The sequence below is a fragment of the Pan paniscus genome, chromosome 14, assembly GCF_029289425.2.
Source record: "Pan paniscus chromosome 14, NHGRI_mPanPan1-v2.0_pri, whole genome shotgun sequence".
In the NCBI taxonomy this organism is placed as follows: Eukaryota; Metazoa; Chordata; class Mammalia; order Primates; family Hominidae; genus Pan; species Pan paniscus.
Genome location: NC_073263.2, coordinates 75,262,271 through 75,838,986, shown reverse-complemented (window position 1 = coordinate 75,838,986; position 576,716 = coordinate 75,262,271). Strand labels below are relative to the sequence as shown.

Here is a 576,716-nt window from a genome sequence, read left to right as displayed (position 1 = left end):
ATGACTTCAGCAAAGTCACACAGCTGGTGACAGGAGGCCTGGGAGTAAGATCCGGTTTCCCTTTCTCTCTGCCAAGTTCAACTTATACATAGCTGTCTTCCAGCAGGGCCAAATACCTTCAAAAATAATAGGAAACTTTGGTTTTACTACACACACACACACACACACACACACACACACACACACACACACAGAGTAATAGACCAAGATGAACCACTTTGAAGGAAGTTGCCCTTAGTGTTAACAAAAGAGCAGATTTTAGACACAGAAATCACGATTCATAACATTCAAAAACTTGTCCTCCTGCCACGTTTTTTTTTCTGGATTGAAAGATAATAGAAGTTATGTATAGGAGAAGCAGTTCCCTACCCTCTGGTAATGATAAGATATTTATCTAAGTGACCTTTGTTATTTAATACAGAGAAGACTTTTCAAGTAAGACAGAAAATAGCTGATATCTACTTATCAAAACACCACTCACCAGAATTTAGAAATGAAAATAAAAAAGGGAAAGATGAGTTCGAGCTGAAAACTTCTAGAAAAAAGCAACAAAGACAACCAATGTTGCCCCAGAGGTTGGCAAATGTTAACACAGTTGCGTTGTGGAAACTAATTTGGGTTCACAAAATCAGATGTGTAGAAAGCGCATCATTTTTATAATTATATAACTGAATTAATTTCCGTATCAAGCTCGCAGTCCCCCAGGTGACAAAACTTAATTTCCAACAAATCATGTCCTTGTGCCAAGGTTGCCTCTAAGTTTCTGGGAAACCTTGCAATGTGCTGGAGCATCCGCGGGAGAGGGGGATGAACTTTGGATCTGGGTTTTCCATCCATACATGTTCCTGCTCCATCTGGCTCACACTGACCATCAAGCTCTTGCGGTCAGCTGAATTTCAGTGTCGTGTTTGTACCGTTTTCCTATGGCTGCATAGGAAAATGGTTTGCTTCTCCTCGTGCCATGCTGGAGAGTACAGGGACTCTCGGGAGTTAACTCAGTCCACTAGCCTGGACACCAATCATGACATTTCATCTGCTCCTGTGCCATGGAAAAATTCAGGGAACTTGCTGTTTTCCCAAGCCCTCCCCAGAAAGGCAGCACCAGTCTCTTCTGTATCTCAGATTTTCAGCCGCTTCCAGGTCCTGGGACTCAGGCCATGGAGTACAGGCAGAGAGTTTCCAGGAACAGCCAATCTCTAATTCCCTCTCCTTCCCCAGCCCATGTACCTCCTCCAGCCTAGGCTCTATAACTACGAAAACTGGCCCTGGCTCATTACAGATTCTTCCAAATCTTGCCTGTGTTTCGACTGCAACTTTTGACAATTCCATAAGGCAAAATGTTCACTCTGTTTTTTCTCTCTGTTTTGGATGCCTCATGGGTTAGCTGCTTAAGTAGAGAAGATGTCACGGAATAACAACTGCAACAACAAAAAAAAGTAGAAGATTAATCAGCAATTAATATATGAAAATATGTCTTCAGGGACAGTGACACAAAATTTAATTATTCTTCTACCATTTCATGTGTAATATAAGATCAAACAGTGATTAAAATCGGGACTAGTGAATGACAGTGAGTCTGCAAATAGTAGGCCATTTCCAAAACAGCGTGGCAACAGATAGGAAAATCTTAGACACACACACACACACACACACACACAAGCTCTACTCAGAGTTTTCCACTAATAAAAGAAAAGCTTAATGCTGTATAAACTCACCCCCTCACTACCACCACCACCAATGTGTTGAAGTGCTAGCTTTACCCTACTGATTCGCTGGTGGGTTGAAGGGCTCATTATCCCACCCACTGTAACTTACCTATTGATGGAAGTGTCTCCTGTGGATCATTTCATTTTAACTGTTTTACTGTACCAGTCCCTAATACAGTCCCACCCAGATCCACAAGTTACTCAACTTTTCATCTTCACAACAATGAGATGAACAAGTTCCATCTTCTTGATTTGAAATGTACAAGAACAAGACCCACAAAGCACAACAGTGGCTGAGCTGGGACTGGAATTCAGTTGTCTTTATTTTCAGTTATGTGTTTTGTTCTATTTTGTTCTGTCTGTGTTGTTTATTGTTTTTATCCTCTGGGCCATGCTGATTCCAGTGTTAGCCGATATCAGAGATGTGAGCCAAGTATGTCTTAGCCTTGAAGCAGTTCATTCCTGACTTCTTTTTTTTTTTTTTTTTTTTTTGAGACAGAGTCTCACTCTGTCACCCAGGCTGGAGTGCAGTGGCACGATCTCCCCTCACTGCAAGCTCCGCCTCCTGGGTTCACGCCATTCTCCTGCCTCAGCCTCCCAAGTAGCTGGGACTACAGGCGCCCGCCACCACGCCTGGCTAATTTTTTGTATTTTTAGCAGAGACAGGGTTTCATCATGTTAGCCAGGATGGTCTCAATCTCTTGACCTCGTGATCCACCCACCTCAGCCTCCCAAAGTGCTGGGATTACAGGCGTGAGCCACCGTGCCCGGCCTCATTCCTGACTTCTTTAAGGTAGTAGATGTCATCTCAGTCATCTCATTAGATGATGGCATTTGACTGGAATCTAAAAACATTTTATTTGAATTTTATGGAAATATATTTGTCTCCTCAGTAAGCAGCAGCAGTCAGTAGATAGAGTTAGTTCTCCTATATATAACAATCTTATTTAGCAAGAAAGCATTTCTTAGAAAATAATTTCTAGGCTAGAGACACAATTTTAATTAAGTAGAAACCATTCAATATAATAGAAGCTACAAATAACTGTTTTGTGGATATCCTTCTCAGGTCAAAAATAATTTGGTAAAACAACTTCCTGAAATTATATCCATTTTAGGTCTCATTACATCATGCAATTGAAAGCTCAATGAAATTCTGATTAGTAGCCTGCCGTTAAATGATACCACATAAAAGGCAAAATGTCATTTAATTGATAAGCAACTAAAAACTTAACTAGGCTATATACCCTCAGCAAGTGAGTATACATCAAAAACAATGATGTTATATTTCTTCATTAATCCTAAAAATGCACTCTGGCACATGCAATGTGCTGAGTGAAGTTTGTCTTTGTACCCAACACCCTCCTTCTTTAACTTGAAGACAGGCTCAGTCTCTCTTATTAACCAGTATTTATGGAGCACTTACTTGGGACAAGTTACCATGCTAACCATTATGGGGTCTTAAAATGAATAATAAAAATGGTCCCTTCCTTAAAGTATTAGTTTACTAAATATCTGTTACAGAAGATATATTATTTTTTAATGCTAAGTTTCTAAAACTAAATCCTAGACATTAGACAGGAGTATTGATCAAAGCTCAGGCAGCCAACCTTTGCAGGCACCAATCTTTTCTCCAACATTCTTCTAATTCCTGTCAATCTTGGCTGATGATCACAGCAGCAGCCATTCAAAGTGAGAAGAACTGTTCCCTCTTGAGCTCTATGGTCCATTTATGGCCACCTCACCTTTTCTTTACTTATTCATAGCACAGCTGAGGCAAAGCCTGCATATTTCAGCGAGGTTTATTAATAACTAAGGGACAAACAACAAAAGAGAAATAAACACACACACACGCACACAAACACACACACACATATACGCAAACCATGGCATGTGATGGTGTGATTTAGACCATATATGTATTTATTCTGTTTGGGGAGTCACTTCCCTGTCTAGCTCTGAGCCTCACATCACACGGAAGAGGCTACCTATAAACTTTACCACCTTAGAAGCACAGTTGAGAATTTCTAGATTCAGCAGGCAATGGACAGAATGGTTGTGATCATGGGCTTTGAGGTCAGTTAAAAATAAGTTCAAAACCCAGCTTTGCTATATTTCTGTGTAGATTTCAGCTGTAAGTATCTATAATCCTCTGAAAATTGCATTAATAATGCCTGCCTTATTGGGTTGTTTTCAGAATTAAAAGAAATAACAAGTACTTGCCACATCACAGACCATAACTGCACAATAAGTAGTATTAATGTTATCATCCTTATAACAATGATCATGTAAAAGCATAAGAGATATCAAAACCCAAGGTGAATGGAGTTATCTCTTGCTTACCTAGAGCCTACCATCCATACTTTCATTTTCTGTCTCAGGGTCTGTTTTATCCTAGTTAATTGGTACCAAGAAAGTCCACTCCAATCAGTAAAGACTATGTGGACATTTAGCAACAGCCCTACTAAAAGGCAAAAACAGAATAATCCACTCAATAAATAAAAACACACAATCCTGCATGACATATACATATATGGAATGCATATAATTATGCATGAAGGGTTAAACAATAATTAAAAGATAATTCAAGGCTTTACATAATTAAATAGAAAACAAATACACAACCAGCTTTGAGGGAGAGAAAGAGAGGAAAAGAGAGAAATTGATAAACATGATTTTTTAAAAGACTCCCTGGTCAAATAAGTTTTAGAAATTCTGGTTTAAAAACATTAAAAGTTTCATATTGTAAGGCTTCTCATAATCTGTAATAAGCTAATGTGCACTATGGAGCTCACATACTGGGTACATAATTTGTAGTGTTTTCATAATTTATATAGGCTGGGCTTTTGCAAATGTGTCTCACTCTTTGCTTGTTTGTTTGGTGGTAGTACAGATAGTTCATGAACTAGAGTTCTTTGGAATACATTTTGAAAAATACTGGTAAATTCGAAAAAGTATTATTATTCTAGCAGATAGATAGCTCTATGTGCTCTAACAGGCTGGCAAGTTTTAATGGGAAAGAGGTTTTAATCTCTTTGAAGAATGAGTAGGACAGAGCATTCAACATCAGAATTAATAAATTGATACATAGCTACTTAAAGATATTTTTACATATTCATTTATTTATAACATTCCCTTTTTATTTCACTCATACTTTTAATATCCACAAGGGATTTGAGGTGGCTCCCAGAGGTATATTTACCCCTCACAACCACTTAGCTACCACTTCAAAATAGTCCTTTACATTGCATGATATATTGTGGTTTCAAAGTCTTCACATGCAGGTTTCTCAGAATATGATGTGCTTAAGAATGTTGGGGGGAGGGGTGCGCAGTCTTGTTGGTAATAGTGATTGTCAGCCTGCAGTCAGATTCCTGTACTTTTAGCAAACATCTCAGGTTCCTCTATGTAGGTAATGTTAAGACTATACTTTTTAAAAATGTTGCTTTAGATTAACGTTATTTTAAAATAATAGCTAATCAAAACTTTATCTTATTAAACTCTAAAAGCATAGATATTTCTCTAGAAATAAGATGATGAATGGGTGGATAGATGACAGTTAATAGATGGATTCCAAGGGTTTAAAGATGATAGATAGATGATAGATCGGTAGGTAGATAGATAGATAGATAGATAGATAGATAGATAGATAGATAGATAACAGATAGATAATAGATGGATTCCAAGGCTTTTAAATACATAAGTTATACATAGGGATAATCTAGACCGGATATTTCTAGTTTTTTGCTGGAATAATTTGTCTCTGCAAAGAGGTGACTTGAACTTCTAACTTATTTGTTTCAAATTGAGAAATAAAGAAAGGAAGAAGGGAAGGAAGAAAAGGAAGAATGGGGAAGAGAAGGGAAGATGGGAAGGAGGAAGAGAACAGAGCTGGTAGTTGTCTTTAAATATTTCTATTTCATTAAGAGAGTTTAAAGGGCAGAATTTGCCTTATATAATCACGATTAAGGATAATAAATAATTTGATTTAGAGCCACTGAGTTCAATGCCTATAGACAGTAATGGTTAAATCTCTTAGAATTATGGCAGCTTTAGTTTCGTTATCTTTAGTGGCCAACCCCTCTCCACCTGCTCTTCCCAATGAGGAACATGGAATCTGGGTGCTGTGATATGCTGAAGGTTGTAGAGGCAGTTAGTGACAGTGATAGGGTCAGTCTTTTATGATGACTGTTGGGTCCTAGCCAAAAGCTGCACATAAGGCTGCATCTGAGAACAGCAGGAAAGAGGTATACCTGTAACAAAGCCTGGGGTCAAGAGTTAACCACATTTCTGTGGCAGGCCCTGCAGCAGTGACAACAGCCTAAGTCATAATGTGTGAGGAGCAGGTAAAGTCAGCTGACTTGGCTGGCAGCCCCACCTAAGGGTCCTTGGCAAGGTGAAGTGCAGCAACCAGAACCTTTCTAGGGTAAACAAGCGTTAGGTCAATAATCTATATGTCTAGTTTCTTAACAACTAAGGGATAACTAAAGAAAAATAAACACACACGACCAAACAACATGGTATAAGATGGTGAGGCTTGCATGGGACTTGGAGGAAGTGGTGCCTGCCCTTGTGAATCAGAACCACAGCTGTCAAGTTCAGCCTGTCCCAGACCCATCCCAACATCCCCTAATGATTACCTGCCATCTGCGTTCTTGGCCACACCCATCTAGGCACCAATAACTGACTCAGCCTAGCAGAATTAGAAGCTCTGACCCTGCCCACTTGCAAGTGGGGTCTGGAAACTGTCCATTGCTGCCTTAAGTCATACAGCCTGGAGGTCAACAGAATCCTCTGTGCCAGAAAGAATATTACATTTCAAGTTCCCTAATTAACCCTCATGTCACAGCCAACTTGTCTAACTGAGCCTTTTGAAAGTTCGTTTATAATGCTGGGTTTCTCTTGCAAGCAACTTCTCCGTGGTAGGGAATCAGGAAGCTATCTCTGAACGCCAGTCAGCCAACTGGGGAGCCACATCTTTCTCACCTGGTGGGGGAGGGTAGGAAGATGAGGGAGGATGGGAGAATGTTAATACTGGAGGAGAGTAAGGTGGCAAGGAGCAGGAAGTGCATCAGGAACTTAGCACATCAGACCTCAGTGGAATGCAGGGGTCCAGCCACAATGAAGTTTTGAAAAGTAAAAACCCATTCAGTATAAAAGTGAAAATTAGAAAATCACAGAAGACTGGCTGGGTGTGGTGGCTCATGCCTGTAATCCCAGCACTTTGGGAGGCCAAGGCGGGCAGATCACTTGAGGTCAGGAGTTCAAGACCAGCCTGCCCAACATGGTAAAATCTTGTATCTACCAAAAATAAAAATAAAAAAATAAGCAGTGATGCATGCCTGTAATCCCAGCTACTTGAGAGGCTGGGGCAGGAGAATCGCTTGAACCCAGGAGGTGAAGGTTGCAGTGAGCTCAGATAGCACCACTACACTCCAGCCTGGGTGACAGAATTAGACTCCCTCTCAAAAAAAAAAAAAAAAAAAGATTACCAAGAAGATTACTCAGTACAATGAGTTCACGAGATTTATAGCTGGGTGATTTACTCAGATATGACAGACACCAGACTCAGAACTATGGTAATGAAGCTTTCATTAAACTTGTAGCCTGGGGCAATGTCAGGACAGGCAGCAGGCATGGCTGTATCCAGGGGATGGAGATCCTGGGCTCCCTTGAGAAGAACTAGGGAAGACTGGGACTGACTTTAATTTGTTGTGTTAAAACTGCAACACTTTTCATTAATTATTCTTTGAATGTTGGCACGTTTCCTCTACCACTTTTGGCACATCTATCTTTTTGCTGCTTTTTTGAGGTGACGACTAATGCATGTAATGGTTAGAAAAAAATATAAAACTATGCAATGCTGAGTTCATTTTTATAGCAGCCTTGATCCTTTTTTTCCTTAGGTATCTTCCTAAACAGACTTGATCTTTTTTTGAAGTTTGATTTAATAAGACCATCAGTCATTGGCATGTTCGATATAATGAGTGCCTGACAGATGTAGCACAGAATTGCTGGAATCTCTTACCAGGAACGGGGTTAAGCTTCCTCACCAAGAAGCCTAGCTCTGGCCTTCTCTGCCCCTACCCTTCCCTAAGGCTGCCTCCAGCATTCCCTCCAATAGTCTCATGGTTCTAACCTTTTTCTTTTTGATACCCTTCTTCTTCAGCATCCTTTCCTCCTAAGTTCTCCAGGGTTCCTTTCTCCACACATTTCTCCTTTCACCTGGTGTTAATTCTTGTCCTCATCCTACCTGCTGATGACCTCAAAGACCTTTTGCATGATTTCAAGATATCTGTGGAATAATTTCACAGTCCTGCCATCAACATTTTTTACCAACTAAAGCATGAAGGAAATGGATCTACTCCTTTTCTTCAAGCACATAGCTCTCTGTGTGTATAACTCTTGTCCTCCTGGTCTTCATTACCTGACAACTACTCCCACCCTGAATTCCTCAATCTTCCCTCTCAAAGTATGACTCCTTCCACGTATCCATCCATTTATTGATTGGTTTTCTATTCATTTGGCCCTTTTGTTTTGTCTTGTCATAATGACTCCTCACTCCTCTTCCCAAAATGAGGACCTCAGATGTATGTCATAATTATGTCTCAATGTGTCTCATTACTGAGCCTAAAATTGAGCATCTCCAGCAAGACTATTTTGGTTACAAAGTTGGGAGACTGTTGAGTGACCTGATTACTAAAGAGAGAACTTGAAATCAAAGCACAAGGGCAGAGTTCCCACCTGCTGCCCTGTCCCCCAGCCTCAGGAACTTCCAGAAAGTGTCCACTGACTCTGTTTACCTCATCAGGGACTAACTGAAGAAACGCCTCCTCATGATATTCATATATTAAAAAATTCTTCAAGGACCCCACAGAGCATTTCTCAATTAAGGACTCCTCAAAACAACAGCAGAGAACACATTGTTTCAAAAGCGTTTCTTACATATTTTTAAAAAACACCATTATCAGAACTTTCAGGTTCCATAGGTTTCCCTCAAACAGAATTATGATTAATGAAAACCAAATTTTAAAAGTAAGAAACCTTGTCATTTTTCCCCAGCTCTCACATACTGTGTTGATGCTCCTCCTACCCACCCACCCCTATCTCAATCCATCCTGAACCCAAGGTGTTTGTGAGAATCCCTGAGAAGCTTGTGATCCAAACTCATGATCTGGACTCGCATACCCCCAAGGCACCGGGGCCCACCTCTGAATTCTTTTTCAGCAGACATTTATGGCATTGAGGGTGTGCGTGTGTGTGTGTGTGTGTGTGTGTGTGTGTGTGTGTTGCTCCTGCTTTCAACGCTTTACTGTGCAGTAGAAATGCAAGAGTTGACATTTACTAAAAGTATCAAATATTTGCCATTCACTGTGCTAGGTTCTTTACATCCATTACAACACTGGATCTTTGTAGCTTTTTTTTATAAAGTGGTTATTACTATTGCCATTTTAGAAATTAAAAAAAAAATCTTGAGGCAGAGAAAGAAGAAGCAACTAGCATCATCACACAGCAAGTGTCAGAGACTGGTTTTGGACTCACGTTTGTCTGGCTCCAGGGTCCACAAATTTTCTCAATTTCAACCAACCTACTTTCCCACCCTTACTTCCCATCTTTCCAATTCACTCCTCTAGAACCACACCTCTATCGATCCTTTAGCCTCCCAAGACTGACTGTCCATTGTTCCCACACGTTTTCACTGTACCCCACCCTTCTCACGTCCCTCCTTCCCTTGTTCCCCACTTCAAATCCGTGGTTGATCATCAGAAGCGCTCCTTGGCTCACACCTTTGGTTCTGCGGTGGTTTGCTCTCTTTGCATGCTCATTTGGTAAACTCCAAACCCAGTTAAACCCGATGCTCCACTTCCTTTGTGTCTGCTTCCTCCCCGTGGCTCAGAGCTGGAGAGAAACACACAGCCAATAGGACTGGTCTCGGGTGAGCCACAAACATCAGGTTAGCCCTTAATGGTGGGCACTTTTATGATTGTTGTACCACATGTTTAAACAGCTGACTATAAGAAAACTGGATGAGATAAGTTCTATAACTCCCCAAATATGTCCCAAGGTGAAATCTAGTATATACACATACGATTAAGCATTGGCTGAAATTGTATTAGTTGATGAAGGCTATTTCTCCTAGTTTCTTTAAGCTCTCCTTATTCTTCCTGGAAACATATGAAGCTTACTTTTAGAACCAACGTCTCCACCTTTGCCAAACAACAGAGAAATCTAAGTGGCTATAATAAAAGTGCAAATAGTCTTTATCTTGGCCAACAACAATGCATCCAAGCATCAGCAGAGAAAGACTGGCTGGCTGCCTGCATGTTTCCTTATAGCAATAGCATCTTCTCCCTCACCATTTCAGGCTCAAAATCTGAATGCTTCCAGAGTACTGAGAGTGAACACAAGCTCTCAGTGTAAACTCACAAGAATCAAACTGACAAACGGATGTACAAAACCAGAATACAACTTCATGTAGGCCTGTCGCAAAGTCCCCAATATTTGAAGCAGCATAACCAGCTCTCCTCCCTGATATAAAAAGCCACATCAGAAGCAGGTTGATTGAGGAGCTTCGCATGAGAGGAAAAGAAGTTACCTCAATTAAGTTCATAAAAGCATTAGTCTAAGATAGCTTAAGGCATCCAGTGCCACATTGGGACTGGAATTCTTGTAGTCCTTTGGCCCCCATTCCTTTGCACAGTGCTTGGGAGATCACTTATCAGCTTCCGTGATCCTCTCCCCTTCCCACCATAATATTCAAAATATCTTCCTTTAACATTAATTCATTCAATTTGGTCACTGTTACATCTCACAGACATGAAAACCATTCTATCTGTTTATGCTAATTTGACTGGCTGGAGGCAGTGGCTCATGCCTGTAATTCCAGCACTTTGGGAGGTCAAGGTGGGAGGATCGCTTGGTGGGAGGATCGCTTGAAGGTAGGAGTTCAAGACCAGTCCGCGCAAAATAGTGATACCCCAGCCTCTACAAAAAAATAATAATAATAAATAACTAAAAAAAAGATAACTTGATCTAACTCTAATTTCTTACACCTTGGTTTCATAGGTAAATTATCAGAGTTGAATTACAAGAGAAAGTGCTATGAGGTATCCTGTCGGAGATAAGAAAATCAGGTAGGATACTTAGGGCCCTTCATCTTTCTTCACCTATGCACAGGGCTGGTACATCTGGATATGTGCCAGAAAACTGATTCAAGAGGAAAATTCAATTAGCAGTAGCAAAGATCCCCCCAAATTGCCCATGTGTGGCTGGTATTTTTTTCAAAGAGTTATTATTACAGCAAAATGCTGCTATTTAGTCCATGTCACCCCTGCACACCATCAAATCTGTAAAAACAAGGAAACTATTTCATCTTGTATTGTCTTTTTGGTTCAAAACAATCTGAACCCATCTTCATCATCAAGAGCGTTTGTGATACAGGTATTCATTTGACTGCAATGTAAGAAACAAGATATCAAAGATATTGTTTTCTCTGCTTTGTCTTTTCTGCACCCTCAATTTATTTTCTTTGAAATCTGGTCAAAAAAAAAGAAGCTTACTGCTTCAAAATTCATTGTTAGTACAATAAGATAGTTTTCACAGAATGTAGTAACTATGGATGGAATTCAAACTACTGATGTCTATATTATGATCATATTTTTCAACTAAAAGTCTCTTTTTAAATTAATTACAGCATACCAGTTAATTCCTCTGAGCATTCAGATTTTGCACCATAAGTAATTAACTCCTCTGACCCTCCCTCATCTTTTTTAACACCATGAGCCACTGTCATTAGCATCGAGTCAGATGTGCTTTCTCATCCGTGCCGCACACAGAGGCAAGTCACAGCCACAGCCCTCTGACTTCTAAATGCACACGTGCATAAGTGTGCAGAGATCCTCTCTCCTTGGAGGCTTCCTGCACAAAGACTTGGATTTCTGATGGAAATGCCACTGAGGTGATCTTTGCCATCTGTCCAGTGTTTCTGGAGAGGCATCACGGGTGCATGTCGGAGGAGAGAGAGTTGATGTGTTCCTCACATTGGTCTGTGTTATTTTTTCCACCCACCAAGCCAGTAAGCTGGCAGGGGGCCACTTTCTATTTTCTCAGAAGCACAGAGTGGTTCCCCTGTATTTTAAAAAGGCAAATGCTGCCTTATTCAACCTAATAATTCCTCAAAAAACAAGAGCAAATAACTGAGTCCACTGCATTTTATGCCTGAGGAATAAGCCGAGGCAACATTCTAAATACTTTAGCTTTTCCTTCCTAAAAGACAGAAAAGTAGGGTAGAAAATGGGCTGTCTTCAATGGGAGCCACCCACCTTCTGACACTCTGAGTACAAGAATGTGCTATTCCTAGTTCATCCTGCAACTCCCAAACAGAATTTGATCAAACCCTAGTACCAGGTAGCCCTGTCACAAGTACGTCATCCATTTAAAACAGCACGTATCCACTTATAACAGAAGCCGATCTGAAATTGTTGACTGTCTATTCTGATATATATAACTAGAGTTCTAGGAATGATGTTGAAGCATAGGCATTTGGGGAAGGCACACTTGGGTGTCGTGTCAAAGCCAGAGAATTGGCACACTGACATTGAAGAGGGCTTGAGAAAAAGACCTTTAAGTGCAAGGAAAGAAGTTTTGATTACCAACAATAACCCTTCTACTAGTGTCTGGGGAAAAGTTACTGAAACTCAGCTTTGCCATGCGATCAATTTAGTTTTTCATTGATACTTTAACATACAGTTACTATGATTTTTTAAAATTCTAGTAATAGTCTTCCATGTTAACTTTGTCTGTTCAAAACTAAGTTGTTGTCTCCTCTTATTTACAAGAGGTAAGTGGTTAAGTAATTCAGGTCTTTCTTTGAAAAACTGTATTAGGTGACTATCCTTAGTGAAACACTTTGCTATGTGCCACAGTGGATACAAGGTTCATAAAACAACAAATTTTATGTATAAAATAAGATCAATAAAATATGGCAAGAACTCTCAGCCAGAAATGAGAAAATAAAACAAGGTTCTCAGAGCAATCATTTCCTGTTTTTAAGCCTCAACTTTTTAATCTATCAAATGAGAAAATCTGTTAGGAGGTTTCTGAATTCATTTACAATGTTAACATTCCTTCACAGGTCTTTATTTTCCTCCTACTAGATCTGCTTTGTTTTAAAACCTGTCTTATTTTTCCATGCAACAATTTCTCTCTCTGATCCTATATTACTTTCCTAGCAATTTCATCTACTCCCATAGCTTTAATTTCCACTTTCAGACTTTTAATACCAAAATGTTGTAGATGATAGATAGATAGATAGATAGATAGATAGATAGATAGATAAACTTATCTCCCATTCTTCAAACCTGATATACAGCTTCCTACCAAATGTCTCACCTGTATGTCCCAAATTCATCACAAACGTTCATGTTCAAAATTGAAAACCTTCTTCTTTTCTTGTATCTGTCTCAATAAATAATAATACTGGCTACCCAAATACCAAAACAAAGAACTGGAAATTTTCCTTGATAGCTTCTCTAGCCATCCAACTGGTACTCTGACCTGCTGATTCTTCCTCTTCTATTCTCATGCCTCTAATCCCTCTTCCAGGGCTACCATCAGAGTCATCAGAGTGACTTTTCCAAATCCTAAATATGTTAATCTATCTTTTTGTAAGTTTGAATCATTTAGTCATATGTTTGTTGCTGCTGTCACCATCTTAAAATCCACCAGTGGTTCCCTATCACCAAAAAGTGCTTCTCAATTTGGAATACACATTGCTCAGGAGGCCTGGTAATGTGCTGGGGGAATTCAAAACTCAGGATAACATCTTGTTTTTGAAATTCAATTCTACTTGGTAGCAATAAGTTGAAAAATTGTCCTAGCATTAAAAGGAGTAGGAGAATACACATTAGAATCCAAAAAATATGAAGGGATACTATAAATACATTTTTCATTTGTGATGGCCCGCTTCAGGCTATGCCCCCAAAACCCACAGTGGAGGGCAGATATTCTTCTTACCCCTTTGGAACACTTTAGATGAAATGTTTGAGAAGTATCATGAATGCAGAATAAAACCAAGACTTCTTAGTACAACACTTGCAATTCTCCATCATCTGATTCCTACCTAATTACCTCAACGGTCTCATCCTCTTCCCTCTGCCCCTGTCTGCAACTTGTGATGGTGTAAGCTTGGTGGACCTGCTTGAAAGTAGAAAGTGATAAGTTTGGAGGGAAGTTGAAAAGAATTATTGGAGCCAGCTCATGTTCTTCATGCCACAATAAGACTTACTTCAGTAGACTATGGGGAGCCCCTGAATGTTTTAGGTAGTGGAACATCAGGATCATCTGTATTTTATAAATAAAAGACTAAGCTACATCATGATACCTCTAGTAACAAAGTGACATATGGATCAAAGACTGGAGGGAAGTCCAGGTGAAAGATGAAATTCTTAACAATTACCAAAGATGATATTCTTAACAATTACTGAAGAGTCAACTGTGGGAATATAAGTGACACTTTTCACTCTAAAGGTTTGAGGTTAAAAACAAAAAATTCAACCACAGCAGGAACTGTGATAATGATTCATTTGGTAAACATCCTGTAGTAGATGTTTCTGATACTCATATTAGTAAAAGCAAGCAAATTCAGTTTTTCGAACCACAACATATGTTCATTAAAACCAGTGAGACAGATCACAATTGTCTTTTGCACATATTGAGTCCACAATTTCAAAATTGTGTGCTAGTGTCGGGCCTCCTCCACATTGCCTATACACTCTGTTCCCATTGCTTAGAATGCCCTTCTTAGTATGGACCCTATTCCAATTGTGGAACCCTTAACTGCATTTCAAAACCCAGGACAAATGATACCTCCTTAAAGAATGTCCTCTCGTGGCCAACAAACATATGAATAAAATGTTCATCATCATTAGTCATTAGAGAAATGCAAATCAAAACCACAATGAGATACCATCTCATGCCAGTTAGAATGGCGACCATTAAAAAGTCAGGAAACAACAGATGCTGGAGAGGATGTGGAGAAGTAGCAACGCTTTTACACTGTTGGGGAGAGTGTAAATTAGCTCAACCATTGTGGAAAACAGTGTGGCAATTCCTCAAGGATCTAGAACCAGGAATACCATTTGAACCAGCAATTCCACTACTGGGCATATACCCAAAGGATTATAAATCATCCTAATATAAAGACACACGCACACATATGTTTATTGTAGCACTATTCACAATAGCAAAGACTTAGAACCAACCCAAATGCCCATCAATGATAGACTGAATAAAGAAAATGTGGCACATATACACCACGGAATACTATGCAGCCATAAAAAAATGAATTCATGTCCTTTGCAGGGACATGGATAAAGCTGGAAACCATCACTCTCAGCAAACTAACACAGGAACAGAAAACCAAACACCGCATGTTCTCACTCATAAGTGGGAGTTGAACAATGAGAACACATGGACACGGGGAGGGGAATATCACACACCGGGGCCTGTCAGGGGTGGGGGACAAGGGGAGGGAGAGCATTAGGACAAATATCTAATGCCTGCGGGGCTTAAAACCTAGATGATAGGTTGATAGTGCAGCAACCCACCATGGCACATGTATACCTATGTAACAATCCTGCACGTTCTGCATATGTATCCTAGAACTTAAAGTAAAAGAAAAGAAAAGTGCTCTCACTGCCACCAAATGAAGATTCATCAGGGCTCTGCAGTGGGTGGCAGTGAGAGGCAACTTCCCCGAGTGCCCAGAAGTTCTATGTACACGTGGCTCTGATAGCCTCACCTTGCTGTAATATGTCTCTGCATGTTCAGCTCACTTTAGACTGTGAGCTTCTTAAAAATAGGGCCACGCCTTCTTTCCCCTTGTATCCCCAGTATCCTTGGGCAGGATGCTCAAGCCCTACACCTACTAAACAATTGAGACTTTATTGGATGAGCATATTAAAGAATTAAAACTCACAAAGAAACTAGCCTCATGACTTTGTTACGTCTCATATAAACACATGTGTGTTGATATCATTTGGCTATGTCCTCACCCAAATCTCATCTTGAATTGTAGCTCCCGTAATTCCCATGTGTTGTGGGAGGGACCCAGTGGGAGATAATTGAATCATGGGAACAGTTTCCCACATACTATTCTTGTGGTAGTGAATAAGTCTAATGAGATCTGATGGTTTTATAAGGGGTTTCCTCTTTCACTTGGTTCTCATTCTCTCTCTCCTGCCACCATGTAAGACATGGCTTTTGTGTTCCACCACGATTGTGAGGCCTCCCCAGCCCATGGAACTGTGAGTCCATTAAACCTCTTTTTCTTTATGAATTAATCGGTCACAGATATGTCTTTATCAGCAGCATGAAGACAGACTAATACACATGTCAAAGAAAATTCAGGGACATGTAAACTCATTTCAGAAATAAAAGTCCATCTTACAAGATTAAATCTACCTTCTATAAAATTTGACTATTCAACTGATCTATACTTCCTGTAAGTAGTAACATCATTAACAAACATTTTATGTTTGAGGGGGAATTAAGTAATGATCATGCAAATACAGAACTTTTAAAATTTAACTCTCCAATAACACTCCATAGAGTGGGCAGAAGAGCTTTTAATATTCCTACTTTAAAAATTCGGTAACTGGGGGGAGGAGCCAAGATGGCCAAATAGGAACAGCTCTGGTCTACAGCTCCAAGCGTGAGCGACGCAGAAGACGGGTGATTTCTGCATTTCCATCTGAGGTACCGGGTTCATCTCACTAGGGAGTGCCAGACAGTGGGCGCAGGTCAGTGGGTGAGCACACCGTGCGCGAGCCGAAGCAGGGCGAGGCATTGCCTCACTTGGGAAGGGGTCAGGGAGTTCCCTTTCTGAGTCAAAGAAAGGGGTGACGGACGGCACCTGGAAAATCGGGTCACTCCCACCCGAATACTGCGCTTTTCCGACGGGCTTAAAAAACGGCGCACCACGAGATTATATCCGGCACCTGGCTCGGAGGGTCCTACGCCCACGGAGTCTCGCTGATTGCTAGCACAGCAGTCTGAGATCAAACTGCAAGGCGGCAGCGAGGCTGGGGGAGGGGCGCCCGCCATTGCCCAGGCTTGATTAGGTAAACAAAGCAGCCGGGAAGCTCGAACTGGGTGGAGCCCACCACAGCTCAAGGAGGCCTGCCTGCCTCTGTAGGCTCCACCTCTGGGGGCAGGGCACAGACAAACAAAAAGACAGCAGTAACCTCTGCAGACTTAAATGTCCCTGTCTGACAGCTTTGAAGAGAGCAGTGGTTCTCCCAGCACGCAGCTGGAGATCTGAGAATGGGCAGACTGCCTCCTCAAGTGGGTCCCTGACCCCTGACCCCCGGGCAGCCTAACTGGGAGGCACCCCCCAGCAGGGGCACACTGACACCTCACACGGCAGGGTATTCCAACAGACCTGCAGCTGAGGGTCCTCTCTGTTAGAAGGTAAACTAACAAACAGAAAGGACATCCACACCAAAAACCCATCTGTACATCACCATCATCAAACACCAAAAGGAGATAAAACCACAAAGATGGGGAAAAAACAGAGCAGAAACACCGGAAACTCTGAAAAGCAGAGTGCCTCTCCTCCTCCAAAGGAACGCAGTTCCTCACCAGCAACGGAACAAAGCTGGATGGAGAATGACTGACGAGCTGAGAGAAGAAGCCTTCAGACGATCAAATTACTCTGAGCTACGGGAGGACATTCAAACCAAAGGCAAAGAAGTTGAAAACTTTGAAAAAAATTTAGAAGAATGTATAACTAGAATAACCAATACAGAGAAGTGCTTAAAGGAGCTGATGGAGCTGAAAACCAAGGCTCGAGAACTACGTGAAGAATGCAGAAGACTCAGGAGCCGATGCGATCAACTGGAAGAAAGGGTATCAGCAATGGAAGATGAAATGAATGAAATGAAGTGAGAAGGAAAGTTTAGAGAAAAAAGAATAAAAAGAAACGAGCGAAGCCTCCAAGAAACATGGGACTATGTGAAAAGACCAAATCTACATCTGATTGATGTACCTGAAAGTGATGGGGAGAATGGAACCAAGTTGGAAAACACTCTGCAGGATATTATCCAGGAGAACTTCCACAATCTAGCAAGGCAGGCCAACGTTCAGATTCAGGAAATACAGAGAATGCCACAAAGATACTCCTTGAGAAGAGCAACTCCAAGACACATAATTGTCAGATTCACCAAAGTTGAAATGAAGGAAAAAATGTTAAGGGCAGCCAGAGAGAAAGGTCGGGTTACCCTCAAAGGGAAGCCCATCAGACTAACAGCGGATCTCTTGGCAGAAACCCTACAAGCCAGAAGAGAGTGGGAGCCAATATTCAACATTCTTAAAGAAAAGAATTTTCAACCCAGAATTTCATATCCAGCCAAACTAAGCTTCATAAGTGAAGGAGAAATAAAATACTTTACAGACAAGCAAATGCTGAGAGATTTTGTCACCACCAGGCCTGCCTTACAAGAGCTCCTGACGGAAGCACTAAACATGGAAAGGAACAACCGGTACCAGCCGCTGCAAAATCATGCCAAAATGTAAAGACTATCGAGACTAGGAAGAAACCGCATCAACTAACGAGCAAAATAACCAGCTAACATCATAATGACAGGATCAAATTCACACTTAACAATATTAACTTTAAATGTAAATGGACTAAATTCTCCAATTAAAAGACACAGACTGGCAAATTGGATAAAGAGTCAAGACCCATCAGTGTGCTGTATTCAGGAAACCCATCTCATGTGCAGAGACACACATAGGCTCAAAATAAAAGGATGGAGGAAGATCTACCAAGCAAATGGAAAACAAAAAAAGGCAGGGGTTGCAATCCTAGTCTCTGATAAAACAGACTTTAAACCAACAAAGATCAAAAGAGACAAAGAAGGCCATTACATAATGGTAAAGGGATCAATTCAACAAGAAGAGCTAACTATCCTAAATATATATGCACCCAATACAGGAGCACCCAGATTCATAAAGCAAGTCCTGAGTGACCTACAAAGAGACTTAGACTCCCACACATTAATAATGGGAAACTTTAACACCCCACTGTCAACATTAGACAGATCAACGAGACAGAAAGTCAACAAGGATACCCAGGAATTGAACTCAGCTCTGCACCAAGTGGACCTAATAGACATCTACAGAACTCTCCACTCCAAATCAACAGAATATCCATTTTTTTCAGCACCACACCACACCTATTCCAAAATTGACCACATACTGGGAAGTAAAGCTCTCCTCAGCAAATGTAAAAGAACAGAAATTATAACAAACTATCTCTCAGACCACAGTGCAATCAAACTAGAACTCAGGATTAAGAATCTCACTCAAAACTGCTCAACTACATGGAAACTGAACAACCTGCTCCTGAATGACTACTGGGTACATAACAAAATCAAGGCAGAAATAAAGATGTTATTTGAAACCAGCGAGAACAACGACACAACATACCAGAATCTCTGGGACGCATTCAAAGCAGTGTGTAGAGGGAAATTTATAGCACTAAATGCCCACAAGAGAAAGCAGGAAAGATCCAAAATTGACACCCTAACATCACAATTAAAAGAACTAGAAAAGCAAGAGCAAACACATTCAAAAGCTAGCAGAAGGCAAGAAATAACTAAAATCAGAGCATAACTGAAGGAAATAGAGACACAAAAAACCCTTCAAAAAATTAATGAATCCAGGAGCTGGTTTTTTGAAAGGATCAACAAAATTGATAGACCGCTAGAAGGACTAATAAAGAAAAAAAGAGAGAAGAATCAAGTAGACGCAATAAAAAATGATAAAGGGGATATCACCACCGATCCCACAGAAATACAAACTACCATCAGAGAATACTACAAACACCTTTATGCAAATAAACTAAAAAATCTAGAAGAAATGGATAAATTCCTCGACACATACAGTCTCCCAAGACTAAACCAGGAAGAAGTTGAATCTCTGAATAGACCAATAACAGGCTCTGAAATTGTGGCAATAATCAACAGCTTACCAACCAAAAAGAGTCCAGGACCAGATGGATTCACAGCCGAATTCTACCAGAGGTACAAGGAGGAACTGGTACCATTCCTTCTGAAACTATTCCAATCAATAGAAAAAGAGGGAGTCCTCCCTAACTCATTTTATGAGGCCAGCATCATTCTGATACCAAAGCCAGGCAGAGACACAACAAAAAAAGAGAATTTTAGACCAATATCCTTGATGAACATTGATGCAAAAATCCTCAATAAAATACTGGCAAAACAAATCCAGCAGCACATCAAAAAGCTTATCCACCATGATCAAGTGGGCTTCATCCCTGGGATGCAAGGCTGGTTCAATATACGCAAATCAATAAATGTAATCCAGCATATAAACAGAGCCAAAGACAAAAACCACATGATTATCTCAATAGATGCAGAAAAAGCCTTTGACAAAATTCAACAACCCTTCATGCTAAAAACTCTCAATAAATTAGGTATTGATGGGACATATTTCAAAATAATAAGAGCTATCTATGACAAACCCACAGCCAATATCCTACTGAATGGGCAAAAACTGGAAGCATTCCCTTTGAAAACTGGCACAAGACAGGGATGCCCTCTCTCACCACTCCTATTCAACATAGTGTTGGAAGTTCTGGCCAGGGCAATTAGGCAGGAGAAGGAAATAAAGGGTATTCAATTAGGAAAAGAGGAAGTCAAATTGTCCCTGTTTGCAGATGACATGATTGTCTATCTAGAAACCCCATTGTCTCAGCCCAAAATCTCCTTAAGCTGATAAGCAACTTCAGCAAAGTCTCAGGATACAAAATCAATGTACAAAAATCACAAGCATTCTTATACACCAACAACAGACAAACAGAGAGCCGAATCATGAGTGAACTCCCATTCACAATGGCTTCAAAGAGAATAAAATACCTAGGAATCCAACTTACAAGGGATGTGAAGGACCTCTTCAAGGAGAACTACAAACCACTGCTCAAGGAAATAAAAGAGGATACAAACAAATGGAAGAACATTCCATGCTCATGGGTAGGAAGAATCAATATCGTGAAAATGTCCATACTGCTCAAGGTAATTTACAGATTCAATGCCATCCCCATCAAGCTACCAATGACTTTCTTCACAGAATTGGAAAAAACTACTTTAAAGTTCATATGGAACCAAAAAAGAGCCCGCATCGCCAAGTCAATCCTAAGCCAAAAGAACAAAGCTGGAGGCATCACACTACCTGACTTCAAACAATACTACAAGGCTACAGTAACCAAAACAGCATGGTACTTGTAACAAAACAGAGATATAGATCAATGGAACAGAACAGAGCCCTCAGAAATAATACCACACATCTACAACCATCTGACCTTTGACAAACCTCACAAAAACAAGCAATGGGGAAAGGATTCCCTACTTAATAAATGGTGCTGGGAAAACTGGCTAGCCATATGTAGAAAGCTGAAACTGGATCCCTTCCTTACACCTTATACAAAAATCAATTCAAGATGGATTAAAGACTTAAACGTTAGACCTAAAACCATAAAAACCCTAGAAGAAAACCTAGGCATTACCATTCAGGACATAGGCATGGGCAAGGACTTCATGTCTAAAACACCAAAAGCAATGGCAACAAAAGCCAAAATTGACAAATGGGATCTAATTAAACTAAAGAGCTTCTGCACAGCAAAAGAAACTACCATCAGAGTGAACAGGCAACCTACAAAATGGGAGAAAATTTTTGCAACCTACTCATCTGACAAAGGGCTAATATCCAGAATCTACAATGAACTCAAACACATTTACAAGAAAAAAACAAACGACCCCATCAAAAAGTGGGCGAAGGACATGAACAGACACTTCTCAAAAGAAGACATTTATGCAGCCAAAAAACACATGAAAAATGCTCACCATCACTGGCCATTAGAGAAATGCAAATCAAAACCACAATGAGATACCATCTCACACCAGTTAGAATGGTGATCATTAAAAAGTCAGGAAACAACAGGTGCTGGAGAGGATGTGGAGAAATAGGAACACTTTTACACTGTTGGTGGGACTGTAAACTAGTTCAACCATTGTGGAAGTCAGTGTGGCGATTCCTCAGGGATCTAGAACTGGAAATACCATTTGACCCAGCCATCCCATTACTGGGTATATACCCAAAGGACTATAAATCATGCTGCTATAAAGACACATGCACACGTATGTTTATTGCGGCATTATTCACAATAGCAAAGACTTGGATCCAACCCAAATGTCCAACAATGATAGACTGGATTAAGAAAATGTGGCACATATACACCATGGAATACTATGCAGCCATAAAAAATGATGAGTTCATGTCCTCTGTAGGGACATGGATGAAATTGGAAATCATCATTCTCAGTAAACTATCGCAAGAACAAAAAACCAAACACCGCATATTCTCACTCATAGGTGGGAATTGAACAATGAGATCACATGGACACAGGAAGGGGAATATAACACTCTGGGGACTGTTGTGGGGTGAGGGGAGGGGGGAGGGATAGCATCGGGAGATATACCTAATGCTAGATGACGAGTTAGTGGGTGCAGCGCACCAGCATGGCACATGTATACATATGTAACTAACCTGCACAATGTGCACATATACCCTAAAACTTAAAGTATAATAAAAAAATAAAATAATAAAATAATAAAATAAAAAAAATAAAAAATAAAAATTCGGTACCTGAGAATGAAAGTAAATGTGTGGATATCCAAATTCCACTGCTGATCCTCCATTAAGATGCTGTCATATATGTTATTATGAATTTTAATTTAAAACAAAATGCCAGGGTAATAATATTTAAGGAAATGAAAATAAGTTTGCGTGGCTTTTTAAATCTACTTTCTGGGTATGCCTTACATACTTCAAAGGAGAGAAATACTCCTCATGAAAGTATAGCTTTTGATAATTATAAAAAGCAAGTGTAAATAGAAATAAATTGCTATTAACATATAAAGATCTTATCTCATTTTTCTGTAGTATTTTATTTTTATAGTTAGAGTGAGGGGGAGGCCATCCACAACAGCAGATGTACATATTTTAGTCAAAGATATTTTGTAACTATCTTCTTCTTTGATTTCTCCCCTGCCTATTATAATGAGGAAATTGAGATATTCAATCACTTCATGGCATAAAGCTGTGTGATAAAAAGTAAACTTTTAAAATAAACATAGGGAAGTGCAGAAAATACATTATAGCCCTTATTGAATACTTGCTATACAGAATAACTGAGATAAACTCTTGACACATGTTATCTCATTTAATATAAACCATATTTTCTGGTTTTCTTACTGGCACCTACTACAAATAGCACCTGCATGTACTTGTTAACATGAATTTAATGCCTTGGTAATTTATATCAAGTATCAAAACCAGGGCAGTCAAAGCCCAATTTTTGCTTACATCAACGAGGTTACAAACATCATCTATGACCCTCAAACCTCTAGATACATCTGCCTTCATGAGTTGACAAACACTCCCAGAAACTGTCTCATCAAAAACCAGAAAGCAAGTGACCATTGAGTCCATTTTGGTTTCTTGTATCCAGACTGTGTTATGTCACATTTTAAGATAAAAAGATATATACATAGAGGACAGATAGTTAGATAGATAGATATGTAGATAGATAGAGAGTGAGTACTCAGAAGAGGACTTCAGAACTATCTCTAAGATTCTATCATTACATACAGTAAATGTATACCTTTTTATAAATTTTAAATAAAAGAAAAAGATCTTTCCATAAGTTCCAAAATATGAGGTATCGATACATATAATGGTCTTCAGCAGGCAAAAGAGATTTGGAAAGAGATCTCTGAAGCTTTTTTTTTCTGAATTAGAGGTAAGAGTGGCAAAACCTACAAAATGTAGGTAAGTGAATCTACTGAATGGTCTCCAAATGTATGTATAGCCAAACGAATGAATAACTTGTCCTTCCTCGCATAATGACTTTTCCTTTGCTCCAATACCTTTCTTATTTCTGACTTCATTCTGTTGGTTTTTAAAATATGGACAGCTTTGAAGTGTAGCTTTATACATTAAAGATTGGATATTATCAGTTATTGGACAGGTACAGTGGGTCATACAGTGTTTCATGTGATTTGCAAACATAATCTCATGTAAGTAAGGTAGTCCTTCTTATCCAGGCTTTACAGATGATGAAAATATGGTTCAGAAAAAAATTAAGCCACTTGCTTAGATTCACACAGTTTCTGCAAGTTAGAGTTCAGATTTGAATCCAGGTCTTTCTGATTCTAAAATTTGAATTCTACCCACTGTGTTATGCTGCTTCACAGAGAATCATCTGAACATGCTGTACTGTGTCTTGGGATGCATTTTTATCTATAGGTAATATTTAATGTAGCAGCATTTTTCTATATGTATTCCATGGATGGCACTTATTTTTAATAGACTTTATTTTTTAAGCTGTTTTATGTTTACCAAAAAATTGAACAGGAAGTACTGAGAGTTCCCATCTATCCCCTCCCTACCTGTTATCCTCCTATTATCAACATCTTGCAATACTGTGGATTATTGGTTACAATTAATGAGCCAATACTGATACTTTCGTCAGTGTTGTGGTTTTCTTCATATAGAACTTTTAGATATTTTGGTAGATTTATATCAAAGTATGTCATTTTGTTGTTGTTGCTAATGTAAATGGCATTGTGTTTTTTATTTCAAATTCCAATTGTTCATTTCTGGTATATAGAAAGCAAATGATTTTTGTATATTAAGCTTGTATCCCGCAATATTACCATGTTATTTATTGGAATGCCACTTTTTAATATTATTAAACATTCTTATCATGTGATGATCTGAAGATGTCCATAAGGTGACAAGTTGCCTTATTATAAAAGACCCTCTGCTCTTTAATTCTAAAAAGTATATTCTAGATTTGAGATTAAAATTATTTCTTTCATCTGTCTTCATATAGAATATTTAGTCATCTCGGAGATTTCTACAAACAATTCATGAGTTACTTTTAATTGAATATTATCATGCTTCTCCAAACTACAATGTGTAATTAGAAACAAAGAAATTGTATTTAAGTGTTACAGATTATGAATCTGCATGGGTGAATATGCTTCTGGAAGAACTGGTAACAAAATAACTTTTTTCCATTGCTCGTGAAATACTTGTCCCGAGGCACTCTCGTGTTTTTCTGGCCACGTATATGTGACATAAGCTCCTGCTGGGAGTTTCCCACCACAGGAATGCATTTCAGGGCACATAGTGGATGGAGCAGGTCAGGGCTGCTGGACCATGGGATCAGTATGATCAGAAGGGCCCTGAAGAAGTCGCGAAAAAGTAAAAAGTTCTGGTGTCATCCCATGTAGGTCGACAACAACAAAAAAGTTATAGGTATACAGTGTATCTTTATAAAATAAGATCAGGCCAGGCGCGGTGGCTCATGCTTGTAATCCCAACACTTTGGGAGGCCAAGATAGGCAGATCACAAGTTCAGGAGATCAAGACCATCCTGGCTAACATGGTGAAATCCTGTCTCTACAAAATACAAAAAATTAGCCAGGCATGGTGGAACGTGCCTGTAGTCCCAGCTACTCGGGAGGCTGAGGCAAGAGAATCACTTGAACCCAGGAGGCGGAGGTTGAAGTGAGCTGAGATCACGCCACTGCACTCCAGCCTGGGCGACAGAGCAAGACTCTGTCTCAGAAAATAATAATAATAATAAATAAATAAGAGCAACAAAATTTGATAGGTATAAAGATCACTGTATACCTATCACTTTTTTGTTGTTGTCAACCTACATGGGATGGCCCAACACTTTTTTGTTGTTGTTGACCTACGTGGGACCACACAATTATCAAGATAGAAATAGAAAAGCTATTCAAAATGTACTTCAATGTCATATACAGTGTATATTTATCACTTTCTTAAAAGCTTGGGACAGTGTATAAAATTACTTTTGTTGATATAGTTTCAATTTTCAGAGTGTAAAAACTGTCAAGCCTAGATAAGACACTCTACTTTGAATGTAAAGTAAATTTCTAAAAAGTACTTATCCTTTTTTAGATTTAGATAATTATTTAGAGGTGTGAGAGCATGGAAAAAGATATGACAAGAACAAGACAGTTTCTTATAATAATCTAGTTCAAGAAATAGTACAAACATATATGAATGAATAAATTATCAAGGTCAAATTAATGTAGCAGAAACTGAGACTGCCAAATGGACATACAAGAGAGTCAGCCGCAAAGGATCACGAAAGTTTACATGACCATAGTTATCAATTTGGAAATAGAAAATCTATTTAAAATGTACTTAAATATCATATTAATCTTCTATACACTTCAGAGAGGTGGAGTTTCATTGTTGCTGTTGTTACTAGTGTTTTTGTTGAATAACCCATTCTTTAGGAAGCACATAATGAAATTAACTCTGACTCCCTCCTTCTTCCCACACTGTCCCACAACCTCTTCCTCTGCCAGCAAGACTTGGAAGGAAGATGATTGTTTACAAGGGAAGGTAGATTAGTTTATGTTACTCCCAGATCTTGTTACACCATGAAATCATATAGTAAACATAGCTTCTAGAATTTTAACTTCCATATGTTATATTATCAATTCAGACCCCCCAAAACTAAATTTCTTTGAATATCTAATTTTAATAGGTTAGATGCTCTCTGCCAATTTTTCTCCTTAATATACAAACCTAACATGATAATAAAAACCAATAACAAAATCAGAGGCTTCCTAGACAGTAGCCCATCTTCATTTCCAGGTTAAAGATTTTGGTTGAGACTATTTGCAAGCATATAATAATAATTCCTGTGCAAGAGAGTCTCTATTGAATGATACGTACTCTGAAGATGGTATGAAGGAAAGAGGCTCTTAGGAAGATCCAAGCTGGCTGCCAAGCTTCCATATCCACTTCAAGGTTTCCTGTAATATTAAATGCTTGGCCTTCACAGAAGATATTTCCAAAGACAACATATACATTATGTTGTATATGTTGGGATAGTCAGGGCTGGAGGCTCCCAAACTTGTATATGAAACATGACATAACAGAAAGAGCAGGCTATTTGGAGGGAGAAGGTTGGGTTCAAGCCCAAGCCCTCAATCTCATTGACACTGCAAACAGGGACATCACTTAACTTCTACGGGTCCAGTTCACAACTCTGCCTTACCTCTCTAGATAATAGTTTTGTTTTATCAAATCAAATGATGTGAAGGTAAGAACAAAAGAAGACATTGGTAAGATATTCAAGAGGTTAAAAGAGGATGTGGTAAGTGATTACCATATTTCTCCCTCCTCTTTCTTTTCTTAGTTTTAACTGCTCAGCAAAATATTTACTGAGTGCCTGCTAAGTTTCAGCGATAAGCCCTGGAGATACAGAGGGAAAAAAAAAAATGACATGGTCCCTGACCTGAAGTAGCCAAGGAGTGACATTTACCTGACTTTACTTTTATAAGGATCACTGTGGTTACTACATTGAGCATACATGACAGGCAGATGAAGATGCAAGCAGAGATACTTGGTTTATACACTACTGTATCATTTCAGGCAAAAAAAAAAGATAGCAGCTTGTACAAGGGTGGTAGTAGCGAAAGTACTGAGGATTCAACTAAGATGAGGACTGATGACTAAGTTTTGGATTTAACATAGCAAAAAGATATTCGGTGTTCTTGAAGCAGAGACAACGTTTAATGAAAACTAGGAGATCAACAGAGGGTTACTCATAACAGAATGAAAATTCCATGAGGCACATTGGAAAGAATTGGAAGGGAGGTCAACAGGAGATGGAAGAATAGGAGAGAAACAAGCACCAGGTTTAGAGAAGCTTGCTTCTGGGGCAATAGATAAACACTTGATAGTCGTGCATGCACAGAATTCTGTGCAGTTGGCCCAACAAGGGTGTGGTGCCTCAGGGTAGAATTCATCTCGAGTATGTGAGGAGACAATCCTCTGCCTCCATAGTTGCTCACTTTCATGCAAAACCAGCTGTTACCCATTTGGTTGGGGAACTGAGATAAACATAGTGGAACTGAAGAGGATTGGAGTGGAGTAGCAGAGTCCTAGCCCTTGAATAGAATTTTTGCCAGGTAATTGATGAGAGTGTGGATGAGCACAATTATACCTATTATTTATTGGGTACATACTCTGTGTCTGCCATACTTAACCTTCACCACAGAAAACTTAAAGATACGTGTATTAGTCCATTCTCACGCTGCTATAAAGAACTGCCCAAGACTGGGTAGTTTGTAAAGGAAAGAGGTTTAACTGACTCACAGTTCTGCAGGGCTGGGGAGGCCTCAGGAAACTTACAATCATGTCCTTCTTCACGTGGCAGCAGGAAGGAGAAGAATGAAAGTCAAGTGAAGGGGGAAGCTCCTTATAAAACCATATGATCTCGTGAGAACTTACTATCACAAGAATAGCATCAGGGGAACTGCCCCCATGATTCAATTACCTCCGAACAGGTCCCTCCCAACACACATGGGGATTATGGGAACTACAATTTAAGATGAGATTTGGGTGGGAACACAGCCAAATCATATCATGTGTTATCATCTCATTCTAAAAATGAGAAAAGTACAGCTCAGAGAAATTAAGTAATGTACCTCATCTACCCATCTTCGCACAGTTAAGTGACAGCATTAGGATTTGAATCTCTCCCTCTTTCCATTATGCTTTGAAGAGCCAAGGAAACATGTCACATTTTAGAAGATAAGGAGTTGGGATTAGGTGGAAACACAACATTGGTAACACTGGGGAGACGGGACTGAAATAGTCTGTATAAGAAGCAGAACTGACTTAGGGTCAGCTGAGGTTTTTGGCCCTCCAAACCAATCCTTGTAGCTTATTCCGGTGCAGGCCTTGGTTGTTAGTGGCTCCTGGGCTGCCCCACGGTACCTATGAAAAAATGGAAAGGAACAGTTACCTTCTAATTTTTCCAACCTAAAAGAAGTAGTTAGTATTTTAGCTAACTTTCCAAGTGTTGGTATAAGTGAATAGTTTTCTTTAATTAAGACTATCTCATAAACTCTTACCTTTTCCAAATTCTCACCCTTTCAAGTCTGACAGGAATAAAAACTGTTGTTACCATGCATCACCGTCACCAGAGCTTCCTTACTTTTTACAAGCAGCTGAGCACACCATGGGGCTGAGGAAAGTACAGAATTGTTGCCAAGTGCAGGTAGAACTTGTGAACCTGGCATGTTCCAAACCACGAATAATAAATACAGGAGTCAAAGGACTTGTTTTTGGCCAGGATTTAACTCTTTAGGAATGTATTCTTCAAAATATTTAGGGACACACTGCTTATTATATATTTTTATCTTGGTTCAAAGCTTTCATTCCTAACGACTATCCCCCTTATAATTTCACACAAAAGTGACATATACATAACTTTGATGATTTGCTCCAAGAATCAAAAAGCCAGAGAAATGGCAACATAATTATATTTGCTCAATATCCAGTACTATCCCAACTCACAACTCTAAAAGGGCATGTTTCCTTGTTTGTCTTACTGTTTAAGGTAGTCAGCACTATTACAAGTTTCAGCATATAAATTAATAGAACACAAAGATCCACTGTATTTAACTTCGATTGGCTTCATGTACTGAGGGTTCTTAGTATTTGGTGATGTAGATTCAAATGGTATTAACATTATTCCCTAAGCTTGGAGCAGCAGTGTTTGATTTCCTTCATTTTTCTGGTGTGTGGTTTTTTTTAAAACACTAGCGTTTAATCTTTACATTTTTTTTAAAGAAAAATACATTAGGGGACATAAATAAACTATGACACAAATAAACTTCTTTTTATCAAGTGTCCTGACTTGGGGGTACAGTTTCAATTTCAAGTATTCTGTCCCATTGTTTCCATTTAAGTCACATCAGATTGTCGTAATATACATCCTAGTTTTGAATTCAGACAATATAGATATCACAGTATGGGTAAAAAGAGCCACTGATTAGGAATCAGACAAGTTAAATTCTCATTTAAGCTCTGCTACTGATTTCTGTGGGACCTTGAAAAGGGGACTTAACATTTCTAAGCTTAATATTTCCTTACTTACAAAGTGATACAACTGGTCTAGGTGACCTCAAAATTCCATTCTATTCTAAAATCTTATGAATATGTAATATTTTCTAGGAAAATAGTGTATAAATATTATTTCAATGATTAAAGATGTATAACCTATTATTTTAAAACATAACATGTCCAGCTCTCACTGGTTTGCTTTTTCAAAATATATTATTTTCATTCCAGTTTAATTCATGACTTTTTTACAAGTTAAGTCTTGAATTGTTTCTACTATATAATATAGTTTCAGATTTTTTAACATACGGGGCAGAAAGTTTGCTCTACAGCAAAATGTAGAAGAGGAAGATAATATTCCTCAGAAATAGATAGTTCTGAAGCTCATCCAAGCAGACAGGTAAAATAAACTTTGGGAGAAGAAAACCGACATTTAAAATTGGTAAAGATACAAGTATTTTTGCAGAAATAACATCTTATATTTCCACAGCAATCTGTCTCCTTTTCTTTCTCCCAAACACAAGAGAAAAAGGCATTTCAAGTTACTGATTAACTTAAACATACTGATCTTTGGCTCGTCTAAGGTCCATGAAAGTTGACTAAACATTCTTCTACCAAAGAGAAAAACTAGAAAATTGAAAACATTTTTTAAAAAATTATATTATCTGTTATCCTGATATATCAACCCAAAACCTCATTTGGTTGGACTATGTTTTTATTTGTTCTTTTTGCCAGAGAAATTGGGAACTTCTAAAGGAATTATTTTCTTAAATATAAAACTAGGTTTTTGTTATCACAATAAACTCTATGTTTCCATGAATTGCCCACTTTCTCCTAATATTTTCCACTTTAGAATGAGAAGCCTAGGTTTGTGCGGAGCTGATTCTATAACCATGGAGATTCTTATGTATTGTTTGCTAAGCCTATGTATGGAGGTAAAAGAGTTAAACCGTTAAGCAAGGAGCCATTTTGACTAAAAATAGAAAAAACTTTGGCCAAGGAATCAAAATGAATACACCACTGAAAATAAGTTATTATATGTGACTTTACAACGTTAAAGAGGCAAAAAAAATATGAAGAGACATAGAAAATTTATCTACTATTATTGCACAACCACTCTGTAAGAGGCTGCATGATTCAATTTGGGGTGATACAAAAATGAACAAGACAGGCCTTTTCTCCAAGAGTTTATGTGATATTAACCACAAACACACTCATTGAAGGCAAAATGTGGTTTAATCCTGTGACAGGCGTACAACACTCTGCAGGAGTCCAGATTGCTGATATTTGAGCCATCCTTGAGATTAAGAGGATTGTGACAAGAATAGACAGATAGGAAGAATATTCTGGGTAGAAGGAACAAAAGCACTGTCACAGGCGATGAAGAGAGCCATGTTTGAGGAAAGGCAAGTGATGCTACCCATGTAGGGTGTATTGGAAATAAAAGAGTCAAAGAAAAATAATATTAATGGGAAGTGGCTTAAAGGATTTTTTAACAAAACAGTGAAGAAACATGACGAAACCAGTGCTTAATTAAGACAAAGAGTCTGAGCAGTATGCAGAAAGCCTTGGAGTGGGGAAGACTGGAGGCAAAGAAATCTGTTAGGAGACTCTTTCACTGGGACTGTGGGTACACTGGGAAACAAACAAATGACTACTGTGGTTTCCCAATCCCTACTAGTCTAGAAGGAGAGGGAGTCTGCTATATGTAACGTATGGTATCAGGGCAGAATGTTGAGGAATGAAAGTTAGGGTACCTTTCCCAGTTTAGCTGGAGAAACATAGCGTTAATAATTACCATAGAGCAATCTTCTGGCTTAATTGCAAAAGTATGTGCAGAGTCATTTCGATACACTATGGAAAGAGTGTATGAGAAAAAAATTCACAATTTTCTTTAAAGCATATTGAAGGCAGATAGAAGATAAACTAGGATATGGGTTGGGTTGATTTTTTTAACTGAAGCCCATAGCTTCTATAATGATCTATTTGTTAATGATTACCAAAACTCCATCCCTTGTCTTTCTGCCCAGCAGAGATTCATATTTTGTACTGCCTAATGGGCATGCCCACATGGCTGTCCCACAAACTTGTTAAATGAACACATCCAAGATCAAGCACATCTTCCCCTCTCTGCTAACCTATTCCCTTACTGTCTTTCAAGATTCATTCAATCTCCCAAGCCAGAAATTCCAAAGACACCTTCTATTTCTTTTTCATCCTGGAACTGTCTAGCCAAACCATTAGCAAGTCCTGCCCATTCTTGCTCAGAAACTTCTCTTGGAATTGTCCCCTCCTCTCCTTCCCAAGTCACTGTCTTTTCTTATTTCAGATTTCCATCAACTCTCACCTGGATTATTACATTTGTTTTCTATCTAATCTTATTGTATTTGTCTCCTCGAGGCCATCCTCTACACAGCTCCCAAATTAACTTCCTTTAAAAAAAGCTATTTCCACCATTTATCTGCTTAAAATTTTAGATATCTACATCTCACCTGGAAAACAAAACTCAAACTCCTTGGTAGAGCATGAAAGGGCATTTTAAATGTGCCCACAATACACCTTTCCAGCAGCAATTCCACATTTCCCCATCTTCAGTCGCATTGACTTTATCACTGCTATGGTTTGTCACTGTAGAAAAGTATCCTTCCCTGACCATTGCATATGCTATTCACTATGTCTCAAATGCCCTCTTTCCTCTTCTTAGACTGGACATCTTTTCATCCTTCAAGACACATATGAAAAAATCACTTTTTCTTTCCCTAACTGGACCTGACAAAATTACTTTCTCCCTATATCCATAGAGCACATTGTTTCTACCTTTATTTTTGCATTTACTCCCATTTTATTGTAACTTTATCTGTTTGTATGTCAGAGCTCTTTCAACTGGCAACAAAATTACCAAGCGTAAAGGCTGGATCTCATTGACCTTTTTATCTCCCATGTCTCTAATTAGCCTGGTAAATGGCATGTGTTCAATAAATGAATGACTGATTATCACTATTGGATACTATACAAATAAGTAATTACCCTTTAGGAATAATCACAATGTAGGCCAAGACTACACACAATACTTCTTGGAGAAGAGGTAGGAAATAAATCTCATGGAGATTTAGAGATTTATCTGCAAGGAATATTTTGAAAGAAAACATAACTGTCCTCATTAACAGCATAGCTTTGATAGCAAACAGCTAACGTCCTTAAGGTAGTGTGAAATCAAAACTCTGCTTGTAAAAGAGAAATTAGGGAAATTGGCATTCTAGTCTTAAGTATCTTCTTCGTAGACGTGGTAATTGAAGCTTTGGAATAGGATGATGATATCGAGGGATCAGGTGTAGGGAGAGAAGGCTACATACATAATCCATGTTGACTCTCAAATTCTTCCTGAAGATGCTGCAGTTAAAACATTCCTGTGTCTGAGTATGGGTAGTGTTATGTTTTAGCTTTTGCTTAATTCTGTTATGTTATGTCATTGATAATCTCTAATTTGTATGCAATCAAGGAGAAAGCCATTTAGTAGTAAGAATGCTTTCAGCTGATTAAAAGTTCCAATTTTTCTGGGCATCCCGTTCAAATAAAGGGCAAATTTGAAGACAACATCAAAATGCACTACCTTTTCTGTTTTATGCACTTCCCTTCTTTTCCCTTTCACTTGAGCAAGTAATAATGCAGATTTAAATTACCTGCCAATTCTTGAAATGGTTTTCCTGATGAAGTTAAATTGACATTTTGGCATGCTTGGTAAAATTACAACAATATCCGTCTTATATTTAATATGTTCTTTATAATTTTTATTCATTATACTACTTATTAAGAACTGGTTATAAGACAGTTTGAGAGGAAGAAAATGCTAGAAACTCAAAACAACAAAGCATTTCCACTGTTAGAGAGCTTTTTCATATGTTATGTTCCAAATTACCTAATGGAGATTTAAAACATTCAATTCCAAGCAATTATATGCTACAACGTATGTAATAAAACTGAGGAAGAGCTCAAATGCTAGGGAAATGGAAGAAAGAACATTTCCTCTTTTATAAAATCTCCATTATTTAGCATCAATTAATCACATCGTAGAGTGTAATAGATTGGTTGGTGGGTTGGTTGGTTGATGGGCTGGCTTAATGGTTAAATTTTTTCCATATAGAAAGTTAGAAGATCCTGGATGTCATAGATCTCACTAGCCTGGGTGTAAGAAATCCTAGAATCGAGGATCTGAGGATGTAGGAAACATGTTTGTATTAATCCCAGAAGGTAGCCCAGGGCCTGCAGTCATTTCCTCTTTGAACAAATAAAATAATGAATAAATGGTCAAACCTCTTTATATTTCTGCAGATGATCAATAGAAATGTTGATCCCATTGAGCCATCAACACATTAGTGCATATATTGGAAATCACATGAGGTAGGATGACAGCATCTGTGGAAACATGATATCATCCTTATGAAGGATTCTCTAACTTGAACAAAAGGGCAGAGTCACTAGGGAAGATTTTGTTTTTTAGGGGAAATACACAATAGGAGAAGCAGATAGGAGGGCCAGCTAATGTTTCATTTCTCCATTACATATATTCTCCCTTCTAGCAAATGAATGGATTGGCCTAAGAAACAAGATACTGACTTTCTCCACTTCACAAATGGCAAAATATAGGAAAGTTAAAGCAAGTGAAATATGTGCTTGTGAATAATACAGACATGATGACTGATGATCAAACCCATGGGGCTATGGAAGCCACCCAGATAGTCACACACAACTAGGACCATTACAGCAGAGCCAGCAGCATAAAGGCAAAACTCCAAAGTTGAAAGAAAAGGGGGAAAATTACTGATATTGATCCAATAGAAATATGTTAATATTGATGCAGTTCAGCCTTGATTTCCCAACACATAAGTGGTGGGAACTGACTGCCCTGAGCTTTTTGGACCACAGGGAAGTCCACTTTCCATCTCTATTCCATTCAGGTCATATCCCCGGGAAGACTCCCCTGGGTCCCAGAGACAGTTCAATGGCAAGCTCTTTAGCCCTGAATGTAGCAGAGTATCCTTTACCATACTTGTCCCATCATCTGGGAGCTGTCTTGTGGTAATGGAGAAGATCTGGGAAATCCAGAGTAAAAGAAGACAAAAGCGTTTGAACTATGCTGGGACACATAAACTGTACTAGAAGTCTAAAAACAATAGATGGGGGTTCTCAGTAGATTTTCACAAAAGTTCTACTCATAAACTCCCAGATATTATTTGCAGCATGTATGGTTTCACCATCTACATACAAAGTCACGCTCTGCAATGGAAGAGTCCGATTGTGTATTGTTAAAACCACAAAGGAAGAAAATTAAGCTATTTACAATACTATTGTTTACTCATAAAATAAGTTACCCTTCCTCCCCGTTTTCCATCCAGAACATCCTAGCCAACTAAATTAAGCCATTTTGAAATTTGAAAGCGCCACAAAAAGGATCCAGATGTTTACAGAAGGGAAAAGGGTGAGGGTATTATGTGCTTATTTTCTTCTTTTTTTGGCTCATTTGATTCAAAGTACTTTGTTTTTTAAATCAACAAGGGTTAGCAATTTCTTTTCTAAGTCTTACTAAGAATGTTATTTCTAAAAAGTGGATTTGTTTTTATTAAATTCAGTTGTTGATTCATTCCACTATTGTTTAAGTTTGTATTTGGTGCCAGGCACTGTACTAGGTTCTGAAACTATTTTAAGGAACAATACCAACTTGATCACTTCTCATGAAATAACATTATTGTTCCCTTTTAGTTAGTTATAAATAAATTTGACCACTTTGGAAAAAGTGAAAAATTTATACATTATTATTTTATTTAGGCTATTAAATTAACTATTTGAGTGAACACCAAATATCTCCCAGGTTATCTGAAAACGTAATGCACTTATAATTAAAATTCTATTATGACTGTTTCAGCATTGTCCACTGATTCTAAAGCTTTTTTGGAAGAATAAGAGCTGGCACCTAATTAAACTATTTTAAAAAGGTAAAATAAGGGGAATAAAGTTGGTCTGTAGATAACAAAAGACAACACAAACTTTTAGTAATTAAAGGAGTATAGTAGTGATATAGGCCCTGATGACTAGATCAATAAATAGAAATAAATATCCCAGAAACACACTCATGTGCTTTTTGTAAAAGACTGTGGAATTCACATGTTTACTCTGCTCCGTCCCATGGAACTTACCAAAACATCTGAAAATCAAAACCATAAACTATTTTTCAAACTGAAAATACAGACATTTGCTTTCACCCTGAGGAGAATGCCAAATGTTAATTCACTGCCATCCAGAACTTGGTTGAAGTATAGATTCCTCTGAAAGAAAATTAGAGTGCCCCAAGAGGCTAACCACATTTCTATTTTATTTACTCAAACTACAAGAATTGGGATCATGGCTGTGGAAGGGAGAATGTGAGGGTCAAATTCAACACTGACAAGTGGTGGGAGGATAATTGAAATACCTACGTAGACATTCATCTTTACCATCTAGCTCCTCTCACTTAACTATTCAGTATTGGAGAAATGGCTTTCAGGTGTGGTAGGGTAAAGGGAAGGAAACCAGCCAGCAGAGTTCATTGAGCAGAGATAAATTGCCACATAAATGACCTATGAACTAGAGGGCTGCACCATGGACTGTGCTGTCTTCTTGCCTGTATGATCTGCCCATCCCAAAATGTGAGCTTCTAAGGTCCTCACACAGAGTAGACTTTGGTAGGAAATTGCCCTAAAACAACAAACCCAAACTAAAGCTTCAGTTTCCCAAGATCATGCACCCCTCAGGTGATGGTAGCAGATAAAACTGCCTCTCTTCAAATTGCATATGAACTCCACTTAAATATAAAAGGAAGTCATATAAATTGGGTCTAATAACCAATTATAAAATAGCATGTCAGTGTTACAGAGCAAGAGAATGTAAAAATAACAAAGAAAAAATAGAGTAATAGAAATATGTAAGGAGGCATAATTGTGCTAATTTCTTCATTTTTATGTTAGAGAATTAATGATGCCCTCTAAAGTTAATATTAAGGAAATTAGATCTACATTAATTATTTGGTGTCATAGAAGTAAAACTAAAGGTAAGAATATGGGCTACAGAAATTCCAAGTGACCCAAAAAGAGGTGAGACAGGGACTCAAAAGAAAAAAAAATACATAGACCAGATAACAAAAAATAGAAAACATAGGAAGCATTAAAAACATAAAGTATAACCTTATTTTTAAAAAAGACTAAGTGATGGCTGGGCGCGGTGGCTCACGCCTGTAATCTCAGCACTTTGGGAGGCCAAGGCGGGCGGATGACGAGGTCAGGAGATCGAGACCATCCTGGCTAACACAGTGAAACCCCGTCTCTACGAAAAATACAAAAAATTAGCCGGGCGTGGTGGCGGCGGTGCTTGTAGTCCCAGCTACTCCGCAGGCTGAGGCAGGAGAATGGCGTGAACCCGGGAGGCGGAGCTTGCAGTGAGCCGAGATAGCACCACTGCACTCCAGCCTGGGGCGACAGAGCCAGACTCTGTCTCAAAAAAAAAAACAAACAAGCAAACAAAAAAGGCTAAGTGGTATATATGTTTTCATAAATGGCAGGTTAGACAAATCAGAACAACTGAAAAATTGAGATGAAATATTTTAAATCATCTGATGAAGACATTATATATACACAATGGAATGCTCTTCGGCGTTTAAAAAGAAGAAAATCCTGTCATTTGAGTCAATGTGAATAAATCTGGAGGACAATCTGTTAAGTGAAATAAGCCAGGCACAGAAACACAAATACTTCATCATCTTATATGTGGAGTGCAAAAAATCGATTTCATAGAAGCAGAGAGGAGAATGGTGGTTGCCAAGGGCTAGTGTTGGGTAGACCAGGGAGATGTTGATCGAAAGACGCAAAATTTCATTTAGGAGGAATGAGTTCAAGAGATCTGTTGTACATCATGCTGATGATGGTTTACAACATTATACTGTACATTTGAAAATAACTAAAAAGAGTAGATTTCAAGTGTTTGCCACAAAAAATGATAGGTATGTGAGCTAATGCCTATGTCAAGTAACTTGATTTCACCATTCCACATTGTATACATATATCAAAACATCATGTACATAAATATATACAATTTTTACTTGTCAATTAAAACAATAAATAAAATCACTGCTTTAGAAATTAATTAATTAAGACAAAGACTCAAAAATTTTAAAGCATCTTCTTAACAGCTTTGGGAAGATAATAGGATAGTGCCTTATTTTCAAGACAAAAATCTACAATGTGAAAATCCGATGAAGTAAGGAAAGCATTTAAAGCCATTATTCTATACTATAATCAAAATTAATAACTTAAAACATGAATTTAACAGCAACTGGGACATAATTAAAGAAACCATTGCTAGCATATAAGTTTCACTAAAAGAGATTACCAAAACAATGCACAAAAAGGCAAAAAGTAGGAAAATACAGAAGAAAAAATCATGGAAGTTATGCAAGAAGTTTCCAGAAGAGGAAAAAGTCGAAGCAGATGCAGTATTTTAAGAGATAATGACTAAGACATTTCCAAAACTAATTAAACACATTAGACTTTTAAAGGTTAAAAAAATCCTAAAATTATTGTTTTAAAAGAAAAGAAGTTTTAAAAGAAAAGAAACTTACACCTGGACACATTTGAGCACAACTGCAGAAAACCAAAGGCAAAGAAGTTTTCGAAGCAGCTAAGAAAAATAGATTACCTTCAAACAACAACAATTACACTGACAGCTGACTCCTCAACACCAGCAATCTTAGAAGACCATGGAATATTTCCTTCAATGGGCTAATGTGAATTCTATGCACAGCAGAAATACCATTCGAGAATAAGTTTGAGCTAAAGACATTTTTAGAAAGAAAGTAATAAGACCCACATTAAAGAAATTATTTCTCAAACAATTTTTTAAACTTTTTTCTAAAAAAATTTTTTAGTGTTTTAAATAGAATATACTCACCCACAGTTCCTGTAACTCCAGTCCTAGGAATTTATCTCAAATAGGACAAGCATAAAAAGATGTACGTACAAGGTATATGAATTGCTTATTTTTTCAAAAATTTGAAAGCAAGCAAAATGTACATCAATAGGAGATTATTGAAATGAAATATGATGCATTCATAGTTTGTATTAAGAGGATTATACAGGTCTTTTATACTCACATGGAAATATAGTCTCAGAATTACAATAAGTAGAAAAAAGAAAAAGTAAAAAGCATCTCATGGGTCATTATGTTTCATGTGGTCCAATATGGGTTAAAATTTACAAATCTCAGCCGGGCATGGTGGCTCATGCCTGTAATCCCAGCACTTTGGGAGGTCAAGGCAGGATGATCACTTAAGGTCGGGAGTTCAGGACCAGCCTGGCCAATGTGGTGAAACCTTGTCTCTACAAAAATACACAAATTAGTTAGGCAAGGTGGTGTGCACCTGTAGTCCCAGCTACTTGGGAGGCCGAGGCAGGAGAATCACTTGAACCCAGAGATGGAGCAGTGAGCTGAGGTCACCCCACTGCCCTCCAGCCTGAGTGACAAAGCGAGGCTCCATCTCAAAAAAAAAAAAAAACTCTTATTTTTATAAGTTTACATCCAGAAAAGTCAAGAAGCGTATGCATGTAGTCATGATTCCTGGGGTGTGGTATAAGGCGATATTTTCATATTCTCTGTTTTATTTGTATTTTTTACTATCATAATTTTTGATTGGAAAAACAAAAGCTTTTAAGAAGAATCTCATATTTATTAAGACTTTACCATAAAATTATATTTATCCAGCTAACATCATTACGTTAGACTCGTTATCTCATTTGGTTAGGCCATGGTGTTAATGAAGCCTACCCTGAAGTTTTGTTTCCTGTGTAGGTCAATTAGCTCTGCACAGAAAACAAAATGACTCGTTTGTGCATTATCTATTCCCCCAAGGAGCCAGGCTTTCAAGTTTACCTGAGTTCGATGGCAAGAGACATTGCGTGGATGTTGCACAGCATAGAAAATGGAAAAATCAACTCAAACCATGTGAACCTGGGAGGTGCTGGAGGGTGCGGAGCGGGGGCAGTTAGTATGTCTTTCACCTGCAAAGAATGACTCATATCTTACTCTCTTTGAAGAATCTACCTTTGTTTTTCCCAGACAACCGCATTTCCCAGATTTCGTTAGTTAAATCAAAACAAAACTGCACTAATCAAGAAACTCTCATTTCTCGGCACTCCCTTTTCATTTGCCTTATTGTTCCCCACCTTCTCTGATTCAGAGTATGTCCCCCTTTTTCCTATTTTCATTCTAATAATAAAACCTCAAGAAATGGGGACTGACCAAACCACTATCTATTGCCTCAAGAAGGCATTCTAATTTTTTCAGTTCTGGTGAGGAGCATCAGCAATTTGGAGATTTGAATCTCACAATTTTTTTAAGGCTTGCAGTTTTGCTTCTCAACTTTGCAGCAAGTATAATAAAACCTGGTAACATTTTTTGGCCACTTGTCTCATATACAGCCTGCCATATAAGCCCACAGCTTCATTCCAATCTGAATATATCACTGTCCATTTACAACCAGAGCCATGGAAGGAATTTGAGCAGCTTGTTGGATTGTTTATATTGAATATATGGAAGAGTTGGGGTTATACATTCCAGCACATCATTGTAAGTGATGTACTATGTAAAATTCTAAACAAGTCATCTCACAATTCTTGAAAGAATATCTAGCATATGAATACATTGTAAGGAGAAACAGATCTTGTAGCATTCTCCATGTTTCTTTTGCAACATGTTCATGGGCTTTGTTTTTGTTTGTTTGTTTTGTTTTTTGGAGACGGAGTCTCACTCTGTCGCCCAGGCTGGAGTGCGGTGGCGCAATCTCGGCTCACTGCAACCTCCGCCTCCCAGGTTCAAGCAATTCTCCTGCCTCAGCCTCCTGAGTAGCTGGGATAACAGGTGCACACCACCACGCCCGGCTAATTTTTGTATTTTTAGTAGAGACGGGCTTTCACCATGTTGGCCAGGCTGGTCTTGAACTTCTGACCTCGTGATCCGCCTGCCTTTGCCTCCCAAAGTGCTAGGATTACAGTCATGAGCCACCGCGCCCAGCCTGTAGTGGGCCTTTGTGTTAGCAATTAATAATGTTTTAGTTCTCTTTATATTGTGGAGGACATTTTATACTTTTAAAATAGTTGTACTACCAGTAGTGTCTGTAGAGAAGTATTTCTTTATTAAAAAAAAAAAAGTCATCCATTATGCCACAATGAATGAGGTACACAATCTCTTCAATTGTCCTCTGAATGGGTTTCTTATTTCTATGTGGAATTTCATGTCACACAGTGTCCTGTAAATAAACATTAAAGTCCACCCTTTTCTTTACTTCAAAAAAAAGAATCATCTAACATTTAATGTTCTGATAACCAAGGAAAGAATAGATAAGGTCCCAGAAATTTATGATTTGAGTTTTTCTTTTAGAAATCCCTAGATATGTGTGTATATGAAAGGGAGTCTATTTTTAAAAATAAAAACACAAAAAAGAAATTGCTAGATGTTTTCTCCTGCGGGATATGGAAGAAATATGTGTTAAATAAAATAATTCTCAAGATTTTTTATATATAGGCCGACTCTTAACTTGATAATTAATATAAAGTCATAAATTTCCATAGAAAACTACTTCAGAGGTAGAAGTGCTGAAAAGAAATTCATTGTCAATCAATCACATTTAATTTTGAAACTCTCCTTCCCGTCAAGGTAGGTTAAGACTTCTTGCTACAGAGGATGTTAATTAGGGTGAACATAGATTCCAGTTTCTGAAACAGTCCTAGTTGATTTAAGCCTCTTGGCCCTGTGCATCTATTAATTGCACTCCTTTTTACTTTTAGCAGTTTGAAACTTCTAATTTTAATAGTTCAGTCACTCCTTTTCATATATTTATCTTCATTATGTCTCCTGATGTAAACTTCTCTTAGAAATCGAGAATAAATGAAGAATTGAAAACGCAGAAGCACTATCCTTATGTACCCTGGTCCTTCACCCAGGACACCGGCTAAGGCTCACTCAGGGCTACCATGCTGCCCAATTTTCAGGGATGCCATCCTCATCAGAATCTCTATGGGCGGTGCTCTCCTTCCTTTTATTGTACTTACGCTGTTGTACATTAACCTGTGGCAAATTTTTTTGTACATTACCCTGTAGCCAATGAAACACTTGAATATTTAAACCTAACCCCACTGAAATTAGTTTAAAATTTTAGATCTAACCACACTGAAATTAGGTTCTCTTTTGTTTGTGTGTGTGTGTATTTAAACTTTAAAAAGACTTTTCAAAAGTTTTTTTTAACAAAAAGAGAGTGGCAAGGACTTAAAAGTGGAAACGTGATTTCAAATATGGGAGAGATAAAAAGAATTTGAAAGAGTTAGTGGAGTTTATAAAGTTGAATGCCAAGTGCCAAAAGAGAGCCTGCCTGGCAATCCCAGATGGGCTCATTACCTGAATGTGCCCCTTACTACAAAGGAGAGTGGAAGGGGCTCTTGTGTTGATTCCTGAAAGCATGTATGTTGCACTCCATATTCTCTCTACATTCTGGAACACCATGGTGCCTTCCCTAGCCTGTTCTAGCAGAAGCAGAAAATGCTCCAGATTCATGGACACCAGAAACGTGGAAAGAAGAAAAGAGATGCTGAAGTGAAAATAGAGGGATAATTAAAAGTCTACACTCAGGACAGTGGGACACCTCCCCACAATCTTTCTGTGTTCCTCAATTCCAAGAACACTAGCCACCAGGCATATAGCCTTCTGGGAGGAGGACTGGAGGAGGAATACTTTTGTTTGTTTTCTGGAAAATCTCTGGTGCAGCAAAATGACAAATAGGTACTGACATGAAGAGGGTACGAGTTCTGCAACAAAATGACCAGATTCCCAAAGAAAGGCCATCAGGTGGCAAGCTCTAACAGCACACACAGAGGTTCCAATCAGGATGTTCAGGACCTTTCTCTTAAGCATTCAGTTTTAAACATCATCAGAAATTTGAGGAAAGCATCCAATTTTATAAAAGGCAGAGACCCAAGCAAACAAACTACTTGGCTCAGCTTTCAGTTCCTGGAAAAAAAAAAAAAAAGAACCCAGAGGAAATGAGAATATGGTAGGGTTGTTTTAAAGGTTAAAAAAATCCTAAATATGGAATACAGAGGAAGAATAATCAGATAACAACTTTTAACAGGAAATAAAAATAACATTGCTAAAATTAAAAAGTTAATAGAAGTGTAGGAAGATAAAGTGGAGAAATTCTATCAGAAAACATAAAAAGATAAAAATATACAAAATTTGTAGCATAAAAATAAAAATAAAATAATTAAAAGGTGGGTTCGAATGATAAAATATGCGGCAAATCCAAGTTCAAGGAGAATACAGTGGAGAAAAAAGATAGGAAGACATTATCAAAAATTAGTACAAGGCCAGGAGCAATGGCTCACCCTGTAATGCCAGCACTTTGGGAGGATGAGGCAGGTGGATCTCCTGAAGTCAGGAGTTCGAGACCAGCCTGGCCAACATGGTGAAACCCCGTCTCTACTAAAAATACAAAATTAGCCAGGTGTGGTGGTGTGCGCCTGTAATCCCAGCTACTCAAGAGGTTGAAGCAGGAGAATCGCTTGAACCCGGGGGGCAGAGGTTGCAGTGAGACGAGATCCTGCCACTGCACTCCAACTTGGGTGGCAGAGTGAGACTCCATCTCAAAAAAAAAAATGGTTAAAGGAATTTTCCTCAAATTGAAGAATATGAATTTGCAAAAAGAAAACATTGCCTATTTTAATGCACATCTCATCTCTGAAATTTCAGAGCACTAGGGATAAACAGAATATTGTAAATGCTGTCAGATAGATTTTTAGAAAAAAAAATAATCTGAAATCAGAGTATCACCAGACACTCTATACCACATCTGAAGATAGACGATGATAATGCAACGCCTTCACATTTGTGAAGGACATTTTTATTCACGCTAAAATTCTGTTCCCAACCAAATGATCAATCAATCAATGTCAAACTATCAATCAAGTACAGCAACATATTAAAAGCATTCTCAGATCTCCCATGAACATCATCTCAAGAAGTTACTGAACAACGAGGATGTTAACTAAAATACAGGAAGACACTGAATCTTCAAAATAAGGAAGCCAGAACAGAGGAGAGGAGAAGTTCAGGATCACTGTGCAACAGCTCTAGAGTGAAACTAGTACACATTGGAGCCAGGAGGATAGAAGGCTCCAGAACGCATGTTTCCAAGGGCTAGGGGTGGGCTGGGGAGGGGCAGAATTGATAAAACATCAGTTTTGTTTGATCATGGGGAAACTAAGATTCAAAAGTGTCTTATTGATCTGTTGGAAAGTTTGATATAATATTTGTGATATGTAAACCTAGGCAAATAAAAAATAAAAATCATAAGTAACTTTTGAAAAACAAAAATTGCGCAATATAGAAAATTTAACTATGCTACTTGACTCAGCTCTGAGCAACAATAACATAGTCATAGCAATATAAATAATGACCATGAATTCAACAAAACTAATGTAAAAACATTATATTAAAACAATAGGTAAAGAGGAAGTATGAGATGAGGTAAAAATGCTAAATCTTCATTTGATATGAGAGAAATACATAGTAATTAAAATCGACAGTTAAAAAACAGCATTAGAAAATACAAGAAAGTAAATGCCCAAAGAAATAGCCAAGAGAGCTTGTGAAAGGGAACACAGGACTAGGATATTTGGGCTTCAAGGAGATTTTTTCAATACCAACCTTGTAAAGATTTTTTTTAGAGTTCAAACTATGTTAATATATTACTTGGGAAAGTGAAAAATAATATTTCAAATAGAATGAAAATTAATTAAACTGGAAGGAAGGAAGGAAAGAAGGAAGGGAGGAAAGAAGGGAGGGAGGGAGGGAGGAAGAGAGGGAAGGGGGAGGGAAGGAGGGAGGGAGGAAAGGAGGGAAAGAGGAACTTTTCATCCATGTATTTCATTCCAACTACCAGTTAAAGGAAATAATCTGTGTGGTCAATTCTATAGATGCCAAAAAAAATTGATACAATTCTATACCCATTGCTGATATAAATGAAATAAAGGAAAAAAGCCCAAAGCAAAAATAAACAAGAATTTCTCTTTATCTGTTAAAAAAGAGCTTCCTGAAGTCTACAGCAACCACTGTGCTATTAAAATGACAAACCAGATGAGAACAAGAATAGTTACTCTCAACACTAAAATTTAGTAATTACTTACAATCACAGCCAATACCACCGACTAGAAAAATAAAAAAAGTCAATGTCATGAACAATGACCACAGTATATTGTTAAGTGAAAAAAAAGGACGTTTTAGTACGTTCCCATTTATGTGTGTGTGTATACATACTACTAAAAAGTAATATAAGATAAAATTTAACACAGATCATCTCTGGGTAGAATTATGGATGACTTTTAGCTTTTATTTGCTGATATATGTGTGCAGTTTTCTACTGTTGCAGAATTTTTGAAAATTTCTACAATGTTCTACACGATTATTATATATTATACTTTTTATTAGTGCCACATTCATTCTAAGAAACTTTCTTATTTTTTTTACCTTTCTGAAAAACATGTCCTTATCAGCCATCTTCTTCTCCATTCCTTCTATCTTTGTTAATAAACTTGAAACTGTAACTGAAAAAAAAAGAATTTAAACACATAATTTATGTTTAAATTACCTCCATGTATTTTTCTGCGCTTCAGAGAAGAATTGATCCTGAGTAAAATGGTGAAATTGAAGAGATATTTCTTTAATAGCTCCCTGACTCCCTTTTTTGTCTCTTCCACTTCTATTTCAGTTTTCCTGAAATCAATTATGAATTGATTTTTGAGTGTAAGTTTGCGGTTGTTTACACTCATCAAGATAGTCAAATTTTAAATCTTTCATCCCATAGTTGGTGCTTCCCAAGGTTCTGATCTGGGCCCTACTTGATTTCATAAATACTTAATTGCTGTTAGACTTTCTTCCCATGACATCTGTGCGTGCCTCAGTTTTGGTAACAAAGAACTCTTCTTAATGAAACTCCAATTAATGTACCTAAACTACAATTATATTATCCATTCCTTTTGTAAAATGCAATGGCTGATGCCCAAAGCATGCTAGACTCTCTCACCTTTTAGCTGTCCAGCATAATCAAGAGCTTCTCTTTCTGCCAGTTGACTTGTATGTGCACCAAAAAGTTGGCACCAAAAAGTTGGTAACATTTCTTCCCAAACCAGTTGTCCTTACTGTTTTAATTATATAATTAAATTATATTCTAAATGTGATTTTGAAAAGTGTGACAAGGGTTGTTTCTATGAAAATGCACGTGAATATTTTTAAAAACTGAATAAAGGTGAGTTGCTAAAAATAACACTGTTAAATTAAATGTTGGCAAGATAACTAAAACACTAGTTTATAAAACTAATACCAACCCACTCATTACTTTGCAAGTTTCTTTGATTTTTCACTCCACTTTGAAAAATAAAAACATTAAACCATATGTCATGCATTATGTGGTATATGTAAAAAAAAAGCAATGCATAATTATAAGCAGAAGATCTTTACCCAAAGAAAAGGCCTTGACTTACATCAAAAGATCAGTGAATGAGTGCACAATTTTATGTTTTAAATGTAAGTATTAAAAGGTATTTTTAAATTCCCTCCTATAACCAAATTTTATAATTGGGTTAATAAACCAACTTCTGGACCAAACTGCATTAGTTAAAAAATCTTCAACTGAACATAAAAATTATTCATTTACATATCTGCGTCTCCTACTGGAAAAGGAGTACAATCACTACATACAGGTCTTACTCTTTGTTCTCTAGAACCAACTAAATACCCTTAATAAATGTTTGCCTCCTAAAAACATTCAATGGCTCCCCATGGAAGAATAACATAATGTCAAATTCTTGATTTTTACATTCAAAATTTCCTGTGAATTTTTATTAAACTTCATAAATCCAAATTGAAGCCCGCGGGCAAATTGTTCTGCTTGATTTCCTTTAGCAAAAGATCAAAACTATTTATCTGCCTTTCCTCATGTGGTTCGTCCACTTAGAATGCTCTGTCACTCATTTCAACATCCTATCTAACCATAACCCTAATTCACACAGCCATTCAGGGAGGTCTAAAATGCTTTCCCTAACTCCTAACCCCGACCTGATGGTTGGCTATTTTCCTTTCTGGTATCGAAGCACAAGTCATGATAAGCCAGCTCACTCTGGAAAATCCTGGGACTGGCTGAAAACCCAAACAACAAACCAGCAAGGACCCAAGGGAACTGGTCTTACTCAGAGCTAAATGTAGAAATTCAGAGATGCCATTGAGCAGCTGAGACACAGCACTGGGCATGGTTATAAGTTGAGTAATGATTCAGACAAGAGTCAGCCCAAGACTTCCAAGCCCAGAGCACAGGAAAGGCAATAATAATGTGGGTGGAAGACTGCCATCATCCTTGAGTTGTGCTGTGAACTTACAGACTCCAGTAAGATCTCAGAGACTCTCCGGGCTACAGGACTGTGCAACTGGTGTGATTCTCTCCTCCTTACCTCAGTTGGGCAGTGTTACAAGGCCAACTTGGGTGTGTAAAGAGCAAATGCGAAAGCCAGATTGAAATAGGCTACGAATGCCTGTGAGTTGGCAACCAGCCAGGATTTGGAGATAACATGGGTACTTAGCAAGATCCCAAGAGAACACTGGATCTGAGGCCTGGAGAACAATAGAAATAATTTATTACAGGAGTCCAAGAAACCAGCTGGGTGACCAGGTACCATGTCTGAAATACTGACTTAATTTTAAACCATGAAAAATGGGGGATTTTCATGAAAGGGAAGCACTAAAGCTATAGATAATTCCGAATTTAGAAAATGCTCAGTAACTGGCTGGATCATAACTTTAGCAAAGGGTATGAATTCAACCAAATTTTATGACCTTAGAAGAGGCATAGATGGGGGAAATGACATCGTCTCACAGATTAAAAACAGTTTGACTGAGAAATTGGGCTAACATTTCATAGCATAGCTAACTAAGAGAGTAATAAACCAGTGACTTAATGTAGATTTTTAAATACAGCAGGCTTTAGAATCTTTGGACAATTTTGATGGTAAGCAGTTGCAGGGCAAAAAGCATAATTTTACTGAGCTAAACAACTCAAGTGAAGCTTCTTCAGACTTGAGGTGATGAAAAAATTTTAAAATTTAAAAGAAGAGAAGCTTCTTCATTCACCATAATAATTTTTTTAAAATCTGTTAGTTACCAAGTCACCATGTTTTAGGACCATATTTCTGGATTCCTAGAGAATGCCATTTACTATGACTTGATAAAAATCTAAGTCAACTGCTATTCAGATTCATTTGCTATTAACGAAGCACCTGGATCAACTCTTTCTAATCTCTTTGCAATGGTGTTTTGAGTTTTGTCAGGTATCTGTTTTATAATATTGTCACATCCCCAAAGTAATGATATAAAAAATAAATATTAACAAAATTCATACATATGCAGTATCTTCTTCCATGAAATACTACCTGACTTTGGGCGTCTTTTAAGAGCTACAAACCAGTTTCACACATTTGGTCAAAGAATTGGAATAAATTAGGTGTCAACTTTATAGCCTGATTCTTATCTCTTTTCTTCTGGTTTCATTATATCTGTTTTTAGTATTAGTTGTGTAAAATCTTTTAAGATATAGAGAAGTACAACTAACAATATAGTTAATAATTATTGGGCACTTATGTGCAAGAACTTATTGTAGGCACTTCACATATATGATGTAATCTAACCCACACAAGATTATCTCAAGGATCTATCCTTACATTTGTTATTTTGTGAATGAACAACCTACAATCCTTTTACAATCATAGTCCTAAGATTGTCTAAGATCACACAGCTAGTAAGAGGTGGACCTGGGGTTTTTAGCCAAGTTCTCAAATTTTTTAACTATACATTTAATTGTCTGTCTGTGTGTGTGTGTGTGTGTGTGTGTGTGACTAAGATGTTATCTCCTTCATTCTTTTATACAAAAATTTTATTTTCTTCTTAGGAAATTTATTGAACATTTAGTGCATTGCTCAGTGTACAGAGTATTTAGTAGGAATCAGAAATGGCTAAAAATCAATCCCAGTGCTCAGAAGCTTATCGTAGATGGTAAATATTTTCCAATTAAAATGACAACTTTTTAAATGGGAAAAAAATGAAGAGAACTGGGTGTTTGGCCCTCAAAGTTAGCCTCGGACACTTAGATGTTGCAGGAAGGAAATTAAGTGGCTCTCACTGCACTTCACCGAGAGTAACTTAAACATTGTGAAGAATGGAATCCAATATCTATTGAATACAAATGGAGTTTGTGCCATTATCCTTGGCTATGGAACACGTTTTTAATATGCTTGTCTATGTGATAAGATTGTAAGTTCTTCAAGTGTCGAGACTTTTTTAAAATATTTCTGTAATGCCACAAAATCTAGTATACTGTTACGTCACTCAAGATCGGATTTAATTGAATTGAGATAAGATCTTTTATCTGTATTTAGTGCTCCCGTATGAAATACTTGGGAAATTTCTCATCTTTCTTCCACAGCACTTAAGCTGCTGCAAAGATAACCAAACAACAGTTTGTCCACAATTCCCATTCCCAACGCAAAATAAAGCTCTGCCCCTTCACTCTTTCTTAAAGAAGTGTTTCTTTTTTAAAGAAAAATTTTTTAGACACAGTGTCTCACTGTGCTGCCCAAGCTGCCTCAAACTCCTGGCCTCAAACAGTCCTCCCATCTTAGCCTCCCAAGCATCTGGGACTACAGGCAAAAGCCACCATGCCTGGGTCATATGTTTTTAAACACCATTCTTTTCCTGGATTCTAATGCTCTCATTACATTGAAAGTATTTATCCAAAAATTTTTCTGATGACTGATTTTGATAGGAAAATAGAAGTTTGAAAGAGTCTTTGGAATCTAAGGACACTCACTCTGTCTTTCAATAAAATGATCTATAATTTACTTACTATTATAATATCATTTCCAAAAATATTAATGCCAGCAAAATTCCCAGACAAAATATGCATCTGTTTTTTAAAATATGCATTCAGTTTTGTAGCACTATATTTTTTTTTCCTTAATTACACATAATTAGTGATAGATTGGCCACAAAAAGCTCAAATCCTTGAAGTACCATATTGCAACATTCTGAATGCCTGTGTTTATAAGATCATGTTACAAGGTTTGAAAGTCAGTTCCTTATTGAGATTGCAAAGATATAGGTTAGACAGATTTCACAGAGAATAGATCACCTCTTCAATGTGTTTGATTCTAATAGCTGAACTTTGCAGGTTCACATTATTAATGTAAAGATATGTTCTCAATGTTTCATACCTTTTGACCTAACCAAAAAGGGTCTTGAATGTGAGCATTCCTAATGTCAAAAATAGAATTAACTTCTTTGAACTTAAACTTATTACTGCATTTTTTCCTTCATTCTGTAAATTCTTCATCCTGTGTTTTTGGTGCACTGGATTTAAGCTTTAAAAATGTCTAATTCAATGATGAGTCAAAATCTGTAAAATACATCTTAGAAAATACTTGCAATTCACTTAATTACTTGTAGAGCAGCAGAGTAGCATAGCAGGAATTATACTTTCGATTTTTCACCGTAGGCTCAGGTGGTAAAGTAATTTGTCCTGAATTAAGAGATCATGATAAGATAAAAACGCAACAGTCAAATAAGCATATGCCCTAGTGATTTGAAAGCTGAACAGCCTGTCACTTGATTTGGGGATGAATGGAATCCTCTTTCTACCATTTGCTGCATGACCTGAAACTTTTTTTGTTTTGTTTTGTTTTTGTTTTTGAGATGGAGTCTCACTCTGTCACCCAGGCTGGAGTGCAGGGGAGATCTCGGCTCACTGCAACCTCCACCTCCCGAGTTCAAGCAATTCTCTGCCTTAGCCTCCCAAGTAGCTGGGATTACAGGCATCTGCCATCATACCCAGCTACTTTTTTTGTATTTTTAGTAGAGACAGGGTTTCACCATCTTGACCAGGCTGATCTTGAACTCCTAACCTTGTGATCCACCCGCCTTGGCCTCCCAAAGTGCTGGGATTACAGGCATGAGCCACCTCGCCCACCTGAACTGAAACTTTTTATTCCTATCCTAAGCAATGAGGACAATTGTACTTTCCCATCCCATACTTTGTATTGTGTATGACTGTTATGGTTTGAATGTGTCCCGCACAAAGCATGTATTGAAAACTTACCACTGTAACATTATTAAGAGGTGGAACTGTTAAGAGGACATTAGGCCATGAGGGCTCTGTCCTCATGAATGGACTAATGCTTTGATCATATGAGTGGGTTCGTTATTGCAGGAGTTGGTTCCTCATGAAAGGACAGGTTCAGCCTCTTCTTGTACTCTCTCAACCTCTCTTTGCCTTTCCACTATGAGATGACATAACAGTAGACCTTAACAAATGCCAGCCCCTCAGTCTTGGACTTCACGGCCTCTAGAACTGTGAGCCAATAAATTTCTGTTCATTATAAGTTGCCCCATCTTAGTAATTTATAGCAGCACAAAACAGACTTAGACAATGACTTAGACAAGGTTTGTAAAGCAGAACAAAAGTGCTCATTAGGATATTATTGACAAGGAGGCAGATGCCAAATGTTTAGAAACTCTTGAAGACTGGCTTTCAGTTCACATTATTCTCGGTTTTGTTCTAATACACAAAATTAAATAAATTGCCAAAGTGTCATGTTATATTTCATTTTGTTTTCCATGATCCTGTGCATAGTGAGCATGCTGTCGCGGCGAGAAAGACAAAGTGTAGCCTAAACCACCTCTTCTCATTATAGAATCATTCATTCTTATTCTAGAACCAACACTTTTTATTTTCCCTGTTATAAAATCTGCAATGCAGTGCAAATCCCTGGATCAGTGGATGAAGGAAAGGGAAAATTTGTAATAATTACCCAATTTCCTGGGGGTGGATGGGAACACAAAGAGAATGGAAGAAAAGAGAAGAAGGAAAATACCAGAGTCTCCGGGAGACAAATGGGCTACTCAAAAGTGGTTGCCTGGAATGCAGGGAATGGAAGCCTGAGGTAATTGTTTGGAACTGAATGAGTCTGTTGTTGAAAACTATTTTAAAATATTTGAAAAGTCCATAACCTCTAAGTAAAGTCAATGTTTTTATAACAAATTCAACCAGAGTAGTACACAGCCATCACTCCTTCTAAAAACACTAGAAATTCAATGATTATAGTTAGTATTATAAAATACGTTCTATAAACTAGCTACTGTAATTTTTTAATGGATTCTAAAATAAGAAGGGCCCTATAATGAATGGGTAATGAAAACAGATGAGACATTCTTTCTTGACAATTATATCCCTAGATTTTATCATGGTTGGGTACCATGGTGTAAACTTGAAGTTCAGGTTAATGAAATGGATCATAACCAAAAACACAGAGCAAAAACAGAGGGAGAATTATCTTCTCAGTATGTCTACTTAATTTAGATTTGATACTTATAAACTTGCATCTCTTGTCATCTCTGTGTCAGACATTACCTCCAAGGCAACTGGAAGCCCAGTTTACCACATTTGGGAGCTGTTAATTACTGGTGACAGAGTTTATATTCAGCAATTTTCTCTCCCTACTATAAAAATCTCTACAACCTGGAGGAGAGAGTTATCTTTTTGCAGCCCACCCTGAGCCTTCAACTTTGTTGTAGGTTTCAAACTCAGCTAAGTGTGTCCTCAACCTCTCTACCCAGTAATGAGTTTCTGCTCCAGCTGCTTTGTTTCGATTGACTCTTCAGTTTTCTTTTAAATAATATAAAGACAGCCTAGTCCTTCCTCTGTGTCTACGTCAGGGTCAAGAAAGTCAGGTGGCAGGCCAAAGGAAGTCAGTCATCAACTATATGTGGCTACCAAAGCTTTACGTGTCCATACAAATCCAAGATTGTGTTTGCTAAGCCAGAGTGAGCCAACATCAATTTTTAGATAATATTTTTCTTTACTCAATACACTTGAGTAGGAAGAAAGTCACACATGCACTTCAGTTTCTATGTGCCGAGAGGAGCCTCTCCCAAACCTCAAACTCCATCTTAGCATATCCTCAAAGCCTAGTGAGTCTCAGAGAAAAGATGCCAGTTGTCTTGGGAGAATAAGTTACTTTTCATATCACCCCAGATTTTGTCAGAAAGAACTTCATCCGACAATATTTCCTGGTGCTATAAAATGTTGCCATTTGTTTTATTATAAATTCACTAAGTTGGGTTAATTCAACAAAATGTATTTAGTGATTTCTCTTCTCCCCATGCTGAGCAAATTTGCTATCAGTCTATGTCCTTAGGGAATTTACCCTCTAGCTAACGTAGATGACCACTAGTGAAATAGTTTTTAGGCTATTCACAGAGCAAGCCACAAGCAAGAACCAAAAAAAATACATGGCAACCATGTCAGTGTTCACAGAAGTTCACTTTTTAAATACAACAATAAAGAGTAAATGGGAAAATAACTCTATGGTCATTTTCTGCTATCAGCATATGTCTAGTAATTTATTTTAGACTGGCTACTGGCTTCATAAAAAGCCCAACACTCAAAAGTCTTGAGATCTGACATTTGCAATAGTGGCAATAAACTAGAAAGAAGTTGCTAGGAAGATGCTATACAACCCTCGGTATAATAGCACAAAAATCCCAAATATGCAGTGATGACGGTACAATCATCCACCAACCTCGAATTCCTGAAGTCCCTTCAGATGCCATGCAGAAACTGAGGTCTCTGAATCATTCAAGTAATAGCCGGATTCATACATAAAATAGAATCTTCAACATGTTTTTAGATCTGAAAATTGCTTACAATTTAGAGAAGAAGGCAAGCCATTCTATGTATCTCTCAAAACTGCAGTAAATCCTCCTCAAATAATTGGGCAAGACTCCTAAAAACCTAAATGATCTTCATAGAAAAGATTTTAGAGTTGACAGATTTCCAAACTTAAGGAAAAATAAATTGAGAAGAATAATTTTATAAGGGAACCTAGAGGATTTCTTACAGGTATTTTTGCATTTACTAACAAAGGTTTTTGGGATTAATAATTGTAAACAATGAGTCTAATGTATATTATTGGGGTGATGGTTACATCAAAAGCCCAAACTTTCCCATTACAAAATATATCCCTGTAACAAAACTGCACTTGTAACCCTTACATTTATACAAATTTGAAAAAAGAAAAAATTGCAAACATTTCGAAACCTTCCCTGGGCCAGGTACTTTGCACACATTATTTTCATTGTGCAACAATGCTAAGCAACATCCTCATGCTACAGATGAAGTTTAACAACTTGCCCAAAGTCAGACACATAGTAAATAAAAAACTGGAATTTAAAAACCAGAGTTGTATCATTTCAAAGCCCATTCTACATTGGTGATGATGGTGGTGGTGATGGAAGAGAGGAAGTCACTGCAAAATCTCGACTTACTTCTGACAACATCTTTGTGCTTTTGTGGAGTTTCTAGCTTAAGTTTTCAAAAAACACAGATGTCTGTGTATTATTTGTATCTTTTTTAAAGGTCTTTCTTCATCCAATCATTCAGGCTTTGCTTCTGAGTCTCCGCTTACATAGTGTTCAAAACAGAGTCTTGGGGGACCACATATTTACAAAGCTGTCTTACAAATTGGCAAACTGCCTCCTATATTGGTCAATGGGAATGGCTGGGTGGTACTGTAGCTCTCTGTCTCTGTAACCTGAGCACTGGATCTGCCTTTTCCTTGGCAGCTGTGTTTCCCTGACATAATTAATTTCTTGTGCCCTGTGGCTAGGGGAAGGACATTTTAAACCCTCTTTGCCAAGAAGAGTCACTTCATGCCAATCTCCACCAAGTTCAGTACAGATTTTCACATTGCATAGCATCATAATGTATCCTGCTTTTTCACCATGATACATCTCAATGGCAGCTGTAATTCATAAGCATTACCTTTTTTTGCCTTATCCTAGTAGCCAGATTGTCTTAGATTCCATTAAGAATCATAGTGGACCATAACAGTCTTATTTAAAAAATTTATGAAGGTATTGATGCTTGATTTTTTACTCTTCGTGTAATTAATTTACAAATCTGATGAGATGAAATATCTCTACAAAGGAATAGTGTTCCCTCCAAAGCTCAATTTGCCATCATCTCTTGCATCTAGCCTTATTCCAGGTTAGAGAAAGCAGAGGTTTTCAAGCAACAGATTGAGATCTGCAATCTATGTGTAATGACACCCAAGTCTAATATCCAGCCAGATCATTACCCTCAGCTCCAGATTTGTAGCAGTATTTGCAAAGAGATATCATCTCTTAGATGCCCCACACATTCTTCAAACTAAATATGCCCAGATATAAATTCCAAAACTAGTTGCCTCTTTTATATCTCTTGACTTTCTTAATGGAACCCCATCTAACCCATTCATCCAAGCCAGAAAACTAAGAGTTTAATAATAAATCACTAGTTCTGTCTTGTCATTTTCAATGTTTAAATAACTTTAAGTCAAATACCTTCCTCCTGTTCTTTACCAGTTATTTTATTGGCAGCCTCATTATTAACATGCTGGTCTTGCTGCCTACTGCACCCACCCAAGCCTTTCCTACCGTGCTCCTTTAGGAAAGAAGCATTAATCCATTTTTTGAACAAGGGCTACCACTAAATGGTTCAGAGCAAATGCCTGACCCAAGGGTCTGTCCAGTGATTACTGAGGTTGCCTAACTCATAAAATTCTGTAAAACAGAGACAGAAGCATCTAGCAGATTAGTTCCTTCCATAATTTGGATATGGAATGGGGGTTAGGGAGCTGATCTATCCTTAGAAAAAGGAGAGTGGAGCAGACATGCTGAGTGAAGCCAAGGATTTGGTGTGAGAAAAACAGAGGGAGAAGTTGGCCCTTGGAGGTGCTGAAGCATAGACAGATTGCTTATTGTTAATCTGGCACACAAGTATACATAAATAAACACACATTTTTTACTAAGAAAATTAGTCTCTATGCCTTGCAACCAGAAAGATGTAGCTAACACAGGTAGGGTGGGGGCAGTGTCAAGAGCAGCCCTGCAGTCCTAGTTCCTCAGAGGGGGTGTGAGTTTGTTTGCAGGGTTATGGAAGGTTGAACAACCCCTTGAATAGTGGAGCATAAGCTACCCATGTGCAGCCAAGGTAAAGTGGATACTGTCCTGGCCAAAACAGGGCTTTGGTGCTTTTGCTTTGGAGCAATTCCAAGGAAATAGAAAATGCAAGTAAAATTCTCCCTCCCTCTGTGTCTTTCTCCCCTCACTGCCTCTTCTGGAAGGATAGGCACCAAGTTATTAAAGGGGTTGCTTTTGCTTGGTGGAAATACAAAAGACCTTTAAGATCTTTCAAATTATTTGTATTTTCTTTTCTTTCCTCCAAAAATGTACATGCATTAGTTTGGAGATAAAGAAATAAGAAAGCAAAATGGGAAATAAAACTCACTAACACCAGAGCTGGACAACAGCCTCTCATAGGATTAGATGGTTTGCAGTAGAGAAGCACATGCTCTGGTCCCAGGTAACCTGGCTGAAGGCAGATAAGGAAACACAGGGCCACCATATGACTTGGCTTCAGGAAACCCTTTCTGTTTATAACCGGTATTCTGAGACCACTTAAAATCAGATCCAAAACTAATAGTTCCCACTGCTGAATTGCAATGTCAGGCTGAATTGTCTGACTTGCCAGGTTTCTATGGTTAAAATTAATGCCCTGCTTGGCAAAGACTGTCAAACTAGCAATTGGAACCATCTGAGAGGAGCCAGAGAAGCCTGGATTTTCCGACTCCTGGGTCCCTCTGAATTACATCTCTGCATTTATCTGCTTCCGCCAAGAGTAGAATGAGAGGCAGGTTCATCATGAGGATTCAAAAGTAACTTTAGATCCAGTGATATGCAAAATCAGAGTATGGGGAAAGAAGGATTATATCAAAAAGAACTTATAGGAGGTGTCTCAGGAGTCCTGGGGAAGAGCTTCTTGGGAATAAGTAGACATGAATTTTACATTTGCTTAACCAAGGAGAACAAAACATAATTTGAAAAGATCTAGCCAAACTTATTCTAAGATCAGGATGAGAAAGGAAGGGAAAGAAGGGGAAGAAAAGGAAAAGGATTTTACCTACGTAGGCACATTCTGAGCTTCACGGTACCTTACATTACAACAAGAGGATGTGACCAACACAGACTGGTGTTGTAGACATCATTCTATGCTGCCAAAGGTTTAGACTGGACATGGCCAATGTGGAAAAAAAGATTTACAAATGATGCAGAAGATAGAAATGTTAGAACATACATCTCTCCTTGTATCCTACTCAACTCTTCTAATAGGCTCTCTATTTGATCTGGAACACACACATTTCTTTTAATGTTTAAAAATAATTTAATAAGAGAAGGCATTTTGAGAACGAAAACTGCATCTTTGATTAGGATGTGCAGATAGTGAAAAGAATCAGATATTAAAAAACAAAAAGATTATGCAAGTATACCTTCATTTAATAAAATAGTAGCACCCAAATGAGTGTGACATTTCTAGTGCCATAGAATAAAACCTAAAATCATCTGTGTGTTGGGCTCCAGAACCAAAAGGGAACCAAATTAATAGACATTCCCATAAAGTTCATCTTGGTAAGGACAATACTAATACACAAAATATCTTATAGGGTTTGCAATGAAAAAACTGAGAGAAAGGGCCATTCGCTCCGTTTTTCAGTTTTTCCGGAGGAGAGGTGTATAACCACAGAGAGAAGCAGAAACTCTCTATGACATTGAATTCATGTGGCAGACCTGAGATTAACCAGTCCTGATGATCTCTATGTCCAGTTTGCACGTGAAGAGATCCCCTTTTTCTCAGAAAGATCTGAGTGAGTCTGACTTGGGCAATCAGAAGATCTTGACTATCATCTCTCACCAGGGCTTTTGCAAGCTGGTTTTACATTCTTCAATCTTCAGTCTTTTCCCTCCACTCTACCGGCCATCTAATTCCTAGAACAAAATTTCCAAGACGAAATCCAGGCAGATGATTCCATCTTTAAACCCTTCCATGACACATAATATGATCCTGCAGACTTTTTCAGTTCCTTTGCTTAACACACTCATGCTTCATGCTCCAATCACAGAAACATCAAGTTCCCCCAGCCGGTCAGTTCTACTGCCAATAAACATATAGCTTTTTCTCTCCTCATTGCTTCCTTCCTCTGGTCTGCCTGAATCTACCATCCACCCTTGGTGAACTCTGAATTATGCAGGACTCAGGCTAAAAGAATCCAATTAGGCATTCTCAGGAAACCCCTCCTGAGCAAGCTTAGAAAAGGTTAGCCATGTCCCCACATCCATTCCTCTCTAGCTCCCTTCTCTGCCATTATGCCAATGATCACAGCTTGGTCTCTCGGTTTACCCTTGTGTTTCTCCCACTGCCATGTGATCTCCTTGAGTGGGAAGAATGCTCTTTAAATTTAAAAATCAACTTTAATTATCTTTAAGGCCTCAGCACCCAGAAGTTAACTAGGATGCTATAAGTGTTTATTGAAAAAAAAAATGACTAGTGATCATTACTTACTAGATGTCATCAACAGTCACAGGTAATACCTGAGAGAGGGCTTGGGATTGCTAAGATGAAGTCTCTGTGTAGAGTTCAGGGACAGATCACCACGACCTGTTGTATCCCATTTTTTTGGGAAGCCCAGCAAATCTAAAAGTGAATAAATTTCAAATCCTCTCTCCTAAGGCCCATTCCCATGACTTGGAGAACTTTCTATCTGATCATGTATTCAGGACGTTATTGACAATCAACATGGCTATGACTCTTACACAATTCTTTTGTTTCACTTAAAATATTGGGCAATAAAGTTGTGATTCTGCCATCCTGCAAGTAGAGAGAGCCTCTACAGGTCCTGTACATCCTAACTCTGTTTGTGTGCCAATATTTGAGATGTAATATTCTTGTGAGTTCCTCCTAATATTTCAGCAAGCCTTTATTAATAGTGCACTACATGCCAGGCACGGTTTTTATTGTCACCACTTATTGAGTGTACAGCAGGGTTAATAATTCATGCACTACCAGTCAGGTTTAAAAAAATGTAATTTCTTTATTTCCTACATTTTATCTAATTTTGCTCTCAAGCTACCACACTTCTGGGTAATGAGAACAATGTGACTGTTGAATTGAAGTATATCATTTCTTTGGGGCAGTCACTTTGAAGTAGATCGTTAGTCCTTTCACTCTTCTCCACCTGCATTCCCAAGATGGTTTCGGATATGTCAGGAATTTTCAAGACCATGGAGTTTTTGGGTTAGAAGGCATCTCAGGGCTATGCCCAGGGATCTCAGGAATGAATGACCTTTTGATCCGCACTGACTTCTGCAGGAATACCCTAACTGCCAGTCTCTGGCTGTCCTGTGAGAATGAAGTCTGGGTCTAGTGGACTCATGGGCTGTTCTCATGCTGGTTCCATCCCACCTCGGCTCTCACTGGCACTGTGAGCTTGTCTGAGTATCAGCTAAATCCTTCCTCCAGCTCTGGTTTAGGCCACCTGCCCTTTAGCAGTGGGATCACTCTGCTGTAGTTCCACAGCTGACTCATGGAGTCTCCATCCAGATACCTCCTATGTCCCCTAACAGTCAAATACATACAGTCTTGGCTTCCTTCCATGGCACATGAGACTCAGGTGTGTGCAGAGTTAGAAGAGAAATTGGGAGCAGGACTTCCAGCCCCCTGGATGAGCCCTCTCTCAGCCACTTGTAACACATCGTCTAGGATAACACTTCTCAAACTATCTATACTGGGTTTTTTTCTTTTCAACTCATTACAGATCAACATTTTTGTAAAATACAATAAAAAATACTAGAAACAAAATAACAAAGAGGTACACAATACAGGCCCCAGTTTTTATGAATTACTATTTGATTCAACAGGCATAAGACTAGTCTATGAAATTGCTTTAAAAGTTTCCAGATTCTTATTTTTCCCCTTCAGAACTTATCTCAGTGTAGATGGAAGGTCTAACAGAGGATTACAGGCCAGCACCTTCTCAGGACCACGCTTTGAGCAGCGCCGGTCTACAAGGTGCCACATTGAACGGAGCACTTCTCTGGGGTGATATCTGACCTTCCCAGGTAGTGCCCAGGAAGGGAAGAAAAATCCTACCATTCTGGGATTCTGCAGTTTCTCTTTTATATTTTTTCTAACAGCCTTTGAAAGCCACACCCACCTATGCTTGCTTTCACCATACCCCAGGGTTTTAGCCTCAGGAGTAAAGCCAGGAGACACTTCTTTCCCCGCCTGGGTCTCTAGCAGTGTCTGCCTTTCTGACCAGGGACTCTCCACTCTCTCCTCTTGCTTTCTCTCTACTTGAGGTTTATGGACAAAATTCCTCATCTTTGCTTTTGATATTTGAACAAGAGAGATTTTTTTTTCTTTGTCTCTTTCCTTGTTTTCTTTCTTTCCTTCCTTTCTTCTTTCTTTTTTTTCTCTTCTCTCCTTTTGTTTCTTTTCAGCATTTTAGGAAAAACAACTCTTTCACTCCCTAAAAGGCTCAACTCTGTTGCTAGAAAATTTTTTTTTAAGTTGGCTTTGAAACGCAAGCCTGATGAATGCCCTCTTTGTTCCAGATGGTATCCACCCTCCTCCTGGAGGGATGACTGCCATTGACAAAATGGGTGGGGAGCCTCAGAGGCAAGAAAAATTTACAGAATATGAAAATATTTCATAAAATGCTTATTGCGTGCACATCTGGGTGATAAAAATAGCAGTGACTATGAAAGGTTTTAAAACTATCACTATTACATTATATTTGCTTGATGCATGCATAACATGATGCTCTGGATGGAAACATTTATATATTTCCCTTACTATTACCCTCATCTTACCAGAAGACAGGAAGAGTTCCCATGTTTTGTATATTTACATACATATAGAACCATAAGTATCACTAGTATAAAGTTAGAATTATCAGAGTTATTCACTGAGTATGAGTGAGTGTATCTAAGTGTGTGAGTGTGTCTGTGTGAGTGTGTGGGGTGTGTGTGTGAGTGTGTATGCTTGTAAACAATTGGAGGGAGAATGATCCTTACACACTCTTGAAATTTTAACTTTACATACCAGTTAACCTCAGCTTTACTCTCATGAAAATTGAGTTGCCCAAATAATATTGGTTTGTTTTTAATAAATATTCTTGAATTTTAAAACTTGCAATTTTGTAAAATTGCCTGCAAAATTACTTTACAGAATTCAAAATAACCATCAAAAGAAACTAGAAAATCAAGACAGTGTTTGTATGTTTTCTTATCAATTATTTATTATAACCATATGAATAATTCTAGTTATTATTTTTATTTCAATAAATATTATGTACTGGAAAGTTGCTGTAAAAAATAAATTCTGAGTTGTCTGAGACCTTATCTCTTTAAGGCTTATACCTGAACACAGGTCAAATTCATCTCAGTATCTGAAATTTTTGCTCAGAGCCTGTAATATTGAAGAAATCAAATAAATGCTCCCCAAATTAATTATTGGGAGTAAAATCTTACCTTTCCCAAACTTCTATTGGGTTCACTGTCCCTCCATGCATGCACATTTTAAATTAAACTAACTTAATAAAAAAGATGTAGAAACATAAATTTTTTTTAAATTCTAAACAAATATTACTATATATCCTACAGTATCTTTTAAAAATCCATTCTCAGGGCATCAGAGTCCAGAAAGAAAAGAGAGGGCACATTCACATTGTATAACTTGAAGAGAATTTTTTAAAGGGATTACTTCTGAGGGTGTCAACAGAATGTAGGAAAACTAGAAAAGGTACCACTGGGCTGGTTAAAGAGGGCACTGTGACCATGCTCAGGCTAACGAAGCCAGTGGAGCAGAAACTCACGATGCAGAAAGCTTAGATGGAGAATATTTAATGAAACCTACCATCCTCAGATGACTCTACCAAAAGATGGTAGAACACAAATGTACATTTCCATTAAAAATGCACGCAGCATTTTAAATGACATAGAGTTGAATCCATCTTCTTTCCCACTACTTGCTCTTATCTCTTTCTTGACAGTATCTGTGACTTTGGGTCAAGGGTTGCAGCACACCCAAAATGTTCTCCCCTCCCTGCAAGAAAAGGGCCTGGGCAATAAATAATCTGTCTTCTCTCTCCCTCCTCCTTCTGATCTCCTGCTGGTGCTCCCCATTGACCAACTCAACCAAAAGTCAGAGGAAGCCTGCTTGGGTAGATCAGAGTCCTAATTTCCAGAGCAGGGTGGTGAGAGTGGTAAGTGAAGTTAGAGAAAAAACACAAGATATCCAATATACCAAATATGCTGTCTTGCAATGCATGCTCTAAGAGGACACATGGTTGTTGTATGTGTGCTCTCTAAATAAATAAATAAAATGAAACATTTTGCACTTGGTAAGTGCTTTAAAAACATAAAAGAGCTAATGAAAGGCTATATGCATGCATATCAAGAGTAACATAATTTGTCTTATTTTCTTTTCATAATACCTTGTAACCACAGTAAATACATTTTTTGAGTTTTTCTTTTGTGCCATTATCATGCATTCTTGGATTGTAATGAATGTCACGTGTGTGGCCATCAGCCATAAAAAAATTCAGCTGCCATGTGCGGTAGCTCACACCTGTAATCCCAGCAGTTTGGGAGGCCAAGGCGAGCTGATTATTTGAGGTCAGGAGATCGAGACCAGCCTGGCCATCTCTCCTAAAAAACACAAAAATTAGCTAGGCATAGTGGTGTGTGCCTATAATCCCAGCTATTTGGGAGGCTGAGGCAGGAGAATCACTTGAACCCAGGAGGTGGAGGTTGCAGTGAGCCGAGATCACACCACTGCACTCCAGCCTGGGCAACAGAGTGAGAACCCATCTCAAAACAAACAAACAAACAAAAAACCTTAATTAAATGTATGGAATTTCCCTGTTTGTGAGTCTTGCCTCTCAAGGTAGGAACCAAGACTGCTTCCCAATCTCAGACATGAAGCCTACCTCCCAACCTTAACGGAGAGACTTCACAGCATGAGGACCCCTTTCCCTGGCAGGGTTGTGAAACATGGCACAGGACCCTGTCATTCTAGGATTCATAGCAGTAGGTGTCCCTTGCTCAGCCCTTCAGTGTGGACTTGCAGTTCGCACGCCCAGCAAGAATGTGATTTCAATATTTTCCTGGCTGTGAGGCCTCTGTGTCTGATTTTTTGGCCCTCTCAAAGATTGTATAAACCATCTTTAATAACTTTCTTTTCCACTAAAAGTAGTTAAATTAAATTCTGCTGTTTGTAAGTTTCTTTTAGTGAATGGTGACACACATTTTAAATGACATTTTAATTTAATCTTATGAGATATTCCTGCCAATAAAAAAACTGTAGCTTGGAAAAGTGAAGATTACACACCTTGTAGCTGGCCAAAGGACCAACCACAGAGAGCTTTCTGGTGCCAAAGCTCATGTTCAGTCTGCTTTCCGCGATGCCTTTTCACCCCATCTGCTAAGCTAATTCACCTAAGAAGTCAAAACAAACTCTTCAAAGGAAGTGAGTCCTGAAAGAGTTGCTCTAGAGAAAGCTGAGGCAAAAAGATAATTATGAGTTCAACAGATTTATAGATACAACTGCATCTACATAAAAGGGATTTTTAAAATCTGGTTTGTTTTCAGCATAAGCAGAAAAAGTGCTATGACTCAATCTTTGAAATATGGGAGTGACTTCTATCTCAAACCAAACACATCAGAATGCATTTCTTTTGTTTTTTTCCTATCACTAAGCATCTTTAAACATGAAATTCCTATGTCATCTAGGCCCCCTCTTGGCCCTTAAAACACAACACATATTTGGTTTCTTCTATAGTTTAGGTATTTGCCAAAGTGATAGTATTTGGAGATGGAACCTTTAAGAGGCAATTAGGTCATGAGGGCTCTTCCCCCTCGTGAGTGGGATTAGGTGTCTTTATGAAAGGGTTTGAAGAAGGGAGTTCTTCTAGCTTGTCCTCCCTCCTGCCCTGTGAGGACTCAGTGTCCCTCCCCTTCTAAGGATGCAACCCTTACCAGATAACCAAACCTGCTGGCACATTGATCTTGGACTTCCAAGCCTTCACGACTGTGAGAAAATAAATATCTCTTTTTTATAAATTACCCAGTCTCAGGTATTTTGTTACAGCAGCGCAAACAGACTAAGACAGTGTCCATTAATTCCTAGAGAAGCAGTTGAGAAATTCTTCAATAACATTTCTGCTCTGTGTGCTATATTCTGGTTCCAGAACTCATGCATGCTCTGCTGCACCCTTTTCACCACCACCACCCCAGAAAACAACTTGATTGGAGATTTGTGGGCACAGAGAAGTGTTATATATCATGCACCTGTCTCACATCTTGTCTTTTCTTTCCTTGTTCTCCCTTCTCCCATTCTTCCTTCCAAGGGTGCCTGCAGTTCTCCCAATTATGTTCCCTTTAGGAAAAAAGAAAATGAAATCTTTCCCTTACAACAAATATATATCCAAACCCATCAAAATGTTCAGCAAAACAAAAGATCACCATCCACTTAGAAAACTATTGTCTTCAGAAGGCTTTAACAAAGGCAGAGGAACCAAGCTAAAGAACATAAATACACATTTCTGTTACAAATACTAGTAGCATAGGGACACGTTAGCAATCATCAGAACTTTCTTCCTAACAGAAAGTGCCAGAAGAAAGGAAGAGATTAGACATCGTGAAGGTATGTGGGGCAGAGAGGAAGTTGCTGAGAGTTAGGCTTATAATGTTGGTTTCTTCCATATTTTTTGACTTTTTAGATTGAATTTTATTTAGTCTAAGCAGGAAGTCTTTGATTGTATTATTTAAACTGTGCATAGTGTTCTTGCTGCATATGGAAAGTAGATGAAGGCTTGGAGGAAATTGGAACAAAAGGTGGGAAATGATCCTTGTTGACTTAAACACACAGAATCTCAGGCTATGAGTAACTTTGGCAGTAACCAGTTTGCATAGCATAGGAATGGAAGTGTGGGCTGTAGAGTCAAATAAACCTGGGTTTGAATCCTGGCTGTACCATTTATTTATGGTATGATTGTCGGCTAGTGCCTGGAACTCATTGGTTCTCATTTGTAAAGAAAGGGTAATAATAGTTTCTACCTCATAGGTATGTCTGTTGATTAAAGTAGGTGACATATAGAGACCACTTAGCCCAGTGGTTTTCTTCCACATCTTTAAAAAGAAAATTTCCTTGGCTGGGCACTGTGGCTCACACCTGTAATCCCAGCACTTTGGGAGGCCCAGGAAGGTGGATCACTTGAGGTCAGGAGTTCGAGACCTGCCTGGCCAATATGGCAAAAACCCTGTCTCTACTAAAAACACAAAAATTAGCTGGGCATGGTAGCAGGCACCTGTAATCCCAACTACTCGGGAGGCTGAGGCAGGAGAATTTCTTGAACCCGGGAACCGCAGGTTGCAGTGAGCCGAGATCACACCACTGCACTCCAGCCTGGGTGACAGAGTGAAACTCTGTCTCAAAAAAAAAAAACAGAAAAAGTTCCTTAAAAGAAAGAGCTTTCAATCTGATTCTAAGGATACCTGTGTATGCTGTTTCTGGGTCTCTAGTAATAATTTGAGAGGTAGCAGCAAATAGTGTGATAGTGGGGAAAGGTGAATAAACACTATGCCAGCATAATTCATTTTCTTGGAAAATCTGTGCATTCTAAGAATTTAAAAAATTATTTGGAGAAGTCCACAGATTTTACTAGACTGTCCAAAGTGTCCATAGCATGAAAATAATCTCTACTTGTGCCTCCTCTTTAATGTAAGACATCCAAGTGTAGATCATAGCTCTGCCATTGAATTGGCAACCTTTACTCATTTTACAAAATATGTGTGTCAAACTATTGAAATATAAACTAACAAAACTGATTTCTCATGCCACATGCAAAAACCCGTTTCATTACCTTGTAATCACATCTCACACTATGTGAAACCAAAGCATAATAAATATGCATAAATCATATTACAGAGCCTCTACACCTTACACATTCATGATATCTTTCTAACAGATCTAATGGGTATTTGTAAATCTCAGGAAAGTAATTTTTAAATGTAAAACCAAGGACTGTAGTCGTATCTGAAAGGGAAGATCAGGTATCCTAGACTAGTTCAAATTGCTAGTTCTACTTTAAGACTTTAACAAACTGTGGCTTTTTATACTCAATATAGTTTGCAAAAGGAATTGAACTGGAATAACCAGTTAGAGATAGTATTTTTTAACATAAACTAACAGACTGCTTGGGTTGCTTATATTTTAGATCTAGTATTAATAAGTTGTTACTATTTTCCATTTTTTTTTAAGTTAATAGTCAAGGCACTCCTCTTGATTGGTTCTTCTGCTCTCTGGGAAAGCACACATTTCTCAAAGAGCTCATCAGTTTGCTGCCTTTTGTTTACAAGGCCTAGTTACAATAAGTTTGAATGTGACTGTTGAGGTATGAGCCATAAACCTAAAAGCCACTGATACCTGGTCAACATAGGTAATTTGAAGTGAAAGGAGAAAATCTCAGTCATTCACAATTTCTCTCAAAAATGGGAATGACTGGGATTTTTAAAAAGGGAATTTAAATCATTCTGTTTTTAAGACAGAGCTAGTGAAGGTAAATATATACATATATTTACATTTTATATATATATAGAGAGAGAGAGAAATAAAAGGTAAATTTTATAGCTTATATATACCAAATACCTCCCCCTGAATTGGCCTTTCTGATGTTCTAAGAAATTTTGTTTTCAAGGGTGCTAAGGAATGACTCATTTGTGTGAGTCTAAGGCTCTGTACTTTCTAACTTGTCTTCTAAGTAGGCCCGTATGCTAGAGCTGTGCAGCCATGCAACAATGATTTCTTCAGGGAGATGTCAGGAAAAATCCGAGACCATTTACTTCCTTGTCACAAGAGACCTGAAACCCTGGTGCAGAAGCACGCGGCTCTCATTAACCTAGGAGGCAGACATTGAACACTGAGATGCAAGAGGGAAAATGAGCTCCTTCTAGGATTACATCAGAATGCATTGATGCTAGTTGGTTAAATATAAGTGAAAGAAAATAAATATAACTCAACAAAATAAAAAGATTTTTCAGGGCTTTGGGCATTTATATTCTTATGATGCTAAGAGTGGTCAAGAAGGAAAATCCTATCTTGTGATAAGGCAACAATAAAGAAACCTCAGATGTGGCTTACCCAGATAGGAAATGATAAATCAGCCACCTGCGTGCCACAGATGCCAAGCTCTTTGAATTTTCCTGCTAATTCAGAAACAGAATATACTGCTTGTCACATGCTTCACATAAAATCCTTTGAAAGGGGAATTCATTAGAGAGAGAGTTCACAATATAATGAAGCAGACATTTATTGCTAAAATGATTGCTGACCTGGCTTTTTAGTTATTTTGGTTCACATTAAGATACTCCTAGCTTCTGGCTTCAAAAGCATATTGAGTGTAAAGCAATGTGTGGCAGTGCCCTATGCTTCCAGAGGTCACTGGCAGAGTAACTGCAGGTCCCAAGAACACATCTGGGAATCCAAACATAAGTGGAAAAAAAGGTCTTTGAACAGAGTGGAAAACAGTTGTCACAAAGCTCAGACACTGTCTTCTGAAGGAGAAGAAAGAGTTGATATGGCCATTGAAACATTGAATCCTAGCTCTCTTAGTGATAAATTGTCAGTAGCCGGGGTTACTTCCATCAGGAAAATGTAAATAATAATATCTACTTTATAAAGTCTCTATGAAAGTTTAATCAATGATGCATATAAACATCTACCTGAAACATAAGAGACACTTAAATGGTAGCTATTATAATTATTATTTTGAAGACTGTAAGAACATCTTTCATTCCTTCCTTCAAATGATAAAGTATTAATTGAGGAAACAGATTAGAAACCAAGAGGATATTCACTACATAAAAATTAATAGCTGAAAGAAATTAAGTAGCCAGAAGAACAATCAGGGCATAATGCTCAGAAACCAGTCCCATTCTTGGCAAAGCCTTCGTTCATCACCACCTCTTAAATTATAGCACAGAATTAATGATAACAGTTAAACATCAAAGGAAGATCAGCCTTAGTGTAAGCTGTAGAAGAAGGCAAGGGAAATATGCAGTATTTTCTTCAATAAATTTTATAAATATTTTTCAATTAAATAAAACCGCTTGCTTCTTCAAGATATAAACTCCAAATTTAAACTCTACTAAGATAGTGTTTTTCACCTATTAGATTTGCAAAGGTCAAAAAGTTTGGTGCGTTGTTGTCACGGAAGCTGAAAGAGACATTTTAATATATTGTCGGTGGGAGTGCATCTTGGTAATTTGATAATATCTGTGAAATTACTAATGTACATACTTTTGACTCAGTAAGTGTACTTCAGTATTGCACACTAAAAATATACTCTCAAGCATGTGAATTGATGTGACAAGGTTACTCTTTGCAGTAATCTTTGCAATAGCAAAATATTAGAAAAATAATATTACTCAATATTGTGGTAGTTAAATAACGTTTTGCATTCAATGGAATACCTTGCACATGTTAAGAAAAAAAAGTGGACATTCTTTAATGTTTCGACTAGTCGAAACATTAAATGTTTTTTAATGTTTAAAGTCATTTTAAACATTTAAGTCATTAAAAAAATTTTTAATGACTTTTTAAATGTTTCAACTAGTCGAAAACAATTTCTGATAACTTGTTAAGATGAAAAAAAGATGTGAAAAGAGTGTATAACATATGCGGATGAATGGATAAAATAAATATGTATATGTTGCTTATATATGAGTGAAATATCTCTGGAAAGATACACCAGAAATTAGCAACACTGGTTGAACTGAGGGGTTGGAGAGTGAGGTGAAAGGCAGATCTTTCACGCTTTCATACCTCTTGAATTTTGAACCATGTGACTATATTACCTATTCCGAAAGCAAAACAATCTTCCTCTTCCCACAGTTAGCAGAGGGAACAAGGCCTAGAAATGGAAGACTGATCATGGGGGCTGTTGAATGGGGGCAGTCCCTCATACAAAGTCCAATACACGAGTTAAGCTCGGTGCCATCTACGGAAAGGGAAGCATCCCCGTGGCCTCGCTGCAAATGAGGAAGAACGTGTGCCAGATATAGACGTTCTTTGGGAAGGAAAGCTATTGATCTACAATGTGTTTTTCTTGTTCTGTTGTCTTACAAAACCGAAGAAAAACTGGTTTTTCAGTTTTTCTTATGAGTCTACCATTGTCTATAATTCCTTTATGTACTGCAAATAGATTACGGAAGAAAGTTAGCAAACATTTTTTCCAAAATGTGTTCACTGAAACAATTGTTCCACAAAAAGTTCCACTGGAAAGATAATTCTGTGATCAAATAGGTTTATGAAACTCTGAGTGTCATTTTGCATATTTGCATATTCATGAGGCACAGGAGCACTTCTAAACTTATTTAAGCAGGAAAATCACTTTTTGGGTTTTTGTTTTTCATTTTTTGTTTTTGAGACAGGTTCTTGCTGTCTCAAGAACTCCCAGGCAGGAGTGCAGTGGCTCAATGTCAGCTCACTGCAACCTCCATCTCCCAGGTTCAAGCAATTCTCGTGTCTCCACCTCCCAAGTAGCTAGGCTTACAGGCGCACACCACCACACCCAGCTAATTTTTTGTATTTTTAGTAAAGACGGGGTTTCGCCATGTTGGCCAGGCTGGTCTTGAACTCCTGGCCTCAAGTGATCCACCTGCCTCGGCCTTCCAAAGTGCTGAGATTACAGGTGTGAGCCACCACGCCTGGCCCACTCTTTGTTTTTAAGCTGAATACCTATTAATAACCCATGAAAAATAATATTTAAAATGTTAGTTTAGAGGAAGTAGCCGTGTTAACTTTACTATAAATAAATGGTAGAGCCAGGATTCAAACCTGGTATGTTAACTTTACCAGGTCTTACCATCATGTTTTGCCAGGTACAATAATTGAGCCACAATCTAATAAATATATTTCTTAAAAGAAGCAATAACGTATTTCAATTATATTTTCAACTTAGTAAAGATAAGGGACTTAGAGCCGTCGAACTTTCCATCATCAAATTTGATGACCGAATTCGCATATTTTCAGAAAAGTATTATGACATCAAAGGAGTATAATTCTAATTTAAATTTTCTATTGTACAGCCTAGTTGACTTAATTTGGGTCTGTTTTATTCACTAGTACATCCTCAACACCTAGAACAGTGTCTGGGTATAGTAGGTAGTCGATAAATATTTATTAGATTACTAAATTATGGCATGGATAGAATACACTAATTCGGATACTTAATAGAACAAAACTTATCTAAGAATCAGGTACACAAAACACCACAACTATACTAAACCTACTTTTTTTTCTTTTATTTTTATTACTCTAGATAGACTCCCTGGCCTTGTAATACCTCAAAGGAAGAGCATGTCCTTTATAATAAGCATTTTCTACATAATAAGAAAAAATGTCATTATTATATAGACATTTTTTAAAAGAAATCATTGTAATTGAGTAAGGCCTGGTCATTAAAGGTCACATGCATTACATTTAGTGAACAATGTTAAATAACTCTATTTTCTTCCGGCTATGCCCCTATCTGCAGCAACTCTCAGCACCTTGGGGCTGGCCTGGCTTGGGTTTGTCAGTGTCTAAAACCATGAAATGTGTCAGAGTTTGGATCATGTCAAAGTCAGACAGTGCCCAAACAGCTTAGCACATCACTGTCAAATGCCAGAATGAAGGCTTGCTGAGTCATCCTGGTATCCTTCAGGGAGCAGGAAAATGTTATACAACCTCTCTGGCCCCCAGTCATCCCTACGGCAAATCAAACTTGGGCAAATTAATTAAGTCATACGTTCATTCAGTCATTCATCAAATATTTACTTACTGTCTACTATGTTCCCAATGGAATGCTGGGTATTAAATCACTCCATATAAGCTTCCTAATAACAACAAAAAAATTTAGTGAGTGATTACTATATACCGAGAATTGTACAAGAACTTTACATGATATCTCATTCGACCTCACAGAAACCTTCTGGGATAGCTACTCTGGTTATCCCTGGTTACAAACGAGGACACTTGCCCGTGGCCACACAGCTAGCAAGGAAGGGCAAGGTAAGTTAACCACTGAGCCTGCAATTGTTTTTTCTTTTTTCTTTTGAGACAGAGTCTCCCTCTGTCACCCAGGCTGGAGTGCAGTGGCATGATCACTGCTCACTGCAGCCCCGATCATCTGGGTTCGAGTGATCTTCTCACCTCTGCCTCCCAAGTAATTGGGACTACCAGCACATGCCACCATACCCAGCTAATTCTGGTATTTTTTGTAGAGATGGGGTTTCGCTGTGTTGCCCAGGCTGTTGTCTGCAATCTTAACCACTGAGCAATAATGGACCCTGTCATTCCTAGAAGGAAGCGTATGAATCAGCATTTTTACACAAAGGGAGCTAAAATTTGTTGCACCTTCTATGTGCAGACCCTGTGTTTTATATTTTTGTATGATAGCTCATTTAATAGAATTATAAGATGAAACAGTAGACAACGGGAATTAAGAGCACGAGACTTGTTAGCTAAACTCCAGAGTTAAATCCCACCTCTTGCACATACTGTCTATGTCCTTGAGAAAATGTTTTTTCACCTCCCATGCCTCAGTTTCCTCATCTGTAAAAGGGGAAAGTATATGCAATATAGTGTCAATCAGTTAATTGTATAAACAACATACCTAGTCATAACTGGCACATAGCAAGCACTACATGGCTTAACTATTTTTTTAAATGTAGGTAAAATGTAGTTTAAAAACACAACAAAAGGAATTTTTTTTCTATCATGGAGGAAAATGGAAGGGTTGGAGGAAAGCTAAAGTCTCACGCAATACCTTGGGATGTTACACAGCTGCTATCCTCAGCTTCCAATATCACTGAGATGATGTGTCTCTAAACCTTAGGATACTTTTGGTCTCTATCAAATACACCCTCCAGCATCACCCCTTTGAGAATTTCCAGCCATTTGTACCCAACCTGTCCAAAGTTCCTGGGCTACTGCTTGGTCTTTTGGGGAGGACTCTGACTCAGGCCGTTCTCATGCAATCTATCACCTGAACACTGGACTTTGGTGAGGTCTTCACGGCCTCATATAAACACCCAGGAAGGGCAAGGTGGTTAAGTAAGAAGAATTGAGCCTACTAAATTTTAAGTGAAATACATTACAATTGTAAGCTAAAATGAGAATACACCAGGAAGAGAAGCTGTTGCTAATATCAAAGTATTACAGTTTCTTACATATCTCCTAAGAAAAAAAAATCTCTTAGACAAGATGATCCTTAGGATTGTATTTCTGAGTTATTTGTTGTGTTTTTATCTGGAAGAGCCTGGCAATTGGTATATGATCATGCATTTAAAGAATACGTTATCATCTGGTGTATATAAAACCCTCAGTACTCTAAAGTATTCAATTAATCATTAGTCATAGCTAATAACATAACAATTCCAGCTCATCACTTTTCTGATTAAAGACTTCCAAGTGACCTACCACAAAGTTAAGAAGTCTTGGCCGGTCGCAGTGGCTGACACCTGTAATCCCCGCACTTTGCAAGGCCGAGGCAGGCAGATCACTTGAGGTCAGGAGTTCACGACCAGCCTGGCCAACATGGTGAAACCCCGTCTCTATTAAAAATACAAAAGCACAGGTGTGCTGGCACGTGGCTGTAATCCCAGCTACTTGGGAGGCTGAGGCAGGAGAATTGCTTGAACCTGGGAGGTGGAGGTTGCAGTGAGCCGAGATCACACCATTGCACTCCAGCCTGGGTGAAGAAGTGAGACTCCGTCTCAAGAAAATAAAAAATAGAAGTCTTACCAAAGTCATTAATCTGGCCAATGTTGACACCATTCTGTGCTGAAAGTTCCAGGAGTGTTACTTGACTCTGGTCAAGTAACAGAATTCTATTCTGTGCAACAGCCTGAATTTCTTTGGCCCTAAACTACACTAAGCCTGTAGACTCACAATGCATAATAACCTGTCAATGAAGTTGAAACTGCACTCCAAATTATTGATGGAGTTGGAAAAAAATATTGATGACCGACTGAAATAGTTGCTGATGAACGAGTTACCGTATGTGGCAGCCTCACTCCATCCTTAGCCTCCTCTGTTGTTTCAGAGGCCTCTATGATTTCTAAAGTTTATTGCTAAAAATTCCAAGACTGTGTAAGACCATTTGGGGATAGGAGAGAAGGACCTAAATAAGGAATTTTTAAAAATATTATTAATTGAACAGGAAAAAATATTTATTGTGTTATAGTTTATTTCTCAACATAGCTTAAAGAAAATATTGGCATACATATTAACAATTGGGTACCTCAACTCCATCTTGCTAGACCAAGACTAGAATAGTTAAAGATAAACATTACAGAGTAGATAAGTTCCCAGTGAGTAGGGCCATATTCGTCTATACCACCAGTACCTGATTTAAAGAGGCACTTAATGCATAATTTTTATGAGGTAAAGTGTTTGCCTCAAATCACTGTGTAAAAGTGAGTGCCAACCTTGTACTTCAATAGTAAAATGTCCAATCTGCAGAACATTTACTGAAGTAACAAATTATACTTTTAGACAAATGCTGCAACTTTTCTACATAAAACTTTTCTGATTGCAGTTAAATATTTTTTAAATAAAATCAATAAAAATATTTCTATATATAGTTTGGCCTACTGGCTAACAGAATTCTGTTGGTTATTGTATTACTGAGTGTTGTGTGTCTCAGCTCCAGCAAATTGCTGCAACCTTCTGTGAATGCAACCCATATAGCCTACTGTAGATTGCACTGAGCTTGCATACATAATTATAAAGTTTTCCATAATTACGGTTTATCCAAGCATACTTTTGAAGATTTTATAATGGAGAAAATATTTGCTGGAGAAAATTCTCATCAAAACATGATTTGTAAGAATGTTGGTTACACAGTTCTTTCTCAATGCATAATACTGTGTTCCATAAATACATGTTAAAGATTGCTGCATCCTTGGGAGTTGGTCAAGTGGAAACATTATATTCAATTTTTTTTTTCAGTTTGGAAAAACTAAAGCCTTTCCTGGTTCACTATATTGAGTTGGTGACACACATTTCTGACTCTCACAGAAGTTTGTCATCCCTACAAGTTTGTGAGCTCTAGGCAGACTGAGATTATAACTATATTTTAATTATCTTCTGAAATGATATTTATTAGTGTTTTGGCAGAAAGCTCCTAAAGCATGATATAAGAATATAATCTGTCAGCATTACCACTACAACTATTTTGGTGTTTAAAAACCTTTTATGCTTATAATTTAGTGACTTTCCAAGATCTTTGTACATCTGAGTCACTCAGGGATCATGTGAACTGTAGATTCTGATTCAGGAGGTCTAAGGCTGGGCCTGAGATTCTGTATTTTTATCAAGTTCCCTGGTGATGCTGAGGCTGATGGTCAGTGGATCACACCTTGAACAGCAAGGACAGTATTTATATCTGCCACCATAACTTTATTAGAATACAATATAAATGCTCTTAAAATGTATATATTTTTTGAGACAGGGTCTCTCTCTATCACCCAGGTTGAAGTGCAGTGGTGTGATCTTGGCTGACTGGTAACCTCCGTCCCCCAGGCTCAAGCAATCCTCCCACTACAGCCACCTGAGTAGCTTGGATTACAGGCATGTGCCACCATGCCCAGCTAATTTTTGCATTTTTTTGTAGAGACGGGGTTTCCCTATATTGGCCAGGCTGGTCTCTAACTCCTGGACTCAAGCGATTCACCCACCTTGGCCTCCCAAAGTGCTGGGATTACAGGAGTGAGCCACCTGCACCCAGCTTCTGAGAATCTTTGAGAGTTTTTCTAAATATGCTGTTGGTGGATTTTTTTTTTATTTTTACAAAATTATCCTGAAGCAGGGAATTGGTGTATAATTTGGTAGTCATGATTATGTATTCATAACCAGAAAAAAAAATTCCTTGTGATTTTGGCAAGAACATTAAAGTATTTTCTGAGTGTTGGTCAAAGGAGATTGATGACGAGTCATATGGCTGATGAAGATGGTAGCATTTGGAAAGGAGAAATATTTTTCTCAGCTCTGTCAGTGATATGAGGGCACCACTGAAGATTAAGAGGTCCAGAGAGAGGGGCTTAGATAGATGCAAATCCCTGACAAGTCATAGCCGAGTCCCGCATTCATGTGGCTTTTGAGCACTTGACTTGGTCATTTGCATTGTGTCTGGTTCCTCTTGTAGAGTACAAACTTTCTGAAGACATGAACCATATGTCATATTCATCTTTGTATCCCCAGCACCAAGCAAAGAGTAGGTACATAGTAGACACTCAATTAATCAATACTATTCAATAAATTCATGTCAAGGAAATATGGCTATGGTAGGCACAAAAGGATAGAGAAACTGAAGTTAAAAGTCCATTGTACCCTTGAGGCTTGAGTTAAAAATGGTTTGGTCAGGGGCAGCATTTTCCAAAGTGATTTCCAAGAAATACTAGTCTCACATGATGTTCCTGGAAAAAGAGTTAATGGTCACAGCAGTTTGAGAAATACTGCATTCAGGGTCCCCCATACACGCCCCTAAGGAAGTGTGTCACATGTACTAAAGTGTTATATACCTATAGCTTCATAAGAAAAAAAAAGGCTAAAGTATTTAACCAAGCATTTCCCAAACTCGTCTGACATTTTCACATTCTTCATACTCCTGCATGTAATGTTGTTAATGTTTTGTGGAAGCAATGCTCTGGTTTCTATAAGGAAATGTATCAATTATTCCAATACGAGAATGCCAAGAACATTTCTCTCCCTATGGATTTCTTAACCAGCAAAAATAGGATTGCTCTTCTTTCTTCTGCACACTGTGTGCAGCAGTTGGAGGGGATTCCTGGGTTCCCTCTGCAGCTGGTGAAGACAGAAGGGCTACTAATCCCAGCCATTTCTCCCTCCACCTCTGCAGAGGTGACAGAAAGGGAAGTAAATCCTGGGACCTCCCCTAGTATACAATGGCCTGAGGCAGACCATCGTATATGTGGTGTTTGTAGGCTGTTTGAACTGATTTAAACCTAGTCTTCCAATGCTGCAATCAGTTTGTCCTCTAATTCTCTGATAACCATAGACAGAGAAAATAAAATCACCCTTGGACAAAAGTGACTCTAGCCTTACACATGTAAATCTCTAAAACAGGCTCTTTGTCAAGGATGCCTAAAGTAGAAACTAATAAAAGAAAATGAAGTTGTTCCCAATTTGTTTATTTGCTCCTTCCTAATGCAGTGAATTGAGATTATACTTTTCAAATATAGATAAAAGCAGGAAGAATAGTATTAAAAAATTTGCACTCATCACCCAGCTTGAACAATTTTAACACTTATCAATTTATTTTCATTTATACCCTCCCACACTTTTTGTTTGTTTTCTAAACTATTTTAAAACAAACTCCAAACAGTATGCCATTTCAACTGTGAATTTTTTGCTATGTATCTCTAACTGAAAAGACGTATCTATAGCGTACTATATATGTGTGTTAGGCATATATATATGTGCACATACACAAACTCACACACATACCATACCACAAATATTCTATGCCACTATCAAACCTAACAGAATAATTCCTTAATATCATCTAATACCAAATTCATGTTCAAAATTCCAAGATTATTTCAAAGATACATATACAGTGTATACAGTCAAATAAAATCAAGATCCAAACAAGGCCCTCATACATTGGGTTGTTATCTCTTATGTCTCATTTTCCGGTTTTTTTTTTTTGTTTTTTTTTTTCAGACAGAATCTCGCTCTGCTGTCACCCAGGCTAGAGTGCAGTGGTGCGATCTTGGCTCACTGCAACCTCTGCCTCCTGGGTTCAAGCGATTTTCCTGCCTCAGCCTCCCAAGTAGCTGAGACTACAGGCATGCTCCACCATGCCTGGCTAATTTTTTTGTTTTTTTGTTTGTTTGTTTGTTTTAGTAGAGACAGGGTTTCACCCTATTGGCCAGGCTGGTCTCCTCCTGACCTCAAGTGATCCGCCTGCCTCCGCCTCCCAAAGTGTTGGGATTACAGGCGTGAGCCACCACACCCAGCCTCATTCTCAATTTTCTGGCAATTTTTCTTTTTTTTTTTCACGTTTGTCAATGTTTTCTATTCTTTTTTCTTTTATGCTAAATGTATTTTTAAGGTATTTTTCAGCAGGGTGCAGTGGCTCACACCTGTAATCCCAACACTTTGGGAGGCCGAGGCGGGTGGATCACGAGGTCAGGAGTTCGAGTCCAGCCTGGCCAGCATGGTGAGACCCCGTCTCTACTAAAAATACAAAAAATTAGCCGGGCATGGTGGCGCATGCCTGTAATCCCAGCTACTCGGGAGGCTGAGGCAGGAGAATTGCTTGAACCTGGGAGAGGGAGGTTGCAGTGAGCCAAGATTGCGCCATTGCACTCCAGCCTGGGCAACAAAGCAAGACTCCATCAAAAAAAAAAAAAAGAAAAAGATATTTTCCAGGAATAATTCTAATATAATCAAAGGACCTGAAACAATCAGATTGGTAAATCACCTTTTAAAATTTGAGCAGACCACATACAAAATTAAATGTACTTAATATTTCATCCTTTAGGTTGTGAATGTCATTTATCCTCAGCTATATTTTAATGGGGAAAAAAGCAACTGATTAGCTCAGGAAGCATAATTTCTGATTAATATTTACATTATAAATTTTTATATTTATAATTTATTATTCCTATAGCTGAGGCAGGAGTCCAAACCTGATCTACTGATTCCCAGGCACAGCAATACCCATTCTCAATAAAATAAGTGAGTCAAAACCTAAGTGTGCTGAGTTGGTACATTCTTCTTAAAGATTTGCCTCTATCCATCAAGATTTCTGAATTGCTGTCAAGTCATTAGAGTTTAGAAGACATCACCCATCTGTGTTTCATCTTACATATGCCATGATTGTGAAGAACCTTATAAAACATAATCTGATGATTTTCAGAAGCAGGATTTGGCTTTCTTAAGAGTTTTGCTGGTTAGCCAACCCCATTTCAGGAAAGCCAAATGCTAAATAGGTCACTTCATTGGCAAAGACAGTAATTTCTGAGCCTTTATTTAGAAGAAATGAGAAAAGAAAGATAAATTGTGAGGAGAATTAGTAACACAATCTTTCAATGGCAAGTATTTCAATTGATTAACTGTCAGACCAAGCATTTCCCTAAATTCAGCAAACCAACTCAATCTGTCTTTTGAAATCCTTTTTTCAATTTGTTAAGGCTTTTTGTCTAATCAAGAACACTAAACACCTACTATTTGTTCAGGTTTCATTTGCAAGTTAGAATTATTTTCCATAGAGAAACCTATGCATTGCACGATAGCTCCACAACCCAATTAATCAAAACTCTTAAAACAGCCAAGGAATGTGCCAGAAGGCCTTAAATAGGCACACAAATGATAAGTGAAGACGTCTTTATCATTATCTCCCAGATTTGTTACAAATATGATACTTCTTCATGCTCTGAACTTTAGATAGAGTAGCTCTCCTATAAGCTATTTCTTCCCAAAATGGGTAAGAAACTTTTTCCTCCTTTTAAGTACAAGTTAATTATGTAATCATTCAAAATTACCAGATGTCGATTGGGGGACTCTTTGGAAAGTACGGGTTGTTGTACATCTGCAATCTCCTTTCTTAGGACATATTAAAGCAATTTAGAGTTAAAATCTCCATCCATTCATAGAAACAAGAGGGATAAAGCTGTCGGTTTTCTAGCCACCTGGAGTACACTATTCTGCAGTGTTGATTTTGATAAAGCAACCTTAGTTTCATAAGCCACTGAAAAACTAGAATTTAACAAGCTGGCAGAACTGTGGCATCAATATGTCTTAAAATGGAGGTCAGGGAGAAGTTAAATTACGGAGCAAATGGGTAAAAATCTTTTCCCTAACGTATAGCCTAATTTTTCAGTACATCTCCAGGCAAAATTATACAGCTCCCTTCATTTAAATCATTTTATTTCTGCATTTTGCTTAATACTAAAAGGTGGATGGCAAGATGTAACACTGACATTCAAAAAGGCAGTAATATATAAGTAAGAGCATCTTCCTTGATGCAATACTATTGTCCAAGAAGCAATCATCTCTCCTGCAGGAGAGACACAACCATTCATATTGAACATACACATTAGTCACCTCATGGTTTTATTCATCCCTGCTAATAGGCATATCTCTCAACCTCCACAGCTGTAATGGCTCCTGTCCAAATGGGCTTTCACTACACACAGAAGCTTTCTTGCTTCTCTCTCTTTTATAACCAAAGGCCTGTGGTCATGAAGTCCAAACCCTTTGGCAGGAGGAGCCTGAGCAGTAGGTCTGATGGTCCAGGCAGGCAGCCTATATTTGGACCATGCACAAAGGAAGGAAAGACCAAAGGCCTAGCGATGTTCACAGCACATGGACATAGTAGACACAATAAATACTTATTGACCACCAGCTGACTGCATATAGTGTCTATAACTCTTTTCTTTTAAGATAAGGTAGAGGTTATATTTTTAAAAGGTAAAAAGAAACTGGATAACTAACTGTAACAGATTATAAATTGTTAGTAAAACTGGGGGTGAGGCAAAAATGGAATTCCAGTATTTCCAGAGGGTTACTAGTGAAAGAAGGTATTGCGAGAAGACTCTGAGGCTGGGGAGGGTCAAATGGAAAAACTCCCCCTGACAAAGGGATGTCCTATGCTCAGTGTCAGCCTATAGATTGGGGTCCATAGAGAAGCAGGCAAATTGTGTCTCCAAGAACTAAGGAGATGAACTAGTCCCTATTCATAAATGAAAAGAAACATGTTTTAGGGAGATTATCTTTCTTTCATGACATCCTCATTCAATTTCCTGAAATTTAATGTCGACTTAAACCCTCTGTTTTTGAAAGCACCACAAAGAAGCACATGGAACTCCTCTGGTGTTTCTAAGACAGAGATTGTCAAAAGCACTAGGATACAGTATTGATACAGTATTACAGAGTCACCTCTCTTTTCTATAATACTATGGCAGACACTACTAATTGCCTGCTTATATTTGTTCTGACCTTTTTCCCTTGAAGAGAACCATTTTTAAAAGAACCCATTTCTTTTAAGGCAATGTGTGTAAAAAACAAAACAAAACAAACAAACAAAAACCTTGTTTTCTAGTCATTTTTGCGTCAGGGGACAACATGATGAAGCAGTAGCCTAGTGAGTGGAGGTCTTGGGAGCTTGTCAACACCACACAAGGCAGATGGAATCAGTCAGCGTACATCCTTTGCCCTTCAGGCCTCCCCCTTGTCCTTTGTGGAATATGCACCCCACACTGGCTGATGACCATAAGGCAAAACCATACATTTAAAAACTGGCAGAACTGAAAACTAGAAGGAACTGACTCCTTGGTGACACTGTAGAATGCTATACCAGACATGGACCACCTGACTCCAGATTTTTGTATGTGAGAAAATGCAACCCCTAATGCATTTAAGACTAGACCTGAGCGGTTTCTGTTGCTCACAGTCAAACACAATGCTCAAGTGTATTGCATTTATTACTGTAATGTATTATATATATTAGCTCCTTAACATTTGGTGATGTAAAATCCTCTGGAGTAGGAATTCTTATTAAAAGACCAAAATGAATTACCTAGCACCAAAAGTTTTTCATAGTTTGAATTTTTCTCTCCCACTTAAACCACAAATCCACTGCTTCCCTCCTGCAAGTCTGTCTGGCCTCTCTTCTCCATCTGCACCACTGTGGCCTTCCCTCACCTGAACTCGTACAAAGGCTTCTGATTATTCTTTTTACTTTCAGGCTTCTTCATTAATTTACTGTCACCAGTGATCTTCCCAAAATATAAATATGATCATGTCATTTCTTATTAAAATAATAAAGTGACTTCCCATAACTTATAAGTAAAACTAAAAGCCCTAAATTTCATGTAAGGTTTTTCAGAACCTTGCAATATGGTAACTTTCTGGCCTCATTTTACCACCTTCCATCACCGTCGTCCTCCAGGCTCCCTATTTTCAAGTTCACTGAACTGCTTGCTAGGTAATATATATAAAGTGCTTTACGCAGGGCTGGCAAAAATAGGCACTTATAAAATGTGGCTTGCCTTCCTCAGCCCTTCTCCAAACATACCATACACTTTCACACCTTCTGAATTTGCATATAATTTTGCCTAAAATTTCTTGTTCACCTTCCCTCTCAGAAGACCTTCTATTCAGAGTTCAAGACTCAGCTTCAATGCTCTGGGCTCTATGTGTCTCTGATGATGTAAAGTCAATTTCCATGTTTTGTACCTTCCTTCCCTATCATAGAACAGAAAAGTTACTAAAAATGTTGAAAAGAATTATTCATAATTACACTTAATTTACTTCAGATAAATTAGGTTTCTGGTAGCTGACCATTAATAATAATGCACTGTTAGAGAAGATCAAGGAAGATTCTTTAGAACTGGCCATAGTGGGAAACAACTGTGGCAGATTCCCAGTAACTCAAAGAAAGTTAAAATATTCATTTCTACAATGGTGAGAGGCAAGGGTAATATCCAATGCAGCAAGTGTAATTAATTTAATTAATTCAATATTTATTAAGCACCTAACATATGGACCTAGGTAGAGTTGCTCACAAAGCAGACAGATTGATATAAAGCAGGGGTTTTCTGGGGCAGTTGGGAGAGAGAAAAAAGTGTAAGTGAAATGAGGCAAGAAAGTTGACAGTATAAATAAGAATATGAGTTAGCAGGCCCTTGAGTTCAGATTGGACAAGGAAGGAAATGAAAATCCAAAGAGGCTAACAAAATTGAGAGAAAATCGAGATTCAGCACCTGAATGTCTCAATGCAGACAAAAAATCAGTGCAGTGGATATAATGAGGGAAAATACTAGAACAGGAGCTCATGATGAGGAAATGGGAAGTCTGAGCTGAAGGTTTCAGTGCCAAAGCAATCCCCGGGGAAGAAAACACCCACTGAACGATCATGGGCATGGAGTGGAGTGAGGGTTATAAGTTATTGGAGGTGAGGAAGACAGGGCACCATGAGGCTAGAATGTTGCTCATTTGCCAACGTTAGACAGAGAAGTCTTCCGGGATAATGTCTAGACCTGGGGTAAAGAGAAAGAATGTCAGTCAAATGAAAAATTTTATGTATTTGTAGAAAATTGTCTGTTGGGAAGCACAGAGGGTAGTAGAGTTGTAGAGTTCAACTCTCACAGGGCAAGGAGTATTTATACAATGATGCAGGAACAATGTTTTGGAACTAGCACTGGGGATTCTCTCCCCCTCCATATCACTCACACACATGCACTAACACAATGCTGATAAGGAGGAATAATAAGTTAAGTTGAAATGGCTAAGGGAAATTGTATGCTTGGGAGAAAACCAGGTTTAAATCAATTTCAAGAAGTTGTAATGAGTCCTCTGTGAAGATGATTAAGATGATGGAATTTTTCTTCATCATGAAGTGGAATTTCTTGGAAATATAAAATATTGCAAGAGAAGTGAATAGTAGGAGGCTGCCCAGGGGAGAGGAAACACAGAAAATCCTTGGCATAAAAGTATGGAAAGAATAGATAGCCCAAGGAGTTCCTTTTTGGCAAGGATGATGTGTTATGAGGCACCCTGGAATTAGCTGGCATCAAGGTTTTAAGGAACCACTGGGACAAGTGCTTTGAAGCCTGGCTCAGGCTGAGCCACAAGTATCAGGACAGCTAGTGTTAGCCCTCTGGTGCCTTTGCTCCACATTCATATGTAAACTTTGTTAAGAAGTTGTCTTAGTGTCTCTCATAAAATTCCAACCCAGGTAGATTGGAATTAAAATTACATAGTCTCCAGATATGCACCTCCCAGTGGAAAACTCTCAATGATGACTCAAGCTTTTGAAGAAATATATTGGGCCCTGGATTGGGTCTCATCTCAGGGATGCCCCTGGAAGCATCAGAGGTGAGATTCAGGAAAAAGAGACTCTCCTTTTCAAAGGCATGAAAAGCTCAGAATATCAACTTATTGTTGAGTCTGACCCACAGGAAGCACAAGATATTGTTGAATGAACTGGTATGGATTGTAAGTTTTACCTCTCTATTAGAAAATAGAAGTTTGGATAGTACATTTCCAAATTGCTGAAAAGGACAGTAGGACATACATGTCATTCTTTCTGGCTTCCCTACATCTGAGCCACTTTCTAATTGAGAGAGTTCCCATTTTATAAGTTAGAGTTAGAAACAAATGCCATATCCTCATTTTTGCAGCCTCCCTTGGGGGTCAGTAGTATGTTCAAGACCTAGGCTCAGCCAACAGGATGCAACTTCGCAGAATTTATATTGGGATCTGAATGTGGAATGGTAAAAAAAATTTATTTTTGTGGCAGGGGCTATGGAAGCAAGATTAATTTCCCAAAGCAGTACTGGTGGCAGTGACAGTAGCAGCACCCAGGGCTCCATGCTGGTGGCATCTGCAGTGTGAGTTGTAGGGTGCTGTGGTTAGTGGCAGTGGAAGCTGTGTTCTCACCCAGCCAGTTCTGCAAGTGATTTGTGCCATTGTTACTGACCACACATGCTCTGATCGTGGTTTTTCATCTCATATGATTTATATCCAATCTCCTTTTAGTAAATTCAATTTCTCCTTAAATCAAATAGATTTGGTTCCTTATTCTAGCAACTAAAAACCCTGCTGATGCAGATGTTTGAACCAGAAGTGGGATGCTGAAAGTAACAAACTAAAATGAGCAAATGGGTAAATGGAGGAGGTGCTGTAGAAAGCACTGAGAGACGTGGCTGGAAAGTTGTGACTTTTTTGAGGTTATAAAGCAACCAGTTAAACCATCTGTTGCTCTTGAACACAGACCATGGGCCTAGGGAGACATCGGGCTTAGGGGAAATGGCAGGAACATCAGTGGATGCCTTTCAGTGGGTTCCATCGGGAAAGTAAGTTAAGACTAAGGCTGTACCAGCCTGGCACAGTGGCTCACGCCTGTAATCCCAGCACTTTGGGAGGCCAAGGTGGGCAGATCATGAGGTCGGAGATGGAGACCATCCTGGCTAACACGGTGAAACCCCGTCTCTACTAAAAATACAAAAATTAGCCCGAGTTCGCGCCACTGCACTCCAGCCTGGGCAACAGAGCGAGACTCCATCTCAAAAAAAAAAAAAAAAAAAGAAAGAAAGAAAGAAAAGGACTAAGACTGTACCATCTTAAAGAGGGAAGCAAGAAATTTAGCAGCAGCAGATAAATTTGAGCCAATAGACAAGCCTAATCTTCCAGACATGTCCTAAACAATTTTTATAAAGTCATTTCTGCCTGACAAAGATGGCAAAGATTGGATTATGGGTATTGCCTTCCCACCCGAGGTTATTGTTTTAAATTGACTCAGGGCAGAGGTCATTAATCTGAGGTCTAGGAGGACCGGCATCATGTAGAAGTCCCTGGAATGGAGTCAGGAATTCTCAGACTCACAGTCTATTTCTAGAAAAGATCGTTGGCTGTGTTATTAGCCCATGGAATTGACTGGAAGCACCTGAAGCCTATTGAGTTCGTACAGGAATTGTATTACCAAGGAAAGGCCAAGGTTAATAAACAATGGCCTATGATCTCTCAGACAGTAAGGCAATTCCCTGAGCTCCTAAACTCCCACCAACTGGATATAAAATACTAAAGCTATATAACCCCAGAAAGGGCATTTTCCCCAATACTCATCTTCAGTATTGCCATAAAGGAGAATTATATTGGTCTGGATAAGGTAACTGCCATAACAAAAAGACCAAATCTTTAAATGTCTCAAACCCCAACAGGAATTTATTTCTTATTCATGTAACAGAACTGAGCAAGTGAAAAGGTGGGTGGTGCAGGCTTCATCCATCTGGTAATGCAGGGATCCAGGCTGAAAGAAGTTGTTGTACTACATTCAACACACATATTTTAAGTTTATCAGCTATCTCCACTGCCTTGAGGTGGAAACAGGAAAAACAACAGCACATAAGCACACAGGCTGGTGGTTTTAGGAGACCAGCCTACAAGTGATGCATGGCACTTCCACTAATATTCTATGAGATAGAATTCAGTCTAGATGGCTACAACTAAATGCGAGAAGGGCTGGAAAAGGTGGCCCAGCTGTGTGCCCAAAAGAAGGAAGAAAGAAGCTTCGGAAAGAAGTTAGCCATTTCTACAACAACCAAGAAAAGAAAAACTATTCCTGAGACTAGAACTGGAGCTGTACAAATGAGTGAAAAGGTTCCTTTCTCCACTGGCATGGTAGGAAGTCCTTGATGCTCTCAAGAACTTAAGTGCTATGGACCAGTGATGATTGTCAATCATTTCCAGTTGTCTCCTTCTCAGAATTGGAGTTGATTTGGGAGTGAGGGAAGCACAGGAGAAGCATTTATTCTATTTTTATTGGATATGCTAGTAATAAAAACTTGTTTCTAAGCTATGTGTTCACACACCATGATGGAAGAAGTCAAAATTAAAAGCCCCAGAATCTCAGAATGGGTATTGTCTGATGAGACTGTGGGTTCCTTCAGAGAGGTATGGGCGTATTTCATGTAGATGTGAGCACTTTTTCCATGTACAAATAGGACGAAGGGTATATATTTAGATGTTGATCAGAAAAAGGGTGGACCTGAGGCAGGTATTTTTTATTGCCACCCCAACATCGATTCCTCTGCTTCCTCCATTTGGGCAGAATTAAAATTTTATTCAGGTTGCCCATTCTCTTCTTGACTTTATTTAGTCAACCCGGGCCATCTCATTCCAATTGACTGTGGTATGGGGAAAGGCACGTGATGCATTCTGGCCAATGAAACACAAAGGGAAATCTGTGGGATGGCTTCAGATAAAGGTTTCACTACTCATCAAAAAGACTCGTGGAGAGAAAGAGATCTTTTTTCCATTTGATCTTATTGTGAAAGCATAAGATATCTGGAACTGTGCCAAAACTGTATGACCATGAAGGCAGACGGACTGTGGTGAAGTCTACAGGGGCGTTAACAGCCAAAAGATGGGGCAAACTTCAGCTACGATTATATCATTAAGCCATGACATCAATTGGCATTGGAGCCACTCTGATAAGAGTCTCCAAACTTCTTATTATGTAGAATAATATATTTTTATTAGTGCTTAAGATCTTTCTGTTACTTTTATCTGAAAGCCTCTTTCCCAATAAAGGTTTTTTTGTGCTATTCAATCCATATATTCCATATCACACATGGAGAACCTACAGTTTAGTGCCTTTTTACAGAAAATACCTTGTTGATATCTGATAAATGTACACTATCTTTTGTAGATGAAGACAGCACTGGGAACACATGTCAGTAGAGTGTGTGTGTGTGTGTGTGTGTGTGTGTGTGTGTGTGTGTGTCGTGAGGAAAATAAATTTGGATTGATCCATCTACATTGTCTCAACCAGTTCTCCTTGTAGCTGAAACATATATTTGATAGCCATTTGGCTGGGGTCAATGGTATAGTGCTTGATTATGGACTGAAGTAATGTCAGAATAAAACCTACTGTCTTAGCCTCATTAGAATGGTGGGCCAATTATCAGAAGTTATGCTCACTCTGAGAGTAAACAACTTCATTACAAGCCCTTCAACATGGAGGGAATTGAGAATTCTCCCTCAGGTTCTATTATACACTAACTATATTGCTTTGGACAAATAAATAGCAGCAGAAATAATTCTTTGCAGATGTGGGTGGCTTACATGGTATTTTAAGATCCAGTGTTTGTTTTTTTGTATTTTGTGGGAGTCTTTTTAGCAGCTGAACATTTCCTACAAATGTTTCTGAAGTTACTGGAGACAATTTTCTTTCCATTCCATTTCATTATACTCTACTTCCACCTTTCAATTATTGTGAATATGTAATGATGAAAATAACTACTATAAATAATGCATTGACTTTTTATATCATCTTTCCAACAAAGAGAAAAATTCATGCTGAGCTGCAGGGAGAACCGGGTGGCAGCTGCTGCAATGCCTCCACAGGCAAAGATGTATAGACTGTTTGGGAGGAAGCGGTTTTCCCTCCTATCTAGAATGAGATGGGAGGGAATGTGTTTAGCAGCTAAATTGAAGTTCCAGAGTTCCTCCACTCACTGCCTACTTTTTTAAACATGCCCAGTCTCCTAACTGGATGTGTGGAACGTCTGAGAATGCCAAGAGCAGCCTTCCTTTGTGTTTCCTTTTTAGGAGCTTAAGGACCCTCAAGAAGATAGTGGAGGTAACAGTGCACCAGACTTGGGCAGAAAATGTGATAGTTTCACTCTTTGAGCAAGGCATTAATTCAGTAAAATCTTAACTCCCTTATTCTCAGGGGATGGATCCTTCTGGAAACAACATGGGATTTGGCATCAGGAGACCTGGTTTGAAGGCCCAGCTTTGTCGATTACGAGCTTTATAATTTGCTCATGTAACTTCACCTATCTCTAAAACAAGGTACTGGCTGGGCATGGTGGGTCACACCTGTAATCCCAGAACTTTGGGAGGCAGAGGCAGGAAGATCACCTGAGGTCAGGAGTTCGAGACCAGCCTGGCCAACATGGTGAAAGCACATCTCTACTAAAAATGCAAAAATTAGCCAGGCATGGTGGCTCACGCCTGCAATCCCAGCTATTTGGGAGGCTGAGGCAGGAGAACCACTTGAACCCAGGAGGCAGAGGCAGCAGTGAGCCGAGATTGCCCCACTGCACTCCAGCCTGAGTGACAGAGTGAGACTCTGTCTCAAAAATAAAATAAAATAAGATACTAGGAACCAAATTATTCATTCATTTATTTATTGGCTCTCTCATACCACCCTTTTTCAAACATGTGAAGCAGATTAGGAAAATTTATATATGCAATAATCATCTGAGGCTGATGAAACAGAAATAGAAAACCAGAGCAAAGAAAGAGAGAAAGCATGCTAACTACAAAGATTGATATAATGGCCAAACATACTCATTGTATTAGAATCTGAGGTTCCTAGAAGCCAGGGAATGCAGGGCAAAACAAGGGTACATATACATGGTTTACATTAAGGAGAATGAATATCAGTTCCTTTGAGGAAGGATAGTATATTTCTGGTATTGTATTCTTAAAGAAGTTGAAAATTTATAACGATAATAATGCCCAATTCCCAAGATTGTTAAGTGTGTTAAATATATAAAAGCCTTTATAAATTGTAAGCTATTATTTTAACAGCTAATAATAGTGATATGTAAATATTAATTAAATATATTTCCGGACACTGACATTGAAAGCAGAGAGCAGAATGTTAACATTTTAATTATTTTCCATGAAAAGCATTTTTATAATATACTCTATGCTTTCTATAATGTACTTTCTTCTTCTTGCGCAGATCATATAGGGCGTAATTACGCTTTTAGAAGGGATTTGAGAGTTCATCATCATAAATATCAATGGTTGTGGTTTGCAGTGTCTATAGGTGTAAATGTGGATGTTAAAAAATTATGTGCTGTATAAGGATGAATGCAAAGGACTATAGCAGTGGATCTGCCACTTGCTTTCTAGAAAAAAAATGCCAATATTTGTTTGCTTTTAAACAATTTGACTCTCATAAAGGTGGCGTGAAAAATGTGCAGCTGTTGACCCCTTGGGCAGTGTAACACAGCTGCTTTTCTGTAAAACTAATTAGCAAGCCTGAAGTTGAAGCAAGCAGCCTTCTCCCAAGTGGCTTTCTCACCCTCCAGACAATCTTCATGTTCATGGTGTCTCTTCCTCCTCAACGCCATTCAAAGCATTATCTTTTGTTTCTGCATCGTAACTCAATGATCCAGGGACATTTTCTTCTCAGCTTATAGTTCCTCTTTTACTTAATTTACACAGTATGAGGATGGGATATGTAAAAGGGATATGCTTCAATATTTCAAAAAGTTATCCAAGGGCAAAGAGTGGTAGCTTATTTCCAAGCCTATCAGCAATATTAATAACATCTACCAGTTGCATATCATTTTAAAAGCTTACCGAATGCTTCTTTATACATAGATTTATTTAATCATCACAATTGCTCTCTGTATTAGTTATTATTCTCTCCATTTTACAAATAGAATAAGATATACCTGGATTTTAATTCTGGCTCTGCAACTGTTTAATATTTTTTATGGATCAATGTCTTCATCTATAAAACAGGAATAAAATAACTACAAAAATGAGATCACATTTGTGACGTACTTTTCACAGTGTTAGTGTTAGATGGTGAAAAGTAGATACATAATAATAGTGATTATTATTTTATTATCTGAACAGAACTCTTGCAGCCACAAATAACATCATAAATTGCATATTCTAAATATTATAATATCATTGAAAGTCATAGCCGTATTCTATTAAAATACTTTCTTGGGTAATATTATTTTCTTAATAATACTTTCATCCATAATTAGTCAATAACATGGATTTTTCTTTTAAAGTTCCCAAACACTAACCCATTTCCTGAGAATAAACTATACAATCTAAGACTCTTGCTTTGAAGCTACCAAAAGGTAACTAAATCATTAAAAGCATTGCTGTCTCCAGCCACGGCTGGTTTGTACTCTCTGCACAGCCAGGAAACGCAAGGCAGCAACAATACTCCACAAATATGAATTTCAATCCCTAATACTTTCACATTATAGGAACTTGTAACATTAGTGCACAAAACCTTTTCTTCTTTGATTCTTCCCAAAGGCATCCGATTATCCTCTAAGTATCTTCTGGATTAGAATTGCCAAAATAACCCACCTTCTTGAAGCTGGTAAACTGTTTATAGGTGATTTATCTGAACAAAAGCCACAAACATTCTTCAGCAGCCTCCTAACTCACTCACTCTTTGCCACCCGTTATTTCCATTTCTAATAGCATGCCTCATTTTAAATTGCCAGCGATAGCCTTGAGAAGGCTCACACACCGCAGTCACTGTGTTTGCTGAATATAACCCAGCCTTTTCAGCCAGCACTAGGTCAGACTTGGGGAACGATTTGATCTTTTCACCAAGAGGCACATGGTCTCTGTGTCAAATATCACCAGTGGACTATTTCACAAGTTGTTGCACCCAGGTTGGCATGAGGACTGGGCAGAAGTCAAAACTCGGAGTCAGTGTTAGGCACACGCAATAAACATAGACAGCCAAGCACTCCTGTGCCAAAAGAAAGTTGTAATATGGAGAGGGAGATAAGACATGGAGCCAGAGTCCAGTTAGGGGTCAGAGGACAGGAGCAGGCTGCAGAGCAGCTGAAGGGGGTGTCCCCTTGCTAAAGCTGTGCATATTGGGTCCCCTGTGAGAAGACAGGCAAAGAATGGCTCACAGATACCATTTAACACAGCCAGAGATGCAAAGAATTCGAACAGCCACCGTTTCAAAGCCTTGATGTGTGATCAGGTAAATACTGCTACAATTCATTGGCTTAAAGCCAGTTCATGTAATGATAGTTACCTCAATTTGTATAGGAAATGAAAGATGCACCCTTTTTTTGTTATAATCCCTCCAACTAATTTTGGAAAATTTTGAATTCTAATAGAGTTCTTGTAAAAATGTACTAGTTGGGAACAATATAAGGATTTTAGCCAATTTGTCTAAACATTCTTCCACTTTAATTTCATATTTTTAAAACATGCTCATGATAACTTTAGTGTCTTGCATTCTTTAATGTATACTTTTATAAACTATATGCATGTATTAAGTAAATTAACAAGTACCCTGTTTGCTCCCATTTAATGAGGCATTGCTGTTTTGATAATAAGAAAGAAAAGACCTGTTATGATTTTACGATGTAGACATCAGGAACAAAGAAATGCAATGGAGGATTAAATTCAGCAGAGGATTAAATTAAACACGAGATTAAGTATAAAACCACAGTACCTGGCATATGTTAGCTACTTGGTTGATATTAGCTCCTTTTAGAGAAATGAGAGATTCATTTCAGTACCAAATTGACGGGCTTAATATTTGAAATACCTCAGACTCACCAGATCTTTGCTAACTTTTCATTTCACTTTGAATCCCATCAAAATTTTTATGATGTGGAGAGGAGGTGGGAAAGTAGATTTTTAAAAATATTTCTCTTTAGAACCAAACTGTTCCAGTTTATTTTATTTTCTCCCTAAATCCAGTTAGAAACAGCGTCTAGGAAAAGGAGCTATTTCCACTTGACCTTATATTGGTTCCCTTACACCTAATACTAAACAGCTAGTCTTCTGTCCTATCCCCTTTGACCTCTAAAAGCAAAAAAGTGAGTTATACCAGATGTTTCAACGCTTTCCTCTCCCCATAGAACCTGCTAGACACATGGAAGCTAGTTAAATTATGCTTTAATGCATTCTTTGCTTGAGCATCTCTATATGCCTTAGCTGGACAGATAAAGAGGCAAAGAATAAAATGAAAATAAACAAGATACAGAGTCAAAGTGTGTGAATGTAAAAGTAGAGACTAGAATTTATTAGAATGAAAGAGTTCAAGGTGAGCAGAGAGAAGGATCAATACATAGCACTAGTTTTGTGTAGGAAGAAAATATGGTTTTGTTTGTCTACACTTGCTTCTGCATGATTACAAAGGCACAATATCAGTCACAAATATTTCTGAAGACAGCGAGAGAACAGAGAAAATCAAAGTGTGCGTCTTGGGTGAAGGAAGGTGATAGAAGCCTGGGTGATATAAATCAGTGAGATAACCCAGCTTCAGTGGGAGAAGAGCTAATTATTTGAGCATATATTTGAAAGAGGTTAAAGAAGGTGCAGAAGAATACCAATGAACTACTGTAAGCATCAAATGTGTGGCGCTGTGTATTTAATATTAGAACAAGTAGAGGTTGAGTCATAGTCTAGTAGACAAAGAAAAGTAGGGGGGAAATCCATGCAGAAATAGGATTAAAGAGAAAATAAGTAATAAAAATACATGTAGATAGGGGAAAATATAAAAAATGACATAGGGAGAACTTATATGTCGGTTTTCTAATGGGAGTGAGCTACTTAAGTAGGAGTAATCATTCCACTCTTCAGTACCTACTTCTGGCAATCATTTGTTAGTTGCAGTCTTACACATGATTTTACTGGAAGCTTTCAGTCTCTGAATCATCCTTAGATAGAGCATTCCATTTGTTATCTTTTAGGGTGTCTTTTAGGTCTTAAAAAGCAGGTCTTGGCCAGGCACAGTGGATCGTGCCTGTAATCCCAGCACTTTGGGACGCCAAGGCAGCAAATCACCTTGAGCCCAGGAGTTTGAGACCTCCCTAGGCAACATGGCAAAACACTGTCTCTGCAAAAAATGCAAAAATTAGCTGAGCATTGTGGCAAGCATTTGCAGTCCCAGCTACTCGGGGGCTGAGGTGGCAGGATCACCTGAGCCTGGGAAGTCAAGGCTGCAGTAAGCTGGGATCGCGCCACTGCTCTCCACCTTGGGCCATGGGAGTGAGGCCCTATCTCAAAAAACAACAACAAAAAAAGGTGTTTATGCATTAGTTCAAAATCCTGTGCAATCGATCCATCCTGAACCAACAACCAGCAATTAAACACTTTCTCCAGATTTTATACATAATAGATCTCATAGATGTAACAAGTCTTTCTGTGAGTTGACCATTCAGTAGTCATTATATCTTTCCTCCCTGCAAACAGAAACTAGATTTTCCAATGGGCAGAGGTCCTCTAACCTCAGGCAATGTGGGATCCTAACATAGCCCCAAGGAATGAGATATGATTGGTCTAGGCCATTCATAATAATCTCATTCTCTTCTGTGAATGGTTGGTCCAGAGGTGGCATGTGAAGGAGTTGTAGCTAATGAGACATCAGGGAAACCTGGCATTTCCCTTCCTGCTCCAAAAGAATACAGTAGTAGTTTATCCCCTCCTGTTTGTGATGTTGATGTGAAGATTTAAACCTGGTGATGTGGCAGTTATCTTGCAACCACGGAACAAGTGCAACTATGAAAATATGAGCCCGGAAGTGGTGGCTCACTCCTGTAATTCCAGCACTCTGGGAGGCTGAGGTGAGTAGATCAGTTGAGGGTGGGAGTTCAAGACCAGCCTGGCCAACATGGTGAAATGCCATCTCTACTAAAAGTACAAAAATTAGCTGGGCATGGTGGCAGGCACCTGTAATCCCAGCTACTCAGGAGGCTGAGGTGGGAGGATCACTTGAACTAGGAGGTGAGGCTGCAGTGAGCCAAGATTGCGCCACTGCACTCTAGCCTTGGTGACAGAGCAAGACTCCATCTCAAAAAAAAAAAAAAAGAAGAGAAAATATGAAAAGCCCACTGAGGATGACAAAGTTGAAGGATGAAAAGAGTCATGTTCCTTGATGATCCCATTTTTTAAAACTTTTTCATTTTTAATTTTTATGGGTACACTGAAGGTGTATATATTTATGGGGTACATGAGATATTTTGATACATGCATACAATGTGTAGGAATCACATCAGGGTAAATGGGGTATCCATTACCTCAGGCATTTATCATTTCTTTGTGTTACAAACATTCTAATTATACTCAGTTATTTTCAAATGTACAGTAAATTATTGTTGACTGTAGTCACCCTGTTGTGCTATCAAATACTAGATTTTATTCATTCTATCTAACTATATTTCTGTACCCATTAACCACCCCTACTCTCCACTACCCTCCCCAGCCTCTGGTAACCATCATTCTACTCTCTATCTCCATCAGTTCAATTGTTTTCATTTTTAGCTCCCACAAATGAATGAGAACATGTGAAGTTTGTCTTTTGGTGCCTGGCTTATTTCCCTTAACATAATATCCTCCAGTTCCACTGGATGATCCCATTTTATTGCTGAGGCTATATAAGCAACTGCCAGCTTCCAGGCATATTACAGGTATAAGGCACTATTTAGTTGGATTTTCTCTTATTTGAACCCAAAAGCATATAGTCTTTCAATCACATCAGGGCCAGGCCTTGAACCTATGATCTTCACTGAGTCTTTTACACTTCAAAAGAACATGTATCTCAGGAATTCAAGAAACTATTTAAATGAAACATCTTGAACTAACATTTTAAAAATAATTTAGTGCATTCTTTTTTTGTCACAAATCCAGTTACATTAAAGCATGACCAGTTGTTCTACCTACTTTCATGTGTTAACACTTTCTACTGGGGTAATATAAAAAAGAATAAACAAGAAAATTAAAATATGACTAATTTGCAGTAAATTTGATGTAATTTATTTTCATTTTTAATCCCTTTTCTTGCATACACTTTCAAAAGTGCACATGCTACCTTCTCATTTATTGTTTTATTCCATATCTCCGGCTGTTTTCCAAAGTTAGCAGAGCAGTAATAATCATAAGAACCTGGGCTGGGCACTTTAACCAATGCCTCTGCATTCCACAGTTGACCCACAAACCTCTGCCAGGGGTGGAAAATAAAAACTATGTACATGCTGAGGAGGTGGAAGAGAATAAACAGGCAGAATCCCAAGAGGAAAGAGAGCAACGAAGGAGAGAAATACAAGAGAAGAGAAAATAAGTAGCATTAAATCCTACTATTTCAGAGCCATATTATTTTATACACACACAGACAAAAGAAAATGGGCAAGTTTTCAGGTTGTTGGGATTTACTCCTGGAGGAAGGCACAGGGAACCCCCAAATTTTAAGCATCTGGCCTAATTTAAGAATCAAATTGAAAGAAGTCAGTGGTAGAGCAGAAACTGAGTTAAAGGTTGAGATAAAAGAGACATTGGTCAAAGTCTCTTCAGTGTTGATCAATCTGTGTTGTTCAACAAGAGGCTTCCTTTGCAGTGTCATTCATTCGTATGTTTGATGAGGAGGAGGACAGTAGGCAAAGAACAGGGGGAATGAGAACACAAGTTTTCTGAGCTGAATAGCTGCCTTGAACCCATCATTCGCGTCTTTTACAAAAAAGGTCCCATGGTCCTAACTTTGCTGCAACTCCAGGTTTTGTGGACTTGCAATTCTGTAGTTAAAACCTATCTCTTTTGGAAATAAAAGTAATATATGTGGCTGCCACTTTCCCAGTGTTCCATTCCACCATGGAATTTATATAACTTATTAAAATCAACTCTATCTGATAGTCTAAATATTTTCTTATAAGAGAAATTGCAAAAATGATGGAGATTTTAAAATATATTGATTTAAAATGGAGCAATTTAAGTACATCATCTCTAGATTAATCAGAGAATGAAAAAACTGATTTGAGCATTTCATATGATTCCCCCTGACCCCTGAGTCTATCATGAGCACTTATCCATGTGGATTTGCTTACCTATATGGAGCACTCAAGAAGAAAAGAATTGAGGTGGAATGAAAATTAATCTCTACTCAATTGCTAAATAATTAAACATGCAGCCCATATTTCCACAGGCCACCTGAGGCTGGGTCTGAAATTGAGGACTATGGGTTATATATTAGCTTCCTAGGGCTGCTGTAACAAATCACCACAAACTCGGTGGCTTAAAACAACTGTTGATTCTCTGCATCTGGAGGCCAGAAGTATGAAATCAGAGCGTTAACAGGGTTATTCTTTCTGGAGGTTCTGAGGGAGAATCTGTTCCATGTCTTCCTCCAGTTTCCGGTGGCTTCTGGCACCCCGTGGCATACCTTGGCTTGGAGCTGCATCACTCTAACTTCTGTCTTCATCTCCACATGGCCTTCTTCCCCTGTGCCTCTGTATGTGTCCAAATCTCCCTCTCTTTTTCCCTGCAAAGGCACCAGGCTTTCAATTTAGGGCCCACCCTAAATTCAGGATTATTTTATCTTAGAACCTTAACTAATTACATCTGCAAAGACCCTATTTTCAAATAAGGTCACATTCTGGGGTTCCAGGTGGATGTAAATTTTGGGAGGACACTATAAAACCCATTACAGGTGATAACAGTTTTTTAAAATATGACTCAGCACAGATCAACAAGTTTTCTAAAACTCTAACTAAACCACCTTTCTCAAATCCCCCTAGTCCAGTGTGGGAAGCCTTCCCAGAACGGATTCAAACACTCCCTTGTCAATTAAAAAAAAAAAAAAAAAAAAGACTCTCCTGAATGTCCAAAACCAATCTCTGTGTTCTCAATCTCCATCCTATGGATACCTCCTGCATGAACAGCTTGGCCTCCTGGTTATGAGGTCTTCAGTGTTCCCACCTTGGCTACTCCTCTGCTCTGCTCTGATGGCTCCCTTGCTGAAGAGGGTGAAGAGGACCTATTCCCATCTCTTGCCTATCAGAACTTTTTTAATTCCCACAAAACAACAAGCCTTGTGTACTTGTACTTGAACCTAACTAGAGCAGGCCAAACCCGGCTCAAATTGAAGTACTCTGGGTCAGCTACCCAGAATTCTTCCTCCCTGCTAACCTCATGCAGTATGTCCCATTCTCTGTCTCCCTTAACCTCCACAGGTTTCTTCCCTTTCTGGATTACGTGCTTCTAAGTTTCTTAAGGAGTTGAACTCTTTTTCTGGATTTCTGAAGGTGAGGCTACAAGAAAGAAGCCAAAACCCCAGGGGTGCCATCTTTTCTCCCCCTGTGGCTCATTTGATACTTACATAAAGACACTTTATTTGTTCTATGCTGTCTGTCCTCTGGAAGTGCCTGGATCTGTATTAGGCTGAGACGTTCCCTGAAAACACAGAAACTTCACCGTAGATGAGTTTTCTTATTCTCTTCTCTCTGCAACAAAAAATATACAAAGGATATATCCATTTGTTTATTTTCAATTAATATCTAGTTACAAGATGATACAAATAAGATGAATAAAACAGACCTGGTAGATGGATATTTTAGAAGGAGTGCCATTCAACGTTAGTGTATCAATGAGGTCTCCATGGGTTCGGAATTTCAGTACACAGAACATGGGAACACATATACCATTACACCACAGTAGTACACTAAAGAAGAAATTATATGACTTACTTTTATAAATTCTGAAATAGGATGTTCAGTTCTCTCTGAGGAGCTTATTCACACTAACCAAACTGCAAGGTATTCATAAGCCAAATTGCCAATTTATTAATTTACCTAGAAAAAAGATAACCACCACGTAGACCATGATACTCACTTGGACTAGTTGGAAAAGTACCTTTTTTTTTTTTTTTTTTTTTTTTGAGACAAGGTCTCCCTCTGTCACACAGGCTGGAGTGTAGTGATGTGATCTTGGCTCACTGCATCATTGACCTCTTGGGCCCAAGTGATTATCCCACCTCAGCCTCCTAAGTAGCTGGGACACAGACATGCAGTTTTTGTATTTTTGGTAGAGACAGGGTTTCGCCATGTTGCCCAGGCTGGTCTCGAGCTCCTGAGCTCAGGCAATCTGCCCACCTCAGTTTCCCAAAATACTGGGATTACAGGAATAAGCAACCATGCCCGGCTGAAAAAGAACTTTTTGATAGAAATGTCTACCTGAAAAAAAAATTTTAGAGCAGAGACTATCTTGCAATTACTGAATAAGAGTGAAAGAAATTGAATGACCTTAAGGTATACAGCAACTTGTCTCCTTTGGGGTTACATGTGCTAAACAGACAAAAATATTTCTCAGTTACTCCAGAGCAGGCTAAAGTAATAATGAAATATGTGCATTATCCAGTTGTCAATTTTCAAACTTCTTTAGCATGGGACAACATTTTCTGTGACTAAAATTGTACTGTTAGAATTTTCAGCATTATTATACACTTCCTTTATTTATTTTTCTTACATTTTTAGATCAGGTCATCCTGATAGGAATTTGGGAAGATATGATTCTCTTACCTGTGATACACTTGTATGACTTGTCTTGGTATGAAATTATATTTTTTGAAAAAACACCCTTTCCAAAAGATGGCACTCATTCATATGAAGTTGTTATTTCTGAAGGGTGCACCCTTTTCTGAAGGGTGTCCCCTGTGTGTTTGCCACACAGGGTTATACGGGCACATGTGGGCACAGGGATCTCCAGTGAACTTAACCCCTAGAAGGAACATGACCTAGTGGGACATGCAAAAGTCTATGATTCAGGATATCTGGGTTCTGATCTTAGCTCTGCCTCAAGGTTCCTGAGGTGTAGGAAGATCATGCCTGTTTTCTCATATTTACATACAGAGAACTGGGGTAGATGATTTTCCAGTCCCTCTGACTAGCACATAGTAGGCGCACATGCTCATTGAACCAATGAATCAATGTAGGAGCTCTTTTAACTTTAAAAACATTTACAGAATCTTTGTGAATTAAAATCCTGATTGATGGGTGACTTTTTACTAGTTCATTTTTTCTCTAACAGTAGTTTTCCATTTAGTCATTCAGTGAACACTCATTGCAAACGACCTATGTGTCAGGCAAGGTCTCTGACCTGAAAGTTTACCCCATCCTATTAATGTTAAGCATTTTCTTCTTCATATTCTTATGTATTTATATATTTTATCCCCACCCCACATTACCCAACACTCTATATCTACATGTGGCCTTTTTATTCTAATAATCTAATAGTCTCTTTCACGACCAACTTCCTCTGTCCATGTTTTCCTTTCCCATGATTACCCCAAGATTTCTTTCTCTCTGGGACTCACTTGTTTTGATCCCTTTCTTTCTCAAGAAGCCGGCCAACTGCTTCCTAATCCAAGTTCAGAAGTTCAGGAAAAGCAAAAAGCAGATTCTAACAAGAAAGCAAGAGTGTGAGTGAGGGATCCCCGTGGCCTTCTGTTCACCTAATCCCAGGCCGTGAATTGCCCACTTCTCTAACACTGGCAGGTCACTCTGGCTTCCCCAATCCTGGCGGCAGATTGCTCCAAGAATTTGAGCAACTCCCAGCTCTCCTCCATCTTACACCCCCCTTTAAGTCCCCCACAGGGTGGCCAGGCAGGAATCCAGCCAAACATCCTGCAGCCGCACATGTGTCTTCACTCACAGTCCAGCCCACGCAGCCTTCACAGGTCGCTGCCCTCACGCGGACCTATGCGGACCACCCACAGGGCCTTCCCCTGAAGCCCTGAACATGCCTCCCTTGCTCTCTCTTCTCTCAGTCAAGCCCAAACATGCCCAGTCTACACCCCACTTATTTCCACCAATGTCACTATGAAGGAAACTTTAAAGAGAAACATGGTTTTAAGCCATAATATTTTAAATTTGCGTGAGAATAAGCTAATGAAGTGCAGCAGAAGCAGCAACAACTCACACACACTGAATACAAGACTGAGGAGGAGAGATACTCTGCGAGGTAAATGGGACTTGCAGAGAAGAGGGCTGGTTGTGAGGGCACCTGATGAATGCCATGGGAGCAGCAGGATGTCTAAGGACTCAGCAGGTATCTGGTCCCAATTAATCAATACCCAAGAAAAGCAAAAGTCCAACAGTAAATTCCTTGTGCTTAACAGTTTTCTCTGACCCAAAAAATTGGCCAATCTTAGGCTGTTAACATTCTCTCTTCAGCATTTAAGGACAGAAGGAAGCTTAATGACTGGTCTGGGGTACATCCCAGGATTTTGTAATGGATCCCCAGGAAGCCTAAGGGATCAGGAAAAATATGGCCGTAAGGTGACCACCTCCAGTGATCACTTTGAGCTCCCCTTCTTTCACTCTAGTATTTGTGTCTACTATGTTAAGAGCTGCTGCTCTTAGGGTGGGTGAGCATAGCCAACCTCCCTCCCTTACCCTACAAAAGTTAAACCGTTAAGTCTAGGGTAACATGCTTTTTAAAATACAGCAATGATTTTCCTGTGTAATCAGCTCTTGATCAGTTACATAAATTGATTTCACAGGTAACTGTAGCCCTGCTATGGGACCTTTGGCTATAGGATCAGGTAAACCAGTGTTTGACCATTTAAGCCCTGTAAGTTTCATTTTAGAAGTCTGTCATAAAGAGATACTTGGAAAAAATAAAAATACATGTACAAGAGTATTTATTACAGCAATTTATATATTTGTAAACTTTGCTAAATAAAGCAAATATCTCTTGATGGATAAATTACTGTACCTCTATATAATAGAAAACTAGGCAGCCACTAAATGTTTATATCTTTATTCATTGATATAGAAAGTCCCCTGTGATTCATTGTTAAATGCAAAAAGAAAGCAGTAAAACAACATATATGATCTCATTTATGTTAAGTTTATACTGTCATACCCTCACACACACATACAGAATAAAATGTTAACCAAAGTGTCTCTGTCAAATTTCCAAAGTGAAGAGATACCTGCACTCCTATGTTCATTGCAGCACTGTTTACAATAGCTAAGACTTGAAAGCAACCTGTCCATCAACTGATGAACAGATAAAGAAAACATGGTACATATACATGATGGAATACTATTCAGTCATATTGAAAAAAGAGTGAGATACAGTCATTTGCAACAACATGGGTGGAACTGGAGATCATTATGTTAAGTGAAATAAGCCAGGTACAGAAAGACAAATATCACATGTTCTCACTTATTTGTGGGATCTAAAAATCAATTGAATTGGTGAACATAGTAGAAGGATTGTTACCAGACATTGGGAAGGAAAGTGGGGGGTTTGGGGGTGGGCGTGGGGATGGCTAATGGGTCTCAAAAAAGAAATAGAAAGAATGAATAAGATCTACTATTTGATAGCACAATAAGGTGGCTATAGTCAATAATGTGTGTATTTTAAAATAACTTAAATAATGTAATTGGATTGTTTGTAACTCAAAGGATAAATGCTTGAGGGGATGGATACCTCATTCTCCATCATGTGCTTATTGGTTGACTCAGAGCCTACATTTTATACCATAAACTGTAGTATAGAAAAACATACATGATGATCACAGAGCAGGTTCCTTCATCCCAAAGGAGATAAGAGAGGAATCCAATGGCTGGAATGAATTGGTTAGAAAGAAACATAACTAGACCATACAGAGGCCTCTGAAAAGTGCCCAGAACTCTGTACCAATTTGGAATAAAAATTATGAAGAGAGATCGCAGTATAAATCCTATATTCAGGGGAGATTTTCAAAGCAGAAAGGACTGTGGCTTAGCTTCCCAAGATGTAACTTTGGAGGGTGCATTGTGGAGGAAGTCTCCAACACAGCATCTGAAGGATGGACAAGAAGTGCTGAGAAAGTTGTGTATGAAAAGGTTTCCATGAACATAGAAGTGGCACAACCAACAGTGGACCAAGACTATGTACATGCTGAGATGACAGGCCATGCGGAAACACTGGTATCAGTAGCAGATTCTAGGACACTGCAACAGGGATCCATCAGGTGAGCTGTACCTCACTGGAGGCTGGCAAGGTCAGAAGAAATCACTTGGGTTGAAACCCCTCCCAATACCAGGATGACACAAAAACAACAGCACTCCTCTCAACACAGATTATCCCGAAGAAAAGAAAGGAAAGGAAGGGAATATATCACCAGCTGAAGATTTAATTGGAATTGGCCGTGTATAAGCTATAAGGAACTAAGTTATCTTCAGTTGCTCAGATTGTTTTTCTGCCATCTTAAAAATAGGAGCTACAGGCTGGGTGTGGTGGTTCCCGCCTGTAATCCCAGCACTTTGGGAGGCCGAGATGGGTGGATCACCTTAGGTCAGGAGTTGCAGACCAGCCTGGCCAACATGGTGAAACCCATCTCTACTAAAAATACAAAAAACTAGCCAGGCATGGTGGCAGGTGCTTGTAATCCTAGCTACTTGGGATGCTGAGGCAGGAGAATTGCTTGAACCCGGGAGGTGGAGGATGCAGCAAGCTAAGGACATGCAATTGCACAGTGGCCTGGGCAACAAGAACAAAACCCTGTCTAAAAAAAAACAAACAAAAACAAAAACAAAAGGAAAGAAAAGAAAGAAAAATAGGAGCTATATATAACTGACTTAATTTAACTTGTAGAGAAATAAACAGTGTTAAAATTTTGCACACCTAGGTTAGTGACTGTAAAATTTTAAACCCGCTGCATGTGGGGGCATGCTTGAAATTCTAAGGAACATTCATGCAAAGAATACTTGCACCATGAACTAATTCAAACCTTAGACAAGACTTGGAGCAAGTCAGAACCAGGATCCTGTGAGAGAACTGTATGCAGAAAGTCAACTGTGATATGAAGTACACTGAGCAAATATTGATAGTCAGCGGGGAAAGAAGGAGATAAAGAATAGTATATTTAAGACCATTAGCTCTGACTGTGAAATATTCAAAGAAATAAATCCCCTTCTCATAAAGGGAAAGCTAATTCTAGGGGATACCAGCTTAGGCGATAAATTTGGTGGCTGGCAATATATTTGAAGAGTTTGACTTTGGAAGAAGAAACAAGATGTCCTGTTCAAGCTATACGGAGAACCCATAGTGATATAGAAGCTAAATAGGCTAGGGGAACCTTGGGACCCTGGAGAGCAGAGATCCCATGATGACGGAAGAGCCAAAGACTGGCCGGTACCCATCATCTCTTGACCCAGACTCTGTCATGGCCCAGTGATGGGACCGTCACTATTATCTCGCAGCTAGTGGATAATCCAGGGGATTTGGATTGGGGTCCTGTACATCATTTTCCACAACCCTAAGCAAAGACACTTGCCCACCCTTTGCTTTCCTGACTTCAGGGAAGCCTCTTCTCTAGGACAGGCTAAACTCCCTGGCAGAGGAAAAGGAGGAAAGAGAAATTCCTGGGAAAACCCTGGTGATCTAATATTGGAACATGTAACAACTTAACACATGGTGTATGTGTAACTCCACAATCTCAGAGATTCTGGGAGGTAAATTGTATATAAACAAAAATCGAACAAAGATCTAGCTACTATAATTTTGTAAAAATAATTTTTTTGTCTAGGGATGTAAATACTTATTATGGGATTAAAGGAGGATAATATTTTTGAAAATTCAACCAATACAATTTATGTTTATAAGTTTTTACCTTTTTCAAGGCCCTACTTATTGAATAAATAGTATTTTTTTTTTTTGAGATGGAGTCTTGCTCTGTTGCCAGGCTGGAGTACAGTGGTGTGATCTCGGCTCACTGCAACCTCCGCCTCCCAGGTTCAAGCAATTCCCCTGCCTCAGCCTCCCTGGTAGCTGGGACTACAGGTGCGTGCTACCATGCCCAGCTAATTTTTTTTTTTTTTTGGTATTTTACTAGAGACGGGGTTTCACCATGTTGTCCAGGATGGTCTTGATCTCCTGACCTCATGATCTGCCTGCCTTGGCCTCCAAAAGTGCTGGGATTACAGGCATAAGCCACCACACCCGTCCGAATAAATAGTATTTATTGCTTTGGTGGGGGGTTCATATCCAATCTAGAACAAAAACATCACCATTTCACTTAAACTTGAAAGTAAAGGGTTAAAAATTCAGGCAGGCAGGTAGGAAGATAAATTCACAGGGATCATGCCTAGAAACCCAGGACAGTGGGCAATAGATTCAGCAGATCCTAGACCAGAAGGGCAATCAATAGCTTGACTTTCACGGGTAAATCCCACCACACTGCAAGTGTTCTAGAGAAGCTTTGACTCTAACAAACCAAATGCTGTTAACTAACAGTGGCTGAGTAAGGTCTCTGGTTCTTGGATCTTTGAGATTCTTAATATGAGTGTAGTGTGGTAAAAGCCAATGAGGGTTTGCAATGAGGCAACAGCTGGACCAAAAGAAACCCCATATTTGGAACAAGGAAGATGAAAAAAGCATGACAGCTGGAGGATATAGAAAGAGTATGAACTTAGCATAGATATAGCACATGTTCAAGTCCAGGCTGGACCAGCTATAACTTGATGGACTGAACAAGCACAGAGGGTAACCTCTGGACCAGATGACTCATCCCTAGGCCAGGACAATATTTTCGCCAGTCTCTCCTTGACATCCTTTCTCACCCAGGTCCTAGTTCAACTCGTGATTTCAAAGAAAAAATTGAGAAAGAATCATGAGCTGACGGATTTGAAACCTTAAATTGACTTTATTGAATTCAAGAAATTCCTGAGTAAACTTGAATGGGGAATACAAAAACTGCCACTGTCAAGAAGACTGGGAGCTCTTACATTTATATCATTTGAATTATAATGGAGGAGAAAAAAAGCATTTTGTCTTTAACACCCAAATTTTCTAACTATGTGAAAATTAAACCCAACATATATGTTAACAGTAACAGGCACATGGCAAACATTTAATAAACAATAGCTCTTAATTAGTATGAAATTATTATACCTTTCCACATTTATCTGACATTTATGCTTTGGTTTTTATCAACTTTAAGGTTTCAAGAGCCCTCCATTTTTATTGTTATTATTATTATTATTATTATTATTATTATTATTATTATCTGTAACGGGGTCTCACTCTGTCACCCAGGCTGGAGTGCAGTGGTGCAGTCATGGCTTACTGCAGCCTCGACTCCCCGGGCTCAAGCAATCCTCCCACCTCAGCCTCCTAAGTAGCTGGGACTACTGACGTGCACACGACTATCCTCAGCTAGTTTTTGTATTTTTTTAGAGACAGGGTTTCACCATATTGCCCAGGCTGGTCTTGAACTCCTGGGCTCAAGTGATCCTCCCACCTCAGCCTCCTAAAATGCTGCAATTACAGGTGTGAGCCACAGCACACAGCTGATTTTTTAAATTATTGTTTATGTAGAAACCCTGTGTTGCCCAGCCTAAGAGTCCTCTATTTGAAAGCAAGCATTTAAAAATAGCTTGTAAGTTTGTCAGGTGGCACAAAAGTACTAGCAAAAAAAAAAAAAAAAAAAATTGGTTCTTAGGGAAGTAATACAATTATGCAAATATGGTGGGGTACGAACCTGAAGGTAAAAGCTAATGTTTGAGAGGGGAGTACTCTAGAACAACTTACTGAGTTCATATTTTGCCTGGAAAGGAAACTAAGTTCATGTGGACCCTAAGTTATATAAGAATTATGTGTACCAGAATGACAAATAATTAATAATGAGAAACTTAGTATAATATTGCTGCCAACCAGCCTGTATTGAGAAATCAAATTTTTAAAAATGGCTTAGTAAATCTGGAATCAGAGCAAATGTGTTGGGTGGTCTCTCAGGCTATTTTCATCACTGTAGGAGCCCAGAGGACTGTTTTTCTTCATTAAAGGACTGTACCATCCAGAGCATCTATTTATATTCCAAAGTCAGGCCACCCTCGTGCTTGGAAAATACTGCCAGAAATGAACCATCCTCACAGTATTAGTTGCCCTTTTTATTCTCCAGGAGTGCTGCTACTCTTTAGTTTGCATTTGTTCACCTCATCTCTCTTCTTTTCAACGTGCATTTTTTAACATGTTGCCAAATAATTAGATTATTTCTTATTCCTATTATTTTTGGTTGGTTACTTTCACCAGCACATAAAGAGTGATCTTTATTCTTAATGTCATTACCGTAATGTCTTCAAATCACATTGCAGATAGGTTACTTCTGTCAAGTCTGTTCCCTGATTTGTATATTTATAAGCTTCAATCATTTCCTAGCCAGAATATCTTAGTTTCTTTTGACTTCTTCCTAGGTTTGGAGAATCTTCTTATTTATTTATTTATTTATTGAGATGGGGTCTCGCTCCATCACCCAGGCTGGAGTGCAGTGGTGCGATCTCAGCTCACTGCAACCTCTTCCACCCAGGCTCAAGCAATTCTCCTGCCTCGGCCTCCAGAGTTACTGGAACTACAAGTGTGCACCACCACACCCAGCTAATTTTTGTGTTTTTTTTGTAGACACAGGTTTTCGCATTGTTGCCCAGGCTGGTCTCAAACTCCTGGGGTCAAGCAATCCACCCACCTCGGGCTCCCTAAGTGCTCGGATCACAGGTGTGAGCTACCGTGCCCGGCCTGGAGATTCTTCTTAATTTGAGGCTTGTACAGCTTTTATCCATTGACAAAACGTTTAATCATATTTTGTTTTAATCTAGTTGTAATTATAGTTTTAAATAAAAATGTAATACAAAAATATTCCCCAAATGACATTTCTTCATCCTATCTCAAGACCTAGCATTCAAAACTATTACTCTTCAGTCCTCGTTTAGTGCTCTAAGGCAAATTCTCTATCCACACTTGCAATTACCTAAATAAGTTAACAGTCATGCAACCAACTGCTAAAAAACTTATTGCCTATGTTAAGTCCTAAAATTAATAATCAGGGACAGAGCATCACTATTTTATTACAATATAACTAGTTACTAATAAGAGTTTTATCTTTTTAATTCATGGAATCAAAGTCACTGAAAATACAGTAGTTTCAGATACCCAAGCTCAACTGCAGTCTGAAAATATTTAAATGGAAAATCCCAGAAATAAACTCAAAGTTAGTTCGGAGTACTGTGATAAAATCTTGCACCTTCTGGCCTGTCCAACCCAGGACATGAGTCTTTCCTTTATCTAGTGTATCCACACTGTTTGTGCTCCTCGCCCCCACTTGTGTCCCTTCAAAGTAGCCATCTTGGTGATCAGGTTGATGGTCATGCTGTCACAGTACTTGTGTTCAAGTCACCCTTATTTTACTTACTAATGGCCCCAAAGCACAGGAATACTGACGCTGGCAATTCAGATATGCCATCAAGTGTTTCCTTTAAGTGAAAGGTAAAAGTTATCAATAAAAAGGAAAGAAAAATAGTTTGTTGATGTTGCTAAGTTCTATAGTAAGAATGAAGCTTCTATCCATGAAATTGTGAAGAAGGAAAATAAATTCATGTTAGTTTTCCTGTTGAACCTCAAACTGCAAAATTACGGCCACAGGTCATGAATAGTTGAGATGGAAAAGACATCACATTTGTGAATGAAAGGCATGAACGAAATGTGTTCCAGTTGACAGCAGTTAGGTTCGCCACTGTCCACAATTTAGGGACCCACTGGGGGTCTTGGAACATTTTCCCCTCGGATAAGGGAGACTACTGTACTAATGCCCCATTGATGAGTAAATAATGACAGTTGGGTGGGAAGAATTGCTTCAACATGTATTAGAGAGATATTCACTAATTCATTCAGCAATAATTCAGTAGATATATATTGAGCATCAACTGTATTTCTATATTATTCTAGGCAACATGAATACATCAGTGAAATAGAAAAAAAAATCAGTCCTTACTGAAATTACAATCCAGCAGAGGGAGAGAGAAAATAAAAAGCAAGCAAACTATGTTTATTGCTCATGTTAATGTACAGAGAGAAAGTAGAGAAGGGACATGGATGAGGTAAGAAAGAGATTGCTATTTTTGAAAAGGTTGTCTGGGAAGCCCTCACTGACTGGGTGAGCAGAAACCAGAAGGTGAGGAAATGCAACCAGCACGTATCTAGGGGCAGAGTCCCCGAGGCAGATGGAATAGCAAGTGCACAGCTGGACGGGATGATCTGGTGTGTTCAGAACAACAAGGAGGCCAGAGGAGGTGGAAAATAATGAGAGAGAAACCTGGGAGATGGGATCAGAGAGGTCACAGGTAGCCATGCCATGACTATCTTAGAAGTCTTACAAGGACTTTGCCCATTACAAGTGAGAGGGGACATTGTGAGGGTGTTGAGCAGAGAGGTTGTAAGATCTAACCTATGTTGTAAGAGGTCCCTCTGGATAGTACCCTGAGAAGAGTCTATAAGGAGGAAAGATGGAAGCACGGAGTCCATTTGTGAGGTGTCTGCAATAATCTAGGTGAAAGGTGAAGGGTAGTAACAATGGAAGTGCTCATGGAATATCAGATTCTGGATATAATTTGAAGGTAAGAAGTCAATAGGGCTTGCTGACATACGTGAGCTATGAGAGAATGAATCAAAGATAATACTAAGCTTTTTAAGCTAACAGTGGAGGAAAAGAAGGAATTTTTATTTATTGAGATGAAGAAGATTACAAGGAATAGATTTAGGGTCAGAATAGAGTCAGGTAAAATCTGGAGTTCAGTTTTAGAAAAGGTAATTTTAGGTGCCCATTATACACATGAGTATAGCTATAGAATAGGCAGTAGAATATATAAATCTACAGTTAAGTGCACCTTTAAGATACACATTTGAGAGTTGTCAGCATATAGATGACCTCTAAGTCTATCAAGACTGGTTGAGATCACTAAGGGAGTGGGCTGAGATTGTTAAGAGATCCAACAACAAGCCAGGCAAGGTGGCTCGTGCCCGTAATCCCACTACTTTGGGAGGCAGAGGCTGGCAGACCAGCTGAGGTCAGGGGTTCAAGACAAGCCTGGCCAACATACTGAAATCCCGTCTCTACTAAAAATACAAAAATTAGCTGGGCCTGGTGGCAGGTGCCTGTAATTCCAGCTACTAGAGAGGCTGAGGCAGGAGAATTGCCTGAACCTGGGAGGCGGAGGCTGCAGTGAGCCGAGGTCATGCCCCTGCACTCCAGCCTGGGTGACAGAGTGAGACTCCATTTCAAAACAAAAACAAAAGACATCCAAGAATAAACATGAACACTCCAACACTGACAAGATCAGAGCAACAAAACAAAACAAAACAAAACAAAACAAAACAAAAAAACTGGAGAATGTGGGTTCTCTGGAAGGCAAGAGAAGGAAAATGTTTCAAGGAGGACAAGGTGCTAAACTATCTCTTTGACTATCAGGGTTGTGTTAAACTCCACCTTCTTGACCTATCAATCAGTGCCAGGTGCTGCTTATAGGTCAACATGATGAAGTTTAGTGTTTACCACTAGTTTAAATACTAGAGTTAATTGTTGTTGACCTTAGCCAATGCAGATTTAGTAAGCAGAGTGCGGGGTGGGGTGGGGGGAAAGTGAAAGTCTTACTGAATTTGTTTCCAGAGAAGATGGGAGGAGAGAAATTGTATAGAAAAAAAAAAAAAAAAAGAGCAGTTTTGGCAGACTTTCATTGTGACAAGGAACAGAGAAATGGGATGGGAGCTGGAGGAAACTGTGAGGTCAGGAGAATGGTTTTTAAATTTATTTTCTAAGACTGGATAAATTATAGCATGTTGTATGCTGAAGGGAGGAATTCAGTGGAGAAGGAAAAACTAGTGATGCAAAAGTGAGAAAACAAGCCGGGGGTGGTGGCTCATGCCTGTAATCTCAGCACCTTGGGAGGCCGAGGCGGGTGGATCATCTGAGGTTAGGAGTTCGAGACCAGCCTGGCCAACACAGTGAAACCCCGTCCCTACTAAAAATCCAAAAAATAAATTAGCTGGGTGTGGTGGTACATGCCTGTAATCCCAGCTACTTGGGAGGTTGAGACATGAGAATCGTTTGAACCTGAGAGGCTGAGGTTGCAGTGAGCCAAGATCATCCCACAGCACTCCAGCCTGGGTGACAGAGTGAGACTCTGTCTCAAAAAAAAAGAAAAAAAAGAAGTGAGAAAACAATTATTGGAGCAATATACATGAATGGGTGAGAAGATAAAGAAGCTCAAAATGGAGGAGTTGGCTTTAGATAGGACCAGTGATGGTTTACCCATGGTAGGAGGAGGAAAGGCAGAGCTTTCAGAAGATGGGTAGCTGAGCTGTGAAAGTATGTGTGCAAAATCACTCCTAGGGGCTTCTGTTTTCTTAGGGAAAAAAGAAGCAAGGACAGGAGACAAGGCATTGGAAGCTTGAGGTCAGACTGGAGGTATAAAACAGTCAATTGACTAGGGAATGTTGCAGGAGTTCTGGGCGGTACGTAAGTCCCAAAGGAGCATTTCCAAACTCATGTTCCTTGGAAAATATTCCCAGAGTGTTAGAAAGTGAGTTTGAAAAAACTCAGTGACTACATATTTTGGGAAACCACTGTACACTATGTCGCCCAGTCTCCCAGATTCACAATGCCAATTAACAAATTAACAGCCACTGCAGCACCCTCTTTGGAGGGTTGAAGAAAGATGTTTAACATCATGTAACCAAAATTTTTCCAAATATTTGAGAGCACAGGACTCTTTGTGTAGCAGCACCTATTAGCATTCTACAGAACAGTGTTCCCCAAACTCCAATTTGGAAAATGACTTCTCCAACCAGGAAGGGGTGCACTTGTTCTCCAAGGGAGGCTCTTGCAGTCAGTACTATTCCATCCACAAGGAACAATGTCTGAACTATGTGAAAAATGCAAAACTTCAGAGTCTCTAGATAAAGAACTGGGGAAAAGCTCACTCATCTTTTCCTGAAGCTCCTTAGCCATGAACCACAGTGAGCGTATAAAAAGCCTTCAATGGCAATTCAGTCTAATGAGAAGAACAATGTGCTGGGATCCATGAATCCAAACCTGACATGCACGGGCTACACAATCTTGGCAAGTCTTCAACACTTAAGTGTCTAAAGGTTCACTAATAAGTTATCTCCACCAGTATCGGGTATAGGATACACAGTGATTAAGAGGACTTGTGTGAAGTCAGTCAACGTAGGTGCAAATCTCAGCTCCATCTCTTACCAGCTGTGTTATCTTGGAAACAAGTTAACTTCCATTGGACTTAGTTTTCTCTTTTCTAAAATGGAAATGATTTCACCTACCCCATTGGCTATCATGAGGGTTAAATGAGAAAATACACATCAAACACTTATCACATTAATTTTTATACATATATTGTAACAAGAAAATGCAACAACTGATAGAAAATAGTTTTCTAAATTAAAAACTCTATGAAATTGTAAAGCAGCATTAGTTTTTTACTAATAGTGTAGCAAAGGAAGCTAAATTAAGACTGTTTTTTAAAAGAAAACATATTACACAGATAGATTTGGTTCTAAACCATTGCTCCTTATCCTTTTAAAAACCAATATCCCTAATCTGTTTTTCTCCCCAGTGTTTCGGCAACAGTCTACGTAGAGTTTTTTGAAGCTTTGTACTGTCTTACTGCAGAAAGAAACAGCTTTTCTGTTGGGGATAATAATAGTAATAAAATCATATTGTTTTAGATCTGTGGTCCAGCATGTTCTTTACAAGCAGGTATTGCTCCTGATGGAAAAATAAAGGTTATTGAAGGGTTAACTGACTTAGTGAAGGTCAACAACATGGAACAATCATTCTGCTCATAGAGCGGCAGGAAAGTCTGTATTCCTGACATATTTATAACTCTATGGCTAAGATGTTTGCTTAATGTTCTTTTTATTTAAAGGTCTCTGACCATTTAAACCTTTTGCCTTTTAACTTAGATGTGCTTTGCTGGCTATTAATGCCTTTTAAGTACTTTCTGTATGCTCACATTAAGATCTGGACCTACCAATTTTCAAAGAGTTCTGCTTTGACAAAATTCCAAGGTAATTATAGCAATTGTTTTTTAAAAACATGTTCAAGTTAAAAATAAAACCTTCTTTTAGATTTGAAATTTCAAAGAATTAAATTTCCTTGCTTGTTGTAAGAAGATAATTCTTAGACTGTGTGATACTAAGAATAAGAAATACACTACATTTTGCATATAAGTTTAAAATGTATTTGAGGATGTCTGCTATTAACCTTGGAACCTGATCCAAGACCAGGCTCAGAGATAGGAGCTAAAAATCTGAAGCCTAGATTTTATTGCCAAACCTACAGAGAATTACATGTCTCCTTTCTAACTTTGATGTTTCTAGATAAAAAGGCAAAATATTTATTTGCTGCTTGATTACATGTTACTAAATAAAAGTGATATTTGTAAGTACTGCTGGGGTTAAATTATATAAATATTTTTATTAGCTCATGATTGTAAGAGATAGGGATCCCAAAAGTAGATGTGCATGAACAGACACAAGTCAATACACATGCACAAAAAGAGATAGAGTTACGCATGGTGTGTGTCTAGATTTTCACAGCAGACACAGCCATATGTTTCTTATCTCAGCGGCTGCCCAGTGAACTCATGCATGTGGATAACAGTTCTAGCAGGCAAGAAGCCATATAAACAATGAGGATAACTCATAATGAAACAAAGAGGCATGCTAATAGCAAATTGTATCATGACAACAAACCCTACTCAACCAAACTTTTTTAATGAGTAATTTTGATAAATGAATACATCATATATTAACATAATAATCCCATTGAAAAAATAATCACAAGTTTGATAGTGATGGACTGCATAGCACTTTGTTCCATAAGATAACGACGGTCACATCTGCTCCCTGACTTTTGTCTAGTTACCTTCATTATAATCTTTATGTGGTCAGCAGGACAGTACCAAGAAAATGTTACCTGTTAGACAGCAGTTAAATTCCATGAACTGTTTTATTTTTTTCATTGCAATAGTGAAAAAAACTGCTTCTAGATTCAAAGGAATAAAGAATGGGACTTAAATTCTGTTTCTCTTTATGTAATAAATACGATGTACACTTTCTGCTTAGTTCGGGGTGGGGTGGGTAGTGTAATAAAGCTATAGAATTTTATTCATATAGGAAAATTTGTATATGTTAAAAGTAAGCCTTACATTTCACCTGATGTTTTCTTTTGAGAAAATACAGTCGCCCTGTTTAATTCAATGAGAAAAATATTTAATAATTGATGAGGATTTGTTGAGTTGAAAATTGTAAACAAGACGATATTTCAATATAACAGCTCTAAAATAACTAAACAGACATTCTCCGTTGTATTTATTTGCCCTTTCTATAGCACCTATCATCTTAATACTTAGACATAAAAGTACCAGGCATGATGTGAGGATGAAAATATTATGATCCCACCGAATTTTTTTATCTCAGTGAGTTAAAATACAGTGTTCAGCCATACATATATTTTCCCTTGTTACTGTGCTTAGTTCTTGAGACTAAAAAATGCCGTGTAGACTACAAATACATAGTGATTGATGTGAAAGAAATACAAAAATGTGACACTGCACTTTAATTTTAAAATGACTCAGTAGTTTAAATACAAATATGCAGTTATATAGTAGTGGTAGTTAATGGCCATGCTTTGTGTCTTACTTTCATTCTCATTTTTGAAGAAACTTGTTTTTGTCATAATCTTTGATAACTAGTGGAAGTCCTGAGACCCACAGTCATCTGTTGGGTCTGTCAAGTGAAATATGAAAATGGTTTCCATAATAACAATTATTGATGCACTGTGCAAAATCCTTGTAATTGTAGTTTTGAAGACAAAGTGATTTGAAAGCATCAGATGCCTCACATTCCTCATTGTATGCAATGGGAATTCACTCATTTACAAATATTTGTTGAGTGCGTACTACATGCTAGGCAATTTTCTACACAATGGGCTGTAGCAGCCAACAGGATGGAAAAATTACCTGGCCTTGTGGAACTCCTACTTTAGTGGAAGTGGGCTGCAGACACAGACAGACTGTATGTAACAACAACAATGTAGTATACAGATACTTCTCAACTCACAATGGGATTATGTCTCAGTAAACCAACTGTAAATTGAAAATACTGTACGTAAAACATGCACCTACCCTACCTTAAAGTTGCTCAGAACACTTAACATTAGCCTACAGTTGGCAAAAATCATCTAACACAAAGCCTGTTTTAAAATACAGTGTTGAATATCTCATGTAGTTTATTGAATGTGAAAAACAGAATGGTTGTATGGGCACTCAAGGTATGGCTTCTACTGAATGCATATCCCTTTCACAGCTTCTTAAAGTAAAAAAATTGTAGGTTGGAACATTGTAAATTGGGCATCACCTGTATTCGATGATGATAAGCACTACATAGAGAAAGATAAAAGGGAAGGAGGACCAGGAGTGCTTGTGAGTTTTGCAACTTGCAATAAATTAGCAAGGCTCACCTTGAGGATATGAAAGCAATAGTATAGCTTCATAGGATTCCACGAAGATTAAATTAATTATTATATGAAAAATGCTTCCAATGGTGTGTGGCACATAGTAAATGCTTAATAGATGTTGGTTTAAAAAATAGGAGTGTCATTTAAGGAGATTTTAAGAAAAGTTTTCATTTGCTCTACAGTAACATTTCTTTATTTGCTATGGCCATTTTTATTTGGAATTGAGAATGAAATTGTATTTGAATTCTGTATAAAAAGATCAAAAAACTAATTTGTGAACTGGATAAAATGTAAAAACCAGGAAACCAAAGTCTTCATGCTTCATGGATAAATTATCCACAATTTGTCTCTGTCTTAATGGAGAGAGAGAGAGAGTAAGAGAGAGGGAGAAAGAGAGAAGAAAGAAGAAAGAAGAAGAAGAAGAGGAAGAAGAAGAAGGAATAGGACGAGGAGGAGGAGCAAGAGGAGGAGGAGAACAAGAAGAAGAGGAGGAGAAGGAGGAAAGAGAGGAAGGAAGGAAGGAAGGAAAGAAGGAGGGAAGGAGGGAAGGAAGGAGGGAGGGAGGGAAGGAAGGAAGGAAAGAAGGAAGGAAGGAAGGTCTTTATTAAGAATTGATTTTAAGTTTAAAGTTGTATTAGGACACAGAGATGATTCATTTTAACTTCATATGTATTCTAACTTGGAAGCTGCATCAGTTAAGAGAGATGCATACCAAATCTAGCTAAATACTAATCTTTACAAATTAAATTAACTGAGTACATACGTTTTATTGAACTAAAGTACAGAAACTGTATATATTCCTTTAGATTATTTTTCTTGACAAATAACTCTATTATTCTGGTAGGCAACTATATTTACAGGTATCATAGGGTACCCAGAATATCCTAGGCCTTTTGGAAGTTACTTTCATTCTTTCATCGAAAAGCTTTGAGGACTTGCTATGTGCTGAGTGCCAAGTTAGGACTGGTGATAACTGAGAAGTGGTCAGACACAATTCTTGTCAAGCCTTGTAGAGCTTACAGTCTTGTAAGGGAGGGTATGGAAGACCTCATTAGTTGTTCACATCCTTGTAAAGAAGGTGCCAACCCAGTTGTACTGGGAGGAAAACTGACCCCAACAAAAATTAAGCAACCTGTCAAAGGTCACAGAATCAAGTGGCAAAACCAGCAATCAGTTTGTCTTTCTGGCTCTCAGGCATCAGCTCATGTGCTGCTGCTTCACTCTCATTTGAATATGAAATGCAAACGCAGCTTATATTTTGGGAGACACAGATTTGCCTTTTTAATTGTGACTTGCTTATCCAACTTTTAAAAATTAATGTTCATTTCTCAAAGACACGTAAATTCATGGAGTGGAAGGATAAGCCATAAGCAGACTGTGTAACTCAGTGAAGCTAAACTGTGATTCACATTTTGCCTTAGGTAAATCACACATGGATTCATTTAAAATGGACTACATTATGGTTTGTGTACTTTAATAACATATTGACCACATTGTGCAGAAAATATAGTTAAGAAACATCAATCTATTTTGTAGTTTATGAGTTAATGTCCTTAAAATGATGATGGCCAATAACTTGTAAGCCAATGGTATATTTTTCTTTTTTTTCCTGTTTGCCAGCAAGAATTCAATAGACAGCCTCACTAATAGAGTGGTTTGCAATTTAGGACTGATTAGGACTAAAACATTATGAAACATTACATAGTAAAAAGGCAACCGCCAGTTGGTTGTCCCAAATTCCATCCAAGAGACCCTTCTTCCTGTCTGCTTTCCTGTGTTTGGTCTCCAGGAACTCATGTGACCCATTTCCAGCCATTGAAATATAAGCAGAGATACAGTTGAGGCTTCTGGAAAGCTTTCTAAATGGAACAGACTTGGTTTTGCTCTTAGCCTTTTTTTTCTTCCTACTATGGAGAGGGAGGGGCAGCTATATTTAAGAAAGGGAGCAGGAAAATAAAATGAGATTGGGGCTTTGGTGTGCCAGGGAGCTGCACAGTCTTGAACTGTGGCTGCTTATTTTTCGATTTCTTGTTTCACTGCAAGGGATGGACAAAAATATGTATCTTTAACTGGCATTAGTTAGGTTTTTCCATTGTTTGTAGATGAAAGCTATGGAAATCAGTATCATAATCTCCCTCCCTCCCTTGTTTCCTCTTATTTTCATTTTATTTGATTTCCATGTTTCCGACCAGGTTTCATTTCTTTCTCCCTATTCTTCTCTATCAGCTATCTAATTCATTTTAGCTTCAACTATGGTAGAACCAATTACCTATTTGATGACTCTCAAATCTATCAAAACTAAAAATGAATCCTCCTGAATTAAGGAATGAAATATAAGATCGTTTCCCATTCTCTTTTCTTTGTACCCCTTCCTCAAAATAGCAAGTTGCTGAATTCTAAGAGTCTGAATTTGTAATGTCTTTCATAGCTGTTCCAACCTTCATTTCTTGATCTGCAGTCCAATTCTATACCCCTGAGCTATACTCCCTCTTCCAATCCTCGTTTCTTTTTTTTTTGTTTGAGACAGTCTTGCTCTGTCACCCAGGCTGGAGTGCGGTGGCACAATCTCGGCTCACTGCAAGCTCCGCCTCCCAGGTTCATGCCATTCTCCTGCCTCAGCCCCCCCCCGCCCCCCCCCCCCCGAGTAGCTGGGATTACAGGCGCCTGCCACCACGCCTGGCTAATTTTGTTTTGTATTTTTAGTAGAGATGGGGTTTCACCGTGTGAGCCAGGATGGTCTCAATCTCCTGATCTCGTGATCCACCCGCCTTGGCCTCCCAAAGTGCTGGGATTACAGGCGTGAGCCACCGCACCCTGCTCCAACCTTCATTTCTTATCACAGCAATTTGATATCAGTTTCTCATGATTTCTTAGCCAGGCTATGCAACAGGAGTTGTATTCAGCCCATCCCATCCACCAATGTCCCATTTATATTCCTAGAGTTCAATCTTTACTCATCAAGGAATTAAAACTCAAGCCATTCTTGTTTACCAATTTAAGATGTTTTACTTCAAAGCACCACCCAATACTAGCAAGAACACAGGGAAAATGGCACTCTCAAATATGATAGTGTAATTGTAAACTGGTAAAATGCTTTTTTTCCCTTAGAGACAGGGTCCTAATTGCCTAAGCTGATCTTAGCTCACCAGGCAATCCTCCCACCTCAGCCTCCTGAGTATCTGGGATTACAGGCACATGCCACCACTTCCAGCTTATTTTTTTAAATTTTTGGTAGAGACAGAGTCTCTCTACATTTCTCAGGCTGGTTTCGAACTTCTGGCCTCAAGCAATCCTGTCACTTCCGCTTCCCAAAGTATTGAGCCTGTAAGTGTGAGCCATTGCAGCTGGCCATAAACTGATAAAATACTTTTGAAAAATAATTTGGCAGTAGGTTTCTATAACAGTAAAAATAAACTCATATTCTCTGTTTCAGTAACACAACTTAGAGGAAACTATCTAAAATAAAAATGTATTTTTTTTACAAGAAGAAGCTAAGATATTCACTATTATGTAAATACAATTGCAAAAATTTGGGAAAATTCTAATGTTACATGCTATATAGTTATTTATCAGTTTTATCTAAGCTCATCTTAATATAATACCTAGGTTAATGTATTGTATATAGCATGAAATTAAAGTGGTATTTTGCAAACTAGATAAACTTTAGTGGAATTAAATTATTTCCATGGAGAGTACTATTTTCATTTGTAAAGTTAAAAAAGCAAGGATACCTATAGTTCAGATCTCATATGCCTCAATTTATTATATTTTAAAATGCAGATTATTTATTACTTTACAGCTCTAATGTTTATAACCTCAAAATTTGCAAATGTCATTTTTTTAAAAACAAATTTGCTGTGAATTTTCCTTCTGGTATTAAAAAATTGAATGTTTTTAATCTAACACAGTAGAATGCTATCTAATTTTAATAAAAAACGAAGAGGAATATAATTGAATAATTTTTAAACAATTCCATATTAAAGAGAAAATGGAATGCTCCAAATATATTATATTTATATAAAAACTTCTACTTAGAATAAAGTTGCTTGAGGAACACTGCCAGAATTAATGTTCAAAAGGTATTTACCGACACACTGCAGAATTTTGTTATTTTCAATATGTGCACCCAAATGGAAACTCAAGTTTTCTGCTAAATTGTGTTTTAACGTATGTCATTCTATGTTTATATATTATAGCTGTTTCATTGATTCAAGAAGCATTCATTAATCACCTACTATGTGCAAAACAGTGGGAGGGTAAAAGAAAGGCTAAATAGGTGATTAAAGTATAGCTCTTGTTCTGAAAGGAGTTACATGTAATAGGTGAGCCAACAATACTTCATGGAAGTAGAAAGGTGTGAGAACCTGAAGAATAAATGAGGGAATCAACATTTATTGGATGCTTACTTGGGCCAGTATATCTCCCATTGGCGCAGGTAAGCATCTAATAAATCTTAATCTTTCAATGTGGGGAAAATGTTATTTAAGTAGGTGGAAAAATAGAGAATCAGAAAGAAGATGAAAGCCCAGCTAGTCAGCAGCTGAAGCACTCTTTCCATTATACCACAAGAAGCTCCAAGAAGGGAAAGATAACTTTTTGGTGAGAGGATGGATATGTATACATGTATGTGGGGTATCCAGGAATCGTTTTTAGAGGATTCCAGAGAAGACAGAGGAAGATCATCGCAAGGTGTGTGCACGGGCTGGAGGGGAAAGTATGAGGTATGAATATGGAAGTGGGGCCTTTATGTGTCACAGTATTTTGTTGTAACTAATTTGTGCCAACTTGGCTTTGTAAAGACAGATACGTTATAATTAGTGCATGTGAGGGAAAGGGGGCTAGATGCAGAGCTCAGAGCTGGGAAGCAGACATGATAGTGGAGGTGAGTCTGGAAAAGGCCTGCATGAAAGTGACTGGAGGAAGGTGGAAAAGAAGACACATCTGAAGATGTGATGAAGATATTTAAACTAGAAGGACCGAAAACTGTATTGATTGCAATAAAACAAAGTTATGAAATGGCATTTTCCCCCTAATTTGCAGACAGCTCATCCCCCAAATCAAAACATGTTGTTTACCAAGTAATCACATAATATCACCAGCTGTTTGCAGTTATAGGAAGGCTTTTACATGTCTTTCTCACTTTCTCATACTTGAACAGGAAAATTCCCCTTTGCTGCACATTATTGCCAAGATATGACATATGAAAAACAGAGGCTTGAAAACCTAACAGTACATGTTCACTTTCGGCCTTAGGAAAAAAATCAAGATTGTATTTTAAAATTTGTTCAGAGTTCTGGAAATCAGCTTTATTTTCCTTTCTAGTTAATTCTAATCTTTCAACATAGCTTTTACCTCTAAAAGGGACTTCATTCCTACCCTATTCCTTGAAATTGTATTAGTGCTAAATCATCTATGGTTTCACTAATCCAAAGCCTTACAATCTCTAAATGTACACAGATATTGAACAGAGTTTTTACCTTAGATAAATCTGGGTGAGGTATAAGTAATGCTCTTAATACTGTAAAAGATTTTTCCGGCCCGGCGCGGTGGCTCACGCCTGTAATCCCGGCACTTTGGGAGGCCCAGGCGGTCACCTGAGGTCGGGAGTTCAAGACCAGCCTGACCAACATGGAGAAACCCCATCTCTACTAAAAATACAAAAATTAGCCAGGCGTGGTGGCGCATGCCCGTAATCCTAGCTACTTGTGAGTCTGAGGAGGCGGAGGTTGCAGTGAGCCGAAATCGCGCCATTGCACTCCAGCCTGGGCAACAAGAGCGAAACTTCGTCTCAAAATAAATAAATAAATAAATAAAATAAAAAATAATGAAAGATTTTTCTAACCACTAATTTTACAAAGACAGTATCACCACTGGTTGAGTATAAGAAGAGCTGGCAAAAAGTCTGTGGGCAGGTAACACTTACTTTTACATTAACATTATTTCTAACTGTAAATTTTCCTGTTGTTTGAATTAGATATTTTATCTGCTTTGAGGGTGTTTGGGTGTGGTTTTCTTTTCTGGACAATGTGTTAGGTAAAAGAAACTCAATGCATGCGTTATGTGTAAGAAATTAAGAATACCCAACTTTATCTTCTTTGTTCATAATTCATCCTTCTTTTGGTTGTCTAAGACTAAGTAAATGAAGTTTTTATATATAGTTAGGGAAATGGGTTATCATTCTTTATCAAAATCATCTTGGTTTTAAACAGGATTGAAGCCACATAGTATTGGATTCGACAGATACTTTCAACCCCCAAATTCTATGACCGTACTTTCTCGCTACACATTCTTTTACATGGTCCTCTTGAATTAAGGATTGAAATAAATTTGCCATCTTTACATTTTCTGACTTTTCACATCTCTGCAAACACAGAGGTAGAGAGGAAAAAGGTCTAAACATTAAAAATCCGCACCTTTGCCAAGGTAGTGTACTTTTCCATATCTTCTTCCCTTCCGTCCACACCTTACTTTTCTTTAAATCTAAATTCTATATGGAGATAGAATTACATGAACTAGTTTGGAAACGCATGCGTGTGTACACACACACACTCCTCTAGTGACCTCCGTTATCATCCATGCTTTGTATTATTTCAAATGTTTTTGCTCTTTTACACGCACCCCAAGTCCACACAATGAAGTGATTCTCTCTTCTAAACCTGTTTTTCTCTTTTCTCCTTTTCCTTTTCATAGCTAGGAAGTTGCCTTAAGATTTCTACTCCATATCTGTCAACAATTTTTAAAATCTGCATCTTTTCCCCCCAATGCTTGATGTACTTTTTTTTTTTTTAACCACACAGGGTATCCAGACTCTAGATACTAACCTTGACCTACCCCTAGTTTCCTTATCCCTCTGGAATGGATTCTTGTAGTTTGTTTTCTATCTTTCATCACTCTCCTAACAAGCCCGTGGCTGTTGCCATAGGAAGGGAGTGCAGTTTGCTTTTCCACGTGCAGAAGCACTCGCTATAGAATATATTTATGGTCTATCCGCCACTCAGCTCACTCGAGAAAGAGCTGTTAGTACAAGAACTGCCACGATGACATAATTTCTTACAGCATCCTTCCACCCTTACAGTGAAACTCCCTTCCTTCACTCCCTGCCCCACCTAGAGGGAAACTTCACAGTGATTCTAGTAGAGGCAAGTTTCTCGTTGAAATCCTGCGCAGTTGTTGATATTCTGCTGCTTTTCAAACTTGTGTTTTCACGTCGTTTCCATCCGGGTGTAGTGGAGTGTAAGGGGCTGTTTACCCTAGGCCCAGGATCGGATCAGGGAGTGGGAGTTGCGGCTGCATTCCCCGGAACAGAGACCGCACCGCGGCAACCAACCCCTCACCCCCGAGTCCCACTGGGTTCCCGACGCCCTCGCTGCGCCCGCGCCTTCCCGCTCCCGCCGCTGAGGCTACTTCACTCGAGCAGTGCTCCACAAATTTCAGACATTTCTTCCTCTTCGAAACCTCAAGACCAGGACAGACCCCTCCTCTGAATCCTGCTGTCTTCCTAAGACGCATCTTAGGCTGTGGGACCCCTCCTCTAGGTTGGACCACCCATCTCATTTTCCCCAGAACCTAGGAGTGGCAAGAGGCAGAGAACGCACCAGGCAGACGCCGCCTTTGTTGTCATTAGGAAAGCACACCGCGCCTGAAGTGGCTGGAAACCGCCACACCGATGGGGAGCCCAGCTGGCCCTGGCTCACATTCGTGCCTTCGTTCTCATTTCCTGTTTCTCGGCCTCTCCCTTGTTTCTCTTCCCACCCCACTCCACGCCACAGTACAGCAAAGCTTTCTCTCTGCACACAAACTTCCCCTTCCCGGCCTTCCCACAGCCCTGGCGATTTCCCACGCGGGGCGGGCCGGGCCGGGGGCGCGGGGCAGGGGCATACCGTCGTGCCCGGAGCGCCGCGCTCACCTAGGATGGTGAGGAGGCGGGCCCACAGCCTCCCGCCTCCGTCCGCCGCGCGCCCCGCCCGCCCGGCCGCTTCCGCCCCGTCTGCTCCCCGCCCCCGCCGACCCTCCGGCTCGGCCCCGACCCCGCGCCCTCCGAGCCGCCGCGGGAACTGCAGAGCCGCTCGGCCGCCTCCTCCCTCTCCCGCCCCACAATCCCGCGGATCCGCTCCCCGGGGCGCGGAGGCGGGGAGGGAGGGGCTGCCGGGGAGAGCGTCAAGGACTCGGCTCCGGGCCGTCCGCTTCTTGGGGCTCCGCTCTGGGCGCGGGGCAGTGGAGCTGGACTCCCTTCCCCGCCGCCCCCGGGCCCCGCGGGGGTCTGCAGATCCCGCTTCCTCTGCCCCAGTCCTCCAAGTTTGCCTGCTTTCCCACAGAACTGGCGCAGGCAGGGGCCCCTTCGCTGGGGTGGCGAGACCAGGCGCGCATCTCCGCCTCGCCCCCATTCATCCCGCCAAGGTGAAGCGCAGGGAGAAGGGGCGCCCCCGCTTCGCCCGCAACGTGCGTCGCTCCGGAACCCAAACAATGACTCCCCTGCCTGCCGCGCCAGGCCCTCCGCCCGCCCCACCGGCGCGCGGAGGGCACCGCCCGCGGGGCTGCCCCTGCCTGACCCCATTGTTGCCCGGCGCGGGCGATGCCCGGCGCCCAGGGGCGGTCCCCGCGAGCTGCCCCACAGTCCCGGCCGGCGGCCGCGGCCGGCTCCGCCCACACCTTTCCAAGTTCGCTGGCGGGCGAGCCGCGGGGACGACCCGGCCGACAGCCCCCTCCCTCCACTGCGCGCCCCCACCCGGGCGGGTGCGGCGAGGGGTGGGGGCCCAAGCTGGCTGCACGCTTTTTGGGTCCCCGAATTCTCCTAAGCCTGCCTGGCGCGCTCTGACACAAAAGAGGGGACTTTCTCGCGGCTCGGCGCGAGTCCTTGCCCAGCGAGTTGCTCTCCAGGGGTCCCTCCCGCCGCAAGACCCCGCGGGCCCCCTCGGCCGACGACTCCCCGAGCTCCCAGGGCCATGTGTGGGTTATTTGGGGTGCCGCAGCAAAGTGGTGCAGGTGAAAGGGAAGCGCTGCCGAGGCCCGGGGCCGGAGGGCGGGGGCAGGGGTGGGGCGGGGTGGGGCGGGGTGGAGGCGCCGCGGACCCAGCCTGGCGGTCCGGGCGGGGAGGCGAGGGCCGGGCAGTGGGTGTTGCCTTCTACCTCTGCGAGCGGGGAGGGGTTAGTTTCCCACAGGGGATTTCAACCATCACACTCAGAGCCCGCCTCCTAATCCTCGGGCGGAGCGGCTCGGGGGCCCCATTTTATGGCAATAAAGCGACTTAGCGCCTGCTGAGCGAGCCCCTCCCCGCCGCCGCCCCCGCCCTCGGCCCCACCCCGGGGCTCGCCGGCAGCGGCGGGGCTTTGTTTCTGGGGAGGAGGACCCGGAGCTCTTTTGTTTGGGGGTTTCTTGTTTTCGGCCCCCCCCTCACCTCACCCCACCCCACCCCACCCCAAGCGCCTCTCCGGTTTCCTGAGCTGCGGGCTGCGAGGGAGGAGAAGCGGCGTCCTGCAACCCCCTCGGCTGGGCCCCGGGGTAATTCGATGCGGGCCTGGCGAGGCTCCCCACACTAGACCGGGGCTCGCATCTCGGCAGCCTCCACCCACCGGCCCACCCTACATTTAGCGCATCATGTGATCCGGGTAAGTCATTTGCAAGTACAACAGTTCCCCGGGTTGCCCCCCATTCATTTCCTGAGAACTGCAGAGAGCCGCTGAGAGGCTCTGCGTGTGCGTGTGCGCGGGTGACGCCGTGTGTGTGCGAGTGTGTGTGTGCGCGCGCGCGTGTGAGAGAGAAAGGGAGAGAGAGAGAGGGGGACTCTGTGTGAGGGAAAGAAAACAATTTCTCCTGCTCTGCAGCTTCTGTTCAGGTCTGTGCCGATTCCGTTTCTTATCAAAATAAACAACCCCCTCCTCTTTTTTTTTGCCATCCCAAATCAGACCGTATTCTCTTAACGTGTTTTATTTTCCTTCTGTCATCTGCTCAAGTTAAATCATTTTGGTTGGTCTGTGTTCTTAAAGGGGGAAAGTGCTGGGAAGCGGGAGGGGGCCGGGGAAGGGCGATGCTGTTGCAAAGCAAGTAGCGTCGGTCGGATTCGTGGAGAAGAAAGAAGGAGGTTTCTTCCCCACCTCCCCTAATTTTTTTTTTCCAGAAGAAGTTATCAAGTAACGTGAATTAAGCAAGTGTTTTTCTACCCCTAGTGGAATTGTTGGTTGCAGTGTTTGCCTGACAGTTGCCAAGGATGAGAAATAAAACCCCAGGGCTGAACTTGGGGGGGAGGGGGGGCTCGTGGAAGTAGTTGGCCCCCCGGCCTCGAGCGGGGTGGATGAATAGCTCCGCACCGGGGCCGTGTGGGCTGTGTGTGCGCGCTGGAGAGAGTGGAGGGGAAGGGGTTAAGGCGGAGATGACACTGCTGGCATGAATAGTGCTCCTGGTGCTACATTCATTATTGTCTCTGGTCGTAATGATGTGTAACTGTCACTTGCTACAGTGCCTGGTCCATGCAAGTAGCCAGGGGCTGGCCGGTGGCTGTTATTTTCAATTACGGGGGACCTGGCCGGAGTTGACAAGGGGCAACTTTGTACATCCACCCGGGCCGGGAACCCGCAGAGCCGGCCTGGGAGCCACTTCTTGCCTCAGAAGCTCACTCTGAGGGTTCAGACTTGACCTCCGCGACATTAGTTGGTGTTCACGTTAGATGCTCCCCTACGGGGAGAATCAATCCTGCTTTTGTTGGGTAGCGAGCTGTCTGCAAGAACTTTGAAAACTTTTATCTTTGGGGAAAAGGGTGGGGTGCACTCAACAGTTTTGTTTCGCAGTGCGTTTGAGGCAAATGCTTGGAAAAAGTACCAATTCCTTTGTTATATGCCCTGCAGCTTCCCAACCCCCTTCACCCTGCGCTTCGAGTTTTGCATACTTTAATAGTAATAGTCTTATTTCAGCTGATAAAAGCTGACTGTGTTGAGTTAAAGAGTATTAATACAACGGAATGTGTAATCTGGATAAACAGTTTGCGTAGTTAGTATTGTCAGCACTCTAATTTAACTGTATAGATGGCTAAAGTGTCGTTCTGTATGGATTGTTTTAGATAATTCCACTGGCTAATGGAATTCTCGGCCGAGCACTCTTGATATTTTATTTTACACCAGCGTTAAGATTCTCTGTTTCCCTGTAACATCGGAGAGACGAGCAACTCTATTTACATTTAGTGCGTGTGCATCTAGTGACTTCGGTAGACATCTGCCAATCAAATACACGTCATTCTGCAAAACCACCTAGACGCCTCCATGCCCTTTTCTTACTGGACGATAGAGTTGTTTAGATAAGTAAATGCTTTGAAATAAATTTGGTGGCTTTTAGCAAGAAGCAGCTTGTGATGGGAATAGGAGTGGTCACTTTGAGGAGTGGGTGTATACCGTCTTCTAAGAAACGCTTTTAGAACTGACATTTAATTAAAACAGTGGACCCCCCCTCCCTCAAGGAAAAAAGCTTGCTTGTGCTATTCTCAGACCTCATTCACATGTTGTGTGCATTTTTTAAGACCACATAGAAATTGGTTCCGATAAAGGAGTATACTTTTAGGTTAGAAAATTTTAAACTGTAGAAGCATAGTGTGAATAGGATGTTGAAGGACAAACGTTTCAGTTGGGTAAGTTATATCTTTATTGTTGCAGACGGGTCTTGATACTAGATTGAATATATTAAGCTCCTTTGAGTTGGGGAAAGAGCAATTTGAGCATATAAAAATTAGGAAACAGGTTTATTATTCTGCCAATTAACTATTATGAAATGTACTGGGAAAATTTGAAATTTGAAATGTTTTCACATAAAATTTTCATAATTTTGAACTAAGACCATGTAACCAACATAGCTATGTCAGGTTAAACAAAACATTCTTGAGGGTTTCTGTTTATTTTTGAAAACCTTCAGTTATTTATCTACTACTTAGCAATGCAGTCAGCTGTACTGTATTGTGGAATGCTTTTTATTACTATTTATTGAAAAAAATTGTTGTGCTAATGAGTCCTTAATGTTCTCCACCCCCCACTCCCCAGAAGTTCTTTTTTCAGCAATGACTATCATTTGGGAGTAAATGGTCCTGGTATAGCATTTGAGACCTTGACCTTAGCAACTCTTGGCTGGTGGTTGTTTACTACAGCTGCAGCCTATGTGTATGCTGAAAGGGAAGGTCTGCAAACACTAGTGTACTCACTCTCCCCAGACCAAAGGGAGAACAAATCGGGATGCTTGACGTTCATTCTGAAGAACATGCATCTGGCCTGTAATATCCATCGTGTTCTGGTCATGTGAAAATATACATGTTGCTCAGGGATATTTTCCCTGACTCCTGTTCAGGGAAATTATGCACTTTAACAGGCTCCAGTGAGTTTTAGGTGTTACAGTATATCATGAAACAGGCTGTTATCAACTTACTGAAATAATTTGGCCTTAAATATAGGTGTGTTTTATCTCTGCAGAGACAACGTAAGTGCTTAGGCCTCTAGGCCTATGCCGAGAGCATTTTGAATTCAAGCCAGTGTTGGTTAATCTAGAGTTTGGAGTGACCTTACCCAGTGAAGGGATATTGTTAAGTAGATGAACATATAAAGGTCCTGGACATTTTTTCCATTGTACAACATGGAAAGCATGGGACTTTATGTTTTTGCAAATTAATAATATTACAATGATCACATTAAATTGGAGTGTCAAATGGTTTGTTTTCTTTATATTGTGAGAGAAACAGTCAAGTTCATAAATCTAGCTGTAGATTGTGTATTAAACTATAAAACTAGTAATGGCACAAACTCATTTGAAAAGTTTTTGTTTATAAGTTTTTCTGCTTGCCACTTGCATGCTGATTAATGAACATGAGCTAAAATCCCAAGACAGTTTTATTCAAAATCAACACCATTATTACCTTTTCTGCTTAGAAAACAGCTTTTTTTTTTTTTTTTTTTTGAGTTGAGTTCTCACTCTGTCACCCAGGCGGGACTGCAGTGGCATCATCATAGCTCAAATTCCCGGGCTCAAGGGATCCTCCCACCTTAGCCTCCCAAGTAGGCAGGACTACAGGTGCACACTGCCACACCCAGCTAAAAATTTTTTTGTAGACACGGGGTCTTAACTGTGTTGTCCAGGCTAGATCCTGAATTCCTGGCCTCAAGCAAACCTCCTGCCAAAGTGCTGGGATTATAAGCATCAGCGACTGCGCTGGCTACAACTTTAATTTTTAAAATAAGTCTGAAATAGGTTGTAGTTGCTTATCTGTCATTTTCTATTTGAAAATACTGTATGATCATAGACTGGAAATGGCTTATATTTTTGCCCAGTGTTTATTTTTCCTTTCAAACTCACACTTATTTGTTTTTCGGCCTGCAATTTATGCACAGCTTTGAACTTTTAGCTGTGTACAGAATGTAAGGGTAAAAATATTAAAATTAAATCACTGGCAACACCCTATAACCACAGCCTTAACTCATCTACCACAACCACTCCTCCCAAAAGCAAGCAAGTAAACAGATGGGCCTTGCCCTATGCCCAGAAGGTCAACAGTCTTAGGCTCTGTTAGACCTGCTAAGTTTCTGGATCCCAAGCCCAGCCCAGAGAGCTGCCTGACTTCCACCCGCCAGAATTCATTTTTAGGGCCTAGGTCGGCCACACCCCATCTGATGTCAGCTATTGAGTTCTTGTGGTAGAGAACACATGCTGTGGATTAAATGGTTACTTTCTCTCTATATTGTCAGTAATTATGTTACAAAAGGATTTTTCCGTTTTGGGTGTTTATTGTCATAAAGTGGCTACTTGAGTAGTCTTATTGCTCCGTAAAAATTTGTTTTGGTCGGCAGTAGATTACAGGATATTCACCCAAAGAATTCTGCTCTGGTGTGGTCTTTCTTCCTGTCTTTTTTTTTTTTTCAACTTAAAGTCATGTGTTTCTTTTGTTGCTACTCTCATGGTCTACATTTTTGAATATTTATTAGTGTAATAATTAGACTGCTCCAAACACATTTGCTGTCTGGTGCAGAAGTAGCAGGAAGCCCTTACTGCTGTACTGCTGCATGGAAGGTGAGAGTGTAATAAATTAGGAGACCTTTGGGATAGTTTCCCCACCCTTATCAGTGACTGTAGAAGCTACCACGATAACTACCTGCTGGCTTTGACAGCCATGAATTGTGTCCCAAATGTGACATTTGCCATGCTTCTCAGTATATATGGCCTTTCACAGTAATTCCTGGCATGATGTATATGTATACAGTTGGCCCTCTTTATTCGTGGGTTCTGCATTAAGGGAGTCAATCAATTGTAGATTGAAAACATTCAAGAAAAAAAATACAACAATAAAAATGATACAAATAAAATCATAACTTTATATAGCATTTACATTGTATAAGTGATTGTAAGTAATCTAGAGATGATTTAAAGTATGTAGGAGGATGTGCACAGGTTATATGCAAATACTGCATTATTTTTTATAACGGACTTGAGCATCCATGGATTTTGGTATCTGCTGTGGGATGGGATCCTGGAGTCAACCCTCCAAGGGTACTGAAGAATGACTACATACTGTATATACATATATATTCATCATCTTATATATCTATATGTGTATGTGTATATTTAGTATTTATCTTTATATGTTTTTACATGTGTTTTTGTAGTCTATATCTATATTAGTACATAACCCACCCACACACACCATACACAAGAGCAAGAATTACAGTAAAACTTCATGACCGAGAAATACAGTAAAAAGCCACACGTGTGTATAAAAAAGGGGGAAAAACAGTCTTTAAAAAAAATTCTATCTTTAGTAATACTGTGCTCACTTTGAAATTATCGAGCTAACTTGTAACAAAAGAAAAACAACCCTGCCTTAAAGAAAACAAACCTAAATGGCAACCAAGTTAAATTATTCGAAAACAATGTGAAGAAAACCTTCCTTCATTTCACAATGAATGGTAACCTCTAAGATGATACATCCTTGAATCACAACTAATTTCAGTGGCAGAAATATCTCAGTTCGATTCTTGCTCTCTTGCTTGCTAACTATGGATGACCTTGGTCAAATTTCTTAACCTCTCTGAGTTTATAAAATGGAAAAAATAATATGTAGTTTACAGGGCTGTGGTGAGGGTTAAATGGGGTAATGTGGCCAAAAGTCACTTTGTAAAACTACAAAGTTCTTGTGTGGCAACTGATTTGATAGGAAAAGCACTCCAGCCATACCTCCACCGCCCCCACACTGCCCTCCCCTGAAAGGGATAAACTTTCCTGTTTCTCAAAGTGAGCATATAAATTACACTTATGGGGAAGGAATTTCCGAGTGTGGGTAGAAAACTCTGGCAGTCAAAGGTCATGAATTCCATTCCTGTCTCACCAGAGATTTGCTCTGTGACCTTGAGAAAGTCACTCTTAAAAAGTTTCAACGTAGCTGGTATAAAAGTTACTGATTATTAACATTTATATAATACAGGTGAAGTATCCAAGCTTGTCAAAAGAAAAACACATGAAATTACAGTTCACATGATCATTTACAGAAAATTGAAAATAAAGATGAACAATGATTAGAGATTGAAAATCTGCAGGCTACTTCTTTAATGAGTCACCTGAAGCTTCTATCAACTGGTCATTAAAAAAAATGCCCTTAATTTAAAAAATAGAATTATTAAATTTGTGATATACTATAATTTCGAGCAGTACATTGAACTGCAAATCCCCAGTTAAATCAAGATTGTGTTGATTAAGCTATGTCTGATTTATGGCTTAAAAGTCACTTGGTTAGACTCAAACATTGTTGCAACATGCTGTATGTTATTCTTAACTAACATTATACAAAATGCACAATAAAGGTAGATAATGAGGATCTTACACGTTATTTGTACATTTATTGAATACCTATTTATAATCACACATGATTTCTCCGCAACTGCATTTTCTCCAGTTAAAAAAGAAACAAAAAAAATTTTTTTAAACCCTTGCGAGAGCAAAGAAACAAACTCAAACTAGCTCTTCAATATAACTGATTTAGACTCTTTCCATGTTACAGGTATCTTGCCTGACTCCAATTCATGTTACAATTATCACTGCAAACACCAACATCACTTTTTGTGGGACTCTCTTATTTATCATCCCCTGCTTTAAGAATACACTGTGTTCCGGTTGGTATTCTTGGGCCCCACAACTCACAGTATTCCTTCTGGTGTTAATTGCTTGTTGATTTGCCTGGTTCTAAATGCCCCTATCATGGTCTTTTCCACCCTAAGTAGCTAAATATATTCAACGCTGTCAACCATTCCTCAATTCGCTTTATTTCCCTGAAAAAATTTTTTATGTCTTCTTGCAAAAAGAAATCTTGTAGTATAGTAGAATTAAACCATGCTGCATTTATAAATATTTGCTCTAGTGTATTGATGGCTCTCTTAAAAGCTGCCATTCAGGCCAGGTGTGGTGGCGTGTGCCTGTATTCCCAGTTACTTGGGAGGCTGAGGCAGGAGGATCCCTTGATCCCAGAGTTCAGGGCTACAATGAGCTATGATCAGTTGAGCCAATGCACTCCAGCCTTGAAAACCCTGTCTCTAAAACAACAGTAACAACAAACAGCCATTCAGAGTAAATAGTAGGTACAAAATAAAATACTCCTTATTGTATACCTAGTATAATGCAGAAGTTAAGAACTTGGTTTTTCATATGTTAGTGTGTTTAATATGTACTCTTTAGTAAACAGGTACTGGTAGCCCTTGGCTTTTATATCATTGACTTTTCAAATAACTGGCACATGGAATACTATACGTGTCACCTCTGAAATGCCATTTATATACTGGATTTTGACTTACAAACATCATTTGATGAATGCCTTTTTTGGGCTGTTTGTGTTGCTGTCTTGCCAAGTAACCCCCACCTGCTACAGAACTGTGACTTTGCCACTTTTGGCAAAAATTTCAAAAATTATTTGGAAAATTTTATTGCTTTTTACCTTATTTTAACAAAACAAGTGGAAAAAGGGGAAATGAAAGCATCTAGTTGTGAGAAAGTTTATTATCTTGATATAAAATTGAGACTAATCATTAGATGTGCTGAAAGTGATGAATCTTTATTGGAAGTGCTGCATGGAGTTAAGCTGATGAATTGTGAAAAAAATTGTGAAAAAATGAAATAGAACACAAAAAATACAAATACTTTTAATGACTAATAGATTGTATATAATGGCAGATTTTGTGATTTTCCTTTTGTCTGTGAGAATGAGTCTCCTTTAAAACATGTCTGGTCCCTTCACTTCTGCATGTTTGAGTTTTGTATGCTTTCAGGAGAAAACGTACAAAATCTCATACAATTATTAGATTCCATCCTTTATTAAATAAATATTCAATGATATTTGTATAATATAGGTATAGTAATCCTCATAGCCTATGTATCATATGTATTTGTATCATTTAATATATATTTGAATCGTACAACTTATATGTCATGTATAGTATATGTTATATGACATGTAATACAGCACATATGTGCTATATGCACTATATTATGCTTTCTGTTTTATTGTTGGACTCTATTATGAACTGTATTATGATTTTTATTTCATAGATGTGGAAATTGATTTTCAGCAAAGTAAAGTAATGAAATTATAGTGAATAGCCAGTTAGCTTTAGAGAGCTGAACGCTAGAAAGCCCCCTGGACTTTCCCCTTGTGTTACTCTTACCTCCCTCTAGCATTAAATGTAATATTCCAGAGTTAGCCTTACTGTAGAATAAAGCAAAAGTGGAAGGATTATACAAATAAATATGGTTTAGAGGCTGTATTATTATATTTGTTGTAGATCATATTGACATACTGTGTTTACTAGAATACGTTTACTACAAGATATACTTCAATAAAGAAGTCAATTGTTTGCTGATATATGTAGTAAAACAAATTATGATACCTTATCCAAAAAATTATTTTAGAAGTAAACTGCTATAGGATGTTCTGCAGCAGTGGTAATAGTAGACCAATAAATTCTGGCTAATATGCATTCTGCTATTGGATAAAGCTATCAAAGTTAGGGACATAATACAAGTAATAATAATGTTATTTTTATTAGAACATGCCTCAGTTATCCGTTTGACTTACACTTATTTAGCTCCTACTACATCTATAGACCCTTATATGAAAATGGGTAGGACAATATCCAGTATCGTTAGTGAGCTGAAAATCAAGGAGGGTGGGGTAAGAATTATGTGGCATGTTATAATGTAAGGTAATTTGTGATAAATGGACCAAGTGCTGTAAGTTGTTTAAAGTACCTGGGGAAAAATTGTTTCTATCTGGGAAATTGAGGTTTCAGGGTTTTAGTAGATATATGGAAAAGATTCGTTATATAAACAGTGTGTATGTGTATCTTTTTATATAAACAGTGTGTTTTTTAAATATAAACTGTGTGTGTGTGTGTGTGTGTGTATATATATATATATATTTTTTTTTTTTGAAACGGAGTCTTGCTCTGTTGCTCAGGCCGGAGTGCAGTGACACCATCTCAGCTCACTGCAACCTCTGCCTCTTGGGTTCAAGCAATTCTCCTGCTTCAGCCTTCCGAGTAGGTGGGACTCAGGTGTGTGCCATCATGACCAGCTGATTTTTTGTGCTTTTAGTAGAGACGGGTTTCACCATGTTGGCCAGGCTGGTCTCCAACTCCTGACCTCAAGTGATCCACCCGCCTTGCTGCTGGGGTTACAGGTGTGAGCCAACATATGCGGCCCAGTTTATATTTTTTAATAGAAAAAGCAAACCTGCTAATGGATGAATGCAAATTAAAAACATATTTTGGCAGCTGTGGTGATTTCCCTCTTATTTTTTTCTGTTATCTTTTAGAGCTGATGGTTTTATGGTGTTTTGGCAAATTTTTATCATTTGCCGTATCACCAGGAAGTTTTCTTTTCCAAAAATAGATTCTAGGATATGCTTGGCCAATAGGGTATACGGTGTTATAATGAGTTTAGAGATGGTTTATTTGGGCTACAAAAGCAAAGAAAATTGACTGATGAATACAACTTTAAATGCACTTTATGTGATGCTGTCTAATGAAGGTCTTCCATATTTTTGAAAAAATGTGATGTGTAGTATTTTACTTTTAAATGATCGGAATTTTAACTTTGACAAAAAAATCTTTTAAATAATGGGAATATTTAGTTTGTATTAAAATATTATTTAAATATTAAGAGGAATACAATTTTGTAAAACGTGAGAACAATGGAAGGAAAAACTTGAAAACATAAATTTTGCAGAAGATCATAGTTGCAGTTTATCAGAAGTGTTGCTTGAAGGGATATTTAGAAGCTTGAAGTAGGTGGATATTTCAAGGCTAACAGACTTTGGAATATGCATTAGCTCTTCTGCTTTAGATATGAATACAAGTAACTTTAGCAAACACAAAATATTTCATTGAAGAAAGAAATGAACTCAATGAGTCGATTAAAAGCATTAATGGAATTTTTTTTTTAGCACTATATTGAATGTGGTGGAATTATACCAAGGCTTTAGGCTGAGGCAGTTACCTTGTGTTTTGTTTATAAATAACAGTAATTAAGACAGTTTAGAATACTTGATAAGTATGGGCTAACAACAACAACAACAAAAATTGCTTTGTGCCTGGTGGTTTAGAGTGGATTTAGTTTCATCTTGATAGTTCTGTATGGTGGATTGAACACATGTTACCCATGTAATTGATGAGAACACTAAAATCAGGAGAAGGTAAAAGTCTAGAAATTGGCAGAACTAGAACCCTAATTGCCAACACCAGTAAAATAGTTTTTTCCCATTGCATAATTACTACTGTCTTTCTGACTTTCATTTAGTCTCGATAAGTAAAAACTTTGCAAGTCCACATTACATAAAAGAAGTGTCACTAGTGTTTAGCTCATATGAAATGCCCAGTGAATATCAGATGAATTTTTACCTTCTTCCAAAATGCACTTTAAAAAGGTAGAAAGAATCCATATGTAACAGCCCAGAGAGATCAACCCGTTGACCCTGGAATAGAGAGTGTGCAGTTAGAGACATCCATACTCTTTGAAGAAAGTTAGGGCATTTACCATGTGCCAAGGCTTGTGCTAGGTGCTGTAAATACATACATAGATAAAACATGGGCTTTGTCCTACAATGTAGGCAGATCAAGAAAGAAGCAGGATAGCTAAGCCGAAAGGCAAGCCCAAGCTGATAGATTCTGGATTAGTTTATTTCTTTTAGATCTTTAATGTGCCTAAAAGGTACCCTGGATATTTTTAGATTTATGCCGTAGTCTCTTTGGAGTACTTTTAATCTTACTAGAAAAACTTTTCCTATTTAGGTATGTAGTTTCGTAAGTTTTTTCTTTCAAAAACTTTTTGCACATTTTTTTAATCTTAAATGTGTATAATACACTTTAAACGCATTTCATTTTATGTTTCCAACCAACACACAGATAGGTATTTATGATATTTACATGTGATTTATTTTTATCTTTTTACTTCTGTGACTCTTTAAGTTTTCAAAGAAACACAACTGAAGATCGTTAGAAAATAAGCATTGTTTTGCAAAAGCTCGCTTTAATGGGCATTGTTTACAAATATATTATTCTGATAAAAGTGGGTATACTTGTATGGAAACTTTTAAATTCATTCTTTTTTTTTTTTTTTTTTTTTTAGTGACCTGTTTTGTCTTTTACTTAGTTCTTTTTCTTCTAGACAAAAATAGCATTCCATTAGTCCATAACTTATGTTTTTAGCACGATTATGTGTCCTTTTATATTTTTATCCATGTTCTTAAGCATTAGGAACACATACACAGTTTTTAGTCACTGCTTACAAAAATGGAAGGAGTTTTTTTGAAACTCTTTTATCTTTTTTCGTTCAGTGCTGCCTAAGAGAAATCCTTCTCAGCTGCTACTGTTCTAATCAATTAAAAATTTGTTATATTGTATTCCAAGGAGTGGTTATTTCATAGTCTACTCACTCATTTATTAGAGGGAAATACTGTGTTTCCAGTTTTTGTCGCTTTTAAACTAATGATGTAATAAATAACTTTATGGGTATCTTCTGAGAGACCTAAAGAATAGATTCCCAGGGATAGGACCATCCATTCAAGATGTATCAATTTTCATAAATGTTGCCACATTGCTTTGACAAGGATATAGTAATTCATATTATTACCAGCAATGCAGGCAAATACGCTCTCCCCAATCACCATCAGTAATAGTTCATGTTTCCCAGTCTGATAATTGTGTGGTAATATCTTACTGTTACTGGAATTAGTATTTTCTGATTGTTAGTGACTTTGAACATCTTTTGTGATGTTTGTAGGAAAATTAGAATTATTCTAAGAATTGTCCTTTCATATTCTTTGCCCATTTAAAAAAATTGGTTATTGTCCTTTTGTGGAAATTCATTTTATATTAAAGCCACTAACCATCTGCCTGACATCTCCATTGCAAGTAATTTTTTTCATAAGCTGATCTTTTATCTCTTGCCTGTTCAAGAAGTATCTTTTGAATACAACCTTTAAAATATATAAGCAATTCCTTCTCTTTCTCCCTGGTGTCCTGTTTTAAGGTTTTCTCCATTGATAAAGTAGGCATGTAATCTCCTCACTAGATTTAATTTCCCCCCCATTTTTGTCTTTATTTGGAATTTATTGTTGTATATGGTATAAGAGAGGGAGTCTACTTTTTAATTTCAGAGCATAGACATACCATTGTATCAGCAGCAATTTTGAGGTAATCTTTTTCTTTTTCCAGAGAATATAAATTTCACATTTGTCATGTAATGTTTTCATATATCCGGTAGTACCTGGATTTCTTTATAAATTTTCTTAGGTATTCTTATACTTGCAACTAGCATTCATATGTGAGGAATATTTTATCCATCATCACACCTCTCCTGGGAAAAAAATATTCAAAAACCCTGTTGTGATTTTAATTGGGATTGCATTAAATTATATATATTCTTGGGATAATTAACATTTTAATGTTATTTGCAATGCATTATATTATCTCAATTCAAGAATGTAGATGTTTTTCATTTGCTCGTGTTTTATTTTTTATATTTCAAAAATATGCATTGCTTACATAAGCTTTGATCTTATGCATAGCTGGATTTGATTTTTAAGAGTGTTTTTGTTTGCTTGTTTGTTTTATTTTGTTTAATGGGATAATGGTCATTAGCTTTTTTCTTTTCTTTTAATGTATTCATCTGATACTGGTTTCAGGGTATTCATAACGTCGTATAATGAGTTGGGAAGTTTTTCATTCTCTTCTGTTTTTTGGAATACTTTGTGTAGAATTGGTACTATTTCTTCCATAAAAGTATGGGAGAATTTACTGGAGAATTCTATATTGTTCTATATTGTTACTGATTTTTTGACTCCTTATTCTGTCAGTTATTGGGAAAGTATTGAAGTACAGTTGTGAATTTCTGTAATTCTCTTTTCAGTGCTGTCAGTTTTTGCTTTATGTATTTTGAAACTCTGTTATTAGGTGTGTGCACATCAGGATTGTTGTGTTTTCTTAGTGAATTGACCTCTGTTCTTACCATCTCTAACTTTTATTTGGAGTGTTTTGGCAATTTAATGTAAAATACTTTTTGTATAATTGGGTTTCTGGAACTTGCTATTTGTTTTCTATTTTTCTCATTTTGTTCCCTCATAGTCCCCTTTTTCTTGCTTTATTTGGGCTTGATTATTTTTTAGTATTTTATATAATCTTCATTGGCTTATTAGTTAATCTGTTTGTTTTGTATTTTTAGTGGTGACTCTAATACACATCATTAACTTCTCACAGCCTACCTTCAGGTAATACTTTACCTTACTGTATGATAGCAGAATCTTAGTATATTGCCATTTTTTTCTCTTTCATTGTTTGTGCTATTTTCTTCATATATTTTACTTATACATGTTATAGCCTATCCATCCTGGCTACTGTGTTTGCTTTAAATAATAAGTTACCTTTAATACAGATTCAATATCAGACAAAAATGTGTTTTAAAATTCTTGCTCATATTTTTGCTAGTTCCAGGGTTTTTTTTTATTTCTTTATGTAGATATGTTTTTATATAGTATCATATTAATTTTACCTAAATAAATTCTTTCTTTACCTAAATAATAATTTTTTATTTTTTATTTTTTTGAGACAGAGTCTCGCTCTGCCACCCAGGCTGGAGTGCAGTGGTGCGGCCTCAGCTCACTGCAACCTCTGTCTCCTGAGTTCAAACAATTCTCATGGCTCACGCTCCTGAGTAGCTCCTGATAGGCGCCTGCCACCACGCCTAGCTAATTTTTGTATTTTTAGTAGAGACAGGGTTTTGCCATGTTGGCCTGGCTGGTCTTGAACTCCGGACCTCAGGTGATCCGCCCACCTTGGCCTCCCAAAGTGCTGGGATTACAGGCATGAGCCACTGTGCCTGGCCTACTTAAATAATTTCTTGCAGTGCAATCTGCTGGGAATGACATTTCTCAGCTCTTGCTTGTGTAAAGGTATCTATATGCTTTGGTTTCTGAAGTGTTTTAGGTGGGTATTCAATTCTGGGTTGACAGTTTTCCACCATTACGTTAAAGATATTGCTCCAGTATCCTCTCATTTATATACTTCTGAAAAGATATCTTTTGAAATTCTTTTTTTTTTTTGTCTATATGTAATGTTTCTTTTTTTTCTTTTCTTTGGCTGCCTTCAGGAGTTTTTTCTTTAACTTTGGTTTTCAGCAGTTTTACTATGATGCATATAGGTGTGTTATCATTTATAATTATCATGTGTTGGATTCTCTAAGCTGCTTTATTGTTTTTCTTAGTTTTTCAGAAATTTCTACCCATTACCTTTTCAGTGTTTCTATTGCTCTCCCTCCCTTCTCTTCTCTTTTCCCTTTGGACTATGGTGACAAGCGCATTAGACTACTTGGTATTGCCCCACAAGTCTTGAATCTTCTGCACCTCTCCCCCATCTATTCAAGTTTTAGTCTGAATAATTTGTATTGATCTGTCCTCAAGTTTCCTAATTCTTCCTGCTGTGTCAGGTCTGTTGTTAGCTCAGTGAAAGAATTCTTAATTTTTCATAGAAGTTATTTGCCTAGCATTTTTTATGACCCCTTTGCTTATTTTCTCTGTTCATGCATGTTCTACCCTTTCCTCTAGATTCTTTTACATTTTAATTATATTTATTTTGCAACTCTCAATTTGTTAGTTTCAGTATCTCTGCTATCTCAGGGTCTGCTTGTGTTGACAGGTTTATCTGTTGACAGTGGGTAGTTTCTTGCTTTGTTTTTCTGTCTTGTCTTTTTTTTTTTTGCGATAAGAGTCTCGCTGTGTCACCCAGGCTGGAGTGCAGTGGTGTGATCTCGGCTCACTGCAGCCTCCGCCTCCCAAGTTCAAGTGATTCTCTGCCTCAGCCTCCCAAGTATCTGGGATTACAGGCACGTGCCACCACACCTGGATAATTTTTGTATTTTTAGTAAAAATGGGGTTTTGCCATGTTGGCCAGGTGGGTCTTGAACACTTGGCCTCAGGTGATCTGCCTGCCTTGGCCTCCCAAGTTACTGGGTTTACAGACATGAGCCATTGTACCCTGCCCTTGTAATTTTTGATTGACTTCCTGCCATTATATATAAGAGAACACTAGATACTGAGATAAATAATTATTATGGTAAGAAGTTGATGTATTATTATTGTCTTTCTTTTATTTGTTTCTTTTTCTCCTTTAGTTTTCTCTTCACGTGTTTGGTCTCCTGGATCTTTCAAGTACTACATCTTTTCTTTCATTATTTTTTCTCTTTGTAGTCTTTGTTCTTGGGAAGAGGTGTGTGTTTGTGTGTGCACATGAGCATGTGCAGCTTCCTATCTTAACAGACTTGCACCCTCTTACAATTAAGAGGTTGGAAAGGTTGATTTGTAAATTGGGTTTTGGGGGGGGTGATAATATATCACAGGGACTGGTTTAATTCCATTTTCATATCAGTTTTGAAACTTTTTGACCATAATTTAATAAATGTAATGTGAGAGTGCATTTCTCTTTCATTGCCTCCACCTACCAGCCTTTGCAACTGAGTCAGCCACTTTGTCCTTCATTCTCTTATCTACCAGGAAATAGATTAACATAATGTATGGAAAGTCACACCATTCAGAGGAAACCAGATTTCCTTTACAACATAACTAATAAAGCACTTAAAAAGTTTTTTGTTTTTTTGATGCTTAAGAATTTTATTTAACAATGTAACAAACTTTGCAAAGTTCATTAAGCATTGTGCGACGTGTGGCTTGTTTTAAAAACTTTTATTTAAAGAAGGTTGACTAAATCATAGACATTTAAAAGATTTTGAAATATCTCTTTTATTATGAGAAATTTTAAACATATACAAAAGTAGTGAGAATAGTATAAGAAACCCTCATGCACCCAGACTTAACCTTAACAATTCTCAACATTTTGCCATCTTGTTTCATAAATCTCTGGCCTCACTCACCCTGAACAACTAATTTCAGACATATAATTTTACCCATAAATACTTTAATATATTTGTCTAGCAGATAAGGACTTCAAAAAGCACATACACACACATACAAAAACTAACAATGTGTAATGACACTTAGTAGAATTACCATGGCGTTGTTTTATCAAGGCCAGGAAACCAACATTGGTAGGTTATTGTTGTTTGGATCTCACTGGCTTTTCCATTAATGTCTACTTTCTCTTTTAGGATACAAACAAGTACCATATTGCTTTGAGTTGTTACACCTGTTAAGTTTTCTGTTTTGTGGCAGTTTCTTAGTCTCTCTTTTTATTTCATGACCTTAAGAGTTTTAAGGAGTACTGGTCAGGTATTTTATAGGACGTCCTTCAGTTTTGGTTCATCTGATGCTTTTCTCATGGTTAGACTGGCTTAGGGGGTATTGGAAAACAATATCACGTAGGTGACGTACCCTTCTCAGTGTATCACATCGGGGTATCATTGTATCATATCATGATATCCACAAGATACCACTGATGATCTTAACCTTAATTACTTGGTTAAAGTGGTATTTGCCAAGCTTCTCTACTGTAATTTTTTTCCATTTCCTTACTCTGTTCTGTGGAAGTGAGTCACTAAGTCTTGCCTACTCTTAAGAAATAACTACATATCATGTTTAGAATTCTATAGATTATTTTGTTCTCCCCCATTTATTTTTAAATTTATATTGGCATGGGTACATGCGTATATATCTTACATGTGGAGTCATAAGCTAATACTGTGTTAGTCTCTTATTTAGATTTTTCTGGTTTTGACCAAAGACCACTTTCAGATTTGCTCTTGTGGCCCGGTGACATCCCCTTGTCCTTTTGTTTTTGAATACTTTGTTAACTTTCTGGTATTACAGGATACTCCAGGCTCATCTCATATTTTCCCTGCCACAGCTACCAAATCAGCCAATCCTCCAAGGGTCTCTCATTTCATTGTAGAATGATATCTAGAAACCATGGACTGGGTGCTGAGTGTTCTTTTTGCTACCAGGGTAGATGCTGTTCTGATTGTGAATCAAGTTGATCAGAATCAGTCTTTCTTTAAACTTTATTTTTTTAATAAACTGATAAATAGAGGAAATACCAATAATTCTGTTTGAAATGATTACATTATTTTGGCTAATTGACTGGAATTTTCATAACTTATGTTGCGATAAGAGTAGAGAAAATAGATTTTTTACCAAATCTTGCAGCAAGTTGATTGACATTTTTCTTACGTTTGCTCTTGGCTAACTTTTCATTATCTTGGTTCCCTGGTATGGTGGGATATTAAGGTTGTTTTATTTGAAGAGTTTGAGTCTATGGATACATTATATTGCCAGCATTATTTTATAATCTGCTAGATAGTACTATATTAATAGTTAATTGGTCCCTTCAGTTAATAATGTAAACCTTGAATAGAACAATTATTTCAGGCCTAATTATAGTTTATAGAAGTTTTGAAATTTCTATCCTAGTTTCCAACCTTAATTTGAAGATCATAGCAGTCTTTGATCTTTGTAAGATTAAAATACTTTCTGAAAAGTTCTGCTATGACATCTTAAACTGTGTCTAGGAAACAATCATAGCCATGGGAATCAACTTATTCTCAGTGAATGTTCATGATGTGCAAGGGATTGTGTTTCAAATGAAAGCCTAAAATCTTGAGAGGTAAGGCTTTAAACACTTAAATTTCCTGTAAGGATAAATTCTTAGTAGTTTGGCTTTCTACCCTTCATGTAAAACTACACGTGCTGTAAAACGTTCATGGCCATGTATAAAGAATTTAAAGAAATTGAAACTTCACTTAAAGCAGGTTCCCACTCGATGTGAATAAGAGTGTTGCTTTGTGAGGAAGAAAATATATCTCTGGCCTTTTTTCCCTAGGAGCAAAGAAATGGTCTCCAGTGATCTGTCATTGGGCATTGTGTTAAGTAATCCTTAGTAATTTCTTAGTAAAAAAAATGCTGGTGAAGCTTTCTGGCTATGCCTCAGTGGTTCCTTTTCAAAGAGGACATTAGCAGAGAAGGGAAGAAATTAAGTTTTCCTGTTTCCACTTTTCCTCATTTTTGGGTTTATCTATAAGTTTATTTCATGTGGGTGTAAGGTAAGAAAACTGAGCACATGTTTACTGTATGGCAGCGATAGTGTGTGGAATGGTAAATCTCAGTAAGATATACCCACGTGTGAATCCTGGGAATATGTGAATATTGCCTTGTTTGGAAGGTGGTTTTTGCACGTGTAATTATGTTAAAGATGTGAGATGAGAACATCCTGGATTTCTCAGGTAAGCTCTAAATTCAATGACAGGTGTCCTTACAAGCGTCAGAGGAGGAGAAGGCAATAAGAATACAGAGGCAGGAGTTGTAAGGATGTGGCTACAAGCCAAGGAATACCAACTAGTGCCAGCAGCCACCAGAGGTTGCAAGAGGCAAGGAAAAGATTTTTTTTTTTTTTTTTTGTCAGAGTTTTACTCTGTTGCCCAGGCTGGAGTACAGTGGCATGATCTTGACTCACTGCAACCTCTGTCCCCCAGGTTCAAGTGATTCTCCTTCCTCAGCCTCCCGAATAGCTGGGATTATAGGTACCTGCCATCACGCCTGGCTAATTTTTGTATTTTTAGTAGAGACAGGGTTTCACCCTGTTGACCAGGCTGGTCTCGAACTCCTGACTTCAGGTGATCCACCTGCTTCAGCCTCCCAAAGTGCTGGGATTACAGGAGTGAACCACCATGCTCGGTGGAAAAGATTCTTTTCTAGAGCCTTTGAAGGAGTTATGGCCTTGCTTTTCCCCTTCTCTACAACTGTGAGAGAATAATTTCTGTTGTTAGTCATCAGGTTTGTGGAAAATTGTTAGGGCAGCCACGGGAAATTAATCAGCTCACTATGGGCAATGTATTATGTGAAATGTTAGTGGTTATAAGGTCTTTGCTACCAGGAATTCAAAAATCTTTGAAAAGTAAACAAAAATATAATACAGTATTACAAGTTCTATAAAAAATAATTGTATAGAAAGTTCTGAAAGCTTTGAAGGGGATAACTAACTTTGTTAATTTGGAGGATTTAGAACAGTGGTCCCCAAACCCTTTTGGCACCAGGGCTGGTTTCATGGAAGACAATTTTCCCACAGACTGGGAAAGAGTGGGAATGGTTTCTACCTTAGATCGTCAGGCATTAGATTCTTATAAGGAACATGCAACCTAGATCCTTCTCATGCACAGTTCACAGGTACTGGTCCATGGCCCCGGGGGTTGGGGCCCCATGATTTAGAGTATTCATTGAGAAAGAAGCATTTCTTCTGTGTTTAAATGACGCGTAAGACTATTCCTGGCAAAAAGGGAGTGGAGGATTAGAGGGAGGGGGACATGTGTATGAAATAGCACGTTATGCTCCTTTAAACCCCATCTGTGAGATGAACACCCATCTAAAACTTCAGTATTTTCAAGTATTGAGGGTAGATCAATTTCTTGAACCCACGTTGACAACTTGATGCTGCCATATCTCAGATTTTAATAGTGTGTCTCTGCTGTAAATATTATTAAAGATATTTTAAAAATTGCCTTTCATTCATACTTCATCCCTTAATCTTCTGACTCAATCTCTTTGGCAGCTTAGAGTATAGTATGATGTCAGTGACCCACATATAAGACCTTAATTATAGGCATACCTCAGAGATACTGTAGGTTTGGTTCTAGACCACTACAATAAAGCAAATATCTCAATAAAGCAAGTCACTAGAATTTTGTTTATTTCCCCAAAGCATAATAGTTATGTTTACATTATAATGACCTATTAAGCACAAAATAGCATTGTGATGAAAAAAAACCTACATGCCTTAAATTAATAATACTTCATTGCTAAAAAATGCTAACATTCTTTTGAACTTTAAATGAGTCATAATCTTTTTGCTGGTGGAGGGTCTTGCTTGGATGTTGATGGCTGCTGACTGATCGGGGTGGTGGTTCTGAAGGTTGGGGTGGCCATGGCAGTTCATCAATGTTCACAGCATCTTCACCAGGAGTAGATTCCAACTCAAGAAACCACTTACTTTGTTTGTAAGAAGCAACTCCTCATCCATGAAAGTTTTATCGTGAGGTTGCAGCAATTAAGTCACATTTTCAGGCTCTACTTCTAATTCTATTTCTCTTGCTGTTTCCACCACATCTTCAGTTACTTACTCCACTGAACTCTTGAACTTCTCCAAGTCATCCGTGAGGGTTGGAATCAGCTTCTTCTAAACTCCTTCTAATGTTGATATTTTGACCTCCTTGCATAAATCACAAATATTCTTAGGACATCTAGAATGATGAATCAGTTCCAGAAGGTTTTCAATTTACTTTGCCCAGATCCATCAGAGGAGCCACTATCTATGGCAAGTATATCTTTACATAATGTGTCTTAAATAATAAGGAAAGTTGAGGTAACTCCTTGATCCTTGGGCTGCAGAAAGGATGTTGTGTTAGGCATGAAAACAGCTTTAATCTAGTTCTACATACGTCTGTGTCAGAGCTCTTGGGTGACTAGGTGCATTGTCAATGAGCAGTAATATTTTGAAAGGAATCTTTTCTGAGCAGTACATCTCAATAGTAAGTTTGAAGTATTTAATAAACCATGCTGTAAGTAGATGTGCCATTATCCAGGCTTTGTTGTTCCATTTATAAAGCACAGGCAGGGTAGATTTAGCATAATTTTTCAGAATAGTGAGTGAGCATTGGCTTCAATTTAAAGTCACCAGATACATTATTCCCTAACAGTCAGCCCGTGCTTTGAGATTGTAAAGCCAGTCATTGACTTCTCCTCTCTAACTATATGAAAGTCCTCCATGGCGTCTTCTTGCGATAGGTTGCTGTTTTGTCTACATTGAAAATCTGTTTGTTTGTTTTTGTTTTTTAGTATATTCACCTTCATCAGTGATTTTAGCTAGATCTTCTGGATAACTTGTTGCAGCTTCCCCATCAGCATTTGCTGCCTCACCTTCTACCTTTATGTTATGGAGATGGCTTCTTTTCTTAAACCTCATGAACCAAACTCTTCCGGCTTCCAATGCAACTTTCTCACCTCCCTTGGTCTTTGCAAAATTAAAGAGAGTTAGGAGCTTGACCTGGATTAGGCTTTGGCTTAAGGGAATGTTGTGGCTGGTTTGAGCTTCTATCCAGACCACTCAGACTTTCTCCGTCATCAGCATTAAAGCTGTTTCGTTTTCTTATTCATGTTTTTGATGGAGTAACACTTTCAATTTTCTTCTGGAACTTTTGCTTGGCATTCACAACTTGGCTCTTTGGCACAAGAGGCCTGGCTTTCGGTCTGTCTGCTTTCATCCTGCCTCCCTCATTAAACTTACTCATTTCTAGTGTTGATTTAAAGTAAGAGACAGGTGATGCTTTCTTTTACTTGAACACTTAGAGGCCTTTGAGGTTTATTAATTGGCCCAATTTTAGTGTTGTTAAGTCTCTGGGAGAGAGATGAAGGAATTGCCAGTTGGTGGAGCAGTAAGAACACACACAACATCTATTTATCAAGTTCACTGTCTTAGAAGGTCAGGGTTTGTGTTGCCCCGAAGCCGGTCCCAATAGTAACATCAAAGATCACAGGTCACCAATACAGATGCAATAATAGAAAAGTCTGAAACATTGCAAGAATTACCAAAATGTGACACATGCTGTTGGAAAAATGGCACTAACAGACATGCTCGACTCAACATTGCCAAAAACTTTTAATTTGTAAAAAAACAAATCAAAACAAAACACACACACACACACACACACACACACACAATATCTGCAAAGTGCAGTAAAATGGAGTGTAACAAAATAAGGCATGCCTGTATAAAGAACTTTTTATATTCTGACAGGGTCAGTAAACTTTTGCGTAAGGGCCAGACAGTAATATTTTAGGCTTTTCTAGCCACATAAGGTCACTGTCATGCATACATATCATACACACACACACACAGACGCGCACACACACATAAACATTTATTTAACAGCCCTTTAAAAATGTAAAAACTATTGTTTGGGAGCATGCCTTTCAAAAACAGGCCATGGCTCTGTTTGGTCCATAGGTCGTAGTCCACTGACCCCTGTTCTATGGTAATAAGTTGGGTGTTCCTTTTTTCTTTTTGCAGAAGAGTCATGTATTTTTGCTATAAAGAACAGATATTAAATATGAATAACTTAAAATCTGAGCCAAAATATGATTGGTTGAAGCTTATGACTTTCTAGCCTTAAACAAATACTGAACAAATTTAGAAATAGCCAAAAAATGATCTAGTTTTCTGTAATATATTTGCCTTTTTTATAAGTGGAACTTTTAAAAACATATCTTTCACAGGTCTAAAAATAAAGAGGAAAACATCATCTTGAGGATTTCTGTAACTTCTTTAAAATAATACATTTCTGGTTTAGTAACTCATAGTACTTTAAAAGACCTTTTTTCCCCATTGGCACAAATGTTTTTCAATGTGAGATGTTCTATTGAATTTTTAAAGACACTTAAACAAAAATGTGTTCTTTAGGGTGAATGATTAATTGGACTTTTCAGATTATCTTGTGAAAGAGTTTTGTTACTAGGTTGTGTTCTCTTTTTTCAGTCACAGCTCATGAAACATCCCCAAATGCTTGTAGCTTTAGAATTTTTCAGCAGGTTACATTAGAATTACTTTAAATTCTCTGAAGGTAAATTGATTATAGATATTTTAAAGATTTATTTAATTTTTTAAAAGAAGCCTCTTATAAGGTGATTTATTTTTGATGTCAACAAAACATACAAATTAGGTATTATAAGAACTTTATTGGTACCTTAAATGACAAGAGTATTAAGAATATTTCAAAAGTTGTCTTATGATTCAAATTTTCTTTCAGGCTACAGTACAATACCATCTGTTCTGTTTTTCCTTCACTGAGTACATCAAGTTCAAGTGAATCAATAAAATTTGCTAATGCAAAAGGTTAATTTTTGATATAACTTATATTATTCTTATTATTCTTACTTTTTTTTTTTTTTTTGAGACATAGTCTTGCTCTGTCGCCCAGGCTGGAGTGCAGTGGTGGGATCTTGGCTCACTGCAACCCCTGCCTCCTGGGTTCAAGCAGTTCTCCTGCCTCAGCCTCCTGAGTAGTTAGGATTACAGGCGCCCACCACCATGCCTGGCTAATTTTTGTATTTTTAGTGGAGACGGGGTTTCACCATGTTAGTCAGGCTGGTCTCGTACTCCTGACCTCAGGTGATCTGCCCACCTCAGCCTTCCAATGTAACTTATATTATTGAGGTCAATTTCAAATACACAACTAGAATACATCACGTCTTCTTGGGCTTCATGTAGTACTCATATCCTATTTGCAGATTACAAACCCTTGAGTTCTTATGTTTAGCGTTGTTCTTATCTTTGCTGTATCTCTCACCTCAGTGCCCTCATTTGAGAAAAGGGTCCCAAGTAAATTTAACTCAACCGAGACCAACCAGCTGTGATATGATTGGTGAAGTTGGCAAAAAAGAATTTAGAATCTATTTATTTCCAGGACCTGTTTAGTTGCTTACCCCTCTGAGCACTGTATTACCTGTAAAGTAGGAAAAATACCTGTTTTGCATTTGTTGGGAGGGTTACAGAACAACTCTGTAGAAAGCATCATTTCAGTGTTGGGTATAAAGAAAGGCCAGTAAGATAGTAGATGGTATTGTTATTAGACACTGTTCCTACTCTCAATTCTAGAGGAAGAGACAGAATACATTGGGTTACTATTTGTTATTACAATCTATTGTTAGAACTGTAATTCTTGTAGCAGAGGGAGAGTAATGATAAAGCCATACCAGAGGTTCTAAGAATGATCTGTTGAGGACTGGCCTGTAAGCCACACCTTGATGGGTGGGTTGCATTTGACTGGGTGGAGAAAGAGGAAGGGGCTGTCCAACATAGGAAACAACTTGAGCTCTGGGCGAGGCAGGAAGTGTTGGGTGTATATAGGGCAGAGGTCCACTCTGGCCAATTTAGCATACAGAAATGCTTTCTTTGGAAATAGTGCTTTCAAAGACTTAAGCCTACAGAGAAACGTGTGATATTTCACTTAAGAAAAATCTAGATTTCCAAATTTTCTTGAAAAATTTGAAAATCTTGTAAGCATTGGCTAAAGTTTACTATCCTCTCTTAGTCCCACATCATTTCAATATTATACTTTTTCCTGTTTTTTTTCCCCAAAAGTCTTAGCTATGATTCTCACTTTATTCTTCCATTTGACTTTCCTAATTATTTTGTTTTTCTAGAAATGTGATATATACTGCCAGTTTATTAAAAGCTTCTATGTTGCTTTTTAGTAAAAACGGATCGGTTTTCATAATTTCAGTTCTATAGATACTTGATAGTAGTTGCTGTTGCGAATGTTCCCCTTGCTCTTTATATTTCTTAAGTGGTCATTGTTGGTGTGTTCTTGTAGGAAATTTCCATTGGCTTGAACTAACATTTTATCATGTTAAAGAACTGTCTTTTTATTTTTATTTTACTAAGAATTACAATCAAGTATAGATTTACAATTTTATCAAATGCTTTTGGACATCTTACAATTTTCTTCTTTGAAATATTGATGATTTGACATCATGGTATGTTGCTTTTAACTAATACATTAGGAAGTTTCCCATCTTTTCCTGTGTTCTAGAGTACTTCTTACAGCAGTCAAATAATCTGTTCTTTTAAAAATTATTACAAAATATATTATCTATTCTTCAAATGTTGGGAAACCTTATATATCTGTTAGCTTTTAAAAATAATCAATTACTTACTCCCCCCAGTGCTCCCTGCACTCCAGCAAAGCTGTTTTGCAGTGATTGATCCAGTTAGGTCTCTTATTTAAAAAAAAAAAAATTGACATTAACATTTACCTTCAATAATTTTCTAGCTACTTTTAAATTTAGTAGCAGAAATTTAAAGATAATATATGTTAAAAATTTCCATGTGGTAGTTAAAAGTGATTCTTAATTTCATATTTGTATTTTTATATCTTCAAAAACTAGTTTATGATTTATCTGTTTTATCAACTTTTTTTCAAATATTTGTGTTTATTACATTTTTGTTTTCGATTGCATTTTCTGTTTCTTTTTTTGAAGTGATTGGATTTTACACATTAATTTCTAGTTAGAAAATCTAACATGCCATTTCTGTGTTTTGGATTTTATTGAAAATTCTTTCTCATAAAATGAATGATTAATTTACATAAATTTCCACATATACTTGACCCTTGAACAATATGGATTTGAACTGTAGAGGTCCACTTATACGTGGATTTTCTTCCACCTATGCTACCTTGAGACAAGACAAATTCTTCCTTTTCCTCTTCTTCCTCCTCCCCCTCCTCCTTAGCCTACTGAGTTTGAGGGCAATGAAGATGAAGATCTTTATGATGATTCGCTTCCACTTAATAGTAAATATGTTTTTTCTTATGATTTTTTAAATAACTTTTCTCTAGTTTACTTTACTATAAGAATATAGTGTTTAATACACGTAACATACATATAGCAGTGGTGTTAATCAAGTGTTTATGTCATCAGTAAGGCTTAGGTCAATAGCCAGCTACTAGTATTTAAGGTTTTGGTGAGTCAAAAGTTATACATGGATTTTTGACTCCATGGGAGGTCAGCACCCCAACTCCTATGACCCTCACCCCCCACATTCAAAGGTCAACTGTATGTTTGAAAATACAGGGTATTTGCTCTTCATATAAAATTTGATATAAATATGTTAACTTTTATTTCTTGCTCTTAAAGAGTTCCATTTAGATTCTTGAAGAAAAATAATATGTAAATGAACATATTTAGAGTTTTTGAAAGAGTTATACAGAAATTGGAGTGAGAATGAAGTGGTCATCTGAATTGCTAATAGTATTGAAAAAGTTTATCCAAAGAGACTCTAAGTAAACAAGAATGATATATGGTTTATTTAGACAAATTATTATTATTATTATTGCTATTGCAGAGAACATAGTCATATACTCAAAGAGATGAGGGACATATGTTAAAATAAATTTGAAAGAGCCTTTTAATGATCTCTATTGTGAGTTATAATACATTCACTTCCTTGTGTGGAAGATGAATAATGCCACAGTGAAGAAGTAAAGTAGTAAAAATAATGTGACTTAATAGTACATTGAAAACTTAGCCAGCATTTGCATGGAATGGAAATTAAAGGACCATATGTACAGTATATAAGCCTAATCTTTGTTACCAAGACAAATTGTCTAATGTCGTACCTCAAGACTAAATATTTTTGCTTTCACAGTTGCTTAAAACTTTGTAAAGATCAATTGTCTCGATCAGTTGTTGGCACTAAAATCTAAAGGTCATTTTCCACTTTGTGTTTCTTCTCTTTGCTTTTCATCGATTCCTGCTCTGACCCAGTTGAGGTGCACATTTTTTCCAGGATAGGGCAACCCTTAATGATTTGTCTTGGCTTTCCCTGATTTTTACTTTCTGCTATGTGGTTTATTTCTCTGCCTTTTATTTCAAGGATAGAGCCACCCTTAATGGTTTGTCTTGGCTTTCCCTGATTTCTAGTTTCTAATATGTAGTTTATTTCTCTGCCTTTTAGTCTTTATATTGGTTCACATGTGTGCGCATGCACACAAATACACACACGGTGAGAGAGACCTCACATTTAAGTAAGTCCAACATACAATGATCTAAGAAAGTGAAGAGTTAACTTTCCTTTTTACTTTTATTTCTGTAGAGATATTGTTACCTTGAAATTCAACCTATTTCTTTATTTTAACTTAGTGACATTGCTGTTTCAAATTTTGGTTGGAGAGTTTGGAGAAGAATTGATTGCATAGGGACCCTACCCTAGAATAGTTAGAAACCGAACTGGGAATACATGTGTGCCTCCTAAAGGCATCTGCTATGGTCTGTTGATGTCCCACCAAAATTCATTAAGTTGAAACTTAATCTCCAATGCAATAGTATTAAAAAGTGGGGCATTTGGGAGCTTATTGGGTTATGGGTGCTCCACCCTTGTGAATGGGATTAGTGCCCTTATAAAATAATTCAAGGGAGCACCCTAGCCCCCCACATCCCTTCCACCATGTGAAGACAAGCACCATCTGTGGGGAATGGGCCTTTCTCAGACACCAGATCTGCTGGTGCCTTGATCTTGGACTTCTGAGCTTCCAGAACTGTGATAAATAAACTTCTGTTGTTTATAAATTAACCAGTCTAAGGTGTTTTGTCATAGCAGCCCAAAAAATGTAAGACAGCATCTTTAGTTTTTTTTTTTTTTCCTTTGAGCTCTTTTGAATTGGACCTGACTTTCTTGCCAAGATTTTACCATCATAATATAGAGGAAGCATAAGAAAGTCTTTAATGAATTGTTTGGCTTGGCTGTGGGAAGATAGATTTGAGTTACTACACACCTTACTGTCTTTGCAAATAGAGTAAAATATCTAACAATAGTTGTGTTGGAGCAGGTGTCTAATGATCATCTGTTTAGCCCAGTGCAGTCATCTGTTTTGTAGGCAGTTACGTTTTGTTGAGTATTATTAATTCATGGTCTTGATAATCCAGTGAAAATGCAGAATTCCTGTGAACACGGTTGTTTTAAGTATGCACTGATTTTTATCTCCAGAAAATAGCATTATTGCTTAGCAATAAGATGAATATTTTGAAAACATTCCAAGAAAATTTATACCTTGAAGTATAGTGTTGAGTAAAAGAAGTGGGAATTCAGTTATAAAGTTCCCCAGATTGGTCTGAATTTTATTATGGTAGAAACTATTAATTTCCTCTTGTAGTGAAGTATATTAATCACAATTTCACCAATATTTAAAGTAATAAATGATGTTTTTAGATAATTAAATTTTAAATATTTGACACCACTTTTAGTGTCTAAGATATCCAGTTAAAAAATTGGTACAGACAGCTGTTGAATTACCTGTGTTATCAAAATGATCTCAAATACCAATTTGGATGGGTACCTGTTTAAGGCTCTCCAAGAATTTCCTATTTACAGGTAAAATATACATGGAGCCTTTAATAGATAGTAGGCATCAAATGTGATTATGAAATATAATTGACTGTGAGTGTCTTGAGGACAGTCACAGTGCTTTATAAATAGCCTTGAATTCCCACTTACTGTGGTATAAGCTATATAGGGGAAGGGCTCAATTAAGTTGGTGAAATTCAATTACACCATTTCTTTTTAAAGCTGACAAGAAATTGCCATCTCACTGCTACCTTAATTTCATTACAATAAGAGGTGACACTAAGAATATCAGTGGCCATGCTGAAGTCTCCTCCCGATACTATCATGGTGTGAAAGACATCTTTTTCCACTCACTTTACAAAAGCCATTTTCTTCTTCTCCTTTGGAGATAATTAGGCATAGTACATATTAATTTTTTCTTTTATTTTCAGTGCTTGAGTGTTGAATTATTTGAACAAGCACTTTATCCTTTCATGGGAAAGGTCCTCCATCAGATGTTCTGCTTAGGTTAACACATCCAGGTTGGAAGCCAAATAATGCCATTTCTCCTACTTGTTCAGTGAATCCAAGAATTCAGCCTGTGCATCCCATTACCTATGAATTTACACTTTTAACAAGGATCTTTTCCCCTCTTCTCTACCCGTCTATGCCCTTGCTTACCTTTTCAGGATTATTATTATTATTGTTGTTGTTTGCTTTTTGGAAAAACCTACAATACTGTCAAATTATTCTGTGTATGATGCTTTTAATTATACTATTTAAAATATAATAGTTATTTTTCTTTGATTTTCCATTTTCCTTCACTATACAGATTAATATTTTTTAAAAATTTATTTAAAGAAATAGTCTACAATCAAGTTAGGGATATTTAGGGACAAAACCCAGTCTGTTTTGAAGATATAAAACTCATATATTTGTATTGCTAGAAAATATTGCTATTTTAAGAATTCTGAAATTGCTAAGTCAATATTTCCTTTGACAGTGTGTCTCCAGATCTTTCTTATAGACCGTCATGTCTGCATAATTGTTTCCAACTTAAGAGGTTTATAAACAGTCATCCAATAAACCTTGTTTTATTTACTAAAAGAACAGATCTTTCTTACCAGCTGTGAAACAGTCATTGACTTCTGCTGTACTTGGCCCTGGGGATGTACTGAATGTAATGGTGACCCAACTCCCTGTAGACTCTGCAGCTTATGATCTTAAAAAAAGAGATGCCAACAAATAATTTTTGAAGTTAATATAGGTGGGTAAAAAGCTGTAGAGGAGAAGTGTACAGGCCCACTTATACATCCTGGGGGAGGGGGGAACCTAACCCAATTTTGGTAATGATTACTAGTGTAAGTTTCAAGTATGAGAGCCTATGCCCTCCATATTTTATCTCCTGGTCACCACTCTTTATTGGTTTGCTATTGTGATTCTCTTTTCCCCTGCTGTTCTGTTGCTTCTTAAAATAAATCTAATGAATTTAGAAGTTGTCAGATTTAATTTGGAGCACTATATATATATTTATGAAGTCATATACTAAACTAGGAAAAAGTTTTCTTGATAGAACATTATTGACTCAGGAAATTGTATACTATCTCAAGCGATATTATATTTTCAGTCTGTTACATTGGGCAATGGGAGTACCATTAACAGAAAATAAGAAAGCTGAGAGAAATGTGAGGGAGCAGGAGAAAAATACAGTGAACAGTCACATCTGAATTGATCAAGAAAGTGGGTCCAGGTTATTCAAAACTTTGGTTTTTGACTGAAACTCTGTGTTTTGAAGGACAATCTTTAATGATTCATAGAACATGCAAGTTAAGTTTTACTGCCTTATGCATCTTTATGAATCTCAGTTTATGTGAATGTGCAGAAATGTCGAGCTGTACAGTTACGGTTGAATAAATGTCAGATAACACAGTGCATGAGTTTAATCATTCACTAAATATCTCTGTTTCCACAGAGGAATAATGGTGCACTACTCAAAACTGTCTAGAAATAAAATATACAAATCATTGAAACAATATACTAAAAATATGTTCAAATGTGATGACTCACAAGTCCCCAAAACACCTTATCTGGGATACTTCCTAAACTGTACATGCTTCTCTATTGTTGCATGGGATGTGTGTTTGTGTGTGTATTTTAATACAGGATAAAATTTTATAACCCTTTATTCCCAGTGGAAAAATTAAGGGTAATTATTTCCATGGGAAAAGTTATTCTTATCTTTCTAGTATTACATTTGCTTTTCAGGATCTATTACAATATCAGGCTTTACTTAACCCCATAGACTTCTAACAAAACTTATCATTTGTTTCTCAATTACTTTGTAAACTGATGCTATAATAAAGTAGGTCCCATGTTGTCATGACAAGTTTTTATATATAATCTTTGTACTTCATTTGATAGTATTGTAATAGATCAAGCCATTTGAAATTAGGCATAGTTGAATTACGTCTCATCAGTACATATTCATAGTGACCTGGAAGTTGTCTTTTTAGTTTGGGATCATCTCAAAGAAAATGAAACATTTCCTTAATTTTGGTTGTTTATGTTTTTCCCTCAAAAAGATCAATATAGTTAAATACAAATAGCACGTTGTTGTATAGCCAAACAGCTCCAACCGAAGATGTGGAGTTTGCGCTTCAGAATTCGCTGGGGGGGGTGTGCTTAGGCTACTTTTAGGAGAATATTAGTGACTGCCAGTGGGCAACATATCCCTGCTCCTGTGACCCGCTCTGCTGTGTTAGATTTAGAGTAACTTTGAGGGCATTTTCCGTGCTGCACTGCTGATGATATTTCTTGGCAGCTGGACTAACATCTTTGAACACACACATTTTTGAAGATCAAATCATTGTTTTAATTTGCCACCATGAGACAGCTTCAAATGATCAGCTACAAGGATACTCCTATTTTAAGAAATGTTTTAATTATGGAAATTTTTCAACAGCTGGGATGAAATTGTAAAGTGTCCTACAGTTAGTTTCGGGATACAAATTTTAGAAATAATAATGTTTAAAATTACTTATAAATAATTTTAAATGTATAGCAAGTTGTGTGAGCAGCACACGTTTCGCATTTCATCATGTTTGCTCCATCACATACCCCTCTCTCCCATTATCATTGGTCTTTTGATGAAACATTTGAGAACAGGCTTTAGCCATGATGCCTGTCATCCATAAATACTTTAGTGTGTGTTACTGCCCCCCTCAAAAAAACAGGCGAATAGAGTTCCAAGGGAGGAAGTCCGTGTTGATATGACACAACCATCCAATCCATAAAACTTACTTAGATTTCAACAACTGTCCTAAAGCTGTCTCTTTGCCCTTATGGTGGTGAACTCATGCAATAATTATATCACAGTCAGTGGTGACGTCTTTTCATACTCACCAATCTGGAACATTTCCTCAGTCATTTCCTGTCATGTCCTCCACAGTTTTTAAGTGTGCAGGTCTGAGATCCTGCTGTAGGATGACCCTCAGCCAGTGATGATATTAGAGTTTTTTTTTTTTGAGACAGAGTTTCACTATGTTGCCCAGGCTGGAGTGCAGTGGTGCGATCTCAGCTCACTGCAACCCCCACCTCCCAGGTGCAAGCGATTCTCCTGCCTCAGCCTCCTGAGTAGCTGGGATTACAGGCACCTGCCAAAATGCCTGGCTAATTTTGTATTTTTAGTAGAGACAGGGTTTCTCCAGGTTGGCCAGGCTGGTCACAAACTCCTACCCTCAGGTGATCCGCTCGCCTCAGCCTCCCAAAGTGCTGGGATTACAGGTATGAGCCACTGCGCCCGGCCAATGATGTTAATTTTTGATCATCTGTTTCTGTTAGTGTCTGATAACTTTCCCTTCCACAAAGGCACCATTTTCCCCTTTGTAATTGTTTAGTGCTATCAGGAGTTAAGCACTTAGTGTTAAGATTACACCAATATCCATCTTTCCCTCATCAAAGCTCCATCCATCAGGCATATTCTTTTTTTTTTTCTTTTTTTTGAGATGGAGTCTTGCTCTGTCACCCAGGTTAGAGTGCAGTGGTGCAATCTCGGCTCACTGCTACCTCTGCCTCCTGGGTTCAAGCGATTCTCCTGCCTCAGCTTCCCGAGTAGCTGGAATTACAGGCATCTGCCACCATGCCTGGCTACTGTTTGTATTTTTAGTAGAGACAGGGTTTCACCATCTTGGCCAGGCTGGTCCCGAACTCCTGACCTTGTGATCCGCCCGTCTCGGCCTCCCAAAGTGCTGGGATTACAGGTGTGAGCCACTGTGCCTGGCCTCCATCAGGCATATTCTTTATTGAGTTACCCTGCCTAAACCAGCCACCACAGTGATCGTTGCCAAATGGTGATTTTCATTTTCTGCTATTCTTTCTACTGGTAATCTGCTTTATGGAAGAGTTCTCCCTTTTTCCCCATTTACTGATGTTTTTCATATATTATGTCACAGATTCCTAGTTTACTTGGTGGGTTATAACCCATTACTGTCTCTATTTTGATGCTCATATTGTCCTATATTTGGTGAATGCAAGCCACGGTTGCTCTTGTGTCTCTTAGACACATCCTGATTAGTCTTTCAGCACTTCCTTATTTTATGGCACAATAAGCAGTTCCAGGCTCATCTTGTATTTTCTCTGCCCCGTCCTCCTGATAAGCCATTTCTCCAGTTAACCCTGGTTCCTTCAGTGGAGAGTGGTATTTAGAAACTATAATCTTAGCTTTCTGAGTGCTCATTGATCCTGAGTCCTCTTGGTGGACAGCTGGGAAATATGTGTATGTCTATGTGGGGAAGTTTAAACTTTCCCTCTGAAGAGTTGATCATTGAGTCTGCTGGAATAAGATGACAGAAGACAGATTAACAGGAGAAAAGGCATACAAGTTATTCATGTGCAAGCGCATGGGAATTACACAAAGTAGGAAACTCAAAGAAGGGCTTGAATACCCTCTTCACAGGGGAGAGGAGAAAGTGAGGGATGTAGGCAATTTTGGAGGAAGAGTAAATCATCTTTAGGGGAGGTGAATAGGTCCAGAAAATGGACAGTAGTCTGGTACAGAGCTCCTTGTGGCTTGCAGGGAGGTGGCAACAGACTATAGGAAGGTAAGGGGAAGACATATTCTGGGAACAAAGGTTGTCTTATATGCAGATGAAGCCTGTCAGTAATAGCACTCAGAATAGATGAAAATTCTCTCTGGGTGGGCGTGGTGATGACCTTCAGATTCTTCTTTGGTGATTAATTTTCCCTGGTTGATGAGATTTCTGACAGGGAGCTGAAGGCAATTTTTTTCTTTTGAAAGAACTTTTCTCAGATGAGGAAACTTCAGAGAGATCCCCTCCATGGGCTAGGTTGAAAAACAAGGGAAGGTCGGACCTTGATTCTGAGGCAGTTTCTAAGGTCTCCCAATTTCCCTTAATTCACAGTGCTTAGCATGTGCAAGTGCTATACTTTGGAGTATCATTTAATGATTCAATGGCATGTACACATACATTTTTATGTACACACTCCATAAATACATACACTTATAGCAGTGTTTATGTCTATGTTTATATACATATATTTGAGATGTTTATATCTATGTTTATACATATATATATATATTTGAGATGGACTCTTGCTCTGTCACCCTGGCTGGAGTGCAGTGGCATGATCTTGGCTCACTGCAACTCTGTCTCCTGGGTTCAACTGATTCTCTTGTCTCAGCCTCCCAAGTAGCTGGGATTACAGGAGCCTGCCACCACACCTAGCTGATTTTTGTATTTTTAGTGGAAATGGGGTTTTGCCATGTTGGCCAGGCTTGCCTTGAATGCTTGACCTCAAGTGATCCACCCACCTTGGCCTCCCAGTGTGCTAGGATTACAGGCATGAAACACCGCACCCAGCTTCTGTGATTATATTTTTTAAAACTGCAAGTTCATACTTATTTTTCCAATTCCAGTGTAGCAGTTCAGGGTTCTCTGTAGCCTCCACCTATTCTGTTGGTAAATACCTGCTACTGTAGTAAGAAGCCTGGCTCTTGTTATCCTCAACATATTTATTTGCTTAATCATTTTACTTGTTTTCCCTATCCACTGTGTCTCATCTGCCTGTTGTCATCTCCTCTTCCTTCACCCCCACAACCCCTCTGTCCGTGGTCTCCAGCTGCCAGCTGCCAGTGTGCCTCCATGCTGCGTGCTCTCTCTCCCCTCCACACTCTGTGTACTTGGTGTCAGTGGACCTGCTTCCCTGTGTGTGTGCCCTTCTTTCCCATCAGCACTCCATGGCTCTGGGTGCTGCTGGGCACAAAATACAGGAATGTTTTGTGGTTCAATTTGAAAAACTTACACCATTTTATACTTCAGTACTGTTTAGTATGTATTTCTATTTTCAGTTTAAATCAACACTTTTTTAAAATAAAAAGAATGTTTATCCTGTGTTGAAGCATCATGCTAGGTATACTACAGAAGTGGAGATAGACATGGTCTTCACCTCTACAGAGCCATGACTAGTGGGTGAAATAGCTGAATTATGTGTGAGGAATTTTATGAAATGGAAATAGCAGGGTGCTGTGGAAGTGCTTCCTTGGTACCCTGCATGTAGGTTTTCTTCCCATGCCTAGGAGCATCTTTGCTCTTAGGATTTACTGCATGAATTAATTGGTATTTCAGTTTGATTATATGTATGTGTCTAGGGACAAGCCTAGCTAAAGGAATGGCCCTGAGAGTTGCAGAATCTAAGAGAAGCACTTTGATTTGATGATTTTACATAGTGTTCTTCTCGTGGTTGGAGGGTGATAGCTCATGTTTCTGAGCAAAATGAGATTTATATGGTAAAGGGTTCATATGCTTGTGAAGGTTGATGTAGGGCAAAGTGCAAAGTGATTTTTCTTTTCTTCTTTTTAGAGACAGGGTCTCACTCTGTTGCCCAGGCTAGAGTGCAGTGGCCTTGATCGTAGCTCACTGCAGCCTCAATTGCTGGGCTCAGGTGATCTTCCCACCTCAGCCTCCCTAGTAGATGGGATCACAGGAGTGCGCTACCATGCCCAGATAATTTTTAAATTTTTTATTCTTTGAGGTCTCACTATGTTGCCCAGACTGGTCTTGAACTACTGGCCTCAAGCGATCCTCCTGCCTTGGCCTCCCGAAGTGTTGAAGTTGCAGATGTGAGCCACCCCACCTGGTCCAAAGTGATTTTTCTAACCCCATTTATACAATGATAATGATGTATATATGTCCAGTAGCAAAAATGAGTCATAAAATAGCTCCTTCTAACCTTACAAAAGTAAGCGGAGTTTGTGTTATAAAATAAGACCCATGACATGTAACATACTAGCATGGGAAGCATTTGAAAATACTGTGTTCCATGTGAATTTGTTTGCCAAAATATAAACCTGTTTATATTTTGAATGTAATTGCTTAATAATGGTTAAATGCTACATAAACTAGTTAGCAAAATATTTTCTAAAAAATGTTAAGCCTATTATGAACTCTTTGTACAAAAATTTGAAAACAAAGCTTACCAAAGTCTGATTTGTATAATGGTTCTTTCTTGTCGTATTGGCTAAATATTTGGGAAGTATGCATTCCTGCTTTGTTGCAAAACCCATCTATGAGGTTTGATATAGCCATTCAATATTCAATATACATATCTCTAGGGCTCTAGGGTATTAGGCCTACAGAGTCATAGAGAATTGAAAGAACTTTAGAAATCATCTTCTACAGATAAAGGTAAAGTGACCTTCATTAGATCATAGAGCTTGAATTCTGTAGAGGTAGGAACCTGAATGAGAATTTAGCTCTCCACAAGGCTCTAAGTCAAAATCTGTACCAAAAGTCTTAGTGCTTCTGAATGTGGTGGTGGTGGTTAAAATTATCTTCATTATTGTATTTGATTAGCCTAGCCTAACATTTTGCAGTACCAGGCTTTTGTCAGGAGGTAAGCAGTATTGATAGTTAATAATTACCTGGACCATTTTTAGCACTTAATAAAAGTGCATGCAATGTTCTCACCTCAATGTGTAATTCAAGATTCTAAGCAGTGAGTTCAGCATCAGCTGTGTATGATAAACAGAAAATCTGAATTGCCTTTAGTATTATGGCCGAAATGGTTACATTCCTGGGGTCAGGATTTCTGGGATTTTGTGAGGAGGTTAATGATACAGAAGGGTCAGCATATGGAAATTAAAGCTGCAGTTTCTAAATATCTATTTGATAGTCGAGGCTAGTAGTAGCCTGTAAAAATAAGAATAGCCAGTTGGTTGTTGCCATTTTTTAGTCTCTCTTGTTTGATACATAAATATTCTTTCACAGAGTAGAAAATTGAATTCTGAATATCTGCATGGTGGGTCAGCAGATGTACCTATAAGTCAAAAGGAATATTTAAAAATATATATATTTGGAGGAGCAGTTTGTGGAGTTGGGGTCTGAAGTGTGGGGAAATTATGTGTTGCTGCTTTAGGAAAAAGTTGCTATGCCATTGCAGACATTTAACTAATAAAAGCACATGAACATACACACACACACACACACACACACACACACACACACACACAAATACATATATATATGTATATAAAATTGTATTTTCAAGTATTCTGTGCAGTTAAATGTTTGGGAGGATACCTAAACGTGTGTTTAAAATGTTGAGATGATGGTCTCCAGTGTCTGAATTTGGTAAAACAGTGAATCTCAGCAGCATATGAAGTCTTTGGATCTTTGGGCCAGGGTTGTATACCCTACAATTTACTGTGATTTAATAATGGATTTTAGAAATTCAAGACTGTTTTAATAAACTCTGTAGTCAAGTGTGTAATTCAACCATGTTGTGATTTGTGCATCAGTTTTCTTTCTGTATTTGATTGTTGATATGAAAGTCAGAGCAAGCTTAGGTAATGTGGTCCCAGCACAGATGTACAGTATAAAATGATCACATTTTCAGAGTTGAAAGGTCATGCACAGATGTTTGTAGAAATGACACTCATTAAACTTTCTAAGGATGCCATGTCCCTTTGTAACCCCTCTAAGATGGGAACTCAAAAAAGAAACCTTATACACTGGTCATAAAGTCCTTGAGAAACTACCTGTTTTGTTATCTTTAAATGTAGTTCTTGGAGATTCTTTAGAGACAAAATTAATCCTGAACTTGGTATTTTGTATTTCTTTTTAAATTGTATTCATATACTGCAACGTGAGCTAGGTCTTTTCTCCTTATTAAGACTTGGAAACTGTAGTTCAGAGAGGTGAAGTAATTTTAATTTACCCAAGGGGAAAAAAATTTGGAATTTGAACTTGGAAGTGTCTGACCTGATGTTTCTAACAAATCCAGGCTTTTAACTCCTTTGTTTCAAAATGTCATGCTCTGTGTTGAGCACATAATAAACTAGATTATAAACTGTTTTCCAGCTTTTTGGAGCTCTCTGTGCAGGCATTTATTCTGTTAATTCTCTGTCACACCTGAGAAGGAGATGCAGTCTGAGAAATTGGCAGTCTATGTATCTCCCTTCTCATTTCATTGTGATATTCAATGATACTAGAAGGTAATTTTTTTCTTCTAGTAAGCAGTAACCACGTTGTGAACCAAGGATAAAAGGAAAATGACACTGGTAGAGTTTTCTCGTCATAGGTATTACCTAGTTTCCTAGGAAACAGAAACATGATTTATGAATATTGATTTTCAAAAGCTTAAAAGAAACCCTAGGTTATTGTTTCTGCCATTAAAATAGTTTCTCTGAAGAGATCAACTTACGTAATTGAATCTCGACCACATTTTATTTAGTGTACATCTTGCATAGTAGATGATTCTGTGAGGTTTGAATTGAAGTTCATTGTGATTGTAATCTTTGGTCCCTGTCTTTGTTTTCTGTGCTGGAGAGAGAGGGGATTTCTTCCTGTAGTTATATGTGGTCTAGTTCACTTTTAGATTTTCTGGGCACCATGCTGAATATCAGTGAAAGGGGCAGTGGGTACAAAAGAAGGTAAAGATAATTTACGATGAAGCTTAGAGTTTAGTTAGAATGATGAACTCTTGTAGTCCATTTTGTGGAAAGCTTTTGGAATTGCTTGAACTTGGTACTTTTCAGTATCAGCAATTCAAATGGAAGTTTTCTGAGCTTTCTAACTAAAAGGGAAAGAGGAGAATCTTCAGAAAGAGCCTATGTGCACTCACCAGCAAATAATGTGATGGAGAACAACTGTTCTAGGTGTACTTAAGTTGAGGCTTTTCAGACCAAACCAGCTAACTTATGAAATGATGGAAAATGGTGGGGATATAGGTGGAGAGACCACTACTTCTGTCAGACGATTCTACAAAGGGGTGAGAGATATAGGATGTGTGTTTCTATGTGGAACTGTTGGGTCCTTGATGTTATTGAAATACCTCAGTGAAGACAACCCTACACACCCCAACAATTCTGGGCTCAACAAATTTGGGGCTAGGGAGAGGTAGCTCCTCAGTATTCAAAATAGTAACCCAAATCACTAAGAAGGGTTTAAATTGTTTTAATTCAGTCTAGTCTTTGTAAGGAATTGAAATATGTAATGCCACACATAAACATTTCTCTTAAAAGTTACAATGAAAGGTGGAGCACAGTAGCTCATGCCTATAATTCCAACAATTTGGGAGGCTGAGGTGGGAGGATCACTTGAGTCCAGGAGTTTGAGACCAGCCTCAGCTATGCAGCAAGACCTTATCTCTATGTACACACACAAAATAAGCTGGGCATGGTGGTGCATGCCTGTAGTCCCAACTATTCGGGAGGCTGAGGTGGGAGGATCGCTTGAGCCCAGGAGTTTGAGGCTGCAGTGAGCTATTATCACACCACTGCACTCCAGCCTGGATGACAGAGTGAGATCCTGTCTCCAAAGGAAAAAAAAATACGATAAAAAAGGCACTACAAGTATTCACTGTAACAAAAACTGTACTGTCTCAGAGGTTTTATTCCTCGAGGATTCTAAAAAAGATGAGGTTTCACTGAATATAATTATATTGCTATAAACTTTTGAAATTTTATATCCAAAATCCCATGTGGGGGTTTTAATCATATCTTGAAAAAGACATGATCTGAAAAAAAGATGACTGATCTTTGTTTTGTCTGGAGACTTGAAAAATGTGAACTTTTCAGTCTGGAGGATATATGATCAGAGTCCATAAAATGCAGACTTTATTATATCAAAACTCAGAAATCTTTATTAGAACTGAGTTTTCCCATGAAAATTGAAATACATTAACTATAAAACAAGTGAAAGGAAATAATACTACATACAATGTGTAGGATAACTGTAAAATATATTACTTACACGAGGAATTTTATACTGGAAATATGTAGTTTCAAAAATGCTTTACAAATGAAAGATGGATATAAAAGAGGCCAGGCGTGGTGGCTCACGCCTGTAATCTCAGCACTTTGGGAGGCTGAGGTGGGTGGATCACTTGAGGTCAGGAGTTCATAACCAGCCTGGCCAACATGGCGAAACCCTGTTTCTACTAAAAATACAAAAATTAGCCGGGCGTGGTGGTGGGCACCTGTAGTTCTAGCTACCTGGGGGGTTGAGGCAGGAGAATCACTTGGACCTGGAAGGCGGAGGTTGCAGTGAGCCGAGGTGGCGCCGCTGCCCTCCAGTCTGGGCAACAGAGTGATACTCCATCTCAAAAAAAAAAAAAAAAAAAAAAGATAGAAAAGCTTTTCTGGTTGTGGGGTGGAAAGGCATTTACTACCTCCTATGTGCCAGGCATTGTGATTGATCCTAGAGATTCCTGGCCCAGTCCTTTTGCATTTGAAACTCATGATCTAGTGAGAGTTGATAAGCCAAGTAGTAATCCATGGCAGGTTACATATCAAGAAAATCATGATATGTAAAGGAAAATGCACAGTGCTATGGAAGTCCATTATACCATGGATCATTTCTTCCCCTCCACAAATGCATATTCATATACTTTTTAAAGCCAAGAACTATTTTCTAAATTCCTGCAGAATGTAAATGTTATAGTTATTATTAATAAAAACCATCGTTCTTTGCTTTCTCGGTCACCAAGGGACGAAAGTATAGCTAATTCAAATAGATAAATGAGATTTTAAACCTTTTCTACTGTGTCTGTATATATTTGTGCATGTATATGACAGATATTTATGAGCTTAGTCTATATATAAGATAGAGGTGGGCACCTGTAGTCCTAGCTACTTTTGCCCATCTGAAATGGCTTTAAAATGATATACTTAGCATGTATCAAATATACTAATTTAAAGTGTTGAATACATGTTTGTGTCGTGTAAATATGAACTAGCTATTGTATTTTTTTTTTTTTTTTGCATTTTACTGATACTCCTAATGAACTCTGAAATAGTTGGGAAAAATAGCCCTTTCCTAAGAAGGAATGACTTTCAAATGTTTGTGGTGAGTAACATGTTGAAGTCAGAGTAGTTGATTGCTATTTAAACCGAAGTAATGCTCATTTACATTAGTTTATATTTTTGTTTATTTTACTTACCTAGAGAAATGATCTGAGGTTTAATGTGTTGAATACAGGCTCTCTCACTATATACATATTATATATATATATATATATATTTTTTTTTTTTTTTTCTTTTTGGAGTCAATTCTTAACTATTTTCTTTTTAAATGTGATTATATATTTTGGAAAACTTCAGAATCAGACATTTAGAGCTGGAATGTTCCTTAAAAATTCTTTTAGTCTGATTCCTTCAAGTTATTCACAGGCAAATGATAATGACCATCTTATGGTTATTTATAGTTTACAATGTTCTTTTTCATTAAAAGGAATTCCAGCTTTGCCCAATTCTATGAGCTCTGTATTTTAATTTTCTTATTCTTTATGCCATATTATTTTGAGTGGATGTGCTCACAGTGTTGGAAATATGGAACGGAGATCAGGTAAGACATTTGAGCTGGAAAAAGATCTGTCTAACATAAAGTTCTGGGTGAAGCTTTGAAACATGATTCAGTACAGTAGAGGAAAACATAATTTGCCTTTCTTCAAAAATAGCCATTTCAACACTGTTGCCTCCAAGATTATATTTCTGCTCCAGTTATCCGCCCGCTGTAGGATTTCTTAACTATGTGATTTAGTCAGTTAAGATTTTTGATTTTGAGTAAAGAAAATGAACTCAGGCAGGCTTAAGTAATAAAAGGGACTTTGGTTGTCTAATGATAGAAAGTTCAGATGTAGGTAGGTCTCCAGGATTAGTTTGGTTTAACTTCACAGCAGTGCCATCAAGGATGGATCCAGTTTCTTTCTGTCTCTCTGATCCACTTTAAATTCCACCTGGTTCCCCTCAAGTGCATAGTTGTGAGAAGGAAGTTGTCTGGATTTTTTGTTTGTACAGTGAAAAGGAAGTGGACTTCTGAAACCTCTTTCAGGAGAGTGTGCGAGGAAGCTTCTTTCTCAGGTGCCACTTTTGACAATTTGCATTTCCCTGATAACTAACGATGTTGAGCATCTTTTATGTCCTTGTTGGCTATTTGCATATCTCCTTAGGAAAAATGTCTAAGTTATTTGCCCATTTTTTCATTGGGTTTGTCTTCTTGATGAGTTTTAGTTCTTTTCATATTCTGAATACTAGGATCTTGTATAATTTGCAAATATTCTTTCCGATTTTATAGGCTGTCTTTTTCTTTTTTCTTTTTTCTTTTTTTTTTTTTTTTTTGAGTTGGAGTCTCTGTTGCCGAGGCTGGGGTGCAGTGGCGCAATCTCAGCTCACTGCAACCTCTGCCTCCAGGATTCAAGCATTTCTCCTGCCTCAGCCTCCCAAGTAGTTGGGATTGCAGGCAAGTGCCACCACACCTGGCTAATTTTTTTTTTTTTTTTTTAGTAGAGACGGGGTTTCACCATGTTGGCCCGGCTGGTTATAAACTCCTGACCCCAAGTGATCTGCCCGCCTCGGCCTCCCAAAATGTGACTTTCATTTTCCTTGATAGTATCCTTTGCACAGAAGTTTTTGATTTTGATGAAGTCCAACTCTTCTTTTTTTTTTTTTGAGATGGAGTCTCACTCTGTATCCCAGGCTAGAGTGCAGTGGTGTGATCTCGGCTCACTGCAAGCTCCACCTCCCGGGTTCAAGTGATTCTCCTGCCTCAGCCTCCCGGGTAGCTGGGACTACAGGCACCCGCCACCACACCCAGCTAATTTTTTCTTTTTTGGTATTTTTAGTAGAGACGGGGTTTCACCGTGTTAGCCAGGATGGTCTCGATCTCCTGACCTTGTGATCCGCCCGCCTCAGCCTCCCAAAGTGCTGGGATTACAGGTGTGAGCCACCACGTCTGGCTTTTTTTTTTTTTTTTTTAAAGGTTGCTTTGTTTTAGAGCAGTTTTATGCCCACAGCAAAATTAAGAGGAAGGCAAAAAAGTGTCACACGTACCCTCTGCCTCCACACATGCATAACCTCTTTCATTATCAACATCCCCTATTAGAGTGGTACATATGTTACAATTAAGTAATCTACATTGATGTATTATCACCCAAAATAAATAGTGTACATTAGGATTCACTCTTGGTGTTGGCTTTTCATAGCTTTTTGACGAATTCACAATGATACATAACCACTAATACACTATCATACAGAGGTTTTTTTTACTGCCTTAAAATCCCCTCTGCTCTTCCTATTGATCTCTCCCTCTCCCTAATCCTGGCAACCACTACTCCTTTTACATTTATAGTCGTAATTGCTAAAAGTTTAGAAGTAACCAAGATGTTCTTCAGTAGGTAAATGGATGAATAAACTGTGGTGTCTTGAGACAATGGAATGTTATTACCACTAAAAAGAAATGAAATATTAAGCCATGACAAGACGTAGAGGAAACTTACATGCATATCACTGAGTGAAAGAAGCCCATCTGAAATGTCTTCATACTCTATGATTCCAACTGTATAACATTCTAGGAGAGTCAAAACTACGGAGGTATTATAAAAAGATCAGTTTAACTTTTTGTTACTTGTGGTTTTGGTGTCATATCTAAAAATCATTGCCAAGTCATAGGTCTTTAAAATTTACCCTTGTATTTTCTTCTAAGAAATTTATTGTTTTAGTTCGAATGTTTGTTCTTTGATCCATTTTTAATTTTTGAATATGGTATGAGGCAAGGGTCCAAAGTCATTCTTTTGCATGTGGATTTCCAGTTATCTGAGCTCCATTTGTTAAAAAGACTCTTGATTTTTCATACAGTGATCTTGGTACTCCCGTCAAAAATCTATTGGCCATAGACACATGAGCTCATTTTTGAACTCTGAATTCTGTTCCATTGACCTACATCCTTATGCTAAAACCACACTGGTCTTGTTTCTTGATGCTTTGTAGTAAGTTTCGAAATGGAAGAGTATGAGCTTTCTTACTTTCTTTTTTTTTTTTCAAGGTAGTTTTGGCTATTCTGGATCTCTTGCAATTTCTATACAAATTTTATTTTTATTTTTATGTTTTTTAATGAATTGGGCTATATCAAAATTCAAAGTTTTGTTCTGTGAATGACATTGTTAAGAGAATAAAGGAGAACCTACAGAATGAGAAGAATACGCAAATGAGGTATCTAACAAAGGGCTCTATCCAGAATATACGAAGAACTCTCAAAACTCAACAGTAGCAGAAAAGCCCAATCAAAAAACAGGCGACAGACCTCAAGAGATACTTTATCAAAGAGGATACATGGATGGCAACTAAGCACATGGAAAATTGTTCATCATCATTAGTCATCAGGGAAATGCAAATTAAAACCACAGTGACCTACCAGTATACATTTATTAGACTCTACATGCATTTTAGAATCAGCTTGTGGATTTTTATAGAGAAGTCAGTTATGATTCTGGTAGGGATTACATTGAATCTGTAGATTAATTTGGGAGTAGATTCCTCAGTTGTAACATATGTACCACTCTGATATGGGATGTTGATAATGAAAGAGGTTATGCATGTGTGGAGGCAGAGGATATGTGTGACATTTTAACAATCTTGAGTCTTCCAATCTGGGAATACAGGATGTTTTTTCTTTCATTCAGATCTTTAATTTCTTTGAATAATTTTTTTGTAGTTTCCAGAGTATAGGTTTTATACTTCTTTGTTAAATTTATTATTAAGTATCTCTACTTTTTATACTATTATAAATAGAATTGTTTTAATTTTGTTTTTGGATCATTCAATACAAGTATATAAAAGGTGTATTGATTTTTGTATATTGAGTTAGTATTCTGCAACTTTGCTGAACTCATTTATTAGTTGTAATGTATTTTCAGTGTATTCCTTAGAATTTTCTATATACAAGATCAAGACATCTACAAATAGAGTTTTATTCTTCCTTTCCAATCTGGATGCCTTTTATTTCTTTTTCTTGCCTTACTATCCTGGCTAGAACTTCTAGCACAATGTTAAATTGGAGTGGTGAGAGCAGACATGAGTATTTTCTTCCTCATCTTAGGGGTAAAGCATCTTTCACCTTTAAGTATGATACTAGCCATGGTTGTTGTTGTTTTTTTTTTTCTCCTGCATGTTATGTCGTGTCAAGGAAATTCCTTTCTATTCCTAGTTTGATTTGTGTTTTTTTTTTCAATAAATGATGTTTTGTCAATTGCTTTTATTGCATCTTTTCATATGATCCTGTGGTTTTGCTATGGTGCATTACATTAATTGATTTTCAGATGTTAAACCAACCTTGCGTACCTGGGATGAATCCCAGTTGGCCATGGTATATAATTATTTTTTCATGTTGCTAGGTTTGGTTTGCTATTTTGAGGATTTTTGCATCCATATAATAAGAAATATCTGTTTGTGGTTTTATAGTAATATCTTTGTCACAATTTTTAAATACCTAGATAATTAGGTTATCTGTGGAATTTTCAACTTGTTATTTTTTCATGGGCCTATCTAAATATACACTTACATTTGATAAAATGGCCTAGGAATGAAGAGTCACCACCATCATTATTTTGAAGATTTTTGGTCCTTTTAGGGTTAAAAAGAGAACACAGTAATACCTGTTTTAAAAATGGAATGAATCTACTATATTCATGAACCTGAGCCTGTGTGTCTTTGATTCTCCACCTTTTTTTTGTAGGGGGCGGGTGGAAGTTTTCCTTGACTCTGTGTGCATGTGTTTATAGGACTCATTTACCCTATCATTTACTTGAAAAGCAATGAATATCATATAGTGTTAATAAAGTAAAATAAACTTTATGGAGGTTAAGCTTGGATTTGTATTTAGGGTTTTACTACTTTTTTTGATAATTACACATCAGAATTCTAGAAATAATTGTCACAGAGATAGCAGAATTGTCTAGAGGTACTAATTTACTACACAGGCATTTTATTTTTTAAGAGCTTGGATATAAAGTGGTTTACAGTACAATCCAGAAAATTAAATCTTATTGTCTTGAAGAAACATCCTGTTATGCATACAAGTGAAGTTCATATCTTTAGTCATGATTCTTTGTGAGTGATTTTTAACAGTTCAAAGTGCTTTCACATTCAAGACCCTATCTGGTCATCATGAAAGCCCTGTAAAAAAGGTGTAGAGTTAATATGACCATTCTCACTTTTCAGAAGTACAAGTTTAGGCATTGAATGACCTTAAGGCTGCAGATCTGTATAATGGCAGAGGGCAGATAGTAACCCAGATGTTCAGAACCCCAGCACTGTGCTCTTTCTTGTAGGTCAGATTATGCACATCAGAGTACCATGTGATGACCATATATTGATTTCTGAATAGCCCTCATCTTTCTCTTTTTGTCCTTTGCTATGCTAGAGTTGAAAGATCTAGGGCTCGGCACGGTGGCTTATGCCTGAAATCCCAGCACTTTGGGAAGCTGTGGTGGGCGGATCGCTTAAGATCAGTAGTTTGAGACTAGCCTGGCCAACATGGTGAAATGCCGTCTTTACTAAAAATACAAAAACTAGCCAGGCATAGTGGCATATGTCTGTAATCTCAGAGACTTGGGAGGCTGTGGTGGGAGAATTGCGTGAACTCGGGAGATTCCAGCCTGGGCAACAGCGCAAGACTGTCTCAAAAAAAAAAAAAAAAAAGCTATAGCCACACTTTTTATCAGTGTAATAGTTTCTATGGTGGGTTAAATTCCTCTGAAATAGAGTATTTATGCTTGCTGGAATTTCTGAGCAAGTTTGCTAAATAGTAAGAATTGCTTTGTCTTTGGGCCAAGCCCACCATGGTTTGTGGAGTTTGTATCTCTTTGTGCCCCATGATGCTGAAAGAGAGCAAGACCATGCTTTTGTTTTCCAGTCTGTAGGATACCACTCCCTCCTCCAATCACTTGTCCCTGTGAGGTTTCTAGGAATAAGAGTATATTGGTAGAACTAACCTGGGTCATGCCCCTCATCAGTGTTCTCTTTGTTAAGAATGCACTTGAGTGCAGGAAATGGGCAGTTCCTTCTTTTCTGCTTATTAACTGTGTGTACATCAGTTGGGCTTCTTTGATAGCCCAGTTCTGGCTTCTTTTACACAATACACCGAGAAACACCAATTAATAGTATATTATACATTACAGATAATAGTATATTATACTTAACAGATATTCTCATTTGATGCCAACACACTGAAGAAATGTTATCTCTGGTTTCCAAATAACAAAACCTGGGGCTCAGGAACTTTTAAGTGACATGCTTGGAATCATATGGCTAGAAGCTGACACAAGCTGGGGCTAGAAACCTGATCTCAATCAGATTATTAACTCTTCGAGAGCAGGGAGTGCATCTTCATCACTGATTTAGCCAAGCACTTGACTGACACACATCTTGGCACATAGTTGAAGCCCAGAGAGGTATTCAGCAGACGTTGAGCCCCTCCTCCATATCGTGCAGCTGTCCTTGACTCTGAGCTATTGTGAGATTGCTTCGGCAGAAGATTCTGGACTCTTGCAGTGAAACTGAGCCTCTCCTCTTAGAGCCCAGGGGCATCAGCTACTTTAATGGGTGAGAAAATTCTCTCAAAAAAAAAAAAAAAATTTTTTTTTAAACCCTTCTCCTGTCTTGTCTCTGACCTATATAACTTCTGACAGAGGACCTGTGTCGACGTTCGGTCACATACTTTTGCTGGTGCCTGAGCTTCTTGTCCCTTGTGCTTCTGCTGGCAGAATTTATTTAGCTGCTGCTTTCTATCTGAGACTCATTTCTTGGGCCATGCTTTCTATTTCCTGTTCACATTATTGTCAGAATTAACCCCAAATCACATTACTGCTAAATAATGTCACAGTTTGTCATCATCCTCAAGGGCACATAAACAAAATGTTCCAGACAGCACAGTTGACCCTTGAACAACACAGGTGTGAACTGCATGGGTCCACTTATATGTGGATATATTTCCACCTCTGCCACCCCAAGACAGCAAGACCAACTCCTCCTCTTCCTCACCCTACTCAGCTTGAAGACGACAAGGATGGAGGTCTTTATGATGATGTGCTTCCACTTGAAGAGTACATATATTTTCTTTTCCTTATGATTTTCTTAATAACATTTTCTTTTCTCTAGCTTACTTTAATGTAAGAACAGAGGACATACTACATATATAAAATATGTTTTAATCTACTGTTTGTGTTATCTGTGAGGCTTCTGGCCAACAGCATGCTATTAGTAGTTAAGTTTTTGGGGAGTCAAACATTACACAAAGATTTTTCACTGTGCCCGAGCTAGGGGTCAGTACCCCTAACCTCCATGATGTTCAAGGGTCAACAGTATGTATTTTGGAATATACAAAGAGCAATATAATAGTTTTAAGCCTTTAAACAAAAATGCTAGCAAGTGATCATCAACTCCTACCCATGCTTAAAATATTAGTGATTCCTCCAACCCAAATGTCCAACAATGATAGACTGGATTAAGAAAATGTGGCACATATACACCGTGGAATACTATGCAGCCATAAAAATGATGAGTTCATGTCCTTTGTAGGGACATGGATGAAATTGGAAATCATCATTCTCAGCAAACTATCGCAAGGACAAAAAACCAAACACCACATGTTCTCACTCATAGATGGGAACTGAACAATGAGAACACATGGACACAGGAAGGGGAACATCACACTCTGGGGACTGTTGTGGGGTGGGGGGAGGGGGAGGGATAGCATTAGGAGATATACCTAATGCTAAATGACGAGTTAATGGGTGCAGCACACCAGCATGGCACATGTATACATATGTAACTAACCTGCACATTGTGCACGTGTACCCTAAAACTTAAAGTATAATAATAATAATAATAAAAATTAGTGATTCCTTTAGTTAATTATTAAAACAAAAATTGATTTTTAAAGTTTAAACCACTTTTAAAATATATGAAATATTAAAAACTCAATATATCTTTCATAATTTTATATATAATATATATCAAAAATATAAAGCAGGTTAAAAGTAAAATTTATTTTAAAATTTACTGCAGTTTTTCATCATTGCAGGTAATCCTTTGCTTTAATTAGCATTTTAGCAGGTACCAGCAATCTCTATTCCAGTGCAGATAATAGCCATTATGCTCAGAAGTTGGTATTTGCTCCACAGACAGTTGTACCAGAATTACCACAAGTGTTTGTTGAAATGCAGAGTCCTGGGCTTAACCCCAGATGGCTAAATCAGAACCTTTGAAGGTGGTGCCCAGGAATTAGTGCACAATCAAGTTGTCCGTTGATTGTGGCGAGCTTTAAAGTTAGAAACCCGCTGGCTAGTGGATCACAGTTCAGGACCAGTATTACAAATGTCTGGTTGAGTCCCTGCTCCATTATTTAAGGCTGCTAAACTTTAGAAAAATTTTTAGGTCTCTCTAAACTTTGACATTTGTATCTGGAAATGAGGACAATAACAGCAGCTACCTCAAGGAAGTGTGAGAATTCAGTGAATTATGTGTAAGCTCATTAGTGTAGTGTCTCATACATAACAAGTGCTCAAGGCATATGATTGGTAGCAGGGCATTTATGGTGGTGCTTGTTGTAATATGAGCTATGTCTTTCTTGTGTTAGGCTTTGACATTGTCATGGACTTTACCTGGGAAAGAACCTCCGAACTGTGGATTTTATATTCAGCCATTAACATTATTTTATATGACCCTTGGGGCAGGTGATGAGGTATCCCCGTTTTTGCATATGTTCATGAAAACACAGCCAATATCTAAAGGTCTTCAGTAAAGATGTTTTGAAAGATTGAGCAACTAGAATGCTTTTTTTTGTCACGTGGGTTTGATTGCTGGTACTTTTCATGTGTTCTTGGATGTTTGTGTCTTTCTCTGCAGGACTGTCTCATTCTTCTTTCACGTGGACATCTAACTCCATTCTTTCCCTTGGCTTGCTTGTTTAATGGATCATGATATAGACCTGTAGGGTATTAATAAGCTCTACTGTTTATGTAATATAACTAGCATAATATATAGCATTTCTCTTTTAAAAAAACCAACAAAACCTCCTGCAAACTATAATGAAAAGACTTGATATGCTTTTTAATGGATATTTTTATTAGCACACTGGCTTTCAAATAAGCAGAAAAAATGTTCCCATCCCTTTTTTTTTGGCTCCTTTGTGTTGCTGGCTCAGAGTGTTTTATTGTTTGATGGAGTAGATAAAATTCCCCTGATGTTTCCTACTCACACTAAATTTGGAATACACCTACAGTATTCTTTTAGGCTTTATTGTTTCCTAAACCATCTATTTAAATACAGCCCTAAAGCTCAAACGGAACACTGTTATTGTGGCTAAGAATAATATGTGTAATGGAGCAGTAGATTAGACTTCATTACCATCCTCAAAATCATGCGGAAGCCAGTGTTCCCACAAACTACTCAATACATTCTAGTGATTATTAAAATTTGCCGCTATCATGGTAAATGTTTCGTGGTGACTTCTAGTGATCTGTAAGCAGAGTGGTAGGAAGAACTTGACCTTTAAAATCTAATGGGGACTTTATAAAAACCCTGGTGTTTGGGGCAGAGACAACCATGAGAACAATGGTCAAGGGGAAGTCTGTTGCCCATCACGGAACAGAATAGGATGATCTGTGGGATTATGCTGCATTTGTAATAGAGTGAGGAGCTTTTAGTGTTTTATGTTGACACTTCTTTGAAATGGAGAAAGTTGGTAGCCCTTTCATAGGGAATGTTTGATTCAATGCTCTTATTTAATTTTTCTTTTATCATTGATCAGAAAACCTTTATATTTGTTACATCACCCTATTTATTCGGTTATGAGACATAATATCCAAGTCTCCAAGTGAATTTGGTCTAAATTATTTTTAATAGTGAACCTCACGTACTTGTTCTATAACATTAAAATAGATGATTTTATTATTTAAATTATTCTGTTACACTTTATGATTCTATGCTATAAGAAATCTTGCTTTTCCAGTCTAAAATCCCCATCTGCCATTCCCTATCTCACTGTATTCTCTCTTCTAATAATTCCAAATCTCAAAAACTTCTGCCTAGTTCATATGCCACCTGCTCCAAGAAGCCAACCTGCTTTCCAAAGACAAAATGAATTACTTTTTATTTTGCATTTTAATTTCTGTACCCTAAGAGACTTTTTGCCTAGACTTCTATTTCACAGTTACTTCATTACATTTTAATATCAGTATTATACAAACCGTTGAACCTATGAAATTGCCATTACTCAATTATGTTTGAGCTATAAAACATGTCAAGTTCATATTGTTGAGCCAAATTCTCAATTCAATATTAACTGGACAAACTTTTGAAAATTAGCTGTGGTATGAGTTACTTAAACACATCTTAGACTTGGATTTATGTATCTCTCCTAGAGTACTTAGAGTTTTTGTACATGAGAATGTGTTAAATGTTTGTTTTTTTATGTGTGTGTGTGTGTGTGTGTGTGTGTCTCACTCCTATCGCCCAGGCTGGAGTGCAATGGCACAATCACGGTTCAATGCAGCCTTGACTTCCGGGGCTCAGGTGATCCTCCCACCTCAGCCTGTTGAGTAGCGGGGACTACAGGCATGCGTCACCATACCTGGGCTAATTTTTCTGTACTTTTTAGAGACGGTGTTTTGCCATGTTACCCAGTCTGGTCTCTGGGCTCAAGTGATCCGCCTGCCTTGGCATCCTAAAGTGTTGGGATTGCAGGCGTGAGCCACTGCGCCCGGCCTCAATACATGTTTGATGAAATAAATTGGATTGGATTTGTCTAAATTACCATTACTCCTTATAAGACAGATAATAATGGATGATCTAGAGATGATGCCTGACTGTGGGCCCCACGCTTTTAAAGCCAGGATGTTTGAGCTTACTGTGTACTTTGTCCAACCCATTTCAATGTTGTCAGATATAACCCAAGGTAAACTTTGTCAAGTCACTCTTCCTTATTTTTAAATTTCATATTGTCACCTTTGTTGAAACATTTTTCTTTATTTTGCCTGTACTTGTTTTGCTTTGCTTAAAGTAAAAACAGTAATTCTTGTATTTTCTTCTTTTCCTCCCTCAGAATTTTTAACTAACCTAACTCTTGCCGGAAGGTCTGTCAGTGTGCCTCCCCTTCCCTGCCCCGGGAAAATGCTCCCTGGCTTTGTTTAATCATGGAAAAAATCCTTTCTTTCTTTTGAAGTTATATTCTGTGCTTGCTAAAGGTCCAGTTAAATCACAAGAGATAAAAGTTATACTGACAACCTTGGATGTTCCCTGCCCTTTTGCCAGAAATAGCAAACTAGATACTCATTTTATACAAAAATATGTACATGTTCATCTTCACTAAAAACAACTTGTATTTGGTCTTTCTTAGCAGAGCAGATGTTTAAGTCAGCACACAGTGTAAAATCTGGGGAACAGTGGAGGTGAGGGTGTCAGAGGGGTTGGAAAAAAAAAGGGTTGGGGAGAACGAAGTGTGGTGCTAAATGAATGGAGAAAATTGATAGACTGTTGATAGAATCTTTAGTTTAATATCGCATAATCTCTTAGCTACCTATAGTATAAGTAGTATAGTATAGTGGAGTAGCTATGAAAGCTCAAGCTATGTTTTTTAGCTCACTCTTATTTTTTCCTAACTGGAAGAAATTTTACATGTGAAAAGGACATGTGTGGATTGGAGAGAAATTGTGAAGGCTGGATGGCAGTTGGAACTCCTGGGCTCAGGTGATCCTCTTGCCTCAGCCTCCCAAGTAGCTGGGATTACAGGTACGCACCACCACACCTGGCTTTGTTTTTTTTTTTTTTTGTTTTTTTTTTTAAGAGACAGGGTCTTGCCATGTTGCCCAGGTTTGTCTTGAATTCCTGGGCTCGAGCAGTCCTCCTGCCTTGGCCTCCCAAAGTGCTGGGATTACAGGTGTGAGCCAGCTTGCCTGGCTGAAAATATTTTTCTTTATGTGAATTTCTTTTGTTCTTGAATCAATAATTTTTCAGCAAATTACTTTTAATTAGGTAACAATTCTTTGGTTTTACATTGGCTCTTTTACAAGCTAATGGGCATGTACAGACATTTTTCATTTTTAGACCAACCCATTGTTTGAGGGGGCTGGAACATGAGACACTATAGTTGTCTACGTAGTTGAAATTGATAGTTTTAATAATTAAATAAGGTGACTTATTTTCTGACATTCTCTGGCACGAGTAATATAGGAGAATACGTTATTGTAAATCTATGGAAGGAGGCGTTCCATGCCTGTATGCAAAGATATATATGTGTTTCTGCTGTTGCAATAAATAATTCAATAAAACAATAGATTTTATTGAGCATGGATCATAAACTCAGGGGTAGGGATCAGTGTATTCTAGTGCCTAGGATGATGCCTTGCTCATGGCAGATCCATTGTCTGTTGAGTGAATGGTTAAGTTGATAAATAACATGTCTACTGGTTGCTTAGTACCATGTGATGAGCTTCAAAGGACGTAGAAAAAAATGTAATACTATTAAGCATGGTCCTTGAGGTAAATTAGGAGTAGAAACAAAAATCAGTACATGTTTAGGGAATGATTAGTCCTGAAATCTATAGTACTTAAGGTAATTTTTATAAAAGAGGAGATGAAGAAGCATCAGCAGTGAAAATGTCATCTTTTGATTACTGAATACCTATTTTACACCATTTATTGTGCTAAATGTTTTACATGTGTATTATCTCAGTGGAAGTTTCACGACAAATCTGCGAGTACCATCCCTGTTATTTTTCTGTAATGTAATCAAAGTCAGTATCTTGCTTAAGATCACCTGGCAGTTATGTGGCAGAGCTAGATTATGAGACCTATTTTATTTGCCTCTTTTACTACACTGCTGTTTAATTGTTTGACTAGTTTTCTAGAACTCTCTGGACCAGGGTTGGTACTGGTTGGTCATTTCGTACCAGAGGCTTTCTGAATGTTTGCACACCCAATGGAGGAAGACTTGGGGCTCTGTGTAAACCACAGGCATGATGCAGGTAGAGCTGCTGTCAGTGGACTAGGGCTCCTCCCACTGTTATCAGTTCAGTGATAGGAAGATGGCATGTTGTAGAGATAGAGACTTAAAGGGCTTCCTTTGTCTCTTTCCTCATCAGTATCAGTATTAAAATCCACACCTTACCTTTTTTAGTGATGTTGTCAAACTGATCAATTTCCATTGCTTATAGAAATACTTTATGTGTACCTATAAACAGTCTTAAAAACAAAATGAAATGTTAAACATGGCTGCCATTGTGTTTTAGTTACTTACAAGTTGGAAACTAATGGAATTGATAGATCTTTGTTGATTGTGGAGCCATTTCCTGGGAAGCTTTTTAGAAATACCAGTTATTTTACCCTAATCTCTGGAAATTCTAAGCCAGTAGGCTTGGGATGGCAGTCAGGAAATCTTTTATTTACTTATCTAACATATACATTGCTTTTTTTTTTCTTTTGGACCATCTTAACCATTTTTAAACGTACAGTTAAATTGTGTTAAGTATTATATATTCACAGTGTTGTGCAATAGGCATCCAGAACTCAGTTTGTCACCCAGACTTGAGTGTGGTGGTGTGATGACAGCTCACTGCAGCCTCGAACTTTCAGGCTCAAGAGATCCTCCCACCTCAGCCTCTATTGTAGCTGTAACTACAGGTGTGCACCACCATGTCCTGCTAATTTAAAAAAAAAAACAACTTTTTTTTTGTAGAAATGGAGTCCCACTATGTTGCCCAGGCTGGTCTTGAACTCCTAGGCCCAAGTGATCCTCCAGCCTTGGCCTCCCAAAGAATTGGGATAACAGGCATGAGCCACCACACCTGGCTTGGAACTTTAAGTGGAATCAGTCAGTATTTGACTTTTTATGAGTGGCTTATTTCACTTAGCATAATGTCTTCAAGGTTCCTCCATGTTGTAGCATGTGACAATTTCCTTCCTTTATAAGGCTGAATAATAGTACATAGTATGTGTATACCACGTTTTGTGTATCCATTCATCTTTTGATGGACTTTTGGGTTTGCTTCCACCTCTTGGCTAATGGGAATAATGCTGATGTGAATGTGGGTAGCAAGGGACCGTGCTTTTAATCCTTTCAGATATATATCCAGAAGTGGAGTTGTTGGATCATATGGTAATTCTGTTTTTAACTTTTTGAGGAACCGCCATACTGTTTTTCTTAGCAGTTGTACCATTTTATAATCCTACCAACAGTACACAAGAGTTTCGATTTTTCACTTTCTTGCTAACACTTATTTCTTTCTTTTGATAGTAGCCATCCTAATAGGTGTGAGTTGTCTGGAAGTCTTTTAAAAGCACATGGTGAGTCTGATGGTAAGCTAGTTGTGTGAAGCGCTGTCTCAGCAAGACTTTTTGTTTGGAAACTGCAGGTTTCTCACCAGTCCGTTGAAAAAGGACTCAGTATTTCTGCAAAAGTAGTTTTCAATGGAAAGTTACCTTATCAAGTTATCTCGATAAGTTGGGTTGAATTTAGGTCCTTTCTAGATTGAGAGTTTTATAGTTTTGCGAGTCCATCTTACATACTGTTCTTTTCCTATGGAAATCTTTTTGTTATTTTTAATTGTCATAAAATATGCATAACATAAATTTACCAGCACAACCATTTTCCAGTGTACAATTCACTATCATCAAGTATATTCACATTGTTTTGCAACCATCAGCACCATACATGTCCAGAGCTTTTTTCATCTTGCAAAATGGAATCTCTTTACCCATTTGACAATAACTTCTCATTCCCTTCAGCCCCTGGTACCCACCGTTCTATTTTGTGTCTCTACGAATTTGACTGCTTTAGGTACCTCATATAAGTGATTTCTTCTGGTGACTGGCTTATTTCAAATTTTAAAGAAGTTTGAAAATACCTTGTGCAACATTTGAAAAATGTCTCTTTGATAGACATTTACTGAGTGCCTACTGTGGGAACAGAATACCATATATCAAGTCTGGGATGCAGGCATATTCTCTCCCACTCTCTCCTGACCTGCTTTTAAACGTCTCTGAAGGCGATTTGGCATTGTCTGATAGTTTAATGGACAGAGTTTTTGTTTCTTATTTGCACTTAAAATAATATGGTACATTTTATAATCTCTAGGAACTCATTTCCAGTGACGGGGGTAGGTGGTTCCTGTGAGGGAAAATGATTGTCTAGAAAACGCTCATTTAGGGACACCCCTATAATTCCCAGGCTATAAATGTTTTAATTTAACTCAGGAACAGAGAAGTTATTTGGTATCATTAATCAGTACATTCGAATCATTACTCTGAATGATTATGCTTCATTTATTTTGTGTCAGAATGTTTTCCACACAATAATAGAGAATAAAAGTGCATCATTAATTACAGTTGAGCAGCTCACACATATGTGGGTATATACATATATTTCTATATCATCACACAATTATGGAAATTTGAAATTTAATATAACAAGTAATCTTTACAAAACAGTCAAATATTTAATTAAATAACAGTGTTAAATGTATGGCCATTTATAATTATGCCTTGTAACAGTTTTAACTAATGCTTGAAAAAGGTTGGTGAAACATTTCCACAAGCACGTGTCTTCTGTTTCTAGATGAAAACATTTTTAGTAATATGGTTTTTGTCTTTTGGGGTAACAGTTATGTGCTTTGGAGAAAAGTACAATTTTTAAAAATGGGATCAAGTAATTTGCAGAGCTTCACTGTGACAGTTTATGAAAGAGGAGACTAATTGTAACAAGTTATACTTCTATGCATGGAATTTTGGCTTTTCTCCTTGACTGTAAATGCGCACTCCTCCTGATTAAGATCCACTGTGTAAATCTGCTCTTGTAGGTTCCAGAACTCCCATGCCCCTCAGTAACTGCTTTCCTTCACTTTGGCTGGCTGGGACTCTTGTCAGAAAGCCACTAAACAAACAAACTTCACATGCAGTCGCTGCAATATTACAAAAACACACTGTATCTTCCTTGGTCTAAAAGGCAGATGAAGGAAGCCAGGCCACCAGTTTGTTACATCAGCTGCATTTATTCTCCAGAGTGAAGCGGAGGACCTAATTTAGAAGTTTAATAACTTCTTAAAAGACAAACACGTCTCCCTCTTATAGATGAGAAAATACATAGACAAGAAAAATTAAGGCAGTTTAACTGATGCTACAAGGAAAATTGGGCAGAGAACAAAATTTTGGAGATTCCTGGACAAAGTAACCATGTCTGAGGCCTTGTTCTTTCTCTTTTTGCAACAAAGCCAAAATAATTTCAACACTTTTTAAAGCCACCAAACAATTTTCAAATGATTTCTTAAACACTGCTTCAGTTTATTCTCAGAATGAATTTGTGATTTACAATTTTTATCACCATTTTGAGTCAATTGTCCAAGGATACTCATCTCACAAATGATGGGGGTCAGAACTAGGATTTGGGACTTCTTGCTCTTAGGCCTGCTCCATTTTCGGTGCATCACGCTGAGTGATTCACTAACTTAATCACATTTCATCCCCCGCCCCTTAATTATTATACTGTTAATTATAAGTTTTTAATGTTAACTTTTATAGTTTCAAAATTTTGCTACAGGTTGAAGCCATAATTCTTTTAGTATAGAATATACCCTTGAGTATAGAAGAACATGAAAAAGAAGCGAGATTTGATATTAAAACATGATTTAATATTTTGTGGGGTACTCATAGTCCAAATGCAGTGCTGTAGTTTGAATGTGTCCCCTTGTTGGTGGAAGTGTAAATTAGTTCAACCATTGGGGAAAGCAGTGTGGCAATTTTTCAGAGAGCTAAAGCAGAACTACCATTCGATCCAGCAATCTGATTACTGGTTATATATACCCAGAGGAATACAAATTATTCTGCCATAAAGACACATGCATACTTATGTTCATTGCAGCACTGTTCACAATAGCAAAGACATGGAATCAACCTAAATGTCCATCAATGACAGACTGGATAAGGAAAATGTGGTACATATACACCAGAGAATATCATGCAGCCATAATAAAGAATGAGATCATGTCTTTTGTGGGAACATGGATGAAGCTGGAGGCTGTGATCCTCAGCAAACTAACAGGAACAGAAAACCAAATACCACAGGTTCTCAATTATAAGTGGGAGCTAAATGATGAAAACACATGAACACAAAGAAGGGAACAACAGACACTGGGGTCGACTTGAGAGTGGAGGGTGGGAGGTGGGAGAGGGGCAGAAAGAATAACTATTGGGTACTGGGCTTAATACCTGGGTGTTGAAATAATCTGTACAACAAACCCCCATGACATGAGTTTACGTATATAACAAACTTTCACATGTACCCCCAAACCTAAGATAAAAGTTAAAAAATAAAAAGGAAATTCATGGCCAATGTGATGGTATTAAGAGGTGGGATCTCTAAGAGGTAATTAGGCCATGAGGGCTTCTCCTCTCATGAATGGGATTAAGGCCCTTATAAAAGAGGCTTCACATAGCCTTCAGCTCCTTTGCCCTTCCACCTTCCACTGTGTGGGGAACACCACAGTGTTCCTTTCCTCCAAAGAATGCAGGGTCAAGGCACCGTCTTGGAGGCAGAGAATACCCCTCACCTGTCTGACAAACCTTCCAGCCCCTTGATCTTGGACTTTCCAGCCTCCAGAATTGTGAGGAAAAAAATTTCTCTACTTTATAAATTACCTAGGTTATTTTGTTTTTATAATCTAGGTTATTTTATCATAGCAGCACAAATGCACTAAGATGTGCAATTATGAAAACAGTCATATTTTAAATATAGTGAAGAAAGTAAATCTACCTTTTAAAATTTTCTTTTAAAAAATATAATAGCTTTATCAAGATATAATTTATGTACCATACCATTCCCCTATTTAAAATGTACAGTTCTTTAGTTCTTAATATATTCAGAGTTGTGCAACCATCACCACAATTAATTTTAGAACATAAGAAAACCTACTTTTAAAGTAGTGGTATTCAGAGATATCCGGCTTGTTTTCAGTTTTTGGCTGTAAAGAGCAGAGCTGCTTTTAAGAAAGTATAGGTAATTATAACAAAATAATTAATCTTCAAGTTAATGTCAGAATTGTGTTTGAAAACCTTTAATTATACTGTAATTATTTCTCAGCCATTTAGAGACACTTTCTGCTGGTGTGCTGGGCTGGGAAAATTTTACTAGATGTCTAAAATGCCTGTCTTGTGTGTATGGCTTTTTGTTGTTGTTATATCAGTGTCTTACTGTTTTTCCACTTTTTTGTGTGTAGTCAGAGAAACAAAGTACATTGATGTTTGTTTAAACGTATGAGTTTCCTATATTGTGGGAGGAGCTATAAACATACATGTGGTTATTAAATGTAGATTTATGTTTTTGCTTATTAAGTTCACAGTGGAATATAGGCAGAAGACTTTACGTAGCATTGTTTAATGATCAGTGGTTCTCAATGTTTGATGTAGATTAGAATCACATGAGTATTTAAAAATACTAGTACCTTTACCTACTCCCCAGAGATTGTAATTTAATTGGTAATTTAATCTGGCATGGGACCTACATGTCAATAGTTGGCCAATTTAAGTTTCCTGTATGATTCTGATGTGTGGCAGGATTGAGAGCCATTGCTTTACATTCTTGCTATCAAATTTTAGTAACAGAAACCTGCAGCTTATTATTATTTTTTTAACCTAGCTTACCTTTTATCTGTCTGATCCTTCAAGAAGAAGGACTGATTAAACCAAAGCTAGATTAGAAAATGGAGAAAAGGACCCTGACTAAATCACTGGCCAGAACCTTTGAAGCTAATTTGCCATATTTTTTATCTTCACATCCTCAGTGCTTAGTAAATTCCTGCTCTGTAGATGTTCCTTCCTTCCCTTCCTTCTTGTCCTTTTCTTCCTTTCCTTTTATTCCTTCCTTCAACATTTATTAAGTGCCTACTGTCTGTTCCAGCACTGTTTTATATCCTGAGGATATAAATACAATTTGGAATCCTTCTTACATTTGAGTTGGCAGAAGATGCCTAATAAATATTTGTTGAATTGAATAGAATCACAGCTGAGCCCTCTTGGCATACTGCTGTGCTGTGTGCTTCAGTTCCTTTGTAGAAATTATGCCTTTTTGATATCCAGGAACATTCCAAGCATTATCTGTCACTTCCTCATTTGTCTGTCTTTTTCCCCTTTCTAGTCAGGAACATGCCAGCTTTAGCCAGGCTTAAGCCATCAGGATGTAGTTGGTTAAGACAGGTAACTTTGGTATCCCTTCTCCATGAATCCTCCATAATCTGTACATAATCTGTACAACAAACCCCCATGACATGAGTTTACCTATATAACAAACTTTCACATGTACCCCCAAACCTAAGATAAAAGTTAAAAAATAAAAAGGAAATTCATGGCCAATGTGATGGTATTAAGAGGTGGGGCCTTTAAGAGGTGATTAGGCCATGAGGGCCTAATCATTGATATCCAGGAACATTCCAAGCATTGGAATGGTACCTGGTACCTGGGATCCACTGAATTATGGAGTTTTGGGTAAGATCAGAGTCCAGTTAGATGATAGGGAAAATGGATATTTTGGTGGGTTTTAAGTTAGAGAAGGCTGTCCCAGGAGACCTTCTGCAGGTCTTAGAACCCTGTTTGGCCTCTTGGCAGATTTCCTTCTCTGGGAGCAAGAGGACACATGCTGTCTTCCTGTACCAGTTTATCAGAGCTCACTGGGTTTGTTCATCCCTCCTGTACTTCCCTGGAGTTGCTTGGATGTTTTAGAGTTGACTTGACATACTGAAAAAGAGTGCTTCAAAGTAGCAAAATGTGCACATGCATCTGTGCATGCGTACACACACACACACACACACACACTCTCTCTCTCTCGAGTGAGAAAACAGTAGCAGAAGGGACAGTGTTTTACATTGCTTTTTAATCAGTGATTCTTTTACTTGGTTATTTCTAGCTTTCCAGCCTCTCAGCCTATAGAAAATGTCTTCTAAATAAGAGTAAACAGGTATAGATTGCTGGGTTATGTATATTTCTGCAGTGCTTCTATTGAAAATATAAAATGGGGCAAGAAAGATTGCAAAGCTTATTAACAAGGCATTCCTTCTGTTTGAGTCTTTGCTGTTACTATTGGCATTATTAAATTTATGTATGCGACCATGCATAATGATAACTAGAGACATAGCATGCCCCATGCTCTTAGGAAAATATTTTCAAAAGTAAATTCAGCTTTTGTTTTGTAAATGAAGTGATTGGAGTTTAGTCTTTGGGGTTCTTCCCTCACACTGCATTCCCCCCTCAATCCTTATACTTTGTATTTGGGCCATTTGACTCCTTATTCCATTTTGCAAATAGTGTATTTTGTGGACGTGTGTGTTGGTGTGTGCCTGTTTAAAAAATATTTTGTTTGGTAACCCTTTGGGTATACCAATGGAGCTTCTGTGTGGCCACCATTAGAACGAAACTTCCTAATTTCAGTGTCATTAAAGTCAGCAGCTGGTGCAGCTGAACTCAAAGAAACAAGCATAGTTATTGACTGTTTTCTTTAAAAACAGCCTGAACAAAGCATTTCCTTAAGCAGCATTGAGCAGGATTTAGAACTTCCTATGCCTCAAAAAAGTCTTAGAGAGATTTACGGAAGTACAAAGGTCAACATTACTGCATGTGATTCCACTGTCCTACCCTCAATCTATGGCAAATAACTGATTTTTAAAAAAATCTTGTATTTTAAAATCATGTGATCAGAATTCCTGAGCAAAAAAGAAAAAAAAATTAGTCAAATAGATGGCTGTATTAGTCCATTTTAATACTGCTATGAAGAAGTACCCAGGACTTGGTAATCTGTAAAGAAAAAGAGGTTTAGTGGACTCACAGTTCTACATGGCTCGGGCGGCCTCACGATCATGGCAGAAGGCAAAGGAGGAGCAAAGACACGTCTTAACGTGGCAGCAGGCAGGAGATCATCTGCAGGGGAACTGCCCTTATAAAACCATTAAATCTCATGAGACACTCACAATCATGAGAACAGCATGGGAAGAACCCACCCCCATGATTCAATTACATCCCACCGGGTTCCTCCCATGACATGTGGGGATCATGGGAACTATAGTGCAAGATGAGATTTGGGTGGGGACACAGCAAAACCATATCAATGGTCATATTAGCTACTTCTTGACAACCTTCAGCAGTGTCTGAGGAGTGTGACAACACAGATGCTGGGTTATTTAAGAAAGGAGAGTTTCAAAAATTGTAGCTTACATTGTAGTCATTGTGTGCTATTTTTTGTATGTATGTATGTATTTATACACACAGAAATGGGGTCTTGCTCTGTCACCCGGGTGGCGTGCAGTGGAGCCATCACAGCTTGCAGCTCAGGATCCTTCTGCCTCAGCCTCCCAGGTAGCTGGGACCATAGGCATGTGCCACCACACCTGGCTAACTTTTTAAATCTTTTGTAGAGGATCTTGTTATGTTGCTTTGGCTGGTCTTGAACTCCTGGCCTCAAGCAATCCTCCTGCCTTGGTCTCCCAAAGTACTGGGATTATAGGCGTGAGCCACTGTACCTGGCAGATTGTATGCTATTTTTAATGTTGTTTAGTTTCTTGTAGATAATCTTATATATATATATATATATATATTTTTGTATTTCTTAATTCTTAAAAAGATCTTGGAAATAGTAGACATTTAGGAGTTGATAAGAATTCATGCATTTTTCATTATCATATTTTCATATTTCTTTTTAATGAGCATGTACCATATTCCAGACACTCCATTAAGTGCTAATAGGTACAAAAGAAATGTATGATAATATATAATCACTTGAGTTGTAATAAAGGTAGAATATAATTTGAAGTGAAGCCAAATGGCATTGATCTGCCTTCATCTATTTCCAGGTAAATTTGCATTTCTAGTTAAAATTTCTTTTGTAGAGAGAACTTGGAGGTTCATAAGGAGGTTTGGATACTACCCCAGTATTCTATATTGTATGATGTAAGTTTCTGTGGTAGATTGTCCAGTTGTTCAGGTGCGGGGGTCGGGGAGGAAGATTTAGAAGATGCTATTCATTACATTACACTAACACTCTTCTGTTAATACATGGAGAATTGTTCATTCTTTCCCATTGGTATTGATTTAAAATAAGAAATCACCATACACAATCAGACCCATGACCAATCAGTTTTCTCCCCTGTAGCTTCATGATGGGGTTGCCCCTTTAACATAGTTCACTCGTATCTTAATTTCTTTAAGCTACTACTTGTTTCTTTGAATCCATTTCGGTTTGCCATTCAGTCATTTCTTTTTTTTCTTTTTTGAGACGGCGTCTCGCTCTGTCGCCCAGGCTGGAGTGCAGTGGTGCGATCTTGGCTCACTGCAAGCTCCACCTCCCGAGTTCACGCCATTCTCCTGCCTCAGCCTCCCGAGTAGCTGGGACTACAGGCGCCCGCCACCACGCCCGGCTAATTTTTTTGTATTTTTTTTTTAGTAGAGACGGGGTTTCACTGTGTTAGCCAGGATGGTCTCGATCTCCTGACCTTGTGATCCGCCCACCTCACCCTCCCAAAGTGCTGGGATGACAGGTGGAAGCCACTGCGCCCGGCCCCAGTCATTTCTTAAAACTTTATGAAGTTTTAAAAAATTTTAGTCTTGCGGATTATAGGTTTAACACCTGCCATATGAAATAGCAATTGATTCATTTTCTTTATATTATTTGTATTTGTCTCAGGATTTAATAAAATACTCCTGGGTGTACTGTTGCCAGGGTGAGATGGACAAACGGTGTTATAAAATTCTTGGCAACTAGGATTCCATAGATTATTTAGTTTATGTTTCTAGACTGAAACTCCGTATTATTTTTATATAGTACTCTCCATTCTCATGATGAATAAAGTGTAAGTAGTTGTCATCTTTAACATGCATTACTTATTAGGGTGTGGTGGTTAACATGAAGAGCATCACAGTTCTGTAAAGGTAATTTTTGTTTTGAGTTCTATTTGGTAATGCTTATATTTTGTTGATATTTGTGTTGTGTTAACAGTATTAGAGAGCTGTCTTCTATAAGTTGTTCATAGTGACTGTTGGACCCACTTCCTGTTTATTCACAACTGCCATCCATGTTCCCACAAACTTCAATCAATTATTTTTTTTCCCTCATGAAATATCTTTTACTTATCTATAAGGGAAATGTTACAGACCCAACCCCAGAGTCTCAGGTCTGCTGCATTGCCCACCCAGGGAGCTTTAAAACTTCATTGCCCTTCTCATTCCTGCTGCCTTAACAATGCCATTCTCACTCTCATAGATTAGTATCTGCTTCACCAAGACAGTAGATCTCTGTAAGTCAAGATCTCCGTCAGCTTCTTCATGACCAATTAGTGGGCCTATCCCTGCCTAGTCCTCTTCCATCCTTCCCCTCACTCTGCGGAAGGTGAGTTGTTTTGGATGGTGGCTGTTGCTGGCAGGGTCCAGTCTCTAAAGTTGTATCTTGAAAAAACAAACAAACAAACAAAACCCCATATTCCTCTGTTTTCATCCTCTAGAAAAGACTCTTGCCCTCTTTGGCCCTTGGCTGAAGGAGAGCTTCTTAAGAGCTTGTCCCCACTTCATAGTCCATTCTGTCTCCAACTCAAGGTGCCTGAGTGTACACACCTGCTGCGAAGCTCTGTCTTGGCTAGTGGTCGTTTACCTGCTAAGCACAGTGGTTTCATGAGTTATCTTCTTTGACTTTGCTTTTGCATTTGATGTGGTTGATTACTTCCTGCTTTAATTTTCTTCTCTTGGCTCTCATGTCATTCCTATGCTGCTGCTGCTTCCTGTCACTTTGTAGTCTTGTGGATGGGTCTCCTCTCCTTCTTGTCTCTAAATTTGGCATTTGAAAGAGTTTCATCTGTCTTCCTCGTTTCTCTATTTGCCCTTAAATCATGTGCCCATTTATTTCTGCGGCTTCAAATTCTACCCATAGAGTAATGAGTCCTTAAATAGATCTCTTCACCTCTCTTGAGCACTAGCTGGTGAGGGCCAGCTTCATATTTGTCATCTCTTTCTTGGATATATAGCATTTCAAACTCATCATGTTCACAACTTTGTTCTTTATCTGTTGCTTTAAAATGCCTTCATTTCCTATTTTTATTAATGAATCTTTGACCACCAGATGTGACATTCCTAAACCTAGGAACCATTTTTAAGTCAGTATTATCCTTCACTCTTTTCACATCTCATCAGTCACCAAGTCATGCTGATATACCTTTCTTAATATTCTTCTTCTATTTTTTTATTGGACTATTCTTGTAATCTCCTATTTTCTGCCTCTGTTACCTGTGTTCATTTTCTAAACTGTTGGAAAAGATACTATGCTAAAATATGTCTGATTGTGTCACTCTTTTGTTTAAAATATATGATTCCCCATAATTTATGGTCTAAAACTCAAATAACTTTGTCCTCCTGGTCTTGTTTCTACCCAGCCTTTCCAACCTCTCCACTATTTGGGATGTTTAGTACCTGGACCTGTGGTGTTGCTCCATGCTTTTGCACGTATGATCTGTCAGAATGTGCCTTCGTACCTCATCTGTGTCACCATAACTCACTCTGCAGGCCTCACCACCATCAACTCTACTCTCTCCAGACTTATTTTCTTTTCCATGCTTAACAGAATGCTTTTCCAGTGTCCATTCATATTCGCGGGGGATTTGTTCCAGGATCCGTGCATAGTCAAGTCCTGCCCTGTGGAACCACCTATAGGAAAAGTCAGCCCTCCATATATAGAGCTTCACTTCCCTCTAGTACTATATTTTTCATTTGTGTTTGGTTGGAGAAAAAGAGCCACATGTAAGTTGACTCAGGCAGTTCAAACCTGTGTTATTCAGGGGTCACCTTTGCTTACAATGCTTAGTATGATGAATAGCTACTGTTTGTTAGCATGTCTGTCTATCCCATTACATTTGACCACTTGGAGGGCTAAAACCTTAGTCTCTTTTGTATTCACAGCAGCTGTCATAGTCCCTGGCACATAGAAGACATGACAATAAATACACAGGAGCCTTGACAGAAGTAAGAATCAATAGTTGGTCAGTTTGTCAAAAAGTTAGTTAAAAGGTAGAGGAGTATAAAGATGATGTATACATACCTTCATTATTTTATTCAAATAGGCCGGGTGCAGTGGCTCATGCCTGTAATCCCAGCACTTTGGGAGGTCAAAGTGGGCAGATCACTTGAGGCCAGGAGTTCGACACCAGTCTAGCCAACATGGTGAAACCCAGTCTCTACTAAAAATACGAAAATTAGCCGAGTGTTATGACACATGCCTGTGGTCCCAGCTACTGACGTGGCTGAAGCAGGAGAATCGTTTGAACCTGGGAGGTGTAGGCTGCAGTGTGCTGAGATTGCACCACTGCACCCCAGCCTGGGCAAGAGAGCAGAGCTCAGTCTCAAAAAAAAAAAAAAAGAAAAAAGAAAAAAATTTTATTTGAACATAACACGTAAAAAATACATCTTCTATCAAACTTTGGATGTAGGATCCACACTTTCTTCCAGCATGAATCCCTAGATGGAGTTTAGTGTTAATCCTTCTTACCAGGATTACAGCCATGATGGATTGTCCATTATTTCTGATATTTCTTTAAAGAGAAGTAAACACTTTTGAAGATATTTCTTATTTTTTCCATTGTAGTACAATTAGGATAGCTTCCTTATTCAGTATTAAAAATTGTTTTAAAAAATTGTTATAGTAGCTGAATCTTTAAAATTTTTCAAAACATACAACTTATTTTTCATAGAAATAGACACTGTGCTGCATTTCATCCTCTTATTTCACTTCCTTAAGTAATGTATCATTTAATTAAATCACATTTTAAAAATAAGGCATTACTGCATAAACATGTTTAGGATAAAAACCTCTTATTAAAAATGTGCCTTGGCTGATGGGAGCTGAGGTACTCGGTCTGCTCAGAGAGGAGCCAGCTGTCTGGTCACATTCCAGGTGCATCAGTCAGTATGATTTACAAGGGGAATGGAGCTCATTGGTTAATCTGGACAGTTGGTTAAGCGGAAGTTGGTTAAAAGGATTCTACCATATTTATCAGATTGCTGCTAAAAGGATGTTTTATCTCTGTTACATGGCATTTTGGTAACTAGAAGAGCTTAATACAAACTTGCCTACTTTCCTGTATACCCTTTCCCTGACATCATTTATAAAAATGTTAAATAAGACCATTTTGAGCACCTGTCTCCTGGAAGTGTGCATGCTTATATATCTTTTTCTCTGTCATTTATCCACTGCTTTCACCGTGGCCAAATGTAATTTTTAAAACTATTCTTTGGTTGGTTACTGTCTGTTGATTGCTATCAAGTAGAGTGAGTGCTCAATCATATCACATCATTAATTCCTGTGGTTTTTTTCTTCAATATGTAGTTTCTTCAATACTTGAAAGGCCTTTATTTTGAACATTTTGTGGATAGGTACCCGATTAGCAACTGCATCCTTCTATATAGTGATTAGTTGTAATTCAGGTTTTACATCTGTGCCAACAATTTACACATTTCCTCTTGAGTTTTTAACACTGTGATAATGCCAAACAGGTCTTTGCTTTTGTTATATCTAATGTAATAATTAGGTTTAGACTCTTCCTTAGGTTGGTAATTGTTTGATTTAGTTCCTGCAACCTGTTTCCAAAGATAACTTAGTATTTACAATATTTTTAATACTTCATAGAGACCAAGGACAAAGGTATTCAATTTCATATACAGACTCTTTTTCATCTGATGTACATGCTTTGCAGAAAATCTCACTTCATTTTCAAGGGTTTTATCTTGTTAAGCAACATTTTTTATTTTCTTTGGAATACTTTGCAAGGTTGTTCAAATTCTTTCTTGGCAGGCCTGATTATTAGTTTGTACTTGACCTGCTAAACTTTGAGGGTTTTCTTGTAATCCTTGGTAGGAGGGCTTTAATTTTCCAATTTTTGAAAAGCAGTTAGCTATGTGTGTCCCTGTCCACACTGTCCCCAAGCCCCTGCCCAGGGCCTGATCTTTTTGATCCTTAGCAGATGTTTATCTTGGGCTATGGATAAGTTCTTTAAAATGGTCTTCAAAGTACCTATTGTTTATTTGCTTAAAGCTGTATATTTCCTTTTTAGGAATAATGCCCCATTTTTAAGAGTTGACTACTAGCGAGCTTTATAGCTCCCTTCGAAGGCCAGAGTGATGGTGCTGCCCAGTTTGGGAGGACTATCAAAGACAGCTATCTTTGATATTTAAATGTTAAGCAAAATCCAGGAAGAGATATGTATTCACATACAACATCACCATGATTATTCTTGGTGTTTTATTTTTATATTTTAATTAAAACTATAATTTATCTAAAGGGCTCATAAAAGCAGTTCCTCATTGTTTGGATCATGGCTTGCTGCAGCATCAACCTTCTAGGCAGGCCCAAGTGGTTCTCCCACCTTAGCCTCCTGAGTAACTGGGACTACAGGTGCATGCTGGCTAATTTTTTTGATTTCTGGTAGAAACAAGGTCTCGCTATGTTGCCCAGGCTAGTCTTGAACTCCTGAGCTCAAGCGATCCTCCCACCTCAGCCTCCCAAAGTGTTGGGATTATAGGCCTGAGTCACCAGGCCCATCCTACAGAGGCTCTTTCAATATAATGTATTTACGAGTTGGTAATGGATATATTTAATAATGAAGAAAAACTATGGATAAAGAAAAGTGTGCTGGACTTTTAGAGCAAGTAGCTTAAGAAAACAAGTGTTCATAATATTCACCATCTGCTTCAGTCGACTTTTTGAGAATAACATCCTACAGTCTGAAACCCACAGATGTTGGGTTCCATATTTCCTCTTCATAGTCTTGTCTTCTCAGTGCTGCCTGCAGGTCCACGGGCCTTACTGACCTGTGGATGTGGATGGAGCATATAATCCACAACAATCCACATTTTCTGTTTATGCACCTCCCTGCTCCTGCAGGACCTCTAGCCTCCATAAAGTCTCCCTAATCTTTTTGTGTCCACGTCCCCAGGAATGTCTTCTATGTACATGTGAATTACTGCATCAGCTAGTTATCCTGAAGAGTCTTCTCCATCTCTGTCTACTGCTTGCTCCCCTTCTTCATAAAACCTCTGTGAGGGGCTTATCATTGAGATTCTAACTCCAGTTAGAATCCTCATGTCACATGTCTAGAGAGATCGTTCAGAGCCCTCTACGTTGCCAGCCCTTGAGGAGAGGGGAGGATGTTCCTCAGGTCACACTTTGTAGTTGCGGTCCCAAGCCACGTTGCTCATGCACTTCCCTCACATCACTCCTACACTGCTTCATGGGCTCAGAAACTGGGAATTTATCCTGGAACAAGGACACAGAATATGATCATCTGTCCCTGGATTCTGTGTATATCCACTTCTCTATCCCATATTACAGAAAACAGTACAACACACAAACACTCATATTCTCATCCTTGACCTGACAAAAATTTTCATGCAGATGGATGCCTATGGGTTCACTGAATTTCTGCATCATGATAGGTCTTATTTCTTTCAATTCTTTGGGGACTCTTATAGAGGTAAATGAAGATCCAGATAAATTACTTCATTGTATAAGTTATAGTAACTTTGACATAGTTACACAAGTGTCTGGCTCACACCTGAATTTCTCACTTTAAAATATATGTGTTTTGAATATGACCATGATTTGCTGTTTTAAATTTCAGTGTGTATATACATGCCAATATGTATGTGCATATGAATTAGATACAGAGTAGTATATAGTGTGTATATATATATATACGTGTGTGTGTGTGTGTGGAAGAATCAGATACAGAGTAATATGATACATGTATGCAGATTGTATGTATGAATCAGTAAAATGTGTGTATGAAGCAGATGGAGGATAGTGGAATGTATGTGTATATGAATCAGGATATGGGAGTATAATGTTTGTGTCTGTGTATATATGAATCAGAAGCAGAGTACTGAAGTGTGTGTTTTTGTTTGAATTGGGCAGACAAGTATGTGTATGTGTGTACATGTATATTTGTGTATGAGTCAAAAACAGTAGAATAATGTATACATGAGTGTGTGTGAATCAGACTTAGAGTAGTATGATGGGAAGAATGCAGGATGAATAAAACTAACATTGATTCTGAGATAACTTAGTACCTGTGTGACTTTGTGACTTTGTACAAATCACGCAAACTTTCTAGACATCATTAGTACAGTGTGAGATTTTTAGATCTAAGGTCCTTTATGGTCTAAAATTTGATGGTTAGTACAGTCAGCATCACAAACTACTCAGCCTATTTCATTCCTCTGTGAATTATTGTGTCTGTAATGACATTTATAATTGACCTTTCAGCATTCAGAATCTCCATTGTGTCTTTGTTTATTAGCCTCTACAGCAGAGAGACATGATAACTCTTAATTTCAGGGTCATGTCTCTGGACTATGTCCAAAATGTCCCTGGTTATTATAATTCTGGACTCCAATGCTTCTTTGGATGTATCATCAACACCAAATTTTGTAAGTCACTGGATTAACATAAACAAAACGATTGCAGCCACCCATGTCTCATTTTGCTAAAGTTATGTGACTTTATAATACTTAACTAAATATTGAGTGAGTGAAATCCACGAAGGCACTGTTCATGCCTGTAGAAAATCATATGTAATACCTGCTACATGCAAGGTACTAGGCAAATGTTTATGGAATGAACAAATCATTGTATGGTAAAATGCATTTTAAAAATATACAGTTATATATGAGCCTATGTGTTCTCTGAGAATCCCTGTGATGTTTTTCTTGGTGATGGAGAGGGGTGGTTTTCCACCATCACCGTTGCAAGATGGCAGTGGTATTTAGATGCTGTTTGTAATGGACAGATAGTGAGAGGAACTGAGGGGTGCTGGGAATAGAATGTTTGTGATTTTTTTCCTCTTTTGGGGACAGGGATTGCACCCCTTTTAGAGGAACCATCTTAAACCAGTGAACCAAATTATTTTATTAGCTCATGTCTATAGAATCATATGGAAGCTTTCTCTTTGGGCGTAAATTTTGTGTCCACAGGGCACTGAAGCGGTTAATCTAAATGCTGTCTTTTGGAATCAAAGGGCAGCTTGGGCACAGCACTGAATTAGGATACTGGAACATCAGAAGGTTCTAGTTTTCTTGTAGTATTTTTTTGCTAGCATGTGGTAATTACAAAAGGAAGTGAAAAACTATAAGGGAAAATTATAAATACTAAAATAAAATTTGGTAGTCTAATACAGAACACCTTTTTTAGTGCATGAATACCTTATACTATAAAAAATTTCAAATCTATTTGAGTATTAATCACTAAAGTTTGCTGTGATTACAGGACATTGCCTTTAAAGGCCCCCTGTCATTTTATGCTGAGTACATGTAGTGGTAGTTAATTTTTACTTTGATATTTTCTGTTGACCTCCTTACTTGTGGGAAAGGAGTAAACCTGAGAAATAAGACTTTAAAATCTTGGCTGATTATCAGTTATTAATACTATTCTTGAGGAAGATATTTGGCCCTAAGATAAATGAAATATGAAGGTTGTTAAATAAGGTTAATTTACCTAGCAGTTTTGATGTCCTTGAAGGTTAGCATAGGAAATAATAGTGCAGTCTGAATGCGTGGTATTGGCTTTAGGGTAGCTCTTTAGTTCAAGCCTCCTTAAAGCATTTTGAAATGTTTGCATTAAGTTTGTGCTGAATTGACTCCCAGAAAGGAGACTTCTTCCAGAGTCAAAATGAAACTAAGTATTCATATTAGAGGATGGTGGGGAGAAAAAAAAATGTCTTCCACTCAGGAGCAGACTGCATTAGAGTTCTGCCAACTGGCCTGTTTGTGAGAACTAGTGAAGTCATCCAGCCTGAGCTATTTTAGCACCCTGACATGGTGCACCGAGGCAGCTGGAGGTGCGGCACAGAGGAAGCTCAGAGAGAGAGGTTTTCCGAAGCAAAAAATTTTCCTGCTGACTGACAGCATCACCATTTCACACCAGCTGGGGCTCTGACATCTCTGGGAAGCATGAGGGCTTGTGTAATGGCCCACACAGAAAGTGGGTGAAGAGGATCTCTAGCCTTTTCAGGTTATTTCAAGTGGGGTCTCATTGTCAAGGGACCAACCATCCAACAAAATAGGTTCCTGTGGGTTAGGAAAATGGTGATGGTGAAAAGCTGGAGATGAAATCTTTTGTTTCTAGAGCTAGATGGATTTTTTCATTTTTCTTTTTTAACACAAAAGGGTCAGAAATGCAAAGGATGCCCTTTGCTGACACAGCTCTGTAAGAGATTACAAGCAAAACAAAGACAGATTTATAGATAATTTATCAGCATATTGAAGACAAATTGAATATCATGCTGCACAGTAAATTACTTCAGAACAACCCAAAAGTGGAAGAAAATACTTGTAAATTGCATTTTTAAACCCTTAAGAACAAGTTCTATCACTTGTTTAAAAAAATTGTTTTGTAACATGAAGTGCATTTTAATTGTCTGACTATGAACTCTTGCCTTATGGGCTCAGTCACTAAAGATGCTTAAGAGAAAAGCATAAATGAATACTTGATTGATCATAAAATCATCTACAGGATGCTGTTTTAACCACTTCCGAAACGATCTAAAAGTGTACACAGCTTCATCCCTTTAGAGACTTAGAAAAAGTCCAGATACATCAACCAAATAGAGACAAATATAGAGAAAATGAGAGACTAAGTTTTGAGTGTAAGAAATTAACTCATTTTGAGCTTCACTGATGAAAAGCAAGATTTTAAAACAAGAGGTGCTCCATGATGAGTCGTTTTTTACAATAAGGAATGAAGCAAAGCAGACACTCTTTAACATGGGTGCACTCAGGGGTCAGGGCTATGAAAGCTGCCAGAATTCAACCCTGATTTAGCAATGAGAAGCCAGAGACAGGAAGCTGCCTTGTTTATTAGAAATAGGGTAACCACAGTCTCAAGACAACTGAGGAAGACTCTGCTGGCACTTTTCTTCTGAAAGCAAGCACTAGTGCAAAAAAACCCCACCAAAGTATGTAGTATAGGTGTTTATATGTGACTAAGGCTTATATATTCATATATTCTTTTGTTTACTTCTTAAAATTTATGGTTAGAAAGGCACAACTTTTATATTTTTTCCAGTTAAAAGTTTCAGAAAGCTATCATATAACGTCAAGGTATAAAAATCATGTGTGACCTTGATTTCTACAATACTTTATGTATTCAAAGTAATTGAACCTTTATTTAGGAGGATGCTTCCTTCAAATTAAAGACTTTTGCTCAGAGAGTGCCACCATGTTTCAGTGGGAAAAGGATCAGATTAGCCTCGGGATACTTGGAAGTTATGGCAGAGGTTGCAGAGTAATTTTTCATTATTTGATAGAACTTGGGGCATCATTGGGATTGTTTTTAATCACAGGTGAAGAAACTGAGACCCCAGAGTGTTTTTTTTATCTGTGGTCTCACAGTCTAGGAAGTATCATGGAAATTAGATGGATGAGTCTAATTGAAAGTCACTGTGTGCAATAACTGGCGTGCCACTTTAGAGGGAAATTAGGAAAAACTGTAGTATGCTTATATTAAATTTTTCTGGACCTTGATTTCATCTGTCTTTGGAACTTAGAAGTTTCTTAAGGATCATGAAATTTGTCTTAGTGATTAAAATCTAGGCTCCAGAACCCACCTATCTGTGTTTGAAACCTAGTTCCTCCCTCAGTGTTATATGACCTAGGCTAAGTTACCTAACATATCAGGGCCTCAGTTTCCTCATTTATAAGATGACCTTATTGATAGAACTTAACCTTAAAGGATTGTTGTGATGTTTTGAGAGAATATATCTGAAATGCCTCATTTGGTACCTCCTACATAAAAAGACCAAAGTAAATGTGAACTCTTACTATGATGAATGTTACTTTATTGTACAATGCCTCAAGGCCTTGATTCGATAGCTGCATTTTTGTTTGTGTTGAAAGTATTGGACCACACATGGTAACCCAGGGACCAAGGTCTAGACTTAGCCCATGAGATGGTACTATTCCCCTCACCCTTGTCTACTAGAAAATAATTTCTCTTCTGGTAGGAAATAAGTGCTCTATCAAGAGTGAAGTGCTTTTTCAGGAGTAAAGTTCAAGAAGTTAAAACCTGTGAATAGAGATCAGTGAACATTTTAGAAAATAGAAAACGACCACTCCTATTCAACAGAGTACTGGAAGGCCTAGCCAGAGCAATCAGGTAAGAGAGAAATAAAAGACATCCAAATTGGAAAAGAGGAAGTAAAATTATCTCTGTTCACTGATGACATGATCTTATACCTAGAAAACCCAAAAGACTTTTTGGAAAGGCTCCTAGACTTGATAAACAACTTCAGTAAAGTTGTAGGATACAAAACCAGTGTACAAAATTCAGTTGCATTTCTGTACACCAGTAATGTTCAAGCTGAGAACCAAATCAGGAACTCAACCCCATTTACAACACACACACACACACACACACACACACACACACACACACACACAAAACCTAGGTATACATTTAACCACGGAGGCGAAAGATGTCTTCTTAAGAACAAGTTCTACAAAACACTAATGAAAGAAATTTTAATTGATACAAACAAATGGATTGGAAGCATCAATATTGTTAATATGACCAAACTGTCCAAAGTAATCTACAGATTCGACGCAATTTCTATGAAAATACCAAAGTTATTCTTCACAGAATTAAAAAAAATCCTTAAGTTTGTATGAAAACAAAAAAGACCACGAGCAACCAAAACAATCCTAACCAAAAAGAGCAAAGCTAGAGGCATCACGTTACTTGAATTCAAATTATACTACAAAGCTATAGTAACTAAAACATCATGGTACTGGTACAAAAATAGATGCATAGATCAATAGAGAAAAATAGAGAACCCAGAAATCAAGCCACATACTGCAACCAACTGATCTTTGACAAAGTGGACAAAAATAAACAATGGGGAAGTGGCACTCTATTCAACAAATGGTGCTAGGAAAATGGCTGGCTTTGTGCAGAAGAATGACGTTGGACCCCTGTCTCTCAACATATACAAAAATTAAGATGGATTAAAGACTTAAATATAAGACCTGAAACTATGAAAGCCCTGGAAGGTAAAACTCTTTTGGATATTGGCCTAGACAAAGAGTTTATGGCTAATTCCCCAAAAGCAAATGCAACAAAATCAAAAATAGACAAATGGAACTTAAGTTAAAAAGCCTCTGCACAGCAAAAGAAATAATCAACAAAATAAAGAGGCAATCTACAGAATGGGAGAAAACATTTGCAAATTATGCCTCTGATAATAAAGGGCTAATAATATCCAGAATCCACACAGAATTCAACAAGAAAAAACAACTCCATTAAAAAGTGGACCAAGGTCATGAACAGACACTTCTGAAAAGACATGTAAGTGGCCAACAAACATGAAGAAATGCTCAACATCATTAATCAGAGAAATGCAAATCAAAACCACAATGAGATATCATCTTACACATGATAATAATTGTCAGAATAGCAATTATTAAAAAGTCAAGAAACAACAGTTGTTGGTGTGGATGCAGAAAAAAGAGAATGCATGTATACTGCTCGTGGGAACAACTAGTTCAACCCCTGTGGAAAGCAGTTTGGAGATTTCTCAAGAAACTAAAAATAGAACTGCCATTCAACCCAGCAATCCCACTGCTGGGTGTCTACCCAAAGGAAGATAAATAATTCTATGAAAATGCTTGCTCTTGTATGTTTATTGCAGCACTATTCACAATAGCAAAGTCATGGATTCAACCTAAATGTCTGTCAGCAGTTGTCTGGATAAAGAGAATGTGGTGCATACACACTGAAATACTATGCAGCCATAAAAATATGAAACTGTTGTCCTTTGCAGCAACATGGATGAAACCTGAAGGCCACTATCCTAAGTGAAATAAGTCAGAAACAGAAAATAAAATACTGCATGTTCTTATAAGTGGGAACTAAACAGTGGGTCCACATAGTCATAAACAATAGACACTGGGGGACTCCAAAAGGCAGGAGATTGGGAGGGGAATAGGGCTGAAAAATTACCTTTTGGGTACAATGATCATTTATGGGTGATGGGCTCATTAGAAGCCCAAACCCCAGCATTATGCAATATATCCGTGTAACAGTCCTGCACATGTGTACCCTGAATCTAAAATCAAATCAAATAAGTAGAAAATAAGAACAACAATCCAAGTTCATAGTAGCAGGTCTCATTCATGATCATCTTATACTTTAAAATGTCTTTCCTTCTTCTACACTCTGCTGTGTATGGCTATGCATTTTTATATGTGTGTTACTTTTGCATATATTATTTAAATGATAAAATTATGAGCCTGTAATCCCAGCACTTTGGGAGGCCGAGGTGGGCGGATCATGAGGTCAGGAGATCAAGACCATCCTGGCTAACACAGTGAAACCCCGTCTCTACTAAAAATACAAAAAAATTAGCCGGGCATGGTGGCGGGCGCCTGTAGTCCCAGCTACTCGGGAGGCTGAGGCAGGAGAATGGCGTGAACCCGGAGGTGGAGCTTGCAGTGAGCCGAGATGATGCCGCTGCACTCCAGCCTGGGTGACAGAGCGAGACTCTGTCTCAAAAAAAAAAAAAAAAAAAAAAAAAAAGATAAAATTATGAGATAAATTCCTTCACACCCATTTTGCAGATGAGGAAACTAAGGTTCTGAGAAACTTATCAAAGATTATATAGCTGGCCGGGCACCGTGGCTCATGCCTGTAATCCCAGCACTTTGGGAGTCCGAGGCGGGTGGATCAGTTGAGGTCAGGAGTTTGAGACCAGCCTGGCCAACATGGCAAAAACCCATCTCTACTAAAAATACAAAAATCAGCTGGGCGTGATGGTGCATGCCTGTACTCCCAGCTACCCGGGAGGCTGCGGTAGGAGAATTGCTTGAACCTGGGAGATGGAGGTTGCAGTGAGCCGAGATCATGCCACTGCACTGCAGCCTGGGTGACAGAGTGAGACTCCATCTCAAAAAAAAAAAAAAAAAAAAAAAATTACATAGCTATAAAGTGGCTGCATGAACTCTTTCAGTTTTTGTTTTTCCCTGTTTCCAAGTCTCTATCTCTGTTTTCATCTGATTCTTCCCTTCACTGTACATGCTTGACCTCCTTCCTTCTTACTCTTCATCTTTCTCTTCTCCCTTTGAATGTTACCATTCCCTTATTTTTCCTCATTTCCCTTATGTATAACAAAAATAACTTTCAGGATGTTACTGTCTCTCATTTTTGAATTTTTGTGCTCAATTTTAAGAGCTGATAATATATTCTCTTTTAAAATAGTTGAATAATTTCATCATTGGCAATTTCTGGCCATTGAATTGACTTGTCTCTTCTGTATATCAATGACTAGGGATAAGAAAAGCAACTTGTTATTCCAGTTTAGGAGGCGGAAGTGACTGATTGATATGGTCAAAATTGTCTTTTTTATTTATAGATATTTTGTCTTATACTAGCTGAGTGCTTTAGTCTTAACAGTTACCATTGTAGCCATCGTTTCGATTGCTTTTGTCTTCTCAGAGTGTAGTACTTGCTGTAACCTGTTCTTTGGGAGCCCAGTGAGATTAGGGATGGGAGGAGGTCACAGTTCCCTCTCGGTCCCTGGGGATGGGGTGGAGGTTTCAGGCAGCTGGATTTCCAGCTTTGTGTCTGTCTCGCCATTATGAACTGGCTGTCCCTGTTGTACTTTGTCTCCACCCACACAGGAACACAGCCCTTTTCCCTTGCCTTTCTGTTTTTTTAAAATTAAGATCATGTTGGGTAAACTTTATGAAGATAATGAAGATAAGGGCAACAAAAGTTCAGAAGTTCAGAAACAAAAAAGCCTGAAATCGAATATTAGACCATGTTTTTTAAAAGTGCCTCTTCAGGATTCAGCAGCTTGTATCTGGCAGCTCATCATGGCTGGTCTCTCTGTCTCTCACTGCAGAGTACAAAAATAATGTTGAGTCTGAGTTACACAGAGCACTGCAACTTTCTCTGGCTCCTGTGCCCACACCCACTTCTGGGCCTCCTTTTGCTCATCTAGAGACCCATTAATACTTTCTCCAGGTCTTTTCACTCCTTTACCAGGCCCCACAAGGGAGGTGTGTAGGTATGCAGATTTATTTTTCCACTGAGATGAATTTCATCCTTCTCTCCCCTCCCAAAAAAGGCAGACATGGCTCTTAAATATTTTTCCATTCCTCTTTTACACATAGAATTAAAGCCAAAAATAATTATGGTAATCTCGGCTTTTTTGGTCTAGTAGATTTTAGATGAGTTGGGGTTTACTGTAACTTCGAAATAACATTTTTTAGTTCAACAATATAGATGGGTAACACAATTTTTATTTTCACAGATTACTTTTCTGAGCCTATTTGTAGAATAAGCATGGCAAATACTTAGATAAGTTTCACTTCTCCCCTCTGTGCAGGGAGCTCTTCATGTTAAATCGAATTCTAATGCACTCAAAGCGATGGATGTACTGCATAATTTTACACCTAGTGCTGTGTAAGTTGAATTTCTTATTCATCACACACCATATGAAGTGTTATTAATCTTTACTGTAAGTAGAATGACAAGTGAGCAATAAAAGCCAGGCCTTAAAAAACTACCAACGAACATACAGGAACAAATCCCCTAACAGATGCTTTAGAAAGAAGTGACAGTCAGTGAAATTTGGGTTACATGTATGTTGCATAACTGATGGGCTGCTGTGTACACCCAATATGGTTCTTGGTTTTCTTTCTCTTTAAATCACAGTGTGGGCTCCATTCTTGCCTGCTTCTCTCCCTCTTTCCCTCCCTCTTGCTCTCCCTTTCTTCCTCCCTCAGACCTCCTCCATTCCTATATCCTATTTTAAAAACATTTGTGGTTGGGAGCTGCTGGACTCTTACCTCCTCCTGCTTTCCTCTTCTGGCAAGTATCTGCAGGTGTCTGCATCTGAGTTCTCAGGTGCACCCACGTTTTCCTGAACTGGGTTGAGGATAGCCTCAGAAGGTGTTGGCACAGCTCATGCTCAATGCTTCTTTCTGTTTCTTCTGCCTCTGTTACCCACCTGTGCACATCCACCACTGTTCTTGGGGTTGTTTTGATATCATTATCCAAGCCTGCTGTTTGTCCTTCCTGGGCCTTACATGCCTCCATTTATCCTGGCCCCAGACTTGAGGTTTTATATACACTGCTTATTGTCCACCTGCTGCTAGAACAACTCAGTGTTTAGGGTAAATTGTTGTTGGTTGTTTTTTTACCTCTGCCACCGTTGCTTATCCTACCTTCCAGTGTTACAGGGAAAATTTCCTTTGGACGTATCTTGACTGTCCGTGGTAAGAGCCATGGTGAGCTCTGGCTGCAGAGAAGCTAAGCCCAGGTGAAAACAGAAGAGCTTTGTAAAAACACTGTGGAAGGTTGACTGTGCCTATAGTTTGTTTCCATATTCTTGCGTGGCTGGTGATACGAGATCAGACCTACTGGAGCACGCTTTGCAGCTTTCTGTTGCATCTTGTAAAGAACCAAGAAAATACAGTTTCCAGACATCCTCAGATAATCTGATGGCAAAGTAAATAAATGCTTTGTATTGATTTGTTGTTGTGTTCCATCAGCACAAACATTTTTTTTCTTCTAATAAATTGCTTTACAGCTAAGGTTTTGCCTTTTAAAGACATGTAAGTAAATGGAATGGATTTGAGAAATAGAAGTCTAAACTTCCAACTACTTGATGCCAACACTACACGATATTTTGGTGAGAGAGTAAAGGGCAGAATTTGACTTGTTACAACTTTGTTAGCTTTCTTATGGCAGTTTTTCTTAACATGATTTTTCTGATGCTTTAAAAATATTTGGTAATGTCAGTGGCTGCTGTACAATTGCATATTCTGCTAGGTGCTCTTGAGCAAGATATTTGACGTCTCTTTGTCTTAATTTCTTTGCCCTGTTATTATAATTTCTTACCTTCTTCATCGCGATGTTCTGATGTGTGTGATGCTGTATTATCATGTTTTGGAATAAATGTCATGTGTCCATACAAAGTATAACACAATGAACTTTTATTTTCTTTAGTATTAAGTCTTTGCTAATTTCAAATTAGTGTATATGTGCACTGAAGATGTTTAAGCTTATGAGTAATTTTTCTTAAGATCGTAGACATTGTTTTTATTTTGGAAAATGAGGTACAAGCAATTCTATCAAGAATGGAAAGTACACGGTCCAGTGAATAAAAGCCAATGGTGTTAATGTAGTTAGCAAAATGTATAGGAACCTTGATATATTAGGAACACCAAAAAATTGCGTTAACAAAGGAGGCAGCACAGTTGTGAGAATGGCCCTGGATTCTGATCTTAGAAGCTTATGTGCTCCTGCATTAAGCCTTGAGTTGTTTTTTCATTTGTAAAATGAATCATTTGAACTTGATAATCTTGAAGTTCTCTTTTGTTCTGTCTTTCTAAAACCAAGTATTCACTTCCTTGCTCTTCCTTGCCAGCCTCTCCCATCAGGTCTCGGGCTTGGTCCTCTACAAGGGAATTGATACAGGTCATGGTGAGCTGACTCTCCTTGGGATTTTTATGCTGATGGAAAAACTCCAGCTTCTGACTACAGCTACCCTAATGGCTTTTTTATATTCTGTATCATGTATAAATGATACCAAATTTTTGGCCAAAGCATCTGAAAATTTAAATGATCATTCTGAAGTCAGTTGCTTTGATTTCTCTTTATGAATTGTTCCAGTGGCCTTCACAAGCCTGTCAGTTGTCAGTCTTTGGAGTTAGGAGCAGACCTTATATATTTTGTTGTTTTCTTTCTTTGGTCTAAGAATTTTCATACTGTGAGTAGTATGAAATACCTATTGAAGATATTCTGGAGCAATTTAAAATTTAAAGTGCCCTAAGATTATTTTTATGTGATGAAATACATGCAAATGTTTCTTGAGAGTGGGATTTCATTAAGATATGACACAAATACTTTCTTAATTACGACTAAGAAATATGTCTCTAAATGTTCATAGTAATATTCTGTACCCATTAATCCCACAGAATGAATTTATCCTTAGTTCTTTTAATGACTATGTGTCTCTAGGTCCCATTTTACCATTCATTGTGACTAAAATGCAGACATGCCACAAAGTTTTCTGCTTTCCCTCCACCTCATTCTCCCTCTTAACAATGTACTGATATAATTTTAGGCAATATTTTAAAAACATTTCTAGTCCAAGAATATTCATGCAATAATTCAAGCTTGCAACCATTCATTCTATACTTATTACACATCTGCTTGTGCTGAGTCCAATTTTCCAGGCATGTAACTTCCACCTTTGCAAAGCATTATTCTGGCTATTATGGAAGCCAGTGGTTAACTGTTTCAGGGTCTGACTGCTTGGGTTTGTTTCCTGTTCCAGTGCTTGCTTAATGTGTGTCTTTGAGCGGGCTTTTAACTTCTCTATACTTTAGTTTCCTCATCTATGAAACAGCGATGTTAACCCTAGCTCATTAGGTTGTTAAGAGCATTAAATTAATTAATACATGGGAAGGACTTAGGACAGTGCCTGACACATGATCATCCTTGTTGTTAGTGGTAATGGAAGGAAAGACAAAGAAAATATATGGTATTTCTTGTTAGCATGATTTTTATAGTTTAATGAAAGGTGAGAGATCTCTCTCTTACAAGGAATGTATATTTAGTATAAATAAAGTATGTGTAGGATATAGTCAGTTTTTCACCATAAATGGCAAATGGAATTTTTCACTATCAATGCTGTATTCAGTAGAATTGCTTATGTGCAGTATTAAGTATACTTTGAACATAATTTATTCTTAATTATTTTAGGTATTTTCATTTATTACAGCAAGTATTGGAAGATGTTCATTATCAACATACAACCAGATTGAAAATAAAATCTAGATAATATAGTTTCCTGATTGACACAAGGGCCCTCCTGGTGCAGAATAAGTACACATGTGCATTCTTAATGACTTCTTGTATGATGGTGGTGGATAGAGCATGTGGTAGCCAGGGAAGACTGATGTTTTAGAGGGAAAACAAGATATTTCATTGGCAGAGATGATGAGGAAAAACCCTACTAGCCAGGGAGTGGAGTATTTTAGAAGTTTATGAGGCAGAAATGAGGAGACGATACACAGGGGAGAGAGAGCCAGTTGCCCTTCAACTTTTCATCTCAGCTGTAGTAATGGGAGGGAAGGACAGACACCAGTAAGGATGTCCTTTTGTAGAGGCAATGACGTTTGATTTCACTTGATTCTTTACTTATGGCCGTGATGTGCAAATGTTGACTCTGGCACATTGACTTTAAAACTTAGGAAGCTAGAGTGGAAACTTGCTTAAGAATTCTCCCTTTGAATCGTGTGTCATGTGATCTGGCCACCACATGATGGTGGAGTGTGGCGCTGGGCTGGGTAAATAATGTGCCTCCCTGCCTAGTAACTTGATTCTCAGCTTTAATAAGTTGGCTCATTGTTATTTCCTTTCTGTAGTGTCCGAAAACTTATTTTCAGTAGAAAATAGTCATTTCAAGAATGGGAGTAATAGAAAACTTAAAAAAAAGAGTAGACGCTTCCAACAATTATTTTAAAATGTAATTCTCAGAATTATCTAATGAGTAGCAGGTAAACCCAGACAGCGTGACAATTCCTGTCTGTGGCCCAGTTTTTTTGGAGAGACCTACACAATGTGCACAATGTTTCTGATGCCAAATGATGGGCACATGGAGCTGTTTTCTGTTTTCTGAGCTTTAAAACCCTGGTATTTGTAGACTATGGTTTAATTCTCAGAATCACTCTAAGAAGTTAGTTCTGTCTTTCTTTTTTATATATAAGGAAACTGAGGCATAGAAAGGTAAAATTTAAGTCATACACCTTGAAGGTTTTGGAGCCAGACTTTGGAATCTTTATCTTCTTTTTTTTTCTTTAAGTTTCATTTTATGTTTATTGATACATAATAATTGTACATATTTGTGGGGTATACTATGATGTTTTGATAGTTTTATACAATGTGTAATGATCAAATTAGGGTAGTTGGCAAATCCATCACTTCAAACATGTATAATTTCTTTGTGGAGAACATTCAAAATGCATTCCTCTAGCTGTTTTGAAATACACACTATATTATTGTTAACTATAGTCACCCTACTGTGCAAAGGAATGTTAGAACTTATTCTTCCTGTATAACTCTAACTTTATGGGATTATTATCTTACAATTCCAAGTTCCCTTTCCTTTTTACTTGATCCTACTTCTGTTTCTTTCTAACTTGATCCCAATTCTTTCTCCCCCTTTCTCTTTTTTTAGGGGCGGGGTGTGATGGCGAGTGGTGATGGTATGTTTGATCATCTGATGTACATGGTTGAGTCTGTTCTATTCCTCAGTTCATGCCCCACCACTCTTACTAGTACCAGGAAGACAAGACACCTCTGCTGTTTCACTCATTTTACTTTCTTTATCTTCATTCCCCAGTTCTACTCTTCTTCCTGTTTCATGCCCGTCCTCGCACCACCACCCAAGCATACTTTCCAGTTTGCCTGAAATATGTCCCTAAATGTGCAGAGTTCTTACAGAGTTGGTAGCGGAATTCCACTGTGTGTGTGTGTGTGTGTGTGTGTGTGTGTGTGTGTGTGTGTGTTTGTGTGTGTATGTATACACACACCACATTTTCTTTATCCATTCATCCATTGATGGACAATTAGCTTGGTTACAAATATTGTGATTACTGCTGCAATAAACATGGGAGTGCAGATAATCTAGTTAACATACTGATCTGATTTCATTTACTTTGGTTACATACTCGGTAGTGGGATTGGTAGATCATATGGTAGTCCTGTTTTTAACTTTTGAAGAACTTACACACTTTTCCGTAATGGCTGTTGTAATTTCTGTTCCCACCAGCAGTGTAAAACGGTTCCCTTTTCTCCGCAGTCTCACCAACACTTGTTATTTGTGTTTTTGATAATGGCCATTCTAACAGCTGTGAGATGATGTCTTGTTGTTTTAGTTTGCACTTCCCTGATCATTAGTTGTGTTGAGCACCTTTTCATGTAACTATGAGCCATTTCTACATCTTTTGAGAAATGTCTGTTTAGATTTTTTTTGCCTGTTTTCTTGCTATTGAGTTCCTTTTATATTTTGGATATTAACTCCTTATCAAATGAATGTTTAGCAGATATTATCTCTCATTCTGTAGGTTGTCTTTTCACTCTGTTGACAGTTTCCTTTGTGGTGTAGCTTTTTAGGTTGATGGAATCTCATTTGTTGATGTTTGCTTTTGTTGCCTGTGCTTTTGGGGTCATATTGAAGAAATCATTGACCAGACCAATAACAGTAATTTTTTCTGTGTTTTCAGTTTCTGATGTTGTTATCGCTGCTTCAAACCCAGAATTGTCTGATTGTCCTCTCAATGCGTTCAGATTCCAGAGGTGTCTGTCAAGTACATCTTCTTGGGGCCATCAGGTGTGCTTTGCCTTGTACACAGCCCTCATCCTCAGGCTTACCCGTAACCATCCTTCCCTCCCTGTGTGTCCTTTGTCTCCTTATATCAAGATTTTTTCCTTCTTTGTGTACTCTCTTCTTTGCTAAGCATATCATCCTTTCTGAGGAGGGAGATTGCAGGAGAGGTGAATTTTTTCAAATCCAGCATGTGTAAAATATCTTAACATTTATACAAGACTGATAATGTAGTATGGTCTATAACTGAAGATTGGAAATAATTTTCCTTTGGGATTTCAAAGCATCCTTCCACTCTAGATTCCATTGGGGTGCCATTAAGATTCCCAATACATTTGTCAGTTACTTTTCTCTCCCCACTCTTTTTTTTTCTTTCTCTCTGAAATCTTGTAGAAATGTCTTGTTCCAGATGTTCTGAATTTCTCAATGACATGCCTTTATGTGGCCTGTTTTTGTCAAGTTTTGCAGGATACTCAGTGGGCCCTATCATTCTGTAAACGTAAGTCCTTCCTTTAGGGAATTAAAAACAACAACAACAACAACAACAACAACAACAACAAAACCACCATCACCAGAAATCTCATGGTATCCAAATTGATTCATTTACTGAGTTCAGATGGCAAGCAACAGTGTTAGGACATGTCAGAGGATTGGGGTACTGTTTCTTCCAAAGATACTATTGCAGAACTTACTTTCCTCTTCATTTTGGTTCCTGAGTTCAGAGAATGAGAATTTGAAGAGCAAGGGATCCCCTATTTGGTTGATGCTGTTCTTATCTCCATTTTCTCTCTTCTCTCTTTAGCTCTCATTCTCAAATGTTGGATTATCCCACGCTGGAATTCCAATTTTATTATTATTTTGCTCTTGTTTTCAGTCTTGTTCTGCTTTCTGAAAGACCACATCATCATTGTCTTTTTGTCTTCTTATTTATTCTTTAATTTTTACTATCATATTTTTAATTTCTAAGAAATTTTCTTGTTGTTCTGAGAATAACACTTTTTTAATGACGTCCTCTTATTTGGTGAGTGCATTAATAATGTCTGTAATCTCTGTGTGGGGCACTAAGCAGCTTCCTGAAAGCTCTGAGCTAGTCTGTGCTCTTCTCAGCAGAGTCACCTGGCTGGGCTATTATGTGTTGCACCCTTGATGGCAGGAACTGTCTTTAGGCTTGAGTCTAGGGCTAATTAGGTCTTCCATAGAAAAACCTTTCAAGCTTCTGCCTACCATTGTAGACCAGGCTGCCAGCAGTTTGCAATTTGAATGAGAAGAAACTGGACATCTTATCACTCTTTGTTCCCTCACTCTGTTCTTGGTATGATTTTCTCTTGTACAGGATGTCTATGGAGTCTCTCAGTGGAGGCCCTTTGTTTGACTCTGCACTAGCAATAAACTGCTAGACTTCTGGGGCTGAGAAGGACAGTCCTCTAGCTGTGTTCACGAGGATATGTGGAAATCTAACTAATTCTCAAGTGGACTGTCAATCAGTTTTCCTCATTTTAGCTAAACTTTTACCGCCATTTCTGGTCATAGGGAGCTGAGAGTGTCCCAGATTCTGGGAGGTTTTGTTGGCTGTGTCAGGTTGCTTTTTATTTTTCTTCACAATTGGCTAGCCTCCCTCATTCAGCTTTCTAGGGTCTGCTAAATCATTTAGCTTTCTTCCACTTACTTTTTAACCTTTTCAGAAATCTTGTTCTTATTGACTTATCTCACATTCTGTATCTAAAGAAAAATCTATTCCATCTTACTTTATTTGAATTGGGGAGAGAGTGAAAGTCAAGGTTCATAATCAGTCTGTTTTCTTTACTCAGAAGTCATATTCTAGTTGGCCATTCAAGTTTCCCTTTCTGTCAGTTATTTATGTTTTACCAGGGTTTTTGTTGGGTTTCTTGACTTTTAAAAATTGTGTTTCTGAATTTCCTTATCTATTCCCGAATTTAATTCCTTATTAAATTCACATTCTTATCTTAGCAACTTTGGGCCACATGATAAAGCTCTACCCTCAATGGTCTAAAATGTGAAATTAGGTGTTAATATTCTGTTCTCTAAGTATGTGTCATTGCTGTATGGGATTCCCAAAACATAAATACTACAGTGATTTAATGCCTAAAAGTTCTCATTTTGGGAAAAAAAAAACAGTCCTTGAGAGAACAGCAATTATGTAGCATATGATTTGTGATAGTTGTCTTATTGGAAGTTACAGAAACCCAGCTGTGAGAGAGGCTGAGTGTCGCCCAGTCTATTCCTTCCTTTCTTCTTCTGTGACAATAGAATTTTCATTGTGTGTGTGGCTGCTTAGAATAAAGATGACGTATTCCAGCCTCTACATGTGGCCAGCAAGTTCTAGCCAGTGAGATGTAAGCTGATGTATAGTGAGCAGCTTGTAAAGCTGCTCCACCTGTAAAGTCCCCCAGTACATTCCTTTTACTCCACATTGTCCTTCTTTCTTCAGTTCTGTTGCCTGGAATGTGGGTGTGACAGCTGGACGTCTGTCTCAGTGCTATATTGAACCATTTGGGTGTGTCCCACCCTGGGCATGGTGGAGCTATGAGCTGGAATGTACATGAGTTCTGTGAGGCTTGGGGAAGCACAGCTTCCATACCCTTGACTGCCTGACTTTGCACTTGGAATGCGAGAAATAGAAACTTCAGTAATGTCTAAGCCACTGTCCTTTTAAGTTTGCTGACACTTGCAGCCAAACCTAATCTTAAATGATACACTAACTGAAACTTGTTTAATCAAAAAAGCGTTTATGGAATGGGGCACCTAAGAGGTGAAGCCGTGTTTAAGAACTGCTGCATGTGGCAATTTGACTAGTATCCTTAGTACTCTCTCTATTCACTTCTTGGTTACTTTATTTTTGCCTCTGTTTGCTTTATCTTAGGCTATCAAAATGTGGCAGCAATACAGCTGCTGGTTGCCTCAAATTTCCATCATAAAGTTTTTTTTTTTTTTTTTTTTATTTGAGATGGAGTCTCATTATGTCGCCCAGGCTGGAATGCAGTGGCTGGATCTCGGCTCACTGCAAGCTCTGCCTCCTGCGTTCACTCCATTCTCCTACCTCAGCCTCCCGAGTAGCTGGGACTACAAGCCCCCGCCACCACGCCTGGCTAATTTTTTTTTTTTGTATTTTTAGTAGAGACGGGGTTTCACCATGTTAGCCAGGATGCTCTCCATCTCCTGACCTCGTGATCCGCCTGCCTTGGCCTCCCAAAGTGCTGGGATTATAGGGGTGAGCCACCGCGCCTGGCCTGGCTTTTTAAAGCAAGCACTTTTCTGATAATTTAACACTTGGCCTGGTCACCTATTTCCTAAATCAATCAAGGTGACTAAGGGGCAAATCCTCACAGCTGTTAGGCTTGGGTCATATGGCCACTGCTGATGTGGAGGGGAGGGGACATCCTTACCCAAGCATGTAGACTAAGTGGCATTTCTCTGGCATAGAGGAGGACTGGTTGGAGAGGATTCTCGGAAGATAAATATACATCCAGTTGCATTATATACCATTTAGATTTCATAATGCTGTGGTTTAAAAACCAATATATATGTTAATTTCTTGATTTTTTTGCTGTTTTTCAGTAGTTCTTTCCTAAGAAAACAATGAATATTAAAGTCAATAATTTATAGGAGAATCAATGATAGTGAAGAGATAAAAAATAAAATTTAAGACATATAATTTGGTATTTTAAGTCTTATATGGTATAGTAAGGAAAATGCAAAATATTCTTTGCCTTTATAGGACACAGTAGTAATATCAAATGAAAGTATCTGTGGTTAAAAAAATCATAACATTTGTCTAAGTAATGATCATTTATGTTAGTTATAATGAAACATTCCTAATTAGAGTGGTTGCAGTGTATTTATGCAAACTGTCACAACTACAGTTAAGAAACTAATAATCTTATATGATTCACTTCTGATTGTAATCTCTTACAGTAACTCTCTTTTTTCTAGTATCCTCTCCAAGGGTCCCACCCAGTGACATAGTTGTTCAGTCTTTTTTCTTTTCCTTTCTTCTTTTTTCCTGGATGGAAAAATTCTTTGGAAAGAGCCCTCTGAAGTGAAATGGAATGCTTTCCTTTTTCAAAAAAGTGAAAAAAATGAAAGCCTATAATATTTTTAAATTTATTTTAAATTTTTAAGTTGTGTAGCCTTTTAACAAACTATGTGTTTCCATAAACTTCTGAAAAATTTAACCTTGTATGGAAGGCAAGGCAGGAATTTTTAAAAATAAACTTTATTTTTTGGAGTTGTGGATTTGCAGGAAAATTGAGAAGATGGCAAAGAAAGTTCCTGTATACCTGATGCCCAGTTTCCCGTGTTGCTAATATCGTAGGTTGGTATGGGATCTTTGTTTCGATTAGTGAACCAATATTGATACATTAAATAAAAGTTCATATAGTAAGTCCTCATTCAAGTCACAGATAGTTCTTAGAAACCCAGAGTTTAAGTGAAACAACGTCTAAACATGCCAAATTTACTATAGACTGATTGATAGGAACAAGAGTTAAGTTCCTATGGCAAATTTCTGGTTACAGAAATATCACCCAGCTTCTAAATAAAGAACAAAACACTTCTAATATTAACCACTGAAATAAATAGGAGCTATACATACATTTCAGAAAGATTAATAAAAATCAATAAGATAATTACTCAGTTATTCCAGTTCAGGGCGGTGGCCAGAGCCCATCCTGGCAGCTTGGAGCGCAGGGCAGGAACAGCCCTGGACAGGATGCCCTCCCATTGCAGGTGACACACACACACACTCAACCTGGGACCATGCAGACATGCCAGCTTCCCTAATGGGCACAGCTTTGGAGTGTGGGAGCTCGCTGGACTACCTGGAGAAACCCATGCAAATACGTGGGAGAACATGCAAACTCCACACAGACAGTGGCTTGGGCTGGGGATCTATTTTTTTTTTTTCATTCTCGTCAATGCTGTAATCAAATGATGCTGAACAAAATGATGTTATCTGAGAACCTACTGTACTTTATTCAGATCTCCTCAGTTTTCATCTGCAGTCCCTTTTGAGTTCCAGGATCCTGTCTAGCATACCACATTAGGTTTTGTGATCACATCTGACTCCTCTTGGCTGTGACAATTGTTCAGACTTTCCTTGTGTTCGATGACCTTGGCAGTTTGAGGTGTGCTCGTTGGGTATTTTGTAGAGTGTCTCTCAGTCGAGATTCGTCTGATGCCCTCTCATGTTAAGTCTAGGGTGATGAGTTTTGGGAGGAGGACCACATAGGTAAAGTGCCGTTCTCATTACATCACATCAAGGGTACATACTGTCAAAATGACTTATCATCTCCATACTGACATTGATTACCTGGCTGAAATAGGGGTTGTCAGCTTTCTCCACTGTAAAGTTGTTCTTTTCCATAATAAAGGATTATGGTCTTTATTACTGTTCTCTTGGAAGGAAGCCACTGTGTGGACCCCACACTTCAGAAGTAAGGAATTATACTCCACCTCCTTGGGTGTGAAGTATACACATAAATTATTTGGAATTATTCTGCTTATGAGATTTGTCTCATCCCCCTTATCTATCTGCCTACCTATCACATCATTTTTATATCAGTGTGGATTCATGGATATTTATTTTATATTGTGGATTATAATCCAGTACAACTTTATTTTGTTGCCCAATTTGTTTTAGCTTTGGCCATTGGTAACTTTTTTTTGTTTTTGAGACTTTCTGTTTTTGAGATGGAGTTTCACTTTGTCACCCAGGCTGGAGTGCAGTGGCGTGATCTTGGCTTACCGCAACCTCTGCCTCCCGGGTTCAAGCGAATCCCTTGCTTCAGCCTCCCGAGCAGCTGGGACTACAGGCGCCCGCCACTACATCTGGCAGATTTTTTGTATTTTAGTAGAGACGGGGTTTCACCATGTTGGTCAGGATGGTCTCGATCTCCTGACCTCGTGATTCACCTGCCTTGGCCTCCCAAAGTGCTGGGATTACAGACGTGAGCCACCATGCCCAGCTTGCCATTGGTAACTCTTTTAGTTGACTTTTGTATTTCTCTGACATATCTCCCTTATTGTATGTCAAACATTTTTTTTTAATTGTACTTCTCTACTTTCTGGTACTTTCAAGATGTGCCATACTCATACCCATTCACCATCTTATATATCTCCTGCCTCAGTCCTGGAATCATTCATTTCATCACAGAGCCCTCGTTCCTCTTATTGACAAATGGTATTAGAAACCAAGATCTGGGTGTGGGGTGTGTTTGTTGCCACTGGGGTGTTGCAAGGCAGGCATTTTTATTATCCCATTTTACAGATGAGGAATGGGACATCTCAAATGACACTGCTAGTGAAGGAAGAGGGTGGGGCAGTTGTGGTCAGTGTGTGGAGTAGGGGTCTTGTTTCTGGGTAGCTTCCTTTTCATTCCTCTTCAGTGTGCAGAGTTTTTCTCTCTCACTGATACTTTTACAAGGTAGTTTATGTTCCTTGGCATTGAGTCATTCATCTAAGGGCAAGGTATAAGAAAGTTTTTATTAATATTCTGACTGGAGAAATTATTTATTGATTGACCATATCATTCTTTTTGTTTTTTGCAGCTTTGCCAGCAGGCATAGAAATGAAACATTATGTGTTAAAGAATATTGTATATTGTTGGTAGCAATAAGAATAGATGCAGAATTCTCTGCAAGATTGTTAGTAAAGATAGAACGCTGTAGGAGTGTTTAATGAATTGAATGCTCTCCCACTCTTCTTTCAACCCACACAGCAATTGCTGTGAGGACCTGCCTAATTTGCCAAAACTAGATCCATTGCCCAATTTTTACAATTTTAGTCTTGATTGAACACATAAATATTATGTTGAGTAGAGAAATGTATGCTTTCCTCAAGGAATTCTAAGGGAAAAACTTAAATTCAGTCACATACTGCTGTTATCCCTTTGTATTAATTAATCAATTTGTGCTTTTAAGAAATGGGAGCTTGGTAGCTTTTATGGGTTGTCGTAGTCAAGGACCAAGATATTTGTATAATCCTGATTCATTACATTTTAGCGAAATATCAAAAATCAGTCAAACCATTACAAAAGCAGAGTGTACACACACACACAGAAACATGCACGCACACATGTTAAATTCCATTTTCCCACTGGGGCCTGTTACATGTTTGTAGGGAAGTTGGAATGAGTTTTATACTTGTCTTAGTTTCGTTACTCCTGTTTTAGCACAGAATGGCCTTAGATCAAGCTATTATGAATTATCTTTGTCCTCTATCCCCATAACCATATTTACTCATCAATAAACATATTCCTTTGAAGCATTTGAATGCATTAATTTTTGAGGTTTGAAACATTTAATCCGTCAGAGGATTACTGTCTTTATTTTCCTCTGACCATGAGTGGGATACTTACGCAAGCTTCAGCAGTGCTAGACCCTTATTTCATTCAGCCTTTCAAATTTACAGAATTAATGAAAACATAGTATCTCATGAAGGGAATCTACGTTTAACTTCATGGAGAGATTTTTCAATCTGTCCGATCTTATTTATCATGTGTGGAATCTTTTTGCCCTTTCTTTTTTGTATTAATATTGGAATAATCTTGTGAAAGATCCCCACTAAACTTTGCTACTTTCTTGAATCCTTATTCCTATTTTCCTAGGTTTCTTCCTACTTTGCTGTGTCTCCTGGGATATTGAGGTACTAGAAAGGCTTCTTGCCCGTAGAGATTCACTGTGCTGTTTTAATTTGTGCCTCAGTTAATGCTTTTTTCATATTCATTTAAAAGCTTTATGAGTTCCTGTTCTCTGAAGCATAGATCTTATCTGTCTGATTGAATGACACATTGCAAATATTTAATATTTCATATTTATGAAGACCTGCTGAATTATTTTATTACCCTTTTGGACATACTTATCGGATCTGTCTTAATTGATGTTAAGACTCGGCAATCCATTAAGTCGTTGAGTCAATTCACATTCAGACTGTACCTAGGATTCTTATAGTCCTAACTCCAGTGATTTTCAACACAGCTCAATCAAGGCAGATACTCTTCTGGTTTTGCTTCTAAAAAGAAGCTAAAAAGCAATCTTTGGGACACTCTGACCTTTTAATGTCTTTGTTACAGTAAAAACGGAGTGTTACCTGGCAGGGTGAAATGCTACCAAGTCAGATACATTTTCAAGATTGGGTCCTTAATGCTGAATGCACGTGTGACCTTATCTATTCAGTATTGGCCAGTAGCCAGTGGCCAGTAGATAACCTCATTTTTTTTTTTTTTTTTTGAGATGGAGTCTCGCTTTGTCACCCAGGCTGGAGTGCAGTGGTGCTATCTCAGCTCACTGCAACATCCACCTCCTGGGTCCAAGTGATTCTCTTGCCTCAGCCTCCTGAGTAGCTGGGATTACAGGTGCCTGCCACTATGCCCAGCTAACTTTTGTATTTTTAGTAGAGATGGGGTTTTACCATGTTGGGCAGGCTGGTCTTGAACTCCTCACCTAAAGTGATCCACCCACCTCAGCCTCCCAAAGTGCTGGGATTACAGGCGTGAGCCACTACACCCAGCCAATAACCCCTTCTTCATACTGAAGTTATGACTAAACTATACATTACAGAAAATGTTAATAGCAAACACTTGTATAGCACTTATTTAGCACTTGTATTTTTTAGATGTTTATATGAATTATGATCTTCATTTTGTAGATGAAATTAAGGAGCAGGGTATTTATATAGCTTGAATACCTTCACACAATAATGTAGTAGAGGAAATATTAGACCAAAGCATTCTGACTCAGGAGATTGCTCTGAAAACTTTGCTATTCTGCCCTGAGTGTTTTCTTTTCTGTTTTGAAGGGGTGTGTGTGTGTGTGTGTGTGTGTGTGTGTGTGTGTGTGTAAATCAGCGATCTGGGGAATTTCATAGCTATATCTTTGATTTTTAATTTCTCTTTCATTACGTTGAGCCGTGGATGCTGGTGATTTTGATGAGTTTTAAGAAGGAAGAGTTGCTGCAGCAAATTGAACTCTTAAAAGCCCCCCATCCTCCCACTCATCAAAATTTTAGCTCTACTTACACAATGCTTGAATTTGAGAGTAAGTCAGCATCTTAACATGAATGTTGGAAGCCAGTTTCATTTGATAAATATTTATTAATCACATCCTGTGAGCCATGTCTTATCTGAAGGACAGTAATCACAAAAAGAGAAATAAAACTCATCCCTGAACTGTGTGGGACAAGGCCAGTCTTTTGATATATAAATACTTCCATAATAAATACCTACATGAGAAACTATACTACAGGGCACATGAATGGTGCAAAATATTGTGGGGATTCAGAGATGGTAGATAATATGGGCATGCTTTTTCTGAAGAAGTTGCTTTAAAGCTAGGATGTGAAGGAGGTGGGATTTCTGTGAGGTATTTGAGGTGGAAGGAGTGATGTGAGCGGAGTGCTAAGGAGGAAAGGTGTGTATAAGTAGTCTAGTGTGGTTGTCAGCTAAGGTATCTTTGTGGGGAGAAAGAATTTTGGAGATGTTATTTGGGGTTGTATTGTGGGTTTATTTATTGTCACCCTAGACAACTGTTGCGGCAATGCAAATGGACAAGAAGGGATCAGTTTGAGAGGTTTTCTCAGATAGAACTTGTAGGACTTGGCAACTAATAGAATGGGAAAGGTCTGGGTGAAGGAGGGGTCAAAGATGATGTCAAGCTTTTAAGTTGAGCTTTGGAGAGGGCAGATGGAAATCAGAAAAGCTGGTTTTCATTCTGGCCTGCTTTGCAGAGGCAAGGATTATTGTGAGAGTTGTTATGAACATTTTTGACTTCCTCAGCTTTGGGAATACTGTTTTGTATGACTATATTATATGTAGGGTGTGTATTTAAGCAGAGGGGATGACTCCCTAAAGGAATCATGGAGAAAATGCCTGTTAACAGCTTTCCTGTGTAATGCATTCATTGTGTCTAAGTGAGTTTTTCCAAGAACCTTTTAGTCAGTCTCAAGTTGTTTGAAAATGGAAAAGGTGAGAATTTGTAGGCATTCTGATGTTGGCACTGAGTTTTTTATACTGGAAGTCTTTTTCATTCCTGAAACTGTTCTTGGTACAATGGAGGCTCCCCAGGTCTTCTGGAATCCCAATGTCCCAGGCCAGGGTTGCAGATGGCCAGTGCATCCACTAGGGGTGTCAGTCTTCAGGAGTGGTGCCTGGTCTGCATAGCACAGTACCGTATTCCATAGACCAGCAGCACGAGCACACTTTTTCTCTTCCTCATAGATGCCCTCCTTGATGGCATGAATCCTGTCTGTCTGTGACTGTTGAATCCCTAGCACCTGGCATTATGCCTGATACATGTTAGACTAAAAAAATATAAATGAAGTGATAATGTGTTCTTCCCTTAGTCTGTGGCTATCACATCTGTCCTGTTTATTAATAACCCTGTGATATACAGATTTTGAATTAACAGATAAGTTTTGAAAGATAATGTGGTGGCCATTTATTAGGGAAAATTTGAAGAAAGGGTCCTATATATGTGATTTACCATTTATGTATTTTAATGCATTAAACCCACAGTTGAATACTTTCATCTAGATTGTCTACTAACACCACACTTGGTCTTTGACATCCATGAGTTGGTGTTCGAGCAAGCCATACTTTTTACATTGACAGCCGTAAGTCACTATTTTATACTGAATTTTGAGCAATAGCTCATGTGTGAAAATTGAGGCATGACAGGACAGTGTTATGTGTCAGACAACAGTTTAGTGGAGTCAGCGTTACCATCTTTGCGTCTATCATCTTGAATGCAGCACTCATCCAAGCTGAGGCTAAAGATGTGTGAAGAATTTCTATCTTTATCCTAATTGTATTACGCTTTTGAAATCTAACATTGATATTTCATTTTTTATTTCCCCCTATTTCCAGAAGTACTGTCCATTTTGTAATAAATCTTTAAGGCCAAAGCACAATATCATTAAATAAAAAATATTTTATAATTTTTTACAGAATTATGTTTTTCTTTTTAGTTTTTAAACTTTTTATGTATTTTTATTTTTTATTTCTTTTGAGATGGGGTCTCGTTGTGTTGCTTAGGCTGGAGTATGGTGGTGTGAGACTGAAAAGCTCACTGGCTTCACCTGGCTCAAGCAGTCCTTCCATCTCAGCTTCCCAAGTAGCTGGGACTACAGGCATATGCCAACATGCCTGGCTATTTTTGCTTTTGGTAGAGATGGGGTCTTGCTGTGTTGCCCAGGCTGGTCTCAAACTGAACTCAAGCACTCCTCCTGCTTCAGCCTCTCAAAGTACTAAGATTACAGGTAAGAGCCACTGTGCCCAGCTGAGAATTATGTTGTCTTAATGTAGCATTTTTCAGATATAATGTTAGGATAGGGAACCCAAAGATCTGATTAGACCAACTTGGCAGAGAGACTAATAAATTAAAATACCAGGATACTGTTAATTGAAATTAATTAGAAGCAAAGGAAAAAAATGCGTAAATAAAATATTAATTTAAAATGAATTTAAAATGAAATCTTCTGCTTTTACAAAACCTTTCCAGGAACACACATATTGTGCAAAGTGAATCCATAGCTGTATTAAAAAATAGTAATGGCTATTCGAGGTTAATTTTTTTTTGCTAGTTATAGATATTCAAATTCTAATAGCATAAAGCATTTTTTTTTTCCCCTGGGATGTTATCGTCCCTAAGTTTTACATGTTTTAAACTAAGCTGTAAATTTAGCTTGAACAATTTTAATAACATTTCCAAAGATGTATCTTAAAAAGGAATTTAAAAGAAATACTGAGCTTTTGAAGTGAAACACAACCCCCTTTCTTACAAAAGCAGTCAACTTACTTTAACTGAACATTTCTTTGTTCTGAAGTTAGAAATAACTTCAGCAAAAATTTCTCCACAGGGTTGATATTTTAATGATGGGAACCTTAGGTTAATATGTTCATTTTATACTAGTCATTTATAATCATTTGTGAATGGAATGGTGATTGACAAATACATTTGCTTTAATGTGGAGCTGGACTATAATATATATGGATCAACTTCAGGTGTTCATGTCTGTCTTTTCTCCATGTGGAGTACGATTGTACCTTCTCTTCCCTCCTGCACTGCTTTTTGTCATGGATGACCAGGCTGTGAATTCTTCCAGATCAAAGATCATATCATGTTGTGTCTGTAGCCCCAGCATGTAGAGCAATGCTAGGCAGCAGTATGTGGTTAATAAATGTTGGTTGAATGAATACATGATTGACTGAATGCATGTATGTCTAACAGTGTTTGCAGCTGACAGCCTTTTTGAAAAAATTATTTTGAATAGTTATAAGTTCACAGGAATTCCCCCTCCCATCCCTCAGACACAGGAGATTCCTTGTCTCCTCCCTACCAGTTTTCCCCACTGGTAGCATCTTACATGACGTAATACAGTGCCAAAACTAAGAAATTGACATTGGTATAATCCACAGATCTTCAGGATCACTGACTTTACATGCACTCATTTGTGTGTCCTTTGTATCAGTTCTAGGCAGTTTTATCACATGTATTGATTTGCATGGCTACCACCAGAATCAAGATAACAGATCTTGTGTATATGGGGTTCCATGCCCACAAGGCTTCCTGTGCTACTGTTTTGTAGCTAACCCTGACCCCTCATAACAGGATTTTAATCATCCTGACCTTGTGCTTTACATTAGCTTCTGCATTAACTATGGCATGAAGAACTATAAGATGTTTCTGTTTATTAAGAGACAGCAGCAGTGATTTTATCTGTATTCATTCCCCAGTCCACAGATCATCCCTCATCCATGATCAATTTACACATTTTCTGTTTAAAAAAATTATCTTAAAGTTGGCTTTCCTAGAGTAATGAATTGTCAACATTATCATAATGGGAGTCCACTCCTATTAATCAGAACTTAGAGACCACATGTTGTGTTCATTATCCAGAAAATGTATCAAGTTGCAAAACTTAAGTAGAATGCTAAAAATTGGGATCCACAGTATTAATGAGCTAAAAATTGACAAGTGCATCTTAGAAAATGCTTCTGTGAGCAAAAAAAATTTGCAGGCTCATATGCAGTGAATTGGAGTGTTCAACACGGTTTAATTGGCGGCTGTGGATGTCTTGTGCAAAATTGAGGTTGTAAAGATGGATGCATGTGGTAGGCATGGGGGGTCTAAATGGGTGAGTGTGTATTGTAAGGGAATCCGTCCCTTCCAACATACTGCAGGCTGGGTTGCAGATACAGTGATCCATGTTTATGTAAGCAAGGTGGAAACTTCTGATCTAGAAGGGAAAAAACAGGTGCTTTTGTATGTTTTTCTTTCAGGAAATAGTTCACATTTTCCAGAAAGAAAAGTTTTTTTTTTTTTTTTTTTTTTTTGGAGACGGAGTTTTGCTCTGTTGCCTAGGCTGGAGTGCAATGGCGTGATCTCGGCTCACTGCAACCTCCGCCTCCCAGGTTCAAGCAATTCTCTGCCTCAGCCTCCCGAGTAGCTGAGATTACAGGCGCCCACCACCATGCCTGGCTAATTTTTTTATTTTTAGTAGAGACGGGGTTTCACCATCTTGGCCAGGCTGGTCTTGAACTCCTGACCTCGTGATCCACCTGCCTCGGCCTCCCAAAGTGCTGGGATTACAGGCGTGAGCCACGGCTCCTGGCCCAAAAGAAAATCTTTTACGCTTATGTCACCAAGATAAAAACAGACAACATGGTCAAGTTTACACTTGGTTTATAAATTTATCAAAATGAGAGCTGTCTTGTTGGCATAAAACAGAAGGCACTTTTTCTACATCCTCTTCCCTGTCTTATTCTTTCACATTTCATTGTGCTGGAAGATCAGGTTAATGGAACTTCCTTGGGAATTTCATCACCATCTTCTGCTGACTTCTTTTTCTACCCTGCCTCCTGTCCCACCACAGGGATATGCAAAGTGAATGTCTGTTAGGGCAGAAGCCAGCAAGAAAAACCTGTTTTGCAAAGAAAAGCCTCCAGGCCAACTCCTCTGTCATCTGGATAGAAAAATCTTGCCACATCCTCAGGTTGAAAAACCTTCTTGGGAACGCTGTGTTCCTGCTGGTGGCGTTCATGTGTTTGTGCGTGCACTGTGTGGGGATCTGGGAGCCTGTGGGTGGGCGTGGGGACAATGAGTCTGGGTGAGTGTCAGGCAAGGCCTTTAAAAATAGCTTGTTTTTCATTTTTTTGGTACATAGCCTCCCTGTTCCAGTTTATTAACAATCAATTTTTAACTCTTATATTAGGTACTGTGGGAAGTTAAGTTCTTTCTTTGAAGAACTAAGAGTCTCTTCAGAGGATTTATCTGCAAGTGGGAGAAAAGGAGATTTACCAGCAATGCAAAATAGGCCATGGAATATTTAAGTATGGAGAGGATACATTGTTAAAAGTATGGAAATGGTCTGAGGAAAATCTGTGAAGACTTAGAGAGTGGATGGTGTCAGATGGTTCACAAGGAGGTGATGAATGCTAGGCCTTGCGGATAGGAGTGTATAGGAGCATTCTGAGGCAGGAGCTGGGGATGTGGCCGTGGCTGGCTGGTTAATGAGTGCACTGGACCGGTCAGACATCCTGGGTTCAAGTCCTTCTACCACTAGACCTGTTAATTTAAGGTGAGGTTCTTCCCTATTAACTCCCATGTCACATTAAAGTTATGAATAGTAAATAAAATGTTTATAAAAAAGTAAAAAAGCTTTCTAAATTGCAAAATCCTATAGAGATTTGAATTGTTACTCTCAAATTACCAGTCTTAGAAATCAAAATTTTAAAAATTTGTGTACAATTTAAAACTGAAGAGCGTCTGAAAAGATGCTGATACTTACCCATTTTTAAGGATATGAAATGACAGCAGATCATTTTAGGATGAAAAATTCATTCCCCTTTCAACCCCTCAGAAATGAATTTTTAGAATGATTATGATTCTCTTCAGCTTTTCTAAAACTTTGTGAGAAAGATTACTTCTAAAGAACTGGGTAGTACCAGCTTTTTGTTTGGCTTCATTCAGACATCACATTTAAAAACAAACAAATGAGAACAAAACAAAAAAATGTACTATGAATTTTTCTTCCTCCTTTCTTTTGAGACATATTTATCGAGCACCTATTTGGATGCCAGCTCCTGCAATGGGGGTCAAAAATAATCATCATTCTTGCAGTGGTGCAGATAACCACATTAATATAAATCGAGTCAACCCTCTGTTTCCAAGGGTTTCTCATCCACAAATTCCACCAACCGAAATTGGAAATATTAAAAGAAAGACAACATAAATTTAAAAATACAGCACAACTATGTATGTAGCATCTGCATTGTATTAGGCATTATATGTAATCTAGAGATGATTTAAAGTATATGGGAGGATATGCATAGGTTATATGCAAATACTACATGCTACTGTTTTACATAATGGGCTCAAGCATCTTTGGATTTTGATTTGTGGCGGGAGTCCTAGAACCAATAACTGCAAATACTGAGGGATTACTGTATATATGTATCACTTCCACCCGAGAGCTGCTGTTGAATAAAGGGAAAAATTCTAGGCTAGCATATAACAGGAAACTGGTGAGGCTGTGTTCCCTTGAGGAAGTAATATTTGACTACAGATGTGAGGTAAGCTATGGGATAAAAAGGCCTGGAAATCAGAACAGAGGTATATGGGTTGGGATAAAAATTAATTGCTAAAAATAGTGACAGCTATTAAGCCAGTGTATATGATGGGCCTTTTTATAGTATTCTACCTTGGAAGCTTAGACAAATCCTCTTCTATAGCATCTTAATACAGCAGTTTGCCTAGGCATTATGCTTTGTCCAACCTGAGATATTTTCAGAAATAATGCTCTAAGATTTCAGATGTATCTCCCTAATACTTTGCTTCATAAAACCCGAATCAGAGTAATAGACAAAAGGTACTAAAATAGGATTTAAGTGAATATCTTTGTAAATCTGGAATAGAGAAGAACTTTCTGAATGGTGACTCCAAATCTAGAAATTGTAAGTTGGTATTTGACTACTTCAAACACCTTTATAATAAAAGTTTTGTCAGTTTAAATGGCGAACTATAAAGTGGTAAAAACCATTTACAATATATATGACAGTGAAAATATTTTTCATGAAGAAACCTCTTAAATAAAGTAAGGCAGCAGCTGCCCAATATAAAGATGGGAAAATATTTGAACTGGGATTTCACAAGAGAATGCATAAATGGGCCGGGTGTTGTGGCTCATGCCTGTAATCCCAGCACTTTGGGAGGCCAAGGCAGGTGAATCACCTGAGGTAAGGAGTTCAAGACCAGCCTGGCCAACATGGTGAAAACCCATCTCTACTAAAAAAAAAATACAAAAAATTCGCCAGGCATGGTGGTGGGTGCCTCTAATCCCAGCTACTTGGGAGGCTGAGGCAGGAGAATTGCTTGAACCTGGGAGGCAGAGGTTGCAGTGAGCTGAGATCCCGTCATTGCACTAAAGCCTGGGTGACAGAGCGAGACTCTGTCTCAAAAAACAAAAACAAAACAAAACAAAACAAAAAAAGAGAAGGCGTAAATGACCAGTAAACAGATGAGTTGATGTTTAATGTCACTGGTAGTCCAAGAAATATAAATTAAAACAGTGCCTTTTTTTTTTTTTTTTTTGGCTTTCAGCTTGGGTAAGATTAAAAAGATGGCCATATGGAAGAAACTGTAATAACTACACATATATATGCACTGATGAAACGTGTGAATGTATACTTTCTGTATGCCTAACGATTTATAATCTGATTACCCTATGACCCAGAAATTTTACTTCTAGGAATATATTCCAAAAATATAATTATGAGTATGTGTAAAGATTTAGCTACAATTATGCTCATCAGATTATTATAATTAAAAGTTGCGAAGCAATCAAAATGTGTAATAGGGAGATAGTTACATAAATGTGGCACATTGATAGAAGGAACACTAAGCTGCCATTCAAAACAAAAGTCTTTTTGAATTCTTTGCTATGGAAGTTTGTCCATGAAATATTAAGTAATCTAGGAAGTAGATTACAAAATAGCATTTGTGTCAAGGATCTATAGTAACATGTTGAACACTTGTGTGTTAGATACTAGGCTAAGTGCTTTATGTTGATTATCTCATTTAATTATAACATTCCTTTGAGTAAATATTATTAGCCCTATCTTATAGATTAGTTAACAGAAATAACGGGGCTAAATAACTCCAGGTCACACCAGTTGGAAGTGTGGAGCCAGGTTTTAAGGATCAGCTTCAGAATTTGTACATTTGTGTATGTGCATATATAATAAAAGGGCATACACCAAATAGAGTAACAATGTATCCTGTTAGTTGTAGAACTTCAAGGGATCTCAACTTTCTTATTTATACTTTTTGCAGAGTCTGAGAGTTTTAGCCTGTACTTTTCTTAAGAGGAAATAAAAGCAATGGTGTTTTTATTTCTTAATGTTTTTATTATATAAGAAGGGCAGGCAGCACTGGTTTTAATTTGTATACAGTACATGTCACGTTTTATTTCAAGAGGAAAAGATGGAGAAAAAGAAATAGCATATTTAATTGGCATTTTTTATAACACCCATGGGGCATTATTAGGAAATTAGTAAGTGACGTTTGTGGAGGTAGCTGTTAGGGTAGATACAGAGAAATGGAGTTTTAAAGAATAAAAGCAATTGAACATTAAACACATATTTCTGTTTAAAATTTTAAATACTTTTTGGAAAATTAAAATATTAGTATAGAGGTGATTTTCTTTTTATTGGTCAGCCATCAAGTATTTACTGAATACCAAGCATTGCCAGCAGCAAAGAAGAAGTATAAGATGTAGAATTAATGCTGTAGTTGTAGATACAAAACTTCAGGAAGAGGTAATCTGTATTTAAGATAGTTATATGATCAGGTGGTAAATTACAAAGTTCAGATGAAAATATAGAGAGAGGCCTGGGTCATGAGAATGGGGTTGTATATAAGATGGGTAAGGTTGAATAATACTCATGTGTCATAGAGAAGATACATGGAGAAAGCAAGCGTTGAGTTGACACTGAACGCTGGGTAGGTAGTGACTGAAAGTAGAACACGTTCTGTAGGCAAAATAGCCTGAGCAAGTAGCAGATACAAGAATGAGCAGCTTGGAAATGTACAGTTCAGTAAGGTTTTGGCTGGTTTTCCTGAAGACATAGGAATTAAAGTAAAGTGAGACCAGACTATGGAGAGCTTCCACTGTGAAGCATTTATGCGGGTACATAAATGTATCTAGATGCAATTATCTAGATACATATAAGAAAGTATTTGAAGGCCTTCCACAAGGCTTAGTTATTATATTGGTTTACTACAAGTTCTTCTTCAGTTTCTGTTAGAAATGTTAAGGAGAGTCCTATGATCAAGTCTGTGCCTAACAGATTTGGAAGCTCCTACTACATATCGTAGGTTTTATTTTCACTTTCCAAACTGTATTTTTATAGTGCACCAACAACATTCCATGGATTTTTACGTGAAAAATGATGAACTTGATTAGTGTGAGGAGGCCTCTGTACGCTTGTGAACAGAGTCCTTAATTAAGAAACTCTGCCTTGGGTGGTGCTTTGGACATGGTGTAGCCTAGCTTCCCACCTCAGTGAAGGAATTTCTCTTATAATAATTCCCAAATGAGATTATTCCTATTTACCTAAAATAATTAATAGAGAGAGGAAGATGAAGACCTAATTAGTTGCTTAGCCGGACATTTAGAGTAGCCTATTGCATCTTTGAAATACATATTTATAACTGAATGAAAATTGAGAAGCACACTTTTTTTTCAGATTTGTATTTGTTGGAAAAGAATCACGTGGAACACTAAATCATAAGTTAATTTAATCTTTCAAGTAACTTTATCTTTTAATCTATGCAACATGGAATATCTATCATGATATTAACTATTTTAGTTATTTGAGTTGTTTTATAATGTACTCCTTGTAGATGGAAGAAGGCGGTATGTTAACGGTACATATAAAAAAAGTCTGGTTTGGTACAAGATTACATCTCTTTAATAGTAATGATTTAAATCACATATTTTTAAAATTTGAAGTAGTGCCCTACCAAAGAGTTAAGTTATTACCAGTAACATACACCTCCTCTAAATAAAATAAAAGAGACATGATGATAATTTCTCATAAACCTAGAGTTAAGATTTATCTAGTTCTATGTACCTGAGATTGCCCCCTTATCAAACTGATTTTATCTACTTCACTCAACATATAGCATATTGTTGGTAGAACTGGTAATTCAGAACAAAGCAGAAGACACAGTCTGTTTGTTGAGTGTAAATCTAATTTATGAAGCCATCCAATCACAAGAAATTGCATGAATGAATTTTAAATCACATATAAAGTCAATAGTATTGCTAGAGGAGACTTGGTCAAGGAAGACATTATGGAGAATTTCCAAATTTCCAAAGAGCAAAAAGATGGGCTTTGATGGTCCAAGGAAGGTTTCCATCTAGAAGAAATAGCAAATGGCTGAGTCTGTGAATCCACTGAGTCTTGGACTGTTTATATAATCTTTGTAGTTCGAGATATAGCACAGTGCCTTGTGCATATTTGTATTTTAAAAATATATAGTGCCTTGTAGATATTATAAAGAGTAGGAAGTAGACTTTAATAATCTTCAGTATAGTGCAGCCGTTCAAAATGAAGTTTAGGATTAGAGAAATTATAGCTTGAGTCTTAGTTTAACCACTTGTTTCTACCTCTGATATTAGTCAAGATCTTTACCTTGACAGTTTCCTCATGTCAAGGTGGTACATCAAGAGTCAAAATTTGTGATTGTAATGAGCTAAATCTTGTGAAGTAAGATGCTATCTTAAATGTCACCCTGAAATGAAATAGGAACATGGCAGAATGCTACTTTTGTGGCTTGTATTAACATATAAATGCATCCTTTATTGTTTGCTATAGGCTTCTAAGAAGTGATACTAATTGGCTTAAATATTATCTGTACCATATAATTATTTTCTCTTGGATGGGGGCCAAAATGAGAGAGAGTGTGCGAGGAAAGGACAGGAAGGTTTTTTTCTGAAACAGTAGAGGTGTTCAGACATCTTCATCTAGGTATTTAGAAATTTAATTAAGGCCCATCTTAAGGTAGGGTGAAATATCCTCTTTTCTAATGAAAGAAGTTGATGTCTAATGACCATATATTGGCAGTAATAGACACAGAGTCTGAATCAGGAATAGGAAAAGAGAGGCAATAACGTGTAACATTGGGCAGAGTGTGTGCTCCCGCTCTGCTCTTCTCTAACAGCTTCTTTCCTGACTGTTCTTTGCTTTGTCCGAAAGAGGTAGTCTCTCTATTGTCAGTGGGCTCTATTTTTGGTAATCTTCTCATTTGTTTTCTTCTAGTGAGTCCTGGCTACCATACTGGCTAAAACAAAATATGCTCCCACTCCATTCCTATCCATGACTTTTATTTTAGCCTGGAGGTTCAAATCTCTAAGGACATTTTGACTTTTATATTTGGCTATCAGTGTTCTCAGATAATTCAAGACAAATAGTCACTTAAAAATTTTTTAATGTGCTATAAAATGATCTACTGTGGAGTTTTATGGAGGAAATTCACATATACTTATAAGAAAATACAGAACTTTAAGTAATTTAGAGGCATCTGTGGAGTGAATCAGGCTCTTCCTGTGGCCTCAACTCTCCTTCCTTTCCATACTTTTTCACTTCAGCTTCCTTGTGCCTGGCTCTGGATATGCACTTAACTATAGGTCAGAGGTAAGATTTGATAAGCAGTGTTCTTAGGAGATTAAGTTATGAAACTTAACTCATAGGGAACCAAACATTTGATTTAGGAAGGGAGCTAACTGCCTAGGAGGTCCTTAGGTGTTATTTATGCTAGAAAGCAAGGTCCTTTCTAGGGGCCAGACTTATCCTGATGTATAGAATGAGACTTGTTGAGAAATGCCTGGAAACAAACTGTAAGAGTGATACTAGGTACTCTGGATGCCTAAACCCGTTAATAGGGTTCCTAAATACTTACCTTAGAAATCACTGGTTACTTAAACACTACAGAGAACCGTAAAGATTTATGTGATCCAGTATATTCTACCAAATTATTCCTGGTGTAGTTAAGTCTGACTTAAATAGAAATATGACCAGATAACATGCCTGTACCAATTTTATGATCTTAAAGTTAAAATTTTAATTTACTTGGAAACATTTAATGGGAAACGTTGAAAACTAAGTAGTTGACCAATCATGGTGAAATTTTCTTGACATATACTTTAACAAATCCTGCATTTCAACAACAGATAAAAAAACAACTGAGGAAAAGCAGATCTAGAACATTTATATGAAGAAATAGAAATAAAAGTGCTGGTTTTATATGATTTATAAATCCCTTTCTTTTTAAAGACTGGTATTTGGGAATGGTAGGCAATAGAGGATCAGTACTTGGTTGGTCTTAGTCCCACTGTTTATTATTGATTAGATATCCTCCATGTAATCTTTTGGGCAAGTTATGTTTTTGACTTGAGATTCACTTTCCTCATTTATAAAATATGGTTACCAAAATTACCTACTTGGTAATGTGGTACTGAGAATTATGTAAAAGGGAACTATGTAAACTATCTGGCAGGGCATCTGGAAGTTAGTACTCAATGGTAAATATTAACTATTAATAGTGATAACTGCAAACCTTTTTTAATATCATATGTTTTTACTGCTATTTCTCTAGATCTTTTTAATTGATCATATAAGGTATGCCCCTTTATAAAAAATTGAAAATTCTTTCTCTTTTTCTTATATTAATTTAAACTTATAAAATGATGTGATTCCCTTGTCTTCCTTCTCTTACACATTGTAACTCTCTGCTGCACCTAGATGCATTGTAAAATCTTACTCATGTAAATATTTTAAAACTTGAAGCATTTTCCACATAAGAGCCATGTTTCTTATATTTATCATAGTAAAAGAACTTCTAGATATGACCTTACTAATCCTTATAGTCTTTCAATAAATATTGCCATTTGGAATCTATTTTAATGTTTAAAAATATTAGGGACTATAAAATATGTATATATATTGTAGCTATAAGTACTTAGAAAAACGTTATGAAATTATGACGGTAATACAAATTAAGATAAATATTTCTAGTGAAACCACCACATTTACTTGATAGAAGTTTTTGTATACTAATTATTCTGCATACGCAGGTCATTTTAACTTAATATTGCAAAATAAGCTCTTTTTTCCATTTTTCTTAAATGTAGTTTATAATAGCAGCATGCTAGTCCATTACAGTTTTCAACCATAATTAAATCAGCTATTTCCTCGTAATAAATTATTTCCAGTTTTTAGATTATAAATCGTGTTTCCATGCACTTTTTATACTTACAGTTTTTCCTTTTTTTGTTGTTGTAGGATTAATCTAGGAATGTTATCACTGGGTCAAAGACTATCAACGTGCTTTTGACTCTTGAAAGGAAAGTGCCTTTCAAAGGAGTTCTGATAGTTGGTATTGCCAGAGGCAACCTATAAATAAGGTCCTTCCTGCCACTTTCTAGCAATGGATATAATGGCTATTAAATTGGCCTGAAATTCAATCAATGTTAAGTGATATCTCATTTTTTTCTTCTTCTTTCTTTACAAGGGACAGAAATAATTGTTGACATACTGTTTTGGATTAAAGTGGGTAATCATGTGATGAAATAATTTGGAATTGGTAGTACAGTTATAATAAAGCACACGTTGTTGAAACTAAATTAAAAAGACTCTTTAATGCACCTTGTTGACTTTTTATGTGAAGAATGTGTATGGTCACAATTGAAACTCTTATGGGAAAATTTTAAAGTTTTTGAAGTAAAAAAGAAAAAAGAGGCCAAAAAACTTTAAAATGTATTTCCATCTTGTAGATTCAATTGCTGATTTCTTAATATGCCATCTACTTTAAACTCTTAAGTATCTGAAGCCCAAGTCACTACATGTAGAATTAGAAACCACTGTTTTTGGTTTTAAGGGTATGGGTATTTATAAATAGCCTTAGTGGAATCTTTATCTTCAGTTTTACTGTTAAAGCCTAATTGAGTTTTACTATTAAAGCTGACTATACTCTGTCTTCCTCCTTAGCTTGCTTTTGCTTCATTTATAGAACAGACCCTAGTATTTTAAAAACAATTATATATGCCACTCATACCTACCCCTCTCCCCCCGCTCCCAAGACAAAATGTATGCATGTTGAATGAACAGACATTGCGAAGTGGGGGGATTTCTTTGAGCTGTAGAATTAGATGATGAAAAAAGGGAGAGGGGGAAGTGTGAGAACTACAGAGAAAAGAAGACAATTAGAGAAGAAGACATGGAGATATGAAAGAAGTAGCTTTACACTTTGAGTTCTCATTGCCTTCGTATTTCTTCACAAATTCTCAGGCAAGCTGTAAGGTAGGTTGTTTTTTAAGGCTTATTGATAAGCAGTTGATTCGTATTTTAGGTCAAACTAATTCTGCATCTCTTTCCCATTGTTCTTTTCTATTCTGCTTCTTTATTCTAATCTATTTTTAAGAGAAACACTGTGTAACTTGCTGGCTCTTTCTGCTCTGCTGTTGCTCCAGCCCTGCAGCTTCCCCACCGTGTGAATTTGCACTTCAGTGGCACCATTTCCTGTTAGAAACCAAAGGCAGGCCCCTGACTTTTCTAGGTGGTGATTCACACAGGAAAAGACCTGAAAAGCTGTATCAGGGCACCTGACTTCACCGTGGGACTAGCTGATCGACTTGAAGCACAAATGGGGCCCTGGAATCTTTTTCCTACCTTTTGGTCTCCTGTGGGTCTGAGGTAGAGTGGTCAAAAAATTTAAAGATTGATGTAAGTAGATTCTAGAACACAAATTACAGAAGGTTAGAATCGATGTTTTTCAGATTACCCTGGATAGAAATCAAGGTGAATGATACTGATATTTGAATCCAAATCAGGTATTTGTTGTTTTTAATTATAGTAAAATACATGTAACAGAAATGTACTATTTTAACCCTTTTTAAAACATTATATATTGTCATGTAACTGTATCTAACATGGAAATATGTGCATGCATATGTAACTTACAAAGATGAAAACTGTTCCTTCCTTATTTTGTAATAGAAGAACCTTAAATATCACTATTTTAATTTTCTTTTTAAATTGTGAAATACAACTTAAAATTTTATTTTAACCATTTTTAAATGTATAATACAAGGTGATGTTTTTTCACTATATAAGTTTGGCTTTACATAAAGGAATTACATACAGTTCTATTAGAGAAGCATGCAACTAAAAAGAGGTTGATTTGCAGATATTTCACTTTTTTGGAAATGAAATAACTGATTTTTTTCCTCTTCCATCCCTCTTTATTTTTCTACACATGTATTTTGGTACTTGAAGTATTGCTAAGTTTTTGAACCCAGTTTTCCTCCAAGGTAAAGGTTTTTTTTTTTTTTTCCCAAAATCTTGAGTTAATTTTTTCATGTAATGAATTTGCAATCCATGTGCAATCGATCTTTATAATAAAAATATGAAATTGACATTTCACATTGTATCCATAATTGGCATAAATTATGATGATTAATAATGTCAAGTTTGTGAGTTAGGGTACCCAAAACTCAACTGTTTCACTAGAGAAATCTTAGCAAATCCAAATTATTTAATTGTTTGCATTTTACCAAATAATGTTTTCAGCCTGTTATGGGGACTCTAGAGAGGTGGTTATCTGACAGTTGTCAAGTCGGAGGAAGTTAAGATGCCTTCGTATCTACCTGGGCTCATCATTTAGCTATATCTGCAGTCATTTGGTAATGTCATCCAGTCAGTCAAATGTGTTTCATTTACTTTATTCATCAATATAATCTACATTATATTTACGACAGTGGCTGTTTATAAAAAGGCAGTATATAAACCTGGACAGTTCTAAATTCCCTTGGGTACCTTTCTTACCTCAGTATATGTTAGTAAATGATGATTATGTCCTATGCAGTGGAGTGCCAGAACTCTTGCATCTGTTTAGACTACTCACTGATTTTCTTTTTTTTTTTTTTTTAACTCTGAACAAACCAAAGTGTCCAACATGTGTAACTCACTAATGTTCACAACCCACTTGTAGCGAAACTAAGAACCTTAAAATGACCTTGAAGCTATAGCAGTAGTGAGCATCAGATATATTCAGACACTTCATGAGTCGATTAGCAACAGAGACTTCTTCCCTTAGAAAATAGAAGTAGTTGGGAAGCAATGACATTTGCATAAAGGCACTTCCTTTTGCCACCTTTTGGATTTTTTTTTTTTTTGTAGAATTATGGTTTAATCTTACTGCTGTTATCAAACTGCTTTAAGCTTCTTTCCAAGTATCACAGCCAAATTGAAGGATTTATTTCCTTGCTTGCACTTTGAAACATAGCTGTCAAACAAAGTAAGCAAAGGCAAGTGATAGAGATACAGCCCCTTTGCATTTTCAGTTTATTTGCATTTGTTCATGACTTCTAAGACACTTTAAATTTCCAAAGGAGTTTGCTTTCTTTAAACTCTGTCATATGTACATTGTTACCTGAATGAGTCTGTAAGAGATCAAAGTACCTGTCAGCTTAGTAAATAGAAGAGATTTTTTTTTCTCTCTGAGCTGGTTATAAAGGGAGATTCCATTGGCTTATTTATGTTGAGAACTTAACATAGTTAGGAAAACAGTGGGTTGTTAAAGTTTGAAAAGTGTCAGGGAAGAGGTGGGTGGTTTCTGTAGAGTATCAAATATTTGAAGTATATTAAAGCTGAAATAAGTGAAAATCTGTTAGATTACTTGGAGTTTCTCCTAATTTCCTATGTTTTAGAGAGACTTTTTCCCCCTCAAGTGCATTTGCATATATAGAAACAAAATGTGGCTTCCACAAATGATGTTGCCTATCTCTCTTAAAGTAATATTTAAATGAATAATACAGACTCGTTAATATTGTCAATTATTTTATAGGATACTTGAAGCTGAAGAAGACACAAATATCAGGGGCCTAACTAATTTGTACCTATGGAATTACTATTTTGGTGAAAAATATTTTCACTCCATGTGTTCATTGTGTGTGCATGCCTGCCCTCTCTCTGCAGTGGTCCAGCTGATTGCTGCTGTTACTGTTAAGGGCTCTTAGTGTATCAAAAATAAGTTCTTGAGCATGACAGAATGATGCATATACTCATTTTTTAAATTGGAAACAAATGTTCTGTACTAACTATATAGTGAGTACAATCAAATACATAAACCATTAGATGGGCAACTAAGCTGGTAAGCCATGGATAATTTAGTATTTTGTTGGATATCTGTTAGAGCATGAAGTTGGAATTGAGAATGTATTTTCTCCTGAAATATAGTTGATGATTATGTATCTGTCTGTGAGGTGTGGTTAATTCCACAAAGCTTATTTCTTCTACAGTATCCCCCAAATTAGAATATGGTACTGCCATTATGTGATAACCCTGCATATGACAGTGTATCTATTGGAAAATGTTTTGAGTTTTCGTATGAATTTTTAGGGGCATTGCTGTAGCTCTGACAGTATAAATATGGATTTGAAAGTTATAGGCCATACACAACTTGATATTTCAGAGGCTAGGAGTTGCAGTGGGGCTCCAGTGCACTGGTGGTGATAAAACTGTTAGGGGTTGGAATCTCTTTGCACTTTGATCTCTTAGGAACTGTCTTAACCCTAGCTGTATTTCACATGCCCCTTTTCTTCAAGATCACCAGAAACTTGCTTAATCTGCTACCTCTCCACAATGAACAGCTGATGCTCTGGCCATAGTAGCTATCAGCCCCCTTTCCTGCTAGTTAGTTCCTGGGTTAGTGTCCCCACAAAATTCATGTCCTTTTTGGGACCTCAGAATGTGATCTCATTTGGAATTAGAGTTGTTGCCAATGTAATGAATTAAGATGAGGTCATCCTAGAGTAGAGTGGCCTTTAATCCAATATGGCTGTGTCCTTCTAAGAAGACACACATATAGGGAGAGCACCATGTCACAGAGGCAGAGATTGGAGTGATATATTTACAGGCCAAGGAATACCAGCGATTATTGGAAACACCAGAAACTCAGAGAAAGGCATGGAACAGATTCTGCTCTACAGGCTTCAGAGAGAACGTGGCCCTACCAACAACTTGATTTTGGAATTTCAGCCTCCATAACTGTGAGAGAGTAGATTTCTGTTCTTAAAAGCCACCTGGCATGTGCTACTTCCTTACTGCAGCCCTAGGAAACTAATACACCTGCCAATAAGTAGAGAAGAACACAGTCTCTGAGTTTCTCCCCTGTAAGTCTGTTTTTTAGCAAACATGTAAGTAATTTTTAACGTTCTCTAAAATTCTCAAAAACAAAACCAAACATCTGTAGGTGAAGAACATTCATTTTCAACCATCACTTCAGTTTGGCATTTTATGGGAAAGCTATTCCATACTAGGATCCCATCCCCAGAGGTTCTAATCTGGTGGGTTAAGGGTAGGGCCTGGGCATCTGTATGTTTTAAACCTTCCCAAGGGAATCTTGGTATATGCAGCTAGAGCAGAGAATCACTAGTGCAGAGAGAAGAGTAAGAACTAGCCAGGTGCACATTAGAATCAGCTTGTTGGCTTCTGAAACTTACTGATGCATGAGCCCCAACACCAGAGGTTAGGGATGCAGCCTGCCATTTGGTTAGGGATGCAGAGAGTTAGGTCGAAGAGAGTTTTGAAGCTCCCGGTGATTTTTTTTTTTTTCCACAGTGGATGGATGGATGAGATCTCAGCATGACAAAATATCTTCTTCTGTACTGTGTTCTTTCTTTTTCATAATTCAAGGCCTTCCCAGACATCTTCAAAGGGGGCGGCCAATGAGTTATATGTTGGGGGGATTGGAGTGGTCACTGCAGGTGGGTGCAGGTGGCTGCAGGTGGGGTGAGAGGGGGTCAATTTTTTTTTTTGGATTTACCCTTTTCCCTCCTATTTTCTGCACCATTGCATGTTCTGTGGGAAAACCTGTCTTGGGCCCACATGAAGGAAATGAGAATGAAAGTGTAGGGTTGCAAAAGTATAGATGTGAGGGGATACCCAGTGAGAGGAAAAAATTTGAAAAATGCCATGTGGCAGAAGTGGGAGACTGTGGCCACTGGTGGCTGTTTCAGTTGTGTATAATCCATTGTGCCTATACAGAGGGGACTTAATGTGTGTATATAGACATAAGTACAGATAATTTTTGTGCAGGACATAAAAATGTCTGTATAATTATGTTTTTTTCTGAAATTCTGTTTGCAGTGAATGTTGCCCCCGTATTATGTGATTATTTCCAAGAAGCTCCTATTTCTCTATCTTGCAGTCTGCCTTGTACTTTGTAGACTTGTCATTTGGGTTGTGCCTATGGTGTTATTGACTAAGAGATATGTTGTTAATACCTCTGATGCTGTACTAGTGACTAATATCTAGTATTGTTGCCATTTCCTTCATAATGACAGTATATTTAGAATATCTAAGACACAAAAAGATCAGATTTAAAGCAGGTCTTTTGCATGTAGATGACTTGGAATGAAAGCCGCCTTCATCCTGCACTCATTTCCTTGCTTTGTCCACATGCTTTACTACCCTCCTGATGACCATCACTATGTTTTGAGACCACATTAGGGAGACCTCATCATTGGTGAAATTCTTTAAGATTGGTTCTGAGATCTATGCTTGATGGCAGTTCTTAAAAGTGCTCATAGTCATTGCTATCCGAAGTTCTTGTGTATCTACTGATAAGCACTCTTGCTTTATTTAATTTGCATATCAATCCTTTGAGGTAGATTATAGCACTTCTATTTTCTTGATAGGAGACTATCAGTGAGATTTGTCCTTTGGAACTAACCAGTGGCATACTGGCAAGCGACTTACTGAATAAAAGGCCCTTATTTGTAGCATTTGCTGACTTCCTTGATGTAAATACACAGACTATGATGGATTTCAAGCTACTGAAGTGTAGTCATGGGGTTGTAAAGAGATGTGTGCAGTCAGCTCTCCCATGCCTGTACTAGCCAGATGCAACCCTCCTCTGGATCTATTATGCTATGCTGCCAAACTTTTCCCTGTTCCCCCTTCCACAGCAGTTATTTTACAGAATCCCCTGCATCACAAACGAACATCATGTCCTATTTGTAGCCTCTTCTACTGAAAGTTTCTCAAAAACATGGAATTACAATCAACTGTCAACTTCCAGGACCCTTACTGCCCTAGACTAACATAGAATTAATGAAATAGGATTTATTATAGTAAGGCATCTTTTTTTTTTCTTGATGAGAAAAGTGTGAGTAATGCTATTGAGTCAAATGCCTGATCATTCCTGATGTGAGTAGCAGTTTTATGAACTTATTAATAACACATCAAACTGATTCTTCTCATGACACCAATCATTCTTTTTGGTTTAATTCAAAATGCTTTTTTCTTTTCTTTCGACATCTCCTTTTTCTTGGCATGGTCTTTAGGTGAAACCACCTTTTCACCGTCTTTACATGAAACCACCTTTTCTCCAAGATAGAATTTGCTTTTGGCACAGCTGTGTAGTAGCAGACGTCGAGGGGTCTGGATCTTGATGGTAATGGAAAACCATGAGACTTGTCAGTCCTTTTTTCAGAATTGTGAATGAAGTGGTCAGCAGTAGTGTCTCCTTCCCATTCCATCTTTTTTTTTTTTTTTTGAGACGGAGTCTGGCTCTGTCGCCCAGGCTGGAGTGCAGTGGCTCGATCATCGCTCACTGCAAGCTCCACCTCCCGGGTTCACGCCATTCTCCTGCCTCAGCCTCCCGAGTAGCTGGGACTACAGGGGCACGCCATCATGCCCGGCTAATTTTTTTGTATTTTTAGTAGAGACGGGGTTTCACTGTGTTAGCCAGAACGGTCTCGATCTCCTGACCTCGTGATCCGCCCGCCTCGGCCTCCCAAAATGCTGGGATTGCAGACGTGAGCCACTGCGCCCAGCCTTCCATTCCATATTTTTATGGAAAAGTCTAAACAATTATTTCCTTGCCCTTCTGTATTTCTGCCTGATTGTAAATCTCAGAAAACATGTGCTTGGGTTCATTTTTCCTGATCCTGGCTATAACACTGACTTCCTTAAAAATTAGAGTGCATTCTAAATCATTGCCTTTTGTCAAGCTTCCTATTCGTGCTAAGACCTTGAGTGAGATGTGTTAGGCATCATTAATGTGTTGCTGCCATCTTTGTAGGGTTTGCCCTGTAGTGATTAGGGTACCGTTTTCTTTCTTCAGCACAGCTGTGATAGGCTGAGTAGAGTTGAGAGAGCTTGATTCTATCCTTGGCATGGACTGCGTGCTTTTTCTAAGATGCTTTGGTTATATGGGAGTTGCTTTCATTTACGAGCATTGTGTAATTGGAAAAAAACCCAAATGTTATTAAACAATTTCTGAAATTGCTTTTTGAAGTATATATTGCATGAAAAGATACGTTAGTGAATATAAATATGAGACATGTAAAGTCTTTTTTATAACCAAATTCCATGTAGGAATGATCTCGTTTTAAGGCAGACTGGGTTTTTCTTCTTTTCTTTCCCAGCTTGTCAAGCACCTTTAAGACATGGCCACAGGCCATGGGATTTCAGTCCCCTCACAACATAATGTCATTTTATATTTGATCCCTAAAGATTTTGAAATTGTTAAGATTTTATGACTGCCTGACACTTATATTTAATGTCCAGGCCATGACCCTGAGCGATGAGAGCATGTGATCACGGGGACCATGGACTTGAGTTTATGTTACTGTTACAGAGGTTCCTGAAAGAAAAGACCAGGGGGCTTCAATGCAGTTTGGGGTCTGCACAATTTATTTTGCTTTTGCTGAGGAAATAAAGGAGTACATTTTTATTATCTTAAAAACGTTAAAATTGGGAGCATTTTCCACAAGAAAAAGATGTTTCCAGGAAAAGGAGAAACTGTATTTTAATCTAATTACAAGAGATGTAACATTATATTGATCTGCTACCTACTTTTATTTAAACATACGATGTTAGAGTTTTTGTTGCAAGGGACTTGTAAGTTAAAAAGACCTATTATGAGTAAGCTTCTTGACAGAGAAATCTGATTTTCAGCATGAACAGCATAAATGGAAACTGCTTTCTCTGTGATAATTCTATAATTTTGTATTGATTTATAATGAATATGCTTATCCAAAGAGAGTTACAGTGAAATGGAATTACATTCAATTACTTAAACTCTTTTCAGTTTGAAGTTTTCATATGGATAGTTGATAGTATGGGAGTAGAGATATAGTTTTGTAATGAAAGTTTGAGTGTTAATCCTCTTTGGTAAAACCACTTAAAAACTTGAACTTCAGTAGACAAGACCAATCCTAATTTCTGCATATTTGTATTTAAAACATAATAAGTTAACATTTTGATTTATTTACATATGTATATGTAAGTAAATGTTCCTAAAATAAGACTTAGTTTGCCTCAATTGTGAGTCCCCATTTGAAGACCCTTGATCCAGAAATGTAGACCTCTAATATGTTATTATAAATTAAAACAAATTTTTTCCCCTCCAAGCTTTAAAAAAATACTTACACAGTTTTTTGTAATTTCTGTTAGCTGAATAAAGCATGCCTGATATCGATTGTTTTCATCAGTAAAAGATAAAACATGGATTCTTTTCAGTGTAATAGGCCTTGCTGAATCATCTATGATAAGGCTAGGATGATACCTAAATATTTGAACGTTATGGAGTGAAACACCATTTCCATTGAGACAGAAATGTTCGGTAAAAACTACATTTGCGAATGATCTGAACAGTGGCCCATTTCCAAAGGTTAATTTGCCTTGTGGAAATTATATATATATAGATTTATTTTGTATACTTTTTCAACAGTAGTGAGCACCCCCTTAGTGAATAATTCATTGTGCAGAAACATTATTACTAATTTAAATTGGTAAAATACCATTGAAGTTTCATTTATTGAAGATGTTACCTATGTATGTATATATTTTTCAAGTTTATTTTTTTAACTGATATAAAATTGTATGTATTATTTACAACATGATGTTTTGAAGTACATATACACCATAGAATGGTTAAATCTAGCTAATTAACAAATGCGTTACCTCACATAGTTAACTGTTTTTTGGAGAGAACACTTTAATGTCACTTAGTATTTTTCAAGAATACAGTATATCAATAATTAAAGTCAGTATGCTGTGCAATAGATGTCTTGAATGTATTTCTCCTGTCTAACTGCAAATGTGTATTCTTTGACCAACATCTCCCCAACTACTCCAGCTTCTGGTAACCACCATTCTCCTCTCTACTTCTAATGAAATCGACTTTTTAAGATTCCACATATGAGTGAGATCATGCAGTATTTGCCTTTCTGTGCCTGGCTTATTTCACTTAGAATAATGTCACACAGATTCATCTGTGTTGTCACAAATGGCAGGATTTCCCTCTTTATTATGGCTGAATCGTGTGTATATTTTTTTAAGTAAAAAAAAAAAAAAGCAGTAATTATAAGAATTTTCAAAAGTTTTCTCCTGGCCTTGGTTGTTCCAATCCTAATTTATCACATTCTTCCGTGATATTATTGAGGAAGGTAGAGTGGAGCTGGCGTGCACCACTGAATAATCTCATGCCCTGTGTACCCTCCCAGCCTAGCAGAGATGACAGTGCTCCTTGGTGACAGCTCTGGAACTGTCTGCTCTAATGCTTTCTTCCCCTTTCTTTAGTTCATCCCTGGAGGGTAGACAATCATTGATATGCCAGGGCCCCTGCTTCTCTGTGCCTTTCACTGCAGCTTGGCCAATTTCTTTCAACTCAGACCGTTTGCTTTAGATATATGTATAAATATTATTATACATATACATGTATAGATGTGTGTGTATCATTTCTGTCTTTTTTGACAGTCGCCAACTTATCTCAGGAAAATCTTTCCTTCGTATTCTTCTATTTGTAACGAAAAAGATAATGATCCTGTTATTGCTGTGTACCATCACTTAAAAAGGTTTTTTTTTGGGGGGGTGGGGGGACGGGAAGGAGGGCCTCTTTTGATAAAGTTGGTACCAACATACTATAGCTTTTTATGGCAATGTTAATCCTGTATATATGTAGTCTGTATTCAGCAACTAGATGAAAATAGAATTTCCCAATGAACAGAAGAGTTAGATATATGATTAAGATAAGATCTCAAATAGAATCAAATGACTTGTCTGGTTCTGAGGATTTCAGACTTCATAAAGTTTTTGTGAGATAATTCACATAACTTATAAGTTCACATAACATATTCACATAACTACCTTATGTGTTGACTTTTTTTTGTTTTTTTAGGTTGAGAGCACTTATTTATTCACTCATTTTTAGTTCACTTTTTGATCAAAGTGTAGATCACTCAAGGAAGTGCATATATTACAAATGTACAAATGGATGAGTTCCCACAAAATGAAGATATACACACAGTATTTATCCAGATAGTCATAAAACATTACCAGCAGCCTCTTGCACAAGTGTCAACTACTGTGCTGTCTCCTATCACTATAGACGACTGTCCCTGAATGCCACGAGTACATGTGCTGTTTTGAGTCCGGCCTTTTCTGCTCAACATTATTTTGGGGGTCCATATGAATTTTAAAATTGATGTATAATATTCCATTATGAGTTTATCAAAAAGCTTCCACAGATTTATTCATCCATTTTACTGATGATAGACATTTGGATTGTTTCCAGTTTACAGCAGTTGGGAATCTGCACTGTGAATTTTCTAGAAGTGCCTTTTGGTGCACCATGTACACAAAAAAGTGTAGGGCATGTTTCTAAAAGTAGAATTGCTGAGTCTTAAGGAGTATATTTTTATCTTAGTAGACACTGCCAAACAGTTTGCATAAGTAACTGTGTCATTTAGACATTTGTCAATGCTACATGAGAGGCAGGGCATGGTGGCTTACACCTGTAATCCCAGCACTGTGGGAGGCTAGGGCAGGAGGAACACTTGAGGTCAGGAGGTCAAGACCAGTCTGGGCAACAGAGTAAGACCTCGTCTCTACCAAAAATTTAAAAAATGAGCTGGGCATGGTGGCACATGCCTGTAGTCCTAGCTACTTAGGAGGCTGAGGTGGGAGGATGGCTTGAGCCCAGGAGTTTGAGGCTTCACTGAGCTATGATCACATGCCATTGCACTCCAGCCTGGGTGACAGAGCAAGACCTTGTCTCTTAAAAAACAAACAAACCAAATCTGGAATTCCAGATACTCCATATTCTTTTTATTCTTCACATTGTCTTTTTGCCATTCTAATGGCTGTGTATTGGTGTCTCTTGGTGGTTTTAATGTGCATTTTCCTAATGATTCATATTAATGAATCTCTTTCGCATGTAAATGGCCATTTGGCTATCTCTTGGGAGGAACTTATCCAAATTTTTTGTTTGTTTTTGGTCCATTTTTCTTTTTTAATGGGCTTATCTGTCATTTTCCTTTTGGTTCATTTTAGAAATTGAACCAAAGCCTAAATCCAGTGAGACATTTGCTAGGGAGGATGAGAATAATGGAAAAGTTATTCCAATAGACATATTTATTTGCTCTTTTTTTTTAAACCAATGTTTATTAAACATCTGTTATGTCCATCTTTTATGTCCATATCTCTAATGTCTTTACCATGATAAAAGGATAGTATCTGGCTAAGGAATTTTGCAGTCTGGTGGTGTATTAAGGCAAATACAATGATATTAAGAATGCTTGTTGTTAAATGCTTTGATGATTAGGGGCAAGAAGAGAGTCCGATGAAAGCATAAGTGAGTCCCGTAATAGTCTCAGAGTTTAAGACCTACCTTGGGAAGAAAGGGAGTCAGAACCTAGAGGCAGAGTAGGAGTTAGCCAGATTAAAATTAGGTTGGGTAGTAGTGTTTTATAAAGATAGAGGGAACAGTGTACAAATACTCATGTTGGAGAGATTGCTATGCCTGTGGAAAGAGAGGGTGTATGTAAGTATATCTAGGGGGTGTTGCTTAAATTAATGAATATTTTAAGACTTTTTATTATTTACTGAGATTCTCTCATGCACCCAACCCTGTGAAACTCATGGGCGCACTAGGGTGGATAAAAGTAATAGTAACAATGATAACAATCATCATTTACTGAGTGTTTCCTATGTGCTGGGCACTGTGATAAGCACTCGCATTATTTCGTTTAATTCCTTTAGCCAGTTTATGATACAGGCACTGTTATTACTCCTCATTTATATTAGAAGAAAATAGGTCTTAGAAAGTTCAGTGAGCCTTATGGTGCCCTATGCTCACCAAATTTATAACCTAGTGGAGACTTCAGAAATTGCACAAAGAATTACACATACACCTTTTAAGTTTACTGGGGATTACGATAGCAATAAATTAGACATGGGTCAGTCTATGGTAATAGTAAGAGTTGCAGGATACTAGAAAGATTAGAAGAGTAAACATTTTCTAGCATTGTTTTACAATTAGATGTATATAATCTACTGTTTATATTATATACTACTGTATACTAATAGTATATAATTTATTATATATAAATGTGCCTCTATCCAGCTATGATCATGAAAAGGTAATAAACTGTAGTAGTTATGAGCACAGACTTTGGATTCACAATCCTTGGATTTGATTCCTGACTTCACCATTTGCTATTGAATTAACCATGGCAAACTCTTAACCTCACAGCTTTACTTAGGAAAACATTGTGTTAAATCCTTACTTATTAATTTCAAAATTTGGTGGTCCTGTGAGGAAAAACACATTCAAATTTGCCTTTGGTTTTCAAAGTTTCAATCTGCTGAACATTAACAAAAAAAGCCATTTACAGACGGAGACCTTGGAAAGTACATACTTTTGGGCCTGCAGAAAATTTTTGGATTGAACTGCGAAGGCACTGAAAATAGAAGGTTATAATTGAAATGTCAGCATATATAACTTTAACAATTGAGGTCGATGCTACTGGAATATTAAATATACCTGTTAAATACATTCTTTCTTTTCAGTATATAAATTTTAATATGCATTCCATATCTCTGCAGCCATATTTCCTATATCAATAGTCCCCTGTGGCAACTTTATCTTTGAATACAAACTACGCATGTTCAATATTTGAGTAGTGATAATGGGTTTTATTCTATAAATAACAGCCTTAGTACCCTAAACTACAGCCAGCATAACTTTACCATTTGCAGGAACTACTGTGCTTTATATTCTAAATGGCAGTTTTAATGTTTTATTCATTACCAGTAAACAAACGCAGGACATAGGAAGAAGAAAACTTCATTAGCATGGAATAAGCAAATCTATCATTCTGGTAGTGGGGTGTCCTCTATCCACTGGGCTGGTGTGCCTGAACTGCTGAAATACAGTGTTCCAGGGCCCTTCTAGAACGTTTTCACAGTACAAGTTATATTTGAATCATCAATCCAAATGGCCTTGTGCTGACAAGAACTCCAAATTGTGGAAGAATCTTTTAAAATGTTATTTTTTCAGAGTTAGTTTAAAAGGTTCCTGCCCCCTGCAAGGTATGCTCAATAGCCTATTTCTCAAACTCTTCCTCAGAAATAGAAAATAATTCCAGGTGAGTGTTTGAAAGTAGCCTGCTGTTGGCCAGCTGTGGGGACACATGCTTGTAGTCCCAACTACTCTGAAGGCTGAAATGGGAGGATACCTTGAGCCCAGGAGTTCAAGACTAGCCTGGGCAACATAGTGAGACCTCATCTCTTAAAAAAAAAAAAAAAAAAAGAAAAGAAAAGAAGAAGAAAGTAGCCTAAAGCAAGCAGTTAATTTGAGTCTTTTTGCTTTATTTTATGTGACTTTTGAACTATAGTCATAATATACTGTTCATTTTAATATAAATTATCAGAAAACCCTACAAGTAAAATAGATGCTTCAGTAGAAGCTGCATGTTTTTTATGTGAGTTCATATTCCTCCTGGCAAGAGCCCAGATAAATCTAGGATCTTTATAGTTTAGAATTTCTTTGCCCCCCTAGATATTTTGAATCTGAAGGTAAGAATGGTACAACACATATCATGAACTGGCTGATATGTAGATGGTGTTTTTGTGTTGTTGTTACTATAGGAGTTTAATACAGAAATATTTTAAAATTAGCAAATTTTAGAAACAGAGATTATGCATGTCACTTGAATATAACTGTAGGGCAAACTTGTCAGGAGTGGAGTAGCAGTGGTTCTCTCCAGAGAGTGCATTTCTTGTCCCTGCCACTTTCAGCCTTATTCTGTCTGGCTAGCCACCTCGGTCTCAACCCTGGCTCTTTTTAGCATTTAGACTTGTAGCTGCCTAAGTAAATTCAAGTGCTGTGGGTTGTTATAGGTATGCTGAGATAGTGATTTTCTCTGACACTTGGAGAATGATGGGAATAAAGTTGGGAGATGCCCAGTTAGCCTTTTGGTAACTTCAGGCACAGCCTGGCATTCCCCAGGATGTCCCAAGGTTAGGGGTTCAGGGAATCCGTTCCCATGAGGGGCCTTTCTTGTGTTCGTACCCAGCTGTTGAAGACTGCCATAAAGGCCTTCCACAGACATAGAAGAAGGAAATCTACATGTTCTTTACTAGGCGGGTATTCTTTCTATGTCACAGATTTGAATTAGCTGCTTATGTTTCCTCATAAAAATGGTCCAGTTTGGCAATTTGCTCACCCATAACGGGCTCTATCGAAGTAAGGCAGGGATAGTTAGTAGAGATCATATATTTGAAAACACTGTCTTTATGTATAACTACATGAAAAAAATGATGAGTGGTTAGATATAATATGTGATTGTTTTTTAAGTACTGCTAGTTGTAAAGGAACTGAAGTACTGCAAAATAGCTTAAGTGTACAGTGATTTCTTTCAACACTTTTACCTGTTATGAAAATTATGAACTGCTAAGCAAGTTTGTTTACTCAGAAGAATGCTTAAGGAAAAACATAACTAGAAGCAACAGTAAGATAACAACAGAATGAATGAAAATGTTGTCAGAGGTTTGACATTTAAGAATTTTGGAGGATGGCTTGGCCTGAGTTTCCAGATGATACTGTAACATAATATACTTAGTTGTACTCATTTTAATCATGTATATTGTCAGATGGATTTCCCATCAGCAGTGTAGCAGGTATGTGATATAAAATAGGTGACATTTTATTTTATCAATTTAAAAAAGCAGCCCTGCTTCAGGACATGAAACAGTGTACTCAGGAATAGATATTGGGTTATATTTCTGGTCCTCTGGGACTCTTTTCGTTTTAATAGTCTATGAGGATTATGGAAAGCTCTTGACACTTCCATTCAGACATGGCTGTGCACGAATGACTGTGCTTTGGAAGACACATCCAACGCTTTTGGGATCACTTTGTAGAATTTTCTAATAACTAAAGGTTGATAATCTGGTGAGATAAAAATTAGGTACCAAGAAGCATCAAATACATTCTGCACAATTATAGCTCTCCAAGGGGCTGAAGATTGTGCTAAATTAACAGTACATGTGATACATTTACATCCAGTTGCATTAAATGCTAGATTAAACAAGAAAACATGTCTTTGGGGAGTTTAGTGGATGTTTTAAGGTCTATATAAAATACAGTTAAAGGCCAGGAAAATTCCCAGTGTGTCGTACAAGGGTTTGAAATGTGGAACCTTGACCAGTACTGTTCAATAGAAACATAACTGAATCAGTTTCAGGAATTTTAGAGTTCCTAATCACCATAGTGAAAAGACATAGTTGAAATTTAAAATAATATATTAATACTTATTTAACCCAGTACTGTTTGTCCCTTGGTATTCATGGGAGAAAAGACACTCTTCTGATGCCAGAATCCACAGATGCTCAAATCCCTGATATAAAATGGCATACTGTTTGTATATAACCTATGTGTATCCTCCCATACACTTTACATTCTCTAGATTACTTAAAATTCACAACACAATGCCCACACATCGTTTCATTCACATGGATTTAATGTAGTACTTAGTCTGCGGCAAATTCGAGTTTTGCTTTTTGGATCTTTGTGGAATTCTTTTTTTCTTGAATATTTTTGATCTGCAGTTAATTGAATCCATGGATGCAGAACCCACAGAGAAAGAGGGCCGACTGTATATCCAAAATATTATCATTTCAATGTGTATCAATAGAAAATGATTAGTAAATGATTAGTGAACTTTTTAAAGTTATTTTTGTATTGCACACTTGTAGAACAACTTAAATTGCACTAGCTACATGTAGATGCTCTGTGGACACATGGGCCTGGTGGTCAGTGAAGTCACCACTAGCAGTTCTAGCGTTTTGCCTCTGCAGTACTGTGAACAGAAATTTTATACTGTTCCAATTCATAATTCCATGGCTTTTTTTTTTTGCTCTGACTTGTGCTTTCTGAAATCTAGAGTCCTCCTTTATTTTTAACTACACTAGAGATTTAGTTGGAAAGGGGAGGAAGGAGTTTAAGTATTTGTTGATTCAGTGGATGAATGATTAAAGTTCATAGTGAAGGATCAAGGTATAGATTTCCCAATAATTAAGGGAATAAGATCACTGATATTAAAGAGGCAATAAAAAGGAGAGAGTAGAAGTTACTGAAAATCAAAGTCTAATTCTGGAATAGATTAAATTTTTAAACCTAAAGCCAAAAAATCTACATAAGTAGGAATGCTGGATGATGGATTTTCAGAATGATCTGTTCCTTTGTATGTTTTAGTTTACTTGGATGATATTACTTTGAAAAACCATGAACCAGTCTTCTATTGCCTCTCTGTAAAAGGAGACTGTGACAATAATGCATGTTTCTAGAAATCTGGTTGTATTTATTAACTAAATTTCTGCTTTCTTAAATTAGCATAATTTAAGATTATAGACTACCCAGAGAGGTTCACGCAGCTTTTTTTGATTTTGTTAGACACGAGCAGCTTCTAAGATCTAGTAGTATTGATTAGGTCTGTGTTTTAAAAACCAAAATAGTACTTATAAATAAGAAAAAATAATAACTACAAACGCCTTCTACAAATTACATGTTTTAGATTCTCCAAATATGACAAAATGATGCAAAGTAGGCATTAAGCCATTTGTGGATGTGAAAAAACTGGATTTTAGAGAAATTATGGCTAGGCCATAACTTGGAAACAGAAAAGCTGGGTGTTGAATGTAGGGCGTAGCATGCCACATCTCATCCAGCATCAGGAGGGGAATAGTCATTTAAGGAAACATTATTGCCTCTGAACTCTGCAATTATTGTTCGTGGTCTTACCAAAATAGGTGGGGGAGTTCCTTTCCAGTAACTTCTGAGGCCCCTGGGACTTTTGGGGTATGTGTGTAGGGTGGTGTTCTTGCATAATGTCTTTGAGAAAACCTACATTAAAACATCTGGGCGTGGTGGTGCTTGCCTGTAATCCTGGTGCTTTGGGTGGTTGAAGAGGGTGGATCACCTGAGGTCAGGAGTTTGAGACCAGCCTGGGCCATGTGACAAAACCCAGTCTCTACCAAAAAATCAGCCAGGTGTGGTGGTGCATGCCTGTAGTCCTAGCTACTCGGGAGGCTCAAGTGGGAGGCTTGCTTGAGCCCAGGAGGTGGAGGTTGCAGTGAGCCGAGATCTCACCAGTGTACTCCAGCCTGGGTGATAGAGTGAGACCCTGTCTCAAAATAAAAGTAAAAGCAAATAAAAGTAAAATACACTGGCAAACAAGATCTTCGTTATAGTTTGTTTAATTTAAACTCCTTCAGTCACAGACTACTTGTGGAGAAATGCTTCCCAAATGGTAGCTAGAGTCAGTCTGCCAGTGGCTCCTGGTTAAAACTTGAGAATGAGAGCACGAGATTCTCCTGTGTTTGCTTGGATCCACAAAGTAAATGCTGCAGTGACAATTCATGTAGCACTTCTGAGATCTGGCCATATTTAACTATATACATTTATTGACTACTTATAGGACCATACATGCCAGCAAATCAAGTCGTTTAGAAGTATGCTGTTTCTGGAGTTCTTCAAAAATTACCACGTTTCTCTCCTTCTCTCTTGTTCCCCTAAAACCCATTCCGACTGCTGCCTACAGAACAATCCGGCATAGCACTTCCATCTAGCTCACAGACCAGAAGCTTCAGGGAGAGGCAAAATGGCATGAGGAAAAGAGTGTGGACTTTGGGATCTGACAAAATGGGTTCAAATTCCAGCTGTTTGGTTGAATAGCTGTTGAACTGTCTTCACTTGTAAGTGGAGGTTACTATCCTTTCTTCACAAGGTTACCGTGAAGATTACTTAACATAATGTGTATAAAGTACTTACCACACTGCCTGACACATAACCTGATTTATGAATTGCATTTGTACTGCTGAAATACTATTGTAAGTAATATACTCCTTTAAAATTTTCAAGATAGTGACAGATAGATTCCTGAGCATTCCAAGTGGCTGTGGTAAAACAGTAGGGAAACAGATTATTTACAGTCGCAGATAAACTGTTACAATGCAGTGCTTTATTGAACTGTGCTTAGAAAAGAAATCCTCTCTACTCACCTTCAGAATTCCTCAAGGCCACAAATCCATCCTCCGCCAGCTTTGGAGAATCCTTCAGCTACTGTTGCGTTCACAGGCTCAGCTGGGAAATAGTGAAAATATTTCACTCCATGGTCCTCATTTGTATCTCCTAAGAATCTCCTTTCAGAGTGGTATCTAGTAAATAGAAGAGGAGTGCTGGTTACAATGGACATAAGTTATCGATTTTATTCCTGCCTGAAGCAGGTTGGGAGCTACTGGGAATGAGAAGATTGGTTAAATTTTATGAATTCATCAATGCAGAGTCAGAACGCAAATTCTGTTAACAATATTAATTTATTCCAGCTCATTACAGATGTCTTGCAGACTTGTGCATGTACAAAATATAGGATTTATAGGATCCACAACTTTATTAATGAAAGGAGACTCAAAGATCTTCAACCCCTTAATTTCATAAATGAGGATGCTGAGACCAGAAAGTTTAACTGACTTGCCAATTGGCACATACAGTAGTTAATGGTAGTATTGCAGTTTAATTAAGGAAAAATGACCAAATTGTTTTCTCCATCTAATTTGGTGTGAATCTTCATTAGCGAATCAAATAATATTTAGTCGTCAGCCATAAGAATTCATCATATTGCAAAGAACAACAGAAACCCCAAACAAAATGCATTGTATAACTTGTTTGCATTAAAAGCTGTTGCTGATGTAAAGGACTTTATGAGATGGATGGAATACCAGATGTGTTTCCAGTTGCTTGGCCTCCTCCAAACAAGAGTGGCTCATGTACCCTCTCTTATTAATTGATTGGTCATTGGTGGTAGCTGATTTTGGAGTGACTCATGCATATACTGGACATTGCTCTATAATTTGGGCAGTATGACTCAAAATTAGGAATTGGTCTGATCAAAATTTATCTTACAGGAAAGTTTTTGTTTTAGTGAAATAAAAAGTGCAAAAATTATATAAATCATAAGTATATGCCTCAGTAAATGTTCAGAATTGAACACATCCGTGTAACTACCACCCAGATAAAATATTAAAACATTACCATCCCCAAAGTCAGCCCCTTGTATCCCTTTCCAGCTGGTCATTGTCACTCTCTCAATGTAACTATTACTTTGATTTCATATCAATTGATGTTAACTGTTTTTGAGTCTTTTGAATGGACTCAAATTGTGTGCACTTTTGTAACTGGTTTAATTTTATTTCACATTGCGTTTTTTTTTTTTTTCCATGTACCAGTTGTTTGTTCTCGTTGTATAGCATTTCATTGTTTTTTAAATTTCCAGGTATAAATGTTTTTTGTTTTGGTATATTGATTTGTGTATGTCTGCATACGAAAATCAGTGATGATACTAAATTCATGTTAATTCTAATATTGTGACTATTCTTCATATTTTCTGCTACAGAATTATGTTTTCCATGAATAATAACAATTTTGTTTTAAACTAATGTTTATTTTATATCTTTATATCTAGGCTTTATGGTACTTGCTAGAACCTCCGACATTAGCTGTATTGGGGTAATGAAAAATACCCTTGTCTTGGCCGGCCGCGGTGGCTCACGCCTGTAATCCCAGCACACTGGGAGGCCGAGGCGGGCGGATCATGAGGTCAGGAGATCGGGACCATCCTGGCAAACACGGTGAAACCCTGTCTCTACTAAAAATACAAAAAAAAAATTACCGGGCGTGGTGGCGGGCGCCTGTGGTCCCAGCTGAGACTGAGGCAGGAGAATGACGTGAACCCGGGGGGGGATGGAGCTTGCAGTGAGCCGAGATCGCGCCACTGCACTCCAACCTGGGAGGCAGCGAGACTCCGTCTCAAAAAAAAAAAAATAAAGAAAAATATCCTTGTCTTTTTCTGATTTCTGTCTTTTTCTGATTTCAGTGGGTAAAGCTTTCAGTATTTCACCACAAAATATGATGCCTACAGTAGATTTTTAAAGGCAGTCCTATTTACAAATTCTAAGGTTAATTAAAAAATAGTTGGCTGTGTTGATTTTATTCAGTACTTGTGTCTACGTGAGGAGATGATAATGCAGGACAGATTTGGCTGCAGGCGGAGATGGAACCCCTCCCAGAGGAAGAGGAGGAAACCCCTTCCTCTTCAGAAGGGCTGTGAAAGTAAATGTAAATTGAGAGGTACTGGAAAAAAATAATGTAAATTCTTGAGACTGGGATTATCATGATGAAATATCTTAAACATTAGCCAGGTATGTTTGTCATGTGCATTGGAAAGAGCAGAGACTAGAGATGAGCAATCATTCAGACTTGTTAAATGAGGGCCTAAAGGAGATGAGGTGGCAAAGGAAAATTGCAAAAGTCAATCTAAAGAGTCTTTGGAGAGAAGGATGGATTTTTGTTATACAATGGTAGAAAAGGGTGTTAACATTGACTCAAAGATAAGGTTGAAGCAACTGGTTGCTGATGACTTCTGACTGAAAGGGGAAAGCAGTTCATTGAGGGAAAAATAGTGACTTCAGTTTTGAGTTCTTGGAAGTGCTGCTGTCTCCTTCCCTAGATGGTAAGCCATCATGTATAGGGGAGCAGTCTTGGCTGTAAATCTCCATGGCTGTCGTAATTCCAGACATACAATAAGATGATAAATGTATTTTGATTTGTTCACTGATACATATATGTGGACAAAAAGTAGAGATTTAAGTGGGAAATTTTGCCCAAAGATGTTCCTTTGGGAGTTACCTGGGGTGGTGGTAATTGACACTCTAAGAGTTGAACTTTTAGGAGATCAAACACAGAGAGAAAGCATGTGTTAAAGTTAGGGAGGCTCTTGGAAGATAACCTCTGTAGGGAGAGAGAATCTTCAAAAGACATCTGATGGTAATGGTTAGAGAGAACAGAGGTAAGAATCAGAGAAATCACTGAAATATGGAGGAGAATTTTCCAGGTGCAGGTTATCTATAATGCCAAATAGACATCAGTGATCAAAGAGACCATGGCGGAGAGGGAGTGGATAAAATAGTTAATAGGTTGTGATTACATGTCTGAGCAATGACAGAAATTGTTCTGCAACTACATGAAGCAGTAGAACTAGCCAAAACTAAAGTGTTGTATAGTAAACATCTGAATATTTTTAAGGCAGGAGAGATGACTTCTATGCTGGAGGAGAGTATAGAATGAGAACCCAGATGTGGTGACAGGAAGGGAAGCACCCTGAGCCAGATCAAAAGCATTTAAAAAGAATACTTGAAGTGGTAGTATGTAGTATAAAGCATCTTATGAAGCTGAAGACTGAAGCGTGTTGTAATTTGAAGCTTATGGGTAAATACAAAAACACCATTATAGAGGTTAGCAACCAGCAACCGTCCGTGATGAAGGAAATTTGTATGTTTTGGACAAAGATTGCCATTTATAAAGATCTCCAAATAGTATGTGCCATGCCCTTTGTGTGGCTCTTGTATTCATTTAGATGCTGTATGGCTGCGCTTTTCATGTTAAAGTTGAACAGAGTCATGTGTATACTTCATAGCTGTATTCCCGATTTCTAGTAAGTTGTCACCTACTTGGTTTTCCTGAACTGAAATGCAGTTATTTTAATCCTCCATCCTGGCTTCATGGAGAGATGAACTGTGTCAAACCACACACCTGGTGCCTACTGTTCACAGATTTGATTTATTGGTGCTTCCCCAAAGTGCAGCATACCGCTGCCAGCCTTTTTAAATTTTGAAATATATGTTATACGATGTCTTTTTTCACCTTTGAATCCTCACTGATAGGCAGGGATATTTATTTATGTATAATTTTGTAAAGGAGAATTACTACATATGATTATAGAGATTTTATAGTTCCTTTTTATTTTTCTATATTTCAATCATTTTAGGAAGTTAACTATTTGACAGCATTGAAGTTTATTTGCTTAGCTTTTAAAATGAGATGTAGGCTCTTTATTATTTGGTTACCTTATTGAGATTGTTTAATATTATGTTCATAGCAGTACCTTCAGAATCAGCAAAGAATCTAAGAGTTGAGGGAAATATTTTGCCAAAACTATGCATAAATTACTTTTTCAAATTATGTAATTTATAGTTGTTTAGGGTAACAGCCTCAAGCACAGGTTAGAAATACTTTTTTGAAATGTATTTTCAGAATTGGCTTTTATTTTAAAGACGTTATCAAAGATTGCAGTTGATTTGTGAAGTGAAAGTTAAATTCCCTTTTTTTTTTGTCTGTGCACAGGTTTGGATATCATTGGTGAGGAAAGGAGAAAGAGAATTTTCATTCATTAATCCTAAGTTTCATGTAGGAGACTTTACAAACAAATTTTAAAATCTTTGAAAAATCCCCCAAACCTTAAATGATTTAAGGAAAGGATTAATTTCTAATTAGTGGAGAAACTTAAAATACTGGCTTTATTGTAATATTGGGCACGATTTCAAATAATCTCAGATTTGGAATATGTTTTTCTTTTCCTTCATTGGAAAAGCATCTGAGTTTATGTCATTAGTTTAGAAATATCTTATTTTAAACTGCTTGAGGGGAAAACACCAAAACTCTCTTGTTGCTGTTGGCTTTCTGCATATTTTCTACAAAAAAAGATACCACACTGTTGTGCATTGCATGATGAAGTTATACCAAGATTATTTATAAGAATCATTTAAGTTACAGTACTTAAAATCGTGAAGACTGGAGCCAAACTACAGGTTTCAAAATTCTGCCTTTGCCGCTTGTTAGGCAAGTTACTTCTCTGTGTTTCCACATCTGTAAAATGAGACTGATAATTCCACCCGCTTCACAAGGTTGTGAGGATTAATGCAAGTTAATAGACAATAGAGTAGTTAGAACAGTTGCTAGCACATAGTAAATTCATATTAAATATTTGCTGATGCCAGGACTGCTGTCACCACTACTACTTTTACTACTGGAATTTGATACCATTCCACCCTGAACAATTTTAATTCAGTTTGTTGGCTAGTGGCTTTCCTTTCCTGTATCTCACAAGATGTGTTTAGCCACCTTTGGGAATAAAGTTAGAGAACTGAAAGGATTCTTTAAAAAACCTGGTGTTTTTTGAATGATACTATATTTAAATTAAAATATAAAAATACATTCCCTATTCTTATTGGGGGATACGTGTGAGCCCTTAACCTGCTTACTCTCAATAATTATTTGATCATGTCATTTCACTTGTGAACGTATTAGTTTTTTGTGTGTCTCCAAATAGGTTTTTAAGCCTGCAGTGGGGCAGTTTTTGTTTTGGGATTACTTTTGAAAATGCCATTGACATTCCTTGGCTGCTACAATATTTTTCAAAATTATTTAATTTTTTGGAGTATTTGTGAAACTTACATAACTTATTCTTCAGGATTTTATCTTCTGTCTCTATTTTCAGTAAAGCTTAGCTGTGTATGTGTACATGTGCAGAAACACCATCTGTAAGCATATTTTCATTGATTCATATTTGAATAGTAAATACTGTGCAATATTTGATCTTTGGCCAGCAGTGTCAGAAATATCAAGAATCGTGTGGAACATGACATAATTCTTAGTCATTTTTTCATAAAATTCTTGAAATTATATTTTAGTGGTCCTGATTTAGCATGCCTAATAAATCCCTTTGCATTGTAAGACAGATACACGCCTGAGACACAGAAGTTAGACTTTCAGAATTGCTTTTATTATTTCCTGGAAATGAATCCCCCTTTCATATCACAGGCTTCTTTTCCACATTAGAGTCCCTCTTTCAGTTGGATAGGCTGACTAATATGTTAACTCATGGGGTACTCACTCTAATAGACACATATATTCTTTGTAAGTTATGCATATTTTCACATACATGTATGATTATTCTCAAATTCAGACTTAAATCTACTACCCAGTCCATCTCTTTTCCCTGAAATGTCTTGTCTTCCCCATTTTTCAAGACTCAGCTTTGTGTAAGCACTTCTGTGAAACTAAACTGATTTCCTTCCACTTCCCACTATACTCTGTTCTTTCACCAGAGCTCCCTATGATGTTACTAAGGATGGCATCTTGATCTGAATTACAGAATGTTAACTTTAATCACTTACTTTCATTATAAAATGTGGACATCAGTTCAACTTGCCTGGAATAACTATGGTTCTTCCATGAATTCAATTAAATAATATATGTAAAAGTACCTAGTCATTGTTAACCATATGGTAAAACATTCAAGAGATGGTAGATATTAGTGTTATAATTATGTCATTTATCCATATTCAGCCCACCTTTGTTGACTGTGAGCTTCTGTGTGTCAGGTTCCATGGAGTATTATTGTTGATGTTCTCAGTTCTTTGCATATAGGCAGTTCATGTGTGAATTGAAAACAGAATGTGTTTGCCATGTAATGTGCATCACTATTATAAATCAGTGACTTTTATTACCTGCCAGCAGTTGCTAGAATATGGTTGAGTTGACCTTCTTCAATTTTAGTATTTTTCCATTTTTAAAGGAGTCGTTTTTGATTCTTATAGTAAGAGTCAGACCAGGTACAGTGGCTCATGCCTGTAATCCCAGCACTTTGGGAGCCTGAGACAAGAATGTTGCTTGAGCCTGGGAATTTAAGACCAGCCTAAGCAACATGGCAGAACTCCGTCTCTACAAAACATTAGCCGAATGTGGTGGCGCTAGCCTGTAGTCCCAGCTACTCAAGAGGCTGAGGCAGGAGGATCACCTGAGTCTGGGGTGGTCGAGGCTGCAGTGAGCCATGATGGTGCTACTGCACTGTAGTCTGGATGACAGAGTGAGACCGTGTCTCGAAAACATAAATAAAGATAAAAAAGTAAATAAATAAGAAAATAATTTGTCATTCTAAACAAATGTTACTTTTATTTTCTGGGATTATGTAGTAATGAGAGAAGCATATGGTTAAGCAATCCCTTTGACAGTCTACTAATTTGCTTGTTGAGAAATACTAATTGATTATGTATTATGACAGCTAGCTGTGTGTTGAGGAGCAGATTCTGATATCTAAATACACAAACTTGGGTTGATGAATTCAGCCAGTCAGAGCTATTGTTCAGTAAGGCACTAGGCAACCTGTAAGATAATCATTAAAAATATCAAATAAAGTGTCTCATTTCTGGACCACTATGTCAACATGTCAGTAAAACAAATCTATTAAGTCCTTTGATTGATCTTTCAAATTATATTATAAAATCTACCTTTGTTAAAAGTTCCTTTGGCTCAGATGTGCAAAGAGATTGAACGTAAAGTTTCCTAAAATACTTTGTCTTCTAATATTTTCTAATTATCGCAAAATATTTTGAGAATGCAAATTTCATTTAAATGTCAACCATAATTAAGCATGTACCATTTGTTTTTCTACTCAAGTTTCACAGTTTGATGGAATGTTTTCCCCACAATTTAATAAATATTTGTTTTATTTCACATGAATTAATTCAAAAGTGTGGATAAGAGCAACATATTTTAATCAACTATTGTTGTGATGGGCTAGAAAATAAATTTATTCACTAAGCAAACTGTTTACTATGCATTTGAATAGGATTTATCTTGCTTAGCATTGGCAGCCTAAGCATACAGGCAACAATTAATAGGAAAGCCAAATATGTATACTGCATACTGAGCAAAGCAACTTATTTTTTCTTGATTGTGTCATAGATCTCTAGTATCTAAAACTTTTAACTATTTACCCCATAATGTCCTGTACCTAGCTGTGTTCCAACAACACCTGTTGAAGTGAAGTAGTAGAGAAATTCTTAGGCTGTGTGAACTATGCATTTGTAATTGGTACCAAATATGTGTTTGATTTTATTTTCAGTTGCTTTCAATATTTTTAATTTGGCTTTCTATGTATACATCACACAGCTACATTTTACAAGTAGTGCTGGAGATTACTGGGTAAATGGGCACCCTATTCTTCCCTTTCTTCCACCAGCCTCTCAAAACCCCAAAGATTTTAACATCTTCAGCATGATAGTTAAAAATGCCTCCTGATAGATGGGATTAAGAGAAAGATGTGAGTGTTCTTCATCTGGCAATGCAAATGTGTGTGTGGCCAAGTTACTTTTGGCAGAATGCAGTACTACATGTGGTAGTACTTATGGTACTTACGTGCACGTCCAAATGGCACATGTTTATATTTTGTTACAATTTAAATCACATAAATTAGACATACAAAGACAAAATTTAATCATCTTGTCAATCCTTTGCAGTACAAATCAGATTTTTGACTATGCAGTCCTGATAAAATGGCAATTACATTTGAATCTGAGCATAGCATAAATTACTTTTCAAACCATTATATTGAGTACAATATATGTAAAAGAAATGCTTAATTCATTTGCTATGGTTACTTTCTTTTAAAGACTTATTTGTTCTCTGGGTGCACAGAATGATGGGGTGTAATGAAACGGAAGCTGAAAACAGATTAAAAGAGTAATTTCCATGTCAGTGTGCTTTTGCTTTACCTTCTCCTTCTGAAAATGGGCTGTTTATTCAGTGAGCTCTGTTCTTAAGTGACTGCTCAAGCTTTGGGGCACACCTTACTCCAAGTGGGACTTTAATTATTAAATTTTACTTTCTGTAGTAGTATCTGCTATTTTAAGTAGTGAAGAATCCTTGGGTGGAAGCGTAATTTCAAGGAAACATAAAACTGGAAATGGGGGACAGTTTTATAAATGAAGTATTTTAAGTTGACTTATGCAACGAACAGAATTCCAAGGGGATCTTTATTGAATATGGGTTATTATTGACCTCTGAAATCTCTTTCTCCTATTGCCATTGGCTGTTGCATCTTTGAATTTTCTTAATGGAGGAATTATGAACACTATACTCTGAGATCCTAGAGTGGAGATTCCATTTTCTGTGGATCCCAGGACCTTCGTATAAGCAAGTATGGTTGAAGGTGATATTGAGGAAGTATAACTTTATATCAGGTTTCGGACATAGCTTTTCCTAGTTTTCAAGAAAGCTGAAGTGGAAAAGGAGTTTGGGCACTTGATTATAAATGTAGGGGGGTAGAAATAGGAGTGACATTTCTTGAATACCCGTTATATACCAGACATTCTGGTATACACATTCTCTTTTTTAATATTCTTAGCTTTAAAAAAAGTGGGGAGGAGGGCTTATGATACCAGTTTAACAAGGGGGCAAAAGGAGCATATAAAATGGAAACAACTTACCCCAGGTCACATTACTCCCAAGTGTTAAGGCTGATGTTCCTTCTTTCTGGCTTTCAAAGCTAGATCTTTTCCATGATGGCATCACAGCCTTTCTCACATGGAGTGGAATATGCCATTCGTTCATGTGAGATCCTGACATGCTGGATATGATGGAGTTCCTGAAACTTCTGTATTGTCACCTGGATTGCCTGATGAGTCAAAGGAGAGAGGGTGGAACTTTGTGCCTGGGGTTTTTGCTTTTGTTTTTGTTTTTTTGAGTTGGAGTCTCCCTCTGTTGCCCAGGCTGGAGTGCAGCGGAGCGATCTCGGCTCACTGCAAGCTCTGCCTCACGGGTTCACACCATTCTCCTGCCTCAGCCTCCAGAGTAGCTGGGACTACAGGCGCCCACCACCACGCCTGGCTAATTTTTTTTTTTTTGTATTTTTAGTAGAGATGGGGTTTCACCATGTTAGCCAGGATGGTCTTGATCTCCTGACCTTGTGATCTGCCCACCTGGGTCTCCCAAAGTACTAGGATTACAGGCGTGAGCCACTGTGCCCGGCCTATGCCTGGGTTTTTGTCTGAAGGAAGGGATATATGCTAGAAAGTAGGTGTGTAATTATAAAATATGTCCAGGAAATCTTAGAAGCTTTTTGTGCTTTCTTTTTTTAACTTATGAGATCTTTACTATGATGGCCTTGTGTTACTAAATTTAGTGAGCATTGGATACTTATAGGAGAATAATGCTTTCTTTATGGACTCCACCTACCCTAATTGAAGTGATGTCTGTTATCACTTTTTAATGCTTAGTCATGAATTATGAAAGTTAAATGTGTTTCATGTGTGGACTTTACTTGAAAATGTGTACCTGAAATGGAAAGTGAAGTACTATTCTCTCCTATTGTGAGAGGCATCTCTTTTCCTATAGCCATGATTTGCTAACTGTGTCCTGTGTTAAAAAACTCTAGTTTGCTTCTCTGTAGAGAATTATGTGTGTCCAGTGGAAATCCAAGTGCCTCTTCTTGGTAGTAAGATGTGTCATGCTGTACAAGTTCAGAAGAGATACAGTAGGTGTCACCTGTCACCTAGCAACAAGCATTCTTCTTTGTGTCTTTAGCTACTTTTCATTTTTAGTCAAAATAGCTATGAAAACGTAGCACTTAGATTTGCACTTATCTCCAGAAATATTTAGATTAACCTTCAAATATTTTTAGTTCCCAAGATAACTCACTGTGACAGATGAAACAGAAATAGCTTTAAGTAGAAGAAAAGCAACTTATGTGGTAGAAACCTTGATGCGCAGAGCAAGGCAAACTTGGACCTGTTACATAACATCACAGACTGACATGCACAAAGCCTGCCTGTCAACTTCCCTAGTTGGCTTTAAAAATTACAGTAACTGAATTGAATATGTATGTAAACCTTTATTAGTTGATTTTTAAAATCGGTGCTGGAAAACACAAGATCATAACTAATGAAGCAGTGATTTGTAAACTTGAATCTAGAAGACAGAATTCCAAATAAGATTACTATATCAGCACCACCATTCAATTCACTCGAAACAGAGCAACTAAATTACCTTTGAGCAGAGAGTGAAATCCCTGGCTAGTTAGATGTCTAGAGTGTTTCTCTGTCTCTATTTAAAGATACATAAAGGGATTCTCAGAGGATCTAGCAACAAGTATACTTATGGGTCCATTTTAATACATTTAAAATGTATTAAACACTAACCTTTAAAGACTGAGAACATAATAGATCATTTAAGATGTGATGAAGAGCAAGCAATCTGGTACTGTAGTATAATATAATGCCTGTACTCTGAGGTAATTGTGACAGAGTAGCTGCTTATTTGTTAAAGTGGATAGCATTCACTTTCACTATGGCCAGGGTCACTTCTGTTGTCCAGGGTGTACTGTCTTTGAGTTATAAAGGAACTTGAGTGATCATATGTGGAAATTTCAAGACAGAAAAAGAGAAAGGAAAGAATTTAAAAATCATTCTCTATTGCTTGCAGCTACTAAAGAGAAACAGGTGTAACTGGAATTTCTCCAGTCTCTCCTCTAAAACCATGAGTATTTACCCATGGTTCCAGGCAGCAATATTTTGGTTTAAAAGTAATCTTAAAATACTTTCAAAAGTGTAATATTTTATGCCTTGCTACTTTTCATGTTTTTCATATTGAAATAAGCGACCAATCCTTTGCTTTTCTTCACCTAATGACAATTGAGAAACATTTTTGAAGCCAGGAAAATGAGGACCAAAACCATGCGTCATGAGCATTTTGATGAGGCCACTGGCCTTTAAAACTTCTGTGCTTTGGGAAGATTTACTGGATAATTTCAGAAACCTATTTGGCAGAGCTAAGTAAATTTAATTCGGAAATTGATGAGCTATTAACTGTTATTGGAAATGTGCCATTTTCCTATTTTATATCATGGCTTGCTTTTGATAGGGATTGGGGGGAAAAAACTAAAGGCCCCTTAGCATGAATAAAATTAGAGATGTATCTGTTCTATCATGTGGCCTCCATTTAGAGAAATCTTTTTTATTTCCTATTCGATATCTAGGCTGTTGATTAAAAAGTGGTAATTCTTACACGTATGACATTTAACATTTTACAGATTGCTGTATAAACATTACTGCAATTAGAGTAGGCAAGTATATAAAGCAGGTATTAGTATTATTATTATCCTTGCTTCTTGGAGAAGAAAACTGGGCATCAAAGAGGTTGAACGAGTTGCTTAAGTTCACACAGCCGGAAGATAATAGAGGTGAGACTAGGGACAGACAGGTCTTCTCAACTCTAATCTGTGTCCTCATCTGTTACCTTCATTTGTGCTACTTAAAGTATGAGGGGCTGAAAGGCAAGAGATGAATCTTGAACACTCTCTTGGGAGCCTGAATTGGATGGAAAGCAAAAACTAGTTTTGTATCAGGCCATCCAGTGCTTTAAAAACTACAGAAATATAAATTTAAATTGTAGAAGGTTGCAAATGTAGATGGTATGACAAACCACGAAGAGCCATGCCATAAGATTTGGGACTAAGACAGGGGTTCGTAAGAACCTTGACATTATCTAACTTTTTCCTTGGTTATAAAATTTACCTCTGATCAGTTTCATCCTTATGTCTTCTCCTAGTGGGAATATAAATTGGTACAGCTAAGTGCGGTAGCGTAGGATGAGGTTACCTGGGGGAGTGGTGGTTGTAGTTTGCGGTGGGCTCTGCTTGCAGGCCTTGCCTTCTTCCTGATTGGAGGCTCTTTGTGTCTGTCCAGAGGAGGCATCCTTTCCATTTGCTTAAAGGCATCATTCAGACCAGCAGAGACTCTGGTGCACACCAGATTTACACGGAAGGGTGTTTATGTGTGATTCGTAATAAAAGTCACAAATTATAAGGCAAAAGTTAAGAAGTAAATAATGATATATTCCCTCAGTGGAGTATTATGAATTTTTGGATTAAGCATTATTAAGTTTATATGAGAACATGCCTATGGCACATTAAATGAAAAAAATTATAGAACTACCCTGTGAAAAATAATGAGCCAGGTTTTGATGTACCTTGATTGAACATTCGGCTAAGAAGTTGGAACCAATTGGATTAGATATATTTTGAAGACTAGAAAGGACAAAACATCTTTGAGAACACTGTGTGTTAGGTGACTTTTTAAGTATTTCAAAGGATACCATGTTATGGTTTAATCATGTTAAATAGAGGAATTATACTCTGAATTTCAAGAGAATGTTTTTAGTCTGCCACTATAATATTAAAATGTTGGATTCCCTTTTTAGTAGCATGCCTGGTAAAAGCTGTAGTGCATATTAGGGGACATGTTTTGAGACATTGTTATAGCAAGAGAGACATATATATTTAAAACTGGAATAAAATTAAAGGCCAGTTTCCTTCACTGGTCAAGCCTTTGGAGCTTGTGAACTCTGCTGCATTTCATTTAAGGCCTTTATGAGTGAGTGAGTTCTTTTCAAATGTATGGAAACATACACAGGAAACCAGGCCCAGTGCTACGGCCCATAGACATTGGCACAGAATGGGCGCTGCTGAGAACTCCAGGGTGTGTCCCCTCTGGAGTGTAATTCCAAACGAAAAATAAAGTCGACTGTGCCTAATAAGCTGGCTCAACTGAATGCCAAAGAAAATTTGCCTCATGAAATGGAAATTCTGAAGCAAGTAACATAATGCTGAGAGAGAATACATAGGAAGACTTGCAAGATATATCCAAATAGGGCAAATGGTCTATTATAATCAGAACTCCCCAGCCCAATAATATTTAATGATTTGGTGAGATCCTAATGGTCCTGGAGATTTTGGACCTTTTAGAAACCACATAAATATTTAATTTATATTTAATTTTTAAAAGAAGGGACATATATTAATTTAGATCTTTTTTTTAAAGTTACTTGGGTATGGCTGACATGGAACCACCGAATTTATTTGTATTCATTATTTTGCACATTTGTATCAACTGTAAAGAAATAATCATTTCCCCCAATGAAACGACATTACTTTAAATTCTCTCAGTTGCTAAGAATAATGAAGCCAAGGGTTCCAGTTTGAGTATTTGGGACTTCTCTTTTATACAGGAAATTTACTTATAAACCTTTTTTTTTCTTGGCCATTTTCTCCTCAGCTGTCTCTCTCTGTTGCATCCCTTTCTTTTTATTCTCCTCCTCCCTTCCTCCCTCATTTTTGTCTAGGTCTTAATTATTTAGTGCCCAGGATCTTGTCCTAGTGTCATAACTGGTGTTTTTCCCTCTACTGCATTTTGCCCTTTGATGGCTGCTGAAGAGCAAGCCAACAACACATAGCTGAAGAAAAGATATTCCTCAGCTCTATGATCACGAGCTTAAGGAACTGTAGAATTAAGATGTATTTTTTTCCCCAAAGGAGCAATAACATCAAGTTGTAGAACTTTCTCTCATCATTTGTCTTTGTGTTTTTCTTGCAGGATCAATGTGACTCTAAGAACAAATGGATGAATGAATATCCATATGAAGAGAAAAACAATAAAGGTTGGTTAGTCAGATGTTAAAATTGCATTGAAAATATTGCTACTTTGAGCATTACTTTTGGGCAGTTTATTCTCATTAGAGTACTTTCTTGTGTGAATACGAGACAGAGGTCAGTACTTACATGTGCATATCTATCTGTAAAATGTAATTTTTCCTTTTAGCCCCTTAAAAAATTATATGGAAGCAACTCCTCATTTTTTTCCTGCAAGTCTAGCTGTAATTCTTTTCCAGAACTTAAGCTGGTATTTTAAGAATCAACTTTCAGATGAATATTAAAAAATGGAAAACTGCTTGATGCAACTGATCACTGGTACAAAAAAAGAAGCCAGATTTTGTTTAATATACATCAGTTTTCTACAAACATAATTCTAATACCAGTGCCATATGGTGCATGATTGCTGTCAAATGCAGTCCTATGCCCCTGAAGTCTCTGCTTTTCTCCTAGAAGTAGGATCATCATGGAAAACTTTAATATTTGGTTTCTTACAAATACAGTATGAATTAAAGTGTGGTGGGGGGGGGCACTGTGAATTTCAACAGTCCTCAAATGATGGGTATTACCTTATTTGTGGTAGTTGAGATTTTCTTGTAGTTTCTACTGGTTACAATGTAAAAATCATAGGTGACACTAAGAGAATTACAATATGTTAAACCATCTCTATTTCATAAGTAGGGTTTTACACTGAACAGGTCTCATACAGAAGCATGTGCCTCATAATTCCTCATGTAGCTGCTCAGCAATACAATTTCATATTTTCCTTCCCATATTACTCTTGCTGCTTCCAAATCAATGCACAACTTGCTATGTCTTTTTCTGCCAGCCTACCTTCACAGCTACTTACAAGTGATTTTCAAGGTTGTATCTTTCACTTAAATTGCCTTCTTCCATCCTCATTGCTAAAATTGCTCCTTTCTAGTATTTGTAAAGTGTTTAGACCTGTGGAGGGATATTGATTCAGATATTGTTCAAGGGAGACTTCTGCAGGTATCAGTAATGTTCTTTTTCATGACCTCAGTGTTGCCTGTGTGGGTGCATTCACTTTGTGAGGATTAACTGTACTGTGGACTTATTTGCATGTGGATCAGTGGTGTGTTAGTAAAGTGGTTCTCTGGGAGAAGGAGGGGAGAGGAGAGGCCTGATTGTAGTGTTTGTCAATTCCTGTGGTGTAATTATTCCCATTATGGATGGTTTCAAGGCTTTACCACCTGGCTTGCAAGATTCCTTAAAATTCAACAATTGGCTCTCATGAGCAGGGGATGAGCTAGCACCAGCATACCATTGATAATCCCATTTATACAGTAAAGTTAAAAATGTTATGTATTCCTTAAGACTAGAGTGGCAAAGGTAGTAAATTTACTTTTCTCTATGTAAACATGGAAATGTTCTTTACCTATCATGCAAAATGTATTTATCCCTTTCCTTTAGAAATGATGTTGAGATAGTATTTCTTTATGTTTTTGTTCAGTTGTCATTAAATTTTTATATTTGAAAAGATCAATGTTAGCTTTGTAAGTTCATAAATTTTGGCAGTGTCATTGTTCTGTAACTAATTTTTATTATGACAAATGAAGATGATGGCAAAAAGAATCATTGTGTTACTAGTTACCCTGAGGATAGACCCTGAAAATATTATGATTGACTGTAATTTATGTGATTCATTCTGAACAATTGTGCCTTATAGCTCATAATTCATGAATTCAAAAGTCTTTAAGGAGAAAGGAGCAGTGAGTATTTAATTTAATGTGTTTGTCCCATTGAGATGGAGTCTCGCTCTGTCACCCAAGTTGGAATGCAGTGGCGCGATCTCGGCTTACTGCAACCTCTGCCTTCTGGGTTCAAACATTCTCCTGCCTCAGCTTCCCAAGTAGCTGGGATTACAGGTGCGTGCCATGTTGCCTAGCTAATTTTTTGTATTTTTAGTAGAGACAGGGTTTCACCGCGTTGGCCAGGCTGGTCTTGAACATCTGACCTCAAGTGATCCTCCCACCTTGGCCTCCCAATGTGTTGGGATTATAGGCGTGAGTGACTGTGCCCAGCCTCACTGCTGTGTGTTTAAAAAATGATTTTTCATACATTTTATCCATTGTAGATGCGTTTGAACAGAGAATACATTGATGCTTGTTTTTAAGTCTGCTTGAATCAGATGCTGTTAGTTTTAACAAAGTCTGATTCAGGGAGAAAATCGCAGAGTTTGAAAATTTATCTTTTTTTACATTTCAAATACATTGACAAAGTCAATATTAAGATGAAGTTTTTAAAATGTCAGCGGTGGAAGCTGCATTGCCATAGTTGAAAAGGGATTTGAATATGGCTTTTACAACTGTTTTGTACGTTTCCAGTTTGCCAGTGGTGACAAAATCCTGCCAAGAGCCACAGAATATCACGCTGTGCCTTTCTGCTTAGGTTCTAAAATTTAAATAGCCTACTTGGGATTTATAAAATTTCTGTTGTGTCCATACTGAGAGTTTTACTTTCAGAAGCAGTCTTCATCCACCCTTTCCTTAAAAATAAAAACAAAAACAAACAACACAACTTTTGCATTAAGTTTTTCTTTACTTCATTAAGTTACTTCCTTTACTCAGCTTCATTGCACTTGGATTTGTCCCTTTACCATCTGCCTTTAGAAAACGACAAATAAATTCTAAAAAGATTCCTGTTGTCCATTATTTCCTGCTCACAAATACCAGCATAAAATCTGGTGGATACACACTTCAGCGTATTTCAGCAGTTGTCCTCTCTGTGAATATGGTGGCTTGTTGTGGACCTGGCTCCTGGCTTTGCTTCATTTTTCTTTCCCCCAGCCATTTCAATATGTTTACCCAGTGCTTCTCAGCAGCTGGCTTAGAGCAGGTGTTCAGAACATACCCATCCCACATATACATTAGTCCAGCTTATCAGAGTTCACATTAAAACTTTGCTTTGCGACTACCTCTGATGAACAGCTGCCTAACCACCTAGCATTAGCAGTGGGGTGACTTTTACTTTATGCATTTGGAAATCAAGAGAACAAGAGCAAGCCTTTCTGTGAGCGATTTCATGCCACACAAAAAGGGTTTATTTCATAGTGATGGTTGTGTAGCTTGTGGTTGCTTTAAATTTCTTTTCCAAGTTCCAAGGCTCTTTCTTCGCACAGGATAGAAGGATTGTAATAGCAGCAATCCAGCTTTTCTTCCATTTTGAACTAAGTAGCCATAGCTGCTCCAAAAGCTGCAATTAATGTAAATGAAATGGATTGTTAGCATTGGCTGCTGTAAGTGTATGTAGGGTAGTTGCCTGGACAATAAAAGTGGAATCAAAAAGAGGCAGGCCTTAGCTCTGCAATTATCTGTCTGTTTGATCTGGAACCCCAGTGCCCTCTCCTTTGGGAATTTTAACTTTCTCATCTGCAAAGAGGAACTAATAACACCTGTCCTGCCTATTTCAAGAGTTGCTATGGGTGTGAAAAAAGGACATTCTTGTGAAAAAGATTTAAAACTGTCAAGTTCTAAAAGTGTGCATGGTATTGATATTATTTGTTTTTTAGTGTAAGAGAGCTTCATGACATTGTATGATTTCACTTCACAAAGTCAGACATTTTCAGAAATCGAAGTGCCCTCAAAGGTCATTAATTCTAACATGCACTTGGTGCATGGCTACTATCCGTAAGACTTGGTTGGCTGCATTAGTGTTATGTTGAGCACGCCTTGGAATTTCTTAGTTCGTGTTACATTCATCCTATTTCCAGGCATATATAATCGTACTAAAAGTTTTTTTTTATTGAGCCACATCAATAGACTTGATAATGATACCAACTAGTGTGTGTATCATAGTATTTATTAAAATACTGTCTTGAATTGGGTCACTCCTTTTACTGTCAAGTCACTTCAGTTTTGGGTATCTTATTTATCTGGGAAATGGGAACAAAATGATATGCAGAGATTTGGGAAAGATTATGGAATTATTGAAGGAGGGAAATAGCTTCATTATTTGAAAAGATGATGCGTTGCTCATTTTAAAACCATTAAAGCATGCAAAGCCCCATCATCTCCGTGCCTCATATCTTCTGTTCATATTCGGTGAACATTATTTATAGCTTCTCTGTGTACATACATACAAATAATTGGAAACGGTTTTTTAAAAATAAGATCATATTTATACCTTGCATCTCTTACAAAGAATATTTTTTTAGTTTGCTTCCAATGGAATGAAAAAAATAATAATTGACTTTAAGCCTAGTAGATTAATTTCATATTAATATCCTTTTACCAAAATGATATTATTACTTAACAGTTAATTAAAAAAACCCAAACTTTGAATTCTGTTTTTTGAAATGACTGAATTTAACTTGAAACAGAATCTTTTGACTTTTTATTAGAAAGATGGGAAAATTAACAAAGTTTCTTCCTGACTCCCTTTTTCCTCTTTTTGTTTTACTATTCTTTTAAAATTAAGGTTATTCACATTTATTTTATGATTCTTAATGGTAATTATCAAAGCTATGTAGTATTATTACTTCCCTCAGAAATATGGAGACATGGCTTCCCTGTCATCTGGCGTTTGGTGTCACTGTGAAGTTTGAAGCAAACTGATCTTTTCACTTGTTCTTGTTTTGTTTTTTTTGTCCAGGATGCTAATGAACAATTTATTTTAAACCTGAAAGTTCAGGAACTTCATCAATTGTTTTACTTTTTGTCATTCTGCTCCATTTTTTCTTGGATCTTGCTCTTAATCTCTGAGAAGTAGAGTCTGTTTTTATGACAGGAGGTTTTAAAATTTTATTTAAAGTACACTATTTTGTTCTTCTCTTTAGTAACCCTGATAATATGTGTGATGTTTCTCCTTGATTTTCCATATCTGTGGCCTTCATCTTTAACTTTTTAATTTCACTCAGTGTGCTTTCAAGTTGAACTTTTTAAAAAACTATATTTTCAGTTAAATTATTTACTTTTTTGTTCCCAAGGTGGCTATATTTCATAGCTATGTCGACTTATTTTCGTTTCTTTTAGTTTTCTGTTATTGTATCACGTGAACCCTTGTACTTCCTGAACTTACACTTGTACCTCTGCCTTGAACTTTTTTTTAAAGAAACTTTTATGTGTAATTATTTTAATTTTTTGGAGTCTATGAAGAGATATTTGTCTAAATTCCTCATCTGTTTGCTTGGGTTATTTCTCCTGTGATTGTTCTTCATTGGCCTCTTGCTTACATTTCTCTCTCTGGCTTTTGGTATTTGCTGCTTTTACCTGCAGTTCTCATGGACTCTCCCTGAGTATCGCCTATCTTTATATGGGGCTAGTGTTTGCCAGAGCACAGTATCAGCAGGAGCACTGGTGATTTGGGTATGAGCTAGTGAGTGCAAATCTTTGACTTGATTTTGTTATTTCAAATACTGTGTAAATAAGGGTGTCATTTCCAGAGTCTGCTCTGCTTCCATTGGACAGCAGTGCCCCTTAAGTGAAGGGCTCCTGTCTTCCTTCCTTCTGCCACGTCATGAGGGAGCGCATGAACCCCTTCATGAGGGAGCTAGGCTCCACAAAAGGCAGTGCCTGTGTGTTTGTTCTTTCAACAACACTTTCTCTGCTTTCTGAGAAATTGATCTGTATTCACTTAGTCTGATGTCTATTCTAATCAAAGGGTCATTGAATAGGTCTTGTGTAACTGTGATTTTTACTTTTAGGAAATTCTGTGTTTTGTGTGAGGTTTGAGGAGCTGTTTGTCAGCTCCCAGTTGCCTCTCACATTTCACAGTATTTGACAGATGTGCTTTGATTGGGAATTTGAGTTTGTGACTTTTAACTTTCACTAAAGGTGGAGGGTTTATTTTTTATTTTTTTATTTGCTTTGCCCTTTTACAGTGGGTTTTAAAAGAAGGCTGTAAAAATGCCTTTACATTGCCATTTTGAATAACTAACCTTTTAAATGGATTTAAGGGGCACATGGAGCATATTGAACTTGCTGTGGTGTTTAAAAAAATGACTTTGTACTCGGATTGTCTGGTTTCCATCCTGGTTCTGCCAGTGTTCAGCTTTGCTTGTATATTTCAGTTGCCATGTCTGTGATATGGCAATAACAGTAATAGTTCCTACTCCATAAAATTATTGTGAAGGTTAAATGAGAAAAAAATTCTAAAGCATTTGCATATTGCCTGGTAGTTACTAGTGCTCATTAAAATAGCTGTTTTTATCATTTTAAGCTGTGTTAGTCATGTTTACAGTATAGTCAGTTTAGCTTTAGGAAAATTGGCTACTTAGACCAGCATTTGTATATTTTATTTCCTTTGACTGAAGAGCATGCTGGGATGGGTACCAGGTGTTCTTCTTATATGGCAGCTTCTGGTGTTGGGGTCTGACTGGGGACTTCCAAATTGTTCTACTCTGTGTTGATAAAGAATAGAATCATCGCCAATTCTCTTGGAGGAAATAACATTGGATATGCTGTGGTAGTTGGGGCATATGTTATTGGTTCACTTACAGAATGTTGGCAACTTCTGTCCTGTAGTGTTGCAAACACTACAATTCAAACATATATTTAGCATTTATTATTTGTTAGACACTGGGCTAGAAAGACAAATTGTATTTAGACTCTGCCTTGAAGACTTCATTATCTCAGAGATGGGCAGATAAGTTTCTACAGTTGTATGTGATTGGTGCCATAATATATTTATTAGAGCCAGGGAATTGGGATGTGGGTTCTGGGAGACTTCACATTTAAAGTGACATTTGAGCTAGACCTTGAGTTGCCCGTATGACACTGACTGGAAGAAATGGGAGCAACCAAGAAAAGTTAGTTTAGAAAAAATTCTTAGCAAATGCAAAAGGGTATATTTTTTCTTTGGGCACAAAAGTGCCTTGAAAAATTTCTTCTTAAAGATAAATGTGTGATAATCAGTGATTCCAGGGGATCTACTGGAAGTGGCAGAATGAAGGAAGACAGGGGCCCTTCTCCTAAGGGGCGCTGCTGTGCCGTGGAAGCAGAGGGGAGACTCTGGAAATGACATCTTTATTTAGACTGTATTTGAAATGACAAACACAAGTCAAAGATTTACATTTTAGCCAGAATCTGTTGAGGCTTATTTCTTTTTCTCCCTTCCTCTCCTTCCTTGTCTCACTCTCACTCTTTCCCTCTCTACCCTCCCTCTCCCTGCAGTTCCTCTTTCCTCTTCCCCCACTTCCTCTTTCCTCCCACTTCATCTACCCCCCCACTTTCTCTCTCCTCTCCCACTTCTTCTCTCCCCTCTCCAATTTCCTCTCTTCCCCTCACTTCCTCTTTCCTCCCACTTCCTCTACCCCCCCACTTTCTCTCTCCTCTCCCACTTCTTCTCTCCCCTCTCCAATTTCCTCTCTTCCCCTCACTTCCTCTCCCCCCACTTTCTCTCTGCCTCTCCCTCTCCCCTCTCCCCTCTGCCACGTCTGCTCCCTCCCTCCCTTCTTCTTTTTCTCTTCCCTGTTTACACATTTTCATTCTCTGGCCACTTGATTATAGTGGTTCTTCAGCTAAGCTATTTAGAGTACCTTACCAAAGTAATTATTATATTTTACCAGAAATTTTCAAGAGTGATCATAAAAATGATACAAGTGTCTTTCAAATATCATTTTAGTTAAAATTTTTTTACTTACTGAGAACATTATAGTGTTAAAGCAGCATAGTAATTGATTATTAAAATCATTTATTGAAGTATAATATCTACATAGTTTTATGTATCAACAGTTGTATATTATTTTAATAAGGCAGCTTCTTCCCTTCTCTCAAGCTGATGTTAGGTGAGAATTTCTTACTTTTTCTAAAGAATTTTATTTAATAATATTAATAATTATTGACTCAAGAAATGTGATTTTTTGTGTCTTACACGTAATCAGTTTTTCAGTGTATCTTATAGTCTAATGGAGTGTAAGTTTCTCAAAATTCCAATTTAAGAATCAATTGATTATTCATATTTAACATGCTGCTTCAACTATTTGTGCTTTTAGAGCAAGACACTTAATATGAAAGTGAATTTATTTTTATTAAAGGCTTTTAATTTGTTTTATATGGCCACTGTAACAAATTACCACAAACTTAGTGGTTTTGAAAAAAAACACAAATTTATCTTACAGTTCTGGTGGTCAGAAGTCCAGTGGTCTCACTGGGCTAAACTCAAAGTATTGGGAGGATTATATTCCCTTCTGGAAGTCCTAGGACTGATTCCATTTCCCTACCGGCCTCTAGAGCCTACTCAGGTTCCTTGGTCCATTCAACTCCAGCAGCTTTGGGCCAAGTCCTTCTGGTACTGCCATCTCTCTGGTTCTCCCCTTCTACCTCCCTCCTTCACATTTAAGGACTATTGTGATTACTTTGGCCTATCCTAGATAATCCAGGATGATCTCCTTATTTTAAGGTCAGGTGATTAGCAACTTTAATTCCATCTGTGACTTTCATTCCCCTTTGCCATGTAACCTAACAGATTTCAGGGATTAGGACATGGACATCTTTAGGGGGCCATTACTCTGCCAGCCACAGGTTTTCAAAAACGTAAGTGACTGTGATTGCAGGTACATGTTACCTTTGTCATAAACACGTGGTTGGGAATTTTGAAAGAATTCTCATTTTGCTAATTCCATTAATAGTCAAGCAAATTATGATTTATGTCAATCAAAATATAATTTTCTTCCTTCTTGTGATTGGAAGAAAAAAGTCCATTCAAATCACTTTTGCAGCTAAATGAAGCAAGTGATAATATTAAAATTTCCCATTATAAAAAATCTAATAAATATCTAATTTTTTGCAAACAGTAGATTGTTTACCACAGTTTCACATGGTGATACTATGGTTTTATGTGCCTTCAAAGCTAGATGAACTACTTTTAGAATTCATCAGACCTTTTGGCCTAACAAATTTTCCTTTATTTTTGTATGTTGTTATTTGTAGCGTATCTGATAAAACTGAAATCTAGTTTCAGGAAACATGTTTGGTTATCTCGTTAAAAGCTCTTGAGGTGATAGCATGCACTTACTTACAACCCATACACTTACTAAGACATCCTGTATCTCTTGCAGCTGTGGCTCCGGAGCTGTATTTAAAGTTTAGTTAATACCTAGCCAGCAGCTATCTATTGAAACTAACAGATAGGCTAAGGCTGTTGCCTCTTTCAGGGTAGTGAGATCCTTTAGATTTCAAAGAACTTTTTCTGGGGGAATTTTTTTGATTGTTTTTGTTATCAAAGTGAGGAAAAGTTCTGTATAGCTTTTTCTTTTCATCCGTCTTCACACAGCAGAGAGTCTAAGGGGAGCAAAATCTGTGAGAGGGGCCTTTTGCAGTTTTAATAGCTTCACATCTCAGGGATGACTCCTTTAATTTAGAGTGCTAATAGCTGGCATCTAGGGGAAAATGAAAGGCCACTTGACAATGAGAAGCTGGAAGATTGAGAGCAAACACATGGAGAGTCGTTAGAGCCAGGACTGTAAGTAAAAAGGGGATGGTAGTTACACAGAGTCTGGGGTTTGGGACCCTGAGCCTGGTTTAAAGCCTCCTTCTAATGTTGCACACTGTGATAATCACTGGTTGTCGGCCTTGCACCCTTCTGCCGTGAGTAATCCCTTTCCCTGTTTTCAATCATGTGCACTCAAATCGAAGGGTAGGTGTTCCTTTTTAACTGAGAGTTGGAATCTGGGCACCTTGTGACAACCACGATTTCATCATCCATTGCTGCAAAACAGAGCATCCCAGGTTAGTGGCTTAAAGCAAAAGCAGTATGTATTTTGCTCTTGAAGTGGCTACTTGGGTAGGACTTGGTGGAGTCGGCTTCTCCTTGCTCTACTCAGTGGCTGCTGAGGTTCAAAGCCTGATGACTGCAATCATGAAGACTCTCGTCGACATGTTTTCCAGTTAGTGCTGGCTCTCAGCCAGTCTGTTGGCTGCAACGCCTTCATGTGGCCAAGGCTTCCTTAACAGTAAAGCTGCGCACTAGGGAAGGTGGGTGGGGAGAACACCAGGCAGAAGCTGTGTCACCCTTGGAAGTGATGCCATGTGATTTCCCCCATATTCTGTTCATCCAGGTGATTATAAAGACAGGCTCATTAATTCAAAAGGAGGGGACATATCCCCCACCCCTTGATGGGAGAGTGGAAACATTCTGGAAGAGCACATGTGACTGGAGATACTGTAGTGAACATTTCTGGAAAACAGCATCAGCTACAGTTCATCTTCAGACTGGAGGAATCCATAACGTTTTGTTTTTCTGGAACTAGTTCTGGTGCCAAATTCTGTATCAGTTGGGGTGTGAAAAGAGAAACAGAATGAGGGGAAAGGTGCCGAATATGGGACTTAAAAGGACTTGACCTCCTATGATGGTAGGAACTAGTTAAGCACATTATGTATGGCTGTTGCTTCTATATATTTGGTGCCAGAGCTGAAATCACCAGGGCTAGCAGGGCTAGCAGTCGGGAAGGAAGGATGAGAGTGGAGCGCAGGAGAGGAAGGCCACACTGGATGTACAAGGGCACATGCCAGTCCACATAGACCCTCACTGATCATAAGCCTCTAACTTCAGAGAGGCCAGGGAACTGTGGGAGAAGCTGGCACCCTTCCCTGAGCAAGACGCATCATGGCCTATGAATAAAATAAGCAGATGAAGGCAATCCCGTGGACCAGCCGCTTCCCTGTGCCAGCGAGGAGAGCAGGCACATAGGCGACAGTGTGTATGAGCTGCACCTTCCCAGTGTGAGATGCATGCGGCAGGTGCTTCACTTCTGCCCCAAGCCCCGCCAGGATGGCTCTTATAACCCAAAAATGACGGCACGCTGCAGGGAAGACAGTTCTGAAAATGTAGACATGTAGTTGAAAATGTAGACATGTAGTTGAGATAGTTCAAATCCACCACCAAGTCTTTCCTTGCCTCTTCTCTGCCATTTCACTTGCAGCTCTACCTGCTTGCTGTCCTCCCCACCCGAGGATCTTAGATTATAGACCTCTGTTGGTTCCTGTTCTTTCCTTGATTTTCCCATTTCTGTCTGAAGCACTGCTCCTGGGACCCACCCTTGTAGTGGAGAGGACAGTGCTGTCACATGAATGGACGTCTCCACATGAGGAAGGCTCATCTGCCCTAGAATACCACCTGCCTGGATTCACTGCTTATGAATTCTGCACGACTCTGAGAACCTGCAAGATTATTTGTGGCCTCTTCTTGCTTTTTCATATGGTACTTGACTCAGTTACTGCTGTCTGTTGTGGTTGAGGCCACTCTGCTCCCTGGATTTTGGATCTTGACTTCCTGTCTGTAATGCCATAGACCAGTCAGGCTGGGGCCAGGGCTTTGTGGCCTCAGGGATTCGTGATTGAGAGTTTAGGAAAGAGAAAACATAATATGAGGAAAAGGAGGATTCTGATTTTGTACATGATGGAAATATGTGAATAATTGGGACACCAGGGACTTGTCCAGATAGTAAAGTTTAGAGCAAAGTTATGAGCAAGAATGATAGCAATAGTTTATATTCAGAATATGAATGAATAATATAAAGGCTGGGAGTAAGTTAGAGGCAAGATTGGCAGGCAGTAACTGGGAGGACACGGTGCTGGAGAACGCCTGATAAGCAGGAATGTAGTTAATTCAGACAGAGGTTCATGAACCAGAAGGCACTGATACTGGAGAGAAGAATGGGATGGGTAGTGAAAGGTCCATGCTGACATCACTAAGTTGAATCATGCTGGCACCAAGAAAGGTGGTGGCATAGGGCAGCTTCTGTACAGCAGGGCTGGAAAGCAAGTGGCTTTTTAATTGCATGTTAAGTCTTAGACTGTGCCAGGGTTGGTTGCCTGGCGTTCTGGTTGAGCCATAGTACAGGACTAGGAAACCCTGTACACTTGAACTTCCAGGAACAAAGATAAAGGGATTCCTTGGTGAGAGGAGTGATGGTAGACAGGGACAGGGTGTGAGCCTCATACTGGATAAGTATTAAGCTGCCTTATAGAGATCTTTTCAATGAATATTTGAACAAGAGAATGAATGAAATGTGAGTATGAGCAAAAGAAGGAGAATGAGAGAAAAATGAGAATGAATTTTACTTTTTTTTCTTTTTTTTTGGAAAAAAATGTTAAAGAGTATGATTATATGTGACAGAAGAAAGAAAAATGAAATCCTGAAATAAATGAAAAGTGGGTGACAGAAAACCTGAAATACTGAACATTTCTTTTATTAAGATAGAGTTTTCCAGTATGTGGTAGATGAGGGAAAGGGTCTGGTTTACAGGAGTTAACTATGAGAAAAATGGCAAGAGAGGGATTTTCCTAAGCAGTTACTCTCCATGGCTAGGCTGATATCTTGGTAAAAATGCTCTGAATGTACTGCTTAGGCTATTGTTAAATATAGTAACAAATATGAAGAGTGTTTTTTTCCTATACCAAGTGTATTTATGATTATAAATCTACACATTTGTGATAACCCAACAATTTTATAATGAGGCATCTAGCAACAAGATTTCTTTTTTATTTTTTAATGGAAGATACCCTTTCTGACAGTTGTCTTTGCCTAAGTGTACCTTTACCTTTCAATGATGGAAGATATCCTTTCTGACAGTTGTCTTTGCCTAAGTGTACCTTTACCTTTCAATGATGGAAGATATCCTTTCTGACAGTTGTCTTTGCCTAAGTGTACATTTACCTTTCAATGCATATGGGACCAAGAAAACCCCCAAAATGGAACCTCCTCCTCCTCCATTTCTTTTAGTTTGTTGAGTGTTCTGAGGATTTTCTTAACCACTTTTCCATGTGCTTTTTGTATTGCAAATTAAGTTTCTATTCATGCGTTAAAAATAAAATAACTGCTTCTGTTGTGTGATGAGCATATCACCTTAATAAAGCAAATCCTAGTCAATGAAGTTAATATTTTTCAAAATCAGACTTTGAAAGTTCTTGTTTAACCAATTAAAAGAATTAATCACTCTAGTTGACAAAGCACAGGGGAGATAATTTAAGTTATTAAGTATTTGAAAGATAAAAAAGAATATATATGTATTGACTGTGTAAGTTGTAAGCCATGATAACAGAGAAACCTAACTTAAAAAAATAGATTGTTTCCAGTATTTTTTTTCAAGACCCCTTTTAGTCCCTTTCTTAGCCTGTCTGGGCTGCTGTAACAAAATACCTTAGACTGAGTAATTTATAAATACTAGAAATGTATTGCTTAGAGTTCAGAAGCTGGGAAGTCCGAGATGAACTCTCCAGCAGATTCAGTGTCTGGCCAGGGGTTACTCTTAGCTGCATTTTCTCTTGGCAGAAGGGACAAGGCAGCTTCGTAAATCACCTCCTAAAAGGCACCGCCTCTTATTACCACTGCAGTGGAGATTAGGATTCAACACGAATTTTGGAGGGACACATTCAGACAGTAGCAGTCTCACACATAACCATTTATCCTGAATTTTGTATTATAATTTCCTTTCTTTTCATCATACATAAGTACATGTTCAAACTATGTATCATTTACTTTTGTTTGTTTTGAGACATATGAATAGTACCATACTGTTTATATTTTTATGATCTGCTTTTTTTACTTGACATTGTTGTTTTTGATATTCATTCACATTGATGCGTATAGGTAAGATTATTTATTTCCACAAATGAATAGAATTCTATTTTATGACTACACCATAATTTATCCATTTTTCAGCAATGGACATTCCTATTCTTTTAAGCTTTTTGCTATATTAAACCTGCTATGAAGAGTCGTTTAAATGTGTCCTGGTACAAATATAGAAGATTTTCTCTGGAATATATACCCAGAAATAGAATTGCTGGATTGTAGAGAAATTTTCAACTCTCCTGGATAATGTCCAATTGTTTTCCCATGTAGTTGCAACAGTTTTTTGTTTGTTTGTTTGTTTGTTTCTGAGACAGGGTCTTTGTCTCCCAGGCTGGAGTGCAGTGACACAAACACAGCTCACTGTAGCCTCAACTGCCCCGGCTCAAGCAATCCTCCTGCCTCCATATCCCAAGTAGCTGGGACTTCAGGCAGGCATCACCACGCCCGGCTAATTTTTGTATTTTTTATAGAGACAAGGTTTTGCCACGTTGCCCAGGCTGGTTTCGAACTTCTGGCCTCAAGTGATCCTCCTGTCTTGGCCTCTCAGAGTGCTGGAATTACAGGTGTGAGCCACTGTGCCCAGCCTGCAACAGTTCCTAAATAGTACTGTTTAATAGTCCCATTTTACCACGTTCATACTAACTGTGGGTGTCTGCTGACATTTGAAGATTTGTCAATCTGGTGTGCGTTAAATAGTGTCTCACTGTAGTTTTAATTGCATTTTTTTATTAATGGTTCATATGTTTATTGATTATTTGGACTTCAGCTTCTTTGGAATTATTTTTGTCTTTTGACCATTTTTCTATTGAATGGTCATCTTTTTTGGTAGGGATGATGGGGTAGATATTCAGGATTGATTAAATGTATAGAAATTATTTTCTCTGAGATGGTAGATTTTTACTTTTTATTTTGATTTAATATTTAGTTTTGTTGAATTTATAAATATGTTTAATGCTTTTTCTATTCAACTTCATCATGATAATTTTATATCCCACTGGGATATGTTTAGTAATATTTTATATAGGATATTTGCATCTATTTTCATAAGTGAGATTGGCTGTAACTTTAAAAAAAAATATTCTGACTGGGTTTTGGTAGCTATGTTAGAATCTTTTTCTGTCTTTTGGAAGAATGTGCATAAACAATTATCTACTCTTTAAGGATTTGGTAGAACCCATTTATCTGGGATGAGTGGCTTTTTGTGGGTAAAATTTGAACTTAAAATTCAATTTTTAATGGTAATAAGACCAGGTTTTCAGTTTCTTCTTGAGTCAGATTTGATAAATTGTATTTGGTTTATTGTAAGCTTTCAAATGCATTAGGGTAAGATTGTACTAGTTTGCTAGGGCTGCATAACACAGTACCACAGATTTCATGACTTAAACAACCGAAATTTATTTTCTCACATTTCTGAGGGCTAGAAGTCCAAGATAAGGTCTCAGCAGGGTGGATTTTTTTCTGAGGCCCCCTCTCTGGCTTGGAAATGGCTGTCTTCACCCTGTGCCTTCACATGGTCTTTTTTTTCTGTGTGTCTTTGTGTCCTAATCTCCTCTTCTTATAAGAACACCAGCCATTGAAGTAGGATCTACCCATATGACCTTATTTTATCATAATTACCTCTTCTGAAGTCCCTATCTCTAAATAGAGCCTCAATATTCTGAGGCTCTACAGGTTAGGACTTCAACATATGAATTTCTGAAGGGACAAAATTCAGCCCATAACAAAAATGTTCACAGTAGTCTATTATATGTTTAACCTCGCTGTATCTGTACTTATGTCTCCCCTTGTGCTTTATTTAGTTTATTTCATAATGATTGATTGCTTTTACATTATTTTTTCATTTGGTAAATATTACCAAGGATTTGACAATTTCATAGTCTTTCCAAAGCATTTCCTTTTGTTTATTTCCATTGTATCTTTCTTCTCTATTTTGTTAGCTTTGTCTTTTTCTTAAAATTTCTGAGTTTATTCTCATATTCTTTGTCTTCTAAATTTAGTTGCTGAGAAAATTAATCTTTAATTAAAAAATTTCTCTCCAGACAGCATTAGCTGTATTCCATGATTTGTGTGTGTGTGTGTGTGTGTGTGTGTGTGTGTGTGTGTGTGTTTAAAAGCAGACTGTTTTTAAAAGAAATTTTAGGTTCATAGCAAACTTGAGCAGAGTAAGTAGAAATTTCCCATAATTGCCTCTGCTCCGACACACATGTAGCCTCTCCCATTATCAACATACCCCACCAGGATGATACGTTTATTACAGTTGAGTAACCTACCTTGAGGTATCATTATCACCCAAAGTTCCTAGTTTATATTAGTGTTTCCTCTGAGTGTTGTATATTCTACGGGTTTTAACAAATGTACGATGGTACATATCCTCTGTTATAGTTTCATACAAAGCAGTTTCACTGCCATGAAAATCCTCAGTGCTCTTCCTGTTCATCCCTCTGTCTCCCCAACCCTTGGCAACCACTGATTGTTTTATTGTCTTCATAGTTTTACTTTTCAAGGATATTGCATAGTTGGAATTATAATAGCGTGTAGCCTTTTCAGATTTGCTTCTTTCACTTAGCAATATGTATGTAAGTTTCCTTCATGTCTTTTCATGACTGATAGCACACATTTCCTTTTAGTACTGAATATTTCATGGTCTGGATGTCTCAGTTTATCTGTTCACCTACTGAAGGATACCTTGGTTGGTCCCTACTTTTGGCAACTGTAAATAACACTGCTATTAACATCGGTATGCGTATTTTTGTGTAGATACAAGTTTTCAACTCATTTGGCTAAATACCAAAGAGTAAGATTACTAGATCCTTAAGCCTGGAACCTGGACTTTGGGAGGTTAAAAAATAAAAAAAGAAATGATTGGTGGATCCTAAGGTAAGAGTTAGTTTACTAACTAGGAGTCTAACAAACTGTCTTCCAAAGTGGCTGTTTCATTTTGCTTTCCCACCAGCAATGAGTGAGAGTCCTTGTTGCTCCACATGCTCGGCAACATTTGGAGTTGTCAGTGTTCTGGATTTTGGTTATTCTGAGCGTGGTGTTGTATCGTTGTTGCTTTAATTTGCATTTCCCTGATATCATATAATGTGGAATATTTTTTTCATATGCTTATTTGCCATCTTTATATCTTTTTCAGTGAGGTCTCTGTTAAGGTCTTTGGGACATTTTTTTACACTCTTTTTTTTCTGAACTTTGCGTTCTTTGCATATTTTGGATAACGGTCTTTACAGATATGTCTTTTGCAAATATTTTTCCCCAGTCTGTTACTTATCTTTTCATTCTCTTGACAGTGTCTTTCACATAGCAAAAATTTTTCATTTTAATGAAGTTCAGCTTATCAGTTATGTCTTTCATGGATTGTGTCTTTGGTTTTGTGTCTAAAAAAATCATCTTTGAACTGAGGATCATCTAGATTTTCTCTTAAGTTGTTTTCTAGGGTTTTAGAGTTTTACATTTTACTTTTAGGTCTGTGATCTGTTTGGAGTTAATTTGTATAAAAGGGTATAAGCTCTGTGGCTAGATTTAGTTTTTTGCACATGGATGTCAAGTTGTTCCAGCACCATTTGTTGGAAAGACTATCTTTGCTCCATTTTATTGCCTTCGCACCTTTGTTAAAGATTAGTTGACTATATTTATGTGGGTCTATTTCTGAACTCCATTCTGTTCCACTAATCTATTTGTTTGTTCTTTTGCCAAGACCAGACTGTCCTGATTATTACTGTAGCTTTATAGTAATTCCTGGAGTCAGGTAATGTCATTTCTTCAACATTGTTCTTCTTCAATATTATATTAACTATTCTAGGTCTTTAGCCTCTCTCCACATAAACATTAGAATTAATTTGTCAATATTACAAAATAACTTGCTAGAATCCCATGAGTTGTGAAGTATTTTCATTCAATCCTATTCATTTTTATATATTTCATTATAACTTTTTCTGAGAGTTCTGTGTTAAACCACTATACTAAATTACCAGTTCTAATTTCATTGTGTTATATTTATAGCGTGTAGTCTGTTTGATACTAATTTTTTGTGGCTTTGCTATATGGGGTAGTTCAAGGGTAATTTTTGTAAATGCTTTGTATGTGTTTGAAAAGAATGTATGTTATCTAGCTGGGCACGGTGGCTCATTCCTGTAATCCCAGCTCTGGGAGGCTGAGGTGAGCAGACCACTTTGAGCTCAGGAGTTCGAGACCAGCTTGGTCAACATGGTGAAACCCCATCTCTACAAAAAAAATACAAAAGCTAGCCGGGTGTTGGTGGCTCATGCCTGTAGTCCCAGCTATTCAGGAGGCTGAGGTGCTTCAGCCTGGGAAGTGGAGATTGCAGTGAGTCGAGATCATGCCACCGGACTCCAATCTGGGTGACAGAGTAAGATCCTGTCTCAAAAAAAAAAAAAAAGTATGTTGTCTTCTTATTGTATACATCCTTGTATATTTGCCTAATAGATAAAGCTTTCACTTACTTTTCTTAAAATTTCTGCGACCTTACTGATTTTTACTTGGCCAGTCTCCCATCAGAGATTTGTTTGAAATCTCTGATTCTAATGATGGTTCTGTCACTTTCTCCTTGTGTTTCTAAAAATTTTGACTTCATAACTTTTTGAACTATGCTAAGTAGGTGTACTCATTTAGAATTTTTAAAATTACTCCTAGAAAATTGACTCTGTCTCATTGCTTAGTGATCCTCCTTGTAATGCATCTTACCTAAATGCCTGTTAGTCTGACTTTAACATACATCCTCCAGCTACTTAGTTTCTTTCAGCATGATGAGGATATTATTTCACTTCACTCTAAATGTAGTCATTAAAAAATTATAAGCAGGAGAGTTACATGATCAAGAGTTCTGCAAAGATGACATGGGCTTCTATATAGAAAATGGATTAGAAAATTGCAAACAACTGGAGTAGGGAGGCTGTTGTGGGGCAGCATGAGATGGTGTTGGCTTGGCTTGGAGTGTTAACACCTGACATAGAGATAAAGGGAAGTTCATCATGTTTCTGAGGTAGAACTGAGAGATACTGATGATTGTTGTTGAGGGTGATCTGAAAGAGAGAGTGTGAGGATGATGAAACTTCAATTTCTATCTTGAGCAACCGGTTCCTTGGAATGACCATTTGTCAACTTCGAGGTGCTCCAGAGGGGCGTGCTCCTAAATCCATTTTTGTATCTGTTTCACTTATTTATTTTTCCAGAGTGTATTGAGAGTTGCTGTGAAGAACAACTTTCATACTTGTTGCTTTAGAGAGGATTAAAATAAGGTTTATAATGTTTGGGCCAGCTGTGGGGGAAAAAATAAAACAAACCCCAAAACAAAAACACTTTCTGTCATGGCCCATTCATTAATTCCTCAACATTTTTTTTTTAATGACTTATTATGTGCCAGGCACATGCCAGTTTCTGAGCTTCCAACCATGAATATGGTGGGTGTAATGTGTGCCTGCATGGGGTTTACTAGTAAATGCAGACCGGCAGAAAGGCACTTCTCCATACAGTGTGGGAAAGCTTTGATTGGAAGTATGTGGTTCTGTGACTGCACATAGCGGGATCGCCCAACCTAAATTTGGTTGGGGTTGGGGTTCTATTGTGAAGATTTTTCAGTGCAAAGGAAACTTAAGCTAAAAGAGACAGACCTACAGATGATTAGAGGTAAACCAAAGGAGGGTTAGGAGTGGTGGAGAAAGAACATAGGCCAGGAGGAGGTACGGCACAGTTGAAGAACTGAGGAAAGACTGATTGGATTTGAGAGTAAAGTGCTCAGAGAAATATATCTGTTGAAGGGAGGAGGAGCCCAAAGTATAATGAGACTTATAACCTAAGAAGTTGTGTTTGTGAGGAGCTTTCGGAAAGAAATGGAGATGATGAGATTTGCATTTTAAGGAACTCTGAGTGCATATAAAAAGCACTGGATCGAGAAATAAAGTAGGACAAGAGAATTAAGGGGCTGATGGTGATGGTGTCTTTAGCTGTGCCTAAGCTTGGCTGTAGACATGGAAAAAAATGAGTAGATTTGGAGCATGTTTAGGAGGCAGATAAAATGAAGATTTCATTATTGAGTGTATGCGGGGTTGAACATAAGAAGGAAGTTAGAAATTATACCAAGAAAATCAGGTGTGGAAAATGAGATCTTTTTAAGCCTGTAACAAAACAAAATTACAACAAATATAGTTTAAAGATCTAACTGGATTTTATTTGTAATTATAGAATTGGACAATACCTCATTCTATACAGTAGAACGAGTGTTCTCGAGCTGAGCAGAGATTGGCCTTATAGGCAGAAAAGAGCTGAAAAAAGCAGAAGCACAACAAAAAAAGTTACTTTTGAATTACATACTCAATATTTAGTTAGATTTTTAGATGAACATACATCTTTTACTAATGGAATAATAGTTTTTAAAAATAGGAACGTACAGTGATAAAGCTACAATAAAAGTTGCTCTTGAGTTTCAAGATTTCCTTTTACTGATTTATTGAGGATTAATAAATTTACGAGCTAACTGCTCATGTAGAACTTTCTACCTGATCCTCTGGAAAATTAAGAAACCTGTACTGTGCTCTTAAAAAGAGTTTATCTACTAAACAAACAGCAAATAATAGTGTTGCATTTAAATCTGTTTGATGTTAATCCCTGGTTCTTTGTCATCACTTTTCATTTTCAGTTATTTGTCAACTAGGTTTCATTGTCAAATAATTTTAAGAAAATATCACAAATTCTTCTTTCCCTGAGAAATTTTATATTTGAGTATGTTAAACAGCTACTTTTCTACTCTATGTTCCAATTGACTTAATAAAGTAATCGGATCACACTTTTTCTCAGAATTTTAGTGTCAAAGTAATCCTTTTGCCATAGCGTCTCTGTTAATGACTCATTTGACTGGATTTTATTATTAAAGAGTTTATTTTACGAAGGTCTTGTGGATGCTGCATTTCCTGACTTCTTGCATCTTTAAATATATTTTCTTTCATAGTCAAAAGGTATTTGGCCTTGTGAAATTCTTGGGTTGCACTTAGAAATCTGTAGACGATGCTCCTTTGTCTTCTGGCATTGAGTGTTCCTAATGGAAGGGTGAGACCAGTTTGACTTTTTTGTTCCCCCACATAAGTGAATTGCTCTTTTCTGCCTGAACACCTGCAGAATTCTTTTTTTTTTTTTTTTTGTCTTGAAGTTCAGTGACTTAAGGATATAACTTTTTTTGGATCATTCTGTAACAATTTTTCCTGGAACACTGTCTGTTATTTCAATCTGTTCTTCGTGTTAGGGAAAGTTTATACTATTTTTACTTGAAATATTTTTCTATCCAATTTTTGGGTTCTTCAGGATCAGCAATTTTCAGGCTCTCTTTGTTCTTTGTGCCTCTTATCTTTTCTCCATTAAAAAAGAATATTTGTCTTCCTCCTCTGTATTCTTTGGAATTAAGCCTTTCTTCTACATTATTAATTCAATTTTTAGTCATATTCCTTTATTTTTAGTCATGTCTCTTCCTTTCCATGCTGTTTTTATTGTGTTTATGAGTACCGAGTTGATAAATTTTTGGTCTCCGGTATGTTTTATTGGCTTGGTGACATCTTTCTGTTGTCTTATCATTTCATCTTTGAGCTCCCATTCGTTGATAATCACTTTTTGGAAGTCCTGTAACATGAAGCCTTCTGCTTTTAAGCTGTGTAAATGTTAGGAGTGAGTGCTTTTTCCTCCTTTGCATGCTTGTTTTCTTCCTTCTCTTTCATTTTTTCTTTCTTTACTTCCTTTTTGTCCTGTGCTATGTTTACCTATTTTCCCTATTACTTTGTTTTACCTTGTCTTGCTGGGCAGATGTTCTATGTCCTGTGATATTGTGTTGGTTAATCTTTCTTTCTGCCTTTTCATACTATAGTTGAGACCTATCCATTTTCTCTAGGGAGCTACACTTTGAGAATTGGTTATTATATCTTCCGTTTTGCTGTAATTCAAGGGGAAAAGTGGAATGGGACTTATTCTGGAAAAGGGCTGGGCTGGATTCTGTGCAAGTATGTCAAAATGTCCTTGCCCTCTCTGTCTGTTTTGGTGATGTATGGACAATGAGGCCTTTTCAAAGAGCCACTCAGATACTGAACTTAGTATAAAGGCATGCAGACTATTTCTGTACCTTTGAGCTAAATGGCAGGAAGCTACCGCTAAGGGAGATTGGTGGCATTTTGTTTCACACTGTGGCTTTCCTTTTTATTGGTAAGAGCCCTATTGCACAGATTTTTATTTATTAAAGAACTTAAGATTTCTCCACAGGGTAATTATTTTAAGTAACTAAGAGTACTTTGGTGCCCACAGGTGCATCTGCAGTGTTAAATAACAAAGTTATTTTATGCATTTCCTGGGGCAAAACATATTCAGAAAGCTAAATGGGTTTTACATTTCTGCTTTTTGTATATTGCTGTTGCACCATTTCCTTTTGCCAATATAGAAACAACTTACTACAAATTGCTTATCATTTAAAATTATCCCCTCATTAGGCTTTCTGATTTCTGTCATTCTTGGTGTTTCAGTTTAAAATGATGAAGTGTTTATACGATAGATACATATGCTGCATGAAACCATCATGCCCAGTACCTTGTAGAAACGTGTTCTTTATTGTATTTGTCTCATGGCAGGGGATGATCCTTTTTTGGTACTGATATAAATCCAGCTCTCACACGGGCAAAACACACACAATCTTGAGTGTGCTTCTGGTGATTCATTAAGTCTTTAGAGTGCAGAAGGGCAGTAGTGGGTCACGCTGGGGCAAGATTTCAGCCAGGAGTCTGTCACCTCGTATCGATCTGCCGGTTATTTGTTTCATTTATGTTTGAAGTTGCTCCACTGTAGCTGTGATTACTGTGAATTCCATCTGAGGCATACTAGATGATAAAAATAAACTGAAATTTGTGGTTTATAAGAAACCCAGAATCAACCTTCACATCTAGCTTATGACATTTATGTTTAAATGCAATTGGTGTTATACTCAATATTACTGAGATGTCTCATAAGGAAATTATTCATAATATGTATTAAAGATGGGCTATATGTGCCTGAGGAACCACCACGCTGTTATAAACTATTATTCAATTGTATTGATAATTTTATTAATTGAATTAATTATAGGGAGTCGAACTTTGAAGATTGTTTTAAAGACGTTCTTTAATGGAACACTTACAGTGAAAATGTATTAGGATAATGGGGAAAGTTTCAGTTGTTGATGTTTGTTATTGTCAGTGTTTCTTTATTCTGATGAATCAAAACTCATAATGTTAGTCTTTAAATTCTTCGTCTGTGGTTTAAATCTTTTAACAGGTTGCTGTGATTTTACATACTCATGTATATTATGTTTTTTCCTCCCTTTACTCAAAGCATTTCAGAATTTTAAGGTTTTCTTTGGCATTTGTTACAGGTTGGCATTTCTTTTCCTTAGCATCATTTCATATCATTTGGTTTGATTTAATGAACACTTAATGATTCGGTAGCACCCAAAGTCTGATTTGATCAGTGTAATTGTACAACTGGTTAATTCGTGAGTAGAAAACAATACTATTTAAAGCCCTTACCTTATGAGTCATCTGATCAATTCACTTAAAAAAATCTATTAGCTTTCTTGATAAATGAAATGGGGTCTTGCTGTGTTGCCCAGGGTGGTCTTGAACTTCTGGTCACAAATGATCCTTCTGCCTTAGCCTCCCAAAGTGGTAGTATTATAGTCAGGAGCCATTGTGCCGGGCCTGTTAGCTCTGTTTATTCATAGTTCATATCACCATTGTGAATGTAGTATTTTCATTGACGTCAGTAGTTTTACGTAAGGTCTCTTGATGGTGATGAAACTAGTCACTATTAAGATGGAGTTTCCTTGTTTGGAGCCTCAGGAGAAATACCCACCATGCTTTTTTAAAATCAGGGGCCTCCATAGTATCAACTTTATAGTTTATGGTTTAGTACCTTTTCCTGTCTTAAAAGATACTGTCATGGAGGTGGACTTAAACTGGAAAAGAGTGATATAGCCGAAATAAATTATATATACATTTCATTGTTGCCTAAGAACAGGGATCATTTGTTCTGTCTCTTACAGTGTATTACTGTGCCTGCATTAGAGGCTGGCAGTATGTCAGGAGCTCTGTCTGGGGTTTGGTTATGTAGTCTATTTTGTGAAGGAAGTTAATGTTTTTGGATTGCATTATGATTGTCGCCCAAACCATTATCCTCATTATAAAAATCCTTAAATGTGTTTGCAATTGCTTATTAAAAGTCTCTGGCAAGAAGAGTTTAATTTATAATTCCTAACTTCTTGACTCCTTGTTTGATTGCATTTTTTTGGTGGAACCATGTTTATCAATATGTATTTTTAAAATTAGCACAGTTTTTTGTCCCTTGCCAGGTTCGAGTAACTTTCTCATTTTTGGGTGCTTACAATATTTTAACACTTAAAAATCCATAAAAATTTAACTTTGAAAACTACTGACAACTTTTCTGTTTTTCAAAGATGCCTTCTCTCAGTCAATGTTAAGATTTTTTTTTCTTTGCAGCTGATGCAATTTTGTTTAAAAACATTCCCCACCCTTCTGCTGCTTTGAGCCCTTGATTTAACCCATTAAAAATGGGTACTTTTGAAGCATCTGCACTGAAAAATGCTTTCCAAAGAAAACATTTGTTAGAACACACAAACGATTTATTTGGGTACATTGAAGAACCTAAACATTTGATTCAGCTGCCAGTATGTGCTTTGCTGGCTAATGTTTCTTCAGCATTTCCACATTTTCATAGGCTAGCGGCCAAGTTGTCCGACAGTCTGGTACCTCTTGGGGGTGGAAGTGGGTGTGTATATGTGGAGCTGGTAGCACTAGCATGCTCCTGTATGTCGCCAGTTGGCATATGGTAGAACTGGCAGAAGCTGGCCCCGCCAACCTGGAAGCATATAGATACTAACAGGCTTCTTCAGCCTGCCCAAAATGGCTCGAGGAAGCTCACTCAGATCCTCTGTGACACTGATCCCAGGAAGTCAGAACTCTTAGAGCAGTTTTCTCAGCTATGTCGGATCTGAGGTAATGAAGACAGTACATCTGAACTTGAGTATGCCATCATTGCACTAAGACATATTGTGATTAAAAAAAAAAAAAACCAGCACCAGTTCTTGTACAATGCTTTATGATTTATAAAGTGCATTGCTGTGTGTCTTGTCATTAGGTTAATAATAAATAAAAAACTTAAGTAGATTATAGTATCTCCATTTTTAGAGATAAGAAATTGGTCACACAAGGAGGAAGTGTTGGTGCTATGGTTTAAATCCTCCATCTTATCAGATTCTACCCTCTGTGTTTTCTCACTCTGCCACACTGGAAATAAAGCATGAACTGTGTAAGATGGATTGACCTAGTTTGATACAAAATTGCACCAGCTATATATCAAATTAAGGACCTATAACTCTGCTTGTACCACTGGCATGAGGAGGTCAAACAACAAGCATTTGTTGAACCTAACTAAGCACTGTGGGATTTGTCAGGTTTTGGTTAGATGAAGTCTAAAATTATAAGGAGGTCTCTATGTTAAGAACAAAAGATGGGTAGGTCAAGAGGCTTGTTTGTATATATCTAACAGGTAAACATAAAACATTTTCTCTCTCTCTGTACTGCATTAAGAGGAAGGTTTGATGGTAGCCCTATGAAGAAGATTTTGAGAATGGCCTTGGCCTATTGTTAAGTGAGAGCTGTGAAAGTACTACTTCTTCCATGTATGTCTTGAATACTTATTGTAGTTGTGCATGGTGCCAAGCAGTATCCCAGGGACTGGGGAGACAGAGGTAAGTGTTATATAGGGCTCATCCCTGAGGAGTTCTTAATCTAGTGGGAAATCTGAACATGGTAAGAGGAAATGACTCTTTTACCATGGCAGAAGTAGAGGAATCTTTGCAGACCCACACTTGAATGAGGGCTTGAAGGATGTTAAGGAGTTCTGTCACTAAAGAAGGAGTTTATCCTTTCCAAGGTAAGCTCATTGTAGGCATGTCCTAAAGTGAAGAAGGAAAGAAGTGTAAAAAATCCCAGTGGTATACACTGTTGAAGGCAGTAGAGGATAACTTAGAAGCTTACCTGGGGCCTGTTTGCCAGCAGTCCTTTTGGATGTGGGATGAATGGTAGGGGATTGTAGATAACACCCAGCCCCATGGGCTTTATAACCCCTTTCTCTACTTTTATATAGTCACATGTTCACTTCACTTCAGGCAGTATAAACTTTGATTATCCAGTCATTGCCTAGGATTGGCTGCTTTAGAACCTCCAAAAAGGTAGCTTTTGTATTCTGGCCCGTCAGTAATTATGGATTCATATTTCTTGGATATTCTTCCCTCCTGATGCAGCACCCACCCAGCATGCTCTTGGATTAGTATTCCTCCCACTCCAATATAGTAGAAGAATTTTCGAATAATTGCTGTAGTTTTTTTTTTTTTTTAAAGTATGGGGTAAGGGAGAGAGATGTGAGATGAGGAGGCAATATAAACTTTCTTAGACACTTTATGGGAAATCCAAACAGAGGTTATGATAGAGAATAGAGATCCAGAACTCAGGGGAGAGGTGGGAGCTGGAGATGGATGATCTGTGCAGAGCTGGAAGTACAGCTGTGAGCATGACTTGGACTTCAGGGATCAACGTGTCGAGGGAGAAGAGATGTGGACTTGGATGTGGTTTTTAAAGTTCCTGATGATGATAGTAATAGACAAATCATGTGTTAGGGACTCTAGAAAATAAAAGACGAATAAATTATCTTTCCTTGTGGAGTTTGCAAAAATATTCTTTACATTTCTACTGTGTCTTATGTTTTCAAAAGCATCATCTTTTAGAAAACTTTCTTAAGTGGTCAGTGTCATTGAAACCACTGAATAAGTTAAAGTCCCAAGATGAGAGTATTCATTTTGCAGTTTGCTGACAAGCATAGATGACGATGAAAGATACACAGATTCTCTTCTTCGGTGGCTTGAAATAAAGCTATTATCAAATAATGATTTGCCTTGAGAATATTACGTAAAATAGAAGCATATGGAAATATAGTGAAATATCATGCATAGAATCATAATTATCCAGAAATCATAGCTGTCTGAGACCCCACCAGTGACTACAAATTACACAAGTAAGGCCTCTGAGAAGACAAATAGATGTCATAAGGTATTTCTGCTTCACTTACAAGAGAGCATGTTGTGTGCTTATATTTCTATTTTATGTTACTTCCTATGCAAATTTAGCTGACTTATTTTTCTCATTTCAAAGTCTACAACAGATGAGAAGCAGCAAATGTAAATTAAGCATCTGAGCAAAGAAAAGGACCTTGAGAGATAGTTGAAGTTCCTCATTTGACTTGGGCCCAAAGATGTTAAGTGACTTATCCAGGATCATTCAGCTAGAAATAATAACCTAAATTGACTTCACTCTAAGTTCAGTGTTCTTTCTGTTTCACCATAGGGCAGAAGGAGCATCTATAAAAAGAACATGACCATATTGAGTAGTAGTAGCCTGACAGACTCTAATATGCAGATACAAGAACTCAAGAAGCACAGCAGTTTCAGGTCACTGAGCCTCGATACACTTCAGTGGGCCCTGAAGTTATCTCAGTATGCAGCATTTCATCATCACTGATGCTCATAATTATTAGTCTGAGTCATCAGGAAAAAGTTAACTTATGTCCCTTGCCTTCTATGTAGAAGATATTAGGATTATTTCCATCCCAAGTACTTAGTATTTTCTCTTTTAAATTTGCAATTAAAAGAGGGAACCCCTCACCCATCCAGAAAACGAAACTCATCAGAACACGATATTCCTAAGAATGCTGTATAAGTGAGGCTTATTGATGAAGAGTCAGACCTGCCTTATGACCGGATGACTGTTTTGTAAAAATGACAGATGTTTGGTACCAAGAATAATACACCTTAAGGGTTGTATGGGGTTATCTATATCAGATGCCTTGCTTACAAAGGTGATGGCATGGACTCCTCCTTGGCAGAAGGATGAGAGTCTCAGCAGGAGTGGTATTTTTTAAAATCTTGACTTTGTCTTGGAGCTGGGTCCCTTAGACTCTCATTTACACATCATCCACTGTATTATTCTGGCGTTGAATACACCATGCGTTATTTGTTTAGTGACCATGTATTCCAGCCTGGGCAGGCTCCTTCACCTTGGCATTTCTGTGCCTCTCTGCACAGATTCAAACTCATTTTTCTCAGTTTTGGTAACTGGTGCAAACCTATTTTAACGGATCATTCTTGGTTAAACCCCTCTGATGCTCAGACTCTCCATCTTCTGTGAACTCTTTCTCATGGGCCAGGAAAACAGATTCCCAAGTCAAAGATGCATTTAATTATGGATTTGGAAAGTGTTACATTTGCATTCATAGGAAGGTATTAGAAAACAAAATTAGAGGCCTTTTTAAAGCAAAGGAACTTGTCAGAAGTGAGTATTTTTAATTGTCCTTACGCATATCCTGGAAGTTATTTTGGTTACTATTTATAAGATTTTTAGTTATAAAACTTACAGGTCAATATGCAATGCATGTCATTTTACATTTTCTTTTTCTCAGTCTGGGATATTTAAGTGGCTGAAATTAGTTGTAATTTTTCTTTAACATGGACAAGTCAGTTAGCTAGAAGTCAGCTGCATGTTTTGGAATATTAACTAACATTTGACAGTGTTTCCTGAGTAAAGTGCCGGCACATTACTGGGCATATAAATTCAGTGTCATTGGGTTTCATTGCTGGGTAGAAGACTTTAAGGTTGCTGTCTCTTGAACAGGAGAAAGGATTGTGGAAGATTAGGGGCAAATGTAAGGAATTGACTACTTTGTGTGTCAGTGAGTGAAAATTGAATTTTGGCTGAGTCTTTTTGCACATGGAGCTACAAGAGGCCACAGAGGTCAGGACTGCATTCAAGCTGTCCTCAAATGAGACTTGGCTACCCTTTTCTTACAAATCCCCAAGGAACAGAGATTTCATGACCAATGTTGGCTGCACATTTCAGGGCCTCACAATCACACTTGTTCCTAATCCTTCCTCTTTCAGATACTTTTTATTTGGCATTTTTTTTCTCTAAACTTTTACTTTTTTTTCTTTTAGTTCTCTTTATCAAAACTATTCATGTTCATTATAGACTCATTAGAGAAACATCAGAAAACAGAGGAGAGAAAAGTAAAGCTACCATAATTTTAACTGCTTTTGGAATAATGAGGTAGCTTCATATAATTTATCTGTATTTTGATTTTGATATGTAAGAATGACATGCACAAGCTTGTATTACATATTGGGCACATTTCTACATCTTTCAGAATTATCATTTGTGATTTTTATGTTTCTGTGATAACTTATTTAACCACTATCCAATTTGGGGGCAGTTAGCTTGCTTCCAAGATTTAGTAATTACAAACAGCAGGGAAATTAATACTCTTTTGCACATCCTTAATTATTACCTTAGGATAAATTCCAAGAGTTAACAATTGCTAGATTGAAAGGTACATGCATTTTTATGGCTTTTGATATTTTCTGCCAAATTGCCCTGCAGTTTACAGCCCCGCCTACTAGAGTATTAGAGTGGCCTGCTCTTAATTTAATTTACATAGCAGCTACATCAGAAGAACTTGGAAAAGAAAGCTCATTGGTATAAAATTGTCATTTCGTAGCTTGAAGAGCATGTTATAATAGGGGCTTAACCTCTACAGAGGTTCCAGTCATCTTATGCCTTTTGGTGAGAGTGGGAAATTTTAATATATTTATTTGCTTCTGGAAAGGGAAAGATGAAAGGTGGAAAGGGGAGCAGAAGTTTTGGAGCAGTGTGCAGTTATGTGCGTGAATGTTGTCTGCATCTGCCCTTGGGATGCTAAGTCAGCCTCCACGTTATCACTGCATGGACCACGCAGAAGGGGATGGATCGTAAACAGCCATGTAGATACAAGCGCAAGATCTTTGGCTTGGTGACAGCCAGATTCCCCACCCATCATATCTGCTTGGCCTACACATCCTATCACTGTAGAGGACTGTACAGAGGTAATTAGAGGCTGGAATCCTTGTATATATTAGTTAGGTCCGATGGAAGAATGAAGAAATGAGCCATCAAAATAAAGTGCTTTTAGAATAAAATATTTCTTATGGAGACTTGACATTAAAATATTTTGCCCCAAAGTCTTTAGTCTGAAATATGTATTATTCGTCTGAAATATGTATTATTGTCATGGGATAATGTATTTTTAATGGTGGCAGCATTGACCTATTAAAGTATAAAGTTCTCAGCACTATTTTTTTTTGCTGTTGATGGTAGCTTTGTTTGTGAAGTAGCCATGTTGAGGGCATTGGATCCTAAGGTAAAGGCTTTTGACTTTGGTATCTGGAGTCACACTGATCCCTCACAGATGGGTTACAAGTATACCTGAGATGTGCATCCCTACCCCTTGGGACTGCCTGCCAAGGCCAAGCTAAACTGCTTACCCCGGTATGCAATAGAGCTGCTACCTTTTTTGCATGTTCCATAGTGTGAAAATAATTGGGAAGCACTGCTTACAGTGCTGTTTCGTCTTTGGCTTCCTTGGAATGTCATAGGCTAGGTTCATATCAACCTTAATGTGTCAGATTCTCTTTAATGTGCCTCCTGCCATTTATTCTGATCATGTTTTTTGTTTTTGAAGTAAAGATGAGGTCTCACTATGTTACCCACGCCAGTCTCGAACACTTGGGCTCAAGTGATCCTCCCACCTCAACCTCCCAAAGTGCTGGGATTTATAGGCATGAGCCACCATGTCCAGCCTCTGATACCTTTTTGAGAGAATTGGGGGGTCCAAAAAGCTTTCGGGTATACACTAAAACTAGAGTGACCTTAGATTTTTTTTTTTTTTTTTTTTAAGTAGAGACGGAGTTTCACCATGTTAGCCAGGATGGTCTTGATCTCCTGACCTCGTGATCCACCCGCCTTGGCCTCCCAAAGTGCTGGGATTACAGGCATGAACCACCGTGCTCGGCTGACCTAAGATTCTTATAGAGTGTTTCTGAAATTGAGCGGTGGTTTTGCCATTGTCAATGTCCAATAACCTGGAAAAAAGACCTGGGCAGGCTGTTTTGAGCTTCTGTGTTCTGTGAGCTATTCTGTAAACAATGGGAGATGCAAAGATCAATGAATTGTGGGTAGGAGCCAGTAAGATGCTCACTGTTGCATGGACCTAATTATTAATATTTGTGTTTTCTTGTGGACTCTTTATGTCTCTGCATCCATGGCTGTAGTTGGTGTGGGTGTGTGAAAGTACAGGGTACCTGGGTTTTCTCTTACTAGTTATACTGTCACACATATTACTTTTCCATTGCCCACTATTTGGATGGAAGATCATGAATGGTATAAAATTAGACATTTGTCACAATACTTCAGAAGGAATCTGTCAGTACTTTCAAGCTAGCTTCCCCATTTGTTGATTTCACTGGTAATAAATTGTAGAAACAAACGCATGAGTTGAACCTCAGAGACTGTTCTTGCTTAAGTTCCACTTCATAATCCCACAGTGCTAGGTTTTCTTCCCATCTATTATTGAGGGGCACAATCTTTTTGCCAGTTCTTTTGGGTGTTTGCATTTCTGAACCAATCAATCAGACTTTAGCATCCAAGCTGTACATGATTTCTTATTTAAAATTAGTAGCTTGCATAAATATAAACAATGTTTTTTCTTTTTTTTTTTTTTTTTTTTTTTTTTTTTTTTGAGATGGAGTCTCGCTCTGTCGCCCAGGCTGGAGTGCAGTGGCGCGATCTCGGCTCACTGCAAGCTCTGCCTCCCGGGTTCACGCCATTCTCCTGCCTCAGCCTCCCGAGTAGCTGGGACTACAGGTGCCCGCTACCACGCCCGGCTAATTTTTTATATTTTTAGTAGAGACGGGGTTTCACCGTGTTAGCCAGGATGGTCTCGATCTCCTGACCTCGTGATCCGCCCGCCTCGGCCTCCCAAAGTGCTGGGATTACAGGCGTGAGCCACCGCGCCCGGCCTAACAATGTTTTTTCAAGTAATTACATTTAGATAAATATTTCTGCTTCTCCTTGACAACTTATTTTCTATGTCAAAATATTAAGATGTTCTGAAGTTAGTATTGAAAATGAAAGATTTATCCATTGGCATTATTAGCGTCATACGAGTACTAAATTATATACGAAACTTTTCCATATAGAAAATTGGAATTATTTTTCCAAAAACTTTTTAACTTAAAAGGTAGTTGATATAAACAGATGTTCCAAAAACGTTGTCGAATGACTTGTCCTAATTGTTGGAAGTAGTAAAACCTAAAACCATTTTTTAACGTTTATATAATCCATTCTAAAATTGAAAATAAATAGAAAAGTTAAGGTTAGTTGAGGCAGAGTGCTGTGTCTCAATGCCTGCGATGGTTTTTCCCACTGGATGTTTTTCAGGGACATACAAATAATTCCGAGTGTGTGTGTGTGTGTGTGTGTGTGTGCATGTGTGTGCATACTGAAGTACTATACTTCAGTATATATACGTGTGTGTGTGTGTGTGTGTATATATAAATGACTCTCTTATACTTTATGATTGTTAACCTGTATAGAAACTTTGATTTTTCTATCCCAATAGAACACACATATTCTTACATCTTCTGGCACAAAATGACTATGCTTTATTTAATTGTATTTTAATCTTTTATTTAATAAGTACACCAGATAGCAATTTTCTTTACTGCTAGGGGAAAAATGATTAAATGCAGAATGATATATTTGCCCATGTTGCCTGGTATTTCAAATTATTAACCAATCTCTTCTATTTGGTGTTGACAAAATGCTAAAAAGTAATGTGGGGTGATAGAATTATGTTTGAATCTCTGTTACAAGTATGCTTAAGTAATATAAAATTGTGTGAGAGAATGGTCTGTTTCTTCAAAACTCTAGAGATAGCACCTTGCTACTTTTTATAATTTTATAGACTTGGCAATCGTGGTTACTTTTAGGCACTAGTGTTTTTACATATGTCTAAATATTAATTATAGTACCCCCGAAGTGAATTAGGAAATGTATTATCGAATTGTCCATTTATTTTTAACTGCTTTTTTTGGAGACCATGGTACAGAGTATATTCTTTTTGTTTTTGAATTTTAAAAAGTAGAATTTGTGATTAAACTTGCGAAGAGATTTTTAAAATACACTTTATTTTTAGAATTTTGAATGCACAGCAAAATTGAGCAGAAAGTACAGAGAGTTCCCATCTACCCCTCATCCCTACACATACGCAACCTCCTTAAAAATTTCAGCATCCTGCACGACAGTGGTACATTTGTTACAATGGATGAACCTACGTTGACACATCATTGTGATTCAAAGTCCATAGTCTGCAATAGGGCTTACTCTTTGTGTACATTCTGTGGGTTTTGACAAGTGCATATTGATGTGTATTCACTATCATAGTCTCATAAAAATAGTTTTATTGTTCTAGAAATCCTCTATGCCCTTCCTGTTTATCTTTTCCTTCCCCTTAAGACCTGGCATCTCTTGATCATTTTACTATGTCAGTAGTTTTGCCTTTTCCAAAATGTCATAGAGTTGAAATCATATAGGATATTACCTTTTCAGACTGGCTTTTTAAATTTATTTTTCATTCAGTAATATGCATGTAAGGTTCCTGCATGTCTTTTCATGGCTTGATAACTAATTTCTTTCTAGTGCTGATTAATATTCCATTGTCTGGATGTACCACAGTTTATCCATTCACCTAATGAAGGACATTTTGATTGCTTCCAAGCGTTGGGGATTATGAATAATGCTGCTATAAAGGTTGCATGGACATAATTTCAGTTCATTTGAGTAAATTCCAAAGATAGTGACAGTGTGATCTTATGGTAAGAATATATTTAGTTTTGTAAGAAGCTAATAAACTGTCATCCAAAGTGGCTGCCCATTTTGCATTTCTACCAGAAATGAGAGTTCCTGTTGCTCCACATCCTCCCCAACATTTGCTGATGTTAGTGTTTTGGATTTTGGCCATTCTAATAGTTGTGTAATGGCATCTCGTTGTTTTAATTTGCAATTCCCTAATGATGTATGGTGTTGAACATCTTTTCATATGCTAACTTGCCATCTTTGTCTTGTTTGGTAAGGTGTCTGTTGCCCTAAAGTCTCATTATAACACACACTCCTTAAGTTTTATTAAATTTAGGTAAGATTGCAGATTTTACTGTACACATGTCAGGAGCCCCCTGTGACTTGGTCCCCCTGGAGTTTTTAACTCCTAGAGTTGTCCACTCTGAGTCCCTAGCAATCCATCAATTACAATTTGGGGTTTCCTGCCTGAATACTGGTTCTCACAGAGTTTTCTTCCCGGTAAGTTCTGTTTCTCTGTGTCTTCCATCTTTGTCTCCAATTTCGGAACTGTATTTGACTGTGACTTCTCTAACAGATCTGAGAAGAGTTGTTGATTTTTTCGGTTTGTTCAGCTTCTCACTTGTTAGGATGGAGTGGCTACTTCTAAGCTTCTTACATGCTAGGCAGGAAACCGGAAAGATTTTTTTAAGAAAATACCCAGAGGATATTTTTAGTTCTTCCAAAAATGCATTGTTAGTGAGAACACAGTCCTCTTCATAATAACTCTCTAGGAATTTTCTCAAAAAACATTTCCAATATTGTTATATAATCTGAGAATGTGGCTATCATGATTAAAGGCTCAAAGGAGGGCAGAATCTAATTGTTGTAATTATAAGATAGTATGTTTTATTCAAAAATCTGACAAGTGTAAATCTTTTTGTTCTTGTGTACTTTCCCCAGACAGAACCAGGAAAGATTTATTTCCCCTATGAGTAAGATCTTTAAAAGTACACTCACTGGCTACTCCCTGTAGTTAAAAAATAAATAAATAAATAAATAAAATTAAAGTATTTGGCCAATAATTTCTTTTTTAAGGATGCTAAATACTTAGCACAAGATAATAGTATAATGTGTCCATTTGTCTATTGTCAAGGAACTCCCTAGAACATAAAAAACATATCATTCTCAGATGAGTTAACAGTATAACATAGATCTCTGCATAATGAAAATATTTGCAAACGTTTTGATAGTGCAGTTCAAGCTGTATAACAGATTCAGCATATCAATTACAAATATAACTTAGACAATACATTGTTTCAGTTTCAGCTGCATATTTTTAAGTTTTGTATTAGTTAAATTGTAACTGTAACATGAGTATATATGGGACAGTGTGTATGTGTTTGTATGTATGTGCACATTGCTGGTTAGAGAACCAAGATGACTCTTTTACACTTTATGATTGCTAACCTGTATAGGAACTTTGTTTTTTTTATCCCAACCATTGGCTCTTCTTTTTTTTTAGCCCACTTGACTCTTTTTTTGCCTCACATTTTGAACTGTCAAGCATTTATTTTAATTGTATAGATAACATTTAAAATTATTTTAAAAAGTGAGAAAACATGTCAAAGCAAGTGAAAAATCTCACTCCATGTTCTATCAGCTCCAATTTTGAGTGTTTATCATTTTAGCGTGCTTTTTCTGTCTCATATGCATTATTTTTAAAGTCATAGGAACATACTGTTTTTTTCACTTCTTTGTGATTCGTCATTTATATCAAGACAAAGAGCTACATATTTAATATATAAATATTCGGTGGTTTGAATGTCTCATAATCTATTCATCTAGTTCTCAATTGTTTGACATTAGATTGATTTCAATTATTATTTTTAATACTGGAAGCAGGTCGATTGTTCAGTCACTTTTTGAGACTCACATTGGCTGTGAATATTGTTATTTTTCCAGGATGCCAGTAGGCCTGATGTTTCTCATCCATTTATATATCTCCAGTTTTTTTCAGGGAGTTTAATAGGGTTTCAAGTTAATGGTAAAACAAAAAAAAGCTTGCATTTTGTGGTATTTGAGGCTGTTGATCCCGCAATTTTAACTTTCAAAAGGTGGTGGTGGTTTGCCATCGTCTGATCTTTCAGACTAAACTATTAGGAGCAAAATAAAGTTTTATTATGCATTGCCCTTTTAAAATCTAGAAGCAATATCTTTGTTTTTATACAGCATTTACCTGATAATGTGTTGAGAAATAAGGTTCCTAAAATGTCTCTTTATATTTGCCTGAAATAACCATAATGGGAATCACTTCATATGTAAATATATTACGTGAGATATATAATTATACATATGTAGTACATTACCATACACATGTACTATATTTAAACACATCTAATTATATATAATACTTTTAACTGCTATGTAAGTCACTTATACTTATCTACTAGTAGACTTCACGATTTCTCCTTTAATATATCTAATATAAATAATATATATTTTATATAAAATGCAGACATATTTTCTAAGGCTTCCTTATGACCTTACATTTTATCTAGCATCAACAATTGCCAAGATTTTCCTCTGATGCTGGTTAAATTAGTTAAGCTGTAGACATAGAGGAACAATTTCCCTCTGTCCCAAAATGTCTTTGGTGGTCGGATGGAAGAAAATACCATCATATATGGGACAATGACAATTGGAATAGAGAGAAAAGGCCGGCTGTGACTGGCCAAGAATTGTGATAACAAGTTTTATGTGGGGTAGCAAGGGAACAGTTGCTAGCCTGAGAAATAGGGTTGTGTCAATGATGATGTCATTCCTTGATGGAAAATTCATGATGCAGAGCAAGATGTGTCTTTGTTGCCTGCGTTTTTTTTTTTTTTTTTTTTTTTTGGAAGGGGGGTGTGGAGGTCAGAGATACTGAACTTGGTTTGGATTTGTTAGTTGTGCCATCCCCATGGAATGTCCAGTTGGAGATGTTAAGGGGTCAGTTGGAATATAGTTCTGGATCTTCGGGGATAAAGAGGCCAGTGCTAAAGATACAAAGTTAGGTTTCAGCAATTAGTTGCTGAAGTCTGCCTAGCAGATGAGATCACCTTTGTGTTTTCCAGCTGGGGCACACCTGAGATTGTGGATAGAGCAGTTCGTTGTTTGGGACTGACTCATACGCTAAGGACTTTTAACATCTCTAGCTTCTGGGTGATAAAGGAAAGTGGCATTCTTCCAATTTTATGACATTCAAAACTTCCCACTCCCCGCCACCTTTCAATTTCCAGAAAGATTGGGTGGAAACTACAGGGAAGATCATGGTACCAATTCAGTGTGAGAGCCACTGACATGATAGTGTAGAACAGCTTTGTCCAAGAGATATAGAATACAATCCACATATGTAATCTTCAGTATTCTAGTAGACACTAAAAGAAGTTATGATTTTTGTTTTCTAGTAGACATTTTACAAGTTAAAAAAAAAATTGGCTGGGCACAGTGGCTCACGCCTGTAATTCCAGCACTTTGGGAGGCTGAGGCGGGCAGATCACCTTAGGTCAGGAGTTCAAGTCCAGCCTGGTCAACATGGTGAAACCCTGTCTCTACTAAATATACAAAAATTAGCCAGGCATGGTGGTGTGTGCCTGTATCCCAGCTACTCGGGAGGTTGAGGCAGTAGAATCACTTGAACCCAGGAGGCGGAGGCTGCAGTGAGCCGAGATCGCACCACTGCACTCCAGCCTGGGCAACAGAGTGAGACTGTGTCTCAAAAGAAAAAAAAAAAGTTAAAAAAAATTAACCCAGTGTAATCAAAATACCATTCAACATGTAATTAATTCAAAAATTATGAGACATGCTAAATTCTATTTTTTATACTAAGTCTTCAAAATCCAATATGCTTTTTGCATGCATCTAAATTTGGACTAGTCATGTCTCAGCTGCTCAGTAGTTGCAACAAGTGGCTACCCAGACAGCACAGATATAGACGGTGCAACAAAACTGCATGTGCGAAAAGAAGTGAATTTGTGGTTTGCTTTTCTGCATATCTCCTGTCTTCTAAAACCAATTCCCTCTTTTATTCCTATGAATCAACAGTACGATCTTCTAGAAAGGATCCAACGTTTAAACCTGTGTTTCTTGCCCTACTGCCCAGCGTATCTTTTAATTTTTTAAAAAGAGCACCCTTCCCTCGTTTCTTTAGCAATTTATTTACATAACTTGTGATCATTTTTATTGTTCTTCACAGAAACTAGATGGAACAACCACAAGGATATATTAAATTTTATGTTACTTTTTTCTAACAAAATTAATAAAATATAAACAGGTTTATATTTCAGTTCATATTGTGAAATATTTTGTTCTTGATACAGGGGTCACTCTTTGTTTTTGTGAAGGAATGCAAAATCTAAAGATCTCATCCAGCCAATCTGATGTAGAGCCAAGGATAAAACTCTGTCTTTTAGTTCCCTGTTGAAAGTTAAGTCATCATATTAATTTGAGTAATTGTAGTTTCTTACTTTGGAGACTTCTGAGGCTAATTTAGTAGATCCTCATTGGCCATGTCTAAGAATGGGGCCAGAGAGATTTCCTTAGTTGCTATATTAATATTGAAATCTTCAGGTTTCTTTCAGTTTCCATTGCTTGAACTAATAAGCAAATTTGCAGCCCTTTTCTGGGATCTTTGCACTTGTTTGTTGGAGAAACTTGGATATGCAGAAAGGATAGAAGGAATTTAAGGAAAATAATAAAATTATCTTTTAAAGTATTGCTAATTTCCCAGCAGATATATTCTGAAGCAAATTATAAGTATGATTTTATATCAGGTGTTATTTTCTTTCAATATTGAGGTATTATTTTATTGGGAAGTATAATTCAACATAAAATTAAGGTTCCTTCCTTCCTCCTTTCCTTTTCTTTCTTTTCCTTTCTTTCCTTTCCTTTCCTTTCTTTTCCTTTCCTTTCCTTTCCCTCCTTTCCCTTCCCTCCTTTCCCTCCTTTCCTTTCCCTCCTTTCCTTTCCCTCCTTTCCTTTCCCTCCTTTCCTTTCCCTCCTTTCCTTTCCTTCCCTCCCTTTCTTTCCTTCCTTTCTTTCACAGGGCCTTACTCTGTTGCCCAGACTGGAGTGCAGTGGAACAATTACGGGTCATAGCCTCGACCTCCCAGGCTCAAGTGATCATTTCACTTAAGCCTGATTAGCTGGGACTATAGGTGCACACCACCATGACCGTCTAGTTTTTTTTATTGTTATTTTTTGTAGACATGGGGTCTTGCTATGTTGCCAGGGCTGGTCTGAAACTCCTAGGCTCAAGCAGTCCTCCTGCCTTGGCCTCCCAAGGTGCTGGGATTACAGGTGTGACCCAGCATGCCTGGACAAAATTAAGGTTCTTTTCTAATGAGTTCATAGAATCAGCAATTATAAAACAGTGGTTCTGAAATGGGCTGCTTTACTACCTCTCCTCTGCAACGTTTGGCTATTTCTGAAGGCATTTTTGATGGTTACAACTGAGGGGATGTTACTGGGATATAGTGGCAGAAGCCAAGGATGCTGCTAAGCATCCTACAATGTACAGGACAGCCCGGACAAGAAAGACTTATCTGGTGTAAATGTCCGTAGTGCAGATGTCAAGAAACCCTGGTCTCAAAGAATATGTGAGTTACAACAATGGACTTCCTCAAATATACTCTCTCTATTGGCAACATTTATTTTAGCCATATTCAGCATCAAATAGCAAAAGAGGGTAATAGAAACTTTCTGGGTATGATAAGTTATTCAGTTATTCAAAATTATACTGTTTCTATTTTTATGGGTCATGCTTATTAAGAGGCTGGCAGGAAGTAACAAGGCCTGAGTAAATGCTGTGCAGTTATATAATTCCTTAATTTAAAAATGTATTCCAAATTTCTGTTGAATGAATTTTGTTTCCTTTATGACTTTATTGTGGTACGTTTTAGAATTGGAGAAATACTCCAGAAAGGAAAAAAGAATGCTGGATTTAATTTATTTATGTACATGCATGTACATGCTACAGAAATTCCAAGAAGAGACAAGCATGGTTGGTAAAATGTGGAAAAGCGGAGGTGGGGAAAGAACATCGTCAGGTTGATGACAGGAACATGTGTAATGGCACAGAGGTGTTGGTATTGCTGACTTCATATTGCCCTAAATGCAGGCTAATTTTGAAATTTAACAACTTATTTCCTGTGTAGTTCTTTTGATTTCCTCAAGTAATTTTGAAAGTTTTCCAGGGCTCAAATTACAGGCCACTTTGTGGATAACTTCTCCAGTAATCTGTTTGTTAAATACGTTCAGTAATAAATGTCTTTCTCTTAAACATATTTCTGGATAATCACATAAAGGAGAACCAGTAAAGCTTTTTATTTAGCACTATGTCAAATATAGAATTTGCTTGCTAGGAAGCACTATCAGACGCTTCATGGTTGTCTTTAGTAGTCAGAAAACATTAGATGTCCTCATTAGGATGAAGTGACTTGTATTTCTGTGTAATCGGTGTGTACATCGTCACAGTTTTAAACAGATAAAATAATTCATTGCTGCCATTTACCATAATTATATATTAATGTATTCCACAATTATGTATTAATTGTGTGGGTTAGTTTTCTGTCAATTCCTGTCATCATTTATAAAAAACAACTCTTAACATTTCTGTTTTAGTTATGTAATAGTTTTATAAAGAATATAACACACAAAACTTAGTGGTTTCTGCAAAGAGTCAAAGAAAATCAGGTTAGTACACCCATTCTAAAAATCAGTTTGGGAAGAGTAAGTGAAATACCACTATTACTGCTATTACTAATCATAATTATTTAAATATTACCTATTAACATTTGTAAAAGACTTATTATGTGCTAAGCAGTTTATATACATTGCCTCTTTGAAGTCTTAAAAAAATTATATGAAGCAGAAATTTATCAGCAGAAGAATAAGTGAAATACCACTATTACTGCTATTACTAATTATAATTATTTAAATATTACCTATTAACATTTGTAAAAGACATTATGTGCTAAGCAGTTTATATACATTGCCTCTTTGAAGTCTTAAAAAAATTATATGAAGCAGAAATTTATCAGCACTTTACAGATAAGAAAACTGAAACCAGAAGAAAGTCTCATACACCTGGACTTATATACATGATAGAGACTAAACCAGGAAGTCTGATCATCAGGCCCATGCTCCAAGGCAATGTCCTATTCTAACTTGTACTCTATGCAATAATGAAAGTGTACAGAATTCTTGGGGATATTTGGGTGAAATGAATTAGATATTTAACAGCATTGCCAATAAGAATGTCAAATTAGTACAGTAATTGGATTATACGTAAAATTTAATATAACTAAAGACATCATTTGGGAAATCTGGAAAAATCTTAACTTGGAAGTGGATATTCTTGAAAAATTGATAGATTATATATTGGGTCAAGTGTATGCATTTGGCCATACAAATGCAAGATATCTTTCTTTGCATTGTGAGCATCCAGAGTGTTGGTGGGAAAAAGAGGAAAGGCATAGCCATTCTTGTTAGGTGTCTGACATGACTGTCCAGACAATGCAAACTGCTACAACTTAGTTAGTATTGAAATAATCTTTTAGTCCTAACTACTTTTGTTATACCTTTTAATAACAAGGCAAACACTACGTCATGCTTTTATGTGCTTTGATAACCTTTCTTGGATGAAGTAAAAATCTAAAGATCATTTTTTCTGCCTCACTTTTTTTTGGAAACATACATTCCACTAGAAACCAATACCATGCTCAAGGTTTTCAGAGGAAGATAAAATTACATAAAAGCACAAAGTTTTAACTAAATATTTAAATTACAAATATATGAAGAGAATGAATGTAGATTCTTAGAAAAAGACAAAACCGGGCTGGGTGCGGTGGGTTTCGTCTGTAATCCCAGCACTTTGGGAGGCCCAGGTGGGCGGATCACAAAGTCAGGAGACCGAGACCATCCTGGCTAACATGGTGAAACCCCGCCTCTACTAAAAATACAAAAAATTAGCCAGGCGTGGTGGTGGGTGCCTGTAGTCCCAGCTGCTCCGGAGGCTGAGGCAGGAGAATGGTGTGAACCCGGGAGGTGGAGCTTGCAGTGAGCCGAGATCACGCCACTGCACTCTAGCCTGGGCAACAGAGTGAGACTCCGTCTCAAAAAAAAAAAAAAAAAAAGAAAGAAAGAAAAAACAAAACCTGGTTACTTAGTTTACTTCTTTAGCAGTGTGCACATTTTTCTGGCTGCCAAAGAAAAAATTAAGGTTGCTTGCTCTTTCTTGTTTTCATTGGAATGGTCACACTTTAAAAACTTAACTTGGATTTTTATTATTCCTATACATTCTTTTATTTTTCCCAACTCTTCAGCACTATTTTTTTCCAGGCTATGCAGGAGCTAAACACTCACTGATCCATGTTGTAGAAAGTTAATCCATTTTGGGTTTGATAAGGAGCAACTTGAAATCATTGTACACAAGAAAAGGTGGAAATTTAGGTCAATAATTATTTCCTTTGTTTCCCACAGAAAATATATGACTTAATACTTAATAGTAATCTTCATTTTCTCTTGACACAAAAGACCAGTGATGTTATTTCATTACATACTCCCTTCAGTGTTGTGAATGTTTTTTTCATTACTATTCAAACAACTTTTCATAAAGGGAAATGACCAATGAATATGTTAATGTACAGTACTCAAACTTCTACTTTGGCAAATAGCAATTTGTATTTTGTTTTTTGGTTTTGATAACCATGAGTTTGTAGAATAAAATGGTAGTAAATTTTTTTTGAAAATGTGGCTAATCAGAGGATTGGTTGATAGCATTTTTTTTGTTTTTAATTTTAACCAAACTTGTATTTCCATGTTTGGATAAATTTGACTTTATTAGTCTTTTTTATATGATTTGAACCTGCGCAGCTTAAGAGAAATCTTTCCCTCTGTGTAACAGATTTTAGGTAAGCAAAATATATTGAAATTAAATACTATACCCAGATATTCATGTATCCCAGAATGTAGTAGGTCCTTTGAGGGATATAGGAGGATTGTGACATGGTTTTCTTTTCCTATTTGGTTTCCTGTCTTAACCTTAGTGGAAAATCTAGAAAAATCTTTGTCATTCTTGACACTCTTCTCCCAGCTCTTTCTTACCACCAGCACTTCCTTCATCTCAGTCATCAAAGGCTGTACAGCTATGAACTGTCTCTCAAATATTTTTCCTCCTCTTTCTTCCCACTGCCACTGCGACCTCACCACCTCTTCCCATGTCCTGTTGTGGTGGGCTGTGAGCTGGCTGCAGTTTCTCTTGTATCACATCAGACATCTTTGTAAGTCAGCTTCCAAATTGCTTCTAGTCCTGTCTTTCTGTAAACAAGGCTTAAACTTAGCTTTTGCTTAATAAGCCTTCATGACTCGTCACCACCTGTTATGTGATGCCCGTACACTTTTCTTGCCCTTTTACGTCAAGCTGTCTTAAGGCAGGGAGCCTTTCCGTCTTGTTCACTTGCACCCCTAGCAAGTAGCACCCAACAGGCATTATAGAAACATTTTTGAAGAAATGAATTACCATAACATATAAGAAGCTTGATATGGCTCGGCTCTGTGTCTCCACTCAAATCTCATGTCAAATTTTAACCTTATTGTTGAAGGTGGGGCCTGATGGGAGGTGATTGGATCATGGGGGCAGTTTCTAATGATTTAGCACCACTGCCCTACTGCTGTCTTGTGAGTGAGTTCTCAGGAGATCTGGTTGTTTGAAAGTGTGTAGCAACTCCCCCTTCGCTCTCTTCCTCTGCTCCAGCCATGTAAGATGTGCCTCCTTCCTCTTCGCCTTCTGCCATGATTGTAAGTTTCCTGAGGCCTCCTCAGCCATGCTTCGTGTACAAGCCTGTGGAACTGTGAGTCAGTTAAACCTCATTTCTTTATAAATTACCTGGTATCCGGTAGTTCTTTAGAGCAATGCAAGAAGGGACTGATACAACCCTTCATGACCTGACTCCAAGTTACTTTTCTGGTCTTTTCTCTAGTTACTTCTCCAATGAACATTATGTTTTAGCCATGCCAAATTCTGTTTTATTGTTCACCAATATGGGGAATTTCATATCTCTTTAAGATTTTGCCTATGCTCATCCCATCTGTCAACAACAAGCTTATCTCCTAGATCCTGGAGAATGATTGGATCTTATATTTTTTTATTAGTCCAACAGATATTTATTTACTTAATGGCGTAAGTTTCAAGGCTAGGATAGGAGTACTGTTACGAACAAAAAGAGAACTCTCTGTCCTCCTGGAACTTATGTTCTAGTGTAATGGCATATAAAGAGTCTGTCAGGTAGTGGTGAATACTGTGATGGAATAGAATGCACATAGTCCTGGAGGGAGGAGCATTTTTGATATGGTCAAGATGTAGCCTGAGCAGAATGGTGGACAATGGGGTCGGGGAAGTGGTTAGAGGCACCTGCTGTAGGTCAGGGCAAGAACTTTAGAATGAGCTTAGAGCTCTCCTCTCCATTGTATATGGGATCAGTTTGCCTTTGCCTTGCTGCTTCCACCTCAGCCGTGGTACTTGGTCTCTTGATATATCAGGAGCCTGAAACCCACTAGCCAGAGTTGCTTGCACAGTTCTAGGCTTACACAGCTTTGTAGCAGTGCCAGAGTACCCTGTGCTTTGAGGATCTCTATCTCTGGAAGCAATGAACAATAGATTGTCATCCTGAATTTAGACTCATTATCATTTTCATAATCTTGGACAGATTATATAATCTCTCCAAACTTTAATAATTTTCTCATCTAAAATAGCCGTAGTTAAAAAAAGTTGATGTGCGATTAAATGACTGGAATGAAACTCCACAGAACTTTCTCTTTTTTGCCCACTGATTTATCATAAATAACTGGAACAGTGACTGGCCCTCAATAAGTATATTGGGAATGAATCAATGTATGAATGATGCAATGAATGTAAAGCACATGAAACAACCCCTGGTAAATGTGTTGAATAAATGTTATTGTTATTATAACTGTTAACATAATTTGTAAAATTAGGGAAACTTGTGAGGATATTGTGGTTGTATTGCAAATGTACTTCTTGATCGTCTATGAGGCCTGCCTGCTGCATTGGCACTTCTGCCCAGGCTCATGGTGCCTGGCTTCTGTGTCCAAGCGTGTGCCCAGGGAAGGAGGCCTGGCATCATGGACTGGAGCACCCAGCCAGCTTTCTGGTTTCTCTCTACTCCTGTTTCCTAGCTCTGGACTGTTGTGGGTAGGTCCTGAGCATTAGTTTCTGCTAGCCTCATCTCCCAGAAAGGATCTTGTTTCTGGCTTCCTTTTCCAGGACTGAAGTCAATTCTTTTCTTTACCTGACATCAAACCCACTTGTAAGTCCATCTCTACCCTAATACCTGCCTCCACATGTCAGATCTCTCCTCATAATGTTAATACCTGTTCAGCTGAACTGAAGTTTTGTCCTCCTTCTCTAGGGATTGGTTGGTGGTAGGTTAATACTTCTCTTGCCATGATGTTTTCTTGCTTTCTGAACACTCCTCTTATCCGTGGTTCATGACTGTGGTGCAGATGGAATGGAATGACGGGCAAGTAGAGGCCTTCACTGCATATTTAAGGAAAGGTTTAGCCAACTCACAACCCCCAAGTGTGTGCAGTTTTTCAGAGTATGAATGACAGAAATACTTTTCTAGTACAATTTGTGTAAATGCTGGGGTGAAAAGTGTTATTCGGAAGCTCAGATGTCATTTTAACCATCCTCTGCCCAATGAACAAAGGAAAGTAGGCATGCATCTGTTGTAATCCTTAAAAATGTATTGAGGCCTTTGGAAATGCCAGTAGTAAATTTTGGCTCCCAGTTTGGATTGGATTGGTTGCCCTTTTGAAAAGCATCCATTTGCAACTTGAATAAGAACATCTGCTTTTCATGGCTAGTTCAGCAACTATCACTAATAGGAAATATTTTTTAAAATATTAGTATAAACTGCACATTGTTGTGATAGCTTGGCACTTTACCAACATAGGAAACAGACTGATAATTGCTATCAGGAAATTAAAAATTGCTGCATTACGTAGACAGTTTTACTAGTCTTTAGGAGAGATACTGTTCCATGTGCTTCAATGTGAGGATTTTAATGGAAGGCTTCTGTTTTTGAAACTGAAGACAAATATTTCAGAATAATGTAATTTGGATCATTGAAACATGTGGGATTTTAGTTGAGAGTCCCAATAGGCCTATGGTTTTGGCTCTTATTTCTGTTAATAAAATACAGTTATTGACATTGATATCCATTCTCCTAAGATGCAAAAGAATGTAAGATGAAAGGCTGGGCTAGAATGGCAAAGTCTGTGTTTGAAGGGATGTTTATTTTGTCCCACTTCTGGTACTTTGATTAGTTATATGCCCTCTATGAAACTGAGTTATCAGCATGAGGATATGTGAGTAGAGAAAAGGATGTTTTTACACTTAGCCATTATAAATTAAATGTAATGCTGAGAGGCATCTGTCCTGAGTATAAAATGTAGAAGGTGAAGTTAGCGTTTCATTGAAGGCCATGAAACCATTTTGAAAATACTGAGTGAGCCACCAAAGACAAGAATATTTTTTAAAAGCTGGGTAACCTGCAAATGAAGTTACTTGCTAAATTAATTATGAGATCTTCCTAGGATAGAAACATATAATCTCATCAAGTTAAGAAAATATGTGGAAAACTTATTAATAGCTTTGAAATAGCTTTGAAACCAGAGACTGATTCTCCAAATCGTTGCTACTCACCAGTGACCACAAGTTTCACATTTAGTTCCATAGCTAAATTAGCCCAGCTCAGGGAGGAGCTGTTACTGAGATTCCACAATGTCTCTATTGGGACCTTCAATAAGGTGTTCATATTTTTTTTCTATTGTATTAGGAGTGCATATTGATATAGAGAAAGGTGAGTGAGTGGGCAGGTAGGTACATAGAGTATGGTGATTAAGAGTGCTGGCTTGGGGTCACATTCACTGGTTTTCAATACAGCTGTATTGCTTACTAATTGTGTGGGCTTGGGCAATTTAACCTCCTTATGTCTCGGATGCCTCAACATCAGATAATACAGCATCAACCTCTTGGGTTGCAGTGAGGATTAGATGAGCAGCTATATGCGCAACTCTTAGCACATGATCTGGCTCACAGTAAATATGCAAGTATCTGTATTATTTTTTTACCAAGATAATGACAAAATGACTGTTGCTTCATGCCACTGTGTGATTTGTTGCATGGCAGTAGACAACTGAAATAATTACCTAAACATGATTTCAATCTATTAGGTTTGTTAACCCTTACCCAGAGAGAGGGAGGAATTCACTGATGTGCTTGTATATAAGCAAAGGTTTTGCAATTAGTTGTTAACCTGTTAGTGGAACTGGCACATCTGCAATAGGACTTGAAAAAAATTGCTGTTATTGGTGTTTGTTGTTGTTAGGGTAGAAGTGAGAGAAGTTGAATTCTCTAAGAAATCTTTTTTATGCAAACCCCTAATTGACCTGTAATCTGATTCTGATACTTTTTCTATAGGAAGAGGTACCCACAGGATGTTACTTTTAACCAGTTGGCACTCGTGCATTGCAAACCTTTAAGAATCTGCTATGCCATCCTGGTGGCTCATGCCTGTATTCCCAGCACTTTGGGAGGCCAAGGCAGATGGATCACTTGAGGCCAGGAGTTCGAGACCAGCCTAGCCAACAAGGTGAAACCCCGTCTCTACAAAAAATAGAAAAAATTAGGCGTGGTGGCGCATGCCTGTAATCCCAACTGCTTGGGATGCTGAGGCACAAGAATTGCTTGAACCTGGGAGGCAGAGATTGCAGTAAGCTGAGATCGTGTCACTGCACTCCAGCCTGGGTGATAGAGTGAGACTCTGTCTCAAAAAAAAAAAAGAATCTGCTATGAAAGTGTCCCAACCAACTTGGTGCAGTGAATCTTGACTGTTCATATGTCCCTTACATCACTGTCTAGCATAATGTAGATGTGGGGCAGGGGCGACATATTCTTATTTCTCATCACCTGTAGCTGAACATGAAGATTTAAAGTGGATGTGTATTTCAATAAAATATCATATTTCCTGTATTTACAAAGAGCAAAACAAATACCAGCAGTTGTTTTTGACTTATGGCAGGAACCCTTGTTTAAAAGCTTAGAACTGTTGAGTATTGACTAGCTAGCTCCTTATTACTCCATTTGTGCAAAATGAGTCAAGGTCAGGAGGAGAGAAAGGAAAAGACCTGCCTTGGGAGGTTAGGAGGGCACATTGTAGGAGTTGACCTGGAAAGTCACCCCATTGTATGTTTTTATGAGTTCTGGTCATTGAAGATCAGTCCGTTTCCTTGCTGCACATTACATTCAGAATATTTTGAGATGTTGGGATCAATGACTGTTGTGGTTATATGGTTTGGACAGGGAGAGCGAATGTCAGCTCGACGACTGTGTTGCCAACTCTTTTTTTTTTTTTTTTTTTGAGACCGTCTCCCTCTGTCGCTCAGGCTGGAGTGCAGTGGCACCATCTTGGCTCACAGCAACCTCTGCCTCCCGGGTTCAAGCGATTCTTCTGCCTCAGCCTCCTCAGTAGCTGATACTACAGGCGCCCACCACAATGCCTGGCTAATTTTTGTATTTTTTGTAGAGACAGAGTTTGACTATGTTGGCCAGGCTGGTCTCAAACTCCTGAGCTCAAGTTACCTGCCCACCTCAGCCTCCCAAAGTGTTGTGATTACAAGAGTGAGCCACCACGCCCGGCCGTTGCCAATTCATATTTGGTAAATGGGATATCAAGATTATCCTTCTCATCCCATGCACATGGAATTGGTCAACAGCCAACTAACAAATTCTATGGATGATTTTTCATTAATTCAAACAATTCACTCATGAAACAAGTGTATAAGCATACATAAAGTATTTCTTGAGGGTTGTGTAACATCAAAATGTTTGTTATAAATATACAAAGAATACTACATTACTAAAATTGATAACTGTAATTTTATTCATCTCTTAGGAATCAGTTGAGCTATTGATTCCACAGCAAATGTGTTTTGATTAAGATCATGGCAAGATATGTTTGACAGCAGTTCCAGATTATTAGAATCTAGTACATATTTAAAGTCTACATTCATCTGAGATTATATGTATCTGATCTTAGCTCAGTGAGATACATCTATCAATATTTTGCTTCAAGGACTGTATTGTCAATGCTGTGTAATTACCATGTGTTGTATAAAAATCACACACCTTCCTAGATAGTTTGGAGCATGCTGTGATACTGAACGCTTTTGTTTATGAGGATTGAGGTTAGATCCATGAATGCAGAGTTGAATATGCTTCACATGTGTTTGCAACAGGCATATATACAGATTGAATCTGCACTAGTTGAAAGAGTTTAACAGTTGAAGCTTAGTTCCCCAGCTGTGAACATTGTTATTTATGGTGTTTATTATAGTTGTGGCTGTGAATGATTCTAGAAAATCATAGAAAGATTTCCAGGAAATCTTGATTTCTTAAAAAAATCGAGAATGTTTTATTTTTTTCACTTGTACGTGAAACTGAACTGTACATCTTGACTTTATTGCATGTAGAATTATTCAAGAACAATATAAATTTAAAGAAAAACCATCATGAATATATAGTGATACTTAAATGTGTTAAGTGGAACACAGACCCAGTCAGGTTTTTATGATTTATCAGTTTTTAACTTCAAAGACTCTGGTTAGCTTGCATTTTTTAAACTAATGAGTTTATCACAGCCAGTGGGGAAAATAGTTAAAGTATATCAGCTGTAAATTGGTACAAAGCACTAAAAGGGACATTAGCCTCTAATCAGATTCTAACAGTTCATTAAATCTGCTTTTCCAGAATCGCTCTTTGTCTTTTCTCCTCTTTTGCTTGGGCCTTCCTTATAAGGCATCTTCTTGCCTTCTCATCTGGGCAAGAACTCCTCCAGGGTAGGAAGCAATATCAGCTCATCCTTCATTGTCTACCAGCCAAACAGCCTACAGGGTGCTTTGTTAAGGTGGATTCCTAGAGCTGCTGCCAGACTCTGGAGAGTCGAGGGCTGGCTGGCTGCAGGAAGGCTTTCCTGAGACTGGATGGTGGTAAGCCAAGCTGGCTGCTGCCAACCTCGGAAGCCAGTGACACATTAGGATTTGAGATCCCTGCCCCATGTGAAAACAACCCACAGGCCTCCATGAAAGGGTTTCAAGTTTAGAACAACTCACCCAAGCTCACCAGTAATATACCACAGTTCCTTCTGCTCTAAATTATCTATTAAGATATAAAATTCTGAAAAAAAGGGACAAGTCAAAAGCAAACATTTTTAAAAAGTATCCTGCCAGTTTTGAAAATATTGAACATTTATAGGGAAATAATATTGACAGTAATTTGTTTTCTTCTTTTTATTGCCTAATAGACTAGGTGGTGTAGACTTTTTAAATGCTCATTAACTCCAGAGTAAATTTGCTTTTTTTTGTTGATTCCTTGGAGCAAATATTTATAAGAGGCTCTGTATGTTTTATTTCTTGGAACATTTTTCTTAACAAAAAGAAGAGTCAAGAAATATGAGAAATAGAGTTTCACTATACTGCACTCTGTTGGTATTATTTGGTAATAAGAACATGTAATTTATGATTTGTTGAAAGGAGAGTCGTTTTTATTTATTTATTTTTGAGATGGAGTTTCACTCTTGTTCCCCAGGCTGGAGTGCAATGGCGTGATCTCGGCTCACTGCAACCTCCACCTCCCAGGTTCAAGTAATTCTCTTGCCTCAGCCTCCCGAGTAGCTTGGATTACAGGTGCCTGCCACCACGCCCAGCTAATTTTTGTATTTTTAGTAGAGACGGGGTTTCACCGTGTTGGCCAGGCTGGTCTCGAACTCCTGACCTCAGGTGATCCACCCGCCTCAGCCTCCCAAAGTGCTGGGGTTACAGGTGTGAGCCACTGTGCCTGGCCCAGTTGTTTTTATTTAACCTGCTATTTTGTAGGAAAGCAACCATATTAAAGGTGAACACCTGAAGGTTTAGAAATTATACTTATCTTTTTCACCAGGTAGGCAAAATATTTAGAAACTGATTTTTTTTTCTCTTAATAAGACTACTTTAGTGTCCTGTGGTTACATTCTGTAATTAAGTAAAAATAACCATTCTAAAATCTCAATCAAATTTAGTTCTATCAGATTTGTAGTTGAGTCAATATGTAACAGAGAAATTAGCATTCTAAACATGTTTAAAAATATGAGCCTGATTTGGGCCTTACGCGAGCACTGAAGTGTGATTCTGACTCCCTTCCTGGGTTGCTGACTGTAGAAAATCCCCAAGGCGGTGACAATTACGTAGAAAATAACCTTGATTTAATCTTTTATAAATGGTGTTTTGAAATGTTATTGAGCTACAATATAAATAAGATTTTCTTTTCAAGAGGTGGTAAATTGAGCAAAACATATACCAGAATAAAGACCAAATAATTGTTTGTTATTTAGTTCAGCCTAAAAATTCACTCTTAATCTAAGATTTATGTTGGTTGTTTTTAAAGTAGATATTTGGAGGTTGATAGGTAGAAATTTTCATTTGACCAGAATTGCCATGACATAAAAATTAAATGTATGGAATTATATTGATTTTAAATGATTTAGGCTTTGACTAATATGAGAGTTTATAAATTTTATGTGATTTTCTCCTTTATGGATATCTTTGCACAATGCAATTTCCAGAACTAAGGGAAGAGAAAAACTTGCCTTCTGTTTCCTTCCACTATTGTGAAAGTGTGATGAATTGTTGCAGCCCCATATAAATTAACGTAAGGTTTCCATACTCCAGTTTATTACAGTCTGACCTCCAACCCAGAGGTCAGAGAATCAGACTGCTTAATTCAACTGCTTGGTCATTATTTCAAATGAAAGTTCAGAGTAGGGGGATAATTTGTTATGCTGATATTCTCATTTAATTATTCTTTATTGTTTAAAAAATTAGGTTAGCAGTACTAAATGTACTACAGTGTGGGAAGACTCTCCCAGAGGTCCTCTTTTGAATGCTTTAGAGCTGAATCTTTCTCTCTCCCTTCTATTCTCAGAATATCAACACCTTTGAGAACAGAATGTTAATGCTTGATGGGATGCCGGCAGTCAGAGTCAAAACAGAGCTTTTGGAATCTGAACAAGGGGTAAGCACAAGTTTCCAGCAATGCCCCACTCCTTTTGATGAGAGTGGCATTCTTCTGCAGAGCATCCTGAGGTTTGCAGAGCACTTCTACGGTTTCCCTTGCTTAAGCTTTTCTCTCTCAGGTTAAAACAAACAAAAATCTGAGATTGTGGTTGATCTGTACCCATTTGCAACTTCAACTATTATTTCCTTGGAAGGGATAGTGTCCTAAAATTTGGAAGGCATAGTGACATTATAAGAACCATATGGCTATATCTAAATTGGTAAATGATTTGAAAAGCTAATAAAAATCCAAAGCAAAGAGGAAGTATTAAAAAATAAGGTGGGAATATAACCTCAGTGTCATCATAGTTTGGTTGATTCTAATCAGGAAATGACAAAGTACAGCTATGAGAATATTACTGTTTGTTGGATGGGTTTCTCTTTTGACATTTGTACTTGCCCTTTCTTACTGTAGCAGTACTAGGGGATAGTTGATGAGGTCACTGAATTTGAAAAATTTCTAAAAGCAAAAGAAAGATTATTTAACAGTACATAGCCAAACCAATGAATTCATTTATGGGTACTGAAAATACAAGGACTACGAGTGCATATTTTTTTAATGACATAGATTTTATAATGAACATTTATGGCTTCACTGGTTTAGTTAAGAGCATAAGTGCAGGATAATTGGTTGCAGCATTGGCAACTTTAAGAGATAAAGTGCTGCTCATGTGGCTGAGTGCCCGTTGGCTACTTATTTTATTAAACCACCACCACTGAGGCAGCACAGGTGACTGATAGAAGGACATAAATACATATATAATCTTTACCTTATCAGTGTCTCTCTTATTAAAAAATCATAACTAAAAATTAGCAATGTTTTGTACTTAAACATTCAAAAGAAATTTTAAATGTGAATAAAATCTCACTGTTAGAGTATAAAAATCAATGTGAATGAGTACATCCGGGATCCCACTCAAAGGGTTAGGATATTGATGTCCCAAAATGATTTCATAATGAGAACATTCAAGGTTATGGATCCAGATGGTAGTATTTAAAGGGTCTCTTCAATAACTTCTGTGTACCTGAGCATCACATAGCGGGCTGTGTGGCATCTCAATATAATTTCTGTTTTTCAGTGTAAGCCTGTGTTTGAACAGAGCCTCATCGTGGTAGAGGATGTCATTTCACCTCTATGTTCTGGGTTGAGTTTTGTAGCTCTGAAATGAACTTTGTGGAGTATGTCAACCAATAACATGACTCCACAGTCCTATATGTGATATAATGACCAATTCATAATAGATTCAGCCCAAGACACAGGCAGTAGAGGATCATGAAGGAGAAGACCGTGGCAATTACTAACATTGGTTCAGTATAGACAACCTTTCAGAAAAAGTCATGTGTTCAACTGGATTTTCTAGCTGGATTCGCTAAGTTAAATTGTATATATCTTCCAAACCTTATAGATAGTTTTAACCTTTATTGATTAACCTAACCATGGGGAGGATTTGTCTTAGTTCTTTAGAGTTCTGTTTTCTTAATTCATTTCTTAATCTAGTTGCATTATCATGAGTTTAGTAAAATAAACTTCTGCTCAACTCATATAGAGCCTGGCGTCTCATTCAGAAAGGATAGCCTTTTCCCACTGCTCATGGGAAAAAAAAGTGAAAAAGCAGTCTGTATTTCACAATAATTTCTTCAACTTGAAATAACAATCTGTTCAAACTGTGCATGTTGGAGGAAGGCAAAAACTACAGCAAACCAGTCAGAAACCTAGCCCCAGACCAATGGTCAAAGCCAGGATAGTGGGTTGCTGTCACCAGTCTTGGTAATCTTTAACAATATCCATATAGTTCTTTCCCCTTTATTTTTTGGTTTCAAGGTAAGGTCTACCTGAAATATTTAGGTGCACAAAAAACAAAAGCCACTGTTCCCAGCAGTTTTGCAGTGTGAATAAGAACCCCATGTCACATTATTTATAGAAAGCATTTTTTTTGTCCTTAGATAGGGACATGAAAAGTTGTGGGTTCATAGGTATTGCCTAATGCCTGTTCATGAAAATCGATTTTCCTCCTTGTGAATGGAGCTGATGTTGGTATTTTAACTCTTATTTAGATTGTGCATGTTGGAGGGAAATAGAACTTTTTTTTTTCCTTTGGGTTTATGTGTACCTCTTAAATATATGACAGATACAATTTCATTCTCTTTTGTAGCAAAGCTTCAAGAGAATCAGCCTGTAGTGTTTAATGAAATGTATAATGATTTAACTCTATTAGAATACAATAATTTTAACAATTTTGTAATGCTTTAAATCAACTCTTGTTTGAAACAAAGTCTAGAATTTTGGTGACTTCCATTTTTGGCCACTTTGCTGGGTTTTTCATTGAGAAGATGCGTTGGGTGTTATATACCATATAATGTTCAGAATCTTAGAACTATTTTTAGATAAGGAGAGCCAGAATTTTGAATATTTCATGACTTCCTCATTTATGACTTAAAGGCTGGTTGAAGTTTAATTCTTTGTAAGAAAAACACATTAGTGAAATTTCAATAAATAATTACAGTCACATGTATAATTATGGGCATTTATTTATCTATTTTTTACGACATAGAGTTTTGCTTGCTATGTTGCCCGGGCTGGACTCAAAGTCTTGGGTTCAAGTGATCCTCCTGCATAAGCCTCTCAAGTAGCTGGGGTTATAGACATGTGCCACCATGCCCAGCTGATTATGGACTTTTGAAAAAGATGAGACATGTTAGTTAACAATGAACAAAAAGTGATAGAAACTTGTCTGTGTCACAACAATGAATGAGAAAGCTTGAAGAAAGCCTGAAGGTGGTACATTGGTTGGAATGTATAATCACTCTGAAAAACCTAGTTTTGGTACTCTGTCTTTAAGAAATAGATACTAATCTCAATCTTTTGGTGAAGAAAAGTTGGTATTTATCTCAGGCTGCACACAGCATTTTAAAGATATGCTACTCTACATGCCCTTGTGTTTCAGTGCACCAGAAAGGCATGTAGTTGTTCTCTGCTGCGTGTTATAAAGAGTCCTTTAGGTCTTCTGCTGTCAGGTGGGCTCTGCATGTCTCCCCACCCCTCCAAGGAATTCAGGACCTGAGGAGCACATTTCAGAGGTTAAAGACAGACTGGGAACAGGCCTGCATCTCTTCTGTGAAAAGTTCTGGCTGCCTTGCCTCATTCTCTTAATGAGATTTATGCTGTGTGTATGTGGTCATGTGTCTTCAATCAGAGTGTAAACTCCTAGAGGACAAGGACTATTTCTTATATTTCTGGTTTGTATCTCTTATAGTTTCTGGCACGTGGTGAATACATTATTTATTCAGCTTGTCTGGGCATTATAATTAGCATGGTGAAAAATATAAAACCAGTCAATAGATAATTGTCAACCTGCTCTATGTCATAGGGTTATTGTGAACATAAAAATCAAAATTGTAAATATTGGAAATACGCATTCTCATTGGTGACAGGAGTCCTCATCTCGTAGCTATGTGAACTGGATAGGTGTGGTAGCATATGGGCACCACCTCTGTGTGCCTTCTGTTTGGAGTTCTCTGACTCTTGCATTTTTAGTTAAGTGAAAGCTAGGTAGATAATTATTGCAGTCACCTGAAATGTGACTTCGGTTTTCTTGCTTGTCGGTAACACAGCACATGCTGCTGGCAGCCTCTAGGAAGGGCATGTGCTCTTGTGATACGCTTCAGGGGCACAGCAAGGAGTGCTTGAATGACTTTGTCTGTGACTTTGGTGCGTTTGTCCTGCTGTTACAAGAGCTTCCCAAATGCTGTTAGCCTTTGGATGTTCTAACATGTTACTAAGCAAAGGACTGAAACAAGAAGAGTATTAGAACTATCACACCCAGAGATAAGGTAGTATATAGAGGATACTGCCCCAGAGATATACTATGTGATTTTATTCCTGGCCCTGCAGTTCACCAGCTGGAATGACATTGGGAAGTTATTTTCTATCTCCAGGCCTCTATGCCCTCAACCATACAGTGGGGGTGCTGGAGATGAGGGCTTCTCTCCCGGGTGAAGTCTGCCATTCTATGATCCTGGTGAGGAACAAGGGGTGAGACAGAGCCTTTCTATTTATGCATTTAAGAGTCTTACTGCAGTGAAGCTTCCTGTGTATGGAAGTGTAAATTCACAGACTTCAAAGTGAGAAAGACCTGAGTTCAGATGGTATTCAGCCTGGTACCAGCTGTGTGGGTCATGCTTAGTCTCTCTCCTCTAATCCTACTCACCTGGAAGATGGAATTAACCACCCATCTTCACAGGAGCCTGCCTGCCTTTGGTGGGTGCTGAGTCAGTGTTCTCCTTTTGAAGAAAAACAGGAGAAAAAGGCCCTATTACTTTCGTTTATGTTGCTGCAATCCTCATGAAGTATCTAGTAGAGATTTCAACATCTATGTTAATTCATAATTCTCCAAGTAGGCATAGGGTAGGTAGATCTGAAATTAGAACCCTTTTTTTAATTTGAATTTTTATTTAAGCATATCTGGAAGAATGTTTCAAATTCTGATTAGAGTTTATTATGTGAAATAATGGAACACAAAAAATAATGTCAATAACAGAATAAAAACAGAATCATGGAACCAAAAAAATGAAAATAGTTTATTCTGCCTAATTTTGTGTATTTGAAATTCTTTAAATTAAAATGTTTTAAAAAGAAAAGATGAGCTCTCTAAATAAAAATATTTTTGAAAACTACATAGGTGCAGAGGACTCAGAGGGAGACCTGAAAGCAACATTTCTTAGTCACCCTCACTGTTTATTTCCTAAGTCTGAGGAATCTGCCGCGGGGAAGGAGCTGACCTGAGTGTCTACACTAACTGCAAGGGTGTTGAAGCCATTGGTTATCCTGCCTCTCTTCTCTCCTGTAGAACCAGGTACAGTTCTGATCCGTGGGCCGGCAGAGAAGAGCGGCAATAGTGTGGCAGAAACAGGGAAAGAGATTGGGTGTTTTGCTCATTTTAAGTCCTCTAAGCAGTCAGTAATTGAGTGGAAGACAGATTCCTTTCTGTTACCCTTGGGGAAGCGAGCCTAATGCCTCTTTGCCATAGCCATGTAGCTAGAAAGGGTGCAGGCATTGCCGCAGACAAGTGTAGAATCACGTCAATACTCCATGCCTTAACTACCAGGAAATATCCACCTTGGCCAGACCAGAGATTCCTATGCACTCCCTCATTTTAGAGGCAGAACAAAAGAGGATAAGGGAGACTCGGTCTTTTCCCTAGAGGCAGCTTGCAGTAACTCTTAGAAACCATTCTGCAGGACATTAATAACAAGGTGTTGAAGCTATTCCTATATCACAAAGAGCTGACTAGCATCATGAAGTCAGCTGTAATGTAACTTCCTTAAGAGCAGAGCTTATGCTTTATGTTTCTTCTTGTTCCTCATCATCTCAGCACAGGAGCTTATGAATCGGCAGGGCTCAATAAATGGTGATTCATTCATGCGCTATTTGTTGTAAGTGAGAGGCTGTTTGCCACACTGGAATTGAGAGGATTTGGAGACGGGTGCTTTTTTGAAAAAGACTCCAGTCGTTAGGCTTAATAAAGAAATATAGACGGGTGCAGGTATTGTAGCTGAACCTGGAAATGTGCTATGGAATGTTTACTTAACGCAGGAAATAAATTACATTAAAATTCAGTAGCATTAGAGGGAAAAAACCCAACAATTAGCCTAACTTTTTTCCTCAGTAAACCTATTTAATTTTACACTAATGATCTAGTGTACATCTGTGCGTAAAGGCGTAGTAAGACAGTGTTACTTTAATGACTTTATCAGAAGTGAAAAAAGGGCATTATTAAAAATGCCACTTGCATTACCCTTTAACCAGGGGCTCATTATTCCCTCTCCTGCTGTGGAACAGGGGCCAGCGTTTGACTAAATTGGTAGAATTATCTTGGAAATACGAGTTTGCTTATCATTTAATATTCTCTGATGACCTGCTGCTTGAGATCTTTTGATCTGTAGTGAAATCTTTGCATGTCACTACCTGGCTTCAAAGAAAAACATTTGCAGTTGCTGTGTTATGGCTAATGTGAGAAGACCATTTTTTTTTTTTAAGCAGAAAGAAATATCTGCTCTTGCAAAACTCCTATTTTAAGAAGAGGTATCCTCCACTAAAGATGCAGAGTTAGACTGATTTTAATATGTCAGAATGGCCAATAAATATATTAATACAAGGAATTGAAAATCAATGAGCTGTGATAGTAATTACAGATAGTACCCAAGGGAAATGTAGCAGGCAGACAAATCCTTTCCCTCAGGGCCTGCCCTGGGCAAAGCTATGAAGTTGAGAATTCTGCCCTTCTTCCCTTTAGCCATGTACTTTCTCTTTCAACTTCATTCTCCTGCCACCCACAATCCAGATGTCCCTGCGCTCTGATGGTGCTGTAATGGTTCAAGGTACCAACAGATGACCAGTTCTAACCACAGTCTCATTAGTTGAAGAGAATGTAAAGTGTCCTTTCCAAGAGTTATTTGCATTTTTATAGGGTCAGTGCTTTGTAAAAAGGAATATTTCTTAAGGAAATTAAATGCTCTGAGTAATTTGAGCATTTTGATTTCAGGCAAATTAACCTTTCCAGAATATTTCAGCTTCTACAAGATCATGGTCTGCATTGTCTCCTTGTCTTTGTGGAAGAATTTTTTAAAAAAAATCTGGACCATCAAGCGTGTTTTCTCTGTAGATGTGTTTTCTTGAGCTAATGTTTGCATACCGGTTCAGAGTTTATAAAGTGCATCACAAAAAATATCCTTTTTTATTTTTTATTTTTTTTTGAGATGGAGTCTCGCTCTGTCGCCAGGCTGGAGTACAGTGGCACGATCTCAGCTCACTGCAAGCTCCACCTCCCGGGTTCAAGCGATTCTCCTGCCTCAGCCTCCCAAGTAACTGGGATTATAAGTACACGCCACCATGCCTGGCTAATTTTTGTATTTTTAGTAGAGATGGGGTTTCACCATGTTGACCAGGATGGTCTCGATCTTCTGACCTCGTGATCCGCCTGCCTTTGCCTCCCAAAGGGTTGGGATTATAGGCCTGAGCCACTGCACCCGGCCAAAATATCCTGTTTAACCTTTAGAGGAGTTTTGCTTCTGACCACGAAGGATTAACTTTTGTGGGAATTGACTCCCGCCATGAACAACTAGAAACTTAGACGAAATAAGAGATGTTTTTTCACATATTGGACAACAAGCGATGGTCCTTGAGAGGAGAGCAGAAAATGTGATGAACTCTACAGTGGCCTCAGCTTACTGCTTGGAGGTAACTTCCAGGTGGCAAAGCAGGGAGGAAGAACCCAAACAGGGCCTCGCTGTCTCACTGAGCTAAGCAGACAGGGTTTGGTATTTGGAGAAGTTAGGACAACTAGTTTGTGAGAAGAATACTGTAGAGGAGGGAATTGCACAAAGAGAGAGCTCTGGAGATCTCCAGAGGGGCCCACTAAAGGGTTTGGTGAGTACTTATCTTCCTGTGTATTGAGGAAGGCAAGGAAAGGTCGGCCATACAGCGGTAGGTTGAACAATTCTTGGAGCTCACATAAAGCTGACAGAAATCAGGGTGGAGAGACCTCTTCATATGTGAGGCATTGGGAAGAGGGCTTGGAAGGGTCACAGCTTAGTGGCCCTTAGTCCTGGAATAGACTGCTCTGGACCTACCCTAACAAGCCTTAGAAACAAGCATTGAAAGGACCGAACTGATCTGCAAGTCACTCAGCTGTATACCAGAACAAAAATGCACTCCAAAGAATACACGATCTAGTGCTGAATGATGTAAAAATCACAATGTCTGGCATCCGATCAAAATTACTAGATATACAAAGAAGCAGGAAAATAGAACTTATAACCAAGTTTTAAAAATGAATCAATAGAAACACATCCAGAAATGGCAAATAATTGGCAAAGATCTTAAAACATCTATTTTGTATCTTATATGCTCACAAATGTGAAGGAAAACATGAAAATGATGAGAAGAGAAATGGAAGGTACAAAAAGATAAAAAATTAAACAGATGAAACATACACCACGTATGTCTGTTTTTGCATTGCTGTAAAGAAATACCTGAGGCCAAGTGCTCACGCCTGTGATCCCAAGGGAGGTGGATCACTTGAGCGCAGGAGTTCAAGACTAACCTGGACAATGTGGTGAAACCCCATTTCTACAAAAAATACAAAAATTAGCCAGGCATGGTGACACTTGCCTGTAGTCCCAGCTACTCCGGAGGTTGAGGTGGGAGGATTGCTTGAGCTCGGGAGGTGGAGGTTGCAGTAAGCCAAGATCCCATCACTGCACACCAGCCTGAGCAACACGAGACTCTGTCTCAAAAATAAATAAATAAATAAATCATGGCAGAAAGCAAAGTGGGAGCTCGTGCATCATGTGGTGAGAGGGAGCTGGTGCCAGGATAACAACTTGTGAACTCAGAGTGAGAACGCATTCATTACCATGAAGACAACACCAAGCTATTAATGAGGGATCCGCCCCCATGACCCAAACACCTCTCCCTAGGCCCACCTCTAACATTGGAGGTCGCATTTCAACATGAGATTTGAAGGGGAAAAAAACTTCCAAACCATATCATACTGTATTTAAAATTTTTAAAATACAGTGGATGACATTAATAGATACTGCAGAAGAAAAGATAAATGTCTGAATACATAGCAATAAAAACTATCCAAAGTAGGCCGGGCACGATGGCTCATGCCTGTAATCCCAGCACTTTGGGAGGCCGAGGTATGTGGGTCACTTGAGGTCAGGAGTTCGAGACCAGCTTGGCCAACATGGCAAAACCCTGTCTCTACTAAAAAATAAAAAAATACAAAAATTAGCTAGGCGTTGTGGCTCATGCCTATAATCCCAGCTACTCAAGAGGCTGAGGCAGGAGACTCACTTGAGCCCGGGAGGTGGAGGGTGCAATAAGCTGAGATCGTGCCACTGCTCTACAGCCTGGACGACAAAGCAAGACTGCATCTGTCTCAAAATAAATAGATAAATAAATAAATAAATAAATAATAAAAACCTATCCAAAATAAAGCACAAAGCAGAGAGAGAAAAGAAATAGAGGCTTAAGATAAAAACAGAGCTTCAGTAAGCAGCTGTGGAACAATAGCAAGTTGCTTATCATACATACAATTGGACTTTTAAGAAGAGGGAGATCAGAAAAAAATATTTGAAGAAAAAAAGCTAAACATTGTTCAGATGGGATGGAAACTATAAACTCACAAATCCCAGGAAGTTTAATGAGCCCCAAGCAGAATAAATGGCACTAAAACACATAATAATCAAATTGCTGGAAACAAGTAATGAAGGACATAGTCTTAAAAGCAGCCGGGGGCAAAAAATACACCTTACACATGAAGGAAGATAAATCAGTCTTCTTATCTGAAATCAGTCAGGAAAGAAGAAAGAAATTGCAGGCAGAAAGAAACGGATAATAGGTAGGAATTTAGATTTATACAGGAAATGAGTAATGGTAAACATATGGGTCAATGTAAAAGAATTTAAAAATCTTTTTAAAAGACAGTTGACTGCTGAAAGCAAATATAACAATGCATGGTGGAGTTCGTGACATATTGAATGAAAATGAGTAGTAACGACAGCACAGGGCAGGGTTATGGAAGGAAGTATAGGTAGAGTTCTCCCACCACTTGTGAAGTGGTATGGTATTATTTGAAGGTAGGTCAGTAAGTCGTAAGTGATAACTTGTGATAAAGCCTTATGTTGTAAATTCTAGAGCAACCACCCACACAAAACAACCAGATACAGTTGTCAGGACCAATAGTGGAGATGAACCAGAAACACTGCAAAAAAACCCCTCAATTTATCTAAAAGAAGAAAAGGCAAAAGGAACAGAGTACAGATAGCAAGATGGTACATTCTAGAGTAATCAAAGGATAGAATCTAGAGTAGTCAAAATCTTCGACAGTAGAATGAAGTTGCCAGGTGTTGGGGGAGAGGGAAATAGGGAGTTGTCCTGTGAGTATAGAGTTTCAGTTTTGTAAGATGAAAAAAGCTCTAGACATCTGTTATACAGCGTTGTGAATATAGTTAACACTACTGAGTTGTACACTTAAAAATGGTTAAGAGGGTAAATTTTATGTTATATGTTCTTTACCACAATTAAGAATTAAAAAAAAAACATTTTTTGAACCAGAGGGCTTCGGATTTATAACTGTATAGGAGAGCAAATATGGATTACTAAACTGGCTAAGGGGAGACTTGAGCAGATTGCTTTGTATAGTTCAAAGGGGCAGTGATTTTTAAGAAATCTGTTTGTTATAGCAGCAACCATGTGTGAGTATATGGCCTTCCTTATACTTAGAATGAAAACTTAGATGAATTTTGGCTTTGACAGCATCCTTCTTGTAACTCTAGAGGAAGAAGTTTCATATGAAAGGTGAGACTATTCGTGTTTAGCCATGCCAGTCCTGTTGATTGCCTGTGTACAAGGCCTGTCCTCAGATCAGAAACTGGAATTCTTATGTCTGATAACATTTTATTTTAGAAAAGTTTAAATATCTATAAAAAAACCTATCAAGAGAAATTAGAAGACATGATCACATCTTGAAATAAAAGCTATTAATAGTTTAGAAAACTTTCTTCCTGGAACATAATAATTCTGTGGTGAACATTGTTTTAAGATAAAAAGTGAAAGGATAGAAAAAGATACGTTATGCAAACACTAAATAACAGCAAAACCAAAATGTTGGTGCCCTGTATTCATATCAAAGTAGGCCTCAGAACAATAATATAACCAGAGATAAAATTGAGCATCTCATAATAAGGATGTCAATTCATTAAGAGAACATAATAGTTTCATGTGCTTGTCTGCCTTAGTAATCCTTTGAGTAGATGTAATATTGTTTTTATTAGTAAATAAAGTTGCAGAGATGATATGCATGTAAGATCACACAACAAGTAAGTAACAGGCACTGAACTGTAGTCTATGTCTTGTGAATCAGTCTTTTCATTATTGCAGGGTATTTGTCTTTGTAACTTGGTTTTGATCATTGTAACTAGTTATCACATTGGACATGATCTGATATCAGACATAATTCCTACTAATATACTGATGTGTAAGAAGAATCTAATATAGATCTTGTGAAAAGTTTTTGTTCAGTACCCCAGTAAATGCAAATTTGCCTAGAGTCACAGAGCCTTTTATGCAGTATCCTACAGTAAATGTGAACTCTTTTGAATCACTCTTTCACCTTAATTTCATAGGATTAAAAAATATTTTACTACATAAGATATGTTTGTTTTATATAAAATAATGTTTGTATTTACTTAATGGGCAAACGTAATCCCTGGTCACCACATGGGCAAAATTCTATTTCACTGTGTGTCTATCAATTTTTGAAATCAATAGATTGAGCAGAACTGACACCACATATTAGATTCACCTTCTAGAAAACTCCCCTAGTGTTTTGAGAAACCAATGTAACAATAAAGATGTCAACAGGTTTTTGTTTTGTTTTGTTTTCTTTACAAATTATGTCAGAGAATCATCACTGAGGAAAATGCTGTGCTCTGAAGGCATTCGACCTGGTGACAATTTTGATCTGTTTCATGTCTTACTAGGTGATCATATCTGTGGCTACAGAAGAAGGAAACTGTGTTCAGTGTCATTGGTCAGTCCTTTCTGTTGTCTTAAGAAAATGCCAAGAAAGTGTCATAAGGAAATATGAACTTCTTCTCATCTATCTTAAATGAACTATAATGTTCAAGGTGACTCATAGTCTCTATGACTGATTTTAACTCTCAAACTCCAATTTCATTGCCATATTCTTGTCATAACTAATTATATCTTTTTCAGTAAATTCATGAAGATAATAATTGAGATTATTCACTCTTTAAAGCCTTTATCTGCTAAATAAGGCAGTCTTGTTTCTTTAAAATTCAGATAAAGAAGGAATTTCTTTTTTTTTTAACTGTGGTTATACACTTTATTTTTAACTTGAAATAAATTAATGCAACTGTGCATTTAAAACCTTGAGCCTCCCTTAGCTAAGTCAGCTCTAACAAGTTAGTAGAATGAGCCTTCTGGGTTGCTTGAAGTTTTGTTATAAATTTCATATAAAAGATGAGTATTCAGACTACTTAAAAATAGTCAATGTATTGTAAATGGTAAAAAAAAAAAAAGCAAAGTATTTGAGGTGAAGCATTTTCTATAAACAGTGCAGGGGCTGCTGGTTCTGATCATAGATATATTTTCAAGATTATATTTTTCCCCAATCAGCATTATACTCATGAAAACTTACATAGTGTTGAAAATTTAACATTCTTTCACCATCAGCAATTTTGCAAAGTAACATTATTTTCATAGACATCATCATCAAAACCCTTAATGGATGTCGTTTTATCAAGTTAGAAGATAGATATAGAGACAGTTATGTCTTTCCATTGACATTGCATGTCTATGCTAAATTTGCTCTTCTCCTCTCAAATTTTATTTGCCATAGTAGCTTCTGACTTCTATACTAACATAAATATATATAAATAGAGATTTTGCCTTAATCTTCTTTGGATTATTGCCCTTGGGTATATTCACATTTCTATGCAGTGTTTTTGAGCTGTAGAAATGTGTCTGAGAGCTATGTAAAACATTTTTCTGTTTAAATTCAGGTATAATAAAATGTATGAATTCAGCAAGAATAAGTGAAATTGTATACATAATACTTAGCATAGTACACAATATGTCAAGTATTCAAAAAGTAACTGCCATTGCATTTGTTGTTAATCTGCATTTCTCCTGAGTTTTGTGATGTAAAATATTTCAGATTTGAAAATTAAAATATGGGGCTAGGGCAGTGGCTCATGCCTGTAATGCGAGCACTTTGGGAGGCCGAGGCGGGTGGATCACCTGAGGTTGGGAGTTTGAGACCAGCCTGACCAACATGGAGAAACACCATCTCTACTAAAAATACAAAAAGTTAGCGAGACATGGTGGCACATGCCTGTAATCCTAGCTACTCAGGAGTCTGAGGTAGGAGAATTGCTTTAACCTGAAGGATGTTGTGAGCCGAGATCGCGCCACTGCACTCCAGCCTGGGCAATGAGCGAAACTCCGTCTCAAAAAAAAAAAAAAAAAAAAAATGTTTCCAGTTATTCACATAGATGTTGAAAAAAGATTTAACATTAATGATGCTCCAAAGTAATGCTGTGCTTTATTACTTTATCAGGAAAAAATTGGTACTATCAGTCTGTTTGTTTATACTGTAAAATCAAAACATTGATATGGTGCCGTTATATACTTGCCTTTTACCAATAATTGCCATTTTAAAATAGATGAGTTTAATTCTGTATTCTGGATTTTACTCAGAAATACTATGTCTTATCATATGTGTCTTTCCTTAAACATGAACTACTAAAAACAATTGTTACTGTAGAAAGCATTTCAAACGTTATTCAGAAACATATATGGTTGTGACAGTTAAATGAATGATGGTTTTTTAAAAACTTTCTATTTCCCAAATTGAATAAAAAACTTTTCTAGTTAATATGTAGTATTTTAATTCAAATTGTTTCCAAAAACATAAAACATTATTAGCATTCAGTGTCTCCATTGTCTTAAAAAATGATCCTTGAAGAAATACAAGAAAACTGTAAGAGGCAAAAATAATGTATGACATATGATGTGGCCAGTTTATTTAATAGAGTTTATTTAATAGATATTTGCATTTTTTAAAAAAATGATGCATATGACTATGCTTTTATGATATAACATTTCTAAATGGTGGGGAAAAAATTCAAGTTTCTGGCACTTGCAATTTTTGAACCAATCATCTTTACATTATTCCCTAAACAATGTCTTGCTATTGTAAGAGACCTATGGCCTTTATTGGACAGAGTAAATTGTTTTCAAATGCAGTTGCACCTATATAATCTGACCCTACTTTATATAGCTGACTTTATTTCTCAGAACCTGTCAGCCTGCTTGTGATCAGGGTGTGTAGTGGCCTTTTGTGATTGCCTGACATCTTTTATTTATCATCTTGACATTTCGTTACTTTCTTGTGTTGTGATTCCAGTCCTCCCAAGATAGAATCTTTATTTTTTCATCTGCATCTCCTAGACTCTCTTGCTGCTAGGATATGGACATGTTGCCCATCTGCTGTACCATGCATAAAAGGGATGCAGAAGGGAGCAATGTAAGGCTGCCTGCACACAGAACAGCTGTTTGGGCAAGTGCAATGGTTAGGACTTAACGGCGTTGTGGCAGAGGCTGTGACATTTCTGGCACCACACACTTGGAGGTGGCAGCAGTGGTATTTTTACTGGAGCAGACCTAGTGTGCTTGCGCTTTGCCCCACCCATGTTGTTCCTGGCTGATTCTCTGATGTACTGAGATTTCTGAGCTGATATTTGAAAAAGTGTCTCTATCCACTTAAACTATACGGAGGGGATTCTGTTGTTTGCAGCTGATACGGTGAGATGTACTCTCTTTTCTGATCAGTATATCTTATTTTGATGACCATTCGATACGATGTGTGGATTTTGAAGCCAAATTTTCTATATTTATGTCCTACTCTGACACTTTGTGTAACCTGGGCAAGCTACTTAATCTGTCTCAGTTTCTTTATCTGTAAAATGGGGATTATAATATCTGCCTCATGGAGTTTCTGGGAAAGTAAAGAAGTTAATATATGTAATATTTCTTAGCTAATAGCAGTGACCTCAACCTGAAGCACCCTCCTCTGTTCCTTTAGTTTATTTCAGTCATAGTTGTCTTGCAAGTCCCAGCACAAAATCCCTCTTCCAGAAAGCATTTCCATTGATCACTCTTGTATTTGCACTTTTATTGAATCTACTTACAATCACTACCCACCCAATTTAGCACTTAATTGAGCTTAAATTTTATCATGTGGATTAATTCTCTTCTCAGTTTGATTTCAAACACATTCATTTTTAGTCACAAAATGGTGTGAGTTATGAGGGATGAAGGTAGACAAGAATCTGACTTGAAGGAGCCCCACAGTTTACTTGGAGAGTGATCCTAATATTGAATTTTCAATAAGAATGTCTATCGGGGGTACTATTTATGAATGCTTTTATGTGCTTGGGCACTTATATTATCTGACACCCTAGTAATCTTGTGGTGATCATTGCAACTTTACCAATGAGGACAGCTGTAATTAATAATGGTTAAGGAACTTGAGGGTCACCCAGCTTCTCAGTGTCAGAATCAGCTACGTTTAACGTTGCTTTTTTTGTGATACAAAGTGGCACCTTAATTGCCAAAAGCACGTTAGGTAAGACAGTCATGGGAAATCATTGATTTTTGCAGGTCTTGAAGAATTATTCTCATTATTTTATCATGTTTCATGAAAAATGCATATTGAAATAATGCCATCTATTGATTAGTAGATAGAAACTGATTTGGTTAATTTAGGCTTGCATTTCCTTAGTGTTGGAAATGTACTTCCTCTGACTTATTCAGTGTTTGTGGTATAAAGAAAAATAGCAACAAGTACTGCTTTCCATTTGTATATACCCCTTGCATAATTGAGAGCACTTACTTGTTTGTTATCATTTGGTATTTTCTCAATTCATTGAGAAGATGGAATAGAGTATTGTGGTCACCATATATCACATGAAAACATAATGATCACTTGCTTAAATCTCAGAGATAATTGTAACCATTGTGAGATTATCGCCCAGAACTTCTAACACTTAACCTTTAGCTAAAGGGTTTAACTGCCTGCATATTTCAAGTGCCTGTATATAGTTTACGGTTTTCAGTAAAAACTGTGGATGGACAAGATCCCCAGAAATCATCGTGGACTTAAGAGGTAGATGTTGGCCAGGTGTGGTGGCTCACGCCTGTAATCCCAGCATTTTGGGAGGCTGAGGCGAGCAGATCATGAGGTCAAGAGATCAAGACCATCCTGGCCAACATGGGGGAACCCCGTCTCTACTAAAAATACAAAAATTAGTTGGGTATGGTGGTGTGTGCCTGTAATCTCAGCTACTGAAGAGGCTGAGGCAGGAGAATCACTTGAACCCGGGAGGCGGAGGTTGCAGTGAGCCGAGATCATGCCACTGCACTCCAGCCTGGTGACAGAGTGAGACTCTGTCTGAAAAAAAAAGAGATCCCAGCACTTCGGGAGGCCGAGGCAGGCGGATCACGAGGTCAGGAGATCAAGACCATCCTGGCTAAAACGGTGAAATCCTGTCTTTACTAAAAAAAACACACACAAAAAAAATTTAGTCAGGTGTGGTGGCACGCACCTGTAGTCCCAGCTACTCAGGAAGCTGAGGCAGGAGAATTGCTTGAACCCCAGGAGGTGGAGGTTGCAGTGAGCCGAGATCGCGCCACTGCACTCCAGCCTGGGCAACAGAGCAAGACTCGATCTCAAAAAATAAAAAATAAAATAAAGAGGTAGATGTTAATATTAGTATAAGGAAGTTCTGGCCTAATGTTAGAGGTGGAAACAGAGCTGACTCTTGTTAGTAAAGGTTTGGAGAAGAGGTAAAAGATGAAAGGGTGTTATGGGCTGGATGGAGATAGTGTGGAAAACACGGATGGGAATGGGGCTTATCCTGTACCAAGGTACTGTCCCACAGCTGATATTTTCCAGTAAGAGAGGGTACGTTCCTCATTGCTTTGTACAAGAAAACTGTTACTTGTAATATAAAATAAGAATCCTGAGTTAGTATTGATTTGGGGAGGAGAGGAGTGATCAAGGGGAGAAGCCTCTGGGCTCTCCCACTTTTAGCTGGCTGCTTAGTCTTCTTCCCTTTCTCACCTTCTCACTGGTGCAACTCCTTACTTCTTTCTGTGGTACTGGATTTTCAAGCCTGTTCAACTGTTCTGGAGTTCATTTAGATAAAATGGGAATTATTGGTATTTGTTCACATAAAAGCTGTGTTACATTTTAAGTGGTTAGACATTTGAGTTTCATACATTACACCCTTTCACATTTTTTATGCTATTTCGTATGACTTTATTTCAATTCCATGTTAACACTTTGGGAAGAATTCATGGGATAACTTGGCACTTTTTTTTTTTTTTTTTCAAAGGAGACACGGAGTTGAGTGCTGTTCTGTCATGTTCTCAGTTGTCTTCTAAAATGGGGTGAATGTGATTATGCAGACTCTCCATTTTACTGAAATGATACAGTTCTACAGATATGCACTGAATGTGCCCTGATCTGCAGAGACACAATTACTTGAGTAATTCACACAGAGAAACTACGTGTGCTTAAAACCGAACCATTTATTCTGTGTCTAAAAACCATGTGTTAGAGTGATATAGTTTGATTAGTTCTGAAAAGTAAGTTCTACCTTTGGTTCTCCTTTATTTATGTTAAAAAAAAAAAAAAGAGAGAGAGAGAAAAGGAGCATTGAAGAAATATCCTGAAGATACAGACACACCTCAGAGATATTGCAGAGTTGGTTCCAGAGCACCACAATAAAGCAAATATTGCAATTAAGCAAGTCACACAATTTTTTTTTGTTTCCTAGTACATATTAAAGTTATGTTTATGCTCTACTGTATTCTATTAAGTGTGCAAGACCATTACATCTAAAAACAATGTATATACCTTAATTTTACAGGACTTTATTGCTAAAAAATGCTAATGATCATCTGGACTTTCAGCAAATCTTCATCTTTTTGCTGCTGGAGGGTCTGCCTTGTGTGTTGATGGCCACTGACTGATCAAGGTGGTGGTTGCTGAGGTTGGGGTGGCTGTGGCAATTTCCTAAAATAAAACAATGAAGTTTACTGCATCAGTTGACTCTTCTTTCATAAAAGATTTCTCTGTAGCATGCAATGCTATTCGATAGTGTTTTACCCACGGTGGAACTGCTTTCATGATTGGAGTCAGTCCTCTCAAACCCTGCCTCTGCATGCTCAACTACGTTCATAAAGTATTCTAAATCTTTTGTTGTTGTTTCAACAATGTCGACAGCATCTTTACCTGGAGTAGATTCCATCTAAAGAAACCATTTGCTTATCTGGAAAAAGCGACTCCTCATCTGTGAAAATTTTATCTGAGATTGAAGCAATTCCATCATGTCTTCAAGCTTTACTTCTAGTTCTAGTTCTCTTGCTATTTCCACCACATCTGCAGTTCCTTCCTCCACTGAAGTCTTAAACACCTCCAAGTCATCCATGTGGGTGAAATCAACTTATTCCAAACTCGTGTTAATGTTGATACTTTGACCTCCTCCCATGAATCACAGGATGTTCTTAGGGTATCTAGAATAGTGAATCCTTGCCAGAAAGTTATCAATTTACTTTGTGTAGGTCCATCAAAGTAATCATTATCTATGGCAGCTATAACTTTATGAAATATATTTCTTTAATAATAATAATTGAAAGTCAAAATGACTACTTATCCAAGGGCTGCAGAATGGATGTGTTAGCAAATATGAAAATAATATTAATCTACTTGTACACCTCTGTTAGTGCTTTTGGGTGACCAGGTACATTGTCAAAGTAATATTTTGCAAGGAATCTTGTGTTCTGAATAGTAGGTCTTAATAGTGAGCTTAAAATACTCCGTAAACCATGCTGTTAACAGATGTACTGTCATCCAGGCTTTGTTGTTCCATTTCTAGAGCAGACAGTAGATTTAGCATCATTCTTAAGGACCCTAGGATTTTCAGAGTTGTAAATGTGCACTGGCTTCAATTTAGAGTCACCAGCTACATTAGCCTGTAACAAGAGAGTCAGCCTGTGCTTTGAAGCCAGGCATTGACTCCTCTCTTGCTATGCAAGTCCTAGATGCCATCTTTTTCCAATACAAGGTTGTTCTGTATACACTGAAAGTCTGTTGTTTAATGTATATTCTCAACTTCATCAATGATCTTAACTAAATCTTCCAGATAACTTGCCACAGCTTTTACATCAGCTGTTGCTTTATCTTGTATTATTATGTTACAGAGACAGTTTCTGTCCTTAAACCTCATGAACCAAACTCTAGAGCTAGCTTCAGACTTTTCTTCAGTAGCCTTATCATCTCTCTCAGCCTCATAGAATGGAAGAAAGTTGACTTGCTCTGGATTAGGCCTTGGCTTAAGGGAATGTTGTGGCTGGTTTGATCACCTGTCGAGACCACTCAAACTGTCTTCATATCAGCAATAAAGTTGTTTCACTTTCTTATTTGTATATTCACTGGAGTAGCACTTTTAATTTCTTTCAGGAACTTTACCTTTTCATTCACAGTGTGGCTATTTGGTTTAAGAGGCCTAGGTTTCAGCCTGTTTTGGCTTTCAACATGCCTTTCTCACCAAACTTAGTCATTTCTAGCTTTCTATTTAAAGTGAGAGACATGGAACCCTTCCTCTCAGTTGAACACTTATAGCCATTGTAGGGTTGTTACTTGGCCTAATTTCAATACTTAATGTCTCAGGGAATAGGGGGCTGGAGGAGATGGAAAGAGATAGGGGAATGGCTGGTGGGTGGGGCAGTCAAAACACACACATTTATTAAGTTCATAGTCTTCTATGGGCAGGGTTCATGGCACCCCAAAAAATCACTGTAGTTACATCAAAGATCACTGATCACAATTCGCCATAACAAACATAATAATGAAAACATTTGAAATATTGGGAGAATTACTAAACCAAAATGTAACACAGAGACACAAAGTGAGCACATGCTGTTGGAAAAGTGGCACCAATAGATTTCTAAATGCAGGGTTGCCCTAAACCTAAAATTTTTTAAAAAGGCAGTATATGTGAAGCACAATAAAGCAAAGCACAATAAAATGAAATCTACCTGTAGTTAAAATGCCTTGTATAATTCATATTTTAGGATAATATACTTTGTTATGTACTTTGTAATTTTTAAAGAGTTGGCCGTGCTCTACCTGAGTCCTACTTTACACCTGTGTATATGCTTTGCATGCTTCAGAGTGCTTTCTTTTGCCTTTTCATATGATGTTTGTGTCAGTTCATTGAGAAGATGGAATAAAAGTATTGTGATCATCATTTTTCCCAAGAGAAAAGTGAAAAATTCATGTTTTACCCACATGTAGTATCATTTGGTAATTATTTCCAGTGGATAGCCAGAAAATGCAGGTGTACCTGCATGGTATTGATGATCAGTGTCTGAGATATGTCTGCCTCACAACTCGGAAGCCTGGTGTATGGAATACAACTATCTTCAAAGTGTAGTCTGCAGACTATGACTGTAAAATATCCTGGGTTCCCATGCCAGACCTACCAAATCAGGATCTGTGGGAAGAAGAAAAACACCCTGGGTGTTCACCAGATTCCCCAGGTGGTTCTCATTCTTAACAGCAATCTGAGAACAGCTGACACAGATGAGGGTAATAAGGTCCCTGGTTCATTGGGCTTCTGGGGACTGTGATTTCTAAGGTGCTGCTTTCTAAATCACAGGACCCACCCTTCTGTGATGGAACAATTAAAAAGTGACTGCCCTGACCCTCAGAATGTCTGCCCTGTCTGATGGGCACAGCCTGTTAGAGGAGCCAGTGGGTGCTGCAGCCTGGAGACATCTGAGAAATTTTTAGTAGCTGAAATTGCTTAGTAGATACATATACATTCTGAGTGGCACAAATGATTCCTTTAAAACTCCGTGAGAGTTGGGAGGAAATTGAGTTATAAGAAGTATAGTAAGTGAGATATGGGTAATACTGGGACACTTTCTCCAGCAGCCTTTGAATTCCTGCAGAGTCCAGTGAATTTCCATTGTCATAGGCGGCATTGTATTTCCAAGTTCCAAGCCAATTACCATTGAATCATGAGAAATGTACTCACTCTATCTTTGAAGCAGTAGTTCACATTTTAGTCATTGACATTTTATTTTACCTCTTCTCTGCTAAGAGAGTGAATGACTCATTTAGAAGATAAAAAAAATACTTGAACTGTTTAAAATATTGATGTTATAAGTGCCATAACTTTGAAGAGGAAGCATGAAAATTGGCATTTAAATGACATCTCCAAAGATTCCACATCTTTTGTACAGAATAAGAGTCACTATTGGAGTGAACCTGAGATGTTGGATTTCGAATTTGTGTCGGAAGGCCTGATGGCAGGGCTGCTGTGCCTGGCTGAGTACCACATAAAGCCACCCCACAGAGGAGGCCTGGGGGTTAATATTCAGTCTGTGCTAACCTGGCCAATCAGGAGCCCTAGTGCATGATTTTTCTGGCATATATTTTTCTGATTATCTGAAAAGAAATGTCTCGTTTTTACAAGTTTGAATGTAGGGTTTTGGATTAGCTGAAGACTTGCACAATACCTAGGACAGTGCAGAAAGTATGCTCCCAGTCAGTGTTGACTGTCTTTTAATTTATTGAGCCTGACAAGAAGTCAGAGATGCTGTGTTTCTGGGATACAGTGTACAGGGAATTCTCATTCCATTATCTCTGACATGGATGATCAGAGGAATCTGCCTCTCTCCTGGTTGTAAGAAGAGACAGATTATACCTCCCCACCCCCAACAAAACAAAATTAATAAACAAATTGTATAAAATCTTACACATAAGATTCATGTCACACTGTTCTCCTTCAGCTGTTCCTCCAGTCCAAAATCAAATTCCTAATTTCTCTTTGGCAGTGCAGCTTCTTGATTTTGCCAGTCTTTTCCATGGGTGCTGAGATGTTAAGCTCATCTTCAGTCCTGTGCTGTACCTGAAATACAGGAATGATCTGTTTATGACCAGGAGTATCTGTAGAATGTCTAACATAGACAACTGAAGGGGGAAAAAGCAAACGCCAACTTTGGTCTGCACTTCATATGTTAAATGTTTAAGGCAAAGGGCAAGAATAAAGTAATTTTCAGTGTAAAGAAAATATGAAGGTTTTACTCCTTGAAGGTAATATCAGTGTAAATAGAAGATAGTTTCATTGAAACTAGACAATAAATTAATTCAGTTAAATGCAAACTAGATACCAAAACAATTGTATGCAATAGTAGAAAATCCTGATTCTTCATACTGTGAAAAGCATGACTTTTTTTAATTAAAAGATTGTGTACAATTAAAAAACATAATGCTATTTATTGATTCTGCAACCACATAATAGAAAGACCACAGATTCTAAAGCTCCTCTTTCCTTTGTAATCTCTAGGTGTGATAATAGTGGTTTAGTATTTCTTTTAAACTTTAACAAATCAAGAGGACACTTCCTCCATCCTCAGGGCACTGTATAGGGGTTAGCTGCAAATAACTGCAAAAGACACGTATCCAGAAAGATATGGGTTAAGCATGGGTTTTAATATGTGTGTTATTTATTCCCCAGGGGAGGCACTTTTTAACATACTTGAATTACTATCAACATGTATTATTAGATTTAACATGTATTATATATCTTGTATATATCTCATATATACACATGTATTATTACATTTTTGCATTAATATGTATTATTGCATATTTTACCATTACGTTTGATTCTTACAACTGAATTTTCAGCTGGGGAGATTAAGTTGTGGAATATGTAAGTGCCTATCTGAACTCAAAGCTTAGGAGTATACTTTCCAGTATACACAGATAATGAAAAAATATTGAGTTAGGCACAAGACAAGAAAAAATATTAATACATAAGTATTTATAGCCTCTTCTTTCTGCCAGCTTTTGTGTTGTAGGCCCTTGTTATATAGAATCTGGATAATGGGAGTGTAAGGGTGAAAGGAACTCTACTTCCACCTTCTGAAAGTTCAGCAACTTGAGTACATGAAAGAATCTGACAGTAAACAGATTAACAGGAGAAAAAGTGTACAAGTTGATTATGGGTCAGTACACAGGAATCACAACAAGTATGAAACATCAAGAGGGGCCAGCTGGTTGAAGTTTAAATACCCTCTTCATAGAAGGGAGGGAAGTGGGGGGATGTAGGCAATTTTAGAGGAAGAGTGAATGATTTTTAGGGGAGACGAGTGGGCCTGAAAAACAGACAGTAAGTAGCTTGGGACAAAGTCTGAGTTATGGGTGTGGTGTCTGCTCTCTCTCCTTTCCTATCAGTTAATCTCTGTTTGATGAGATTTTAGAAGGAGACCCAAGATGTTGCATTAACTCTGGAGGAACTGCTTTTCCTCAGATAAGGGAACCTCAAAGAAAGCCCCTCGCTGTGCTTCTGGAGAAGGCAGAGGGGTAAGAGCCTGGTAGTGGGAGCAGGGCAGAAAGACCTCTTGGTTCTGAGGCTTGCTGCTTTAGTTCAAAATACTCAGCAAGTCAAAGAGCCATACTTTGGGGTATTATTTTCTGAACCCCAACAGGAGAGAGAGACGACTCTTGAGGGAGGGGGTAGAAGTGAAAAGCAGGAAATCCATTGTGTTTGACTTAACTTTTAGGAAAGGACAGAGAACTGTTGCCAAATGGGAGAAAAATTAACTTTGAAAGGGTGCCTAGGGATGGGAATGGGGGAACTAAGAGCCTCAAAAAGTTTGGCAAGTTTGGATAGAGAATTCTGTGGACAGGAGGTTTGGATTTGCTAAGTGTTTCAGATTTGGAAAATAGAGAAAGGGGATTTTGAAAGTTTGTATGTTACAATCACATTTTAGTTTTTAAATTTTGGATAAAGACTTGACTAAGCAGTTAAATCATTTTTTAAATACTGGGCTGGTATTTTCTTGAACAAGACCTTGTACCTGGCCCATAAGATGACTTATCTCCACTTAGCTTACATACATTAAAAAAAAAGTATGAAGACACACCCAAGCTTCACACACATAGGCATATATGTACATAGTTATACATATGTGTATGTTTATGCAGATATAAACTTATATACACACAACAATACAAATATTTATGTGTAATATTTGTGCATATTCATGTAATTTATACATGAAGTATGTTTATACTTAAATTAATTTGTATGCACAAGCACCAGTTACATCTCATAGTATTGGCACTGCTGTGCAGTATTGTTTAGAACAGGCTTTTCAAGCTGCTTTGCATCTTTCTGAATTTGAAGGAGAAAAGATGCTAACAGTAGAGCACCCGAAAGGAGAGGGAGTGGATGTCCCGACAGCAAATTCTCTCAGTGGAATGCGGGGTAACTAATGCTGCTGGCCAGACTTCCTTTCTATAAGTTGAGAAAATTCAGGGGAGAAAAATCTATAATAAAGAAATAATAGTAGCAATAAGCTTCGATATTTCTCAGTTAAGGGTTCAGAATCTAAGGATATAATCTCCAAGTGGGTTGCAGGGCAACCCTGATGTACTAGAACACCTTACATGAGGAATGAACATGTTGCAAATCCTTATGAAGTTATGTTGCTTTTTGTAATATATTGATTACAATATCCAGATTTCTGGATGCATTCAAATGAAATTAGAGGATTGATTCACAACAGTATGGCGTGCAATGTTAATGATATAGTTGGGAATTGGAGACGAGTGAAATGCAACAATAAACAGCATTATTTACCCGTTAGGGCAAACTGTACAGTGATGTAGCCAATTTTAATTTGGACTTAATTGTTGAGAGAATTTAGACCTTTTTTAAAAAAATTACTGTGGATTCATTTTGTTTTCTATCTATTCTAGATTTAGGATTTAGAGAAAGACAGTGTTCTTTCCTGTATCAAGATCAGCAGCAGGATTAATGGAGAAAATCCAGGTTGTCTCTGTGCAGTCTAGCAGCATCATAAAAGGCAGTTGTTTTGGATTAGTTACTGTTAGGTTTTGTTATAGGAGTCAGAACTCCTCTGTCATGGGGTTAGCAAATTTTCTAGGGCATTGATTCAACTTATGGATAAGCATTCTAGGAATTTTCATGGTAAATCCTGGGTGACACTTTAGGAGCTGCCTTGTTAGAATTCTTGAAGGAACAGCTGAACTAAATCAATTAATTTTCTGTGAACTTCAAGATTTCCTAAAAATAATCTTTACATATCTGGGGACCTCTGTGGATGTGGACAGTGCTCCTGGGTAGTTACAAGTTCTCCCATTTGTTCGCAGAAGCTCAGGAGCAGATGTGCTGTTTGAGTTAGTACCAACAGTTTGATTCCAGGGTACCCGTTTAGCTTGTGGCATTTGGCAGGGATTCTCCAGAATCAGACTGGTTTTCAGAGTAGTCAAACTAACTCAATTCAGAGGTAATGACATGTTTCAGGTCTTCAGAACTTTGGCAGCACAACTCAAAACAGGAATTAAGAGTAAACCGAGCAACATTAAAGAGTCTAATAGCAGCACGGTTTAGAGTTCATCAGTTCAAACCTCACAATAGCAGTTAGGGTTCTCTTAACACTTCTGGGGTTCTGGCAGGAGAAATCCAGTGTCTAGCCAAACTCAAGATCAGGTGGTAAGAAATAAGTCCTTGTTGGATAATTCTTTTACTGGCATCCTTTCTTATTTTCTAGTTTTGATTGTTAAGTAGCTCTCTAAATGTTGTCTTTGTATTGGGTAAAGAGCTTGAGTCTCAATGAGTTTGGGTTATATCTAGCTCACATCACAGAGTCTGAAATTCTTGGAGTTTATTTTTTATCAAGTATAAAAATGGGCCTAAAATAGTTCTGTGTAAAAAAACATCTTGTATAGTACTGGGGGATGAGGTGAGAAATGTGCCTTAAGTTAGTAGGCATTTATGTAGTCCATCTACATCATGGACTGGAGGATTGAATTTTCTAGTAGCAATTTAAAAGAGAGAGCAGTAGACATAGTTGTAGACATTTCAGTGGTGGAACTTCAAGGTAGAAACATTGCCATGGAAACAAAGATTTGAGTAGGAGTAAGAAGAGGAGTTACAAAAGGAGGAATATTTGGGGAAAAAAAGAAAAAGTATGTTTTAAGTTTTACTTATAATTGTGTTTGCCAAGTCTGCATTCCCTTTTGAGCTGGTTCCTTGGTTCTTTTCACTTAGTTTTGTGAGTGTGGGCAGGAAAATACATCTCTCTCTCTCTTTCTCTGTATACATAGATATGTGTGTGTGTGTATGGTGTGTGTGTGTGTAGATGTTGGTGTATATATTTGTTTGTATATATGTGTACGTGTGTATATAACCAGACTAAGCATTTAAAGACTACCCCTTAGCTAGACTAAGCTTTTTAACTAGATTAAACATTTAATGACCTAAAGGTCAGGAATTATTTTTTTTTTCATTTCTCACTGTGTCTTCACAGTAGAAAAGCCCAACAAATATTGTTTAGTATTTTTTACTTAGTTTGATTTTTAAAATGCCTTCTGAGTACCTATTATGTACAAGACATTGGCCTAGATGCTGTGGGGTCACCAAATACATAATCTGTAATCTCCAATACAAAGCAGGATACTTGTAGCAGGAATAAAAAGATTAGCTAGTGTTTGTTTATTGCCTGTTTGCCAGATTTAGTACTTCATGTATTTAATTCTTCTGACAAACTTATGAGGTTAACTATTACTATCTTTCTCTTCCTTGAAGAAACTGAGTCTTAAGAATGATCTGTCAGTCAGGGTGATAACTACAAATAAATGGTAGAGTCCAACTTGGTACATAGTATAAACTAAAAGCTGGGCTCTTAAATATACTTCTATGTTGCCATCCTATATGTATGTCATAAGCAGTATGGGCAGGTACAAAAACATAGGTAGTTAAAAGTAATAGATTTCTAAGCATAGGGTGATTATATCTGATTTACAAGGTGTAGAAGGGCTCCAAGATGGTGACCACTGATCTAGGCATTGGAAAGTTTAGTGTAAATACGAGAGGAATCATTCTAGGCAGAGGGGGTAGTACCAGGAAAGGTGTTGAGATTTATTAGTATAATAAGTGCCTGTCTCCTAGTACAAATGCTATGTATTTAGTTTTTTATAGCATTTATAAAGTAATCATTTTTGTAGCAGATAAAATGGACACTAAGAAAATGGAATGTTTCCTTTTAAGGCAGGGCCAATCAGACACTTGGTATATAATCCATGCTGAACCTTGGATAGTGAATTTTTGGTGATGCTCGTCCAAATTTGGACAGTAGCTGCAAAGTTTGATTTAAAGAGATGGCCATTCTGTGACCTAGTTGAGCACAAGAGTGGCCTACGGAATATTAGTGTGCATGTCCCTACCTTCAAAATAACCGCTGACACCATTTACTGCTTTGAATATGTTTTTTACCTGTTAATTGGGGACAGATGAAGTTAACAAATAAGGACAATTATATAACTACAGGAGCTCAAAGTCAGTCCTTGCACTTACAGTGTAGAAGATGCAGACATCCCAATTCCTCATCTCCCATTTCTTTGTTAAATATTAATATATTAATTTATGTGACTACAGTCTGTCACTAAAGCTTCTACCTTCTCACTCCATACATCAAACCTAAATGATCATACTTAAGCCCTCACTGCAAAGTAACTTACAGACTCTGGCTAATTCATCATAACATTTCTCAGATGGTTCTTACTTAAATATTATGATTGCTGTTTTACAGGCAGAGAATAGGAGGCAAAGACATTGACAGTGTTTATTTATATTGGCTATATAAAGCATTGTACCAAAAGTGCTACATTCAACATAATGACATTAATTTCATTCAGTTTTTTACTTTTGAGGATTCTGGGGTGTTGTGGGGTAGATACTTGCAGAAGAAATAACCTCGTGGCTCCTCTGCTATAGTGAGGCAGAGATATTTACTAGATGTTTGATAGCTCTGGTTCTTGTGCTCTATCCCAGTTCTGGAATTCAATAAAGCTGTATCTTTTAATTAATTGTTATTTCCATGAATAACTATTCAAAGTGTCAGCGATTATGTAAAATTATTAACACTTTAAAGCTGTGTGTGTGTGTGCGTGTGTGTGTGTGTGTGTAAGTATTAGCTCTTCCCCAAGTTGGAGTACTGTTTATTTGCCTGTTTCATACAGGATTTATGCTTTTTAATTATGAAAGCCAAATTATTCCAATCCTCTAAAAATCTATGCAAGATCAATAAGAACAGAACAGATAAAATCATAAAACTCCATGTTTTTGGCATGAGAGGAAGACAGAGAACACTACAAATTTTAAACTCTCCATAAGTAGAAAGGTAAACACTAACTTCTGGAAAAGAGATTTCTCAAGTTTCCTTCTCAAGTCTTTGTGGAGAGCTGAGTTTTTAGAAAAATTGCATGGAAAAGAGAAGATGTAATTGAGCTGAAATCCACCATCAAGAGAGAAAGTCAATCCTAAATTCAAAAATACTGAAAAAGGCCAGGCGCCGTGGCTCATGCCTGTAATCCCAGCACTTTAGGAGGCCAAGACGGGTGGATCACGAGGTCAGGAGATCAAGACCATCCTGGCTAACATGGTGAAACCTAGTCTCTACTAAAAAAAAAAAAAATTAGCTGGGCGTGGTGGCAGGTGCCTGTAGTCCCAGCTACTTGGGAGGCTGAGGCAGGAGAATGGCATGAACCTGGGAGGTGGAGCTTGCAGTGAGCCAAGATCGTGCCACTGCACTCCAGCCTGGGCGACAGAGCGAGACTCCATCTCAAAAAAAAAAAAAAAAAAAGAAACAAAACTGAAAAAGAGGCCTGGGTATATCAGAGCAGCGACTGCAGGGAAAGGGTGTAACGTCTTGTGTGTGGGGCTCAGGCAGGCAGGCAGGCAATCTTGGAAAGGCAACACTTCTACGGAAATGAGGCTGTGGGAGGCTGAATAGTGACCTCTAAAGATATCCATGTCCTAATCTCTGGAACCTGTGCATGTCACCTTATCATCCGCAAAAGAAATTTTTCAGATGCAATTATGTTGAGGATTTTGAGATAGAGAAATTATCCTGAATTATCTGGGCGGGCCCTAAGTGAAATCCCAAGGGCCTTTGTAAGAGGGAAGCAGGAAAAGATTTGGCTACAGAAGAGAAGACAGTGTGAGGATGGAACAGAAATTGGAGTGACGCAGACAGGAGCCAAGGAATACCAGCAGCCACTGGAAGCTGGGAGAGGCTAAGAATGGATTTTCACCTGGAGCCTACAGAGAGAGCCAGCCCTGCAGATGCCTCCCTGCTAGCCCCAGAAGACTTATTTTGGACTTCAGACTTCCAGAATTAAAATAGGATAAGTTTCTGTTGTTTTAAGCCATTCCATTTGTGGTAATTTGTTATATAAGCATTAGGAAACTAATACAGAATGTAAAATGGAAAACTTACTTTTGGGAATTCTTCAATGAAAGCAAAAACGAGCAAGAGGGGAAATGTAGGATCCCAGAAGGAAAAAAAAAGATGAAAACATAAATGGAAAACACATAGTTCCCCTGCCCATCAACCCCACCCAGACCATTTACTAAAGAAACTATATTTTTGCTAACGTAACAGATGAGAGCTCTCTTGAAGGAAGAGACTGTGCTAGAATAGCCCTGTGTGCTGTCTCTTGCATTTTTTCCTGTTGAAGAATGATTGTGGGGAAGAAGGTCCTTCACAGAGGCGTTCTCCAACCTTGTTTAAATTTGCTTCACCCGTGCAACTCATACTGATTATCAAAAGCCAGCCAGAGAATTTGTTTTTTTCTGTAACTTTATAGATGTTTGTTTCTTAATGAAAAAAAAGTTATTTGGCTCTCTCCACATCTATTTGAGTGCCTGCTATGTGTACTATTCTCAGAACAGTCAAGGTAGGAGTTAGTGAAAATGCTTCACTTTGGTGAAATTCTTGGGGCTTTAATAAGCACAACCACCCCCTGCTGATGAACGCCTGCAGCAAGCCTAGGGTCCCAGGGGATGAGTGGGTTGGTCTTCTTATGTCTGCTCAGACTCACAGCAGAGTGAGCCACATAGGGAGAGTGGATCTCTCAGAGGTGGTAAACCCGGGTGCCAGAGAAGGACCTGGGAAAGGAAATTCAAGGGATCAGGAGCAGATATCAGAAATAAGTCAGAAAATAGGGTTTAAGGTAGGTCAGAGCAAAGTGGTTTGGGGTATAGGATGGAAAGGCAAAGGTGCCAGGGAACGTTTATTGATGTTGGCAGGAATAAGCCAGTCAGCTTAAAGACTCAGAGCTGGGCTGGCCAGCGACCAGCAAAGATTAAAAATAAATTTGTTTAATTCATGGATATGCAGTATAAATGATTTCTTATAAAACAGTTGACTCTGCTCCTCCTTTTTTAAAAAAACTTTTCTTTTAATAGAAAAATGTTTATAAAGCTGTTCCAGATGCAATTATAATATGTTTGTATCACCATGTTTAGAAATTTGGCACATGCTACTTGTACAGTTTTAAAAGTGTTATACTTCAGATAATAAAAGCTGAAATAAAAATATAATGAAGGTGATATTTATTTATATTTAAAAAGTGCTTTCTAAAAATAAAAATCTTTTTATTTTAAAGGTATTAAAAGGTTTCTGTCTTTTTGCCAAGTTTAAATTTGTTATTTTGGTCATTGCCAACATGAAAGCTTTATTTTATTTATTAGCCCATCCAGTCCAGTTCTCCCTTTCTCACTATGTGAGAGGAGCAGTATACTCTGTGAGTAACAGAGGACTAAAGAGTCTCTTGGTCATTGTATTGGTAGGAAGGAAAGAGTTTTCTTATTCATGGTTAGATCCACTAAATGCTTCTCCTTCTGGCCTTGTCACACACCATCAAGCTGAATGAAATGTGCACTGTGATTTACAGTTGATGGTTAAAATTATGGCAAACCCGAGGCCTAGCCCTCGTTCCTGTAGCTGGACTGTGGCTCCCAAGTGCTGCATCAGCTGGTTTTTGCTAGATTTACATGTGGAAGGATTTTCTCCAAGGAAGGAAACCCTAAAATGACTTGCTGACTACCAAACTGATGACTAAGTGACGTGTAAGGAGAGGCGAGACTAGACTATGGGAAGAAGAAAGTGTGTGAAAATGCAAAACAAAAGTAGTCTATGCAACAAACACTGTGTGCCTGATACTGAGCTCAGTCCTGAGGGTACAGTGATGAGAAACAGAAACACTGTGCCTCAGGAGCTAGTGTTCTAGTGGGGAAGACAGATACGTGTCGGAGAAATGTGTGCCCTGCTTGGGGAAAACAGCTCAGCACAGCGCTCAGCTTGGCCAGAAATAAGGGAAGGTTTCTTGGAGAAGGTAACGCATGAGATAAGTTATGAAAGATAATAACATGGAGAAGTAGGGGAAGGATATGAGAGAGAGAGGGAGGGAGAAGCCAGAGGATGAAGCCTAAAGCTTCATGCTGTGAGTGAGGGGAGAAGAAGGAGCTTAACATTGTAGAAGGAATGTAAAACCTGAAGAGAGATAAAAAGCCAAGTTGTTGCTTAAAGAGTTAACAAAGAACTCTGGTGTGTGAGTTAGCCTAGGTATAAGCTTCCTAAGAGCTGCCTTAACAAATGACCACAAACGTGGTGTCTTAAAGGAACAGAAATTTATTCTTTCACAGTTCTGAAGGCTGGAAGTCCACAGTTATCATGTCAACAGGGCCATGGGCTCTCTGAAACCTGTAGGAGAGAAGCTTCCATGCCTCTTCTAGCTTCTGGTGTTCGCCAGCAATTTTTGGTGTCCCTTAGTTTGTAGATGTGTCACTCCAATCTCTGTCTCTGCTTCTCCTTGTGTATCTCTGTGTGTTTCTTCTCCTGTTCTTATAAGGACACCTGTCTTATTGGATTCAGGGCCCACCGTCTTCCAGTATGACCTCTTCTTAACCAATTACCTTTGCAATGACCTTATTCCAAATAAGATCACATTCAGAGGTACTGAGGGTTAGGACTTCAACATATCATTTTGGAGAACACAATTCAACCCAAAACAGTATCCACAAAAGAGTGTTTAAGTTTATGTTTTTCCCTGGGAGTTGCTTAAAGGAAGGCCACGCAGTGGGAACCCACACTTGTGGGCTGATAAACTGTGGTGATTTTTTTAATGGCCTATTGAAGAAGAAAAGGCAAACTTGAACATAATGAACTGAGAAAAAGAACACTAAATATTTATAGCTCTAGTAGCCCTCATTAAGTAAACAATGGGCAGCATTTTCCTGAGAAGCTGGAAACTATTTTAGAAACTACCTTTTGGGAGTTATTGTGAAGGAGAAGTCAGTAGTTAAACCATCAGCAATGTCCTTATTGCAACAAAACAAAAAAAGCAAGCCCTGGACACATCCTATTCTAAATCATTGTATCCTACAGAAACATAAAAGGAACAGAAACACGAGCTGATGGCAGAGTCTCTGGCCTACATGACAGAGTTTTATTGAAAAGGTTATATGGTATTTGCTTTGGAATAAAGACGTAGAATGAAGGCACAAAGACAAAATCCATTTCCATAATTCAGGACATAAAGAATGCAACTTTTAGTTTGTACTGTCTTATTATCTGAACATTTTGCTTATTTCTATAACTTCTGACATAGTGTTTATTACATTCTAGGTACTCTTCAAAAATCTGTAATTCTTCAATTAGAATAGGGAAATAAATACTCTCAAGTTCATAGAAATTCACTGCATATGCATTTATTCAAGAACATTTCTGTGAACTTCTAAACCACTGTTCTGTTTCTCTGTCCCTGACTGTAGGAATGTGTCTGGCTGTTAATCTGTTAATCTACAGAGTACATGGGCAGTACTGAAGCCATGAATTTTGCTAAATAGCATCTTCAAAGATTATCCTGCATATCCACTAAATTTATATTGTTAGACTTGGGTCTTTCTTTGTCATTTTATATTGATTTTCTGAACCAAAGTTGAAATAGCTTCCTAATGAAACTTTTTAATTTTAATAGCCATGAAATTTGAATAAATATTTTCATTCATCTGACACCATACCTTATGCTCTTGCCTCTTATTAACTATTTATTTTTATTCATTTATTTTAAAAATTTTATTAATATTTTTGACAAATAATTGTATACATTTATGGGGCCCAGTGAGATGTCCTGATGTGCACACAGTATAGAATGACTAAGTCAAACTAATATATCAATCACCTAGCTTATCTTTTTTCATGGTAAAAATTTGATAATAAATCTCTTAGTCTGTTTTTTGTTGCTTAATTTATAAAGAAAAGGAATTTATTTATTACAGTTTTGGAGGCTGAGAAGTCCAAGGTCAAGGGGCCACATCTGTTGAGGGCTTTCTTGCTGGTGGGGACTTTCTGCAGAGTTCCCAGGTGACATAGAGTGTTACATGGTGAAGGGGCTGAGTTTGCTAGCTCATTTGTCTCTTCCTCTTCTAATGAAGCTACCAGTTTCACTTCCATGATAACCCATTAATAACTCATTAATTATTCAATTAATCTATGAATGGATTAACCCATTCCACTTCTTAAAGCCCTTACCTCTCAATACAGCCACATTGGGCATTAAATTTCAACATGAGTTTTGGAGGGGACAAATATTCAAACCATAGCACCCCTGGTTATTTGGTAATATACAGTGCATTATTATTAATGATTGTCAGCCTGTTGTGCCATAGATCTCAAAACCTATTCCTGTTATCTAAAACTTTGTATCCTATGATAACAACCATTCTCTCTCTCCTACCCCTCTTAACTATTTATCTTATAAAGTTTTTTATTTAAGGGTCAAGAGTTTGAATTCATTGCTATATAGTTCACAATTTCCACTACCTAAAAATGTTGTGGCTAAGATTCAAGTTGCTTTAATAAAGACAAATTGCAGAACAATCTGTAGTTTAAGATTATTATATAGTGTTACATTTATGACTTGATTACAAAATTTTGCCAAATATATTTAGGCATTTGAGTACTAGAACACGTGAGTTCTAAAAGCAGGATTAAGCCTGCTTTTAGTTCTATCAAATATTATACCTTCAAAATAGGGCAAAGATGTGACTTTCAAACACTACAGAATTTTAAAATTTCCAGGCTTTTTCTGGGGAAAATAATATTAAATAGATTGTGTTAATTTGGAGCAAATATGAATATTTCTGAAAAAATAAAGCCTGTTCAGAAGGTGGGCCAGGGGAGGAGACTTAGTACAAATGAAGAATCAAAAGGCTTGGAATTTATTTCCAGCTATACATTTAACTTGCTGTAATCTCTATGAGCTCCTGCTTATCAATTTATCAATGAGGCTAATAATTCTGTTCTGCTCACATTGCTGAGCCATTAAATGTGTCCAAAGAAAATAACGTTTGAAAGTATAAAATTAGAAAATTTATAAATTATATAGAAATGTACAAGTACAGGGTGATTATATACAAAATAACCAAATTGAGAGGATTCTTGGAATAGTAGGTCAAGAAAAACCAAAGAATTTAAAGATGTTTCCCTTAAGCTATTTGGACAAAATGGAAAAGTGTGGACTGAATGAAGTTAACACCAAGAAGATTAATAGATATTTAAATGCGCCTATAAAAATTTTGTTTTTAAACAAACGTAAGTTTGTTGGGACCTAGTGGATGCCTGGTGTATGTAGATTGATGAATGGCTGTCTGGATGTCACAGTTATTAAAATTCCCTTGACTTTGTGCTGGAAATGCTATGTCTGTCCTGTGAGGGCAACATACTTTACTCTGAAAATGAGCAATCTGTTTAGGTATATGTGGCCAGGATGGTGAGGGATTTGAAAATCATCCCATATTAAGCATCACTGAAGTAACAAAAAGCATTTAGTCCACAGAGGAACAGGCCTATATGTGAAAAGACAACAGATTTTCAGATTTTTGAAAGATTATTGTTGATGTTGTATGCTTCATCATGTGTACTTCAGGAGGCAGAGTTAGTACAAACTTTGGAAGTTATACGGAGGCAAAACTGGAATATATGAGGAAGCAAAAACTTATTAACTAATCAAATTGTTTGAAAAATGAGGTCCTCTTTCTGACAAGTGCTTTATGCTCGGCCACTGGTAGTATGGAAACGGAACCTAGTTGAAGACTTTGCAAATTTTACTTTGGATACCTTGGGCTGGGAGGGTTAGAAGGTGATCTTTTAGGTGCACCTTCAAAAGGTTTTGTAATTATCTGAAAGATCTTATGTATAAATCTTGCATCTGTTGATCAGCAAGTACGTATTGTTGTCCATTTTCTCCTGTACCGTGAGCACTACTGGAGAAGGGCCATCTCTGTATGGTCTTTATACTCTGGCCATTGCCACAATGCCAACTGTGCATTACGTAACTGTACCTCGTGTTGTCATTCATTGATTTGTTCATTCATCAAATATTTTATTGTGCTTCTACCATGTACTGGGCACTGTTTTAGGGAGTAGGGATAAAATAGACAATCATGAACTTATTTCTTTGAGGAGTGGGGCAGATAGCATAGAGATCAACAACTAAATATCAGTGGTGAGTGCTGTAAAGAAAAATGAAAACCGGCCAGGCGCGGTAGCTCACGCCTGTAATCCCAGCACTTTGGGAGGCCTAGGCGGGCAGATCACCTGAGGTCAGGAGTTCAATACGAGCCTGGCCAATATGGTGAAGCCCTGTCTCGACGAAAATACAAATATTAACCGGGCATGATGGTGGGTGCCTGTAATCCCAGCTACTCTGAAGGCTGAGGTGGGAGAATCTCTTGAACCCAGGAGGTGGAGGTTGCAGTGAGCCGAGATCATGCCATCACACTCCAGCCTGGGCAACGGAGCGAAACTCCATCTCAAAAAAAACAAAAGAAAAAAAGAAAATGAAAACCTTTAGGAGGGTTAAAGATTAATCAGAAAGGTTAATTTTTTTGTTTGTTTGCTTGTTTGTTTTGAGACAGAGTCTCGCTCTGTCACCCAGGCTGGAGTGCAGTGGTTCAGTCTCGGCTCACTGCAACCTCCACCTCCTGGGTTCAAGCGATTCTCCCGCCTCAGCCTCCCGAGTAGCTTGGACTACAGGCACGCACTACCATGCCCAGCTAATTTTTGTATTTTTAGTAGAAACGGGGTTTCACCGTGTTAGCCAGGATGGTCTCGATCTCCTGAACTCGTGATCCGCCCACCTCGGCCTCCCAGAGTGCTGGGATTACAGGCCTGAGTCACTGCGCCTGGCCGGAAGCATTAATATTTTAATTAGATGCTCAGGCCTATTTCTAATAGGTAGACATTGAACCAAGACCTGAAAGATGCAGTAGACTAAGTCAGGCAGTTAATCTAGACTATTCTCATTCCAGGCAAGTGGGCAGCCAGTACAAAGACCTGAAGGAGGAGTGTGTTTCTGTGTTTGAGGAATAATAAAGAGGCATTGTGTCTGAGGCAGAAAAGCCAGGGGAGATGTGGGAGATGATGTGGCCAGAGAGGTTGGTGTTTGCTAGAAGGAAGGGAGAGGGTCGATCATGTGGGTCGTTGTAATGACTTAGGCTTTCACTGTGAGGGGAAGCCTTGAATGCAGAGATCATGTTCAGAGGGGATAACAGAAGTGTCGAAAGACCAGTGAAGTATCAATTAAAATGAGCCCTGCACTGACATTGTGGAACCAGATGCCAGGATGAACTGTGCCCTCTAACACCTGGATGACCTTCTTCAAGTTACTTAACTACTCTGGGTCTTGATTAATTTTGAATTTGGGGACTGAAATATTAATAGATGGCCTATAAGGATCTTTCATGTTTTTTGAATTTCTTAATTAAGTATCATTTTGTGTTAAGCTTAGAAGACTGAGAGCTGAGGAGAGTGGACAAATAAATGTTGGAATTAGGAAAGTTACATGAAGGAAAGTGGGTCTGAGCTGGGTTTTGAAAGTAGGCAGAATTTAGATCAGTAGAGCAAAGAGGATAGTATAGTCTAAATGTGGAGAATGCTGTATGAATGGAGGCAGAATATGTATTGAACATGAGGAACCGTCAAGAGGCCGGCTCAGTGAGGGTAGGAGGGGGCTTCTGGAGGCACCATAGGTAGACATAAGACATTAACAGATTATTGACCAACAGGCAGGGGAGGTTAATATGCTCCAATGAATAAAGAGCCATCATATATTTTATAATGGAGACTAACAGGTTGATGTTGCTGAGAAAATAATATGGACTTTGCATTCAATGATGTATCTTTTCACAACCATATCTTTGATAAACACAATTTGGGTTATACTGGCAGGGATTAAGTAGTGGAAAATCTCTTAGAAGAAATGTGCTTCTACTGTCCCCCTTACCAAAATAGAACAGATGAGCCCTAATCAGAGCTGGTAACTGTAATGGTGATTGCTCTGAGGACCAATGTATATAAACATCACTATTTGAATACCTAGATTTGGGCAAGTAATAAGGAGGAAAGTTTTGAACCTGAGATACCCAGATTAAAGTAGGACCTTTTGAGATGGGCTAAACAGTTTTCAAGTCAGTAGCACCCTGACTTTCAGAAGAAGCAGACAGAAATCCCCTCGCTAGAATCCACATTGTAGGTTTCCAGGATTTTAACAGACTAAGATCAGGCAGGTCACAATCATTTTTCACCAACTTGATGAGGAGGTAGGACATTATATGTGAGAATTAGGCAAAGCAATGAAACTGAGAATTTAAACACTTAAGGAGTTACAGATATTGGAGTTATTAAACATAGAAGATAGAGTGGCTGTATGTACTTATTTAAAGAAATAAAAGATGAACCACAAAAATGAGCAAGTAATGAAAAACTGTTGACAGTAATCAGGAAGATCTGAACATGAACCACATGGAACCTCTAAAAATGGGAAATATTGTAGAAATAAAAAAATGGAATAGATTAAGAGGCAGGTGAGTCACAGCTAAAGAGAATTAGTAAACTGGGAAATATATGTAAGAATTACCCAGAAGGCAGCACACAAAGGAAAATGGAAATGTAAAATGATAGATTGTCTTAACAGACTTCCCACAGGAGAAAAAGGAGAGTCAATATTTGAAAGCATATTGTCTAAGTATTTTATGAACTAATAAAACATGCAAATTCCAAGATTCAGGTTGTACAAAGTATTCCAAGTAGGATAAACAAAAATATGAATATTAGAGTATCTGTCAAAAAAATCTATTTTAGTATTTTTTTCCTTTTAGAGCATTTGGGGGACTAAAAAAATTGGAGTTGGTGACATCAGCTAAGAGTTGGTCACAATTGTTGTGGTGAGAGTTGATGACTTGGATGAATGATACAGGAGTAATGATGAAAAGGCAATCAATACACATATTAAACCAAACTCCCGTGTAATCAAATGAATGATGTGATATTAAGGAAAAGAAATCAAACAGCCATTTGCATTCTAGGTTTTTATGATTACAACACAGGCATGGAGAAGAGTTGGGAAGGTGAAATGAAGTAATTTGAGGAAAAGATATCTGTTTGGTTTTAGATAGGTTAATTAAGTTTGGAGGAATAATAGCATTTTGAAATGAAACTTTCAAGTAGAGAAGCCATCCTCATGAACATTTAAAAACTTCTGATGGATATTTCATGTGAAAAAAAAATGTATTGCACATTAACAAAATTTTATTATATATCCAGAGTTAAAGGATTATTTTCAGTGCAGTATTTCACCATGTTATCTGCTTTTATGTGTGTACTGCAATGATATAAGGGGAACAATACAGTACAAATCCAGATTACTGAAGTTACTAAATTAATTCAAGTTACTAAAGTAATTGGGAATTAAATTCTGGAATTGATTTTTTTTTAAACGTAAATTAACAATGGCAAGAGAACAAGAAATAATGTTCATGGAGATTCTTGGGCTTAGGTTAAGATATGTTGGTTTCACTCTGAATTGTGTTTGTAAAGTTATTGTACTATTACTTGCCTAGGTTATTAATTTAGCAGTGATTATCCATGATGATATCATATTTCAACAGAGCCCCATGAACATAAAAAAGGTTAGCGCTGTCTCAGATTTTAGCTCGGCAGGAAAGATTAAAAGCCTTTTACAAGTAAAACAATAATTTGAAAGTCAGAGGTGACTGAATAACAGAGAAGCAATGGTAAACTGCAGGTTAAATTTGAGTAATGAATAGGTCCTTCTAAAGGGGAAAAATAGTCTTGAATAGAATACCTCTAAAATTATATTTAATTTTTTGGCTTATAATATTGCATGAGATTAAGTATATGTTAAAAACAGGCTTTGAACTCTTGTGTAATAGGTCTTTATACAGCCATGAAAACAAAACAAACATGCAAATTAAATAGAATCAACACTTCAGAAAGCTATAAAATTGAAATTACCATGACATCTGTTTTAGATGTTTTTTTTTTTTTTTGCTTAGTATAAGTTGCTGTCAACCACTGACTGTTAAAGCACAGGATTTTTTAGTCTGACAAGCCTGGTATTCTGAGATCAGTGTATTCTTGCTACTTTCCTCTGTTTGAATTACTAGGAAACCACCATTATGGCTCCCAGTGCTGTCATTTGGCCTTTGCTGAACTACACGCATCACTGTTAAGTCTGCCTCCATCACTTTCCTGCTAAACCAACCCTGGGAGTTACAGCTGTAACTTAGCATGTTGCTGTACAATGGTAATAAACTCAGACATTGAAATCACATGATAGTCTCATAATAAAATGATCCAGAATATAGTTATGCTAATTTTAAAGATTATCACTTAAATGAATGACAGATTTTCCTAGAGATAGCTAACATTTCTGATAATACATTCCTTGGCCTTTTTGGACCCAAATTTTATGGTGAGCTGCTGGAGGCAAAGTTAAATGAACTGAATTAGTAAAAAAAAAAAAAAAAAAAAGGAAAGAAAGAAAACATGAGAAACTGTCTTTCCATCTCTTAGTGAAGTAGGTAAATAAGAAATAGCACATTATTTTCTCTTCTCCAGTGAAAATTGCATTTACGATAGATTAAACCATCCAAGGAACAGAACTTAAAAGATTTTTGGGCAATGATTGTTACATGAATCAACCTATACATCCCAGAAAACAGATTTGTTGCACTTGTGCTAGGACATGTCAGGTAGTGGATTTTATTAGGGGATCCTTAATAGCTATGATTAACAGGTAAATCCTTTAAATGTGACTTTTTAAAATCTGAAAGTCACGATTGCCTATTTCTGAGCTGTTATATCTCCATTGCTAGCCTTGCCTTCCAGAGGTTTGCCCAAAGGTTGTTGATTGCCCATGTTGTATTTGTCTTTAAAAATGTCTGATTATGGTCATCCTTGATGCCAACTGCTGCCTCATGTTCACTAGTGCAGCAGTCACCACCTTTTTTGGCACCAGGGCCCAGTTTTATGGAAGAAATTTTTCCATGAATGGAACCAAAGGTGTGGGAGTGGAAGATGGTTTCAGGATGAAACTATTCCACCTCACATCATCGGAAGGACCATGCAACCTAGATCCCTCACATGCACAGTTACAGTAGGGCTCCCGCTCCTATGAGAATCCAGTGCCACAGCTGAGCTGGCAGGTGGTGGAGCTCAGGCAGAAAGGCTCACTGGCCCACTACTCGCCTCCTGCTGTGCGACGAGGTTCCTAACAGGCCATGGGCCATTGGGGAGCCCTGCAGTAGTGTATCTTTAGCTTGATTCTGTTGTAGATTGAGTTCAAGAGCAGTCGAAGATTGTGATACTTCTAGGGCATGAACCTTCCCACACACCCAATTGTTAAAATTTAGGCGATCTACCTTTTGAGAATTGTATGACTTGATTTGTGAATAAACATTTACCAGTAAGTATACAATTCTATTCTTGAATTCGGCTTTAGGTACAAATCCTACTAAATTTCATAGTAAAATGAATATCCTGAAAAGATAGCCAGGTTTTTGTCTTTTTAATATATTTCCAAATATTATATCAAATTTGTCATTCCCTTTTATTTCCCTTGTACTGTTTTACTTACAGCCTTATGTGTTTGTGGAATGCCATAATTAATAAGACTTTAGACTCGGTGGTTAATTTTAGTGTTTATTGCCCATCTCTTGATATGAAGATCACTTCATCACTATCACAGCATGTTCTGGCACACACAAATGCCACACAGACAACAGACCTTTAAAAAAAACCAGCATTGCTTAAAAAATTAATGTATCAGTTAGACATCAGCCAAGTGAGAAGATATCTTTTGTTAGATCATATTACATGAAAACTTGGGGTAACCCAGATGAAAAAATATAATGTCTTGATTTGTGGGCCAACATTTTTGTCAAAATAATTATAAAGATAATTTGTCAGTGCCACATACAGGAGAACTGATCTGAATAAACCAGCTGTGTCCTATTAGATAAACTAATGGAGAATATACAGATAGATGTCTCAGCAGTTCTCCAAAAGAAATGGCATTAACCAAATAACTCAGGGTCGTGTTGCTGGACAGAATTTTTTTTAGGTTTCTCCTTGTGTTAAACTTTCAGCAATCCTAGTTACAATCATCTTATTGAAAGTAACACGGAACTTTAAATCATTGCATTGAAAGTCACCTCAGGTGAGTTACCTCATTGAAAGTGAAGTGGGATATTTAGTACTTACACAATTAGGGATTATCTTTGAAAATTAAAAGAATAGAGGGAACATTAAAGATTTGTGATTTAACAGTGAATTATTACTGTGTGCTGAGAAAGTTTGTCTAAAGAACACTTTAGAATGTTTTGTGTAAGTGCGACCATTCTCCTAAATAAAGTAACACCTAAAGTCATGCTGTAATGCAGTTCTGGAAAGAGCTATTGAATTAGAATCATTTTCACTTCCTGGCAGCCCAGTAAGCACGTCTGTGAACTTGGGTAAGTCACTTAATCTTCCTAAGCTTGGTATCCGCTTCTATAAAAATGGAAATGATATTCTAATGCCACTTCCTCCCATGATGGTTTTTAAAAAATAGTTGAGATAACCTATGTCAAAAGGCCAATTGCAATGTCTGGCATTTTTGAATTAAACAAATTAGGTGTGTAAAATGACTGAGAAATATAATGCCTGCCTCAAAATAGTTGAGCATTAACACATTTTTTATACTCTCCTGTACAGTTTCTGAATCTCTTACCCTTCTAAAACTGTTCTTCAGTCTTTCTGTCCTTACTTAATCTCTGACACACCGTATGTATTTTGGGATAATAAAAGTCCAAGTAATTACACTTTTGTTCTTTTCCTTTTTAAATTATCTTTATGCATGTTAAGATTTTCTGTTTAAATGGCCTTTAAAATCAGCACATTAAACTATAAGCATTATAGGTGAATCAGTTCTATTTTGTACCTATAGTCTCAAACTGTATATTATTTCCACTAAAAGTATTTATGGCTATGTAAAATGAATTTGTAGTTTTAAGCCATTTGTATGCTTCAGGGAAGTTCATCTGATTCTTTTAAAAACAACCTTTAAGATAATCATAAAACAGGATTACAGTCCCTTAGATCCCTACCCTCAATTAATGACTCTCAAATTACATTCATGTTTGGGTTGATATAATGAGATTTATTTTCCTGTTTTACAACTGTGGATGATACCTTTACTTTAGAAAGCCACTGACCCCCGGAGCTTAGAATGGAGAGAAGGAACATAGAGAATTCTTTGCTGATCTTTATTGCTTTGCTGCATTAGGGAAGTTTTCAGTTGAGCCAAGGGAGCAAGAACCTATTAGTCAGGGGCTGCTGTCACCAGGAAGATTTGTGTGCTCCATTTTGGGGATTTTTTTTTTTTAGAATGAAGGACCACAATCATTTATAACCATCAGGACAGAGTGAGCAATCCTATAATTTGGGCTAATATATACCTCCAATCTAGCCCAACACACATACACACACACCCTTAATAGGAGGCTAATGTAAAGATAATGTTTAGTGCTGAGGACAAGGTGGACTGAAGATATTTCTATGGCAACAAAAAGGCCCCTCCAGACATCTGTGTTCTAAAGTTGATGCTGTTTATTAGAGACTGCCTGTTCTACAGACTGTAATTATCATTAGGTAGAAAAAGGTTGTTGAATGTGGGTGGACTACTTGGCTGAAGCTTTCTGACTGATTTGTTTAGCCCAGCTTTGAAGTAAATTTCAAAGGAATATTAGGAACCTGACATTGTGCTACTTGTCTCTGTAGGTGAAGTCGTAGCTAATTGTAGGATGTTTGCTGAATGTGGATGAAGTTTTTGAACAAACAACATAAACAGCAACACAAAAACACAATTAAGAGTGACCCATGTATGTTAAATGAGTTTAGTGTATATGCACTGACTGTTTACAGAGGTCTATTTCTCTTAAAGAAAAAGACACTCCTATCAAATCGTCTTGAAATTAAGTTACCCTGGAAGTGGTTTCCAAAGGCTAACAGTCTATGATTCAGAATTTATCTTCTGGTTTTAAAACTAGAACTCAGAACTTTCAAGATTTTTCTTGGTCTAAAATTTAAAGCAGATGGGCCCACAAAAATGTAACCCTGATGAGAATGTGTGTGGAGGAGTATATTGTTTTCCTCCATTTATAGTCATGAGGAATACATCTAGTGAGCCAATACAGTGTTATTGTTAAAGGAAAAACATGTAGACATTTGACTAATTTTGGCAGCAGAATGAGTTCACTTTCTTTCAAGAATGCAATTTCAATTGTGGTGTTGGAGAAACAATTTTTTTACTATGCATGATTAGTTTTTTTTTTTTTAATGAGAAAATACAGGAGTTTCACAGTTATTCTATGTACTTAATGGGATTTTTCATGAGAAATAATGAAATTGCATATTTGGAAACCATGTAATCATTCCATAATATGTAGAGTCCTGAATAAATTAATTTCACTGATGTTTAAAATTATGCTATAATGTACTGAAAAAATGTATTAAAAGATTCAGGATGTATTCTCATGTTTTATGGACACCTGTTTTGTGACTGCTAGTTATTGTGACTAGCAATTAATAAATTTATTTTAAAGGAAGTAGTTTGCAACAAAATGATTTTGTATATTGAGTATTATGAAATGGCTTAAATGAATTTTCTCTTTAACATGTGGAGGTCTAATTAGATACCAACTCTCATCTACTCTAGCAAATCATTGTCTTCCTTGGATAATTTAATTTTCATGTATGCTAAATCCCTTATGGTGACCGGATCTCCAGTCAGATTATTGAATAACCTGAACTTGCTAAAGTATTAATATAAACGTGAAATGATTTTATACTTTTCATGAGTCTGATAGGGCTATCTTCCTTTTCTTTATTGACATCTCAAGTATTTCCTATAACTTACTAGTGACTTTTGTCTATTTAACGAAAAACTTTCAGTTTAGTTTCACTCTTCAGGTTTGCATTAGGGCTCTCTAAAGAATCAAAACCGATAGGATACAACATATATGAGAGGAGACTTTATTAGGGGAATTGGCTCATGTGATGATGGAGGCTGTGAAGTCTCATAGTAGGCTGTCTGCAAGCTGGAGAACCAGGTAAGTTAATGGTATAACTGTCAGTCCAAGTCCCAAAGCCCAAGAACCAAGGAATTTGGGGGTTTGGGGTACAAGTTCCAAAGGCCAGAGAACCTGGAGTGCTGATATCTGGGAGCAGGAGAAGAAGGGTGCCCCAGTTTCAGAAGACAGAGCAAATTTACCTTTCCTCTCTCTTTTGGTTCTGTCTGGGCCCTCAGCTGATTGGATGGTGCCTGCCTACATTAGATAAGTGCGGATCTTCCTTCTCAGTCCACTGATTCAAATGTCAGTCTTTCATGGAAACACCCCTATAGCTATACCCAGAAAAATGTTTTTACCAGCTGTCTGCATATTCCTTAAGCCAGTCAAGTTGACACCTAAATTTAACCATCACAAGCCTCATATCCAACTTTAAGCTTTTCCACATAGCTCAGGGGAGGGAATATATATTCTGTTTTTTCAGATTCAGCTTTCTGTTTCTCATCTTGGGGTGTGCTTTTTGGGGTTGAGAGATTATTGTCCTCCAGGTCACTTACTTCCCCTCCTTCCATTAGGTGGAAACAGAGGGATATGGGGAGAGAAGGCAGCAATGAGATACACTTCATAGTCTGGTCTGGCTTGGTCTCGTTCTTGCTGCTGGTGGCCTTAGTGATGTGGTGTTTCCCATATAGATCATGCTTGCTTTTATTCCACCTTCTTAGAGGACCTCTTATTAAAGTAGGGCAGCTGTGTTTGTGTTCAGTCTCCCAGTGGCCATGACTCCAGCCCCCTTCCTGGGGGGTGGCCCCAACTGGGGGGCCTCCTGGGCAGCATCCATTCCCTAATGTCAGACATCTGGTGATGGCATGACTTTTTTTTACCCCATCTTCCTCCACTGTTGCCACCAGAATCACACTTCATTGCCTCTTTCTGCTGCAGTTGCCTGGCATGGCTGGATAACTTTTGTAGGGTACAAGCCAGCTTCCTCTGCAGTGTCCCTTAATCCATGGGACTCTCACACCATTGTAATGCCGTAAGGAGGGAGTGTGGGCTGTGTCCTCACCCGTCCATCCTTCATTACCTGTTGGTCTGTAATTTCTTTTTTCTCATTTTTGGATAAATGGAAGGATAATCAATAAGGAGTATTGTGTAAATGTGTGTCCAGTCAAGGACTGAGATAGTAAGTTACCCTTTCTTGGGCGTACTGTCATTTTTATGAGAGATTCTATTGGGACCTATCCATTTACCTTTGGTTAGGGTAAGCCCCTCCTTGTCCACCTCCTTTCCCCACCCTGTCATCCCAGACAGAGGACACATGACTCCATGATTCACTCTTTTTTCTCTCCAGTTTTTTCATTATGGACTTAATAAGTGGGCCAGGCTTGGATGAAGGTTGTAAGTAGGAGAGCTTTTTCAGCCACATCTTAAAAAGCCCTGAGGGAATTGTCTGGCCCTAGATATTTATGACTGTCATTAAATAGGAAGTGGTTTATCTCTGTCTTCAGCTTTGGATTAGTGGGCAAATTTAATAGGAAACATTCTACAAGTATCCTGTAATAAGGTTTTCTTTAAGAAAATGAGAGAGAGAATGTTGTCCTTTGTATCTGAAGATTATTGACCTGATAATCATTGTTTAACATCGGTTAATTACCCTTGAATTTTTTGTTAGGAGTTTATTTTGTCACAGGCACAGATCATACAAAAGGGAGAAAGATTTTTGGTAAGATGAAAAGAAATGCTGTCATAGGAAATATATATTAAGAAGGGCTGAATACTTCAGGTTTTGGAGGTAAGTAATCTCTCCTAGAGGAAGTGAAATCTATGTAGATGCCTGAAGGAGAAGCAGGAGTTAGGCAGGTGAGTGTAGTGAGGGAGAAGAGCATACCCTGGCAGGAACTATCTTTACAAGGACCCCTGCATGAACAGAGAATGTAGAATCTTGAAGAACTTAAAGTTCAGAATATCTGAAACTAATAGGGCAAGTAGGGGCTCATAGGAGTGGGCTTATTGATTTTAGAGGAATAAACAGAAACCAGATTATGAGACAAGTTTGAAAGTGATGCTAAAATAATTGGAGAACAACCAAAACATTTTTTACTAGAGGCATTGCATCATGAGATTTGTATTTTAGAAAGATTGCTGATAAGTTGATAGTTATTGGGAGATAATAGATTGAAGAAGCAGGAGGAATCCTGGAAGATCAGTTAAGAAGCTATTGCATTAATCCAGGTGTGATATATGATGGTGGCTTAGAATAGGGATGTGTAACAGGTGTGAAGAGAAATAGATAAATTAGAGAGCAATTTGGGGTATGAAATAGCCAACATTTAAAGACTGACAGAATTTGGGGGTTGAAAAAGGAGGAGACATGAATGAGGCAGGAGTTTCTGTTCTGGAATGCCAGGTCGTTTGGTATTGGTTTATACTGGAATAGAGAGCCCTGGAGGAATACCTGATTTGGATGGGGGAGCTGATGGATTTAGTTCCACCTGAGTGGGCTCCAAAGGGCCCAAGGGTCGTAAACATGGATACGTCAAATAGAGATTTGACAAATCAGAAGATGTCTGGCCTGTAGATGCATGTTGCGCTTGGGAAGCTGAATTTATTACCAAAGCTGTTAGTTCATTCAAAATAAAAATAAGGAGACACCACTCATACTGAGCTGTAGTGTGTTTTGGTTAGCAAAGTGAACTGTTTTCATTTGAGGCAGGTTTTTTTTTTTTAATTTTTCAACAGAGGGATTTATTAACTGTTTTCAATATGCTGTAAATTTGATATTCCCTCCTTCCACTATAACTCAGAAATGATAAGGTCATTTTTGCCATGGGAAACAAATTTAGAGCTTAAGTATGGGTGTATGTAAATGTGACCACCAAACCAAAGATAGACTTGCTAGATCTGAAAGTCACCATTAGTTTTGCCGGCCTGTTGCCTCTTGAAACCAGATATAAAATATGACAAAGACTTTGCCCAGGAAAGGAACCTTTTATGAGTTTAGAATTTTAGGATAATAAAACACAGAACTAATAAAAGGAAAGTCTTCAACGTTCCAAATACTCATCTCTATCATTTTCTTGGAGAGAACCAAGAAAGCCATTGTATTATATGGCTTTGTAGTATAGAAAAGAAAAAAGTGAGTCTATCATTTAGGGCCCAAATGTATGGATTTAATGAATCTCCATGGGCAAAAAGAGTTTTTAGGTTTTAGGTTAAATAACAAAATGTGAAGAGAATTGCTAATTCTGAAGAGAGCCTAGATTCAGAGAAATTTTATTACATATTAAAAATGCTTCAAAGAAGAAATGAATTAGATGGGGATGTAAACTCTTATCACACCTCGCTATGCCGCTCTAATGATTTCTCTATTAACAATTCCTTCATAGATAAAGCTGAATATACCACATTTTTACTGTCAGCTTTTTGTAATGTCTCAGTCAGAGACTTGGAGGCTCCCTGACACTGTAGCAGGGTTCATCCATCATCCTCAGAATGCGTATTGCTTGGCACATAGACATTCAGAAAGTCCCCTACATTTCCATTGCTTTTGGAAAAAATCTCATTCTCAGTGTGACAGTTTAATTTCATTAGAAACTGTTTCTCATCCAAAATTTTAAAGCTAGTTAATTGGCAACTAATTGTTCAATATAATCTACTATCTGAGTCATCATGAACATGAAAGAGCCAGCATGTTTTGCCTTATAGCAACTATTTTTGATTTTAGTATCTTCTTTCGAATGTGAAGTATACTTGGGACCTGATTTCTCAAAACCCCATCTTCTGTTACATCACTTTGTATTCTTCCCATTTATAGAATTCTGTGGTGATTTCTATCCCAGAACTTTAGGAGGCCAAGGTGGGTGGATCTCCTGAGGTCAGAGTTCAAGACCAGCCTGGCCAACATGGTGAAACCCTCTCTCTACTAAAAAATACAAAAATTAGTCGGGCGTGGTGGCACGCGGCTGTAGTCCCAGCTACAAGGGAGGCTGAGGTGGGAGAATCACTTGAATCCAGAAGGCGAAGGTTGCGGTGAGCTCAGATCACTCCACTGCACTCCAGCCTGTATGACAGAGCGAGATTCTGTCTCAAAAAAAAAAAAAAAAAAAAAGAATTCCATGGTGATTTCTCATTGCAATATTGGTTATAATCAAAATTCTGATTTAGGTCTGCAAAACTTGTTAATCTAATATCAAACTACCTATTGTCCATTCCCTCCATCTCAGTCAGGTCAGCCTTTTATTGCTCCCTGTCACTCATTTCTCCCTGATGTATCCTTGACCTTCCTCCTGTGCCCTGTGTAGTGCCGCCCACTCTTTATTTTATATATGGTTCATAATTCACCCTGTAACCCTTGTCTTCAATGTCAACATTACTAACCACCCACTATAAAGATACGAGGACTGGCATAGATCAGAGCACCTATTTTACTTTTCTAATGTTTCAGGTCTTAAATATAATTTCATATATGAAAAATTCCATCACCCAAACCAAGTACACAAGAGAATTATGTGATGTGAACAGTGTTGCCTGGTTGTCAGGGTGAGATCTTATCCTTAAGACGACTAGAGACTAAAGCACACCATTGGAAAAACTACTTAACTGTGGTTTCACCATGTGAGAGCAAAAGTGTTCCAAGGGAGCCGTTCTAGGATCTCATGTATCTGTACAAATCTTCTGTCACTCAGAAGTTAGACAATAACCTCAGCCACCTAGAACAGCTCTGAATCTAGAAACTGAATTAAAAACATAGATTTGGCAGCAAAAAAGCAACTTATTTATCCAGCAATGATGAATCTACAGGGGGTGTGTTGGGGAAACCACAGATTCAAGTCAGATTGTAATTATGTGGTTCATAAATGGAGATACCCAGCAAGAAAGAAAGAAATACGTTTGTTGGCTGGCTTTATTATATAATGCCAAGACATTTTCCACATAAGCCAAGAAATATAGGAGGATTAAGAGAAAACAGAGATAGAAGAAGGAATCAAAAGGAAATCCGTTGATAAATAAGAACTATTACTCTATAATCCTCTCACTAAATTTTGACATTTGATAAAATTCAACAGCTATTCCTTATAAAAATACTAAAAAATAGAACTTATTTAAAAGCGGATTCAGTATTTTTTCCCATAGTCAACAGTATATTTAATGGAAAAAGTCAAAAGAATTTTCATTAAAATCAGAAGATAAGCCAACAACTTCCTAGCACAATCATTATTATTGTTTTGTTTTAGAAAAACCTATTCAGTGTGTATATGCGATACAAAAAGTACTAAATAAAATGAGATGAACATTTTATTAGCTTAAGAGAAATTGATTGAATACCTCAAATGAGAGAAAAAAGTGATTAAGTTAAATGACGAGTTTAGTAGAGTGGGCGTGCTAAAGTAAATAATATTATCTATGCTCCATCAGTAACTAAATTAAAAATATAATGGCATTCATGGTGACAACCTATTATGAATTATCTGGAGAGAAATTTTTAAAAGAATAAAAAAGTAGATGATATTGGTGGGAGATTAGGAGACTCTCTTAGATCCCTGCAGGCTCAAAAGATGACACTCTGTATCTTACTTACAGGGCATCATTTCATTGTGAATGTGGTGTCCTAAGTATATGTACCCATATACATTGGTGTGCATGGTTTGTAGACATCTTGAGAGCGAAAAGTTTTATAGATTTTGAGTAGCTTAAATGCTAATCATTACTGAAGTCTAAACGTCTCCTTGCTTTATCTGTTTCCTTCCCCTCTGCAAACTATGTCCCGTCTGCTTGCTCACTTGCCTCCAAGTAGGTTCAGCCAATGGAAGGCATTGACAGACAACTATAAAGGCTAAAGGAGTGAGGCATCCAGGACCCATCTTCCCCTGTCTCTCACTAACTCGGGCAGCCTTTTTTGGCAGTAGTTACTTGCTTGTTAGCCAGCTCCTAAGAGCCCTTGTTGTTCTAGTTCCCTTCTGATGGAGCCAGCCCTGAATTCTGATAACATTGTCTCTTCCTTTGGTCTTTCTAGTTCTAGGGATGAAAGTGGCTTTTTGGATTTGTTCTTGCTAATCTTGGCTTCTTCCCTGTTTCTGTTTTGACTGCTGTGCTCTATTGCTGTCTGCATTAAATTTCCTCTACTTACCTACCCAGCACAGCACCTGTTTCTTGACTGGATGGTGAATTATACAAGCACATTTATGTTTTTATTTATTTAAAAAAATCTATATAGAACAATATCTGGCACACAGTAAACAATCAATATTGGGCTGGGCATGGTGGCTCACGCCTGTAATCCCAGCACTTTGGGAGGCCAACTCGGGCAGATCACCTGAGGTCAGGAGTTTAAGACCAGCCTGGCCAACATGGTGAAACCCCTTCTCTACCAAAAATACAAAAATTAGCCAGGTGTAGCAGCGCACTCCTATAGTCCTAGCTACTTGGGAGGCTGAGGCAGGAGAATCACTTGAACCTGGGAGGCGGAGGTTGTGGTAAGTGGAGATCGCGCCACTGCACTCTAGCCTGGGCGAAAGAGTGAGGCTGAGGCTCTGTCTCAAAAAAAAAAAAAAAAAAAAAAGTCAATATTGTTGATTGAGTGCATTCTAAAACAATGAGACTGAAAAAAAAAATGAACTGATCAAATTACTGGCAGAAATTGAGTCAACTAAACCTAATGAGAAGAGCCACACCATACACATAATTAAATTAGATCACATGGATTGTGTTTATTTAGTCATTAGAAAAGAGATTTGAAGGTGCCCCTCTCTCTGACCCAGTGCTAATTGGAAAAGCATTGCGGAGGTGTGGGGCAAGGATTTTTTTGAAAGAGTGCCTTTTCAAAATAAGATGTTAGAAAGCCTGCTTTGGGGGCTGATAAGCAGTCAGCAGAATAGGAAATAAGAGAAGGGTTTTTTTTTTTTTCTCTTTCAAAGCTCTTGCGTCTGAACATAGTGTATTATCTGAACACATTTACATTTCCATAAGAGTGCTGATTTATGTTATTTCTTTTTATTATAACAAAAGCAATGTATTATTGTGGTAAGAAAAATTTTAAGTAAGTTATGGTTAAAGAGTAGTAGCTTCACCCTACCCACCTCTATTCCCACAAATATAAGCAAAGTAAATGGTTTATTGTAACTGAGACAGTGGTCTGTGCATATACTACGAATACACAAATTGCATGTTGCTGTGCAAAAACTGTCTTTCAGTTTCTTTATTTACTAAAAAGAATAACTTAGATGTCTTTCTCTAGCAATCCATAACTCTACGCCATTCTTTTTAATAGCTGTATAGTACTCTGTTGTATGGATACTAGTTTGTCAGATTCCTTATTGATGGCCATTAGATTTCTATACTAGCAGATGTCAACCTTAAGCAAAATAAGAGTTTAACTGTTTTTTGTTTGTTTGTTTTGGCCATGGTTTTTATACGTTCCTATTTTACTTAAATACCTGCTAGAGTAGATAAAGTCTTAGTGGTGGTAAAATGTCTATACCTTTCAAATACAAATGAATATATATGTGGACATTTGATTCTAGCGTTTTTAAAAATCTTTACTAAAAGTTCTTTTCAACGTCAGTTTTATTTCTTGAGAACAGGAATGCTGTTCTACTGCTCTAGGAGTTTAGAATTCATCCTAAAAAAGTGAGATCACTATTTCTTATTAGTTTTACTCTCTTTGCCTTCCATTGTTGTCCCATTATTTTCATTTGTTATTCCAGAGTACCATTCAGATTATACAATAGTTCAGGAGAGATTTCTGATGATGAAGAAGAATTTGTAGATTTTTAAAAAGGCCTTCTTAAAATGCCCAAATCTAGAGTCTTGAAATTCATAAGTTAATACCATTAAAACAACAAACTGGGCCCCAGGATAAATACTTGCTGTGAAGGAGCTACTTGTAGTAACACAGAAAAAAAAAATATTGTCAATGAATGCTATAGACAAGTCAATCATTTACAGCAGTAGTGATGAAGCAGTTTTCTGGAAGGTTGGTGACCTCTTGGGAAATTATTACTTTGGCTTTTGATACAATGTTACTTTTTGTTCGGAGATAATTATATTATTTACAAGTTTGTACATTTTTCTGCTTTACTCATAAAGATAAGTCATCCAAAGATGCAAACTGTCAACAGAAACTTCTTTAGAAATAAAAGTTATAGGAAAACTGTAGTTTACCAATTTCTGTTCTTGTCATCTGCATATGCAGCACCAACTATATCTTTAGAAGAAGACAAAAATTGAGGTATATAAACAGTATACCTACCCGGAAAGAGATGATAGTATCTCCATTTTTGTTAAGAAGGCAAGAAAATGCACAATTAGCTTAGCAATGTTTTCTTCCCAAACCAGTTTTGATTTACAATTATTTTGAAAGTGTGCTTGTCCAGAACTTGTTGTTTTCCATGATTCTTGAAAACTGTATTTCTGGACCTTCATTTCATTTTTAACATTCTTTTTAAGGCAGAGGTGTTTGAGTTACTAAATATATCAATATTAAAACACTGAATAGTGACCTTCATTTGTCCCAATGTTAATGTATTCAACTTGTTGAGAGGAGAGGAGATGGTTCTTAATCTGGGTCATTCTAAACAAGTGGAATTTTTATCTGCATAGCAATGGTATGAGTAGAAATCTACATTTTCTAAAATATGTGAAAATATATTTTAAATAACATTAGACCTTTAATATAAAAATGTTTTCTGGCTGAAGTTTATTTTTAAAATCTTTGCTGACTTACCCATACTCATGAAAAAATATGTATATGTGCATTACTTCTAATGTTAGAGTCTTCCAGAACAATATTTTCTGCTTTCTGCTTCCTTTTGAAAATATTTATTTTTATCCTTTGTGTCTTTAGTCTTATTAAGGTGAAAAGAAGTTGTATTTTTTTTAATCTTCAACATTACATAGTATTTAAAGGTGTAAAATGACTGGTTTCTTCTACATTTGTTCTTTAAGGAGAAACCATTTTCAAAAGGCAAAATTTGAAGATCAATTTGTCTTTTATTTGCAATTTTAGAATGCCAATACCTTATTCTTTAAAATACCACAAGGGCTCCAATGAACTAAGAGAGGTAGTTGGCTTTCTAGGCAGAAAAGGACTAAGGAAAGCAGAAACAGAACCAAGAGTGGGTTGGTCGTTTCAAATTTACTTTCCTTATAGGGTTAAAAGAGAGGAGACTTATTACCCAGACTCAGATTGACTGGAATCTTTTATTTTTTTTTTTTAAACTGATCTCTTTCAAGATAGGTTTGATTATGTTACTTAGCGTAGGTGACTCCATTCTGATTTGGTCTAGTCTGCTGGGGCCTAGTGCAGGAGGCTGGTCTAAACCAATGGCCTTGCATAAACTTTAACAACATAGTAAAATCAATTAAATTAAGTGTCTGTTAATTTTTTAAAGCTTTCACTAGAAAATTAAAATGATTTCCCCCAATCATTATCGTTTAAAATTATATGAAAATAACTCCACTTACAAGTATGTAAGGTGATTTTTAAAAATAACAGTGAGATAAAAAGGATTATTTCTTTCGTGGGATAATCCTGATATCAATGTCTGTTTTTTTGGCTGTTTTTATGGGAAGAGTGGGGTTTCTAGTCAGAAAGTTTAAACAAACACACAGAAACTTTTTAAGGCTGACTTTCATTACTTGAAAGAAAGAGGTATTTTTGGTAATAATTTTTTGAAATATAGCCCAAAATAAAGCTTGTAAAGTCCATGCTCCTTGATATTTATGTCAGGCAGAAAATAAGGAATACAGTGTTGGGTGGGAGAAAATCAGAGGAAATCAGTAATTATTGCTCTGATAATAATAAACTACAAATAAGACCAGATATGCTCCTACTATGGGCATGTTTAAAGACGGTGTTCTTGTGTGTTCTCTATTTTCACATATGATTAAGGTCAATATATGCCTCATAAATCAAATTATCGTAGCTTTATAATATTTGTAATTTAGTCATATAATTACTTAGAGGACATTTTGTGAAGAGTAGGCTTCAAAATTCAGCTTTAAGGTTCTTTTTTTATTTAAAAATGCAGAACTACTTTGTATTAGAAAGACACCTTCACAACCTACTGTTTGGAAAAGCATGGTTATATTTAGTTCCTTTTATTTTGTAATATTCTAAACAAATGGCATTTTGCTTAAATATTTTAAAATTTTATTTTGTGCTTGTTCAACTTTTCTAAATTTTTTACTCTGTTAGCCCTTTATTTTGCATTATCTTTGCTTATACTTTAAAAATATATAAAATGTGCCAAAAATGTAATGATACTCTTGGGTCCTTTTGGGTAAAAAGTAGTCCTTCAAAATATGAGTTTTTTAGTTTACATCACACATTTATCATTGAGTTTTCTTAGCAGTCAGGTATTAAAGTCACAGTACTTGGTAATTGAGAAAAAGAATAATTGGCTAGATTCTAAATTTATGTGAGATATTTTAAAAGAAAGTTAACCTCTTAGATTTCCCATTTCTTGATGTGCAAAGTGAACGTAATAATTCCCACATTGTAGACATTACACACTACTGCAAGTGCCTACTCCAGGTGTTCAAAGACAGTATGATGAATACTACTTAGTGTAATTTGAACTTAGACCCTAGTGCTATAAGTCACTGCAAAGGGAATATATACATAGATAAAATGGAGATTGGCGCTATGTATGCACATACACATATACATACATGCATGCATATTTTATATAGACATTTTGTATATAAATGTTAAATATCTTATATGTACATATATCTTCTGCCTATGTTTTCTGGCTTTCTGTGTCTCTACCCAACTCTCCAATCCCCTTCTAAAAGGAGAGGGGCACATACACTCCCGTGGATTCTACTAGAAATTATAACAGAAGAAGACTAAAGATGTCAAGAGATGTTGGCAAGTCTACATAAATCAGTCTGGATCTAAAATAATCTGTAAAATCCCATTAGCTTACAAAATCAGTGTGGTTACTATCCTGTAGGAGATTTATAGGAACACAGTTCTAGCATTTTTATTGCTATTTCAGTTGTTGACCATACTTTCCCAAATGCAGTGGAGTGACTTAAGTGACTTTCCCAAATGCAGTGGAGCCTCCATAGGTAAGCTTTTTGACAATAAAGGAAGAGCATGAAGCACGGCAGATAGAGCAAAGAATCAAGTTTTGAGTCTTCACAGCTCCCTTAAAATCTGATGAGATTTCTTCCTTTTCAAATGACATTCTTGTAAGAAAGGTTTATAAAGCATAAAAACATTTATTTTCTGTAAAATTGTTGTTTCTTTTGTGACAGTCCCAATAAGATATGTGCATATATCTTTTTCTTATTTTTTTGGATGATTACTTACCATATTGTTTGTAAGAAACTGAAGCACAATAACCTTCTCTTTTTAACTAACACAGATGAAAGATGAAGAAAATATATTGTTTTGCTGATAAAACTTTTTATGAAACAATGAATGGCAGAATTATACATGCTACAAGTTGTCTTTAGTGCTCTAAATAGCAGCAATATCTAATTTCTTCACCAAAAGCATTCATAATCAAAACACAGTCTTAATGACTTAGCTGGACTATTGTAATAAAAATATTAGAAGTAACCTAAAGTTATTTCAGTCTGAAGTATTTTTGTTTAGAAATTAGAAAGTTTTTGTGGCCGGGCACGGTGGCTCAGGACTGTAATTGCAACAATTTGGGAGGCTAGGGCAGGCAGATCACTTGAGCTCAGGAGTTCATGACCAGCCTGGACAACATGGCGAAACCCTGTCTCTGCAAAAAATACAGAAGATTAGCTAGCCTTGGTGACTCACGTCTGTGGTCCCAGCTACTTGGGAGGCTGAGGTGGGAGGATCGCTTGAGTCTAGGGTGCAAAAGTTGCAGTAAGCCAAGATCGTACCACTGCATTCCAGCCTGGGCAACAGAGTGAGACTCCATTTCAAAAAAAAAAAATTCTGAAATTTTTAATCAGACGCATAAATACAATGATCAATATTCAGTGTTTCTTTTGTATAAATAAAACAGATTTACAAAAGAGCATCATATTATTATGTATTCAATCACTTCCTGTCATGTAATCCTTTATACTGGTTTTCCTAAGAGAGCTGTTTTCAGAAATCATTTTTTAAATTCATGGAGGTAATACTTGACCAATATCAGACAAATGCTTATTCTGGAATTTACAAAGATTTTAAAGTACTTTCAGATGAACAGGAATAATTTGTGTGTTTTTTTGTAAAACCATGTGAACAAAATAAACCTTTTTAAAAATGAAGATACCTTTTATATTAGGCTTTTTTTGCATTGCTATTAAGAAATACCTGAGACTGGGCAATCTATTAATATAAAGAAAAGAGGTTTAATTGGCTCATGGTAGAAGCATGGCACCAACATCTGCTCAGCTTCTGGTGAGGGCCTTGGGAACCTTACAGTAATGGTGGAAGGCAAAGGGAAGTAGCCGTTTAACATGGGGTGAGCAGGAGCAAGAGAGACGAGGAAGGGCCAAGCTCTTTTATGTAACCAGATCTCCTGTGAACTCATGGCAAGAACACACTCGTTACCATGGTAGTAAGCCATCCATGAGGGATCTGTCCCCATGATCCAGTTAGCTCCCACCAGGCCCTACCTCTAACATTGAGGATCGCATTTCAATATGAGATTTGGGCAGGACAAATATCTAAACCATATCATCTTTTAATTCTCTTTGCCATCTTTACTACATTAATTTTATTATTATGAATGACTTTAGACAATTTATTTAGATTAGACTATCTAGATTAAAATTAGGCAGTTATATTTGTTCAGTAGCACATGTATCACCAATTTCTATTTTTGAAGATTTTTGGTGTCCCTGATGATGATGAACCATATGAGTGTGCAAGATCTGAATTAGTGAGTGAGTGGTTTTGCTCTGGCTGGATATGCTAAAAAAGTTATACTTTTCTTTTCTTTCTTTTTTTTTTTTTGAGACGGATTTTCGCTCTTGTTGCCCAGGCTGGAGTACAATGGCGGGATCTCAGCTCACAGCAACCTCCGCCTCCCGGGTCCAAGCCATTCTCCTGCCTCAGCCTCTGGAGTAGCTGGGATTACAGGCATGCGCCACCATGCCCAGCTAATGTTTGTATTTTTAGTAGAGACTGGGTTTCTCCATGTTGGTCAGGCTGGTCTTGAACTCCGGACCTCAGGTGATCCGCTCGCCTCGGCCTCCGAAAGTGCTGGGATTACAGGCGTGAGCCACCGTGCCTGGCCTATACTTTTATTTTCTTTACATTTTGGCATTTTGAAGTATCCAATGGATTTGTTTTCCTGTCTTTTTTCTTTTCATCAACTTTTAAGTTCTGGGGTGCATGTGCAGGATGTGCAGGTTTGTGACATAGGTTAACGTGTACCATGGTGGTTTGCTGCACAGATCAGCCCATCACCTAGGTATTAGGCCCAGCATCCACTAGCTATTCTTCCTGATGCTCTCCCTCACCCTACCCCCCTGTTTTTCCATCTTCTGATATGGCTGTTCACCTTACACAAAAATAGCTGCTGTAGCTGTGTGCCATATTGCTGCTAGTTAATTTTGTCATTTGGTTTCTACTGAGCACAGATTTTCTATCACTGAGCACAGATTCATGCAGAATTAATGGATATCCTGAAAGGTAAGTGGAGAGAATTAAGAGAAATTATCTGTACTCCATGCTCATGTACGAAACCGTTTGGCTCTTCTATTTAACTATATAGTCAGAATGGCAAACCTCCCATTTCCCATTGAGGATACATGGCATGTGAAGGCTAGAATTTCAGACCTTCATCTTTGTGACACTTCCATAGACTGGTACCTGGTGACCTTTGTCCCTTCTTGGAAACTGCCTTTGTGATGTACCTGCCCTTGTCATGTCCCTTGATTCTGACCTCTACCACCACCACCAACACCACCATCCATCAAAACTATCCCTTAATGTACGTGAAATAACTCAATAAGTAACACCAACCTTCCTCGAGTTTTGTAAGCCAAAATCATAGGAGTTATCCTTGATCTTCCTCATTCCTTCACATTCCACATCCAGTTCATAACTTCTAAAAATGCCTTTTATCTGGATTAGTCTCCATCTCCCTAACTGTTCGCTCAGACTTCACAAATTGTCTCCTAAATGGTTTCTCTAACTTCTGCTGTTGCTCCCTTCAACGTATTCTCTGTGTACCAGGTTTTTCTCCCAAGCTTAAAAACCTTTCAGCACCTTTCCATTTCCCTTTGAATTAGCGCTATTCTTCATTTATAGCTTGTGGTCCTTGCTTTTCTCTGTTCCTAGAATTCTCTTTTCCTAGATATCAGCAAAGCTTGATCCTTCTCTCTTATTTCAAATCTTGATTCAGATGACCACTTGTCACTAAACTTTTGTGTGACCACCTGTTTTAAAGTACATCTGCATCATTGATCAGCAGTTGCAGAGACTGGGTGGTGATGAGGGCAAGTGTGAATGCAGAAGATGGGTCTGGAGGCCACTGCAAAAATCAAGACTAGAGATCATGGTGACTGGGACTAGGTTTGTGATATTAGGGATGAAGTAATGTAAACCAATATGGGGTGTATTTGGAAGTTTAATTAAAAGTTCTCACGAATTGGATTTGGAGTGAGGAAAGAGAAATGAATCAAAGATTAGCCCCTTAGTTTTGTCTTGAATTACTAGGTAGGTGTTGATGCAAAAATGACAGGGGGAAGATTGTAAGAGGAGATGGCTTTTTGCAGAGGTGAGAAATTAAGACTGCTGCTCTGGATTTGTTACATTTAAATGCTAAGTGAAGATTTCAAATACACTGTTGGCTATGGGAATCTGTCTTTGGACATAGAGATTTCATAGTGAATGACATATTGACATGTGAGATTACCTAGGAAAGTAATTAGAGTAGAGAGTACAGGACTGAGTCCTAAAGCATCTCAGTACTGAGAGTTTGAGCACAATGGGTAGAGCCAACAAAGAAGATTATGAAGACTGCCGGAGAGATACAGGCAGAAAAACAGGGAAGTATGGTGCCCGAGAGGTCAGAAGAAGCAAGTACTTCATGAAGAAGTGGTTGCCCAGCTGTGACGAACATCAGGGAAGATGAAAACAAAGAAGTGAATAATGGATTGGCAATCAAGATGGCCTCGACCATATAATTCTCTGTGGCCAGTATTGTGAACACTAATCTCCTGTGGCTCTTTAAGTTTAAATTTACATTAATTCAGATTAAATAAAATTAAAAACTCTTCAGTCATATTAGGCATATTTCAAATGCTCAGTAGCCACATGGGCGTAGTGGCTGCCATATGGGACAGCACAGAAAGAGGGCATTTCCATCATGCAGAAAGTTCTGTTGGGGAGTACTGTGGATGGGAAGTACAGGCCCTGAATGGGCACATCCTCCTCTGTCCTGACAGACTCCTCATTCTATGGAGAGGGGTATGGCCAGAGGCAGACCAGAGCAGGGCCCTCGATGGCATTGGGTCCACTGTTCCTGATTTAAAGAGGATGATTATCAAAAGTCTTTTCTTTTATTGAATGTAAGTGCTTTTTTTCTGTAGTGACACCTATGGGAGATTCAGGACACTGGAGAATGTGATTGTGAGGGCTTGGGTTGTCTGGGAAAATGGTATTTTGTAGGCCGTATTTGCGCTAGCCTAAAGATGAATAAGATTCAGATCCACAACAGGGTATTGATATGTCCTTCAGCTGAGAAAAGAGAAGAATATAGGTACAGTTGCATTTTAGACAAACAACACATTCAATCCTCAGAACAACTTTAGGAGGGCAGGTACTGTTAATATCTTCCTCTTCCAGATGAGAAAGAGTTCCATCTTATTTCGAGACCTATAATATTGATAGGTAAACTGAGGTTTTATTCTGTTAGCTTTTTGGAAACTAAGTAGGGGAGTTAAAGTTTTCACATAGTGGTCAAAAAAAATGTTTCTGTTTTTCCCAACTGCGTTAAATTCGGAGAAGGTACCTCAGAAAGGCAGGCTGATGCTTTCTCCAGATAACTTCTATCTATAATTAAGTTGACTGCCACTCCATTTTATCAGAGTTCATGGCAGAATAGCTACTCAGTGTGGAACAGAAATATGGTTTATCTCACACAATGTCATATCACCCTAAATTTAACTTCCAACAAAAGTTAATGCTTTTTTAAAATATGAGTTAATTATTTTATCAACTATCTACTAGAGGCAAATGCCCTACCTTTTGTCATGTTGTTCTTTACAGTTAGACTATGTACATGCCTGTTTGTCACACTGGGTTATAAGCTCCTTGAAGCAAAGATGGATGTATCTTTGCTTTACCGTGGAGTGCTCTGCCCAAAGCTTTGCAAATAATTAGACATGTAATAGAAATAGCTTGGATTGAATTAACTACCATGTTAACTGCTGCTGAAATCTGTTTCAGGTCAGCAGTATCCCCCATCTATTTTCCTTTTGTGCTTGATCTTAGGGTGTTCTTCCCTGTCACATCTCTTCAGTTTACCAAAGAGAAAAAGAAAAATCCCTAACCACGTGCTACCTTGATTGGATGTTGTGTCGTTTATGTAAGGCAGGTTACCAATTTGGCAAGGACATTTAAATTTATCGTCTGACTTCTGCAGTACTGTGCCACGCATTCCTAAGGCTTGTATGATAACTGGTACTTCAACAAAGAGAAACTTGTGAGGCTGATTCAATCACTCATTTTTTTCTCATGCAAATAACTGTTTTTGTTTTTAAAGAGTTTATTGCTATTCTCATTGAAGTTGCTTTTTAATAAAAGGATGTACAGTAATGCATGATCTTTTATTTAATAGCCACCAACAAACTTCAGAATGTATTTTAAAAAGAGGGGGACAATATAATATTGATTTTAATGATAGTAATTATTTGGAGAAGAAATTCTGAATTTAGCAGTCCTCCTCACAATGATTAGATTAGTACATTTTGCATTTGGGGATGATTATTTAAATTTAACAGAAGACAATTTACAAAGACAGTACTATAACAATACAATGAACAGGAAAATGAAGAAAGAGTATGACTCCTGAGTAAGACCCTTTTGCCTGAACATGAGATGGTTCCCTAAATCGCCCTATACATGAGGCTGCTGTTTATTTCCTTCCATGATTTGCTTTACAATATGTTAATGATAAATTCTGTTAGTGTACAATACATTGTATTGCTTCTGGTTTGAAATATTCCTAATTCTTTTGTAATGTTTTTAAGATGATATCAAAACATTAGAAGCATTCATTTTGGATTTTATCATTGGCTCTTATGGATCAAATATTATAATTTTTATTTAAATCACCATTTAATCATGGCATATGATTACTTATGTGTTCTTTTGTTGGTAATACAAAAATCCAAAGTCTGTAAAAATCAAATTCTGTAGTTGACATTTCTCATGCAGCCTGTTTTTGAAACGGAAGTGTTACATATCAGTGATTTTAAAACTCTTTACATGTTTATTCACTAAATACATTGACTTGCTTTTAAATTCAGAATTATCTACTTCCTTAAATCTGTATACACTTTGTGTAATAAATTAAAATCTAAGTACAAATATGTTCCTCTGTTTTTGTATATTCCACGTCTGTCTCTTTCAGTATATGCTGTGACTATCATTTGTATGAAAGTCAAAAATGATCAGAATGAGAATGATTTAGGAAGATGCAGTTCTGAAAATTCCAAAAAGAGTATCTTCTTCAAATGTTACAGAAGAGGAGTTTTTAAACTTCAGGATTTGTTTGTATGCAGAAGTTAGTATTTCAAGTGCCAGTCATGGATGTAAACCAGCTTAAATCAGAGAAGCCCACCAGGTAAAAGATAAGAGTAGCTAAGCTGTTCTAATCAAGCATAGCCACCCCTCCTCACTTTGTATTTTCAAATGTGGGGAAGGCAATATTAAGCGAGCTAATAGAACATTCCGTTTTACAAGCCCTTAGTTTTTAATTTCTGTTCATTTCGTAGACAAAGCCACAAATCAGGCTGTTTATTTTGGGTTGTATGGATGAAAAAGACCCAGTTACCTGTTTATTTTATTTTATAATAAGTTTTGTTAACGTTATATAGAGAACATAATGCCACTTTCTTCCTCCATTAACACTCTAAGTAAAAAATTGAGGAAGAGCATTCATGATCTTGTGCTAGGACCAGGATTAGATGTGTAAAGTTATCAGTACATTGGAATGGGAAAGCCAAAGTGGAGAATTGTTTTAAGTTTGTCAGTGTAAATTAGGCTTTGCATACAGCGGGTACTTTTTAGCTCTATCTGATAAACAACTGAGTTTATTTAGGAAAAAAAAAATCATGTTGTGCAAAAATTGCCTGTCTGTACAGAGGAGATGCAAAATGAGAGTGAAAGCATTTTGAAAAAACACAGGCAGAAGAAATATTATTTGAGAAACTTTTCATATGGGACATAAAAGATTAGAAAATGAAATTCTCCTGACTCTGGCAAATCTATAACTAAATCATGCCATTTGAAAAAAAAATGAATGGTTTTCTTAATATTTATAAGTTAGGAGATCTTTGACTAGGTTTTAATTGCTTTTGAGCAAATAAGTTGAAAATTTTTAGCTCCTTTATATTAATTACAAGAAAAAACATACCTTGCTAAAGAAATGAAAGCAATTATTTTATTGCTTTAAGCTTCTCAGAAATTTAAAAGAAAAAATGTTACTTCAAATATTTTTATCTTTTACAGAAAATAGGCTTTAATGATTCTAGCAGAATGCAAAAATACAGAAATAAAAGTGAAATCTATGTTTTTATAAATAATGGTTTATATATATATGACTTATAAAAATGGAGTAAGTTTCCCCTAATTTACCTTTCATTTCCATAACAAGCTTAATTTCTTTTTAATTTTCACTTGGCAAAGACTCCTGAAATTTGACTTTTGTTATCTCTAGAGAGCATGTTTGGGCATTAATGATTGTGAATAGGTGCATTTAAAAATTCTAATTTGTTTAGACGTTAACACTTTCAGATATCAGACTTACTTAAAAGTAGGTGTATGTTTTATTTTCTAATGCAATAATAACTTCTGTTTGCTAATAACATTGTCTAGTCTTTTTAAAAGCAAAAGTTTTGATAGTTTTTTTCTTTAAGCAGGTCAAAGTATAACTTTCCATTTAATAACAGTTTGGTTAGTTATGCTGCTAGGTTATTTATTTAAAAAACAAATCTATTTAGAACATAGCCAAGAATCTGGGATTTAGAAAAATTATCTTTGGGAGACCAGCCCTGTTCATGCACCTGTGAAAGAAAAATCCCATAGGTCCTTAAAAGCCTATTTATTCTAATTTTAGGTACCAGTTTTACCACATGTTTGTTTTGCTTTCCAGCTCCTAAAGTGGTTTGGGAGCAACAAATTAGGAAGCGAATGGTTGAGTCATGGCTAGAGGCATCTGGAAGCAGCAGGAAGTAGCAGAGGAACCTCCGTCACAGGTTGGAGGCAATTCCTCATCAGGACCCAAGACTCTACATAGACGTTTAAGAGGAATAATTCCTTATACAATTTTCACCCCTACGCTTAATGGCCTGTGATCACTTTACCATGCTGATGTGTAGTATGAGGCAATAAACTAATTGAACTCCCTTCTCATTCATTTAACTCTTTGTTAGTCTGGGTCTGATGCTAAACAAAGAAGCTGAACAGTTTGGTGTTTGTTCATTTGGAAAGGAAAAGTGAAGTCCAGAAAACATTTCCTGTTTCAGTGATATTTAAGTGGGGTGGCAAGTATATAAATAGTTAAAATCAGGTGGGCTGAGTGTCAGTTTCCAAGTATTCATGAGCAGGTGTGGACCATTCCAAGTATTCATGAGCAGGTGTGGACCAGAGAGGAGGGGTCTTTGTGCACAGTGGAGAGTGAGGAGCATCTTATTAGAGGTGGCTTGAGCTGAGTCTCAAAGGAGCAGTGGGATTATCCAGGCAGAGGAGGTAGAGAACCATGCTCCAGGCAGAACGGCTAGCATGAGCAGTCACTGAGACAACTGAAGGATCAGGACTTATTTGAGAACCTCAAGTAGTTAAGGAGCTTGTGGAGGAGTGGGGCAGAGCAAGGGTCAGCAAACTTGTTTTATAAAGAATAAGTATTTTATTTAGGCTCTGTGAACCATATGGCTCATCACAAAGACTCTTGCTCTGCTGAGTAGGTAGTGCAAAAGCAGCTGGAGGGGGATATGCAAATGAGTGGGCGTGGTGTTCCATGTCCACTATTTATAAACACCATCTGGTGGGATTTGGCCTGCAGTCCCCAGTTTGTGAACTTCTGTTGTAGAGATTGTGTTGGCACCAAGGCCCTCTACTGCTTTGAGTAATTAAGTCATTGTTTTTGTTGATATCTTCATAGGATAGATCTGCAAGGCATGATGTAGATAGAATTATGTGTGTTTATATACCTCCCCTTGTCTTCAGGACATTTTTGTTCTGTGTTTTAATTATTGTGGTTTTACTGTGTGTTTTGATATCTTATCTATGTTTCCTATTATGGAGAGTCTAACTTTTCTTAGAGTTATATAAAGCAGTTGTCTACAGTGTATAATTACCTACTTACCTTTTGTTATGTTTTCTTTTTGTGACTCAAATTTTATGTCACATTCCTAATGTTGGGGTGGAAGAGAAGCAGAAAAAAATTCAACTATCCCAGGGTCATAAAGGAAGGCTTCACCAAACAGTGACATTTGAGCTGGCCCATTTGGAATGAGTAGGATTTTGCCAGTCTGTGAAAAGAAGAACCGGCACTTTGGGCTTCAGAAATAGCATAAGCAGAAATAAAACCATGTGAAAGACAGTGTAATACTCACTGAACAGCAGGTTATTCTGAACATCAGTAAACTCGAAGAGTCTCTAGGTCTGTCCTTTATTTTAAAGTGTCTTCATTGATAGTCTCAGTAATTTGAATTTTTCTTGTGGGCTGTGGAAAGTTCTTGTTTTTCTCCAGTCTGTTATCCCCATCACAGCCAAAATGATCCTTTTAAAACATAAATCAGATCATATCAGCCCTCTATTCAAAAACTTTCCTTCTCAAAATAAAATTCAAAATCCTGTCATCTCCTCACAGGGCCTCCATAGCCTGGCTCCTCACCCCCATTTCTGATCTTAGCTCCTCCCATGTTTCCTGCCACACCTCCCCTGGCCTCCCAGGGATTCCTTGGGTGCCCCGGCCTACTCACAGCTCTCCCAGCTCCTGTCTCTGGAGCACTGTCCACAAGGACACCATCCTTACTTTATTCAGGTTTCAGATCACGTCTCACTTTATCAGGCAGGCCTTCTATGAACACCCAATCTCAGTAGCACCTCCTCCCATGGCACTCTCTTGCCCTTTACTCTGCCTTTTCTTGTTAGAAAAATCTCTTTTTTAGGAAATTATATCTTATGTCACTAGAGAAGTTAGACTGCAAAATAGATGAGGACCATGAGAAGATAACCGGAGCCAAGGCAGAGGCATGCTGAGCAGTGCACAACGCAGAACAAATTCCCACGTCAAAAGTAGTTTAAAATAAGTAATAGAAAGTTTGTGCCTTCTTTGCATTTTTATCTTATTTCCTTTTAGTTTTGCCTACCTGGAACCACTCCATGCCACATTCAAATGAGAAAGTCTAGTTTTATGTAAGAAACATTGAATTTTTAAGGTTAGATTTTATGTCTTTTTGGCCCATGTAAGAAGGGGAAAAAGGTTTTTCCCTTTTTATTAGCCTTTGTATAATTTTATGTGATTATCCATAGAGAATATAGTTTTCTGTTGTGAAGAGAGGTTGTGGAATAGATAATTTAATTAAATTTACTTTGAGTTCATGCTTTTCCAAAACCAGGTATAAAGTCTGTGTAACTCTTATGACCCATTGAGAGTCTAAGATTCATGAGAGACATCCATTAATGCCGTTTCAGATTTGAAGGTCAAGGGAAGATGCCAATGGAGTTACTGCTATTTTATCATGAAGTCCTTTATGACAGCTAAAATACTAAGAAAAGTAGCAACTAGATTATATATGATAAGGATGTATTAACTATATAAACATCTGTTTGGTGAGGGGGTGGCTGTGGGGGTCAGGGGTTTATATGAGCACAGGATAGAGTCGTGGCAGGCCAGAGTAGTCTTGGAAAAGGCAACATTTGGGCGTGAAAACAGGGAATACCTGTTCTCTTTAGAGCTGCCAGTTTCCAGGCTTGAGGTTGAGGCCTTTGCTGGGGAACCACCCTGTTCTACCCAGTATTTCCTTGCCTCCTGTCCATATCAATAATAATAAGATCTTCATAGAAATGAAGAAAACAACTTTTACAAAGCCAATAGTTAATGACAATCATTTGATCACTTATTTTTCATAGAAATGCTACTTCCAGCAGTATGGAGGAGTAGGTACTAGCAAGAAGGTGACATCAGTTTACAAAGAAAACACCAGTAGACTGACAGCCAACCTGTCAATATCAACAGTGGCAGCTAGAAGACAATGGGATAATATTTTCAAAATGCTGACAGACAATGTCCACATAAAGCTGTGTGGTCACTCACTATAATTCTGTGAAATACCTTCAAAATATTGACAAAAATAAGGACAGTTTTAAACAAAAACTGAGAGACTAAAAGGAAATTCTAAAGCATTCAGCTAAAAGATTCCAACTTATTGCTGAGTTAAAAATAGAACCCAAAATGATGATCTGAGCTGTAATATGGAATAATGACTAAAAAAAGGCATTTTATAAAAGCGTGCACACATTTTCTTCTTAAAATACTATTAATACGGTCTGATTGATAGGATTTTTATACAATGATAGAGCTGAAGTATTAGACTGTAATAACGTTTAAATTTGGAGAGGACATTGGGAGTTAGTTTCTAATGTCCTTATATAGTTTGTTAATTATACTTGTTTAAAAAAAATTGAGAATAACTGCTGAAAGAACAGAGGTTCAATGTATAATTTCCCAAAGAAATTGAATGGGAATAGAATGTGTAAGACAGCAAGCAAACAAAAAAGTATTTCTTTTCTTTTCTTTTTTTTTTTTTTGAGACGGAGTCTCACTCTCACCCAGGCTAGAGTGCAGTGGCACGATCTCTGCTCACTGCAATGTTTGCCTCCTGGATTCAAGTGATTCTCCTGCCTCAGCCTCCCGAGTAGCTGGGATTACAGGCGTGTGCCACCATGCCTGGCTAATTTTTGTATTTTTAGTGGAGACAGGGTTTCCCCATGTTGGCCAGGCTGGTCTCAAACTCCTGACCCCAGATGATCTGCCCACCTCTGCCTCCCAAAGTGCTGGGATTACAGGCATAAGCCACCGCGCCCAGCCACAGAAAAGTATTTCTGTGTCATTTTTTAGAAATCAGAATTGAAAAAATTAAACAAAAAGGACAAATAGAAACATAAGAAATAAGAAAAGGAATAAGGTAAAAATAAAGCCAAGTATCACTAATTATAAGCCACGTAAATGAATGTGGAATGCACAATTCTGGCTGGCCCCCAAGAGTTCCTGTCTGCTTCAGCCTAGAGTACATGTTTTGCATAATCCCTGGAATTGTGAATTTGATGGATTTTACTTCTGTGATTAGGTTGTATCCTGTGGCACAATTGTCTTTAAGAAAGGGAGATTGTCCCAATGGACCTGATCTTATCACAGGAGTCTTTTAAGGGAAGAGAGTTTTCTCAAGCTGGTTCTAGAAAGGGAGGTCTGAGAGATTGCCACATTGCAAGGACCTGAGAGTAGCCACTAAAAGCTGAAAACAGTCCCAGCTAAAAGCCGAAAGGCATCTGTCCTACAGCCACAAGGAACTGAATTCAGCCAATAATCTGTGGTAGTGTGAAGGTGAGTCTTTGCTAGTTGAACCTCCAGATTAGGACTCAGCAAGCTAAAACCTTTTTTTTTTTTTTTTTTTTTTTTTATTTTAGCTGAGTATAGCACCCAGCTAAAATGTGCTGGATTCCTGACTCACAAAAACTGAGAATAATACATTGTCTTGTTTTAAGTCAGTATGTTTGCAGTAATTTATCATGTAGCAATAGAAAATTAATACAAGAATCTAATTCCAAAAGCCAAAAGACAGAGACTCTGAGTTTGAATTTAAAAGTATAGTCATATGTGGTTTACACACCTAAACATGAAAACAAAGGTTGAAAATAAAGGAATAATGACAAATTTGCCCTGGAAATACAGCCATTTTATTTCAGATCATTCAGATTTTAGCACAGAAAACAAATGGGTGAAGATAGTTTTACTAGTTTATCAGGACAGTATAAAAATACTAAACCTGTAAGCATTTTTTAAAAATAGCATGAAAATATATAAAGCACAATTCATCAAATGTAAAACGTTAAAAAGTCATCTACTACAGAGGTAGATTTTAATACACCTTTATCAATTATTTTTGTCAAGCAGGAAAAGCTAGTAAAGATTAATGATTTATACAACACATTTAATAGGGTAAATGGAATAAACATATATAGATTCCTGTATCTAACAGTTTAGAAAATAGGCATTCTTTCAAGGACATGTAGTAATTGCAAAAATGTATCACACAATGTACAACAAAGCAAGCTTCATCAAATTTCTGAAAATTTCTGTCACAAAAACCATGTTTTCTAACCACTACACTTAATTAGAAGACAGTAAAATTTAAAAATACATTTTGAGATTTGACATTTTTCTAAGTTACCCATGAGTCAGTCAAAAAATCATGGTGGAAATTTTCAAAAATATTAGAACTATATCGTAATGAAAATAAATTTGCAGGAAGCTGTCAAACTGGTCTTTGTAACCTTAAAAGAGAATAAATGTATATATTAGAAAAGACAAAAAGCTCACCATGGGAGTTCATGTTATTATGCTTCCTAACTTATATTAATTGTATTCTTTTGTATATTTCAAATCTTACAAAAGTAAATCTGTTCAAGTTCTTTTTTTTTTAGTATTTATTGGCAAGTGATCTTCCTAATTTGGCAATAACTACTACGTTCTTTTCACTTAAGTATTCTTTTGCACATGATATATGAAAACCTAAGATGACCGGTGTTGAAACATAATTGTAAACCATACTCAAATTATTCCTGATTATATTTTTATATCTCATAATTAAAATACCTATTTAAAATATGGTATTTAGTAATGACTGTAGATCTTTGAAACTTTGTAAGGGCAAAGAGCTATAATTCTTAAAATTTCTCTTTGGTTAATATCTAATCCAAAAAACATATCAGTGAGATTTACTTAAAACCTGTAAGTGAAAATTTCAGTATCAAGGAAAGTGTCAGTTCTGAAGAAAATATTATTTTCAAGGTGATGATCAGTTGGCCCATGTTTCTTAGTTTCAGTCACTTGAATTGGGAGTAGTTAATGGTTTCACTCAAGGTAAGCCATCTGCCAAGGTGGAGGGTGGTATAATAGGGCGTACTTGTGTGATCTTCAGGCCTATATGACTATGTACCACACATTAGTGTTAAGTGCCCTTTGCTGAAGAAAACAGAAGTCAATTATTGGATTGATTCCAATTTAGAATAGACAGACATCACTGCAGTGACATTTTCCTGAATAACTGAGTTTATCAAGACTGAATTTATTGTAAAAAGGGCATCATGTGATTTATTTTACATGGGTCTATGGCTGCTAGTAAGATTCACTAATTGATTTATAATCTTTTCTAATTTATGGTAGTGCGTAATTGCTTAAACGTATTGAACAGGCATGAAATGTTTCACAGGGGAAGTGTCACCACCACCTTCCCTACCTCAGCCCAGCTTTCTCTTCTGATAATGCAAATGATTTACCTATGTAGAACTGTCTATTTTCTCCATAAAAAGCAATATATCTAGTGTCCATAAAATAGTTCCAAGGTCAAATATTCAGACAATCTATAAATACCTTATCTGAAATCATCACAGTATGAGCAAAGCTCTGTAATAAAAATTCAGAACTGCTACTTCCTTAATAAGTAGTCCACAGCTCGGAAGGCTGCGTTTGACCTCATCAGAATTCTCCCCCGTGAACAGTCCTCGACCTTGCCTTTTCCATTGCCATTATAGCCTTTGGTTCCCTTACTTGCTTTTTTTAAGCAAGTTCACTTGTATTCATTTGCATTTTAATGAGTTATTCGCTTCAATGCTTTTTTTTGAGTAGTGCCTTATGTTTACTATTTAAATTGTAAATTCTGAGTGCCTTCTTAATTTAAACACTATTATAGGGCTTTTGAATACATTATCAGCATTAATTATTTTTAGATATTTTAAAACATATTAATACATATTACAGATATTTTGTAGCTTGACATTTTCTTTTCCCTGAGAACAGTATTAAATCTTTTTATAGCATGTCTTTTTTACCTGGAACAGAAGTTAAACACAGTCAAGTTCATGTGTTGTTATTTTTTAAATAAAATAGTTCACTAAAGAGTTAAGGCTGAGCAAAGTTTTATATAGTTTTCAGAAAAAAATCCGCAAAAACCAATATAAACACAGAGAAAGAATAATACAATTGGGTTTTAATAACTCATTTCTGAGTGTTTTGATTATAAAATGTAGTTTTGGTCATTTAAAGCATTACTATCTAAGTTGCTTTTAAGCTGTGGTTTCTAAACAGTAAAGACACAACAACCATACCAAAACTAAACAAAAAATTGATGAACCAGATTTTGAGAATTACTGTCTCTTTAAAATCAGTCTAGTGATGAAATGATTGAAATCTCAAGCCATATTTAAGAAAGCTTTGTCTCTTTTCAGTTGTCTGGCAGATGATATTCATGGTTCATTTCATGTTTATGGTTATTCACCCTTTTGTTTATTAAAAATAAAGGTTGAGTTTACTATAAGTGATTTCTCTGAATTCTTATTGAAGTCCTCATTTAATGGGAGCAGAGGTGAGAGCAAAACTGGTCAAATAGATCATCGATTATGTTGTTTTTATATATATATAAAATAAAGATTCTTTCTTTAGGCTTTAAACCCATAAAAATGTGGAAGGTGAAATGGTCAATGCACTAACCAAATGATGTAACCGAGAAAGATGAGCAAATAGGAGAAAGAGAGGCACCTAACAGCACCAGCCTCATTTCACTCATTTATACCACAAATATTCCAGGTGTTTGGAAGGTAGCAGTGGTCAAAATAAGGTCTCTGCTCTCACAAAGGTTCACTCATGTCTTCTGTGTCTGATACTTCTGGTTTGCACAGCTGAGCCTAAAGACTTCCACTCCTAAAAGCTTGGCTCTTTTTGAGAATATTCTTAAAATATGTCAGAGAGTACTTTAGCCTTCCATTGCTTACCACTAACATACAACACGTATGAGCCTGTCTTAGCTAAGTGAGGTATTAAAAAATTTTAAGAGCAGATGGAGCAAGGACCGATCAGTTAGAATAGATTCTGGCACCAAAGAACTGGATTCTGCACTCATCAAGAGCTTGTGATTCATGATGGCCAGTGGCTTCCTAGGTGCTCCCAGATTTACTCTCCTTCCTTCTCATTAGTGGAGTCTTACCCAAGTTCCCTGTTCTGTGTTGAGCAGTGGTCACAGTTTCCTGCTGGGTTTCTATCTCACTGTCTTCCCATTGCCAGTTCTCATGTGAGGGGTCACCCACCTTACATTCTGCCCTCAGATACGGCACTGAGGAGTTTTAGTAATCCATATACTGTCTAACCATCTTTAAAATCCTGAGCATTCAAAATACTGAATGAAACTAATAGTTTTGATTTTTTTTCATTCCTTTTAAAAATATATATTCATATTGAAAGGGATTTGAAAAACTAAAGGAAGAATTTTGGCCCCTAAATCAGCTTACCCAGGGTGAAAGTGGGTGGTGCTGACATGTAGGTGTGTAGATTAAATTCTGAAATATATTTGCAGTGCAAATGGCCAGACACACAGAAAAATCCAAACTAAAAATCAAATCATTGACCATGAACAGGATGTGTCAGAATCCCTTCCCTTTTATATGAGGTACAGGACCCAAGCACGTGGCCGTCTTCCATCCTCCAGGAAATAGCTTACAAGGAGAATTAGAAGTTTCTCTAGGAAATCCCGCTTTGATTCAAGCCTTAATATGATCACTTCCACGAACTCCACAAAAACAACATTCTAGTCTTTTCAGGCAAGTGGACCAATAAAAAATATAGAATTATTTTCTTATTCATTTGGCAAGATTTATTGAATGTCATTCGAAACTACAAGGAGCTCGCCGTCTTATAAGAGGGATATCTGCAGGCAGATAACTTTAATACAGCATGGGAAGTGGAAAAATTTGGATGGATAAAATGTATTATGGGATTCTGGAGGAAAGCTAACCAGCCTAGAGTGAGCATCAGGATGTGTCATGGAAGACAGGGAATGTCTGAACTGTATCCTAAAGATGTGTTAGGAATTAGGAAATAGTTGGGTGTGAAGGAAAAGCGGTCGGGAGAAAATTGTGTTCAGAGATAGCAAATGTGTGAAGGGCCCAGAGGTGTCAGGAACATGGGGAAACTATGTACACTTTGGAGGCAAGTGGAGTGGGACTGGACTCCGTTTGTACTGTGTTCAGGAACTTAGAATGTGCATTCCTGGTGATGACTTATCCTGCATTTTCTCCCCGCTCAGTTTACATTCCTTTTTCTCTTTCATATTCTCTTTTCCAGTCTCTTAACAATTGTCAGTTAGTGTATGGTACAGGAAACATGAACCACTCTAGGTATTTCAGGAGAACAGGAATTTAGTATAGCGAATGCTCGCTTATTCATTGAAGAGAAGGAGGGATGGAAGTCAGGTCTGCCTCCCCACCATTGATTTCAGGACACGCCACCATAGCTGTGAAGCAGAGACAGAGAAGCTGCTGCTGCTGTTGCGAGTACTACAGCTGACACAACTGCCTCCCCAACAGACTAGTAACTCGACTCTGCAATGTTGAATGTTGTTGCTGGCAACCAAACCAGCAAGATGACCTCCCTCTCATTTCCTCCTTCTGACTCTTAAATGAGAACATCTCACTGGCAGAATACAGAACCTTAATGTTGAGGAGCTCGATGCTTCAGGGAGATGATTAGAAAGCAGTGGCAATGGATGACAGGCAACAACTAATCAGTCATATCTCATACTTTGTAATTATTTGTATGTTGCATAAGTAAAAATGTTAAATTTGATTCCTGCCCCCCACTGATCCCAGTTTCCCCAAAGAAACTATCTGGTGACCAGAAAAAAAGTCCAAGGAAGTCAACAAGGGATTAAAAAGAAATCTGGAGAGTAGAAGGCCCCTGGCTGGTCCAGAGAAGAAAGAAATATATTTGAAAGACAAAAGAGATGACAAGGCTTAGAGGGAAATCTTTATTGTAGCTAATTTGAGTTTGTTCTCAGTGATTATCCCTCCACCCCAATTTCCACTTTAACCTTCCGTTTTTCTTGACTTCAGCCTCATCAGGTCTCTGAAGGCAAATGTTCTAGCATTATGGATATCATAAAGCTGAATGACTGTCTAGGCGTGAGGACACAAGTATTGCTTTAAGAATGTATTTAAAACAGCCATGTAAACACACACACATGCACATCCGTCTGGCAGTTACCTTTAAGTACTTTTAAGATTTTTTTATCTCTATGTCAGAATAAATACCAAGGCATGGACTTCAAAGAAGGAAATGTTTGAAAAGTGCTAACCGTAGAAACCAACCAAAGTTGTGTTGGCATGTATTTTTAAATGTTACTGTTAAAATCAGTTAGATACTGTGTACATTGCCCAAATCATATAAGTAAAATGTTATTGCAGCATAGTATATGGGCATCTGGTAAATCTTCAGCTTGCTGACAGGTTTGGTTTTGTTGCGTTTGCCAAATGAGAAATGAAGCAATCAGGGAAAACTGACGCTGTGCTCTGATTATGTTCTGAATAAGAAGGAAGAACTGCTTGATGACGTCACAGTGATGGCAACCTGGGGAAAATGAGAATTTATATTGGAGTTTGTAAAAGTAAGAAAAGCAATGTTAGATATAGAATGGAGAGGTGAACCTCAGGAAAGCTGACTTACAATGCCTTAAATGGCAGAAAAGTTCTTTTAGTTCAACATAAATGAGAGATTCAAAGAATGTTCTAACTGGGTAATCGTACATCGTATAAACAAGCTAGACATGAAAACCATGTCGAGAAGGAATCAGTGTGGCTCTACTCGGAGCCTTCTGATTTTGAACTACAAGGACAAGTTAGCCAGGGCCACGGAACCATTCAGTACTTGTTTTGTCAAAGGAGAAAGCAACCTCCTAACATTTAGAAAGGGAGACAAATTTACTTAAGAGGACATTAAAGCCTTCAATAGAAGAGAAATTGATCAGAGACCATCTGATTTATCACTTTGTCATTGAGTCCATTTCTTCATTTAACAACTATTAAAGAGTAATTACAAGTTACCAGGAACTATGTTATATGCTGAGTATATTACATATACTCAGCATATAACTGTTATAGATTTGGATATAGATATAATTTATCTATGTACTTGCAGAATAATTATAGAAAATCTAGGAGAAATCAAAGATAAGGGGACTGAGCCAGATATGTCTACAATTTTGAAAATGTAAAATTAAACCCTGAAAAATATATATTGCTATACTTGTTGGAATTTACAATGTATTATTAAATACAATAGTTTAGGTAGGTAGGAAAATAATACTAACAATCATATAAACTTACATGTGTTTCCTGAGAAGAAATCACAACAAATGTATTTTTTAGTTTGTGGACATTGAAAAAGTACCATCAGTATAATTTGGCATGATTTTAGCAAGATATTTCTCTTTTTCTTATAGTTGTTTTTGATGAACAAAAGAGAAAACTTACTCTGAATAATGGTGCATCTATATAATAGCTTTATTCTTCACAAAATACATACATAATGTTTAATGAATTAAAGTTTACCTGCAGAAAGGTCTAAATTAAGGACTTTTTTGTTTCTGTAAGTTTTTTTAAAATTGTATAACACATGGAGAGATGTACAAATTATAAGTACAGTTTGCAAATTTTTCACAAAATAAACACAGATATATGTAACTAACAATCAGATAAAGAAATAATAATTTATATGCCCGTTGATGTCTCATCCTAGTCACTACCCATTTTCAAGAGTAATGATTATCCTTTAAAAAATATGGCTTTAAAAAATATGGATTTGTTTTGCCAATTTGTAAATTTAGGCAGGTTTTGATAACAAGTATGCCAGCTTCATAAAACCATTCACTATGTGTTTCTTCTTTTTTTGTTCCGTGGAAGAGTTTGTGTCAGATTTGGGTGATTTATTTGATAAGTGTTTGAAACAATTCTTGAAGCAAACTTATTAAACAGTTCTGTTTTTTAGAATTTAAAATTTATCAGAATAAACCATTTTATAACAATCTTATTGTTTTTAGGCAAGGCGTAGTAGCTCACGCCTGTAATCCCAGCACTTTGGGAGGCCAAGGTGGGCAAATCATGAGGTCAGGAGTTCGAGAGACCAGCCTGGCCAATATGGTGAAACCCCATCTCTACTAAAAATACAAAAATTAGCTGGGCATGTTGGTGCACACCTGTAGTCCCAGCTACTCGGGAGGCTGAGGCAGAAGAATCACTTGAACCCGGGAGGCGGAGGTTGTGGTGAGCTGAGATTGTGCCACTGGACTCCAGCCTGGGTGACACAGTGAGACTCTGTCTCAAAAACGAAAAACAAACGAACAAAAATCTTAATATTTTTATAATGTCTGTAGGCTTTGTACTGAAATCACCCCCCCCCCCCCGCCCCCGCCTTTTTTCTTTTGAGATGGAGTTTTGCTCTTGTTGCCCAGGCTGGAGTACCATCTCGGCTCACCGCAACCTGCACCTCCTGGGTTCAAGTGATTCTCTTGCCTCAGCCTCCCGAGTAGCTAGGATTACAGGCACATGCCACCATGCCCGGCTGATTTTATATTTTTAGTAGAGACGAGGTTTATCCATGTTGGTCAGGCTGGTCTTGAACTCCCGACCTCAGGCCTCCCAAAGTGCTGGGATTACAGGCATGAGCCACTACACCCAGCATTTTTTTTTCTTTTTTTTTTTTGAGAAGGAGTTTTGCTCTTGTTTGTTGCCCAGGCTGGAGTGCAATGGCACAATCTTGGCTCACTGCAACCTCTGCCTCCCAGGTTCAAGCAATTCTCCTGCCTCAACCTCTCAAGTAGCTGGGATTACGGGCACCCGCCACCATGCCCGACTAATTTTTGTATTTTTAGTAGAGACAGGGTTGGATCGCCTGAGGTCAGGAATTCAAGACCAGCCTGACCAACATGGTGAAATTCCATGTTACTAGAGGGCGTGCTGAATGATTGTATCCCTTTAGATTTGTTAAGACTTGCTTTGTAGCCCACTGTGGGGTCGCATTGTGGTAAATAGTTCATAAGTACTTGAAAAACACTGTGTATTGGATAGATATCAGGTACGTTGTTCTAAATAAGTAAGATAAGTTTGTTAATTTGTTTTTTTTTTCCCTGTCTTCTATAGCCCTGCTAACTTTTTGTCTATCTGTTACTGAGTGAGTTATGCTAAAATCTCACACTATATTTGTAGGCTTGTCTATTACTCATTTTAGTTCTTTATGCCTTTGCTTTTTAAGACTATTTTTATAAATTGACATATATATGTCATATGTATGTGTATATATATATACACACACATATATATATGTATGTATGTATGTATATATTCCTGTTGGAGTGGTTCTTTTGTCAGTAAACTGTCCTTTTTAGTTTCTAGTAATTATTCTAGCTTACCATCTTTTTTCCCTAGTATGACTATAACTGTACCAACCTTCTTTTGCTTTGTATTTGCCTAGTGTTTTTTTCATTCATTTGCTTTCGACTTTTATTTTCTTATATTTAAGAGTTACTACATTTAAGTTTTTCTTAAAAATCGAAGCTATAATTTTAAAACCATAAAAACTAGACTACTTAATTGCAGAATGTAGTACTGTACATTATACCATCACACTGTATGCTTTTTATTCCCTTTTTCCTGATATTTTAAAATTTCCTTTCCCTACCTTCTCTTTAGTGTAAATATTATTTTCAGTGGTTTATCCTATAAATTGCATTGCCCCTGTGGCTTTTTCATGCTCACCATAGTTTAATCCTTTTACTTAATTTCTAGACAATGCAGAGATCTTGGGACATTTTAACTCTATAAATTCCCCCCCCCTTTTTGCCCCACATTTTAAACCCCAAAATATAATTATTGTTAAGACAGTATATTATTAGCCTAGCAAGATGTCTTCATTACTCAGTTAGATTTATGTGCATATTTACCTTTTCCTTTGCTCTTTTTTCTTTCTTGTATTTCCATATTTCTATATTAGGGATGATTTTCCTTGGGCCTGAAGAAATTTTTTAGTACTTCTTTTTACATGGTCTGTTAGCCATGAATGCTCTGTTTTTATTTAAAATGTTTGTATTTTGTCTTCATTTTTGATAGAAAAGTATCAAAGTTGTCAATTGTTTTATTTTTTTTATTTCAGAATGTAAACCTATCCTGTTGTCTTCTGGTTCTGTCATTTTGTTGAGAAGTAACTCTTCAAATAGTTACTCTTTGGGAGGTCATCTTTTCACTGACTACTTTTGAGTAGTTTCTTTTGAATTTATATTGCTTGGGATTTACAGATTCTTGAATTGTACAGCAAAATGTCTTTCAGAAAATATCTGGCCAGTATTTTCAATGTTGCTGTGCCCTGTTTCCCTATTCTTTCTCTCCACTCCTCTGGGCCTCCAATTACATACATGTAATACCTTTCCTGTGTGTCTTGTGTGTTTTTGTTTTGTTTTCTTTTGTTTTTTGAGGCAGTCTTGCTCTGTCGCCCAGGCTGGAGTGCAGTGGCGTGATCTCAGCTCACCGCAACCTCTGCCTTCCGGGTTCAAGAGATTCTCGCACCTCAGCCTCCCGAGTAGCTGGATTACAGGCGCCCACCACCACTCCCGGATAATTTTTGTATTTTTAGTAGTGATGGAGTTTCACCCTGTTGGCCAGGCTGGTCTCAAACTCCTGGCCTCAAGGGATCCACCCACCTCCGCCTCCCAAAGTTTTGGGATTATAGGCGTGAGCCACTGTGTCGGGCCTGTTTTATGCTTTTTAAAGTATCTTACTACTTCCACTCGAACTACATTCTCATTTTTGCTCGTTCATTTTTCAGTTCATTAATCGTTTCTATGTCCTTCTGCTGTCAAACACAAGTGTCAGGTTTTCAATTCAAATACTGTATTTTTCGCTTTTGGAATCTATATTTGACTAGGTTTTTGTTTGGTTTTGTAGACTGCAGTTTTGGAGTACAATTTTCTTATCTATTAAGCATTTTATGATTGTTATTTTAAAGTACATGTTGGATAACTCTAAAAATTTTTAATTTGTTCTTTTTCTTATCTATTTATCTCCTTTTAGTTTGTTCTTATCTATTCCTCCACTTTTAGTTTTAAGTAATTTGGGATAGTATTCTGAAATATTTTGTAATTTAAGTGAATAGCAGACGTGATTATGCCTCAAGGAAAAAATGATATACATTGATAGTTCCTTTTCTTGTGTTTCTTTCCTTCTTGGATCTTGGACCTTAAAGTTCTGATTGTTTTAGTTGCTCTCCAGTGTCTTAAAATGCACTTTTACAAATTTAATCTAGTTTTGTTACTGTTTCTAATACAAGAGTTGATTTAATACAAACTACTCTGCCTTGGCTGAAATGAAATTTGGGCTTTTCTTTTTCCACATTTTACTTGCTATAAATTGTCCAGATTATTTTGCATGTCATCACTTTGGGTCCCTTTCATAAAGCTCCTCATGAAAAAGATTTGCAGTTTAATGTGGTTTTTGAAACAATGGTAAGAAATGTATACAGCTCACTACTGAGATAATGTGATTATAGAGCTACTCATGTTATTTCTTTTTATCCTAACAGAAAGCACAAAGTTATGTTTGGAATTTAGGCAATCAAATTGACCTTAACATTTGACTTATTATAGACTCCTTTTTTGTTTAGTGGAAGGGGCCTTGATTTTTTATTTGTTGTTTTTATTATATAACTATATATGTCTTTCATCATATATTTTCTGTCAGACTTCCTTATACCTGTACTTGGACAATTGAAGCTTTTAAACCTGTTTACTTGTTATTTACTCCTTAATTTTATATTGGATTGAAAACTATTACTCTAACCTTATTCAGACTTGACAACATTAAGTCCTCTTCAAAATTCTTATTTTTATGGTCTTTTATGTACCACTTTTAACGCATATATAGTCCTTCATTCTACTGTGATCTTCTCATGTCAGTGATTACTGAAAATTTAGCACTTCCTGAATGATGAATTTTGTGTTGATTGATGTTTCTGTTGAACAGAACTTTCAGCACATTTTACCCAGGCAGTTAGACTAACTTTTGAACTCCTTTGTAATTTAAAATCTTTTGGATTGAATATTTTGGATTTATAGTCAATAATATTTTCCTTACTCTGATCAGTGAATGATATAAACGATTTCCTTCAGTCTTTTATAAATATGCATCAGATTTTTTTCTACCTCATACTGGGGACTATTTACAATCCGATATAATTGTTGTGTATCTGTGGGAAGATTATAGTTATAGACCAGTGTTTTTTCCCTAGAGAACTCAGCTCCATTTCCAATCATATTGCTTATGTTCTGCTTCATCTACTGATCAGCACTGAGGAATTTAATAGTTTGTTAAATCCTTAAATCTGATAATTTAATCCCACTCACTGGTAAAGTACAACTATGAGAGAAATTAATTCCTAATTGAAACCAAGTATAAAATGGGTAATGCTATCTGTATGTCACTTTATACAAATCAGGATATCTGCCATACCCTTTTAAAAATTAGGGAGTAATTACTTAAACTTGAATTGCTGTTTAGAATTCCATTTACTACAAATTATTCAGGGATATTTTATGTAAACCAAGAGGAATTTTTAATTCCCCAGTTATCTTACCCTATAATGCTATGATATGTAGTATATTATTAATGGAAAACTGTAGAATCAAGGTTAGTTGTATCATTCTATTTAATCCATTTCTACAACTTCTTATCTATAATCTAAAATCCTTAAAAATTCTGAAAAAATACTTATTTAGAATTAAAAACTGTACTAAACTGACATACAAGTATTTATAGTCTTTATAACACTCAGTGTAAATGTTCATGTGTTTTACTGCAGAGATATTAATGTGTTGGAGTATCCAGTTCCACCCCAAGCCCTCCTGGCGGGGTGCTATTACCTTCTACAAAACCTACCAAAGTTTGAATTCCTGAATACGTATGGCCCCAGAAGTTTAAAACTAGAAAACTGTGCATCTCTAGTATTTGCCTGTCTGCACCAGATGAACATATTCTAATATTTGACCCTACAGTATACTATGTAATTTATTGAATAATCAAAGATGGCATCATTTTATGGGAGGCAGGAATAATACAAACTATCGGATATTCTAGTTTTAGCACTACAGTAAAATAGATAAAATAATAACTGAAACAAAAAATAACAACCACAACTAATTTTAACTATTTTGTGTCAAGCAGTGTGCATTTAATAATTGGATTTTTAGAACTCCCTTAATATGTAGGGAGTGCTAATATTAGCACTGTTGTAAGTAAATAACTGAAGTTTAGAAGGATAAGAAATTTGCTTATGGTCACGGAACAAAAGCAGAACCAGTACACAAACCTGTCTGTTGGAATCCACAGCCCATGCCGTAACACCTCTACAATACTGCTATAATATAATCTCTAATTTATCACATAAGACTCTTAATAAATATGAAATTTAGTTTTACTATCCCCATGACTTCTTGTCAGTTATTCACAGGAAAATTGCTAATAGCAAATCAGCTTCCTTTCTTGATCCAGCATGTTTCTGAGATCCTCCCTCAGTTGGCATGTGTTTAAGAAATACAAATGAATTTTAATATGAGTCTAATAAATATAATTATGGTGGTAAATCTGCTGGAATCATATAAGGAATTTTAAACCCAACATAAATGCCTTTTTGGATTATCTGTCACTTGGGATTACTTGTACTGTGATCCTGTCTGTGAGTAGATAATTGAATGTTGGCTATCTTAACTGTGACTGAAAGTTCTGATGCTAAGAAGAAAATGAATCATATAATGTGAGTTTGCTAATTTACTTAATAATTAATTTGGGATTTTATCACAGGAATTATTTAAAACCAAAAACACAGAGTAACTTTATCTCATGGGAACCAGAATTCTATTTGGATCAAAGAAGTGATTAATGTGCCTGACTCTTTTCTTTTTCTTATTTATTCAGTAATAAATAATTGAATAACGTACAGTTGTTGTTTTCTTAGAGATTTTATAAGGAAAACCAATAAAGGAAAAAATAATTCTGCTAAGATATGTTGTTGAAATCTGTGAAAGTTTTTACTTAACCTTTTGACTCTTTTTCTTTACGAAACATAGTCGTCTTAAAATTGCACAAAATAAGAGACAAAGGTTTTATAGAATTGATTACAGTGATTTCAGTCTTTCCTGATCTGCTGTGGGCATACATTAAAGATTCAGATGTGGGAGTTAGTATTGCATTAATAGTTGAGGCCATGGATTTTATTGCCAGAGATCACTAAAGATTGTATCTTGACATTGTCACTTAATGCCTTAGAACCATTGGCACATTTCTTAACCTCTCCACGTCTGTTTCCTATCTGTAAAATGTGATTCATAATAGTTTTTTATATTGAGATGTTGTGAGGAATAAACAATACACTGTAATGTATGTGCAGCAGGTTTATAATTTTTAGACATGTCTTTTCCCCTTTACATGTTGTAAAACTAATTCAAGTTTGGGGCCTAGATTTAGCTAACAGTAGCATCACATGGGCTGATGTCTGGAATCCTTACTGGAAAGACAGATGCTTAGTGAATTTAGAGATCACAACTGCATTTATGTGTTAAGGTTTTTAACTTAACCTCAATACCCTTTGATTTTTCAAAAAAAAAAAAAAACCCAACTATATCTGCACTCTTCTGTTTGTACACTTAAGCAAATCTATGAAAACTATTCAATTAATACTTATAATATGAAGGGCTAGGAACACGTAGACACACACATTTGTATATATAGGTAATAAACACTTCAAGTTAATTTTTCTACATATTCTGTCACACACACTCCTTCCATGACTTTTAAGTGCACTACATGCTAAGATGTCACAAGAATACACACATGCCCATCAGCATTCATACCAGTACCTAAGCCGTATTCACATACCCACGGAGGTACATGTATATATGTTTGGACTCTGTAGATATATTTACATGATTAACACATATGGAAGAGTTAGAGAAGGAAAAATGAGGAAAACGGAATAATTCCACAAATTAAAAAAAAGTAATATATAAGATGTTAGGGGAAAAAGTAGGAAAAAGATGATAGCTTAATCCAGGGTTTCTTTAAACTTCGACACTCTTGGTCTTTTGTCTTTGTCATGGGAACTGTCTTGTCACTGCTTCAATCAAAAATGTCTTCAGATGTTGCTCAGTGTCCCCTGGGGGACACATTACCTGCCATTAATAACTACTCTTTTAGTGTAAATAAGAATGCCAAATAAGAATGCCAATGCAGAAGTTCTAGAAGAATGGAATTAACATGAAGGAGCAGAGCAAGATAAGCCAAAGGGAGGAGAAAGGCAGTTGTAGAGTTCACTGCACAGGAAGCAGCAGCAGAGTTTGTGGGTTGCTGGTACAGGTAATCCCCACACTGAAAGGATCAGAGTTAGCAGGGGTTTTTTATTGTGGAATGGAAAATTAACAAGAATGGGGTACATGCATTTATCATTGTATCTAGTTACAGGATTTATAACCTTCATGCCATGTATTACACCCCGATTGACAGAAAAAAATGCAGAATCCTAACTAACTTTGAAAAATTTGATAGACATGAAGACTAAGTTTTGGAACCAGAAAGAGTGTTATTTTTTAACTTCCTATTACTGTGACATATTGAGAGATGCTAAATATAAATTTTCTAGTTATAAAAAATGTATTTCAAATTAGCAAAAATACAAAATATGACTCATACATTTGATTTTTAGCCCCTTGGAAGTGTGTCTTTCATCTCTTCTTGTAAAAATCATCTTGTAATACATGGAAACTAGTCACTTAAAGTTCTGTAGTGGGAGGAATTAAATATCAATTGATAAATTTAAATTCTTTAACAAAAGAATGAGGCACTGGAAACTTTCAACTTTCATTTTTATATGTTATAATAAGTTAATATATTTACCGTTTAAGTTTTAGTCACGGGGTAATTAGTTCATAGATTTTTTTTCACTCTGTCACCCAGGCTGGAATGCAGTGATGCAATCATAGCTCAGTGCAGCCTCGATTTTCTGGGCTCAAGTGATCCTTCTTCCTCAGTCTTTGGCATGGCTAAGACTGCAGGTGTGCACCAGCGCACCCAGCTTATTTATTTTTATATTTTATTTTTAGTAGAGACAAGGTCTCTCTGTGTTGCCTAGGCTGGTCTCAAACTCCTGAGCTCGAGCAAGCTTCGGTCTTGGCCTCCTAAAGTGCTGTGATTACAAGCGTGAGCCACTGCATGTGGCCCGTAGATATATTCAATCTGAAACCCAGGAAGGCCTTTGGGGAGCAACTGGAGCTTTACTAATGAGCTTTAATTAAGTGCTTACTTTGTACTGGGGACTGTGATAGGTGCTTGTCTACAAAAGAACAAGATAAAAATGATATCTTTGGTGGGCCCATGGCCGCCTCGTAAGAGAAAGAAGCACAAAGTTCAGAGTGCTTTGGAAGCACAGAAGAGTGGCATCTAATTTAGAACAGGTGGAATCTGGTACAGCTGGAGGAGATAACAGACACCTGAACTGTGCAAAAGCATGATCAACATCATCTTCAATCAGAAATTGAAGAGAGACAATGAGTGAACTGATCATATAAAACACAACCCAGACCGGAACTCAGGCATGTATCCTTTTCACAAAACCACACTGCATTTCTTCTCACTTATTGTCCTATTTGCAAAAGTTCCGCTTTATTACATTGGTTTTATCAAAGAGCACTCATCATTGGTCAAAAATAAAACTTTTTTTAAAAAAAGTTATGAGTCTTTAGCTTGAAAGGAAAGGAAGAAAAGAAATTACATTTATGGTGAGCTGATTTTTCTGCTTACAATGCTAATTGTACTCGCTTTCAAATCTAATGAGGTTTTTGGTTTTGGATTTTTTTTTTTCCATTTTATCCTACCGTCTTTTCTCATTTCTTTCAAACACATATCCCATACAGCATGACCACTGCACAAAATGCAGGATTCTATTCCTAAATGAGGAAGGATTTTTGTTGTCCTTATTTTTCTAAAGGCTGACTTGAGAACAAACGGGAACTAAAGAAATAGACATTATGATGTTGGTAACTGACATCTGCATCATGCCATTAAATTTATTATATGCAAGGTATATTGGGGAAGTGAGTTGCAGCTTACAACTATCCTAGCAGTGCCCATTATTTTATATTCTCTTCAGTTGGTATTTCCACGTACTAATTGCACATGAATTCCATGAGGAAATTTCACCAATAAGGACGGGAGGTCTTTCTCTTCCTCTCCAGGGCTGATGCAGGCAGCATGGGGAGGTGGATTCAGTCTTAGGAATTACCCGTAGGTTTAGATTACAGGTCTATGTTCCACTGGGGCCGTGGGCAATGTCTTCAACCTCCGTGAGACCAAATTTCTTCACTTGTAAAACTAGAGAGGAAAACTTTACCAGAAGAGAAAGCTCTTGCCTGCCCCTGCTCCCTGCTTTGCATGTGGTCCTTAGAAGGCCTCCCTACCCCACAGACTTTTGTGCACCTGGAAAGCTGCTGAATACTGAAGTGCATTGGCACCAGTTTCTGTAGATGAGGGAGTTGCTGTCATTTGCCCCAAAAAAGACCTAATGACAGAGAGGCTCCTCCCATACTCCAGCAAAGTGAACCCAGTTTTCTGGGTTTTACCCCACCACCTAATGAGAGCAAAAATGTTTGTCCCGTACACCATCTGCCAGATAATGTTGTAGTAAATATTAATGGTAAATGTTGCTTTTTTTCCTGCATTTTGAAATCATCAGTTAAAATTGATTTCACAGTCTTTATAACACTTATTTGAACATTCGCTTTTTCAGTTTATGCATTCTGAAGACACTGATTTAAAGAGCACAATTCTGTTTTCCTCAAATTAGTTCTTAATGCTCTCCATTTTTATAGAATATAGGGTTGAAACTTTCCCCATTACTTTTCCTTTTCATGTTTTCCAAATGCAGTTCACTTTTAAAGTGATGGAAATCTCATTCAATCTCTAGGGGGGAAAATGCTGTTACCAGAGCAAGGGTTAAAAATCCTTTTGTAGCATCCTCAGATTTATCACAATGTTGTGTTGATTATATAGTAATGATCACTAAATAGTTACTGATGGAAAGCTTTTCATCAAAAACAGAAAAGGCCTTGTAATACCCAGATGCTGATAGGTAATTGCTTATGGTAGTTTCTAGAACATGAAATTCTTCGCCCAGTAAATCACCCGGTAATGCAGCAGTTTGGGATTCCCAGGGAACACCATTGTTTTAATCCACTGGGGAAACTAGAATCACATACCTTCAGTTATCAGTTATATTTAGCTGTTTTCCTTAGTTAATTTCAAATTATAAGTGGATGTGTTAATTTTTATAGAAAAATCATGCCACCAGTATAAAACTTATACTAGTGACACACTTAGCAAATTGAGCTTTTAACAGTATAGAATATTTTCTTCTAATGACATTATTGTTCACTAGGATCTAGAAATATGAAAACCAGATTTTAAAAGCCTCTGCTCCCCTTTTAGATTTCTTTCTCAAAATACTTTTCTTTCTAAAAATATGACTTTTAAAATTTTAAAAGTAGCAAAGATTTGCTGTAGAAAATATAGGAAAAAAGATAAAAAAGAAAATGTAGTTCACCCACAAATTCACTTAATGGAAAAACTATTGTTAACATTCCAGAACATTTTTTTCCATGTATTATTTTCATGTATAAATGAGAATGCTTTGGGGGGACAAAATTAAGCTCATACTTTTTGTGTAGTTTTGTATACTAACATTTTTTCACTTATCGTTACACAAAAGGTTTCCCTGCCATTGAATATTGTTTCTCAAACTTGTCTGATTATTAGAATTACATATAATGCTTTGTAAACTGTTGATGTCTACACCATACCTACTGCCATAGGTCTCTGTTCTTTGCACCTTTAAAATGTTTCATAAATGGTTGCAGTGAATAGTTAAGGTTAAAATCTTGGTTTCAAACTTGATTGCTTTTATGTCCATGTTTTGGTTTCTAATTTTTACTCCCCAAAATAAGACAAAGTTACGCATCCATATAGACATCTTTCTCAAAATTCAAAATTGCCATCTGTGTCTAAATGTAAGTCCCTGCAGTAAGTTAGCCCTATTTCCCCAGGAAGGAAATTTTGTAACCAACTAGAATGTATAAATGTGTAGATAATTTCACCTTAAGAGTGTTAATATTTGAATGTATTAAATTAGTTAAAAAACAAATTCCGTCACATTTTATACAAAAATATATAAATTTTAGCATATGAAGTTTCCCTAGACTCTCAAATTTTATGTCATTATTTCATTCAGTATCTTTACAAGCAATTTCAACATCATTTTCTGTGTCCTCACCAGGCCCCTTTTTAAGTCATCTAACAAAGTTTTCTAGAACACGTCATCTTGATTCTTGTCCAGTTTGCTCTAGATACAGTGCTATTTAAATCAGTGATGTTGCCCCTGGGATGTTCTCTCAAAACAATCTGAAGTGCTTATTTGCATGAAATTGAAATGGTTGCTATATATGTAATCTTTCAAACATAAAGACTGTCTTTAGAAAGCTGCTTCTGGTGTTCCAACACTTGAAATTGTGAGATCATTCCATGGGAATCATGACTAAATCTGCCTTAACTTTCCTTGACGCCTTTTTTATTTTGTTTTGTTTTAAAATTTATTTAATTTTAATTTTAGCTTATTATATTTTATTTTATTTTATTTTTTGAGACAGGGTTTCACTCTCTCACCCATGTTGGGAGTGTGATGGCGTGATCTCGGCTCACTGCAACCTCCTCCTCCTGGGTTCAAGTGATTCTCATGCCTTAGCCTCTGGAGTAGCTGGGACTACAGGCAAACGCCACCACACCCAGCTAATTTTTGTGTTTTTAGTAGAGACGGTTTCACCATGTTGACCAGGCTGGTCTCGAACTCCTGAGCTCAAGCAATCTGCCCACCTCCGCCTCCCAAATTGTTGGGATTACAAGCATGAGCCACTGCTCCAGGCCCTTTTTTTGTTTGGTTTAAATAGTATTTGCTTGAGGGTGCCACTTCCAAACATTACCTTATTTTTTAAAGTTGAGTAGTTAGGGATAGATGTTGAATGGATTGTGAATATAGGGTCACTCCTCTGCTTAAGAGGTGACTGTGCAAGTAGGTGGGTGGCTGGGTGCGTGTATGGAGGAGGGAGGGTGGGAGGAAGAGAGGAGGATGGCAGTTCCTAGATTCTTAAATGTGTAGTTATTAGTTCTAAGGTATTTTAAGACTTTTGAGACAGTTCAACAGGATTCCTTAAAACGCGTACCTTCCTATCTTGTAGCATAATATTGGTGTCAGTTTTCCTACATCCTTGTCAGCATTACTGTGATCATATTTTAAAATTCTTATTTCTGATGGATAAGCATCCCAGCCAAGAGGAACATTGAGCTGAGGGTCTTCGTGTCACTGTAACTCACACCTGATTAGCAGAAGCTGTGGCTGGCGGGCATGGCCCCCTTTTCAGGAACATCAGTTGTCCTGCTTTCTGCCTCCCTGTGCCTGCCGTCATCTCTAAGTCCCCAGCCTGGCTCTTTTCCCATTTTGCTTATGCTGCTGTCTTGACCAGTATAGGCAATGGGGGCTTGATTTGTACAATTTATTCTCCTACTTAAGTGCATTAATTACATATACCTGTGTGTGCCTGGTGGCAGTTGTAGTCCAAAAAGGGCCCATTACAACAGCCTTAGATAGTGTCACCCTCTGGGATCCTCAGAAACACCTGTATGACTGTATACTCCTTTACCTGGAAGACAAAAGCCAAGGCTAAAGTGTTGGTTTATGTGAATGTATTTTATTAATTTCATAGCGAGTTGAGATGCAATTAAATTCACTGCTCAATCAAATCACAATGAGCTGCCATGTCACAATGAGATGCCACGTCATACCAGTCAGAATGGCTTTTGTTAAGTAAACAAAAGTAACATATTTTGGAGGGACCCCCAGAGAAAATGAGATGCTTATATGCTCTTGGTTGGAAATGTAAATTAGTCCAAGCACCGGGGAGAGCAGTTAGGAGATTTCTCAAGTAAGAGCTGGACTACCATTCGGCCCAGCAATCCCATTACTGGTATATACCCAAAGGAATATAAGTCATTCCATCAAAAAGACACATGCATCCATATATTCATTGCAGCACTAGTCACAATAACAAAGACATGGAATCAACCAAGATGCCCACCAGCAGTGGACTGGATAAAGGAAATGTGGTACATATACACGGTGGAATACTGTGCAGCCACACACACACACAAAAATGAAATCATGGCCTTTGTAGCAACATGGATGAAGCTGGAGGTCATTATCCTAAGCGAACTAACACAGAAACAGAAAACCAAATACCACGTGTACTCACTTATACATGGGAGCTAAACATTGAGTACACATGGACACAAAGATGGCAACTATAGACTCTGGGTACTATTGGGGGTGGGAGGCAAGGATTGGAAAACTGCCTGTTGGGTACTGTGCTCACTACCTGATGATGGGATGAATCGTAACGCAAATCTCAGTGTCACATAATATACCCATATAACAAACCAGCACATATACTCTGTGATTCTAAAATAAAATTTGAAAAATAAATAAACCCACTGCTCATGGAAAAGTTCTGGGGCCTTTCAAAACTCTGGCTTTTCTATTTGTGACACTTTCCCATTGCAGCTGCCTCTGTTTCCAGGAGAGGTAGGAAAAGAGAGATTTCTCTCAACTTCGCCATTAGTCTTGCCTTGGCCTGGTGGTGTATCTCTCTTTAAAAGTGTTTTCTATTAGAAGACAAGTATATACAGTTGTCCCTCGATATCCCTGGATTCCACATCTGCGGATTCAACCAACTGCAGATTGAAAGTTTTAGGATTGGAGACATAATGAAAACATAGGAAATGACAACTGTTCACATTGTATTTACATTGTGTTAGATGTTATAAGTAATGTGGAGATAATTTAAAGTATATGGGGAGATTTGTGTAGGCCGTATGCAAATACTGTGCCATTTTATATCACGGACTTGAGCATCTGTAGTTTTGGTATCCTTGGTGGAGGGGGGTCCTGGAACCAATCCCCCATGGATACTACCAAAGGAACCACTGGGTTATCCAAAAAGCAAAGCCATTGTTTTGCTAATATACCTTTGTTTACATAACAAGGTTACAGTTTTGCTTTACATGTTTATCCTGTGTAGGAGTTTTTAAATGTGTCATTTGACTGTTACAGCCACTCTGAGGTCAAGTTTTCTTCCTCTGAAATTTGATATACTTCAATACTATGAGATACTGTTGTAAGAAATAACTGTTTATGGTGAACATTTTATAGAATCAAAAGCAGGGCCCATCTGGTAGCAGAGATTAATCTGTTCGAGGATGGTAAACATTATTGCATATTTTAAAATATGTATCTAGCACAGAACATTTGCCTCAGGCACTGGAGTGAGATTGTGGTTTAGGATAAAGATTTATCCCCTAAAAGTCTATACAACAGGTTTTTCTGGCAGTATAGTGAACTTTTAATTAATATTTTAAGTCATGCAATGAATAATAACATTAATTTAAAACCAAAAGGACAAAATTCTAATCATGAGGAAAAGATAACCCTATAATAGTTACGTCTTTATTTTTAAGACATTTTTGTGTGCTTTGTGAAATGTTGTTTAAAAACAATTGCAAGATAATAGGACTTAATCCAGCTTCCGTTTTTGACCTGTTATAGTGATACTACTACTTCTTCTGGCCATATAAGTAGGATTTAAAATTCAAAACATCTTGAGCACCATATTCCAAGCTAACAAGTGTGATGTATATTCCCTAGTTATATGGTAAAAGAAAATATCTTCTATTTGCTAAAGGTTTGTGTATTTATCTGGAACACATTTATGTTCCTGTTTAAAAATGTTTGTCCATTTTTTCAGTCCTTGGGAATGTCTGCTTACCATTTTTTTTTTTTTAGACAGGGTCTCACTCTGTCGACCAGGCTGGAGTGCAGTGGCACAATCTCAGCTCACTGCAACCTTCACCTCCCAGGTTCAAGCGATTCTCCTGCCTCAGTTTCCCTAGTAGCTGGGATTACAGGCGCCCACCACCACACTCTGCTAATTTTTGTATTTTTTTAGTAGAGACAGGGTTTCACCATGTTGGTCAGGCTGGTCTTGAACTCCTGACCTCAGATGATCTGCTGGCCTCAGCCTTGGCTAGGATTACAGGTGTAAACCACCACGCCTGTCCTGCTTACCAATTTTAGAATGCATGAACAAAATTCCCTGTCTCCTCCTCACTCACTCACTCACACCAACCTAAAGTCATCACACACGGGCCAAACCAGAGTTTCAGAGTAGCAGTCAGCCGTAAACATAGATTCTGATTTGCTTCAGGTAAATAATATGATTTATGAAAGTCCTGGTAAATAGGTCATGAAAAAATATAACTATTAGGAAGTAAGAGAACTTTAGGATAAATTTAAATGTGTGTATTGAACACATTTTAAAGGTTAGCATTTTCAATTCAATTCATATGTAAAAAAGCATTAAAAATGTAGGCTCACGCCTGTAATCCCAGCACTTTGGGAGGTTGAGGCAGGCGGATCACGAGGTCAGGAGATCGAGACCATCCTGGCTAACACGGTGAAACCCTATCTCTACTAATAATACAAAAAATTAGACGCATGGTGGCGGGCGCCTGTAGTCCCAGCTACTTGGGAGGCTGAGGCAGGAGAATGGCGTGAACCCGGCAGGCGGAGCTTGCAATGAGCCGAGATCGCGCCACTGCACTCCAGCCTGAGCGACAGACCAAGACTCCGTCTCAAAAAAAAAAAAAAAACATAAATGTAAAAGCACAGAGAGTACATTATTTGATGTATAGACTTCAAATTTTCTTAAGGAATCAATCATTTCTGTTTTGTTTTGTTTTGCTTTGAGATGGAGTCTCGCTCTGTCACCCAGGCTGGAGTGCAGTGGCGCGATCTCGGCTCACCACAACCTCTGCCTCCTGGGTTCAAGTGATTCTCCTGCCTCAGCTTCCCCAGTAGCTGAGATTACAGGCACGCGCCACCACGCCTGGCTAATTTTTGTATTTTTAGTAGAGACCGGGTTTCACTATGTTGGGCTGGTCTTGAACTCCTAACCTCAAGTGATCCGCCGCCTCAGCCTCCCAAAATGTTGGGATTACAGGCGTGAGTCACCGTGCCTGGCCGGAATCAATCATTTCTTAAACTGACAATTGACATATTGATATAAGGCAGTTGAATTAAATATTTATTCAAATATCTTCCCCTTACATGCAGTAGATAACTCATTCAAACCAAATTCCAGGTTATCAGTGTAGGATATTTCTACTTGTTTCCTTTTACTCTGTCATCTGTACTTTTAGAGGAAGTACAATTTATCTTTCTTTAGTATACTTTGCTTTACGTTTTTGTCAGTTTTATAAATTCACACTTTTACGGCATTTATGTTTAAGAGTTTGCCCTTGAACATGTAAAGAAGAATCACTGAGCTGAAAGCAAGGTAAATTATGACCATGGGGGCTCATGCAAGACAAATATTGAAAAATAGGCTTCCCTTTTTAGTAATACAAAAGAATAGAGGAAAGTGAAATGCATACTCCATTCACAAATGGATGTGTGGTGACTTTTATACTTGTAGCAGAAATAGCCAGAGTTGCGGGATGCTTCTTTTAAGAATGGTGCTCATCTCTTAAAACCATTTCATTTACTACTAATAAAAAATTGTATTTACTAAGGGAAACCCAGGCACCAAAACTAAGCCATGTACCTACTGTGCACTTCATGTTCAAAAGGAATTTGGCTCTTCACCTAAAATACACTAGTCTTTAAAATAATGCAGTGTAACCTAAAAGCTCTAAGGATGTGGAGTCATAGATTTAGTTTAATTCCTTTTTAATGTGAAGTACAGAGTAAATTTCTTTAAGCACCTCCTATAAAACGTACATGTTCAATTAATCACTAAGTCACACAGTGAAATTTATGTAAACTAATTTTCTACCAAGACACAAGAAACAAATATGCTCCTGTATTGTCTCATAATAAGACTGCTAAAGAATGGCCAACATCCCAAAGCAATTATTTGAATCTATTTGTTATATTATTGTCATAATGGATGCACACTGAAGTGTGGATTGATTTAAGTTATTTATACTGTGGAATTAAGAAATCAGGCCAGTCAGTTAAAGTGTATTCCATCAACTGTTACATGATCTTCCTGTGGGCCAATCTAACTCAGCTAGAAAGTAGAGGAAAAAAAAGTATCAAATGACAGTTGTCTATATTTTAAGAGAAAATTGTTTCTAAATAATCATAAGAGATCCCTAAAGATGACTTGTTCAGCTTTTTTGTAACATGTATTTATTTGGTTCAGTAAACACTATGCCTCCGCAATGACTGTGTTTATGAGATTCTGTGTCAGAATGTATCTTATGCTACATTCAGTGAGTCAAGTTCCTCCTGAGATAGTTTTAGTAATAGAGTAAGTTCTGTTTGGAATTTTTAGTTCTAACCGGAGGAAGTTCTGCTCATTTGCTTGTCTCTCTCATTTCTCAGTATTACTTAAAAAGCACTTAATGCCATTAACCCAATCTTCACAACAGTTGTATGAGTTTGGAATTAACATCACACTTTTATAGATGGATAAGCTAAGACCTAGAGAATTTTCGTGATGATACCAAGATCGCACAGCTAATAAGCAGCAAGGATTGGTGATGAATCTAAGTCTTTTGTGTCCAAATCAGATTTTCTTTGTATAATATCACACAACAGGCTACAAAACAAAGATTCTTGTGACAGTTAAGCCGTGAGCTATGTAATGTTAGGCAAGTTACTTTATAATCTTTTCTAAAAATTGCCATGAAATTATTTCTCAACACATTTGTAAAAGTAAAATGGAACATAATTTATTTAAATGACAGATGACTGAAAGGATAGATAGATAGCTGGGACCATCTTGTGTGTACGTGTGAATGCCCATGTATGTCAGCCCCATCTCTAAACATCGCCGGTGTTACTAAAGAGGAAAGAGCATGTGAATCTTGAATGACATTTAGTAGAATATTATGCATTGCTCCTCAGCTCTGACTACACAGAAAAATCCCTGGAGGGGTTTCCAAAGATAGAGTAGTATCCAGACGTATTTTTCTTTCTTTTTAAATTCCAGGTGATTAAAATATACGACCATCATTTAAAATGTTTTTTGTTCACAGACAGACTGTAATAAAATTCAGTTGATAGCAATAGATAACTGTAGGAAACACATCTAGTACTCTGGGAACTAACAAGTAGGAGGTTTCAGATTCATTTGACATTCATTCAACAAAATGCCTAAAGCTGAAATTACATTTTAAGATGTTTATTCAGGAAAAAAAATTATCTGATTAGAAAACCTCAAATGTAATTTCCAGATCACTCAAAAAAACCATGTTCACTGGAATGTTATATGTAATATTTTATCAAGTGGGTTAATGTGAGTAAAACTGGCTTTGAGAGTTTTGGAGAAAAGACAATGTGGCAGTATAATCCTTCTTATGTTTATCTTTAGGTTTTCACACACATTGTTTTTAATGAAGTATATTGTTCCATTTACTTTTCTGGCCTTTTGTGTGTATTTGTGCAGTTATTTAATATGTATTATAAAAATTTAAGTTTTACAGTGGACCTTTTCAAGGAATATTATATAATCTTTTGGAAAATGAAATTACTCTCCTCTTTGACAAAAATCCAGTGTTCTTATACAATCTTCATGTTGTTAGAAGGAGGGTTTTAGCATGAATATGAATACAGTAAGTCTTCTATCTTTCATATCAGGGACATCAACAGCAAAAATTCAGCTATAGTCACCACTCCCAGGCAAAGATCATGATGGGCTTTTATTTAAAAACAAACAAAAAAACCCCACTTAGTTGACACTGCCATGAGAATTCATTAATGAATCCAGAATTGAGGAGTTACTAAACAAGGGCAAAATGTTAGTATGGAATTATTTGTCCTTTTTGCAGAAGTGTCTCTTCCTTGTGCTTAAAACTTATGACCTTTCTTTGTTGTTTCTCCTCTTTTCAGTGTTCTTATCCCCGTTGAGGCCGGTTCCTGAGTGGCATACCCCGTATCTCCTCTCACTTTCTCTAATACTTGTAATCTTTTCAATTAATTTTCACTATTCTAAGTATTTCTCACTTGGGATTTTTTCCTTTGTATCTCCTCAGCCTTCGTTCCCCCTTGTGGCCATTTGTAGTGCTCCCTTCCTGTCAGCACAACCACACATTTACAGATGCAAATCTCAGAACCAATGCCTTTTTTTTTTTTTTTTAATATGGAGTCTCCCTCTGTTGCCCAAGCTGGAGAGCAGTGGCGCGATCTTGGCTCACTGCAACCTCCGCCTCCTGGGTTCAAGCGATTCTTCTGCCTCACCTTCCTGAGTAGCTTGGATTACAGGTGTGCACCACAAAACCAATGCTTTTGATTTTCCATTTCCTAAAAGTAAAGAAATGAATTTCTAATGATGATTTCAGGACTAAGACTTTTGGGTCGTTTTTCTTCCCTAAAAGGAGGAACACAAGTATGTGCCATAGCTGTTTTGAGACCATATTTTTGCAGTACTTCTGGCTTTACAGATATGTCTGTGTAATCTGAAGCTGCAATTATGGATGACTTTACCTGCATCATAATCATTGCATGAGAGATTAGTGTCGGCTGTCAGGATATGCTGCTGTGTCAACGCTGTAAACAGATGAATGGTACAAGAAGGATTTTGTCCTGTTTATACTGATGAAGCATTATTTTTGAGTGGTAGCTGCATTTCAGCTGCCACATATGAAAAAGGACCAGCGTCTGTCTCTGTGATTTTACAAATTCATGCATAATTTGTAGAAGGTTCTGAATAAGATTCTTTGGTCCCAGAGTTTGGTTTATTCTTCCTTATTTTTGTGAGCCTTTTCTATATTCTGGTTTGAGCTCATGCAAAAGCCATGTAATTCTTAGGTGTCTCAAAGTACCTAGGGGCTCTTAATATTTGGCTTCACAAGTTTCTAATGAAAGCTAATATGCATTAGCTAAAATATATAGCTATATATTATATATGCTATATGTATTATGTATAATATGATATATATGTTATATATATTATATATAATATATAGCTAATATTATTTATTAGGTATAACCCTGTTGTTCATAGCAACAAGATGTTGTTATGAAACTTCTTAAGAGGTAAATATTTTCCTCAGTAAGAGATTAAGAAGATACCCACAAGAGGTAGACTTGTGTGATAAATAAAGATAATTTAGAGAAGTCTAAGCAGTCTGCAAAGCTCAGTAAAACTTGGTGCCTCACAAGCAATCTCCTTACAGATAAGGTCCGCATTTATCAGCTCCCCCTCCTGTATTGTCTGTCTACCCAGTCACCTTTCGTTTACATTATAGAACATTTCTGCAGTGATGTACTCTTTACTCCTTGATTTGTAAATGTATGTAGGAATCTTGTGTCTAAGTAGACAGGAGGAGAAAAATTTGTGGTGGAAGTAATCACTCTTTCTAAAATAAGAATTTTTGATATGTTGATACGGTAAAAGGAGAAAAACTTACCTAGACTATATTTAAAGTCAAACTAGTGGTGTTTAATAATATGTGCTTACTGATATGTTTTATCTTTTAATGACAAACTAGTTGATGTCTTTTATGAAAGCAGCCTAAACAAAGAATTTCTATGTGGGTATAATATAGTAATAAGAAACATTTTGCATTATTCTACAAAGAAATGAAATGATAATGATGAAATTGAAATACTGTTCTAGTTACAAGAGTAGATAATGCTAATAGCTTTTATCAAAGCAGTTCAATTTATGGTGTTTGTTTTTTCTTTGTTTTTTAAATGTCTTTGAAAAGATTAAAAATTTATTTCTCAATTTCAGCACATAAACTGAAAATCTTGTCATTTAGAATTTCATACAGTACATATTTTAGATGACTCACTTTAATTGTTTCTAAGTCATTTGTTTTTATAGGTAAGTAACCATGTTAGCTAAGAAAAAGGAAAAACAGCATTAAAACATCAACCCATTTCCTATTTTAGTTGATCTGGTACCATTACTGATTTATTTTCTTTCTTTTCTCAGTTGCTGAGTAAAATGCCCTTGTGCTACTGCCTATTGTATGTTTTGAATGGAGCTGTAATTTATATTCTATTTTAAAAAGGCTTTAGGAAACATGTTTCATTCCTTTAAATGTATGCTGAAGTTTTAGGGGGAATAGCACACCAAAATCTTTTATTAAATGAGGAACAAAATGAACTAATTTAATATAATTTTAGGTATTGTTCTGATCCATAAAAAGTGAAAAAAAGTTTTTGTTCCTCATAAATGGAAAAATAATGTCTATGTTAACCTGGCCAAACAGATGTAACCAAAATAATCAGTATAGTCTAATTCTCTCTTTTTAATCTAGACTGACACCACTAATAGTACTCTTATGCCATTTGGGGACTTGCAAGCAGACATTTCATAAATGTTTGTTGAATTTATGAATGAATAGATATATGAGTAAAATTATATTCATGCAAATAATAGCATGCTGATCACATTAGTCTGGGTAAAATCTTGGAGTCTATTATTATCAAATTTTGCTCATTAAAACTTAAAAGAGTGCAGGTGAACTTGAACAACATTATCATCATTATTTCAGATTAAATGAAAATTCATAGACAAATTATAATTTTCAGGATAAGTTTTTCTTAAATTATTATTTCCTAAAATGTCACTTGTAGTTGTGCACATTATTTTGAGAAGAGTTAGCTAATTATTAGAAATGACTTCCATTTAATAAATTAGTGATCAGGTGTGGGAGGTTGAAGAACTTTATGCCCTTTTTTAATGCTCAGAATATACTGAGTATGGTATGGTAACTCTTGCAACAAGTATGAAAGTAGAAGTGTCATAGTGAGTTTTCCCACTATCGTTGCCAGGTAATATGTTTCCGTATTGTGATAGTGTTGAGTAAGGGTTAGAATCCTAGAGATTCATATGGCCTCTTTTCTCCTTCATAGAGCACTGATTTCATAGTATTTTAATAATTGTCTATCTGTCCCAATGGAATGAAAATATCTTTATGGTAGAGGCCTTATTCTGTTTTGTACTCTTATGCCCTCAGTTTTAATCACAGTGACTGTCTCTGAGCAATCCTTCAGATATTTGGAGAACGAATAAATGTCCCATAGCAATAAGAGAAAAATTAATAAACATTCAAGTGGTAAGCCATGCATCGATAAAATGTGTGATAAACAAAGATAAATATATGTTCCATTTTTCTCCCCACAGTCTCCAAACGTCCACAACTATCCCGATATGGAAGCCGTTCCCCTGTTGCTAAATAATGTGAAAGGGGAGCCCCCGGAGGACTCGTTATCTGTAGATCACTTCCAAACACAAACTGAGCCAGTGGACTTGTCAATAAACAAAGCCAGGACGTCCCCTACTGCCGTTTCATCCTCCCCAGTTTCCATGACAGCGTCTGCCTCCTCACCTTCTTCAACTTCAACCTCTTCATCGTCTTCTAGTCGTCTAGCCTCATCCCCAACTGTTATCACATCAGTATCTTCAGCGTCATCTTCGTCAACAGTATTAACTCCAGGGCCCCTTGTTGCCTCTGCATCTGGTGTTGGAGGCCAGCAGTTTTTGCACATTATCCATCCTGTACCGCCTTCAAGTCCCATGAATTTACAGTCTAACAAACTGAGTCATGTTCACCGCATCCCCGTGGTGGTACAGTCGGTGCCTGTTGTCTACACAGCTGTAAGGTCACCTGGAAATGTGAACAACACTATTGTCGTGCCGCTTTTGGAGGATGGGAGAGGCCATGGCAAAGGTAAGAGACATAAACAAGCCTTGATTTATTTCAGCACTAGAGGTGACTTCATTTTTGCAGTGAACAAAACCTAAATTGTATACAAACACTACATCTAAAGAAGTTCTATGTAGAGCAACATGGAGACACCAGCTGTTCAGCCTTAAGTAGAACACAGTTTAGAGGGAACTCACCCTATGTTTATGTAGGTATATGCTCCAGTTTTGCTTAGTGTATTTTTACTTACCATAGGTCACGTAATGTTAGAATTCAGATATCTAAGTTTGCAAAATAATACTTGCTTTGAAATGCTCTTAAGTCCTCAGTTGGAAAGGGCAATCTATGGTGAACATAATTGCTTATGAAGTATAAATTACTGATTATGAATTGTAAATTTTTTTAAGTAAATCCGGATGTTTCTTTGTTGAGTTGTTCAGTTGGAATTTATTTAGGTGATAATAATATAAAATGTTGTGAAGTTGCAATGCCTGGAATCTAATCATTCACTTTTGAGTAACCTATAAATTAAGTTGCCATTAAAATAATTCTAGAATTAGGTGTTTGACTATAGTAGTATCATGTAGCTTGTGTTACTAACTTCTTATAAGGCTAAGTTATTATTTTAAGGAACAGGATGACTCAATATACTGGAAATATTTCAAGATGCAATATTAATATTCCCTTTTAGGGTAGAAGGCAGGAAGATAACTTTGCTACATGACTATGTGTAATCATCACTAGTTATTTAATTAAATTTGATAGTTATGCAGCTGGTCATGAAGTTATTTTGTACTTTTAAGTTCTTTTTTTTCCCTGAATTTTACTAGAGGAAATTGTGATGGCATCATGCTGTCTTCTCTTTCTTCACTACCCATGAATCTAAAAACCAAGCCACCCTTCAACAGAAATGCAGAATGCCCATAATCATTGACTTATTCCCTTTTAAAGTAAATACATATGTATGTACTTTGTCTTCAGAGCCTAGAAATAATGATGGATTAAGATTTATGTTGTATTACTTTTTGCTTTGACACTATGTTACTACTGAGGCCTGTAATTAAAATATGATCGATGAGTACATAAAACACTGCCTTCTCATAAAATGCTAGTAAATATGGTTGTTTTGGTTCTTGTATGAGGTGGGAATAAATACATTTGATTGATTGTGAACTTAACAGAAATTTTTGCAGATATGAATTACAGAATTGTGCATTCACCATTAGCAAGGTATTGTTTTATTTGGAGTGAGTTTCTTTATCACACGTGAAATAAGTTTCACCTTCCTAGTTTAACCAAACTAAAATCTGATGATTCAGAGCATACAGGCTTTTTAGACTGCAAACTTGAGATGCAGACACTCGTTGCTTACTTGATAATCTCTTTCTTTTGTTCTCTAATGGGCCAGGAGCTAGTCCCACTATTCTCTAGTGAAAACGTAGAGGAAAAAGAGGAATTAGGGAAACTTTTCATGGATTTTACCTGAGCCAAACCCTCTTTGATATTGCTGACACTTCTGATTGAACTGAACAAATCAGATTTGAATAATAACAACATAACTGCAGGCCAAATCAGATATTTATTTTCTTTTACAATTTAGAAATGATATTGCAAATGTTTTAAGAATTCAAAATTAACAAGTAGCAAAACATGCAAAGTTGCATATTATCTTATATATGTATACATGTGTACATGATAGAACCTAATCTTTGTAAAATAAGATAAAAATTATTTTATTATAAAGTCAATTAATAAAGATATTAATGTTGCTCATGGCCTTTCATACCATTTTGATTCACTAATGAAAGAAACAAAAGTGATTTTTTTTGTTTGCCATGATCATTTTGTGAGAGAGATTTTTATTTTGAAAGTATAATATATAAAGTAATATTGCTAAAATTTAATTTTCTGGAAAATGAATTATTGTAGTAGAACTTTTAAGACTCATGCTATAATTTGCTCTCTACATTAATATATTTGTTTCATGCATTATTTTTTACTCAGTAGTTTTCTCGTATCAAGAATAAAAATTTAAGTATAAACCCTGCAGATTGTGCTATGATCATTAGGAATATGAGATTTGGGATCAAGGATGTATGAATTAGAACCCTAGCTCTGTCACTTATACCTATGTAAATGGGAAAGTTATTTAATCTCACTAATCTTCATTTTTATTAGTGATAAAATGGGATAATAACATAATAAGAAGATTATTGGGAAGATTAGGAACATAATGTATAGGCCAGGTGTGATGACTCACGCCTGTAATCCCAGCCCTTTGGGAGGCCGATGTGGGCAGATCACGAGGTCAGGAGTTTGAGACCAGCCTGGCCAACATTTTGAAACCCGATCTCTACTAAAGATACAAAAAATTAGCCAGGGGTGGTGGCGCACGCCTGTAATCCCAGCTACTGAGGAGGCTGAGGCAGGAGAATCATCGCTTAAACCCGGGAGGTGGAGGTTGCAGTGAGCCAAGATTGAGCCATTGCACTTCAGCCTGGGCAACAGGGTGAGACTCTTATCTAAAAAAAAAAAAAAGAACATAATGTATAAATGTCTAGCATCCATCAATTATCAATAAATGATTGAAATTACTTATTATCTCTCCCAAAAAATACCAAAATCAATAATATTCAAAAACCTTTTCTCTTTTTTATAAAAACAAGTATGGAGGAACAAAAACTTGTTGAATTTTAAACAGAAAAACTACCTCAAGACATTGGTATGGAACTGCTTCTCAAAGTTTTTACAATAACAAATTTTAAGGGATGATGAGAGTTTAGTATGAGAAATTATTTGAGGACATCCCATATTTTCTATTTTTATTAGTTTATACTAAGTTTTTATAATAACCATATTCTACAAATGTTGCTATAGCATTTTATACTTTTTTATTGCTTAACTGATTAATTAGGTAATAGTAAAACCGTCTAGTGGAAGAAGCCTCCCTACCTCACAGAATGAATAAAGGAAAGGGCATTTCAGTAATTCCTCAGTTCTTTGTTTAGCATATATGCAGCTGGGCGGTGAGCCAGCAGTGAAGGCTGAGAGAATAAAGGGAGCCCCCATTTCCCTTCCTACTTCGGATGTGTATTTCTGGTATGCATGAGCAAAGGAAAATACGATAGGGAAGTTGGATTTTCAAAATGCTAATGATAAAAATACAAAGTGTAATGCATAAATGTAGATGATTGTACTGGCTACTTTTAAAGTTGGTATAACGTATCTGGTCTCTGATAGAGAAATAGGTTACCCTACATGTCACATTACGTGAAGGACTGTGAATGCGCACATCCGTCTAAGCTCACGTGTCCTGTCAGTTGAACCATTTGTCCTTTCAGCTGTCTATTGTGCATCTATCATTATCGGGCATTTTATTGACACCAAAGATACAGTGTTGGGCAAAGCAGATGTTGTTTCTGTCTCATAGTGCTTACAGTCTAATGAGAGCTACTGACTTTCCACGAAATAATCATAGAAACAAATAACTGATAATTGTGGACAGAGTTGGACTAAAATAGACCAGCCAGGGAGTTGCCCAGTGGAATGAGTTTAATTATAATCGCAAATAGAGAAAGCTGTATTTGACCAAAGTATTTTCATGTAGGATGTCATGTTCTAGGAAGACATGTATTTACTGTGATGCTCAGGGAGTGGTGAGGGTTTGGGAAGGGGTGGGGTGAAACTTCTGCAAGGGATGCTTGACTAAGGACAGAATGGCATGAAAAGATTTTTTTAAAACTCCTTCCTGAGAAGTATGAAAATGCCTTCAAGTGAGGCTAGAACCTCAGCCTTTCCAAGTGTGTAAAGAATAGTGATCTAAAGCAGTGGCAGGTTGTCAGCTAGCACAGAACACCCCGACATCTCTATTGGGCCTTGGATATAATATGTGATATGAAGAAAAACGGAATGATGTGCTAGAAGGTACAGTAAACGAACATAATTTAGAATTGAGCTATGAGAGGGAGGATGTCAGGAAATGTCTCCCAAGGAAGACATTTTTCCACTTGATACATAAGGACAAGTAGCAGTTAGCCCCCCACAGCGGTGGTACTGGGAGGTGCGGGGTTCCCACATAGAGAGGAGAGTTTTGTTATTACGTTGGTGCAAAAGTAATTGCGGTTTTTGTCAACGGAATGGCATAAACTGCATTTACTCTTGCACCAGCCTATACTGTGGAATCTAAGACATGATATTTATAAACCGAACCCTAAAGGAATTATTTGACCTCACAAAGGAATTTAAGTCCTTTTTGGGTAAGTTTGTGGCACATTTCCTGGGAGACACTCATTAGCTTTCACCAATATTTAATAGAAGGAAAGCATTGAGCAAGCTTGCCCAACCCGCAGCTGTGGGCTGTATGCAACCCAGGACTGCTTTGAATAAGGCCCAACACAAATTTGTAAACTTTCTTAAAACATTATGAGACTTTTTTTGCAATTTTTAAAAACTCATCAGCTATCATTAGTGTTAGTGTATTTTATGTGTGGCTCAAGTTAATTTTTCTTCTTCCGTTGTGGCCCAGGGAAGCCAAAAGACTGGACACCCCTGGCATAGAGGGTCAAGACAGATCTCAGGCAAAGTTATTCTTGGTTCATTATTGCCTTGATGGAAGAGCAGGCACGTTTAGGATTCTCCTTCCTTCCGATATGCAGTGTGCATTTACCTTATACCAACCACATTTCTAGGAATTGGTGTCCCAAAATGAGCAAGTCCCTACTGTCAGGGACCTTACATTCTAGTAGCAGTGACAGTTCATGTGTATCAGATGCTACAAGTGCTATGAAGACAAATAAGGCATGATAAGGGAGTTGGAAAGTTAATAGGAGAGGGGCACAGCTTTAGGTATAATCAAGGAAGGCCTCTCTGAGAAGTAAGCTGTGTCAGTAATAGCTGTGGAAGACCTTTGCAAAAAGAGAACTGCAGGTTCAAAGACTCTGAGGCATGAGTGAGTATGGCCTTTGTGAAGAGGAGCTGCTAGAAGGCTGGTGGAACTAGAGAGGCTTAAGTAGGGGGAGGGAAGGGGAGGGTAAATGAAGGATCTGGTAGGTTCTCAAGGCAATGCTGTACAGTCTTTGGTTTTGTTTTAAATATGCTGGGAAGCCACTGGGTTGAGAATGAACAGGAGGGTGACATGATCTGTTTTACCTTTTACAAAAATCGTTGAACCACTGCATGCTGTAAAGAATACGGGGAAGGAGCAGAACTAGGAAGAACTAGTAAGGGGGACTATTGCAGTATGGGTCGGATGGTGGGATATGAGGGAAGGAGAGGAAGTAAGGGTGACTTCTAGGTTTTTGGGTGACCTATTGTTCTCTACTAAGATGAGCACAGTGGGGTTGAGAGAGGAATTCCCTTTGGGACGTGTTAAATTTGATATGCCTGTTCCACATTTTAATAGAGCTTGAGATGGGAGTTGGGTGGGTGAGCCTGGAGCTCAGAGGAAAGAGGAGACAGATTTGGAGAAATAAAATTTGGGAACCACTAGGGATCATCTCAGGAGAGCCAAATGGAGAAGGAGAAGCATGGAAGACTGGACACCTGAGCATTGTGAGGTTAGAAAGTGAAGAGGGATGCAAGAGTCAGCATGGAAACCCATCTGTTCATGAGGAAAGTGGAGTAATGTTAAAGAGAATGCAGGTGGAGCGTGTTTTCAAGAGCAGCTTGTCAATGGTATCAGATGCTACTCAGGGACCAAATAAAATGAGGACCGAGAATTGTGCATTTGGTGAGGGAGTGTTCATCGTTGACACTGACCTGCAGTGTGTCAGTGGAATGGTGGGGACAAAAGACTGCCTGAAGTAAGTTGGTGTTCAGATGAGAGGTGAGGAAGAGGAGACTGAAAGTCTAGATAGTTCTTTGGAGTAGTTTTGCTTTAAAGAGTTGTAGAGAAATGGAATGAGAGCTGGAGAGGCATTAGGTTCTCAAGGGAGGGGTTTTAAAAGAAGGAGATAGTATAGCAAGTTTATATGCCATCAGGAATAATCCTACATCATTATCTTCTGTTTTTTGTATTTCCTTTCATTTTCCATTATGTATCTTTTTCCTAACAATTTTGTCAACATAATAAATAGACTTTAGAATTCAGATTAATTACTGCAAGATGCAGGTGTGTTCACAGTACAATATAAGCAATAACGTGCAATTAAGGACTTTGCTTCTATAATTCTTCCTGTTTAGGATTGTCCATTTTCAACTCTTTACTGGATTATTAGCAAACAAATAAAAATAAAAGTAAAATTTGAGTTCCATTGATAATTATAAAAATGATACCAGAAATTATATAAATATAAGATCAACATTTTTTCTTCATTGTTTAGTGGAATGTGCAGGATAACTGAAAATAAACCATGAGTCCAAAATTATTACTTTGTCCTTTAAAGGCATTTTTTTACATTTAAACATTAATAGGTATTACATTTTAGAAATTCAAGATACATAGAAGGTAATGTCAGACAGGTGTGGTGGCTCATGCCCGTATTCCCAGCACTTTGGGAGGCCAATGAAGGCAGATTGCTTGAGCTCAGGAGCTCGAGATGAGCCTGGGAAACATGGTGAAACCTTGTCTCTACCAAAAATACAAAAAAAAAAAATAATAACCAGGTATGGTGGTAAGCACCTGTGGTCCCAGGTACTTAGGAGCCTGAGATGGGAGGATCACTTGAGCCCAGGAGATAGAGGTTGCAGTGAGCTGAGATCACACCACTGCACTCCAGCCTGGGTGACAGAGCCAAATCCCATCTTAAAAAAAAAAAAAAAAAAAAAAAAAGTTAATGTCATAGCCAAATAAAGATCTGGGGAGTAAAAAACAAAAGGACGCATCTCCTCTCTTCTATACCTGAGCCAGTAACCTTGATGGTAACCTTGATGCCTGGGAGTGAGTCTTGAGCAAGGATGTGATTGATCAGTGGCTTTCAAACCATCAGGGCCTGCAGAAGCCTGGTGCAGCCAGGTGGGTATTTTACTTTGCCCAATTTTCTTTCCTAACCACTATCCTTTTGTTCTTTATTAACTTATGTAGATGCTCTGCTATTTCTCCCATTTTGCTACATTTCTGTCTTTTCCTTAGCCACGCAAAAGCAATCAAATGTCCAGATGACGGTAATAAAATAGATTGCTTGAAGAAAAAGAGCCCAGCTCTGGTTTCCTACCATCCCACATTTTCTTTCATGCAAATTTAACACCAGCAGCAGCAGAGTCTACCAGCATTTAGCAAAACATATTTATTACATTAAGACTTTTATTGAAATAGTGTCATAATTGAAAAAATAACTTATTATAGGTCCAAATGCATTATTTCTTATTAAAATAATCATGTGTTTAGATCCTTGAGTATGAAGTACTTTTCCCAAAATACCTGAGTAGAACATGTTGATACTGCTGTTAAGAAACTAATCCAATTTGGGTGTGCAATTTCTTTGGTCTTCTCCTTTTAAAGAATGTTGCTTTCTTACTATATTTAGACACAGACACACGGTGAAGAATCCTCCAAAAATATGTTATTTTCATAGCATCCATTCAGGAGTTTCAAAGGGATGTGGCTGTAGACTAATTTGAAATACACCCCATTTTCTTCCTACAGGCTGTTGCTTTTCTCAGCAGCCTATAGAAAGAAGCCACAAGTGTATTTTTAGTCTCATGCTGGTTATATTTGTGAAAGAAAATATAGTCATCACAGAGATTGCTGCAAAACTCATTGTGCATTGTGACCTTAGGTTCTGTCCCGTTGATGCAACTGGAGTTTATTCCCATGGAACTTCCCATTTCAGATCTCTTTGTTTCACTAATTTTCTTCTGTCGCCAGCTTTCTCACTTGTTGGTGTCTTTGTTTCAGGTCATGAATCCTTCCTGTACTCAGTTGCTAGAGATTTCGTTCATGTTACAGACTCACTTCTGTCTACCTTACATGTGACTGTCCTCTTTTGTTCACCATTTGGTGGAATCCTGGCGTCACCCATCCATATGACAGAATAGTCCTAGATAGCTGATCTGTGATTATGTGTGAAGTTATCTTTGCTTCCCTTGATGAATTGATTCTGTTTACTCTTAAGTATGGTGACTACTAGCCATAGGTTAATTCTTCAATTTAGAATTTGATTTTTATCGACAAACTAGCAAGTTACTTATGGTCTTTACTTTTTTCATGTTGTTTATTGGGAAATGGGACTGGAATATTGCTGTTATTTGGTTTATGGTTATTAAATATAGGCTTTGATAAGACTTGAGTGTTTCACTCTTATGGCAAAACAAAGATAGGAGCTTGTTAAATAGTGAGAGAAAGGCAGGCAGCCCATGTTTATGAAATATTGAATTTTCACTGTGAGTTCAGAACCCTTTTTTTTCCTACAGATACATTGGTGATTTGTGGTTTATTTTTACCTGATTTTCAACATGGTAGAAACTTATCTGCATTTTTTCACTTCTGGGCATGCACAAGAGGTTGAATAGATTCCATCAAAAAAATTGGCTTCTTAACGCTCTTGTTTATCTGAAATGCCTACAATCTGTCGATTTCGCTGCTTCATCTGGCATAGACTGGGATAGTTCTAAGATTCGATGATAATAACTGGCGCAGGGAGGAGACAGAAACTGTCTGTATTGTTCTAAGAGAGCTAGCAGAAAGGAGAAAACTCTAAGCTCCTCATAGACTGTAAAATGCCCAGAAATGAGTTTAATTAGCTCCTCCCACCTCCCTGCATTAAATAGTAAATAAAAGTTTAAAGGAGAAAAGAGGAGGAAGAGGAGAAGGTATGGACACCCAGGACGGATCATTTTAAAAGGTAGATGTTACTTAAGGAAGTGAAGATAAACAGGACAGTCAAATCCATTTGTTAGGTAAAGCAGCTAAAGCAAGAAGATGTTTAAAAAATGGGCTTAGTTTTCATTTCATTGTAAAGTGATATTAGGTACTACTGAATAAGGTAACCTGGCACACTATTTTATTTATTAGGTCAAGTTTCTCCTATAATAAAAAGACCTAGTTTATGTTTAAAGAAATACTTCTATGATTAAATTACATTTTACTGGTAAAGTATTCTAATGTAATCTACATATTTACTTTTTCACCAAACCTGAAAAGTTTTCTCTGATAATATTTAGTACATTGAATGTTACATATTGGATTTTGATGTGTAATATCTTTTATTTCCCTTGTGAATAGTTCTATTTAAAAAAAACTAATTTTTTCTATCCTGGAATTATGTTCTTATTAAATATGCTTCTGATTTCATATAGTACAAGTGCTGTTATGCTACAAGGGAATTCTTATTCTACATAGTAGATTGCAAGTATTTGTAGAATTATTTTGGCATCTATACTCACTGTAAGAAATACATACATATGTGAAAACATATTTAGTAAATAGACACCTTTTCATTAGTAGGAACAAATGAAAGAAGGAAGACTATAAGATTCAAGAGGGAAACTTAGTCTTAGAATCATTACCAGCACTGTTTTAAATTGGCTTTTTAATAATTTACAACTCTGTGGCTGTGGTTTCTGTTTCCTGTTTTTTTCTTACTCCCTTAATAATTCTTTTTCTGTTCCAGACTATGTTACTATTTTCTCAGCTCTTTCACTCTGCCTGTTTTCCTTTGTTAATGGGGAATTTGATTAACTGGGTATTCTGCTTTGTATTCTTTAGAAAACAACTAATTGATATTTGTCTTTCTATCCAATAAATAAAAAAGAGCTACCAGTTTACTGGGTGATAATCACATACTCAATTCTTTCTCCAGCCACCTTTATGTAGGGGAAATGCTACTTTGATCATTGGCCAATTGTATGTGTTTTTCAAGACCAAGCAACTTCACCTTTTTTTTTTTCTTTTAATAATTAGTTCATTTATTCAACAAATGTTTTATGGGCAATTTACAAAGCCAGGAATATCTCCCAGTCCTAGCTGTGGCACTTAAAAGAGAAATTCTTTTTAAAAGCAAGCTCTGGTTCACAGTAGACTAAAATGATTATCACACTGGGGGTCATTTCTGGTTGGATATCAGTTTAGTAGCTCACAATGAGTGATTTTAAAGAAATGAAATAGAATGGAGTAGGTTGAAAAGTATCTGAGAGTGTCACCCAAATAAATATTATTCCTTGAAACTTTTGTGCATTAACTTGTTTACATATATGCAAATGTGGTACTGCGGGCAGGGGGTGTGTATATATACTGGTCATGCTGAAATACATATTTCTTACGGTGGTTCCTGTCCAAAAAGTTTCAGAGAGACCCCACTGCATCTGTCCTTGCTTTCACTCAGCCCCTTCCCTTTTCCTTGCCCTTTCTGCACCTCCCTTTCAAAGTAACCCCCTCAGTTCTAACACCTTTTTTCTCTCACCTTCCCTCCATTTTTCTGTCTTCTTCCTTTTCTCAGTTGTTTTTCTCTGTCTCCCTCCACTCCTCACCATTCTACCTTTTTCTGAGTCTTGATTTTTCTCTTTCGTATCAACCAAATCACTTTTTCCAGAAGTCATGTAATATGGAACCATGAGACCTGTAATGAAAAGGACAGTCTTTTTATTGCCATCTAGTGGCAGAATTTTAGAATGACATGAACTGAAAGACGAGAACTCTAGGTAATCTAATTATTTTTTCTACCATGCCCCTAATTATTTTTTCTTCCATGCCCCTAATTATTTTTTCTTCCATGCCCCTGGATTTTCCCAGCTAGTTTAGTGTTGCAAGACAGTGTGGTGAATATGACCCTTTTAAGTAAAACTCAAACCTGAATTCGAGACCTAAGTTATCTACTTTGTTTTTAGACTTCGAGCATATGAAAATTTTTTAGGACTATATTTGATTTGGGCCAAAAAAAAAAAAAAAAGGTTTAACTTCTACCCGCTTATCCCACTTCCCATCCTATACATTTGCATGTGACTCTATTCAGTGGAAATAAAAATGCTGCATTCTGTGTATCTGTGCTTAGTGTTTTTTAAAACTATGGATTAGGTTTGTTGGCTAAATGGAAGTGTATATATGGCAACTTGTGTGCTACTAGGAAGTTTTGCTGAGAGGTGAACCCACTGAGCAAGGATACCAGTGCCCTAGAATGTCAGAGAGAGAAAATAAAATTAAAACGGACCAGGCACAGTGGCTCACGCCTGTAATTTCAGCACTTTGGGAGGCTGTGGCGGGTGGATCACTTGAGGTCAGAAGTTCGAGACCAGCCTAGCCAACATGGCGAAACCTCGTCTCTACGAAGAATACAAAAATTAGCCGGGCATGGTGGCATACGCCTTGTAATCCCAGCTACTTGGGAGGCTGAGGCACAGGAATTGCTTGAACCTGAAAGGCAAAGGTTGCAGTGAGCCGAGATCATACCACTGCACCCTGGCGTAGGAAACAGAATGAGACTCTGTCTCATAAAAGTAAAATAAAATAAGATAAAATGAAAATAAATGCAATGGACAGTTATGTCTTGGGACAGAAAGAGTTCAGGAAAACAGAATGTAGGAAAACTTAGTAAAACTGAGAGAACTAGGAATAGCCCTTGGAGAATTCATCAGATAAACTGCCTTTTCAAATACTAGGGTCTTAGGAGTTCAGTAGGAGCATGGTAGAATTAGAAGAAGGGTAATTCTTTGCTAGGTATATGGGTTTCTCAGTTCTTTGGGGAGAGAAAGATATAGCAGGACTTGGGTAACATATAGTAAGAATAAGCTCCTCTGCTGAGAACTGTGGTGCTTATATAATGTGGTTTATATTGTTATAAATCCTCATTTCTAAAATAAAGAGGTTGTGGTTGGGGGAGGAGGTGTTCTCCCCGAATTCTACACTACAATTTAAGCTCCATGAAAGTACCATTTAAGCCTCATTAGCTAATATTTCCCCAACATCGTGTTTGACACTAATAAATGCTCAATAAATATTTACTGAAGAGATGGATGAAGAAATGAATGCATTAATGTGGGAAACACTGCAGGAACAGTGTTTTGTGTGAGATGCTTAGGAATGCTGTGTGGCCAGTGTAGACGTGCAGTCTGAACCCTGACAGTAGAATAAACCTTCCCATGGTGAAATAGAAGGCTGCCAAAACATAACATGTAACCAGCAAGCCTCCGCACATCCTCACATCTACCTCACATACTACCCCTCCCTCTCAGTCTGTTGCCATTCCACCAAATACATCTCACGTCTCAGCCATGTTGCATGGCCCTTCAGGTGACATTCTACCTTTATCCGTGTAGAAAGCAAAGGGAAGCCTTTTCTTTCTCTGACAAAAGATCTGGTTCAAATGCCTTCTTTTCTGAAACAGTACATACCAAATTGTAAGGCAATTCATATACCACCACCACCCCCACAAACACACACACGTCATCTTTTCTCATTGCCTTACTGCCTTATCCAACATCTGGCACACAATAAACACTCTTAAGTGCAGAATGAGTGAATACCATCCCCAAAGCTGTTGCTGTGGTATGTCAATCTGTAGTTGCCTGGTGTTCTTGAATACATTGTTTCTGCTGTTTCCCTAGTTGTTTTATTTTGTAGCACTTAATATTAAAGAATAATGTTTGGTGGTACCTTATAGATACTTGATGTGATTTAGGTTTTAGTAGTTTCTGGAGATGAACTCCTGTGGGTAAGAAATATTCTTTGGGCTTCCAAACAGTCTTAATACGTAGATATTGCTGTATGAAAATTGTAGTCAGTTCTTATTTATTCTTTTACTCTCAGGTAAAATATTTTACCTGTGAAACTAGGATAACTAATAGCTTTGATTGGATCCAGGCAATTAATAGAATCTGCTAAGTTTCTTATATAATAGTAACGCCAATTTCATTTCCCACTCAGGGCGAAACAAATTATGCCTCCTACCCCACTGCAGTTAACTGCATCAGCATCATGATGCCATAAAATCTGAAAACTGTGGAGTATGGGTAATCCCACTATAAATTGTAATAAAAATTACCTCTCCGGACTCTATATTCTCTCCATTAAGTTCATAGGCAGTGTCTCTTTGTACATAAAGTTTTATGAAATAAATCGACCATTTTTCCTGTCCTTAGCAGATAGCAAGCTGTTTTGATTTAAAAGCTGATAATGGTACAATCAGTTTTTGGTGTTTGTAGAGCATTTTAAAAGCATAAATTTCCTTTAACAAACCTTAAGTAGAAGGGAAATGCTACTTTGCTACTTTTATTTGTACCACAGAGTTAAATATCTCTCTGTGAGAAAGAATAAATGATGTATTTAGCATGGTGGGCCCATTTGTTGCATCCATAAAACAAAGATTTGGTTTTCCTCCTCAGTTCTCTGATCTTAAAAATGTATTAAGTAAACCGCAGCACGAATCTAAAATAGCTTTGTCTGAATTGTTTCCAGTATTCTGTGTTTAGAAGGCATTTTCAATTTCTTGATTGCTTTTTTGTCTCTTCTGTGCTAAATCCAAGGGCTCCCCCTAATCATCTCCGGTGTGGCCTTTGTCAGACGTGAATGCTGTAAATCAGTCCTCTATAAACACAGAGACCTTTTAAACAGAGGAAACCTTCTAGAGGCCTAGGTTGTAAATCTCCAGAGAACATGAACTAGACTCTGGAGGAAGTCTTACATTATAAGAAGGGGAGAGTAGGTGGCATTTGAGGCGAAAGTTGGAGAAGCGTAAAGCTTTGGTACTCAAAGTAGGTAGGAGTGTTTCAGACCAGGAAAAGAGTAAATAATGAGAGTAGAGAATGGAGGGCCACACAAAGAATGAGGAATACTGTGCTTGTACTGGAAAGTAGCCCATGAGGTCGCCTCCCACACAGACACTGCATATGATACAAAATATGTTGTCTACATTACATGTACTCTATGTTACTTATAGGAAAGGACTCAAGATCCTCCGTCTTTCAAAGCATTTTAACTCTTGGCTTGGATATATTTGTTATGTTCTTTGTGAATATAATTTTCTAACCACGTAAGTACAGAATAGCAAATAAAAATGCAAAGAAAAATAAGTGATAGGAATATTTCTCAATCGTTATTTTTATAACTTGGGTTCCCCAAAATGTCTTCTCAGTAGATTTTTATGGATGCCCAATAGTCACAAAATTTTGTAGCACTTCTCTTTCTGTAGATTTTGTTACTGAAAGAAAATAGATCTACTGATTTTGCTTTACCAGTTTATAGATGCTGAATACCTCCTGAGATTCTCATCTGCCAATTCCCTTCCCAAATTAGGAAACTCCCTTTATCTGTAGGGGCACTGAGGGTAAAAAAGTGGCAGCCAGCAAAGAAGACGTCAAAATTATTATTAAAACAAGAACTTGAATAATTGCAGCAAGGTCTTTCTGGATGGGAGCAAACAGGCTAACACGGCGCTTTAGTCCTTGGAGAGAATACTTTATTACAGCGTAATAATTGCTTTTGAAATAATGTCCATTAGTAATGAAAGAAAGGTTAAATTATCATCAGTCCATTTGAAAAAGGTAGCAAAGTATGTAATAAATCTTGTAAATATATTTATTAAAAATCATTTAAATAATATTAAATAACCTTTATAGAGTGCTTATATGTTCTTTCTGCTTTGCATATGTTATCTTTAAGCCTGACAATAACCAACATGTAGATATTATTGTCAGTGTTTTGCAATGAGAAAACTAAGACTCACATCACTTTCTGTACCACTTATAAGGGCACAGCTTAAGAGTGGTAGAGCCTTGAATTAAGTCAGAATTTCTAAATACTCCATAGCCATTTTGCTGTACTTAGGCTTGATGCTTTAAAAAGTATGCCTTAATTATCTAGAGAATGTGTCAGTTTTAAATATCCAATTCCATAATTCCTCAAATTAGGTGGCGTTATGTTTTTAAATCATTCAGTTTTTTGACAAGGATTAAAATTTATTATATATGAAATCTATTCTGTATGTAAAATAAGTACGTGTGTGTGTGTGTGTGTGTGTGTATGAATTGCGTGAGGTAATTCCATGTTGCTAAATATTGATATTATAGTACTGTATCATGTATTTTCATTTCTTTAGCATCCTGCAGCCTGAAAAACAACAGCCTTAAGCTGTAGGTTAACATTTCTAGGTGCAGGGAAATTTTGTCAAAGTGTGGTTCACTGCGTTTCAGAGATCGACATCCATGTCATTTTTAGACATATCTGGCCCCTGCCTAGAGCTCTTTTGAGCAGGGAATTGGTTAGAAAGACATATACAACACAGACACGCCTGTTCTATCTTGCCTCGTTGTGGTAGTAGTAATTTTCTGGAAAACACAAGGGGAAACTACAAAAATAAAGACACGGCCAACATTTATTATTACTGTTATAATTATATTTATTTTTCTTAGATTAATGAGTTCAATAAAATTCTGAGCACTAGCCAATAGCTAATAATCATTATAACATTACAGTTTTAGAATTATCCAAGCTTATATAGCAGATGTTCAGAAATGCCTTCTTCAAAATTGGAAAATGAATTCAATAAAGTGTGTGTTTGGTTATGGAGAATAGCTTCATAGTAAAATCTGGCATTTTCCAGTTTTTGTTTCAGTGTCTTTTCAGAGCCATATAGTATCTTTTCTGTTTTTGTAGTTCTCTATTATTTATTAAGTTTATCAAAGAGTGAAAGATCTTGCCTGCTGTCCAAAATATGTTGGTATCATGATATGTCATAGGAAGTATTTTCTATCACGTTCTGGAAGTCATGGTTATAGTAGATCATTACCCATTTATCATCTAACAAATGAGTGCTCACTGGTGATGCACTACTTAGTGGCATTATTGTGCCCATTGGTATAATCTACAGTAATCAAGATAGTATAACCTCCAATTATGTGTTTTATTATCTCATTATCCACCTTGCAACTAATGCAACTATTAACAAGCACATTTCTTGCCTGTCTTGGCCAATTGTGATTACTTTAATAGTCACCATGATAAGTCCTTCATACTTAAAATAAACCTCCTTTCAATCATAATTTACACTAGTTTTAACTATATAATTTTGTGTGATCTGATGTAAACAGAGGATTACAGTTTTGTCCATTTACAAGTCTAAATAAGCCACTGAATGGTTTATAACTATTTTTCAGTATTGTGTTCTATATTTATAATTATGATGAACGTTGAGAATGCAATCATCCTTAATAGCAAGAGTAAGCCACCACAGACTTTTTTAGCATTATTTATTCATTCCATACCTTATTCCAGAAAAGATACTGGGGAGCTCAGCCATATTATTACTATTCAGTCAGTAATTCAGCCAGTTGTTATTGTTCAGGCAGTCAGAATTTGCAGAGGCCTTGCATATTTGTAAGTTTCAGAATGCAGTGTCCATCTGATACCCGGGCATGTTAGAATATGCTCAGAGAAGAACTTGGTACTAGACCTTATTTATGCATCTATGTATAAATGTAAATGCACATATACAGAGACAGATATATGTAGACATGTATATATTTTTATTAAAAAATGATACCACCTAGAACTTTATAAACCAAATGAAACTAGTTGACTTGTTATAAAACTCTTGAATTTTATCCTCTATCTTGTAACATCTGAGAAAAATATCCTTATTATTTAAACAGATACGTTGATTACAGTACTGATTTATTTTGTTTGTTGCTCTCTGACTCATCTGTCAAAACTAAATGAAATTTGGCCTGCCACATTCAAAAATTAAGATTTCTTTTTTAAATTTTAATCTCCAATTTTTCAGCCTTTTGCTTTACCCGGGAATTGTGCAGTGTATTTCTTTCTATTCACTTATTTATGTGATTAATACACATTCATGATTTAACCACATGCACAACGTACAGTACCCACAATACACTCACAGTCAAATGGATAAAGCAGACAAAAAAGCCACAGTGAGACAAACTCTGTAATCCAGTGAACCCAGGCTCACAAAGGTGGATTGCAAAGGAAGAGGGGCAGTATACTCGGTGGTGGTGTTGGGTGGCGGTGAGGTGTGGCTATCACTTCAGGAGAAGGCTGTTTCTCAGAAGAAAGTATTAGTTACATTCTCTGTGTAACAATGGAGGAAAGGAAGGGCAGTTTTTAAAAAATGCACAGTCTTGGAAATACAAAAGGGCATACTGTATCCTGGTAGATAGATTTGACAAGTAGATAAGTTGGTTCAAATGAAAAGTACTTAAAAGAAGCGGAAATGAAGCTTAAGGGCAGTATTCATGTATGTTGTTATCACAGACCTTCTGTGCCAAGCTAACGATTTATTTACTGAACTCTACAGGGAAGCATAGGAAACTTGGAAGTAGATGGGATTTAACATGGTAACATTAAAATTTGGGGCATGAAGGGTTGAATGTATTGAAAATAGAGGGAGGGAGACTATTTCAGGAAGCCAGGTGAGAATTCCTGAGAGCCTGAGCAGGGCGGTGTGAATGGAAATGTGACAGAATTTGTTGGCCAGTTGCATGTCAAGGATAAAGGAAAAGATAAATCTAGGATAATGCCCAGGTTCTTGTTCTGGCACAAGTAGAAAAGCTGACAAAAACATGAAAGAAAAGTTAAGAGACATTATATCTAAAAGACGTATATCTAAAATGACATTTATCAGAATAGATAGAACGCAACTTTCAGAGAGATGTCTTGAAATTTGGAGAAATTAAGGGAGATTATGAATCTTAGATTTTAGACAAACTCAGTAAAAATCAACTCACATCTAGATATAGTACAGTGAAATTGTCAAGCATGAGTTCCCTAAACAAAATCTTAAAAGCTTGTCTGCAAAGGAATTTAAGAATGAAAAGACTTTGGGCAACAACAGATGCCAGAAAGCAATGCAATAGGCTCCTCAAAGGGCTGAAAGATCCTGAAATTCTGTACTGGGCTGAAATAAAATTCCATTAAGAGTGAAATTAAAAAAAAACAAAATTCAGACATACATTGACTAGAGAGCTTAGTGCCCACACATGAGTCTTATGCTGATAAGATTCATAAAGAATATACCTTTACAAACAGAAAAACCCAAAAGGAAAGGAGAGCTTAGAACTGGTTTGAAAAATATAGGTAAATATATGCATGAAGATAACTTTTAATTAACTCTTGATAGTAAAACATGCACCAAAATTCTGGATGGGCCGGACACAGTGGCTCACACTTGTAATCCCAGCACTTTGGGGTGCTGAGGCAGGCGGATCACTTTAGGTCAGGAGTTTGAGACCAGCCTGGCCAGCATGGTGGAACCCTGTCTCTAATGAAAATACAAAAATCAGCTGAGCATGGTGATGGGCGCCTGTAATCCCAGCTCCTTGGGAGGCTGAGGCAGGAGAATCACTTGAACCTGGGAGGCAGGGGTGGCAGTGAGCCAAGATTGCGCCATTGCACTACATACAGCCTGGGTGACAGAGACTCTGTCTCAAAATAAAAAATAAAAATAGAAATAAAAAATTCTGGACCAAATGATAAATGGGGAAGGTGGGAGTGTTCTTTGGATAGTTACAGCATGCTCAGTCTTGTATTTGGGAGGAAAATTGACAACATGGAATAATTTTAGACTTCAGAAAAATTTTAATATCTGGAAATATTAAGTCTTACAACAGTATGGGGAAACATGGGTATTCACATACTAATGGGAGTGTAAATTGATTCAACAACTTTGGAAATCAATTTGGCAATATTTGGTAAAATTGATATGGGCACCCCATAATTCTCAGATGTATACTATGAAGAAAGTTACAGCAGCATTTGTAATAGTGAATATTTTTAACAAATTAATTTTTCATCACAAAAAGGATAGATAACTAATACTGCTCCATTTAGAAAATGGTATCTTTTACTATTAAATGAAAGAGTATGAATAAATCTCAAAAATACAATGTTAAATGAAAAAATCAAATAGAAATATCATATTGTTGGCCAGTTGCGGAGGCTCATGCCTGTAATCCTTGTGCTTTGGGGGGCCAAGGTGGGCGGATCACTTAAGCCCAGGAGTTCAAGATCAGTCTGGGCAATGTGGTGAAACCCATCTGTACAAAAAATACAAAAGTTAACCAGGCATGATGGCCCACACCTGTAGTCCCAGCTATTCTGGAGGCTGAGATGGGAGGATCACTTGAGCCTGGGAGGTCAAGTCTACAGTGAGCCGAGATCGTGCCACTGCACTGCAGCTTGGGTGACAGAGTGAGACCCTGTCTCAAAAATATATATGTGTGTGTGTGTGTGTGTGTGTGTGTGTGTGTGTGTGTAGATATGATATTGTTATATGCCATTTTAAAAAGAGCAAAACTGTAGGTATTGTTCATGGACATATATGTAGTTAAGGGCCAAAAATATGAATAGGAAGGATATACACCAGAATACTGTGGAAGAAGGAAACAAAATAGGAATTAAAAAAATACAAAGGAGCTTTCAGCTCTTTCTGTGATATTTAACTTAATGATCTAAAGGAAATACCATGAAATGTTTAGATATTTTGAATCTTTTGGGAAAATAAATAGCCATTTTATGTAAGCCTGGAATTTCTTAACTAAGAAATGACTTGACATGAAAGAAAATCTGTAAGTAACAAGTTTATAAGCGAGTTAATGAGGGAGCAAGTACTAGACCCTATGTTAAATGGTTGTTTATATTTTCTTTTATATGAAGAATAGTTGGATGTGAGAAACAGTGGGAAGAAATGATTTTCAAGATTTAGGGAGTTCTCCTTTCAGAAATGAGATAAATAAAAATGCTGAAGGGCCAGGCGTGGTGGCTCATGCCTGTAATCCCAGCACTTTGGGAGGCCGAGGCGGGCAGATCACAAGGTCAGGAGATAGAGACAATCCTGACTAACACGGTGAAACCCCGTCTCTACTAAAGATACAAAAAAATTAGCCAGGCGTGGTGGCGGGCGCCTGTAGTCCCAGCTACTCGGGAGGATGAGGCAGGAGAATAGCATGAACCCAGGAGGCGGAGCTTGCAGTGAGCCAAGATCGTCCCAATGCACTCCAGCCTGGGCAACAGAGCGAGACTCCATCTCAAAAAAAAAAAATGTTGAATGATTGATTTGCCCCTGACATCTTATTTGATAGCTTAAATGTGGCAGGCATGTAGAAAGCTTAGCTACTCTCTTATTAGCGGATGGGTTTGGTTGGGGTGTAATGAGACACCCTGGCTCTCAGATCTCAGCTAGCCTCAGGGACAGCAGGTGCTTAGAGTGGAGGTAACCTGGCATCTTTGGTCAAGGAAATCAAGGCCAGATGATGTTTAGAATACATATTATTAGAGCGGTATGAATTTCTCTTTTTTTCAGTAGAAAATCTGTTTTCCTTATATTACAAAAGACAGTATCCAACCTTTCTATTTATTAAACAACTGCACACAGCAACCTCAAGCACCATGCAATTTATCAGAAATTTGCCTGGCAAAGGCCGAGACCTCATCCTCTGTCATAGCTCTTATCGTCTTTAGAAAATGTCTCTTTTCACAAAACCAAAATGGGCTTTCTAAAGAAGTTAGTGTAAGCCCAGTTTAAAGTTGGGAAAGCAGAAAAGACTAGTGTGTACCTCCTATGCTCTCTTGGTGTTATAGTATATACTATAGCAGTGTTCTCACTTGCTGCACCTGGACTGTCTCGAGACAGAATTTTAACTTTGATCTTGTTCTTCAAGAGACATTTCCGGAGATACTGCCACTGCCACCTCCCTAAACAAGCCAGAGCCTTGAGTTCCTGGGCTCAGGAAGTGGTCTGACCAAACAAACTCCAATGCAGTGGCCATACCTGAAGCCCAAGGAAGTCATACCATTCTAGTTCGTGGAAACCTCACCAGCCTTCACAGAGACTAGCCAATTTATCATAACAGGGGCAGGAGAAGGGGGGCACTGTTACAAAATATGGAAATAACATCTCTTTAACAAACTCCAAAACGCAGAGAATGCATATTTCTATTTTTTTTTTTTTGAGGCGGAGTTTTGCTCTTGTTGCCCAGACTGGAATGCAATGGTGCAATCTCAGCGCACTGCAACCTCCGCCTCCTGGGTTCAAGCGATTCTCCTACTTCAGCCTCCCAAATAGCGGGGATTACAAGTGCACGCCACCACGCCTGGCTAATTTTTTGTATTTTTAGTAGAGATGGGTTTTCACCATGTTGGCCAGGCTGGTCTCGAGCTCCTGACCTCAGATGATCTACCTGCCTCAGCCTCTCAAAGTGCTGGGATTACAGGTGTGAGCCACCGCGCCCAACCTGAAATTAGAAATCTATATTTCTAATAGATTGATGTGAACTAATGGAATTGTTCTTTCTTATAAAAGCATACCAAACAGAATTAATGTGGAAAAGACCTTTCATCCAATTTTACAGAGTAAATTTTTCTCTTTGGAGTTTGTATAAGATGAGGACATGAACAAATACGTCCTTCAACCGAGATTGAAACACAGGAAAAAAAATACAGTAATACTGTTCTTTTGGCTCGAAGATATTCCCAGTCATTTTTGAATAGTGACAGCATTCACCATAGGATGGGACAATCCTGAGGAATGCACTGGGGAAGTGAAGAGTCAGCACTTAATTTTGTTCTCAAAAAGAAAAATTATATTTCATGATTTTAGCAGAGGAGACCCTGACATTCACAGATATAACATCTAAGATATCTGCTTTCCAGTGTCCCAGAAGTCTGTTATATAGCGCTTATATTTAAGTTCCAAGTTAGAATCCTATGCACCGGGGGTCAGTTTATGAGTGAGACTGCACAACTACGGGGCTTATCTCAATGGCACTTTGTGTTCTCTGCCTGTGGCCCGCACAGTAACTCTTGTGAAGTGTGGGTGGAAATGTTCCTCTGTGTATACGTGTTTATCAACCGATCAAATGAGAAAGAAAACTTTCATAGGGTTTTTTTTTTAATGTGATGTGAAGATGTACACGAGAAATATGTAATTCTTGATGGAAACGTGTTCAGGGTGTAGGGACAAATGTGTCCATCCCTGAAGCCAGAGGAGGAGAGTTTTTAAGAAGAGGCCAGGCCAAGTGCGGTGGCTCATGCCTGTAACCCCAGCACTTTGGGAGTCCAAGGCGGGTGGATCACCTGAGGTCAGGAGTTTGAGATCAGCCTTTCCAGTAAGATGAAACCCTGTCTCTACTAAAAATACTAAAAAATCCGGGCATGGTGGCATGCACCTGTAATCCCAGCTACTCGGGAGGCTGAGACAGGAGAATAGCTTGAACCCAGGAGGCAGAGGTTGCAGTGAGCCAAGATCACACCATTGCACTCCAGCCTGGGCAACAAGAGCGAAACTCTGTCTCAAAAAAAAGAAGAAGAGGCCAGAACTACAAATGAAGAGAGATAACCAAATCTTGAAAACTATAGAAAGGTCCAACAGCATGTATATAAATAATTCTCAATTTTGAGGATTTTTGATAGTCTTAGACCATATCTTCAAGAACGTCTACTCTGCTTCTAAAAGGAATTCAATCATGATTATGTATCAAGACTTATCTTTAACCTTGCAGGTTTAAATATATTCTAAAATGAGGCACGGAGAGCATACAAATTGGAGGAAGACAGCAACACTGATTCTCTATGTGGCACGATAGTTCTTCATGCCTCCGCCCACCCCTTGCTTTTTTAACTTTTCAACTTTGAAACTAGCAGAGAACCCTTCTGTGGTAAATCATTTACATACCATCTAGCTGTATATAGCATAGTTGATATAAAAGCAGACTTAAGTTCGAGGTGGATTTTTTTCTCTTTTTTTTTTAAGTATTTCTTACATTTAAAGTACCTAAGACTAGGGCTGTGATTTGGTGATACTTAAAATTATTATAACAGATTTTAATCTGCCTTAAAAGATTCCATTTTACTCAGTACACAAACTAGAAAACACAGATAGGGGCAACAGACCAACTAAGGGAAATAAGAAAAGTGAATAAAATGGCCATGGATTAATGCCTAAAACCTTCTCTGTACATTGCAGATGAAAATGAGTTTGGTGATCTCATTGTTCTCCATATGTGTGTACCACAAAATCACTTTATTATTATTTTACATCTCTGCCTATAGTAGTTTCAGTTTTGAATAAATCGGTTTGAGCTGATTGGCTTGGTTTGGAGCAGTTATAATGAATGAACAAAAGGCAAAGGTTATGGGGAATAGTGGTGTGGTGATATCTCAAAGGGCTCCTAGAGTTCAGGGCTCTTGGCCAGCTCTAGAGTTAGTGGAAGCACACACAGTGGAAAAACCTACTTATTAATGGAAAATTTTATGAACTTTTAGAAATCACAAAAGCCTTTTATGCTCTAAGACGTACTTTCAGGAAACAAGACAATTGTAAATCTCTATTCGTTTTCTTTTTATAAACAAGAAAAGTAGTCTTAGTCATGATTCTTTAGAAAAATGAAACTCTAGTAGCTGTTGTGATTTCAAAAAAACATGAATTTTTAAGTTATATTTTATTATTATTTTTTAATAGAGATGGAGTCTCACTTTGTAATCCAGTCTGGTCTTGAATTCCTAGGCTCAAATGATCCTCTAGCCTGGGCCTCCCAAAGTGGTGGAATTACAGGCATGAGCCACCACACCCAGCCTAAACTAGGATGAAGGATGAAATTCCTTCATTTTAGTTTCCAAGCGGTAATTCATGTGATAGAAATGAGAGGTATTTGGTAGTGTTTAAAATGATTTCCTGAAAGGAAAGCCCATTAAATGGAATTTAGCTGAAAAGTGAATAAAAATTATGAACGTTTTCATTCCCATGTCATCCCAAACCAAAAATATAATCTAAGACTTCAGAGAATAATAGAAATTTAATGATTGTGACTTTTCTCTCACAAATGTTAATATTAGAATGTAAGTCAGAATGTAATTTTTTAAATGAAATGTGAGCTAGACACTTGCATCATTATATTGCAGAATCTCTCACCAGCTGGGAATTACTGTGATCATTTTCAGTAGAGATCTGCATTAAACTTTACATTTTACTGTGTACAAGGGAGTATAATTGACGTGGTCTCCCCTCTCAAGGAGTAAACAGGATAATTGGAGAAACAAAATAAGTATATGCCTAACTATAATTCAAAATGGAAAATGCAAAAATGCCATGAAAATATATAAATACGAAGTATAGGTATTCTTTAAAAAGGAGAGATGCATGTAGTTAGAGAATGAAAAGAAGGGTCATGAAGGTATTATTCTGTAGGAAGGGTAGATTGTGGTGGCAGAATTGTGAAATGGAAGGAAATGGCCAGATAAAGCTGGATTCAGGGGCTTCGGGGATAAGACTCATCATTGCTCCCAATGGAAAATGAGTTGTAGGATGCGGAGGGCTGCTGAACCATATTCGGTAGACGGTGGGAAAAAGTCAAGGATTTCTAAGTAAGGAATGTCTTAAGGAAAGCCCTGCATACATTCAGTTACCAGAGAAATGCTCCATGGGACAATTTGTACAATAGGACTTCAAGGAAGTCGACGAAAAGCAGTGGGAAAAGAAAATAATCATTGGGTAAAAGCAAGAGCACTTAGCATCCGATTTAATGAGGGGCACAAATGAAATGAATCAAAGTTTGGAACGTGGGTCACTGGGAAAAGGGTCTCTCAGCTGAAACTCAGAAACCAGGAGAAAGAATAGGACTTGTGTTTGAAATGATTTTTGAGGAATACTAGTCAGTAGGATGCTAGAAATGAGACTGGTGTTTAGGGGAGAGGTCAGAGCTGAGAATGTTGATTTGGTATTCATCCCTTCTGAGATAGCAATTGAAATTGGGGAAATTATGGAATTCTTTGGAATTGCTGAGAAGCTCACCAATAAAGAGGCAGACAGAAAAGAATAGGTAGCGAAACCTAGGGCAGCAACTAACACTTAGGGGTATACAGAAAGGAGATGAAGAAGTTAGAAGGATAGATAACCAGAGAGAGACAAAGGCCCAAGAGAATAATGTATTTCAGTCAGCGAATACTTTTTCTAAAGCCAGATAGTATTTTATAACCAGACCTACAGTTTCTGTGACAACGACTCAATCCTGTTTTGTAGCACTAAAGATGCCAGATATGAAGTAAATGACCATGGCTGAATAAAACTTTAATTACAGAGACAGGTGGCAGGGCCCACAGGGCTTAGTTTGCCTATCCCCGAGGCCAAGGGAGAAGAAAGTTTTAAGAAGAAGCCAGAAATGAAAGTGAAAAGGAATAACCAACAATCTTGAAAACTGTAGAGAGGTCCAACAGCGTTACAACTGAGAAGTGGACCTTGCACTAGGGAATTATAAGAACATTATGAGGTTATTTTTTAATATAATGGTAGCAGAAGCCATTACACTGTCAAGTGAACAGACAAAAATTGGGGGAAAAATGAGTAAATTGCATATTATATCTACACAGTACCAACATCCCAAGATTTACATAACTGATTGAACTTTTAAATAGTCATCTGGGGTTATGGCCATCACAGTTGCTGCTCTGTAGAGGCATTAGCATTAGCAAAAGTAAAGGAAACAAGAAACAAGGCATTGTCGAAACATTAGTAAACAAAACAGGACCCTGGAGAGCTATTTCTAATCTTGGAGTTCACCGTCCTTTGAGTCAAGCTTTATTTACTCATGAATGTTTCTCTCACTATCTGTCTTGATGTGCTAGGAAAATAGTCTGTTTGAACAACTGATATTCTGAAACCAAATGAAGTCAGAATATCACTTGTACAAATATATTAGGAAGGACGTGCCACATAGACCTTGATGTAACCAAGTCCTGAGTTTTAACTGACTCTGTGTGCAGCCAGCAGGAGGTGACCAAGGAGAAAAAAAGCTAGTGTTGTTTTTAGAGAATGTTAATGTCATAGATGATTCCTATGTGTGTGGCTCCAGCTGAATCCCCCACTATGCTCCAGGCAGAGATAGCCAGAGGGATCCTTATCAAATGATAAAATTTTGTATCATGTCATCCTTCTGCTCAGTACCCTCCAGTGGCTTCCCTTCTCACCCAGAGCAAAATTCAAAAGCCTATGTCACCCTCCAAGGCCCTCTGTACTCTGCATGCCCTCCTCTGCCTCCTCTCTCTGTCCTCATCCAGTTCCCTGTATTGGTTCCAGCCACAGCTTCCTTGCAGGTCCTCAGGCACATGAAACACATTCCTACTTTATCGCCTGTGCACCTGTTATCTTCTCTGCCTGGAATGCCCCTCACCCCACAAACAAAACCCAAAAACCCTCACCTGCAAGCTTCTCTTACTCAATTCCTTCAAATCCTTGCTCAAGTATCTTCTTCTCCATGTGGCCTTTCCTGGCCACCATCTCAAAAATTGTCCACTGCCACTATGCAACCCCATCTGCTTTCCCTGCTTCATTTTTCTATATGGCACTTACTATCTGACATAGTATATATTTTTCTTTTTTGTTAATGATCTGTATCTCTGCAGCATGAGAGCAGGAATTTTAATCTGTTCACTCTTGTTCACTCTTCTTTCTCCAGCAGCCAGAGGACTGCTTGCTACCTCGTAGGTGTTCAATAAATATCTGTTGACTAAATACATAAATGATGTAAATAAGTAGTAGTTTTATATATTATCCAATATGTGTTCTGCCTCTGTAATGGTATTTTCAGTTTAGGTACATGTGAAAAGAAAACTGCCTAATTTGAATAGTCCAGGAGATGGTGAGAGATTTAGAAGGAGTGTTATAGAAGGGAGTGAGTGAAGAAGCAGTAAATATACTGTCAGGGTAAAATGGAATGATGATTGACTACTAAGAGCCAGGCAGGGACTAAGTGCTTTGCATGTATTATCTTCTTTACTCCTTAGAGCAGCAGTAGCAGGAGAAGAAACTGAAGATTCCCGGTGCAAAATCATTGCCCAAGTTCAGATGTTGCAAATGACAGGGCCAGAAGTCATCCCATGTTCCCTGAAGCCAGAGCCATGTTTTTATCCTAAAGAACCTTCCTGACCCTCCTTTTTTGGAACAATTTCTGCATAGAATGTGTTGGAGGAGGATTCTTCTACCCACTGATACTATGAATTTTCCCAAACATTCCTCCCCAAACATTCATTTTTCCCTTTGTTCCTGCACTCCCCCTCTGCCCTCCTTTCTAGAATAAAGCAGCAGCTCTCCTGGAAGCCGGGGTTTCTCTAACTGGGACATGTTTCAGCCTTGGCAGGGCGAACAATTAGGGCACCTGCAGGTAGCAGGGAGCCTGTCCGTAGCTAAAAGAGGGAGAAAAGAGGTCCATCAGCCCTGTGGCCCCTACCTGGGCAGCCACCTCACACCTTCCATCTGTGTATGGCCCTCTCCTCTCCAGCCCTGGCGTGTGGAGGTGAAGGGATTCAGTATCTGCTTCTGGGATTCATTCCTGTTAGGAAATGTTAGTCTGTAAGTTTTCGTATATGTTCTTAGATTGTTGTGTTGTACACATTTAATATTGCAACCTATAGAAATAGAATGTCCTTTTCCTTAAGAGTGGGTGCATAGGCAAGTTTACTTCAACAGAAGTTAGAAGAGTGTTTGGTCTTTAGACAGCAGGCAGGCTGGGGTGAGGGGAGGTGAGAATGAATTAGTGTCCCCTGCATCTGTGTCAGTCTACTGTTACATGAGGGGAGGAAACAAGCAAAGTTTAAATGTCTCATGTGAGCTGAAGAGAAAAAACATGAAATATACCTTTGGGTGACCATACACCAGTGAGAACCCACCCATATGAGCATCCTATCAAGTCTCAGCTAAGGAGAAGAGCTGAAAAAGTGTTCGGCCGGCGCAGTGGCTGTCGCCTGTAATCCCAGCTACTTGGGAGGCCAAGGCAGGAGAATTACTTAAATCTGGGAGGCGGAGGTTGCAGTGAGCCGAGATCGCGCCATTGCACTCCAGCCTAGGTGACAGAGTAAGACTCCATCTGAAAATAAATAAATAAATAAATAAATAAGTGTTGTTCATCATAACTAAATGGCCCCTTAGGGCCCAAGAAGAACCTTAGCTGCACAATACTGAAGGATCAAAGAAGATACTTCAAAAGCCAAAACACCTGTAAATACATTTGAATATTTTGAATTGAAAAGTAAATGATGTAGAATGCAGTAGGTAGCTTTTATGTCACTAAAACAAGGTTGGTTCTTGGGAGGAGGATAAAGAAGAATGTTGTTAAAAGTAAACAAATCTAATTTTGCACATCTTAATTGGCTTTAATTTGATTCCAGAATCAGACAACAGTCTAGACCAAAAATGTTCAGAATGCTTCACCCTGTGGCATATGCAGATTATATTTATAGCCAAAGAAAAGGAGGTGACATGCAGAAAATGGAAGTGAGGTACAGAGACAGCTCAGTTGGTTAAAATGCAGCATATGCCTTAATTGAATCTGGTTTCAACAGTTGGCCGTCTTTGATTGACCGAAACTCAGCTACTTGTTGCAAGAGGAGGTTACGGTCTGTTTCCACATCAAGTTAGGTTACAGTTCACTATGTACAGAAGAAACTTTAGGCCAAACTTAAAACATGTATAGAGGCAGCTTTAGGCCAAACTTAATTCAATTTAATATTGTTGTAGGCTGACTGTAATTGTAGTTTTAGTTCGTCTCCATCATTGCTAGGAAATCTCTAGAAGGAGCTGGGAGAATAACCTGGTGCACTAACTTTTTATTGCTGCCCTACAACTAACCCTAAAATTTAGTGGAATAAAATAGCAAGTCTTGTCTTTTTCTTTCTTTTTTTTTTTGTGTTTTTTGTTTTGCTTTTTTTTCTTTTCTTTTCTTTTTTTTTTTTGAAACAGGATCTCACTCTGTTGCTCAGGCCTGGAGTGCAGTGGTGCGATCGTAGCTCACTGCAGCCTCAACCTCCTGGGCTCAAGTGACCCTCCCACCTCAGCCTCCCAAGTAGCTGGGACTACAGGCATATGCCACCACACTCTGCTGATTTTTTAAATTTCTTGTAGAGGTTGGGTCTCACTACGTTGTCTGGGCTGGTCTCAAACTCCTGGGCTCAAGCAGTCCTCCTGCCTCAGCCTCCTAAGGTGCTGGGATTACAGTGGTGTGAGCCACTGCACCCAGCCTAAAACAGCAGGTATTTTATTTGCTCAAATTCTGTGAGTCAGAAATGTGGCATGGGTTTAGCCAAGAGGTTTTCAAGCAGGTCTCACCTGGGGTCACTCATGGTGTAGTCATCTGGTGACTGTAATGTAGCTGGTGAGTCTAAAATGGCTCACTGACATGGCTCACAGTGGGATTGGCCGCCTGCTGAGCAGCATGTCTCCTATAGGCTCTCCTGGGCTTCTTCACAAGTTGACTAGGTTCTAAAAAGAGCAAGAGAAAAGGGGAAACCCAAGGTGCAAGTGCTTTTCAAGCCTCTACTTGTGTCACATTTGCTAATGTCCCATTGGTCACTTCAAGTCTTAGAGCCAAGCCCAGAGTCATTGTTGAGAAGTGGCCACATCAGGGCATGGATACAGACAGACATGATTTATTGGAGGGATCGTTATAGTAACAATCTACCATAGGAGACTATTTGAAAATCAGAGTAAATCAGTTCAACTTCAGGTGTTGGGTTCTGAAATTTTCTCCCCAGGATTTTGACACATGGAATGAAACTCACGTAGGATTCCAGAACACCTCCAACTCCGAGGAATGACACCTCTACCAGCAGTGAGCTGGGTTACCCAAAACTGTCTGATCCCTTTTTCATTAAAGAGCAATAAAATCTTAAGTGTAAATTTTTTTCAGGTGTTTATAGGTCATCTCCTGTTCTCTTACTTACAGAGGTTGATATTTTTTTGTTTCTGGTGTCCAGATAACTTTCTTTGGTCTTTAAATGGGCATGCCAGAGAATCAGTCCTTCCTAAATGGGCTGAGATGCTCAAAGACTGATGGAGGTTAACTAGGGTTGATGTCCCTATTCTACAGTTAATAAAAATAGAGTGGAATTATGCAAGTATGTAGATAAGCTAATCATCTGACCTAATCAGCAATGCAGATTTTGAAAAGCCTTTCTAATTACTTCCTCAGCTTGGCTGAAGGTATGGGTAAAAAGATTTTCCCAGCATGATGGTAGCAGATGTATTTCATAATATTTATTGAAAATATTGGAAAGAAATCCTCAATTATGCTCCTGAAAAGTACATCAAAAAGATATCATATTTAACATATTTTAAACTTTCATTAAGATACAAACATAACATAATTAGATGATCATGTAACAACTCTCACACAAGGTTTTGGAATCTTTCATACAATTAGACTTCAACTTTCAGAGCCAGATTGCTCATGGTTAACTGCCTCTGTCTTCCTTGAGTTGTATTACTTACTATAAGAGCTCTAGTTGTCTTGGACAAAATGGTACTATCAGAATATTTTCTTTTTTCTTGGCTGTTTGCAAATTTGGTATCTTGGCAAAGGCATTGTAGTGCATGATGTTTCAACTACTTTAAATGTTAAATTTTTGACATTTACAGGTGTATGCAACACCACACAATATGTGATTTGGAAGCTTAGATAGATCTGATATTCATTTTCTTGGCTGGCTTTGAATAGTTGTGAATGGCTGTTAAATGAATCATTCTAGAACAGGATTGCCCCAAAAGAAGCTATCTGTGAGTTCCTAGCTGAACTCATATTATTACACAAAGTCATTCCTGGATCCTACGTTCCTTTAGTGTTGGTTGTTCATCTTGACCTTCCATTCTGTGAGCTGCTCATTATCTTTCCAGTACATTCCTTTTAATATAAGTTAGCCTGAGCCAATTTCTGTTGCCCACAGCGAAAATAAATCTTAAATGATAATGGTTCCTTCAAGTGCCCTTCGAGTGACTGAGTAGTTAAGCTCTCTGTTACCAGATAGTGATGGAACTGGTTGCTTTGCCCTACAGTTTCTCCAACATCCCTCTTCTAGTGGATCTCCTCCAGAGATCAGATGGAAAACAAACAGTCTTGTTGTCTCATAGCTGGTGGTACAAAGAAAATATTCAAAAGCTCTTAATGAATATTATTGCCTAATTCCTAACATTTGAGGAGGTACAGAGTCACGTGACAGTGAATTGTTTTTTTTTTTAAGACAAGGCCAGAAAATATGGATAATCTGGTGTGTGACAATTTCCTTGTTAGCCATGTTGAAATGAGAGCATAGTTGCATAGGAACTGAAAGTCATAAACTGTGACACCTTTTTATGTCCAGACTCTTAAATCCCTAGATCAGTTCCTCAACCTGGGTACTTCTGCCATTTTGGACTGGTTCAGTCTTTGCTGTGAGAGGCTGACTGTCCTGTGCATGGTGGAATGTCTACAATATCCTTAGCGTCTGCCCACTAGATGCCAGTAGCACCCTCCCTATCCCCCGCCCCAAGTTGTGACAATCAGTAATGTCTCTGGATGTTGCCAGGTGTCTCTTGGGAGGCAAATTTGCCCTTGGTTGAGGACCATTACTTTATATTATTTGAATTATCTTCTTTTAAATTTAGTATTTACCAAACACTTCCATTGTGCAAAGCACGTTTTGGTATATTTATATTTAAAGTCAGGATGTGTATCAAATACACGGGTGCACACGAGGTTCACTAGATGTAAATTCTTTCCTAACCAAGTGTAGTTAGAAATGTGATGAAATATGTTGAAACCGTCTAGGTATAGTTTTTCTAGCCAGACTGTAAATATTAGACACAATCATCCAAAGTTGCCATTTCGTGGGTAAAAATGGTGCATTCTCAGCAATTCCACGTGGTTCAATGTAATGTATGATACACAGTAACCAAAAAAAGTGATTTGAGACAAAAAAAATGAAATTATGAAATGTACCCAAATGTCATTATGACCATGATTTCACCTGCATTTTGCCTTCCCCCGCAAGCAGTGGTGGTTTTAGAAATCTTAGGCAGCCATACAATTTAACAGTGTGGGTGTGTAGCTCACGTGGTACTTTTCATTGAAAAGATATGCCTAGTTTGTGCGTGAAGCGAGGGCTGATAGAAATTCTGGGCAGTGGTTGCTAAATCTCTTCACAGGGAGAAGGAGATGGAAATGAAATGTAATTTTTAAAAACATGTGTTAACATATGTTGACAGTAACCCTCTCATTTGAAAGGATCTGATAGTCTTGGTCAACAGGGGTCAGAACATTGTGCCGTTCCCTGCTTTGGCAAATTCACGGTTGGAGAAGAATCATATCTGGAAAAATAGAATCAGGATAGAGTTCAAGAGCACTGTTAGCACATATAAACAAGATTTCTAAAATGCTACCACTTCTGCCATTTTTATGCCTTTAAATCCCACCTTATAGTAGTAATGAACTTGGAAACAGTGATTCACTGAAGTAAGAAAAATACGTATACTTTCTTTTAGTCACGCAAACCCTGTTCTTCTTTTAACTTATTATGAGAGCTATAAGCAACTAATATCTCCTTTCCGCATGCTCTCTACCTTCCAGGCAGAGTGCTAATGAGCAGTGAAATGGCCAGAGCTCTGGCAGCAGAAGCAAGGAGGAGGAGAAACGAGAGGGTTGAACAGTAGCTCAGGAGCTACGTTATCAGCTTTTGACCACTCAGGAGTTGGTAATATTGTGGATTTCGTAGTTTCTATTCTATAATCATACCCTGAAATTCTTGAGAGCTGGTTTAGGTTTTGTAAATCCAGTGAAGGGAAAAAGAATCAGTAAGTACTCAGAACATAAAACGTGGAGCTTTCACGGATTCCTGTGATGTCTAGAGAATTCCATTTGCATGATATGCACAGAAGTTCCATACTTGATGTTGGTCCAGGACAAGGTTAACTTTCTGCGCACTGATTTTAATTCATTATATATGCCTTTTCTCCCCAGCACAAATGGACCCCCGAGGCCTATCTCCCAGACAAAGTAAAAGTGACAGTGATGATGATGACCTGCCAAATGTGACCTTAGATAGCGTTAATGAAACTGGATCTACGGCCCTTTCCATAGCCAGAGCAGTACAAGAGTAAGTATCACATTCACAGGATGAAATAAGAATTGCCAAGGTGTTCAATGGATAATGGAAACTGCAGCATCTCCTGTCCCCTAGCCATGTCATTCTAGCTGTGAACTGGCACGAATGTCAGCAGCTTTTCATTCAGCTGAATGCTCTTTGGGAGATTAGGGCAGAGAATGGAGTGTTTTAATGAGTTGGAAATTCACGCTTTGATGAGATATACGACCTCTGTGCATCTTTTCTAATACCTCCTGCACCCTTCTCCTGAACTCTGCAAAAAAAAAAAAAAAATTGTTATTTTTGAATGTCACTATTTGATTATCATCATCATTATTATTACACAAAGTCAAGGGAAATATGGCAAAGTATTGTTATCTTGTTTTGATAGGAAATTACAGAATAGCTTTTTGGAAGATTTAAATTTGGAAAATAATATGTTCATCCTTTGAAAAGTAGGACTCATATGTGATTTTTAAATGAATCTTTTCTCTCTCCTTTTACCTGGACCGCAGGGTTAGATTTCAGCCCTCGTTTATTGAAAATAGCTGCTTTTCTATCAGTCAGCCTTGTACCTAGAATTGAACCTAAATGATTGAAAAAAAAAATCCATGTATTTTTTTTTTGTAGAATAATTTTTTCAGCTTTATTGAGGTCTAATTGACCCATTAAACTTTATATACTTAAAGTATATGTGCTGATTTAACATACATGTACATAGTGAAATGTTTACCACAATTAAGTTAATTAATACATTCATCACCTTACATAGTTGTCTTTTTTTTGTGAGAATGCATAAGTTCTACACTCTTAGAAAATTTCAAGTATACAGTACAGTATTATTAACTGTAGTCACCATGCTGTATATTAGGTCCTAAGAATTTCTTCTTCTTCTATCTGCAAATTTGTGCCCTTTGACCAGTGTCTCCTCTTTTCTCTGACACCCCAGCCTCTGGCAGCCACCATTCCTTTCTGTTCCTATGAAGTCAACTTTTTAAAAAATCTTCCACATATAAGTAGTGTCATACAATATGTGTCTTCTAGAGTAATTTTTAGTAACATAATCTTGAAGATGAGGAGGGTTTAAATAGCCACTGTTATTGCTGACATACTTGTTAATGAACAGTTCACTCAAAATTATCTTAGTTACCTTTACCTCTGTTATATCCATTTATTTTCCCCAAATGTTGATTAAATACCTACTTTGTTTTATTCATTAGGCTTTGAAATTAAAAAACAAAGAGAAGAGAGCCTTGGTATTGCATTTCAGAATTCACAGCATAAGTGTATGTCTGTGTGTATATAAAATGAATGATATGTCTATGTTATAGAGATAATTTGTATTATATGTTGATATTGTATATGAATATACATATAATACATCAGAGAAAACAAGATATAATTGATCTAAAATGAAATGTGGAGTCAGATCTGGATACAAATTTCCATGCAAGCTCTTAATAGCTGTGTGACTTCTGGCAAGTTATTTAATCACTCTGAGATGAGAAGAAAATCAGAATAGTTATCTGACAGGACTATTGAGAAGGTTTTGATATAGCTACGAGGTGTGAAAAGTAACTCACAAAGTTTTGGCATATAGAAAACTTCAATTATTGGTGGAATTAGTATTATAGTAGTAATTAGTAATAATAGTACTAATAGTAATAGTACTAGTGCAGTAGTTTAAGTTTATAACCACGAGGAAATATAAATACAGCAAGTGTCATTATTCTGATTTTATAAATGAAGATACTGAGGATCAGAGGTTGATGACTTTTCCAGTCACATAATAAATGGTAACAAGACAAAGTTTAGAACTTTGAGCTCCAAAAACATCTTTTTCTAGCCTATAAATCTGTTATCAGTAGTATTATTCTGCTTGAGCACTTATAAAAACATTGTTTGCATGCCTGTAATCCTAGCACTTTGGGAGACCAAGGTGGGCAGATCATGATGTCAGGAGTTCAAGGCCAGCCTGGCCAACATAGTGAAACCCCATCTCTACTAAAAATACAAAAATTAGCTGGCCGTGGTGGTGGGCACCTGTAATCCCAGTTACTCGGGAGGCTGAGGCAGGAGAATTGCTTGAACCCAGGAGGTAGAGGTTGCAGTGAGCTGAGATCACATCACTGTACTCCAGCCTGGGCAACAGAGTGAGACTCCTAAAAAAAAAAAAAAGAAAAAAGAAAAAAGAAAAGAAAGAAAAATTAAAAAAAAAAATTGTTTATCTCTTACTTGTTTTGTTCAAATAACTTAGTTTCTCCAAAGCAAATGTTAACTTGAGCCAGCATAGACACTGAATCCAAGAGATTGCTGAGATCTTCCTAATCCCTGACTCACCACGGTCAGCACAGTGATTCTGATTTTGTGTGAGCTAAATCCTAAAATTGAGGAGTCTGTGTTCTCATCTGTATGTTTAGACTAAATGATGATAAGTTTCAATTCTGAGATGAATACATTTCATAGACATTTTAATCACATTGTTTTCCTGCATCATTCTAATGTGTATTTAATTTGTGTGTGTGTGTGTGTGTGTGTGTGTGTGTGTGTCTTTATAAATATATGCATTTCTTTTAAATTAAACTTTAAAGTTTGGAACTGTAGTGACTAAAATCTAAAGTATGCTTACAGCCGGGCGTGGTGGCTCACACCTGTAATCCCAGCACTTTGGGAGGCCTGAGGTGGGTGGATCAAAAGGTCAGGAGATCAAGAGCATCCTGGACTAAATAAACAAATAAATAAAATAAAATAAAAAAGTATGCTTACTCCATTTGGGGCTTATATAACAAATAATTATATTGACTTCTTAAACATAACTATTTTTGTGCTTTTAATATGTGCATATTATGTATTAGTATATTTTAATGTGTAACTGTTTAATAGAAACCTCAGGAACTGGAGCTTAATTTTCAACATAACCTTTCTGATTTGCTTTTTTTTTTTTTTTTTGAGATGGCGTCTCGCTCTGTCACCCATGCTGGAGTGCAGTGACACCATCTCAGATCACTACAACCTCTCCTTCCCAGGTTCAAGTGATTCTCCTGCCTCAGCCTCCCTAGTAGCTAGGATTAAAGGTGCCTGCCACCATGCCCAGCTAGTTTTTGTATTTTTTGTAGAGACAGAGTTTCGCCATGTTGGCCAGTTGGTCTCGAACTCCTCACCTTAAGTGATCCGCCTGCCTTGGCCTCCCAAAGTGCTGAGAGTACAGGTGTGAGCCACCGCGCCCAGCCTACACCTTTTCAAGTCACAGGATTTTATGTAATAGTGCAAATGCCTGTCTTTATTATTATTACAAAAGTTGCATGTGTATCATGGGAGATGCCAGATTCATTATACATGTCAGTGTTTTCATTAAACGATTTAGTTAAGAATACACTGAGCTAACAACTGGGAAGCCCTAGAATGCCAGGACCCATCAATAGTTAATGAGTCATCATTCAAGACTGAATGTGCATGTGTAAACACTGGGAAGTGTGCGATGAAACAAAAAGAATGTTCTGCAGAGACCTCTTAAATGTAGATATATAGATCTTTGAAAACTAATAGTAATATATTAAAATTTTATTCTGAAATAAGTATATAATTGTTATAGAATTTTAAAAAATTCTATACATAGATCAAATGACAGAAGTGGTGAGAGAAGTCAATAAATCTTAACATTTTATTAAATATAAAAATTTTAAAAATTCTGTACATAGGTTTACTCAAAGTTAACTTTCAGTGTGCACAATTGCGAACTTTCTGCTTTTCTGTTAGTTTATCCTTTATTAATTAATGGATATGACTATTTCACCATTGATTTCTCTTTCTTCTTTGTCTGTTTGTCTTTCGTATCTTGATGACTTCTGTAAACTTAAAGGCTGTCAACAACAAAAAAACCCCCAAACATTTCATTGTAATATGATCAATAAACTTAATGTATTAAATAACAAAAGGATAAAATATCAGATTAGCATGTAAGAAAATGAAAACGTTTCAAAGGACCTCTGTGGATCTCTCTGTTTCCTGTACTTGAAGAACTTTTCTAAGAGAGTTAGGTTGAGAAGGATGGCTGCAGGTAGGGAGGTGATAAAATCAGAAGTTTTCTATATATTACAGGCAACACGTTTTAGGAACCCTGGGCAACTAATTCACATTTGTCTTTACAATTAAAGATCAAAGGAGCCATGGTCTAAAAAGGATTCAGACATTTGCCTCTTATTTCCTTGGCCACCAGTAGAGTGTCAGGGAAGGGAAGGGGGAAAATGAGAAAGGAAAGGGACATGAAGGAAGACTGACACCAGAGGGGGTGAAATTGCCTTGCCCTGGGCCAGCCTTTCTGCTGTAGGCCTCTGACAAGATGCTAAACCACAGGTAAATATCTCTAACTGAAGCTCTTCTTGTCTCCTTCCCCATTCTTGCTCGTAGTCTTGCCTCATGCAATAACTGTTCAAGTTTGGATTTTTAATTTGGTGCCTTACTTTGTTGACATTAGTATATTTATATAGCATGAACATTCCTGAGCTAGTAAATTATTTTTCCTAAATGTCTGGTGCTAGGTATTTTGCTGGTTTTAAAAATGAACTTTAAAAAATGTTCCTTTTGATTTCATATGCAGAAATTGTTAACCAAGATACATCTACCCACCCCACCCACCACTGCAAATATTCAAATATGCCTGCATTCAAATTAAAAAGACCGCTGCTTAGTGGCTACAACAGCAATCTGAATCGACCTCTGTTTACATAGATTTATGTAATGAGTCTACTAAACTGTGTGCTTGAACTGATCGTTTCAACCATTTTCATTAATTAACTTGACTCTCATTTATCCACTCAGGATCAGTAAATTTAGATAAATTGGAAGAAGCAGCCACCAAGAGACCCACAGTCGGGCTCTGCGTTTTTTCTATTTCAATTGTAATAGGTACTGTCCAAGTCAAAAATCATGTATTCAGTGATTCTGACAAAGACAATTTCCTGCAGTTTTTAGAACATCTGTTTTGTTTTGGTCTTGATCCCCCACCCCCTTGATGATAAAATAGGGTCATTACCCTTAACAACTTGACAAACATAGTTATGAAATAAGTGTTTGGAGAAAGAGAGGTAAAGGCACATGATAAGAGCAAATGATTATAATTAACTCTAATCCTAGACAAAATAATGATGTCTTTTCAATAGGTGAAGTTTAGCTTTGTTATCTAAAGCCTCTAATTTTTGCAACCCTTTTTCTTCTTTCTCATTCCAAACATTCATAATGCTCATTTATTAATGCAAGTAGAAGAATCAAGTTCCACCAAACTCGACCTAATAACATCTGAAAGAGAGCACTCCCTGGAGGAATTTCTGTTTTACTAGGAACAAGCTAAAGGATGTGGATATAATTCAGTAAGACTGAAGAGGGGAAGAGTGGGGTGAAAGGTGGAGGAAAAGATACAAGATGCTAAGGAGATATGCTTGTTTTCCAGAATTAGTCCTTTCAGAACTAATGAATTACATGTTACTGTTTAACTTACTCCATAGCTTAGTAGTAGTCTACTCTCTCTGATTTTGATTATGATGCTCAATTGATAGTGTTAGTAATCAGGGATGTTAGCATCCCTGATAACTGCACCTATGAAAAGGACATTCTTTTTAAATGGTTCATTGTCAATTACATTTAAGCTAATTAAAGCACTTCACTGTCGTTCTCTCCCTGTTTTTATTATTATATGGCTTATATGAAGTGCTCATCATCTTAAAGAAAAACAACTAGTGAATTTCTGGAAATGTGTAGTCTTATCTTTGGTACTTTTTTACATAAATGCTCTTTGAAAGAACAGATATGGTAGCAAGTTAGATACCCTATTGCTTCCTCAGACTTCTCTTATTGCTAGTTTGAATGTTATGATTTTTTTTTTTTTTTTGAGATGGAATTTCACTCTTGTCACCCAGGCTGTAGTGCAATGGCACGATCTCGGCTCACTGCAACCTCCGCCTCCTGGGTTCAAGCGATTCTCCTGCCTCAGCATCCTGAGTAGCTGGGATTAACAAGCATGAGCCACCACGCCCAGCTAATTTTTGTATTTTTAGTAGAGACGGGGTTTTACCATGTTGGCCAGGCTAGTCTCGAACTCCTGGCCTCAGGTGATCCACCCACCTCGGCCTTCCAAAGCGTTGGGATTTACAGGTGTGAGCCACCGTGCCCGGCCATAATTCTTAATTTAGAAAACTGTATTTAACAATCAAAGAAAGTTAGAATCTAAGGGTTTTTTTTGTTATTTATTTTTCTTGTTTTAAACTCCTTGCAACCCTCCTGTTTTTGTTAATCTCCTCATGTATGATGGTGTTAAGGTCTTTTAAATCACACTAGAGAATAGTAGAAGAGATGAGTAATAAAGGGAAAACAAGAACTGTTACTAAGAGGCAACTTTTTGGCAGATTCTATGAAAACTCCTGTAATTTTCATTTAATTTGCCCCATGATACTGTCTGTATCCTACAGATAAAGAAATGGAGGCCTGGAGACGTTTATTCTCTCCCCAGAGGTCTCAGAGGTTTTCTTTTTTTTCTTTTTTGTTTGTTTTTTTGCAAGTTCATATTCAATCCCAAGGTTGTCTGACTGCAAACCTACATTCCTTTATGAAGGAATGTTTTCATGTTGTGGCTTTAAAATCTCTAAAGCAGCTGGGTGCTGTGGTGCACACCTGTATTTCCAGCTACTCGAGGCTGAGACAGGAGAATCAATTGAGCCCAGGAGTTCAAGACCAGCCTATGCAACATAGTGGGACCTCTCTTCAAAAAAAGAAGAAAGGTTGGGCACGGTGGCTCACGCCTGTAATCCCAGCACTTTGGGAGGCCGAGGTGGGTGGATCTGAGGTCAGGAGTTTGAAACCAGCCTGGCCAACGGGGTGAAATCCCATCTCTACTAAATATAGAAAAATTAGCCGAGCATGGTGGCAGGTGCCTGTAATCCCAGCAACTCAGGGGGCTGAGGCAGAATTGCTTGGACCCGGGAGGCGGAGGTTTCAGTGAGCCAACATCATGCACTCCAGCCTGGGCAATAAGAGCGAGACTCTATCTCAAAAAAAAAAGAAAGAAAGAAAAAACTGGCAGGGCACAGTGGGTGACACCTGTAATCCCAACATTTTGAGAGGCCAAGGCGGTGTATCACTTGAGATCAGTAGTTGAAGACCGGCCTTCCTCTGGTGAAACCTCATCTCTACAAAAATATGAAAATTAGTTGGGCTTGGTGGTGGGCACCTGTAATCCTGGCTGCCTGGGAGGCCAAGGCACAAGAATCACTTGAACCCAGGAGGTGGAGGTTGCAGTGAGCCAAGATCGTGCCCCTGCACTCCAGCCTGAACAACAGAGCAAAACTCCATCTCAAAAAGAAGAAAAAAAACTTTATGCCTCAGCTATATTAAATTAGCAGAATTTTTTAGCTTTGGACTCCAATACGCATAAAACTTGTGTGAAACAATTGCAATCTTTTCCCCTTCCTTCCTTCCTTCCTTCCTTCCTTCCTCCCTCCCTCCCTCCCTCCCTCCCTTCCGACAGTGCCTCTGTTGCCCAGGTTAGAGTGCAGTGGCATGATCTCAGATCACTGCAACCTCTTGGGCTCAAGCATTTCTCCCACCTTAGACTTCAAGTAGCTGAGACTACAAGTGTGTGCTGTGAGGCCAGCTAATTTTTGTATATTTAGTAGAGACAGAATTTTGCCATATTGCTCAGGCTGATGTTGAACTCCTGGGCTCAAGTGACCCCCCTGCCTCGGTGTCCCAAAATGTTGGGATTGTAGGCATGAGCCACCACATCCAGCATTAATTTTAAAACTTCTAATCTTCAAATCCATTGTTATTTTAATATAATTTGGTTTAGGGAGAAATAATTATATTAAATACATTCTCTGTTACATAAAAAAAATTCAGCTATTAATCTCAACATTACGTTGAAATGTAAATAAATAAGATGTAAAATAGTAGAGTGTTTTTGGATAAACTTTACTATTACTAATATTCAAAGAAAATCTTGGGAAAAAGTTGTCTGAGAGTTAAAAGGGCACTGAGTCAACTTATTTTGCACCCTTTGATGGAAAAACTTGAGAATGTTTGGGCCATGTCTCTTCTCTGCTGACAAGAATTAAGTCAGCTGCATTGATTGTGTTCTGAGAAAAAGCCCAAGAAAGCTCATGTATTGGTTTCTAATTTCAGTGTTAAATTATTTCAATTTTGCTCTTAGATGCTTCCCATAATCCTGGCACATTAAAAGATGCTTCGTTTTTATTTAACAAGACTAGTAGGTTTGGGACACCTTTAAATCCTCACTTCAGAGACTACCAAAGAAATATTCTTTGACTCAGATATTTAGGTAGAAGTCAGCTCTCTGTTAGTGACTAAATATCATGACTGTTGTGGTGCTGCTGATGGGCAAATCAGGGAGCCATTCATTCTTGCCAGGGGAGATAAATGCTGTTAGATTGCTCTTTTTTGAAGGAGGTCAGAAAAAGCTTTGATTGACTGTGAATGACTGTAGATAAAACCTAAAGTATATGCTTTGCCATTATCAGCCCACCAGCCTTCTAAGCTTCAAAAAATTAAAAATAGTGATCCCTTAGTAACTCAGTCCGTGGGTATTTAGGAGCCAGATGGAGACCATATGCCCATACATATTCCTTTTTATCTGCTGTGGTGGGACAGTGATGGTCCCTCTTCAATTAAAAAAAAAAGCATAATGAAGTTTGGCTGATTATTTAATACTTGAATTGTTTCATGAATTGCCAACATTAAGTCATATATTCTTTCAAAGAGTGATTAATTCATTTATTCAACTCCTTGTTACATGCTGGAGATACAGAATGAATGACTCATAGTTCTGACCCTGAGGAGCTCAGAGTCAAACTTTATGGGATGAACTAAAGTCTAATGGGATAAAAACATTAAGTGCTACCATGAGAACAGAGAGGATGACATGTAACTCCGAGTGGAACAGGTAAGAGCATTGGCATGTGGAGGAGTGTATAAGGTCATAATGACTGGTGCACAAGTGAGTGAGGAGGTGAGATGGGAGATGCAGCTACTTGGAGAGGTAGGTCAGGATTGGATCAGGAAGGATGAGTTTATTCTTTAGACAATATGAACCCAACCCACCGGTGGGTTTTAAGTGGAAATGGCATGATCAACTTCGTGTCCTACAGATATTCGTCTTAAGGAAACTGGGTATGGTTATACAGATTGAGGACTGTACACCCCAAAGTGTGCCATTTACATCATCATGGATATGACTAGTGTTACTTAGGTGTCCACAACCTCCACAATTGGGCACAGGAATTTATGGTACAAAGTGTGTGTGTGTGTGTGTGTGTGTGTGTGTGTGTGTGACTCTGCAGTATGTTGTGCTGCTCAGAGGGCAGATAACATGTCCTAGCCTTCTTTGTGTCTCCAGAGCTAGCACTGTATCCATCAGACACTGTTTTAAACACTAGAAAAGCATTGGATAAAATAGACAAAAATCACTGATCTCGTGGTGCTTAATATTCTAGTGGAGGGGGTGGGAGGAGAGAGACAATAAGCATATGATTCTATAGTAAGCATATGATTCTTCTGTCCCTGGAGAAGGTAAGTGCTGTGGTGGTGAAGCAAGAAGGATGTGGGGACTGGGCAGTGTGGAAGGTGGTAGGCAGGGTTTACTATTTCATGTGAGGTGTTTGGGGAAGAACTCTGATAAGATTACATTTTAGGAGACTTGAAAGGGTAGGAGGTCAAACCACATGGACAGCTAAAGGAAGAGCATTCCAGGCAGAAGGAATAACAAGTGCAGAGGCCCTGAGGCAGGGGCTTCTCGCAAAGAGTAAATGAACAATTTCACTGACCAACTGAAGAAGGTTCATTATAATTCCTTAAACTTACAGAAGAAACTGAACTTCATAGAGGCCAACTGAATAGTCTAGCATCAAATCCCTAGGGAGAAGTCAGAACTGAATCTCTTTATCTACTCATGCTTTTTCCTCTTGCTGTTATAAAAATTCTGTTTTTCTAAGGGAATCTGTAAATACTTGTCTAACCAAAAACAAACAAACAAAAAACCATGCAGAGCAAATTTTTCTTTCAAAACCTTTGTCTGCTTTGTGCTTCTTTTAGGCATAGGTTCTTGAAATCTAGTTATGTACATATATAGGTATTTGTTCTGTTTAATTGTTTACCAAAAATGATAAAATGTCCATATTAGTGTACACGTTACTATTGGTTATCATACCAATTTGTGTTTGAATCAGTTTATTCTTTCAAAGTGATTTTTATCCTGGTACATACCTGTATATCCCATGGAATATTATGGAGCCATAAAAAAGAATGAAATTGTGTCTGCTGCAGCAACATGGATGCAGCTGGAGGCCATTATCCTAAGCCAATTAACCCAGGAACAGAAAACCAAATACCACATGTTCTCACTTATAAGTGGGTGCTACATAGTGGGTACTCATGGACATAAAGATGGCAACAATAGACACTGGGAACTACTAGAGGGGGAGGGAGGGCAAGGGTTGGAAAATTAACTCTTGGGTACTATGCTTAGTACTTGGGTGACGATGGGATCAATTGTACCCCAAACCTCAGCATCACACAGTATACCCAGGTAACAAATCTGCACATTGTTGCCCCTAAATCTGAAATAAAGATGGAAATTATAAAAATAAGATAATAAAAATTAAAATTAAAAGGTGATTTTTTGAAGAAAGTCTTATTTTTCTCTTCAGTAATGTATTAAATATCTCCTGATGAGTCAAAAATAACTATTACACTGGAAAGTTTTAATATATGACTAATATCTTCTAGCAGCCATTAAGTACTTTTTTCCCTAAAAATTGATGCAACTTTAGTTCCAAGTGACAATTGATCCTGATAACTTTTTGTGCATGAATCTTCTTGATCATTAAAAGATGTGTATGAAAGCTACTACACAGATGTTGCTATTTTGAAAGTGATTTATGTCTCCATTTCTGTGGTTGACATTTTATACTCTACGCATAATGCTAAACAATCAATTTAGCATTGTTTAGACACCCCCCAACTAAATCGAATGTCTTCTGATATAGGTATAAACAGACTTTTTTTTAAGCCTACCTAACAACTTGGAAACTATTGGGTTAAGTGTTGATTTATTGTTTAAATGGCCATGCCTCATTCTAATGTGAATTTATTACCTCTTGGTCATCAATTTAAAAAATAGAACAAACTTTTGAAAACTAAAGGTTTTGTTTTTACTTTTGTTTTTTAAGTAGGGGATTCCAAAATTACACCATGGATAGAACTGATGAGCCACTTACAGTTTGATAGTGGCTATTTATTTTTCCTACTTTTAAATTATGTTGAAATTTTTTTAGTGTTAGTAATTTCTAAGAACTCATAATTTAAAATCTAATGGTATTTAATGTGGTCATACAGTGATTCCAAACCAATTGCAAGAATTAATTTGCTTTCATTTGTTTCACATACTTCACCACGTGATATCTTCCTGTAGCTTTTTTCTTGCTGTATGTTCTACCTATAATCACATTGCAAATTTATGTGTGTCATTTATACTTCTCATAGATATTTTTCTAATGGGTGTAACTAGTGAGTGTAGGTAGTCATTTCTCATGCATTTTTGATGTGTGTTGACATAGATACTCAGTGATAATGTTGAAATATTAATAAGTTTCACTACAAGTTCCCAGAACCATTCATCACTATTTCATTTATTAATATAGCCAGTGAGAGTACACATGATAGAAAACCATAGAGTAATATATTTGAAATTAACTCAATTCACCAGGATACAGTCTCTTCTATTTCCAGTCAAATGCTTGAGACATTCTGTCTTTTCATTACTTTCCAGGAGTTACAGCCATTGTGCCATAATTTTCCCTTACTTTATATCACTTTCTTAACACACTTGAAACTCATTGAATACATTTACTTACCCGCATCAAATGAAAGTAAAAAAGTGAAGGACACATTCTCAGGAATAGCCTGCTGCTGTATAGAAAAATCTGATATAGATAGAAAAAGCTTGGGTAAGAGTGAATCTTATCTCATTGATGTTTTACATGGCCATCTTCAATGATATTTTGCCATCTCCTTTACAATCACATAGCCAAGGGTCATCAGCTGGTTAAAATCTAATGCATCATGCATCGTGGCTTATTCTAAAAGTTGAATCCCAAACCATATGCAGTTAATAGAAATAAGAGTGCCAACGTATTTTCAGAATATTCCTGATTAGTTTTCTGCAAAATTACTGGTGTGGAGAAAGGAATTCTAAACTTTTACTTATATAATAAAATAGAATCCTGCCAGTGTTTAGTTTTAAAACTATCTGATATATCATTAATATTATTTTATCTGTACTTATGGAAAAACAAATCTAATACAGAAAACTGGATGCATTATTTTAATGCTTTAACTCTAATTTAAAAGTAACTAGATATTCTTAGCTAAAATGATTATTTTGTCAACCTATTTTTTAATGTTAGACTAAGTCATGTAATATTTCTAGATAAAATTCTGCATCTTCATTAATGTGAATGAAATCACATGACTAAGCCCAACATCAGTAGGGTGAGGAAATATTTTCCTCTTAGCAGAAGGAGAGCTTTAGGAGAGTGATGATTACTCTATTAATATTTTAGAAAAGAAACACTGTTGCTTATAGAAGCAATTCAAATGAATGGATGTATCTGTTTTTCTAATCTAATTCCTAAGTTTTAGCTAATTTTAGTCATGTTCTCTTATAAAAATTTCTAGATGATTCTGGTGGTTCTCATAACTTCTTCCCACTAGACTCATGTAGTGACCTAAATTTTAAAATCCGTAACAGCTACATTTGTTTTGTCTTAATTTCATAATGTAAATCCTTATTACTAGGGTTTCACTCTCAGGAATGCTGTTTTGTTTTCCAAGTATAATAGAGTAGTGTTTCTGAAATACAGAGCTTGACAAAAGGCTTATTCTAGGAGAATAAACAAAATCTGTGAAACATAGTTATGTTCAGTCTATAAACTCAAATTAACATTGATTAACCTCTCATGTTGTAGAAAATGACAAAAAATATAATCAGCTATTGTGTCTTTCCCCCTGATTTCTGGAATTACATAGCTATGGGCTACGATAGTGACAAAACACAAATAAAATATAAAATTGAAACTATTATCTAAATAATTGAAAATAAAATCTTTGAGCTAAAATTTCATGACCTTTCAGCAGAAAGTGTTGCGGTCTTCAATTCTGCATCCGTTCTCTATTGTGTTTTGTATATGTAAGCACTATTACAAGTGACACAGAAGATGAAATTGATCTTGTAGTTGAAGTACCCATTTTCTGAGGCAAATATAAAACTAATTTTAAATTGCACAGTAAGAGACACTTTTTCTAATATATAATAGGAAAATGCAAATCAGAAAATTGATTGGGAAAAACAAATGACTTCTTCTTTAATCAAAAGGTTAAAATATCCTTCTGTCATCTTTTATTGGGTACATTACATTGTAGGGTGAAAATACTAATTTTTCACTAAATGTTTTATGAGACTTATTATCCAAGTTAAGTCAGCAAACCAGTGAAGATTTTATAATGAGAGAGTAGCCAGTAAAATTGGAAATTGTTTGTGAAAGCCTACATAGTTATTGGATTAAAATATTATATGTAATCCTTTTACATACAAAAATTAGTCTGATTTTTAAAAATATATATATATATTTTCATTTCTTTTTATTTTAGGTTCCAGGGTACATGTGAAGGTTTGTTACATAGGTAAACTCATGCTATGGTGGTTCGTTGTGCAGATTATTTCATCACCCAGGAATTAAGCCCAGTACCCAATAGTTATCTTTTTTACTCTTCTCCCTCCTCCCTTTCATCACCTTCAGGTAGACCCCAGTGTCTATTGTTTCCTTCTTTGTGTTCATAAGTTCTCTTCATTTTGCTCCCACATATAAGTGAGAACATGCATTATTTGGTATACTGTTCCCATATTAGTTTGCTGGGAATAATGACCTCCAACTCCATCCATGTGCTGCAAAAGACGGGATCTTGCTCTTTTTATGGCTGCATAGTATTCCATGGGGTATATGTGCCACGTTTTCTTTATCCAGTCTGTCACTGATGGACATTTAGGTTGAGTCCATGTCTTTGCTATTGTGAATAGTGCTACAGTGAACATTCACATGCAGGTGTCTTTATGGTAGGATGATTTATATTCCTCTCGGTATACACCCAGTAATGGGATTACTGGATCCAATGGTAGTTCTGCTTTTAACTCTTTGAGGAATGGCCACACTGCTTTCCACAATGGTTGAGCCATTTTACACTCCTACCAACAGTGTAAAAAACGTTCCTTTTCTCTGCAAACTCACCAGCATCTGTTTTTTGACTTTTTAATGATTGCCATTCTGACTGGTGGGAGATGCTCCTCATTGTGGTTTTGATTTCCATTTCTCTAATGATCAGTGATATTGAACTTTTTTTCAATATGTTTGCTGGTGACATTATCTATTCTTTTGAGAAGTGTCTGTTCATGTCCTTTGCCCACATTTTAATGGGATTTTTTGGTTTTCTCTTGTAAATTTAAGTTCCTTATAGATGTTGGACATTAGACTTTCATCAGATGCATAGTTTGCAAATATTTTCTCCCATTCTGTAGGTTGTTTTTTTACTCCATCGATAGTCTTTTGCTGTGCAGAAGGTCTTAGGTTTAATTAAATCCCACTTGTCAATTTTTGCTTTTGTTGCAATTGCTTTTGGTGTCTTTGTCATTAAATCTTTGCTTATTCCTATGTCCAGGATGGTATTGCCTAGGTTGTCTTTCAAGGTTTTTATAGTTTGGGGCTTTACATTTAAGTCTTTAATCCATCTTCAGTTAATTTTTGTATATGGTGTAAGGAAGGGGTCAAGCTTCACTCTTCTACATATGGCTAGCCAGTTTTCCCAGCACCATTCATTGAATAGGGTGTCTTTTCCCCATTGCTCGTTTCTGTCAGCTCAAAAATAATTTCTTTGGTAAGAGATGTAGCATTGGTTGTTTTAGCCCCACATTTTTACCCAAGCTTTCTGGTTGGCTTCTGCTTTGAAACAAATTTGGGGTTTCATAAATCTTGCTGCATATTAGAAATCAATATTAATGGTTTAAAGGGATTATATGGTAAATTATTAGTCATGAAAATGAGTAATAAATTGGTTAAACACCAAAAAACAATCAGGAAGAAGAATGTATCAGAAGTTATTGAAGTAGTTCAGATGTGATTGACTCTGGGCCTGGACCAGGCCTCTAGTGGCGGGTTTTGAGCAAGTAACGATAACATTAACTCTAAGGTTAGGATTAAAAAATGTAATGCTTTTTTTTTTTTTTTTTTTGAGACAGGATCTTGCTCTCTTGCCCAGGCTGGAGTGCAGTGGCATGATCATAGCTCATTAAAGCCTCAAACTCCTGGGCTCAAGGGATCATCCTGCCTGAGCCTCACTAGTAGCTAGAATTACAGGTGCATGTCACCATGCCCAGGCAATTTTTTAAATTTTTGTAGAAATGGGGTTTTGCTGTGTTGTCCAGGCTGGTCTCAAAATCGTGGCCTCAAGTGATTCTCCTGTCTCAGCCTCCCAAAATGCTGGGATTATAGGCGTGAGCCACTGCACCCGGCCTCCCCTACATGTTAAGATTGCTCCTTCCTGCATTCTGTCTTGAAGGGAAAAGATTTATGATTTGTATTTAAAGGAAGAATTGATAGTTTTGGTGATAACTAAACTCTAAAGAATAAGATGAAGAAAGAAGGAATGGCTATGCCTTTGAACTGAATAATGTAGCTAAGAGAGGTGAGTGAGGGAGTTTGATACAATAATGAAACATCCAAGTGGAGCTCTTCTGTTGGTATTTGGAGATCTAGAACTGGAACTGATCAGGAAGGATGGGAAATATAGACAGGAAGTCAGTGGCAGAAGGACTGAGGTTATTTTATTTTTATTTTTTGAGGTATTTTTTACATACAATAAAACACTTATTTTAAAGGTGCAGTTCAAAGAATTTAACAATTGTATACTCTCATGTAAGATCTGAACATTTCCATCACCCAGAAAGACCTTGTGTCCCTGTCCAATAAATGCACTGCTTCCTCCAAACCCCTAGACAGCCACTTTCTGATGCCTGTTACCACCAGTTAGTTCTAGATCTTCATGTATGGAATCGTGTTCTTTTGTTTCAGCCTTCTTTCATTGCATAATGTTTTTGAGATTCTTGCATGTTGTTGCATTGCTAAATAGTATTCCATTGTGTGGATATAACATAATTTACCTATTCGCTTCTTGATGGACATTTGGATTGTTTTTAGTTTGAGACTATTATAAGGCGAAATGAAGATCTGTGTGTGCAACTTTTCTGTGGACATATGTTTTTATTTCTCTTAGGTAAATACTGAAGAGGGGGATTGCTAGCTCAAAGGTAGATGCGTGTTTGTCTTTAGAATAAACTACCAAAGAGTTTTCTATAAGATTTGTTCAATTCACAGGAACAGATATCAAGGACCCAGTTTGGGAGGAAGGCCTGCAGTAAGGAGACAGATGAAGGAAGAAGATTTAATAACGCGCGCGCGCGCGCGCGCACACACACACACACACACACACACACACAGAGCACAGGGGCAGGGAGAGAGAGACAGACAGGGAGAGAGGGAGAAAGCTTAGAGAAGCACCAAGAAAATGGGTTCCATCCTTCTGAGGTTCCAGAAGAATAAAATGTGAGAAGCCCGTTTAGTTGAGGGAAAAAAAGTGAACTAGAGATAGTACAGATCTAGTTTAGTTATGAAAAGGACATACAAGCCAAGATATATAGCAGGTTAATAGGAAGGAATTGTCAGTGCTAACGGAGTAGGAACCTAAGATTCGTGGGGAGGCAAATGTAGAAACGTGTAAGGGAGATGAGAAAAATAAGAATGACAGAGGAGTGAAGGTCATTTCTGTACACTAGAGATCGATTGGAATGAAGAGAAAATTTTAGACAGTTCCTCCAATAATTGCGTTTGAGAAGACTCCCTAATTACAACATGTTTTTGTGTATGTCTGTAAAATAAGCTTGCTTATCTGATAATTATCTGGATAGATTGATGTAGGCATCAATTTATGAAGTTTGACTCATTCAAAATATACTTATTAAAAGCCCAGTATTTGCCAGAGTTATTTTTATCTCCTCCTCTCTGTTTACTGTTTATTCTAGGTACATCATCTTTATCTTCTTATCCATACGAACTTTAAAAATTCTCCTTCCTTCATCTGATCTGTTAGCTTCTAAAAATATTTATGAATAAATACTTGTAAATTGTAAATCCAAAGTTTATGTTGAGTCTTGGTTTGTCCCGAGTAGAAAACAAGGAGCTTTTCTTTTGTAACAGTCCTGCCTCCATATTTTATAGCTTTCTAACCTTCCGTCTCTTATCATTTGGAAAAACAAGAGTTTCTTAAGTGCTTTTCAAATTTCTGTACTTGTAAAGGGCCCAGGTATTAGTTAGTTAATTGTTTATATTGCATAAAACTAGGATCGTAAAATCAAAATTGCAGATAAACATTACTGATTTATCCAGATTCCTACCATATAACTTCCAGTGAATGCATTTGCATTTTCTATAAAATGGCATCACTGACACCAGAAGGAAATTCTCATACTTCATTCTCATATTTCATGTATTCAGTGTGTATTGAACATTTGCCATATGTAAGATACCAAGCTAGGTTTGTGGAGGAGACAGGTAGAGAATATCATCCTTAACATGACAAGAGGCATTTCCTTTGGTGTCCATTATACCTAGAGTGTTTGTATTCAAAGAGAATTTCCAGTGAATTTAAATTTTTTTTGTGCATTACAGTAATTTCTGCTCTCTTTCACGGGAGAAGCTTACATTTATTGAGCATTCAATACATGCCAAAAATCAACAGTCAGTGTGGAAGGTCTGCGTGGATCAGGCAGAGCCATCTTTATCATGGGGAAAAATAAGATTCAAGATTGTCTCATATGTTGTCCCAATTCTGTGCAGAAAAAATCGTGAAAACTTTCTTTTTAGCAAATCTCATGCTTGTAAAATCCAGACTTTGTTGATTTTGAAACCAGTCATAAGAGATAGAGTGGAACAGTAATAACCTGGCTCTATCTAGGAGACAGGAGCACAAAGACGCGTCTGTACTCCTTGTTTCATTTTAAGGCTAGGGTCAGATATCCCATGTGGTGCAGAGCACAGAGAACATAAGCAATCTGATCCATTTGTTAATGTAATGGCTTCTTTATTTTGTGGGCTATTTACAAAGAAGTTGAACCTTGCATAGGGACAGGTTAATTTAAACATCCCTTCATGATCTTTGCACTCTGGAAAATATTCTTTAAAGAAAGAATATGGGGGAATTGAAGATGGTGAAAAGATCAGAATGACACACTGACAGCTGGGAAGCATTAAGTTTTTGAAATTACTTCATCAGGAGAAGGGGAACTTAAGGCTACTTTCAAAGTCATCCTTTAAATATATTGAATATTGTCAGATAACAGGCAGGGTTGAACTGTGTTTCAACTGTAATATATATAAAGTCAGGATTCCACATAGAAAAGTTAAATGTTTTCTGTACTAAACTATACCCACAGGTATGTATAATTATGTATTCGTAACCTTATTATTTTATTTGTATCTTTTGAGACAGGGTCTTGCTCTGTCGCCCAGGCTGGAGTGCAGTGGCGCAATCTTGCTCACTGCAACCTCTGCCTCCTGGGTTCAAGCGATTCTCATACCTCAGCCTCCTGAGTAGCTAAGACTACAAGCGCATACCATCACGCCTGGGTAATTTTTGTGTTTTTAATAGAGACAGGGTTTTGCCATGTTGGCCAGGCTGGTCTTGAACTCCCGACCTCAGATGATCCGCCTGCCTCGGCCTCCCAAAGTGCCGGGATTACAGGCGTGAGCCATCACACCCGGCCTGTCACCTTTTTAAAAAGGCTATCCCAATATGTGTTGAAGAAGCAGATTTTCAAAGGTGGCTTGAGGAGCTGATAACCCCCTCGCTGCCAAGTAGTGGACCTGGAAGTGTTGCCTCACCTTTGTGGATTTTTTTTTCCTGCAACCAGAAAACAAGGAGTTTGGACTAAATTATGTCTTAGGTCTTATTCAATCTGTGATGGAATGAGTTAGCGATTTATCAACATACTTGAAAAACCTGAGCCCTCCTGTGTAAATATAACTTCTTGGGACCACCAGTTGTCCTTTGTCATTTGGTCATGTGGTTTGTGTTTTCACTATCATGATGCACCGTGACTGTGTCTGAAATGACAGATTCACCTTAAGTAGCAGAGTATGGATGTTGTGATTTAGCACAGTTAGATTCACATGTATCTGTTGGTTCTTTAATAATCAGTTATTTCAATTTAAATAAGAGTTTGGAATTTAGAGTTTCAGTAATCAAACTATTAAAGAAGACTTAATATAATAGGATTTATAAGAGGTACAATAAAAAGTATCAAGAAATTTACATGTGAGAAATACTAGTCATGAAGACAATAGTTGTACTGGAAGGGAGTCTTAATCCAGGAAATTCATTCATAGCTCCAAGCTTATTAACTCTTACTGTGGCCTAACAAAGGACTTTGTCAACTATAAACTCTCAGAATGAGAATTAGAGTTGGTGTCAGAAAATTAGCCTCAATGTGCTTTTTAAAATGGTACCTATAGATGTCTAGGTCTTATAGAAGTGTTTGGGGATCATTTTAATGAATTTTAATTTTTTTAAATTGCAGTTACATCAAAATCACATATAAAAGAGTTTCCTACTAATATTTTTACAAACTTGGAGCCTATAACTGTGTCAATTTGTTCTATCAGATTATCTTATTTGGGGGCAGACTGCACACACATCTGACCATCTCTGCTGATGTGTTTAAAATTCCTATAAATGAGATCCTTGAGATGGTGAATGCAAGAACTTAGCACAGTGCCTGTAATGTAATAAAACCTCAAGAGATGGTAGTTGCTGCAACTTCCTGTTATCACTCTTTTTATTATATACCATTGGGTAGAAAGGTTGTCACTTTGTACTAGTTGTTTTCAAATTCATGTCTGCAGATGTCCACTCACATAAAATTGCACAGTTGAGTACGTTACTAGAGCACACATGTGCCAGACTCAATTAAACGTCAGGCAGAGTGAGACACGTGTTCAGCATGTGCCCTCTCCACAGCCTGGCAATCACTTGTATAATAAGTGAATGTTTTGCATGTACAGCCGCAGTAATGTAGAGCAAATCATTTTGGTTCTAATTTTTAGTGTTCATAATGATAAAAAATATAAACTTTCATTAGAAATTTTTATTAACTTTGAAGCAAAAACTTTTATTACTTTTTTCATGCTTCTAGGTAATTGTTATTATTAAGGCATGACACGTACATTTTTCAGTTTACAGATCTTAAGTGTACAGCTCAGTGAATTTTTACATTTGTATACACCCATGCGACCTTCATACAGATCATGATATAGACTGTTTTGAGCAGTCAGAAGCTTCCCTTATTCCCTTCTAACTAGTAATAATTTATATTATTTTAGTACTTTTCCACCCTGTGATAATCTAGATTATTCTAGTGAAGAGAATTCTGAGACTGCAAAATGGCCTGCTAAAGACTCTTACTTTTTAACTGTGAATTTCAGTAAATCTTGATGCTTTTACACTCTCTAATTGAAACAAAATGCAAGATAAATTGGATGCTGCCATCGATACCACAAAAAATAAGATTTTAGGATTTATCAAAACTTTTTTATGTTGGCTTCATAAAGAAGATTTTAATTTATAAAATACATTTATTATAACTAGAGATCAATATTAACCTTTTTATACTTTGAGATTCTGTGCACAATTTCATTGTAAAAAATCTCCTTCTAGAACTAGCAGCTTTCCTCTAAGACGTGAGTATACATTGGTGGGTTAGGACTCACTGGTATGTTGGGTTGGATGAGAGGAGAGTAGAGCTGCAGTTAATTTACTGAAGATGTCAACCTACTGTCTGTGCCATAGCCATGGTGAGTGACCTTCATTAATCTGGGTTTGTGTCTCTTGGCCTGTGTCTATATGACTATGTATATAAACATAGGAACTACATGTCTATAAACATGGAGGTAAAAGCAGTTGAAAATAGCTGATTTCGGTCAGTGGTTTTGCCATGTTTAGTACATTCTGCCAACCAAATAGCATGTTGTGAGGAATCATTTTTGAGAGTACTACAGCATGATGCCGATGAACTAAATTCCTGTTTTGATGATTGTATTCTCTGGTCCACAAGGCTCATAATTCCAGACCAATAGCCATGACATTTGATCTGACAATAGGACTGAATATTGTATTTCTTTCCTTATTCCTTTTCCATTTCAGAAGAAATTTGGGGGTAATTTATATAAATGGTATTTGCTGTAATGTAATTGAAAAAGTAACAACCAAGCAAACAAATCAAACAAATCATACTACAGGAAAAAATAATGCAAGAACAGTTGGATAAAGCTAAGGAAATGTTACTACCTAGATATGCAGAGCATAAGGTTCTGTATAATAAATAGAGACCGGATCCTACTGCCATTCACACATGCTTAAAAGTCACATTTCTAAGGTTTTCCCCCAGGAGAACAGCCACAAAATGTCCCCCTAAAGAAGACAATATATATTTTTTAACCTGACAGCTTATTTCAAATGACAAACAGCTCATGTGGCAGGAAAAAAAAAGAATGACAGTTTAAAGAGGAAATGTGACAAATTGCATTGAAATTCTGCTGCAGAATCACTTATTTTTATAATAATGCTCTAATTTCAAATACATCATTAGATAATAATGTAGCAATAAATTGTAGCTTTCACTACATGTGAATAGGCACATGAATATACACTTGTATTAGTAAACTCTAGTAAAGATTTTTACTCTGCCTATACAAATTATGAATTACATATACTTTAATTTCTATCATATTTTGTTTGTATCCATTTAATTTTCACATAGCTTAAACACGAAGTGAAGAGAGCTGTTTAGGATCTGGGAAATAATAAAAATGAATTCTTTTAAAATTTATTTCTAGTGAATTCGAAATGCAGAACATGTCTTTCAAGAGACAGCTCCCCCTTTTTCTCAAAAATGTCAAGATCAGACTAGAAAAATTTTCATCCAAGGCAATGTGTTATTTTTATTGTCTGAAGGAACAGGGGAGACTTTCATGGAAGAGAGAGCATGGTTTAGTGAAAGCCCAGGCTGAGAGCCCTTACTCCTGAATTTGAATCCCACCTTTCTGCTGGGCTGGCCCTGTGTGCAAGTCAACCAGGCTCAGTACCTACATCTGCAACATGGAGCTAAAGGTATCTGCTCCTTCCTTGCCCATTAGACTGTAAGGAGGGAAACATTAGTATTAGCTGGAGACTTCTTTGGTTTCTTAGCGAAATTGGTACTAAATGATGCACTGTGGCTTTCTAAGATAATGCTTTCTATGCAGTGTCAGCCCCCAGGACCATGCGCAACACTGCATGCAGCAGATAGAATGCAACATAAAATTATATGCATAACTTTATTTTGAATATCACCCTAGAAAGTATTGGGTTTTCATTGCTGTAAAATCATGTTACCAGGAGTCACTTCACAAAATACTTGATAATAGAAGGATCACTTGCATTCTAATCACCAAACAGTACAATTTTTTTAAAGGAAGCACAAAAATAAAATTATAACAAATATATTGGCCAAAGCAGACTGATGTAGATTTGGACTTATATTTTAAAACCTTGAATTATTATAAGAATAATAAGTTTTGCTATTTGGTTTAATATTTTAATAAAAATAAAAAATGAAAAGTTTGACCATTCAAACATCATTTGTAAGTTAAGGATTAGCTATAAAAGTCAGACACAGACATTTGCAACCTGTTTTTGGAAGCTACTATGAATTGCTGAATTGTTTTTCATTTATGGCCTGAAATTTGAAAGCTAAGTACTGTTATGTGAACAGCGAATTGGAAAAGGGAATAAAATATTGTGTACTCAGTGGTGATTATGCACCAGGCACACCACATTCCTTACCTGTTTTTCATCCCTACAACTGCACAAAGTAGGTATTAATGGTTCCACCTCAGAGATGAGGAACCTAGAATTGTACAAAATTAGAGGCCAGGCATGGTGGCTCACACCTGTAATCCCAGCACTTTGGGAGGCCGAGGCAGGTGGATCACAAGGTCAGGAGATCGAGACCATCCTGGCTAACACGGTGAAACCCCGTCTCTACTAAAAATACAAAAAATAAGCCGGGCGTGGTGGCAGGCGCCTGTAGTCCCAGCTACTCGGGAGGCTGAGGCAGGAGAATGGCATGAACCCGGGAGGTGGAGCTTGCAGTGAGCCGAGATCGCACCACAGCACTCCAGCCTGGGCGACAGAGCCAGACTCTGTCTCAAAGAAAAAAAAAAAAAAAGAGATTAGAGATAGTGTATTTGGGACTAGAGTCCAAACCTAGCCCTAACTGGGAAACTTTTATTTCCATTACACTTGGGAAGAACACAGAAGATATTAGTCCCTGTGTGGCAAGAATCTCACTCTGTGAGCTGGAGTAAATTTTGTGTAGTCTTACCTGGGTCAGGTTAGGGCTTAGGTGGGAACAGACTAGATGATGTCCAAAACGTTTTCTGGCTCCCAGTTCTCTCAGGGTGGTGAAAAAAGAAGTATATGTAGAATTGGTGCTTATTTCTCTCTGACTAGCACTACTGTGACACCCAACAAGTCCCAAAAATCCTTAGGGTGCTCATTTACAGAAAGAAGATGTAGTAATTAATGCCTCTGTTCCTGCTGCAGGACTTTTGTGAAGTCCAGATAACATGGAGAAGGTATTTTGTGACTCTAAAGTACTTTAGAGATGTAGAGTATCACCATGGTCCAGCAGTCATACCCTCACTTCAGGACCAACAATCGAAAGTATTTGTAGAAAAACAAAGGTCTGCCAACCTTCCATTTATGCAATATGATTTATGAAACTGTTCTATGTTATCAAGAGCATTTGTGCCCTTAACTCATCAAAGGAAAATGAAAAAAAAGTCATTCTCAGTAGTTTTATTAATGACTCAAACTGTTACAACTTGCAGAAAATGCAGTCTGAATAGCTTTCAGAAATAGCAACAAACTATTTTGAAATGTACACAAAGTGTGAAATTTTCTTTAGAATGAACTCAGCAGAATTTGCTGAGACTTACCATACTGTGGACCAGAAAGGCATTAAAACTCATCACTTTTCACTAGAGTATGATTTTTATTTGTATCATAATTAGCAGAATGGGTAGGTGCAAGTTTCATACTTTATAAGAAAATTAATTGCAGAGGAGTCCCATTTGTCTAGCTACTTACTTAATTTGAAATTTAATGTACAAAATTGAAATGTTCTGAAACAAAAATGAAAACTGAGATAAAAGCAGTTTAATGGAGGGAACAAAAATCTTTAAAAATAAAAAAAAAAATTAGCAGGCATTTAGATAAAGGGAACATGATGTGTGCTTGATATACGAGCACAAAGGTGTTCCACATGCCCAGGGCTGACCCATCCTTTACAGAACAGCCCTTGGCAGTCACCATGAACCACCGTGTATTGTTGAACTGAATGTTTGGTCTTAAAATATAGCTGCCTACATGCATTTGAGATGTAGGTATATTTATTGTTTTCTATAGGCCATCATTTTGTATCGTCATTGATTTTCTGAATGACAAAAATATTATCAAGAAAGAAACAAAAAGATCCTTATAAAGGAATGATGCATTTGGCTTGAGCTAGAGCAAACTCCTCAGATTCCCTACTGTAACTTCCAGATCAGTTGCTTTGAAACGGATTTAAAATAAACTTATGTGAATTCCAAAAAGAAATATAATTGTCTGCATTTGCCAAATTTTCCATAATGATAATTTTACCAGGGAAAATATATAACAAAACCCAATACATAATGAACAAACTACAATTTTGCATATGAAAAGTAAGTCAAATAGGGAAAGAAGTCATCAAAGAAAAGTGTCTTATTGAGCAATGAGACTTTATATTATAAGAGAACCCTGAGAGGTTTCATCAGTAGTTATTTTTATTAAATAAAGTGTGTTTTTATTGCCTAAAATACTTTTATTAAATACAGTCTATTACGATTATTGTCCCCAAGGTTCCTCTTACCCTTCCTGTCCCTCTCTTTTCCCTGACTTCCTTTTAGATTTGGTTATTTCTACCTCCTGCAAACTAGAAATTTTAAAGTTGTCACAGTAGTCATGATGGCTCTTGTAATACAAAAAAATGTACTATGTACTTTTTTTGTTTAAAAATAAAATATTTTCTATGAATCATTTTGTTAAATAGTCTCCAAGTCAAATCATTGTATCTTCGAGAACAGAAGTGGATGCTCCACTGCCCACTACATATACTGTGGAGCCAAATGCTTGCGTTCCCATCCCCAAACTTCCATGTACCAGCTTTGTGATCTTTCAAGTTACTTAGGTTCTCTAAATTGCAGTTTATTTGCTTGGTTTCCACAAGCAACGTACCTATCTACATCATGTAAAGATTAAATGAAACGTTTGTAATGTGCTTAGCAGAGAACATGGCACAGAGCAAGAACTCAAGAAATTGTCATTTGAAAAATTAATTTACTGATTATTCAATCAATAATTGGATAAAGTATCTATTGAGGACCTGTTTTGTGAAAGGGACTATATTTTACCCCAGAGAGAATACAGCTTGGCTAGGTTTGAGTACAAATTTGCCTCTCTGACTAATTACATGACCTGGGACAAGCTATATAACATCTTAGAACTTGTTCCATCATTCATAAGATGGGTTGTTTTTAATGTTGTCACATGGTTGTTTCAGGGAGAGACTTGCAGAGTATCTGGAACAGTCCCTGGCAAAAAAGCAGGTGCTCCATAAATTAACTATATATAGTTGTTACAGATGTTACAATTTAGGTTCTTCAAGAATGAAAAGTAGAGAGAGAAAACTTACCATCATATAAAGAAGAAATGATCAAGAAAACAAAGCTATAAGTGAAAAACATGTACTCTAACAATACCATGTATCCAGTCTGTTTAGAGGAGGTGAGAGAGAAAAATCACTTCTGCCTGAGGTGGTCCAGGAGGGCTTCATGGCAGAGATGGGGCTTGTTCTTGCTTTGTTTTGTTTTTTTGTTTGTGTTTGTTTTGAGACAGGGCCTCACTCCGTCGCCCAAGCTAGAGTGCAGCGGTGTGATCAGAGCTCACTGCAGCCTTGACCTCCTGGGCTCAAGCATTCCTCGCACCTCAGCCTCCCAAGTCACTGGGACTATAGGTGCACGCCACCATGCCCAGCTAATTTTTTTTTTTTTTTTTGGTATTTGTAGTTTTTATTTTTTTCGTATTTTTTGCATAGTAGAGGTGGGGTTTTTCCATGTTGCCCAGGCTGGTCTTGAACTCCTGGGCTCAAGCAATCCTCCCACCTCGGCCTCCCAAAGTGTTGGAATTACAGGCATGAGCCACCACACCTGGCCTTGTTCTGTGCTTTGAAAGATAGGCAGGATTTATATGTCAGTGTCAGAGAAAGGCATTTCTGATGAGTGGGATAGTGTAAGCTGAAGCCCTATAACAACAACAAATACAAGCCTAGGGGAAAAGGTTTATAGAGAAGTGATGTGAAATAGTACCAGTGGGTTAGGGGTAGAACATGAGAGTTTTTAATGTCATGTTAAGGAGTTAAGGGTTAATTCTGCAGACACTGAGAACCCCCTTGATGGTTATTGAACTAGGGTTGAGATAATGAAAGCAGGAGTTTAGAGAAGTGTTTTTAGGGTTCTTGGTTGCTGATAATAGAATCCACCACGTTAACAATTTATGATGAAAGGGAGTTAAATGTCATTATCACAGCAGAGCAGCCAGAGGACGCTTCTAGCAAAACACCTCTGCCACTCACTGCTCACCAGTTGCACCTCTAATTGGAGCTGGATGCCAGAATCTCTCCCCAGCTGCCCCAGAATGACTTACGTCTCAGCTGTCATGCTTGCCCGAAGACCCAGCCTCTTTGCACAGGGCAGCTCCCTAACACTGCTCACCTCTGTCTTGCTTTGGCTTGGTGGAAGCTAGCTTGCACACAGAAGCTTAGTTGCAAAGGCCTCTGGGAAATGTAGGTTTTAGCTTCCTAGGCTCTTTTCTTTAAGATGTCAAAAGACAAGGGGCTGGAAGTAATGCTGAGCTGGCTTCCACTATCTGCCCAGAAGGCTCATCTGTTAGTAGTGTGTCAAATGGATAGGCAGGAACAGAGATGGATGCATGGCATCCAGCAGATAATAGTGTGCTATACACGAGATGCCAACCACCTCCTTTAGAGGGATTGCGATAGCAGTCAAAAATAAGGGATAGTGAAGAGACCTCAGAGCATGACTCTCTAAGTGTTATTGACTATAAAGAATGAGAGAGAAGTCAACAATGATTACATGGCTCTGAAATCTATCTTGCAAAATACTTACTTTACTAAAAAAAAAAAAAAAACATGGGCAGAGATTTGGTATATAAGTTTGGTTTTAGATATGTTGAGTTTGTATTAATAGTGGATATCCAAGTGAACATAGCCAATAAGGAGTTGGAAATGCACAATTAAAATTGGGCAAGATTAAAGCTGAAGATGTAACTTTGGGTAGAAGGCTACCTGCAGTGAGGTAAAAAGACATTTCATTAGAAAATAAAATGGGCCAGGCTTTGTGGCCCATTTCTGTAATCCCAGCACTTCAGGAGACTGAGGTGAGCAGATCACTTGAGTCCAGAAGTTCAAGACCAGCCTGGATAACATAGGGAGACCCTGTCTCTACAAAAAATACAAAAATTAGCACGGTGTGATGGCACCACCTGTAGTTCCAGCTACTTGGTGTCTGAGGCGGGAGGATCACTTGAGCCTGGGAGGCTGAGGCTTCAGTGAGCTGTGATTGTGCCACTGTACTCCAGCCTGGGTGACAAAGCAAGATCCTGTCTTAAAAAAAAAAAAATTAGATAATTACATCATTTATTGAACGAAAATAAAGATAGCCAAGGGAGGAAAAAAGACTAATTTCTCTGGAGTAGCCCTACTATGAAAATGTCTTTGGGAGACACCAGCATGATGTACCTTCATGAATGCCTGTGCAGACAGGGTAGAGGAGGTAAAGAAAGAGCTAAAGAAGGAGATGAGGCCGGGCGCAGTGGCTCACACCTGTAATCTCAGCACTTTGGGAGGCCAAGGCGGGCGGGTCACGAGGTCAGGAGATTGAGACCATCCTGGCTAACACGGTGAAACCCCGTCTCTACAAAAAATGCAAAAACAGAAAATTAGCCGGGCATGGTGGGGGGTGTCTGTAGTTCCAGCTACTCGGGAGGATGAGGCAGGAGAATGGCGTGAACTCAGGAGGCGGAGCTTGCAGTGAGCCTAGATCGTGCCACTGCACTCCAGCCTGGGCAACAGAGCGAGACTCCTTCTCAAAAAAAAAAAAAAAAAAAGGAGATGAGGAAGTATGTCAGAGATGCTGGAGTGGAGGAGGAGATGGGATAGTACAGTGACATGGAGGCCAAGAGAAGTGCAGGTTTCAGGTCTGGTGTGTGCAGAGTGGGGGTCAGCAGGGCTCGTTACTGAAGTAAGTTTGCACTGAATTAAAATCAGTATTAGAGTTATGGAAGTAGAAGCCAGATCACAGAGAGAAAACGACGACAAAAATACAAGTCTGGAGAGAAAGGTTTATAGAGAAGTGATGTGAAATAGTGGGTTAGGGACAGAACATGAGAGTCTTTAATGTCATGTTAAGGAGTTAAGGGTTAATTTTATAGATATTGAGAACCCCTTTGATGGTTTTTGAACTAGGGTTGATATAATGAGAGAAACAGTTGATACAATGGTTGATAGAATGAAAAGAAAGCGATGCATAAGAATTACAGTAAGATATAGGCCACCCACTGCAGATGGTAAGCTCTGAAAGAAGCAACAGAGATTGTGACTTCTTTTCCTTCTTTTAATTTAAAGGGAGTCTGTTCTGTACATAGCTGAGGGCCAGGGAAAGAGACTTAATAAACAGAGGTGATAGAAGTCAGGCATTTCTTATCAGAAATAAACACAATTTGTGTTTATAAAATGCTCTTGGGAGTCTTAAGTACATTCAGCAGCGTTCTGTGGACTTGTGACATTGGAGGTGTTTTGACATGAGCATATGTGTACCTGTGGAAATATAACATGATAGCCCATTCTAAGGATGCGTTTGTGTTAGAACTGTGTCCGGTTTGCCAGTCATTACAGTCATGTTAAAGTTCACAAAGATGGTACGATTTATAAAAGGTACTAGGAAGAACAGGAAGGCATAATTTGAATTTAATATTGTGCAAAGATATTTCCAAATTGCATACTCTGGGGGTCATTCATGGTCAAGGTAGAAAGGGGTTATACAGGCCATCATGAGACTACACTGGCATTTCACAGCAATTCACATTAGTAAAATAGAAAATTGCTTTAAAAATTTTTTAATTCATGCATAATACTTGTACATATTTATAGGGTACATGGGATATTTTGATACATTCATACAGGGCATAATGATCAAATCAGGGTATTTAGGATATCCATCATCTCAAACATTTATCATTTCTTGGTGTCAGGAACATTCTAAATCTTTTCTTTTAGTTATTCTGAAATATACAATTATTCTTTATTCTAGTCACCCTACTGTGCTATATCAAACACTAGAACTTATTCTATTTAATTTATGTTTGTTTGTATCCATTAATGAACATCTCTTCATCCTGCCCTCTACCCACACCCTTCCCAGCCTCTGGTAACCATCATTGTACTGTGGACCTCCATGAGATCAACCTTTTTAACTCCCACATATGAGTGAGAACATGTGATATTTGTCTTTCTCTGCTTAGCTTATTTCACTTAACATAATGACCTCAGTTCCATGCATGTTGCTGCAAATGACAGGATTTTATACTTTTTTTAAGCCTGTATTTAAGCCCTTCAACCCTTATATTGGTCATTACCTGAAAAAGCCATAATGTAATCCATCCATGATTTGTTTTGTGTGGTGTGGAATGATTCCAGCAGGGGAGCAGGCCTGTGTGTAGCCTGATGATACATATGTAAGAGGATGGGAATTTCAAGGTCTCTGCTCTTTAACACTGCTCTGCGTACAGAATACGCTAAATCAATCCAACTGCCTGTCCTGTTTTGCCCCATTCAGATTGATGACACTTTGTAAACACAAGCCACAATTAGGACACAGCTTGACAAATTAGAGCCCCAGACACAGTAGAGAACTCTTTTGACTTCTAAAGCAGCCACTCATCTGATACACAATCAACACCAAATTTTGAAATGCACAGACTCAAAACTAAAAAGAAACTAAAGTCACTTGGCAACCACTGGGTCATACTTCCTAATCAGCAGTTAATTAGTATGGTCGGTTCAACATTGCATTTCCAAAATACTGGTTACTCTGGGATCCTTGCAGAATGCACTCTACTACAGCTATAGTGATTGAAGTTTGTCGGGTTATTTAACAGCATGTTGCAACACTCTGGTTACTTCTTATTTTAAAATTAAGCATTTAAACATTTCTTCATGATAAACTCCCCTAGTTATGTACAATTTGGGAGTTAGCTGTTTATTTCAAATGAAGAATATTTCAAGTCTTCATCGTGGTCACTTAGCATTTAGCCTGTCAATGCCAGCACCCAGAGAAACAGTCTAGTAGCTATTGTTCTTACTTTAAGAGAAAGTTAGGCACAAGACATGGAACAGCCAGGGACACATGTCAACACTGCAGCATGAGACTCCAGTAAGTAAGGACAAGATCATCAAGCTGAGACTTGGATAGAACACACTGTGCTCCAGGCATTGTTTTGAACTATCCCCATTATGAAGATAGGACACCTGAGGCATAGAAGATTAGACTTCTCATCTGTAAACCACACAATCAATAAGTGCAGAGCCTGGATTTGAACCCCGGCAGTCTGGTCTAGAGTCTAGACTCTTAACCATGTTACTACATAGCCCTTCCATGAAGTTTCTATGCTGATTTATACATTTATACCACACTACTGTCTGTTACCTGGCTTAGAAAACAGTAGAAACTAAGAACATGTTCTGATTCATTAATTATTATTTTTAAACATTGAAATGTTAATCCTTTGTATGATTAAATTGTATTGCCTTGTTTCTTAAATTCCCAGGGCAAGAATGAAAGAGTGAAAACATCAATTTATTCTATTAATATATTAATTTTATTTCTTTTTTTTAATTGTGGCATTTCTATTTTACTGCTTGGCAATAGGCAGTTTTTTAGGCCTGTGCTTTGTGTGTTGTTGATTACATGTATGAAATTATTTTATTTGGCTCTAGGTTTATTCTTATTTCTGCAACTATCTCAGGAACTCTGTCAAGACACTTGCTTTCTCTTTTGTCAAAGCAAAAATAAAGCTAAATAATAAGGATGCAATTGTGGGTAATTTCCAGACCCAGCCTTTTTTGCATAACATCTGTATTCAATCAGGGACTACAAATTTAAGCAAACTGCTCTAATCATATTTTGTAAATTGAGTTTGTCTTGATTATTTAAAAGAGGGTATCAAGATTGGTAGATTTAAATATAGGTTAAATCTATTTTATAGCCATTCATCCATCTACATTTTGTAATAACAATGATGGAGAAAGATTAGCTCTAACAGAAAAGTTACAAAAAAATAAATAGTGGTATACCTCAGAGATATTGTGGGTTCAGTTCCAGACCACTGCAATGAAGTAAACGTTGCAATAAAGTGAATATCACAAGGCAAGCCACACAAATTTTTGGTTTCCCAGTGCATATAAAAGTTGTTTAAACTATACTACAGGAAGTGTGCAATAACATTGTATCTTAAACAGTGTATGTACTTTAATAAAAATACATTATTGTCAAAAAATGCTAATGATCATCTGAGGTTTCAGCAAGTCGTATTTCTTTTTGCTGGAGGCAAGACCCTCCACTGGCAAAAACATTATGACCCTCTGAAGACTGACTGATCAGTGTGGTGGTTGCTGAAGGTTGGAGTGGCTGTGGCAATTTCTCAAAATAAGACAACAGTGAGGGTTGCTGCGTCCATGGAGACTGCCTTTCATGAAAGATTTCTCTGTAGCATGCAGTGCTGTTTGATAGCATTTTACCCACTATAGAACTTCTTTTGAAATTGGAGTCAATCCTCTGATACAGCTTTATCCACTAAGTTTATGTAATCTTCTAAATCCTTTGTTGTCATTTCAGCAATGTAAACAGCAGCTTCACTAGGAGTGCATTCCATCTCAAACTGCTTCTTTAATTCATCCATAAGAAGCCATTCTGGCTGGGCGCGGTGGCTCACGCCTGTAATCCCAGCACTTTGGGAGACCGAGGCAGGCAGATCACCAGAGGTCGGGAGGTCGAGACCAGCCTGACCAACATGGAGAAACACTGTCTCTACTGAAAATACAAAAATTAGCCAGGCGTGGTGGCACATGCCAGAGGCTGAGGCAGGAGAATCGCTTGAACTTGGGAGGCGGAGGTTGCGGTGAGCCAAGATCGCACCATTGCACTCCAGCCTGGGCAACAAGAGCGAAACTCCGTCTCAAAGAAAAAAAAAAAAAAAAAAAAACCATTCCTTGGGTGCTAAGCTATGAGGACGCAAAGGCATAAGAATGATATAACAGACTTGGGGACTCGGGGGAAGGTTGATGGGTGACAAGGGATAAAAGACTACACACTGGGTACAGTGTACGCTGCTCAGGTGACAGGTGCACCAAAATCTCAGAAATCGCCATTAAGGAACTTTTCCGTGCAACCAAACACCACCTGTTTCCCAAAAACTGCTGAAATTTTTAAAAAAGAAAAAAGAAATGACTTCATCTGTCCAAGTTAACATTTTTTAAAAGAGTTGCTTCTTTGCTCATAAAATAAACAAAGTAGGATATTGTTTAAGAGTGTGGTGTGGGAGTCTGAAATTGTAGCCATTCGGTCACATCTTCAGGCCCCACTTTTAACTCTAGTTCTCTTGCTATTTCTACCACATCTACAGTTACTTCCTCCACTGAACTCTTGAGTCATCCATGAGGGTTGGAACCAACTTCCAAACTCCAGTTAATGTTGATATTTTGATCTTTTCTCATGAATTATGTATGTTCTTAATGGCATCTAGAATGGTGAATCCTTCTCAGAAGGTTTTCAATTAATTTTGCTCAGATCCATCAGAATTTATCTATGGCAGCCATAGCCTTATGAAATGTATTCTCCAATTCCCTGATGCCAAGAAGGTGTCCAACAATTCAATTAAATTCTAATGCTAGCTATGCAGTTAGCACAGATGCCACAGCTCAAGGGCTCTGTCCCTCAAGACTGCTAGCACTTCAGATGCCAGCTCCAAATGGAATCCCCAAGCTACCCACACTTTTGTCTGTCTAACTAGAACTTGGGAAATTCCCATGATCCTGTCTCTAGTTCAGTAATTGGTGAGAACGCCTTGCAGAACTTAGGAAGGCATTTCACTTATGATTACCAGTTTTTGATAAAGGATGCAACTCGGGCAGCCAGATGGAAGAAATGGATAGGGTAAGGTATCGGGGGGAACCCTGAGTTTCCATGTCCTCTCCAGGCGCTCCATCCTCCCAGCACATGGATGTATTCACCAACCTGACAGCTCTCCAAACCCTGCCCTGTAGGGAGTTTTATTGAGGTTTCATTCCATAGGCATGAGGGATCAAATCATTGGCCACTGGTGATTGTGCTCACTCTCCAGGCCTCTCTCCCCTTTCTAGAAGTTGGAGGTTGGGGCTGAAATTTCTAACCCTGTTTCTGGTGAGGAGCTAAAAACCTGAAACTCTCTAGGGGGTTCTGCCATATGTCATCTCATTAACATAAACCAAGGCATGGTCAAAGGAGGTTTATTATGAATAAAAAAAGATACTCCAGTCACTTAAAAAATACCAAAGGTTTTAGGAGCTCTGTGTCAGGAAGCAGGGCAAAGACCAGATAATTAATTTTTTATTAAACAACACATAGGCAGACTAATATGTATATTATATGCTGTGTATTGATAAATTAGATGGTCATTTAAATAGCCCAGACTAGTTTATGACTTCTAAACATAATCCTCAACTGCAAACAGCATCACTGTTTGGTAAATATGAAACTATAATATTTGCCACACATTCTATCATTCTAGCTTATGTCTACTTAACATTTTTTAAAAGAGCTGCTTCTTTGCTCTTAAAACAAAGTAAGGTGTTGTTTAAGAGTGTGGCATGGGAGTCCCTCAGGCCTGGACTTGAGTTTCAACCATGGTATGTGACCTTGGATTAGGTACATAACCTCTCTAAGCTTGCGTTTCTCGTTTGCAAAGTGAGAATAATACCTGCATGACAGGCTGTTGTTTGGTGAGGCTCTCTAGTGAAACTCTTAGCACAGGCCAGGCGCAGTGGCTCACGCTTGTAATCCCAGCACTTTGGGAGGCCGAGACAGGCAGACCACTTGAGCCCAGGTGTTCGAGACTAGCCTAGGCAACACAGGGAGTCCTCACCTCATCTCTACAAAAAATAAAATAACTAGCGGGGCGTGGTGGCAGGCGCTTGTAGTCCCAGCTACTTGGGAGGCTGAAGCAGAGGGATCGCTTGAGCCTAAGAGGTCAAGGCTGCAGAGCCGTGATTGCACCACTGCACTCCAGCCTCTATGACCGGAGTCATACAGAGGGAGACCCTGTCTCAAGAAAAACAAAAAAGAAACTCTTAGCACAGTACAAAGTTCATGGAAGCTCTTGCTTTAGGAAAACACTTGTGTTTGTGTAACTGCCAAGTGTCATGGAACACTGTCATGCCTTTTCTATGTCACTCAATTTTTCCCTCAAGCATTTTCAGGAGCTCCTTTTCCATTGGCTCCTTTGACTTAACATACAAAATTATGGCTTTTGTTTTGTTTTCTTTTTTTTTTTTTTTTTTTTTTTGGACAGAGTTTCCGTCTTGTCACCCAGGCTGGAGTGCAGTGGCATGATCTCAGCTCACTGAAACCTCTGCCTCCCGAGTTCAAGCGATTCTCCTGCCTCAGCCTCCCAAGTAGCTGGGATTACAGGCATGCGCCACCATGCCCAGCTGATTGTTTTGTATTTTTGGTAGAGATGGCATTTCACCATGTTGGCCAGGCTGGTCTCGAACTCCTGATCTCAGGTGATCTGCCCGCCTCGGCCTCCCAAGGTGCTGGGATTACATGCATGAGCCACCGTGCCCAGGCTTCTGTTTTCTTTTAAAAAAAGACAGAGTAAGGGAGGGAAAGAGGAGGAAGGGAAAGATTACCTAGATATTAGTCTTTTTCATTTCTAGTCCATTTGCACACCCGTTTGCCATTGAATTCTTTTTTTTTTCTTTTTTTTTGAAATGGAGTTTCATTCTTGTTGCCCAGGCTGGAGTGCAATGGCGCAATCTTGGCTCACCGCAACCTCTGCCTACCGGGTTCAAGCGATTCTCCTGCCTCATCCTCCTGTGTAGCTGGGATTACTGGCATGTGCCACCGCGCCCGGCTAATTTTGTATTTTTAGTAGAGACAGGGTTTCTCCATGTTGGTCAGGCTGGTCTTGAACTCCCAACCTCAGGTGATCTGCCTGCTTCCGCCTCCCAAAGTTCTGGGATTACAGGCGTGAGCCACCATGCCCAGCCGCCACTGAATTCTTATATGACACTATCTTGTATGTTATTCATCTGAAGCGAAATCTTCCACTTTCAAGAGAGAAAAATCTCAAAACATCGATTGCATCATCAAGGACATTGTACCTTCTGGGATGTACCCCCTTAGCATGAACTCCTTCTTCCCATTAAGGTAGTCATGCACTCAACCAATCATCCCCTCTTCCTTTTTGCACATACGTCTTTCTTCACTCATATACCTGGCTGCCTCTCCATGCCTGCACAAAAGCTGTATCTTAGGACACCCAGCCCAAATCTCACACCATTCACTGGAAGGAATTTTTCTCTCTTCTGACCTCTCGAAGTAATCATATTTCCATGATTTCTTTACTGTTTAGTTGTCTGCTGCCTTCCAACTCTTCTTCTATTTGCAGAATTGGGTGTTCTTAATCTTATGTTGTTGTTGTTCAGCCTTTCTGAGACTATTGTATACTTCCCCAATTGGACTGTTGTCTTTTTTTAAGATCAGAGGCTATGTCTTAGTTTTTCTTTAGTATTAACCTAAATTGATTGGCAGGTGCATTTTAATCAGTTCCTTCCTGTTCATGTATTTTTTTAAAATCACAATGGTAGAGTGCTTCATAAGCAACCAGAACAATGATGTAGTGATTCATACCAAAAATAACCAAAATAACAACCAGATGTGCTTTAATTTGGCTATTTTGTTAATAATAACCAATAATAACCAATATGTGTTTCTGCAGGGTAAACTCTGTACCCTCTTTGGCTTGTCCTACATGAAGCAGTGGAAACCAAACACCAGTGGCTGGAAGTGGGGCAGAGGGGAGAACAGTGAATTTGAATGTGACTACTATAAATGATGTTGGTCAAATGTGAGAGTCCCGGTGCATTTTGAAAGTGCTTGTATGGTGGGTGCATTGCTATTTGTCCAATCCTATTGGTGGGCTGGCGTGTGATACTTCATAAGCTTCTTGCCAATCTCCACAAGTACCTTTAGCCTTGTGGGTACTGATTTATGTGTTTGGCAGCTCTTACACTCAGATGCCAAGGCCTGAAATAAAGTGTCTCTGTATAAGCTGGTAGGTCAGGTCCTGGCTTCTTTGCCTTGAAGTTCTCCAAGCTTCTTGGCTGTCAGTATTGGCAGTGAGGAAACTGCTACTACAGCTGTTTACGGATCAGACCGCTCTGTGATTCAGTACTGAATCCATCTCTTGGATACCATTCCTTTTGATTTATTTGGTGTCCACTTAAAGAAAAACAAACTGAGACTTAAATACACACACACCTACATAAATCCATTTCTTTTTAACACATTATTTTAAATAATAATAATAGTCACATTTAATTTATAGATTGAAAGTTTTCTAGCATTTGAAATTTTATTGGAAGTGAAATGTAAGCTACATTTTTTCCTTAGAGATGGCTTATCATCTTTAGAATCTAGTTTATGCCATTTTCATTATGCCTGTGAACCAAACGACGTAAAATTTTGTTCTGTTCAAAGGAAAAATGGTACAGCTTAGTGAGCTATAACACCTTCTTGAGAGAATGCTAAATTGTAATAGGTCCAATTTGAGATGACAGAATGTCTGTATTATATACTTTAACTTTGCCTCTTTTTATAGCCTAAATGAGGCATCTCAAAATTAATGCAGCCAGAGATAGCAAAGGCATTTGAAGTAATTCCTCGACTACTTATTACTTTTTCTCAACAGAGCTCACCAAATAAATGGTGTTACCAGTGGGACTAATAGCATAACTACCAATCAGAATGTCTGCCAGTTCATGAAGTGTCTCCAACTCAATCCACTCTAACAACTAAATAAAGTAGTTCAGTTCATGTAATAAAGAACTAGAACCTTAATGTACCATTTACTGAACACTGAAAAATAATATATTTATATCCATGAAAAGGAAAGTGGAAAATTGAAGCAATTATCAGGATATCTCAGGTCAAAGCAAAATTTGGGATCTGTATAACCTAGATAAATGTCAGTTCCATGATATAGGTTGTATTTCTCTGTACACATAATCTAAATTTCCCCAAAACTTACCATAGCATTATTTTATCAACCTTTGAAAATGCCTTCATCTCTTTTTCTTTTACTCTTTTCTTTCTACCACTCTTCAGCATTCCATTTATTAGTAATTCTGTACTCAGTTCATGCAGAAAACCATGAAAATAAAGGTGGAATTAATCAGTTTTTACTTTGAAAAAAGAGTGATAGGCCGGGCACAGTGGCTCATGCCTGTAATCCTAACACTTTGGGAGGCCGAGGTGGGTGGATCACCTGAGGTCAGGAGTTCGAGCCCAGCCTGGCCAATATGGCAAAAGCCTGTCTCTACTAAAAATACAAAAATTAGCCAGGCATGGTGGCACATACCTGTAATCCCAGCTACTCAGGAGGCCCAGGCAGGAGAATCACCTGAACCCAGGAGGCAGAGGTTGCAGTGAGCTGAGATCGTGCCATTGTAATCCAGCCTGGGCTACAGAGCAAGACTCCATCTTAAAAAAAAAAAAAAAAAAGAATGCGAGAGAAGGTACATATATATGCACACACAGACACACACACATATACTTTATATTTGTAAACATGTATAGATTGTTATTGATAATAACTGTTGAATGAAAAACTCTATCACAAAATAAAATACAGAAAAAATAATTTCTAATAGATCTGTATTGCTTATATTATTATCCCAGCAAAGCCCTGGCACTTGAAAATTATTTTATTTTGAAATAACTTGAGAATGTAAAAGTTGCAAAATTATTATAGAGAGTTCACATATACCTTTCACCCAATTTTTCTAATGTTAATATCTTACATCCTCATAGTATAATTATTCAAACCGATAAATTATCGTTGCTCGAACAATTAACAAAACTACTGACCTCATTTGGATTTCACCAGTTTTCCCACTGTGTCCACTAATTTCTATGGTGGTGAGGAAGTGACGGATGGATCTGCCCTGACATTCTGGCTTGGGATGGTTCCAGGTGTGGGCCGATGCAGGTCCAAAGAACCCACATCTCCTGTAGGGCCAAAGCTTTTCTTTAAGGTACATCATTTTTCAGTCACCTTCTCTTACATTTCGTACTAATATCTTTTTAATGTATAATCTATATATATATATGTATGTGTGTGTGTGTGTGTGTGTATATATAGTTTGTATATGTATACACACACATATATTGACTTACTTATTTTTCCAGATTATTGCAGCAACACATCTTTAGGAAAAATAAGACTACTATTGTGAGTTCTCATCATCTCTTTTTATTTATAGAGCAGTATGTAATGTGTGCCTACTTTGTATTGGACATACAGCCTGGTACTAGGCATAAAGTGGTGAGCTAGGGAGAAATAGTTCTTACTTTTTATCAAATAATCACTCTCCATATAATTATAAGCCTTCTAAGTGCTATGAAGGGCAATGCAGGGAATGATGAGAATCTGTAAGGTGGAGACATGATCCAGTTGGGTGAGTTGGAGGGAGAGAAGTGACATTTGAACTGCGGAGCTGAGGAAGGGGTAGGAGTAAACTAGGTGGGGCTGGTAAGGGGGGCTGTGAATAAAAGGACCAGCATGTGCACAGACACTGAGCTGAGAGCAAGAAACAGAAAACAGAAGGGGATGTTGTAGCATCATGAAGCTTGGAGAGGTGAGTGGCTGGCTGATAGGCATTCGGGCCGTGTTGAGATTTGGGTCAACTTCAGAAGCAATGGAAAGCCATTAAAGGGACAGTGGAGCTGAAAAATATCACTATGCTATAGTGCAGCCAAGGGATTAGGGGAGGTCTTAAAAAAGAGGAATGGGTTAAAATAGGTGGGTAACTGTGGAAATGGAACACAGATAGAATGGACATAGTGTCATAGCCATCCCTGTTTGTGGATATGGAAAGAGTTCAGACCAGGGTAACTCTTGGGTTTCTGGGTTGTGTAACAGAATTGATATTGGTGTTAATGACTGCTCAAAGCAACACTGAAGGAAAAGCAGATTGTTTTTTGCCTTTCTGACATCGAAGAAAGGGTGGAGACACTCTCTTTTCTGTCCTGACGTTGGTCATGAGATCATATGAGCCTGAAATGAGTCATGAAACTCCAACCTTCCATCCAGTGAGATCCCTGGTATTCTCTGAATGAGTGGGAAGAGAGGTTTAAAGTCAATCGAGAAGATGTCCTGTTCTCTGGGGTCCTGGCCCTGGTCTGGTGGTCTTCTCACTTAAATTCTGCCTCCATGAAGCTCAGGGCTCACCTATGATTTATATGCTAAGGATACTCAGGTCTCTAGCTCTTCTCAGAATTGTCTGCTGAACCCCAGATGTGTATGTGCATCTGACAGTTAAAAACTTGTATTCTTTTTTAATCCAGAAACATGATCCTCCTCCTTTATTCCCTATACTGGCTTCTTTGATTACCCACATCAGAACCCTGGATGTCATCCAAAAATTGTTACCTTACTTCTGCCTCACTTACCCACACCTCACATGTACTTAGACCAGATCCTGCAGATACGCCTGATCTGTGTCCATCTTCTTCTCACTCCTCCCTCGACCCACCGTCATTCCTGCTGTGTCCATCTGAATCCCGCTTTGTGACATTATTGCAGGTGTCCTCCCATGGCCTCCTGTGCCTTGCATTCCCCTCAGACCACCCTCTGTACTGCTGCCAAGGTGATTTTTCTGGTATACAAATCCGACTGTGCCAGTTCCAATCTTAAAATCCTTTGGTGGCTGTCCTTTAATTCTGTTTGAGTTAACCATTTACCACAACACACAACACCTGTAATCTCCTGCCCCTCCAGGCTCGCTAAACCTTTCCCTCTGGTTGTCTACACCAATTTGTGGTTTTGCTATTGGACACGTTCCTACCCTTTGGTGCTTTTTCATATCTCCAGAATTCCCCTTTCCTTTTCCACATCTGAGAAATGTGTCCTTTAAAGTGTACCTCCTTCATTGTCCTACGGAAACTCCCATGTTCACTCCAAAGCTTAATTCAGATGCCCCATGGCCGTTTATCTGCCCCTGCAGCTGTTTATCACATGGCACCATCATGGTCAATTATTTGTCTAAGCTCACCTTGCAGTGCTGGCTTCTTCAAGTCAGGAACTGTGTTTGAATCCTTGTAGCATCCCCTCCCCTCACACACTTCATAGCACATAGGAGCCTGGAACACACTTAAGAACTTAGAACAGTGCCTGGCACAGTAGAGATTCAACTAATATTTGAATTAATGAGTAAGTAATAGGTGCACAATAAGTGTTGGTTAAGTAAAAGATAGACAGGTTGTATATATGGCTCTGAGCAATAGAAGAAAGGCTGACGTGGCTGCACAGCTCTGTGACCCAGTTCCCGACTCCTTAGACATTTATGTATTGATATGTGCATCTTAATCCCATCTTAACATCAAGCTTGTCTCCCGCAAATACTTGCAAGAATCTCTCCCCTCTGGCCATGCCATATTATTCACCTCATACGTTGAATTCACTTTCATACTTAGGTGAGTAACTTAGCTCCTCTTCTTGGAGTGCTTTCCTACCATTGTTCAATTTTGCCTATGAAAATTGTACCTATTCTTTTTGTCCTAGCCTAAAAGTCTCTTCCTCCTGGAAACCTTCTCCGGTATTTCACAGTTTGAATTCATTCTAACCCTGTTTTAACTTTTATGAAATTTGAAATCTCTTCTAATTTTCCTATCTTATTTTGTAATAGTTACTACCTGTTTATCTCAACTGGACTGTAAGCTGCCTGAGGGCAGGGATCCTATTTTGCTTACAATGCAAGACCTCGCATATAGTAACTGTTGAGTGAAGTTTGTTGGATTGAATTAATAATGTTCAATTACTGATGCTTTAGGTGCTCTGGAGGTTTTCAGTAAATTCACTGAGATTGCTCAGATTTCTAAACATAAAACATTTTTATATTTTTCTATACTCATTGTTTAGCAAATGTTTATGCATCTATGCTACATGTTTATTATATGTGAACAATGTGTTATGATAAGCTCTGAGGATGCAATAGTTTATTAGACAGACATGGTCATTGCATCCATCCTGGAAGTTGTAGTTTAGTAGGAAAATCAGGCCAATAATACAACAGCTATTTATTGAGTGCCTACTTTAGTACCAGGTACTGGAGATATGACAGTAAGCAAAAAGAGAAAAGTTCCCTTGTCCCCTGGAATATGCTGTCTAGTTGGAGAGACAGGTTAAATAAACTAAACATACTAACAAATATAATCTTGAGTTAACCCATGCTAAGTACCCCGTGCCATGAGAACTAAGAGCAAGTTCACCAAGACCTGGAGGTTAGGGAGGGCATCTTACAGTTGAGCATCAGCTAATCAGCTTAGCAGGGAGAGAGGAGAACATCTAGTGTCACTGCCCCAGAGAGAGCAAGTGGGGATGGTGGGAGATAGGGCCAGGATTAATTAATACATTATAATTGCACACCAAATGCTCTTTTTAGAATTCCTCATTCTGTTGGTGTATATCAGAAATTAATGTTTCCTTCAAAATGTAATATTTTTAGCACAGTTTAACTTCTCTCTTTCAGTGTCTATGACATTAGAATAAGAGTTATAGTAAGCAGTTAAAAAAAATTTCACATACTGGCTGGGCATGGTGGTTCACGCCTGTAATCCCAGCACTTTGGGAGGCTGAGGCAGGAGGATCATTTGAGTTCAGGAGTTGGAGACCATCCTGGCCAACATGGTGAAACGCCATCTCTACTAAAAATACAAAAATTAGCCATTACAGGTGGCGCATGCCTGTAATCCCAGCTACTCAGGAGGCTGAGGCAGGAGAATTGCTTGAGCCAGGGAGGCAGAGGTTTCAGTGAGCCAAGATGGCACCACTGCACTCCAGCCTGGGTGACAGAGAAAGACTCCATCTCAGAAAAAAAAAAAAAAAGTTCACATATTAATTGTATATGATATTTAAGTTCAGCCCACTTTTCTAAAAGTAACATAAATGGCTTTTCATGAGAGAAATTTTAGTATAAAGGCGGATGGAGAACCTTTTAAAAATATATGGCATTTCTAATAGTCATTTAATCACTGGCCTGAGGAAAACCTGAGAATAAAATAGGCCCACTGAATTTAAACACTGGTCACACTCATATTTTTATTTGGTCATGGGTAGTGTGTTTATAATAAAATAACATCTAGAGTAACGTAAATAATCAGGAGAACTTGTATTCAGTACAACCGAGTGTAAGAAGAAAGCAATACCAAGAATTATTTTTAAATTATCTTTTATATAATTCTGCATAGGAAAATTCTGATATTTAGTAATTGTGGAATTATTTTAGGTTAATCTTTTCTTCAGCAAAGTAGTAAACTCAGTAGTAAACTGAGTTGTTAAAGTATGTATTATGTTTAATGCTTTGCACAATGTATAGATAATCATTTAATCATTAACCTAATTAAAATATAGGTTAATGATTATATAACCTAAATGGTTTTAGAAAAAGAACGTATTTGTACATAATAATTTCTTATAATCTTGGTATAAAATATCTCATCTTGCTAGATGAGTAATGTCCTACAAGAAAGATTTCATTGGTCTGTGGAATAATCATTTATTCTCATTCTTCTCAGTATGAAACAGCCTCTCTAACTTATGGGGTGTGAGCACAAGTGGACTCACATGTTATTCTAAGGGTTTTTGGCCTGAGCAACTGAGTGAATAATTCCACCATTTTTGAAATTGAGAAGATACCGGAAGGAACATCTTTTTTTTGTTTGTTTCTTTCAGAGAAAGGTTGATATTAAGAAACCTGGGTCTGGTTTTCAGAGAAGATCTAAGGCTGGAGGTAGACATTTGGGAGTCGTGATGATGTGGATGGGAAGGTCATGATGGTAGCTCAGTTGGAACCTCTTTTAGCTACAGAGTGAGTTTAAATAGTGGAGAGGAAAGGTTATAGGACAGTGACAACTAGCCCATGCCAACATTTAGAGTTTGAAAGAATGAGAGGAGGAGGTTCAAGCAAAGGAGAAAGAAAGGAGGAAAGCCAGAAGAATGTCTTGGCTGCTGAGTAAAGAAGCTGTTCAAGGATGGAGTGATAATTTATGTCAGTTGCTGCTGAGAAGTTGAGGACTGAGAATTCACCATTAGATTTGCAAACATGGAGACTATTGATGGCTGTGATGAGGGCGGTTTCATCAGAGCGGTGTGGATACCAACTACATTGGATTCTAGAGAAAATGGAATGTGAGGAAGCATGGCTATAGCTAGGATTAATTTCTGCCCTCTACAATTTACATGTGTTGTACATTATGTATTTAAATAGCAATGCTAATATAACAAGGAACATTCATAAACAATTAAAGAGAGAAAGTATATTATTATGACTGTACTTCTTATAAGTACCCACATGCTTCATGTTTAGTCCAAGAAAACCATTACTTCCACTTTATATCTACTTATATTATAAAATGTTCAATTGGGCTTAAATACATGGAAAATTTCCTATTTAAGACCCTGGTGCTAATTCATCTTATTACATCCTCTGGGCTGGGTGGAGGGAATATATATAAGTATCAGATAATAATCTTATATCATCCATGATGTAAGACAGGTCAGACAGGTCAGACGTACCTGTGTTTAAATCCTGACTTTTCTCTTTACTACCTACGTGACCCCAGCAAGTTACCTAATCTTCTAAGCCTGTTTTCTCAAAGATAAAATGTGGACAGTAATGACATGAGGATAAATTAAGATAATATGTCTTAATTATTTAGCATGATACCAAGCAAATAGTAAGGGCTCTGTAAATGGGTGCAAATTTGCATTGCCGTGATTACTGTCTTGTTCTTGAATGGGTCATAACTTAAATACTGTGCAGTTTAGTACACAGAAGATAGGTCTTCTAATAAAGAGCAGAAAAATGAGCTGCCTGAGAGTAAGCCATACCTTATAAGCCATAGTTTTTGGTTTGTATTATTCTGCCCATATTTATTTCTTGGTTTGTTTTCTCTCCTTTAGTAAAGTTGTATAAGCACAGTAGGTAAGACTGCAGGCTCTGTAGAGCAGATTTGTAATCTTAATCCCCTGGAATTACCTGGGTAGTCCAGCTCTCTCCTCTGACTTCCCATCCTTTCATGTCTAATCAGCACTGCTAGTGATAATAGCTAACATGTATTGACTGCTTCCTAAGTACTGAGCACCATTCTAAAGATTTTTTAGCTGTTAACTGATTTAAACCTCGCAGCCCTAGGTAATAGGCCCCATTATTACCTCCATTTGCCCTGATGAGGAAACTGAGGCACAGAGAGGTTAAATAACTTGCCCAAAGATGACACTGTTGGTAAACGGTGAAGCTGGGATTCAGTCAGGCAGGCTGATCACACAATTTTCACTCTTAACCACTTCATCCTAATTCCATTTGGGATGATAAGATTGCATTAAGTTATCACAGCTTTTCTGTGGTGCAGATAGTAAAGTGGGACCAGTATCCTTCCCCCAGCAATTCATGAGTGCTGATGATTTGTGTTGGGGATCAAGATGTTGCATCCCACCTCCAGTCACCAGGGGGTGCCATTCAGGTAGGTTTATGAAAACATTGAAAACCAGAGTGATGGTATTCTCTTGATTAACTATAAATGGCAGTCATTAAGATGCAAGGTTTTGAGAGTCAGGTTCTTTGGTGCTTATACCCAAAGAAGAAAGAGCCGTTTTTGTATTAAGTCATCTAAAAAGTTCTCATATGCTTAGCAAGAAAGCTAAATTAAGCTCTGCACTGGGTAAAATTATAAACCATGCTCTCTGCTCCAGATGAGTAAGTGTATATAAATAGAACAATTGGTACACATGGCCCTAATGGTATAGCTTCCCTGTTGTCTATGTAATGTAAATCACCAAATGTGAGCATTTCTACCTGACAAACTGTCAGTCTCAGAAGAGCACATTCAATACATGTTACACAACAACCAAGATTGCCCTTTTGTTCAGCGTGGTGTTTTTTCTTTCCACATCCAGCAGTTAGTACTAAGGCCTGAACCCCATAGTTACAGAACAAAGTGGCTTAGCAGTAATCGAGCCTGTGTGAGGCTAAGGGAAGAATAATGAACATTCCCTGCAAGCTTCCTGCCTAGATGCAGGTGCAAGAATCAGGAGGTCATGAATAATGCATGACATGCAGATTAGGTGGTGGTTTCTCCTACAGAGGTTTTGACGTTGCTACCTGCCTGGCTTCTATATGTGGAAAGAAGGCAGAAGATGGCAAAAAGTGTCACAGGTTAAAGACTGAGCTCAAAAAAACATGCCATATCCTTTTGAAGAAATAAAATATAGGGGGTTGGTGAAGTGCAAGGCTTATGGTCTACTTTATCAGATGAAGTATGTGCCAAGTTATCAGTGTACTTATTTCCTTTGAGGACAGAAATAAAGCTTTGTTGATTTACCTTTTTAATTTAGGAAACCTTGTAATTATTTGTTCATATATACAATCAGGACTTCTTTTCCAAAGACTTTCCTAAGGAATTCTTTTCCTGAGACTGCTAAACCATTATAGAAATTCTCCATTTGCAGTATTTGATCTGTGGATCAGTGAAATTTTCCTAAAAGATACAAATACCTAGAGAATGTTGTAATTATGGATTAAACAGACCCTCTTTTTCTTCACTAATATATGCAATAAACAGCATCAATAAGAGAATACTTCTGTCATTAAACTTCACCCAGTGGAATTTTCATGATGAAATAGTTTCTTTGTACTCCTAGGGTTAAGGAGGGGACAATATAAAAAGTAAATGTGTAAAAGATAGAGGACAAATTAAAGAACTGTGAGTATTTGGGGCTGATTAAACTTTATTTAAATAGTTAGGATTCTGATACCCCAGTGAGGGTATAGGGAAAGTTCAGGAGAATTTTCTGCACTTCCTCTTAGGTCAGGGGGCTTTAACTGGGGAGAACTTTTTTGGCTCAAATATCCATTTTAAGGATTGTATTTCAAGCAGACAGAAAGTAAAAAAGTAAAAGAATAAAAGAGGAAAAAATTACGCTTGCTACCTTTCGTATAATTTTTATGTACTACTTTTATTGCATTTTCCCCCTCTTTGTCCAATTTAGGATACTGGATTATGAACTGGCTTTCATTTCTAGCTGAGTCTGTCATTTCCACTAGGCCCCAGTTTGGCTGGACGCCGAGACCAACAGGTGATCCTTGTAGCTGCAAAACAGCAGGAAGTGGGCCGTGCTTGAATGAGACAGTTCACCAGAGGGGCTGTCTGGCCTCTCTCCATCTTTCTGCATAATTAACACCCCCTCCCCCATGCCGGGCAGAAAATCTGTGCTGAGCAGCTCAGCTGCAGCAGCCATTGAGAAGCGCTGTGAGGAAAAGAATGTTAATAAGGGATGTTGGAAGAAATAAGCCTTCCGAGTGCAAAGTGCAGTCTGGCTCTGGGTTTAGGGAAAGACTGCAGTTGGCCCTTAGGCGGGGCTGGAACTGCATTATCTGTTTTGGAATGATTTTCACTTATTAAACAACTACAGAGAACTGGGTTTCTTACAAACCTTGATTCTAACTGGACTTTAAGACCAGTTTTATATCCCCATTTTTTTTTCTTGTAAATAAGAGCAATGTATGAAGCATAAAGGGTGAAGGTAATACAAGCTAAGACTGCTTGGATCTCACAAATCCTGGCTAAAGACAGACCATAACAGGAAGCTGGCAGCCGGAAGTAGGGCGTATTGTTTTGCCGCTTAGTGACCCACAAAGAGGCGGAGGTTTACTAGCTAGGCTTTGATTAGAAGATAACAGCAGTTCCCGGAAACTTTAAGCTGTTTCCAGTGGATAAGTCCAATCCTGGAAGCTTGGAAAGCAATATATTCTTCACTTCTCCTTTATTTGGCTAAAATTTTGAATTGACTTTACTTTCTTCAAAGTCCAGTGTAGCACATCACTTCCAGAATGTACTCCTCCTAGGAGTACCTGTTCACCCTTCCTTCCTTCCCTGTGCCCGCAGATTCTGTCACAGCACATTTGAATAACGGTGTTTGCTTCCTAGAGTTTTAAATGTGGTAGAATGAAGGAGAGGGCACTTAGACACCTCTTTGTGCCCACCCTCATGGGAACAGGTACAAAGAGGGCTCACTGAACTCAGGCACCATACCTTAGATAACTTTTACCCACCCTTGTACCTGGCAAGGGTTAGGTATTCAGTCACTTTTGTTGGACTGAATGAATGCATCAGTCCTGCCTCCGGGAGTCTTCAGAGTGAACATTATGACAGACCTGTTGTCTTGAGAGTGGTTAAGAAGGAAAAAAGGACCACAGATTTGCAGGCGTAGGCATTTAATTGCATCATTTACTAAGAGGGGTTCAAGTTCTGGGGATTTTGTATTAAGCAATTCTAAAAGAAATTATTTATAAAACATGCCATTTTTTAAAATTTGCAATTGGGAATATGCTTTTTCAATGACTGGATTATTCTTATCTGTCTACAGGGTACATCCGTCCCCAGTATCAAGGGTCCGGGGAAATCGAATGAATAATCAAAAGTTTCCTTGGTGAGTATACAGTCTAATATGAGTATTTGTAGGTCTTACGGGAAACTTTAATAGGGCTTATGTTAAAATTAAGAGAATTAGTCCTACTTCTCTATACAAAGTACATACCTGCTAACTGGACTATGCGGTCTTCCTTTCCTCTGGACAGTTCGAAATAAATATTGATAGAGTTCCTTTCCAGCCCAAACTCTTCATTCACCAAAAACCCTGAGTGTAACTTTTTTTTTTTTTAACAGATATGATCTAAGTTCCCAAGATTATAAACTCTTACCTATTTTAAAGAATGTTTTCCTTTTTTTCGAAGGTACATAGACCCAGATATTTCTCAGATACCAACTTCAACTTCTCATGAAGATTTCCACAGTTAATGAATCTGTTACATTAGTTTTGGGGATTACAACGAACTCAGTGATTTTTTTTTTCCTTGCCATAGCCTTAAATATCCAGGATTTTTTTTTTTTTTAATTTGGGGAGTACTAAGATCTTCTTTAACTGATGAGTTCTTGAACAAAAATATAGATGGAATTTTGCAGAAACAACCTGAAAAGTTATTTCAACCAGAAAACATAGCTTATCGATTCTTTAGAGAAGCGATTTAAAGTGTTTCACAAATATTTCATGCGAAACAACAAAAAAAGTAGGCTCAATATCTGTATTTGTTTATATTACTCCATTCCACAAAGTTAACCTTTTAACACATAATGTGTTATTAAGGAAAAAAAAGAAAAACTAAAAAGAAAAAAATGAACTGTGGCTGTATTACTTCAAAGATGAATGGAAATTCCATTTTTACTTCATTGAATTATAGTTAGAATGAGATTTTGATTAAAACTATGCCTTTTTTTAAGTATGGGAAGATGATTACCAAAGATTGAGCTTCCAAATTAATTTTATTCCTAAATCAAGATTATTTTTAGACACAAAATAATGACACTTTGAATTTGAATCATGCCTAATCATCTCACCTCCCTTCCCCCACTAAATCTAATTAATTCTCACAATAGCTTGGCGATGTTGTTAAATATTGTGCTTTTCTTTTTCACAGAGGGGGAAATGGGGCACAGAGGCATTTGCTTATACCTTGCCTCAGAGCCGGGGCATCCTTCCTCGTCTCTTACCATTGCTAAAGCATGTTATCCCCTGTCTGGCCTGAAAAGCTAAGGGAGTAATAATATGATGATCATTATGTGAAAGGAAAGGGACAAATCAGATCTGTTCTTGACTTATCACACGCCACAAGCTAATGGGTAGAGTACAGAGTTGTCAGGTATGAGATCCAGTTTCCATAACTTGGTTCTCAATGGCTAAATGTAAAACATGGAGTAAATAACAGAGTTTCTTTTCTTGACTTTTCCTCTCTGAAGTATTGAAGTAATGATGTTCCTGCATAATTCATAGCATGTTATTTGTTTAGTAATTGTAAACCACTTGTATCTCCAGAGAAGTAATCCATGGAAAACAAAAGTGATGTTTACTACTAGCCTTGAGAAAATTCAACTTTTATTTATTCAGCAACATTGATTTACAGTCCCAGGCACTGTAAGAAGCACTAGATTAGAAAGATAAATAAAACATGGTTTCTATCCTCAAGGGCCTACCTGTCTTGCAGGGCAGACGTGTGTGTGTATGTGTGTGTAATGTCACATACACAGGCACATATACGACATCACACAAGCACATAATATACAATGTGGGTAAAGCTCTAAGGAGATATATTTATAATACAATGTTTAGAAGGAGAAGTTAGCAGCTTTATTTAAGACTAATTTGAGAGTTCATACTTGGGAGGGGGTGAAATATAAAGGAAGGAACAAGGCCGTCAGAAAATCCATCCCAAAGAAGAAAGCTTTTGAGCAAAGACCTAGAATTAGTAAGAAAAGCAGAGTTGAGCTAGTGTTTCCTTTATAGATTGATGCACGCATAGAAAGACCTGGAGATATTTCCAAATTGACTCTAGTAGGAGCATACATGGATTTAATACGTGTACGTTATTTGGTCATAAGCTAGCTAAGATTTCTATGATATATACTACCTTGAATCTTCCTTAGGTAAATACTGTGAGTCTAGTATATGGAAATAAATCACCTGGCTAGGAAGAAGCCCCATGAATCACCCAGCCTGTACTTCTAGTAAAGTGATAAACACTTATTATTTCTTAGTGAAATATTGGCCCTGAAAATTCAGAAAGTTTAAAGACTCACGCTGGCAATGAAGAGGAAGGGAAAGTGATAGTTGCTGTCCCCCATCTATCAACTGGGTAATTTGTAGGATTACATGTCAAGTTCAACACTAGCTTGGCTCTGGCTTGGGTTCAACCTGCAAACACTGTATTTGAGAATTAGGAACAGTGATTTTTGTGAAGGTAGCTTAGCAAATACCCCAATCAATTAAAAAATTGTGTTCATCAAATAAGTAATTAAAGTTCAGGAAAAGAAGAAAAGCCTCCAACTTAACACTATTAAGGTATGTATAGGTAAGGTATGAATATCAGTAGGTTGGGAAAGCCTATGGCTGTTGTTGAGTTCCCAAACTAGTGTTTATTATTGAGTTAAGATAGTTTAAACTTTTAACTAGCATTTTTCTTTGCATAATATTGTTACGAGAGGCAGCATCTGCTGGCCTTATTAATCTGGGAACATTTCCTCTGGAGCTGAAGAAAAAGAATATCTGTATAAGGCAAACAAAATCCACTGGAATTGAAAGTGTGGTAATATTGTACATACCCAGGGAGGAAACGAGAGTGCCAGGGCCTAAGAGGCCCAACGACATATGTTGGAGTGGATTCAGGCTTGCTATAACTGTCTGCTAACTCCAAGGGATTAAAGAATGGCAATAAGAACTTCTTGCGGGTATATTAGCACCCCAATAACAAATACCAGATCATTGTACAACTCATTTAGTATTGAATTAATTAAAGGTAGCAAGCCAGGCCAGACATAAACTCTGTTCATCAGAAAGTTTGTCCCCTCAGTACCACCATGCACTAGGAACATTTACTGATTTGAAGATTGATGAAGCCTTTGGGGTTTGGTCGTGTGAATTTCATTCTCTATTTCATCAGACCGCTCCTCTTTACCTTCACCCTTGTCCCTAAATGGAAGTGAGCATGCCTTCCTTTCTCCAGTGACTGTGGTAGGGAAGTAAAAACCTCTTTTCCTTCTACCCATCTTAGGTTTATTGGCTGGGGCCCTGTAAATTAAACTGACAAAAGACAGATTAACAAAGAAAAATGAGCAGAAGTTTATTAACATGTGTATTTACATACACACATGGGCATGAGTAACCCAGAGGGGTGGTTAGAGCTTGGACCTTTAGAGCATCTTAGCAACAACAACAACAAAAACACAGTTTTTTAGAGAAGTGAAAAAGACAAAGGAAAAGGATTTTGAGCCTCGAGGGCGTGCAATTGTAGGAAGGTAAATAAACGGGAGAAACTAATGGGAAATAAGGGATAATGAGATGTGTTGTGCAGATTCCTCTGATGCCATCTCTGGGTTGATATAGGGGAGTTGTCTCCAGTGATTAAGAATTGCCTTGCCCTTCCTGGTAGAAAGAAGGAGAGCAGAGACTTTTTCTTGTGTCTCCTCCTTTTTCATTGCCTGTAGCTCATAATAATTCTTATGCTGAAGTGGCAAATTTTGAAGTGACATATTCTACTACCCTTCACGTTATAAACCATTTTTAGAATATTTGCCACTCTTTCTTGCATACAGTAATGCCAGAAAAAAATCTATTTTTCTGCATTTGAGCCAAATGTGGAAAATTCTTATTAGAGAGTTGAATGTGAAGATAGACTTTTATTCTTGGCAGATCTTTTTAATTGAAATGATTATATCCTAATATCAGACCCACAGGAGAGCAGCTGTTTCCAGGTCATATTCAGCTGTTTTAGTCCTAAAGATATAAGAGAAATCTTTAAGCTACATTTTGGTGTGTCTGTGTAGGCTGGCATAGGACAGGGTGGTGTTTAGTGGGAAATATCTGTGAACCAATTATTGCACTTGACTTAAGGCTCCAGAAATTTCCAGAATCCATGTTCGTATTCTAAAGACGTGCACATTTATATATGCTCCATCTTTAGATTTTCACTTTCTTTTTTCCTCTCCACTTCTTGCTCTATCCTGCTCCATTTTTAAGGTTTTAAAGGACTTGGGCATGTGTCGTTGCTTGATAATGGTGGTGGTAGTGATTGTGCTTTGTACCTAAAACCAGTATCAAGGGCTGTTGTGTAACAGTGGTAGTGGGAGTCACATAATACAAACTTTATGGGCTATTTATATGATAACATAGGAAATACAGCGTTATTAATAGTAATCATTGGCCAAATGTGGTGGCTCATACCTGTGATCCCAGCACTTTGGGAGGCTGAAGCTAAAGAATTGCCTGAGCCCAGGAGTTTAAGACCAGCTGGGCAACATAGTGAGACTCCAGCTCACTATTTATTTCCTTTTAAAATTAGCCAGGCGTGATGGTATGCACCTGTAGTCCTAGCTACTCAGGAGGCTGAAGCAGGAGCCTTGAGCCCAGGAATTCAAGGCTACAGTGTGAGGTATGATTGTGCCACCTCATTCCAGCCTGGGCAACAGAGCAAGACTCTCTGAAAAAACTATATATGTAGGAATTGTCATTAGTAAAATAGAAGTAATTTTGTAGTTTTCTCTAACCAATTGGATGCTGCCACTACCAGTCTCTATTATTATTTATTTATTACTAATGTGCCTAAGATTTTATGTAGCTATATACACAAAAAGTCTCCAGTGTTAATGAGGTCTCTATGCAAATTATGATGCATTCTGGGTGTGAATCATTTTTCACATTTGGGTGTGAAAAAGTTCTGTGTCACAAATTTTTGTGGAGGGCAGGAAGAGCCTTTTCACACTTTAATGTTTTAGTGTGGATGTATGGTGCTACAGTGAACTTAAATATTTATATTCATACAGTTGCAAATGTTAGACATGACTTCATGGAATCTTTTTGAGGGATATAACTTGGAGAGTTTTGTCATAAAAATGAGAACATTCTTTCTTGCTTAAACCTTTTTCCTTAACAGAGGAAGGCACTGAAGTTGTAGATATTGGAAATCTCTCAGAAATCTAATGTAGAACAGTCTTTTGAGGAGGGACAGAGCATTTCCAAATTACCAACTTCAAGGCTATAAAGGGAATGCAAGCATCATCAAGCGCAGTTCAACCTCCTTACCTTACAAATGGAGGCCCCCAGACAAAAACGTTACATGCCAAACCTAGGCATAAATCCAAGCCTCTCTGTGCCTGTTCATCCAGGCCTCTGCATGCGTATCCAGTAGTCTTTCCATGACGTGGCGGTTGTCCACCTGTGCAGAGAGTAAGAGAAATGTGAATGTTTAATTCATTACAAGCTAAGCAGAAGGCTTTTGCCTAGGAAATTCCCATTAGATTGATGGGATGGGAGAGCAAGGAGAAATAGGAGAAGCTTAATGAAGACATTGCTCCTCACACCAGTATGTGGCACTTACTCCCTGCCAAAATGTTTACTCATCATCTTACAGATCCTTGCATGCTCATTATTTATAGATAATATTGATTTTTTTATTTTAATTACTAGAGTATTTCACTGCCTTGCTTCTTGACTTACAGAGAAAAAATTATATTATGCATGGACTTTAATATGTGGAAATTCCAGTTCCAAGAATGCAAAGCCTTCATGGTCTTTTTAAGCCATGCGTGTTGGCAAATAAGTCGCAGAAGGTTACCTTTAGGTTTGGTTTGGAAGCATGCTGTCTCCAAAGTTTGATAGGAGATTTGGAATATGGGCCATAGTTGATGTCATCATTAACCTGCTTGCAAGTTCTCTGTATATGTGCTGAATTACAATAAAAAGAAGTGCCTGCAGGGTGGTGTTACATTTTAAATCCCTCCAAATTCACATCTTTTCTTTGCTATAATGCAGTATCACCTATTAATTTCTTTAATGACTTTACCTCCTCAAATTTAGCTTGGGGACAGTTACTTACACTTCAGACTTATGTTCTGTCTTCCAAAGTGACCGTATGAAAGAACTTTGGCCTAATTTTCTTAACTTCTCTATCACCCAGAATTTCAGCAAGAGAGATTCATGATAAAAGTAGTTTCTATATTCCTGCTGGTATCAGCTGATTTTGTCTCTAGTATTTCTTTAGTAACAGTAAAGATGATATAAGGGAAAAAAATTAAAGTAGATAATTTTCTGTAATTATTTCCCTAATTATAGGAGAATTAAGGCTGTAAGATCATGCTGAGGCCATAAAGGTAACCACTTCTGAGACATTTTCATATTAAAAACCCAGGAATAGTTTATCAACCTGCGGCTCAGAACCATATTAATATTGTATTGGAAACCTAACATGTGAACCCATAAGACATGTCATTGTACTCTTTGTTGATTCCTGGTATCTTCCCAACACTGTACCCAGGTGTGGTGCTATCATGTAATAAAACATCTCCATCATACTAACTAATTACAGCATGAACAGGCAATATTGTTAACAATTCCAAACAACTTTGTAATTCTGGGGTTTGTAGTCTATTGTTGTCTATTTTTGTTTTTACGGTGGTTTTATACAGCAGAGGAAATTTAAAATTCACACAGTCTGAAATCATGATTTACTCTAGCAAAGCTGCTTAAACTACTGCTTCTTATAGGGGTTTAAATTGTATGATGTGGGTTATTCTCCATCCCAAACCTCTTCCTTTTAAAGTTGTTCAGATGTAGAACTTTAAAATGGCTGGGTGCAGTAGACCGGTTCCTGTAATCCCAGAGACTTGAGAGACTGAGGCAGGAGGATCCCTTGAGCCCAGGAGTTCAAGACCAGCCCAGGCAACATAGCAAGACCAACCCCTGTCTCTAAAAAAAAGAAAAATTAAAACTCAAAACAATGGTCATGTCATAATGAAACATGAAGAAGGGAATGTGGGGAGTCATAAATGACTGATACAGAAAAAAAGACTGTGTCTCACTATGAAAAAATATATGTATCTGTGATAGAACCAGTACCAACCATGTTTAATTAACATATCAACTTAAAATGAAGAAGGATTTTATTTCATATATATAGAAAGAAGCCACATCCTTTCTGCATCTTTCATAGTATTTTTCAGTGGATATATTTGGGCTGAAAAAATTGGCTATCAATTATAATCCATGGCTGTCTTCTAAATATGCATTTGAAAGAATAATGACTAAAATTGGAACCCAATCAAAAATCTGAATGTGTTCATGCATATGCTGGAAATACTGCTCAGGATAATAAATCTTAAGGGGTTCCCTGCAGGAATGCTCCATGTGCCAGCAGTTTTGTTCTGGTTTTCATCTGCTGGTCACATTTGCAATGTCATCTTTCTAGCTACAGAGATTTCTCCGTATACACATGGACAGTGAACTAGCAATTTTAAAATCAAACATATTCTTACCTCAATATAATTTTTCTCAGTTGACCATCAGATTTTCATAAAGTTTCTTAGTAATTTCCCTGAAACTAGCTATTTATTACATTTCTTGGCATAGTACAAGATTTGCCTAAGGTAAGACCAGTATCCTAATAATATATTTCTTTAAATTAGTTTTAAGAGAGCAATAGATAGCGTGCAGCATATTTATAAAAAAGATTTAAACCAACTCAGAATCACACAGGTTTTGTCACAGCTATTTTACATAAGCCCTCAGCTAACTAATAGCTAAGGGGCCGAGGACCCTGCTGAAATCCACTGCCTACTTGTGGCCGTTATCTCTGTCTAAATATTCATTTAGTTTAGTCCCTTTTATCAGATGAAGTTCTTTTTTTGTGTAAATTTATGAGATACAAGTGTAATTTTGTTACATGCATAGGATTGTGTAGGTGAAGTCAGGGCTTTTAGAGTATCCATCACCCAAATAATGTATGCTGTATAGATGGGGTTCTTTTGTTGGAAGTAATGGAAACTAACTGAATATGGCTGCCTTAAGCAAAAGGTGATTTTTCAGGACATAAGGTAGGTTATATGGAGACAAAAGTAAAGAAGAGGATCTGGGCCTCAGGAAACACAGGAGCCAGCAGGACAGCACCCAGGGTCCAGGGAGCAAGATTTAATCAGCAGGTACAGGCCTGGGAGGGGTCAGCTCTAGCTCCTCTGTGTCACCTCCTCAATAATCACAATAAAGGAAGCTAGAGTATGATTGGTCGTGGGTTAGGTGCCCAGCCCTTGGTTACAATCCTACAAAGATGAGATGAGGTGGGAGTAGTTTCCCAAAGGAAAAGTGTTAGTACCAAAAAATGATGGGAAAGACTACTCTTTATAAATTAGAACCATCAATTTGCCCTACCTTTAAATTACCTGAAAGCTCTCGTAAGGGTAGTAGCTTTTCCATGACAAGCTTTAACGCTTTCCATAAGGCCATAATGCCTTATGTTTTAGAAAGTGAGAGCACTCTATCATTAGTTACTAGGTCCTTTCTCTTTGGTCTTACTCTTAGTTATCGAATAGCCAAAATGTATGAAGGATGTTCAGTCAAAATAGACACCATTCTCCTTGAAACCTAAGAGTGTTGATCTTAATCACTTTGAACTTTCATTTCTCTAAAACCCTACTTGGCATCACATATTTAAAAATGCAGTCTTTAAAACCAAACATATGTAGTTATTGTGATATCACATATACGATAGGCAGAAAACAGAGGAACTGCCTATGAAATGCATAAAGCTTTGATCTACAAGCTGGGTTCTGGTATAAATTTCTCACTTATGCTAAATTAGTCTTTATGGCTCTTTAAGATAAATAATATTTATATTTATCTTAAGTCAATAAATAAATGATATCTGACCCAAACTATTCAAATTAGGTTTTGAAAGAATCCCCAAGAGGTAAGACTCTTCATAACATCACCTTGAAAGAAAGTGCTTCACAGTTTGCAATTGCAAAAATATGCAACCAGCCCAAATGCCCATCAGTCAACAAGTGGATAAAGAAAATGTGGTGTATATATACAGTATGGAAGGCTACTCAGCCATAAAAAGGAATGAAACAATAGCATTTGCAGCAATCTGAATGTAAAAGGAGACCATTATTCTAAGTGAAGTAACTCAGGAATGGAAAACCAAACATCGTATGTTCTCACTCATAAGTGGCAGCTAAGCTATGAGGACGCAAAAGCATAAGAATCATAGAATGGACTTTGGGGACTTGGGGGAAAGGGTCGGGGGGGTGGTGAGGGTACAGTGTACACTGCTCAGGTGATGGGTGCACCAAAATCTCAGAAATCACCACCAAATAACTTTATTTATGTAGCCAAACACTACCCTGTTCTCCAAAAACCCATTGAAATAAAAAAAAAGAAGAGAAAGTGCTTTATCAACCCTAAGTATTAGCCCACAATCAAATTTCAACTTTATGTAAAAGGAATCTCTTACTACCACCTAGGACATTCATTGACATACCCAGCATTGGGTAAACAAGGCTATAATTTCCTTCAGGTCTCTCGAGCCTTTCCTAAACCTAACAGTTGAGAATTCTGAGCTAGAGGGTATATTTAGGTAGGACTACAGTTCAATACATTACATAAATATGTACTTGTATGTTACCATGTTTTTGTGATTCTTTAAATCTTCTCTTCCATCCTATAATGTATTTGGAACACCCTCATAAATGGATATATCATAGGATTAAATTGATATTTTTGTAAAATAGAAATCTCTCCAATTCCATCTCTTTTTCCATTCCTGTACTCATTGCCTTTTTTCCTCAGAGGTCTGAAAAGAAAAAGAAACGCTGCTTTTCTGAGAGTTTGCAGTTTATAGGTATGGAGAAAGAAGATCTGAATTATATTGTACTCTTTGAAGAACCTTGTAGCTTAACTGAAGAATGGACTGATTTCTTACAGTGAAAGTGACTTACAGTAATCTTCCCCAAACTGCACAGTCCTTAAGGCATTTATTTGTGAAAGACAAGGAAGTATGGAATTGTATTAAAGGTAGGAGACAAAGGCTAAAGGCAACCATGTGAAGAACAGAGGAAAGTTGCTGCCACCTAGAGGTAAAAGTTGGTAAATTTTGAGAATGTGCTGTGAATACTCAAAAATTATTGAGTAGACATTGATGTAATGTAATCCTAAACTGAAATGCAGCCAAGTGACTTAGTTTCTGCCTCTAGGTGAGACGAGATTTATTCCATCTCCCTTCACTCCCCATTAGTAGTGTCTCCATATTCCTCATGAGATTTTGGTGACCTGGGTGGGTTTTTGCATTTTTTGCCAGCAGTAGCCTTGTTACTGGTCATAATAACTTAAGTTATTGAAAGTCTTCATCCTGTACAATATAATCTCAGTTATTTGGAAGTCATCATTACCATGGCTAATAGAGAATGTGTTTTCCACAGTCTTGGCTATCTTTTTTCAAATATACTCTCAGAAGCACCACTAAACTACAGATCTCATCAAATTGTGTGGCTGATGCTCTTTTCCTTTCTCCCAGGAGAGGGCCAGCAGCAGGAGAGGCCTGCGTGATGAGAGGCAAGGGTCCCGGGCACACCAGTCAGAGGAAAGGACCCTGGGACTCTCCTAAGTTATGCCAAGACCTAAAAACAAACGTGGCAGCACCAGTCTCCAGAACAATATGCAATTGAGCCTGTTTTCATTTTGAGTGTTAGGAATTGATTAGACGTAGCCCTAACATTTTAAAAAATTGTCAGAGCATTTTTTTAAATGGAAAGAAGCCTGGGTAGCCAGAAATTTGGTGCTGCCACATTTGGCTTGCTATTCTCTCTTTTCAGGACACCCATATTGCACAACCCCAGGGGGCACTATTCACATCGTATTCTATGTGAAGGGTACCTCCAGGAGCATTAAAGGAAAACATATTGGCATAGAAAGGTGAGAAAATATGAAGAGAATATGTGTGTGAGTTTCCATGTCTGCCTCTCTCTCCTCTCCTGAGTGGGAGGCTTGATTGAATGCTATTGATGATGGCTTTCAAGGAGAAAAGGGCTCCAAAAAAATACAAGAAGATCCAAGCAACACCTTTTAGAAAGGGAGGATCGCAATCAGAGTGTTCCTTGTCTAGCTTACACCCTTCTGCTTCCTTAGAATGCATTAGTTGAGCCCCTTCTCTGCCTAGCTTCCATGTGGGCCTTTACTTGCTTGTCTTTTTTATTTTCTCCTAGCCTGTATTTAATTTTAATCCTCAATTTAAGTATTTAAGTTCTATGTCACTTACAAACCTGATTATCTTTTGAAATTGCCAGAGATTGACTTTTTTTTTTTTTTACACTTGGTAGCATTATCACTTTTCCAGAATATTTATGTTCATTCATCTGTTCCCTCTTCAGTAAAATTATTGTGCCTGCAATGATCCAGCCACTTTCTGTGCTCTAGGGGCACAGTATTTAATAAGACAAACGCGGCCCCCACTTCATACCATGTAGTGGAGCAAGAGTGACAACTGGCTAGCATCTGGTAGTGATAAGTGCCTTGATGAAAATGTAATGAGGATATGATTGGAGATGACTAGAAAGCAATCCAAGGAGTTTGGCCAGAAAATGCCTCTTGAAAGGAGGTGACTTGGCATCTGGGAGCTGAATGACAGGAAGGAACCATCTGGGTGAGGGTCTGGGCACATTATTCCAGGTGCTAGGAACAGCTCACACAAAGGCCTTCAGATGGGAACAAACATGGACATTCAAGGAACGACAAGTGAATGAGGGGAAGCGTGAAACAACCTCAGCTCAGAGAGGTCGGTGGGAGCAGAAACATGTAGTCCGCAGTCTGGGTGGGACGGGGACCGCGGATGACTTTGAGCAGGAGAGTGAAGTGGTGGAGTTGTATGTTTCAGCCTTAGTCTGGCAGCTTGTTGGAGAAAGGGCTGTAAGAGTGTGGAAGGAGGCTGGGCATGGTGGCTCACACCTGTAATCCCAGCACTTTGGGAGGCCAAGGCGGGTCGATCACAAGGTCAGGAGTAAGAGACCAACCTGGTCAATACAGTGAAACCCCATCTCTACTAAAAAATACAAAAATTAGCCAGTACTAATTTTTGTATTTTTTACAAAAAAATACATAATGATGGTGGCGGGCACCTGTAATCCCAGCTACTTAGGAGGCTGAGGCAGGAGAATTGCTTGAACCCGGGAGGCAGAGGTTACAGTGAGCTGAGATCGTGCCACACCTGGGTGACAGAGCAAGACTCTGTCTCAAAAACAAAAAAAAAATATGTGGAAGGGAGCAGGGGAATAAGTGAGGAGGCCAAGGCTGTGGCTGAGGAGAAAGACATGCTAGCCACGACTAGAATGGTATCCACGGAAGGAGAGAAGTGGGTGCAACTAGGATACGTTCTGAAAACTGTAAACAGCAGTTGCTTATGGAAGGAAATGAAGAGAAGAATCAAGGATGACACCTAGTTTTAGTGTGAGCAACTGGTGGTTGTGGTTGGGAATTTAGAGCAGAAGGCAAGTCTGTAGATGTAAATGTAGGTGCCATTGGCATATAAATGATAGTTACCACAGGGTGCATGTGTGTGGTGTGGGTGTGTCTATTTGATGTTAACGGACAGAACAGTTCTTGAGATGAAGAAAATCTGAAGGTAAAAATGCCTGCAAACCATTAACTAGAGGCTGTAAAAATGTACAGTGGATGAGCCACAAATATTAATAGGTGGCTGGGCATGATGGCTCATGCCTGTAATCCCAGCACTTTGGGAGGCCAATGCAGATGGATCTCTTGAGCTCAGGAGTTCAAGACCAGCCTGGCCAGCATGACAAAACCCCATCGCTACAAAAAATACAAAAATTAGCTGAGTGCAGTGGCATTTGCCTGCACTCCCAGCTACTTAGGAGGCCGAGGCAGGAGAATCACTTGAACCCAGGAGGCAGAGTTTGCAGTGAGCACTCCAGCCTGGGCAACAGAGTGACACTCTGTCTCAAAAAGTAAAAAATAAAAAATAAAATAAATCCATAGGTAAACTGGACAGAAGCTGTATGAATATATCTAAGGCTGCCTGTGTGTGTCCTCAGGGTACAAAGGACCCTGTAAGTTTCAGCCAATTTCTTCACCCCATGTGCACATGCTGTCAGCAGCCCATTGTAAAATGATGCCACTTACCCCCAGTAGATGTCCAGCCCTGGACTGCTCTGTGAGATATCTGACTTCAACTGAATAAATAGATCTTAATATATGAGGGCCCATTTTCCCAAAACACCAAGTACCCTGATGTCTTTCTTCCACAAGAAGACTTTAGCATTGGAAGAGCCATTTATTCTATCTGTTCATATTCCCTAACCTCAGTCTTCTCATTCCTCGTCTACAAAATCACCCAAGCTAGAAACCTCATGGTAACTCCAACTCTGTCATAACCCACATTTATTTGATCAAGTGAGTCCAGCATTCCTCCTCCTAAATATTTCTTGGCAGTGTTGGCTCTTCCTCACCCCACATGCCCTCATCATCTCTTGCCTGAAACATTACCCTAAGCTCCGAACAGGTCTGTTTAGATTCCATCTTACACCAGTCAGAATGGCTATTATTAAAAAGTCAACAGATGTTGGCAGGGATGCAGAGAAAAAGGAACACCTATACACTGTTGGTGGGAATGTAAATTAATACAGCCTCTATGGAAAACAGTACGAACATTTCTCAAAGAGCTAAAAATATAACTACCATTTGATCCGGCAGTCTCATTAATGGGTATCTACCCAAAGGAAAAGAAATCATTATATCAAAAAGATACTTGTACTCATTTGTTTATCACAGCACTATTCACAATAGTAAAGTCCTGGAATCGACCTAAGTGTCTATCAGTGGATGACTGGATAAAGAAAATGTATCACATATACACCATGGAATTCTAGATTCACTTCTTTCTACTCCTCCTCTGAATCCAATCATCGCCATGCCTACAGTGATTATTATAAAATGCAAATGGGATTGCTCCTGTCTTTACAACTCTGTGGTAGTGTGCCATGATTTAGAAGTCCAAAGCCCTTAACACTACGTATGAGGCCCTTTGCATCACATAACTCTTTCCATCTCACTTCTCACAAATTGTTTCCATCTTCCTGTGGACCCTAAATTTCAGCCACACTGAACTTGTTACATTTCCCAGAACACCTTGATCACCAAGGAAACTAATTCTCAAAAACTCAGTTTAAAAATGTTCTTCTGCATCAGGAAAAAAATAGCTAATGCATTCTGGGCGTAATACCTAGGTGATGGGTTGATAGGTGCAGCTAATCACCATGGTACACATTTACCTATGTAACAAACCTGCATGTCCTGCACATGTACCCCAGAACTTAAAATTAAATTGAAAAATGCTTTTCTGTGAAGACTTCCCTGCAGTCCCCCCACCCATCAGCCTCTTCTTCCTCTCTGATCCGATGCCACCATATGGAGCATAGCATCACTTTTATCATGATTTACTGTATTTGTTGGCCCGTGTGTAATGTTCTTTCCACCTTCTCCTCAAGCCTGAGGCCCTCCAGTATGAAGGCTGTCCTTGCCCGGCTCCAAGCACAGCACGTGTGGCAGCAGGCTCAAGGCATATTGATCAGTGAAATGAAGACATCTCTTCCACTATCCTCATCTATTGGTAGGAAAACTGAAGCCCGGAGTTTGAATGATTTTGTCCAAATTTGCACAGGAGCTAGGATTAGAACTTAGAACTTCTGCCGCCTGACTTTGGTGGTTCCCTTTCCACATTTTGATGGCTGTTTCCCATTCCTTAGTCAATATTTTCAGAAAAGTAGAAATACTCAAATTCAGAGGATAGCAAGACATATTTTCACATTAGAGACATCTTTAAACATTGGTTACATCATTTCTGCCCTTTCTCTGTTTATCGTTGTTATGCCTGACAAAATGTTTGAAGAATAATGGTGACTACTGACCTGAATTTCAGAAGCTAAGATTTTAGACCTGTTCTGTCACTCTCTAATTATGTGATCTGGGGCAAGATTGAGTCCCTTATGCCTGATCTTGCCTATTTCTTTCCACAGGGATTATGTGAAAATAAATGGAGATGAGTATGTAGGAAAGAGCTTTATGTCACAGAAGGCAGGATGCTACAAAATACCTCTGCAGTATTGTCACTGTTCACTTTTCTTTTAAATACAACCACTTTTATTGATGCTTTAGAAAGAAAAAACAAACTTTCGTAAGTTTCCTTTCTCTTCTTCTTTCGACAATCCATATAGTATTATAAAAGACTGGGATTCTAATTCTTACCTCCACCTGATTTTTACGTTTTTGGCCTTCCCTCTGATCCACTTGATCCTGAATTTAATTATCAGGCTTACATTAACACCCTGTCTCTTTGCTTGCTCTGCCTAGCAGTTCTTCATGGCTGAGTGAAAAGAGCTTGATTAGTAAAAGCTTACCCTTTTATATTTCCTTGCAATTAGTCCAATAAAAAAGCATCACCCCCTGGATGGGCTTTGTGTGGCTATTTTTTTAAAAATCTTTTTCCTTTGGCTGTGCTAATTTGTTGGCTTTTTGTCTCTTGTGTATATTAATGAATTTGAAGATCAGTCTTTTAGTTTTTATTGTCACACTTTGAAGACACAAACACCTTCAAACATTAAAACTCTGGAAATAGGATTTAGAATGAGATTTAAATGCAGGCTCTGTTGTTTAATGGGATTAATGCATACAACATTTTCATATGAACAAAGAATAAATATCTTTTTTTCTTTTTAATCTCTTAGCTGAATCAGCAGGTACTGAATTTTAAGTGGCACTGTGCAAAGTGTCAATCCATGTTGGTATAAAGAGGTAAACCATTTATCTTCCTGAGGGCTGAGAAGCTGGGCCTCCCCTAGGATTGTAGCAAGCTGAGGGCCCGTGGTCTTAGAACACACACTGAAAAGGGCCTTCTAATGATAAAAAACTGAACATAGGTACTCTATAGGAAATGACCATCAAAGTAAATTTAGTGTTAATTGGCCACAGAGGGAGATGTGGCCTCTGAAGTACTGAATGTATAGGCTTTTATTCTCTAGTAACTTTTCTAAGGCCTTTAAAACTGACATGGGGTGAATAAATATAAAGAACAGGAGTCCAAACAACTCAATGGAAAGAGCACAGCTTTGGAATCAAAGGATGCAGATTCAAATTCTACCTGCTGTTGGCTTTTGGCATTAAGCAAATCATCAAACTCTTCACTATCATTTCCTCTGGGGTAATATACAACAAAAATATATCTCCCAGAGCTCCACATATTAAAATTTAAATGTATTTGGCATAACTTGGCCTGCCATTAAAAAAATACCATAGATTGTGTGGCTTAAACCACAGGACTATTTCTCACAGTTCTGGAGGCTGGGAAGTCCAACAGCAAGCCATCTGGTGATTCAGTTCCCGGGGAAGGCTTTCTTGCTAGCTAGCAGAGTGCACCTTTTCTCTATGTCCTCAAAAAGTGGAGAGAGAAGAGAACTTTGATCTTTCTTCCTCTTCTTATAAAAATATACTAATCCTATCCTAAGGGCCCCACCACCCTCATGACCTGATCTAAATAATCCCCAAAGGCTCCATCTCCTGATACCATTGCATTGAGGATTATGGCTTCAACGTGTGAATTTTGGGGGACACAGACATTAAGTCCATAACTGTTAATTCAGATTAAAGGTCTGGACAGACAAGGATCATATATAATATTATTTTTATTAAAATACCAACTTCTGATATCAGCTCCCTTAAAACTTAAACATCACTTCAGCCCGACTTTGTCTTCTGTGTGACAAAGGAATCTCATATGGGATTACAAATGGGCCCTGGAATCAGTAATTTGCTCCCAGGCGTGCCTGGTTATATTGGTGGTAAATAATTCATCCTCTGGTGATAGAGGCGAGTCTCCAAAGTGTTTCTCCACAAATTCATCGTTTTCAACACTTCCCTCCAGGGGAAACAATGAAGTCGGTTTTTGCCAGAAATGGACATTGTACTTTGTTAGAACCACCTTTCAATGATATTTTACATTCTTAAGCTTTTCACAGTTTTCACACAGTTCATAGATACCATTTTATTTATTTCTTAGACCCATTCTGTGACATGTCTTGAAAAACAGTTTTATTTTAATCTTTAAAATGAAAAGAGAAAGAATAGAGTAGGGATCAATAAATCAGACTGCCTATTTCCATATTTCAGTTACTATATATTAACTCTGTAACTTCAAGCAAGTTATTTTATATCTCTGAGTCTCTGGTTCCTAATCTGTAAAATGGGGCTTGCTAATAATACCTCTTTCATGGTTATCATGAGGATTAAATGCACTATATTACATATAAAGCTCAAAGGACAGTATTTACCAAACTCAATAAATAAGTGTTGACTATTATTACAAGGGGATGCAAGACTCATTTCTGTAGGGCCATGACTAATACATAGCTAACATTAATTATGTAATCTACTAGCTAAAATGTATTTTGACCCTTTAATAGATAATACAATTTGAGAGCTAGGTTAACTCAATTCCCCAATATGATATAACTAAGCTAACCTTGACGTATCTACTGCGTCCTTCTCATTCAGTCCTTTTCCTTTACCTACCTTTTAAATGTTCATGTTCTTCAAAGTTTCATTTCCTTTTGCATACTCTCCCTTAATAACAGCCTTCTCCATAGCTAAAACACTCACCTCTTTGCTGATGGCAGCCTGGGTTCTTCATTCCTCCTCTGGATCCCTGCCATGTCTTTTTGTCATGGCCCTCAGTTGTGTGCATGTAAGGAAGTATGTGTGCCTCTCTTAGACTGTAAGTCTCCAGCACCTACCGTAAGGTCTGGCCCATAGTAGACACTCAGTAAATATTTGAAGAAAGAAAGAAAAGGCCAGGAGTAGTGGCTCATACCTGTAATCCCAATACTTTAGGAGGCTGAGGCGGGTGGATCACTTGAGGTCAGGAGTTCGAGACCAGCCTGACCAACATGGTGAAACCCCATCTCTACTAAAAATACAAAAAAAATAGCCAGGTGTGGTGGTACACACCTGTAATCTCAGCTAATTGGGAGGCTGAGGCAGGAGAATCACCTGAACCAGGGAGGCAGAGGTTGCAGTGAGCCAAGATTGTGCCATTGCACTCCAGCCTGGGCGACAGAGCAAGAGACTCCATCTCAAAAAAAAAAAAAAAAAAAAAAAAGAGGGAGGGAGGGGCATGGCTTTAAACTGAAATATGCTAATTCTTCTACTTTCAACTCCATAATTAAATCACTCTTAATTTTTTTAGAAAGATACACAAAATTTAAATAGAATGTTTTAAGACTCTTATCAAACTTCACTTAATTAAAATAATGAGCTAATTGAAAGTCTGACATATTTTGAGCACCTACTAGGCGTCAGGCAGTATAGTAATGCTCAGAATTAATATAAAGGTATCTAAAAGGAGCTCTGTCTTTGGAAGAATATAAAGAATATAAAGGTATCTAAAGGAGAATATAACGGCATATATAAATATAAATATATAAAGAATATAAAGGTATCTAAAGGAGCTCTGTCTTTGGAAGAGAATTCAAGCTATGGTGAATGAGTTAGTAAAGTTATGTTGCGGCTGTGTGTTAACAGACTTTTATAAAGACAGCATTGCCTCTTTGTCACAGGTTGGTCTTTCTATTCCTCACCAATTTAACATATTTAGATATTACATCATATGTTGGCCCTGGGAGTTAGCCTTGTTTGAGATAATAAAATTCATATTTGTTTCATTTCATTTGTAAGTTTTAAATACATCGATATCTATTGCTTTACCTCTTTAATACTTCTCTTAGTGTGTTTTATCACACGAAGCAACCAAAATATAATTGAATTAATATAGTCCCTGCGTTGTTTGCCCACATGTACATATACACACTTCTAATTGTGGCAATGCACAATTTTTTTTTTTTTGATGGTTTCATTTGTAGATCTTTACCAGCCAGGTGCCACACCATTGTGAAATGTCATTAGAATGCTGATTTCTCTCTGGGTCCAGAGACCTATTTTGAAAGCATCTGACAGCGTTTTGCCTGATGCAGATGGTGTGTACTACGTATTTTGCAGGACATTACTATCCTTGAAATGTAAAAATGATACATCATTTAACTTTTTCCACAGTTATTGATTCAGTTATTTAGTGGCATACCCTTGACTTGCATGCTTTCAAACTGGAGGGTATCTTGAAAATATCATGAAGTGAAATTAGCATCTTGGTGCTATTTTTGCTTGGTGTTATCTGAAATAATGCATAGCTTTTGCAAATTTGTGATTATTAATAGATTTGGAGGCCTTTGATTCTAGAAATTACATACGTGCAGAACAATGACAAGTGTTAACAAAGGAGCATTTTCTTTTTCTTTTTACACTTAGTATTTTGACCTAGTATGTGAAAAACAGTAATTATCACATGTGATACTTTTACAAAATATAAATTCAGTCCTTGTCACAATCTGGGTTGACATTTGTTAGATATATTTTAAGGATAATAATTACCTTTAATATTTATAAATATGTATGGTTACAATTGTACTGGTTAGAGCATGCCCTTCAGTCCTCATCCTAGGTGACCTAAATGTCAAATGATTTAATACACTGGAGGAGGAAAACCAGAGCCTACTTCTGAGCTACTGACACAACTCCATTCATAGTGAGCTCTTTCACAACGTCATGATTTTAGTTACAATTGGATAAGAGTAGCATCCCCTCTTTCCTACCTAAAACATATGCTTTAAATGTATGTGCATTTGTAATATGTGTTCTCTTATGTCCCCAGGTGGTCAAAGAGCACATGTGCAAAACAGAACCCCATCCTGCAGTTATGTGTGGTAATGAACCGTGGCTTAAACAATGAATACGGATGCATTAACCACAAATTCTTATAAACAATAAATGAATAAATAAGTTATTTTAATGGGTACCTAGCAGCTATAATTTTAGGTACTCAAAAAAGTGACTGATTACATTAGCAGGCCTTGGTCTAAAGAGTGCAGCTGGCTAAAACTAGAGGGCTCTGTAGAACTAGAAAGTGCAACCATGGCCTCAGAATTTAACACCAGGATGCATGAATGTTGAGTTCTTTTCTGACACACTAGCCTTCATCAAAGGTAAACTCAACTAGCCACCCTCAGAAATTAATGAACCCTAATAATGTAGAGACACGCATATGCTCACCTATGCGTAGACATGCATACGTCACCTTGCAGTTTTATTTTTTCATGTCCTGATGCAGGTTTGGCAAGTGCTGAGCATCGTTTTGTCATGCTCGTCCTAGGCAGCAGGCTTTCCTTCCCTGCGTTGCTCCTCAGTGTCTACCTACCTGCTCCTGAAGCCCTGGGGCTCCATAGCAGTTCTTCCTGTGTTGCTTTTTCTGGCTTCATTTGCTGTTGCTGCCACCCCCCAGAACCCCCCATTACTAGACCACCCCCTGGGTAGCTGACCCAGGCTCCAGGATGTCCATCACACAGGCCCCAGTCACCTGCTTTTTGCTCCTACCACCAGCATGCCAAAAGGGTTTATAAAGGCCTATCTTGAAAAGACCCCTCCTGCAGGAGACCTACACTCACCCTTTCAAAACGCCCTTTCATCCATGCCCTCATGAGAAATTCACAACCAACCCTTGGGACATTCACAATAGGTAGTATTGACCCCATTTTGTCAGTGATGAAATTGAAGTTCCAAAATAGAAATTCAGTTATTTGTCCTATGGAACAAAGCCACTTTGCAACAGCCCTGGCACATCTAGATCTTCACATTCCAAATTTAGCAGTGAATCTCCTAATCCAATCCATGCTACCCAAAGTCAGACTTGAATTCTTATTTGTAGATGGAGAATTTGAAAGCAGACTTAACAGTGGTATTTAACTTTAGTTCAAAGATGCCATAGGTCTTGGCCTTTGGGTCTGTTTGAGGTATGGAAAAATATTTGTAGATGTAGAACTTTTCTTATATAAGAAGAGTTTCCAAATAAATAGGAGAGGTCACTAAAGTTCTTGCAAGTACTTTTCAAAACTTTTTTAAAGGTATACATTAGTTTCTTCTACCTGGACTGCTTGAAATAGAATCCTGCCTCAAGGAATTAGTAAATCATAAGAGCCCTCCATGTACTTCCTAGTCATTTTATTTTTCTCTCTTTCCTGGAAGCGTAACTTTCTTAGAAACCACAACTTTGGTTCTTCTCACTGATGAGCAGAACTTTTAAAAATAAGGTGATTATTCTGAAATAGTTCTGAAGCATGCTGATACCAAAGCGGAGTTAAAATCTACTTCTTGGATCAGCTTTTTCCAACTGTACATAAATACACATAAACCCACACATATAATGTAATATGCATGCTATATCTTTTCGGAGGTTTTCTAGGAGCCATTTTGAAAGAAGTTTCCTTGTAACTCTAATGAATGGGAGAACATTTTTTTCTAGTACTCCCCCAACCCTGCCTTAATTTCTAGTACATTCAACTTGTTATGTAATTGTATAGTGAGTCTTAAGGCAAAGCCATATTCTACGGTGCTTTCAGGATCTCAGATCAGTAGTTATTTTATATAAGATAGCACTGATCAGACAGCAGAATTTTAGACTCTCTATACAAGAAGAGTTGATCCTGAGAGAAGTAATGTTAAACCCCTCTGTCAATATTCTGTAAAAGTGAGTAATAACACCACCACCTAGCACATGTAATGGTTATGTTATTCATAGATGAATATGCCTGACTCCTCACTCCCAATTTTCTTATATGCCAAGCCTAAGTTTGGAAATAGAGCGCAGCCCAGAGCTGAAGAAAGGATCTACCGTTAAATAAACATGATGTCTTCAGTCCATCTGATATGTTACATGCTGCTTTCAGCTGCCTTTGCAGCAACTCTTGCTTTAAGTGGAGGAACTAACAGAAACAGGATTTTCTTATGTAAGAGAAAAGACTATGAAAGGGATGAGACTAAAGGCTCCCTTTTTTTTTTTTAATCCCGAAGAGAACACAAACCTATGGCTCTTCCTGACTTAATGAGAGGGTGACATTAAAGAACTGAGGAACAGCCTTTCCTTTGAGCAGTGGGAGGCTGAGCCATATCAAGTCCTTCATGGGATAGTTTATTATTTTCTCTTGTGGCTGTAATATTTTCTTAAAAGAAGGAGCAAGTTGTAATCCTGAGCTCTCATTTGAAAAGTATATGTCCCACCATTTCATCTTCTCAGCACTGTGCGGTTGACATAGTAACATTTCTACTGTGTGACCTCTATCTTAAAGAGAAGGTCAAACTTAATCTACTTAATCTGCCTAAACTCTATTTTACTCATCTGTAAAATGGGGATGATAATGCCACCACCTTAGATGTTAGAAGAATTAAATAAAATGATACATTTGAAATGTGAGAAGGACATGAGATTTGGGAGGGGCCAGGGCGGAAGGGGAATGTAAAATGGGAATGATAATGCCATCATCTTAGATGTTGGAAGAATTAAATAAAATGACGCATGTAAAGTATTTAGCGTAGTATCTAGCCAACATTAAATTGCTCTATAACTGTTAACTATTGTTAACTATTAAGATTTGAATACCAAAAAGTTCAATGAAAGGAAAATTACTATTTGTAATCCTCTAGCTATAGACTGAAATTTATATACACTCTATATTTTGAGCTCAGGTTTGACTGAAGTAAAACTAGGAAGTAATTTCAGAGACTTGGTTCAGTTCTTACAATTTTCTGCTTTCCTAAGTAAAAAAAATGTGTATGTTCTACAGGACACCTTAAATATTCAAGAATCTTCTCCAAATCTAATACAAGAATCTAAAATGTAAATAAGCGCTGCCCTTTGCTTTTATTTTTTTTTCCCTTTGCTTATATCTCTAAATACTCTGCATTTTATTAAATTGACTTTGTTGACTCTGCTCAACAACCATAAAACAAGAGACTCCTCAGCAGGTTGGGCTTAAAACTCACCATATCCGTAGGCTTTCCAGCCTCTTGTAAAAGGTCAACGTGAGTGACTGCAGGAATGTGAAGTCTCTTGTCAGTTGGTGATCTTTGTTGTATGCATAGCAGATGACAGTAGAGATAGTCCCCACCTCACTCATGACTGCATCCCCCGAGCTTAGTGCTACACTCTGCACATAAGTACTCAATAAATATTTGTGAAATGATAAATGAGCAACCGGTCTCACAATTTTCTGGAGATTTTTTGAAAACAACATTTTTTTAAACTTAACTGTAGATAGAATATTTAAAAAGATAAGAGCAGTAACTTGTTAGTGTAAAGTCAACATCCAAAAACAATAGCTCCAAAAGGAGCTATTGATAAACATGATGGGAAGTCAGAGATGAGGGTTGTAATCCTCTTAGATTAGCCTTAACATACTTGAAACTGAAATAATTCAAATGAGTGACCCTGAAGCTCTGAAGGTTCCATGGTATGTGGTTTCAAAAACACTGTTATAGAATCCAGAGAGAATGTGTTATTGGCCTAAGAACTGTAAAAATAGTTGGGATCTGGCAGATTGCAGTAGAAATCTTTGCCATAATTCTTTGTAAATCTGAAAGCAAGGTTTCTTACCTAGCAAGGAAACCAGCATCTAAGCCTTTGAAACCACAGCAATACCTTACCAACCTAAAGCTTTTGTAGGTCTTCACAGCATTGTTGGTGTAGCTCTCCCGGGGTCAGGGAACAACCCTGGCAGGCTCCCTTGTATGGGGGCGGCATCGTGGGTTGCCACGGCAGAGCTTATGTGAGCTTTCCAGTCGTGCTTCCTCATCACATCGACATGTTTCATCTAATTGGGTTTTGGGTTTTCTCTCCTATAAGATGCAGTCAAATTTCCTTCTGTTCCATGGGAACATTGTCAGGATGAATTGGAACTTTAAAAATGAATAAAACGTCTTTAGAGGTTATTTAACTCTTCAGCAGAACGATGTTATAGAAATGAAAGTCATTATTATAAACTTAAAGTATTATGTGAAAATGCCGTTAGCACTTTGAGACTGTGTCCCATTTTGTGTCTTCTGTTTTGCTTTTGCTCCTGGAATTTTTAGGACTGTCTTCAGGGTGTGTAAACTGCATTAGCACTGGGCGGGCTTTGCATCTGTAAGTGATACTGTCTGCCAGAGCAGACTGCTCTGCTGTTCTTGCTGCACTTTCCCAAGTCTGCCCACACACTGACATGCTACAGAGGCTCCAAAACTGAGACATATGTTAGAGCACAAAATGCTTTCCCCTCAGGACTCCTAGAGGGTGTCGGAAGAATGCTTTCCCTGATTCCTGCTTCTTGAGATAAAAGAACATTTGGCAAAGAAAGTCTAAATAGTTGCTTTGAAAAAATAAATCAAGAATTGAACTCTTCTAAAAACTAGGCCAGGTGCAGTGGCTCACAACTGTAACCCCAGCACCTCGAGAGGCCAAGATGGAAGGATCATTTGAGGCTAGGGGTTCAAGACCAGCCTGGTCAACATAGTGAGACCCCATCTCTATTTAAAAATAAAAATAAAAATAAACTAAAGGATCCATGACATGCCTATTCCTAAATCATCTTCTGTGATAATGCTTAAGCAGGTTTACCTTGTGTCTTAGTCCTTTTCAACTACTATAACAAAATGCCATAGACTGAGTGGCTTACATATAACAGAAATTTATTTGTCGTGGTTCTGGAGGCTGCAAAGTCCAAGATCAGGGTACCTAAAGATTCAGTGTCTGGTAAGGGCCTGCTTTTCTGGTTCATGGACCTCACCCTCCTACTGTGTCTTCACATGGTAGAAGGAGCAAGGCAGCTCTCTGGAGCCTCTTTTATAAGGGCACTAATACTTATGAGGGCTCCACCCCTATGACCTAATCATGTCCCAGAGGCTTCACCTCCTAATACCTTCACTTTATTTTTTAACTTATGTTCTTGCTGTGAAAATTTTAAAAACCAGCTTTCAGACATACCTAAATGAGACAGTTTCAATGTATGAAATTTTGGGAGGACATAAACATCAGACCATAGCACCCCACAACTGTCTACAGTGGTCCAGTTCCTTCTCATGGCTTTCTAGGAAGGCTTCTTGTTACACTTTGAGAACATGTGAATAGGTCACAGGTTTTTGGTCACACAGTCTACAAAATTGAATAATTCTACAAGAGCTCTGCCCTTATAGCCCAGCATATCAGCTCTGGACAAAATAATTGACTGTGTATTCCTGTGCATGTTACTAGTTTTTCATTTTTTCTTTTAATTAACACACCTCAGAAGGTAATATGTTTGTGCTAAAAGGAAAAATTGTGATTTGGAATTGGAAATTACACAATTTGTTTAAAAGATAAAATTATCCAAGAATGTGCTAAACCCAGATAAATTTACAAATGTTTTTATCATTGGCAAAGCTAGCTTAATGTTTTCTCTGATTATTTATCATCATGTCTATGTAAATGCAAGAACGATTCAGAAGCTATTAATGGCCAACAGTTGTGAACTTACCCTAGAATTAGAAGGAAAAAAAAAGGAGACTCTAGTGCTGCATAGAGTCTCTAGAGAATGTCAGATAACAGCAGTGGAATAAAGGACATACATGGGCATGCTCATTTCTCCAGCCTCTGCCCCAGAGCAATGACTCCCAACCTTTATGGAGATATAATACTCATTAATTTTTTTATTGATTTTATGCCTTCACTTCTACATCTTACATGAGCTATATGACATACATTTTTTAAAAACTGAATTGAGCCCTTTTGCAATTTCCCTTGAGGTAAACAACAATACCTTAATATATTCCCAGCCCAGAATTGGGGAACAGTGAGAAATCATTTATTAAGAAAACATTTGCTAAGGTATTTACCAGGCACTGCTTCAGATGCTTTGCATGTTAACTCATTTAATCCTTTCCACACCCTTTAAGACAAGTACATTTATTATTATTATTATTGTAATTATTAATTTGAGACAGAGTCTCACTCTGTCACCCAGTCTGGAGTGTAGTGGCACAGTCTCGGCTCACTGCAGCCTCCACCTCGTGGGTTCAAGCAATTCTCCTGCCTCAGCCTCCCAAGTAGTGGGATTACAGGCATGCACCAACACATCTGGCTAATTTTTGTATTTTTAGTAGAGACAGGGTTTCATCATGTTGTCCAGGCTGGTCTTAAACTGCTGACTTCAAGTGATCCACCCACCTCGGCCTTCCAAAGTGTTGGAAATACAGGCATGAGCCACTACGCCCAGCCAAGTACGTTATTTATTCCGTTTTATAGAAAGGAAACTGAGGCATTGAGGCCCTAAGTTACTTGTCCATAGTGGCACAGTTAGATGGGTGGGGCCTGGTAATCTGACTGCAATACCAGGCATTTAACTGTAAACCCCAACAGATGGCCGGCAGTCCACACTTCAGAAGTAACAGTCATCAGTGGAAGTTGTATGAAAATCACTGTGGCTATGTTTATCATGGTCTTTGTTCTTTATAACATTTCACCTACATTGCCTTTTTAGGGTAGTCTTACCATTCATGTTACATCCCTCAGCACCCATAGATTCTATCTGAATTTCTCCATAGTCACTCATATTTGGGTTTTGCCTGACTTTTGTTATTGTTGTTTTTCCCCAAACATAATACATATTTACTTACCCAGATTTGAGATTCGAAAGATCAGAGACAGTGTCTTTTACTACTTGTCGATTTTTCACAAAATACATGGAAAAACAGTAGAATAAGAACTTAAAAATATGTGATGGGCCAGGTATGGTGGCTCATGCCTGTAATCCAAACAGTTTGGGAGGCTGAGGCGGGTGGATCACCTGAGGTCAGGAGTTCGAGACCAGCCTGACCAACTTTATGAAACCCTCTCTACTAAAAATACAAAAAAAAAAAATTAGCCAGGCGTGGTGGTGGGCACCTGTAATCCCAGCTACTTGGGAGGCTGAGGCAGGAGAATCGCTTGAACCCTGGAGGTGGAGGTTGCAGTGAGCTGAGATCAGGCCACTGCACTCCAGCCTGGGTGACAGAGCAAGACTCTGTCTCAAAAAAATGTGTGTATATATATATATATATACACACGTACGTGTGTGTGTGTATGTGTGTGTTGAATGAAGTGTATTTAAGGAAGTTAAACAATGTTGATTTTAATTATTAAGCTGTTTCTCACATCTGCCAGAATGTAATCTTCACATATTTTGATGTTGTTGGTTTACAGTCACGTATTAGTGCCAAAGTGCAATTGGCCAATCTTGTCTTCTTCAGAAAGGCTCTGAGAGAATTTTTTTCTAAAGAAAATGCTTAATTAGTTCTTATTGATAGTGTACATACTCTTTAGCTAATCTTCTTGCTGTGAAAATCAGCTTTTAGATATACCTAAATGAGACAGTTTCGTATATTTCCACATATCCATAATATTCATGCATGGGATTAGAAAATGTCAGAGCCTTGCTGTTCTATATTAAAGTATATTTTAATTGCCCAGTAATCAAGGAAAATTAAATTCTAATTAATATGAACCTCATATCTGATTCACAGGTATTTTATGATAAATCTAACTTCAGTGTTTGTCTAAAACATTTTAGTATACTAGAATCACAGCATCATAGGATCTGAAAGGGCAGGAAAGAGTATTTAGTTCCACTGTCTTATTTTACAGATGAAGAGACTGGAATCCGGGGCTGCTAAATGACTTATCCAGGGTTACACGAAAATAACACTTTCCCATTGTTGACACTCATTTGTAAGGACCCTTGAAGAATGTTGAGAAAAGGCCTCTTAGTAACTAGTGAAGTAAATTTGAAGAATAAATAAATCTGATTCCAGATAAAATTCTTTTTAATTTGTGACTCAAAGAAAGGCTACAGTTGTAGCTGAAGAAAGGGCAGGACATAAAATATAAAATTAATAGAATTCCCCTGCATTGCCAATAACACATTTAATACATTAAGCTCCATAGTGACTTGTTAGGCTTCTGAGCACATTAGCTTTTTGAATCAAGGCCTCAGAAGTTGCCCTCAGGTAATCTAGTAAGAAGAAAGAAGAAAAAAATAAATTGCATAGATTGGAAAGTAGGGAGAGAAATCTCAGAAATCCACTGGTACGTACTCTTTTTCATCAGAACCACAATGTATTTTTGAAGTTGGTATATAATGAAGAGAGCTGCAAATTAAGAAAATGTTTCATTTATGGCTCTAAATTTTTTGAATAAAAACTAGAAACCATAATATATGTTGGAGTGTATTTATTAGTATGTAATTTTCCCCTGGGTTTTGTTTTGGTCATTCTCTTTCAGAGTGAGCATCAATACTCCATTTTTCTACCTTACCTGCCCTTTGAATAAACCTGAACTTGCACTGATGATGTTAAACATGTTTGAACACTTGACCACAGCATACCCCATTAACCCTGCATGGAAGCAACCCATCTGACAACCAAACTCTGGGTTGTTATTTGGAAGCCGAAATATGCATCATGAGTGCATTTGCTCATTACCTGTTACATAAGCACAGCAAATGCTTGGTGATACATAAAGTTCCTGCTTGACAATATGATCTTTAATATGCAGACACATATCACCTGATACTAGGTAATCGTATGGAAATTATGAGAAGTAATGGGGGAGAAAGTATAAAATGGTGACTTTTCTAGTATAGGAATTATTGTACTGACTCTTGGAGTCAGACAGTTTTAAAATACTATAGTTTATATAGGTAGCTGGAAGAATCAAATATTTATTATGTTGATAATTAACTCTCTGAATTGAGATGAATAGTTTATAATTTACAGAAACTCCAGGCTTTCTAGAGATGATATCCTTAATTAATGTCATTCATCTATGAAACAGTTCTCAAACTCCACAGTCATTTTCTCTACAAATGAATTACATTATGTGGATTTTGATGGCTGGGAGATAAGTCCTTGAATGGAGGAACCAAGAGGTGAGTTAGAGGCATAAACTAAGGAATTTCAGTTAGTAGGGTTTAGGAGTGACAGTCTAGAATGAGTGGAGACTAGGAGATTCATCTTGATGCAAGCATACTTAGATCCATGTTACTCAGGATAGCATAGGTGAGAGAGGAGCTGGTAGAATTTTAATGTCATACCTGGGTAGTACAACTGGTTATTATTAAAACATGGTAAAACTTCAAGCAGGTAAAAAAAAAAAAAGAAAGAAAGAAAGAAAGAAAATCAGTGCATACAGGGCAAAGACAAGTACTTGGTCGCAGCATTCAAAATCTTGACCCAGTTGGCCTATGCATCCTTATCTCTCACTGTGCACCCTTGACTCTCCCTTAGACTCAGTTTTTATGTGACGTGGGTAACTCAGTAGTATCAATCTCATAGAGTTGTTCTGCAGATTAGATACATAATACTTACATAGCACATAGACAGTGCTTGATATCATTTACTAAGTGCTTGATGAAGATGAGCTACCATTCTTCCTTTTCCTCAACTCCTCCAGAAGTAAGCTGTGAATTCCAAGTAGATCACTTTACCCTTTTTTGACCAAATGCTGCTCACTCCTTTTTGTTTTTAGGCCAATGCTCAGGTGGTTCCCACAGCTGGAGTGACCCTCTTCACTTCCTGTGTGCCTCGCTCAGCCCATTCCCACTTGACACGACCTGGCTCAAGTCCCACTCCCTCCAGGATGACTTCCTGGCCACCAGAGCCCCTAGGGGTGACATCTTCCTCAAAATCCCTCTAATTACCATGAACATAATGGAGGCACCAACTTTTGTTGTCCATTGTATTGATTGATATCTTTTAAATTACATGTAGATAAGTGCTTTGTCATACTACTAACTAAACAGCATGTTCCCTTTCTTTTGAGACAGGGTTTTGCCCTGTCACCCAGACTGGAGTGCAGTGGCACAATCATAGCTCACTGCAGCGTCGAACTCCCTGGGCTCAAATGACCTTCCTGCCTCAGCCTCCCAAGTTACTGGGACCACAGGCATGTGTCACAATACCTGGCTTTTTTTTTTTTTTTTTTTTTAATAGTAGAGGTGAGAACTTGCTATGTTGCCCAGGCTGGTCTTGAACTACTAGGCTCAAGTGATCCTCCCGCCTTGGCCTCCCAAAATGCTGAGATTACAGGTGTAAGTCACTATGCCCAGCCAGCATGGTCCTTAAGGGAGAGATTGTGGGATATAATTCTCTGTGGCCTCCAAACTGTTGAGTATTACCTCTTGCAGAATGGTGTGTGGAATAAGCAATAACCTTTGGAGTCAGACACTGCCTGACTGGAATTCCTGACCTGCCACTTACTTGCTATGTCATCTCGGGCAGTGTACCTTTCGTGAGCCTTAGTCTTCTTATCTACAAAATGAAAACACTCGATATAATTTTGTGAAAATCAGACATAATGTATATTAACTTCATAGCACAGTGCAGGGCACAAGTAAATGCTTAATGATATTATTGCTATTATTCAGAATATCAGTGGATGTTTCTTTCCTTAACTGACCAATAGATAATAGCAAAATCATGTTTCCCCCACCCCCCCCAAAAAAGGAAGAAAAGACATTTTAAAAATATTTTCAGATATCAAAGAATCTTTTGCCGTCTATTACGAAAGTTATAAAAATAAGTAGATTAAGATTCTTTACCATAAAAATCTCAAACTATTAAGCCTCTATCAACAGATAACCTTGCCTGCCTTTAAGAATTAGTACTTAAATTTGCTTGGCACTGTTTGAGGTATTTGGGACACAAAAATGAATAAAAAGTCCCCCAGCCACATAAAACTTACATTCTGCTGAGGGAGATGGATTATGAACAAATAAATATACCATATAATGTTAAGAATGATAAGGTATATGAAGCAAAGCAAGCAATAGACAGTGAGAAGCTGTGGTGCAGGGGTCAGGAGAGGCTATCTAGATTGGGTGCTAGGAATGTCCTCTCTGAAGAACATCTTCAGATGTGACATCTAAAGATGTGAACATGTCTGAAGAAGTGACATTTGATCAGAGACATGAATTAGGCCAAAGCCATGTGATAATGGTGAGAAACTATTCTAAGCAGAAGAATAGCAAGAGTGAAGGCACTGAGTTGAAATGGATTTGACATGTTCCAGAACAGTTAGGAGGCCACTGTGGCTGGAGCAGAGGACGCTTAACAGAATGAAGAGGTCTCAGGGTTCCTAGAGCGCCTTATAGGTGATGATAAAGACTTTAAGCTTTGTTCTAAGTGAAATAGGAGACCACTGGGGTTTTGAAAGGACATTATTTGTTTTATTGAGAAGACTGTGAGCGACCACTTCACAGCTGTTAGGATGGCTATTAATAAAGAGGAAACTAACAGGTGTTAGTGAGGGTATAGAAAAATTGGAACCTTTGTGCTTTGCTTGTGGGAATGTAAAAGGGTGCAGCAGCCATGCACAGCAGTTTGGTGATTCCTTAAAAAGTTAAACATACAATTGCAAGTAATCCAGCAATTCCATTTCTGGGTATAAAAAAATTGGAAGCAGGGACTCAAACAGATACTGGTCATAACAGCATTATTTACAACAGCCAAAAGGTAGAGACAACCTAGATGCCCATCTGTCATCCATGAATAAGGATAAAGTGTGTGTGTGAGTGTGCATGTGTGTATATGATTGTGTGTGTGTGTGTCAGCATTAGAAAGCAATGAAATTCTGATACATGCTACAATGTGGATGAATCTTGAAAACTTTATGCTAAGTGAAATAAGACAGACAGACATAAAAAGACGAATATTATATGATTCTACTTATATGAGGCACCTAAAGTAGGCAAATTCATAGAGACAAAAAATATAGTAGAGGTTACCAGGGCTAAAGGAAGGGAGGGGACAGGGAGTTAATATATAGTGGAAACAGAGTTTCTGTTAGGATGATGAAGAAGTTCTACATATAAATATTGGTGATGGTTACACAACAGTGTGAATGTACTTGGTGCCACTGAATTGTACACTTAAAAACAGTTAAAGGGGTAAATTTCATGCTATGTGTATTTCATTACAATTAACAAATAAAAGACTGGGGGGAAGGAGTAAGGATGTGGGAGCAGGGATTCCAGTTAGATCCTATAGCAGGTAGCCAGATAAGAGATGAGTATGGCAGTGAAGATGGAAGTATTCAAATTTGACATACGTTTTAGAAGTTGAGCCTGTAGGTCCTTTATAAGCTATAGAAGAGAATAATCATGAGGGACCCCTGTTTTTGTTCTGGACTGCCAGGAGAGAAGTGGTTATTTCCTGAGACAGGGAAAACTGGGAAAGGAGTGGGTTTGGGGAAAAGCATCACTAGTTCAGCTTTGGGCATGTTAAGTTAGAGTTATCTGCTTGACACACAAGTGGAAGGCCTAAAAGATATACGAGTCTGGAGCTCAGGGAAGGGGGAGTTTGAAATAGATTTGAGTGACATACAAAAAGGTATATGAAACACACCATGCGAAACATGGGAACGAGCAAGATCACTCAAGGAAGAGTTGAAACAGAAAGGAGAAACGGCTGGAGGACTGAGCTCAGGGAACCTCCAACATTGAGAGGTCAAGAGGGAAGTGGGTATGTAGATGTGTGATGTGAGATGTTTTTCCTTAATATTAGGCAACTATCTATTGAGCAACTCCTCTGCCAGCCACTGTTTCAGGTGCTTGGAATAACAAGTACCAAAAAGGCAGCTCTTACTGCTTATTATGTATGTTCTTGGGTGAGTTACTTAACTTGACTGAACCCCAGATTTCTCGTCTATAAAATGGGGTTAAACAGCCAGGCACCGTGGCTCATGCCTGTAATCCCAGCACTTTGGGGGGCCGAGGCGGATGGATCACCTGAGGTCAGGAGTTTGCGACCAGCATAGCCAACGTGGTAAAACCCCGTCTCTACTAAAAATACAAAAAAAAAAAAAAAAAAAAAATTAGCCAGGTGTGGTGGTGGGTGCCTGTAATCCTTGCTACTCAGGAGGCTAAGACAGGAGAATCACTTGAACCCGGGAGGTGGAGGTTGCAGTGAGTCGAGATCACGCCACTGCACTCCAACCTGGGCAACAAGAGCAAAACTCCCTCTCAAAAAAAAAAAAAAAAAAAATAGGGTTAATAATTACAGTTAACACAAAGTGAAACAGCAGTTACTGCAGTCATTTCCCAAATATTTACCTCCTTACGCAAAGTATTTTATTTTCATAACCCTAATTCCTTTTATAACCCCACAAAGTATAGATGCTATTGTTTTATAGGAAAAGAAACCAAAGCTTAGGAAAGGTGTTAAATTTCTCTAAGACATAGCTAAAAATGCATTGGTAAGATTCTTCCTCTGATAGTCCTGAACTCACATCTTTCAGTCCCTTCACTCTTTCAAGCTATTCTAGTATGTAAAACACTCAGCAGGCTGCCTAAGGCCACAGTCTGTGCTTTAGAACTTGTTTATTTAATCCATTTGTCCTTCCCTCCACTTAAGTGCATCTCTTTGAGGTCCTGAAAAAAAACTCCTATAATTAAAAACAATCAAAAAAGCAATCACCTAGGTCATCAAGTATGTAAACTGCCAACTATAAACTTAGTAATATCCCTAAAAGAATTTAATGAATGTTAATTGACTGAATAAACAAAAACTATGCTTTTTTTTTTTTTTTTTTTTTTTTTTGGTCTAATTTCCTCTACCATGGACCCGGCCTTTAGAATTACACATTGGACAATGTTTAATGAAATTCCATTACCATTAAGTTTATTTTATGAGCTTTCTTTTACAAAATCCATTTAAGTTATTTCTGGAAGTACTTCCTTATTACCTAGTTTCTACTATTTTTTTAATTATTACTTGTCTAGCAAATGAAAGTGCTACTCTGTTGTCATTTAAACATAAATGTGTTGTTTACATATAGATTAATTTTAATCATTAGCTTTTATCTTGGCACTTTTCCTGTGGACTCCAAGTTGGCTAATGATGTTATCCTGGCCATCCATGCTCAGCTGCTGGGGACACCATTCACTCCTCTCTCTCCCTTATCCCCCGTTATCCAATCAGTTACCAAGAACTGACTGTTCTACTTCTGAAATTCCTTGGAATTGGTCCCCTCTGATTCATATTTAAAGACACTAGTTTGGTTCAGGTAGACTCCACTTACTTGAGTGATGGCAATAGATAGCTCAGTGATTGATAAAGGCCTTGACTTTAATCACCTTCTCACCATGGAAGCTTACTGTCATAAGCCGGAATTTTCCTTCTAAAACTGAAAAAATGAAACAGAACAAAACAAAATCATGGCACTTCCAGGACCTACACATTGAAGTTCTTGTAAGGAAACATTCAGTCTGTCATACGTGGCCCTGGTCATCCTGTCTGCCCTATATCATCCTCTTCTGCCCACCCACCCATTAGGAACCCTGTTTGTTAGACAATTTGGTATTAAGATTAACTGTGAGCTATTTTATCTCCATAATTATAAATTCTCTCTTCCGCCTTCTCTTTACCACCGACACATCCACATACCAGTATTCTTCAAGACTTGTTTGTTGGTGTCCTCTATTAAGCTCGCCCGGACTTTCCAAACAGAATCAGACACCCCCTCCCTTGACTCCCATAACACTTCATTACACCTCTCTTTATCACATATCATTTTTTGCCTGGTATAATTATGATTTACATATATAATAAGTTGGGGGGAGTTTTTGTCATCTTAGTAGCTGGCACCAGATTCCTCCAGAACAAAATTCTTGGTGTGGAAAACGTGCCCTCTGAAAGGCTTGGAGGTAAACTATGAGCTGAGCCCTGCCCGTACTTCCTAGCCAGGGACTTGGATATAACCTGCCACCAAGGTTTTTGGAGGGCAAAGCTGTTACACTTTTGCCAAGGGAATGAAGCTGTTGTTTTTCTTTTGTGTACAGTTGAGATGGGGGTGGAGTAAGAAATCAGAGAAGAGAGCTGAGAGCTCCCCAGCAAGATGCAAAGAGCCTGAGGCTGGGTGAGACCAGTGAGCGGCACAGAGGCAGTCAAGAGCATTTTACAGATAGAAGGAGCACCGGGCAAAGATAGTGAAGCTCCAGGCGTCCCTCGGCATCTGTCTTTGGAGAGAGGGCTTACTAGACCCTCAGATGGGTTTATGTAGTTTTTGAAGAAGGTGCTAACTTGATGCTAGAGGCCAAGGTCGTTCTGAGAACTAAAGTCCCAGAAATGTACATACATCCTGGAGGGGGGCTGGGAAGGAGGCTTTACACTTCCACATGTCATAGATTTGAGCAAAAATTTGACTCATTTTTCATGCATTTGAGGTGGAGAGCCGTCCACGTTCTACACTTTACTAGATTATCAAGTTGCTAAGGATGCCTTTGTGTGTTCACTTGCTTCCCTATGGTGAACTTACAGAAAAAATTGTTATTTTATTTTATTGAGTCACTACCGTTAAGATGAAAAATACCTACACAGCTGACTGCTACTAATCTACTACTCTCATCTTACTGATTTTCTCAGCAGGAAAAAGCCAAGTTAAAACAAAAAAAACCAACAGTGCATATAATATTTAATCATCAATAAATATGGTACAGGAGATTTAACATTATCATCTTGACATGTTTAAGATTTTGGAAAGATGAAATGTAGGAAGAGGAGTAGAGACAAGAGCTCTCAGGTTTATCATTCCTTAGCAATTAACCACTCCAGGCTATGCTTTCCTCACCTATTTCTCAGCTGTAAGATTGCCAGTAACAGTATCTACCCTGCCTGCTGTCAAGTACTTTTTCCGACAATCTTCTAAGCTTATGTTTGGTGCTATAGAAGCCATTATTATACCATGCAGTATTTTACAGTATACACTGAGAGTATTGTAAACAGTACAGTTCACTTTGAGATTTGAACAGAAATACCTAGCAATATGCTCAGATCCTGAGAACTTTAGACAGTGTGTTGCCAATAATGCAGAAGAGTGAATCTGGGAAAGTAAATAGCACATGATACTTTAAAACTTGCAAAGTTCTTGTTTGATCTTTCTTCATAGGTAAATAGGAATGGGCCAGGTCTGTGTATTCAGTGGACATCATGGCCGTGAAACTTCAGTGATATGAAAAGTTCTAGGTAAGAGCAGGGCTGATAGCATAAAAATATAATAAAGAGCAGCTCTGCCAAAGTGGACTAAAAGCAGAACTGAGGTTACAAATATCAGCAAATGGGAACAGTTGACATAGTAAGGAATGGATCTTAGTGTAAACATGGTGCCATGAAGCCCAAGGTTAATGAGAAGCCCAGAACTCTTGCTAACTTATTCTTTGATAACAGCATTATCCTAATACCAAAACCAGACAAAGACCTCACAAGAAAACTACATGCCAATATCCCTCATGGGTGGAGACTCAAAAGCCTTCAACAAATTACAAGCAAACTGAGTCCAGCAACATATAAAAAGGATTACATACCATGAGAAGGGGGACTTACCCCAGAAACGAGGCTGATTTGACATGTGGAAATCAATGTGATACACCACATTAATAGAGAAAACCACGTTTATCTTGATAGACACAGAAAAGGCATTTGACAAAATCCAACATCCTTTTGTAATGAAATCACTCAGTACACTAGGAATAGGTGGCAGTATCCTCAGATAAAGTGCATCTATGAAAAACTCATGTCTAACATACTTAATGGTAGAAGACTGAGCACCTGACCCTAAGATCAGTAACAAGACAAGGATGTCCATACAAGACTTTCAGTCAACATTCTAGCTGAGGCAATTAAGAAAAAGAAATGTAGACTGGAAAGGAAGACGTAAAGCTATCTCTATTTGCAGTTGACATGATCTTGTATATGGGAAATCTAAAGGGCACCTCCCAAAAAGTATTAGAACTAATAAATGAGTTTAACAAGGTTACAGGACACAAGATGAATAAACAAACATTAATTGTATTTCTATATGCTAACAGTGGACAATCTAAAAATTAATTTAAGAAAACTATTTCATTTACAATAGCATGAAAAAGAAGAAAATACCTATGAACATATTTAACAAAAGATATGTAAGACTTGAACGTTGAAAACTACAAAACATGGTTAAAAAAATTTTTTTTAATTAAACGGAAAGATGTCCTATATTCATGGTTTGAAAGACATAATGTTGGTAAGATGGCAGCAGTCTACAATTTGGTTTTCATCCAAATTTCAGCTGCATTTTCTTTTACAGAAATTGATGATGGCTGGCCACGGTGGCACACACCTGTAATCCCAGCACTTTGGGAGGCCGAGGCGGGTGGATCACCTGAGGTCAGGAGTACGAAACCAGCCTGGCCAACATGGTGAAACCTTGTCTCTACTAAAATACAAAAATTAGCCAGGCATGGTGTTGCTCGTCTGTAATCCCAGGTACTCAGGAGACCGAGGCAGGAGAATCACTTGAACCTGGGAGACGGAGGTTGCAGTGAGCCAAGATCACGCCACTGCACTGCAGCCTGGGCCACAGAGTGAGACTCCATCTCAAAAAAAAAAAAAAAAGAAAGAAAGAAATTGATGAGATGATTCTTAATTTTATGTGAAAACAATCTGAGGGGGGAGAATAAATTGGGAGGAATAATGTTTTCCAATTTAAAAACTGATCCTAAAGCTATAAAATTAAGACATTGTGGTACTGAGATAATTATACATAGACAAATCCATGGAATAGGAGTAAGAGTCCAGGAATCAACCCTTACATTTATGGTAAATTGGTTTTGTCAGTGGTGTCAAGACAATTCACTGAGGAAAGAATAATCTTTTCAACAAATGTTGCTGGGATAACTGGATATCCCCATGCAAAAGAATGAAATTGGACTCCTTCCTTTCTTATACCATACACAAAAATGAACTCACAATTGATCATGTATCTAAATGTAAGAGTCAAAGCTATAAAAGTCTTAAAACATAGGAGTAAATCTTTGAGACTTTATGTTAGTCCAAGCCATCTTACAGCACCAAATATTTATCACAAAAAATAATAAAGTGAACTAAATCAAACTTCAAAATATTTGAGAAGTATATATCTGATAAGGGACTTGTATCCAGAATATATAAAGAAATCTTACGACTCAACAATAAAAAAAAAAACAGTTTACAAATGGTCAAACATTTCTCCAGAGAAGGTATACAAATGGCCCATGAGCACAGGAAAAAATTCTCAACATCATTAGTCATTAGGGAAATGCTCATCACAACTACAATGAGGTACAACTTTACAACCTCTAGGATTGCTGAAATTAAAAAGACTGACATTATGCGTTGGTGAGGATGTGGAAAAATTGGATCTTTCTCACAATACTGGTTAAATTATAAAATGGTACAACCACTTTAGAAAACAGTCTGGCAATTCCTCAAAATGCTAAGCATAGAATTATCCTGTGACCTAATAATTCTACTCTTAGGTATGTAACCAAGAGATCTGAAAACATATGTCTACACAAAAACTGTTCACAATGTTTATAGCAGTGTTATTCATAATAGCCAAAAAGTGGAATCAACCCAAATGTCCATCAACTAAATAAACTAAATGTGATGTCCATAAAGTAAATGTGATCTATCCATAAATGGAATATTATTTGACTATAAAATGAGTGAAGTATTGATGCATGCTACAATGTGGATGAGCCCTGATGACTTTATGCTCAGTGAAAGAAGGCAGACACAAAAGGCCATGCATTATAGGATGCCATTTCTATTAAATGTCCAGAATAGACAAATTCATAGAAAGTAGATTAGTCCTTGCCAAGGACTAGGAGGAAGGCAGAATGGATGCTAATGAGTATGGGGTTTTCTTCTGGGGGGGTGATGAAAATGTTTTGGAGTCAGATAGAAGTAGTGATTGTATAACAATATGAGTGTACTGAATGCCACTGAATTGTACACTTTATAAGGATGACTTCATGATGTGTGAGTAAAGTTATTAGCCACAAAAGAAAGAAGGAACATAATATTAAGAAGTGCTGGGGATGTATTGGACATTGGGTCAGCTTTACCTTACTCTAAACTAATCTTCATGAAAACTCCATTGAGTAATTACTATTAAAAACCCACTTGAAGCTGGGCACTTCACGCCTATAATCCCAGCACTTTGGGAGGCCGAGGCGGGCGGATCACCTGAGGTTGGGAGGTCATGGAGAAACCCCGTCTTTACTAAAAACAATACAAAATTAGCTGGGCATGGTGGCGCATGCCTGTAACCCCAGCTACTTGGGAGGCTGAGGCAGGAGAATCGCTTGGACCTGGGAGGTGGAGGTTGCAGTGAGCCGAGATAGCACCATTGCACTCCAGCCTGGGTAACAAGAGTGAAACTCCATCTCAATAAATAAATTAATTAATTAATTAATTTTGAAATATGGGAATCTGAAAATCCAAGAGTTTAAATGCCCAAGTTACCATAGCTAACAAGTTATAATAGCTGTAATTCATGTCTGTATTTTCAGACTACAAGTCCTATGTTATTTTAATTAGCATGTTAAGTCCTATAAATGGAATAGTGATATTTGACCAAGAGAATGAGGCTATTAGTACAAGGAGCTTCCACCACAAAAATGAAAATCCTTATTTTGTCTTTTTTTTTCCTTAAAGATATTATGAGCTTATTGATCACAGAACTTTAGAAGTCTTCAAATTAAAACCCAGGTTTGACTATCACATAGTTTTCTCCATTTTAAAGAGAAGCATATTCTATTTTTTTGTTTTTGTTTTCTTGTTTATCATTAAAAGTTTCCTTAGTTCAGAAAATATTTCATAATACCTACATTTAAAAAATTACTGGCCCGGCGTGATGGTGATGGCTTACACCTGTAATCCCAGCACTTTGGGAGGCCAAGGCAGGCAGATCACGAGGTCAAGAGATCAAGACCATCCTGGCGAACATGGTGAAACCCCATCTCTACTAAACATACAAAAATTAGCTGGGCGTGGTGGCGGGCGCCTGTAGTTCCAGCTACTCAGGAGACTGAGTCAGGAGAATAACTTGAACCCAGGAGGTGGAGGTTGCAGTGAGCTGAGATTGCACCACTGCACTCCAGCTTGGCAACAGAGCAAGACTCCGTCTCAAAAAAATAAAAAATAAAATACTATATAAAATTAAAACCTTGTAGTTTTGTGTTTCAAATCTTATAATTAGAGTGGCAAATAAGCACAACAAATCCTAGGCTATTGTATCTGAGTTTTCTAGCAGCCAAAGCAAAAAAAAGGAAATAGGGTAAGTGTGTAGTTCTAACTATCTGATGTAAAAAGAAAGAATATCAGTGTTGCCAAGCAGATTTTCCTTCCTACTAAGTAAAAGTACCACACAGATCTTTCTACAACATCATTGGAAAGCAGAAAAATCTCAGCTCTAGGGGTCAAGAAACCCACTGTTTAGCTCTAACTGCCCCTGTTTAGCTGTGTGAGCTTCGAGCAGTAATTAGTCTAATGTTTCTGAGCCTTAGTTTTCTCATCTTCTAAATGTCTTTAAGATATGAATTTGAGTCATATTGGTATACCTCTCTACTTTTCCAGTGTTAATTTCACAGAGTATTCAAAGAGTAAGGAAAATTTTCAGGAACAAAATCAAAAGCGGGTAAAATATTATCTGTCTCAGGTGGGAAGATTTTTCTTTTCCTCCAGAATTCAAATACCTGGACATCTTATGATGAGAAAAATCCCTACATGTGGCCTCAGACAGTCATTTTGGTAACACAGACTCAAGTGGAAAACTACCAATGAGTTCTACTTGGTCTGATTTATATAATCCTACCCAAGCAATAAAAACTTTCAATAATTCATGTTAGCTTAAGTACTACATCAGGCCCCAGGTGTGATGTTCCCCTCCCTGTGTCCATGTGTTCTCATTGTTCAACTCCCACTTATGACTGAGAACATGCAGTGTTCAGTTTTCTGTTCCTGTGTTAGTTTGCTGAGAATGATGGTTTATAGCTTCACCCATGTCCCTGCAAAGGACATTAACCCATTTTTTTTATGGCTGCATGGTATTCCATGGTGTATATGTGCTACATTTTCTTTTTCCAGTCTATCATTGGTGGGCATTTGGGTTGGTTCCAAGTCTCTGCTATTGTAAATAGTGCTGCAGTAAACATACGTGTGCATGTGTCTTTATAGTAGAATGATTTATAATCCTTTGGGTATATACCCAAAAATGGTATTGCTGGGTCAAATGGTAATTCTGGTTCTAGATCCTTGAGTAATCACCACACTGTCTTCCACGATGGTTGAACTAATTTGCACTCCCACCAACAGTGTAAAGTGTTCCTATTTCTCTGCATCCTCTCCAGCATCTGTTTCCTGACTTTTTAATGATCGCCATTCCAACTGGCATGAGATGGCATCTCATTGTGGTTTTGATTTGCATTTCTCTAATGACCAGTGATGATGAGCTTTTTTTCATGTTTGTCGGTCACATAAATAGACATGTATAAGACTCTTCACTCTTGAGTAGCTTAAAGTTTAACTGTAGTCAAATAAGGATAACTTATTTTTAAAATTTAGCATGATTCTAGAGAGTCCCAAAATCAGATGTGTTCAAGAGCCACATGGATAAGATAAAGTGCTGTTCTCATAAAGCAATAGGGCATGGGTTGGGCCCATGCCAGAATGAGGAGGGCAGGGCTTACCCTTAAGGCATTCCGATTAAAATAATTAATCCTATTCTGACCTAGAAAGTTTTTTTTTTAAGGTTTATGTAATCCACCAAGCTATCACTTCTGGCATAAAACATAATTTAAACCCCGGTATTTTCTGAAGAAATTCTGTGGGAAAATCCCTCTAAATATTTAAGTATGTTATGTGTCTTCCATTCAGTGGGTATGTCTAGAATAATCCAGAAATCCATACCTGTTTCAGAACCCTCGTTTCATCCTACATTATTAATTGATCTCATGGGGTAAAGTCTTCGCAATGCATAAGACATTCCCCACAGAGTAGCTATTTTGAATAGATAGTCTATATCTGAAACAGGCATTTTTTTGTTAGCCAACAATCCTCTTTCAACTTGTAGTCTAATTTCATCATAAAAGTTTGATAATATAGCCAACCAGAACAAACTGTTAATGATTCGTTTTTTTCTATTTTGATTCTCTTTAAACATTTTGCCTAATACAGCTTATGATCTTGCTTGCTGAAATATGTTGAAACAAAAAGAACAGAAAGCTTGTCATACTTTTAAGTTTTTTAATGGTCTAGAAAGTGATGTGGAAAAATAGTGGCTGCTGTTATATTTAAGTAAAATCATGAAATACTGTGAATCCATCCCCAGGGCACCCCTTGGGTGCCCAAAAGGCTCATTTGTAAACCATTATCTTTTAATTAATTTAGTAGGAAACTTTGTTTATTAAAGTAAAACAATAATTAAATATGCATTTTAGACGCATTCTGTTCATATGGAAAACTTGCCAAACGCCAGTTTGAATAGATGTTAAGATTGAGCTTTTTGACGCATTTTAGCAAACGTATTTCTCTTGATTTATACATTTTGTGAAAACGTTTTTATTGAATCCAAATTAGAACATGATATAATGTCTCAGTCACAGCTTCTGAAAAGGGTGGCAACTACTAATCTTACAATTTCAATCTGTTCAAAAGTAGTTTTCTGTGAAATGCTACAGACAGGAGTGAGAGAGGAACTTGATGCCTGTGAATCTGCCCCATCTCCGAATGTAACTGCTGGGGATTTGGTAGTAAATGTATCTAAACAGCGCTTTTTCCCTAATGAATATCATAGGAGAGACATTGACATGGTTTGACAGGCGCTAGAGTCTGTTGTAGTATGGAAGATAAATGTGAAGATTCCTGCCTCTGAGAGCCATCTGCTGGTTAAGGGAAAGCCTACAAAGAAATGCAGATATCTGGCTTGTTCATGTGAATAGAATCTGTCTTACTGAGATTTATGTAAATCCTGGTTAACTGAAAGTCTCATCCACTCTTGCTCTGCTTGTGGTCTTGATGATTCATTCCCAGGGTGGTGTTTGATTCACTAACAAAGAAGTCATTCTACCTACAGGTATTCTGTGGCAGAAGTTAATTCAGAATTCTGTAGGTGATGTTCAATGTCTTATTTTAAATAATATGAAACCTTAGAAACAGTACAAAATATACTTTGTAAACTGAATGCTCCCACTTCCCTTAAGGTAATTCTATCGTGCAACCAACTCAATTCTTTTTGGTACAATGGTAAATAAAGTGGAATGACAGGGAAGGGACTAATTTTGTGGCATTAATGGTCAAGGAAGACATTAGCATATACCACTGCCAAACTCAGCCTTTAAAAAACATTTCCCTTGGAAATACATAGTTTATAACAACTTTAAGAAAATATGTACTGGGTAGGCATAGTGGCTCATACCTATAATCCCAACACTCTGGGACGCCGAAGTGGGAGGATCACTTGAGGCCAGGAGTTCAAGACAGGCTAGGACAACACAGCAAGACCCTTTCTCTACCAAAAAAAAAAAAAAAAATTAACTAGGCATGGTGGCATGCACCTGTAGTCCTAGTTCCCAGGAGGCTGAGGCAAAAGGATTGTTTGAGTCCAGGAGTTTGAGGCTCCGGTGAGCTATGATTCTACCACTGCACTGCAGCTTGGGCAACGGAATGAGTTCTTGTCTCTTTTTAAAAAAAAGATGAAAAGAGAGAAAAGAAAATACTTTCTTTGGTAGATTAATAGTAAGTGTACTGAATGCCTATCTGACAGTACTTACAGAACGGTTTACCTTTTTAAAATTCTCCAGAGAAAAGTATATGTCTTGTCATTGCAGGCTATATTCAATAACACTTATATGTGCTGTTGTTTTATATAATTGGGTTAAAGGGGAAATTTAAATGCTATAGATATTTTGTTGCTTTTTCCCCTTCTATCATATGTTGGTTTGTAATACCTGTATCTTCATCTGAATAAGCATAACATTGTAATTAAAATTGAGTTCTGGAATCAACCACTCAGGTCTGAGTTTTGGTGTAGCCGCAGACTTTGTCTTGGCCTTGGCCTTAACCTCTCTGTGCCTCAGTTTCCTCATCTGTAAAAGAGGGATACAGTGTACGGGGATAGTAGTGTCAATCTCAGAGGGTTGCTCTGAAGCTTAAGGCATTTAGGTCAGTGCCTGACACCCAGTAAGCATTCTGTAAATATCATTGTTATCCTCAGCTGTGGCCCTTGGAATTCTGTTGTGATTGCGTGTGTGAATTTACTAAAGCTCCTTCAATTCCAGTGTTTTCTGCTCTGGTTTTTAAATCTGGGATGTGTATGTCTTCTTTCCAGGCTTGAAAGATTGTCCTGGCCTTTTTAATTTTTTTTTAACTCCTGTAAAAACTCCAATTTCAGTGAAGGACATCTCATCATGCTAAGGTCACACATGACGAGTGGCCTTTTATTACCGGCTGATTACAGTTATCCCTAATTTCTTTCATGGCAGCCATGCGGCGCCTTCCATTTAAATAGAGCTGTTCTTGGATGTGACTTTTTGAGCCTCTCTGGGTTTAATTCTAATTTAACTTGCCATTCCAAGTGGGACTATTGTGCAACCAAAGTCATGATTCACTCATTTGTTCTCTCTAGATCTAATTATTACAACGTGGTACCTGTGAGGTCCCCTCAGGCGTTCATTCACTACTCTAAATGGTCTAACCTTCTGGGGAAAGAAGTGGGCCTTTAGTTATTATTCTTTGGGGCTGTACAGATGTATTTAGTATGGAATTTGGGAACACAGTTACAAGTGTTTTACCTCAACCATTTTCATCATACCAAGCTTATTACTAATGATTATGCAAAGAATGCTCTACTGGTGTATGCAGTAGTTACTTGCACATTCCCATTCTTTATAAAAAGGCCAGTTTTTGAAGCACAGAAGTCAGGTTGCATATGCCTGTGAGGTTTCTTCAAGTGCCTTCTGAACAAAGGGCATGTTGCTCAGAAAGCGTAGGTAAGGCAGAGTGAAAACACCCAGCTGTTCTGTTACCTAACACCCCTTCTTATGGACAGCCCTCGAGTGAGATGGGGCAAGATAATATTGCCAGGAGTAAGGGTCTTTCTCTCACTTTTTCCAACTTATCTAAATGCCTATTAGGGTCAAAAGAAAGACTTGTTATTTCATTCACTAGCATCCTACACATTTATCAGTGGCCTCCCACTGAGAAATTTAATTGTAAGCAATACTTTAGAACACACTGCTCTTGAACTTAGAGGAAATAATTGAGACATTTATATCTGTGCGTTTTTAATGGTTACCCAGATTCCCAGATATTCACTAGCCACTTTGTGTAGCATTGAAAATATGAAACTTGGCTGGGCATGGTGGTTTATGTCTGTAATCCCAGCACTTTGGGAGACTGAGGCAGGATCACTTGAAGCCAGGAGTTCAAGATAAGCCTGGGCAACATAACAAAACCCCGTCTCCACAAAAAATTAAAACGTTAGCCAGGCATGGTGGCATGTACCTGTAATCCTAGCTACTCAGGAGGCTGAGGGGGAGGATCACTAGAGTCCAGGAGTTCAAGATTACAGTGAGCTATGATCGTGCCACCTAGGCCACCAGTCTAGATGACAGAGCAAGACCCTATCTCAAAAAAAAAAGAAACTCGGGGAAATGGGCGTAGGAGTGTGGAATTGAGTGCCCATTGTCTGAAGACTTGGAATCAAAGTATCCTAGTAAGAATTAATTAACCAATTAAGAATTGATAAATTACTTATAAAATTAAAAATTAGGAATACCGGGCTTAATGCATTCATTTATTCTATTTAGCAAACTTTTTTTTTTTTTGAATGCCCACAATGTCCTAGGTTCTGGAAATACAAAATTACTTGGTACCAGTAACTGGACTGTCACCTTTCCAGCCATGGACTTGGTTCAGACAAACCCCCAGTCCACGGTTGTCGTCCACTTGCAGTGCCCGCCGACTGTGGATATATGCTGGGGATCCCAACACAACGCAGCGCTCTTGGAGCTTGGACTGTCCTATCAACTTCCTGTGTTCTTCAGGTTCTTCTGCACTTCTGGTTCCCTGTTACCTCAGCTTCACTTACCTTCCTACCTTTCCACAAAAAGATCAAATCAGCAGTTCTGAAAGGCATAGCTTAGCCAAGGATTCTTTGACATCTGAAGATATCTCTGCCATTTAGAAAGGGGAACCAAGGAGAAAATCTACCCATTGAATGTCATTTCAAAGCCAGCTTTACTGGGTACAACTATTCATTGCGTATATCCTTTTAAAAAATTGTTTTTATTGTACAGATACCTTTAGGTATTTGTTCTTTATAATGTTCTAAAACATTTCAGTTAACTCTTTTTTTGAGACAGGTCTCGCTCTTTCACCCAGATTGGAGTGCAGTGGCGTGATCTTGGCTCACTGCAACCTCCACCTCCCCGGCCTAAGCAATCCTCTCACCTCAGCCTCCCAAGTAGCTGGGACTACAGGCACATGCCACCACGCCCAGCTAATTTTTGTATGTTTTTGTAGAGACAGGGTTTCACCATGTTGCCCTGGCTGGTCTTGAACTCCTGAGCTCAAGGGATCTACCTACGTCAGCTTCACAAAGTGCTGGGATTACTGGCGTGAGCCACCACGTCCAGCTAATTTTTGTATGTTTTGGTAGAGACGGAGTTTCACCATGTTGCCCAGGCTGGTCTTGAGCTCCTGAGCTAAGCGATCCACCTGTGTCGGCTTCCCTACGTGCTGGGATTACAGGCATGAGCCACCACACCTGGCCCACGTTTCACTGTAGAATGAGGAAAACCAGGGCTGAGGTCCTATAGACAATCCACTTGTCTTCATTTTGATGTAAATTCAGAACTCACAGTGAAGCAATTTCATGGCCTTCTGTAGCCTTTGTTTTTGTTTCTCTGCCTGCCCTATATTTAAGTGGTGGATGGGCTGTGTTGCAGGATTACTTCATTGGTCCCTAAAGAAGCATTCATTATTGACTGAATTCTGATTTCAGGGTTTTTTTGGTTGGCTTTTCTTTTTTTTACTTTTCTCCTTATATACAGATAGCAAGATAAATAGCTAAAATCAATGGAACTCAGCAAAAACCTGTATGTGTGTGTTTATGCATAGTTACATTTAGACTTCTTTATATTCATGTGTGGAAAATATTACACAAAACAAAGTGTTCTTACAGACTTTAAGTTATAACTTGCAGAAAACAAATACTCTATCATTTTCTCACTTTTAAAAGATGTTAAACATTGTACAACACTATGAATGACTTCCTTTTTTTCAGGAAAAAAAAGGAAGCGCCAAGATCAATATTTATTTTCATAACTACATATTCCAGAAATGAATTACTGTTGCTCTGTTATCACCACACAGTCTTACTTGTTCATGGGAATCAAACCCAGTGATAAAAATATACCTTGTCAGGAGTAACTACAGCTGTTCTTACATGAGGCAGGCCAGTCACACTATTTTGACTCCTTTCACGATAGACTCCGATCCCTGCAACTGTGAGTCAATTATGTGGAAAACCACAAATCCACATTGATAAGAAAGCTGAAAAAAGTGGCTTGGCCATACATAACATATGTTCTTTCATTCTACTGTGGTAGATCTTGCATAAAACTGAGACACAGGTAGATAAATGTTGTTTATATTTGACCTTACCTAACAGAAAGCTTTGTTTGCCTAATTTATTAGTAAAAGGGAGAAGGTACACTGAAATCTGAAGACACGTGTGCAGAAAGAGACTTTCAGAAAAAATTCACTGGAGCAATATGAAAGTGCAAATTACAAGTAGTCTATATGTCCATCACTTGGGAAATGGCAGTGAATATTCACTGGATTCCTGCCATGTTTCATCTAATTCCATAGTCGGCAAGCTACGGCTCAAGGACAGAGTACAGCCCACTGTTTTTTGGTTTGTTTATTTGTTTTGTAGAGATAGGGTCTCTCCTTCTTGCCTAGGTTGGTCTCAGATTCTTGGGCTCAAGCAGTTCTCCTGCCTCAGCTTCCCAAAGTGCTGGGATTACAGGCTTGAGCCACTGTGCCTGGCCAGCCCACTGTTTCTGTAAACAAAGTTTCATTGGAACATAACCACATTCCTTTGTTTATATATAATCTATAGCTGCTTTCATGATACAGTTGCAGAATTGATTAGCTACAACATAAGACTGTGTGGCCCTCAGTGTTGAAATAAAATATTTACTATCTAGTCCTTTACAGCAAAAGTTCACTGACCCCCGATCTAAGTTAAAATGTCATCAATTGTAAAATGCACCGTTACTTTATGTACCACTAATAAAAAAAGTTATGCCAGTAAAACTGTAATAAGCCATCAATTTTAAGAAGCATTCTGATTTTGGAGATGGTTAAAATATTTTAAAAATAGATCTTAAAATTGGTAAGTTATAAGTATATAGCACTTCAAATAAATGAATTATGGCATTTATATCGACATGGATGAATCTCAAATGTTAAATGTTGAATTAAAAAAAGGAATAAAACAATTTGCAGAATGATATAAACAGCATGATATTATTCATATGACTTAAAAAACACACACAAAAAATGAATGTCTGTAAATGCAGATTTGTATAGGTAAACATAATTTAAAAGAATTGGAAAGAGGTAAAGAAAACTCAGGATAGAGACTCTTCCCTGGAAGGAGGAGAAAGGACCAGGATAATGGTGGAAAACAAGGGGGGAATTGATCTTTATCAGTAATGTTCAACTTTTAAAAGAGGTGATTTACCAATAAAAACTAATTTTTAAAAGCATCAAAATGTGAACAAGCTGGAAGAAAATATGTCAAAATATTAACTGTAGTACATTTTGTAGAGTAGAAATATGAGTGACTGCTTTTTTATCATATCTCACTGTAATTTTAAAGAATGTCATGGTACTAAAAAAGATGAGTCATATTATTTCTGTCTCAATCAAAAGAGATTAAGATTTTTTTAAGTACATGTTAGTCAATTACCTGACATTATAAACTAATCCTGTTTTTCTACTGGGGCATTCAGATTAAACAATATGCAAGTTAGGGCCAAATTTCTTAGTTAAAACTTTTTTTTATAATGGTGGTACAGCTAATCTTTAAAGACAATGCACGTTATTCCTCACCACAAAGAAACTCCAACTAGAAAAGTTAAATGTCAGGTGCGTTTCACCAAACAGAAATAGCTTGTCATGATTCATGTTACTGATGTCATTTCTTTCAGCCTGACCTCACTTGTTTAGAAATGTACCTTGTGATTTTACAGGAGTTTCTATGTTGTCACATGCAGTGCAGACCCTCTTGTTACTTATTAAATGTATCATTTTGTTATTTGTCTATAGCAAGCCTTCTTAAAATCTTCTCTATCAGGATATTCAGAAATGGAAAACTGTGAGATGGTAATTTACCCCTACCAGATTGTTTCTTCTGATAATGAGGAAATACTCACCTACCACTGCTTTCATTTACTTTCAGTTTTTGTTATTGTTGTTTGAAGCATGTCTTTCTCTCCCTTGGAGTGTTTTGCCAGAAATAACTCATGCTGCCTGCCTTTCAGGATTCGAAAAGTGAGATCTGCCCAAGAAAGTGGTACAAGAACTGTGGTCATGGTGGCCTTGAGTCTGTGAAGCTGTAGTGTCTGAGACAATGTTCCCATGCCACCAGAACCAAAATGGGGTGGTGTGCATCTCACCATGTAACTCCACTTTTTCTTTTTCCAGTTCAATTTCACCATTTAGTATTGAGAGCACAAGACGCCAGAGACGGTCTGAATCCCCAGACTCCAGAAAACGGCGTATCCACAGATGTGATTTTGAGGGATGCAACAAAGTGTACACAAAAAGTTCTCACCTGAAGGCTCACCGGAGGACACATACAGGTACCGCTCTGCAGGGCTTCTCACCTGTGAGCCAGTGAGAGTCCATAAAGCGCCGGCCACTTACCTCGGGAGCCTTTCGTACTCATTCATCCTGTGTACCTCTCAAGTCCAGTTCCCTCCTTCTAGGCGGAATGTATTCTCTCTCTCTTGAGAAAGAGAGAAACTTGAGAAACCAGTGAAGTATTTGAGCTTTTAAAATGTTGGGAACACAGTGATCTAGTAGTCTTTCTCACAGTCAGCATCACCACTTAATCATTATATAGTCTATCAGTTTTAAAAAATGTCCACGTGGCACATCAAAGAAGAAGCTGAACAAAATTATTCTCTCTCTTAAAGTTAGTATTTTATCCATTCCTTTAGATGATGCTTTTTGCTCTCCTCAAAACTCTCTCCCAAATAGCAAATAGGTAAACAACTGAAAAATAAAAAATGACAGATACGTAGCATTGTGGGAAGTTTTTACAAACATTCAGGCATAACTCCATTTGATTCACACTGGTATTTTTTTTAATATAGGGAGAGGAGTTTTAGTATTGACAGTTTACAGAAAAGGAAATTGATACCACAATTGACTCATTGCCTTTGCCACTGTTCCCCCATCCATCTAGGAAATGAACTGGTGACTCTGCACTTAGCCCCTGCCCACCCCATCCTCTGCCTTCTGTGTCCCTCAGCTGGCATCCTCTGGCTTCCTGAGCTTCCAGTTCCTCCAGGATGCCTCCAGTGCAAGGCCCTGGCAAGAGACTGAAGATAGGAAGAGGGCCCCACAGTTCCACCACCTCTTCTAAGAAGAGTGGTGACTGGACTGCGTGAAGCCCAAAGAAGCCGATAGAGCAGGAAAATTCATTCACATATTCCCGGTAAAACATGGCTCACAGCAAGCAAGTCCAGTCCAGCGTCTTTCCTTGACAACGTCTGCCACTGACTGGAAGCTTCACATGTAACAGATTCCCATCTCAGACATGTGAAAAGAACTGTACTCTGTAAACTGCCTCCCAGCTTAGGTATCAAAATAATTGAAATTAGCATCCTTTTCCATTTAGCCCATGTTCCCTCTCTGCTCCCTGTTCTTTTCCCTTTCCTACTTAATTAGAGACAGGGTCTCACTATGTTGGCCAGGCTGGTCTTGAACTCCTGTGCTCAAGTGGTCCTTCCACCTTGGCCTTTCAGAGTTCTGGGATTACAGGTGTGAGCCACTGCACCCAGCCTCTCTTTTCTACTTATTCTAGATTCTTCCTTTTCTACGATTCTGAGCTTCCCAAAGAGAGGTTTTTATCTGTTTCTTAGGCTCTATTTTTAAGTCAGTTTCTTTATCATTAAGGCAAAGAATGAGTGTGAAGACATGGAAATTGAGTAAGTATATTCCATCCTACCAGTAGATAGTGAACACAGATCATGGCAGGAAGTATGATTAGACCATATTACTGACTTTATAGGAGCATTTCTGTTTTTTAAAAAATGACTTTCTACAATGAATCATCACATATTTTGAGTTATTCCTATTCTCTTTGAGTTTTCTGGAATACATATTAGCCTCATTTTCACACAGACACCTCTACTCCTCTTACCCAAGTGATGAACAGTGAAAGAGAGGAAAATTTTTAATCAGGTACTATTAAAGGATTTAACTCCATGGCAGTATAGGATTGCATCTTACAGATTCTAACATACACCATGAGAGCAGAGGAGACATCATTTATGCATTGTAATTCAAAACAATCTGAACCTTGAATGCTATGCTGAAGCAGAATTGATTAGCTTGGCTATTAATACAATGAAATCACAGACTCTAAGGGTCAGAATGGACTTTATATGTTACAGTCTAGTGTTTCCTAATTCGGGGAACCCCTTGCGTGTCATATTTCGCAGAGAGGAAGTCACTGCTGTGCAGTTTTCTGCATACTTATGTGTATTTTTAAAAATTTGTTATTAACAACCAGATGGTTGTAGCTGTTATTATCTCTTTGGCACTTCTGGCTGACTATTGTTCCCACATTAGTAGTTTAACCAACTCTCCTTAAATGCTCTGAGTGGCCGCATATTCTTCTGCAACACAATCTGAAGACAGAGTTCTCCTCTCTTACAATGTCCAGTAGCCTCTTATGGTGCTGTTTAGGTCTTGGAACCTTCTGGTTGAACAGAATGGCTCTAATGATAATGCTATAATTTTCACTCACTGGCCCCGGTGTTCCTCTCAACACTGTCATGAACCAACTAACATCTTAATTCTCCAAATCAAACACCTCCAGTTTTCTCAGCCGTGTCTTTGTAGATACACTCCAACTGATCACTGTGTCTTTTTAAGTTTTCATACCACAAATTGAGGGAACACATCCTGTGAATGGACTTCTCTTAATACAGGCGTACCTCAAAGATCCTGTGGGTTCAGTTCCCCACCATCCCAATAAAGTAAATATCACAAGAAAGCAAGTCACACAATTTTTTTGTTTCCCTATTACATTTAAAAGTTGTGTTTACACTATACTCAAGTGTGCAATAGCATTGTCTAAAAAAAGTACATAATTAAAAAGCACTTCATTGCTCACAAGTACTAACAGTCATCTGAGCCTTTAGAGTCGTAATCTTTTGACTAGTGGAGGGTCTTGCCTCTGTGTTGATGGCTGCTGACTGATCAGGGTGATAGTTGCTAAAGGTTGGAGTGGATGTGGAAATTTCTTAAGACAGCAATAAAGTTTGCCACATCAGTGGACTCTTATTTCATAGAAGATTTCCCTGTAGCCAGTGGTGCTGTTTCATAACATTTTACCCACCATAGAACTTCTTTCTAAATTGCAGTCAATCTTCTGATGCTGCTTTATCAACTAAGTTTATAAAATCTTCTAAATCCTTCATTGTAATTTGGACAGTGTTGACAGCATCTTCACTGGGAATACATTCCATTTCAAGAATCACTTTTTTTGCACATCCGTAAGAAGCAGTTCCTCATTCATTCAAGTTTTATCATGAGATTGCAGGAATTCAGTCACATCTTCAGGCTCCACTTCTAATTCCTTTTTTTTTTTTTTTTTTTTTTTTTTGACATGGAGTTTCGCTCTTGTTACCCAGGCTGGAGTGCAATGGCGCAATCTCGGCTTACCTCAGCCTCCGCCTCCCAGTTTCAAGTGAGTCTCCTGCCTCAGCCTCCCAAGTAGCTGGGATTACAGGCATGTGCCACCACGCCTGGCTAGTTTTGTATTTTTAGTAGAGACAGGGTTTCTTCATGTTGGTCAGGCTGGTCTCGAACTCTCGACCTCAGGTGATCTGCCCACCTCAGCCTCCCAAAGTGCTGGGATTACAGGCGTGAGCCACCGCGCCTGGCTCCACTTCTAATTGTAATTTTCCTGCTGTTTCCACCACATCTGCAATTCCTTTCTCCATGGAAGCCCTGAATCCCTCAAAGTCATCGATGAGGATTGAATGAACTACTTCCACATTCCTGTTCATGTTGATTTTTGACTTATCATGAATCACAAATGTTCCTAATGGCATCTAGAATGGTGAATCCTCTCCAGGGGTTTTTAAATTTAATTTGCCTGGATTCACAAGAGGAATCACTAGCTATGGAGCTATAGTCTTACGAAATGTATTTCTTAAATGATAAGACTTAAAAGTCAAAATGACTCCTTGATCCGTGGGCTGAAGAATGCATGCTGTGTTAGCAGGCAGAAAAACAACATCCATCTCCTTGTACATCTCATCAGAGCTCTAGGGTGATCAGGTGCATTGTCAGTGAGCAGTAATATTTCTCAAGGAATCTTTTTTTCTGAGCAGTAGGCCTCAACAATGGGCTTAAAACATTCAGTAAACCATGCTGTAAAATCCAAGCTTTGCTGTTACATTTATACAGCACAAGCAGATTTAGCATTAGATTTAGCATAATTCTTTAAGGGCCCTAGGATTTTCAGAATAGTGTATGAGCCTTGGCTTCAGCTGAAGGTTACTGTCTCCATTAGTCCCTAACAAGAGTCCATCTGTCCTTTGAAGCTTTAAAGCTAGGCATTGACTTCTCCTCTCTAGCTCAGAAAGTCCTACATGACATCTTTCAATAGGAGGGTATATCATCTACATTGAAAATCTGTAGTTTAGTATGGCTGCCTTCATCAGTGATCTTAGCTAGATCTTCTGGATACCTTGCTGCAGCTTCTACATCAGCACTTGCTGCTACAACTTGCACTTATATGTTATGGAGACAGCTTCTGTCCTTAAACCTCATGAACCAACCTCCGCTAGCTTCCAACTTTCCTTCTGCAGCTTTCTTACCTCTCTCAGCCGTGAAGAATTGAAGAGTGGCCCTTGCTCTGGATTAGGCTTTAGCTTTGGGGGATATTGTAACTGGTTTGATCTTCTATCTAGACCACTCAGACTTTCTCCAAATCAGCGATAAGGCTGTTTTGCTTTCTTATCATTTGTGTGTTAACTGGAATAACATTTTAATTTCCTTCTGGAACTTTTCCTTTGCTTTCATAGCTTGGCTAACTGGCTCAAGAGGCCTAGCTTCCAGCCCATCTCAGCTTTCGAAGTGCCTGATTCGCTAAGCATAATCATTTATAGCTTTTGATTTAAAGTGAAAGATGTATGACTTTTCCTTTCACTTGAACACTTAGGGTTACTAACTGGCCTAATTTCAATATTGTTGTGTCTCAAGGAATAGGGGGGCTCAAGAAGAGGGAGTAAGATGGGGTAGCAGCTGGTCAGTGATGCAGTCACCACACACACAACATTTATTCATTAAGTTTGCCGTCTTGGGTACAGTTCATCGAACCCAAAACAATTAAAGTAGAAACATCAAAGGTCACTGATCACAGATCACCATACAAAATATAATAATAATTTAAAAGTTTGAAATATTGTGACAGTTACCCAAGTATCACACAAAGATGCAAAGTGAGCACATGCTCTTGGGAAAATGGCACCAGTAAACTTGCTTGACATAGGATTGCCACAAAACTTGAATTTGTAAACACACACACACACACACACACACACACACACACACACAGACAATATCTTCGAAATGCAATAAAGTGAAGTGCAGGAAAATAAGATATGCTTGTATATGCAAAAATGGTGTTAAGTTTTTTTTAGCAGTTTACTCTATTAGGTTATCTAAATCAAAAACTGCTAACAACTGTATCTTGTCTATCCCTTGTACCTATAATAGATTTCTTTTAAACCTAAACATGCCATGTTGTATGTGTGGTTGGAGCTGTCCCTTAATGATGGCTTTGCTTGGAAGCAGTGTGTTCCCTATCACTGAAAGTGTTGAGGCACAGGCTGTAAATACAGGACAGAATCATTATTCTGAGGTTGCACATACTTTTTCAAGTCTAAGAAATAATTATTCTATATTCATTTTCTTGATTTGGGCCCATTATTCTAATAAATTGAAATGACTTGAAAGTTCTCCCTACCCACTTTGCTTTTATTATTTTTGCTGTCTGTTTCAGCTTCTTCATCTGTGCCAGGTAATTGATGAATGTATTGAATGGGATGCGTTCAAGGAAAAAACCCTAAGACATGATCCGAGAGGCCTCCATTCAGATAGGTCTTAATTCTTTAAACAGTAGCCAGAATCCACTAGCTCTCCTGTTTCCAGCTCACATTTCTCTGCCTCACAGTTAAATCTAAATGTCCTTGTGAAATACCTGCCCAAAACCAAGATATGTCAAATCCATTCATCCACTTAGCAGAGAGATAGTTACTATGTGCAGTCATGGCTTCCTTGAACTATTATCAGTCAAATAACATTATTTTTAGAAAGAAAAAAAGTGAAATTTGGTTGATTTTCTGTAACTAGTTCAAAATGAGCCCATCCTGACTTCTGATTTATAATTATGTATAAGATTTTGTAACAGTGTTCAAAATGAAATCAAAACTAGTTCTATAGGGAATCAGGTTGGTTTGCATGCTCTTAGTAAACATCTTCTTAGCCTTACCTTTGCTTCAGGCGTATTGAGTAAGTTACGTGTGTGTGACCAACAATTAATTTGGAGTTTGGGATTATACCAGTTGACTTACGAGAGCCATGCACGCTATGGGAGGGGAGTAAGTATCAGTGAGAAACTTGCTTTGAGAAAGTTAATTTTGCCTTTAATGCTTGATCTTTTTGTACCATATAAGTACCTGATCAGTCATCTTTTTATTTACAACTTAGTAACTTAAACATATTTGTAGGTATTTGAAAGAGGTACATTTTCTAGATATTAGCAAAGAATTTAGAATAGAAAAAGAAATGCTGAGGAGTGCCTTTCTAAATTAAAAATAAGTATATTTTCATGAGTGTACAGTTTAGATAATAACACGAAGATGTGACCAAGTATTTTTGAATGAGTTTATTAATGCCTGCTTGTGCTTAATCATTTAAGGCATGTCAAAAAAAGGAAAAAATATATCTCAGCCATCACATACACATTATTGTCAGCAGGTTAATTATTTATATCCACTGTCTAAATTGTGGGTCTATGTACATGAAGCAGTTTACAGAGTATTTAAATAAATATGCATATTCACAAATAAATATTAGTACTTAAATGAGTATACATTGCCATTTAAATTAATATGGTCATTTAAATATGTGCTATACAAAACAATTATGCACTATGGATTCCCTCACGTTAAGAATTCTATTGCTTATTAACTGATTTGCATTTGAATTTTAGAAGAAAATAATTTTGTGAATTTGGTTTTGCTCTTTAGAATTCTCACTATTTTCTAAAAAATAAATGCTCTAGTAATTTCTACAATGCAGTAAAAGCAAGTAACATTCAGGCATCAGTGATTCCTACAGCCACTAGATGGTGCACCAGAACCAGATGTTGGGTCTAGTCTAGAAGAGGGTCTGAAAAGAAACTAGAACTCTAACAGTATGTATGACATGACATTAAAATGGAACAATGACACTGACATTATCAGTGTTCTGCAGAATGTTACAATTTAATGATGAATTTTTAAAAAGGCAAAATAAAGATAAAATCAAATTTTTTTTGCAAAGGAATTGCAATATGTAAAAATAGTCTGTTCAAATGAATCTGGAAATATTTTCTATCCCCAATTGACATACTGTTCTCTGATAAATTTGTGAGGCCCAGTAGGTAATCCTGTATAATATTCATTTTAATTCATATGAAAGCCATACACCTCTAACCTTAAAAATTAGTAAACTTAAGGTAGTCACATTTCTTAGGAATTATTCACATCTGAATTTTGTACATTAAGGAAGTTTATTCATATAGACACTTAAAAATATTAAGCAATTCTGATTTAATGGTTTCCACAGTATGATCTTCCCTACCTTTATGAAACCACACATTATTTAATAATTTTTTCTCTTGATGAATGAAGTCTCTGTAATTAATATCAAATACTATTACATGTTTATTCCATTAATTATATTTGATTACATATTTGGAATGCACACACACATATGTACACACGCCCCTCCACACATAGCGATCCTAAATGATTGCAGATTCTGTCTTTTCTCACTTTCTTACTTGCCTCATCATTTCTTGCTGCTATTCCTGTATTTCTTGCTTCTAATTTGAATCTTCATCTTCATTTACTGGATGAGATTCTGAAGTGGTTTGAGGATATTCCTACAAAGAAAATCAGGGGCTTTGTGACAGCTGTGCATCCTGGTGGCCTTTTGTTCGCAGGTGCTTGTGGTTGCTAGATCTTCAGACGAGCGAGTGCTGCTGTTCATGACTTCACATCTGTATTCATTAATTAAATAGCTCATTCCACATAAAGCTCCATTTCAGACCCCCCCATCTAGGTTCCTTGTTAGATGAAGCATAGTGCTTAGTGATGCCAAGATAATAAATCATTTAAGGGCACACTGACATTTTTCAAGGAAAAATCCTCTCCCCGTAAGTTGTTTGTAAGTCCTGATCAAATAGCTCATGAATATGAGCTATATTGGTAACTGCTGAGACATTAGAAAATATAATAGAAATATCACCAAACTTGAAGTCCAGAGACAAAAGTTTCAATCTCTTTGGCCCCTAACTTGTTGGTGAACTTAGACAAACTACTTGTGTGAATCTCAGGTTTTCTTTTTTACCTTTGAACACAAACATACCTCTTCGAGTGCTTTACATATTTTCATCACACATGTAAATCCCTGGAAAGGAGCAAGGTTAGGGCACGTGGACATGGGCAGGTATGAGGAAAGCAGGATTGAAACTCTGGTTTCTCTCGAGCCTATGCTTTTCCTTATATCTGGTCTCAGACTAGTTTGCTGATAACCTACGAGTCTTCTCTCTTCACTGGAACCGTGCTCCTATGCATGTCTACCCAGCAGTACCTACCTGTTCAGCATCAGCCCTTCAGGGACGGTAAAGTAATGAGAGAGCAAGAGACTTTAATCTGTTTTTAAGGCTTTAATTAACATAGAGTGGTCTTTCTCCGTAGTCTACTAAAATTTTATTAGAAGCCAGTGAGAAGATGTGGACCAAAAGCATTAATCATTAAATAAAATTAAATAGGCTGCTCTTGAGTGCTTGTTTGGCACACAGCTCTTTGACTGTAATGGGTGCCGTGTACAAATGAAGACAGCAAGGAGTCCTAAATCTGGTGGGAGAGACGGCCTCATTCACACATATCCAGCATATAAAATAATACGTAATAGGAAAGCCCTGAGCGAGCTCTATGCAGGTTGCTACAGCAGCACTGAAGGGGTCATTGGTCCTGACTGGGGGGATGCAGCGAGCATCACCTGCCTATGCAGACAAGCATGTTTCAGTGCCACCTCCAACAAGGAAAACAAAAAATTTGGATTGGTAACAAAATGTTTTGCAGGTGTAGCACTTATTTTCATCAGTGGGGAAGAGAGTCATTTTAACCTATCATGGAGAGTTACTGTTTAGACACACATGCTTAAGATTTACAATGATTGGAATGTAGGCAACCATTCTGTACATAGTTGATCAAATTTTGTTTTAAAAGTTTTACCTTATTTTTATTTAAAAACCAGTTGATCTTTTTTCCTATATTTAGAAAAGACTTCTAAACCTATCAATTAAAAATAAGTTGATCTTTTTTCCTATATTTAGAAAAGACTTCTAAACCTATCCATTATTACCTCATTTAAATAAATAACTAAATGAGTTGTGTTTCATAATTCTGTTTGCATTAGCACATAAATTATCAATGACAGTGCAAAGTTAAAGATGCCATAGGTTTTTTTGTTTGTTTGTTTGTTTTGAGATGGAGTCTCACTCTGTCGCCAGGCTAGAGGAGTACAGTGGCACGATCTCGGCTCACTGCAACCTCTGCCTCCCAGGTTCAAGTGTCTCTCCTGCCTCAGCCTCCCAAGTGGCTGGGACTACAAGTGTGTGCCACCACGCCCAGCTAATTTTTGTATTTTTAATAGAGACGGGGTTTCACCATGTTGGACAGGATGGTCTCGATCTCATGACCTCGTGATCCACCCACCTCTGCTTCCCAAAGTGCTGGGATTACAGGCGTGAGCCACTGCACCCGGCCGCCATGGGATCTTTATAGTGTCTTTGTGACATCATTCTCCTTCCTTTGCTTCTGGCTTCATTTTATCCATACATCCATCAAAGCTGGGTTATATAAAAGGTATGGAATAATAATATCTTCAGTCTTTCTACTTTCTCTCATTCTGCCTAAGAATAACTAGATTTGAGTGTTGGTCATATCCTAAATGGTAAAATTAACTACTAATATAAAATTTGTGGTTTTAATGGAATTATTAAAGACAATAAGGAATTGTATTTTGATAGAACATAGATTCATCATTAAAGAATATATAAAAATAGGATTGGGCGCATTGGCTTACACCTGTAATCCTAGCTCTTTGGGAGGCTGACGTGGGAGGATCATCTGAGGTCAGGACTTCTAGAACAGCCTGGCCAACATGGCAAAAGCCATCTCTACTAAAATTACAAAAATTAGCTGGGCATGGTGGTGTACACCTGTAGTACCAGCTACTCAGGAGTCTGAGGCAAGAGCATCGCTTGAACCTGGGAGGCAGAGGTTGCAGTGAGCTGAGACCATGCCACTGCACTCCAGCCTGGGCGACAGAGAAAGACTCCATCTCAAAATAAATAAGTAAATAAAATGTTGATTCATAATGCTTATGATAATTCAATTAAAAATCTCCATAACTAAGAATAATAGAATTGTAAGAGATATATTTTAAATGTTAAAATAATGCTCATTTGAGCAACAAAATACAAGGCTCAGTCACACGTTACTAATTTCAGAGGTTTAAAACAAAATATTTGTTTGCAGACTAGAACTGTAAGTGGCACTAGTATTAAATGATACCTCACAAATATATTTTTATTTTCAAAAGTATGTATTCTAATTCATTAGACAAGAAAACATTATAGAATAGATAGAATGTAAACAGTGTACTCTCTTTGTCTCACAAAATAGATTACTCTTATGTTGACCCTCCTATGTTCTATTTTTAAAAGAACAAAGTATTTAAATTAAAGTAGTTTCACTCCTTTGATCAACAAGTCTTTATTAGCACACAGCACTAATGTGTTAGGCCCTGGGGATACAGTGGTAAGAAGGCTCAAAGTCATCCTCAGTACGGCACTGCTGAGTCGGACAGAGAGGAAAACCTTCAATCACAGCGTGGTGTGAAGAGAGTGTCTCAGGGTACTATGGGGCCAACAAGTGGCATGATCAGATTATCTTTCAAAAAGTTTTCTTTCTCTACAGCATGGACAATAAATTGGTGTGCATAGGAGGCAAGACGGAGAAACAGAATCATTAGAAACTGGTCCTGGTAAAAGGTGGAAAGGACCTAAAGCAAGGTAGACCACCACTGTGGGGATAAACTGGGAGGATTGCTGGATAGATTTTAGAAGGCAGAACTGGCAGATGTAATTATCAGAGTGGGGCAGGCAGGGAGTCACACAGAGGGAAGAGTCCAAGAAATCTCTCCAACTGGAGACATTGATGATTTGGTACCTGAGTAGATGGAATTACTGTTTTTCCAGAAAAACCGGAAGAGGAACATGTTTAGGTGGTAAATGCTGAGCAAGTTTTGGTCGTATTGAAGATGCTTTCAGACCACCAGTTGGAAATGTCCTGTCTCCCTCTCTGGCGCTTAGGAGAGAGACTGAGGTATAGCTGCTTAGGAGTCTTTTCCCTTATAGGTTGTAGTGGAAGACATATGAGCCAAGAGGAACACCTGCCACGTGAGAAGTTAAGTCAAAATCTTTGGAAACGTTTATGCAACAGGTAAAGGAAGAGGTCTCTGCAAAAGAAACCAAGGAAAAAGTAACCAGTCACATAGGAAAAGAAAGGTCACTACGTAGAAATGAAAACTCAGAACAGCCAAATAAAATATTGTCTTTTGACCTTGAACTTTTTACTTACACTAAAGTTCACTTTTATTATGGGATATTTTAGTTCACTTATATTGGATTTCTGGGTGAGAAGGGCTAGCCTGTGTTTGTTAACACTATTGTCTGTCCTGTGAGTAGTAGCTCACATTTGCAGTCTCCGTGCCCAGTTCTGACCAGATATCCTGGTTTATGACAGCACTAATTTAAAATGTTGAGAGGCAGGGTGAGTGGTAATTGAGACACATGCTAACTGGGTGACGACACTGGGTGAAGTGGGGTTAGTTATTGCAATGACTTCTTTGGGAAGTTGTCAAAATTAAATGAGGTAATATCCATAAAGCTCTTAGAGCAAAGTATGGTACATGGAAAGTACTATATGCTTTAGCAAATATAATTTTTATCAACAATACTTATTAGAGAATATGCAGTATTATTTAGAGGAGGAAAGAAGGAACCCACTTGGTCTTCATAATACCTAATGAAAAAGATAGTCAATTAATTCAGTCCAGGCAATTCAGTAGGATGGAGACTGGCATATTGATTACTTATTTGATTGAATTGACAGGACCAAATGGACATTATGGAATAGATTGGTCTGCTTGGCCTATAAAGTAGCTTTATACTTTAAAATGTTAAGAAAATCAGCATCAGGATTGGCATCCGCTTACCCCAAAACTATAATTAATTGCTGAAAAAATAGCAAACAGGATCCATTTTTAACTTTATATTATTTTTATTTCTTTATAAAAACAGAAATACCCTGAATTTTGTAAATATAAAATATCCTTTATTGAGTGGGTATTATTTGCCAGGCATGTAGTGTGTGTATTTTTGAGTTTCCCAACAGTGCTGCAGGAGTAAATGGCATTCCTGTTTTACAGATGAGGAAACTGGGAAGCTTTCAAACTGGGAAGCTTTCAGAAAGCTTAACTTTTTGGCCTTGGATCGATCTCATATAGGTGACTAAGCCTGTATATGGCTGTGTGCTCTTTCAGATTTCAAAACCTGTGGTATTGTATGCTGCCGTAACCTATGAAGAGGTATAGCCGCCTGGTCTGTCTGTAGACAAGTCAGGGGCCTTGTAATCTCAGCTCTTTCCTGGCCTCTAGGTTTCAGTTTCCTCATCTTGAAGGTACCTAATTTCCTTCCAGATCTAGATTCTGTGAACTTTCATGAACTAATGTAACAGAAACCAGAAGACAAGATAGGAATCTTGATTCTCGTTTTTTTCCTCATATGCAAATACCATTCCTCAAGTGAAACAGATTGTCACAGCAAATACGTTGAGCCTTGAATGTAATGAAGCTCATTTGTCAGTGTCTGGGGCCCCGTAACTTTATAAAAGTTAAACAGGGACACGTTTCAGAAATGCACTTCTGAACCTAAGAAAATGCCTGTGCTTCCTGTTGCAAAAGGTGTTCCTTTTCAGTTGCTTGAGAAAATAATAGAGAAGCTGATGAGAACATGGGTGTTTTGTTTAACACAGGCTTTTTCAAACTGCACATTCCTCTTATGTGCGTTGCTCACACGTCATTTTAATATGAAAGGGCACCTGTCTTTTGTCTCAGTGCACATGTACCTTTCAGCATTTCAGATGGCGAAATGGGAGGTACCTGAAAAAGTTATTTTTGTTTGGTGGGTTTTGGGAATCCATTCAATACCTGGTGTTTTCTTTAGACTTTATTCTGCCTTCTGCTGGGTAAATGTCATGGAAATGCACTTAGTGACTCTTAATCCTTTTCTTTAACCAAAATTGAAAGAGACAGCCGTTTTCATAATCCATCAGTTGGTTATTTCAAGAAAAAACAAAACAAAACCCTGATGTGAGTTTTTGTTTTCCCAGAACACTTAGTCTATTTAAATAATACCTACATTTTTATATGCTGCATATACATAGAAAGTTGTATTTAACATGAACTCCGAAATGGAGTTACAGAGTTTTCAGGATGAACAATAACAACCACACCTCCCCCACCCTTTTTGTGTGTGTATGTGTGTGATATGTTGTCTTTTTTAACATTTAGAGGACTATTTCACTTTAAAAAACAGATGCTCTTCTTATTAGTGTTGGTTAACACGTTTCTTTTTCAGAAGTTTTCCTAGTTTAGTCCAGGTTTTTCACAGAACTGGAGAAGCACAGGTTGTGGTGAAAATGGTCATATTCTTTTTTTTTTAAATACAAAACCTGGAAGTGGCCTAAGGATTTATCATGGGACATAGAGACCATCCCTTCAGAATTGAAGACCTAGAAGTTAATAAACTATACACCAAGCACTGGCATGGTATCACCCAGCTAGCCACCCGTTACCCAACTAGTGTCCTTTGATTTTTCTCTTTACATCAAAAATGTAATGTCTCAACTTAAAAAAAAAAAAAAAAAACTTATTAAGATTTGTTGGCAAAGAAATGCACAATACCTTTTTCTGTAAGTTTGCTCTTTCATAGATTTAATATAAGAAACCAAAATCAAAGATTATCAAATCAAAGTAAAGTCAAAACTTTAGATTATTCAGAAAAATATAAAACACATTTTTAAAGACTATTGTCAAAAGGGGTTAACTGTGTACCTGTGAGTTAGACAAAAGAAGCAAAGAAGGTAGGTAGGCTGTCTTTATTTTTAGCTTATTTCCAGAGAAAATAGTTTTGAATAACACATTTGCACATTCCTCTTATGTGTGTTACAGAATTCAAGTAATTTGAAGAATTCTAATTCAAATGAATTTAAGGGAAATGCATTATTTCTAAAGAAATTAATAGAAATCAAGTTTCTGATCACCATTGTTCAACCTGATGCAGAGTTGCCCAGGTGCAGCAGCAGCCCAGGCCCTGGGAGGGGTCTGACTCCATTTATTGTCCCAGCCAACTCTTTACATACGAACATTTTCATGGAAAATTCACCATTCTGTCCCTGCTGCTGACTTCTTAAAAATTATATTTAGCTTTCTATTTTCTAGCAAGTTTTTAAAGGAAAGAAGACAAAAAGGACAATTCTGTTCTTTATGATAGCCTTTCAGGGCTCATTTACACATACTACTGGATATCTTACAAACTTAATTATCTTTCTAATTAGTTTTTTTACTCTCATCATGAAGTTAGTTTCTGCTATCTTAATGTGTTTATAAGATTGTGTGCTTTAAATTGCTTCAAAGCACAAACATAAGATACAGTGTCCTGTTAAAACACAATGCAGTAGCTACTCAAATTTTTGGTATCCATTTCTAAAATTTCACTAGTCTAAAGAGAGCACTTATAGACTTTCTTTCCTGTTTTGTTTTGTTTTTTTTTTAATGAAATACTAGGCACTGGGCGTGTATAATGAAAACAGGTCTCTCTTGAGCTCTCTGGCTGGACACAGTAGCCATCTTCTCTTCCCCTACCCCCATAGCTCAGCCTCTAATTTTGAGGAGAGAATTGAAGATATTGTTTTCTTTTTTTTTTAAGCATGGTGAGAGAATGCTTAAATTCTAGTTTTATTAATGGGGCAATGGGAGTGAAGAATATTATGCATAGGATTTTTGGGGGGATCGTAAAAGTGTATGTTTTTATAAGGAAAATTTCAAGGAAAATTCATTTTATCACTTAGATAATTAAATTACTGTTTTCTGATATACTTTCTTCCCCTCCCCCACATAGGAAAGGTTTTCATTCCTTATTATATGCCTTCATTAGTTACTTAGCCCCAAATAGCTTATAAATTTTTTTTATTTTTTTCTTTTTAATTAATTAATTTATTTATTTATTTATTTATTATTTTTTTTTGAGACAGAGTCTTGTGCTGTCACCCAGGCTGGAGTGCGGTAGCACCATCCCAGCTCACTGCAACCTCCACCTCCTGGGTTCAAGTGATTCTCATGCCTCAGCCTCCCAAGTAGCTGGGACTACAGATGCGCGCCACTACACCAACTGATTTATTTATTTGATAGAGATAAGGTTTTGCTATATTGCCCAAGCTGGTCTTGAACTCCTGGCCTCAAGTGATTGATCCTCTCACCTCAGCCTCCCTAAGTGCTGGGATTACTGCCATGAACCACCGCATCTGGCCTAGCTTATAATTTATATATCATTTTTATTGATTTTATTCGTGGAGTAGGAAAGTATCTGCCTTTTGTATTTCTGAGGCCTCTTCCCTTGTTTTTCATGATTGTTTAGTACACTTGATCACACTTCACTTGCACTGTTTCCCCACTCAACATTTATGGGCTCAGACAAACCCTTGCTCTACCAGGTGCTGTTTTCCCTGCTGCTTCTGCCTTTAAAATAGCCATCTTAGAAACAGTTCCAAACATCTCAGCTTCTACTTTCTGATCCTTCTCATGTTGTAACCCCATCTCCCAGACTCAATAGGAAGGTAACTCATCAGTGTTCACAGTGGCTATTTTAATACAACGGTATTTAAAGGAGCTGGAGGTGAGGTGGGGCACCATCATAATGTAGAATCCTTACTTTTGGTTACCAGGTGAAGTATGGAGAGGCACTCCTGCACTTCATACCATGTAACCTTCACCCTCATAGGTGAGGTTATTGTACTTTTTTAATGAGCAGAAGATTCTGAGGATATTTTTAGGTCTGATTGAGTTGGGTGAGCCTTTTTCAATTTTTTTTATTTTCATTTTTAAAAATTATTTATTTTTATATTTTGGAGGTGGGGTCTTGCCTGATCACACAGGCTGGAAAGCAGCTGCATGATCATAGCACATCTGTAGACCGGAAGTCTTGGTCTCAAGCAATCCTTTCACCTCAGCTTCCCGAATCGCTGGGGCTGCAGATGTGAGCCACTGCACCTGGCTACGTTTTTTTATTTTTATTTTTATTTTAGAGATTGCAGTAGCGGGGTGGGGGGGGCTCACTGTATTGCCCAGGATGATCTCAAACTCCTGGCCTCAAGTGGGATCTTCCTGCCTCAGCTTCCCAAGTAGCTGGGATTATAAGCCTGAGCCACTGTCCTCAGTGGGTGAGTCTTTTAAGAGAGTGACTCATTTCCTGTTGCCCAGAAATCAATTTGAAGTATTTGAAATATCATGTGTGTTTATTACTGAGAGGACTGTTAGAATTTGAATCGAGGATCCTAATTTGAGATTAAGTGATTGAACTGTAACTAAAACATTCCCTCACCCACCCATTTCAAACACCCAATGTGTAATATATAATCCCAATTCAATAAGCTAACATATTCACGAAGCTTACAAAAAGCAGAGATGGCCATCTCTTATAAAAATCAGGGGTTGGCAAACCCCTTCCATAGAAGACTAGATAGTAAAGGTCTTAGGCATTGAAGGCCATACATTATATGTTGCAACTATTCAACTCTTCCATCTCTGGAAAACAGCCAGAATGATGTGTAAATAAATAAGTGTGGCTGTGCTCCAATAAAAACTTATTTATGGACACTAAAATTTAAATTGTATATAATGTTTATGCATAAAATATTCCCCTTGTTTTTTCAACCTTTAAAATTGTAAAAGTGGGGACTGCAGTTTACTACCCCCTGCTCCAGATTTTCAAGTGGAAAGGACATAACTACCATTATTAAATAGCCAACATAAAAATGAAAGTATGACTGGTATCATTTTAAGGAAGAAATTAGAGAATTTTAAGTGACTCAATTGGAAGTACAAAAAAGGCTAGACAGCACTTGAGGTATAAATCATCTCTACCTTGCTACCAGCCTCTCACATCCTTGTTAAGATGAGCCTGGAAGTTCTTGTCTACCTCTCCTCCCCAGGTGCACTCCTGTTATGGAACCCCTTCCTTCACTATCTGGAATGTAAAGGGGCAGGATCCAGCAGCTTATCTTTTCTTTTCTTTCCCCCTCCCCTCCTCCTTCCCTTTCCCCTCCCCCTTTCCTCTCTCTTTTCTCTCTTTTCTTTCTTTCTTTCGGGGTCATACTCTCTGCCACGCAGGCTGGAGTGCAGTAACACAATCATAGCTCACTGTGGCCTTAAACTCCTGGACTCAAGCAATTCTTCTGCCTCAGCCTCCCCAGTAGCTGGAACTAGAGGTGCATGCCACTGCACCTGGCTAATTAAAAAAAAATTTTTCTGGAGAGACAGGATGTCACTTTGTTGCCCAGGCTGATCTTGAACTCCTGGCCTGAAGTGATTCTCCCACCTCGGCCTCCCAAAGTGCTGGGATTACTGCCGTAAGCAACCACACCCAGCCAGTTTATCTAATCTCATGTTTACTCCCTCACCAAGACACGTCCTTCTACTACACAACTGAGCAGTGCTCATCTCCAGTGAAAATGAAATTTTATTGTTTTCTTTTTAGGCCTTACACTCTCTCTAGCTGGTTCCATAGCAACACAGGAAATAGCTAAGAAATGGCTCTCGGTGACCAACATCCAACTAGCTCAGCTCAATATACCAAAGATGGATGCATTTTTGAAAAGTTGAATTATATCAAGCTCAACTTATTAGAACCCATGCTCATAGTATAAATTTCAAAAACATGTAGAGATGACATGTAACACGTAAAAGCATGTAGATAATACTATATAGTAGACCTCCAATCTTTCTAAGTTAGGGGTTTTGCTGATTTTTGTTTCATTTCTGTCAAACTTTGGTCAGTAGACACATGCAAATACAGTTTTGTCTCCATGGGACAACCACAGTGAATCAGAAGTTGAGGTTTGGTGTCAATCCAGGCAGTAGGCTTTTTCTTAAAAGGAGCCCTTTCAGAAAAACCTAGAGCAACCTGGGGCCACAATTAGTGCATCAGTATTTCTAGATTTAACAGGCCTGAACTATTCACTCTCTTCTGAAAGGGCTGCTTGATCCTGTAAGAATCCACATAGACAGCATTGATTTAACAGTTGAATGAAAAATGTTGGGTCCAGTTTGGACTAGTTTTCCCACGTAGGCATTACCTGCACATCTCATTTATAGGGTCCTGTAGTTTACCATATATGTTCCTATGTGTGTGTATTTGTGTGTGTGTGTGTGTTGCAGTTGTATTAATACAGTCAAGTACTTGCTTGGCAGCTATTCTAGGCTCCAGTGACACTGAAATAGTAGAGGCAGAATAGTCCCAGATCTCCAAGTATTCGGAAACTGGTACAGAAGGGCGTCTAAACGAAATCTTTATGGTATATTGTGATAGGTGATGTCATAGAAATAGGAAGTGAATAATTTGAGCATACCTAAGAAAGTGACACTAACTCTGTCTGAAGTTGTGACAAAATTTAGATGGGGTAAGAATTATCCATTCTACTGTAAAATAGTGAAAAGCACTGGATTGAGAGCCATGCAGATCTTTTTACTGGCTTTGAGTAATGTTACTACCTGAAGCCTCAGTTTTCTCATCTGTGAAGTGGTGTCAACAATACTCACTTTGTAGCTTCGTGCATGAGGAACAGCAGATAGCTCCCTTCCCTATCTTAGGCTCTTTTCACCAGAGGCCATATGTGGCCAAGAAGCACATTGTAGATTGTTGGGTGTAAGGGGCAGAAGAGAGATCAGTTTTTGTGGGGTTGCATGGGGACAAGCCTCCCATTCTGAATGAGATCCAGGAAAACGGCACACCTGGGTCAACTATTGTCCCACTCCCCCTGGGAGCTCATTTGGACAATGGCTAGTGTATCTTTTCCCAGCACAGCCTTTGCATATTTTACTGTCCTTACAAGTTGACTGAGAGACCCGGTCAAATTACATACTTCTTCAGACAGCTTTTCTCTGTGAATTTTAGCTCTAGGACCAACGTGATGATTTCTCAGGGCTTACCCTGATTCTTAAGTCCTGAAAAATGTACTTAAACTTTACACTATTAAGGCATCTAGGATTTTCCCCCAAAGAACAAGCAAAAAGTAGGTATCTATGAACAATATGTACTTAATACCTGATATCTGGAGGTAGTAGAGTACATTATCGTTCAGTAAAATTTTGTGTATATTCTTGGACATTATGTTTTAAAATAGCCTTAAGCCATCTAAGTGATGCACAGTTGGTAGGGGGAAGGGTGGGGAGGTGTTGAAACAAAGCATAACTGCTTGACCGTAAGAATTCTTTGTGACTTTCAGCCTTAAAATCAGATCAAACTGGGTAAAGCTTTAATAATTTCTTTTTAGTCTACTAGTGGTGATATATCCAGTGGCAGTCAATCCATGCCTTTATATGTTGATGGCAAAGTCATAATGGAGGACACCAGTGTTAACTAGCTTGCCAGATGTCACAGCAGGCAAGACGAGATTGAAACCGTCACCTGTCTGACCCAGACCGCTGGTGGGATGGTAAGGTTTCCCGACAAAGATTTACCAACGGGAAAATTCATTGAGAACACCAGTTTCCCAAAATAGAGTACTGGCCTGGTTATGGCAAAGTGATGGATGGAGCACCAAAGCTTGTGTTCCTTTGTTTCTTCCAGGAGAGAAACCTTACAAGTGTACCTGGGAAGGCTGCACCTGGAAGTTCGCTCGTTCAGATGAACTGACGAGGCATTACCGCAAACATACGGGAGTGAAGCCATTCAAGTGCGCGGACTGTGATCGCAGCTTTTCCCGGTCAGATCATTTGGCCCTGCACCGCCGGAGGCATATGTTGGTGTGAGGAATGCTACCTGTCCAGCTGAGCGTAAGAGCTGGATCTCTTAGCGGCACCCAATTCAGCAGGGCTGAATCCCCTTCACAGTGTTAACACAAAAGGGCATCACCATCCCACGATGTCTGAAACCAGAGCAGGAAAAAGAAGGCACACTTCTTTTGGTCTGAAGGTAACCCCCATCATGACTAGACGAGAACCGTCTTTATGCGGGCCTGGGAGCTCAGTGACATAAATGCTGAAGAGACAGGCATTGTTTTCCGTGCTGTGTCCTCTGCCATTTAAAGATGTTTGTAGCTTGTACATTTTCTGAGCTGTCAGACATTTTGTTATTGATACCTTAAAGGTCACCTACCACAAATTGATGGCTAGAGCAAGACCTTTTAAATTTGGATGAATCTCCCATCATCCCCATCCCTTAACCCCTTTTTACAGAAATTTTAGTTACAATCTGAGTAAGCTAGAACACACATCCAATCTGTTACCAGCAAGCAGCATGAAAGTAGAAACGAAGAAGCAGATGGAGAGGTCCCATTACCTGCAAAGAAAGGGCACTCAGGCAGCCCTTTGCAATCGCGATGGCAGCCACTAGATATCACTCGCAACTTGTCATTCTGCCATGCCCTGAAGAAAACCAACATTGAATCTTTCATTTGTTTGTCGTTGATTGTTTTTGTTTTGTTTCGATTCTGTTTTGTTCATCTGTTCGAGCAGAGGGGCAGTTGAAGTCTCGTCCTGGTCTCTGCCCTGGCATGGACTGGCACAGAGGTGTTCTGTAGTTGAATAGGAAGAGCCTGTCTAAAAAACTACTGCCCCACTTCAAATTGCAGTGTTCTGTCACCTAGGCATCATCTCTTCCTGCCCCTAGTATTTGATTACAAGGAACCAGGGGAAAAAAACTTTCTTAGACACACTGGCACCAAGGTAAGAGGTGGGGCTGCCCAGGCAAAGTCAGTGAACATGAAAAATCAGACAAAGCAGAGATGGAAATAATGCGCCTCTTGAGGAGAAAAGCAATAATGAATAAAAGGACTTTCCTACAATAACTTCACTGAGGACTCACGTTACCAATTTTCATACTTACTAAAGGGATTGTAAAAAACACCCCAGCATTTTAGATGTCTTGGTTCCATTTACAGCACTGAGGTAATCTTTCTGCTGTTTGTTGTCCTGCTTGGTTGAGTACCACAATTAAAGATTATGCTCCCCTTTTCTTGTTTGAAAACAGTTATTTGGTGACTAGAAAGGCAAGGGAGGCATAGCCGGGAATTAACTCTTCGGTTAATGGGTCAGTTCTCCTTGGAACTGAATCAGTGGAAAGAGAATGCTTCCCATAGAAAGCCCGACATGGTGCTAGTTTCCTCTCTTGGAGAGCCAAGGATAAGTGACTCTCCAATAGGTTCTTCTATACCTATTTCATTTTCTAAACTGTATCAGGACCCAGGTGTCCTGCATTGGCATCTGCAGGGATATTGAACCCACTCATCCTGTGCAGAGGATGAGAGGAAGGTGTTAGTTCCATCAGCCCCCTAAAATTATGAACCTTTTTGCAACTAGGAAAATATACAGTAAACAAGCAATACATCACCAACGAGCATTCTTTCAGAAAAATTACCATATTTTTGTCCCCACTACAAGCTGGGTTTTTTTCCAGCTTTCTGTGGCTGAGGGGCTTGGTGAGATTTTTTGTTGTTGTTATTGTTGTTGTTGCTAGAATTTTTTATAGCTTAGATATAAAAGGTCTCCAACAAAGACCTTTGCAATATATTTTAATTACAAACACTTGATTTTGGGAATTGCACATATTAACCTCACAATATTACTAGCTCATTTTTAAATGTCTGGACATTCTGAAATAATTTCCGGTTACAGAATTACCCTTTTTAGGATCATCTTCTAATTCAGATAATCTTATTCTGATGAAGCGAGAACTATGAACGTTGAAACAAGGACAATTTGTGTTGGATGGTATTCAAAAGGAGTTTTTTGAAACATTAAGCAACAGTGTAATGATTTTCAGGTCAAATTATGGCTTCACAAATATGTGCTCTATATTGTCTGCCAGGTCTCAAAAATTCATCAAGCAATTTCCCTCCAACAAGGGCTGCAGTTCTAGTGATAAATAGCATCTTTAGCTACACAGTCTACTACTCATCAACCAGTGGGTTTTTTTTACCACCTGGAAAGTTTTTTTGTACTATATGCAACTCCTACTTCACATTGCCTGTGACCATTCAGAATAGAAAAAGGTCTGTTGATGCATGCCAGTGTTGGTTACTAGTCAGTGACAGAGAACACAGAGAGGGACAAACACAGCCATGAACCCCCTGGCACTAGTACCAGCACCTAGTTGGCAAGTAGTGGGTGCATCCCTCAAGTGAAGTGTAGATTTGTATTTAGTCCTGCTTGCTCTCATAAAAAGAGCCAGTTCTTTTCTCTGCTGAAAGATGTCTTGAGAGTATTACAGGTAGACTTGGTTTTTAGAATTCATAAAACTGACAGGCAGGGGAAGCTTCCTGAGTGACAGCTTGGTTTAAATTTAGCACAGAACTAAATGAGTTGCACTTTTCTAATAACATAGGATGGATTTGGGGAAGGGAACATTTTCCCTCATCCTCTGAAAGTGGAAACCAGACTGAGATGGTAAGTTAACTGATAAAACCTGTCAGCATTCCATCATTTTCCCCTTTTGACGTATCAGTACTTCTAAGAAGGGATCTAAGCACAATTAAGTGAATTGAGTCCCTGGTCTAGCCTCAGGAACTGAAACTTCTTTGGGGCTTGTCTTGAGACGTGGCAAATTCTCCTTGGTGAGTTTTCTAAAAGTATTTCCCCATGGAAAGGAAAAAGTGGTTTGGGACAGAAAGAAATGGAATGTCTTCAGTCATGGAAGAGCCTCCATTTCATCTCATGTCCATTTCTAGCCTCTTTCAAAAAGCACAGTGCATCATGAGCAACAGAAAAGCAGTAGAATCCTAAAGGACATAACAGTTGTTCCGTAACTAGAAGCATTCTTTGATTTTAAATTTGAAGCTGTTCAGTTTGCAGCTGGGGATATGTGCATGGTTGGGAACTTATACACATAGAGCTATTAACTACTTAAGCAGCTGCAGTAGACCTGATTTTCTGTTTGCAGTATAGAGATTGATTTCAAGGGAGTTACATTATTTGAAAAGTTATGACTTTCAGCCTTTGAGGTTTTAAGAATCCCTTTTCATGGTCTGATCTTAAGTTGTTTGAAAAAAGATTCACGCTTCTGCATCCACCTCTGCCCTCATTCTGTCAATTGTGTGTGGACTCTGAGAAGCCTGCTTGATAACTTGTCTTAAGTTCTATTAAGGCAGTTAGACTGAGATTTCTAATGACTTTACCGTAAAGATTATACTTCTGCCTGGCGTCGTTTCTATAAAACACTATAGGACATTTGTTTTCAAAAGCAGTTGAGTAACAGCAACATAAACCACATTTTTTTAAAAAATGAGCACTTTTCATTCCCTTGAAAGCTTAAGTGGGAGAAAGAAAGATGATTGTCAGGGGAAAAACTTACAAAATGCTACAGTGTTTACAAATGCCAGTTCCAGGTGATTAGAAAGGCCGTTTTCATTATGGTTCAAATTTGGAATAGCTTATGCAAAGATTGTGTTCATTTTTATACAATTCTTTTTAACTTTAAATTGTCATTTGTGTTTTAAACATAATTCTGCACTTTGGAATCAGTTCATTAGAATGATAACATTTATATGGATAAAGATGCAGTATTCCTTATTCTGTACTTGATTTATTATACTTACCAAAGCTGCAACTGAATAAATCTGGTGAGGTGAGGCCTTCAAAATGTATTAATACGCCTTTGTTATGTTGTTATGACTGCTTAGAAATGTAGCCATGATGTTGTTCTAAAGATGTCTTAACATTTATAGTGAGGATTGACAGAAATTAAGCAGTGTTAAGAATACCAGCATCCATGTTACAGTCTGCGTATAAGGGACTGAATGTGAGGTAACTCTTATGAATCATAATAGGCCCAGAAAGCCTTAATATTCATAGTTCATAATCCAGTCTCAGATTTTGCTCTTCAGTGTTGCCTGTAAACTTAGCAGGTAAATGTATTCTAGTATAAAACATCATTGACCAAATCTCTTCCTTTAGTTTTTCTGAGGTAGTGCATCCCATTAAAAAAGTCTCTTCAATTAGATTTGGCTTTAGTTTAGAAAGGGGTTTGGTAAGTCATGTCTTCCATATGACATTTCTACTCATCCCCACACTGCCTTCCACTTAACCTGTACAGACAGCCCCAACACATGCACATGTGTGTACACAACTGTATATGCAGCAGCCAGTGGGCTAACAAATATCAGCAAAGAACTTTTTTAAAAAGAATTTGTAATAATCCATGCTGTCTAGAAATGTGAGTTACTTACCTTATTAGGAAACCGGCTTATAATACTATATATGACTCTGCCTGCATTTTATAGTTAAGAAATGTACATAAAAATTGCTATATTTTCACAGTTTCATTATAGAGTAATGTCTGTTTAGTAACCCATGTCCATTGATACTTTAAATATGCTAATTACTGAGCAATTGCAATAGAAATCCAGATTTTCATAAGAAAATGAAATAGAAGGATACTGCATCTTTAAAAAATAGAGTGAAGATATTTTACTGTATTCGTAACATATGTGATAGTGGAAAAAGTATTTTCAAACTCACAAATTTTACAGAGGTTGTAAATAGTTTGATGAAGTATGTTGGGAAAGAGAGCTTCTAGTTTTCATCACAATAAAAAGAAAAAACTTGTTCAGATATGCCTTGTATATCTTACACACAATGAGTGAAATTGCCATGGGAACTCTGTCCAACTTTGTCAGAGCATGTTCTTCGTGTTCTGTTCAAAATAGAGTGGCCACTTGTCATGGTTTAGCCAGGATGGTTTAAAATATAATGAAGTCATTTTAAGTTGCAGACAACTGATTCCAAACTAGTAATGTCTTTTCCTGAAAAGGGCAAAACAGCTGCACAGGATTTTGCTTGTACTAAAGAGGAGCATCTTACAATTGTTCTCTTTTCTCAGTTATCTCCCTCCTCAACAGAGTGTGAACAACCATACAGGTGTTTATTCTTGTTTTATTCCAGGGAGACTGCTTTTAGGTATAACTACATGTTGACAAGATTAAGTGCTGTGGATATGGCCACGTGTTAAAGGAATCTATACTCGCAATAGGAATAAGCTAATGCCCATTTTCAGAAATAAATTAAATGCTGAAAGTGCCTGTCAGTAAACCTTATGACCAATGAGATATTCCTATACTTTTACACAGCAATAATTCTTAATAAGACTGGGTTTTTTCCTGCACATGTGAACACACACACACATACACACAAAGAGAGTAAATACATGCACATAGTAAATCAAATCTGTTCACAAGCCCACAAAAAACGCTTTTATAGCTTTCAAATATACCTAATCTTGTTTACATTAACATTTCTTAATTTGATCTTTCTAACTTGCAGAACGTTAAGAACACAAATCTGAACATTAAGTTTATCTTCAGTGAACGCTATTGCATATGGTAATTATAATTTCCGGATAAAAAGTTGACTGTCATTTGCCCCAAACTTATGAAACAGTATGTATGATTCAAAAAGTTTTGCTCAGTTAAAAACACCAATTTATTTAGCGCAAAAGACTGAAGGATATTTGTTTGCTTGTTCATTTTATCCACTCATATCAAACGCACAAATTCATCTTTACATTTCTTCATTCCCCTTTCCCCTAATATTTCCTATTATCATCTTAAGAATCATTTTGGAATGAATATTGACAGAATCATTTCTCCCCAAAAAGTCTGTTGAAGTACCACTGACACTTAGTAAGCCTAGCCTTTAACCATTTTTGCAGTTAGTCCTAAAAATTACCAGATACACATTCAGAAGCTCGCAGGTTTTTTCCTGTAATTACTGTACTGCTAAAAGTGGAGTCATGGACAGAAATATACAATGAGACTATATGAATAGACACGAACCCTGGAAATTCTCCAACCCTGCCATCTCAGAGCACAAATTCACCCAAACAAGCTACTGAGGCTATCAGTAAAATTATACTCATGGAGAGTCACACATCGGGTAAGGGCAATTTTAAAAGTAGGACTGTGATTAAACATTCAGGCTTTAGACTTCCATGATGGACTCAGACCACAGGCCTCAAAAAAACATCCACTGTTTTCTCCTCCCAATGTTAGAAAGAAGAAAAGGGAGAAGGAAATGTACCAGGATAAGGGGGTAAAATAACCAATTAAGTGTCAAAGGAAAGCTGCTGGGTTCCTTAATCTCACTGAAGTCAAGTCTTCTGACTGGGCTTCTTTCCATGTGTTGTCTGAAAAAACTAAAGTACCTTGAAAGGTTACACATTCAGCAAACCATGAAGATAATAGCTATTCTTTATTAAACACTGTGTGCCAAGCAATAGACTAGGCAATTTTTAGATACATTACCTGCAACCTGTACAACATTTCTACACTTTATGGATGGGAAACGGAGGCATGGGAAGTGTGGCTGAGTTGTTCATGGATGTAGAAATAGTAAACGGCAGAGTAGGAAAGTGAAACCGCCTATCTCTGACCTGGAGGTCTGCCTGTATCTTTCCCACTCCACCACACTGCACGTGGGTGTCCCGAAACCACCTTCCCAGATTCCTGACTCTCAGTAATTTTATTATGGACAACATGCATGAGTAGTCATCATATTTTTCAAGTGAAATATCGGGACATGATGTAACACATGACTTAACAATGGTACTGAATATTTGAAATCAGGCCTTTCCTGGAAAATCATGCATGAAGGATCATTATAAACAAACAATAGCAACCAGTTGTCTCCCCGAACTTGTCACTTTTCTCATAAATGTCTGGCCTGGAGCTCCAAAATCATCCAAATACTTAGTAGCATTTTAGCCTGAGTACACTTTCTCAGTTCCTCAACTCTTTGTATGCCTTTCCACCAATATAGACATTCTAGAATCTGCTTCAGATGCATTTGAAATTTTCACCCCCATGGAACTAGTGGTTAATATCAGAGCCCACTCTTGCAGTTGGTAATGGGGTGGCAATCAAACGTTCAGATGATGATAAAGGAGAGAGAATGGATAATTCTTTTTCAGAGTTCTCACTTAACAGCTCTGTGTTGGAATGTTTTAAATAGTCTTATAAATAATTTGTTTATAGTATTGTTGTTAGTTTAATTGAATTTTATGTAAGAAGCTTTCCAACATCAGAGAAATGAAATTCCTCCCACTTTTCTGTGTAGAACAAGGTCTCTGACAGTATTGATTCATGGAAGTACTAATGGACTTAGAAAACATTAAGAGAATGTCATTTCTCATAGTGTTTCTGTTTCTGAAAATGAATCTCCTGAATTATGATCTTTCTCCCTGTTACTTGGCTGGGGAAAGAGATAAAAGCTGTATAAACAAATTCTCTTCCATGCTCAAAGCAAGTGTTCCATGTGCACAACCTGCTGCAGACTGGGGCCCTTCTCAGTTAATTGGGTTTCACAAGCAATAATTTCTCCACAACAAAAACCACAACTTGAAGTGAGTTGAAAAGAGATGAATAGTGGAAACAGTCGCCTCAGTACTTTTTCTTTCTGGATTTCATCTCTAGAAATTTGAAGTGTTTGAGACAGAGTCCACCCTTTGTGCAAGGCGAGAACCAATGAATGGACTCCTTGTGTGAATTATTGCATCTTCTTCCAAAGCAGGTTCATCAAGACTTTCACAGAGATTCATTTTTGTTGAGAAGTAAGGGTTAATAGGAGGATAGAATTTGGATCCAAATCTAGTGATAAAAGTGTCCAAGCAATCAAAAAGTAAGATATTTTAGGGACATACCAACATCTTCCCTTTCTGCTAATTTCATGCTCCAAAGATATGGCAAAAAAAAAATCATAGAAAATGCTTTTGCCCTACTTGTGTTCTAGTTTTCCCATGGCAGAATTTTGTAATTACATCCAGAATATAGTGTATATTTTGTTCCTCAAACTTTATTACATTGGATGGATATTGTTGAACTGGGGCACTGGTGCCTATATTCAAGGCTCTTTCCTATCAACGTGTCTGTCCACGATTTGTTGTGTTTAAAGCTTCATTTTGAAAAATCACTGTCCCCCTGTGGGGTAGTGACTGTATTGTTTTGTTCATGTCTATGTGGGACACATTGCATCACATGGCAAACCAACTCTCTGTGGATGTGAGATAAGTACTTATAAAACCAGCTTGAAAACATCGTCTTATGTATTATGTCATCCTGCATCATAATGCAATTATGTGTATCATAACATGCTCATTTAAAAAAAGAGAAACCAGCAAATTCATGTTTGTCCATAGAAGAATGTACTCAGAACTTTGTGTTGTGAAACGATGAGAACAGACCACCTTTAAGATACCCACCTGCCACTTAAAATGACTTAGTTATAATTAGTAGTAGTCTAGACGTTGTTCTTGGTGTGTGGGGGTCAATTCTAACGTCATGTTCTTTTGAATAAATCTCTCAGTCATATTTGAAAAAAAAATACATGGGAATAAAGAAAAATATCATCTTTGGCCAAATCAAGCAGGCATCTTTTTTCTTTTCCTTGACGTTTAGCTCATTATACGTGGTGATTGGATCACAAGATCTGTCCGTGTAAAAATACAGAAACATCCTTTAGTTTACAAAACAGTTATTCTAGGCTTGAAGCCTCTGAACAGCAAATTGAATAGATGGGCTGCATCTGATTTGCTTTATGGATGTAATTTTACAAAACACTCTTGGGTCTCTGACCCCAGGGAGTTAAGAGTGCCCAGAGGAAGTCCTACACATTAAAGGATAAAGCCCCCCAATGATGCTGGCAAGCAAATGTGTTGAGTTCTTAAATCTTCATTTGGTTTTCTGTTCAGGATTTTAATTGCAAATGAATTTATTTCTCCAGTTTATCTAAAGACCTAATTTCCCAATAGTTTCCTCTGCATTTATATGCTCTGTAGTGTTTAGGCAACCCTGTTATAAGTTTATTAATATTATGTAAGTGTTGTTCTTGTATTTATGTATAGTGTATGTATTGTAAATATACTCAGAGCTTTTTTCCTTTTACTGTAAAATGGTGATTTTTTTGCCCTATGATAATGTAAAGGGAGACCCTCCTAATGAGATTCTCTCAGAGGATGATTATTCCAGTCTATTCTCAGAGATTTAAATGAACAAGTGTTATTGTTTTTAATGGTGTCTCAGACATATTCTGTTGGTGCATTGCTTTTCTGTATTCAACTTTCCTATGAATTGAGCTGTGAACTGAAATAGAGTTTAAACCTTTAACTGTATGCATTTGTATAATTATCTGAATGAAGGCATGAAGGTTAAATAAAGCATTTTGTATGGAACAAAACTCCCTAACTGACTCAGACACTTTGGAAATCATAGTTATTAACCATTCTAATTAAACCTTTGTTATGAAAAGTTTTACCATTTGTGTATAGTAATTTAAAACACGGAACAAAATAGAGTCTATTCTAAAAAAGCAACGTTTTTATTTCATAACAGCCAGCACCTAAGGAGGGATTGCTAGCTTAATATTTTAATGAATATAAAATTAAAAAGTAGTCCAGAGATGTCAAGTAATATGAAAAATGCATCTTTCAGAGTCCAGAATTGAATCCTTGGGGATTATAATTTCTTCCCACTTTACGTATCCTTTAAGTATGGAATGATTCATCTAACACCTGCTACAGTTAGCTGATTTCTATAGATTTTTAAGAAAACTGAGTTATAAAGGCTTTTGAAAATAAGACCATTAATGAGTAGATTATCTTTAAGTAATTGCTCAAATAATCACTTGAAAATCTGTTTTAAGTATCTTTCTAGTGTCTTTTAATCAGAGAACTAGAAAACTCCATTCTACAAAGGGAATGGTATTAAATAGTACTAATAATTATATAGAATGGTGATAGATGATAGATAGTAATTTTAAAATAATATTTAAGTACTTCCCAGATGGAAGGCAATGTTCTAAGCATTCTATTTGTTCCCTTTTATTCATTGCAAAAATCCTGAGTTCTATTACCAATGAAAAGGTGAGGCACTGAGTGTTGGTGACTTTCCCAGTCAGTCTGGTTCCAGGATCAGTGTCCTTAGTCACTAAAGGGATATGAGTGTATTATAGAGATGGAGAAAGGATGGGAGGTGGGGGCGCAGAGATTAAGGTGGAAGAGAGAATAGCAATGACTATCATAAAACATTCAACAAATACCTTTGATTATATATGTACCAATATAAATAAACCCAACAGAATACTATCCTTCATTTAATACTCAGCAAACCAGAGTGTAGTTTAATAACTCTGTAGTTTAATAACTCATACAAATCAGAGATGAAAATCGATTTTGGTTCACTTTATCACTGACTCGAACCCATTTCCAAATGAACGCTGAGTTCTGTGAAATTGTTCTGCCGTATTCAGGGGAACTAGAGGGAGCCATGGGGCCGCCAGGCCCACTCCATTCCCACTGAAGCGTCCTCTTTTGCCATCAGTTGGGAGGCTAAGCGTACCGCTGTGTTGACGCTCCCCAACCCGGCCCTGCTTTGAGCACTAGGAAAGGATCTTGTGGGAGTCATTTCCTCTCGGTGAGAGCTTCACCTCCTGGGTGAGCTCAACACCAGCCTTACGGAAGAAATCACTCTCTAGAAGATTATAAGATTCTTTGAAAATCGAGGCCATAAATCATTAAGTACATGTTTACTAATTTTCTTGTAAAGATTTTAGTTGTGCCATTTTAGAAATATTCAGTTAAGGCAAGGGCCAATAAAAAGTCTATCTTGTTCTACTCTCTTTTGAAATGTAATAATACTTGCAAGGCTAAAATGAATCCATTCATTTACTTCATTTTGGATATGACTTTGTAAGCAAATGAATTGGACATTAGGTATTATGTCTTTTTGGCCTGATTTTCTGACTGTTCTTTGTAGGCCATACAAGCAGCCAAACCAGCTCTCCAGCTTTGTTTTTTATTTATTTTTCAGCTCACCCCGGGAGGCTTTGTCGTACAAATAGACCAATGAGACAGATTTCATGGACTAGATCACATGATGTTATTTTTCCCTCAGGGTAGTTTATTTGTTGATATTTCCTCTACCAGGGTGATTCTTGGATACTTCAATGATAGCTGGAATTACACAGGTGATAGATAATTCATTATCTCATGTTTTACCTTTACTCTAGCTGTTTTGCCATAGCCATGATTTCTAATCTAATGGTTTCATTGTTTCTTATTCTCCCCGATTTAAAGTCTACAAAAAAACCACATGAAATAGTTAAAAGTGCAGGAGCAGCAATGTACTTCAGCTTAGAATGCCTTGGGGCTTTATCAGAAAAGAAAAAAATATTTCAGTGCTAGATCAAAATCATGCTCCCTAAAAAATTATTTTAGTCCCAATGGCCATGGAGGGTTTTCATACTATATAGTGCATTGTCTTCCCACCAAAGTGCGTGGTTTCCTTCAACACAATGAGCTCCTTGTGCTTTGTTCGTGTGCTGTCTGGATTTAATATATTTCTCTCCCAGCAGTGTAATAACTATAATTTACATCACTTCCTGTTTAGTCTAAATTCACCAATGAACGCCTACACGGCTCATACACTTGAGTGATTGTCTATTTCTGAAATAAATTACATTTTCCTTGTACAGGAACAACTTTTACATGATCTTTTTTCTTTTATAGTTTCACCATGTTAAGAGTGTGCTTGTGTGTGTGTATGTGTATGAGAGAGAGAAACCCAGTTTTATGAGGCCATGATGACATCAGCAATATGTGCTAAAAAACATTTACTCAGGAGAGCCCCAGAATTGTTTAAATAGGCATATAGTCATCAGAATAGCCCCCTTTTCTCTTATTGTAGCTGCAGTAAGTATTATATTGCACAGATTGTAATCCATTATCTTGAAGAGGATTGCAAAGCACAGAAGGTCTGTGCCATGAGCTACTGTTATACCCCGGTCCCTCAGAGCTTTCAGTCTATACCAAAGACCCAAGTTGGTTCCAACATCTCAAGGGTGGCCTTGCCGCTGCCTCTGGCTGCTATGCCCTCTTAAACTTGGCCATGGTCAGGTCATGAGGTAGACGTGGCCCTGGAGGGTTAAACGTTATTGATCATCCCCAGGGTCCTGAAAGCTTATGTCATTGTGGCCAATGCATTCTGTTGCTGAATTAGGGCCTGTGTACACTACTTCACCTTTCCTGGCTGATTTGGAGCCATTTCTTTGTAATTTGTTCAGCATAAATGAATCCAGTCATTTGAGCACTGATATTGACCCTTTTGTATTATATGTATCAATATTATGCATTATCCAAGTGAGCATTCAAATTATATTTGATATATCTAAAACATGGAGGAAATGGTTAAGAAATTACATAAAGTCTATATTCAACCACTCATAAATCTATGTTCTTATGGTTACTGATAGCAATTTTTATGTGCATAAAATAAGGAAAAGCACATGTTTGAGTTATTACTCTGTAAAAAGATTATGCTAATTGATGTGTGGCATAAAGCTTTGTACTTAAGACATAGTCCCTCACCTAAAGTAAGTTATTGTATCCGATTAGCGTAGATAGATACATACACAATTTCTCTAGTATGAACTGTAAATGGATAAGCACCACCAGAACTGGCTAAAACGTGATGGAATTTTAAGGGTAGAGAGAATAGCTCCGTAACACAGGTAATCAGTCAGCCCCTGTGTCCCCTGAAATACACATTGTATGTAGATATTCAGATCCCTAATAACATGCCCTCTGGAAGATTTCTGTGAATTTTGAGTGTGTGTGCAACACTGGAGAAAGAGAGGCAGAGGTGTCTGCCTGATCACAATCACCTCATTCTCTTGGTTTATGGATCATTTCAAGATGTGACATGTGCTATCTCTGTTGTCCATCCTGTCAGCCTCTTCTTTGATTTGCACATGTGCCAACACACATGTAAATTGTATATTCAGTTTGCAAACTGCAGTTTTGTGACCCATTCATGGCAATGAAATCCATGTAGTGGATGAAAGTGAGCATTTTCAAAAATTAAAGAAAGGAATGAGATGGTATAAGATGGGATGAAATAGAATGGAATGAAGCAGGAAGGAAGCAAAGATGAAGAAGAGCTTTTGTTTCAGTTCATTGTCCGTTAGCATGCATGTGACAGGGCGCAATGTAAAAAATAAACTTTGAAAGCCTCCGGTGGGGTGGTCTCTCTCCTCTCCTCCTGCCCACCTGCTCCCAAGGCAAGTCCAGGTGTGCTCCATCTCACATTGAGCAGAACCTCTATTGAAATGGTTAATTTTATGTGTCATATTGACTGGGCCACAGTGCCAAGATATTTGGTTGGACATTATTCTGGATGTTTCTGTAAAGGTGTTTTTTGAATGAGATTAACATTTAAATAGGTGAACTTTGAATAAAGCAGATGACCCCCCATAATGTGGGTGGGCCTTATCCAATCAGGTGAAGGCCTTATCAGAACAAAGACTGACCTCCCTTGGGCAACAAGGAATTCTGTCAGCAGACTGCCCTTGGACTTGAACTTGCAACTCTTCCCTGAGTCTCCAGCCTGTCAGCCTACCCCATCCGATTTTGGACTTGACAAGCTTCCACAGCCACATGAGCCAATAATCTCTCGGTATGTAAGTGTAAACATACACTGTGTTGGTTTAATTTCTCTGGAGAACCCTGGCTAATATCTCCATCTGTCCATGGTTACTGAGGCTACTGTCCATCTTCCTGACCTCATAGTCTTGTCTTCTTCTCTAGATGTCCCACCAAAATATTTTGCCAGACAAAAGCAGCTCCTCATAAAAACTACAGTTTGGAATGGAGATATTAAGGTCGGCTTCATGAGGGATATAACACTTGAGTGTGAAGGCAGCTTCAGTTTGGGGCTCAGATTAGATTATGTGTTTGGCTGCAAGTACCTCAACTGGCTTAAACAATAAGGGAATTGATTGATTCCCATAACTGGAAGGCCAACAGCAGCACAGTCTCTTCAGGACTAATGGGTTCAGTGGTTCCCACTCTGCATCCCTGAATTTTGTCAACCATTTTCCTCTGGCAGCTTCCTGAATTATCAGGTCTCACACTTGGGTACAAGCATGAAAAAGGAAGAGAGAAACTTGCTCCCAAAAACTCTCCCAGGAGTGGAGACAGGAAGAAAACCCGTAGCTAACCTCTCTTCTAATTTTGTTGATCCAAATTCAGAAATAAGCACATTCTTTAGCCAGTCCTTGGCTAGAAAACCCTTAGACCAGGCCAGTTCCCTTGTGCTGAAAATCGGGGTCAACTTCTGAGACTCATGAGCTTCATAAGGGAGAAAAGTGGGGTCCAATGTGAGTTGGGGTTTTTGTTTTCTATTTTTTCTTTTGAAAAATGAAACACCTACAGAAAAGTTCAAACATAGGACAGTGAACGTCCCTATAGCCACCAGCTAGATTCACAGTGCACTGTATATACACATTTTTGTTCATGTGCAAATTGTGGACATCTTTAGACTTCTCCCCTGAATAGTTCGATATCTGTCATCTAAAAACAATGACATTTTTCTCATCAACGTTGTGAAAATGTCTCAATAATGTCCTTTATAGACGTTTTGTTTTTGGATCTAGATCCGAACAAGAATCACAGTCATTAGCCTCCCTCGCTTTCTTCCTATTCTCTCTGTTTATCTTTTAATTTTTTAGTTTTTGTGCAATGGTGGCCTTTCGTAATAATGACAATTTTAAATAATCCAGGCCAGTTGCTTTGAAGGTATTTTTC

The 576,716-nt window shown here is 37.8% G+C and overlaps 1 protein-coding gene across 4 annotated transcripts; it reads left to right on the top strand.

Annotated features, from left to right (window-relative positions):
- Nucleotides 1–121,785: 121,785 nt before the first annotated feature.
- Nucleotides 121,786–571,312, top strand: KLF12 (KLF transcription factor 12). Of its 4 annotated transcripts, XM_034936790.3 has the most exons (9): nucleotides 121,786–122,224; nucleotides 122,663–122,847; nucleotides 261,827–261,890; nucleotides 313,294–313,383; nucleotides 410,979–411,525; nucleotides 444,136–444,271; nucleotides 492,362–492,424; nucleotides 541,871–542,028; nucleotides 561,720–571,312. In XM_034936790.3, the coding sequence occupies exons 3-9, from the start codon at nucleotides 261,858–261,860 to the stop codon at nucleotides 561,899–561,901; spliced, it is 1,209 nt and encodes a 402-aa protein (XP_034792681.1). In that variant the 5' UTR covers nucleotides 121,786–122,224; nucleotides 122,663–122,847; nucleotides 261,827–261,857; the 3' UTR covers nucleotides 561,902–571,312. The 4 variants fall into 4 exon arrangements, with proteins under 4 accessions (XP_034792681.1, XP_008951035.2, XP_008951037.2 ...); XM_008952787.6 differs by lacking the exon at nucleotides 121,786–122,224 and having other exon boundaries at nucleotides 122,282–122,847; XM_008952789.5 differs by lacking the exons at nucleotides 121,786–122,224; nucleotides 122,663–122,847 and adding an exon at nucleotides 122,857–123,074.
- The last annotated feature ends 5,404 nt before the right edge of the window (nucleotides 571,313–576,716 follow it).

Excerpts from the sequence above, each read along its gene's own strand:
- KLF12 (XM_034936790.3), top strand. The coding sequence starts at position 261,858 with ATGAATATCCATATGAAGAGAAAAACAATAAAG. Across the intron at positions 261,891-313,293 it reads TGAAGAGAAAAACAATAAAG|AATATCAACACCTTTGAGAA; the intron begins GTTGGTTAGTCA and ends TTCTATTCTCAG. Across the intron at positions 411,526-444,135 it reads TGGGAGAGGCCATGGCAAAG|CACAAATGGACCCCCGAGGC; the intron begins GTAAGAGACATA and ends TTTTCTCCCCAG.